The sequence below is a fragment of the Danio aesculapii genome, chromosome 21 (assembly GCF_903798145.1).
Source record: "Danio aesculapii chromosome 21, fDanAes4.1, whole genome shotgun sequence".
NCBI lineage: Eukaryota > Metazoa > Chordata > Actinopteri > Cypriniformes > Danionidae > Danio > Danio aesculapii.
In genome coordinates, this window is record NC_079455.1 from 34,179,438 (window position 1) to 34,630,164 (window position 450,727).

A 450,727-nucleotide genomic window follows, 5' to 3' on the forward strand; every position below is an offset into this window, starting at 1 on the left:
TAATTCTTTTACTTTTGCATTAAACAACAGCACCAACATATCATTCTCTGATGTTTCCGCCATATAATGTAGTTTGTGTTCTTGAACCGGAGAAATATGACATGATAAAGCATGCATCTAACAGATGAACAGATGTGTGGGTGGGTGATGTACGTTATGGCAGCCTAGAGAAGACGGGACAGGGTATTTGTAATGCGTGTTGGACGTCAGTCCTGTGGCTTGTGGACTGCCACCGTGATAAGAGCCCCTGTGTATACAAACACAAATCAGTAATCACTTAATTATGACTGTACAGGTCCACTCGAGAATTATCAGTGGCAAAAAAGGTCAATCACCTTAGTGTGATGACGTCAAAATTTCCAGTATGAAGCCGGGCCATCAGCACTGCGAGGTCGTTGGCCTCTGAGCCACTGTTGGTAAAATACACAACCTAGAGAAAAAAGAAGCACAATATAAATGCTGCACGTTCACAGTAATCAAATTTTCTCTTTACATGCATACAGAAAAGGTGCCCATCAGAAAGTACAAATGTGAAATATTATTCGTATTTTAGATAGCTGTTTTACTATATTTTAAAAAGAGATTTCATTTTTGGAATGCAAAACTGAATTTTCAACATCATTACTCATGACCCCTCTGAAATCATTCTAATATGCTGATTCGAGAAACATTATTCTTTATGTTAAGTTAGGCTGTTTCCAAGATTCTTTGATGAATAAAGTCCAAAAAACAGCATTTATTTAAAATCAAAGCTTTTTATAAACTTCAAAACCATCAATTTAATGTAATTTCATTTAGTGTAAAGGTGAAGTGTAATGTTTAAATTTAGTATATGCAACCCCGCTGGTCCTACGCCACCCAACTCGCTTCGAGCTGGTATTGAACTGGCGACCTTCCTCATGGGAGTCGGTTGCTCTACCAAGGAGGCTAAAAAGCATTGCCTCTTGCTACTGTCGCTAGAGCACCTTTAGAGGTCAGAGGAGCGAGGTTTTCCTGCAAATCACTCACTAGCTGACCTCAGTTATACTCACCCCCTAAACCTCACGCCCATCCGGGTCACGGCACCAATGTAACCCTGCCGGTCCTACACCAGCCAACTCACTTCAAGCTGGTATCGAACCGACGACCTTCCGCATGGGAGTCGGTTGCTCTACCAAGGAGGCTAAAGACCATGGCCTCTAGCGTCTGTCGCTAGAGCACCATAGAGGTCAGAGGTTACATATACTTTGTTTTATAGCAGTGAATTTTTTTTATTTTTGGATCATTCTTATATTTATTTCTTTAAATCACCTCATTGTTTTTAGAGAAGGGGCAGCACTGTGGCTCAGTGGTTAGCACTGTCACCTCACAGCAAGATGGTTCAAGTCCCGGTTGGCATTATTGTGTGGAGTTTGCATGTTCTTCCCGTGTTCACGAAAGTTTCCTCCGGGTTCTCTGGTTTCCCCCCCAGTCCAAAGACATGCGCTTATAGGTGAGCTGGGTAAGCTAAATTGGCCATAGTGTATGAGTGTGTGAATGCGAGAGTGTATGGGTGTTTCCCAGTACTGGGTTGCAGCTGGAAGGGCATCCGCTGTGTAAAACATATGTTGGCGGTTTATTCCGGTGTGGTGACCCCTGATAAATAAGTGATTAAGCCTAAGGAAATCAAATGAATGAATGTTTTTAGAGATTCCCTTCAGAGAGCCACTTGCTTCATTCATTAATTTTCCTTCAGCTTATAATTATTTATAAGGGGTTGCCACAGTGGAATGAACCGCCAACATATCAAGAATATGTTTTACACAGCGGATTCTTTCAGCCGCAACCCAGTACTGGGAAACATCTATACACACACATTCACAACGGCCAATTTAGTTTATTTAATTCACCTATACTGCATGTCTTTGGACTGTGGGGAAAACCGGAGCACCAAGAGGAAACACACGTGGACACGGGGAGAACATGCAAACTTCACACAGATATGCCAACTGACCCAGCCAGGACTCGAGCCAGCGACCTTTTTGCTGTGAGACGACAGTGCTAACCACTAAGCCACCATGCTGCCCCACTTGCTTCATTTCTAAATGAATCACTTTGCAAATGTATAACATGCAGCAGTCAGCATTTGAAGTGGGTCAAAACTTTTCATCAAAGTTGTTCTAAAACTATTGAACAACACCCGTTCTTCTTTTAGGACAATGTGCATTGGTTTTGTCCAATGTTTTTGGTTTAGGTCTATTATGAATAATTACATAAAAAATGATTTATTCAGAAAGTGATTCATTTAGACTCTGTTTTTTAAATAAATCACTTTCTGAATGTATTATTTATTCATAGCAGACCTAAACCAAACACACACACACACATTTTTGAGTGATTTATTTGGAAACAAAGCAAGTGATTGCTTCATTATTGGAGTGTTGAATCAGTGACTCGAATGATTTCTTGGAAAAACCGATTAATTCAAGAATCGTGTTGCTCTGAGATGCACAATTGTACTTCTCCAGATTTGTTAGGAACTATTTTTATTGCCAATTTAAATGTTACTTTTAGAGAGTAGCATTGTAGCTCACTGTGTAACATATTTCAGGAAAACTTTCATTAAAAATACAACTGCCAACCTGATTTCATCAAGAAGGACATGTTCCTGGATTAACATCTATGTTGATCCTGGAACGACATTCCAGTCAGCCAATCAGAATTAGGGGATATGCTTACTGTTTATGTTAAGTTTAGGCTTACGGTTAGGCACTTTAGGTTTATGCACTTCTACATGAGTGTTATCCAACTATTATTCCCCTCTGATTTTAGGAATAAGTTACAGTTATGGTTGGGTTTAGGGGTAGAGAATAGGTATGGATTACATTTTCGAACACATTATGTTCCAGGATCAACATAGATGTTAATCCAGGATGGCATCGTACTTGACAAAATCATGACGTACAAAAAACAACAACCTGGACTCCAGTTTGAAAGCTGGCAGTGGCTTCAGAAAGCAAGCAGTACCTTCAGTGGGTCTGGTAGAAGCGAGACTAGTTTCTCTGCATACTCCTGCATTTGTGGATACACATAGATGGGAGTTGTGTGCCACAGACGCCTCAGCTGTTTCTCAGCCGCCTCGGTTACTTTCCTGCAAAATTATTCAAATCTTTAAGTTTAAGATGTCATACCAAAATGAAATATAGCAGCCCACGTAAAGGCTCTGAATTTTATCTTAGATCAAGTTATAGTTCAGTAATTTATTTTATTTAGAGCTAACGGTGACTCGTCATGAAATATGGCTGCACAATATATTGTCTCAATCATTTGCAAAAGTCACATCGCAGGATTTTATCAATGTTGAGTCTGTATTATAATGATTCATTTGCATGTGTTTATGAGGCCTGTGACTGTATGAGGATTTTAAAAGCATTCAGGCATAAGAAATTGTACCGTTAGTAGCTTTAATAATAATTCATTTAATTGAATTATTTTTATTTTTTACTTGTATTACATTACTGTACCTGATACTGTTAGACTTGGAAAACGAAACATGAATTGTAACTTTTTTTCTTTAATGTTTTTACCTATCCTTTCAATTTGTTTATTAGATTTTATGCAGATGCATTTCCCTTTAGAATCATACAAATCAGTCTAAAATTATGATTTTTTTTTCCTAATAGAGATATTCAAATCATCTGGTAAAATTGTCTTTATATAAGGGCTGCACGATATTGGAAATAAATGATATTGCAATATTTTGTTTTTGATAAACACACACTGGCCACTTTATTAGGTTCACCTCACTAGTACCGGGTTGGACTACCTTTTGCCTGGAGAATTGCTTTAATCTTTCATGGCATAGATTCAACAAGCTACTGGAAATATGTGGTGTTGACACAATGCTCAATTGGTACTAATGGGCCCAAAGTGTGCCAAGAAAATATCCCCCACACCATTACACCACCACCAGTCTGACCCATTGATACAAGGCAGAATGGATCCATGCTTTCATGTTGTTGATGCCAAATTCTGACCCTACCATCCGAATGTCGCAGCAGAAATCGAGACTCATCAGACCAGGCAACATTTTTCCAATCTTCGATTGTCCAATTTTGGTAAGACTGTGTGAATTGTAGCCTCAGTTTTCTGTTCTTGACTGACAGAAGTGGCACCTGGTGTGGTCTTTTGCAGCTGTAGCCCATCTGCCTCAAAGTTCGATGTGTTGTGTGACAGGATATTTTCTCTTTTTCGGACCATTCTCAGTAAACCCTAGAGATGGTTGTGCGTGAAAATCCCAGTAGATCAGCAGTTTCTGAAATACTCAGACCAGCCCTTCTGGCACCAACAACCATGCCACGTTCATAGTCACTTATATCCTCTTTCTTCCCCATTCTTGGACTATGTTTACATGCCTAAATGCATTGAGTTGCTGCCAAGTGATTGGCTGATTGGAAATTTGCGTTAATCAGTAGTTGGACAGGTGTACCTTATAAAGTAGCCTATGTTGCGATATGAAATATACTTCACCAGATGGATTGAATAACTCTTTGGGAAAAATTTTCTATTTTTGGGGTGATTTTATAAATCGCATAAATTAATATAATTAACTTTTCAAACAAACATACAAATGCAATTAAATCATTAAATAAACTTTAAATCATCATAATTTGACAAATTTACAAGCTCCTGATTAACAATAGTCCATACTTGACAACAAAGATCCTGCAATGTGACTATTGCGTATGCGCACATTGCAATATCGATGCTGAAACGATATATTGTGCAGCTCTAATTCATGTCGCAATATACACTCACTGGCCACTTTATTAGGTACACCTTACTAGTACCAGGTTGTTGTTAACATGTCAAATTCTGACCCTACCATCCGAATTTTGCAGCAGAAATCAAGACCCGTCAGACCAGGCAAATTTCCAGCCTGTCTGCACCAACCACCATGCCTTGTTTAAAGTCACTTAATCACCTTTATTTATGCAGCAGATCTTGACCATGTCAACATGCCTAGATGCATTGAATTGCTGCCATATGATTGGCTTTTAAGAAATTAGCGTTAACGAGCAGTTGGACAGTTGTACCTAATAAAGTGGCCGGTGAGTGTATATACCAGAAAAACTAAATATTGCAGTGTTAGGGTTTTTCCAACATCTTGCAGCCCTATCATGAAATATAAAATGAAATATAAATGTGACATGGCAATAGAAGGAACCGTACGGATTACAGTGTCCAACACTGACGGTGGCCACCCCTGCAAACAAGTCCAGATAGCGCCTTCCATCCAGATCCCACAACCACTGCATATGGCCCTGGTTTATGAAGACCGGCTTCTTGTAGTAGGTTACCTTCATGGTCATGGGGTTACAGTTGTGTTTCCGAATATCTAGTAAACGCTCTTTAGACATACCCTGTAAGAAGAGTCATTCATGCTTAAAATGAGATGATATCAGTGTGATTTATTATCAGTGTCCTCAGATATAAGCCTCTTACCTGATAGGGCTCAGGTTTAAAGTCACATGGGGGAAACTGGGGCAGGACAGCTGATGGGTGTTTGACTGCTGTTTTCTGGCACAGCACACCTGAGTGGAGGTACAGCACATTTAGTGCCAGTGATGTGTCACAATGTTTCCAGCCTTCTTTATCCTATTTTTATCCTATTATACGTCACAGGACATTAGCTTTCCTGTGTAACAGTATGTGCTTTGTGTCTCTCTATGTCTATCATTTTATTCCTCCATCTATTCATCTTTCCATGTGTCTGTCTGTCTGTCTGTGTCTGTTCATACATCCATCTATCTTTTCCCTATCTATTCATTCAACAATTCATCTATCTTTCTTTTTCTTTGTCTGTCCTTCCTTTCATTTGTTTGTCTCATATATATTCTTTCATCTATCTAATCTATCTACCTGTCTGTTTTTCATACATTTATCAATCTTGGATTGTCTATCTATCTATCTATCTATCTATCTATCTATCTATCTATCTATCTATCTATCTATCTATCTATCTATCTATCTATCTATCTATCTATCTATCTGTTCATACATTCATCTATGTTTTTATCTATCTAACTATCTGTCTATTCAACAATTAATATCTAAGCACATTAACTTTTAATTAACAGGGATAGATAGATAGATAGATAGATAGATAGATAGATAGATAGATAGATAGATAGATAGATAGATAGATAGATAGATAGATAGATAGATAGATAGATCTCTTTCCTTCCATCCATCCATTCATCTGTCTCTACTTCCTTCCTACCTTCCATCAAATCATCCGTCTTTCCTTTCTTCCATCGTTCTATCCTTCCATCCATCCATCCGTTTATTCATCTTTACAATTTAAGACATGGGTTTCAAAAAATAAATATTGAGAAAACCGCCTTTAAAGTGACCCAAATGAAGTTGGCAGGGTATCTATCTATCTATCTATCTATCTATCTATCTATCTATCTATCTATCTATCTATCTATCTATCTATCTATCTATCTATCTATCTATCTATCTATCTATCTGTTCAACAATTAATCTCAGCACAATAACTTTTAATTAAGATAGATAGATAGATAGAGATAGATAGATAGATAGATAGATAGATAGATAGATAGATAGATAGATAGATAGATAGATAGATAGATAGATAGATAGATAGATAGATAGATATGATGACAGGGCAGTCATTCGTCATTAAAAATATTATTTTCTGTCATGATGAGGACCCTTAAAACTTGTTTGATACTCTCGAAACCGGACGTTTTTCAAACGTTTACCCAAATGTAGCGGCGACTTTAAGTGCGTAAACAATCGCTGTTTTCTTACCGCCAGCTTTGTGGAATTTCACACAAGCGTCCACTGAACTCCACGAGTCCGTTTTCCCCAAAAGAGACCGACCGTACAACCGACAACACACTTTATGCATTATTGAGGTTTATTGCGAACAATTCTTCTGCAGTGAATCCAAAATGATGAAGCCTCGAGAAGCGGTGAATTGCTCCCCAAAAAGAGCTCAGGGAGGATCGAGTTCAGCCAATGGAATGTGGGGGTAAAGTCTGTCTCCGGGTCTCCCAAGTACAAATACTGTTCATTCACTAAAAAAGTCATTTATTTATCATGTATAGGCCTGTCAAATCTTATTTATATGGTCTTGGCAGATTGTAACCACGACATGCTAAATGTATTTTAACATGTGCAAAATGTTGCCGTTTTTGTGTATATGTTACTGCACTTTATTTTTATTTATTTTTTTGCTGTTAGCTAAAGTTATGTGTGAGGGGACAAGCCCCGCCCTTTCTCTCTCTGCGTGTGTGTGCGCGTTTGTGAATGGACAGTTGAGTGCAGGGTAGCTTCTCTTAAAAACTAGGGGTGTGTACGGGGTACATGTGGCCGTTTTTAAATTTAAAGCATTGGTTCATTTTCGGAATAAACATTTTCTGATAATTTATTTACTCCATTGTCATCCAGGATGTTCAGTTCTTTCTCTTATAAAGGGATAGTTCACCCAAAAAAGAAAATGATGTCCTTTTACTCCCCCTTCACTTGTTTTAAACCTGTTTGGTTGTTTCTTTCTTGTGTTGAACACGAAAGAGGACATTTTGAAGAAAGCTGAAAACCTGTAGCCACTGACGTCCTTAGTAGCCTATTTGTTTATCCTTCCATGGAAGTCTGTGGTAACCGGTTTTCATTCATTCATTCCTTTATTTTCTTTTCGGCTTAGTCCCTTTATTAATCTGTGGTTGCCACAGTGGAGTGAACTGCCCACTTGTCCAGAATATGTTTAACACAGCGGATGCCATTCCAGCTGGAACCCATCCCTTGGAAACATCCATACACACTCATTCACATTCATACACTATAGACAATTTAGCTTATCCAATTCACCTGTACTGTCTTTGGACTTGTGGGGAAACTGGAGCACCCGGAGGAAACGGGGAGAACATGCAAACTCAAAAGAAAATGCCAACTGACACAGCTGATGCTCAAACGAGCGACCTTCTTGCTGTGAGGCGATCGTGCTACCCACTGCGCCACCATAACGCCCTTACTGGTTTTCAGCTTTCCTCCAAATATCTTATTTAGTCTTCAACAGAAGTAATTCATAAAGGTTTGGAACCACATAAGGGTGAGTAAAAAAAAAAGTAAATGTTTAGATTTTGGGTAAACTATCCACTTTAAGTAAAAAAAGAAAGGAAGTTAAGAAATCATACAGAATTTTTCTCTAGTGAACTTTTTTTTATAGTGAACTTCTGTGGTGCTCAGTGGTTTGAAATTCCAAACTCATAGCTAGGCCCACACGAAAACTGCGCGAGCAGAAATTAGCAGATTTCTGCAGATTTTTAGCCCATCGTTTAGTCTATGTATTTACTTGTGTAAAACAGGTGTAAATTTATATTTATTCCGTTTTCAAGTTAATTTTACTAATATTGTTGTGATATGATAACAGTAATATTAAAATGTTCATATGATTTATTTACTATACAGTTTGTAAAGTAATATTTTCAGTTTTTTAGTAGATCTATTATATGAGAGACTTACCAAATAAGTGGATCTAATTGGATCTGCATTGTAAACATTAAATACAAGTTAAAAATGTATTTTTTTTCATATATTAAGTATGATAATCCTGAAATCATTCCGCATAAATCTGCAGATTTTTGACAAAATTCTCCACAGAAATAGTAAAAAATGTCCGCAGATTCTGTCTGGCCCTACTTATAGCCATTTTCTCTCAAAATAAAATAATATTAATAATGGTTTTTTTTTTTTTAAATGATACTATTTAACCACAATATTTTGCATATATTAAGCTAGTGCCAGATAAGCTTTTGTGGTTAAAAGTGCTTCATTTTTAAAAATGTTTATTTCTAATGAAAATGACTGATTGTTTTGCTAGGTAAAGCCCTGCTCACACTGTGAGATTTCAGCCACAATTTTGTCACCCAAGACAATTTTGGGAAATCCTAAAAGATTCCTGAAATCCTAGGCTAAAATCAGTGATCTTTGATTGTTGGTTGGACATGTTCACAGACAGCTGCTTAGTGCCCGTTGCAATCAGATTTGTCCTCAGATGAAGTTCTGGCAGTGTCAGAAGATTTCAGACATCCGAATTTGATGACGCAATCCATGTGCCAATTCAAATGACAGCGGGGAAATGTCAAAACAGTTTTTTTTTCTTTCTGGTTTAATTATTGAGACTCGCTGTGTGCAAAATTACCGCTACAGATTGTTTAAGTTTGCTGTGAGGTATCATTTCAGAATGCGGGATAGTGAAAGTGTTACGAGTGGATGACGTCAAACTCGGGATTCCTGGAGGGCCGCAGCTTTGCACAGTTTTGCTCCTACCCTAATCAAACACAGCTGATCCGACTAATCAAGGTGTTCAAAACTACTAGAGACTATTAAACAGGTGTGAGTTGGAGGTAGTTGGAGCTAAAATCTGCAGAGCTGCAGCCCTCCAGGAATTGAGTTTGAGACTATTGCTCTAGAAGCTGCACTGAAACATCAGTTTGGAAGTTTGAACCACTGAAGTCCTCTATATGGAACAAAATCCTCCATGTTTTCCTCATAAACCTTCATTTCTTTTTAACTGAAGAGATAAAGAAATTTGCATCTTTGACAAGATGAATAATTCCAATTTTATCATGAAATTTTTATCTCTGAAAGTAAACTATTCCTTTTAATAAACACCCTGTTGCATTGTGTATCATCTCATTAGTGTCTTCAGAATATAAAGTACAATGAAAAAATCTATATATTGCACTATAAATACCAATGTAATTTTTAATTATTAGCCCCCCTTTGATTTTTTTTTTCTTTTCTTTTTTAAATATTTCCCAAATGATGTTAACAAAGCAAGGAAATTTTCACAGTATGTCTGATAATATTTTTTCTTCTGGAGAAAGTTTTATTTGTTTTATTTCGGCTAGAAAAAAAGCAGTTTTTCGTTTTTTAAAAGCCATTTTAAGGTAAAAATTATTAGCCCCTTTAAGCAATTTTTTTTTTCAGTAGTCTACAGAACAAACCATCATTATACAATAACTTGCCTAATTACCCTAACCTGCCTAGTTAACCTAATTAACCTAGTTAAGCCTTTAAACGTCACTTTAATCTGTATAGAAGTGTCTTGAAAAAGATGTAGTCAAATAATATTTACTGTCATCATGGCAAAGATAAAATAAATCAGTTATTAGAAATGAGTTATTTAAATTATTATGTTTAGAAATGTGTTGAAGAAATCTTCTCTCTGTTAAACAGAAATTGGGGAAAAAAAATGAACAAGGAGGCTAATAATTCAGAGGGGGCTAATAATTCTGACTTCAGTCGTACAGACATATAATTGAACATTTTATTTGTATAATTTGGGACTTTATTCCTCATTTTTTAACTTAAACTGGATTTTTAAATATTTAAACTGCTGTTTTATTACAATTTCAAAATTTTGATTATATGTTTTTAATTTCTTACAGACCTAGATGTTTTAATCTTAAAAAAAAAAAAACATAATTCTGTTTAAAAGCTTGGAGTTGCATTTATACAATGTTATAAAAGCTAAATTACAATTCCAAAAATGTATACAATTATAATTATCAGTATATTATTTTCTACTAAATATTTCCATGAACTACTCTCCTGTGTACACGCGTTGGCTGAATGTTTTGGCATGTTTGAGGGCAATAAAATGCCGTCCTTCTCGGAATAACCACTCTATGACACCTGAAACAATCTGAGCATGTGTTTTAATGGTTTTGCTATGTGATTTGACAAGTAATGTTTGTTATGGAAAAGCAGAACACAATAAGGATACATTACACAAGATGTTTTCAGTCAACTTACATTAGTCAACAGCACAAGTTTGATTTCAGCACCTCAACTGACTTGAATTCACCAAACAAAAGTAAAGACGGTAAATAAAATAGCCTCATGTCAACAAAATATAGTATTCTTTAGTGTATCTTTATGATAGTGATTATAGTGTTTTTGAGTTTGGTAAATTGAAATCAAGGGATAATATAATTATCCTTGAGATTTATGTTCTGTCATACGCTTAAATGAAAGTATTATTTCACACCATTGTCTTTAAATGAGGTTACAAAAACTAGATTTTCCATCGCCTGATTTAAAAATCGATTAAAATAAATGATGCATGCAGATTTATTACGCATGAAACGAGAATGTATGACTGTTGAAGAAACAAAGACATAAGAAAATGTTATTCTACTCACAATTAAACTAATCAGGATTTTTTTTTTTCAATTTTGTCGAACCTAACCAAATTATATTGTTGTATAAATGATCTAGGTTTCTATACATCATTTATAACAACCAAATGTTCTGTTTTTATATACATGTGTGTATGTATATGCAAATTTACTGTCCAAAAATCAACCCAGTCTTCTCTCATAGATTTATGCATAAAATAAGGCAACATGTGGAGGTTGACTCTTGCAAATTTGATCAATTTCTGCAAGCAACTGCTTTTATGGTTAATGTTTTGTGCATGCAAGATAATAACTGCCTGGTTGTTTGGTATAATGTCAGATCTTTTTAATCTTATAAAACATTTTTTTTAATAATTTCTCTTTTATATCAAAGATTTAGAGAAAAAAAATAGTGCTAAATAAATGGCTATGCATGTCATTTGAAAAGCTTTTCACACATTCAACTTCTACAGCGAATAACTCACTGTAACATATATGGAAACATACTTAAATGCTGGCGCTTTATCATTTTGTGCCAAAATCAGTGCCAAATACATTTATAATACATTTATACATTCAGCAGGAGCATTTAAGTGAGTTTACCTCCACCTGAGAGCTAAAAAAATATATTTAAAAAACAATTTACAATCCATTCAAATCCCCTTTCACATATGTGCATACGTGTGCAATTAATATACAAAGTCATTTTCAATTGTATCACAGATTTCACAAGCAGAAATGTTTCCTAAAATGAAAGATTACCTTAGGATTAAACTGACGGCAAAAAAAAATCTTGTATTTATGTAATATGCATATTGGAGCACTAAAATTTGTTGTGGAGTGCAGTGCAAAGCTTTGAATTGGCTGAATGCTGTTACAATTCTCAAGGTTAGTTCATTAAAAATAGTTAATGTACATTATAGCAACCTTTATGCGTTTCGGGAGTGAACAGTGGGATAAAAAACATTGTGGCTTTGAAGGCGTAACAGTGCCATGATGCAAAAATACATACAATACCATAATGCATAGTGAACTGCCGATGGCAACTATGCTAAGTGCTAAGTTTTCAAATCTCAGGAATATATAAACATGACAAATCGTTTGACGTTAACATGAAATGGTATTCGCGTCTCATTTTACTTAAATAATGGAGTGTTTCATAACACCATTTGCAACTAAAACGGAGAAGATTATGCAATTTTGCTTGACAAGGCCTTAGGGGCCTAAAACAAACACTGTAAAAACAAATACAGTCTGTATAACTTCAAAACCACCATATAAAAAAACATGACGCATTACACAAATTTTGACAATATTTTCATCTGAATGTTAAATTTGCATTAATTTTTGTTATTTAAATCAGTGTTTCCCAGCCCTGTTCCTAAAGGCACACCAACAATACACATTTTCAACCTCTTCCTAATCAAAACAGACCTGAATCAACTCATCAGAACATTAGAAGAGATTCAAAAACCTGAAATAAATGTGTCAGATAAGGGAGACAACCAAAATATGTTGGTGTGCCTCCAGGAACAGGGTTGGGAAACACCTGGTGTAAATGCAACCTAAAGCACAATAAATTCAGGGGGATTTTTAATTCGCAAACTCTGAAAAGAAATCTGAGATCGTGCCTGAATAAGTTTTGGCTATTGGTTAACAAAAGAGCATTTGTATTTGAAGTGTTAGTTAATGACAATTCTGTTATTAATCACTCAACCTCACTTCGTTCAAAACCCCTGAGCGCTTCGTTTGCTTTCAGAACACAAATTATTTTAGATGAAATCTGAGCGCTTCCTCTTCCTTCTTAGACAGCAACGATCTAGAAGTAGGCCACTTCTCCTCAGTGTCAGTATATTGCGCACGTTCTGACTTGTTACTTGTGATGCTCCACTTTGCTTCAAACCATGTAAGCTGAATCTAGGGTATATATCAGTACACAGTGCCTATGAACATGCACAATTTACTGACATTGAGGAGAAGAAACTGTTCAATAAATCATTATTTTTGTGCTATGTGCACACAAAAGTATTCTCCTAGCTTGATCATATTTCTATTGCACCACTGAAGGCAATATGATCTGTTTTGAGGATGTTTTTTTTTTTGTATTGTGAAAAAAAAAATATTTTTTATCATTTTTGTCTCTTTTTTTCTTTTCATTAAACAATTGTATTTGTATTGCTTAAGGGGATATATATTAACCAAACTTTTTCTCTAGTGTGATAGGTTTTGCATACTAATGAAGCATTTTTGCAGAAGTAGATGAAGCTGCTAGAAATGCAAAGGCTTGAGTGTCTAAAATTAACTTGAGCTCTGCAGCGAAACTTCCTGTGAGCATGAAACTTGTGCTTTTTGACTTTTTGTGCAGAGAATTAGTAGAAAAAGAGGATGTATGTATGGGTGCGGCCAATGGAGGACTGGAGAATGATTAACAAGTGTTGAATTCCTCTAAACTTCACCTGTTAATATCAGCCATGAATAAAATCGGGAATCAAGAAATAAAATTTGTTGCGCACCCCTGAATGTAACCCTTGCATTGCATTGAGGACAACAGAATTTTTGTGAATCGAATTATTAATTGCTAATATCTTAAACATTGAAAAACCTTTCCTGACCTTTTTATTGAACATGCATGGAATTGACTAAATATTCCAACAGTATGTTTCAGTAATTTGAACGAGTCTGGAACCTTGTTGCATATAGAGGATAAAGGAGCTCTCAGGTTTCACCTAAAATATCTTAATTTGTGTCACGAAGGGTGGGCAATTAATAACAAAAGTAAATTGTTTGGGGTGATCTGAGCATTTAAGTAAATAAGATCCATTTCAATTTCATGTTAACTCTAAAGACTTCAATTATTTTGATTGTAAAGAGAACCCCTTTGGTGCGTTTACAAGCATCACCTCATAAAAGTACATAATCCGCGACTTCTTTGTGTAAAAGTTCACAGCGACCCTCCGGCTTGTGTCCGATACAATCTACTTCAAAGTAAATATCACTTGTATAAATACAAATCCTGCTTATTATCAAACAAAGCAAGATCTGAGAGGGATAAAGCGCTTGACATGAGCTGTCAACAGTTGTTTTTAATATGTTTTGTCTGCTTTTTTGTTTGTTTTGACTGTCTGTCAGCCTTCCTGCGTTAGAATTGCTTGTACAACGGCATCAGGACTGTTGTGTCTACGTAGCCGTTTCCCATCACCCTCATGTCTTGACTGTGCAACTGAGGGTAGGCAGGTTTGCATGGGTGAGGAGTTTGCTGGGCTGTGCATTGATCAGCATGGCTTTCAAAGTCCTGGCTGTAATCATTGACACCCTGATGGGACGTTTCCCTTTGGAGAAGGAGAGTGTTGTTTGATGTCACTTCTTTGACCTTGCTGTAGTCCTCATCGATGCGATCCGACCCTTCAGGTTCACGGTTTGGGTCCGAAAGCGGCCTAAGCAGTAGTATGTTTTCCGGGTTGACCCTCTGCACCTCAACATACTCCAAGGAGCGAGATGGAGGTACGCCAGGTGCGGAAATGTCAACGTTGTCCATGTTGAACTGGTTGTAGCTTTGGGAATGCCGGCAGGGAGGTTTAGTGAAGCGCCCTTCCTGCGGCGGGATGTCCTGAAGGTAAAGCTGGTGGTAGTTGCTTGGGATTGCATGTGCTGGTGAATGTTTTAGGATCTCCGGGACGCTGTGGTAGGCCGGTTTTGTCGCTCCAACTTGGTAGTGGTGATGCGGTTGGGGCGAGGAAAACACAACGGGCCAGATTTTGATGCGTCCATCGGTGGACTCCGGAGAACCGGGAGAACCTTGGCTTTCGCTGCATTCGCTGGAAGAAGCCCAGCTTGTTTCTCCGTGCTGGCTGTAATTATGTTGGTCATTTCCGCTTCCTTCCATGCACTTGTCTAAAAGCAGGGTGCGACTGTCGCAGCTGCCCCTGCCCGAGTCGCTGTCAGACGAGCTTTTGGATTTCATGCTGTCCTCTGATATATCTTTGCCATCCAGAACCAGCTCTTGCTCCTCGTTGTCATACACCTCGAGGTACTCCACTAGTAGGTCGTCGTAATCAGTGGTTGGAGGGAAACCTGGGATCACCAGAGAATTAAAAACTTCCTCTGATTTCCCGCTCTGTAAAAGAAAGCCAAACAAGTGAGATGACTGCCTACAACTTTTGGAAATCTGATATATAGCCATACATTAACATATACTAACATTTTTATTTATTTCCACAGTTATTTTATTCGCAGAGTTTTATAACACATTTTTATACATGATGGTGTTAAAAACTCCTTTCTTTTTTGTCTTTGACATGATGACAGTATATAATATTGCACTAGTCATTTTGCAAGATGCTGAAATTCAGCAGTTTCCCAGTTCTGGATTGTGGCTGGAAGGGCAATTGCTACGTAAAAACATATACCAGAGTAGTTGGTAGTAGTAGTTGGCAAGTTCTGATAAACCAGGGACTACACCGAAGATAAATGAATAAATGAATAGTATTCAACATAAAGTGCAATTTAAAGTCTTAATTAGGTTAAATATGCAAGATTGGTTATTTAGGCAAGTCACTGGACAACAGAGTTTTTTCTGTAGCAAATTGGGGGGAAAAATAAGGGGTAATAATATTGACTTACCAGTTTTTAATAAAATAAATAAATAAATCAAAAATAATTCCAGCCAAACAAAAAGAAATAAGGCTATCTCTAGAAGAAAAATATAATAGGAAATACTGTGAAAAATATATAATTATATTAATACACTTTAATAAAGACTGAAAAATATGTATATGTGGCTATTTTTTAAATAATAATTAATCTTTTGAAATATTTTTAAATAATTGTTGCATACGTGTGACATATTGAGCAAGAAAATTTTCACAGTATGTCTGATAATGTTTTTTCTTCTGGAGAAAGTCTTATTTGTTTTATTTCGGCTAGAATAAAAGCAGTTTAATTTTTTTTAAAACAATTTAAGGTCAAAACTATTAGCCACTTTTAGCCAATTTTTTTTCCGATAGTCTGTAGAACAAACCATCATTATACAATAACTTGCCTAATTACCCTAACCTGCCTAGTTAACCTAGTTAACCAAGTTAAGCCTTTAAATGTTACTTTAAGCTGTATAGAAGTGTCTTGAAAAATATCTAGTAAAATATTATTTACTGTCATCATGGCAAAGACAAAATAAATCAGTTATTAGAGATGAGTTATTAAAACTATTATGTTTAGAGATGTATAGGGGAAAAACAGGGGGGCTAACAATTCAGGAGGGCTAATAATTCTGACTTAAACTGTATATAGGTGTATAAGGAATCTTTCTCTTACCTTGAGAAGCTGTTTGTCAAATCCTTTGATTTTCGGCCCAGGAACAGGAGGGAGCAAACAAAGCTTCACACTAAATACAAACATGAAAAATGTCATTAAAAACCAACATTTTAAAACGTATACTCAACATTTTGCACAAATCTGTTCTTGACCGATTCAAAATGTTAACATATAAAATGAACCAATTTGGATGCAATATTTAGATATGTTTTATATTTTTCCTTTAGCAAGAAATAATTAATTTGCTTGAATATATATATCAATATTAATGCACTGTTGTCTATCAACAAGCACATGATCATAATATAAGCACTACAGATACTGATGAAGGATTTATCTGGAATATGGAACAAAATCCTCCACGTGTCCCGACAGGATTAAGAGCTTAATTTTGGATCCCGTTCGTCCTTGTACTGTTGAGAATGCCTCACGTTATTTGACAATGTAATTAGTCTATCTTTGTCTATTTAAATCTACGCTGAGAAAAACTGGCCTAAAAACTACATTTGAGGGTGAAGTGAGGTACAGCAAAATCTGGATCAGTCCTCTAATGGCAGATTAATCCTGCATGTATTTGTCAGTGGTCAGTATTATTTTTGTTGAATCATGATATACATTACTTCTAAGCATTTGCTAATGCTGGTGTGAATACAAAAACAACAAAATATCCAATAGATAGATAGATAGATAGATAGATAGATAGATAGATAGATAGATAGATAGATAGATAGATAGATAGATAGATAGATAGATAGATAGATAGATAGATAGATAGATAGATAGATAGATAGATAGATAGATAGATAGATAGATAGATAGATAGATAGATAGATAGATAGATAGATAGATAGATATTTTTGTTATATTTTTTTAAATAATTATTTTATGTAATTATTTATTTATTTTTCAGAATGATTTTCCGTTTTTCTTTTCACAAATATATAAAATAAATAAATATTGCATTTTATTATTATATATTTATTATATATTATTATTATTTTATATTTATATATTATTATTTATTTTTATATTATATTTTTTCTGCTGCTTATAAAGTTAAAAAATACATTTGAAATCAGTAAAGTAAATTAAAAGGTAAGTTAGTCATTTTTCAGTTTTATTCGTGATTATTTACCACTTATAATGAATCACTTGTATAAATACAAAACATACTCCAATTTTTATATTTATTAACAATTGCGACATTATTCAAAACCAAAGTTGGACCAAGGAGAGCTGAGAAACAAAACAACAGAGATGGATTACCTTTTACTGAATCCATCTTGTTTAAAAGGATTGATAACAAGGAGACATGACATTTTGTTTGACAATTGCACTTCTGCCTGACTAGGACTTAAGGATGTTTGGGAGAAGGATATTGGTCAAACTATTGAAGAGAATGACTGGGACATTGTATGCAATAACATATACCCGAAACGTACCTCTCTTGGGATCCACGAGTTCAATTTTAAACTTTTTAATAGGATATATTTTACCCCAATACATATTAAGAAAATGTTTGCCAATGCCACAGACTTGTGTTTCAAATGTAAAAAAGATTAAGGTACATTCATTCATTGTTTTTGGAACAGTGACAAAATTTTGCCATCTCGGAAGAAAATACATAGGGTACTGGAAAATGTTCTTAAGCTAAATTTTGATATGACCGCAGCTTTGCATTTATCAAATCTTAATGTGAATAATATGTTTGAAAAGATGCATTCCAGTTATTTATTGTCCTGGTATATTTAGCTAAAAATGTAATTTGGTCTACTTTGGTCTGCATCCCAGGCTCCATCTTTCAAAATGTGGATATCACATATTACTACATGGCTACCATCAGAAAAACTTACCTATGACAAACATAAAAAATCAGACAGATTTTGGTCAATTTGGTCTCCCCTTTGGAAATACATAAAAGAGCTCTCTTAAATTAACACAGGATCCTTGTCATTCATCTACAATTTTTGTTAAAACCTCTACTTACAGACTGCTCTAAAATGGTGTATTTGTACTATATTTTTTGGCCTATTTATTGATGTTTTTTATATAAATTTCTTTGGTACTTTCCATTTTTAAGACTGTACACTGTGTAACACATTTATATATTTTGATGTTAAAATAAATACAATGTATACATGCTATGCTATGAATACAGAATACAGAAAAAAATGCTAAATTAAATCGAAAATCTAAATTTAGAAAAAAATAAATCATTAATTAAAATTCATTAAATAAACACATTTATATCAAATAATAAATAAAATAAGTAAAATACATTAAAATGAAATTAACTGATAACATGCACAAATTAAATGTAGGGTTGATACACACACACGTTTTATGCTTTAAAACGCACCTGTTGTGTTTCACTTTGAGCGTCCAGGTGAGGATGAAGACGATGAAGACAGAGAAAATCGTGATCATGATCCACAGCGAACGCTCTCTGGGAATATCTATGTAGCGCAAACACAAGACAGGACATGGGCATGAATAAAGTGCATTTCTACTGCAATTCGTGTCCATTATATTGATAAAACACACACAAAACCCCCCACAAATTTATTCTGAAGAATGTTGGAAACCATTGAAATAGTCGTTTTTACATATTCATTATATAGAATTTTTATAATCTTTTTTGGTTTCCAATATTTTTCAAAATTTCTTCTTTGTGTTCAACAGGAAAAAGAAACTGGTGAATGTTTAAAACGACTCGACGGTCAGTAAATGTTCATTTTTAGGTGAACTATCCCTTTCAACCAAATCAGTTTGTGTGACGCTTTTACATTACTAACAAAAACAAGGAAGAATAACATGATAAACAGAAGATAATCAAGTTACTAAAAATGACCAAAAAACCTTGAAATGAACATGTTTAACCAGGCATATCTCAGGCTCATTTTGCTATATAAAAAGGTCTTTTTTTAAACAGGTTTTTGGTCTATGAATGAGTTTTAATCTTTTTTTCTTTAATTTGTTTTGTGTTGGTGGCTGTGTGCTCTTCTTGTATCTTGTTTTATAGTTTTAATTATCCTTGCGCTGCAATTGGGTCAGTTTCTAATGCTTTTAAAAAGTGCTTTCTACATAAATGAGTTGAGATGAGTTGAGTTGATTTCATGCATGATCGCGGGGGGAAACTGAGGTCTGAAGCCCCTGGAGAAACTGAAGTTCCTCTTGTCCCTCTTGACTTGTCTGAGCTGTTAGATTCATGTGCACAGGAGAGCATGGAAACACAGATTGTGGCTCTGAAACGGCTCTCTAGAGGTGCTGGATGATCATTTAATAAGCGTACCGCTACTTATTGGACTGGAAATATCTAGCTTGTTTATGTGTCTAACAGAGTAGTTTTAAGTATAAGCTAACCCAAATTAAATAACAATGCATATTTTACTGAAATAAAATGCAAATATAAAACAAAGTAAATTATTTTCAGCTTTTTGTCAGAACAATAAAAAATTAAAACAGTTGTACTGGAAAATAAAAAAACGAAAACTACTGAAATTATAAGGCTATTAAAAAAAGAAAAAACAGAAACAGAATAAAATAAGAATAAAGACAGCATGTTATAGAAATTTTTGGCAATGCAATAACAATGGTGTAACTTTTAGAGGAGTTGAGAAATCAGTATTTGTTTGAATAACCCTGATTGTCAATCACAACTAATCAAATAACGTGTTATTCTGGCCAGTTGTTTTAAATCCTATTATTTGAAAATGTAATCAGATCTTTATGGAATAATACAAATATTACATCTTACCAAAACCCAAACCTAGTAAATCCAGATAAACCTAAATGCATTTTAACTGGTCAAGTATGTACATGAGTGAGTGAATATGTAAGTATGTACATAAATGCATACATCAGTGAGTGAATGAGTGAGTGAGTACATAAATGGGTAAGTATGAACATGAGTAGGTACGTGAGCAAGTACGTAAGTACATGAGTGAGTATGTAAGTGTATGTGAATGAGTACATAAGTACATACATGAGTATGTAAGCAAGTATATGAGTGAGTACATGAGTAAGTACATACGTGAGTGAGTGAGTACGTGAGTGAGTACATGAGTAAGTACATATGTGAGTGGGTGAGTACGTGAGTGAGAATAATAAGTGCATATGTGAGTGAGTACATAAGTACGTATGTGAATGAGTGAGTGCGTATGTGAGTACATAAGTTAGTACATGAGTGAGTATGTGAGTAAGCAAGTACGTGAGTGAGTACGTAAATGAGTGAGTACATAAGTATGTGAGTGAGTACATGAGTAAGTACACACATGAGTGAGTGCGTATGTGAGTACATAAGTTAGTATGTGAGTGACTAAGTACAGAAGTGAGTATATTAGCATGTGAGTGAAGTACATATGCAAGTACGTAAGCATCTATGCGAGTGAGTACTGGAGTAAGTACATACGCGAGTGAGTGTATATGTGAGTGAGTACATAAATTAGTACATGAGTGAGTGAGTAAACAAGTACTTGAGTGAGTACGTAAATGAGTGAGTACATAAGTGAATATGTGAGTTAGTACATACATGAGTAAGTACATAAGTAAGTACATACATGCATACATGAGTGAGTACATACGTGATTACATAAGTTAGTACTTGAGTGACTGAGTATGTAAGTATGTGAGTGATTGAGCACATGAGTAAGTACATATATGTATGAGTACATAAGCATATACTGTACGTCAGTAAGTACATACAGTGAGTGAGTACATATGTACTTGCATACTCATTCACTCACATACCTGAGTATGTGAGTATGTAAGTTAGTACATGAATGACTGAGCATGTGAGTAGTGTGTGATTGATTCGGCAGGTAAGTACATTTGTGAGTGAGTAAATAAGTATGTAAGTGAGTAAGAACATACATGAGTGAGCTAGTGAGTAAGTAGGTACATCATTAAGTACGTGAGTGAATAAGTACTTTTAAATTTTAAAATAAAAAATAAAAAACAATTTCAAAACTATTATAAGCAAATTTACTTGAAATTAACAAAAGAAAATTCTTACAGTTGGGCATTTTGACGTAGGTGGTTTGTGTCCATTCACTCCAGAAGCCATGATCTGGTTTACATCGCACCTGCACCATGTATTCTCTATCAGAGTGAAGGCTGAACACATTATAGTTCTTCTGCCGCTCAGCATCATATTCCTACACAAACACAAAGCATAAGATCATAATTAATATGAAAATGCATATATTTAAGTGAGATTTCTAATAGTTAGATGGTACATTTTATACATTTTACAGATACAACAGCTGGAAAAGAGAGTATTTTTCTAGATAGTGGTAAATAATTAAGCAAATTATGAATAAACAAATACCTCTGTAAAAAATTCAGAATAGAAATAGGAATAAGACTGTGAAGTTTGGTAAGTACTGATTAAGCAGTAAGAATTAATATCATAATTGTAATCTACAGACACAAATTGATAAAGTGTGACAAAGAAATAGTATTAATAAACTTCTCTTTTACATTTCTTTATGAATATCCAAAAGGCCCAACCGCAAAATTGACAGGTACATGGAAAAATGTCTTGCTAGCCGAGTTTTAGCTTAACGTTGTGTTATGAGTTCAGTTAGCTGTTATAAGTTTCAGCAATGCCTTCATTATTAGTCATGTCTGTTATCAGCGTGCACTGAGCCAATAGTATTGCTGTCACTAGGCAATCATTAGCGCTCATACCTCAGTCCTACTGAAGCACAGCCTTTAGGTAAAGAAATCTGGTTCGATCTAGTCTGTGTTGTTCTGCATATCTGGCCTCCCTCAGGTTTCTGAACACTAATGAAGACATAAACTCAGACTGGACGGTCAATGATTAAACCGCTTTGTGCAACAGCTGATTTAATGCCGGCTGTTGCCCTTAGTGCTTTGTTCCTTTTAAGATCTCGGATAAAGTCACAAACAAACTGATGGTTAACTATTTTCTAGTCTCTTCTGAGTTCATGTTAAACTAAATGTTAAATTTTGTCATATTAAGAAAACAAGCAACAACAAAAAGATCTGGTAATTTTTCCGGTGACTGCTGTTTAATGTTTATTTATACTTTCGAGTTGCATTATGGGCTGTGAGCTCTGTGATATCTTTTGATGTTGAAAATGTCATTCTACAGTTTAATGTGTGCGTATACACTGTGTGTGTGCGTGCGTGCGTGCGTGTGTGAGTGAGTGTATTTATTTTTGAAATAACAAAATTAATTAATTTTTTTATTGTTTATTTTTTATTATTTTTTATTTATTTTTAAATGCATTTTAATTATTTAATGTATTTTTTATTTACTTATTTTTAATTTATGTGTTTGCTTTATTTATGATTTTTTTAATTAATCTTTTGAATTAGTTTATATATATATATATATATATATATATATATATATATATATATATATATATATATATATATATATATATATTTTTTTTTTTTTTTTTTTATTATTTGTTTATTTTTTTTATTATTTTTTTTTTTATTTACTTTTTAAAATTTCTTTATGTATTTACTTTTATATATTTAATTATTTATTTATTTATGAATTTATTTATTTGTTTTTTAAATTGTTATTTTTTATTATTTTTTAAATTTATTAATTTACTTATTAATTTTATAAATTTTTTGAATGTATTAATTTTTGAATTTATTTATTCATTTTGTTTATTTATGAATTTTACATATTTTAGGAATTTTTTGTTGTTGTTGTTTTGTTCTGCAAGCTTTTTATGACATTTAGTTGATTTTAAAATAAAAATACTGGCATTTAAATAATTTTTGTATATAATAACAAAAAGTTATGACATTTTCTGACTTGTTTATATTCATTTTTATACAACACAAAACTGTTTCATCCTGAAAAGTTTATAAATCAATATTTAGTTTGATTAAACACATTAACTGTGGTCATTTAGAAATAAGAATTTTTTTTTTATTGGGTAGATCCAGAGTGTACATTACAATCGTAAAAAAAAAGCAAAAATGACACATTTTCACATTTTTCTTAAATATGCCTTAAAAGTAACTAACATGTTTAGTTACTTCAACAAAAGTGACTTAAGATTGTAATATATTACTTTTTAAAAAGTAACTAGTTAAAAAATTTACTCAACGCTGTGTTGATCTAGCATAAAAGTAAGTTACGATTATAGCCAACTTTCAAGTTGTGCCCTCTAGGGGGCGCTAATATAAATGATATAGTGCAAACAGGGTAAAACGCTAAAATGTTTAAGGGATAATTCACCAAAAACTGAACATCTACTCCTTCTCCTTTTGCTCCAAATATAACTGAGAATGTTGGAAATGGGTAGCCATTGACTTCTAAAGCATTTGTTTTTCCTACTATGGATGATATTCTTCAAAATATCTTTTTTTGCGTTCAACAGAACAAAGAAACTTTATGTTTGGAAGCACTTGAGCATAAGTAAATTGTGAGTAAATTTCAATCTTATTTATTTTGAACCCACCACCCATTCTTTATCCTCTTCTTGTTTAACTCGTAGCTGGTAATGGAGTGTGATCCATCCAGATCGCGTGTCTGCAGTCCGTGGTTTGTCCCAGGACACTTTGACGAATGGATCCCGGTCCTCGTGAATCACGACCGCTTTGACGTTCTCTGGGGTGTTTGGTTGAACTGTGGGTAAAAAAAGAAGAAGATAACACTTAAGTAACAATTCACACCATACTGGCTTATTACTTGCCTATTATTAAGATATTAACTGTTTATTAGCGCTTATAAAGTATGATCTTATTTTAAATCCCTAATGTTAAATCCCCTAAGGTTTCATTAGTTAATGTATTTACTAACACAAACTAATTATAAACAATCCTTGTACAGCATTTATTAATCATAGTTCAACATTTACTAATTCATTACTAACATCCAAATTCATGCTTGTTAACATTAGTAATGCACCAGGAGTTAACATGAACTAACAATAAACAACTTTATTTTCATTAAATAAAGTTAACTAACATGGACAAATACTGTAATAAAAGTATTATATATTGCTTGTCCATGTTAGTAAATGCATTAATTAACAACCTGACTGTAAAGTGTTACCATCCTACCCAATACCTAAACCCAACTACCACCTTACTAACTAATAATAAGCAACTAATTAGTAGTTTATAGAGGTAAAAATAGGAATGAATGGTTTGTTAATAGTGGGAATTGTGCATTTAAAATAACTTGTGACCAAAAAAAAGATGGCATAGTAAGTCTAGTCACAGTAAGCAAAATATACAACAGTTAAACCTATTTACTCATTTCATACAAGTACTCTGATTTGTATATGCTTTTTATAAATCTGAGAAATCTGAGTTCATAAAGGAGGTTTCATCTTGACAACATTACAATTATGAAAATTATTATCTATGGTTGTAGTACAAACAAACAAAAAAATCTAAATTTCAAGTCTCTGCTGTATATATACATATATGTATATGTATAGATAGATAGATAGATAGATAGACTAGATAAACTTCACAGTTCTTTTAATATATTTCTCCTATAAAACGTTTAAAAAACCTTTTACTCAATGTCAAAAAAAAGAGTTTGTAAACCTGACTTCATCTAATGTTGAGATTTTTGTGCTAGAAATGTTTGCAAAATTAGCACATATTTAAAGAACTACAGTAATTCTGATTCTGATTCCAATGCCAACTTTGGGATTTTTTTTTTCATCAATTAGATTATTTTTTTTATTGAAGTGTTTTTGCACTTTTCCCAATTTAGACTTAATATGTATATATAAATATTCCCATCTTACTGAGTTAACAGTTGATGTCTAATAAAAATTCTTGCTTGTCTAAATTTTAATTAACTATCCTATTAATATAAAAAAAAAACCAGCAAAGTGATATATAGAGAGAGTTGAAGTCAGAATTATTAGCCCCCTTATAAATTTTTTCTTTTTTAAATATTTCCCAAATTATGTTTAACAGAGCAAGGAAATTTTCACAGTATGTCTGATAATATTTTTTCTTCATATATTTTCGGCTAGAATAAAAGCAGTTTTTAATTTTTTTAATAAACATTTTTAGGTCAAAATTATTCCCACCTTTAAGCTATATATTTTTTTCGATAGTCTACAGCAGTGTTTCCCAACCCTGTTCCTGAAGGCACACCAACGGTACACATTTTCAACCTCTCCCTAATCAAACACACCTGAATCAACTCATCAGAAGATTAGAAGAGATTCCAAAACCTGAAGTTAATGGGTCAGATAAGGGAGACATTCAAAATATGTACTGTTGGTGTGCCTCCAGGAACATGGTTGGGAAACACTGGTCTACAGAAAAAACCATTGTTATACAATAGTTTGCCTAATTACCCTAACCTGCCTAGTTAACCTAATTAACATAATTAAGCCTTTAAATGTCACTTTAAGCTGTACAGAAGTGTCTTGAAAAATATCTAGTCAAATAATATTTACTGTCATCATGGCAAGGATAAAATAAATCAGTTATTAGAGATGAGTTATTAAAACTATTTTGTTTAGAAATGTGTTGAAAAAACGTCTCTCTGTTAAACAGAAATTGGGGAAAGCAATAAACGGGGGCTAATAATTCTGACTTCAACTGTATATTTTTTGCTTTCATATTATTAATTATAAGTGCTTTCTAATTTGCTTCATCAGACAGTGAATTCTGTGAAAAACTGAAGGAAATTGACATAACTCCATTAACTCCCAGATCTCATTAGCGTTCACTCTATACATCGTAAACCAGTTTTGCAGTTTGACAGCCCGTAGTAACCCAATGCTTCGATTATATTTATATCATTAAAACATCTCATTTTGTGGTCCATAAAGTGCCATGCAGGTCTGTAATGTCATAAGGGCGGATAAACAATGCCACGGTGCTTTTTTTTTATTTTTATTTCTTTGGATGAGCTATTGATGTAGCGTTCTGTACATTCAGCAATGACACAGAAAACTCGTTTCTTCCAGTCTGGGCTAAAACACTAGTTAACACTTAATAAGGTCAAACGAAGTAACCTTTGCATACAGACTTGAAAGCTTGCTGAAGAATGAAGAACAAACAGAAAAGCGTGCTTCACGTGGAGTTTTGCCCCTTCAGCATAAATAATAAAAATAAAAAAAACATGAGTTAAAGTTTAGTCCGTTATAGTCGTACATATGAGTTAATGATGAGACATATCTGGACAGATCTCTCAGATCAAACCACCGTCACATGACAAATAGAGCAAGATAAAACTAAAACAACTACTAAAAATAAACAACGACAATGTTATTTTTAAAAATAATTTGCTATAATAGCCATCAGAAATGCTAATAATTAACAAAATAACGTGCTTTCACAGTGTACAGGCAGCGATAACATTCCTCCTATTCACGCAACATGTCTAATATTTACTAATTAACCTAATTACAAACAAATGACTTATTATGTGAAAAGAACACCAGGTGAAAAGTTCATGATGGAAACAAATGTGTCTATAAAAACAGAAAGCTTTACCAATATAGACGACGTCCACCTCCACGGGGTCTGAAATGTTCCTGCCCAAAGCGTTGGTGGCTACGACTGTGATGTTGTAGTTCACCCACAGCGATGTGGCGTTTTTGTCGAAGAAACAGGAGTTCTCGCCTGCGGTTTTGTAATCGGGACACTCTTTAACCATCTCGGTGCTGAAAAGGAGAGATGTCGACTGTCAAATACATACTTGGAAACTGAATTAGACACCAAAATAAAAGAATATTCACGGTAAAAAAAAGCAGTAAGTCATGACGACAAATGTTTTTAAGTTAATGTATATAACTTATTAAAAGTAAGTTCAGACAACACTCTACTTATTCAAACTACTTGTAATGATCCGAATCAACATAATTTTTGAGATATTTGAAATGAAGCAATTAATTTATGTTTAATCAACTTAAATTTGTATATCCAATTGAGTTAACTTAATCTATTTGTGTTGAGTCAACATGAAGGAATTTAGTGGAACCCTGCATTTTTTACAGTGAGGTGTAATGAAACTTTTTTTGTCTTTCAACTTAGTCCCTTATTTATCAACAGTGGAATGAACCACCAACTATTCCGACCTATGTTTTACGCATTCACACTCATACACTATGGTCAATTTTGATTACCCAATTCACTTATATCGCATGTCTTTGGACTGTGGGGGAAACCGGAGTACCTGGGGGAAAGCCAACATGCAAACTCCACTCAGAAACATCAACTGGCCCAGCTGGGACTTGAACCAGCAACCTTCTTGCTGTGAGGTGACATTGCTAACCACTAAGCCACCGTGCCGCCCTTGAACACTTCTATTGCCACTTTGTGTCTTAATGCTAACAAGTAACTGAAGACAAAAATTAGCATCACTAAACTGAAAAATAGTATTTGCATAATAAACAACGGGTCTTTTATAATACACTAGTTAGGCTGATGCCGTCAAAAGATTAGCTAAACTTGCTCGGTGAGCATTTACTCTGTTTGGACACAATAGAAAAATGACTATTCCAAAGAAAAACAGTTTAAGCCCATTTAGCCACTGTTTGTGTTCATGCTAATCTATTCAAAGGCTTGGGGTTGTGATTTTTCTTTTCTTAATTAACTAAATTGCAACAAAGGCTTTACCTTATTTCACAAGAATAGATCTGAATTTAAACTGATGCAATAATATTTTACTGTATTTTGATACAATAATGTAGCCTTGGTGAGCATGTGACAAAAAAAAAAACTTTTCAAAAACACGTATACATGTAACATGACAATATGACGGTGCATTCTTTAAAGTTGGCAAAAGAAACTTTTTATTGCATTTACATGCAATTGCAAATGACTGTTTTCTAGCAAAATACACCAAAATACTAATTAATCATCATCTCTGCAGAGATGTAAGAAAGATTTTGTGTAACTTCAGTGCAAAAAACTCATATTCTTCATATTCTTTATTCATATTCTTTGAAAAGTTCTTCAAAATATGTTAAAGGATTTTTCTAATTACTACATCTCTCTATTACTAATTTACTCAATGTTGTCATTGCGTAAAACATTAAGCTCTTTTCAATTCTTTAAATCTTTTTAGCTTTATTTAAAACATTGATACTTTAACACAATATTCTTTAGTTAACAAGCAGACATACTATGCAAAAAAGTAAGTTAAACATTTATATGCATCAAAAAATTCATGCACACCATATATTATCATATTATCATAACTAATTTCTTACTTGATTCATTACTTCTTAAGAATGAGAAATTGTCCGACAACGTTGACAGCTGAATTATACTTCAAAATGAATTGCATAACAAAACAGTATTATTACTTCATCTTTATTTCCAGACACTAGGTCCAATATCAACAGATGACAAACGGAACAATACAAACCACAAAATATACATTAAAAAAGACAGTTATGCCAATACTTCCTTAAAGGTGATGGATAACACACATCAGTAAGCCTAGGATTTGTCATTAAACATTAAAATGCTATTCTGAGAATGCTCCAGTCGACAAAAACTTATACATCAAATTTCTCAAAAAAAAAAAGCCCTCATCAATTACTCTGCTTCTACTGAGTGATTTACAGTACAGTACAATAATTTGCAGTATTTAAGGAAAGTACATAAGTAACTGTAATTATATTATCTTTGTCAGCAACAATAAAATACTATTCGGGGAATATTCCAGTCAACAACTAAACTTACATCAAATTTCTCAAAAAAAGCCCTCATCAATTACTCTGCTCCTACTGAGAGATTTTTACAGAACTGCTGAATTTATTTACAGTATTTAAGGCAAGTACATTTTAAGTACCTGTAAATAAATCACCTAAAAATAAACAGCAATGACTTATTTTGCTTTTCCAATGTATTTGTTAGCAACATTAAAATGCTATTCTGAGCGTTCTCCAGTCGACGAATAAACGTATACATCAACTTTCTCATCAAATTTCTCAAAAAAAGAAAAACATCAATTACTCTGCTTCTGTTAAGTGATTTATACAGAATGAAATAATTTATTTACAGTATTTAAGGCCAGTACTTTTAGGTTACTGTAATTATATTACTTTTGTCAGCAAAATTAAAATGCTATTCGGAGAATTCTCCAGTCAAAAAATAAACTTATACATCATATTTCTCATCAAATTTCCAAAAAAAAAACTCCTCAATTACTCTGCTTCTCTTGAGTGATTTATACAGAACTGCTGAATTTATTTACAGTATTTAAGGCAAGTACATAAGTAACTGAAATTATATTATCTTTGTCAGCAACAATAAAATACTATTCTGAGAATACTCCAGTCAACAACTAAACTTATACATCAAATTTCTCAAAAAAAAAAAGCATCAATTACTCTGCTCCTACTGAGTGATTTATACAGAACTGCTGAATTTATTTACAGTATTTAAGGCAAGTACATTTAAGTACCTGTAAATAAATCACCTAAAAATAAACAGCAATCCCTTATTTTGCTTTTCCAATGGATTTGTTAGCAACATTAAAATGCTATTCTGAGCGTTCTCCAGTCGACGAATAAACGTATACATCAACTTTCTCATCAAATTTCTCAAAAAAAAAAAAAAACATCAATTACTCTGCTTCTGTTAAGTGATTTATACAGAATGAAATAATTTATTTACAGTATTTAAGGCCAGTACTTTTAAGTTACTGTAATTATATTACTTTTGTCAGCAAAATTAAAATGCTATTCTAAGAATTCTCCAGTCAAAAAATAAACTTATACATCAAATTTCTAAAAAAAAAAGCCCTCATCAATTACTCTGCTTTTACTAAGTCATTTATAAAGAACAGATTAATATACTTACAGTATTTAAGGCAAGTACTTATAAGTAACTATAATTATATCACCTTTGTCAGCAACATTAAAATGCTAATCGGAGAATTCTCCAGTCAACAACTAAACTTATACATCAATTTTCTCAACAAAAAAAGCCCTCATCAATTACTCTGCTTCTATTAAGTGATTTATACAGAACTTATTTACAGTGTTTAGGGCAAGTACATTTTAAGCTGTAAATAAATCACCTAAAAATGAACAGTAATCCTTACCTTTTGAGTGGATAAACATTTTATTACAGTGACTAATGTAACATTTTATTACAGTGACTTTTGTAAATATTGTAACTTCATTGTAATACTAGTAATTCATTGTCCTCAACACAGATCACCATAACAAGCTTATCTTGTACTGTATATCATTACTTGACTTGAACATCAGAGTTAAGCACATTACTTTACGTGTAAACAGTAAAAACCTGAATTCAACGGACTTTATGGCATCAAAATGCAGCAAGAACTGTACACAAACTGATCAAATGTACAGTAATACCACATAATCCAGCATAATGTTGTCATAACACTTCATGGCACTAACAAGGATAAGGTCTAGTGAAAAATCTGTGTGAATCTGACAAGGTGTGTGGGCTGAATGCAAGTCATGTGTGACTTTCTGCTTATTTCTGCTCAGAAACCAAGAAAAAAGGGCAGGGAAAACTCATTTGCTGCTCATTACTCCTACAGGTTGAAATGCACTGCTCATTATTAAAGGAAAGGGCAAGACACAGCAAGACGTGATACCTCATTGGAAGCCAAAGAAAAGAGTTCAAAGAAAGGGGGAGGGGGGGGGGGGGGTTCAAAAGAAAGTAGAAGTAGACTTTTTTTATGCATGTATTTAAGCATAGATTCAAAGATGAATGAACAGCTTTTCAAAGTATACTCCAGTTGCTAGCATGTGCAACTGTGGATGCTGAACAATAAAAATGTCTACAAAAAAGATGCCATGATCTTATCAATTCAGAATGGATTAGAATTTAATCATTTCAAATTGTAAATAAACAAGCACAACAGTCAATGAAAATGCTGTATTTGAGACAATATTTGTATAAATTTATATTATTATTATTATAATTAATGTTACTATTATTATTATTATTATTATTATTATTATTACTATTATTATTAATATATATCATTATTATATATATTATATAATATTAAATATTATATACATATTATTATTACTATTATTATAATTATATATTGTTGTTGTTATTGTTATTATTACTATTATTATTATTATTATTATTATTATATATCATTATTATATATATTACATAATATTAATTATTATATACATATTATTATTACTATTATTATAATTATATATTGTTGTTGTTATTGTTATTATTATTATATTATTATTATTATTATCATTATTATTATATATACTATTCATTCATTAATTTTCTTTTCGGCTTAGTTCCTTTATTAATCTAGGGTCATCACAGCGGAATGAACCGCCAACTTATTCAGCACATGTTTTACGCAGCAGATGCCCTTCCAGCTGCAAACCATCACTGGGAAACATCCATACACACTCTCTCACACTCATACAATTTAGCCTTCCCAATTCACCTGTACCGCATGTCTTTAGACTGTGGGGGTAACCGGAGCACCTGGAAAAAACCCATGCGAACGCAGGGAGAACATGCAAACTCCACAGTTACTAGGAACGAACCAGCGACCTCCTTGTTGTAAGGCCACAGCACTACCTACTGTGCCACTGCGTCGCCTATGTATCTTTCACTGCTGCATATTGTAAAGTGCCTGGAGATGCTTTCTTTAAGGTGCTATATAAAAATAAAGTTAATTATTATTATATAATACGCAACCGGTGCTTCAACCTATAGAACTGTATAAGTTGTTTGTCACAATCCTGAAAGTTCCAGACAGAATCTACAGATTTTTTTATTATTATTTGTTATTATGTGGAATGATTTTGCTGCATCAGCCACAGTATTCTAAAGGCGTACTTGCACTAGGTACAGTTGCCGTGCCGAAGTGCGATTGCCCCCCCTCCCCTCATCCCCGATGGCCTGCATTCACACTGCAATTTGCCTTACGCACCTGAGCACACGTACGTCATCGATGAGTGACTGTTCAGTTTAACAGAAGAGATTCACTCTCGCTCAGCACAGTGGACATTGCTTTAGTTATATCGTTTTAATCATTTGATATGCAGTGACATGCAGTCAAACACTTTGCCGAACAGATCCACCACTTTTGATGATCATAAAAGTCCTCGTGCTGCACATATTAGGAGGTTTGCTGAAGGTGCAGCGAGGAGTTTGTGTCTTTTAATAAACTACCACAGTTTGCGTTCATTGAAAATTGAGAATGATTAATAAATCCATATGAAACGGTCCCTTAAAAGTGATGTTGCATCTTCAGTTTCGGGCTCAGGAGCGCTTTGCATTTACACTACAAGCTTACCGGGTACCATGCCAAAGCCCAACCAAACAGCGATTTGGCATACCTTTTCCAATTAGACCAGGGCTGATTCAGAGCACTCACACTTGTTAAATGAACCAGAAAAATGTGCCTGGACATGGTTAGAATAGCATAGTGTGAGTGCACCCTTAACCATGCCCATCCTATTGTTAGTTTTCGATAAGGAATGATGCACAAAAAGAAAGCGTTGTCCCTATTAAATATTCCAACATACAGAAATAAAGTTTGCATGAACTGGAATTTGCTGATACTTTTAAGTAATAACTTCAGTACACAGGTATGTATCTTTTGCGAGTAATACAAATTCAAAAAAAGTTTCTTTAAGCAAAAAAAACTAAAAAACAAAAAGAGGTCTCAGGTCTACAAAGGGAAAGAGCAGAATAGAGACTTACTTTTCCAGGCGGTAGTAGAGGGCATGTGTTGTGGGCAGACCTCCATCATCTCCAGGCTCCCACCAGCAGGTGAAGGTCTCCTTCTCTGGGGAGCGACAGCTAGTCAGTCTGGGTTTACCTGGAGGACTGACACCTGCACATATATTAAGCAGATTTACAGCACATTAGGGGGATTCAGTATGATGATCACATTCACATTTGGCAAAATAGGGTTGAAATGCATGGCAGACTGTAAATAGTCACATTCAGTTTAAAGAGAAAAAAATGTTTACTTTTTATTGCATCAAGAAGGTGCAAATCAGTGCAAATGTGTAAAAATAAAATATTTAATGCTTTGAGACATTAATTGTACCTATATTAAGGAAAATATCTATACATGTATATTATTTTACATACACTACCTGACAAATTCCTGTCTTGCAAGTTTTAGGAAACAACAAATAATAACTTGACTTCTAGTTGATCATTTGGTATCAGAAGTGGCTTCTATAAAAGGCAAAGGGCTCTAGATTAGGCTTATTTTACCAAAGTAAAATATGATCATGCCTTGATTATTAATTATTTAATTAGGACTGTAAGGCCTGACTTTGCTCAGATAAAATCTTGTCACTTAACAGAAATAATGTGGAGTATAGAATATAAAGTCATGGTGCAATGGAAAAAGAGTTAATATTGTGTCTGACTCCATCATGAGCTTGGTGGATTGCATCCATACATCTCTGCAATGACTCAAATAACTTTTGTCATCTGTAATAGCAAAGAAAGCATTCTTGCAGGACTCCAAAAGTTCAAGATTCTTTGAATTCATCTTCTATGCCTCCTCCTTCATCTTACCCCACACATGCTCAATAATGTTAATGTCTGGTGACTGGGCTGACCAATCCTGGAGCACCTTGACCTTCTTTGCTCTCAGGAACTTTAATGTGGAGGCTGAAGTATGAGAAGGAGCGCTATCCTGCTGAAGAGTTTGCCCTCTCCTGTGGTTTGTAATGTAATGGGCAGCACAAATGTCTTGATTCCCCAGACTGTTGATGTTGCCATCCACCGTGCAGATCTCTCACATGCCCCCATACTGAATTTAACCCCAAACCATTACTTTTTTTTCACCAAACTTGAAAGATTTCTATGAGAATCTTGGGTCCATGCGGGTTCCAATAGGTCTTCTGCAGTATTTGTGATGATTTGGATGCAGTTCAACAGATGATTCATCTGGAAAATTTACCTTCTGTCACTTTTCCAAATGAGTCATGTTATTATTTGTTGCTCTTACAACTGGAATTGACAACAAGACTTTTGTCAGGTAGTGTACATGCATATTATCGATAAATATATATAAATATCTATAATTTTTTCCACATAACCCATAGAATATTTTATATTGAACAGTAGTAATTTTCTACAATTAAAAGATATTTTGAAGCATTATTGGTAGTTTATAAAATAGAACATACATGTAAATGAACATTTGGCTTAAATGGCATATCTACGTCAGCACAATAGCCAAGTGGTTAGCGTGCTGATATATGGTACAGTAGCACTTCAAGGTGTCCCGAGTTTGAATCCAGGCTCGAGGATGTTTCCCATCCCTACCCCCTCTCTCTTTCCCATTTCACTTCCTGTCTGAAATACTGTCCTATTCATTTAATAAAGCCAAAGAAGCCAAAAATAAATAAAATAAAAACATTTTAAAAAATCTGATTTAAAAGTGGGCTTTTTTCCAGAACTATACATTTGCTTGAAACTAAATTATATTAGAGTTAAGAAATTCTGTCATCTGTGACAACTGAAATGAAATGACAATTATCAAAAAAGTCACTTTGATTAAAACAAAAACAGACATCTGCCCCTGGCCTCATTTTCATGTACCCCAATATGACACATACTGTATTTGTTTTTTAGTTTTAAGCTTAAACTCAATAACATTGTTACATTTAGATTAGCACTTTAGCATCTAAAGTAAATGTACAGTGCTTCAAAAATAAAAGGTTAAATACAAGTTAGTAAAACTGCCATTTTAATTTCAAATATTTTCAATTTGAATATCTTTAAAATGCAAATATGTTAATTTCTGAAATCTAACAATTCTTTAAGCTTAAATGATTATCAGCATTAAGAACAGTTGTGTTTTATAATCCTTCCATGAATGGAGAGCTTAAATTAAATAAAAAAAAAATCTATTATCTAATATCTACATCAATTAAATGCATCCTCGCTGAACATCATCGTTTTTATTTTTATCTTACTGACCCCAAACAACAATGTCCACGTGAAGATAATACCGGCTTTACTCATTACTCATTAAGTTCATCAGCAATATTTATAACACTCACCTGCTGCTTGCGATACTAAATCTGCAATAAAGATCAAAATCAGCACAGCGGCGGAAATCCTCATCGTCACCTAATGTTTTCCAAACTCCTCAGATCTGTCAGAGATGAGAGAAAAACCACTCATTAATTCTGAATGACTCCTTTGGCATAACAAGCTCAGTAATTCTTTATTTAATTTGAGACGTACTTTACTATCCATAACAAACAACAAATGCTGTCCTGTACTGAGTGATCGGCTGTTAAAGAGAGCAGACGCATGCAGCTGTAAGCGATTCATGAAGCTTCTTTGTTTAGTATAAACAGAAGACATACAGAAATACTGCTGTATACAATGTAGACGCTGACGTGGGATTATTTTAACAAAAACAAAGTCATTTACTTGGAAAACATTCATTGTTGCTTCAATTTAACTAGTTCATAGTTCATAAATTTTTCTTCGGCTTAGTTCCTTATTTATCAGGGGTCGCCACAGTGGAATGAACCACCAACTATTCCGGCATTTGTTTTACGCAGCAGATGCCCTTCCAACTGCAACCCAGTACTGGGAAACATCAATACACACTCATTCATACACACACTCATACACTACGGCCAATTTAGTTTATTCAATTCACCTATAGCCATTGTCTTTGGACTGTGGGGGAAACCGGAGGTAACCCACGCCAACAGGGGGAGAACATTTGAACAAATTAAATAATGTTCAATACATTCTAATGCAAACTTAGTTTTACTATAGTTATATTATAGTATTTAATAAATTTGACTAAATATGTAGCTTATGGTTTGAATAATAAAAAACTGTACTCTACCTTCTAACGCAACTTTTTTCTCAGTATTTTTGTTGTTTTCTAGTGCAACTGTCTATTTGTAATTATTAATAATAACTATTAATAACAATTATTAATGCAATTTTAATATAAATTCAATCTAAATAGATAAATATCATATATTTATTCACATTTATATATTTAGCTTTTCATTTATTTAAATTAAATATCTTTCTTGGAATTCAATAACTCTGTGTTTATATCTTGCAAATGTGACTTTTTATGTGAGAATTTGTATTTTTTTTCTTGCAATTGCAAGTTTATATCACAATTCTGGCTTTATTTAAGTTTTATAATGTGTTTTTTTAATGAAGATAATGCAAGTCTTATGAAAGACCTACAGATTTATAAAGAAATGAATGAATGTACATTTGGCATGTTGGCATCATTAATAAAAAACTTTTTTTCCCTCGCAATTGTGAGTTTATATGACACAACTGTGACCTCATTTCTCAGAATTGCAAGATATAAAGTAAAAATTCAGATTTTAAAACATCTCAAAACCCTTTTCAAATTTACATCTCTTAATTCTGAAAAAAATCTGCAAGTTTGCATCAAAAACTTCTGAGAGAAAGTTACAATACCCTTTTTTTATTATTCAGAGCTGGGAAAGGGCTTCCACCACCTTTAAAATGGTTGTCCAGAGTGTATTTTTAAGGCTTGGTTGTGTTTATAAGATGCAAAGCAATGTGAGCTCATACTTCATTTGTAGGGAATCAGGTTATATTTTCATATATCTTACTTTGATTATATACAGCTATTCAGCTAATACGAAAACGAGTTCCTATATTCCATATTTCCTAGTTCCTCTGAAGGCCCGCCCTCAAGAGGCTCTGATTTGTCAGCTAACATAATGTGGTGTGGTTCGCAGATCAGCTCCACATCACCAGGAAGTCTCTGTTAAAACATTACAGCGCCTCTGGCCATACCATTTCGCTGTGCGAGGTGTATGTGCATAACCTGAAGGGTTTATAACATTATTTACCCTGATGTATTTGTTTTTGTCCCCAAACTTCGGTCACTGTAGGCTTCGCTAAGCTAACTCTGTAAAAGCCAATGTCTCCCTTTGCATTTAACTTTGAGTGTCTTACATTCAGATATGTTGTTTATGTTCACAAAGCTACATTACACATAAACTAAAGTTGACATGAAATATGAAATATTTTAGTAGTGGACCACCCCTTTAAACTGTTTGTGATATCAGATTTCATTGTTTTTTTCTAGAAATACTCCTCCAGGAAGACAGAGACTTTTATCTGTGCATTAACAGCCCTGTTTTATGTTTGTACCCATCACAGTTTCACAATAATCCCTTACTGGACATCATGCAGTTATTTTACGAGTTTTTCAATAATTTGTTCTTTCATCACTTCTTATCAGCAGATGATTTGAATCATGATCTGTTTGATTTCAGCTTGTATAGTTGCTGTAAATCTATATTTCATGAGGTTTTGCAACCCACTGCCAACCAATTAAAAATATAGCGGTCATCAAGCTGCCATTTTCTACAGTTTTACATGGAGATGCTGCATTTAAACAGAGTGGGAATTTTCCTGCTGGTTTTATTGGTCACTTCTGGTTGTTTACAACATGACAGACTTCGAGGCAAAGGTTTTTCAATATCACCTTGCTGCCAATGGAAGAAAGACTCTTAATGTCAAACTTCCAGAAGGAATTGCTGAACTCATAAAACTGGCAGACAGATTCATTACTCAAGTCAAAGGTTTAAAGGTCTAAGGAAACATTTTTTAACTTTCGACACTACATCCAAAAACAGCAAAACACATGTCTGAATTATGAAATGTTACAGGCAAGACATCAAATCTTTAATATGGGGTTAAATATATTATATTATATTATTATATTATATTATATTATATTATATTATATTATATTATATTATATTATATTATATTATATTATATTATATTATATTATATTACATCTTATTACATCATATTATATTATATCAAATATAGCAAGGTCAAAATTATTCACCCCTTTAAGCAAATTTTTTTTAGTTAGGTCTACAGAACAAACCATCGTTATACAATAACTTACCTAATTACCCTAACCTGCCTAGTTAATCTAATTAACCTAGTTAAGTGTCATGTTAAGCTGTATAGAAGTGTCTTGAAAAATATCTAGTCAAATATTATTTACTGTCATCATGGCAAAGATAAAATAAATCAGCTATTAGAAATGAGTTATTAAAACTATTATGTTTAGAAATGTGTTGAAGAAATCTGCTCTCCGTTAAACAGAAATTGGGGGAAAAAATAAACAGAGGGACTAATAATTCAGGGAGTTTAATAATTCTGACTTCAACTGTATATATGTATGGCTTTTATGCATTTTAGTCACAAGATCTTCATAGAGAATGAAAAAAAGCTTATCGATTAATGGTTTGTTACAGTAGTAGATTAATTGATTATTAAAAATTCCATAGCTGCAGCCCTAGATGCAGTAGCACCAAGTCTTTACAGAGGCAAAGAAACACCAGTGAGTAATATAGAGATTGAAATAAAGTGTTTAAACACAAAGCAAATACTTACAAGAAAGGAAAAAAATGGACAAGTATTTAAAACTACGCTAAAAAAAGTCTTTTGTTGGGTCAACTCATAACACCTAGTTCCTTTTTTTACATGGAAATGTTTTGAGTTTTACTTGCTTCTTTAGAAAAGTTCAACTAACTGAAGTTTCGGTTCTGAGAAGCTCAAATTCACAATAAATTTCACAATACAAAATTTATGACTTTTTTTGTAAACCTATAATTACAATACTCAAACAACCACATGGGGAGGTTTTAAGACTGTCTCTGTCTGTTGGATTTATCAGTTGTGAAACATTAAACAAGACCATGTAACAATGTAGAAACACCACTCAGTGTTATTTTACATTCAATTTTTTAATTTCAGTGCCAGAATACAATTAGTGTCACAATAACCGGCGATCTAATTCTTGTAGATCACTGGTAAACACACAGTTTGCGAAAGAACTACAAATACGCTGGCACTTGGACTACAAGGTCCAGTCATGCACTGCAAACACACACCAGTTCCTAATCCTGTCTGATCGCAAACACTCACAGCTGAAGCTGCTCATGGACTGATTACAAGACTATTTAAACAGCACACACACACACATCAAGGCTGAGTCTTGTTGAACAGTTTTGTGAACATTATGACGGGTTTTCCTTGCCATGTTTTTGACCCTAGCCTTGTTTGTTTGTTAACGTTACCTGCTTCCTGCCAGTACTGACTATTGCATGTGCATTTGACTACGACTCTGGATTTGCCTACATACATCTGTTTGATCCTGATTGTGACCGTTGCCTGACCTTTATAATAAACCATGCGTTTGGATCCTCACTTCTTTGTCAGCGTCACTTCACATTACAATTAGTCTCGCCAGAAAACCATAAAGAATGGTTTATTTTACTTGTATCTACTGTACTCTATTATACTTATCTATGGTACTTATAATTAGATTACTTTTTTTAATCTAGATTACCTCCTACAAAATGATCCCAAACGATCTACAAGGATGAATTCTATCCAAATAGAGTTATTCAAGTCATCTGGTGGTGAAATTGTATTTATATCTCAATATACAGAGCCTATAGAAAATCATCATGCCCCTTTAAAATAATTACTTCATTTGTCATACGTCCTAAAATCAAATCACTCTCCAAATAACTTGTCCAGCCTTTGAAATGTTTTAGTAGCCTTCTCCTAACCTTTGCCTTTCTAAATCTTTATTTAGAAAAACAGGGTGAAAACAGGGTGTAATGTGAGTAAAAGGTATAGAATAAAAAAAAATATCGCAATGTCCGTTTTTCCAATAGCATGCAGCCCTAGATGATGATATTATTTTAGAAGATAAATATCGCACACTCCTAGCTTGAACGAACATAGTCTGGATCAGATGTAGCATGTAAACAAAGGCTACTTGCACAGTTTGAATATGTATTTTCTGTTCCATCACAAAAGCTCTTTTGCTCAAACATATCAGTTTGTTTTAGCTTTAAGTGCTACCGGTGTAAGCACTGAAGTAATATGCAAATACGTTTGGCTTCCAACTCCTCCGCAGAATCAGCTTAATCTCCAGACTACCATTAATCTGATGACCAAAATAAGCACTAGACACATGGAAAGCATGATATTAGGGCTACAGATTGAGACAGACGTAAACATGACGGATAGAAATGAGCGAGAGATGGAACTTTTATTTCCCCTTCTGAACAGGGTGGCATCACAGATTAAAAAAAGGAGGGGGAAAAAGCTTGTCCAGCTGGCATTTTCACCATATCTGATTACGTAAGGGATTATATCATCAACAGACCCGGTCAAACTGTGTTTGGCTTCATTCAGGGCTTCATTCGGACTCAATGTAAAGTGGAATGGTGACTGACAGATACTGGCAGCCCACCAGCATCTCAATGAGTTCAGCAAGCATGAAGATTGAAGGAGCCCACTGGACTGGTGCTTTTCATTGTGCATAAATCAATGCAATTACAACTATGCAATGCTGGAAAAGTATCTACTAGTTTAGGGTGGATTTGAGATGGATCTAGTCTACTAATTTGTGAATAAGTAGCTCTGTTTCCATCCACCGTTTTTTTTATACACATTTTGAAATATCATTTACATTCAGTCATTTAGCAGATACTTTAGCGATTCAACAAGAAGAGGCAATACAATAATAATTCTTTACATTTATAAGTGCTTTTCTGGACACTCAAATTTGGCCAGGATGGCAGGGTTAAACCCCTTTTCTTTTTCAAAGGACATTCTGGGATTTTTAAAGTCTCATTGAGCAGTATAGTCCCCATCAATATACTGGGGCGTAAGGACCCATACAGGCTGAAAGATGAGCGCCCTCTACTGGTCTCACTAACACCACTTCTGGCAGCAACCTAGCTTTCCCATGTGGTCTCCCATCCAGGTACTGACCGGGCACAGCCCTGCTTCGATTCAGTGAGCGACCATGTGAGAGTTGCAGAGAGCTAGCTGCCAGCCAATGAGTGGGTGCAGCCATTTGAATCTTTTTGGCTCAAGACTTCCGGACCCATTCACTTCCATTCATTTTTAGATTTTACAACAGCTCGTTATGCTGCTTGATGTTGCAAACTGATCATTTCTTATTATATTATTCTGCTTTTTATCTGTATAATCATGAACACGCTTGTTTGTAGAGCAAGTAGTGTAACTGTTTTCTGCCGTTTATTATTCCTAGTCATTTCTCCCGTAGGCATCTGAATCGGAAGTTCTGAAATAATCGCAAAAGCGAACGCACTTCCTCATCGCAAAATAAGGTCAATACACACAAAAAGTGCTGATTATACATAAGAACTGTTTGTGCTCAGAGCAGTAAGTGCTAGACTGTTTTATTTAGACACAGAAGAGTGTTTCTTCAGATGGTTTGTCAAGCCCACTCACCTGTGTAAAGCACACTTCAGAAATGCTCAGTTTTTTGTTTTGTTTTTAGAGAGAGAAAAGTGTGCTGCTACAGGTGGTTTGTCAAGCCCACTCACCTGTGTGAAGCGCACTTCATGAATGCACAGTGTTTTTTAATGAGATGTTAAGTGATTGTAAGATTCAAAAACTGGTGCAAGTGTGGTGGGGCAGTGGGTAGCACGTTCGCTTCAAAGCAAGAAGGTCGCTGGTTCGAGCCTAAACTGGGTCAGTTGGCGTTTCTGTGTGAAGTTTGCATGTTCTTCCTGTGTTCGCGTGGGTTTCCTCCGAGTGCTCCAGTTTCCCCCACAAGTCCAAAGACATGTAGTATAGGTAAATTGGATAGGCTAAATTATCTGTAGTGTATGTGTGTAAATGAGAGTGTATGAATGTTTCCCAGTGATGGGTTGCGGCTGGAAGGGCATCCGCTGTGTAAAACATGTGCTGGATAAGTTGGCGGTTCATTCTGCTGTGACGACCCCAGATTAAGAAAGGGACTAAGCTGAAAAGAAAATGAATGAATGAATGGTGCAAGAGTTGGTTAAAGTGTCAGAGATGAAAGAGTGTGTTTTCTACAGGTGGTTTGTCAAGCCCACTCACCTGTGTGAGGCACATTCAGAATTGCATATATCACATTAAAAATGCTTAACGGAAACAACTGAGTAGGATACTTTTTTTTTAATCTGATAAGAAAAAATGTGCATAACTGTGATAGAACACATTTACCAAATAAATTTCATGCGCATCAAAAAAAGTCATGTGATTTTGTTTTAACATGGAACGGAATTAGTGGACAATCCAGAGCAGTGGTCCTCAACCACCAGGCCACTGGGTCAATAGGTACCGGGCTGCAAGAAGTCAATAGTTATTTAGGTGAATCTACCATGTCTGTTCAAGAAGATCAACTGCTGGAGATCGCAAATGATGGTGGCCTTTTAGAGGCCGTTTGCATATCGATTTTCTAGAGTTTGTTATTTCCACTGGAGGCGCACCCGCAGTAAAATAATCAAGTGTTGACTGGTCTGCGGTGATAAAAAGATTGGGGACCAATGATCCAGAGGACCAAACACACTGTAAACACCTGAAATGCTGTTTTGAATGTTCTAAAATCCCTCAGCCAAAGTCTATCATCAATCTGGTCCTTTGTTGTTCCAACACAAATCATTTGAGTCAACTTAATCATTTTTATTAATTTAGGTGGAATGAACATAAAACAATTAAGTTGCCTAACCCCCCCAAAAAAATCAGAATTGTGTTGTTTCAACTCATTTTAAATAAACTGTCTGAACAAGTAGCAAAAGTAATTTTAGGAGTGTACTCACTTATTAATAGTCATATTCTGATCTAAAAACATTTCCCTGTCGTATCAGCCATTGTCCCAGTCCCGTTAGTCAGCCCTCAACAGCAGTGCTCTACTTTCAGTCTGTTACCCTCATATCTAGGACTCTCCTTTGTCATTCATGAATAGGTCAAACCCTCTGTGAAAGCTGACGGTTCATCTAGGGTTAGTCTTTGATTTGACTTGGCAGTGATTTGAAAAACTGCACATTTAATGGTGTTGAGGAAGTTGAAAAGGAAAATCATCACTTATGATGAAAGCACTCTTTAACCTGTATGATACCTTCAGTCAATAAATATTCAGGCAATAAAACATTTAGTTCAATACTTTCAGTAAGCAGTTTCTGAACTACCTCAAACACATGTATGTTTTGGTAAAATATGGTCAAATACTGAGTATCCTGAATTTTAAACAATCACAAAGAAAGCTCATTTTGCTGTACTGTTGCTCAATGAAGTGATTGGTGGTCTTTGAAAGGTGAGTTGTTTTTTGTTTATTTTAATATCCTAATTACACAACATAATAACACATCCATATCTCAGCAGTATCTGTCGTGTTTTAGGTCCCCTTGAAACATTTGCGTTGTGTTACATGGATATTTGCATGTATTTTACATGGAGTGTTGTGACCAATTTGATGCGCGTTTCTTCAGTTGTTTGTGTTGTGACCAATTTGCTGTGCGTTTCTTCAGTTGTTTGTGTTGTGACAAATTGGCAGTGCCTTTCTTCAGTTGTTTGTGTTGTGACCAATTTGCAGTGTGTTTCTTCAGTTGTTTGTGTTGTGACAAATTGGCAGTGTGTTTCTTCAGTTGTTTGTGTTGTGACCAATTTGCAGTGTGTTTTTTCAGTTGTTTGTGTTGTGACAAATTGGCAGTGTGTTTCTTCAGTTGTTTGTGTTGTGACCAATTGGCAGTGTGTTTCTTCAGTTGTTTGTGTTGTGACCAATTGGCAGTGTGTTTCTTCGGTTGTTTGTGTTGTGACCAATTGGCAGTGTGTTTCTTCAGTTGTTTGTGTTGTGACAAATTGGCAGTGTGTTTCTTCAGTTGTTTGTGTTGTGACCAATTTGCAGTGTGTTTCTTCAGTTGTTTGTGTTGTGACAAATTGGCAGTGTGTTTCTTCAGTTGTTTGTGTTGTGACCAATTGGCAGTGTGTTTCTTCAGTTGTTTGTATTGTGACCAATTGGCAGTGTGTTTCTTCAGTTGTTTGTGTTGTGACAAATTGGCAGTGTGTTTCTTCAGTTGTTTGTGTTGTGACCAATTTGCAGTGTGTTTCTTCAGTTGTTTGTGTTGTGACAAATTGGCAGTGTGTTTCTTCAGTTGTTTGTGTTGTGACCAATTGGCAGTGTGTTTCTTCAGTTGTTTGTGTTGTGACCAATTGGCAGTGTGTTTCTTCGGTTGTTTGTGTTGTGACCAATTGGCAGTGTGTTTCTTCAGTTGTTTGTGTTGTGACCAATTGGCAGTGTGTTTCTTCGGTTGTTTGTGTTGTGACCAATTGGCAGTGTGTTTCTTCGGTTGTTTGTGTTGTGACCAATTTGCTGTGCGTTTCTTCGGTTGTTTGTGTTGTGACCAATTGGCAGTGTGTTTCTTCAGTTGTTTGTGTTGTGACCAATTGGCAGTGTGTTTCTTCAGTTGTTTGTGTTGTGACCAATTGGCAGTGTGTTTCTTCAGTTGTTTGTGTTGTGACCAATTGGCAGTGTGTTTCTTCAGTTGTTTGTGTTGTGAACAATTTGCAGTGTGTTTCTTAAGTTGTTTGTGTTGTGACCAATTTGCTGTGCATTTCTTCGGTTGTTTGTGTTGTTTGCAACACTTGTGCTGTCAAATTGATGAAGATCATTTCTTTACTTCTTGGTGTTTTTTGTAATTGTTTGTGCTTTTTAAATTGCAGCGCATTAAGCTCTCTCTAGGCCACCATACATAGTAAAGCAGGTGTTTTGGATGCTGTCTGTTTTGACTGCTTTATTAAGGAACGTCAGCTTGTATGCTCCATGTTGCCTCTTTTCAAAGGAGACCGAATGTTTACTGTTGTTCAGCGGCAGAAGCAGACCACAGTTAAGACATTTTGCTGCAACTTTTCAAAGAGACGGAAGGAAAATAAACAGCAGTCGGATATTACACAGGTAAAATAGTCTTATATCCGTGTGCATTCGCAGTATGCAACAAAAGAGTTTTCAACGGTTTTAATGTGGATGCTGGATAGAAATGAAAACAGTAGTGTGGACATGCAGCTTTTTTAGATGAAAAATGCCATTTTCAAATGTATCCGGATTAGGTAGCCACAGTCATATCCGCTGAGCATGTGAACACAATAACCAATCAGCAGCATTCTAATCAGAATGTGCTTAACAGCTCAAATAATTTCAGTATCGAGTGGTACCAAAGTTAATGAGTGTTTATGGATGTCTCCCAGAGATGGGATGCAGCTGGAAGGGCATCCGCTGCATTAAACATGCACTGGATAAGTTGGCGGTTCATTCCGCTGTGGCGGCCATGGATTAATAAAGGGACTAAGCTGAAAATAAAATGAATGAATGAATGAATGAATGAATGAATGAATGAATGAATGGTACCAAAGTTGAAACTTTCGACATCTCTAATCAAGAGTTTAAGCTGACAAGACTTTAAAAAATATGCAGATGTTTGTTTGTTTGTTTGAGTACCCGAGACACAAGCTGTAAGAATCAAGTAACTTTATAGTCATGAAACACTACGCTAAATTTTCTGAGATTTTTAACAAAGCTGTTTGTGTTGTACATCACAGAAGACATACTGTAAAAGCATCTGTGGTTTTAAATTTTTAACTGTAGGAGAACCCTGGTTAATTTTGAGCCTTATTTGCAGTATTTTTGTCTTAAAATCACCAATATCACAGAATGTGCTGTGGCAAACAATGACCAGTAATAGATGATGACAAATCATTCATTCATTTTCTTTTCGGGTTAGTCCCTTTATTAATCCAGGGTTGCCACAGTGGAACAAACCGCCAACTTATCCAGCACATGTTCTACGCAGCGGATGCCCTTCCCGCCACAATCCATTTCTGGGAAACATCCATGCACACTCACTCACACACACTCATACACTATGAACAATTTAGCCTACCCAATAGACCTGCACCGAATGTCTTTGGACTGTGGGGCAAACCAGAGCACCCGGGGGAAACCCACGCGAACGCAGGGAGAACATGCAAGCTCTACACAGAAACACCAACTAACCCAGCCGAGGCTCGAACCAGCGAGCTTCTTGCTGTGAGGCAACAGCACTACCTACTGGGCCACTGCATTGCCCCGATGACAAATCAGTTTATCATAATTATTCATGGAACTATGAGTCCTAATATTAGACGCTTCTCTCAATTATTCATCACAGCACGTCAGGAAAGCAATGTGCAGTAATGAAGAGATCCATTTGCAGATCAATAAAGTGTTTGTTTTTGTTTTAAAAGAATTCCTACATGGCTAATATTCTCTACAGACCCAGAGACTTGGCCATAAACGCAATGAGTTCGTGTTTTCACAGTTCCCAGTTTCACAGTGATATGACCAATAGCACTGCTAATACAAACAGCACAAAATAAGCTATTAAATATAAAGCAGCATGTGTGTTATTAATGCAACTTACATTAATAGGGAGCAACGCCACATTAATTGACTATCTAAGCTATGGTAAAGTTAAAGGTGAATCAACGACTCTGTCATTTTTTAAAACACAATGTTGGGCCAAGTTTAATCTACATGTAGTAGTAACACACACACACACACACACACGCACACACACACACACACACACACACACACACATCACTGCACAGGCATACCTGACATATTTATATCCTGTCATTATCTATACAAAAACACAATAATTGCTGATCTTCTTCAATCACAGCGTCAAGTTATTTCAAGCCAAGAATTTAGCATAAAAAACTAGCTTCAAGCAAGACCTTTTAATAATTCTGAAGCAATCTTGCATTGATTTATCGACTTATAGTGGATCCTTGTTCTTGGGCAAACAATTGCTGAACTCTGAACTGTTGCAGAAAGGCATAAACAATCAGTGAACTTAAATGACTTCTAAATTAGACCCAGTTTAAGTCTGAAATATTTGAGCTTTTTGTCCACTTTGAGTCAAAACTGATTCAATCTGGTTATGTAGTGCAGATGCTCAAGTCATTGAATCTGCTGTTTGTTCAAACTACTTACAGTGGGGAAAATAAGTATTGAACACGTCATGCTTTTCAATAGGAATAATATTTCTAAAGAAGCTGCTAACATGGAATTGAACCACATTTTGGTAAAACCCAAACAATACAAACATAAAAATAAAACTAAACAAAACAATCTGAAAAATGAGTGATGGGTAATAACAATGCAATGACACAAAGGGAAAGTACTGAACTACAAAAACATATTTAATATTTTATGTAAAAGGATTTTTTTTTGGTGATGGCAGCTTATAGACGCCTCTCATATGAAGAATGAAGTCATGTGCTGCTCACGTGTGAGTTCTTCACAGACTTCAACAGAGTGTAAAAATCTTCATGGTTCTGTACATTCAGGTCAGGTGATTTGCTGGGCCATTCTACAGCTTGATTTTCTTTCTCTGAAAGCTTTTGAGAGTTTCCTTGGCTGTGTTTTGGATCGTTGTCTTGCTGAAATGTCCACCCTGTTTCATCTTTATCATCCTAATAATGTAGATGTTGGACTGAAGCAGCTGATATTAAATTACAATGAGGAAGGGCAGAGGATTGCTGAAGAACACTGAGAGATTTCAGCTGCTGTCTAGGCTTTCACCGCCTTTCTATACCTCCCTTTCTTTATGTGTTCAATAATTTTTCCCTGTGTCATATCATTTCATTATGCATAAATGCATAATTTGTAAACTAATTAGATTTGTTTTGTTTGCATATAGGCATTTAAGTGGTTGTCATCAACATCGGGGGGTGGGGGTGGGGTTCAAGTCAACAGCACCTTTATAAATATGGTTTCTGAGAAAAATGATGACGTGTTCAATACATATTTTCCCCGCTGTATTTAAAATGAGCTGATTCAACACAATTCTTGTGTTTTTAAAGGGGACAACTTAACTGTATTATGTTTAATTCACTTAAATGTGTAAAAACGAATAAGTTTACTTAATTCCTTCATGTTGCCCAATACTAAGCATTTTTTTACAATAATTGTCATGTCAAATGCTTTAAATAAACACAAAATTGATAATTACAGGAATTTACAATTACAGCTTAATTGCACACAAGCGTACAGTTATGTTCTCTGCTCATAATATAGGCTCTAATGTACTCCTGCTGGCCAATTATTTACAGCACTGGCATTTTTTTCATTCAAGATTCACTGGATAGAAGCCAAAAATGCATTTTATTTAGTTTCCATGGCTACAAGCACCATGTTATGTTTTCAAGAGAACTGCTGTATTACCGTCTTTGCTAATGGGTTAAATGATAAATATAGATGGTCTGTAGGTACTTGCTCTTAATGAGTACTGAAACAGCCTGTGTAACCTTAACCTCTGACAGACAAGCAGAGGAATTAGCATTAATTCATGACATCTAATTGAAATATAGATAGTAAAAACATTACAAAATCTGAACTGCATTGGAATATTCTAAATTTAATGCACTAACTGTCAATACTTCATATATATTTTAAAGAGGTCACCTGCTAACCAAGACTGCTTTATTCAAAGGGAAATTTAAATACTATTGAAGTAAAAGGTTATTCAACATTCTTCAGACTATCTTTAACACAAAAAAAATAAAAAAATCTCAAACTGGTTTGGAACAAGACAAGGTTGAGTAAATTATGGCAGATTTTTTTTTTTTTGGGTGAACTACTCCCTCCTTTAATAAAAATACATTTAAAAAAATAACATTGTGAAATAAGGGGTGGTGCGGTGGCGCAGTGGGTAGCGCTGTCGCCTCGCAGCAAGAAGGTCAGTTGGCATTTCTGTGTGGAGTTTGAATGTTCTCCCTGTGTTCACGTGGGTTTCCTCCGGGTGTTTCCCCACACAAGTCTAAATGCGCTGTTGGGAAATTGGGTAAGCTAAATGGAAGGCCAGCTGCTGTGTAAAACAAATACTGGATGAGTTAGCGATTCCTTCCGCTGTAGTGACCCTCGATTAATAAGGGGACTAAGCTAAAAAAAAAAAATAATTAATGAATATTGTGAAATATTATTACAATTTAATTTTTTAAGCTATTAAAGTTGTCCTAAAACTATTGAACAACACCCATTCATGCTTTAGGATAATTTTGAAGAAAATTTTTGATCTACTTCAAATGTTGACTACTATATATGGTTACACTTTATTAAATTGAGCGTAATATTTAAGTCACATTAACTACTATGTACGTAAATTTAAATGAATCATTTGGTACAGAGCACTTCTTATTGAGAATGTCCCAATCAGGTTTTTTTGCCCGAGTCATTTGATTTTGAGTATCTGCTGATACCGAAACCCGATCCGATACTTCTATAATACATAAAAAAAGAATGAAGAAAAGCGAAGAAACAGATCCAGGATGTTCCTTATTTTTTATTTCATTCACCTTATTTTAACATTCAATAACAAACAGAGCACTTCTGTGAGGTAGCTTGAACAATCCGGTAATAAATAACATCAATTCTTCACTTTTGGACTTTAGTGCAACTGTAAATCTAATATAAAAACAAATAGCACCTCAACTTAAAATACCCAGCAGGCAATCCCAAATTTACATATCTCACAGTTTGCTATGGCAATGTTGTCGTCATCAACTTTATAATGCCTCAAGAACGCAGACTTACTGCCGCTTTATGCTTCAAGCTGCTTCCGTGTTCTACATTGCCGGCATTTAACCAATAGCGTCTCTGCAACAAAGGGATGTCATGCCGCATGTGTTGAGAGGTCTAAGTCTGTGCTACCGTATAACTATAGATGTGCTAAAAAATAATGACACTATATATATATATATATATATATATATATATATATATATATATATATATATATTTGAGTCCAATTTCGACCGAGTTTGAAACCGATAACGTGAAAGTTTGATTTCCGATAACGTGATCGGATCTGGAAATACCTACTTCTTATCAGGGGCATAGCGGACATTTTAAAAGTGGGGGGATGGCTGTGTGAGATCATATGTTCATATAATTATAAATCACCTGTTTCTAAATGGTCTGTCTCTAAAAGTGAGGGGGACGGACCCCATCCACCCCCCCCCCCCCCCGGTTGCTACGCCCCTGCTTCTTATGTACATACATGCACATATATTTTAATTATTTGCATGTAATTGTAATCACACCGTTGACCCATCCCCTACAACTTAACTAACCCTTAAACCTATCCATACCACCAAATCTGTCCCTAACCCCCCAGCATCCCAGCTTAACAGGACCATAAATCCTCTGCAATACAATATGAACACAAAAAGTACACTGTACTCATTTTTTGATGTAAGAACATAGTACATAATCTGACTTTAAATTAATTGTAACCAGACATATTTTAAAATGTCCTTTATTCCTGTGATTTGAAAAGCTCACAGTACAGTACATACATAAACCCTATACGCAAAAAACAAAAACAAAACGAGGAGCAAAATGAGGTCAGGTAATCCTCCTAATCTTTTTATAGTTTTGACCTGAGAACATTGATACCTAAAGCGTTCAGGACCTCTCTGAGGCCTATCTTTGGAATTATATGGGCCTGAAATGGAAAGGCAGTCCTGAAGGGTGGGTGAGAGAGAGCGAGTTAATCTTCAGATACGTGCCGACGTGCTGCTGTCTGCAAGCCCCTATATTTGCTACTGTTTACCCGGCTTAGCGGCTTATACTCCCCCCGCTTTGGAAGTTATGTAAGATCACTGTAAACAGTAGGAGGGCAATCTTCTAATGCCAATTATCAGATCAAAAGGGACATTCTTGAAATCAAAGCTCCAGAGAGCGGATAATGCCTTCAGGAACCCAGACGCTACTGCTAGATGTCAGGTGTTGATGTGCGTGTCCTCAGTGTCTGAGTGTTCATTTGAATAAACCAAGGCACTGTTTACATCTGCTTAAATGCGTTTTAGATCACAAGTTGATGAACAAGACACGTTTACATTTACACTAGGGCTGCATGATGTTGGAAAAAACTGACATTGCATTATTTTCTTGTACTGCGAATTACAGTTGAAATCAGAATTATTAGCCCCCCTGTTTATTTTTTTTCCCCAAATTTCTGTTTGACGGAGAGAAGACTTTTTCAACACATTTCTAAACATAATAGTTTTAATAACTCATTTCTAATAACTGATTTATTTTGTCTTTGCCATGATGACAGTAAATAATATTTGACTAGATATTTTTCAAGATACTTCTATACAGCTTAAAGTGACATTTAAAGGCTTAACTAAGTTAATTAGGTTAACTAGGCAGGTTAGGGTAATTAGGCAAGTTATTGTATAATGATGGTTTGTTCTGTAGACAATTGAAAAAAATTTGCTTAAAGGGGCTAATAATTTTGACCTTAAAATAGTTTTTAAAAAAATTACTTCTGCTTTTATTCTAGCCGAAATAAATCAAAAAAGACTTTCTTTAGAAGAAAAAATATTATCAGACATACTGTCAAAATTTTCTTGCTCTGTTAAACATAATTTGGGAAATATAAAAAAAAAAAAGGAAAAAAAATCAAAGGGGGGCTAATAATTCTGACTTTAACTGTATATATTCCAATATGAATTTAATTTCGCCAGATTGAATAGCTTAACTTCACTTTTGGCCACTTTAAGTAAAATCAGACTCAACCAGGTTGCTTCTGTAGTGAGACGCTCAAGTTGTTGCTTGTATGGACTCATCACTCAAAATAATGTTTGCTGTTTGTTCAAACTACATCTGGGACATCTGATTACATTGCGCATTGTGCAAGCCAACAATGAATGTAGTCACTAAATTGGCCGTAGTGTATGGGTGTGTGTGCATGAATGAGAGTGTATGGGTGTTTCCCAACCCAGCACAGTGCTGAGTTGCGGCTGGAAGGGCATCCGCTGAGTAAAACAGTGTATTTGTGGTTCATTCTGCTGTGGTGACCCCTGATAAATCAAGGACTTAGCTGATCGAATGAATGAATGAATGAATGAATGAATGAATGAATGAATGAATGAAAGGAGTAGACCACCCCTCCAATTTTTGCTGTATATAATGTAGGTTTAATCTTTTTCACATTCTAAAAAATATTCTGTGCTTGTAAAAGAAATAACTGCATGCACATAAAACCACAGAAACCGTCTCAAAACAATGCCATATATATGCCAGACCAGTGGTAATTCTGCCATAGAGATACACAAAAATTTGAAAACACCACTTACATGTACATGAACCAGTGGCGTGCGGTGAGGCTTGTGGCCGGTGTCAAAAGTCAGATTTACAAACATATCCGATATATTAGCTAACTACCGATTGTGTTTCATATCTCATATCAGCATTCAAAGCAACACACACAGCACCACGGCGGATGCGCACTCTCTCATACTCACACTTAAACACTGGTCTTACCAACAGTACTTGATGTCTTGACATGACTTACTGAATGACATGAATTACTTAATAAAATGATTGCGTTATCTTCTGTCCTGTTCTTTGAAGCAAGCCCGGCATTGGTTGTCCATTATTTATTCACGTTTTGATTGAAAATCCAATTTTGAGAAATATTTGAGCTGATATTCGTGATTTCTGCAGTCAGTCAGAGCAAAACATAAAATAACGTACTTCTATTGAACTGAACTGTGTAGAAGAAGAGCAACCACTGAATATGGAAAAACGTGAGCTCAGGTGCGCCCCCTATATTGCGGCAGAGCTACTGCCTGCCTCACCATATATCTTTAGTGCAGCTTTATGTCAGATTCTAACACTAAATAAGTGATAGACATGCGTGAAATACATTACCTGTTATATGGAAATTGAGGACATAAAATAAAAACGTCTAGAATGTATCAAACTATTTTAATAAAGCATTACATTGGTAGCTTACACTGAGTGAGCAAAGGGCACGCACTTAAGCCAGTTTGCAAGGCATTGCTCAATTTCACGAGAGACAGAGCTCGGTGCTGCCTCTGCTTGCTTCCTACACTGTAATTGAACAGGAGATACGCAAAATCCAGCGATTTTGATCCTAAAAATGATTGAAATCATACAGAAATTGCATTTATAGCACAGATCAGTGTACAATCTTTATTTTTTCACTAGTATACATCTCATGATGGCAGGTGAGGATGATGCAGTGCCTCACCTGCCTCCCCTGACCGCACGTTCCTGGCATAAACCAAATAGTAGGAATGCCATGTAGTCAGCTATTATTGTTGTTGTTGTTGATGTTACATTATTTAGTGGACTCTGGGTCAGTAAGTGTGGTGATGACATCATCATTTCACAAAATGTACAGATTGGCTGTACACACAAATACTAAAGAGCGTCGTTTTCAGATTGATCCACTCTCTGACTGCAAAAAATAGCAGTTACAGCCTCCAGCAACATACCTGAGGTATCTAGAGGGTATGCCAATAATACACAATTTTAGTGCAAATTTTAAGTGTACTATATTTAGCCAAAATTACTTTTTAGCATTATAGGAGAAAATATAAATATATACTTACTCCATGGGCCATTTTATATCGATAATTTTATATCAATATCAATATTTAGCCACACCAAATTGGTGTTTCGTAAGATCTAGTTTTTATGAGCTGAGTTTTTAGCTCAACCTTAATATTGTAATGCATTACCTTCAAAAGTAACTTTCTCTAACACTGGTCTCAGCTAACATTTAATTTTGTTCAAATAACAAAAACGTGTTTAATTATGCAAATAGTTCAATTTGTTTTCATATTTTTGCTCTGTTTTGGGCTTTATATGCACGTTGTCACATTCCGAAAGTCTTACTAAGAAACACAATGAAGGATTTCTTAGAATAGTGGGGCGTCTGTTTAGATGTTATCCAGAGTTTAGTGGAAAACAAGCCGGATGACAAAATCTCAAAACAGCAACAGATAACACTCATGCTTCATTAACACCTTTTTTCCTTTCCGTTTACAGTGCTCAGACATTAGCGAGTCTGCTGTGTGTTGTTGTTATTGATGTTTCAACCGCTCTTTTCTTCATCACCCGCAGCCAAACTGTTTAACACAGCTGAATGACACATAACGGGTGTAGGGTTGCACTCGTGGGTCATAAATCCAAAACCAGATCCAAATCCAGACTAATGTTAGGGGATTAGGATCGTTAAAATGTTGACGGGTGGAGCTGTGTATTTAGGAGAGCATCTTCTAGTCATTCAGGTAGACGCTAATGACTGCCTAAGACTAATTAAACAGCAAATCTTTAAAGTAGAGTGTCGTCATTCAGGTGTAATCAGATGAACGCAGAAGGAGTAAACTGAGGATGCATGGCCTGATCCAACATCGCAAAACCTTATTTCAAAAATAGTGGACATTTTATAATTGTCTCGTCTTTTTTTAATTGAACTTTTAATAGGATAGTTCACACATAAAAATAAATAATGCCCATCTGAAACTTTCTGCTTGCTGTGAAACACAAATGAATATATTTTTTGGAAGAAATGTGCTTTTTTTTACACTGACATTTTTTTTAAGGTGCGTGGTTACAAACAATTGATATGGGCCGAATTTAAACAAACAAATTACATTGAACAGTACTAAGTTGAAATTGTTTGTGTAAATTCAGCCCATATTAATTGTTTGCAACCATTTACCTTTAAAAAATTTAGTAAATAAAAATAATGCAAGTCAATGGGGTCCAAAACTATAAAATTCCAAAAAAGAATTAGTAAATTTGATCATTTTGTTAGTGTATAATGGAAGTCAATGGAGTCGAAATTTCGCCCCCAAAAATAATGATAATAATTTAAATTTGATCATTTTTGTTAGTGTATAATGGAAGTCAATGAGGTCCAAAATTGTAAAAAAAATTCAATTTGATAATTTTTGTTAGTGTATAATGGAAATCAACGTGGTTCAAAATTTCCTTCAAAATTTTTTACATTTTATCGTTTTTGTTAGTGTATAATGGAAGTCAATGGGGTCCAAAATTCCAAAAATAAATGAGTAAATTGTATCGTTTTTGTTAGTGTATAATGGAAGTCAATGGGGTCCAAAATTCCAAAAATAAATGAGTAAATTGTATCGTTTTTGTTAGTGTATAATGGAAGTCAATGGGGTCCAAAATTCCAAAAATAAATGAGTAAATTGTATCGTTTTTGTTAGTGTATAATGGAAGTCAATGGGGCCCAAAACGACAAAATTCCAAACATGCTGCCTTTTCTCATAAATTTGTTTAATTAAAGAAATGTCCTTACAGATTTTGAACAGCATAAGGTAAAGTTTTGTTAATGATTACAGAATTTTTATGTGAACTGTTCATTCAAATCATGGTTAAAGGAAAGTTCACTCATCATAAATGTACGAACTTTACAATTCTGTGATCATTTACTCAGCTTTACTCCTCAATGCCTCCTGCAGAACACAAATGAAGATATCTGAAATTGTTTCATCGTCTATAAAATGAAAATCAATGGGATCCTAGTCATCATAAACATGTTGACATTTTCCAAATTTGTGTTTCAAAGAAGAAAAAAGTCATTCTGAATTTGAACAGAATAACAAACAGTATTAGTGATACTATGAGCAAATGATGACACAATTTTCATTTTTAGGTGAACTGTACCTTTAAGAGAAAAATATACAAAATGATACGCATGCTTAAATGGGTGGTTTAAATTTTCTCAGTTCTGCCTTCGTCTACTCTCCCTCGCGGAAAAAGTCATACAGAATTTGTACAACATAAACTAGCACTTACATAATAAACACAATAATCTGCCTTGCTCAGAAGACTGCCTTGTTCGAGTAATTTTTGTCCATACAATGCAAGTCAATGGGGTCCAAATGTCTCAAATTTTTGGCTTTCAAATAACAATTTCATACAGAATTTGAATGGTATATGTAATGTAAACGATGAATTGTGATTCTTTGTTTATCTATCTCTTTGAGAGAGAAGATAAGGAGTTTGATTGACTTCAGTCATGGTTAAAGGAATATTTCACCCTCATATTTGAACAAGTCTGTCATCGTTTCTACTATAGATTGACAAACTATATTTTGAAGAGCTTTTTTTGTCCCTACAGTGAAAGTCAATGAGGGTTGAAAACAATATTGAGGGGAAAAAAATCAAAACATGCTCGAAGCTAAGCAAAGGTAGCACGAAGGTAAGCAAATGAGGACAGAATTGTCTCTTTAAGAAGAAAAATGTACATGAATGTGATTTGCTTAAATCATGGTTAATTTATCAATAAATTAAATTATTTCATCTGGTACATTGTAAAAATTATTTATCAAAGTTGTAAATAATTGCACCTTCTTGCCGCATTCGCGGTGGTTTCCTCCGAGAGCTCCGGTTTCCCCCACAGTCCACAGACATGCGCTATAAGTGAATTGAATAAAGTAAATTGGCCGTAGTGTATGAGTGCTTGTGTGAATGTGAAAGTGTATGGGTGTTTTCCAGTACTGGGTTGGGGCTGGAAGGGCATCCGCTGCATAAAACGTATGTCGGAATTGTTGGCGGTTCATTTCACTGTGGTGACCCCTTATAAATGAGAGACTAATCCGAAGGATAAGTTGTATCTAAAACCTAAATTTGGTTAGTACCAATAGCCTAGTGGTTAAGTGCGCTGACATATAGCACCATAGTGCTCAGGGCAACCCGAGTTCGATTCCTGGCTTGAGGTCCTATGCCCATCCTTCCCCCCTCTCTGCTCCCAATGCTTTCCTGTCTGTCCTCCATACTATCCTATCCCAATAAAAGTTGAAAAAACCCTAATATATATATATATATATATAAACTATATTTGAAGGATTTTATAAGTCTTCAATCTTTGTCATTTATTTGTGAAATGTACTAGCATGTGTTATATTTACAAGCTAAAGACATACAAAGAAAGAAAGGGTGTTTCATGCGAACTACCCAAAATATACTTCAGTGTTTGCAGATAAAAAGTACGGTGTTTCTGAAATAACAGAATGCCTTAGATTAACAGCAGAATGAATTGTGAAACCAGTCAGACAAGCTCTAACATCTTCCTCTGTAATCAGGACATACATCAGCACTTCTGTTGGTCTATTCACGTTCCTGCAAGACCTAGATGGAATCGTTCCAGCCAGCTATTTAGGTTTTTACATTTCTTTATGAATGTGTTATGAAATTACAAAATTTATTTGCATTTTGACGGTTGTCACAAGGAAAGCGATGTTGAGTGTGAACGCCTTTTATTTATTTTCAGTTTAACTCGTTGAGGTGAATAAGCTGAATGCCTGACTGACGTTCATTATGCCCAAACATCAATCATGTAAATCTGCTTCCTATAAACCGCTGGCGTTTCTTAGTAAAGAACACTCCTAACTCACAAACACACAACTGCAGTTATCCAGGAGGACAAAAGAACACCTGTCTGAATTTTACATTTGATTCTGATCTACACTATAGAAAAAAAATCATGTTAGTAATTCATAACTAAGCTTCTAAAACAGATATTTTTAATAAACAAACTGTAATTTTGCTTGTGTTAAATAAAACAATGACAGAACACTCTCAAGATATCACACATAATATTTATGCAATTTATTTTAAATAAATAAATTTAAATTGTAACACAAAATAACTTATTTCGACACCCAAACTAACAAAAAAAAAGAAAGAAAGAAAGAAAGAAAGAACGAACATGTTTTGGAGAATGTTTCTTTAATGTTGTGTTTTTATTTACATTTTTTAATATAAATAAAGTTGAAGTCAGAATTATTAGTCCCCTTTGAATTTATTTTTTCAGAGCAAGGAAATTTTCACAGTATGTCTGATAATATTTTTTCTTCTTATCTGTTTTATTTCAAATAGAATAAAAGCAGTTTTTAATTTATAAAACCATTTTAATGTCAAAATTATTAGCCCCTTTAAGCTTTATATTTTTTCAACTGTCTACAGAACAAACCATCGTTATACAATGCTTAATTGCTTAATTACCCTAACCTGCCTATTAACCTAATTAACCTAATTAAGCCTTTAAATGTCATGTTAAGCTGTATAGAAGTGTCTTGAAAAATATCTAGTAAAATATTATTTACTGTCATCATGACAAAGATAAAATAAATCAGTTATTAGAAATGAGTTATTAAATCTATCATGTTTAGAAATGTGTTGAAAAAATCTTCTCTCCATTAGACAGGAATTGGGGAATAAAATAAACAGGGGGCTAATAATTCTGACTTCTGAACTGTATATAGTATTTTTTTTACATTAGAATGTGTCTGGTTTGCTTTACTTTTTTAGCAATAGATAGATTAATAAATATATAAATAAATATTTATGATTGATTTTAAAAATATTTATATTTTGTATTATCACTTATTATATAATAATCATGTAACATTATTTTACAGATATTTTGACATTCTCCACAGTTGTTTGAAACATTATAAATGACTGTTTATATGCGTTTTAATATGTTTTCTATGTATATAAAATCACTTTGAGATAATCCATAAAAACAAATTACATAGTGTATAAAGTTACATGCATTATTATTTGCTGTTTTTCATAACCTAGATGCTCTAATTTCTTAAAATAGAAAACACAAACTTTGCATTAAAAAAATATTTTAAAAGTATATGTACCTAAACTGTAAATATAAAAACACAACTAATAGTCACTAATATATATATGTGTGTATATATATATATATATATATATATATATATATATATATATATATATATATATATATATATATATATATATATATAATTAGTATAACTAATACAAATAAAATGTAGTAATAAAAAATAAACAAATAAATAGTTCATATCCATGTCTTCTGATACCACAACAGATTTTTATAGATAACAATTAAATTGAATTATTCAGTAAAATTCAGTAGAATTATACTAATATATGCAGAATGACTTAAAAACTTCAAGGAACATTTCCCCCGAAAAATCTTTTAATGAACAACTGCTTAAAATTCAGCCTTTGACTATATACACTACTGGGCAAAAGTTTGGGGTCAGTGGGATTTTGAAATGTTTTAAAATAAGCTTTTCCTGCTTACCAAGGCTGCATTTATTTAATCAAAAATACATTACAATTGAGAAATATTATTGCACTATAAAATAACTGTTCAAAAATAGTTTCAATTTAATTTAATCATTTATTCCAGTGATTTTAAAGATGAACTTTCAGCTTCATTATCCTAGTCTTCAGAGCCACATGATCCTTCAAAAATCACTCTAATAATAACAACAATAATAATAATAATAATAATAATAATAATAACAATTATTATTATTATTATTATAATTATTAATTAATAATAATAATTATTATTATTATTATTATAATACGCGGCATCCGCTGCGTAAAACATGTGCTGGATAAGTTGGCGGTTCATTCCGCTGTGGCGACCCCACATTAATAAAGGGACTGAGCCGAAAAGAAAATGAATTAATGATAAAAATAATATTAATAATAATAATAATTATTATTATTATTATTAATGTTAATAGTAATAAAAGCAATAATGACTGGAGTAATAATTGTATTTGAAACTACATACAATAAGAAAGCAGTTATTTAAACAATTTAACAATTTACTTTACATTCAATAAACGTCGCCTTGATGAACAGAATAATTTTCTTAAAAAAAAAACGTGAAAAAAAACTGACCCAAATTTTTGACCAGTATTGTAAATCTATACTGTATGGTGTTCAGAAAATTTAGCAAAAATCTAAGATTCTTCAAAATGTATAATCCTGTTTTACAAACTAAAAATAATACAAGTTTGGAATGACTTTATGTTGACTAAACAGACTTTGGGTGAACTATTATATTGTTACCATTTAAAAACTGTTATATTAAAACCAACAGAGTAAACACAGCTTTCCAAAAGAGTGATTCATAAGTGCAAAGAGTTAGCAGTGACTCAACAGCTCTGACGGGGGATCTGCACCACACCAAAAAACAACACCAAGCAATAAAAGTATAACGTTATGCAGACGTCAATGAGTTACTGAAGAGAACAGGAAATAGCTTTTATATTCTGACATGCCCATGATTCCCTCGACAAATCGTTAATAGATAGTACAGTTTATATACATTTATAATACAATGGTGTTGGATGCTTGATTCTGATTTGTCGACACTTATTATGAGATGTGAAATGATTTTTCAGAGAAATGCACAGCTAAACTGATGTGAAGCAGGTCTGAAATGCATTACTGTTACTTTTCACTTCAGTTAAAAGCTGTATTTTCAGCAAAAGTCGCAAAAAATTAAACATTACAATTTAGATATATTACAATAGAATAAAAAATACACACTGTTTCTGTTTTTTGCCATCAAATCTTTTTATGTATGAGGCACAAACTCTTTCTCTCCAATACAATCACTCAAACATACAGTATAAATTCAGACTTGTGCACACACACAGTTGTAATCTGTGCCATCATTGTGTATCAATAAAATAACTTTATAAAATAAAAATAAAATAAGCAACTGAAAAGCCAGAAAACTCATTGAAAATATGTGCCTTTATTTTATCAGCCAGCCAAAAAAAACGTACTTTAGCATATGTTTGACTGTAGTTTCTATGCAAAATGAACACTAGAGGGCAGTATGACGCCAACAACTTTTGTTCCTTTTCACACTGTTGATGTTAACAAGGACATATTATTGACGAATAAAGTATCTTTTTCCTTCTGTTGTTTGCACAACACCAAATAAATACTACAAAACTATTTAACGGTCTCTATGATTTGTAATCAAATACGTTTGCCTTATCTGTTTATCTCCATATGAACAACTTATATCCTCACTTGTACGGTGTTTAACTTGCGATGCAGAGCTTTCAGGTTCAACAGTTTCATAAGACATACAAGTGTTGTAAAACCAAGGCGAAACTATGTTGTTACAGTGTATTTTTCTCTTACGCTTACTTAAACACGAATAGTGTTTTTTAATGCAGCCTCATCGCATGAAGAAACGTAACTATATTATGTTTTGTCAGTTTAGTGGTTAATTCATATTTAGGTTCAGTCGTATAAAAGTGTACGATTTTTAAAAGGAGGCAGGGCACCAAACCAAACCCCACCCCTAAACCCAACCGTCATTGGGGGATGAGCAAATTGTACTAAACTGTTCGAATGAGATCATGCAAATTAGCAAAAGTTACGAATTGCCGTGAGATAGTGTTTATAGTTTATGGAAGGGTTTTTGTTAGTGGGTCATTAAGTGGTTTGTATGACAAGCCCCACCTTCTTTTTTTTTTTTTTTTAATTAAACATTTTGATTTTGAACAAAGTCTGAGATCCACCAAAACAAAAAAAAAGTTAAATAAAAGGAAAACAGTTATACTGTAATAATAGGTACAAAATCAGAATCGAAACAAATCTGATACAGTCTAAGCCCCACCATCTTGTGGAAGTGTACAATAGAATGTACCCTTAATACCATATTTCAGATTTGCATAGACAGCGCCCTTTAGTGGATTTGTTATCTGAAACGTGCAACAAAACGTACCTCAAGCAATGTATTTTACATTTCTGAAAAAATCCAGACCGAGACACATATTTCCTGGGAGAAGCCTGTGCTGATTAGTTGAGATGTTGCTCTGTCGAACAAGTGAGAACTTCACAGACTTAGTTAATTCATCCCCTTAGAGCCAGATTTAGCATGATTAGCAGATTAGTGCAAGAGATCAAATCAAAGTGTGAATGAGAGTTGAATATTCTGAAGAACAAAGATGCAGAAGCTCATTCTAATAATGACAAACGCAATCTACAGCAGAACAAATTAGGTTGTGAACAAGCAGAGCCAATGGTAGTCGGATGCATTTAATACTAAGAGCAGGAGTTAAGACATGCTTAGTAATGCCACAAATTTCAATAAACTGACCACTGAAAAAATGTATAGTTAATCTTATTGCACGATTCATTGAAATACTCTCCTTCCTTAAACTTAAAGTCTCAAAGAGAAGCTCCTACAGATCAACAAGTCTGTGTCTGAAATTTGAGCTCAAACATTTCATCTTTGTGAGATGTTAAATGTAATGCAATACAATGTGAAACTGAAGCTTTAGAAAAGTCATACATTTTTGTACAAACTACATTGAACAAATATGTTTGAATTAGGGCTGAATGAATAATAAATGTTGACAGTTTGGTCAGTAAAGTCACTTCTATAATCAGTAGTAAATCTCCAGCATGTGCTTTCAAATGGAGCAAATCTATAATTGATTTACTACACAAGAGTCTTTCTTCACTGATATCAAATATCAATATCACATTCATAAATCACAGGCAACATAATCGTGCGATAATGCCTTTGAATATTATTCATCTGTGATAACGAAAGCTGTTCTCAGTAAACTACGACTCTGTTGTAAATGCTGCTACATCTGAAAGCATGTGAGAAGGCCAAATTTGATAACTTTTTCACGCAAAGCTCACTTCATAACCTCAGTCAAGTGTTTGAAATAAATCTTTCTGTGGGATGACTCCTATGTTTATTAGTCACGTTGAATCAATGAAATCTTCGGTTTATTCAGCAACCTGCATAGGCATTTTACAGTGTTTTGAGGGTTTCTATTTACTACTGATCACAGAACTGTGCTTCCTTAGCAAGATGTGCAAGACGATCGTAGATTTTGCTAAATCGCGATTACAATTTCATTCATTTATCAGCCAGTCCTAGTATGAACCGTGACCACCATGAATGACCACTAATTTGCCAATATGTTAAATATTTACATTTTTTCCCCTATATTCACATTTACATCCTCCTGTAAATTTTTTTTATTCTATTTCAAATATTTATTTAGAGAAATAATATATAGTCGAAGGAAATTTTCACAATATTTCCCTTAATATTTTTTCTTATGGATAAAGTCATTTCTTTTAGTTGGGCTGTTCATATAAATCTTAACTTGTGTTATTCGTTAGAGATTTGTTTTAAAATGTTAAGGGTTCTTACACATGTCAAGAAATGTCCACCAGAAATAATAAAAGGGCTGGGCAATTTGACAAATCTCATATCATAATATAAATCCTTTCCATTGAGTTAAACATATTTGATGCTTTGTTGGGTTATTTTTTAACCTTTATTGGGTTATTTATTTAATAACTCAACCAGTTAGGTTAAAAAATGTAAATTTCAACAGTCAACTGATTTAACTGAGTACAATTTCTGTATATTCAATCAATTAATAGTTTAAATATTGAACACATAAAAAGGTCTCATTTAAAGTATATACTCTTTAACTTTACTCATTCATATGTGATCATGGCTCTCACTTTATTTAGAACACAAGTGCAAATCTTTGAAATAAAAATGTAGAAAAATATAAAATAAATATTAATAAAATATAAAAACACTTTTCAATAACGAATGCTTACAAGTCCAGCATAAACAGAAACAAATATTTCTAAATTAAAAATGGCAAATGTAAATATTGGACTTTCTCCAACATTGTCATGATGCTTGTTCTCCTATTGTTCAAAAAAATACAAAATTAAAAGGAGTTGAGTGAACCGTTACAACCCTAGTAGCTTTTTAACTGCAAATGAGAGTTTGTGCTGGCTTAAGCTGTTAGTAAACTGACCCTTAATCAGTCTTTGTGCTGTGTCCACGTCACCACCTTGGGTGTTGATTATTTAAAAGCCTGTGGTAAGTTATTACATCTCATGGATGTTCAACTGACTGACCATAGATATCTGCATTTCAGTCCAAATTTTGCATTTGATTTGTTTGTGTTAAGATTCAGGCCACCGTACAAAAGGGCTCTGATAAACAAACAACAGACTATAAAGATAGCAGAGGTTTTAATAGCCAGCGACACTTTCTCATTGATACAATCAGCTGAATATCCAATTAGGAAGTGGCAGATCTCCCTTTAATCAGGTTAAGAAGCTATTGTTAGCTCTTCTGGTGAGTTCACAAGACTACATCACACGCATTTGATTTCTTTATTAATTACATACATTAAATGACATAAAACACAGATTTCTGTTTGTACAGTGCACTTTGTTTGACCTCAGGTTACTGATAATGTCAAGATAAACAATTAAGGCTATAATGCATGACAAATGAAACCAAAATTTGAATTTAAGTTCAGCATTATGGAAAATAAAGATATAGTAATACATAAATGTAATAATACATATATATATATATATATATATATATATATATATATATATATATATATATATATATATATATATATATATATATATTTAATACATTTATGCACTAAAAATGCTAAAGTTTTTTTTAAATCAATCCCTTTAAAAATGTATTTGTTAATATATTAAATTATAATAATTTCATATTAATATTATTAAATCATTTATAATGTATACAAAAATCAAATATACAAAAAAGGTTAAATCTGATAGCAATAATTAGCTATTTCACTTTTTACAGTGTGCATTTAAAGGGGTAGTTCCTTTTTGTCCTGTTGAACACAAAAGAAGATATTTTTAAAAATGTTAGAAACCTGTAACCATTGACTTCCACAGTATTCCTTTTCCTACTATGGAAGTCAATGGTTACAGGGTTTCAGCATATTTTTTTAATAAACATAATACTATTAACAAATAACAAATATAAATATAAATAAATACAAATATAATATAAACAAATAACAAGTATATAAAGAAACAAAATGAAAACATATGAAGTATTATAAATATATATACACAAATTCAATTATGGCATACCAAAGCTCAAAATGCAGCTTAAAGATCCAAGTAAGGAGTCCAGACTTGATGAAAAGCCTCAGTGGACATACGAATGACAATTCTCTAAGAGAATCATCTCCCTAATAATATTGTGCCACCCTTTTAAGGATGGGGCTTTGTCACTGATCCAGTTTATCACTTTCAGCATTTTTAGAAATAACTTCTTTTGTGTTCAACAGAAGAAAGAAACTCAAACAGATTTGTAACCAGAGAATAATAAATAAACAATGATAGATTTTTCAGTTTTGTGTGAACTATGTCTTTAAGACATCTTAACCAGTCATATTGAGTAAAACATGTCTGCCCCAGTTTAGGACAAAGTTCAATATTCCAAATAATCAATATTTTAATCAATACAGCAGAGAAAGTTTCTCTTTTCCAATGAGATCTCTGCCCGAGTAACATTCCAGCTCACAAAGGATCAAATATTACACCATCAACTAGTGTTTAACTCTGAATCCCAACAAGTCACCCATTATTAAACCACTGGCACTCGTTAGCAAACTGCAACGCTGAAGACTTTCACAGCCATTCGGTTGTGCTCTCTTATGCTAAGGATTAAACCAATGCAAAGCTCATTACATAATGAACGCCTATATCAGCATTTTCCACCCGCTAATATAATTAGACTAAAGCTCAGCTCTGATTCTGGGCTATGTGAGGTTATTAGCAAAATCAAAAATATTTAAGTCAAGCTATACATTGCATTACACATACAGAAATGCATTATAATAGCCGCAAACAACATTAACATATAACTAAATTACAACATGAATATAATTAAAAAAGAATATATGATCTATCTATCTATCTATCTATCTATCTATCTATCTATCTATCTATCTATCTATCTGTCTGTCTGTCTGTCTGTCTGTCTGTCTGTCTGTCTATCTATCTATCTATCTATCTATCTATCTATCTATCTATCTATCTATCTATCTGTCTTTCTGTCTATCTATCTATCTATCTATCTATCTATCTATCTATCTATCTATCCATCTATCTATCTACAGAACTGATATTACAGTATTGTCACCAGAAAATGTAGACTAAAAATGTACCTTGAAGTCAAATGAGTATTAAATTAAGCATATAATAAATATGAAAAAATATAAGGAAAATATGTATAGATTTGTATGATTGTAGTACGAAAAGGGCTACCTAAATGCTTCAATAATGCATTCATTCATTGACAATTACATATTATTAATGCAAGATTAAATACTGTATAAAAAATCTTAAATGTAAATGACTAATAGCTTGTTAAAAACACACATTATCTATCTATCTATCTATCTATCTATCTATCTATCTATCTATCTATCTATCTATCTATCTATCTATCTATCTATCTATCTACCTGTCTACCTGTCTACCTGTCCTACAGTACACGTAGTTATCATTTAAGTTAATCGGTTATCGTATTAATACTAATTAATTGCTCTGTTAAATACGTAATATTCGTATTTTACCATTAATGTTTACCATCTTTGATAGCTATTTCTGTTCAAAATAACGTTTCAGCCATATAACTGTATGTTCTGCATTCCGTTGTTGGGTAACTGTTACTCAAACTAAAGTGTTCGAGATCTCAAACTGCTGAAAAGTGCCTTACTTGCTGTTGATTGAGCGATGACGAGCTGCTATAATCCCTCTTTATGGGTCGTGCTGCATTGAACTGCCTGATTTCTCATTTCCTATGCGACAGTTCGCTATAGCTTGAGCTGATGTATTGAGGAGAGACGTGCGCTCCTTCAACTCTCTCAGGTAAATCAAATGCCTGCGGGTGATGGACAGCTCCTGTGTAAGCGTTCTGTCTGGCGGTGGGCGTGGCGTCGAGTGGTCGGCCCCGCCCACTCTGCGCTCTGTTCGGTTTAATCTCAGCCGCTCAGAGCTGATGTTGTGATTCTGCTGTAGTTTTGACGGTGTGTGAATGAATGGGTTTAGGTTAAAGATCCCTATATCAAAAGTAAAAAAAATCCATGAACTGTTCATTATGTGAGTGGGTTAGTATAAATAAGTAAATAATCTACTGTTTGTTTGAGTAGTATGTTTCTTAGAAGGAATTGGTCATCATTACATAAATTGGTTAAGGGATTTATTCTTCAAAGATAAAAAGTAAAGATTTTAAAAAGTAAACGTTTTAAATCTGATAACCTGCAGTGAGTAAATTGGTAATTTTGTTTATTTGTGTACATTTATATCAAAATCATAGATTAAAGAGTGTGTGGTCACCAATCAATACTAAAAATGCAAGAGCTGGTCATGTTAATATGCACACATAGAGATAGACTTTTTATGTTCTAACAACACACACACACACACACACACACACATATAAATACAGTGTATATACAAACACTGGAGTCATTCAGCTGGTGTGTTTGGTAAATTCCAGATTATCTCTGTGGTTTAACGGCGAAAAGAACAAATGTAGAAGAAATATACACACAAAAGAAAATGTGTCATTTGTAATACAAATCAAAAATATGAATTCATGCAGTTTTCCTATGATTTCTTTGTAATAGTTTTTGTAAATGTTTCATTTAAAATACAGTGGCTCATATGACTTTAGGGTAATTTTTTGAGTTTAATTTTCTTTTAGATGTATATATTCTAAAATAGATGGATGGATGGATGGATGGATGGATGGATGGATGGATGGATGGATGGATGGATGGATGGATGGATGGATGGATGGATGGATGGATGGATGGATAGATAGATAGATAGATAGATAGATAGATAGATAGATAGATAGATAGATAGATAGATAGATAGATAGATAGATAGATAGATAGATAGATAGATAGATAGATAGATAGATAGATAGATAGATAGATAGATAGATAGACTTCTATAGCTGTTAAAATAAATGACACATCATTAATGACCATCCGGTATGACTGTAAACTGCGTGCACTCGCTGTTCAAACACATGACTGTACAGGTCTGCACTTTATCAAACACTGTAAAACCTGTTGAGATAAAGACTCTACATCATGCTCTTGAGTACTTTGTTTGCGGCTCAGTGAGTTTCATTGAGATGGTAATAAATTGAAAGATTACTAGGATACAGAGAAACTTCCCCTATTTATTGGACATTGCAGTGTTCCTAGTGGCCATGGAAAAACACAGCATTATAGGATGTGGGACTGCATCACAATGGATTTAGCATCACAGACTTACAGTATTTTCGGTCAATCTACTCATTTGAAGAAGCAATGATATTTTTAATTGGCTAGTTTTGCAATATAGACCTAAATTAGACTCTTTTAAGATTGAAGCAGCTTAATGCAACTGAAGAGGGGAAAATAAACACATTAGAGCAGCTATTGTAAAAATTAAAGCCATTTTTGGTGCAATAATATTTCCTGGCATTCGCTGAGTCCCTTTTTGCTCAAATGGATAGAAAAATTATTTAAAACAAAACCAAGCATTCAACTTTTTAGGCTTAAACCATATAAACCAGACATCAAATGGCTGTTGCGATGGAAAAGCAAAGAAAAAAGAAAAGACTTACTTCAAATATAGAGCCATATATACTTACAGCTTGCAAAATATTCTTCTTTTAGCTTTAAAAATGTATTGTTTAGATTACACATAATAAAACATTTACACACTGAAAAAGCTTGTCTATAAATTTCTTTATTTATTTTTTACTTTTTTGCAATTTACCTTTAGGAGTTTCCCTTTCAGATTTAAAGTTAATGGGAGGGAGGTGTTTAAAGAAATCACAAAATGTGAATTACTAAGGTTTGTGGTGGTGCTATGATTTAACACCCAAGAAAGCAGGTTTTAACGCATATTCATCTGAAATAGCTAATCAGAGCATACTGTAGGTCAGAATATACTAAATATCCCACAAAATTCTGAAAACTTAAATAAGCTTTATTAATAAACTAGACGTACTGTGACTAAAAATAAATATGTAAATTACTGAAGCATGAATTACACAAACTAACCAAAACAGTTAACCCCCTGATTGTCAATGTATAATTCGCACTCTGAATTTAGGTTTCAGTCATTGAATATGCAGGAATAATTGATGACAAGCCGTTCAATTATTAGAAAATAATGCAAGCCCAAGGTAAATTATTTTCCAAAATCCTCTACAATAAGATTCCATTAACTATTGTTAGGGTGGCCTGGGAGCCCAGTGGTTAGCACTGTCACTTCACAGCTAGATGGTTGCTGGTTCGAGTCCCGGCTGGGCCAGTTTGCGTTTGAGTGTGGAGTTTGCATGTTCTCTCCATGTTGGCGTAGGTTTCCACTGGGTGCTTTGGTTTCCCCCACAGTCCAAAGACATGTGGGATAAGTGAATTGAATGAATTAAATTGGCCGTAGTGTATGAGTGTGTGTGTGTGAATGTGAGAGTGTATGGGTATTTCCCAGTGCTGGGATGTGGCTGGAAGGGCATTCGCTGCGTAAAAAATATGCTGGAATAGTTGTCGGTTCATTCCACTGTGATAAATCAGAGACTAAGTCGTAGGAAAATAAATGAATGAATGAATAATTATTGTTAGTTAATATATTTACTAAATGAACAAACAATGAACAATACATTTATTACAGCATTTATTAATCATGGTTAATTGTTAAAATTAGTTCATGAGAATAAAGTCATTCATTGATAGTTCATGTTAACTCATAGTGCATTAACTAATGTTAACAAGCACAACTTTGGATTTGAATAACACATTAGTAAAAGTTAATCTATGATTAATACATATAATTAATACATATGAGTCTTCGCTGAGGTCCAGCTTCCAGCCTCCGGTGCCTAGACTGCAGCTCTGCACAAGACGTTTGGCCATAGGAGAAATGGTCGTGCCCAACTGAGTCTGGTTTCTCTCAAGGTTTTTTAATTCTTCACTTTCGCCAATTGGTGATTTTTTTTCCTCGCCACTGGCTTTCATGGTTCGGGATCTGTAGAGCTGCGCATTGATGGATTTGCTCTTCAGTGTTTGGACTCTCAGTAGTGAATATTAAACCACAGTGAACTGAGCTAAACTGAACTGAACTTAAACACTGAAAACTGAACTACACTGTTTCAATTTACTATGATCTTATATGTGAAGCTGCTTTGACTCAATCTACATTGTAAAAGCGCTATACAAATAAAGGTGAATTGAAAAAAAATTGAATTAATAAATGATGTACAAATATTGGTCTTTAGTTTATCTTAGTAAATACATTTACTAATGGAACCTTATTGTAAAGCGTGACCTTACTTTTTTAATCATTTAACAGACCAACATTGAACTCTCTGTTAGCAAATTCTTCTTTTCGACACCTCTGCATCACACAGCTACTGTTGCAGCTGTTGTTATAGCAACAGAAAGCCCTCTCTGCTGCTATTTGTGACCAAACTTTTTCTTGTCAAAAAATGTGGCGAGTGTGAACAAAGCCATATAAATATTATCAGCTAAGCTAAACAAAAATATCAGCTAAACAGAATCAAGATTTCAATCCCCTATAAATAATGGGAATTTCAGGAATGAAGTTCCTGAAGCACAATGGAGGAGACAGGAACCTCACAGAACAGGCATATGGGGCTGATTAACAACAACAACAATAATAATAATAATAATAATAATAATAATAATAATAATAATAATAATAATAATAATAATAGTAGTAGTAGTAGTAGTAGTAGTAGTAGTAGTAGTAGTAGAACTGCTAAAGTCTTGAAGATGTTTTTCGTGATCCTTAATACACAAATTAACTCAAACATTATTGGGACAATAATAATGACTGCGCAAGACAATCTAATATGTAGAGCTCACAGCTTTCTCACAGTATTTTACAGTATTCAATTGTGTCACTGGTGGCCTACAATAAAGATGCATATAAATACAGACTGAGGTTATTGCATATTGTTATGCCATAAAGAAAGCTGTTAAATCAAGAGGTTAAAGATGACACGCTGTTCAAATAACTTTTAAAAGGGACATGCATCAGAGACTAAATGAATTTCGTTAGGCTTTCGTAATGTTTCACCATGACAACTGGACTGTGTAAAGAAATTTCCCACAGTAACAGTTGCCCATATAGTTCCACAAAAATTTGGCAATGCATAACAAGCAAACCTACAAGTTTTCAAGCACTTCAAATAATAATAATTTCATTGCATGCATTTGACAACAACAAAGAATCATATTTTTTAATTAAAACAGAGATCTCTTGCAGTCCTGAAATCACACATTTCATAACTATGTTTCATTTTGTGAAGTTTTTGTAAATCTATTACTTTTAAAAACTAATAATAAGTTTGCATGTCTAACTTTTAAACAGCGGCCACTTTGGAAGCTTTGCCAAACTCATTTTTAAATTGTGCCTGTCAAATGTTTGCCTGTCAAATAAATATATTCGCGTGCACACTATTTTCAATAGGCTGTAATATACAATAATCATAGCTACGGAATAGAAATAAGACTCCAAATGGAGTTTGAAGAAAAATTAACTAAGTAACCTTATATCATTTTTTATCATATATTTTTTATCTTATCATATTTTTGCTATAAAACATTTCTTTAAGGTCCCAATTGAAATCTGGCATCAAATGGCTCTTGAATGAATGAATGAATGAATGAATGAATGAATGAATGAATGAATGAATGAATGAATGAGTTAATTATTGAATGAATAAATGTATGAATGATTTAATTTAAATAATTTAAAACTTTTAATTCATGAATATAAATAATAAATAAATTTCCCATCAAATGCTCTTTAATAAATACATAAACGAATGAATAAATAAATTAATGATTTAATTAAAATAATTAAAAACCTTTTAATTATGAATATAAAGAACTATAAATACATGTCCCATCAAATGCTCCCTAATAAATACATGAATGAATGAATAAATGAATAAATGAATGATTTAATTAAAATAGTTAAAAACCTTTAATTCATGAGTATAAAGAAATATAAATAAATTTCCCATCAAATGCTCCTTAATAAATACATGAATGAATGAATAACTAAATTAATAAATAAATTAAAATAATTAAAAATCTTTTATTCATCAATATAAAGAACTATAAATACATGTCCCATCAAATGCTCCTTAATAAATACATAAATGAATGAATGAATGAATTAATGATTTAATTAAAATAATTAAAAACCATTAATTCATGAATATAATGAACTTTAAATAAAGTTCCCATCAATTGCTCCTTAATAAATACACAGATAAATTAATGAATAAATGAAATGAATGAATGATTTAATTAAAATGATTAAAAACCTTTAATTCATGAATATTAAAAACTATAAATAAATTTCCCATCAAATGCTCCTTAATAAATACATAAATACATGAATGAATGAATGAATGGTTTAATAAAAATAATTAAAAACCTTTAATTCATGAATATAAAGAACTATAAATAAATTTCCCATCAAATGCTCCTTAATAAATACGTAGATGAATGAATGAATGAACAAATTAATGAATAAATATATGAATAACTCAATAATAAAGAAATAACCTCCTAATTCATGATAGATAGATAGATAGATAGATAGATAGATAGATAGATAGATAGATAGATAGATGGATAGATGGATAGATAGATAGATAGATAGATAGATAGATAGATAGATAGATAGATAGATAGATAGATGGATAGATGGATAGATAGATAGATAGATAGATAGATAGATAGATAGATAGATAGATAGATAGATAGATAGATAGATAGATAGATAGATTTTATGATGAAAACAGCATCTGTTTAATTCATTATTGGTACATTCAAAATGTAGACATTGGTTAATGTGTCAGGCTTAAATAAAAAAGCATTATTGTAATTATGATTAATTAAAAACAATAGCTTCTGTTAAGCCAAGATAATAGCATTTTACAGTGGGTTACAGAGATCTGCTGTTGGTGGTAAATTAACCAATCAGTAAAATTCGCCGTGATAAAAGGCTCTTATGGGCATGAGTCATTAAAATATTACACAGAATCCAATTGAGTCCAACTGGAATAAACTCTGTGGGGGCATGGCATATATACTAATTTCCTCTTCGACGTTAATCAGCATCATTTAAGCTTTTATAATGTTTAATTCATTTTGTTCGGTTCGATAAAGTGATTCAACAAATACAGTCAGAATGAGTCTCATGGTCACAATTCACTGATTCAGATGATCCAGTCAAAGCTAGTCTCCAGTTAAAAATCAGTGATTCAAATGATTCAATCAGAGCAAGCCTCCTGTAAACAATTCACCAATTCAAATCATCCAGATAGCAAAAGTTCACAGTTAACAATTCACTGATTTAAATAATACAGAGACTGACTTTAGTGAACAATTAACCGATGCAAATGATCCAGTCAGAACAAATCTCTACCTAAGAATTCACTGATTCAGTGATTCAGTAAGAGTGAGTCTCCAGTTAAAAATCCACTGATTCAAATGATTCAATCACATCGCGTCTCCATTTACCAGTTCAGGTCAGGTCAGAGCAACTATCAAAGTAGTTATTCACTGGCTCAAATAGTCTGGCCAGAGCAAGTCTCCACTTGAACTAATGATGTATTCAACATCAATCAAAATCATTGAAGCTTTTATGACTTTTAATTTAATTTTCTCCCTTTTTTTAATTACAGCATTCTTGTCTGCTATTCATTCTTGTCAACTATTCAGGTACTGGACCTGTAAAAACTCATATTTTTCCTGACTCTCAAAAATGGCTTTTTAAACCGTTTGTTCTGATATGCCAAATTTAGAGTCACTGTGTCTGTACACTTATGTTAAAGTGATTTCCCGCTGTGAGTAAACGGTTGCATAAAAGCTGGCAAGGTTAAAGCCATTTTATCAAAACTGTGACGAGGTCATCGGGTCCAGACAATAAAATGACAAGTTAAAATGCCTAAAAGAGTCTAAAAGAAATGGAAAGAAAAAGCTGCATTACATGTACCGTGAGTCTTGGACTGGAACGGACTACTCAAATGGACTACATTGCAACCATTTTTTATATATAGTTCATTAAAACAATGAACACAAATAACATTTTAAAGTGCAAGCATGTCTTTTTTTGACGTTTGCACTGGAAAAAAGACCCCATAAAGGTATCATATGACAGACCTTCATGTTTTGAACAGCATGAGGGTCATTGATGAACTATATTGGTTAGTGTTGAATGGCACATGATCAAAGGATTGACCTGAAGCCTGTGTTATAAAATCCAAACTTGAGGCTTTTCAGCTTCACTTTTGAATTTTTCCATTGCCGGTGGTCAAGTGCCATGACTCAAGCCCATGTGCCAAAACTTTTAAGGCCCAGCGGACATAAGCAAATAATGGTTCACAGATCAAAAGCACAATGACCTCTGTCAGTCAGCTGAGATATTGGACGTTACAGTTTATATATTCTCAAAATATTCATAAGTCATACAATAAAGTCATAAGTGGATATTGCCTTTTTGATGGTGAAAAGGAAAGTAGTTTTTCATGTTACTGGTGAAGAGCAATATTTTAACATTGTTACTGAGTTCATTTTATTAAATACAGTAAAATAAATATCACAAAAAAGTCACGACAATAAATGTTTAATGTTACTTAAACTTGTTTAAATATGTTAATCAGGTTTCAACATTTATTTTAAGCTATCTAAAGATTAACTCAATATTTTTAGTTAGTTTGATTGATATAAATTGAGAAGACTAAAAAAGTTCAGTTTATTCAACTAAAACTTTTAAAATCAAAGTTCAAATTTAGATTTTTTTTATTTACAGTGTACGCATATTTGTCTTCATTGAGTGTTTTTATTTTGGGAAACTTTTGCTGATATTACAAAGCAAAATATTATATTTTTTCAACCCAGGCTCATTTTGAAAACATACCACCATATACATTTCTGGAGAGCGTCAAATTCATCCCAGGAGGTAATTTTTTTTGCAGCTTTTGTTTGTGAGAATCCACCAGAGGCCACTGTGTACGCCTTTTGAGATCTCAAATATCTCTTACGAGTGCCCTTCGTGCCTGCTGTTCTCGCGTAAATCCACCAGAGGCCGCTGTTGACTAACTGACTGACTGACTAACTAAATGACTGACTGACTGACCGATCGACTGACCCATCCTCCTCCTTCCCTAAACCCAACCAATAGTGTTTTCAAAAGCACAGATTGACCCACTCACCCACTTCTAGAGCTGAAGATCTTTGCCAGAACCCGAAGGAACCTGACTGGTTCTGGAGGGCTCTGGCTTCATTTCTATCATTTTAAATCGTTCAAATCATTCAAATCGTTCATTACAACATTAAAACCCATCCCTGCAAATGTGAAACAAATGATGATGGAGAAGTCAAAAAGTGCGAATTTTGGGAAAATGTACAGCAAGCTGACGGAAAATGACGAATTCACTCGTTACATTGAAACCGCTGTCATGGAAAAAGAAATGGATGTTCTTGGCTGGTGGAAGATAAAAAAAACAATCCCAAAACTTGCAAAATTAGCCAAATCAGTACGCATCCCGGTCAGTGGCAGCAGCAGTGAAAGGGTGTTCAGTGCTGCTGGATGCACCATCAGTGAGCGCAGGACCACACTAGAGCCATTTACAGTGGATTCAATAATGTTCCTCCACAAAAAAAAAGAATTTTCAAATTATAAGTAAATATTAATTAAATCATAATTGCATAATGTAGACAGAGTATATACTGTAGGCTAATGTCAGCATTATTCTTTTATTATCCAGCTTCACCGTCACCTTAAGGCCAGATTGTGAAGAGAAGTGGCAAAACAAATCCCGCAGAGCCTTTATTTTAATTTTGTTATTGCCAAATACCCATCTTAATTTAGAATTTATTTTAATTTAATTTGTAAGGAAAGTTTTTTTTATTGGTGTGTGGGCCAATTTAAAGCCTAAGTGTATGCCTATTTAGAGTGCTGAGATGTTACGATGTTACAGAGGACTTAGTTTATTTCCTTGTTCCAACTTCTAAGTGGTCTATATGTTTAATATGAATCAATTATGTTAAAACACATATAAATGACTTGTTCTTGAAAAAAAAGGCAAAAGAGCTGTGTGCATGTGCACATTTGAATAATGTTGGGCTGTAAACGGGTTCAGGCTTTTAAAAAACTGTCAATTAAAATACTTGTTGTCGGGCTCGGGTTGAATTCTGTCGGGCGTGGGCCCTTTGGGGCCTAACTTTTATGGCCCAATTACAGCTCTACTCACTTCTCTAAACCCAATGGGCAATTTTAAAAAGCAATCCAGAAAAAGAAAAGCCCTCATCTGATTTCAGACGTTTTTAGATTTTACCACATTCTAAGATTGAGCCTATGTTGCATTTTTTACTCCACTTTCCCAAAAAGCATGTGGTTTTTCAATATTTTGAGCTAAAGAAATCTCCACCACCATCACCACATGCATGAACTGATTCTTTTTAGTGAATCAATTGAATGCGGTAATAAAATGAATAATTTCACTGCAAAACATTCCACAATCTGTTCACTTTTAGTATTTTAGGCATAGGCCACTGTTTGCTGATGAGTTGAGAGGTTGGCTTGCTGGAGAATAGAGCGACAGCTGGCTTTTAATTACATGCTGTAATACACACAGACACACGCACACATGCATGCACATGCACACACTGACAGATGCATGCACGTGCAGGAACATGCGGTGGAAGCCAAATGCTGAAGAATCTGGATTAGTGGGATCATTGATTTGACTTTGAATTTGCTTGAGTCCATGAGTGAAGCATGGAAGTGGGCCAAGAAGGCTCATGGAGGTGAACTAAGAGAGGCTTCAGCTGAGATAAACACACCCCTGCACATGTAGAGCTGAGATAAAGTCATATTTATGTTTACTGGCCCTGGATTGATTATTCTAATATGCAAATCCATTTTTAAATTTGTGAATATACAGTGCTCAGCCTAATTGAGTACAACCCATTTTGAAAATGAATATTTTTATCAATTCCTTAGTGAATAAAGGCAATGTATTTTGGAGCATTTAAACAAAACAGATTTATTAAACAGATATATTTATTAAAATAATATTTTAGTCACCAAACAGATTTAATAATTAAAAGATAATACAGTAAAATTCAAGCAAAATATTGCAAAAAAATTACAACCTACAAAATTTCAACTAAATTATAAACATTTTTGCTTCTCTTGATTTTTTTTCTCTTTTTTAAAAATTTTATTTAACATTTTTCTACATATACATTTGGGTGTACTAGTTTTTGAAACGTTATCGTGTGTTATTTTGAGAATTGGCTCCAGATTTGGCTTCAGTACTAATCTAATGTATATGCACAAATATAATATTGTAGGGCTTCCTATTAAAAATATGAATTTAAAAGATAGATTTGTGAAGGGTGTACTTATGTATGCTGACTGTATCTGTTTAGCTGATCTCCAACTGGGTCTGTTGGGAACACTTTTAGTTTAGCTTAGCATAGATCATTGAAACGGATTAACAATCACAATGAAATTACAGAAGAGGTAAGCTTTAAAAAGAAAAATTATCAAAACTCTTTGGTCCTTTTTAAGCAAGTGCTAATTGTGCTCCTGCCAGACCTTGAGATGGATTCAGAAATGGTAAAGCTCAACTGTTTAACTATAGGGGAGTTGTAAAATTAGCCTATTTAAATAAATAAATAAATAAAAAACATGAAAAAAAATTAGTGTTCATTTAGGTCCTATAGACACATAGAACCATATAAATATACAGTTAAAGTCAGAATTATTATTAGCCCTCTTCTTGAATTTTTTTCTTTTTTAAATATTTCTCAAATGATGTTTAAAAGAGCAAGGCAATTTTCACAGTATGTCTGATAAAAAAAAAATTCTTCTGGAGACCGTCTTATTTGTTTTATTTTGGCTAGAATAAAAGCAGTTTTAAACTTTTTATTAACCATTTTAAGGGTCAAAATTATTAGCCCCTTTAAGCTATATATTTTTTCGATAGTCTACAGAACAAACCATGGTTATACTATAGCTTGCCTAATTACCCTAACCAGCCTAGTTAACCTAGTTAATCCTTTAAATGTCACTTTAAGCTGTAGAGAAGTGTCTTGAAAAATATCTAGTCAAATAATATTTACTGTCATCATGGCAAAGATAAAATAAATCAGTTATTATAAACAAGTTATTATTATGTTAAGAAATATGATGAAAAAATCTCTCCGTTAAACAGAAATTAGAAAAAAATAAACAGGGGGCTAATAATTCTGACTTCAACTATACATATTTAACAGTTTTAACAGGTTGTTTAGTCGTGTTATAGTACCTCAACAACTCCAAAGAACCACAGAAGATTCAACATTTATGTATTTTATGCAAGGCTTAAATTGTGTATGTTTTAATGTATTTATTTGTAAAAATAAATCATATTCGTTTATTCATTAATTTTCTTTTCGGCTTAGTGCCTTAATTAATCAGGGGTCGCCACAGCGGAATGAACCGTCAACTTATCCAGCACATGTTTTACGCAGCGGATGCCCTTCCAGCCGCAACCCATCTCTGGGAAACATCCATACACTCTTGCATTCACACACATACACATTCACATACAATTTAGCCTACCCAGTTCACCTGTACCGCATGTCTTTGGACTGTGGAGGAAACTGGAGCACCCAGAGGAAACCCATGCAAACACAGGGAGAATATGCAAACTCCACACAGAAAAGCCAACTGACCCAGCCGAGGCTCGAACCAGCGACCTTCTTGCTGTGAGATAACAGCACTACCTACTGTGCCACTGCGTTGCCAATAAATTATGTTTTGTTTCATTATGCATTGAAAAATTTTATTGCAAAAAAAAAAAAGATTTGTCTTCATATATTTACATAAAGTTCTTTTATTCAACAAGAATATATGCAGTTGTTCAAAGTAAATTAAAGATTTATAATATCACAATTATTCTCTTCAATATTTTCTTTCATTTGAATTTTCCAATCCAGAGAAAATCATGGTTTTCCACAAAAATATTAATCAACTGATAATAATAAGGATCTGCTTTCATATCAGAGGATATAATATTATAACTAATATTATAACTTTTTTATATTTTGTCACAATATTAATATACTTTAATATAAAAGGCTTCTTTCAAAGATAAAACCAGTCATGTACTGTCCTGTTACATTCTGTCTCACATTTTATCCATGCACTGTACTTCTGAATTACTCACCAGACAAAAGCTTAGTTTAGTCTTTGTTTGTTTTTCACATGCACTTTCCTAATCTGTGAGATTGAGCCTCATCATGTCCAAACAGGGTCGACTGGATGTCAGACTCACGCCAGCTGTCCAGCACTGAACCACTGCACTCACATGTGCTTCGTTTTATCACTCTTCCTGATGTACATGCGGAAAAAATACTGATTGTCAAATCTTTCCAAATTCTTTCCAAAGCAGAAAATCGTTTAACAATTCAAATAAATATTATTTTGGTATCTTTTTATTATCTGCATATTTCTAAAACACAGCAGTGAGATAAAAAAATAAAATATCTAGAAATAAACATGTGTTGTATTTATTGGAGATTAATAAAAAATAAAAAAAACAATGGATGGAGGGCGCTGTCACCTCACAGCAAGAAGGTCATTGGTTCGAGTCCCGGCTAAGTCAGTTGGCATTTCTGTGTGGAGTTTGCATGTTCTCCCTGTGGGTTTCCAATGGGTGCTCCGGTTTCCCCCACAGTCTAAAAATATGCGTTTTAGATGAATTGAATAAACTAAATTGGCCGTAGTGTATATGTGTGAATGAATGCGTAATGTTTCCCAGTACTGGGTTGCAGCTGAAAGGGCATCCGCTGTGTAAAACATTTGCTGGATAAGTTGGCGGTTCATTCCACTGTGGCGACCCCTGATGAATAAAGGGACAAAACCGAAGGAAAATGAATGAATGAATAAGGGATGGAAATATTATATAAAGTTGTCTGAAGCTTTTTCATCTTCTTTATATTTTTGTTATTATTACTGCGGTAAAAACCCAGAACATCAGGCTGACAATATATTAAAATAAGAAACATAAATCTGCATGCCTTAAGATCATGAAACTTGACTGTGCTTTTCAGTGACTGAAATAATTAATTTTCAAATAAAATATTTTTTTCCTGGATTAAGTATATTTAAAAAATTTGCTAAATCCTTTGTTTTTTGTCATTTTGACACTCAATAACATATTTTTGAAACCAAAAAAACATTGAATTTCAACCTTCATATACACCAAAATATATTTCAAAATGTATTTCAGGGTCAAGAAAATACACTGGGGGTGACACGGTGGCTCAGTGGTTAGCACTGTCGCCTAACAGGACGAAGTTCGCTGGTTCGAGTCTCGGCTAGGTCAGTTGGCATTTCTGTGTGGAGTTTGCATGTTCTCCCCGTGTTGGTGTGGGTTTCCTCCGGGTGCTCTGGTTTCCCCCACAGTCCAAAAACATGCGCTATAGGTGAATTGAATAAACTAAATTGGCTGTAGTGTATGAGTGTGAAAGAGTGTGTATGGATGTTTCCCAGTACTACAGTAGGTTGCAGCTGGAAGGGCATCCGCTGTGTAAAACTCATAGTTGGCAGTTCATTCTGCTGTGGCGACTCCTGATGAGATAAAGCGACTAAGCCGAAGGAAAATGAATAAGTGTAAACTGTACTTTATTTAAAATACAATTTCAAATTATGCATTGCATTCAATACATACAGAAATTGACTGACCCAGCCGATGCTCGAACCAGCAACCGTCTTGCTGTGAGGTGATTTCGCTACTCACTGCGCCACCATGATAACATTAGGAATTATGCATGATCTAAATTTATGCAGATCGATGGAAATTGTTCATTCAATTTAGATTATCCAGAATCTTTGGTACATTTTTTCTTATGAATGTCAACATTCAAAGAAGTTTTGACTTATCTTTGTATGTGCAAGAAAAATCAGGTTTCAGAGGCAATTTGACCTGCAAAGATGTTATACATTTTTATTACTCAAACAAAGAACATTTAGAACATTTTAATTTTATTTGGTAAATTTCATATTCATGAATGTAGATCAAATCATCAAATTATAAAAATTTTATTATAGATTAATTAAAGATTTACAATTAATTTAGATTAGATTAATATAGATTTAGAATTATAGATCAAATTATAGATTTTAATTTATATCGCTCCAGTGTATTAACAGCAAGAAATGTCAAGTTACAATTACAGTTGCAAAGGAGTTGAAGTTAATTGAATAGTAAACTTGCTGTCAATTGGGCAGTAGAATAAAAGTCTTACTTATACTGACATTGTAAAGGTTTCTATATTGAAGTTTCTTGAATCTGTAATTTGTTTCTTTCATGTTTTTAATTACGTTTGTATTATTTGGATGTCTTCTTAAAATTGCATGTTTTCTGTTGTTTAAAGAACAAATAAACAAATAAACTGTAAAATTCTTAGCCCCCCTGAATTATTACCCCCCCGTTCATTTTTTCCCCAATTTCTGTTTAACAAAGACCAGATTTTTCCAACACATTTCTAAACATAATAGTTTTAATAACTCATTTCTAATAACTGATTTATTTTATCTTTGTCATGATGACAGTAAATAATATTTGACTAGATATTTTTCAAGACACTTCTATAGCTTAAAGAGACATTTAAAGGCTTAACTAGGTTGATTAGGTTTCAGGTTAGTGTAATTAGGCAGGTTATTGTATAACGATGGTTTGTTCTGTAGACTATCAGAAAAATTTTTTGCTTAAAGGGGCTAATAATTTTTACCTTACAATGGATTAAAAAAAATAATAATAAAATAAATAAGACTTTCTCCAGAAGAAAATAATATTATCAGTCCTACTAAGAAAATTCCCTTGCCCTGTTAAACATAATTTGGTAAATATTTAAATGTTTTAAAAAAAATTCAGAGAGGGGCTAATAATACAGTGTAGCTATTTTTTTCTAGATTTTTAGTTGTTGTTTTTTTTCAGACATGGGCACCAAATATCATTTATCAACATTTAGACAGTGCATTTTCGCCATTTTTGTCTATTTCGAAACACATTTTAAAATATATGTGAAGTCAATACCCATATGTGCATTTGTGCCCTTTATTTCTTGATCTTCCCTCACCTGCCTAGCACTGGAGAGATTTCCGTCAACCGCATCAATAAACCCTCCAGCAAAGTTACTGTTTTCGCAACCGATGGCTGAATTTTCGCTCGTTGTTTCATGGTTGGTTGGATTGGTGAGGGAATGAAGCAAAGGAGATGGAAAAAATCCTCCTCCGTCCCCCTCGATGTGTTTTTGGCGTTACGTAATTCTGCCATCTGGAACGAGAGCTGATTGTGTTATGTTTTAAGCATAAATCAGTGGGGTTTGAACTTACATTGACAATGCATATAGGCTCAGGTGACCTATTAAATTTATCCTAGCTCATAACAGATTACGAACAGCTTTTATATTTAATGTTGTCTGATAGTCATGAGTCAGTAAAACCATCTTAAAAGCTTTATTGAATTCAACACTCTTGAAGTAATATAATAAACCGAGCTGCAAGTAGCTGTTTGTGCATCCACATATTGTTATTAATAGGTTATTACCAGTCGTATGGACCAAGATATTAACTGACAACGAAGTTAATCGTGGTTTAGTCCATAACAGTCTTACTGAAATGATGTTGCAGTCAGGTCGAAAGATGATTTTAGCGGTAACAGGAGGACATCTGCTGGTGCAGAGTTGAAACTTAATTCTTAAATTATACTACATCAAAGCTATTTAAAAAAACGTTTATATATTAAAGTACATACATGGTTAACTATGAACGTATATTTAAATCATTTAAAATATTTGTTTTTCTTAAATAATGTTAAATAACATCCACTAGTTTGTTTTAATTAATACATTTAATCTAATTTTATTTTGTTTTGAGGCGATAGTGAGAAAATAAGAAACTATGACAGTCTGAATTTTTTCTTATTCTGTATTATATACTGTACTACTATGTATGGTCTTGTTAAATACCAATAAAAGTAAATAAATTTTAAAAATGACATCCACTGAAATGTACTTTGGAAAAACAATATATAGCAAAAAATCTTGTCAGATTTGTTTTGAACAATAATCATTTGATAACATATTTAAAGTTTTAAATTGTTCTAAATATGCCTGAGAATATTGTTTTTGGGGGTATTTCCTAAACCAGGGGTTCCCAAACATTTCAGCCCACGACCCCCAAAATTACAATGCCAGTGATTTGTGACCCCCAATATATCCTCCCTCTGAGGTGATTATGTAACACACACACACGCACGCACGCACGCACGCACGCACACACACACACACACATATATATATTTTTTAATAAATATAGTTTTTAATTTAAAAAAAAACATTTTAAAGTTTAAATTATTAGCCCCTTTAAACTATATTTTTCTATAGTCAACAGAACAAACCATCATTGCACATGGTTTATATCTATATGCAATAACTTGCCTAATTACCCTAACCTGCCTTGTTAACCTAATTAACCTAGTTAAGCCTTTAAATGTCACTTTAAGCTGTATAGAAGTGTCTTGAAAAATATCTAGTAAAATATTATTTACTGTCATCATAGCAAAGATAAAATAAATCAGTTATTATAAATGAGTTATTAAAACTATTATGTTTAGAAATGTTTTGCAAAAATCTTCTCTCTGTTAAACAGAAATTGGGGAAAAAATAAACAGGGTCTATAAACTTCTGTAGACTATCAAAAAATATATAGCTCAAAGGGGCTAATAATTATGATGCTTTTAAAAAACTAAAAACTGCTTTTATTCTAGCTGAAATGAAACAAATAAGACTTTCTCCAGAAGAATAATTCTGACTTCAACTGTATATATTCAGTAAAAGTATATATAAACCTTTATATATAACTTTTATAGCTATGTAATTTTTCTCTTAACCATTCAAGCAAGTCTTTACATGATCATTAATTTTTAAATCATCCAAGGGTTAATCTTAAAATATATTTTAGAATACTTTGTCTTTAGATTACAATTATAAATAGGCGAAATTCTAAAGTTTCATAAAAGCTCTTTTCCCAAACAACAGCAACAGCAACAACAACAATGACAACAATAATAATAATAATAATTATTATTATTATTGTTGTTATTCATTCATTCATTCATTCATTCATTCATTTTATGTTTAGCTTAGTTCCTTTATTAATCAGAGGTTACCACAGCGAATGAACCGCCTATAATAATAATATAATAATAATAATAATAATATAATAATAATAATATAATAATAATAAATTATTATTATTATTATTATTATTATTATTATTATTATTATTATTATTATTATTAATATTACGCATTCATTAATTTTCTTTTCGGCTTTGTCATTTTATTAATCAGGGGTCACCACAGCAGAATGAACCGCCTATTATTACAATTATTATTATTATTATTATTATTATTATTATTATTATTATTATTATTATTATGCATTTTGTCTTGTAAATTTTTACCAAAGGAGCACCTGTCAAACTACTTTTTAAACTCATTGTTTTTTAAAAATCTTGAATCATAAATTTTTCTTAATTATTCAAATAAAGGCATGTCATTTTATTACTATGGATTTACTAGTTTCCCAGTGTTGGGTTGCGGCTGGAAGACCATCCGCTGCGTAAAACATATGCTGCATGGTTCATTGGTGGTTCATTCAGCTGTGGCGACCCCTGATTACTAAAGAGAATATGCCGAAAAGAGAATAAATGAATGGATTTACTATATCACTTTATATTAGGCTACTTGGATTAACATTTACATGTTTTCCATTTTGGCAAGTTTGTTAGACTGTCTGACCCCCAAAAGGCCTTCTTTCATAAACTTTTACCTCAAAATGTCCTTGTTTGATCCTTTCTGTTCAGTCTGTTAAGCATCACTTAAAATCACGAGCAACAAAAGACCAGTAGCCTATAAACCAGCAGAAAACATCTTTTAGTTCCGTTCCTGAAGGCTATTTCACATGTTTCACTCATGATACACAACGATTGGACTTTGCCCAGTTTTGGATGTTAATCATAAACAAATGGTCATGTTTTGGCAGTGTCTCTTTTTAACTCTAGAGGGTGCAAGAACACTGCTGATATGAGTCCACTTAAAAGGCTTATGATTCAAGAAGATTATCAATGGACCTTTATATTACTTAAGCAATCATAAAGAATATACTTACATAATACACACACTCAGGTCCACAAATCAACATACGATACAGTTAAATGCCAATCTCATATCAGTCATGTATTGGGATGTAGGAAACTACCCATCCCTGATTACTCCACAAAAGTGTAACAACATAGCCCCGCCCACCTTCGACGCTAATTGGTTATTCCATCCTTCTTGAGTTTCGGAAAAGCCTGTGATTGGTGCAACATGTTGTCAATCATTTCAGCTGGGAGTGTTTCGGATCCTGAGAGGAAGTGAATGTTTCGCGTTTGCACTTGACGAGGGGAAATCATATTGTTGGGGGAAATTAAGCGTGTATCCACCGAAATTCCGCCCTTAAATGAGATTAAACCGGCGGACGTACATGTTTAGTCACGATATGGTTTGAAAGGATAACCGTTTTTGGAGTCAGACTTCGTTGCTTTGGATTAACTTGGAGGTGGAGGAGGACACACTTTGCTATTGTTCCAGCTTTCACACGAGTGTGTGTGTGTTTTTGTGTATGTGTGTGTTAAATTGCCTTTTGGCTTTATGGCTACGAATTTTGAACCCATTTATGGACTTTCAGAGGATGAAGTAAGTACTGCTTTTTCAAACCACACAACCTTTAGGACACAGACATGTCTTCCACCATATTAATACTGTATGTTTATCATTTTTCATAACCCATGATGTGTGTTTCAGTATGACTGATGAGCAGGATACATTTTATAAAGCCTAATGTCATTTCATTATTATAAATATTACAAATTGGATGTTAATAATCGTTTCAATCTTATCAGCTTGTTATTCCCACATTTCCCTAAAATCCAGTGTTAGGTAATCTAGAACTGTCAGTTTCATTAAGCATACTATAATAATTGAATTATTAAAGTATACATATCAAAGTTAGCAAGTTTTTCGAAGTCAACACAGACTGATTTTGCTTCCCGCATTTACAAAACATCCAATGTGAAATCAAGTGTTCGATGCAGTAAAACTGTCATCATTTCCCTTTTAATTCAAGTTACAGTATAGTACTGTGCTGATTTTTCTGATGGCACATTAAACTTTATGTTCTGTATTATAATTGAAATGTTTTTGTATGTTATTATGTTATATTATTATTGACACTGCAATTGACAAAGTTTTAGATGTTTGTTTCTCTCTTAGTAAAAGTATTTAAAGCACATTTATAGTTTTTATAATTACCTTAAATAAGCCAAATGAGAATGCATCATCAAGTTTTATGTCTAGTGACCAGGTGAAACCAGCGTTGCAGTGTTTCTGGTGATATTACAGCAGATTACGTACTGAAGAAACTACAAAAAACCCATGTTGTTTATCATAACAGTCAGAGCCCCGGTGTAACCCCTGAAAATTCAGGTCAGCTGTCTTGAGAATGGCCTTAGGAAGCATCTGTTTGTGAATAATTTGGATCCATGTTGGTGACTTTTAAAAATATTAAGGAATTACTGCTTCTTTTAGCTGGCACACTGGAACTATCTTGTAGTTATCAATGCTAATGGTGATATGATTCAAGGCTGCATATTGTTAGGTGTAAATATCAGTGCAGTTATGTTGGCTTTGACATCTGAGTCCAAAGGAGAGAGTCCTGAGTCATGTACTACTGTCTGTATAAGTTGCCAGCCTCATATTTAACTCTGTATCTCATTAAACATTGTTCATAGATGTAAACACGAGCGCAATCATGTTTGCTTTGATATTGGAGTCCAAAGGAGAGAGACCCGAGTCATGTACAACTGTACGTATAAGTTGCCAGTCTCATATTTGACTCCGTATTGCATTAAACATTGTTCATAGATGTAAATACAACTGCAGTTATGCTGGCTTTCAAATTTGAGTCCAAAGGAAGGAGACCTGAGTCATGTACTACTGTACATACAAGTTGCCAGCCTAATATTTAACTCTCTCACTTTAAGCATTGATGTAAAAGCGAGTACAGTTATGTTGGCTTTGATATTTAAGTCCAAAGAAGAGACCTGAGTCAAGTACAAGTTGCCATCTGCATATTTAACTTTATATCACATTCAAACCTCCAGTCTGCAATTTCTTGAAAGATATGTGTTCTGGCGCGCACTGTAAATCGTACCAGGTTCTTACAGCATGTGGAAAAGTACCAAAGTGCTTTTAGTCTAACCCCTGAAACTGTAATGTATGAATAGACGAAGTTAATTAATAATTATTTTGTTGCTCAGTGTTTTACTAGAGTCTTAATATGTTTAATGTAACAAAGAAAGGAATGCTACTGGCTAATGTTCATCGACAGGTTAAACGGTGGATGATCAAAGTTACGCATTCGTTTAATGTTTGTTTTTAGATGTTAAACAGGAGGAGAAGGATTCAGCATAATTTGTTTCACTCTTGAGGAAGTTCATTCATTCATTTTCTTTTCGGCTTAGTCCTTTTATTAATCAGGGGTCGCCACAGTGAAATGAATCGCCAACTTATCCAGCATATGTTTTACGCAGCGGATGCCCTTCCAGCTGCAACCCATCACTGGGAAACATCCATACACTCTTATTCACAGACATAGACCCGGAAGAAACCCACACGAACACGGGGAGAAAATGCAAACTCCACACAGAAATGCCAACTTACCCAGCCGAGGCTCGAACCAGCAACCTTCTTGCTGTGAGGTGACAGCGCTACCCACTGCGCCACCTCCTCTTAAGGAAGTTACTTAAAGGAAATTATTTGCCGAAACATGATTTAATTAAATTCATCATGAACTGAATATTCACTGTCAGTTTTCAGTTCATGTTGAATTTAGTGTCAGTCAACCTGTGCTATCTATTTTTAAATTTAATATTATCAATTTTTATTTTGAATGAATCTTCCATTAATATGGTTTATTTTCGTTTTTGTAAACAGCCTTTCTCACAGTTGACTGCCAGTTTGTATTTAGATCTGGCTGACTACACTACCTGACAAAAGTCTTGTCGCCTATCCAAGTTTTAGGAACAACAAATAATAACTTGACTTCTAGTTGATCATTTGCTATCAGAAGTGGTTTATATGAAAGCAAAGGGCTCTGATTACGCTTATTTTACCAAAAGAAAATATGATCATGCCTTGATTATTAATTATTAAATTATGTGAGTAACAACTGACTTTGCTTAGACAAAAGTCTTGTCACTTAACAGAAATAATGTATAGAATATAAAGACATTGTGCAGTGGAAAAAGAATTAATACTGTGTATGACTCCCATGAGCTTGGAGAACTGCATCCATACATCTCTGCAATGACTCAAATAACTTATTAATAAAGTCATCTGGAATGGCAAAGAAAGCGTTCTTGCGGGACTCCCAGAGTTCATCAAGATTCTTTGGATTCCTCTTCTATGCCTCCTCCTTCATCTTACCCCAGACATGCTCAATGTTCATGTTTGGTGACTGGGCTGGCCAATCCTGGAGCACCTTGACTTCTTAGCTTTCAGGAACTTTGATGTGGAGGCTGAAGTATGAGGAGCACTATCCTGCTAGATTTATCATATTCTTTTTTTGATCTGGACCAAATGATCCACAAGATCTACACTCAAGAATATTTGCCATTTTACCATTTTCAAGTGCATTTGTGTTCAGTTGCTTTGTTGCTATTTTGTTTAGTTAACTGGAATAATAGGTTTTTTTAAATTCATCTCAATGCTGAGGAAAGCAATGCTGCATAAAAACATAAAAGAAAACATTAAGAAAGATATGTAAAATATATAGGGTGTGCATACTTAAATAGGTTTATGCAGCATGAAAAAGATGTTAATGCTCGTACGTACTGACACACCACTGATTAATAGTTTGAAACACTGTAAATAATGATCATAGCTTTTATTTTCTCTGTTTATTTGCTTTACTATTCACATTCTCTTATGTCACTCCATGATTCTGCCATAGCAAAAGAGCATGTGTTTGTGTGTGCTCTCTTTAAGACCTGCACTTTAATATTCATAAAAAGCTAAAAGATGTACATTAGAATGGGATTTGAATATAATGAAAGATGTAGATTTTATTCCATGTTAGCATTTTGTCCCCTCGCGCGCACGCAGTCTTAAGTACATAATATTCTTAATTTCTTTCTCATATTAAGAATAAACTAGGCTTCTAAGCAATGGTAAAGAGCTGTCTCGAGTCTACAACCTTTTTGCAAGTCTTTTTAGATCTGTATATCTGAAAAATACTGAATTTCTGAATTATTTTAATAATTATCATTGTTGGCTAAGGCGTATATCACAGAAAGCCATAAAAGTGCTTGTAAGATGTAAAACTGATTAAGTAAATATGTATTATGACCAGTCATGCTGAAATTGACATGCTTGGTTTGTTCCTGTTGATTAGAGTACTTTAGATCTAATATTGAATTTAGATTAGTTGAGTAGTGTTTTATATGAAGGCTCTTCTGAATGAGCTACCAATCTGATTGTAAATTTAATTATTTGAAACACATTTTTTGTCGGTGGCCCTTAAAGTTCACGTAAACCGGAAGTTGTTGAGACTTTTATTTTAGTATGTTGATTCACTTCTAACTGAAACAGAGTATTAGAAATTGCATACTTCCCTATATGTACGTTAAAAACAATATGTGTGCTGAGTAGTAGTGCTGCATGGTATTGGAAAAATCTGATATTGCGATATTTTATTTTTTGAAATGAATGTATAAATATTGAATCAATAAATATTGTGAATTTCACAAGATGGTCTATTTGACAGTTTTTCTGGGCAGTCTAACAGTACAGAAATTGAATGATCACAATGCACAAAAAAAACAACTTTTCTTATGTTGCTTTTTCTTGTTTCTAGTCCAAATGTCAAAAATAAGTCAAAATAAGGTGAGTTTTTCCTCAAAACATGCAACATTATCTGCCAATAGAGTAAGTAAAGTAATCTTATTTTTGCTTTGAAATGTAGATATTTATATTAGAAACAAGACAAACATGATAAGTAATTACGTATAAATTGGTAAATGCAATTAATCTTTGTTACACCTCCAAACATCATCATTTCTTGTGCCCAAATCTTTTAAACCCTTTTGAAATGCTCAGTCACTGGGCTTAAAAACACATGCACTTCACTCTATTATGGTTGAACTCTTTAAATCACATGTGTTCTATGGCTCTTGGTCAACTATGATTCTGACTCAATATTGCATATCTTGATGTGACTATCGATCCGATATCGATGCTTAAACGATTTATTGTGCAGTCCTGCCGAGTAGTATGTCTGAATTTATAGTATTAAAAAAAAACAGTAGATAGAAGTATCCAAATGACCTACTACTTCCAGCGAGATTCTGTAGTTTGCATCTAGTGGACTAGGCATAGGCTGGTATAAGATTTTGACGATATTATAAACTTGGTTCAAAATATCACGGTACTGTGTTTACTGCTCTAAAATATGTTATATTTTTGAAAGTCTGGGTAAAAAAACAATGACTTTTTCTCACATTAAACATGATATATTTTATTTAAAGGAACATTCATAATATTTTGGAACGTAAACATGTCAGTACATAAACAGTAAACTGATGCAGATGGGTCACATGATAATGACAAATGGCGCATGTAAAACATCTGAATTCCATTCATACTGCTCGCATTTATACTATATAGAACTTACTTTTCTAACGGCCGTGTAGTAAATTCAAATGTAGTACCAATTCGATAGGTGCCACACCTCATAGCTAACTAACGGTAAGAAGGACGTTTTTAAGAATATTGATATACAGTTGCTATGGAAGCCCTCAAGTTGAAGTCAACAGAAGTCACCACTCCAAATACAGAAGCAATTGTTTAGATTTTAATTGAAGATTTCCAAAAGATATATATTTTGACAATAACAATGTGAGCTAGAAAAACAAAGATTGTACATTTTGATTTCACTTAATTTTAACGTGTACATTTCCCTATTTTCGTTGTCTTTGAATAGTAGTTGTATTACTATAATACACAGAATTAAAATGGTCTCATGCTTTAGTTGATCACACAAGTGTTTTCCTCCTATCATCATGTTGACATGGAATCCCAAACTATTGCACAATACACACAGACGACATGCAATGCTTCATTAGTATGCGACAAGCATCCGTCAAGTTGGCTGGGAGTCAGGCCTGTCAGCGGGTCTGTTTACCGCACAACATTTTCTCAGTCCTGTGGGATCCCGTCACTTGCTCCCTGAGTTCCTGTCTTTGCTGGGCTTGAACGTTCCTTTCTACTCCTATAGACCTCAGTTCCCAGGGCAATGCATGTACACAGGAATGACAGGCTTTCCCTTAGGAGCAGTCTGGCAATTCAGATAGACCTTTTATTGACAAAACACTTGTGGAATCTTAGAACTCCATTTGTTTTGCTTCTGTTAAAATCCTGTAATTGAATGATATTGAAGTATGCCACCATTTATAAAGAATGCACAATGACCTGCTGACAAATATATTATTGTTGTTATTTTAAACAGCTGTGTAAATGTTTGTAGACGGTCAGAAGAAATGTTTAAAGTCTTTTGCACTAAGAATAAATCATAGAATATTTTTTTCTCCTAATTTATTGATTAATTTATTTTTATTTGGTTAAATGGCTCTCGTTATGAATATGCAATTGAAAAATAATATGCTTGTATGAATTTGTAATGCATAATATACATTGCTTGATAACATTCTACTAGGAATGTCTAGATCAGGGGTGCCCAAACTCCATATGAAAATCTAAATCGAAAAACATTATTTTAAATAGGGCTGGCGATTAATCGAAAAGTAATCGAAATCAACATTCAGAAACCATAATCGATCTAATTTTTCCAGGTCAATTTTTTCATTTACTCACCCTACCGTGTGTGGAGTCACGTGACCCCGCTCTGTTAAGGCTGAGTTATACTTATTATTTAATGATATTATACTTCTGCCACGGGCACGTGTACAGTCCGGCGCAGCCTTTACATACTCACGCGCCTCTTAAAAAATGTAGTCATACATCACAATGATTCTTAGTGCAAGCTTTGTGATTGGCCGGTTTGGTAGTGGTGACGATGGTGGGCGGCACAGAGAGCCGCATTATAGGCAATGTGGGTTTTAATTTCAGTTGTTCAGCATTGGGGTTCAATAAATAATCAAGATAGTAGGTAGTGTGTGTTTCCTTCACTTATTTTAAAATCAAGTAGTGCACCCTTCATTCAGAAATCTGTCACTTGTAATTTGTGAGCATATTACTGTACAAAACTTGAACTATGAGGGCACGTAATAGAGTTAAAATGTAGAGATTTTGATTTTAGGCCAAATCGCCCGGCCCTAACTTTAAATCATATTAACTAATGCCATATAATTTTAAATGATAATGTAATTCAACAAAAAACATCTATAACACAGTGGAGTTCATTGCTGAATACAAGCAGAATCTGCCTTTGCCTTCATTTGCTTAATGATGTCTCTGCATTGTTTTCTATCCGTCAGTTGACAGAACGTACATGATTTATTTAAAACATTTAATTAAAACATTTCAAATTTCAGTCCGTTTTTTTGTAGCTTAGCAATAAAACAAACAAACATTATATTAAATGCAAAATTACGGTCTCTAAACCATCCTCATAATTCTCCCTCTCTTTTCAGATGGCATCAAATCAAAGGTTACTATAGGCCAACTTTGGCCCGCGGGCCCTAGTTTGGGCATCTCTGGTCTAGATAAAAGGAAAAGAATATGTTTAGATTAGCAGATTAGTTCTTGATGAATATCTCAGATAACATACTGAAATTATTACTCATGCGTTCACCGTAAGAATACAGAAGAGTAGACTGTCAAATAGTTCTTTCTAGGAATCACTATATCACCGTGAAAGTCTAATATGTAGGCTGTGGATGTGTTAAAGTAAGTCTACTTCACACTCAGAGAGGACATGCAAACGTACTCTCCATTACGCACTTGCACTCACAGCATCATAAGCGTGGAATGTGATACAACGACATGCTGTCACATCATCTTCATTAAAAATCCATGAGCTATGCTTGCTGCTGAATCATGTTTTCTTGATCCTTGTGACACGCCGCTGTGTTGAGATCCCAAAATGGAATTAGAAAACCTGAGGAACATCACAGCACAGCCAAACACAACAAAATCTACCATTATTTTGTCAGATATAAAGCTTTTTTTTAAACATATATTGGTTTATCACAAAGGTCAAATATTCAAACATACATTGTGCTTTCTTTTTTGGATTCTACCAGATTATCAGAAACTGCATTTATTGTTATTTAAAATTGAATGATGCTTTAGGATATCTGGTTTGTCATCCTTATTTGAAATACTGTTTAATTTGTCAGTATTGACAGTCTTTTCCTTACTGTCGCCAGTGTCAATATTTCTTTTTCTTTAATTTAAAGTAGGGTTGTCACGATACTGGAATGCGGTATCAATCGATACTGAGCTTTTAAAGATAGTCCATTTCCCACTAACATTTGAGTTCTGTTGCGCACTTTCTTAAACCGTTGATTTGCCATTGAGTTCATGTGGTCAACAAAAATGACTGCGATTTGGCTGTGAAGATCATCAGTTCACCAAACTCACCGCTGTTTACTGGGTGTAAACTAGGGCTGGGCAATAAAATCGGTATCGATATTTGTTGACTGAACACCATTGTCGATAACGATAAAAAAAGTTGGAATCTGGCTGCTGAGCGCGCGCTATGGAAAGAGTGCCATTAAGCTTGGGGTGTGAGTTAGGGTGTGATCAAAAATGAATGCCATATAGCAGCAGTGAGGAGATTTTAAATAAAAAGGATGTAAGGATGTCGCCAGAGTGGCTTTTTGGTTTCTTTTCATGTGCATCCCAGCCACTAGCTCCCCATTTGAAAGAGTTTTTAGCATGGGGGTAATGTAGTCGTTTAACTTCACAATTTGTAAAGTTCAGTATGTTTTTGAATAATGATGGTTAGTACCTTTTAATTTAAAGCTCAGATTTGATTATTATAATTTGTTTTGTTTGCAGAGTTTGAGGAACCCAGCATAAAAGTCATTATTGCCCCCTGTTGGTTTGGTGTACCCTTAACATGCATCACAGTGTGTTTTTGCGTTTTCATGTGGACGGAGATCCACAAAGGTGAAAGTGGGCAAATCTGTTTTTAAAAATACCTGTGCATGTGTGGACAGACTCAGATGTTAGGCTCAGTTACAGAGTAGAACAAAACAATAGGCAGTAATTAAGCTTTCTGCGCATAACAGCCACTTGCTTAAAGAAAGGCAGAGGCTCTGAGGGTCAGATATGGGTTGTTTATCCCTTGTGATCGATCATCACTTCATGAAGTAATAGGATAAAGTATGTTGGCAGAGACTTTAGAGAGAGACTTTTGGTTGGTTTTCGAACCTTGTTATCAAACCATATCTTTAAACATTGAACCGCTGCCACTGCTTTCAAATTTAGCTCTGAATGAAGCATTTTGTTGCGCTCAAACCTCAAAAACACAACTAATCAAAAATAGATTTTGCATGGATGCAATAAATTAAATAAAAAATGTCAAAAAGTATGATTCAAATAAAAAATGCTGTTCATTTGAACTTGCTGTTAGTTGCACCATGGTTTCCTACAGTATATTAAGCAGTACAATGGTTTTCAGCATTGTCAATAAAATACTCATATTGGAATGATATCTTAAGAGACTCTGAAAACTGATCTAATGTATGATAAAAGTGCTTCAAGTCAGGTTTGCATTTATATTTCAAATATAAAAAGAATTAATCTATAATATATATATATATATATATATATATATATATATATATATATATATATATATATATATATATATATATATATATATATATATATATATATATATATATATATATATATATATATATATAACTTGATTTTCTTCTTTTTATTGGCATGGTGTTATCTTGCTGTACTTTGGGTTTTAGACACGAGACTTAATACAGTTAAGTCAGCTCACCAATTAGTTCTTTTGAAAGTAGTTTTGCACAACACTTCTAAAATGATCTGACCCTTTGATTGTCCTCAAGTTTTCCCATTAACTTAAATGTAAGAGAGCAATTTCATGCAAATGTCAACCTTGCCATTAAAAAAATAAGGTTTTCACTAAAACAGCTCTTTCTAAGTTGTTTGTGTAGGCTTGTACTTCACAGTACTGTAAAAATACTCAAAAATATCTCATCAAAATATTTTATTTGACATCCCAACATCAAACAAATGCTAATTTCTCATCTGTCACACCCGGACCAGAGAGATTTTTCTTATAAATGCTATAATGCATGTAAAATAAAATGTATAATATTTGTTCTAAAGAAGGTCACTGGTTCGAGTCCCGGCTGGGTGAGTTGGCATTTCTGTGTGGAGTTTGCATGTTCCCCCAGTGTTCGTGTGGGTTTTCTCCGGGTGCTCCGATTTCCCGCACAGTCCTAAAACATGCGCTGTAGGTGAATTGAATAAGGTGAATTGGCTGTAGTGTATGGGTGTTTCCCAGTGTTGGGTGGCAGCTGGAAGGGCATCCGCTGCATAAAACATATGCTGGATAAGTTGGCGGTTTATTCCACTGTGGCGACCCCTGATTAATAAAGGGGCTTAACCGAAAAAGAAAATGAATGAATGAATGAATGAATGAATGAATGAATGAATTTTTTTTTCTATAGATAGCCAACTCTTATCCTTTTGATAATTATTATTGCTTTAGGGTTGTGCATTATAAGTCACAGATTTTCTGCAAAGTTGTGGTATACTGTAAACTCCCTTGTCACATCAATGACGCATGTTTATTACCTGCTCATTTAAAATAAAATAAACTCTTTTACAGTATTTACAGTTGGGCTGGGTGATTAAAAACGGTAGGGGTATTTATTGACCAAACACTACTGTCAATAACAGAAAACAAAATAGGCATGAAGCGCTATAGTTTTATTAAAATGTGGCTGTTGAGCACGTGCCTTGGAAGGAATGGGAATAAACTTAGGGTTATTTCAAATCGAAGAGCGCAGTTTGTACGTGACCCTCTTGCATTTTCCACGTACAAGTTGAAAAACATTTGATTCATGTAACTAGAACTAACCAATCTGCTTCACTCTTTGTATGGAATATACACATTTCGGTAATAATGGCAAGACTGATTACCTTAAACATACACAAAACACCCAAACACTGCAGTGCTTTTTACTTTTCTCTATTATTAAAATGTGCATCAGAGCAGCAGCAATATTTTGTCCATTTGTCATCCTCTGAAAAAACGCTTGATGGTCGCCTAGTTTAGAAAGACGCCAGGGGTGCACTAGCGCACTTTTCACCTGCCTTCAGACACGATATATGAACGGACTTGGGTTGGGTTTTGTAATCGCCACCTCAGGTCAGAATAACACATGTGGAAATGACTAGCAGCAGTGAGGAGATTGTAAATAAAAAAGGATGTGTCAGGTTGCCAGAGTGGCTTTTTGGTTTCTTTTCTTGTGCACCCCAGCCATCAAGCTCCCCATCTGAAAGAGTTTTAGCATAGGAGTAATGTAGTTGTTCAACTTTACATTTTGTAATGTTCAGTATGTATTTGAATAATGATGGTTAATTTAAAGCTCAGATTTAATTATCATCATTTGTTTTGTGTGCAGGTTTAGTGTATCATTAATATTGACACCTTACCGATGTTGATCTACCTTAAAGTTTGGTTTTATTGTTCGACGTTTACACTTTACCATTGCACACACTTTGTAACATTTAATTCATCAAGTTTAAGAGCTCTAACACGCATGCTTATTTTATTATAAGACATAAGAGACTAAATGTTTTTATGACTGTACTTAAACTATTTGAATTAGTAATGTTGGTAAATTAAAATAAAGTGGTTAAATAAGTAAAAAAAATCCAAATATTCCTAAATGTATGGTAAAAAATATTCAATAATTATCGATACCGAATGATATAAAAGATTTTATTATGATACTTGTATTGCTGTGTTGCCCAGCCGTAGTGTACAGTATACTGTTAACACATTTTCTCAGCGAATTCATGTTTCAAGTATTTACTGCAAATGTCACATCCATAAAGCTGTAATTACTTTAAAAGATTTCTTTGCTTGTTTGACTATCTGCTTAAATGTTTGATTATTTTGACTAAAATTGTAAGTTGGGTTGCTTATAGACCATTTTGAGGCATGTAAACGAAAACAATGGTATTTCCTGTTTTACATATAGATATCCTAATTTCTATAGCTTCAGAGAATCCAAAAAGAGCCACATATTGATAAATGATGTTATAATAGTTGTTTTAACATTAAATTATGATTAAATTGCCTCTTGTTACAGTTATGAAATAGTTTGAAAACAAGCAGGAAATGTTCCTGAGCCAATGGCATGACCACATTGAAATGGTCTATAATCATAACAGCACATGTTGATGTTTGTGTGAGTCAATTAAATGTATCTTAAGTGATAAAATACTTTTGGCCTGCTGGGCAGAATTCAGATTTCACACTCACTGACGTTGCAGTGCTGTGACATGCAGGCTTCTCATATCCTCTTTGTTGTTGTGTAATTTGTCATACCTTTAGGGCCCCTAAAAACTGTATTGCAAAATGAGCTCACAACCATTTACGCGAAGCCCTTCCATTAAGTCACCCTTAGCTGTGATGAAACCAGGTGCCATATGAATGCTTTTGATATGGAAATGCTTCCACTGAGCTCAGCAGTCTTGATTATGCAACTGCTGATAGAAGCATCACACCAAAAGGTTTCGGAAATCTGCGCGTTTAGCCAGGTCAGAAATGGTCTGTGAGTGTAATGTGAGAAATAAGAGGATGTTTTGAGAGCATGGTGGATTGATGAGTACTTGGGAATCACATTCATAGAACATCTCAGAATAGGAGAACGTGTAGATATATAAGTGTTTTAGCCATTGTCAAAAAGTTTCTTGTTGAGAAATGCTAAAAAACCGTAGTTGGTGTGTTGCCTCAATAGTTAATTTGGTTAAAATGGTGGATTTCTGTAAATTTAAACACTGTTGAATAATGCAAGTGTGCAGCATTGTTTTTCTGTTGTGTTTTTAATGTTTTGATGCAAAAATTGTATGCTTTTAAGGAAGTCAAGTTTGCAGATGGTAGGACATGGCGGTTCATTTCATTAGCCGCATTTCCACTGTCGGGCCAGTGCGAGCCAGGGCTCTTATCGAGCTGGGCCAATCGCATGGGAGGTTGAGCAGTGAGGCCAAAATCAAGTCGCATTTCCACTGTCGGGCTAGTAGCTCGCAGCACGTCATGCAAACCCCGCCACCAGAACATCCCCCGAATCATGTCACACAACCCACCCACTTCAGCGGGAATCAGGCAGATAAAGCACACCATCGCATCATCACGAAACTATTAAAATGAAGACAACCGAAACAAACGACACGTGACTGTACAGCATTGTATTATAAGTCTATACGCACATGCCTGTGTGTTTCCATTCATCATATTCATTTACTCTGCGACAGACTGCTGGCATCGTGGATCGAGTGATCTCGCCACTAACGGAGGGACCCAGCGCAGTGAGCTCACCATCCATAATATAACACCATAGAAATTCTCCGTTAATCACTCGGTAGATAATGTATTTTATAACATCCTCATTTAGATAGACGCTGTCAAACATTCAGCCCAAATTTCTGGAGAGACCTGAAACATATTAATTTTTCCCTATACGCTAAATGCCACTTAATAGGTGATTCCCCTTTATTTAAAGATGTTGCATATTATTCTGTGATCTTTAAGTAAAGGAATGTGTTAAGTGTTTCAGCACATAAGAGCTAATAATAAAATATAGCCTGTATTTTGTTGCGCTCAGCAGTTTTTCACAAATAAAGCTCTACGTGTATTTAAAAATTCATTTTTTATTTTTATCACGTCATATAAAAACATAAACACTTGTATGAGAACATAACACATTTTGTATTTGCAGTTTTCCCCGATACGTTTGTAAAGCGGCGCTGCGCAGGCAGGAGTGTGTGACAGAAAAAAAGGTAGCCTAGTTTCTGCTTTCACTCACCCAAAAAATGCTCTGTTTGCACGATTTGAGTAATATCATCGTATCCAAACACTTTACAAATAATATTTCAAACCTCCTCCAGTGTTTATCGTTTTTAGAAAATATCTGAAATCTTTTTTTCAGATTGGCCATTGTAAAATGAAAGTTTAATATGGCTTTAAAACGGTTTGATTTATGTATTGTATATACTTAAATTATTATAGGTAACTTTTATTTGTTTTATATTGGTTTATTTATTTTATGTGATTTTATTATATCCGATATTTGTAATTATTTAAATTATTTAAACATAAGAGCGATCATACGCAAAAAGACCCCAGTCAATAAGGCTAGATGTTTTCTTTCTCTTATTTATTTGTTTGTTTATTTGTTTGACTCATGTACTCGTGTGCGATCGGAAAACTAGTGTCCGCCTCTCCTTTCACTCCGCACTGAAGCCCCAGCTGGCCCTCTTTGGCCCAAGGTATTTGGCAGGTCGAAAAAGGCCGGCCGCTGGCCCCGAGAAAGCCCCGCTTTGGCCCGCTTAGGCCCTGGAAGTGACAGTGAAAACGCGACTGGCCTTGGCTTGCTCGCTTTAGGTGCGATAGTGGAAACGCAGCTACTGTGATTAGTCAGGGACTAAGTCGAAGGATAGTGAGGGTGAGGTATAGGTCTGGTTTGGGCCAAGCTGACCGAATAGAAGTGAAGATTTACTTCTATTTAAACCAGAACTAGAATACAGAAATATGGATTCATTCTTAAAACTTTTTTAGGTTTATAAGCCATCTTTAAAGTGAAGTGTTTGTGGTAGGAACTAGGATGTTCAAAAACAGCTTGAGATAATCTGAGATTTTTTATTATACATTTTTTTTTTTTGTGAAAGATTCTGCTATGATCAAGTAACTTAAGTGTCCTGATATTGTGCTGGAGTCCAATATAACAGGTTTAAATACATCTGATCTAAGGATTGAAAACAATGTAAATTTCTCTGATTATGCATTTATTATTAGAATCATTTAGCAATTATTTGGATATGGTTGGTTTTAATTAGGGCTGAACAATATATCGTTTCAGCATTAATATTGCAATGTGTGCATCTGCAGATCACATCGCAGGATTAGATTATTTATTAAGGATTAAAAGATAAGGATAATATTATTTTCTTTATTTCTTCAATGAAGATCATGTTATTTTTACATTTGAACGTTCAATTTCTGTACTTGAATACTTTTAGACTCCAGTAAACCATAAAGCACTGTTTTTTGGGGGGGTTTTTTTGCTTGTAATTGATTATAATTTATGCAGACGCATTGCATAGAAAAAGACTTGATCAGCCCAGTGGTTCTACATTAATGAAATCTTTCCAAATAGAGTGATTCAGATCATCTGGTGAAACTGTATTTATATAGCAATGAATATCGTGGCAAAACTAAATATCGCAATGTCGTATTGTTCCAATATCATGCAGTCCTAGTTTGAATCATACTCTGAATTGCATTTCTATTCTGATTGGTCGGCTGGCTAAGTCTGTTTTAATTGGTCTGTACAAAAATGCCCATTTCAGAGTTTTCATATTTTCTGTGCAAATAGGATTTATGCAGATTAGGGATGCACCGATACCATTTTTTAGAACCGATTCCATCCTGATACCAAAATTCTGAATATCGACCGATACAGATCCGGTCTCGATACTGTTTTATTTACTTTTTAAAAATATAATACAGTTTCTATTCTGGTGATAAACTCAATAATATATCTTCTTTAGTCATTATAACAAACCTTTAGGCCTGCTGTACAGTATATGACAGGCGGCACAATCTAACTACCTAGCAATGCTTGCTGTAAACTAGGCTACATTATTTGAGCATTTCTTACGACATTGATCTGTTGACCACTGATCTGTGGTCCAGCTTATGTTTCCTTTTTTAATATTACGAATTTTCCATGAAATCTGTAATAGGCTAACACTATTGACCCTAATCGTTGGTAAAATAACCAGCCTTTTCGCAAAGGCTGATATTTTCCTGTAGGTTTGACATAGACTAAACTGCCTGAGGCCAGTTTTACTTAATAAACATTCCCTTGCCTAATCTCGCTGTGAGTGAGATGGAGAAAATGAAAGCACATCGGCACAGAAAAAATCAGATGCTCAAGACATAATCTTTAAAATAATGACTTCTATAAAACATGTAGCAAAAATATGACAGGTTTGTGATAACAATTCAACAAAAATATGTGGTATCGAACGGATATCTGATCCAAGTATCGGGATGGGTGCATTCCTAATGCAGATATGTTACTTTGATTGTGTTAACGCAAACAATAAGGCTAGTAATAAAACACAAGGCTAGCCTGTTAGCATAAATCTCTGAAACATAGTCCCTCCCCTGCCATCCAAAACCACGGCTCCTGAAAACACGAGCGCGCGCCACTTATTGATGACAGCAGAACCCATTCTCATGTATTGAGCTAAAGCTTGACCGGCGACGTGCAGGAATTACACTCGTTACTAAGCCATACTTGCATGCTATTTCTGACCGAATATTCAGAGTAGCGGTAAACAATATAGCGAGCAATATTCAGGGGCTGAACAACACTTTTGTGCATATAACCCATTCATCATAACAACTCAATCTACATCACCTCTACGTGACTAAAATAGTTTTAAAACATACCATTACCTGTTTAACAGAAATATTTCAGCCAAGTGTCGTCTTTCCTCCAGCATGCAAAAGTAACTCCAATATTGATTCAGGATTTTTAAAAAGTTTTGATTCGGCATGTTTTTACTGCTCTCTCTGCATTGTTCTGTTTCTTTCTGTTTTTACCCATCTCTCTGCATGCTGACAGAGAGTTTGAGCTACTGATCAGAATTATGGGAGATGTTGGCCCGACACAATTTTAATTGGTTAAACATTTTTTAGTCTTATGCCTTACCCAGAATATAAAAATACATTTGGATCATTTACTTTAATCAGTACTATTGGAATGTGAAGTGATTTTTCAACCAGCACAGCAAAAATCGTTTCTGAAGACAATCACCTACTGCACCTTTAAGGGGATTCAGAACTGACTCTTTCTTTTGAGAGATGGGATCTTTATTTATCCTGCAGATTTTTGCAAAGGCAGTATGTAAATGTGTGTGACACAATGTGCAATTGGATAATTTTTTTTAACATGCAGCAATATCAGACTCCATGTGGAATGAACTTAAAATCCCACTTTCACTAATTGTGTTCGTGAAATACATTATGACATAATTAACTATCTTTGACTAGGCTATTTTAGGATAATAAAACGCAGGCCCTCAGCAATAAAGACCATTTAGGAAAGGTAAAATATGGGACATTTTTTTTCATAATAAGTCGGGACACCAAAAATAGAGCTGAAATATGAGACTGTCCTGGGAAAACCAGGACGTCTGGTTACCCTAAGTCTTGGTGAGCATGAGAAATTTCTTTCAGAAATGTTGCACATTAGCTTGTGAACTAGATGAGAAGATTCCTTAACTAGATTGGGTTTAATTAGTTTTTCTTCATAAATCCAAGCATTTACTGTATTGGTGTACAAAGTCTGATGGTTTTACTCCAACTTTGTCCTGTGACTTGGCCTGTGCTTAAAACGATGGATTAAATAAAGGCAGTGATTAACTCTGAATTGTCAACATTTTATAACTAGCTCCTGGGAATTGCTGATGTTACGTGCTGTTGTTTTCAGACATCTAAGTCAATACTGGATTGCCTTCCTATTTCAACTTGAGCAGACCGAGGATTCCCAGTTGAGACCTGGTGATATATGGCTTGGAAATACCAAACCTGTCATTGAACTAATCGCTGGGTGTGCACAGGAAGCCAGTCAGAGCTTTGGCTTTCAAAGAGACTCAGAGTTTTAATCCTAATTATCCAGTTTGACAGCCACAGCCTGAGTAACACTTTCCTGCCATCTTACGTCGACACGAAATAAAATCAGCCCTGAGACTTTATTATTATATAAGCAATGTATGATGTTCAAAAAGGGTCATAGCGAAGCCATCCGCTCTTATTTATAAAATTGATGAATCGAGCCAGTAAAGGCTTGTTGACATAGTAAACATAGCACTTTATTTTGATTGCATGGGGCCTTTGCTAATGTTTACAGTCAACATACTCTTGGAGTCTGTTGTGGCTGATGTAATAGTGGCGAAACATGTGAGCTGCTCGTACAATGATTGTAGGCTCTGAGCATGATCCATCAACCGCTGTGTTCTTGAGCAAGACATTTAAGGTCACGTTACTCCAGGCGGACTCATGCTGCTCTGGAGGAACATGCCATCTTAATGAATAAGCAGTAATTAAGTGCTGACTATAGCTTGTACTGTATGCTTAATAAGTTGAAGCAAATTTATTAGCAATTTTTAAATGTTTTGAAAGAAGATTTTGATGCTCACCAAGGCCCTGTTTCATGGATGATGATGATGATGATGATGATGATGATGATGATGATGATAATATTAATAATAATAATAATTAATAAAAATAATAAATCCTTTCATTTTATATAGCGATTTTTCTGGACACTCAAAGCGCTCTCCTCTTCCACCACCATCTTTTACTGTAATAAATAAATAAATACGTGAACATTTATTGCAATATTAAATGTTTTATATTGTCATGCATTTTGAAGTTGAATTTATCCTTGCGATGACAAAGTTGAATTTTCAGCAACCATTGTTCCAGGTTTCAAGCACTTTCACACAAACATGATAACACAATAAAGATAAGAGTTCTAATATATTTCTGAAAGTAAAACAACAGCTTAAGAGTTAACTCCACGACTATACATGTGCAGAGTAAATGAAACGCTAACTTTTACGATTTTTTTTTGTTTGCATGTGGATGCAGATATATATTGTTATCATGCTTTTTGTGAATGATTACGTCAACATCAATTAATTATTATTCCATTAACAAATTTAAATTTGCAACCATGGAATTTGTATTTAGATATAAATGTTGGTAATTGAAGCCCTCTTACTCAGCTGTATTAAAGGTGCAGTAGGTGATTGTCTTCAGAAACATTTTTTCTTGTGCTGGTTGAAAGTCTCTTCACATTCCAACAGTAATGATTATAGTAAATGATCTAAATGTGTTTATATGTATTTTTATATTCTGTGTAAGGCATAAACAAAAAAATGTTCGTCCAATTAAAATTTGTCAGGTTGATAATTCCCATAACTCTGATAAGTAGCCCAAACTGTCTGTCAACAAATGTAGATTTGTACAACAATGCATCTCTGTTCATGCAGATCCACCATTTGCGCGTGCACGCCTGCATGCGAGCTGCGCGTTCATGTGCACATGAGACAATCACAGTCGCTGTAAAATCAAATGCTGAATCGAAACTTTTTAAAATCCTGAATAAATATTGGAGTTAGTTTTGCACGCTGGAGGAAGGATGACACATGGCTGAAGTATTTCTTTTAGACCGGTAATGTTATGTTTTAAAACTCTTTTTAGTTTTGTGTTTATGATTGGGCTATATGCACAGAAGTGTTGTTCATCCACTGAAATCTTCCCGCGAAAGATTGATGTGACGTTTTTCAATTTCAAGGGATTCAGTTTAACAAAAAAAAAATAGTAAAAAGTGCTATTCCACCTAGCCTGCTTTACTGAGGTCAAGTTGGCTTTATATTCACATCGGTTCATTTTTGAATGATAACAACCTGTAACGCGCTCCCTATACTGTTAGTTTACCATGCTACTTTAAATATTCGGCCTGAAATAGCATGTAAAAGTGGCTTAGTAATAAGTGTGATTCCTGTATGCTGTTGGCCAACCACTAACTACGTTTCTAACTGGCTAATGAAATGAACAAGTGGGTTGTCTACTGTCATATCGTGGTGCGCACCTTCGTGATTTCAGAAGGCATGGTTTTGGACAGCAGGGGAGGGACTGTGTTTCAAAGATATTATGCTAAATGGTAAGCATTTTGGCAGATCACCTACTGCACCTTTAATGAAATACTAAATGACTAGCTATTTTGAACTCGGAAAAAGATGCATGTGTGCATGCATAAAAATATACAAATCATTAACAAGATCAGATCCTATTCCCCAGTATTTACTAATTCCAAATCGCAATCAGCCAAGATAAATTAGGGATACCATTTTTTGAAAAATACACTATTTACATCCTATTTTATCTGTCTATAAAGAAATACATTTACAGGCCAATCAATTATGCTTATTTCCAAGAAATGAAGAAGCACATGCGGTACTCCACATGATTTTTCAGAAATCATTCTAATATGCTTATTTTATGCGCAAGGAACATTGTCAATGAGTATTATTATTAATGATAAAAACAATGATACAAACAGTTGCTTAAAGGTGCTCTGTGCACGTCTTTGAATTTTTTAAAGCACAAATAAACCATAATATGTTTGCAGATAATTAAGTGAACATATTTGTTTATGTGAAAAACAATACTATTATTACAATGCAGTTATTCACCTTTGAAAATGTGCGTTTAGTGTCAGAATGCCTGTCTTTGTTTTGGTCTCTATAAGTTGCCCACTGCCAGTTTACCCAATTATATTTTGGTCCCCTGTGTTGCCTTGGTGGAAAATCGCATCGCATTCTATTTCAGTCTTCAAGGCTGCCTCAATGATAAATGCAACCTCTGGGGGGTCAAAAGCAGACTTCAAAATAAAAAACAGATTTAGGGTTATAAAAATCCACATTAGGGTTTCTTTTAATTTACCAGTTAATACAAATATTACAAATGTTAACATTAGCTGACAGCTTACAGTGTAAGGCTTGATCACCAAGCACACTCGCTCCTGCCATTGCCGTCAATCTGGCAACCTGCGTGTATAAATGTATAAAGTCATCGCTGTTGGTTGGGCTGGGTAAAAAAAAAATCCTTGCCAATATTTTGAATTTGGTTCGCAATACCTAGTTTAACCACTAGGTTAATTGCTACATACTGCATACTTAATATTTCTAATGAGCATGGATGTATTCATCGAAAGTGATCTATAATGCCTTAATAATATTATAAAAGCATAACATATTTATCTCACTATATAGATATTGCAAGTTTTTAGCACTTTCTTGTAGACCTGCAATTAATCGTTTCTAAACCGAAATTGCAATTTGAAAGGATGCAATTTTTAAAATCACAAAAGCTGCGATTATTTTGATGTGCTATCAAATACAGGGCTTGAGATTGCAAACGTTACCTTTACAAGCTCAAAATATATTTTGGAGCATTTGTACACGTGCATAAAACTGTTGCCGTGCGATGCAGAATGCATGTTTGCACCTAAAAATGTGAAATGTAGTGATCGGGAATAGTTTACTACAGTCGTCAACTTTCTACAGTAAACAAATCCCACAACGCTTGCCCTGCCTTTAAGCTCTTCTGATTGGTGCACTGCTCTAGAACTAAACGTGAATGGATTGGTTAATATCAGCTTTCAATCATTCAGTCACTGCTTTCTGTCTTCAGATGAATGGGTCGTAGTGAGCAACAGCCCCGAAAATGTAAAGTGCTGAAGATGAGAGAATGAAAACAACGCTGACAGATTTTGTATTAGAAACCACCTAAAGTTAGAAATAATTGCACATCTTATTAGTGATACACTTTTCGATGAGTGGATAAGACTCCTAAAGCCACTCACTGTAAAGTCTGTGGGACGGAGTTTGCATGTACTGTTACAGTGCTTGTCACTGAATCTACACATTTTAGGCGCGAGAGGTTCTATTTAAGCCTTCATTTAATCATCAGGATGCTGTCGCCGATAGACAACACGATGCTAAGTCGGCATCGCCGATCCTCCACCCAGCCCCCGTCGCAAACCCACTCGTGAAAAATGCACACTTGGGGGCCCCGTTTACACTAATACATCTTAGTTTTAAAATGACATTTAAGAACAAAAATGATCCACATCCACACTGTGTTTTACCTAGCATTTCTGAACAGCCCTCCGTCTGCTGAAAACGCACATCACGTGACCACACACACACACACACACACTGTCATGGTAAAACAAAGACCATGTGGGTCAAGTAGTTGAAACGGTAGGCTACAAATAATTAATTCGTTATGAATTAGTTAATTATTCATAAATAATTAATTCACCTCCGCCTATGACGACAATGCTATCGTCCATTGCGATGTTTCACATTAGACCTCTTACGATGCCAAATTGGTCGACATCGCCCCAACCCTAGTACGACTACATTTTTAAAGTTAGAAGCACCAGTGCTACCAAGCAGAAAGGTTCATTTCGAGGACTGAAATATGGTAACAAGCATATCGTTTTTGAAATTTTTGACAGTTTGTAAGCACATTATCCTGAACAATGTGAAAAATGTAACACCATCTAAATGGAAAAGTTTTATAGGGCTGCAACAACGAATCGATTAAATCGATAAAAATCGATTACTAAAAGCGTTGGCAACGAATTTCATAATCGATTTGTTGTGTTGCTCGACACAGGGGAGTTTGATTATTAAAAAAACACTTTAGTTGAGCACGGAGGGGAGTGAACACGGAAATTCAAACTGAGCTTTGGTACGTTGGCTGGCGATGAGCCAGAGAAAGACGTGTCATATTATCACAATTATGCAGCATTTTACCCGCCTAATGCTTATTTTAACTTTTAGACATATAAATACAGTAAAACAATACATTTAGTGTTTGTAAAACATGCAAGGAAGTCTAACAATCCATTCCAAAGTAATTTGCCGATGTGTTTTATTAATATCAGATACACAGTGAAAGTAACAAAGTTGAATCTATTCTTTTCTAAGTTCACCAGCCACTTACTTGCATGTATTTAGGGAGTAACTTATGAATTCTGCTTTTATGAATGAGGCAAATACGTAGCCGCAAGAAAACAAGGCAACGCCCGTCTCACATTATAGATCACGATCACTTACACGTAAGTGAATAGGAATATCAGGTAGTTAATGACATGATGAGCAAGCGTGGGAATATGTTGAGTTTAAACGGGAAAAACAAAATAAAAGGGATACATCTGTCCAACAGCGCTATTGTGGCTGCAGTGTGTCACGTGAAAAACATGATGCGTTGCCATGGAAACATTAAGGGTGAGCATTCTAAAATAATGATCGACTAACAAAACTCACTCCTTGTTCCAGAATATTTTAAACCCACCAGTGAAAGGGTTAATAATAGTAGTAAAGCAGCTGTGGTATAGTTACTTTGCATTGCAAGACTAAAGACGTTTTTATTCACTAAAGACACGTTTTATTCACCTTTTTTGGATCCTTCATTTTTCCATCTGTTGTCATGTATAACTGCACTACAAAAAAGCTTTTCTTACTTGGTCATTTCGTCTCGTTTCCAGTCCAAATATCTAAAAAATCTTAAATCAAGACTAGACAAGAAAAAAGGCATGAGAAAATGAAGTGACGCTTAAGTGAACTTCTGTTTGAGATTATATCATAAGATTATTTTTCTTACCCCATTGGCAAATAATTTAGCTTGTTTTAAGCAAATAATCTTGTAATAGCAAGCAAATAAGCTTGTTTTTTTTTTCAGAAAACAAGACATAATTTCTTATGTTATTTCATCTGTCTAGTATGTCTTGATTTTAAGAATTTTTTTAGATATTTGGATTGAAAACATGACAAAACTACTTGGTTAGTTTTTTATTTCATTATTATAACAACTCAGGGATGAGCTTTTTTGAATAAAGGGTTGGAAATGAATGCTTTTCGTCTTTTTTTAAAATCCGATTAATCAAAGAAATAATCAACAGATTAATCGATTATTAAAATAATCGTTAGTTGCAGCCCTATGTTCTATACTTGTATTTTTACATATGATTCATTTAATTAAATTCAAAATACTGTAGTTATTTTCTTAATTTGTAATGACAACTGACAACTTTATTGGAAAAAAATGGCAACAGAGGTTTTAAATAAACAGTAGCATAGTGTGGCATACTTTGATTAATCGTGGTCTTTCTATGGTGCTGGTAAAACCCCCACATCAAACCTGTGGCTCTTTTATGAAATGGTAGTGAATCACATTTTAAATCGCAATTTTGATCATATAATTAGCAATAAAAATTTTATAACTGTTCAGCCATACTTTCCTGTGTCCTCTTCTAGTCCCCAAACAGCAGCCTGGCTTTAATCAGCGGTACAGATGAGTTATCATTTCTGCTAATGGGTCAAACCCACCAATCACAACTGCCTGACCAAGTAATCACCTCAAGTGTTTTGAGTGTGCATAGTTGTGGAATGTGAAGGGCATAATTGTAACTCTGGGTCTCGCTTTGTGTGCTCTAGTATTTATTTGAAACTCGATTATTAGAGGATAAAAGGGGTAGGCAAGGAAATAATCATAATTACGAGCGAGGAACAAGTGCTCCGTCTCTGACCTGCTGTGCTGAATGTTATCTGACAGCTCAAGTTTGAGTTCAGTCTCAGTGGGGAAAAGATTTATTGTTGAATTGTGTGAGTTCTTTTGGTCAATTATGATTTATTAAAGGAGTCAAAAGAGACTCTGAAATGTGGAAAATATAAGCATTTGTAGTTCTTTCATGCCAGATGCTGTCTTCCCGAAGCCACTTGCAAGAAAGGAATATAAATGATTTGTTATTGTATTTTTTTTTCAGTATTTAATTACAAAATGAAAGCACTTGGCAGGTCTGCACTTCCGAATGAAATCTGTTGCGGTTTCATTGAAATATGAATCCAGCATGAACCAAAGACAAACCAAAAAACGGATATGATGTCATAAGATGTAATTGTACTGTAAGATTAACAGAATGCTCATGCCTTTTTTTCTCCCTCAAGTTGTGATTTTGACCATTAAAATTAAATACAGAAACGCATTTCCGTATTGAACGTTTTTCAAATCCCCTAGTTTTTTACTATTTTTTTTTTTTTGCGATTTTTAAAAATGACTTTATCGTGGTAATTCCCAGAAATTTGCTGACAATTTTGTGATTACAAAAAAATCTATATAAATATATTATTTTATTTACCATATTAGGTAGCCTACTATGTTAGGTGTGCAATCAGGCACAATAAAAACAAAAAAAACTTCTTTATTTTGATCTTTTGTCAAAACAAGATCTGACACAGATCTAAAAAGTTAGGGATTAAGCCAAAAAAGGATTTCGTAACTCTTATTTTTATTCACGATCTTACTTTCTCTTTCTCAGATTTCCCACCCCCGGAGCATCTGACATCATGTACCTCACTCCGGACATGCATTAGGGCTTCCCCTACCATAATACACCTAAAAGACGGATTGCAGTAACACTCGTCAATGGCAGGGAAGCTTTTCTCTCGTTAACTGCAGGGAAAGAGTTAAACAAAATCATTTATCAATTTGACGTACATCATAATACCAGCCATACATGTAAAGCACAAATAATGTCCTTCAATTCAGTCACGTCCAGCGGCTGGCATCCTTGAACCAATCTCCATCATTGTAAGCTGCTTGCTTTTCTGTCTGTTCCTTTGCTCCATTTGTTAGATGTTTGCTCCCACTTTCTTTTGCAGACTAAAGCGCGTCAAATGCACAAACGGCCAATTCGCACCGTGTTACTCACTCGATTTGTGCCACAGGATGTCTAATTGCATCTATGCATTGACTTCACTCGCGCTTCATTCGCGTCTGCTAACTGCACAGGCTGCAAAACAATTCCCCTCCCCTCCTTTCCATGTAATGTAATGATTGTGAGGGTGCAGATGAGACGTCATTTTTTTCGAGACACACGAAATAGATGATGTGCTCTGCCTACTGTATGCAAGTCTATAAGTCATGTAAAACAATTAAGTGCAAACTTAAATAAATCTAATTTGATTAAATGGTTTGGAATTGGATGTTTTATAAGATTATTAAAAATTTTTTGTGATTATTTTGTGTTTAAATTTAGAATTTTGTGACTTTGTTGATCGCAAAATCGCGAAAACCAGGGGGTCTTGTTTTTGTTGATATTTAACACACTGTAGTAATCAACTCTGTAGGTTTCAACTCAATTTATATATTTTATACACTGATAAAAATAGCACCACATGTATGCACATACTGTACAACAAACATATTCAGACCAGAACATGATGCTGTTTGGACGGTCAATTAAATCTATTGAAAATATACATTATATTTAGAATAGTTTTTTGTTTTGTTTTGTATCTTTAGGTTTGGAATTCCTTCCCAGCTAACTTGCTCTAATTAGATTCATTACCCCAATTTAAAGCTTACTTATTTTCATTAGCTTTATCTGTGGTAATTTACTGCTGTAAATTTCTTACTGCTGTTGCTTTTATGGTATATTTATTGTTTTTTGTATTTATTGCTTTTTTTTTTGGATGACCTTAATTGGTTTGAAAGGTGTATCAAATAAAATGCATTAAAAATAAATTAGAGTGTTAATGCTAAAAAGAATCAGGTCTAAATATGTTGTTTCGTTTCAGCTTGACTACAAATAAAAGAGAACCAAAACTTCAAGTGTGAGCACAATAAAATGGACTGAAAGCTCACTAGGTCAATGCCATTGTGATTCCTGTGTAAATACATTATTAATGGACAGCCTTGTTTGACATTTCTTGTTGTGTTGTCCTGGACAAGTGCTGAACTGGATTCTTCAGATGTTAGGGATTCATTTTAGTGATCTGTGTTTAAGACTAGTGCAGTTCATATTATAAAGGCGTGTTGTGAGTCTTTGTTGTAATGTAACAAGTTTGGCGGTGAGATTAAGGGTGAGGATTTGATACCGTACGTGTGTGGAATGAGGGAAGAGCTTAACTATTATGTTCGAGTCGTCGATAGTTTCTCTTTATTTTCTTGAAAGGCAAACATCAAGAAGATTGACATCTAAGATCTAAGATCTAAGATTTTCAAAAGTGTGCGAGATGCCCTAGGGGTTTATGTTGAAAACCGACTTGTATCACTATAATGCAAACAACGTTTAAATTACTTTGGGAAAAAAGTGCAGTTAACCATAAAATCTCAAAGGTAATAAAATAATGTTTTATGAAATGAAAAGCTTTTGTCTTTGAACTACCTTTCCTTGAATTGTTTAAAGTTTGAGTTTGGTCAGATAATAAAATTATTAAATCATATTAATCTAATTAAATTATATATAAATATTTATGATTTTCTTAATTAAAAATTCATTTTCTTTTATATACACTCACCGGCCACTTTATTAGGTACACCTTACTAGAAGTGGGTTGGGCCCTTTTGCCTTCAGAAATGCCTTAATCCTTCGTGGCATAAATTCAATAAGGTACTGGAAATAATCCTCCGAGATTTTGGTCCATATTGACATGATAGCATCACGCAGTTGCTGCACATCCATGATGCGAACCTCCCGTTCCACCACATCCTAATGGTGCTCAATTGGATTGAGATCTGGTGACTGTGGAGGCCATTTGAGTACAGTGACCTCATTGTCATGTTCAAGAAACCAGTCTGAAATGATTCGCGCTTTATGAAATTGCTTTATCCTGCTTGAAGTACCCATCAGAAGATGGGTACACTGTGTTCATAAAGAGACGGGCATGGTCAACAACAATACTCTGGCATCAACAAGGCTTTTGTGCCCACTGAACTGCCGCTCACTGGATATTTTCTATTTTTTGGACCATTCTCTGTAAACCCTAGGGATGATTGTGCGTGAAAAACCCAGTAGATCAGCAGTTTCTGAAATACTTGGACCAGCCCGTCTGGAACCAACAACGATGCCACATTCAAAGTCACTTAAATCACCTTCGTCCTCATTCTGATGCGCAGTTTGAACTGACCCAGATAGTCTTTTAAGGTAAGTGGTTGCAAACCATTTATATGGGTAAATTTAAACCAACAAAATAACTTTTGTAATTTAGCAAAAACAAATTGTTCGCAACCACTAGCCTCAAAATTATGTCGTAAATCCAAGGATTTTTTTTTCAGTGTAGGGCTGAACGAGAAATTGACATAAAAATACCTACAAAAGCTGCAATTGTATTGCACATCATGTGACAAAAGTACGGTGCCATAATTAGCAGTAAATCTTCTCGGAAGGCCAGAGGGTACTCTCTCTCTCAACAAGTTGCACAGAACAACCAAACATGCTCAAAAGAAACCCAGGAAATCCCACTACGTTAGAATGATGTAAACACTCTAGTATCTGTAGAACTAGAATAAAACTTCATATCTCATCCAAACTGTATTTGGTTCCACCCAGCACCATTGTAAACCCTCCGGTTCTACTTGCCCCGCTCTGAGCAGAATTGAAACTGGCATCTCTGGTATGGGAGGTGGGTGCGTTAACAAGGATGCTAAAAACCACAGCTTGTAGTTTCTGTTCTTAGGGCACTTAAGGCCAGGGGAGTGAGATTGATTCACACAGTTTCTAGATAAACACCCTAGCTCCTGTAGTACCAGATAGGGCTTTGCAATAAGATATATATATATATAGTAGGAATTACATGAGAAATTAAAACCATCTCTGTATACTTTTTAGCATTCGCAATCCCATCAATTCAGGCAATATTGACAACAGCTCTGGCAGCAATGCAGATCAAACCAAGACAGAAACTCAGTATTTTTCATTCATCTTTCTCTAGCTCTTTCTTTCATATGTCTCAAACAATTAGACTCAAATAATCTAGCTAGAAGCTGTATTTTCTTGTTGTATTTTAATAAGGAGAATGAGAAGTAATATATCATGCCATTCCATCCTCACTAAAACAACAAATTTAACTGTGTGCCAAAGACTTTTGCACACTTATCAGGATATGAGATTTTTGTCATATTGCCCAGCCTGAGTACCAGAATAAAACGGCTTCTCCCATCTCATCCAAACTGTATGTGTTCTGTAATAATTAGGTCATATATGACAGGCATAATAAACGCAAACTGTCACAGTGATTGTTGTTGTTTGCCTCGACCTCACGAATGATGCATGTCTTGTGGTAATGCAGGCCGTCAGACATAAATAGAAAGGGAATTTCAATCAAGTACAGAGCAGATAGTGGGTAAAGCGGGAGAAGAGGGCCTTTCTTACTCTCTACAGTGCGTCATTTCTGGGCTGGTGAGCTTCAAAAGCCGAGAGGGCGAATAAGATGCTCATTGTGTAATCGTGAGCCGCATGAATAGCTATTCAATGCCGGCCGAGGTGATGCTGGGGGCGGGATGCACTTATGCAAAGTGGGAGTTGTGAAATGGTGGTCGTATCAACTGCTGGAGAGCTTTTGAAGGCCAAACTGAGAAGTTTAGCTCACCTTTTTTTTCATTTATAAGACAATAAACGGTACAAAACAGCAGTGCGGCGGCTCTAAAGACCTTCGTTTAGAGCTCCCAGAGGGATTCATTTCTCACGGACACTATAGCATTAAAACTGCTTCGTCTCTGCATCCATCAATAAGCACAAAAGCTTTCTTGGCTCGCACTACTTCCTAATTTCTATAAGATGCTACTTTTTTCATCTTCTCCTGGTTGAGAAGTGAGGTGAAATAAGGCTACTTTCCTGTTTAAACCCAATAATAAGCCCCTCTTATAGCATTTTAAATGTTTTTAAGTTTGTTCCTGCAGTAGATTTATATTCATCCAAATCCAAACGAAACACTTTATTTCCCTCAGTGTCTGAAATAGTTTAAGCATCTGTTTTCTCTAAACCCTACTTTGTGAGAGCCGACTGATCGATCACGCGCATTCTGTTGTGATTACTGCTTACAGCCCCTGTTGGAGACCAAGCACGCATTACCATATCTGAATTTTGGCTCTGGAAGCTACTTACCACTTATAAGCACAATGACACAAATAGTGACAATAGTGTCAGTTATAATGTAATGTGTACTTATGTAATGCATTTAACCATAGATCGTAAAAGATATGGACGTAGTATTCGTGACGTCACCCATAGGTTTCTGAAGAACGCAAAAGAAGCTGCCAGTAGGCGTAGCCAACCGTCGCCATTTTGTTTACGCGTCATTGTAGCGACCGAGAGATGCCAAACAAGGGCAAAGAGGCAGAGTGTGAGTGCAGCTACAGATGCCTGCTAGCATTTTGCTTAGACGGGCTTTTCTTTGGGAGAAACGCTTAATACTTCATTACCTGCGACTCGTTTGTGTTCTGACCACATGTGCTTGGTTGTAAACTATATAAAAGTGTTTAGACTTTTAAAAACACTGTTGTAATACATTGAGCCACTAAACATTGTTCTACAAGAGGAAAATGTGTATTACTTCCAAACAGATATAGTGTGTGTTAGTAAATGCAAGGCTATTTATGAAATCCAGGCATAACACTGTACGACAACGTTTCAGATGACTGTTCTAGAGCCTATAGCTAATCAATCTGTCAGATTCTAGAGTGTATTACATGTCTAAAGAAAATTATAAATGATAAATTATCCTAAATAAAACAAAGACATTTATAGAGATGGTATAAGTATATAATTTCACTCACCTGGGAAAAGAAGGCCACGTTAATAGTTTGTGAGCACAATAATGTGCACACAGCTTGCCATATCATCTGATAATTGGAAGTAATAATTTCAAAAGCAACCGACTGTGTAAAGCCACATAAAACAAAACAAAATTACGAGGTACAGTTGAAGTCAGAATTATTAGCCCCCCTGTTCCCCCTCCCCCCCAATTTCTGTTTAACGGAGAGATTTTTTCAACACATTTCTGAACATAATAGTTTTAATAACTCATTTCTAATAACTGATTTATTTGATCTTTGTCATGATGACAGGAAAATATAATTTGACTAGATATTTTTCAAGACATTGCTATACAGCTTAAAGTGACATTTAAAGGCTTAATTAAGTTAACTAGGCAGGTTAAGGTAATTAGGCAAGTTATTGTATAACGATGGTTTTTTCTGTAGACTATTGAAAATATATACATGGCTTGAAGGGGCTAATAATTTTGGCCTAAAAATGTTTTTTAAAAAATGAAAAACTGGTTTTATTCTTGCCGAAATAAATCAAATAAGACGTCCTCCAGAAGACAAAATTGTTATGAAGCGGACAGGAGACAGAGGTAAGGAAACGTTAGGGTGTTTATTAAATGACAACAAGGAGCACATGAAGGATAGCCAGGAGGATCAGGAGTGATGTTGGGGTCTTTTCCTCCGTGGCTGGGTAACAGGAATACACGAGGATGGACAGCACACACCAGATACAGCTGACAGAGGATGACACAGACTTGGAAGGACTGGAAGACAGGACGATTCGGGTGGACCAGGAAGACTAGGAGGAATACAAGGAGAACAGGTAAGTAAAGCGTTTGTTTTAGCTGAGGATGACTACGCTGAGTGGTCGCTCAGTTGTCCGCTTTCGTCGAGACGAGCCCGGACAATGAGCGACTGGAGTGCTGTGCTTTTATCTGGTGCTCGTGAATGTGATGCAGCTGTGTGCTCATTAGAAGTCAGGTGATGGTGATCTTCGTGAGTGGGGATCGTGAGAGCCTGACCAATCCGTGACAGTACCCCCCTCCCCAGGGCCCGCTCCTGAGGGCCGACACCTCCGACGCCGTGGTGGTCTCCCTCTGCCTCTAGGCGCTGGGAACTCAGGGTGGCTCTCATGAAACTCCACCATGAGACTAGGATCGAGAATATCAGCTCTGGGAACCCATGTCCTTTCTTCGGGGCCGTACCCTTCCCAGTCCACCAGGTACTCCAACTGGCCACCACGACGTCGGGAACGCAAGATCTCCTTCACTGCGTAGACGGCTCCTTCTTCTAGGAGCAGTGGAGGAGGGGGTTCCTCTTCGTGGTCAGGCTCTGTGGAGGGAAGAACAGGATCGTGATAGGGTTTCAGGAGTGATACGTGGAATGTAGGGTGAATACGGTAGTGAGAGGGTAATTGTAGTTTGTAGGTGACGGGGTTAACCTGTTCCACGATGGTGAAGGGACCAACAAATCGGGGACTTAACTTGCGAGAGGGCAGTCGCATGCGTATGTCCCGGGTGGATAGCCACACCTTTTGTCCGGGTGTGTATCTGGGTTCTTCAGACCTTCTTCTATCGGCGGTTACCTTGCTTCGACGGACTGCCCTCTGCAGATGTTGATGAGCCTCGTCCCAGACTCTCTCGCTCTCCCGGAACCAGTGATCCACTGCGGGGACATCAGATGGTTCGCCATCCCAGGGAAAGAGCGGTGGTTGGAAGCCCAGGACGCACTGGAATGGCGTGAGTCCGGTGGAGGGTTGCCGCAGTGAATTTTGGGCATACTCTGCCCAGCCCAAATACTGGCTCCAGGAGCTCTGGTGACCACTGCAGAAGGTCCTCAGGAACCGTCCCACCTCCTGAATCTTCCTCTCTGTCTGCCCGTTGGTTTGGGGATGATATCCAGAAGAGAGGCTGACGGCCACACCTAGGAGCTTGAAGAAGGCTTTCCATAGACGTGAGATGAACTGTGGACCTCTGTCCGACACAATATCTTCTGGAATACCAAATGACCTGAAGACTTGATTAAAGATATTGTCGGCTGTTTCAAAGGCTGTGGGAAGACCTTTCAGAGGGATTAGTTTGACAAACTTTGAGAATCTATCTACGATGACTAGAATACAGGTATTACCTTCTGACGAGGGGAGGTCAGTGATAAAGTCCACTCCTAGGTGTGACCAGGGACGGTTCGGAATCGGCAAGGGATGGAGCTTTCCAGCGGGTAGATGACGTGGGCTCTTGGATTGGGCACAGTCCTTACAGCCCTGAACATATTGCCTCACATCCCTTGCCATGTTTGGCCACCAGAATCGTTGGGATACTAGCGAGAGAGTATTGTTGATCCCTGGATGTCCAGTGCCTAGCGAGGTATGTAAGGAGTGGATCAGATCTACCCGGTGTTCAGGTGGTATGAACTGCCGATGAGGAGGGCATCCCGGCGGAGCAGGGGCTTCCGGAGTGGCAACGACTGGAGGAGCGTTCCAGGTGATCGGACAAATGGAGATGTGTTCGGGAAGAATCTTCGTTGGGAGTTCTTCATGATCGTGATGCTCGTGTAAACGAGAGAGAGCGTCTGCTCTTAGATTCTTGGGTCCTGGACGATAGGAAATGGAGAAATCAAAACGTGAGAAGAAAAGTGACCATCTGGCTTGACGTGGACATAGTCTCTTGGCCTCTTTGATATATTGGAGGTTTTTGTGATCTGTGATCACCTGGAACGGATGTTTGGCTCCCTCCAACCAGTGACGCCACTCCTCCAAGGCTAGCTTGATTGCTAGAAGCTCCCTGTCTCCTATGCTGTAATTCTGCTCCGCCGGGCTCAACTTCCGAGAGAAATAGGCACAGGGATGCAGTCGGGGCGGTGTATCATGATGTTGGGATAATACTGCCCCGACGCCGGTGGTGGATGCGTCCACTTCCACCACGAAAGGAAGATTTGGGTCAGGATGAGTCAGGAGTGGGGCCCTTGTGAACTCCTTCTTAAGAAGGCGGAAGGCTGCGGCTGCTTCTTTGGTCCACTCCAGTCCTTTGGGTTTACCCTTGAGGAGATTAGTGAGAGGTGATGTAATCCTGCTGTAGTCCTTGATAAACCGTCTATAAAAGTTAGCAAACCCAAGAAACCTCTGGAGCTCCTTAATGGAAGTGGGTTCTGACCAGGATAGAACAGCCTCAATTTTCTTCCCATCCATACGTATACCTGTTTGGTCAATGATGTATCCCAAGAAATGAATCGACTTCTGGTGGAATGAGCATTTCTCCGCTTTGAGGTAGAGGTGATGTTCTCTCAATGTGTGTAGGACCTCCGCAACGTGTTGGCGATGTTCGGCCTCACTCCGGGAGTAAATGAGGATGTCATCTATGTACACTATTACAAAGTGGTGAAGAAACTCCCGGAGGACTTCATGAATGAAGTTTTGGAATACGGAGGGGGCGTTGACCAGACCGTAAGGCATGACCTCATATTCATAGTGGCCAGTAGGGGTCACGAATGCTGTCTTCCATTGGTCCCCCTCACGTATTCTTATCAGATTATACGCGCTGCGGAGGTCCAATTTAGTGAAGACTTTAGCTTCTCGGAGCTGTTCCAAAGCGGCTGGTACCAGAGGAAGGGGATATCGGTATTTTACTGTACCGTTATTTAGGACCCTGTAGTCGATGCATGGACGCAGCCCTCCGTCCTTCTTGGCCACAAAGAAGAAGCTTGAGGCGGCTGGTGATTTTGAGTGACGTATGTACCCCTGACTCAGAGCCTCCCTTATGTAATCTTCCATTGCCTGATTCTCTGGAAGCGAGAGCGGGTAGATCCTACCTCTTGGCAACTGGGCATCTGGAACTAGGTCGATCGCGCAGTCCCATGGCCGATGCGGCGGTAGCTGGGAAGCTCTCTTGGGGCAGAAGACATCATGAAAGGAGCTGTACTCCTTAGGAATGTGGATAGACTGCTTCTCAGGAGGACTCTCGACCGATGTTGTAAACAAAGAAATGGGGTTCCGACCTTGAAGAGGGAGATTTGGAAAACAGGTAGGTGTACATCCAGATCCCCATTTCTTTATCTCTCCTGTGCCCCAAGAGATGATGGGATCGTGCTTCACCAGCCACGGGCGCCCTAGAATGATGTCCATATTTGCACCCTCCAGAACCAGAAATTGAATCCTCTCTTGATGTAACAACCCCACTTGAAGAAGGATGTCTTCGCATTGTCGATGGATACGGGTCGAAGATCGAGTGCACTGGGTTATCGGTTGTATCTGGTATATATGCGAGGACGCCTCAGTACGTAGGTGGAGTTGACGACAGAGGGATTGGGAGATGAAGTTCCCTGCTGACCCGGAGTCGATGAGGGCTGTGACAAGGAGAGAAATAGAGGCAGTAGTTATTTGTACGGTGGTAGTAAGTGGTTTACATTGTTCAATATTCGTACTGAATACACTCACTGAAGTCCGAATGGGACGAAGGGGACACTCCATACGGGTGTGTCCACTGACACCGCAGTATAGACACAGACCCCGGGTCAGCCTCCTCTGTCGTTCCGCTGATGTCAGTCTTCCAGACTCTATTATCATGGGTTCTGGTTCTGGAGAGGCTGTTGACTCAGGCGATTGGAGGAGTGCAGACGAGGGGGTGATGGTGTCCTGTTGATAGGAACGGAGACGATCGGAACATCGGAGAGAATGTTGGATGAATCTCTCCAGACCCATAGTATCATCTAATGTGGCCAGCTGGATTCGGAGAGTGGGTTCCAAGCCGAGCCGGTACGTGGTCAACAACGATCTCTCATTCCATCCACTTGCAGCTGCTAGAGTGCGAAACCGGAGAGCATATTCCTGTGTAGATAGAGTACCTTGCTTTAGATGATACAGCTGCTCTCCAGCGGCTACTTCCCCATCAGAACGTCCAAACACCTCTTTGAAATACTCCGTGAAGGTAGTGATGGAATTCATGACTGGCCCGGCTTGGTTCCAGATCGTCTCAGCCCATTTAAGTGCAGGCCCAGAGAGTAGTGATACGATGTAGGCGATCTTTGACTTATCTGTGGGATATAGAGAAGGTTGCATTTCGAATATGAGGGAACATTGTAACAGAAAACCATTGCACTCCCCCGCTCCGCCTGAGTAGGGCGCTGGTCGGGCCATGGGACTGGAAGGAAGGGCCGAAGAAGAAACTGTGGAGGCGGAAGTGCTCGGTGCTGGTGGTGCGTTGGAAAGTGGAGCTGGTGGCTGTAGAATCCGCTTCAACTGGTCCACCAGCTCTTGAAAGTGATCGGGGGTGCTCATGTTGTCGTCGTTATTGGTCCGGGCTTCTGTTATGAAGCGGACAGGAGACAGAGGTAAGGAAACGTTAGGGTGTTTATTAAATGACAACAAGGAGCACATGAAGGATAGCCAGGAGGATCAGGAGTGATGTTGGGGTCTTTTCCTCCGTGGCTGGGTAACAGGAATACACGAGGATGGACAGCACACACCAGATACAGCTGACAGAGGATGACACAGACTTGGAAGGACTGGAAGACAGGACGATTCGGGTGGACCAGGAAGACTAGGAGGAATACAAGGAGAACAGGTAAGTAAAGCGTTTGTTTTAGCTGAGGATGACTACGCTGAGTGGTCGCTCAGTTGTCCGCTTTCGTCGAGACGAGCCCGGACAATGAGCGACTGGAGTGCTGTGCTTTTATCTGGTGCTCGTGAATGTGATGCAGCTGTGTGCTCATTAGAAGTCAGGTGATGGTGATCTTCGTGAGTGGGGATCGTGAGAGCCTGACCAATCCGTGACAAAAATATTATCAGACATACTGTGAAAGTTTCCTTGCTCTGTTAAACAACATTTAGGAAATATTTAAAAAAGAAAATAAAATTCAAAGGGGTTGCTAATAATTCTGATTTCAACTGTATATGCCGAGTTCAGCAGCTAATCAGCCGGAATCAGTTGAGGTGAAGTGACTGCGACCAGCGAGACCTAGCTGTCACTCAAGTGGCCCCGCCCTTATTTATGCAGGCTTAATCTAAATGAAACGAATGACTTATAAAAAAAATTCACCCCCCTCACAGTTGTCATGAAAGGTAATATTAGCTGTATAAACCAAAATTGTTCTTTGTACCAGGCTTTAAACACCTTTTTTCTGCTGTAAAGTTGGCCATTTTAACAGTGCACTCAATAGAAATTTGCTCTGTTATGGAGCCAGGACTAGCGGAATTTCGATGAATTGCAGTTTCAGTTAGATTACTTCCGTATTTGCTTCACGAGGGAGAGCAGGAGGTTGCTGCTTGCATTTACCATGTATGGCCATACACCCAAAGCACTTCACAATCATGAGGGGGGTTCTCTCCACACCACCACTAACTTTACTATATCCATTCAATCTGAAGTTCTCAACCTTTGGAACGTATGCAAAATGAACAAAGTGTAAATAAATATATGATAAAAAATGTAAATAATCTCATAAAACACCCAATTCTAAACCATATAATCAAATTAGATTAATTTCAGTTTGCATTTAATTGTTTTACAGGACTTGTAGACCTGTGATGTGCAGTGAGGTTTGTGGCTGGTGAGGCACCGACTCTTTCAGTTAGAAGTCAGCTTTACAAACATATCCACCCCATATATTTGCCAACTACCGATTGTGTTTCATATCTCATATCAGCATTCTTTCCATACACATGGCAAGTACATATTGGGCCAAGGAAGAATGTAAAATATATAACGATTAAATATGCTTCCCAAAAACACCCAGCTGGATGCTACAGGCAACTATAACAAGCGACACACACAGCACCACGGCGGATGCACTCTCTCACAAATAAACGGGGGTTAATAATTCAGGGGCGCTAATAATTCTGACTTCACCTGTATATACAGTACATGATGTGCATTGTAGTTACCACCGGGAAACTAAAGCAGGTTTAGTAATGCATACTTTTTACTTGAGCCCATTTTTCAGGCTGTACTTTACTTTTACTTGAGTACAGAAGTGTAGTCAGTACTTAAACTTTTGCCAGAGTCATTTTAAACAAAAGTATCTGTATTTCTACTTGACTAAAGGATGTGTGTACTTTTGCCATCTCTGGCCCTAACACACAGGTGTCAAGCAAAGTCAGTCCCTAGACGGCCGCAGCTTTGCACAGTTTAGTTCCAGGCCTAATTAAACACACCTGATCAAACTAATTGAGTGCTTTAGATTTGATTGATACCTACAGATAGGTGTGTTGAAGCAGGGCTGGAACTAAACCCCTACCCTACCCTTTTATTTATTTTTTAGTTTTTAGTTTTTGATGACAACTTCATTTCTGTGTGCACTTCTTCACGTAAAAGAATCTGTTATATAGCGCAATATATCTGAAAACAGATCATAAGGCACTTTAAATGTAGACTTTGAGATGCAATTTATATTGATTTATTCATGATGGTCTTGTTCTTGTGTTGTTTTGCAGAACGAATCTCGCATTCTTCGCGTCAAGGTCATTGCTGGCATTGATCTTGCGAAGAAGGACATCATTGGTGCCAGGTAAGGAAGAACTAAAGGAGGTTTTCCGGAGACACTGTGCACCGCCGCACCTGTTCAGTCTGTTCACTCATTCATTAGCAAATGCAAATGTTGGAACCACTTGTATATCTGTTAGTGTGTGTGTGTGTGAGTGTGTGTGTGTATTTCCTTCTTTAGTTATGTGCCACACCAACAGAGCTGCACTCTGTGAGGCTTTCTCTCAATTTAGACAATAGACTTATCCAAACAAATGATCTGTCTGCCAGGAAAGGAGCACAAAGGAAAAATGCTTGGCTGATCTGATTTGTGCAATGCTGCAAGTTCTATTTGTTTAACTTTGAAGTTGTCAGATCCTAAAGTCAGTTACTAACAATATCATTTTAGATGCAGAGAAAGTGTTTGATCATATTGAATGGTCATGCCTTTTTTTTTTTTTTGTTTGTTTTGGAGAAATTTAACAAAGGTGAAAATTTTGTGTAGTGGATCAAAGTGCTGTATACAAACCCATGCTCTGCTGTATTGACGAATGGCCTCAGATCTGATTATTTTCCTAGGCAAAGAGGCCCCAGGCATGGTTGCCCCCATCTCCACTTTTATTTGAGATGGCTATAAAGGCTCTAGCTGAAGCAATCAGGGGTGCATTTCACAAACAACGACATGACTTACGGCTGAACTGTCATAGTACGATCCATCCAATGAACCACGTGAGTTATAATGTAAAACGTCCATAATGACGCTCTAAACAGGGTGGAGTAACAACTACTTTAGAGTAAACTCCTATCATTTTTTGTGAAAATTATATTGTTTTACACGCACAGGCATTTAAAAAAAAATCCAATATTAGTTTTGGTAGAAACATGCACTCGTTTTCCATATTAATTGAAGTACATGTAAACGACACATATAGGGCCTGTGTTCTTTTACAAATATTATTGAGAATATTCCATATAAAATCACTTATAAATCCATAAAAATCATATAAACTGTTAATGGTTGTAGGCCTAATTTACAGTAGGCTATTTATTAAGAAATTAAATTATATTTATTATTATTAAATTCATTATTATTATTTCGTAGGATATTGTTTATTTTTATTTATTTTTTGTTTTTTTTGAAAAGTCTACTTTTTTACACATTCGAACCACTGCAGAAATCTTCTTGCCAACAGGCCCATGTCATGTACAGTTCAGATAAATTTCTTTATAAATAACCTATTATGAATTAAAAGCATTAACATGCTATATATTTTTTGTTTTGGAGATGTAACGCAAATTCTGCTTTTAAATAATAGATCACCTATAGCTTTTGTCATGAGCCACGGCTGTGTTCAAAATGGCATAAATGTTTTCAAAGTGCTCTACGAAGGGAACGCAACTGTCAAAATTAAGGTAAACTAAAACTGAACTGTAAAAACAGGCCTACTTTGAAAGCAAATTACACCTAAGGGAGATGACTTTAATGTTTTTTTAATCATTCCAAGTTTAAATGTTAGAATGTTCTAAATGAATAGGGCATAGGGGGATAACGGGGAATAGAAAACAACCAGGAAATAGTACAGTTCTAAGTACAGCTCTCAAGGCCTAGTTGCAAGCATACAAGTTTGCGAATATTGTTTAAATCAGTATCGTTTCAAGCAGCTTTACAAAACGGTGCACATTATTGCAGTACAATCAAAATCAGAAAAGTTATCAGTTACCATAACTTTATTAGTTACTGTATAAACTGCAAATGTTTTACAGCAAGCATGGTAAACAGGATTTTCATCCATGCATTTATTAGGCGGTCATCACCTATATCAGTTTACATTTATTGCCCCTGAAATGCTGAGCGGTGTAATTTGTCCATGGCTGTTGATTAGCTAGCTAATAAATAATGTGAAGGGTGAAGTCAAAAAGGATAGCTTGCATTTACAGCTTGTAAATTAGCAGACAAGGCTTGCCATCCTTTCAAAATTTTCATTGAGCTGGGTTATTTTTTAAATGTACTACTATCACAAATTTTGTTGCAAATTTTCTAATGCAAAATTTAGGTAACTTTGACTTCTTCTCTGACGTTTTTTTAACTTTCTAACTTTAAACTAGCATTTTATTTAGTTTTTGGAGTTAGAGGTTTTAGAGTTGTGACTTGTTAGAGACCCAGCAGGGGCAGGTAACCTTTGATACCAAACCATTTCAATTCTTAGAAAGCTTAACAATTGACACCTAGTCACAAATTTCCAAGAGTTGAACTTCAACTTTAAAGTGAAGGTGCTTGGCCAGAGTGTGTATACACCACTTAGATAAATAAGGCCTTATCTGATCTCTATTGCATAATGAACTTATATTTGTTTTTACAGCTTAACAGACCAGTTTATTTCCTTCCCTTTTTTCACACAGTCAGAATCACTTCATTTAGTTCAAGATAAAGAGGAAAAATCACTCATTAGATTTTTATTTGTGATTTGCAGTGTTGTATATCTTCAAAATATTCTGTGTAATTATGTTGCCCAAGTAAAACGCTAAGGAACATTTTAGAAGTATTATTTGTAGCTTACACTATTGGTCAAAAGTTAAAGGGAAATATGATTTGTAAAAATGTTTTTAAAGGAATATTAAGATAACGAAGGCCTCATTTGTTTGATTTAAGGTGCAGAAAAATTGTAATATGAAATATAAATAGATTTTAAAATATAATTATTAAAGAAGCGTACGTCTTTGTAAATTATTGCAATATGTCCTATTTGATTCCTCCTTAGCTTCTACTGTCAACAACTTAAAAAGCACTTAATGTCAAAAAGATATCGAAACGCAAACTACAAAAGCATTGTCTGTGTGATGAAGTCTATTGGAAAGAGGAATTCTATTGGAATTGATTTTATGCAACAGTTAAACAAGAAGTGAGTAATTTAGACACTATTTTGTATGTTTTTTTTGTTGTTGCTGTTTCGCCAGTGAAAACCGTTTCAAACGAAGCCAGAGCAGAACATTTGTGCTTCTCTGAGCAACACTGTAATGTTTTGTTCGTTAACGAATCTGTTTTTGAATAAATCAAGTGAGTTGCTTCATTCAGTTCGGTTTTTATTTGTTATTAGTAGTGGTATAGAAAAAATCTGTGTTTTTATGTATAGTAGAGTTTGAAAGACAGCTAAGAAATGGCATTTGCAACATTTTATTTGTTGCCTTTGGAGTATTTTAAAATTTTGAGGGTCTGTAATATTTATAAATAAATGTTTTTGATAGATATTTACTTTCCACAAGGATGCATTTGTTGATTTAAAACTTATATAAAACAGTTCAAAATGAAAATGATCCCCCCACCCCCTCCAAATAAAAACAAATGTATCTACAATCTGTGGTTTCAATATTTCTGCTTTTAATGTCATTTATTTATCCATGCCAAACCTAAACCAGCACAAAAGCACTCACTAAATGTGAATGATTCTCTTAGAAAAAAAAAATAAAAAATTTTGTCAATATTGTAGACCCCTATAAACCAATATGATTTCTTCTGCTATTTTCTATAAGTGGTTATCTCATAGTGCCTGGTCACTTTTATTTTTTCTGATCTGATTTGTAAAAATTATTCCATGAAAATAACTTTTGATAAATGTTATAATAAACATAAATGAACATTTAACCACATCAAAATGTCCTCTCTCCTAAACGTATAAGATTCCAAATTCCTCACTATATGCAAATTTAACTGTTACGTCTACAAAAGCGTCAGATAACCACATTAACAGTAAAAATGTTACATTTTGACCAGCAACAATCAAGAATGTAGGATTAGATGGTGTCATGGCTTTGTAATCAAAAAATGTCATTATAATGGAAGTCAATGGGGCAAAAACAACCACCAACATAAAGAAAAGGTAGAAAATTTGCAAATTGTTGAATTTTTAAAAATATTTTCAAAGCATTTTCCCAAAATATGTGTCAAAATAAGATGTGACCCCAAAATCATTTCCAATTGCTGAAACACAGAGAAAGTTGAGGCCAAATTAAAACTCAAAATCACCCCAGAGTGGATGAAAACATCCTGAACAGAACATGAGGGTTAAAGTCATCGTGTTTTCGATTCATACTCTTATAAACAACATGCCTGAAAAAGTCCAATATAAAATTTCCAGGTTTTTGTATCGAATCAAGGAAGAAATGAGGTTGGAATGGCTTGTATTTGTGTTTTCTCTGTGCTTTCGCTCTCTCTCCTGTGGTGTAGACGTCACTGCTCCTTCTGTTGTCACTGTCTCATCTTTTGTAGACTCCAGCAAACCTGTCTGCTCCAATTTGTGTGTGTGTCTACACTGGTTTGGGGGGTTTACAAGGACAAAAATTTGTATAATGATATGGGTATTGCCTACACTGTAAACGATTTTTGTAAATCACACAATGTTTAACTGTAATGTGAACTGTGTTTTACTGTAGGACAGTTATTCAGTATGTTACTGTATTTTAAAGATGCATTTCGAAAATTACTCTATATTTAACTGTAAAGAAATACAATACTGTACATACATATAGAGCAAGATGGTTCTGTAAATGTTAATACAGTATTTTGCTGATTTACAGTAAGTTACTGGTGAACTGCTGCCAGTAAGTTACTGTAGATTCTACAGGAAATGGTTAACAGTGTAGTTGTACTCTAAGATGGTTTGTAGGTGGTTTACTCTATTAAAATACTTATCATATATAACAGCTGCACCCTTAATCGTGATTAAAATGATCGTCATCGCTATGATAGTATATGCATTGTTCATATCAGAGAATTGCAGTAAATTCAATTTATTCTATGTGCCAAGTCTTTGTGTGATGCACGCATAGGTTGTTTATCCAAATCTGACCAATCAGACAAGGCCTTTACTTGACTTGTCATTTTGAGTATAGGGATATAGAATAAGATCATGCAGAATGCGTACTTTATAAGCACTAATAAAAAGCTAATATCCTTATAATCAGAAGACCGTTGACACTAGTTAATAGTTAGAATTGGTCCCTATACAAAACTATAAATGGTTGAAAATGTGTTAGAAATGCAGTCAAAAAGCAATAATTTCTTTAATAAAGGTATTTAATTCAAGTTTATTTGTATAGCACTTTTCACAATAATTGTTTCAAAGCAGCTTTACAAAATGTGCACATTATTGCATTACAATCAAAATCGGAATTGTGAATGTTATTAGTTACCATAACTTTATTAGTTACTAATAACTTTAACTAATTAACTAGTAACTAATAGCTTTTAACAGTTAAAATTATTATGTATAAACATAGTTAACCTGCAGTTATATAGTATACAGGTGATGACTATGTGTACATGTTCAACGAAGTGTGTTGAAAATAGTACATTACTTTTTTTTTTTTTACTAAAATTACATTATTTACAATATTTTAAAGTGTTATCTTCATCCCCAGCTTTCTAGTAGTTGCTGTTATGTGAATGTAAAGCTGCATATAAATACTAATGCAATGAGAAAAGAGAGGAAAAAAATGACCAGTCAATAAGAATCTGAATATGTTTAGGGTTTTCGCTCATTTGTGGGATTTTAAAGTCTAAATGTTTGCACCTTAACATCTTTAATTAGATCAGAAAAATATCTATTACCTCTTTATTTTAGTATGATCGTACACTGTAAAACATCTTGCTGCCTTACTGTTTTAGTTGAATCAAAAAAACTTATAGTCGTCTCAACTTACATCAATCAAACTGACTAAAACTATTACTACTTAAACCTTTGTTGAAACCTGATTAACTTTATTAAAATATGTTGAAGTAACTTAAAAACATTTGTTATGACTTTGTCATGTATTTTTTTAGTGTAACATAAATAATAATACAAAATGCTAATGAAATGGTGTTTTGCAAGTTAGCTATATAGTAAGAAATATCGGTATTGCAACACTCAACAACAAAATCGTGCATTTTCCCAGTTTTGTGCAGCCCAACTTTTTTTGTGAATATTTATTTGAGTTTTTGCATTTAAACTTTAAATCTGTATAGAAAAATTCTGTGTTTTTTTTATATAAATAGCAAAGATGGAAAGACAGATAAGAAATGGTATTTGTGACATTTACATAGCAGTATTGTCTGTAGCTTTCAATATTTTTAAAACTATGTAAGATTTATAACTAAGTTTTTGAAAGATATTTACACTCTCAAGTCCCCAAGGATGCATTTGATTAAAACTGCATGTGATAGTTTAAAAGGAAAATCATTCACCAAAAAAGCCAAAGCAGAATATTTATGCAGTTGTAAACTGTGCTTTGAATATTTCTGCTTCTAATGTCCTAGTTATTTATCTATGCCAAACCTAAACAAGCACAAAAGCACTAAATATGAATTATTGTCCTAGAAAACACACAAACAAATACAAAAATAATTTATATATATATATATATATATATATATATATATATATATATATATATATATATATATATATATATATATATATATATATATATATATATATATATATATATAATTATTAATTGTATATATTGTACACCTCTATGGACCAATACCATCTTCTGTTCGGTCACTTCATGCTTTTTTCTGATCTGTTTGTTCCCCAAAAAATTTTTTTTAAAAATGTTATCATAAATTATTTAAAGTTGATATGTTAAAAAAAAAATAACAACTGACCACATAAATGTCTCCTCTTTGCTAAATGCATATGATAAAGCATATATGAAATGCCATTCTTGGTGTATTTAATCTAACCTTGACATATTTAATAAATTCTGTTTATTTAAGTAAACAATAATCTTGGTGGCTTACTGTTTTAGTTGAATCAAATTGACTTTTCTAGTCGTCTCAACTTACATCTATCAAACGGACTAAAAATTTTAACTTAAAACTTAACCTTAAACTTTTAACTTAAAACAGTCCATTACCCCTCCACTATCACAACCACGGCATTAAAAGAAAAGAATAAAAACAATGAAAAAACAATATATACCTTACCTACACATATACACACATTAAAAGTACATCAGAAAAGTAATAAAATAAAAAAGTCAACTAATAATAATAAAATATATATCATAAAAGACTTTCTGAGTTGAGAGTGAGGGAAAAAAGGGTTCCATATTTGTTGAGTTCAGATTTTATCATTTAATATGAGAGGCTAGGCAACATCTGAAGATAAAGGAATATCAAAGAGTGGTACATCTTAATAAAAAAATAACTAAATAAATGTGCAGCTCTAATTAATGTTGTCTTATCACATTTAAATACGCCTATGGAGAGTCCTCATAAGAGAGAGGCTTTCACCTGTCAGCATTAGAGTTTGTGCATACCAATATCTCACCATTCTAATAGCCATTATGGGGATCTGATGTAATATGGACAGATTTGTTGACGGCACGAGTGTGTCTGGGTCTGGTGTGTTTGCTTGATGAGGATGAAGCTGCATCTGTGCTAATTAAAGCAGAAGACACGCAGCTGAGCAAATGGACGCCACAAGGCACCAACACAGAAGTCTGAGCGTGTAGGGAGGAAGCTCTGACAGGACAAAATCTGTAGACTCGCATCTTCCTCACTTCTACTGTACTTTTTTTGACCTTGACGACCTTCTAGCTGACAGAATGTTTTTTATTCTATTTATTTATTAATAATCGTTAGCACAACAGCGGTTGTAGTTTAGTGGAATACAGCTATGGGAAATGTTAAGAGACACATTGAAAATAATCAGAATTCAGGATTTATTGTTTATTTGTTGCCACAACTTTCCCTGTTTTAGTAGTTTGAATGATTTTTGCTGAAAAAAAAAATCTTATTTTGACACATATTTTGGGAAAATACTTTGAAAATATCCAAAAATTCAACAATACACCCTGGGAAAATTTCCTAGGCTACACTTTCTATATGATTAAGGCTGTTTTTGCTCCACTGACTTATACTATAATGACATTTTGTTATTTGTTCATATTTGTTTTAATATACAGTGTACGTTTCTTATACATTTGAAATTTTAGGAAGCAGAGAATTAAAATTGGTCAGTTTTCATGACATATTTTATGCAAAAGAATTAATCTAAATGAAGGTAAAAAATCATTTAAAATAAGAAAGAAATGCCATTTAATAGTGTACATGTAATAGCACATCAGGTCCATAGCCGAGGGGGATTCGGGTGGTTTGAAAGACCCACCCCTCACTGACAAAGATCCAGAATTTGTCCCATACATGAGCTTATTTGTACTATTTTACCTGCTATGTCATTATGAATTGTGAAAATAATCCATCAAATCAGGCTTTAACACAAACGGAATCCTGTGTTGGCTGTCGCTTCTGAGGAACGTTGAATGTGGTGGCCAGTTTGCTATTTAAATTAATCATATTTAAATGACAATAGGCTCATTCAATTATTCATTTTCTTTTTGGATTAGTCCCTTTATTAATCCATGGTCACCACAGTGGAATGAACCGCCAACTTATCCAGCATATGTTTTACGCAGCGGATGCCCTTCCAGCTGCAACCCATCACTGGGGAAACGTCCCCACACACTTATTATACACTACGGTCATTTTTAGTATACCCAATTCACCTATACCCCGTCTTTTGACTTGTGGGGGAAACCGGAGCACCCGGAGGAAACCCAAGCCAACATGGGCAAACTCCCCACAGAAATGCCACTTGACCCAGCCAAGGCTTGAACCACTGACCTTCTTGCTGTGAGGCGACTGTGCTACCCACTGCGTCGCCATGACAATAGGCTAAAGTTTTTAATTTAAAACTTTAATAGATTCCTATATTTTTGTTTTCTAATGAGATATGATGTAATTCATGTATATATGATGTAAATGATAGTTAATGCAAATCTTTAGGAAATGTTTGTGGTACATCAGAAAGTGTGATTTATGATGACCATCCAACAAGCAAATCCAGCAAAGAATCGTGCTTAAGATATCACTAAACCTTATTTAAACCTCATAATTAAATAGAAAATAAGGCGAATAACTGCAAAAAGGGCCACTTTTTAAGAAAAGAAGAACCACCCCTTTCACCAGGCTGGCTCCATTTTTTTTTTTGTGATTTAAACCTGAAATAAAATATGTTTAATTTTTAATTTGTTAGATTTGTTGTAATTTGTGGTGGAAAGATTTACAAACTGTTTAGTTATTTGAATTATTATTATTATTTATATAGTTTTTTTTTTTTTTTTTTTGACTTAACAAGTGCTTGTTTGCCTATACTTAATATAAAGCACTTAAAAATAAGTTGCTCACAATGAATACTTGATAGGATGATACTTGAATACTTGATGTTATTTGGTTAAATATATGTTTTTATTTGTTTCAATTAATTTATTTTGTTTATTTTGATAAAAAAATATCAAAAGTCACTAAACTTTTCAACATCAAAAGTTGCTGGAGTAAAGATCAAGGTCCAATAATGCAATTCAAAAAGCATAAATAAATGTGGAAAAAACCCTGGTTAATTTACAGATATTTTATGTTATATCTTAACTAAAGTAATGCACATAAAGGGCTCTATTTTAACGATCTAGGCGCAAAGTCTAAAGCGCATGGTGCAAAAGCATTAATAGCATGTTTGAATCCACTTTTGTTATTTTAAGGATGGAAAAATGCACTCTGCGCCCTGGCACATGGTCTAACAAGGTTGTGCTTATTCTCTTAAGGAGTTATAGGTGTGTTTTGAGCATAACCTGCATTAAGCCAATCAGACTCTCATCTCCCATTCCTTTTAAGAGTAAGTTGCGTCACGCCATGGTGCATTTGCTATTTACATGGCAGACTTTGTAAGTGGAAAAACTGAATGCTTTACTAGTGAGAAAACAGTTAAACCATCTGCAGTGTGAGGATAATGAACAAGTCTCCTCCATTCGGCCTCATTACCTTCTCTTTACTTTACTTTTACTCTTTACTTGTTTACTTTCGTGGATAAGGAAACGTGTTGTACACTCTCCACTGAAGACATCCATTAGCCTACATATATAATGTCATTTATTAAGCGCAAAGATTTGTTTCAAAACTATTTCTAAATTCTGTTCTAATTTCCAGCAAACTAATAAATGAACAATAATAAAAGAAGTGTGGTCAAAAAACTTGAGTTATATCCAAAGACGTGCTATTCTTATGCCCCATATGGTGATGCATATGTCTCCAAAACCTGACAGGTGGACGAATCTAAACTTGTTTTTATTAAGACAAATATAAATATACATAAAATAAACAGTATTGCTAATAATAATAACATTATGCAAATGCATATTGTCATGAATAAATTGAAATCCCGAGATGAGGCATGGAGGCAGTGGTTTTATATTTATGTAGAAAATAATAATTTCTGTAATATTTTAATTGTTTTATTCTGTTTCATATGTAAAATATTTGCGTATTGCTGTACATCCTGTGTGTATTAAGCAGTGTGTAGGCGTTTAAGGCGCACAACTAACGCGCTCTCAGCTGGTCAATTGCACAGTCTATTTTAGTTTCTGAAAATAGCAACACGCCAACAATGCACCTTAACACACCTGCTTTCTAGATAGGAACACCCATGGGTTCACAAAGTGGCCCAAATGGATTTGCTATTTAAACATTGTGCCATAAAGCGGGAAAATTAGGGTTTCGCTAGTATGAAAATAGCAACAAATCACGGCAAACACGTCTTGCACCTTATTGCGCTGGGTGTACGATAGGGCCCAAAGACTATTTTATTTTATAATTTACTATAGCCACTAAAACACCTTCACCTTGTGTTAAATAACATGTTTAATTAGCTCAGAAAGATGTCTGTTACCTCATTATTTTAGTATGATCGTGCACTGTAAATAAATCTTGCTACCTTATTGTTTTAGTTGAATGAAATGAACTTTTCTAGTCGTCTCAACTTACATCGATCAAACTGACTAAAACTATTAGGTTGAACATTTTATAACTTAAAACTTTTAGTTGAAACCTGATTAACTTAAATTAAAATATGCTGAAGTAACTTAAAAACAGCTTAGGTGTCCCCCACAGTCCAAAGACATGCACTTTAAGTGTGTGTAAATGTCAGAGTGTATGGGTGTTTAACAGTACTGGGTGGTGGCTGGAAGGGCACTCGATGTGTAAAACATGTACTGGAATAGTTGACGGTTCATTCTGCTGTGGCGACCCCTGATGAATAAGGGACTAAGCCAAAGGAAAATGAATGAATGAAGTAATTTAAAACATTTGTAAATAAATGTAAAAAAAAGAGTTAATTTACAGATCTTTTAATAACTTTTATAACTAAAATAATGCACATTAAGACTATTATATTTTAAAATGTAGTGTAACAACTAAAAGAGGTTACCCGACTTATTTGTTTCATTGATTTTAGTTGAATCCTCAAGCTTTCACTCATTTCTTTGTATGCTATCTAACAACTAGCGACACACTTCACTTCAAATTGCATGGTTCTTAACCTCATGTTATCTTTAACAGCAGATCGCTATCAGCCTCAAAAGTCCTTGAAAATGTCAATGAGGCTGCTGTTTTTTTTTTTTTTTTGCACAGTTGATAATCCTGTTGGTCTTTATTTCCATGACTTCCTTCAGTAGAGATCATTAAGTCGAGAGTGTTCTCTTTCTCAGAATCCCCCCTTTTGTTTCGGATTTCCCCTGAATCCCCTCTAATTTTGGCTTTTTGCACACAATCAAGTAGCCTACCGAACCAAGTCCCCAGTGACAAAGTGGCCCTTCTCTATGGTAACTGTGCGCACCGTTAGTGTCCCCGAGACACCTGACCGGCTCCATGGCCTTTACCGCTGGAAAATGGGACAGTGATTTGGGAGTCTGGGGTTTCTCTAATGCAGGCCAACAGAATCAAGGATCCAAGAAATTCCAAAGCAGACATATTTTTCCGACTCTTGCCTCTGACTTCAGGCTATTTTCAGGATGATTTAGCCATTTTTGTCAGTTGTTTTACACATCTTTATATTTATGCATTTGACATTTACATCCTCACACATAAATGTGTCAGTCATCGCATGAAATGAAAATGAAATTCCACCTTTTATAGCCAGAGAATATCCGTCTGTGTAGTGTTTATGAAGGCGAGACAGTCCAGTCTCAGAAATGGCACACTGTTTTAGGCTAATCAAGAAAAGCTGAATCTTTGCATAAACATTCAATTAGAGGCGATGGGAAATCCAGACACAGCAATTAAAAGCCAGAGAAGACCTGCACAACAGTCTAAAGGAAAGAATGGAAGGAAAATAAATGCCCCAGAAGCTGGTGAATGTATAATGCTGAATTTGTACCAGCGACTTTTATGCTAAAACCTAAGTTACATACTTAAGCTAATTGCAGAAAAGTGTGTGAAGTAAGTGGTGTCAGGAGTTAATTAAGCTACAATGTCTGTTTAGGGATACTGAAATGTCATAATATTTTTTAAAAATTACATTTATATAATCAGTAGTGGTAGTGTACCTGGGCAGGATCATCGACCAGCAGGTTGGAACAGATACAGACGTTAAGGCAAAGCAAGAATTGCTTTCACCCGGCTCAAGAACATCTGGCTTCGAGAGAACCTACATTGACCACTAAGACCTGTCTGTTCAACTCCATTGTGAATTCAATATTGTTGTACGGGGTCGAAACCTGGAGGATAACCCAAACTACCACCCGAAGAATCCAGACATTCATTAACACCTGCCCCGACAAGATTAGTAACACTGACCTATGGGGAAGGACCTGTCAACCCCAAATAGAAGCAGAAATCTAGAAGAGAAGCTGGGGTTGGATAGGGAACACCCTACGCAAACCACTATCTAACATCACCTGACAGGCTCTCAGATAGAATCCCCAAGGAGAGTGGAAGTGAGGCCTTCCAATAAATACCTGGCAATGCGACTTGGAGGCAGACCTCACAAGAATGGGTTACATCTGGAGACAAATATAAAGAATGACCCAGGACAGATACCTCTGGAAATCGACCTTTGGTAGCTCATACACCGGAAGGGGTGGAGGGCATATGTAAGTAGGTAATGGCAGTTTGGCATTGGAAACTCCAACATCCATGAGGAATCCCAGGAAATCATCATAGAGGTTATTGAATAAACAGAAGATTATATCGAATCTTGATTCAATCAAGATTCGATCTGCTTTCATTAATTCACATGACGACGGAATCATCTCACAGAAGGTTTTTTATTTAAAAGCTTGTGTGAGTTTGGTGTAAGAAGTTATTAATTGTGGTAATTGCACATCAATTCAGATGTATCAGCAACAAGAAGCTGCTCACTGAGAACCAACAAAAACAGACGTCATTATTGCAGAATGATTATGTCTGATTTCATAATCTCCTGTTTAAATTCTGCAATTATTAATGCGTATTTGCTTATACTGTGGTATTGTTGTGAAAAGGAACTTTAATCATTGATTCCTCAGAATCAATGCCCATCAATTCCTTCCTATCAAAAGCCCAAGTCTTACTGTGTGTATTGGTGCTGCATTATCATCCTGACACACGGCACCACCTTCAGGATAAATGTTTGAACTCTTGGGTCTACATGATCCTCCAGAATGGTTCGGTAGCCCTTGGCAGTGACACGCTCATCTAGAACAAGTATTGGGCCTAGGGAATTCCGTGATATTGCAACCCAATCCATCACAGATTCACCCCCATGCTTAACTCTGGGCATGCAGCAGTCTGGGTTGTACTCTTCTTTGGGGCTTCTCCACATCATAACTCTCCCATATGGGAAAAAGACAGTGAAGGTGGACTCAACAGAGAACAATACATGTTTCACATTGTCCAGATATTCGCTTGCTGGAACCATTGAAACCGACATTTGGCATTGGCCTGAGTGACCAAAGGTTTAGCTAGCAGCACGGCAATGTATATTGACCCTGTTGAGCTCCTGACGAACAGTTTGGTGGAAACAGGAGAGTTAATGTGCACACAGTGGTTATGTTTTTGGGATGCAATCTGGGTTAGCACCCAGTCATCCCTTTCAGACAGCTTCCTATTGCATCCAGAGGTACTCCTGTTGGATGTGGTCCAACCTTCTTGGTGGTATCCTGACATTACCCTGGATACCGTGGATCTTGATGCATCACAAAGACTAGTTGTCTTGGTCACAGACGCACACCAACTATTTGTCCTCTTATGAACTCTGGTATGTCACCCATAATGTTGTGTGCGTTGCTATATTTTAAGAAAAACTGAGCTAGTACTCTGCTAATTAAGCCTTCACACTCTACTCTTACTGGTGGAATGTGCAACCAATGAAGATTGGCCACCAGGCTAGTCAAATTTAGCTACGAAACTTCCAACACTAAATTGGCAAAGGTTTCAGTTTCATTGGCCAACCCTTGTATAGCCCCCTTCTAAAAGTACGCCAAACCATTATCTAAAAACCAAAGTACGCACAGAAATGTTATTATGCCTCTAACAAGAAAACATAGAATAAATTATCTGTGAACGTGACCTTATGTGCTGTTGCCCATATTGGCAATAGTGTCTGCTATTGTCATATTGTCACCTGAATGAAAGCAGACACAGACACTTACGGAGAGTATAAGACACCTGGGATTCAGTCAAATCAGCAGTTCCCAGTCACAAGGCCTGCTGTTTTTGGACAACGCTTGTTATTGGTTTTGAGTAAAGTGTTTGTTTTGAGTAAATTCAGTAAAATTCCGTTGAGTTCTTAAAAACGAGGACTAATGACATCATTTTTTCCTTGAACTACGTGTTTGTTGTCAGGTGAAGTCATTGCATCTCTGTGTTGTTCATCAAGTCAGTCTAATCACTTTCAGGTATAATAACACACCAGTAAGCAAAAAAAATATGACAAACATAAGTTTTCATAAGTTTAAAGTATACAGTACACTGAAAAATAAAGTAATAGCTGCATACAGTGGGTGAAATAAGTATTGAACACGTCATGTTTTTTTCCTGGGAATAACATTTCTAAAGGAGCTGCTGACATGGAATTTAACTAGATTTTGGTAAATGGTTCTGTGGTATGAAGGTTCTGTGGGTCTCGTCTATCAAATCTGATCTTTAATTTGTATTTTCTATTAGATTCAAGTCAAGTGATTGGCTGGGCCATTCTACAGCATGGTTTTCTTTCTGAAACCATTTGAGAGTTTCCTTGGCTTTGTTTTGGATCATTGTCTTGCTGAAATGTCCACCCACCCTGGTTTCATCTTCATCATCCTGCTAATGTAGATGTTGGACTAAAGCAGCTAATATTCATTTACAATGAGGAAGGGCAGTTCTACTGAGAACTAGTGAGAGATTTCAGCTGCTGTCTGGGATTTCACTGCTTTCTACACCTCCCTTCCTTCATGTGTTCAAATTTTTTTTCCTGAAATTTTATTTTATTATACATAACTTAATTTGTAAACTAAATAGTTTTGTGTTCTTTTCATATATACATTTCTTCGGTTTTAACCGACATCTGGGAAAAAATTTCAGGTCAACAGTACCTTTAGAAATCTGTTTTTTGAGAAAAATTATGTCGTGTTCAGTACTTATTTCTAAGGATGCTCCAATCAGGATTTTTGCAGCCGATACTGAGCACTGATTCTTTGTCTTGGTAATCAACTGATACCAAGTACTGATTCTAATGCTTCAACCTTTATAATGCGTTAAGCACATTTTCCCTCTAAGTCTGATAGTGCATGTATCATGTAAATAATATTTAAACAGTGCACTTCTGCAGTGCACTAGATCTTCTGTAAACAAACATTTTACATTTACATTTAGTCATTTAGCAGACGCTTTTATCCAAAGCGACTTACAAATAAGGACAACGAAGCAATTTATACAACTATAAGAGCAACAGTGAATAAGTGCTATAGGCAAGTTTCAGGTGTGTAAAGTCTAAGAAGCAAAGGTTTCTGAAGGATCATGTGACACTGAAGATTAATGATGCTGTGAATGAATCGCAGGAATAAATTATATTTTAAAATGTATTCAAATAGAATTTTTTTTTCAGTTGTAATCGTATTTTCACAATTTTTCTGCTTTCACAATATGTTTTTTTTTCATCTGGTAGTGTATTAATAACCAGATAACTTAACAACTGAACAAAATTAAGTACATTCAAACATATATTCTGTAAACTTAACCTATAAACAAACAATAAAAAAGCACAGTTGTCCTTGCGGTGTCCTAGTGATAGCTTAATGTTGTTTGTACAGTTCTGTGTTTATCTGAAGCTTCTTGCTGTAAAATAACTTTTACTGTCAGTCACATCTATCTTGTAAAAATATAATCCAACTGAGATCGAGATTGGACGTACCTCTGACCTATTGTTTGATTTTGTCACTCATTGTGTGTTTAATTGTTCCTGTTTGGTAAACTAACGAGTCTTTCTGTGCTAATCATAATTTTTCTAATGACTTCCTTTCTTTGTCTCCCTCCCATTTCCTGGTAATTTTTTCCACCTTCACCTCACCCAGAGTTACTGAAATGCAGATGATTCTAAAAATAAAACCTGCTAAATAAGTGCTAATACTTTTACTTGCATCTATATTAGCATTACAGCATTGATACTCATTGACTTTCAATCAATTTTGCTACAATTAAGTAGGGGCCGTTCAGACAATGCATTTTTTCCTTTTCACTGCGGTACTTTTCTATTGTTTTTCAATGTAAACATGTGTTTGATGGAAGTGTGACTGTTGCGCTCACGTCTCGTGACTCTTAAAGTGTGAGAGCTGCATATTTTAGACGGCATGGAAAGTTAAAAGATCTTCAACTTTCACACGCAGTGCAGCTCATCACTGTCAGTTCCATAGCAGTGGTTCCATATTCATTCATTTGTTCCCAAACCCCTCTTTAGCACGATGGTAATCTGTGCTGATTGGTCCGATGACCCAGTCTTTTGCGATTGGTCCACTGCTTTGTGCGAGACAGAGAGAAATGCCCACCACGGTTTATCAACATTGTTGAAGTTGTCAGAGTGCAGAGTATATGTGTGAGCCCAATGCAGGAGTGAATTAAAGCAATGCAGCTTAACACCAGCATATTGCTCTATTCTTAACCATAAGTAAAAACAGTGACACACATTCAGTATTAATCCACACAGTGGCAAAAGCTGAACTACTTTAAAACATGACCGCCACACATGTGTAGGAACAGCTGATGGTGTCCCTGGCAACGACAAATGACAGGATTGTGAGCTCACAAATGCAAAGAAAGACGTGTTTTCAAGATGGCTTTAGATGCGATATGTGAAAAAATAAAGAGTTACCCAGATACAGTACAAGCCACGTGAAGCCATTACAACAAACAAAATTAAATACATATTTTGCAAGCTAGAGAATACAAGGAGGCAACCATTTTAATCACACTTAAGTTACTTACACTTGTGAAATAGAGGAGGAAACTGTTCCACAAACTCTGTACTGATAAAGTTCCTGTCAAGCTCTGACAAAGGCCCATACATCAATAGTCTTTTCTAATCCATCCTTTAACAAATGGCCAACGAATCCCCTGTTGCAGGGTAGATTATTGCATTAATCAGCAGAACATTCACTCATTAATGTTCACTCATCTTCATGATAAGTCCCACATACACCTGAAGGGAAAGGCGTGTTCACGTTTTACCAGATCCGGCTCCTCAGATTTGTTATTGTTTTGTGTCGATACTAACAGGCAAAAGATACAGACAAAAGACGAATCATTTAAATCAGGGGTTCTCAACTTTTTTTTTAATTTATTTATTTATTTATTTTTATTAACTTCAGGGCCCACTTCTTTCTCCGATTACATTTTTGGAGGGCCCGCCTGTTTAATAAATGTGTGTGTGTATATGCATTTGTCATGCCTTCTATTATTTTATTTTCAGCATTTTATTTAAAAATATTTAAATTTAATTATATATAAAACTATATTTATTATTATTATTATTATTACAGACAAATGTAAAATACAGTAATACACCCTAAATCTGTTGAAACGCAACAATCTGAGGGTGGTTGAGTTTGCAGCTGAATATTATTGGGAGATCGCTGACAGGAACAGTCAACCACTCCACCAGAGAGCCTCTGAAGCTCATATGCAAGTTCATTTTACATTCCATGGCAGAGACACCATTGGGCCTCGCTAGATCCTCCTGTATGGGCGCGCATCTGTTATAAAACACCTACAAGACATTAATTTGGACAGCTAAATGGATAGATTGTTCACACAAAAATACACAAAGAGAGACTTTCACTTTCATTTCACTTGCATGTACTAGTTGCAGACGCGTGCTTGAGGCTGTTTTCGCGCCGAGTCAATCAATCAATCAGAGAACAGGAGAAAGTGCATAACTTTGATTATTTTAATATAGCATATTAATAATGAAATCTAAAAATTATTGTATAATATTAAGAGTTAATTTTAAGCTATCTAATTAAAAAATGTATATTTTTAAACAAGGTGCACTTTCAGATTTAAACATTAGCTGGATGTTTTCATTCACTTAGAGCTGCGTTGCACACTGCATGGTAATAAAACCCATAATAGGGGTTCTGTAATAAATGAAATAAAACACGGATTGACAAAGCAGTTAGTTTTGACTTAACTTAGTCTCACCTCTTAAGTTTTGTCCATTTTACTATAAATTACTGTGAGGGAAAAAAAATCCTCATCATTTACTTGCCCTAAAGTGGTTCTAAACGTTTCTGAGTTTCTTTTTTTCTGTTGAACACAAAACAAGAAATTCTAAAGAATGTTCGGGGGGAAAAATCAGCCATGGACATCTTTAGTGGGAAGAAAAACAAAGAAGTCAATGCCTGCTACATTGCAACATTCTTAAAATATTTATTTTAAAACAAAATATAAGAAGAAAACTCAAACAGGCTTGGAACATTTTGTATGAACTAACCCTTTAAATGTGGTTCTGGCTCTTATTAATGTGGCACAACAGATCACTTTCTCTATGGTCGCTATTGTGACGAAGGTAGTAAAAGGTTTAAGAGTACAAAAACATGCATCACACAATATCAGATGTTACATAACAAATTACGTGTGTGTGTGTGTGTTTGTGAATGGACTGGTAACCTACTTGCTTATCTACCTTAGTCAGAATTGTTTTTTGAGTGTTTGTGATATGACAAATGTATAATTTCATTATTTCATTGCCCTGCCATTCCAAGGCCTGTTTTATATTATAATATTAATAATACATAATTGTATCACTCTTGTGAAACCACAGAATGAACGCCTTTCTTTTATTTAATCGATTAAAAAAAAAATCTGTTTTTGATCATATATCATTTATTTTCATTTTTATAATGTATTTTTTTCCCCTTCTAGTGATCCATACGTCAAACTCTCCCTGTATGTCGCTGATGAAAACCGCGAGCTTGCCTTAGTACAAACGAAAACCATCAAAAAGGTGAGTTTTACCTCTCAGCATTTTTTTGGGGGACATTGAGGTGTTATTTTAGGATGGTTGGGTCTACTAAAAGCACATGAAGGGATAAGTTGAACAGGTGGTTTTAGAGATACTAAAGCCTCTACCACTAGGAGGAGTGCTTTCATAGACCTGTGGATATTTCAAGCCTCGAATAATATGACAGACACTCTATTATCAGTTCTGAGAATTCAGAACTACGTGAATGTCTGCAAACCACTTAGTGTTTTATTTTCAATGCAAAGATTGTATTGTAATGTTAACTGTTGAAGGAAAATATGCTTAAACACTATGCATGGATGTTATTATAAATATAGAACTAAAAGGAAAATTATGAAATCTAAAAGTAGTTTAAACTTATTGTTAGGTGAATTTATTAATAGCTATGCAAAAAATTACTATTTATATTTTTTATTTTATATATTTCACCAAATATTGAGTCCAATATAATATCCAGTACTCTTCTCAAAATATATAAAATAATGTATTGTGTTGTCTAAAATGAACATAAACATATCTGAAACATGGCACCTTTTTAGTTCTTTTATGGGACAAAGATTTATTTATTTATTTATTCCTAGATTTATTTATTTTATTTACTACTAGATTTATGTATTAATTTACTCCTCCTAGATTTATTTATTTATTCCTAGATTTATTAATTTTTTTCCTAGATTTTTTTCCTAGATTCCTATGATGATAATAATAATATTATTATTAATAATAATAATAATAATAATAATATTAGTAATAATAATAATTATAATAATAATAATAATAGTAGTTGTTGTTGTTTATTTGTTTATGACATGTATACTGCTGGTATTTTGAAAATGGATGTGCTATAATAATAATAATAATAATAATAATAATAATAATAATAACAAAGATTTATTTATTTATTTATTCCTAGATTTATTTATTTTATTTACTACTAGATTTATGTATTAATTTACTCCTCCTAGATTTATTTATTTATTCCTAGATTTATTAATTTTTTTCCTAGATTTATTTCTTTATTTGTTTTTTTATTTCTAGATTTATTTATTTTATTTACTACTAGATTTATGTATTAATTTACTCCCAGATATTATTTATTTATTCCTATATTTATTTATTTATTCTTAGATTTATTTATTTATTTATTCCTAGATTTATTTATTTATTTATTTATTTATTTATTTATTTATTTCTAGATTTATTTATTCCAATTTATTTATTTATCTATTTATTTTATTTACTCCTAGAATGTATTTATTTATATATCCATAGATTTTATTTACTCTTAGATTTTCTATATTTATTTACTCCTGGATTTATTTATCTGAATTTACTAATTCTATAATGGTTTAATTTTAATTAAGTGTCTAGTCATTTTTTCTAAATGAAATCTAAATGTATAAATTCAAGGAATGTCATCAGTAACTTTAAATGAATCTAGAGAAACCTTTTTAAGTGGTCTCTTTACACTTTATAATACTGTTTATAAATACACTCAAGTGAAAAAAAAAAATCTTAAAATCACACAAATTCTTAACGTAACTGTAAAAATTTCAAACTAGTTCAATTAATAACAATTATGAATGGTATTGATTATTATATTAATAAAAACTACAGTAGCGTCCCAAATGAAGATAAAATAACACTGCCAGCATTTCATGAATTCAAAATACACTTTTGTAAAACATAGTTAGCATACAATATATGTTTCTTTTGATTGTAAGGTAAATTATTACCCAGGCATGTTATTGGTAGGTTCATGACATTGACTCTCATAAAGTGCTTTTTGAAGAGGATCAGAGACAGCGCAGAAAAATGTGTACAGTATATGTACAGTGACATTAATGGAGAATTAAATTATACCTCTCTATTTATTTGCTTGCCCTTGGGATCCACAGAGGAGTCAGTTCAGATAATGTCACCAGAAATTAGCAATTGAAATGAGCCTTGGTGTAACATTCACATACCTCTTTAAAAGCAAAGTGCTAGCCTTGTTTTGATGCATATGTCTTATAAGCTCCATGTGGCTGAATAAAAGAAGATTATGTTATAATATAATAATAATAATAATAATATATATATATATATATATATATATATATATATATATATATATATATATATATATATATATTTTTTTTTTTTTTTTTTTTTTTTTGCAAGTATAATGCTGGTATTTAGAAAATGAGTGTGCTATAATATTTATTTATTTATTTATTTACTTATTCAGTTACTTTTGCGTGTATAATGCTGGTATTTATAATACCAGGGTAATAATACCAGGATAATACCTGGGTAATAATTTACCTTACAATCAAAAGAAACATATACTGTATGCTAACTATGTTTTACAAAAGTGTATTTTGAATTCATGAAATGCTGCCAGTGTTATTTTATCTTCATTTGGGACGCTATTGTAGTTTTTATTATAATAATAATCATTACCATTCATAATTGTTATTAATTAAACTAGTTTGAGATTTTTACAGTTACGTTAAGAATTTTTTGTGTGATTTTGAGATTTACTTTACTTTTTTTTTATAATAATAATAACTGTTGTTGTTATTTATTTATTTATTTATTTATTGCATGTATACTGCTGGTATTTAGAAAATGGATGTGCTATGATGATAATAATAATATTATTATTAATAATAATAATAATAATATTATTATTAGTAATAATAATAATTATAATAATAATAATAATAGTAGTTGTTGTTGTTTATTTGTTTATGACATGTATACTGCTGGTATTTTGAAAATGGATGTGCTATAATAATAATAATAATAATAATAATAATAATAATAGTAATAATAATAATAGTAGTAATAATAATAGTAATATAATAGTAATACTACTACTACTACTACTTCTGCTACTACTACTACTACTAATAATAATAATAGTTGTTGTTGTTGTTTATTTATTTTTTTATTTTTTGCTGAAAGACACTATACTATCATTTACTTTATAAAATGATCACTGACACAAAAAATATAAGTGACTACATTTAGTAATACCTAGTGGTTTGAAGGATGGTGGCCAAGTAAAAAGATTTTAAATTACAAATAATTAGCACCTTCAAATAAAGGCTTTTAATACAACTTCATCAAAAGATACTTGTTCTAAATATATCTGACAAGATGGCTAATTAAACTGTTCTTACACTGAATTACATTTTAATTCAACTCAACTATTTAGTCTCCCCTTTCCCTTCTAATCTTAACTGCCTCTCTGGCTATACCACTAACTGTGCTCTCTCTCTCAAAAAAATAAAAAAAAATCATTACTAATGCTTTGCTTCTTAGACTTTACACACCTGAAACTTGTCTATAGCACTTGTTCACTGCTGCTCTTATAGTTGTGTAAATTGCTTCCTTGTCCTCATTTGTAAGTCGCTTTGGATAAAAGCGTCTGCTAAATGTAAATGTAATTAGTTGTCGTTTGTAAATAATGGAAAAAAAGAGCTAATTAATTTCCAATAACTAATTTCTTTTGTCTTTGCTATGATGACAGTACATAATATTTTTATAGTTATTTGGCAAGATGCTAGTATTGAGCTTAAAATGCATTTTAGAGGCTTAACTGGGTTATTTAGGCAAGTTATTGGACTACAGTGAGTGATTAATTATAATTTTAATGATGTGTGTTTTAATGATTTTCTTCCAATATTTTCAATTGTAATGTATTTCTTTTAGAATTGTATTTATTTATTTATTTACATTTTAACTGATTTCTTTTAGACCACAAGAATGAAAGCCTAAATGTAGTTCTATCTCGGGCAGATAAATTGAGCTAGCAAGACGGTCAGCATTTGGGTCCATTGAGTGTCATTAAGTGAGTAATCAGTAAAGCCCTTACTCTGGAATCTCCTGTGCTGTGACTGCAGACTCTTCAGGTTATTAATAGCTGACAATGCACTGCTGTGTGGAACATAAGCCTCCTCATTCCCCAGGTTTCAGTGTTGACGGATACTTAAGACGTACAGCTTTGATAGACGAGTCTGAAAACTTAATGGCCTGAAGCACAAAACAGCAGAACGCGTGCCCTCATCCAACAATGACATGCTTCCACTGGGCTTTCATTTGAAAGTGTAAATATGACTACCCTTTACACATTTCCGGGTTTCTCAGTAGTCATAGTTAAGTAAACTTATAACGTAGTGAATGGGAAAGTACAACAATTTTTTTACAATCCTATTTGCTGAAATAATAAATCAAAAACTCCACGATGGTGTTATCAAGACTTTCAAAGAAGAGGAGAGAAATTGTGTGAGACAGATAACGGCAGCCACAATAGAGAACAGCGTCAAATTTACTGTCCTGCCCCATAGACACTGCATTTCCAATGCCTCGCACAAGTTGTAATTTGTTTTTTGTAATTTAATGCGGAAATTATATAATACATACACAAATACATATACACTCACTGGCCACTTTATTAGGTACACCTGTCCAACTGCTTGTTAACGCAAATTTCTAATCAGCCGATCACTTGGCAGCAAGTCAATGGATTTAGGCGTGTAGACATGGTCAAGACGATGTGCTGCAGTTCAAACCGAGCATCAGAATGGGGAAGAAAGGTGATTTTAGTGACTTTGACAGTGAGTATTTCAGAAACTGCTGATCTACTAGGATTTTCATACACAACCATCTCTAGGGTTTACAGAGAATGGTCTGAAAAAGAAAAAATGTCCAGTGAGCGTCAAATACCTTGTTGATGCCAGAGGTCAGAGGAGAATGGCCAGACTGGTTCCAGCTGATAGAAAGGCAACAGTAACTCAAATAACCACTCGCTACTACTGAGGTATGCAGAAGAGCATCTCTGAATGCACAACACGTCTAACCTTGAGGCTGATGGGCTACAGCAGCAAAAGACCACACCCGGTGCCATTCCTGTCAGCTAAGAACAGAAAACTGAGGCTACAAATCGCACAGGCTCACCAAAATTGTACAATAGAAAATTGGAAAAATGTTGCCTGGTCTGGTGAGTCTTGATTTCTGTTGCGGCAAACGGATGATAGGGTCAGAATTTGGCATCAACAACATGAAAGCATGGATCCATCCTGCCTTGTATCAATAGTTCAGGCTGGTAGTGGTGGTGTAATGGTGTGAGGGATATTTTCTTGGCACATTTTGGGCCCATTAGTACCAGTTGAACATGGTGTCAATGCCACAGCCTACATGGATATTGTTGCTGACCAAGTCCATCCCTTTATGACACAGTGTACCCTTCTTCTGATGGCTACTTCCAGCAGGATAACGCACCATGTAATAAAGCACGAATCATCTCAGACTGGTTTCTTGAACATGACAATGAGTTCACTGTACTCAAATGGCCTCCACAGTCACCAGACCTCAATCCAATAGAGCACCTTTGGGATGTGGTGAAACGGGAGATTGGCATCATGAATGTGCAGCTGATCTGCAGCAACTGCGTAATGCTATCATGTCAATATGAACCAAAACCTTTGAGGAATATTTCCAGTACCTTGTTGAATCTATGCCACAAAGGATTAAGGCAGTTCTGAAGGCAAAAAGGGGGTCCAACACGGTACTAGTAAGGTGTACCTAATAAAGTTGCCGGTGAGTGTAATTGTTTTTTATCTAACATTTTAGCATTAAAGCATTTAAGCTGCTGATGACCGTTAAATGTGTCATAACAGTCTTGTAAAAAGGCTCCATTATGAGGTGTATTTCTGAAAAGGTGTATTCCGTTTCAAATTTAAAATCAAAATATTGTCATGGTTAATCCACCAATTATTGATTTCGAGCTTGAAGTTTATGCATTGGAATATTGTTGTTAAAAAATTAATATAAACTTGTCTGTCAATGTGGTATATTTTACTAGGATGCATGAAAATTCTGGACGAGAAAACAAAAATTCTGAATGCACTTGGTCGAAATACCAAAAAAAAAAATTTTTATTATTCAAGAAAATGTTTGAATATTTTTGAATATTTTTAAATAGTTTTGTAAGACTTTTTACATTTAACTAAACAACTTGAATTATGCTGATTAAAATCAAACTAACGCATAACCACATTTTATATTTATTGACAGTGAATGACTCAAAAGATTCAGTTTACCAACGTTATTTATGTAGACTGCTTTTTTGGAGGTCAAAAATTTGGTGCGTGCGTGCTTGTATTTTTACAATGGAATAATATATTAGAATTAAATGAATATTGTTCATTTACATTAGGAACAAATGACATTTACAGTATAAAACAAGAATTATGTGTTATAAAACTTCACTTCACTTTTCACTTGTTGCTATCAGGAAGGTTATTGCTGTAATGTTCGAGAATAAATCTAAACAAACAAAACTGTTATTTTTGGGTGATGTGTTTACTTCATTTTTACATTTTTATTAATTAATTGATTTATTATTTATTGTAATTATTATTATTATTATTATTATTATTATTATTATTATTCAAATGTATTTTGTATTTATTTATTTATTTATTTATTTATTATTATTATTATTATTATTCATTTTTATTTTATTTAATTTACATTTTTAATAGAATTTAATTTTAGTTAAAACTCCCACAGCCTTTTATATGCTAAATATTTTATTTTATTTTTTTTATATATTTTTTTTGGTTCATTTTATTTTATTTTATTTTAGCAGTCGTGAGAAATGAATGTGTTACCTGAAAATGTGCAAAATGCTTGGAAACCATTTCTTTATAGCTCATAACAAATGTGTCAACATCTATAAAACATTTTATCCTCCATTATAATCCATTCTCGTTTTTAAAGGGTTTTTTTATCCCTATGTGTGCTTATCATTTACATAAGCAGAGCTGGTGAGATTCCGCTTCAAGCTTGCTTTACAATAGGCAATTACCTATTATAAAACTCCATGTGGACAATGACAGATTAGAGCTAAAACAGGATTTTCTATTGGAAAACTGCATGACCAGCGTACATGGGGATGGATTGTCTGGTGGCTGTTTGGCCGTGATTAAGAGGAAGTCTGTCTTGTCTAGGTTAAGCTAAAGGTGTTGATTAGTTATCTACGCTGGAACGTCAGAGATGCAGACTATGGAGAAAGTGGAAATGGAGGGAGATTATAGGATCGAGATATGAGTGTCATCAGCGTAACAATGCTAAGAGAAACCATGTGCTTTGATAACAGAGCCACAGATAATGTCCTGTGGGACTAGTTGTGGGAACGATGGTTGAAAAAGCCATGTGGAATGAGCCTCCAGTCGACTCTGTTTGGTTGTATGATGATAACCAGACGGGCAATTGACTGCCAGACACTGTGGGAATGTCAGGAAGGATCAAATTGGAGGAGAGCAAATGCCCTGGCCACCATGACAGATTCTGTCACTGCGAGGGGGGTTAAAGGGATTCAGTTCACAGTGACTTGCTGACTTTGTATAATAGATGAGCAGAGACTTACTATAGTGAATCAGAGTGGACAGGCTGGTTTTGCTGATGGTGAAATTCTGTGAATCAGTTCAATCTGTCAATTAGTTCAAATGATCTGCAAGCTTTATGTCTAGCAATGCCCCTGCTGGACTGTTTATTTATATATATATATATATTTATATATTATTTATTTATATATGGTTATAAATGGTTTTGCATAAAAGCATAATAAAGGGCTAGTTCAGTCTGAGTTTGCATGGCTGCAGTCTTTTAATGTCAACATCTGATTCTTTAAATAAAAATGTAGACAGTTTTTCTTTTGTTTTATAAACTATAGTTACATTGAAGGTCTTTATTTTTTGGTCAAAAATGTTACAGTAATACTTTTATTATAATGACCTTTTATTCCTTTGACTCTAGAATGTTTACGGGGATGTTTGTAACCCATAGCCACAAAACCAGTCATAGGTATCAAAAATTCCTTTCAAATTTGAACAAATTAAGCTCTTATTTGACTTATTTGACAAATAGACTCTTCTAAAGAATAAAAACAGATATTTAAGAAACATGCTAAGTGAACATTCTTGTTTATCTGTAAAACAATGCTGAAGTCAGATATTTTGCTTTGAAAATATGCATGGAATGCCTGTCTTTGTTTTGGTCCCTTTAACCCACTCAATGCCAGTTTAGCCAATCATATTCCAGCACCCCGGGTTGCCTTGGTGGAAAACGGCATGTTTGACTTATTCAGTCTGGAAGACTCTCAAAGTATGCGTCTGTGACCGAAAGGCGACCTCCGGTGGACAGTAGCAGACTTTGAAATGAGACGCAGATTATGCATTAATTGTGTGAAATCTGCCTTTTTAAGCATGTGTTACAACTAACCCACTGTCTGTTACAACTTGCCCAGCAGGTGGTATAAATAGTAACATTTATCCTCCTGGCTCTTTTGGCAATACTGCACAGAAACCAGAAGTCCGGCGATCATACAACCAGCTTTTGTTTGTAGGAGAGGCTTGTGTGTTGTTGGTAAATAACAAATGGTTTTTCTAACCTCATTACATTGTTCATTATTTGGCCAAAACCAAAAAGTGTTACTTTGTGCCCCGCTCTCCCCTAATTTGCTGCTGCTTTCAGTAGTATGGCAATAAATGTGATGTAAAATGGCATTCAAACTCATATTATTAGCATTTAATACTGAATAAAGCACATGAGGTGTGCCTGAGGTGATCATTGTCAGTGTTTCCTGTTGTTCAGCTGTAAGAAATAGAAGCCGTTTCTAAAATATGAATTTCAGGTGTTAATAAGGACAAAAACTCCTTTTAATAAGGAAAATATTCCTTCTGTTGTGTGCCGTTGCTTTTATTTAGAACATGATTTAAATCAGCCTTTGTTAGTGTTGTCTCTCTGGCAACTTGCTCCTGCATGTGTTTTAAACCAGGGGTGCAATACCTAGTTCAACCACTGGGTGTCAAACTTACAAACTGCACCTTTAATAAGCGAAAATGTTTTTTTAATACATTTACTGTGGGAATATAATAATGAATAATGAAAACAACTTAATGAAACATGATCTTAATATCCTAATTATTTCAGGCATTAAAAGAAATCTATAATTTTGACCCATGCAATGTGTGTTTGGCTACTGCCAACAAATATACCCATGCAACATAAGGGTTCACTCACACAGAACATGTCATTACTTCTTAAAACGTGAGACATGATGCACAGAAATAGTTTTTTTTTAAAGCGCAGTGTATCTTGACGTCCACTTGACGTGATATTATGAACATGATATAATAATGGACCCATTAGAAATAGGAAAACAATATGTTAGGATAAGCACTTGAAGATACATCTCAACTCAGGATGTCTGGACAATGGAAAAAGCAGTCCAGTGATGAAAGTCCATAAAAAACATTTTAAAATCCCGTTTGAATGCTGTTTTTTTTCACATATACATGTTTCAAAACCATGTGTGTTTGTCTTGTGAAGCTTAGCTCATGTGTGATGCTAGTGGATTTTGTTATAATTGATGGCCTCAAGCTGTTTATATTGACGCAAGTGTGGTGATAGAAGATTTGGCCAACATGTAAGAGCAAATATATAATGCTAAATGACTGACAAATCTTGAGATTCTTGAGTCGTTTCATTGTGTTCTTCCTGTGTAATTTACACCAGGGTGTGTTTTTACGCTTTAATAACCTGAAGTATTTTCACAAGCTTTGACACACGGTTCACAGACCAATAAATCAGACACATTTATAACACCCTGCATGTTTTTGTGTGCAAATCATATCAGCATATACGTAGTATATAGGTTTATGACCCGTCACTTTCTTTTTTTTGTAAATATCATTTTAATGAGCTTGTTACTTTAAGTTTAAAAATCTGAGATTCAGAATCAGTCGTTTCGAACTGGAAAGCATTAGTCGTGTTACAGTTCAGTTCAATGTTTTGCTCTCGATTTGCTGATAATGTAAAGTTTATTAAAGTAGAAATCATCTCAGTTTGTTTCTACAATGTTAAATCAACTAGGCGTTCCTCTGGGGACATTTAAATGAACCTGTCAGTCAATCTGTCATGTTGACTTAATGATTAACTTCTTTCCTACACTTAAACAGATCAATAGCAGTCAAGGACTGGTGCACTTTCTCTCTTTTGCTCTCATTCTCTCTCTGTCTCTCAATTCAAACTTGCTTCATTGGCATGACTGTAAAAACACAATATCGCCAAAGCTTGAAATATAACAACAATGGAAAGATCTACAGTCGATAAAAGAATACAAACAAATAGGGCTGGGCGATTCTTTCGATTTTTCCGATTAATTCGAATTTACGTTTTAAGACGATTTAATTTTTCATTAAATCGAGGTATCGCGATTTTTTTTAAATAAAACTATTAGATACAATATAAGAGGCAATATTGTCCGACCACATGATGGCGCGCCTAATTAGCCGCTCACTTGTGAGAGTACGGTGCTCTATGAAGGAATGTAACAGAGAATGTTATGGCGGCAAATCAATGCCAATATTAATCGAGCGCAGCGGTGATGTTTGCGCGCGAGGAGAAGTGAACCGTGAGCAGATTACAGATCTACACGCGAGAAAACTACAGCTCGCGAGCGCACAGGGGATCTTCACGCGCGCGCTCAACTGATCCAGCGCGAAGAAAACAAGTCCCGCGCGCGCACCTCATCATCTGTGCGCACGATGTACGCTCTCGCGAGCGAGGTCATGCCTACAGCGCGCGCGCGCGATCAGTTCTCTCCGTTTGCTCGCTGGTTCTTCTCTCTGCTCGCGCGAAACATTTTGGAATTTTGTCAGTCCTTGGGCGGGACTTGGTTCACTTGTTATCTCTAGCGCGATTGGCTACTCTACCTTTCCGGAAGTTAGCCGGGATTGGACGCCGATTAAACGACGAACCATAATTCACGTGATCTTATCATGACCCTAACAAACATGGCTTATGACCAGCACGTAAGTAATTTTATTTATTATGAAAATTATTGCCTTTGTTAGAAAAGGTAGTTATTAGAAACTTTATTAACAGGCGCCCTGTTTACTGACACATTATCTTGTTAAATCAACTAATCTACTTAATCTTTAATTTATATTTAATTTACACAAAGCAAATGAAAATTTTTATTATGCTTACTTTGTAGTCAAAGTATCAATACTTCATCAATATATGCAATTGCACCATTGAAGGTAGTAAAACTACATTAGCCCATACAGTCAGACTGTAGACAGAACGTTCTCTTAAGAAACCTGTAAAGAACAGCTACATGTGACTTATCAACAACATGCTTTGTTTGCATGATGGTCTACAAAGTTTTTTTTTTTTTAAACTGTTTTAAATTTGCTTAACTTTTTGAGTTGACTGATGTAATGTTTACATTAGTTAAAATGGTTATTTTCTTACTATATATTCAGAAGTATTTAATGTTTAATTCAAATTGCACAATATTTACTTTATTTCATTCAAATCTTCTGCAACGATATTTAATTTGTGAATTTGTTTTACATTTATTTACACCTTGTTGACCAATTTATGTATGGCATGGCCATTAAAAATACAATGTTCCTTAACCAGATGGTTTTTCAAGTTACTTATAAAGAGAATGTTACTTCAGTCATGTTGTTGTAATGTTTTAAGTTGACTAGTTACACAATAAAAAAAATCGAAATCGTGAATCGGTCAAACTTTATGAAAAAACCTAGATTTTTTTTTTTTGCCATATCGCCCAGCCCTACAAACAAAATATAACAATATAAACAGTGTAACGACTAAGAACATATGTGAACATTTCATATCACAGTGTTAACAAATAAACACACATGCTAAGGGTCACTGTGGTAGACAGTAGTGGGGCTGAGGTCATACATGCATTAATACACCTATTATATACAGTGGGGGAAATATTTTCATCATCCTGCTAATGTAGATGTTGGACTGAAGCAGCTGATATTAATTTACAATGACAAAGGGCAGAGGGTTGCTGAAGAACTATACTGAGAGATTTCAGCTGCTGTCTGGGCTTTCTACATCTCCCTTCCTTTATGTGTTCAATACTTTTTCCCCTGCGTCATTTCATTTTATTACACATAACTTCATTTGTAAACTAATATGTTTTCTTCATATATGGATTTCGTTGGTTGTTATTAACATCTGGTGAACATTTCAAGACAACAGCCCCTTTAGAAATATGTTTTCTGAGAAAAATGGTGACGTCTTCAATGGTTATTTCCCCCACTTTATATAGTATATATGTATTATATAGGTTTATCTGCTGTCTCTCAGGCTCTGGCATATCCACACATAGCTCACAGCCAGTGCTGCTGTCGTTCTCTAAGTTTATTTGTTCTTCTTCAGTCATGTTTATTATTATTATTATTTTTTTTTTTTTACAATGTTTGTAAGTTTATAGATGGATATGTTTGTTATTCATTTAAAATGGTGACGGTGAAGGAGAAAGTGCACTTCTCTCTCTCTCTCTCTCTCTCTCTCTCTCTCTCTCTCTCTCTCTCTCTCTCCCTCTCTCTCTCTCTCTCCCTCTCTCTCTCCCCCCCCCCCCCTCTCTCTCTCTCCCCCTCTCTCCCTCTCTCCCTCTCCCTCCCTCCCCTCTCCGTCTGTTTATCTTTCTTTGTGGGCAACCATAAAATATTTTAGTCAGCCATAGTGAATATTAGCCAAAGTCTCTGCTTCTAAATTCCCTTTGTGTTGTAAATCTCATCAAGATAACACCATGCTTGTTAAGAATGAATGAAACTATTCACATTAAGTCAAGAAATGACATTCAAATGAATAATAAAGAGCATGCATGTTTATAAATTGGTAAAGAAGGTTAAAATAGAAAATCATGAAGAAAATTCTGAAAATAAAAGGCTAGCATGTATCCAAGATTCAAACATGGATATTGCAGTAGTTGACTGGAATATAATAAGTTTGAATGCACAAACAAAAACTTTGAATTCCCGACTGAGATTGTTACACTATAACTGGGTAATGAGAACTTCTATTACTCCTGTAAGATTAAATAAATTCAACCCTAATATGATCTTTTGTTTTTGAGGTGACTCAATATATTTCTCAAATTTCCTCCATTCCAATTGCTTTATGTCCTTGATTATGCATATTGAATATGTATGAATACAGTAGGCATGGGCCGGTATAAGAGTCTGACGGTATGATAACCTTGATATTTTTATGATAACCATAAAAATATCACGGTTTCCCAGTGTTGTGATTACTGCTGTAAAATCTGTTCTTTTTAAATGTTTGTTTAAAAAAAAAAAAAAACTTTTTTCCACTTTGAACATATATTTTATTTTGAGAAACATTCAAAATATTTGACATGTCAGGCTAAATAAGTCAAATCTTCATTTGTTTCAAAAACACTGATTTCCTTATTATTTAAAAAGGCATCTTTGAATATATTTTCTGCTGGAGATATACTGGTGTCCTAAAAAAAAAAAAAACCTAAATAAAAAAAGCTTACATATACCGTAGGAACAGAATAGCAGAAAATTTGTCTGTTTTAAAATCTTGACTTTTCCAAACCATGTCCCTTGCCTAGAAGATGTGTGCCTTGTCTGCTAAAGAAAGAAAATGATTTATGTATGTTTAATACAAGTAAGGCATTGTATTGCTTTACGTTGGAAAATGTTAATCACCCCTCCTTTGGACTTTGGTTGAGAAATAATAACATGTTTGGCTCTTAAAAAGCTCACATGTGTAAGAAGGAAAAAATCCTCTGAATTTTGTAATATCTGGGAGGTGTTTTTGAACTTTATGAAATATGGAGATATTGAGGAAGTTTTTATTTATTTATTTTCTAATGATTATTAAATTTTTTCCCATAAACCTGTCTTGTGTAAGTTTTAGGTATTGGGGTTTTGTTCATTTAAAACTTTGAAAAAAGAAGGTGGAAATATTCATATGATGTAACTGTACTTTTTGTTTTTCTAAAATGTATTTTTATTCTTAGTATGCATTGCTTTTTAACATTGGCCTTTTAAAAACTGTTTATGTGATTATGCAATTATACAACTACGTCATAATATAATTCATTTTCTCTGCTGAAATTTGTATTCTTTTATTTTTGTTTTTGCAAGCATTTAATTATTGTGTTTTGGCTCTTTTTCAGACTCTTAATCCCAAATGGAATGAGGAATTCTATTTCAGAGTAAGTAGCTTTTTTCCTTTGCTGTTGTTGTTGTTGTTGTTGTTGTTGTTGTTATTATTATTATTATTATTATTATTATTATTATTATTATTATTATTATTATTATTATTATTATTATTTCATAAATGTCATGAAAACTAGAAAAGGTTTTGTACATCAGTTGTCCCCAACCTTTTTATCACCACAGACCGGTCAACACATGACAATTTTACCGCGGCCCGGAAGGGGGGAGGGGGGTGGCCGGGGGACATTATAGGTAGATTGCTAGGCTATCATCAACTGTTTTCTCCGAGGATGACAAGCTGACAAAACATTGCTGCAACTCTGATACAAGTTTTATTTGTGGAGAAAATTAAAAAGCACTGCAGTGTTTGGGTGTTCTGTGTTCGTCTGAGATAATTAGTCTACCCGAAATGTGTATTGTCCATAAAAAGTATAAAGCTGATTGGTCAGTTCTTGTCACATGACTCGTGGTGAGCTTGCAGCATTCAGAAAAATTGATGTTTTTAACTGGGTGCCGCATGCATGTCGCTCCCAATATGCGTGCCTCCATTGGAAATTGGAACAAACTTGTGCGCGGAAAAGACATGGTAATCAAACGGCTGCCGTCATTTGCGATCTACAGCAGTTGATCCTATTTGCAGACATGCGTGATTCACCTGATTTGTTGACAAATGGGTTGCGGATCTATTCCTTGGCAGTTTGTGGGTCCTTCACTGGGCCTTTTCCCCTTTGCAAGAAACTTTACAAAGATGTCTACTTCTATTACTCATTTTGCTTGCTTGTGCGAGATGTAACCGAGAGAATACGGTAAATTTTCTAAATAAAAGATTTTTTAAAATAAATGATTATTAATAGATAATTAATGAAACAGAAATAATGAATGATTTCTTGAGCGGGCCTTTTCATATTGGTCTGCGGCCTGGGGAATGGGGACCACTGTTGTACATGATGGATGTTTATCAGCGTTTTTCTTAACTCTTTCAAGAAATCAGTATTTTTTTATGACGTATGGTATCTCAGAAAGCACATCTCTTATACCTCATCTTGGGCCACCTCCCAGTTGTAATAATCTATTATTAGTTGCTGCATGTAACTTGTTGTGACGTCGATGGCACTTAATGTTGCTCCTATGTAAAGCGATCTAGTGAAAAATTGTGTTCTGGCACCACAAAGCTGCTTCATTTAGAAGTCCATTCAACACGGATGTGATTTATAGATGCTATTCTAAGCCCACAATAAAGAGCCCTCTATTCATTAGAGCACTGTTCTCGCTTTCGCACCAAAACAGGGTTTGGCGCCTGAATCTGAAAACCACCTCACTATTAAAACGACCCTATATTTATTGCACATAGCAAATAGCTTTTGGTAGCTTGTAAGTCACTGTGAATGCATGTGGGTTATTCTTGTTTCAGTTTATTTACTGAATTTCTTTAACTTTGCGTTCTCGTTTATGTCTTGTCTACAGGTCTGCCCTCAAAATCACAGGCTTCTTTTCGAGGTGTTTGACGAAAACCGCTTGGTAAGAATCATCTTTATTTGACTGATCCCTCGGTTCGATTTGTAGCAGTTGTATTACTTGTACCATTTGTGTTTTTTTGTCTTAAACGGGCTATACTGTATGTAGAAATCGGTAATCTTTGTTGTTAGCAACACTAGTGGCCTTTAAAAACTACAGACAGCAACTTAAAGCTTGGGTTTGCTTTTGTACAATTTTAATTTACAAGAATCTAAAGGCCAGTGTACGCCAGGACGATTTTTACTCACATTTAATGCCCATGACTATACAAAGGGCAAAATGTAAATGCGCACAACAAAACAGCATAAAGTCTCTGGCTTGTTTTTTTTTTTTTTTTTTTTTGGTTTACTGTTTACTTGGTTTACTTACTGTTTTTCACATACTGTATAGTAGGGTTGTCACGGTACTGAAATTCGGTACCAATCAATACTGAATATTAAAAAATGTCAATTTCCCGCTAACATTTAAGCAATGTTGAGCGCATCTCAAACAGCACTGATTTACCATTGTCTTCACATATACAACAGAAATGACGATTGGCCGTGAAAGTCATCAGTTCACCACACTCACTGCTGTTTACTGAGTGTAATCACAGATACAGATACAGAGACACTGGAGTTTTTTAAAGCCGTGATTCATCACTCCTATGTTAGCTTATAGACAAACCAGCTGATCGACGTGACTTTGAAACACTCCAGAGTCCCTGTATCTGTGTTTAAACTCAGTAAACAGCAGTGAGTTCAATGTACTGATGACCTTCTCGGCCAATCACAGTCATTTCTGTTGAGCACGTGAACACAATGGCCAATCAGCGGTGTTTAAGAACGCGCTCAACAGCCCTTAAATGTTAGCGGGAAATTAATGTTTTTAAAATCTCAGTGTCGATTGCCACCGAATTCCAGTATCGTGATAACCCTACTGTATAGCATGTATGCGATTTCGGACGCAGCCCATGTGAATGGTTTTAACAACACTGTCTTTCTTCATGTTTCTGTGTAACAAGGTAGTGTCAGAACTGTAAAGTTGCACGGTGCCATCTTTAGCCCCTTTAAATGAGACTTTTGTTCTTTTAAAACACTTTCTATCTCTGCTCCAAAATCAAGTGACTTGCATTTGTTTTTACAGTTGATAAGTTCCTTACTGCATACTCTGGCTACTCTAGCAATGTGATTTTATGATTAAATTAAAATTTTCAGCAGTGTTGGCAGATTTTGAAATGCATGTGACAGATGTCTTCTACACAATAAAAGTCCCACAATCCCCATGCAAATGCCAGTATGCACATAATACTGTCGTAGAGAAGTTCAAGAGAGTAATGTTTAAATGCACTTGTAAATACGGGCTGCATGTTTTCCTCTTGATAAAATAAATGCCCTAAACATGACAGCGGTGAGAAAACAGCAGTTAATAAAGCATATGATCATAATAATGTGTATATGTTTGCATAAGCTCTGCAACTCAAATGCATTTCGAAGAAAAAGTTCAATGAAATGACACTGTTTTGATAGTTGTTTTTAGGTTGAGTCTATAGACTATATACTGAAGATCCGGCCAAGTGAGACTATGAAATAATCATGTTTCTTTGTATGACACATTGATGTTACAGTACAGAACAACTTTTTCAGCATGATCTTGAACAGTTAGTTAGTTAGTTAGTTAGTTAGTTAGTTAGTTAGTTAGTTAGTTAGTTAGTTATGAAGCACAATTAAAGCAGCAGTTGTTGACAGAAGTGCTGTACAGATATCTAAAGTTTTAAATAATTTACTTTTTTTTTCTTATTTTCTATGTCTATTTTTACACTGCTAACAATTTTTGTAAATCACACAGTATTTAGCTGTAATATGATCTGTATTTTACTTTAGGACAGCTCTGCTGTACGTTAGTGTATTTTAAAGTTGCATTGTGAATGACTGCATTTTACAGTAAAGATATACAATACTGTAAATGCATATAGAGCAAAACAAAATGGTGCTGTAAAAGTAAATACAGTACTCTTGCTGATTTACCTTAAGTTACTGTTGAGCGGCTGCCAGTAATTTACTGTAGATTCTTCAGGAAATTATTAACAGTGTACATCTAAAATGTTCCATGTTTTACTCCTTATTGCATTTAAATTCTTATTATGTATATAGTCTTGTTTTCTGCATATCGTACTGTGTATGACAAATAAATCATCAATTTAAACAAAGAAGCAAAAATAAAAATTACTATGTGATGTGTGCCTAAAAATATTTAGTGCCATAAATAATAACATAAACACACATTCAGTGCAATACAAAAATAACATTGTGTGCCTTAAAAAGTCATCTAATTAAGCATCTCACTAAGGTTTGGAATAGAGCTTGTGCGTTCCACTTTTCACTTCTCCTCATTACAATATTTTTTTGTCTGAAAATAGCTTGCACCTCTCTACCATTCCCCAGAAAGAACCATTAGATCATTCTGAAAAATGACTGCGTTGAAGTGAAATTTATTATTTCGCAGCCCAGAAAACCTTTGCGCTCTAGTCATTGACATGCCACAGAAAGATACAACATTAAGTAGTGTTTTAATTGTGTAACGATGTCAGAAAATTCCTCTGTTATGCAACTAATGTCAGCTCTCAACCATTCATTAGTGTCCCCATGGCAACGATGCTCAGTTGCTTTGCTTGCTATGCTGTTACCTGCAGTACATTCTGCTGTGGTACAAAATCATTTGCTTTTTTAACGAAGAGATGATTTGAAGAGAAGCAGTTTGGAGCTCATTTTTAGAAATCAGATTGATTACAGCATTGTTGGACCCAGTTTACACTCAGTTTTTCTTGAAGAGAGTTACAAACCGAGAACAAATTGGCTGAAATGGGCATAATGTTTCAAAAGATGGTCTATAATTATTGCTATTGTGTGTTGCTCACAATGCAGCTGCATCTTTTAAACCATAGATTCTCAACTGGTGGCTGTAGATCTACTTGTATACATTACCTGACAAAAGTCTTGTCTTTTATCCAAGTTTTAGGAACAAAAAACAATAACTTGACTTCTAGTTGATCATTTGATGTCAGAAGTGGCTTATATGAAAGGCAAAGGCCTCTAGATTACGCTTATTTACCAAAATAAAATATGATCATGCCTTGATTTTTAATAATTTAATTATGACAGTAAGGTCTGACTTTGCTTAGACAAAAGTCTTGTCACTAAACAGAAATAATGTCCAGTATAGAATATAAAGTCATAGTGCAATGGAAAAAGAGTTAATATTGTGTATGACTCCCATGAGCTTGGAGGACTGCATCCATACATCTCTGCTATGACTCGTAATAACTAAAAAAAAGTCATCTGGAATGGCAAAGAAAGCGTTCCTGCAGGACTCCCAGAGTTCATCAAGATTCTTTGGATTCCTCTTCTATGCCTCCTCCTTCATCTTACCCCAGACATGCTCAATAATGTTCATGTCTGGTGACTGGGCTGGACTGAGCTTCTTTGCTTTCAGGAACTTTGATGTGGAGGCTGAAGTATGAGAAGAAAAATCTACCTTCTAGTTGATCATTTGGAAAAGTGGCAGAAGTTATTATTTGTTACAACTGTTCAACTGGGATCAACGACAAGACTTTTGTCAGGTAGTGTATACATAGACACCACATTACTGCTGTTTCTTTTGGCTCTTATACTTGAGCCATTCTCCATACTGGAAGGATCACATCCAGTAAGTGAATGCTTTGAGTTTGCAGTTATACACATTTATGAATATATAATATATTGTGGCATCTTGGAAAACTCCTTGATTTTTATTGAGAGTATAGGCTTTTGCTGGTCTCAAATTTTATGTTATTTTTTTTTTGGTTGCAATTATTTGCTGATGCTTTCATAATTTAACATATATGGTATTATCCCGATATTGACCTATACCACAAAAAAGTTTACTTTAACAGCTATAATAAACCAAACAGTTTGTAAGTAAAAAATATGTTTTGCACTTTATTGTATATACATTTTCAGAGTAAATAAAGATTTTTTTTATAAATTGCAAAAGAATGCCACAATACAATAAGTGACACTAAAGTCTTATTAGTAAACAGTTAATGCATTAAAATCAACTGAAAAATAGTGTTATTATGGTTGTAAGTTAAAGTTAATAATTAAACAAATTGATTTTAGTAGTTTTTAGACAGAATCTGCAGACATTTTTTGCTATTTCTGCAGAATAGTTTTTGTTGTATCATAACTAAAAACTTAAATCTACAAAAAGAAACATTTTTAAATTTTATTTAATGTTTACAATGCAAATCCAATTAGATCCACTTAATTGGTAAACAAAGCAAGTCTGTCATGTAATATATATACTAAGTTTATTAAAGTAAAAGAATATTACCTTACAAACTGTTTTGTAAATGAATCATATGAACATTTTAATATTATTATATCACAGTAATATTAGTGAAATTAATTAAAAAAACTGAATTGCGCACATTTACACAAGTAAATAAATAGACTTAATGATGGGCTAAAAATCTGCACATTTTTGCACTCGCAGATTCCGTGTGGGCCTAGTTATTAGCTCCATTTAAAATAATACTTATGACTTTCAACTTTAATGCACTATTAGGTGTTAACTAAAGGCTGGTTTATACTTCTGTGTAGAGTGATTGGCGTGACCCATAGCGCCTGCCTTGTGCGTAGCCGTGCATTTATACTTCTGCCTGCTGCTTGTGTTGCTCTGCAATATCAATGCTACGAAATCAATGCTTACGAAATGCTAGCTGACAGTAGGTTATGTTATGTTCCTCTGTGTCAAGTTTCTGCTCAGGTGTTTTGTTATTTTTGAATGCTACAAGTAGCTAAAACTCGCTCATTCAGAGGTGGGAACCGGTGGACGTGGAACAACTTTAATCGTAAGCTAAACACAAAACAAGTTTCCATCTGGAGCTCCTTTATGGGACTCGACACTTGTAAATACAATAGATGTGCGCTTGACGCAGAAGTATAAATCAGCCTTAAGAAACCCTCTACCGCACTCATTATGATAGATCTATAAAAAAAATATTTTACTGTTTTTCTTTTCTTAAAATAGCATAACTTGAAGTGCTGTAAAAAAAATTTGGAAAAAATTTTTTTTTTAAGGTACATTATGATATGTTGCCATATGGCAACAACGCCCAACAGTGGATCTAAATTAGAAATTTTCTTATAATTAATCTTTTTGTTGTTTGAAATGATTTAATTGGTGTTGAAGTATTATAAGCTTTAACACAGAACTTATAAATCAAACCTTATACATGGATTCCAACAACTCGTATTCCAACAGCTTTCATTCATTCCATTCTTTTTTGCTGAATATTATTGAAAACAAACCTAATATTGTATTATCATGTCTAGTATATCCAGATGCATCAGAATAATGTAGCTTCTAGCTAACAATCTTTATATATTATTCTATATACTATACTACACCTGTCTTATCTGCCTCTGAGCTAACTTACCTGAACTGTCTCTATCAAATGTCCAGTCTGCATCATTCTCATGGTCACTAAAACTCATCTTATCCTCATTTTCATCTGCAGGAAGAGCCAGTTCTGTCCTTTTCTTCTTTCACTTACCAAAGAACACGGTGGTGCTCGCTAATACACTGTTCCCTGTATTCATATCTATTCAAAAGTAGTATTGCTATTAAAACTAGATTTTATCCATAATGCAAATGCCATTAACTCATGATTAATCAGCATTATATTACTAGCTTTCATGTTGTTATTGTTACAACTTAAAAGTTCACAGCTGACCTTGCTAGCTAGCTAACCCATTTCAATATTGCACGTTCCACTATTCCATTTGTCAACACCTACATTTGATCGATTTACAAAAAACTAATTTGATAAACTTTTTTTGAGTTGTGAATGTGTCATCATAACTTACTGGAGGACACTAAGGTCTTCTCTTTCCCACAAAAAAATGTAATGTTGGTCTTAAAGAAACCGTGGCAGGGAAATGAATATAAGTATAATGTTGCCATATGGTTACACAGTGCAGTAGAGGGTTAAGAAATGGAACGCTACTGTATAGAGTTAAACAATTACAAAAACCTATAAAAAGGTCTTTGAATTTCAAATTTTTTGTAACCCTGTATAATGCTATAATATTTGTCTTTTTAGTGTTCAAATATTTGGTTCAAGAAACCACTGCTAGTATACAGTAACAGTGAATATCCTTAAAAAGCACTGTAAATGTTTACATAATTATTTACTGTATTTGGAAGTGTCTACTGTATTGATGTTTCGCATGTTCATTATCATGATATATTGAATATCGGCAAATGATAGACTATTCCAAGATGTCAAACATGTTGACATTTTTGGAGCACTTAAATGTGGCAGCTGTTTATGCATGTCTATGACTTGAACCTAAAAGTAAGGTGATATTCCTTGCCCAAGCTTTATTATATATTCATAAATTCTTATGTAGACAGTTTTGCAGAGCCAATGACAGCATTTTGTAGTTGCGGATCTCAAGTACAGATGATGATTGTCAGTCATTGTGAGTGAGTATAGCTCTCGGTTTGGAGGCAGTGAACAGGAATGCTCTTATTGTGTTTGTGCACAAGTTGTTACAGTCCACAGGAAAAGGGTTGTTGTCTCTTGTGTGAGAAGGTTTTGGCTGACATCCAATGCAAAGCTGAGCACAATCTGAGCGTTTTCCTTATATGTCTGAGAGGGAGTGCACGTATGGCGTCCCGCTGGTTAGATACCGATATAATGAAGGATTTTCACGCTTTCTGGCGTACATGCTCTCTTGGTCTATTTCTGTTCGACTGTTATCTCTTTAGTGTCTTCTCATTAGTAACCCTCTCTTTCTTGGTTTCTCCTTTTTTTACAGTCCTGTACCCTTTCTTACAATTTCAGCGAGAGTGCCCACATGAAAAAATACTATAGTATAAATACTGCAGTGTTTTTGAAACGTACTACAGTGAATTAATCTGTGGTAATTCTGTGATACAACATTTATAGTAATACAGTATAAACAAATTACTTATGTACAGTCTTTTTCTTTATAAAATACATCCCAAAAGATGTTTAACAGAGCAAGGAATTTTTCACAATATTTCCTATAATATTTTTTCTTCTTATTTGTTTTATTTTGGCTAGAATAAAAGCAGTTTTAAATTTTTAAAACCATTTTAAGGTCAATATTATTAGCCCTCTTAAGCATTTTTTTATTGTCTACAGAACAAACACTGTTATACAATGATTTGCCTAATTACCCTGACTTGCCTAATTAACCTAATTAACTTGGGTAAGCCTTTAAATTGCACTTTAAGCTGAATAGTAGTGTCTTGAAAAATATCTAGTAAAATGGCATGTACTGTCATCATGGAGATAAAAGTTATTTATCTGTTATTAGAAATGAGTTATTAAAACTATTATGGTTAGAAATGTGTTGAAAAAATCGTTCCATTAAACAGAAATTGGGGGAAAAATATAGAGGGGGATAATAATTCAGAAGGGCTAATAATTCTGACTTCAACTGTATATTATAGTACAATAGTGTTGTCATGAGTACCTCTTTCTAGGTAAACCACGGTAAACTGAAGGTTAGTTTCGCTGTTGCAGATTTTTATTATCATTAAAATCATGATGTTTGATAACGAACTGTAAATCCTGTAACATTACCTAAATGCAATTGCAAAAGGCTGCTATGTAAATGCATGTTTATCTAGCCATTATACAGTTAAACTAGGTTGTATTCCTTTAATTAAAGTGTTTCCTGCACACTATTGAGTATACAGAGCTGAAGATTAAATTACATTGCGAATCAAATTACAATATCAGTCAGACAAATCTCACAACCCTTTTTTGGCTTTTAAAGCAGCTTTATGCAATATTATGAAAGATAAGTTAAACGTGGATCCTCTTGAAGGAGTTTTCCAAGTGAAGGTTTAACAAACAACACCTCAAATTACCTGTAGAAACACAAACACACACTAAACAATATACATGACATAATACAAACATAAGTAAACATAGGTAAATATCACACAATTGAATTTTAGTTGATGTTTGTTCATTTTCAGATACAAATCTTAGTGCAATAAGTGTGTGAGACATGTGTTTTGAATATTTTAGGTAGTTTTAACAAAACCGTAATAATTTCTGTCACTGTAATCATAAATGAAATTTTCATTTACATCTGTGTACTACAATACTATAGTTTACTGTAGTAAAAAATAAAGTATACTAGAGTATTTACTACATATTGTTAATACTACAGTATGAAGGAGCCTTCATTAACAAAGTAAATATACAGTATATTACACTTTACTGTGTTATGGTTTAGTAGACTGAAGCATTTAATACAAATTACTATAGTATTTTTGCATGTGGGCAGCTTTGTCATTCCACATTTTTTAGTGCTTTTTTTTGTATCTTTAAACCGCTTAACTGCTAGTTGTAATGAATTCACAGCATGGTGGTTTCCAAATTCCAGTGCTGATTGGTTCATATTTATTAGGTTCTGAACAACACAGGGGCGTCACGTTGGGTCAGTGGTTAGCACGATCGCCTCACAGCAAGAAGGTTGCTGGTTCGAGCCCCGGCTGGGTCAGTTGGCATTTCTTTGTGGAGTTTGCATGTTCTCCATTTTTCACGTGGGTTTCTTCCGGGTGCTCCGGTTTCCCCCACAGTCCAAAGACATGAGGTATAGGTGAATTGAATAAGCTGTGCTTTGCCACAGTGTATGTGTGTGAATACTAGAGTGTATGGGTGTTTCCCAGTGATGGGTTGGAGCTGGAAGCGCATCCGGTGCATGAAACATATGCTGGATAAGTTGGCGGTTCGTTCCGCTGTGGTGACCCCTGATTAATAAAGTGACTAAGCCAAAAAGAAAATAAATAAATCAATAAACAAAAATACACATTTTTGAATACAAAAATATGTATGATTTTTTTATATAGTAAACATTGAGATTTGCACAATACTTAGGTCTCACCAGGAAAATTTTACACTTTTTATTATATCATATAACATTAAATCTTAAATTGTTTATTTCTTTGGGGTTTTTAATTGTATATTTATTAAGGAAATGTTTTTTGCAATGAAAATAGTCATTGTTGCTGACATGGCATTAAACAAAACATAAATCTGATTTGCACAATTCTTCAAAGCAGTTTTTGTAGATTGCATTTATCTGAAAACTGCGGCCATGGAGAAACACAAACACCCCAGAGACGTGTGGGTGAGCGAATGTGCTTTTTGAAAACCCTGCCAGGTCAAATCACCAGTTCGCCTTTATTCAATCCAATGTTTATACTATTTAGGTTATTATTGTTTTGGTTTTTAAGAAATGGATGCAAAATAAATGCTTTGGAAAGTCAATGTATTTGTAGGTTGCACTGTGGAAGCCCTCTGTCGTAATTCCCAGAATGCTTGGCACTGTGAAACTAATGCTTACGGCATGATGTCTCCGTTCTTTGTCCGCAGCTCACCCACTGCAGGGCTTGTGTGCCCTCCAAAACAATGACCCCTTTAGAAAGCGCCCACACTCTCACAATCAAGGCCTTTCTTTCAGTTGGAGTCTGTCTCGCTCACTCCATCCAATAAGATGCTGCACTGACTTCATGGTTTAGGGCAGGCTGGTGTTGCTGAAAAGACACTTTTAATGGTGTTGACATGTACAAGAAGACTTTTTATCATCTAATAGCTGAATATAAATCATATAAAGTCAGAATATCTACCTAAAATGTTTATTAAATTATTTAACATTCATTGTCTAATTTAAATTGCATGGATGTTGTTGTTCAGTTTTTTTTTTTTACTCCTCCAAATTAAGTTGCCTTTGCCCTCTATTTCTCCCTTGACTAAGCACTGGGTGTATGAATTGTCTCTTCAAATTTGAATACAAACAGTGTTGTATGCCTTTTGGATTTTAACATTGGTCTTAGCAACTTGCTCAGGCTGTCAGCAGTCTGCATCAAATTGAATGTGATATTCACATATCTGTAAGCAAAGGGTTCTGGATACTGATAAACTGTAAAGATTCTGATTTGCCAGATTATTCAGCACAATTTTTTTTTTTGAAGAATTGTATTTAGCACTCTAAACGGCAGTAAAAGCTGTATGTTATCAGTCTGATTTCCTGTCACTTTAAGGACACCCCCCCCCCCCAACACACACACACACACACACACACACACACACACACATGAATAATTTGAGGTGGTTTTTAACCCGTGCAAACTTAAATTGCTTTGTTGACTTAGTTTAGGAGTGGTCTTGATTGTAGATTTTTTTTGTAGACAGCTCTCAAAACTTTGCCCCTAAGCTGTATCCTGAATCATTGTTATTGTGTTGAAAGAGAGTGACTGTCTTGTGGTCTAAAACTTCCCTTAAGTGTTTTTCTTTAATGCAGACGGAACATTTCAGCCATGCCAACCCTTAAGAAGCTTGAGAAATATTGCATGTCTGTACAGAGGCCCCAACATAAAAAGCTGCCGTGTTTTTCCAGCAAAAGTGCTTTTCCTGGATATTTCCTGTAAGAGAATGTCTGTAACGATAGTAGTAAACCTCTAATACTTCTTTTGTTTACCCAAATATGTCTGATTGATGAAGTTCTTTGTGCTTTGATTGGCGTTTTATGTATATGTATGTATAGGAATATAGGTATATAGGAATATATAAGTATATAGGAATAAGTAAGGCTAAATTCTTATTTTACCAGCTTGAGATGTGCACAGCACCATGTCCCAACTTGGCCCAGTGTGCCCTGTGTGTGGGATGAGCATGAAGAATTATGAGCTTGTGGAGAGTGTTTTCTGAGTCAGCTGTGATCCTTTTCTTTCTCATCCCACCCCAGGCGGTCTAGTTCCTTCTGACAGATCAGTAGCAGCTGAGAGAGTGCTGTTTGGGTCTATCCGAGAAGTGGGGGTGGGTGCCTACTGGATCACATGACTTTGGCCACCCTACCCTCACCTTTGCTTTCAAGAGCACCAGGCGTCCTTATCCAATCATCCCTGGAATGTAGCTTGCCACTTAGGCTATTTCTGCTGTCTGTCGCTATCAGACTGCGGCTTGAACAGTTTGACACATGGGGTAGTTTCTTTTTTTCATTTTCCCATCCCTGGTTCTTTCCAGCTTTTACTCGTGCGCTCTCTCTCTCTTCACTCTCTGAAGCTTGTGGGTTGAACTTTTAAGCTCCCTGGCAGCGCTTCACTGGTAGCTGTGAAACGAAACGCAGCCTCTGTCTGTGAGTAAGGGAAAGAGAGAGAAAAAGGAAAGAGGGTGGATGAGCAAGACAGAGAGAGCTAGAGCAAAAGGGGATCAGACACACTAAACAGTGGGTGAGACAGATCCAGCAAAGGCTGGACAGAGACAGATCAGGGCAGACAGGAGAATGTCTCACCGGCTTCGGTTGTATTTTGGATCTGGTCGCAGTAACACTGCTCCAGAGTTGGAGCAGCTGAATGGGACAGTGGAGGAGGAAGGTGACAGAAGCTACAGCAGTACAGGAGCCATGGTGGTCCATGCACAACCACATAACGGAAGACTTGCAGAAAGTCCAGAACCAGCCACAGTTGTTGTTTCGGACACCTCTCTAAAGCGAAGCTCTTCTATGTTCATCCCACAGCTCCAGGGTCAAGCTGAGTCACGGACAACCAAGAGCACTTCTGTTCAAATATCTCTTCAACGCACAACTGCACCCCAAGAAGATGCATTACCCTTTGATCCGCCTCCAGCGTACCCCCAGGATCCAGCTCCACCATACACTGAACCTGGTGAAAGTTTGCCCTTACCTCCACCCTACTACAAATCCTGCCAAAATGTGGAACGAACTCAAAAAGGTACTGAGCCTAAGAGGCAAGTCTTTTGTGTCCGGCCATGTGATGGTCAAAATGGTTATACCCATGGAAATCCTCAAGGGATCACTATTGGAGGTTTCTGTATTAGAAGAAGATCTGCAGATGGCTCGGATGTCCAGCAGTTAAGGATCATGCCATATAGCGAGGATGGGCAGAATGGGCACAATTGGTCTGTCCAGCAATGCTTAGACAGAGGTCCTGGTGCACAAAGACTAATTTTTCAGCTTCAAAAGGACCAAGGACGACACCCAAGCTCTACCTCTCAGCCTGACGTGAGTGATTTAGGCATCACAGGTTCTAAAGGTTCCCGCTTGGTGCGGTACCCCAGGATTCGACTTGAGCGGAGCACTTCACAGCCATTGCAGCCTAGAGGAGCTCCTTCACGCCTTGGATCCATGCCAAACCTTCATGCTCCTATCTCAGAAATGGAGACTGAGAGTGATATTGTTGAGAATAGTGCTCAAGGCTGCACTTTCAAAATTAGAAAGGAACAAAATTCCCAACAACCGAAGTTTAAGATTTATTTCAGCCAGGGTGGCGAGCACAGTCCCATCCTCGAACGGGATATTAGCATTGGAAAGACGCCTACCTGCAGCAATCCACAGGTAATTACTGCTGAGTGTCTAAAGTTAAGTAACATGTAATCTGACAGTGAAGTGCGTAGTTTTATTAACAAGCATTTATTTTGTTTCCCGCAACTGTGCTGTGAGGTGTAGAACGCTCTGTGTGTTTTAATCATTTGTAGGTGGCTGGAGAATAGGAGAAGCATATGAAAAAAAATAGGTAGCTGGATTTTCAGTAGAAAGAGGAGGTGGGTTCAGAAATGACTTATTCACAACCCACATTCTGGGAAGTCAAAATTCCATGAAAATGGGGGCCAGTAGCAAGACATAACCGCACTGTCTATGGTTTCCTAACGAGCATACAAACCCTTAAACTCAAGAAGTGGAAATGTATGGGCGCTGGAAGCATTTTCAGACGTAACTTCATTCATAGTGGCCACTTGTCTTTTCCCCCCTCTCTTGAAGAGGAGCCTGGTCTATCTTTAGTCCCGTGTCAAGTGTTGTTGTTGGTTTTGAAAGCAGCCTTTCTCCTTTGGACTGGGTTACCGTTCATCTCTTGTGACAGCTGTTCTGTGGTGATTAAGGTCTAATATATAGTTACACATACTGCTGTTCTTGGTATCTCAAAACTTAAATGAATAGTTCACCCACAAATTTTTATTTCCTCACCCTTAAATGGTTCCAAACTTTTATGAATTCCTTTCTTCAGAACTATTCCTATTTCTTTTTGAACTATTCCTTTTAGCACTTTTTCCTCATATATTTGCCACATTTTGTCACTCAAGTTGAGTTTTTACAGGCGTTGAAAGTCCCTTCAGTGACTCATCTAAGATTTTAATTCATCAGAGTAGTGCTGACAATCTGTAAGTGTGTGGCATTTGTCAATTTGTCACCAGTCGTTACTAGTACTAGTATCTATCCTCCTTAGTTCAGATTTGCATTTGGAAGTTCTGGAATCTTTTAGACGTCCACATTCTAGAATATTCCAATGTCGAAATCAGTACTGTCACACACATACCTTCAGTTTCTGTGGCAGCATATGTATTTCCAGTACCTGCTGAAAAGGCTTTACTGGAAATGAGTCAGTCAAGAAGCTAAATGTTCCAGCAGCAGAGTTCATCAACTGAAGTGAACCGCTCTCGCTCAGATCTGTTTACTTCATGCTGTCATGACTGCTCTTATGAACGCCTCAAGCAAGTCTTTGTTGATGCTGGATTATCTCTGAAGATAAGTCTTGTAATACATCATAACCTGTGGAGTTCTTGTTTACAAAGAATACAGAATACAATACAGTGCTGTTGATATTTGATTCTAACAAGATGATTTGCAGAATACAATAGCTTTCACATTACCATATCACATTTCGGAGATCATCTATTGCATCCATCCCCTTGTGGGGTGCATGGATTTCCAGTAGACTTGCCAGTGCACTCAGATTAAAGGGGCATTTTTTTTGGAAATAGGCTCATTTCACAAGTCACTTTGAGATAAACAGTTGAATATTACCATGTTTAAGTTTTTCAGTAATCTCCAAGTCAGGCAGGAACACTTTTAGCTTAGCTTAAAGATGTTGTTTTCTAGGTTGATATAGCTAGGAACTACACTACCTGTCAAAAGTCTTGTCGTTGATCCCAGTTGTAAGAGCAACAAATAATAACTTGACCTCTAGTTGATCAATTGGAAAAGTAGCAGAAGGTAGATTTTTCCCCTGAGTCATCTGTTGAACTGCATCCAAATCATTACAAATATTGCAGAAGACCTGTTGGAACCCACATGGACCCAAGATTCTCGCAGTAATCAGTCAAGTTTGATGAAGGAAAAATCATGGTTTGGGGTCACATTCAGTATGGGGGTGTGCGAGAGATCTACAGAGTGGATGGCAACCTCAACAGCCAAAATATTTGTGCTGCCCATTACATTACAAACCGCCAGAGAGGGAAAATTCTTCAAAGGATAGCGCTCCTTCTCATACTTCAACCTCCACATCAAAGTTCCAGAAAGCAAAGAAGGTCAAGGTGCTCCAGAATTGGCCAGCCCAGTCACCAGACACGAACATTATTGAGCATGCTTGGGGTAAGATGGAGGAAGCCTTGAAGCAAAGTCACACCTTACTGTCCTAATTAAATAATTAAAAATTAAGGCATGATCATATTTTCTTTTGGTAAAATAAGCGTAATCTGGAGACCTTTGCCTTTCATATAAGCCACTTCTGATACCAATTGATGGACTAGAAGTCAAGTTATTATTTGTTGTTCCTAAAACTTGGATAGGTGACAAGACTTTTGTCAGGTAGTGTGTAGTCCCATTGCAATGTAATGATCAAGGAACTTTGGTGCAGTACCATGGCTGTTTGCAAAATAGCAACTTTATATTTGCCGTTATCCTTAGTAAACAATGTAACTACAGAAGAGAAACTCTTTGGTCATGTTTGAACAAGATGCAAACAATCAGATTGAAAAATGTATGCTAAGCTCAAAGTGCTCCTGCCAGACTTTGAGATCAGCTGAATAGATTTAAAAATTTAACTGTTCCAAAAAAAGTCCAGTGTTCCTTTTAATACTAGTGACTATTTTCTGTCTCATAGGTTTTAGTAAGCATGATGAGGGGATGTGGGGGCAAATCTCTTAAGTCTGCTGTGGCAGCTTTCTTCCAGAACTCAGGATTTAGTGGTTTAAAAAACCTGAGCTAACAAGTATGATAGAACAGTGAGAGAGTTTGAAAATGAGGATACATGAAAGAGTCAAGATATGTCAGCATTTCCAATTGCTGTGGTACCTTCTTATTGTTGTCGGCCAGGAGCACTACAGCTAAATATATAGGGGGCTCCAGACTTATTTTAGCTTACTTCCAGGTTTATTTTAGCATCTCTTCATGTTGCGGCTCAGTTGTCGGAAGTTTTTCCCCTCAAGTCCTATTTTCACAACCCCTGACCCTGACCTTTGCAGTCCAACTATGTGACCTGGAACTTACAAAGTAATACGCTTCTTTTTTTCTAGTTTTGCTTCTTTTGATCTGTTGTTTGGTTAATTTTGTTTGTCTCTTGGTTCTAATTTCCCTGCTGTCTTGATTTCTGCTTGTTTTCGATTTCTGTGCTTTTCGGCCTATTTAACGGCTTGAGTCGAATGCTAACTCAGCTCTGTTCTGGACGATGACTAAGCAAATGCTTATTTTTAACACTCAGACTAATGTGTGGGAAATAGGGCTTTCAAGGTCATATAAAGACATGATATCCTAATGCTCTCGAAGTCGCTGTGAAGTTTAAAGTGATCGGTTAAATCATTTTTACTTCTTCAGAGTATCACATTTATTGCAGTAGGATAGGAAAATAGTTTCCTTAGTGACTAGAGCCTTTGCCAAGACACAAGGGATGCAATTCTTCAACAGCGTAACCTTTAAGACTCAAATCACTGGTGGAGCTTTCTAGGTCATTCCTTCGTACCTTTTGGGTTAATGAATTTAGCTTCTGTTTGTGATTCATAATTGCTCTTGGTGGCTGTAACCCCATTTGACTCAACTCCTTAACATTTAATCAGAAGAATGTCTTAGGCATGGTGTGTTTTCCATGATGAGTAGGGTATTGAGAATGTATTTGCGGTCCTGTTGTTCACTCGCCATCACAAATAGTGACTCGTATTTAACCTTTCCACAATAAAACGTTATTGGCCATAAACGGTACACAATCTTTTGTTCTGAAGCTCAGTTTTACTTTTACTTCACTTTACCTTACTTTTATTTTACGTTTACTTTTATTTTAATTGTATTATTTATTTTATCTTTATTTTACTTTTTACTTTTAGTTATTTTACTTATGTTTATTTTATCATGCTTTATTATATTATAATTTTTTAATTTGATCAAATTTTTACTTTAATTTTTATTTCGTTTTTTTTTCTCAATTTGAGTTATTTTACTTTTTTTCATTTATGATTTTATTTAACTTTTTTTATTTTATTTTATTTCATAAACTTGTTTTACTTTATATTATTAATCAAATTTTTAATTATATTTTATTATATTTTATCATTTTTATTTAATTACATTTTACTTAATTTATATCAAGTTGTTTTTTTATTTTACTTTATAGATTTATTTTATTTTACTTTTAGTTTTTATTTATTTTACTTTTATGTTTATTTCAGTTTTTCAACTTTTTATTTTACTTTATATTATTATATAATAAATACATATAATAAATCTCAATTTTAAAATTTATCTTTTTTTATTTAATAAAATTTGTACTTTTTATTTAATTTTTTTCTTATTTTATTTAATATTTAAATTTATTTTATTGTTATTTTATTTTTTTTAATTGTTTGATTAATTAATTTGATTTATTATTTATTATACTTTATTTTTTCTCTGTTTATCAATAGTTTTTTTATGTTATACAATTTTCTATTTGCTTGTTTGACCAGTTTAAGCTTGCCGAAGAACTCAGATCAAACTCTTGCTATTGGAGTTTGTTTCTTTCTAACTGCACCATTTGTATCGAACAATGTTATTCCAAATAAAGTTCTTGTAGTAACTTCATTCAGTGTTGCATTAATGTCATCTTCAACATGAAGCATATTCATAACTAGTGTACACTTATTCAGAGGCCTAAACCTTGTACACCCCAGATTGGCAGTATGTACTCCTTGTTGTCTTAATAAGTTTATTCCACACACAGGCTCACATTGGTCTTGATCGGCCCAAGAACGGTCATTTCAACAATGGTCAGGTAATCCACTGGTCAACCATGACCCAACTACCTGACAATCACAGCTGACAATCTCACAGTTTGGCTTTTTTTGTTTTTGGAATTGGTGGATGGATTGAAGGCTTGTGATTGGCAGTTAATACATTAATACACTCCTTCTGACTTTGACCCTCACTCATAGCCCATCTGCTGCTCCTCACTGGGTTGGTTGTCAGGTTTTTATTTTTCCCTATTTGAAGTGAAATTAACACTCCCCTTATTACTGTATTTCCAGCTTTTTCGCTCTCTTCCTTTATTTATACACACACGTTCATTCATACTTCTTGGGTTATACAGGTGTGTGTTTTATTATCCTCATCTTTGTGGTTTTTCCTTGCCAAGTCCTGCTGCTGATTTACATCCACATTTATTCTAATTTCTATGATTATTATTATTATCATAACTACCTCCTGCTCTCTCTCTTGTTTTTTCTCTTTCATATACAGACCAGAGATGACTTCCTGGGGCAGGTGGATGTGCCTCTCACGCACTTACCGGTAAGCTCTTGTGTCAAGTGCAGTTAAAAGCAAAAGTATTAGCCCTCCTGTAAAATTATTTTTCAAATATTTCCCATTTAACAGACCAAGGACATTTTCACAGTGTTTCCTATAAGTTTTTTCCTCAATAAAGTCTTATTTCTATTAGTTTGGCTTTAGTAAAAGCAGTAAATTTATTTAAAACTATTCCTATGTAAAATATTATTATTATTATTTTATCATTGGGTACAGAACAAACCTCTTGTATTCAATAACTTGCCTAGTTAACCTAATAACCTAGTTAAGCTTTTAAATTACACTTTAAATGGGTCCAGAGTGTTTTTTAAGGCTTGGTTGTGTTTATAAGATGCAAAGCAATGTGTGCTCATTCTTCATTTGTAAAAAATCACGTCATTTTTTCATATACAGGGTGGGCCATTTGCATGGATACATCTTAATAATATGGGAATGGTTGGTGATATGGACGTCCTGTTTGTGGCACATAAGTATATGTGAGGGGGCTTGTAAATAACTGATGCACACCATTGTTTTTCTTGTGAAATTCCCATTAAGTTTATTAAGGTGTATTCATATAAATGGACCACCCTGTATATTACTTTAATTATATACAGTTACTCAGCTAACATGATAAAGACAATCATATTTCCTAGTTCCTCCGAAAGCCCGCTCTCAGGAGGCTCTGATTGGTCAGCTAACATCATGTGCTGTGATTCGCGGATCAGCTCCACATCACCAAGAAGCATCACGTCCAGTCACTAGCATGCGCCTGCTGTGTAAATACTGTCAGTCAGTGTAATCGTGTTAGTGTGAGCCTGAATTAGACATAAAATGAAGAGGACACAGCTGAATTTCATGCCTGATCACATCATTCACAAATAAATTCTGACAGGTGTCTTTATTCAGGTTATAAGCATGTGCAAGTAGTATGAAACATTCACATATTTTTGCGAGTTTGTTATTTGAGAATGCAGGTAAAGCAGTCGCATAGAGAGACACTGCAGCGCTAGTGAAGATTGTGGGTGTTTACAGCGGTTTGATGGCTAAATATGAATTTGTAGCTAAATTGTTAACGGTGCCAAACAGCGTTTCCTGTTGTTTACATCCTTGTTTACGTCCTCGCTACAACATACCGTAAATGCTAGACATTGCAAGTAAAAGATCAATTTTAACAAATAAAGACACTTACAGGTTGTGGCTCACAGTCCACAGCTTCGTCTGTTATGGTTGGAGCTGCTCCTTCTATGAAGAGTTTTTTGCCGAATCCAGCACTGAACTGGGAGAGATTCTGGAAGCTTTCCTTTGTCAAATGCTAGCTAAATATTTTTATAATTATCTGGAACATAATTAAATTAAATTGTAAGCACTTCTCTCTTTGTGTCATGTCAGAAAAGCTCTGTGGAAATAGCAGCGTTTGGACGACATTTTAGCTTTCTCTGCTATAACATTACAGCGCCTCTGGCCATGCCCCTTTGCTGCGCGGGGTGTATGCACATGGTGTATGCGCATAACCTGAAGCGTTTGGATGTATCAGCCTGGATGTATTTTTGTGGCAGTCCCCAAACTTCGTTCGCTGTAGGCTTTGCTAAGCTAACTCTGTAAAAGCCAATGTCTCCCTTTGTATTGAACTTGAGAGATGTTGTTTATGTTCACACATTACACATCAACTAAAGTTTAAAATATGATATCGTAGTGGCCGATGGCTGCTTCGCACTCAAGGCTGTCTATGCTAGTGAGGGAGAGATCGTCACTAATGGGTGGGACTTTCCCCCTCTGATGACAAGTACAAAGTGAGAATGTCAAACAAAGTGTTATAAAGAGTGATTATAAAAATAAAATAAATTAATTTTAACCATTAGAGGCTGGTTATATTCACAGATTGTTGCCATGGAATGGTTTAAACCCCTTATAAATGTGATTTTTGCATAATAGGTCCCCTTTAAATGGGCAAAATAAATTTTCAAGACATTTTTTAAAATAACCATTTTAATAACAGTGACAGTACATAATATTTATTTCTATTATTTGACAAGATACTAGTATTACTATTATTGGTAGTAGTACTGGTAAAGGATAGTTGGATGAATGAAAGGAAGGAAAGACAGACTGAAGGAAGGAAGGAAGGAAGGAAGGAAGGAAGGAAGGAAGAAAGGGAAGGAAGGAAGGAAGGATAGAGAGACATGGATGGCTGGATGGAAAGATGAATGAATGGATGGGTGTATTGAAGGACCAACGGATAGCTGTATTATTGATAGGTGGATGATAGACAGACAGACAGATAGAATAGGAGATGGAAGTTATTGAGAGTCACATGATGGTAATTAAACTCAATGTTGGAGCTCATATCCCTGTACGGAGTGGAAAGGGAATTGCTTGGAATGTAAACACACAGGCTGTTTCTGACAGGGGTATCCCAACTAAAAAACACCCTGCCAAAAATGGGACACTCTTCCAGGGTGGCCCGATTTAGCCTGTACCACTATGTTATACTGCGTAATAATGTTTGGTCAATCCAGCGTTCTATTTATGTCCAAATATTTGATATGATGTCAAATAAGAATAGCATTGGTTCAGTTTAGATTGTGTGTTTTACAGTGATATCTTCCACTACATTACTTCTCAAATGGTGGTATTTTTTGGATTTATAGTTCCAGTATTAGGATTTTCCTTATTAACTTGAATGTAATATAGTAGACTGCAAAATTATTAGTATTGTAATTTTTTTTTAAATGTTTCTCAATTGTTGTTTAATGAAAATATTTTTTCAACACATTTTATAATAGTCTTATGTATGGTAACAGTCTTAATAAATATTTTGATTGATGATATGATGACAGTGCAAAATATTTACAAGTGCAATTTAAAGGCTTAACTAGGTTAATAATATTCACTGGGAAAGTAATCTTAACTAGGCATTTCATTGAACAACAGTAGTTTAACCCCCCCCCCCCCCCCCCCCCCCCCCCCACCCCCCAAACCCCAGCCCCCCAAAAAAATCTTAAAGAGGCTAATAATATTGATCTTAGATTATTTTATTTCAAATTTTTAGTAACTGCTTTATTCCAGCTAAACTAAAAGAAATCCTTTCTCCAGAAGAAAAAATATAATAGGAAATACTGTGAAATTTTCCATTCGGGAAATATTTGAAAAAGAATGAACATTTCACAAGAGGGCTAATAATTTTGCCGTTAACTAAATATGAGCATTTGATTTTTTAAATTTAATTTATTTATTTCTATGTTTTTTAATTGAATATTTAAAGTTTTAAATATGTAAAATTTTTATTTACATTCACTTCAAAAATGTGTAATCATATGTTCATTTGTTCATTTCATATGAAATTAATAAAACAAAAGTCTATGACTACAGGCAGTTTGAGGGTCTTAAACTTATCTGCTATAAAAATAAAACAGTTGTGAACGTGTTCAGGAATGTTTGCTGAGGTTGTGGATTAATGATAATAATATGGAAAATAATGTTCAGTTTCTGTCACAGACCTTTTGTTTTGCATCGTAAGACCTCATCGTGTCATCAGAAGCCACAGGTATTAGTTTTGTTTTGCCTGTATGTGCTTTTTGACTTATTATGAGAGTCAAAAAACACATACAGGCAAAACACAATTAATACCCGTGGCTTCTGACGACACGATGAGGTCTTACGATGGAAAACAAAAGGTCTGTTAATGTTTATTTTCATTTTATGAATCACTAGTTATTATTATTCCCCTTTAGAATTTGTTTTTGTTTAGTCACAGGACAAACCACTGTTTGTCAATGACTTGCCTATTAAGATTATTAACCAAGATAAGCCTTTACATTGCATGTTAAAGCTGAACATTACAAAATAGCTTGCAAAATATTATGTATAGTTAAAATATATTTTTAAACATAAAACACACATAATATTTATGTTAATGTTTAATAAAATACTCTGTTACCCAGCACTTTTATTTTAAAATATTTGCAATTTCATGGCTAACAGTTTTAGCTTGTATTCGCTTTATATTGCCTATATATATTTTAAAATCTGTTTCTCTAACATTTAAATGTTAGTAAAATGTTTGAGGAATACTCAACTAGAAACTTATTATGTTAATGATCTTGCACAGCTTCTTGTACTGTACCATATTGCTTTAAAATGATCCAAACGATACATTAGCTTTGTTTCCATCCTAAAATGTGAATTAACTTTATGCGCAAAACACGAATATTGCATAAAAACTGTGCGAATAAAGCAGCATTTCCATCTAACGAGGCAAAGACAACAAAATCGTCACTTCCTAATTAACTGGCACCAAATATCAACAGTAAAAATGCAATTTGCTGTGGTAGGAGAAGCGCGAGTCTTTTCTTCATTTAATAAATGACTTGCACAGAAGATGATGCCGACACGCAAAGAACGCCTGGTGCCGTTTAAAGCCGTTAGACACAGAGCACAGATGCTCTTGACAGTTCTGGAGGTAATTAATAATATAATAACACTAATATTGAAATGGTTAAGGCATTTTAGAATGGCCAAAACAACATTTCAGATGTTTTAAAGTGTGCTCAGCCTGCTGGTTTGTTCATTCACACACATTTGATCATCACATGATCTCTTACAACAAAATCACATGACCGTTTTAATGCGCATATAGAAATTTGTTCGGTAAAAGTGTTTCCATTATAGTTTATGCACACTTTTTTTATCAAATAAAAATGTTATCCTACTCAGTTATGCGCGTTTTCAAGATTTATGCTCATCTTGGCGTTTCCATCAACCAATTTGTTTTATGCGCATATCCAAAATGGGCATAAAAATAGGTGGATGGAAACGTAGCTATTGTCTCAAAGAAGATGATGTTGGCAAGCTTTGTGCTTGATAAAATAATGGGTTTTCAGTATGATATTTTGTTCCAATAAACGTTTGAGCAAGAGACAGTTTCCCCACAGCGGACTTTTAGGAAAAACATTTGGAATGGAATAACTCTTGTTTTTGCTTAAACCGTTTCCAGTGGCTAAGTGCAATTTCTTTGCTGGATTGCATATTTAGACACACACACACACACACACACACACACACACACACACACACACACACACACACAGAGTGTCTGGTCTGTTTTCCTTGTGGCCGCCTACATATCTACTCTTCACTGCTGCGTGGTTGCAGTCCAGACCATGCTCTCCTTTTCTGCCGTCTTATATTGCTGAATATTTAAAAGTGGTTTCATATACTTGGACCAGATGCGTTTAGATGGATACAGTTGAAGTTTATTATTTATGAAATTATTACCCCTCTTGTAATTTTTTTTTTCTTTTTTAAATATTTCCCAAATGTTGTTTAACAGAGCAAGGAATTTTTCACAGTATTTCCTATAATATTTTTTCTTCTGGAGAAAGTCTTCTTTGTTTTGTTTCTGCTAGAATAAAAGCAGTTCTTAATTTTTTAAACCATTTTAAGATCCAAATAAGTAGCCCTCTTAAGCATCATTATACAATGACTTGACTAATTACCTGCCTAGTTAACCTAATTAAGCCTTTAAATGTCACTTTTTAGCGGAATACTAGCATCTTGAAAATTATCTGGTAAAATGTTATGTACTGTCATCATAGCAAGTATAAAATAAATGAGTTATTAGCAATGAGTTATTAAAACTATTATGTTTAGAAATGTGTCAGGAAAAATCTTTTCATTAACCAAAAGTTGGGGGAAAAATACACGGGGGCTAATAATTCAGAAGGGCTAATAACTGTATATGTTTCCTTGGACTTTTTTTTTTGTTTGTTTTTCAGGACGTGGACGCAATAGGGCGCTGTTTTTTTTTTTTACATTTCACAGTTTACGAATAGATTTCATAAAAAAGAACACGAGTAATCTTGGTAAACTATACATCAGTCTAAAGCACGACCCTCAAGCAGACATTATTTTACCTACTTGTTTTTCAATGGGAAGCTTATAAAGAATGTATTTGCTAAATTTGTAAATCTTTATTAGATATGGAGTAAATATCATCATAATAACAAGACACATGCATTCATTGCAGTACATCAGGGTTTATTTTGAAAGTTAAGAGTCTACAGAACAAAATCTCATCAAACACATTTAGTCCCCCGACACAAGAGTGTTGAGTTATGGTTGGTTATTCATTTGTTTATGTAACCATTTCTTTGGAGACTTATTGTTTACATTGTTTACTATGTTACTTACGATCGAAAATGGCGTCTTTGTAGTAAAAAGCCAGGAGATATCATAGCTTACAAATAAAATGAGAACACGAACTGAATAAAAAGTCAAAGTTATAGTTACTAAAATCTAAACAAAGCAGTCGAGTGTTTTGACGTTCGATTAAGCCACCTTGCAGATTTGAGTTTGTCTGAACGCATTTTCACCTCCAGTGTAATCTTGGCTTGCCAAAAAGGAAAAAGCCTCTCGTTCTCCTTCTGGGCCTCCAATCTTTCCTCACATAGTTTTGGTTTCGGGCACAAGCAGATGTGCCAATTCCATCAATTTCCATCAGATTGCAGCCACTAATGACCAGCCGTGAATATCCAACCTGTGGGCAGTTTAAATGTAATGGAAGATCGGTGTTATGTAAGAAAGCTGGAAGTCACCCAAGGGTTTACATCTCCCGTTCTCAACCTCCCAAAACCAAGCTGGGGCTGTTATATTTAAATGCGCTGAGATTAGCCCTTATTTAATGCATGTTTTTGTTGTTCTTGTTGATGTCTAGACTGAAGACCCTGCCATGGAGCGTCCATACACATTTAAAGACTTTCTCCTGCGTCCAAGAAGGTCAGTGGTTGCAGATTTCACAACTGCTGTTCAGGAACATTAGAGGATATATTTGGTGGCAGTTTAATGCGCTGGTTTTACACTTTGACCTTTTTTGATCGTTTGATATAATACAGCGCATGAAAGACTTGACAGTGTATGCTTTCTGAACTAAATGTGCAACTCTCACACTAACAGCAGTGAATCATTTTAATGTGGCGATATTAACAGACAAAGATGTTGAATGAACACAAACTGTATTTTTAAAAAATATATTTTTTACAGTTTTTATATTAACTATTTAAACCAGTACGTTACCACTTTTCTACCACAACTACGACATAAAAAGAAAGAAAAAAAATAAATAAAAAGGGTATAAACTCTAGATATCTACATATACACTCACTGGCCACTTATAAGTGTACTTATAAGGTACACCTGTCCAACTGCTTGTTAACGCAAATTTCTAATCAGCCAATCACATGGCAGCAATGTAGCCATGTAGACATGGTCAAGACAATCTGCTACTGTTCAAATAGAGCATCAGAATGGGGAAGAAAGGTGATTTAAGTGACTTTGAATGTGGCCTGGTTGTTGGAGCCAGATGGGCTGGTCTGAGTATTTCAGAAATTTCTGATCTACTGGGTTTTTCATGCACAATCATCTCTAGATTTTATAGAGAATAGTCAGAAAAAGAGAAAATATCCAGTGAGCGGCAGTTCTGATGGTGCAAATGCCTTGTTGATGCCAGAGGTCAGAGGAGAATGGCCAGACTGGTTTGAGCTGATAGAAAGGCAACAGTAACTCAAATAAGCACTCGTTATAACTGAGGTATGCAGAAGAGCATACAACACGTCTAACCTTGAGGCAGGTGGGCTACAGCAGCAAAAGGCCACAGCCTACCTAAGTATTGGTGCTGGCCATGTCCATCCCTTTATGACCACAGTGTACCCATCTTCTGATGGCTGTTTCCAGCAGGATAACGCATCATAAAGCGCGAATCATCTCAGACTGGTTTCTTGAACATGACAATGAGTTCACTGTACTCAAATGGCCTCCACAATCACCAGCTCTTAATCCAACGTGGGATGTGGTGAAATGGGAGATTGGCATCATGGATGTGCAGCCGACAAATCTGCAGCAACTGTCAATATGTCAATAACTATCAAACATCATGTCAATATGGACCAAAATCTCTAAAAATATTTACAGTACCTTGTTGAATCAATGCCACAAAGCATTAAGGCAGTTCTGAAGGCAAAAAGGGTCTAACCCGGTACTAGTAAGGTGTGCCTAATAAAGTGGCCAGTGAGTGTATACACAAAGTAATAACAAATAAAAAGAAGATAAACTACAACGTAAACTTATAATAATTATAAAAGGAATACAGAATGTATTTTAATATATTCATTGATGCCACTTTACTGTATACTTAACTATAATACAGTAATTTAACATTAATTTTCATTGTTAGTTAGACATTATGCCTCTCAAAAGTTGCAAATATTTTCAAAAATCTTTTATTGTGAAGTTCTGTTTAATATAAGTGGCTAACTGTAGAATTCCAAAATGTATTGTTATTAGTGACAGCGGTGGTCATTAAGTGAACTTTTTCAACATTTTAATCGTATAAAGAAGTTGGAAATACCTTTGCAATGGTATACTGATAAGACGCCATCAACGCTGTTCACAGACTGACTTAAGCCACGTTTATGACAGCATTTATATCACAATGACAAGTTTTTCCTTTCTGTTTTGAAAAAAATTCACGTCTGCATGACAACATTTTCAGAATGATTTCACAAATCTCTGAAAACGGCCAAAAATGATGCATTACATATGCCAGGGTGCACAATATATCATTTTAGCATCGATATCGCAGTGTGTGAATATGCAATAATCACATCGCTGGACATGCAATGTGTAGTCAGGATTATAGTTGGCTAGGTACAACAGTTGAGAACACAATGGAATTTTCAGTTTAACCATGTAATTTCAGTTTAACCATAATAAAGTGAAAGTTAATTAGTTGCATGTGTTTTTAGGCCTGTGTAAACATTTTAAGCGAGTTTAAAGCATGCTGGCTTTACATTTGTAGAGAAAGATAATTGTATTTAATTATTTAACAATGAAGACCCTACAGCTTTATTGTACATTTGAGTATTTTATTTCTGTTACTGAAAACTGTTATACTGCATTTGTATATTTGCTCTACTGTACTTTATCTTTGCTTATATGTTGTTTATAATATTTTATGCAGATGCACTCCACTATTTTTGCCCAATACAGTTATTAAAGTTATCTTATGAAATATTGCAATATAAATCACAGAAAATCACACACAATGTAAGTTTTTCAAAATCCAATATAGTGCAGCCCTTATTGTAATGTAAAGCAAATAAGCTCAATTAGCTCACTTTGATAATTAAGCATTAGCTTTAGCAAACACTTGCGCAACAACAACACTATCACATACTCAACCATTTTTGTATGTTTGTTTCAATCTACACTCTCATAAAAACATACTATACATGTGCATGATGTTATAATTTTATGTATTTTAGTTTGGGTGTTTATACAACACAATATGGACACAACAATGGCTGTGTTTTCAAAAACGTCCACTTTGTAATTTACCTTACAATTTTTAATGCTTTGTCCTGTAGTCATAAATCTCGGGTGAAAGGTTACCTGAGGCTCAAGATGGCCTACCTGCCAAAGAATGGAGGACATGAGGAGGAAAGTGGCGAAATGAGAGAAGAGGCTGAGGTGAAGTATATCCATCCACCCTTTTAATAACCTTTTTTTTAATTTATTTATTTTTTTTATTAATACTGTGGATCATTTTGTAAAATGTTTAATTTTGTAGATCAGATTTTAATATTGCTCTAAGAATGTTTTTAGAAGTAATATGTGTACATTCATTCAGGCTATTAGTTTACAAACTAAATCATCAGTATACTTAGAATAAATACTACATTATACTATAATAGTACACTACAGTTAATCATTGGTTTGCCAAAAGTGTAATATTTAAAAATGCTTTCTTTCTTGCTTTCTACAGTTTTTAAAAACTTACTTTTAATTAAACTTTTTTAAATGTTGATTAAAAAAATAATGTGTATAACAGAATAATACTTTTTTATTTAACAGAGATGCTTTCCTGTGATAAACTGTATGTTCGGATATTCAAACAACAATCTCTTCCTTCCAGTTCTTCTCAGCTCCAGTCAAATTTCATGACCTCAGAAAATGGTCAAATAAATAAAAAGATAAATAAAATGGACTAGAGACATGTTTAAATGTCTTTCTTTTCTTGCCTTCAGTGATTTTAGTGTCTCTTTATCCCCTCAGACTACTGTACTTGGCATTTTTCCTTTCAAAGTATGCCACTTTGGCTCGAACCATTTGACGGTCTGGCATTTCCTTCCTTCAGCTTTCTAGCTTCCTGTTCTCTGACTTAAATCCCACTGTTCAGTTTTCAGTTTGATATTTATTATTCTTCTCTCTGCTAGAGGAGAGTTTTCAGTCATCGCAGCTGTAATACAAATCATTACACTAAAATGGATAAGAAGACAGCATTTTAACAGTTGAATAAAAAAAATGCATGTTTAAAGGGACAGTTCAAACAAAAGCTACAATTTTTTGGATTAACTTTTCCTTTAAAAGTTGTTGTTTTTACCTGTTTTCCTAATAAACAAGGTCTCTTTTTTTGCTACTATAAAATTGTTTTGGAAATAAAATTCTAACTTTTGTGAATACCAGGTAGTATTAGGAAGGATTAGGAATGTATAATAGAATCATGTATATGAATATGTACTTTTTAAGTATTAATAATCAGCTCATATCTTAATAATAGACAAGTAATAAGCCACTAGTTAATAGTGAGTATTGGTCCCTACTCCTATACTAAAGTCTCTAGCGTTTTGATGACCAGCCCTTACTTTCTTACTCTTATTCCTTTTAACTTGTATTTCTCAATTTTTTTTAATAAATATGTAAATAAATAAAGACTTTTAAATATTAATATATGGCTGATATCTTAATAATAGGCAAATAATAAGCCACTAGTTAATAGTAAACATTAGTCCCTACTCCTATACTTCAGTGTCTAATTTTTTGATGATCAGCTCCCCCATTTCTTACTTTTATTTTTTTTAACTTGTATTTCTCTCATTTTTTATGAATATGTATATGACTATGTATTTTTTAAAATACTAATAAGCAGCTAATGTCTTAATAATAGGCAAGTAATAAGCCACTAGTTAATAGTAAGTATTGGTCCCTACTCCTCTACGAAAGTGTCTAACTTTTTGATGACCAGCTCTCCCCTTTCTTACTCTTATTCCTTTCAACTTGTATTTTTCAAATTTTTTATGAATATGTATATGAATATGTACTTTTTAAGTATTTATAAACAATTAATATCTTAATAGTAGGCAAGTAAAGCCACTAGTTATTAGTAAGTATTGGTTACTACTCCTTTACCTAAGTCTCTATCTTTTTGTCGACCAGCCCTTACTTTCTTTTATTCATTTCAACTTGTATATCTTTCTTTTTTTTAGGGTTGGGAGGTGACAGACTCCACAGATCCAGGATCGCAGAGACCTCAGCAGCTCCTGCCTCCTCTTCCTCCGGGCTGGGAAGAGAAAGTTGATAACCTGGGACGGACATACTACGTGAACCACAACAACCGCACCACACAGTGGAAGAGGCCCAGCAGTGTGTATGTGACCCTTTCTCCATTCATCAAAAAGCATGACGCATACTGTACAAAATGAGCAAAATCTTACAGTTTTTTTCTTTTTATTGATTCATTCGCCAAATGATGTTAATGTTGAATTTATTTAGATTTTTGGACAACATTACCTGACTGATATGTGCCGACCTATGTATTTTGTTTCTCCCCGTCTGTGCTTTAGGGATGTGGTTTCAGAAACGGAAAATGATAATCACTTGCGGCAGATTAACCAGGAAGCCCACAGAGTTTTCCGCTCTCGGCGGCACATTAGCGAAGACCTGGAAAATGAGCAGCTGGACATCAGGGACATAGACGACGTTAGTATTTCACCTTTGAGGCAGATAACATCATCATAGTTAAATAAAGCAGAATATATATATCACACTTTACAATACGGTTTCATTAGTTAATGTAATTATTTACTTCCACTTAATGATTAATACGTGTACAGTATTTATTAATAATAGTTTAACATTTACTAATGCATTGTTAAAATCCATATCCATACTACTTAACATTAGTTAATGGAGTGTGAGTGAATATGAACTAACAATGAGCAACTTTTCCATTAACTGCCATTAAATTGATTACAATATTCATTAATATTTGTTAGTGTTCAGTGTTTGTTCACATTAGTAGGTATATTAATTACCGTTAACTAATGAAAACTAAATGAAATCAATTTTCATATGATACAAGCAACATTCCCTCTTTTTCAGTCATGGGAGCCCATATCAGAGGAAGATCCGACTTTATTAACAGACGGTCTGAACCATTCTCTGTCAGGACCATCCTCCCTGGCAATGCCCCTCTCCAGCACTCCCGAATTCTCAGATGAGATCAGCCTTAGATTGTCTCTCGCTCCAGACACCAATGGAGAAATCCCAGGACCCAGCTCTGCTGTGGTAAGAGAAAATTGCTTGGTTATAGGAAAAATTAAGACATTTAAATCTGTTAAATCCTCCATTATGACTTTGCTGCATATGGGTCAAATAAGGCAGGGGTTCCCAAACTTTACTGCCCGCAACCCCTAAAATAACAATGTCAGTGACTCGCGCCCCCCAAATCCTCTGAGGTGGTTATAAATATACAAACCTTTACTCACCAATAGGCTCAAGTCTATTCTTCGTTTAATTTTGGAGAACGCCACTCGGAGACCATCCTTCATGTTCAGTTGTGGCCTGTATTTATTTTTAATCTACGTGAGTGCCGTAAAAGTGTCAGAAAGTTTAACCTGGTGCCATAAAATCAATCGGCTGCATCTGACCCTATTGCTATCTTTAATCTGTTGTAATGACCCCAGGGGTTGCAATCCAGTGGGAAAAAAAATGTACATTGTTTTTTTTACGTAACTATTAGCTACTATTTCACCCTTTCTTAGGTTATGGATAAAATATGATAATTCTAATAGTTTAGTCAAATAAATTCCATTTTAGGAAATCATCTAGTGACCCCCCCTCATTATCCCGCGACCCCCAGAGGGGTCCCGACCCCCACTTTGGGAACCACTGAAATAAGGGATTGTACACTTTATTTATTTATTTTTTGTTGTTGTTTTGTTTATTAGGATATGTCCTGTTTAATCATTATAAAAAGGTTCAAGTCACCCTTTTATCAAACCATTAACTAAGACTTTCAGCTCAATAAAGGACTAATTTGCTGGTTATTAATAGCTATTAATGTAGTAGTTTGGTTTAGCTATCAAGTAGGATCAGGAATGTATAATAAAATCATGCAGAACATGTACTTTTTAAGTATCAATAGACTCCTCATATCTTAATAGTAGGCAAGTAATGATCCACTATAGTTAATAGTGAACATTGGTCCCTATACTAAAGTGTTACCATCATTATGGTACTGTCAAAAAATACTGTCATTCATTTTGATAACAATTTACAAATGACACCCACTAAAATGTCATTAAGAGTATGTAACAAAATATATTGTCAGCCAATTTAGAACAAGAATCACACTGGACATTAAGACTCTATTGATGTATCTCTAAAAATAGTAATAAAATAAATAAATAAAAGTTTATAATTTTGTAAAATAGTATAAATTTTGTTAGATCACACTTTAATATATTTGAATAAATACAGATCATAATACACAAGTTGTTTTTACATAGGTATGATGGTCATTTTTTTTTTTATTATTATTCATTATCACGGTATTCATAAAATGCTGGGTCTTAAATAGTCTATAAAACTAAATATTAGGCCTTAAAAAGTCTTAAATTCACTGAAATATTGTGTTGTTGGTTTTCAGTCATTTTAAACAGGTCCTAATTTTGCTTTGTCTAAGTAAAGCTTCTCAGTTAGGCCAACATCCATCTAATGACCAACAATACATCTCAATAAAACTGAAGAGATACATTTCACACAAGCAGTTAGACATATTTTAATGGAAATTCCCTAAATTTAATTCCTAAAAATAATTACACAATTCCTTATGATAATACCAGACCAGTAGAAAAAAATCTTAATCCTGTATAAGTCTAAAATTTAATTCTTAATGGTCTTAAAAGGGTATTTAAAAGTCTTAAGTGACTTGATGAAACCTGCAGAAACCCTGATAAAGAAATGTAAAATTTAATTCTTATATAAAGTCATATAGTTTCTATCTATATAAAAGCACTTTAGAAAAATTAAAAGGATAGTTCACTCAAAACTGTAAATTTCATCATCAATTATTTACTCTTCACTTGTCACAAACCTGTTTGAGTTTATTTCTAATGTTGAACACAAAAGAAAATATACGGAAGAAAGCTGGAAACTGGTTATAAACCACAGGAGAGGGCAGATTCTTCAGCAGGATAGTCCTCCTTATCATACTTCAGCCTCTACATCGAAGTTCCTGAAAGCAAAGAAGGTCAAGGTGCTCCAGGATTGGCCAGGCCGGTCACCTAACATGAACATTATTGAGCATGTCTGGGGTAAGATGCAGGAGGCATTGAAGATGAATCCAAAGAATCTTGATGAACTCTGAAAGTCCTGCAATAATGCTTTCTTTGCCATTCCAGATGCCCTTATTAATAAGTTATTTGAGTCATTGCAGAAATGTATGGATGCAGTCCTCCAAGCTCATGGGAGCCATACACAATATTAATAATTCTTCCACTGCACCATGACTTTATATTCTATACTCTACATTATTTCTGTTAAGTGATGAGACTTTTGTCTCAGCAAAGTCAGACCTTACTGTCCTAATTAAATAATTAAAAATCAAGGCATGATCATATTATTTTGATAAAATAAGCGTAATCTAGAGCCTCTGCCCTTCATAGAAGCCACTTCTGATACTAAATGATCAACTAGAAGTCAAGTTATTATTTGATGTTTCTAAAACTTGGATAAGCAACAAGACTTTTGTCAGGTAGTATATCCTCTTGTAGGTTAAGCAGAAACAAATTGAGCACAAATAAATACTCGTGTTTGTCTTTTTTTATCAAAAACAATCTAAACTGTAGTAGTTATGTAGTTTTTAATCCTAAGTAGGTCCATCATAACTGCTTTTCATCAACTTACAGCTCATAAAATCTACCGCAGCTTTATGGTTGCAGAGTTCTTTCTGTCATTTGGCTGAAAGCTCCTGTTATAAAAGATGAAGTTATACACTCAGGCTTTTTAAGACAGCTCTGGCCCTGACTCAACAACATATGCTGACTAAGACTTTCAGCCCCTCAAAAGAACAATACATTAGCTGGATGTTTCTAGACTAATGAAAATATTAGACTTATTCAGAAAATTGAGGTGGGAAATTGGCATGTTTTTATTCTTCTTCAGCGTATTGAAGTGATGATGAGTACATTTTGTCAAATCTAAAAGCTGACTCTGAAGCACGCGTACACATGTGCAGCTCTGAATCAGTGAGTGAGTCACAGTGGAGGCAGCACAGGGGTTCCACACACTCAGCTGGGAAACATTTCTCGCTTTATGCCTTCTTTTACAATGTTTTTAAAATTCACTGCACTGTATGAATTGTGGATTTAATATTGATTAATAGTTCAGCTAATGAACGTTTTGATGAAAATCTACATTTGGACTAGACCCAAATTCATCTGTCTCTATAAAATTGTGTGAGATTATTTCTTAAATAAAGCTAAAGGTGCTATATTTTCATATTTCTGTAGCTGAAATATAGATAATATGCCTAATTTATTCTTATACAAAGGTCCTATAGGTCTAAGCTGAAGTTTTGCTCTCATGACATCTGCCACATGAAGCAAATTAAACTGTATACAGTATAAATATTCATGCATATACTCTATGATGGTTTTAAAACGACTTTCTGGTTTACTTGTATACCATTCAAAAGCTTAAATAAGTCAAATCAAACAGCTTTGGACACTACTGAACTTTGTATATGAATCTTTATAAACCGATATGAAAAAATAATTAAGATGTATTAAGGTATTTCTTAGGTAGGGGTTTGAGTAAAATGCTAATATTAGTTTTATTCTGAAAAGGTCTGATAACATTTCTTCCAAAAAAAAAAAAAAAAAGAATGTTGTTTATAGCATTTTATTCCTCAGAAAATGACGATTGGTCAGAATAACAAGTGTTTTCAAATCCAAATAATGATTTATAGACTTCTGAAATTAAATATTTAATATTCTTTTGTCAAGAAAATTGATTTAAACATCTGAATACATTTTTTTGTAATTTAAACCCCCTATTTTCCTAAAAATACTTTAAACTGTTTAGAATCAGATTTTAAAATCTGACAAAATAAATTGATTTATGACTTTGTATCCAGTGCATTTTAATGTCAAAAATAAAAAAAGAAATAAGGAAAAAATGTGTCTTAAAATAAATTATAATTTAGTTTTTTATTGCAGTTTCCAAATATAAATATGCATGGCACATAGGGTTTTCCACATTGGGTGCACAAAACAACCAAACATAGGAAACCAGAAATTGTAGAAATAAAAAACAAATTCCATAAATAAATAAATATGAACATTACAAGAACATCATAAGAACAATCAAATCAAAAGGTTCATAACTGTTTTGTATACAATCAAAATGAAATCAGGTAATACTGATTTGTTGCCTTTCAATTACAATTTAATTGTGTACTTATTTTTAACCCATATTGTGGCGCCCAGTCTATACCTTCCCCCCTAAACTACATACATATGTTTGTTATATGTAAACATGTACATATAATACATACATATACATATTATTATGTGCATATTATATGTAAACTGTGAGGATGGTACATTTAGGACTTTAAATGTATATACTTTTTAATATTAAATAGGTACTGTTCTTCACACTATTTCCTTGTATGATTTTCCTTATTAAAGAAATACATGAAATAAACTTTTTAAAAAATCACATTGATATTGTTCTTTCTATATTAAGTCTGGTCTCAATGGTAAAATATGTTCTACCCATTTTCTTCATGTCTCATTAAACTCCTCCGTCTGTAAACATAGATTTGTTATTAACCTCTTAATTTCATAAGTTATTTCAAGCCAGTCACTAATTTGAGGGTAAATATGACTTTAAATAAATATCATCTTAGGGTTTTTTCCTTCTTGTTTTTAAGAGCACCATTTAGAAAATGGCCACTCAGAGAGATGATCGACATGTACGTCTTTATTTATTTATAACAGCATCTAATGCCTTTTCATCTCTTTCTCTCCCTCCAGCAGAGTCATCTTTCCTCTCGGCTACGCTCCTCTAGTATGACTGATGGAGTCAGTGATCAAGCTCAACCTCCCACACCAACGGTACACCTGCTTTCCTCCTCCCCACCTCTCATTTACTCTGCATGTGGTGATTTTTTTTTTTTTCCCCCTCCCCATTCAATCCCAGCACATGCAATCGTTTCACTCCTTTGATACCAAATCAGAAGCTTATAACCTTCCTAACACATTCTTAAGGGCACCTGGTTTTAGATTTCCGTTCTGTTTTGGGATCACAAAAAATACAAATACCGTGTTATTTCTCTCGTCCGCAAGTCATCCAAGATTTTACTCATCCTCAAGACATCCAAGTTTTTCTCTTTAGTGTAGCATTAAAGAAGAATAAAGGGATAGTTCACCCAAAAATGAAAATTTGCTCCATATTTACTCAACCTCAAGTGGTTACAAAGCTTTGAGTTTCCTTTTTCTGTTGAAAACAAAAGAAGATATTTTGGAAAATGTTAGAAACCGGTAACCATTGATTTCTATTGTAGGAAAAGCAAGGCAAGTTTATTTATATAGCACATTTCATACACAATGGCAATTCAAAGTGCTTTACATAAACCAGAATAAAAGAAACCGATACTATGGAAGTCAATGGTTACAGGCTTTCAACATTTTTCAAAGTAACTTCTTTTGTTTTCAATGGATAAAAGCAAAGTAAAACGAGTAAATGATGGCAGAATTTTCAGTTTTGGGTGAACTATCCCTTTAAATTTGTAAATCATGGTCCAGTAGGAATATTTGGTAACACTTTAATGCTTATTAATTCCAATTTGGTCATTTCAAAACTATTCAAACTTGTATAAAGGAAATTTTTATAAAGGAAAATTGTTTTATTTTTGTCATAAAACTGTAATTACACTGTAACTTTCTATTTCTGATGACATCATCAATCCCTTTTGTTTTCCTTCCCTTTCAAATTAAGCCTTTAACATATTCAAGCCTACAGTTTTTAAATAGGGATTACGATAAACTTTCATGTTGACTTTATATCATGTACATGACAAAATAATGGACATAATTATAAAATGTCACATGATGTTTGCTCAGAAACGTATCACCTGTCTGTGTGCTTGTGTAGTTTTTGTCTGCGTGTGTCAAGTGATAACTCAGAGTGACTAATAGCGTATCATTAAGCTCCTAGAATTGATTTATTGAAGCTGTAGTGGTGATTATGATGTCACTGGATGTGTAGACGTGTTTCTATGGCGACTGTGGGAGTTTTCTTAATGGATATTTTGACAGTGCTGCTTGTTCAGTAATGTTTGGGAAAATTGTGCTGCGCTCTGTAATAGAGCTGCCTTGTAATCGATTACGTCGCTGCACAGGGGCTTTTCCATTTCTTAAAGAGACAGCCTGCCAAAATCATTTTGCACTTTTACAAGCAGCAATATTTGACTTTGTTTTACGCTTTAAGATGCATGGCTTTACAGTACATAGTGTGCTGTCTCTTTAAATGATCCGCCAAGTGCTGTTTTACTGCAGATAAGCCACATATGCTAAAATTAAATTAGCCATGTGGATGAGGTCACCGAGTGAACTGCTCCCGTTTGCATGAGGCAGACAGACACGGTCACAGACACAGACTCATCTGTGGCCTTGAGACTGGCGTGTTTTTTTTTTAGCAAGTTTTCTGCTGAATTTTTAGGTGGTGCAGTCTGTTGGTCCTATTGGCAAAGAAAAAAAGAGTAGAGAAACATTTGCAGGATGTCTGCAGGGTCAATGAAATTTTAGGTCTTAAAGACTTAAAGTCTTAAATCCACTGAAATATTGTGTTGTAGGTCTTTTTAAACCAGTCTTCTTTTTCTAAAGTCCATTTACGCTACCTGACAAAAGTCTTGTCTTCGATCCCAGTTGTAAGAGCAACAAATAATAACTTGACTTCTAGTTGATCATTTGGAAAAGTGGCAGACGGTAGATTTTTCTGATGAATCATCTGTTGAACTGCATCCCAATCATCACAAATACTGCAGAAGACCTATTGGAATCTGCGTGGACCCAAGATTCTCACAGACTCGGTCAAGTTTGGTGAAGGAAAAATCATGCTTTGGGATAACATTCAGCATGGGGGAGTACGAGAGATCTGGAGAGTGGATGGCAACATCAACAGCCTGAGGTGTAAAGACATTTGTTCTGCCTATTACATTACAAACCACAGGAGAGGGCAAATTCTTCAGCAGGATAGCGCTCCTCATACTTCACCTCCACATCAAAGTTCCTGAAAGCAAAGAAGGTCAAGGTGCTCCAGGATTGGCCAGCCCAGTCACCAGACATGAACATTATTGAGCATGGAGGAGGCATTGAAGATGAATCCAAAGAAACTTAATGAAATGTAGGAGTCCTGCAAGAACGATTTCTTTGCCATTCCAGATGACTTTATTAATAAGTTATTTGAGTCATTGCAGAAATGTATGGATGCAGTTCTCCAAGCTCATGGGTGTCAAACACAATATTAATAATTCTTCTTCCACTGCACCATGACTTTATATTCTATACTCTACATTATTTCTGTTAAGTGACAAGACTTTTGTCCAAGCAAAGTCAGACCTTACTGTCCTAATTAAATAATTGAAAATCAAGGCATAATCGAATTATTTTGATAAAATAAGCGTAATCTAGAGGTCTTTGCATTACAAGCCACTTCTGATACCAAATGATCAACTAGTCAAGTTATTATTTGTTTTTCCTAAAACTTGGATAGGCGACAAGTCATTTGTCAGGTAATGTATAGCTGCCCAACACCCAACCAAACACAATTATTTAAACCATGCAAGTTTTATTTACCAATATGGTTTAATTATCTTCCTTAAAATAACATTTGTATAGAATAACAAAAGTTCTCCATGTATTTATAACTACCTCCAAGTGCTGACTGGTGCATATACATTTAGTTTATTATAGTTTTTAAAACTTGTCTAAAAATTAAAACTGTAGTTTAATTTATTTTTAAAACTTGATTTAAAAATAAGATTATATAAAGATTTGATTTCTTTTTAAACAATTTATGCTTGTGTTTGACATCATTTGAAATATGTGGATAAGAAATAAATAATTTTTTTTTTTGTTTTTTTTTGGCAGGGCAAGTAAAAATATTTAAAAATATAAGTCTGAAATGTTATTCATAATGGTCTTAAAAGCATCTTAAGTCTTGAATTTGGCTTGCTGAAAACTGCAGAAACCCTAATTTACTGTCGCTTAAAATTAACCTGAAATCCAATTATTTTTTTGATTGAGTTCTTTTAATGCTGAAAATCTCCTATTTTAAAAAAATTAATTTGACCTCACATTGTGTTAATCACATTTACAGACAGCCTCCAAAACGTCAAGTGAGTGACAAAATTTTAAGATAACCATTTCATCCACAAATGAAAATGTACTCACGGTTTACTCAACTTCAAGGGGTTTTAAACCAGTATGAATTTCAGTCTTCTATTAAACACCAAAAAAGATATTTTGAAGAAAGGTCAAAACCTGTAGGTGGCACGGTGGCTCAGTGGTTAGTACTGTCGCCTCACACAAGAAGGTCGCTGGTTCGAGACCCGGCTGGGTCAATGGGTGTTTCTATGTGGAGTTTCCATGTTCTCCCTATGTTCATGTGGGATTCCCTCCAGGTACTCTGGTTTCCCTCATAGTTCAAAGACATGCTCTATAGGTGAATTGGCCATAGTGAATGAGTGTGTATGGATGTTTCCCAGCATTGGGTTGCAGCAGGAAGGGCATCTGCTGTGTAAAACATATGCTGGATAAGTTAGCAGTTCATTCCGCTGTGGAACCCCTGATGAATAAAGGGACTAAGCCGAATGAATGAATGAATGAAAACCTGTAACCATTGATTTCCATAGTAGGAAAAATAAAACTATTAAAGTTAATGGTTACTATTTTTTAACATTTAACAAAAAGCCTTCTTCTGTGTTTAGAGGTTTGAAACAAGTAAAAGATAAGTAAATAATGACAGAATTTTATTCAGAATTCCCTTTTAAGACTAACATACTGAATATAACATCTAAAAAACGTTATTTTAATGTTTTTTTTGTTTTTGGTTGGCTTTGTCCACTTTTGACCCAATCTTAGGTTCAGCACAGTCAGCACAGACTGATTTGAAGTTTATATTATAGACATTGATATTATATTATTATAATAGAGCATTGATATTATAGACTGTGGCTGTCATATATCAGATTCGCTTTAGCTCAACATCTCTGACTTGCAGAGCTGTGTTATAAACTACATGTTATTGGCTATTTTTAAAAGGGGGGAGGGGCTACCCATTACATCCAGACCTACGTTCATGCTTCAGTTGAAATTACATAACACATTAAACAAAGCTGTGCATTTCAAGGCTCTTCCAATTTTTATTTTTAAGTGCATTTCAGACCTTAATTTCTTTAAAAAGAAATGCCCTCACAATGACCGCTTTACATGCAAGTGCCGGGAGTGAGGTTTGTGGAAGGGTTAAGAGGTTGGGTTAGTCCCTGAGAGTGTTTTGGTGTCCATTTCATTATTGTATCGTGGCATTTAGAGCAGCGCATACTGGGAATTTCCCAGATAAGATCTGGCAGCTTACGCAGGAGAGCTCCGGTAACCCTGAGCTATGGATTAAGATCCGTTATTAAACCTTATAAAGGCATAAAGCAAAGGTGATGCGCGCTCGCAATGGATTTACTTCTTGTTGGTCTCGTATGATTCATTTGTTTGTAGTGCTTTATTTATACGAGCGCTAGATGCGCTGACAAGATTTTCAGGACAAATGAATCTGGAATAGGTCACCCATAAATGATGACTGTCATCATTTAATCAGCCTCGTTCATTCCAAAGCAAGTTTCTGTCATGCAGGAGGAGATGCTTTGATGAATGCTCGTGCTGCTCTTTTTCATGCAGATTGTAGTGACTAAACAGGCTGTCAGGCTCTAAAAGGTGCAGATGTTTGCCATGTTTTTTATGCATCTTTTATATACATGTTTATAAAAGACAGAATTGGTAGAATTTAAAGCTTTTGTCATTACGCTACTTCTGTTTCTCAAATTTTTTATTACAGCAGGTTTGCAAACATGTTTTATACCATTTCAAATATATATATATATATATATATATATATATATATATATATATATATATATATATATATATATATATTTTTTTTTTTTTTTTTTTTTTTGTGCATGTTGTATATTATAAGTGCACATACATTGTTTACCCATAGTGGTAACATGGTCATAATACAGCAAGTAATACGACAAGCATTTAGTTTGTGCTAGCTTTTGCAGTTGGACATTGCTTTACAATTCCCTTGATGGGTGAACATTAGCCAGTGGAGGGGGAGTGTCTTTTGTCTCTCCAGGTGTGAATTATTCATGACCATTGTCACTCCCATGCATACCGTATTCTGACCCAAAACAGACTTTACAAAATGTAAATCATTGTAATGTTTTCTTTGAAAGAGAGAACCAAATATTTTTTACATAATTGTGAAGTAAATATTCTAGCCTACAAGACTGGTAACTCAAAAAATAAATAAAAAGTACATCCATATTTCTCATATATTATTGTAGCACAGGTTGTGCTGAATACAAAAAAAATACATGTTGTCCAATACTATGTAGTAAGTTGCGGAAATGTGCACAAATGTCAGGGCATATCAACACATCCTAGGGGTCACATCCCAAAATCACATCAGACCCCAGAGGGTTAATCATTTTTAAAATGTAGTGCAAGCAAGAATATTGTTAAATAATATTACAAGCAGGTCACATCTAGTGATTTGGGGGTCCTATGCAATTTCAGATATAGGGCACAAAAGTCCTAATAGGCACTTTTTTTTACTTTTTTTTTGTCTCTCATCGTCTAAATCTTCTTTTGTATTTTAAATGATTTGTTTTCTCAATGTGAAATTGAAATTAATTCACAAATACATAAAATAGTAATTTAACTCCATTAGTTTTTAAAACAAAATAAAAGTATTTAAAACAAATGAACCACATCAGTGATTAGACTTTGATATTACACACCAAAAAAATGCTGGATTCTAGAGGTGTGAACCTACACTGGTCTCACGGTTCAGTTACGATTATCATGCCATCATTTTAGTTCAATTCGATGTCTCGGTGCCTCATAGTGCATTGTCGATGCTTTCCATACACAATTATATTTTACTTTACAGCACAACAATTCTTGTGTTAAAATCTATAAATATATTTATATTTTTAGATTATTTGTAATGCAAATTTGTTATTTAATTAAAACATTCAGATATATGAACTGTACCTTAAAGACTCAAGTACAAGCACACAACAACGTGAGCATTTATAGCAAATAAACAAATGTAAATATCCCACTCGCTTTCTCAGCCTTGCCTAGCGAATTCTTTCTTACACCCCTATGATTGGTCACATGCTCAACAGAAAGGGCTGTGATTGGCTCTAACGCTCTGGCACTGTTCACCGATAAATGACACTGACAAACGGCAGAGCGATCACAGCTGATCCATGATAGACATGGAGGAGAAAACACTCTGCAGACATGCACTCGTGTCTGTATCCAGAAGTATTGCTGTAACAGCTGATAGAGGAAACATTACCTCACGCCAGCAGGTCAAAGGGCCATAGTGAGAGAAAGAAATGGAGTTTATTTTCATTTTCTCCAATAGTGAAACAGGGCTTCTGTTGTAACTTTTTAAGTAGTTGTGGTGTTTTTATTCCTCCCGCTCCACTTTCTCACTATAGTAAGCTACTGCAATATTCTGTAGCACATATGAGATAAATTACATCAGTACGTAGTAACTGGTTATGATCTATTACTGAACCAATACTGAATAGTCCGCGACTGCATCCCAGTGCACCAAAGAAACAATAAATTCACACCCCTACTGGATTCTGCACAATTCATTCATGTTTTCACAACACAAGTCGATTAATTTTAAACAAATTGTTTTTCAAAAATTTAAGTGGCTTGAGCATAAAACAGTTAAGTTGACCCCAATAAACTCAAGAATCGTGTTTCAGCTCATTTTAAATAAGCAGTTTGAACAAGCAGCAAAAATAGATTTATGAGTGCACAAGGAATGTTCTGACCATGTTATTTTGCAAACGTTAGACTGCTAATTGTTAATTGTATTTATGTATTGTGCAAGCAGTAGCAATGCACATAACCATAAAACTTATAAAACACATAAATTACATGCTGTATTTGTATCCACACTAACAAACAATTGCAATCATTTTAATCTAAGCTAATATCCGGCAGTTTTCAGTTGTTGTTATTCTTGTTGTAGTTGCAGGTGTGCTGCATTTCTAGGACATTTATTCTAAACAGTGACGAGTAATCATTAGATGAATCATTTCTAACAGTGATTCTAGCTTTCATAATGGAATATAAACAATGAAGTAATTTTTTTTCAAAGCAGTTCAAGGGAGTAATCAAAGATGTCAATGCTAGCTAGATTAATGAGGTACTTTTATAATTTGTTACAATACAATTTACAAAACTTATTCTGAGGTATAAGCAATTATTTTTCAAATGTTTTAATTTTTTCATTAAACTATCTTAGAAATGCATTTACCAAATAAATTCCAGCATGTGCTTCAAAAAATTAACGTGATTTAGTTTTAAAAGATCATGTGATAATAAAAATGTGTGCAATAGGATGGCGTAAAAATTATTCTGCCGATAGTTCTGTTGATAGGGCACAACTAATCTGCTCCTACATCATTAAGTACATGGTGCAGGAGATTGTTTGCTGTTGCCTCAACATTTTAAATGCCTTTGTGTTGTTATATGCTAGCAATGTGCTGCGTGTTTTTCAGAGACCCTTCTCAACCCTAGCTCCACCTGTGTTTAGATCTAAGTGGTTACATATCATGTTTGCCCCAGCAGTGTTTTATATTGTCAGACTGCATATCTGTGAATATAACAAATCTCTATACTTGCTCTGCCATAATAATCAAAGCAGCTTCAGCGCTGCAGATATTTTCCACCAAGACCAAACACATAAACATTGCCATATGCATCTCTCTGAGAGTTGTCAAGACAGAACATCATTCTAAATGTCATTCTAAAATCCGTCAACCGAAGTCCATCATCAAAGTGGTTCAGTATTATTACCTCCAGAACTGCTCCCAAAAAGCATCTCACATCTCCAAATGCCACTGCACGTCCATTGAGTTGCGTCTTCTGAGGCAAAAGTAATTTATTATATTAAAAAAGGCCCACAGAGGATTTTCCTTAGAAGAAAATTATTATTTTTAAAATATTTAGTGCCAGTTTATCAGGAAGTGATGATTTTAAACTTAAACTTTAACCCTAAAGTGCTTTATTCACATGCTGTACGTGCTATTCCAAAGTTTGCATCTTTGGATGGAAATATAGCTACTGGTTTCCAGCCTCGGTTTTAGTCCAAACTTTTCCAATGCATTTTCAAAGCACTTGAAAACCAGAATATTAATCCTTCAACTCAAAGGATTTAAAGTGGAGGAATGTTTCTGAAGTGATACATCCGTTACACTTATTGTAAAGAAAGAATCAGCTTAAATAGTGTCCTGTTGGGTGCCATTTTTCATCATGTCAGCTTTGTTCAGAAGAGGCCGATCGGCTGGTGGCCTGGATCTCTCCGGCTGTCAAGAGCTTCTGCAGATGAGGGATTTCGCAAATCTGTCTGATATTTTTTTATAATTTTTTTTATAGCGTGGGTGAGAGGTGGCATTTTCCCCACACTTCCTCTCCCTGTGTGCGAAGAGGCTGACATTTTCACACAAGTGGAAATGTTCAGTCATTGCTTGAGAAGATGGTTATAGGATTTGAGACAAGAGTGTCTTTCATTACATCCGTACAGAAAGCATTTGTGGAGGGAATTGACTGTTTTTGCGTTTGAAATGTAAAGCATGTGCCAGTCAGATGTGAAGTCCAGGTGTTGTTTCCTCAGTGTTTTTGTAGGCCATGAGTCAAGTGTGAGTCAGTTTGCTGAAGAAAGCGACTTATTTTGATGATTCTTGACAATTTTTTTTAGATCTGTCATCGTGAATGTAATGTATTTCAAGGACTGCCTGAATTACTTAGGAACAAAATAGAGGTTTATTTGATCAAAAATGCAGTAATCATGTTGTGATATTTTATTATAGTTTACAATTGCTTTCTTTTTGAATATACAGTTAAAATCACAATTATTTGCCCTTCTGTGATATTGTTTTTTCTTTTTGAAACATTTCCGAGGTGATGTTTAACAGAGCAAGGAATTTTTCACAGTATTTCCTATAATATTTTTTATTCTGGTGAAAGTCTTATTTGCTTTATTTTGGCTAGAATGAAAGCTGTTTTTAAACCATTTTAAGGTCAATAATATTAGCCCCCTTAAGCAATATTTTTTCTCAATTGTCTGCAGAACAAACCATCGTTATACAATTATTTGCCTAATTAACCTAGTTAAGCCTTTAAATGTCACTTTAAGCTGTATAGAAGTGTCTTGAAAAATATCTAGTAAAATATTATTTACTGTCATCATGGCAAAGATAAAAAAAAATCAGTTATTAGAAATGAGTTATTAAAACTATTATGTTTAGAAACATTTTGAGAATCTTCTCTTCTTTAAACAGAAATTGGGGGAATAAAATATACAGGGGGTTAATAATTCAGGAGGGAAAATAGTTTTAACTGACTTCAAATGTACATTAATATTATACAGTAATAACTGTACATTTATTCCTGTGAATTTTAACTTCCATTCCTCAAGTTTTCGGTGTCATATGGTGTTTCATAAATCATCTGATTTGCTGATTTAGTGCTTAATTAATATCAGTTATTATTGGTGCTTTTTTATTATTGATGTTAATTAGCATCTTTGAATGGTTTCTGGAAGATACTGTGACACTGAAGACGGGAATAATAGGCTGTTGTAAATTCAGTTTTGTCATCGCAGGAATAAATTATATTTCAAAAGGTATTGAGAAAAAAAACGGTTTTAATTATTAAATAGAGCTGAAGTCAGAATTATTAGTCCTTTTTTCTTTTTTAATTATTTTCCAAATGATGCTTAACAGAGCAAAAACATTTCACAGTATTTCCTATAATATTTTTTCTTCTGGAGAAAGTCTTATTTGTTTTATTTTGGCTAGAATAAAAGCAGTTAAAAAAAAATAAAAAAAATTTAAAGTTAATATTATTAGCCCCTTTAAGCTATATTTTTTTTCGATTGTCTACTGAACAAACCACCGTTTGCCACTAGCTATGGGCCGGTGTAAGATTCTGACAGTATGATAACCTTTGATAAAAAAATCACGGTTTCACGGTATTGTGATTACTGCTCCAAAATAAGTTCTTTTTAAATGTCTGGGTAAAAAACAACTACTTTTTCCCCCACATTGAACACAATATATTTTATATTAAGAAACATTTAAAATATTTTGGACCATAGTTTTTGATGTGGAGGTTTCTTTTCTGCTGAAGGTACTGTTGCCCTAAAAAACAAAATAAAGTAAAAAACAAAACTTACATATACCTTAGGAACGGTATTGCAGAAAACTTTGACTGTTTTAAAATCTTGACTTTTCCAAAATACTGTAAACCTTGAAACCAGTTATCGTCCCATGCCTATTTGCCACTACAGTAATTTGCCTAATTAACTTGAATTAACCTAGTTAAGCCTTTAAATGGCACTTTAAGCTGAATACTAGTATCTTAAAAATATCTAGTAAAATATTATTATTATGTGCTGTCATTATGGCAAAGATAAATGAAATCAGTTATTAGAAATGAGTTATTATGTGTTGAAAAACTCTTCTTTCTGTTAAACAGATTGGGTAATAAAATATGCAGGGGGCTAATAATTCAGAAGAGAATAATTATGACATCAACTGTATATAAAACTGTAATATTTAATAACATTACTGTATTTTTCCATAAACTAAAGGAATTGTTCACAGAGAATGAAAATTCTGTCCTGCTTTGCCATTATTTCAAGACATTGTAATCATCCATTAATTTATTTTCCTTTACACAAATAAGCATTTGGGCTTCTCTTGTACTCTATCTCTCTGATCAAATCTCCAATCATCTCAAATCTCAAATCAAAATCATCCAATCACCCGTTTTTTTCACCAATGTTTCTTTAAGGGGGTTGCTGTGTTTTTTCAGTGCACCACTCACAAAATCACCCTCTCCAGCTGTCAAAAATCACCTAAAATAACCAAATAAACCACCCTAAAATCACTTCCCCACCTACTGCCTCTTACACTTTCTGGCTGACCCTGTCCTTCCATTTGCCCTCATTTCCTTCTCCCACTGGCCCAAAACTGGGCATCTGCCCGTCCCATCTAAAAGCAGCTGTTATTGTCCAGCAGAGCTCCCAGACACGACGAGCAAGAGCACAAACCGTCACAGGCGTTGAGGACACCATGGTAATCTCCACATGTTGTACATTTTGTGCTCTCCTGTCTTATTGGTTTCTTTTCCTTTTTTTTTTCTTTTTTCATCAAGTGGTTATTGATATTATTTAATAATTAATAAAATTAAATAATTCCAGTTATTTTCATGAACATTTATGTACTTTGATCATTCATATTTTTTTAATTAAGTCATTTAAGTTAACCATTAGGAGGAACGCTAATTTAAGGAAGGCATAGTATATTAGTTATATAATTAAGTATATTAATTATATAATGTTATATTATTAACAAGTATATTAATTAATGCAAAAAATGTATATGATTAACTTTTATTTATATAATTTGATATAATAATTTAATTTCAAAATCTTTTTTCACTCTAAATAACAATTGTACATAATGGTGGGGGAAAAAATGGGTGGAAGAAAAAAAAACTGGGTGGGAGAAAAAAAAACTGGGTGGGAGAAAAAAATGGATGGGAAAAAAAACAGAGTGATAGGAAAATGTTTATTTTTTGTAAAGTTTTTGCGTTCTCTTGCAAAGATGTTTTGTGAGGGAATGCAGAGTTATTTTGCATTCCCTCACAAAACTGTTGTTCCACAAACACTTCCTGTTCACTTCATACATGTCAACCCTCCCGTTTTTGCCGGGATTCTCCTGTATTTTGACACAAGTGAAAAGCAGCAAATTAATCTCTTGTCTTGTTTTATTTGATAACAGAGGTGTCACTGTAAGAATGCACAGATCTATAATGAGAGCATTCCATTACTTTAGTAATTGTTTGTGCTCATTTAAGAGAAAATTAGTTGTGTTTAATATAAAACATGCAGGATAGACATGTTTATATATTATTAAATGTGTTTGTCTGTTTAAACACATAAATCCCAAAGTGTCCTGCACTTTAGCTCCTCTTTAAAAGGCGTGTACAGAAGCTGATCTGGGATCAGTTTATCATACTAAGCGCGTCCGTCAGTCAGCACTTATACATGCATTTACTGATTCAGAGGTTGCATAGGAAGGGCGACAATCGACGCACAGCTTTGATGAATAGAAAGTGAATGCAGACATTTTTATATTAATTTCAACGTGCTTTCAATATTAACAATATGGGAAAATAATTAATGATAGGATGATAGTGGGATAGAATGGTAAAATACAGAAGAATCCCAGCAAAAACGGGAGGGTGGACATGTATGATGTGAACAGGAAGTTTTGGTCGAAAAACATCTTTGCGAGGGACCGCAAAAACAAAAAAAAAAACATTTTCCTATCACTCTTTTTTTTTTTTTTTTTTCCACCATCACATCCCTACTGGGTGTCCGTATGATTGCTTATTTACCATGAGGTGGTTGAACTTGTATTGTATATTAGAAATAATATAATTAATTAATATAAATAATTCTAATTTAAATATTTGCATTTTAGATTTATTCATTTAAATAACACAATCAAGAGCACTCTTATTATAAAGTGGTTTAATTTATTAATTATATTGTTCATTACAATTTATATAATTAATTTATGTAAACGTTTCTAATGCAAATATTTACATTGATAGTTAGTCATATAAATAATTTTTAATCAAGACCGCTTTTTAAATAATTTATATGTTATAATGAGGTATGATAAATAAGTTATATTATTAGTTTCAGTTATTAATAATTAATATTCTTCACTATAATAATATATAATTGTTGTTTTAATTATTATTAGCAGTTTTTATTACACAATTGCCATTAGGAGCGGTATTGAAGGGTGGTACATGTAAATTCAAAAAGATTATTTTACTTTTCAATTGCTTTTTTTCTTTGTGCTTAAAATGACTATAAAATGAGACATTCTGAGGATTCAGTTTACACCGCAACTTGTCCATGTCCACCGTACAAATCACACTTACACATTAATCGGATGCATTTCAAATGTGTTTGTAACATTATAGCACGTCATCTTGTGCGGAGTGTGATTTCTCTGTGTTGTGTTTTTCAGTGTCCTATTTTTGTGCTTGTGGAAAATGTGTCAGTATTCTAGTTTTGAGTGTAGTTTTTCCCACACTCATCATATCGAATATCATATCAGTTAACAATGCTTCACATAAAAATATGACCCCGGTGTCACAGTCACTTCTGCTACAATGAAAAGAAAAAAGACATATTTTAATATGACCCAGTTTTTCCTGCTCCTTTGCCCTCTGACTATACAAACTCATGTGTTGTTTTACTCTGTTTAGTCTCCTTCGGCCTCCTACGCCTTGACCACGCCAGGCCTTCCACCAGGCTGGGAGGAACGCAAAGACCCCAAGGGACGAACGTACTACGTTAATCATAACAACCGTAGCACCACATGGACACGGCCCATTCTGCAGGTACACCATAAAACAATGCTTGTTTTCATTCAATCGATTTGTGATGTAACATGAAGTAATTAAGTTAACTTATTCGTTTTTACAAATTTGAGTGGATTGAATTTAAAGCTATTAAGTTGTCCCCAAAAAAACTCAAGTCTTGTGTTATTTCAGCTCATTTGAAATATTTTAAACAAACAGCAAACATCATTTTTTGAGTGTACACTCATCTACACTGTACAAAATGCTGGGTTCCACACAATTGATTTGTTGTGAGAACATGAAGAAATTATGTTGGCTTATTAGTTTTTACAAATTTGAGTGGATTGAACAAAACAATTAAGCTCATTTTAAATAAGTAGTTTGAACAAACGTCATTTTATTGAGTGTAGCACAGAAAGCTAAAGCTAATGAAGGAACTTATTTTGCTAAATGGAACATGTTTCTGGATTAACATTGCAACCAGGCAATCAGATTTGAGAGACTTCTGCTATGTGCTTACACTGTAAATCATTGCTTTGACCTTTTATTTACATTTGGGATTAGGTTTGAATTAAATTCAAGTAAAATGATGTTTGAGGTTGAACTTATATGTAGACTCAGAGACATAAAAGGAACAAGCTAATACAATAAAGTGGTTTGTTTATTTTTTACAGTGTTTTTCAATGCCGCCCATCACTCAAAAAATATTTTTGCTGCTTGTTCAAACTACTTATTTAAAATGTGCTGAATCAACAATTCTTGAGGGTTTTAGTTTGTTGAGACAACTTAATAGTTTTATGTTCAATCTACTTCAGTTTGTAAAAACGATTAAGTTAACTTGATTGACCTGTGTTGAGACAACATGAAGGAATTAAGTTAACTTTTTTTTAATTGAAGTGGATTGAACATAAAACTATTAAGTTGATCCCAAAGGAAAATCAAGAATTGTGTTGTTTCAGCTCATTTTAAATTAGAACAAACTCTTCTAGCCTGCTTTTTAGTTTTTTACAAATTTGAGTGGATTGAACATAAAACAATTAAATGGTTTGTATATTTTTACTGTTTTTTCAATGGCACCCATGTTTCTTTTCTACTGCATCTTGTTGTTGCCTTTATCTGTTTTCATCCCTGTTCCTAAGACAGTGTCTGGGTGTTATTTTGTTGTGCCAGTGATTGTGTTCTCCTTGTCTATTTATTGCTACTCTGGTCCCTCTTGATCTATATCTTATCTTCATCTTCCTTTTGCTGGTAAACTCTGTTTACTATCGCTCATAAGATTCCCTCCACATCTTTTTTTAATAACAGAACTTTGAACTGACCTCCAGTCTTTCATCTTCCTTAAAGTACCACTGTTATGCTGCAGTCACACTGGAGTTTGAGCATGTGAAATTCTGTTGTGCGATGATGCAAAATGCGACACAATAAAACAAGATGATGTGACATATTTGAATATTTCAAATTTTTGAACAGAGAGGTCACATTTTGATCTTCTATTGGTCTCGAGCAATCATGTGAGGCAAAATTGGAAGTCAGAGTTCACCTAGCTTGAACTTTGGAATGCAGTGACACACGAAACTTGTCGCATGCGTTTTCAGTGTGGCACATCCGCATGCTTATGAATGGAAGTCAATGGGGTGAAAAGTGCAGTGTGACCGTGGCTTTATGCTATTTTAAAGTCTGGTATAGTGCTATTTTAAATGCTGATAAAATGATCAGGTCTCTCTAAACTCCTCATACTCTGCTCTGATTGACCAGATAATCCAGTCTTATTTGATTGGATAAGAATGCAAAAAACACAACAAAATCTCAGAGCTTCCTCAGCCTCAGCTGCAAATACAGGGTTAAATTAGAGGTTGTTTGCAGGAGCCAATGAAAACCATAGACTGGTCAATTTTAACATGGTTTGTGCAGGGAGTAAGCCTTGAATTATCTATGACTTGTTTTAGGCAATTCAAAAACTATTTGAAAGGCAATGAAAAAAGTACTTTTGCAGAGAGAGAAAAAATTGCAGTCATGTATAAACCAGACAGATTTGTCACCACAATCTAACGATGATAAGTTTAGTTACTGGTCATTTTAATCAGTTTAATTGTTCACCTCCTATTAAAATATTTTTGGTATTTCATATACTCAATAAACGCATATTCAACATATTGTTTAATGTTTCAACATAATTCACCGTGCATCAACAACATTTTTTAGTGATTTGATCATAAGTCGGCTGAAACACATTTCCATCTCATTTTAACTATTATTCAGAAACTTTACATGGTTTTTCACCCTTATTTCCCCATGCTCTACGTCACTTTTGCAAGAACACTGTTTAGTATAAGAGTATTATTAAAGAGATGGATCACCCAAAAATGACAATTATCTGACCACTTACTCACCCTCAAGTGGTTTTAAACTTTTAACTTCTGTTACACACAAAATAAGATATTATGAAGAATGTTGAAAAGTTGATATTGACATCTATAAGAGGAACAAAACATTTTATGGAGGTCACTGGCTGCTGCTTTTCAGCATTCTTCAAAATATTTTCTCTCGTGTTCAACAGATAAAAAAAACCTCAAACTGGTTTGGATAAAAGCGTCTGCTAAATGACTAAATGAGTGAACTATACCATGCCATGCAGCTTTATGAGCAAGCAAAGTCTTGACTTTGAATTACTTGTTTTGGTCCATCTTATAGCAATGTTAATCAGCTGTCACAGAGTAGGTGGGCAATATATAACATTTTAGACACCATTTACACCTGTACACAGCTTTTTCCACCTTTTTAATTCAAATTGATACAAATCCATCAAAATGCCAACAGTGCTTCTGACTCTCCATTCTGGACCCTTTCAACCCTTGAATGCAATCTATCTAGGCTTCTTCTTGGACCCTGTAGATCCATGGATGGGTTTTTGTGATGTAGCTAGCTAACCCTTCTCTCTACCCAGCAGCACACTGAGGATGGAGCCAGCACCTCGGCTGCAGCAGTAGGGGGCGCTACAGCAGCTGCACCCCCTGCTTCCACCCCTTCCTCCTCCAGTGGCCATCTAAGCGAACCACAAGTGCGCAGACCCCGTAGCCTCAGTTCCCCTACCGTCACTCTCTCTTCCCCACTAGAGGTGAGAATTTCCACTTCCCTCTTTAGTTTTTGTTTGTCCTCCCACTAGATTCCAGTCCATTTATCAACTGCCTGATTCACCTAAAAAAAGTATTGAGGGCTTGAGAATGCATTGACAAGGTTTCTGTTATGAAAATTCTATCCTCCAGTCTTCAGTGATCCTTCAGAAGTCAGTCTAAAGAAAAAACGTATGTGTCTTTGATACCTTGCCAGAATCTGAGGCTACAAGTCTGCAGAGCTTTTTGTTGATATATCAATTTGGGATTGGCTTTTTCAAAAATAAAACATTAAATCATATTCTTAGTGATTGTATTTCTGGCCTTTTGGTCTGATTTTCCTTGCAATGTTTAGCTCATCATGTTGTGATGTTGTTTGGACCCTTACTTGCTGCTTGCAGTTATATATACATATATGTACCTTTGTAAACTAGTGCAAGTAGTTTTGTAAAATGCTTCATGGAGGTTGTGGATTTGTTTCTTATATCTTCACTTTAGGGGTTTATTTTGAGTAATATTTGTCCCCAAGATAAACTTCTAAGGTAACGGTTGTTTTGGAAGCTCGAATCTCAACCGAAGTGTCTTTGATGTCAATTGTCTGTTGCAGAACTGAGTTTCTTATTGTCATTCATGCAGTTGACATAGGCAGTTTTTTCAGTGTAATATAATCACCATATCCACACACAGAAAGTGGTAATATGATATTAGAATTTCCTTCTTTTCACACCGCCGCTGGCTGCTTTTTAAGTATGCACAGCTGAGGCAAATGATTACTCTAAGGCTTTGTATGATGCATGGATCAGTTTTAATACAACAGTCCAATGTCTCAAAAGCCAATTCAGTTGAGAGACTATTTCCTGACGCATCTGCTTCAGACCTCCTTTAATACAAGCTAATTCAATTTACTTCGATTCACAGTAAAAGATTAAATAGTCCTGGTATTTCTGCTTAGTGCAGTTATCAATCATCTTCCTTTCTTAGGGCTGCCAGCAATCTTAATTTTTTTACTGATGCATTTCTGCTTCAATAAATAATTTATTTATATCAATTTACATTTTACTGCATAGATAGTAATAGATAGATAGATAGATAGATAGATAGATAGATAGATAGATAGATAGGTAGGTAGGTAGGTAGGTAGGTAGGTAGGTAGGTAGGTATGTATGCATGTATGTATGGAGAGATACACTCACTGGCCACTTTATTAGATACACCTGTCCAACTGTTCGTTTATGCAAATTTCTAATCAGCCAATCACATGGCAGCAACTCAATGCATTTGAGGAAATGCCTTGTTGATGCCAGAGGTCAGAGGAGAATGGCCAGACTGGTTTGAGCTGATTTAAAGGCAACAGTAATATCATGGATGTGCAGCCGACAAATCTGCAGTGATGCTATCATGTCAATATGGACCAAAATCTCTGAGGATTATTTCCAGTACCTTGTTGAATCTACAATATGGCATGAAGGATTAAGGCAGTTCTGAAGGCAAAAGGGGGTCCAACCCGGTACTAGTAAGGTGTACCTAATAAAGTGGCGGGTAAGTGTATGTAAGGGAAACAAACATTAAAATCACAAAAATTATTTTGTGAGTATGTTGAATACAAGGCCAAAATAAATCTATATAATCCTTATTTAATAGATATTTAACAGGAAGGGATTTTGACACCAAAAAAAGACTTTGGTTAAAGAGTTCAACACTTTCAGGAGTTCTTCACTCTGTATTTGTGATATTGAAATCTTGCATCACAGTGTTGAACTGAGCAGCTGTTGTGTGTATCAAGTTTTAATTTACTCGTCAGCATGTGCGTGTTGATGAAGGGAGCAGGGCTGTTTTCTGCCCCCGCTTTGTGAATTTGTATCAGTTAATGCTACGTTAAACTCTGGTAAGGGCAGCTGTCCTTTTGCTTATCGTGACGCTTGCCAAAGTGTCATCATTGCCAAAGAGAAGTTTAACCTCTCAAACAGCCATGACTTCATAGTTTCCTTCTGTTCTATTGCTCTAAATATGTGTCTTAAAGCTACCTCTTCCTTTGTTTTTATAGTGCATTGTTCTGGGACAAAGCTGTGTGCACCTAGCAGAACCCTTAAAAAAACTTGTCAAAAGTTTTATGTAACTATGGATTACACCATGAAAATGATATAGATGTATTCTGTCATGGTAAGTTTGTAAGTCTACCTGTGAAATATTATTAATGTTACTGGGTATTACTGTGCACAAACACTGGATTCCAGAACTTCAATATCGTGTGTGTGTGTGTGTGTGTGTGTGTGTAGATGGATGGATATATAGATGGATACATGCATACATACACACATACATACATATATAAATACGTACATAAATACGTACGTACATACTGTACATAGATGCATAGATACATAGATGGATAGATAGCCAGATGGAGAGACGGATGGATGAATGGATGGATAGACGGATGGATGGATAGATAGATACATAAATGATAGATAGATGGATGGATGGATAGACAGATGGATAGAAAGATAGACAGATGGATGGATAGACGGATAAATAGACTGGATGGATAGATGGATAGACAGATGGATGATAGATCGATGGATGGATGGATAGATAGATGGATGTTTTTAATTGCATATTTAAATTAGCACTAGGCAAAAATTAATCATGATTAATCACAGTCAAAATATAAACGTTTGTTTTGACATAATATGTGTGTACGGTGTATATTTATTATATATAAATAGACAGAAGCATATGTTTATTTGTATTTAGATCTAAAATATAATATGTTTATCATACAAATTATATATACATTTAATTATCTGTGACAAAATTGTTTTGTATAGTTTTGTTTTATGTGTGTGTGTGTATCACATTGACGTGTTTATATAGGATACGATTAATTGTGAGAAATCTCTGCCCAGCTCTAATTTAAATCTATTTTTATTTGCACGTTTATATAGGTGTGTTTGTGTGTGTGTATTATACATTATATTTCTTTATTCATTATTCATCTTTACATATGTATGTAATCATATAATATATCTATATATATATACAGTTGATGTCAGAATTATTAGCCCCCCGTTTATTTTTTTATACGCAATTTCTGTTTAACAGAGAGATTTTTTTTAAATCACATTTCTAAACATAATGGTTTTAATAACTATTTATCTTTGCCATGATGACAGTAAATAATATTTTACTAGATATTTTTATTTTGACCTTAAAATGGTTCATGAACAATTAAAACTGCTTTTATTCTAGCCGAAATAATACAAATCAGAAGAAGAAAAAATATTATCAGACATACTGTGAACATTTTATTGCTCTGTTAAACATCATTTGGGAAATATTTAAAAAGGAAAAAAAATAATTCAAAGGGACGCTAATAATTTTGACTTCAACTCTGTGCATGTGTGTGTGTGTGTATTTATATGCATTTATTTATTTATTTATTTAGTGTTTGTGAGTTTGTAGACTTGTGGAAGTATATTAACAATTTCATTATTTTTATGGTTGATGAAAGTGGTGAATCTAAAATATTTTCAGTGGTAATCAACAACAGGCCACTTATGCTATATAAAAGAAGTCATGTATGTGATATTGGGCGTCGGTGAGAGCTGATGGTCTCCACTCTGAAGAAACACTGCTAATGGAATAAACAATGGCTTCTGTAGCTAATCTGCAGATGTTGGGGAAGAAGTGTCTTCTGTTTGCTCTCTTAGCAATTATTGCTAATTACAGCATCACACTTCTGTGTAAAAGAAAAAGAAACTGTGTAGCTAACAGAAAAGAAATACATGGTACTTTCTAGTGTGGTTCTGATTGAAATCTTTGTGGTTCTGCCATAGCAAAAGCTTAACATTTAAATGAAAATATATCAAAGATCAGTTCTTAAGCAAAAAATCACACACTTGACCACCACATATAAGCTTTTCACTGTCACACAAGGTGATTTTCTAAGGTTTCTTACTATATAGAGGACAAAAGTATTGAGTAGAAAGTGATATCTTGTATTTGATTTATACTGATTTATTAGCACACCAAAGTCAAATTTATGCATATAAAATATATTTTTCCAACAACAAAATTGTGGCTAGTGAAAATGGCGAGTGGCTAGTAATGTTGGAAATCTACAAGCCACAGTGGCCGGTGATCAAAAAAGTTCATGTCAAGGCCTGGTGAAGTTTATTAAACCCAAATATAGGCAGAAATTATCAAGTTCTTGTAAGCTGAGAAGTACAGTGGAGTCAGAATTATTAGTCCCCCAGTTTATTATTTCCCCAATTTCTGCTTTTTCAACACATTTATAAACATAATAGTTTTAATAACTCATTTCTAATAACTGCTTAATTTTGTCTTTGCCATGATGACAGTAAATAATATTTGACTAGATATTTTTCAAGACACTTCTATACAGCCTAAAGTGACATTTAAAGGCTTAACTAGCTTAATTAGGTTAACTAGGCAGGTTAGGGTAATTAGGCAAGTTATTGTGTAATGACGGTTTGTTTTGTAAACTATTGAAATAAAATATAGCTTAAAGGGACTAATAATTTTTATTTATTAAAAAAAAATATTTATATAATTATTTCAATTAACAGCTACTTTTATTCATGCTGAAATAAATCAAAAAAGACTTTCTCCAGAAGAAAAAATATTATCAGACATACTGTGAAAATTTCCTTGCTCTGTTAAACATCATTTGGGAAATATTTTAAAAAAAAAAGAAAATACTATTCAAAGGGGGGCTAATAATTCTGACTTCAACTGTATATGTAGAAGAATGAGGGATTTCCGTAGAGCCCCAGCTTTAAAGTAATCTAAAAATAACCTTTTTAAAGTTAAACGTCTTTGAATTTTGATTTTGTCATGAAGTTGAATCTTTGTAGTTTGTGTTCAGTGTTATTAACGCTCTGGGAGCACAGTCACACACTCCTTGTTCTCGTCACATTGTTTCTACTAGTTTAGCTTTTAAGAAGAGAAGAATAACCAGAATTCATACAGCAGACAAGAGCTTATGACTAATCACATGACAGCCGCTCCATTCTCCACATTTAAGTCTTGTTGAGGATCGGGTAAACATTTCACAAAGTTTTCAAAGTTTACAGAGGTTGCATTTATAAATGATCCAGGTCTCACAGGGCCGTGTGCGTTTTAATTAAAGTGTGGAAAGAGAAACATTTGTTTTGAGAGAAAAAGAAAACGAGTGAGCGGGAGAGAGGTGAAATGGAGGTGAAATCCTTTGAGTTGTGCGCTAATTAAAATTTTAGCAGGATTAAATAACAGCGTGTCGTCTCATTACAACTCTCTGCTCCTTCCAAATATTTTACTTTATTTGACATTTCCCATTCGTAAGACTCTGTTTTACACAGAATTATAAGTCTTACTGTATGTTGCAGAGTATATTTTGAACAATAGCCAAAAATACTGTTAAAGTCAGAATTATTAGCCCCTTCTATATTTTTCCCCAATTTCTGTTTAACGAAGAGATTTTTTTTTCAGCACATTTCTAAACATAACAGTTTTAATAACTCATCTCTAATAACTGATTTATTTTATCTTTGCCATGATGACAGTAAATAATATTTGACTTGATATTTTTCAAGACACTTCTATACAGCTTAAAGTGACATTTAAAGGCTTAACTAGGTTTACTATGTCCAGTGGTGGAAAGAGTACTGAAAAAACATACTTAAGTAAACGTACCATTACTTGCTTAAAAATGTAGAGCAAGTAGATTAAAAGTATCTGTTGTAAATATTACTCAAAGTATGAGTAAAAAGTAGCCCTTTCAAAAGTAGTGAGTAGTAGTGAGTATTACACTGTAAAAAGCTGATGCATTTAGATGTAATTTGTGTAAACGTGTGTGTGTGTGTAAACGTAACATTCTGTAGTGCATTTAGTTATCGCCCAGCAGGCACACAATGTCATAAGACATTAATATTAGGTTAGATTTAGGTTGTGATGTCAGGTCACCAAAATTCAATGTCTAGCCAGTGTCTGAGGACAATGTTATTTTGATCACCACTAGCAACGTCAAATGACGTTGATTTTAGGTTGTGTTGGAAAGTGACCAAAATCCAACATCTTTAATCATATTAAAGTCAAAAACTGACATTTATTCATCAGGTCTGGCAACCAAAATCCAACATCTGATAGACGTTATAGTGGTGACGTCCACACGACATCAAGCATTAACATCATTAGACGTTGATTTTAGGTTGGACGTTGGACATTGACGTCGGCCTGAAGTTGAGTTCTGACGTCAAACTGATTTTCATTTCCAAACAAAATGTAATGTCCCCTCATGTTTGAGGTACAACATCAATTTAGCGTCATGTTGACATCTTGTGCCTGCTGTGTGTTTAAGGCCATTTCAGTCTTCATACAGTAAACACCCTTCATCTTCTCATCAGTGACATGCATCTAAACAGTCTCTGGGTCAATGTGTGTAAAGATTTTGGACATCTTGGACACTTTTAATGCTTCCAAACTGTTTTCTGCAATTATAAATCAGCCATATGCAATTTACCTTGCGATTTGATTGGACAGGAATCACAGGACTGATTTTTCTAAACCCCATATACAAGAAAAAAAAATAAAGTAGTGACTGCAGGTTGATGGAAAGTAAAGGAGTAAAAGTACCGATACAGCACTAAAATGCAAAGGGTGAAATTGGAGGTAAGAGAAATCATGCCATAAAGTTAAATTATGCCATTAAATCAAAATTACTATGTAAAACGTTTAAAATTAAGACGTCAAAGTTATGACTTAACATTGTTTTATGTTGTAATTTTGATTTGAGAAGTCAAAATTATGACTTGTAAAGTGGAAATTACAACATAAAGTCTAAATTATGAACTAGCTGGTCAAAATTATGAGAAAGTCGAAATTTTAATTTGAAACATTCATTATTACAAGAAAAATTAGTCATTGTTATGAGAAAGTTTAATCATAATTTCGACTTTTTATCTCGTAATTTTGACTTGCTAAATCTTAACAATTTTTATTTTACTTTTTATACTGTAATTTTGCCTTTTAAGGCATGATTTTGTTTTTCTTATCTTCTTACTTTTGTGGAATTCAATAGGTAAAGATCATGCTCCATGAAGATATAAATATATAGAAACTCAAGTTTTTATTAGTAATGTGCATTACTCAGTACTTCTTTTAGATATTTTAATGGCAGTTTTCAAAGTATTTTCATTTTTCTCAATGCTCTGATTCCATGTTTTCAAATAGTTGTTTCTCGGCCAAGTATTGTCCTATTTAAACAAACTATATAGTGTCCATATATAGAAAAAAATGGACACTTATGACTGGTTTTGTGGTTCAGGGTCACAATTAATGACACACAAAGTCATAATAATAGTATAAGTCAATATTGGAGTCTGATAAACTGAATTATTGACTGAATTATTAACGTTGACCCTTGTTTCTGGTTGCAGGGAGCCAATAACGTCCCGATAAGGCGAGCCGTAAAGGACACATTTTCCAACCCTCAGTCACCACAGCCTTCGCCCTACAGCTCACCCAAATCCCAGCATAAAGCCAACCAGAGCTTCCTGCCGCCGGGATGGGAAATGAGGATCGCACCCAATGGACGGCCCTTCTTCATCGACCACAACAGCAGAACCACCACATGGGTAAGAAATACTGCTCTAATGATGGACACAAATGATGTCATGTAATGTATACCCCTGTTTTAAAGTTACGCTTCCATATGTTTTCAGAACTTAAAGGTTTTCAGAACTTCAATGATACCTATAAGCTAGTGTGCTCCAAAACGATGACCAAATTTACGTTTGGAAGATATAAAATCGATATAAACATGTAAAGCTTGCAGTTTGTCACTTCTGCCTAAATGGACTTATTTCACGTCACCTCATACTTTAGTTTCTCATCACATCTTGACCAATCAAATGCTCTCTAGTACCTGACATGCCACATTCCCTTCAAGACCCTTCTCAGTTGCTTTTCATTTGATGTGCTTGAGCTCAACCTCTCTCACTGGCAGAGCTGTGGTAAAACAAAACTCTATTGGCTGTTTTTTTTAAAGGGGAGGAGCTACTCTATATCCCACCCTCTTCTTGTTTTTTAGCTGAGATTGTCAAACATTGAAATAAAAATGCACATTCCAAAGCACTTCGTGACACTTTTATGAATCAGAAATCTATCCCAGCTGACGCTATAAACTATATAGGGAATTCTATTACTGAAAAGGATCGTTCACCTTAAAACGAGCATTTTGCCTTTTTTCTTTTACTGATCCTCCACAAAAGAAGATATTTTGAAGAATGTTGGATACCGGCAGCCATTGACTTCCATATGACAAAAACTACAATGGAAGACAATGACTATCAGTTTACAACATTCCTAAAGTAAAGTAAAAGTAAAGTTGAATAAAAAAAAGTGTAAGGTAAGTGTTGGAATATCTAGTCGATTCCTAGCGTGTTCAATAAAAAAAAGCCAGGAAGAGGGTTTTCTTCAATGTCAAATATATTAGTAATTTATCAGATACAAATGAATAATTCGAGGACAGAGCTCTGGGTTACGTTACCCCAATGCAATACAAGAATTACATTCAGGAGGTTCGTAACTAACTTATATTTCCCTCCTGACTCCAGCATATATACACAACTGATATTAACAGGTGGAGTTTTGGTGTAACGTCACTTATCAGTCATTCTGCAGTCCTTTGGCCGTTGTACCCAAACAAACTTCCTCTTTCTGCAACCCTTCTCTGCATACCAGAACTGAACAGTTAAGTTCATCTTCAATATATTTCACAACTTCTTCCAGCATCCAGTTCCTTGTGACATGTCTAGACTTCTTATTAGACAGCAGTCTGGAGCAAGGCCTCTCACACTATATGTATTCTTATTCTGCACTTTCCCTCTTGTCAGCAGTTTCTTCTAAGAAGTATGCAACACAGTAAGAAAGAAGACGTATGCTTGGTTGATATATTATCATACAAAAGAAAAACATTGATTAATCTGTTGTTAGTCTAAACATATTGTCTATTAAAAAATAAAGACACAAAAGTAATAAAAATACATTCATTTTTCTCCACATGTTTAATGTTAATTTAATATAATTAATCATTCTATAAGATAATTGTTTAACTTTGGATAGAAATTTGGTCATGGAGACTCAAACATGACAGATATCTGGATATTTATGAATTAAATTGAAAAATAGCATCTGTTGATGTAAAGAATATCATTTTTTATGTTATTGGTCTCTTTATGAACATTTTGAAGCATCAATGCTCTGGGTGAAGAAACCTTTAGTTGTAGGACTGACGTCTCTCAGATTTGATTTGTTAGATGTATATATTAAACATAATTTGTGTTCTGAAGATGTATCAAAAGTGCTCTATATTTTGTGTGGCTGGAGCAAAGCAGCTCTTTATGTTTCAGAACTGAGCTACGGCGTTTCATTTGCTGACATAACTATGGTTTATGCGCAGCTGTGATCTCTGCTATTATCTATTTATATCCCATTAAGCATTTGTTTACTACGATACAAATACCATCCACAGTTTGACCTGTAATTTCTCTGCTCGGGTTTTTTCTAAAAACAATCAGAGAGCATCAACCTGCTGCTGAAGTGTTGTATTGTATTATTGTATTGTTTTGTATTGTGTTATATTATTCTAACTAAAAGAACTAATTCAAATATTATATTATATTATGTTATGTTATATTATATAATTTTATATTATATTGTTTTATATTTTTATATTATATTATTTCATATTATATTTTATATTTTATTTTATATTATATATTATGCTATATTTATATTAAATTATTTTGCATTCTATTCTATTCTATTTTACATTATAGTATTTTATTTTATATTATGTCATTATATTATAATATTTTATATTATATTACATTACATTACATTATATTAGATACCTGGTCAAGACAACATTTGTCCTTTTGATTTCAATTTGAGATGCTGATTTTCTTTACCTGCATTAAGATTCATGAACGGTATTTGAGAAGCCCAGTCTTTCACAGATTCACACACACAGACACGGTCTTGCTCACAATTGCACACTTCAGTGGTCCGTAACTGGAGGGAGGCCCTGACTGTGTGTGTGTGCGTGTGTGTGTGAGAAACACTCAGAGTCAGTGCACCACCTGCTGTCTGACAGAGGAACTGCAACTTCTCTCCAATGGCCTCATTTCTACAGCACAGACGCACTTTTTTCCATTTCTGTCTCAAATCCGTTGCGTTCTCCTTAGAGGTTGTTTAATTCAAAAGTTACGTTATTTTCCACTTCTTGCTTGATTGAAAATAGTACATTGCGATTGTACAAATCACAATAGTTTTTGCTATTTCTGCAAAGAATTTTGGTAAAAATCTGCAGATTTATGCAGAATGATTTTGGGAGAATCATAACTAAAACCTCAAAATATGAAATAAAAAGTAATACCTTTTTAACTTTTATTTAATGTTTAAAATGCTAATCCAATTAGATTCACTTTATTTGGTAAACAAAGCAAGTCTCTCATATATCTACTACTTGTGAATGAACGTCGCCTCGTGGTTCCATCCCTAAGAGGGAAGAAATCACTTTCCCAAACTCTCGCATTCAATCTGCCCAGTTGGTGGAATGAACTCCCTAACTACATCAGAACAGCAGAGTCACTTGCTGTCTTCAAGAAACGACTAAAAACTCAACTATTTAGTCTCCACTTTCCTTCCTAATCTGTAACTGCCTCTCTGGCTATACCACTAACTGTACTCTCTCAAAAAAAAAAACTTACATTACTAATGCTTTGCTTCTTAGGCTTTACACACCTGAAACTTGCCTACAGCACTTGTTCACTGCTGCTCTTATAGTTGTGTGAATTGCTTCCTTGTCCTCATTTGTAAGTGGCTTTGGATAAAAGCGTCTGCTAAATGACTAAATGTAAATGTGAAAGACAGAAAATTTAACTGTACAAACTGCACTGTACATAACTCAGATGAACATTTTCATATTAGTCAATAATTATACTGAAATTAATAAAAAAACTGAATAAATTTAGATTTACACACATTGACTCAAGTAAATAAACAGAATTAATTATGGACTAAAAATCTGCAGAATTCTGCGCGCGCAGATTCCGTTTGGGTCTACTGATGGGTAAACTTGTTGACAACTTTGAAGTTAGCTTGACGGCCACATTGACAGCATGCTGCTAGCTTGTTTCTTGAATGTTAGGATTTTGTTAGTCTCAGTTAGCATGTTGCTAACATTTTAGCATGAATCGGCATGTTATTGCAAGATTTAACATTTATAATATGCTACTAGCCTGTTTTAAGTTAGAATCCTTTGAAAGCGTTAGAAAAAGTTATCATATTGCTAGCTTGTCTTTAGCATGAACTAGCACATTGCTAGTTCTGTATGTTTTTAACATGAGTTACCATGTGGCCAGTATGTGGCTTAGTATCGTGAATAAGCATGTTTTTAAATTGAATTTAAATGTTTCTGTAATGAATTAGCAAGTTGCTAACATGTTTTTAAGCATGAATCTGTATGTTGTTGGCAATATTAACCATTTATAATATGCTACTAGCATGTTTTAAGAATGAATTTGTTGAAAATATTAGGAAAAGTTATTGCTAACTTTTGTCTTAAATGAATTAGCACGTTGTTAGCTCTGTTGTTTCTAACATGAATTAGCATGTGGCCAGATGTGTCTACTGTGTATAAGAATGTTTCTAAATTAAAATTGAATGTTATGTTGCTAACACGTTTCTATCATGTTCAGTATATTGTTAGGAAAGTCTTTAACATGAATTAGCACATCGCTAATATGGTTCTAACATGTAGTAGCATGTGACTAGTATCTGTTGTGAATAAGCATGCTTTTAAAAATAACATATTGTGATTATAGCATGTTGCTAGCATGCAATAGCCCTTTGTTAGCATGTTCTAAGCTAGTTGGTAGAGTTAGAGATAGAAAACTAGGTAGATGAAGGTTGGTTTAGGTTGAATGCTGTGTGAGATCGTTTGAATCTGTGTGAGAATGTTTGAATGTTTTCACCCCCTTAATGCAGGTCAAATACACTTTTCCACGCTCATTTTGTTCATTTTAGTAAAGTAGGTTGAATAAAAGCTCAAACTAGAACTTCAGATTAGCCCGAAAGCTTGATGTGTGTTTAGTGGTTGTAGTTTTGTCAAGCCAAATTACTTTTACATAATCTCCTCACAGAGACACGAAAGAAGCACAATTATTCCATTATTACTTCCTTTTTGTCAGAAGAGCTGCGTTTTTGTGGCGGACATTATATGCAAGTTACTGCTAAATGAGGAAAAAAAACCTTCTGGGAAAAATCTGAGTGTGTATCTCTTTGTTCCTGTGTTTTCAGGAGGATCCCCGCTTGAAGTATCCCGTTCACATGAGGACAAAAGCGTCTCTAGACCCGGGCGACCTCGGTCCACTTCCTGTGAGTATGAAAAGAGCAATATTACCCACAATCTACAGCGCTTTCTACAGCCTCATCTGACATGTATCCTTGTTTGTGGCACGATCATGAAAGCCGCAGTCATATCACTCGAGGATCACCAAACTAATTCAATCTGCAATGCAAAAAAAAAAAAAACAGGATTAAGTCAGACAATTGGAGTGGAAAACAGCCATGACTAATGACACGGCATTTATTGGGATGTCTTTGTTGATAATACAGCGTGCTCAAGCTGATAGTGATGTATCATTGATGCACAGAACAATGCTACAATAATCTGATAGTGGATTTACTCATCTGTTTACCAATAATGCTATGTAATCAAGAATTTGAAAGATTTCCTCTCTGATAAGCAGTGGATATGAGCCAAAAATCCACTTTAGAAAGTATATGCAATCTTTGCCAGTTGGCTGGTAACTTTGAGGAGCTACAACATAACATTCACAATAACAGTGATGTGCAAAATTTAAATCAGGCATGCAAAACTTAAATCAAACAATAAATTTATTTGTAGTTTATCTTTATTTTTAAAATACATTTTTATTTTCATGTTTCACAAACTTGTGTTTTTATGTTTTTATGCATTATTTATTTTTATTAAATTATTTTTAGATCGTTTTTATGATTTTATTGATTAAAAAATAAATAATTCAATTGATGTAGTGGCAAGATATTTTATTGAAATTTAAAAGTACATTTTGTAATATTACAGTACATTTTAATACATTAATATTAAAATATTTTACGAGTAAATATGTATTTTAATGAGACTGAAATCTCACATTAGTGAGGCTATTGATGTTTGTAAAATATATTTTAACACATTAAAATCAAAAGTAATGTTATAATGTATTATGATCCTGCATAATATATGACTTAATATATGAAAAAAAGCCCAAAAAATGTGTATAATTTGCTAAACGTTATTAGTCTTCGATCAGGGTTATTATCTTTAACTAAAACAAAAAAATATTTAAAAAAAATCATTACTTAATATACGCTACCTGACAAAAGTCTTGTCGTCGATCCCAGTTGTAAAAGCAACAAATAATAACTTGACTTCTAGTTGATCAATTGGAAAAGTGGAAGATGGGAGATTTTTCTGATGAATCATCTGTTGAACTGCATCCCAATCATCACAAATACTGCAGAAGACCTATTGGAACCTGCATGGACCTAAGATTCTCAAAGAAATTAGTCAAGTTTGGTGAAGGAAAAATCATGGTTTGGGATAACATTCAGTATGAGGGCATTTGAGAAATCTGCAGAGTGTATAGCAACATCAACAGCCTGAGGTATCAACATTTGTGCTGCCTATTACATTACAAACCACAGGAGAGGGCAAATTTTTCAGCAGGATAGCGCTCCTCATACTTTAGCCTCCACATCAAAGTTTCTGAAAGCAAAGAAGCTCAAGGTGCTCCAGGATTGGTCAGCCCAGTCACCAGACATTAACATTATTGAGCATGTGTGGGGTAAGATGATAGAGGAGGCATTGAAGATGAATCTCGAGTGTTGAGTCCTGCAAAAACGATTTCTTTGCTATTCCAGATGACTTTATTAAGTTATTTAAGTCATTGCAGAGATGTATGGATGCAGTCCTTCAAGCTCATGGAAGTCATACACATTATTTCTTTTTCTACTGCACCATGACTTTATATTCTATACTGTACATTATTTCTGTTAAGACTTTTGTCTAAGCAAAGCCAGACCTTACTGTCATAATGAAATAATTCAAATCAAGGCATGATCATATTTTATTTTGGTAAAATAAGTGCAATCTACAGGCCTTTGCCTTTTATATAAGCCACTTCTGCTACCAAATGATCAGCTAATCAAGCTAATTTTTGCAGTTATATAGGGATATCTGTATATTGTTGGCTAGTGAGCACTTTATTTTTTATTATCATTATTTTTAGGTGTGTCTGAAATAAGTTTGTTTCTTGACTTATCTTTCTGTAAGCAAGAGTTGATGCAACGTGCATCTTGAATGATGATATTGTGAAGCAATATTTAAGTTTTTTTTCACCTAGGAGAGACGCTTACAGTAGATGCTGGCGTTTGATAATCACACCTTCTCTTCTCAGGTTTTCAGAAGGATTTTGTGCTAGCAACTAACCAGCAAACAGGCTCTGTTTTTATGCAACACTAAATTAAAACGGCATACATATCAAATGAAAGTACATTAATATATGCAAAGTCTGGTGTAAAACATTGATTTTTGTATCAAATTCTTATCCAGTATCTAAGGATATGGGTTTTTTCACTTTTTTAATTTTTATATTTGTTGTGTATTTTCTGTTTAGCTTAAATGTAATTTAATTAAAAATACAATAAATGTTGTTGGCGATACTAAATAAATAGACATGTTGATTTAATTTCTGTAATTTTATTATAATTATTATATTTATTTTTGTTGAATGTAATATTTAGAATTAGTTAAACTCTAATATATCATATTAGTGATATATTGGTGATTATTTTTTGATACCTAAAAATTGTAAACATTTTTATTTATTCTTGCTTTATTTCAATTATTATAAACAAACATATTTCTTATTTTTATTCTTTTTAAATTATAAACATTTACACATTTCTGTATGTTTATCAGTTATTTTAAACCTTAAATAAGTGAATGAATCTAGTTCTGTCTCACGAGCTGCTGGTGTGTGTGTGTGATTTTTCTCTGGTCTTTCGGTGGCGTGGGGGACGTGGTGCGCTCTGCACTGATGCTGTATGTGGCAGAATCTTCCAGAGGAGGTCGGTCCTCTCTCTGCCTGCGTGTTCACCTGCCTGCCCACCAGCCTGACCCTCTCCACCTTCATCATCCTCATGGCTGGCATGAATGACTCTCTCTCTGTTTCCTTCTGTTTTACTCCCGCTTACACTCTTTTTAGTCGTTTTTGTCAGTCTGCTGTTCGACTTTTCTTTTTTTGCTCTGTTTTTGTCACTCCTTCCATCACTGAGTTCAACATTGGCTGCCCACTTTCCAGCAGACTTGGCTCCAGAAGTGCCAGAATTTTCTCCATAGGGATCCTGGCAAATTCTTTAGTTAAGGTTTTAAGCTGTAAACTAAACCAACAGTAGCAATATTAGCATTTTTATTTTATTTGTTATTTCTCAACTGATATGTAGAATTACAATAGAAATAATAATGATTAAAAATAGATGATTTCACTTTCAAAAATGCACAAATTATGGAATATTTGAAACTGTGAAGATGATATGACAAACTCAAAAGTTTTTGGATTTTATATTTCTTTTCTATAAATACAGAAAAATATTGCTACTGCAAAATATTGTTACAAACCAAACATATAATTTTTGTTATGCAATATAAATGGCATGAGTTAAATTGTACTAGAAGGAGTGTATAGCTGATAAATTTGCAATGAAATAGTATCTGGTTGCAACCCACCTGATAAAATATAATTCCAGAACTCTTGACACAGATTTTACTGTCATTGCTAAGCTTACTAACCATACACAGCAAGCATATTTTTTATCCAAACATAAACATTGAGCTTTTAATAAAAAATCTAATAGACGTATAAAAATAGTCCAAAAATAGACTAGTCATCAAATAGACAGGAATGAATAACATCACATGTGAAGTCTGTCTAAATAGCCTATTATTCTCTTTTTGGGCTCTTGTTAGATGTCTATTAGATTTTCACTGACAGCCCAAATTTAGCGTTTAATTTAACTTGCGTTTAGATGTCTGTGAGACGTCTTTTAGATGTCTATGAGATTTACTTTTAGATGTCTATGAAGACATCCATTGAGATGTCTTTTAGATGTCTATGAAGATGTCGCTTTTAGATGTCTATGAGATATTCTTTTTAGATGTCTATGAAGATGTCCCTTTTAGATGTCTATGAGATGTTCTTTTTAGATGTCTATGAGACGTCCTTTTTAAATATCTATGAGTTCTCTTTTAGCTGTCTATGAAGATGTCCCTTTTAGATGTCTATGAGACGTCCTTTTTAGATGTCTATGAGATGTTATTTTTAGATGTCTATGAGACGTCCTTTTTAGATGTCTATGAGACGTCCTTTTTAGATGTCAGTGAAGACGTCCCTTTTACATGTCTGTGACGTCTATGATGAAGTCCCTTTTACATGTCTGTGAGACGTTCCTTTTATATGTCTGTGAAGACGTCATTTTAGATGTATTTTAGATGTCTATGAGATGTCTTTTAGATGTCTATGACGACGTCCCTTTTATGTCTATGAGATGTTCCTTTTAGATGTCTGTGAAGACGTCCTTTTAGATGTCTGTGAAGACGTTCCTTTTAAATGTCTGTGAAGACGTCCTTTTAGATGTCTGTGAAGACGTCCTTTTAGATGTCTGTGAAGACGTCCTTTTAGATGTCTGTGAAGACGTTCCTTTTAAATGTCTGTGAAGACGTTCCTTTTAAATGTCTGTGAAGACGTCCTTTTAGATGTCTGTGAAGACGTCCTTTTAGATGTCTGTGAAGACGTCCTTTTAGATGTCTGTGAAGACGTCCTTTTAGATGTCTGTGAAGACGTCCTTTTAGATGTCTGTGAAGACGTCCTTTTAGATGTCTGTGAAGACGTCCTTTTAGATGTCTGTGAAGACGTCCTTTTAGATGTCTGTGAAGACGTCCTTTTAGATGTCTGTGAAGACGTCCTTTTAGATGTCTGTGAAGACGTCCTTTTAGATGTCTGTGAAGACGTCCTTTTAGATGTCTGTGAAGACGTCCTTTTAGATGTCTGTGAAGACGTCCTTTTAGATGTCTGTGAAGACGTCCTTTTAGATGTCTGTGAAGACGTCCTTTTTAGATGTCTGTGAAGACGTCCCTTTTAGATGTCTGTGAAGACGTCCCTTTTAGATGTCTGTGAAGACGTCCCTTTTAGATGTCTGTGAAGACGTCCCTTTTAGATGTCTGTGAAGACGTCCCTTTTAGATGTCTGTGAAGACGTCCCTTTTAGATGTCTGTGAAGACGTCCCTTTTAGATGTCTGTGAAGACGTCCCTTTTAGATGTCTGTGAAGACGTCCCTTTTAGATGTCTGTGAAGACGTCCCTTTTAGATGTCTGTAAAGACGTCCCTTTTAGATGTCTGTAAAGACGTCCCTTTTAGATGTCTGTAAAGACGTCCCTTTTAGATGTCTGTAAAGACGTCCCTTTTAGATGTCTGTAAAGACGTCCCTTTTAGATGTCTGTAAAGACGTCCCTTTTAGATGTCTGTAAAGACGTCCCTTTTAGATGTCTGTAAAGACGTCCCTTTTAGATGTCTGTAAAGACGTCCCTTTTAGATGTCTGTAAAGACGTCCCTTTTAGATGTCTGTAAAGACGTCCCTTTTAGATGTCTGTAAAGACGTCCCTTTTAGATGTCTGTAAAGACGTCCCTTTTAGATGTCTGTAAAGACGTCCCTTTTAGATGTCTGTGAAGACGTCTATGACGACGTCCCTTTTACATGTCTGTGAAGACGTCTATGACGACGTCCCTTTTACATGTCTGTGAAGACGTCCCTTTTAGATGTCTGTGAAGACGTCCCTTTTAGATGTCTGTGAAGACGTCTATGACGACGTCCCTTTTACATGTCTGTGAAGACGTCCCTTTTAGATGTCTGTGACGTCTATGACGACGTCCCTTTTACATGTCTATGAGACGTTCCTTTTATATGTCTGTGAAGACGTCCTTTTAGATGTATTTTAGATGTCTATGAGATGTCTTTTAGATGTCTATGACATCCCTTTTATGTCTATGAGATGTTATTTTTAGATGTCTGTGAAGACGTCCCTTTTTGATGTCTATGAGACTTCCCTTTTACATGTCTATGAAGACATCCTTTTAAATGTCGATGAGACATGCTTTTAGATGTCAATGAGACGTCCTTTTCGATGTTTATGAGACATCCCTTTTAGATGTCTATAAGACGTCCCTTTTACATGTCTATGAGACGTCCTTTTTAGATGTCTATGAGACGTCCCTTTTAGATGTCTATGAGACGTTCCTTCAATCAGATGTCTATATAAAATTTCTTGGTGGGTAACCTGGACATTTTGGTATTTTAATATGGTATTTTAACATCCAGAACTCTCTTTTTGACCTGTATTTGTCCATTTTACTTTAATTTGATCAGTCCTCCTCCATCTTTCCCTCTTTACGTTTCTCTCTGCACGTTTGTGTCGCTCATCATTTCCTCTGCATTTTTCACCCCTGTGCTTCATTCGACGCCAGTTTTGGCTGATGCCCATTCAGCACGAGAGCCATGGTGTCTTCAGTGCTGGCTCACAGTCTCTAAGTCATGAACGAAGGTCTTGTTCCCTCTCCGGATCCCGTGTGTGGGTCGTCAAACAGCTTCCCTTGGTGTCGTGGGTTATGAATTGATGTGTATCCCTGGCTGTGATTCATGTCAGGCCTGGCAGTTGCCTGTGATGTTGTTATCGACGTGGGTTTGCAGGGCTCCGAAAAAGAGCGAGTGTGTGTTTGTCAGAGCGAGAGTGAATTGACAAGATCTTTTCTGCATGTCAGTGGATCCCTGTTGTGGAAGCTCTCCCACATTGAACTGAGGACTCTTCATATCTTTCTGTTCCTTCCTCCCGTCATTTTATTCGTTGAGAGTTGTTGTGTTGATGTTGCAGTGGTGTGTCAGGTCCGCTGGACTGGTGTTAATGTCTCTCTTTCTCAATCTCCACAGCCTGGGTGGGAGGAACGAGTGCATGCAGATGGAAGAACCTTTTACATCGACCACAGTAAGGATGGACATTTTTTTTGAAACGATAAGCAAAATGCATATGTTTCTGAGTTTATAGCTCAACTTTTCAAATGATTAACTTAGAGTTCTGCGTGTGAATCTCAAAGTTCCAAGTTTGTTTCTCAAAGTTCTCGAAATTGAATCTCACAATTCCATGTTTATGCTGTATCTCAGTTCCAATTTAAATGTCAAAGTTCCTGATTTTTTTCACAATTTTAAGTTTGAATTTTGGAGTTATGAGTTCATCTCACAGTTTAAATTTTATATCTAGCAATTCCAGGTTTATACTGTATCTCGCAATTCCAAGTTTGAATCTTGGAGTTAAACAGTTTCAACTTCATAATTAACAATTTCCAATTTGAATCTTGCTATTCTTGGTTTATATCTTATGCTGTGTTTACACCAGACGCTGCACGTGCGAATAAATTGTGTTATTTGTGTGTAAATGAACGCGTGAACATTTTGAGTTGACTTGCTTCATTCGTGTGTAAATTCCCTTTGTTTGCGCGTCAAATTCACTTCAAAATAAGAGATTCTGTCTGCTCGGTCACTCTAGCTTAGTTGCTAAATGGCTAACATGGATTCTATTGAGATAGTATCTGTGCTGTATGTGTTTAGGAAGGCTAAAAAAACAGCATAGATTCATTCGCCACCATTTCTGAGTCCACTAGATCTTTTCAGAGGTGCACCCAGCTCTTTGAGTTCATCAACTCCTCCAGAAACTATACCTGAATGATAGAGGCTTTCAGTGGTGCTTCCGACTGAGCCCAGCCCAGTTTGATGAACTGTTGTCTGGTGTCTACAAGAGGATTTCCCCTCAGAACACCAACAACAGGCACTACATCGTAGTCCCTCTTCTACAAGAGCAAGCTCATGATTGGTTAACGCGGTGTGAATGTCCGCAGAAATTCAGATTTTCCAACTCGAGCGATTCGAACGGCCAAAACACTTAACTCACTCCACTTTATTTGCACGATTCGCATTATTTGTGCCGCCTCATTCATGCGTATCGCGCTGCAGGATGTCTATTCGCCTCTTTGCATTGACTTAACATGTAAATCACTCACGCTTGAGGTTTCATCCGCATCTGGTGTGAATGCAGCATCAGAGTTGCCTGTTTTAAGGCGTACAATTCCAAATTTGAATCTCACAGTTATGAGTTTATATCCTGCGTTTCTGAGTTTCTATCTCAGAATTCCAAATTTGAATGTCAAAGGTTTTATTTTACAGTTCTGAGATTGAATCTCTCAGTTCCATGTTTAATATCTAAATATCTTATATCTATATGAATATTTTATCCATTTCCTAAATTAGCAATTAAACAAATGGATATATTTATTAAAATAATATTTTAGTCACCAAACATCATTAGAAATAGAAAGCCACGTGAATATGAGGAGAACATGCAAACTCTACACAGAAATGCCAACTGACCCAGCAGAGACTTAAACCAGCGACCTTCTTGCTGTGAGGCGAGTGATAACCACTGAGCCACCATGTCGCCTTGTATAATTCATATTAGCTCTTAAATATACTATTAAATCTTCCTGGCTTATGTTGTATGCAAACATTAAAGTAATTTGCATACATATGAGCTCTCACGTTCCTATTTAGTGTCTGTACTGTAACTGTATTCTGTTCAGTCTGATCAATAGGTATTTAGATGTTTAAAGTAACAAGAGTTGTTAGATCGTTTTACCCCTGCCCTCAGTGTTCGTCTCTGTCACAGGTGTGTTCACACACTGCTGAATCTGCTGCTGCGATCGATACACACCTGTTCTGTTTGTCAGCTCCACACATTCACAATTGACCTCTAGTGCTTGTCAGATTCAACAACGTACACAGAGCTTTCTGTTGAAGCACCACTCTGTACTTTTGTTTAAAATAAGCACATACATGCAGTCACAGTCCGAATTATTAGCCCTCCTAACTTATTAGCCCCCTGTATATTTTTCCCCCAATTTCTGTTTAACAGAAAGAAGATTTTTTTCAACATATAGCTTATGGAGGCTAATATTATTGATCTTAAAAAATTTAAAACAGCTTTTATTCTAGCCAAAATAAAACCATTTTCTCCAGAAGAAAAAATATTATAGGAAATACTGTGAAAAATTCCTTGCTGTTAAACATCATTTGGCAAGTAATTGAAAGTCACGGGAGGGCTAATAATTTTGACTTCAACTGTATATGGGCTAATAAAATTCCTCTTCTCCCTCTCAGACAACAAAAAAACGCAGTGGGAAGACCCTCGTCTCCAGAGTCCTGCCATAACTGGACCCGTAAGTGTTTTTCTTCTTTTTCTGTTTGCAGTCACAATCTCTCTTTCTGTACCAGTGAAAAATATGTAGAAAAAATAAATAGATAGATTTTGCTTCCTATTAAATGTAGCTGAGAAAAAAATAATAAACTACTTGAATTAAAATTAGCTTGTGAAATGTCTATTTTAATATAATAATATAGTACATTTGTAGTTTTTGCATATTTTTGTAAAAACCGTTTTGTAAACCATTTTTAACCCAATATTTTATTTATTTATTTCTTTTTTAAAACCATTTTTCCTATGCTAGGCAGACGGGAGATAGTTAAAAACTGGAAACCTTCCAGTAGACCTCCGATTTTCGAGTGGATCGCAGAGTTAGGACGAGTTGCTGCTTATGTAAAACTCTCCTATAGTTTACATGGAATAATTGAAATTTATTTTGATAAATGGGGAAAATTTCTAAATTTCCGCAACCCACAATGTTAGCAAACATGTAATGAGACAAAATAATAATTAAGGTTATGATATTAGCAACCCCCACCCCACCCTTTTTTCTTTTTTTAATTTCTCTTTTTTTTTCTTGTATGTGTTCTGGTTTGGTTTACTTTTGCAATTGATATGATGTTATTTATTTATTGACTTTGTTTATTGCTCTGCTTTTATGTTAATGCTCTGTATTTGATATTCATCTGCATTATTTGAAATAAGAAAAACCAATAAAAAGTTCAAATCATAAAACCATTTTTGCTGAATTACGGTTACAGAAGTGATTCTATAATTTAGAGATGATTTTTGTTAGAAATTTTTTTTATTTGGACAAAAAAATAGCTCGAAAAAAATAAATGGATAGTTTTCGCTTACTATTATATTTAGCTGAGAAAAAAAAATTAAATTAAATAAACAATTAAATTAAATTAATTCAATTAAAATTAGCTTGTGAAATGTGTATTGTATTTTTACAATATAGTAAATTTGTAATTTTTGCATTATTTTTAAACCATTTTTTCTGAATTCCCCAAAAGTTGTAGAGATGATTTTTATTTGAAATGTTTTTTTTGGGGCAAAAATTATATAGAACAAAAATAAATAGCCAAGTTTTGCTTTGAAATGTATTTTTACAATAATAATATAGTAAATTCATAGTTTTTGCATTTTCAAACCTTTTTTCTGAATTACGATTGCGAAAGTGATGCCATCTTCTTTTATTAATTTTTTTAAGACATTAAATGACAAAATACCTCATTTTTAGTTGGTTTTATTTTTATGGTTCTCTTGTTTTAATCAGGGATGTGATTTTTCCATATAAATAAGGATTTCCGTATTTTCTGAGCGCAATGGGCGACCCCTGTAATTTGAGAAGAAATTTGAAAGGGGCAGAGTGATCGGGAATTAAAATGGTGGCTGGGGGCATGGTTGGTGGGTGATCTTGAAGTGGGGGGGGGGTTTATGGGGGGTAGTTTTTCTGTAAAGAAAGAAAAAAAAGGGCAGTAGTTTATTTATTGCATTGGAATAAAGAGTCTAATAAATTACAGGAAAAATTACATTCTGTGGAAACAAGAAAACTATCTGAGTTAGTGGCGCCATCTAGCGGCGGTGTGGCTCTGTCCCAGCATCAAGGGACTGTACAAAGTATAAACCTTTTGAATATTACATTTATTTTGTCCTCAGCTGATCACATGCCTGCTTTTTTTCAGTGTGCTTTTTGTTTATTTTGCTTGTCCCCTGATATGTTTAAAGTATTGATTGTTTATCTCTCTGTCTTCTGCTAGGCGGTGCCGTATTCGAGAGAATTCAAGCAGAAATACGACTACTTCAGGAAGAAGTTAAAGAAACCGGTAAGAAACAGTGACACAGTGAGCTCGTTCTGTCACAAACTGTATTCCTAGACACACTAATTTATTCTGCGTCAGATCCTTGTCGAGGAGCGAAGAGCATTTTTGTTTTTTTTCAGTGGGGTGTTAAGTTGTTCTTCACACCACAGAAATGCAGCACTGTGATTGATTCAGGCATTGGCATTAAGCTGTTAGAGAGCTTCAGGTTATTATTTAGTCATTTTGAATATTTGATGATGTTCTCTTTGTGTCCCGCCTGCAGGCAGATATCCCCAACCGCTTTGAGATGAAGCTGCACAGGAATAACATCTTCGAAGAGTCCTACAGACGAATCATGTCCCTCAAGAGACCTGACAGCCTGAAGGCCCGTCTGTGGATTGAGTTCGAGTCAGAGAAGGGTCTGGATTATGGTGGTGTGGCCCGAGAATGGTTCTTCCTGCTCTCCAAGGAGATGTTCAACCCTTATTATGGGCTGTTCGAGTACTCGGCCACGTAAGTGTCTGCATGTTTGTGTTGTCGAGTTTCAGTTTTATTCAGCAATTGTTGGAACTCTCCGCCTTCACTAGTATCCCTTGAAGGTGCTGCATGTAAGTTTTTGACTCTCCTAAATCATAGAAATACCATAATATTTGGAGATATTTAAGAAACATGCTAAGTGAACATTCTTTCACTTTTCAAAACAATGCTGAAGTCAGGTATTCTTCTTTGAAAATGTGTGTTACGTGCAGGAAAGTCTGTCTTTGCTTTGGTCTCTATAACCCGCCCACTGTCAGTTTACCCAATTGTATTTCAGCACAGAGGTTACCTTGGTGGAAAACCTCCATATTTCATTTCAGTCTTGAAGGCTGATTTAATGTATAATCTAGACTTCTGCAGGACACTAGCAGCCTATGAAATGAGATGCAGATTCAGAGTTCTAAAAATCCACATTATGTGTTTTTTAATTAGCAAGTAATATAAATATTAAAATGTAAACATTAGAGGAGTAGTATAAATTATAACATCATGTCCTAACAACACGCAACGCGGCAAGATGCCAGCGACAAACTATTTGACTGTTTGCACCAGATGCAACACGACAGAAACATTTAAATACAGCCATTCAGAAGCACAGAATATATGTGCACTCACTGCACCACAACAAAATGGTAGTTCAACCACTAGGTGTCAATCTTACATTTAAGTGTTCATTCCAGAGGATTTACTATCCATCATCCATCCATTTTTGTACCCTTTCATTCACCTCTCCATTCATCAATTTATTTTGTACACTTTCATTCATCTCTTCATCTATCCATTTGTTTTTGTATCCTTTCATTTAACTCTCCGTCTATCCATCCATATATCCATTCGTTTATTTTTTGTACCTTTTCATCTATCTATCTATCTATCTATCTATCTATCTATCTATCTATCTATCTATCTATCTATCTATCTATCTATCTATCTATCTATCTATCTATCTATCTGTCTGTCTGTCTGTCTGTCTGTCTGTCTGTCTGTCTGTCATTCTGTCTGTCTGTCTCTAACTGTTTCCCTTTCTCTGCCATCGTCTCCATCCATTTTTCTCTGTCTGTCATTCTCCCTGCTGTGTTTTTCATTTTTTCTCGGTGTTGTTCTAAAAGAGTAAGAGCACTGACAGTGTTTGAGATCTGCTCTGTTATCTTGTTAAATCTCCCCCGCTGACACTCATTATTGGCCAGAGCAGTGCCAGCAGCAGCAGCAGCAGCATCATTCATTCATTTACCGTCTCTCTTCTGTCTGTGCGCAGAGATAACTACACCCTTCAGATCAATCCCAACTCTGGCCTGTGTAATGAAGATCACCTCTCATACTTCAAGTTCATTGGTCGAGTGGCCGGCATGGCTGTTTATCACGGCAAACTCTTGGATGGTATGTTTTCATTTATATCAGCAGTCTATTTTTGAGTAGCATTATGTTATTAGCTTATGTTTTTAATTTTTTGAGTTCTAATGTTTATGTTTTATGTGTGTTTATTCAGGTTTCTTCATTCGACCGTTTTATAAGATGATGCTGGGCAAACAGATCACACTGAATGACATGGAGTCAGTGGTGCGTTAACACACACATACACTAATTTAAACAAACACTCATTGTTAAAGCAATGTTAAAGGAAAAATAGGCTCATTTTGCAAGTCACTTAGAGTCTAACAGTTGAGTTTTACCATTTTATCTACATTTTTAGTGGATCTCTAGGTTCGATGAGAACACTTGTAGCTTAGCTTAGCATAGATTATTGAATCGGATTAGACCGTTAGCATCTTACTTGACAATTTCAAAAAAGAAAATCTTTTTATTTAAAGCTTGACTCTTCTGTAGTTACATCATGTACTTAGACTGATGGTAAAGCTGCTATTTATTAGGTCAATATGAATAGGAACTATACTGTCATTCTCCCGTAATAATCAAATAGCTAACCAATACGCAGTGACTGAAAACAGCTTGGTAACAGTGCTGATTAATATCATTGCCTACAGAATAGTCAAGCTTCAAATGGGAAAATTTGAGATCATGAATGAGATGCTTGTGGTCTAATCCAATTTAATGATCTATGCTAAGCTAAGCTAAAATTGCTCCCGCCATACCCAATGGTAGACTTAATGGATTCAAAAATGAGAAATCTTGACTGTTTAACTTGGGGGAGTTGTAAAATGAGTCTATTTCCAAATTATTTCTTCAAGACAGACCTAACACTGTATTAACGCCATAAAAAAACTTTTATGAAATGTTTAAATGTTTCTATTAGGATGACTTAATGCTTGTTATTTTCTGATTTGTGATCACCATGTAGGACAGCGAATACTACAACTCTCTGAAGTGGATTCTGGAAAACGATCCCACAGAACTAGACTTACGGTTCTGTATTGACGAGGATAACTTTGGACAGGTAATAATAATATAATGTTGCTAAATAGACAGTTGTGGCCAAATGTGATGTGTGGACTACGTAAAACTAATTTATTCATAAGTACCACATAGTTGTGCTTAAGGAGTGTGAAACATTTATATGTACTCCAAGTACATTTGTATAATTTGTATTATTACAAGAAATCATTATTAACGTCTGCTACTATTGAAATATACTATTGTGTCCTGATTTCTCACCGTGGGAATATAGGAAGGACAGTACAAACATCAAAACATATAAACAGTTATTTTTCTTGCTAACAAGTAAAAAGACAGTCAAACATAGGTTAACAGAGGCCGAATGTGTCAGCGTTGTTTTAATTAAGCATATTTAATTGGTAGCATATTTACAGCAAAAATTAGCTCATTTAATATTTAACCCTTTAAATCACCGTTTGTTCACACAAAGCTGCATTATATTCCATCTACTAAAGGCTAAGTAGATTACACTTTTGCATGATCTTTTTATAACAGTCTAAATATAATTACCTTATTTTAATATATTTTTCATTTTCATTGGATTGTTTATGTGCAGAACTGTCATTGTCTTAATGTATTTTACAAAATTGCCCTTTTTATTTATTTTATAATTATTATTTTATTACTATTATTATTATTTATTTATTTTAGCATGTGTTTATATTTTTACGGTTCTGTCGGGATAGGGTGGGTGTTCTTTGGTTGGTATTTGGTTACTAATACAGTATATATGTATCACATTTTTTCTTAAAGTTTTGAAACAATAAAAGTATTATTTTAAATAATTACCTTGAATAAAATGTATCTCTTACACACATACTCAGTTTACACATAATAAACAAACTGATAGCCTTATCAACACTCCCATGTAAATATAACTTAATAATTTTAGTTCTTTTTGTGCTCAAAAGCATGTGAAAATGTGATGCAAAATTACAGATTTTACATAAAGTTTTGATATCTAAGCTTTGCCTAATAACAATAATTGCATGTTTTTTTAAGCTGAAATGACTCTGAGGATAAACATTGTTTGTCCTGAAGGGCCTGCAATGAATTCGTTTTTACCTAGTATTAAGTAGGTTAATGAAGTCTGTCCCAGATCACCTGAGATTATACTGTGATCAATTTGTACTTTGTGTGTGCTTCTTTTTTTAACATATTGTCCAATCCCATATTTTATCAACTGTACTGTAGTCTAACTGTAGATTGCCTTTATTTGTTTGCATATTGTCAGTTACCTTAACCAAGTTAAGCTTTATATTTATTATTAGTTTATTTTTATTCACATTTAGAAAAAAAAAAAATAAAATAAAAATAAATATATATATATAATTTAATGATTTAATAAATGTTTTAATGATTTAATAAAATCTTTATACATCACTTTTAACCACTCCTGTTTCTTTTCGTTAGTTTTAAGCCATTTTAGATATTTCAGAATCTGCTATTGAGTAAATGTATTTTGTTATCCATGCATTTTTCTATTAATAGACATATCAGGTGGATTTGAAGCCAAGCGGATCAGACATGGTTGTAACCAACGACAACAAGAAAGAATACATCGAGTGAGTGTTTGTTTCTTTTACTCCATATGCAAAACCCTACATATGGCATACATTATATTAACAATATCATTTTGTGACTCTGCACAGTCTGGTGATTCAGTGGCGGTTTGTGAACAGGGTCCAGAAACAGATGAACGCCTTTTTGGAAGTACGTGATCAGATCAAGAGTTTCCTGTAGTTCTAGCTGTTGCCACTAGGTGGAGGCAAAAGATCGATTATTACTAATAACAACATTCCAATGTGATATAATGATCATGTCTCTGCTCAACAGGGCTTCACTGAACTCATTCCCATCGACTTAATAAAGATTTTTGACGAAAACGAACTGGAGGTAACAGCTTCCCACATACTACTCTGCTGTTTTCATAAAAAAACGAATCCTTCATAGCTAACACACATATAAAAGTGTCTCTGTTTTGTTGAATGAATCAGCTCTTCACTCATGCATTTCTCTCCAAGCTGTTGTTTACACAGGGAGTGAACGTCACACTCAAATTCATCATTGCAGCAAATAATAATAAAGAGATAAAGCCGGCTGCGTAGAATATACTATGGGTTCAGTCTGACACCCAGTAGAGAGTGTGCTGTATTATTTATAATGCAGTGTATTTGCTGCATGATTTCAGCAGTGAAACAGTTTTTGGAATGATACCTGATTTATATACAACCTTTAAAGTGTTTTCATTTGAACACACACACACACACACCAAAATATTTTATTTATATATTTATGGTGTGTGTTTGTTTGTTGTTTGGGGGGAGGGGTGTTTTGTATTTTGTGTGTTTGTTTTTTGAGTTTTGCGTTTCGTTTAGTTGTTTTGGGGGGTTATTTTTTGTGGTGGGGGTGTATTTTTGTGTGGTTTGTTTGTGTTTTAATTTTTAGCAAGTTGTTTTTTTGTGTGTGGGGGGAGGAGGGGTGTTTTGTCTGTTTTTTTGCGATTAGTTTTTTTAAGTGGTTGTGTTTTTTGGGTGGGTTGTTTTTAGTTTTTCGGGATTCTTATTTCTGTTGTTTGTGTGTGTTTTGATTTAGTTTTTTTAATGATTTTTGTTTTGTTTTATTAGGGCATTGTGTTTTGTGCTTTTATCTATATTCTTTATGGTCAAACCACCAGCATATGTTAACTCTTTAGTTATGTAGTAGTTTTAAAATCTAATTTATAAGAAGGGCATAACGTTTGTAATGTACATTATTATTATTATTATTAGTAGTAGTAGTAGTAGTAGTAGATGCCCAATTGCAGTTATTTGCTTGCATGCATTAATAGAAAAGTGTTAATAGTTGAATGTTACAACTTCTGGGAATGAGGTATATGTGCTAGCTCAAATTTGGGTATAGAAACACAAATTCATAAGGACTAATTAGTTTCTGTTTATTACTTTTCGTAATGCATGACAATATAATATTTACTTGCAAACAAGTTACTGATTTCTAAAAAAAATCAAAATAATTTTTTTTAATAATGTACAGTGGTCAGCATATATGTGGGTACTCAACAAAAAATCTTTCATTTCTATTAATATTTTCTATAGGGAGCTTTATAATATTTTATTTGTTCATATACATTAGTCAGTACTGAAACCAAATCTGGAGCTAATCTAACAAAATTTACAGTAATGGCTAAAAAATGTGTAGTTCAAATTTGTATATTAGGAAAAAATATTAAATCAAATTTTCAAAAATAGCAAAAATCAAGAGAAACAAAAATATCTACAATTTTGTTGAAATGTTTTGAGTTGTAATTTTGTTTTGCAATATTTTGCATGAATTTTCCATTTCTAAAGATGTTCTGTGATTAAAATATTATTTTAATAAATATATCTGTTCAATAAATCTGTTTTGTTCAAATGCACCAATATATATTACCCATATTCACTAAAAAATGGATACAAATATTAATTTTCAAAATGGGGTGTAGTCATATGTGCTGAGCACTGTACATTCTGCATGAATCTATGGTAATCTAGAGGATGACGTGTGTAAAGTTAATATTGATGTGTGTAATATTGTCTGTCTCCAGCTGTTGATGTGTGGTCTGGGAGATGTGGATGTCAATGACTGGAGGCAACACACTGTCTATAAGAACGGCTACTGTCCAAATCACCCCGTCATCCAGTGGTTCTGGAAGGCAAGTACAAGTGTTAAGAATCTGTTTTGTGTGCATCAGAAGTTTAGATGCAATCATTCTGTATTAGTATGGTATTACACCTTCTTAAAGAGACGGTTCACCCCAAAATCAAAGTTGTGTCACTAATGACACACTAAAAATGGCTATAAACCTGTTTGAATTTCTTTCTTCTGAAAGACAAGTAAAGGATATTTTTAGAAACTGGTAACCATTGACTTCCATAGTTGGACAAAATATACAATGGAAGTCAATGGTTACAGGTTTCCAGCTTTCTTCAGAATAACTTTAGTTGTGTTTGACAATAGAAAAAAACAGTGAATAGTGAAAAGACAATGGTGAGTAAAAGATGACAGAATTTTCATTTTTAGAGAACTATCCCTTTAAACATTTTTAAAGTTTTGTTCCTTTATCAGATCTGATGTATTTTTTATCATTTGTTCAATGCATCATAGCCTCAAATGCACTGAGGGTTAAAATAAATGGTTTGTTTTTCTTAAAGATTTGTTTATAGCCAAATTCTCTACTTTTAATTTTAGGCATTGAAACAAAATCTATTAGATCTAAATATTTTACATTTCAATTTTTAAATGTTATATAGCACATTTATAAACAACCATCATTGACCAAAGTGCTTCACAAAGTCAGAAAAAAGCTAAATCAATAATAAAAAAACTCAACTTGAGAGACGCAAACTCAATGAAATGTATGCAAACTTGTGCGCGCGTGTGTGTGTGTGTGACCTCCAGCCCAGTGCACTGATCAAAGTCTGTTTGATGTGAGGCTCATCCAGTGTTTGCTGTGATGAAAGAGACATTAGCAACTCCTTATCAGTGTCTGGAGCCTGAGCTGCTCTTTCCACATACAAGCACATTTATATATGTAAAACATAATCTTTACATCACAGTCAATGAACAGTTGTTCTTTTCTTAACAAAATACAGCTGAAGTTAATGACATCTACCAGCAGATTAGCAGCAAACTGATCCGTCATTTTAAAAAAATCCAACTTTTTCCAATCTTATCTCGTCTTCATGAATTTAAGTCCTCTCTAATTAAAAACAGTGCAAAAAAGTAACAAAATTACTCAGCGTTTTTCCTGAACTTTAGTTCTCACTACTCCTGCCCTTCTGAATTTCTGGAATGTTCCACAATTTGAAATATTCTGGATTTGACTCTTTTCCCCATATACTGTACACTACCTCACAAAAGTCTTGTTGTAGATCCCAGTTATAAGAGCAACAAATAATAATTCAGTCAATTTTGGTGAAGGAAAAGTCATGGTTTGGGGTTACATTCAGTATGGGGGTGTGTGAGAGATCTGCAGAGTGGATGGCAACATCAACAGCCTGAGGTATCAAGACATTTGTGCTGCCCATTACATTACAAACTACAGGAGAGGGCAAATTCTTCAGCAGGATAGTGCTCCTCATACTTCAGCCTCCACATCAAAGTTCCAGAAAGCAAAGAAGCTCATAGTGCTCCAGGATTGGCCAGCCCAGTCACCAGACAATGAACATTATTGAGCATGTCTGGGGTAAGATGAAGGTGGAGGCATTGAAGATGAATCCAAATAATCTTGATAAACTCTGGGAGTCCTGCAACAATGCTTTCTTTGCCATTCCAAATGACTTTTTTAATAAGTTATTTGAGTCATTGCAGAAATGTATGGATGCAGTCGTCAAGCTCATGGGAGTCAAACACTATATTAATACCTATACTAGAGGCCTTTGCATTTCATATTAGCCACTTCTGATACCAAATGATTAAGAAGTCAAGTTATTATTTGTTGTTCCTAAAACTTGGGTAGGCAGCAAGACTTTTGTCAGGTAGTGTATATGTTAAGCTGCAAAATAAAAGGTAAAATGTGCTATAGAAATAAATAAATTTTACAGAATATGAACTTTTTCATATTAATGTTTCTCAATGTTTCTTTATGGAAGGTTATTTAAATGTGACTCTACTGTATGTATTTCTTAAAAGTTCAACACAGCTTTGTCTATGTAATAGTTTTAAACTGATTGCCTGGTAGTTAGTGGTCTTAACTGTATTTCTCTTATGGTCTCCCTCAGGCTGTGTTGTTAATGGATGCAGAAAAGCGCATCAGGCTTCTGCAGTTTGTCACCGGAACATCCAGAGTGCCAATGAACGGCTTTGCTGAACTCTATGGTAAAACTCTACACTGTCACATGTATAGTAGATATGCCTTGGCTAATATGCAATATATTCAGTCATTTTTTTTTTTTGTTTAAATAGAGATTTTTACATAAACTAAGCTTTCAGACAATGTAAAAATCTCAATCCATTAATGGTGTGTGGTTTGTTAGGAAAAGAGATACAACTATTTGAAAATCTGGAATTTCAATGTTTAAATTAATTAAAATATGGAGAAAATCACCTCTACAATGTAGTTCTTAGTAGGGATGCAATGATTAACTGCTATATAAACATAATATTGTGGAGTGCCCTATTTTTAATGTTATCTGACAACGTTTTTTTTATCTGAAGAGACTTTAAATGAAATATTTTTTTAATATCGGTCAAAAATTGCACTATAATTATCAAAAGTAAACCTTAAAAAGCTGTTTGAGTTTTTATCTTGTATATTATTATTATTTTATCCTTTGTATTATTTATTGCTGTTGATTTTCTTTTATTGTTATTTTTGTTATTATTTTATAAAATGTAAATTTGATCTGATTTTGCCATGTAATAGCCAGAAAAGCTGATATGTCAATGAATTAATCTCTCTCTCTCTCTCTCTCTCTCTCTCTCTCTCTCTCTCTCTCTCTCTCTCTCTCATATTGTTAATTAATAATTAAATAACAGAAAACTAAATCACTATATATACAAATAAACATGACTAATAAGTAGATATAATTTATAACATGCATAAATATGTTCTATTGTGTAAAACTAAAATGGTCATTCAGAAAACATCACTATTAATACTACAACTAGAATCATTTCCCTTGGTGATGTCATGAAGACGGTCTGTTTGTAGCATCTTGGCATTCCCGTTTGAGACCTACAGAACAAGTTAGCCCCTTTTCTAATTGGTTCTTGACAAGTCATGTGGTCTGTTGCAGGTTCCAACGGGCCGCAGTTGTTTACTATTGAGCAGTGGGGAACTCCTGACAAACTCCCTCGGGCTCACACCTGGTAAGACCTGGAGGGTTTCAACACTTTATTCACGCAAACACATCATTATGTTATCTTAATCTCTCTCTGAGATTTTAAATATGTATTATATGGTATTAAAATAATTATTTGTATTATTTGGTGCTATAAAAATTAAACATTCTAAAGAGAATAATCTATTTTTAAAAAGCCTGTTGTGAGTTATCTTTCATTTGATCATTTTTCAATAAGGTAAAAACTCGCAATTGTAAGTTGCAGTTACTAAAAGAGCATTTGGAATTGAAACAATAGATACTCGATTTTATCAATACCATTTTGTTTTGGTCAGAAAAAAAGTTGTAAAAATAAGTTCAAATTTATAGAAGTCAGAAAAAAGTTCACATTTTTACCTGGTTGCCACACTTCTTGAAAGTACTTTAAAGTACTTGAATTTCAGACATACTGTATGGATTCAAGGCCTGGAAAGTACTTAAAAACAAACAGAGAAAGTGCTTGAATTAAATTAGTTTATGAATTTATTTCAACAACTGGACTCAATTGTCAAAAACAGAATGAAAAAATGACTAATAATTCACATCTTAATGTTTCTGTAACTACAATTGAATATAACCAGTATTGAATTCAACAAATTTTATTAAAGTTCTTTGAAAAAGAGTTTTTAAAGCAATCAAACTTTTATGTACAGTAAGGACTTTCATGGCGCTACATATGCTCGGGGTGTGAATTAGAAAGGTTCTTGATTTAAAGTTAATAGTGCTTTAAAAAGTCCTTGAATCTGGTGTTTAGAAGTCAGAAATAAAGTTCACATTTTTGGAAGTCAGGAAAAAAAAAGTTTACATTTTAGAAGTCAGGAAAAAGCCAAAAGTAAAAAAAGTTAACATTTTTAGAATTCAGAAAAAAAAAATTCTCATTTTTAGAAGACAGAAAAAGTCAAGTCAGAAAAATTCACATTTTACACATTTTTAGAAGTCTGAAAACAAAGTTCTCATTTTAGATATCAGAAAAAATATTTACATTTTTAGAATTCAGAAAAAGTCAGACGTTTTTAAAACTCAGTTCACATTTTTAGAAATCAGAGAACATTGACATTTGTAGAAGTCAGAAAAAAAGTTAATGTTTTTAAAAGTCAGAAAAAAAAATCACATTTTTAGAAGTCAGAAAAAACATCTAAATTTTAGAAATCAGAATTGTAAAAAATTAAATAAAAATTGTGAGATATAAACCTTTTTTCCCTGACAATATTTCATTACAAATTTTACATACATTTTGTATTGTTAATCCATGGTGGCTCTTATAGATTTACTACTGCTAAATGTTTGCGCTGAACACGTTTTTGAATAATTCCATTTTCTCCCCATTCAGCTTTAATCGCTTGGACCTCCCAATGTACGAGACGTTTGAAGACCTACGAGAGAAGCTTCTGATGGCGGTGGAAAACGCTCAAGGCTTTGAGGGTGTCGATTAAAGAACCCCCCCCTTTTTTTTTTTGTTTTATACACCTGATCTCCCAATGCAACCGACGAGCAAAGACATGTACAACACACACATATCTAAACTCACATACACTCTCTCTCTCTCTCTCGAGTTGCCATTGTACAGCCAGATCGCAGCGGCCGCAGGTGTGTGTGATGTCAGCAGTATATGCATGTATCTGTCTAGCTGGAACGGCATTAGCTGTCAACCCTGTCAAACAACCAGTCCTGCAGTATGTCATGATCTTTCCTGGCAAAATCACAATCTTTCCTGACATGTTTTATTTTTAAATCCGGCTATGGATTCTAAACTCCAGTATTCGAAGCCCCCAGTGGGTGTGGCCTCAGAATGGGCGTGGCCTTGATCCAGCATTAAAAACCACCCTTTTTTGCATTACATTTAGCGAAGTGGCAACAACGAACTTTCTTATCAGGTTTAACTAACACCAGATTACCTTAGGAATCACAGCCAGGATGAAGGTCCCAATCCTCATCCTCCCTTATCCCACAAAGTACGCCAAGTTTCCTTCCTTTCTTGGTCGAGGATTATTTTTTTATCGTCTTTCGCAACGCCAAGAAGCAAGCAGTTGTTTTTAATAGTTTATTATTCTCACTGTTATTATAATTATCTTACGGAGTAAACGGATATTTGTACCAACAATGTGGTTTACTATTTTAAACGACAACAATATCAGAAATGCATCAGTGGCCTGGCTATATTCAAAATTCATATCATCGTGGGTAAAAAAAGAAAAGACAAAAAAAAAAACCTTGATCGACATGATTATTGTATTGCTATGAAAACTGGCATGCACATGTATCTTGTGTTTCAATATGATTGCGTAGTAATTCTAAAGCTATTCTTCTCGGTTCAGAGCAAAGATCGACAAAGTGGTTTTGTCGGAGAGGGTTTTCTTCAATTGTAAAAGTATTGTTCTTATCTTTATTATGATTATACTTGTTCATAATGCTGTAAATGAGTTTGTTTCTGGGAAAGAAGCGGTTGGACTCTTTTACTGTACGTGTTTGAAGTATTAAAGAGCGACACAGAGTGAAGCTATCTTAAAAAAAAGCGCTGTGATTCAACACTGCAAGTCTTGTAGACTTTCAGGTCGTAAACTTTTCTTCTTTCGGTCTTTCTTTCTTTCTTTCTTTCTTTCTTATTTCTTTTAACACCACTGTACCTAAAAGGGCACTTTATTGATCACACACTAGGGTCATAACACGTTTATTTGTGAACTTGAATGTGATTATCTATTTTTTTCTTTTATATGCACTCATTTACTTGGTGCAATATCTATTGTTTATAATCGGCCTGCTGCTAACATATCAGATTACAGCTCGTCCCTACAGTAGATCTGGAGTCACTCTGCTTCCGTATGAACTTGAAGTCACTTCGGTTCTTCAGTATGAATTTGCAGTCACATTGCTTCTTCAGTGTGAATCTAGAATCACTTATTGTTCATCAATGTGAATCTGGAGTCTCTCTGGTTCTTTAGTGTGAATCTAGAATCACCTTTTGTTCATCATTGTGAATCTAGTGTCTCTCTGGTTCTGCAGTGTAACTCTACTGTGACATCAGTTCATCAATGTGAATCTGGAGTCTCTGGTTGTTTAGTTTGAATCTAGAATCACTTTTTGTTCATCATTGTGAATCTGGAGTCTCTCTGGTTCTTTAATCGGGATCTACAATCCCTATGTTTCATCAACTAGAATCCAGAGTCTCCAGTTTTTTAGTGTGAATCTAGAATCACTTTGGTTCATCAATGTGAAGTTGGAGTCTCTAGTTATTTAGTGTGAATTTAGAATCACTTTGATTCACCATAGTGAATCTGGGGTCTCACTGGTTCTTTATTGTGAATCTGGAGCCTCTAGTTCTTTGGTGTGACACTAAAATCACTTTGGCTTATCGATGTGAAACCAGAGTTGCTCTAGATTCAGAGGGACTTCAGATTCACACTGAAGAACCATAGTAACTGCTTTTACAATGTAAACCTAGAGTCACTCTGCTTCTACTTTGTGAATCCAGAGTCGTGTTGATTCATCGATGTGCATCAAGATTTGCTCTGGTTTTTCAGTGTGAGTTTGGAATCTGTAGGAACAATCTGTAGGACTTAAATCTCACTCTTTTTTCTTTGTTCTTTTCCAGTCTTTTATCTGTACACCTCCCCACTCACACGTTTCGGGCCGCTGTGGCTCTGTAGATTTGTGATAATATTATGATTATTGTTATAAATTACCCTTCCTCTTTTGTAGAGACAGTTCTTTTTTTATTGATGAGGAACATTTACTGTCTGGTTCCTGCTCAACATAAGATCTTGCGATTCGTATAACTTGGTTCAAAATAAACTGATAAATGGTATTTCAGTGTGGTTGTGTTTTACTCGATAGTCTCAATGTCATAAAATGTCATGAAATGCCATTAGGTTTGGATTTCTGTCTATTGATTTTAAGGCAGTTGAAAATAGGTTCATATTTTTAATTTTGTAAATTTATCAAAGATCCAAAGAACTATTCAAGGTTTAAAGTCTAAAATGACGATTGACATAAACATTTCTGTCATTTACTGGATTGCATAAAGCCAACAAAAAAAGCAAACAAGTATTTTTTGTGTTATATTGTGTGTTTTCTTTTTTTTACAAATATACACAGCTACACGATATATTGATTCGACCTGTGTCAAAGCCAGCAGAGCTAACAGTGAAATCTGGCAACCATTCAGTCTTTTCAAATCTAGTTCAAGGATATCAAATCTCCGATTATTTATTTATTTTTTTGACTCCCTATGATATCATTTATGATATCTCTACAATAATGTGTATTAAAAGACAAACAAAAAAATACAACAACATGTAACTGGTTGTTATTAAGACAAAAAAGGGTCAGATTAGTAATTCATGAGTAATGTTTCTGGTTTGTGGTCATACTATGAGGCTGTTAAATACTTGATTCTGATTGGCTGATGAACATTCTACAGTGTGCAGTTATTTTCAAATAAATGCACAGCTAAAGTAGTTTCAGGTGACCAAATAACAGCTTTGTTCTGTGGCCACTTCGGTGTGCATTATTTTATAATTATTCAACAGCCTGTGGTCAATTATTCCTTATAATTGTATAATAATTATTTCTTTATTAATTCTGAGTTGATATTATAGACGTTGTTTTATAAAAGGGTATCATTTTAAATGATAATTTGTATAAGTTATAAATAAAACGTTAAGTCAACTGTATCATTTATTTCTGAAAGCGGTTATGCTCACAAGACTGTTTTTATTATTCTTTATTTAAAGAAATATTCTCAATATCATAGTTGTAAAGATTAATATTTTTTAATAAAATGATTCTATAAATTATTATATTACAATATGTGAAGGAACAGGAAGTCGTGTGTGTTTCTGTGAGAGAGAAAGAGATGAAGATGCCAAAAAAAGTGTAAATAATTTTGCTTATTTCATAGTAAAATCTAGTAACTGCATGTTAATTACCCATTTTATTTATTAATATGCATTCTACTTACTCTCAGGAAGTTGATATTTAGCTGCACCATACTGGTGTTTATTAACATCTAGTTTTTATGAAGTGTGTTGTTAGCTCAACCCCCGACCTAGAATAATGTTTTGCTATATTGTAAATAATAATTTTATATACTGATAGACATTGGTTTTAAAATATATACAATATTAATTATAATGAAGGCAGCAGAACAGGTTTCTTTGTTTCTGATTTGATATCATAGATGTAGCGTGCGTGCATGTACATAATGTAAACAATTTTCATGTGCATTTCATATAACAAATATTTTATGCTAGTATTACATGTTAATTGTACATTTTTAAAATGAATATGATTTGTCATTTTAGTTATATTGTAAATAATACCTTTATATGCCACTATGTTGGCTTGAATGTATTTTTCTTAGAACTTTTTCTAAAATGATTATATACATGATTATATGAGTATATTACATGAGTATTTCATATTACAAATGTGTTACACTAATAACAGCATTTTAACTACATTTTTTAAAATGAATATACATTATATGTTCCACATAATACCTTCACGTTGTCCCAACACAAATCAATTAAGTAAATAGTATTTTACAAATGAGTTGATTTAACATAAAAATTGCGTTGTTTCAACTTATTTTTGATAGGTCATTTGAACAAGCAAGAAAGTCATTTTTTTTACTGTATTATTGTAAATAATATTTGTATATGCTGCTATACATTGGTTTCAAAATGTTTCTTAATTCTGACGAATGCAGTAGAGCAGGTCCTGCGGTGAAGGAAACTCAGTTCATTCACACGTGCAATCGGACGGCTATCAGATCCAAGGACAAGCAAATAGAAGCGGCCGGCTGTCCGGGACACTTTATCAAGTGCTCTCTTTCTGCAATCACAAACAAGTCCAACTCCAAACTCACCCACATCAAACAGCTCTGGATTCAGAGAACGAGCCCAAACACTGCCGTAATCTAATCCCGACCACCACTTCAACACAAACTGGTAACATATTTGTCAACACATCTTAGAAAAAAAAGGTTAACTTCGGTAGTAAAGGTAATGGAATCACTGTTGATTTCTTAAAATGTTTTGCACCCCTTTGATATTTCAAGGCTAAGAAACTTAATAAGTTGTGTTTAATCACAAATTTCATGTTTGAATTAAATTGTGTTTGATCTCAGGTGATCCGACCTCTATTTATATCTCTTAAATGATCATTTTGGTTAATCAAATCTGGCTTTAAAAGGAAATGTGCTTTTCAAATGTTTTTTTTTTTCTGAAGTTTTGAGTTCGTGACCTCGTCCTCTCTTCACTGCCGATCAATATTTCTGTAAGCTTATCACAAAACTGTTTGACTAAACCCCCTCTTGGTACATATATGGAGGTTAAAGGAGAGCAGGTTGACCAGTCATGGCAAACTCTCCTCTGGACTGGACTTGTTTCTTGTTTTCTTGCAGATGGACGAGTTTATGAGAGCGTGTGAGTGTGCTGTAAGGAACAGAGTTTGTAGTTGGTGGATGGTGTGCTTTTTGTGTTTCTTTTTTAGTGGTGAGAAACATGAAGATCCGGCATATTTACTGAACATGGTCTGTGGTAAGTCATCCATTCACAAATAGACATAGGAATTGATGTTATTTTTATTACTGACAAAATATCTATCATACATTTGGGGGAAATTCTATTGAATTTAATGAATAAACAAATTATTCTGAAATTTTTTTTTTTTTTAATAGTTGCTTTTTACGAATTATAATTAGAAAAATGTCCAGTATTTGTACAAGATAATATTTTGAGTTTATTAACCTGTATGATGGATTAAAAATACACCAAAAAAAGTTCAAAATATTAATGTTTTATTTGATTAGCAATGCATTAATGGAATTAACTGCATTTTTTAAATAACTATTTAGTTTTTATAAATTATTTCAGTTTTACTTTTTTATGCATTAATCTAAACAAAAAAAACATCTTGATATAATATATATCATATATTTTTAAATATAGAAAAAAATACTTAATAAATATTTATTAATAATAATAATAATAATAATAATAAAAAATTAAAGCTTGTTTTTAGATTAAGTTAACATTAATTATTAGTATAGTTTGTTTTAGCACTAAAAACTGCATGAAATTAGTTTAAAAATAATTTTAATAGTAACTTAGTTAATAAATACTAGTACAAACAGTAGTTAAAAACACGTAATAATTTATTAACTTAATAAATGCTTCAGAAAATGCTAAACTAAAGCTTGTTTAGAATTAAAGTTAACATTTATTATTATAGTTTGTTTTAGAACTAAAATCTGCATGAAAATTAATAGTAACTTAGTTAATAAATACTAGTTGATAAAAATAATTCACTAACTTGGTTAAATAAGAAAAGAATTAAGAAAAATAAAATCTAATAATAAAACAAGCTTCATTCATTCTCAAGCTTCAATGTATTCGTTCGTTCATTCATTTTAGCTTATCCCCTCTATTAATCTGGGGTCGTCACAGAACCGCCAACTTATCCAGCATATGTTTTACACAGCAGATGCTCTTCCAGCTGCAACCCATCACTGGGAAACATCCATACACACTCGTACACTACGGACAATTTTGCTAATCCAATTCACCTGTGGGGGAAACCGAAGCACCCGGAGGAAACCCCCACGAACACGGGGAGAACATGCAAAATCCACACAGAAATGCCAACTAACCCAGCCAAGGCTGGGTTCTTGCGGTGAGGCGACAGCGCTACCCACTGCGCCACCGCGTTGCCACAAGCTTTAATTTGATTTATTTTTCTTAATTGTTTTCTTATTTAACTAAGTTAATGAATTATTATGTACTAACTAGTATTTATTTACTAAGTAGCTATTAACAAAAAAAATTTTTAAACTTGCAGTTATTAGTGCTAAAACAAACTATAATGTAATTAATGTTAACTTAAAATCTAAAAAACAAACTTTAACTTTATTCAAGTTAACATTTATTATTATCATTATTATTAGAGTTTGTTTTAGCAGCATCAAAGAAGTTTAAAAATGAATTTTGTTAATAGTAACTATAGTGATAAATAGTAATAGTAACTGACTTTTTAGTAACTTAAGTTTTCATTTTTAAATATTAAAACTTGTTTTTTTTATATTAAGTTAACATTATTATAGTTTTAGCAATAAAAACTGCAGAAAATACATTTAGGTTGCAAAATAATTATAGCTTAAATTATATTTTTCTTATTTAAAATGTCATAAGTTTCTAATAAATAGTGATCAGCATAACTGATTTCAACAATAATATTAAACATTATAAAGGAATTTCTGGAGAATCGTGTGACATTAAACACTACTATATTCAAAATTATCTGTGTTTTCCTTATTATACTCCATAATTTAGATTCTTATTGATAACATTTTTATTTTTTAGAGGGGGGGTTAAGATTGTATAATCATTTCACTGCATATTGTGCTGTGTATGTGACAACATTTTAATGCATCAAAAGAAACTTTGGTTATTTTAAACTATAATAATGTTTTGCAATATTGATGTTTTAAATTCATTATTGATCAAACAAATGCAGTTGTCTTTTTTGTTTGTTTTTTGTAGTGGTAATAGTAAATCTGACCTAAATAAACATCCATGTAACATTAGTCTACATATTCCAGAGTCATACTGTATACATGTGGATGACATTACATATTCAATATTAAAATCTGGAAGTGGCCATGAAAGCATGTAAATGACCTTGTTTAGCTGTGGTGCAAGTTGCTTATTTTTCCAACCTATTTTGCAGTTTGATGTGAAGTTGAAAACGCCACAAACATCAGCTTGAAGAGGCCATCTGCACAGTTCCCGTCATCCTCCACTCCTCTGAGCGACACGTAAACAGAAGTCCAGAATCGATAACACTTGCACATGACAGCTGTGTGAACCTGCGGCTGGAACAGACAAGAGTGGAAAAACCAAGTCGCAGTTTATAGGTTCATTCTGAGTTCAGTGGAGAAAAAAAAAAAAGAAGTGTACTATATTAAATGTACAGCATTTATTTTCATTCTAATAGTACCAACTATGTTTTATTTTTTTTTTTTTAGATAATAGTATTCTTCAATTAAGTTTTAGTAGTTATACATTGATTTCTAAATCTAATATTAGTATCTTTTTTTTATATACTAGTATTTATTTACTAAATATTAGCTAAGTTCTAACTTATAATATATTAGTAATTGACAAATGAACTATTCAGTTTTGTATGTATTCCAGATGTGGATTATTTTAAACATATTAGAATTTAATCCTTACATACTAGCACTTATTAGTTATTCCCACCAGTTCTTATTACATACTAATACTTATTAGTTGTTCGCACTGGTTTGTTGCAATCTAGTACTTGCTGTTTAGCTAGATAAATATTAGATAGGAAAGCATGGTGGCTCAGTGGTTAGTACTGTCGCCTCATTGCAAGAAGGTTGCTGGTTCAAGCCCCGGCTGGGCCAGTTGGCATTTCTGTGTGGAGTTTGCGTGTTCGCGTGGGTTTCCTCCCAGTTACCCCCACAGTCCAAAGACATGCGCTATCTGAATAAGCTAAATTGGCCGTAGTGTATGAGTGTGAATGTGAGAGTGTATGGGTGTTTCCCAGTGCTGGGTTGCAGCTGGAAGGGCATCCACTGTGTAAAACATATGCTGGAATAGTTGGTGATTCATTCCGCTGTGGTGACCCCTGTTGAATAAAGGGACTAAGCTGAAGGAAAACGAGTAAATGAATAATAATAGATACTAATTTTAAAAATGTTATGTTTTTTTTTTAAATCGTTTTATATTTTTAATTGAACTCTACTGTGGTCATTTAGACTAGTCAGATTAGTACGAGTAAAATACAGTACCAGTAAAATATTAGCTCTGATTGAAAAGACAAGAAATGTCAACAGTAATGGTCACAAAAGATACTGTCTAATAAATAAGCACTTGTGGCTTACCTAATAAATGACTATTAGTATCTACAAAAACGAACAGAATTACTAGAATACACACTATAGTGAAAACTGAACAGTTGATCTCAGAAACTTTTCCCAAGATTCCCAAAGTAGTCAGTAAGATTTAGTTTTTTACCAGTTAATGTATAGATAAACTAAATTATAATTAAAATTGAATTAACCTTATGAGTACATTGACCTTACAGTTTTTCTCTATTGGTTTGACTCATTTCTTGAAACAAGAATTACATTCTCAAAACAACATGGACAAACCTCCAAACCACTTGGCAGTTGTTCACAACAGACTTGATTTTCTTTCATTTCATCAAATTGCAAATGTCTAACTACATCTTTGCAAATGATTAAGTACATGTAGCCGACATTTAGCACAATTTCCAAGTGAATAGATCTAGTGGATCTAAACTGATTTTTGATTCAGTTCAATGGTTGTTCGCTCTAAAATATATCAGTGTCATTTCATTCTACAAGTCAGCACAATAGTCTGTTCAATTGTCAAAATTAGTCAAGAACAGAATACCACATGAATACCATTTATGAATCCGTGGAACATTTGATACATTTATTAAAGTAATTGACAGTCAGGTGAAACTAGAACTTGACTAACAAAGGAGGAGGAATTTCACACATCTCAGATGACCAATCAAGCACTGTAGGCTGCATATAATTTTCATTGTGAGTTTATATTTCAGTATATTTTGTTTTATTCTGATGTATGGAAATTACTTTATGTGTGTGATTGATAATGGTTACAATTTCCTTGGCAGTATGAGTGCAATGTGTGATGTCAAACCTTGGAGGCTACTCTTGAACTAAAATCCTTTTTATAAATTTTTTTAATCTTATAAATTTATTTTATTCAGTTTTATACACAATCGCATTCTGTCAAAAGACATAAAGCAGTAGAGTAGTGGACATGAGGGATATTTCAATGGTGCTCTGCGATAGTGACAAAACAAGTAAACATTTTGACTTGCAGTGTTTACGCAATGCCAAAGGGACAAAGGATTTTGGGGTTACTGACTGTTTAAATGAGAAGGAAATTTAGTTTTGACACACGAGTGAACAGTTTTGGGAAATGTATGAGCTTTTGTAAGTGAGCTATAGTGCTGTGCTGAACTGTAAGACAAACAAAAACAAAACAACCTTATAGTGTTGAATTGGAAATGAGCCAAACCAAATGAAAAAAAAGTAAATTATGTTAAACTATTTTAAAACTGCTTGCATAACTTATAATATTAAGTTAGAACATGAACTAAAAACATTTGCTGTCATGACTAATTGTTCAAATATTTTTTACAGTGTAGTCATTACTGAAATAACTATACTAGTGTCAGTTATTATATATCAGTTAGTTTTCAGTTGCAATAGTTATTATTACCAAAAAAGTTTATATATATATATATATATATATATATATAATTAGAAGTAACGTTATTATTATTAAAATAGATACTGTTATTTTAGTTGAAGTAGCTTCCGGTTTTGGCGAAAACAGGTATAAAACGTAAATACTGATGGCAAATGTTTGAGGCCTTATTTAAAGACAAAAATGTTAACATGACTCACTTCTCTCGTGTTTCCAAACAGTGTTTGTCCTCCTGAGCTGTGGAGTGTGACAATGGTGTTTGTATCCTCTGTCGTCAAACGCCATTATCACACTAAATAGCCACGGTGAGACCGATCTACCTCTTCAGCCAATCAGCGCCAGAGAAAGAGATGACGTCCCAACCGGCGGGATTCTACGGCGGGAATTTCAAACGCACGTGGACTTCTGACTTTTTTTTTTTAACTTGAGTGTTTGATGAATCGGAGTCTGCTTAAAATAATACACAACAAGTCCTCACCCAGTGACCTAGTATTAAGTTTTAAGTGTTGATAATAAGTTAAACAGTCTCGTTGGGTTGTAAGCAAGCAGAGACGAATGATGCAGCTGTGTGAGGCACTTCATTCAAAATGGAGGCAAGGTTTGAGGTTTTTGAGCATCTGGTGACATAAGATTGCTGAAGTTGAGGATTTCAGTTACAAGGCTTTCTTTTATACATACTTTTTATTGGTTAATGTTAAATATTTGTAAAATAGACAGACGTAAAGTGTGACAATAGCACCCATTTATGAACATGAATAAATTGTCAAAATATGAGGGAATAACAGAATAAACTTTTTATTTTATTTTAATATATTTTGATCTGTATTATTAGTATAGCATCACAGTGACAAAAAAACTGCTCACATTTTTTTAAAGACAATAGGACAACATTTTCATGTTTAATTCTGTGTTGTTTACTATTTCTTTGTAATTAATTGTGCAATTTATAAATGAAAATATTTCTACATTTATTTATTTACTCTTCAGCATAGCTGGTTTTCTGAAGCATTTTATGTTATTAGCTACTCGTGAACAAAACAGCCAATACTCCATAAAGAAAAACAATATTTATTATTATACAATATACCATTTAGAAGAGCTCATTCAAAGTGGATTGTGGTTCAGTAAAGCCAAGAATCTGAAAACCTTTAACCTTCAATCCAAATAACTAAGACTACAAACACAAAGATAAGACTATCTAGATTAGCAAAAAGTGGCTAACATCACAGTTTATTTGTGCGGTTCATTAGCATTAACAGGACAAATACATCGCTTCAAACGTGTGGGTTTATATATAGCAATGAGGCTGTAAGTCATTTGATCTTTGTAAGGATGCTGGAAACGTGAAGGTGGAAGGTTTGTCATTCTTACTGAGGCAAATCAACAGCTGTTTACTAGGGCAAGTGTACAAACTTTTCCATAGGATCATATTTACCACCTTATCGTATGCTGGAAAAAACAGATTAATTGGATTTACTAGATTTATTAGTGCTTGCAAACTATTTATTTAGGCTGAATTTAAACAAACAAATTAAGATGAACATTACTAAATTTAATTTGTTTGTTGACATTCAGTCCATATAAAAAAAAAATAAAAAATCAGTGTACCCTTTTCAAAGCTTAACAGAAAAACATTGAAAAAAAGAATAATAATTATAAATCTCTAAATACATTTGTCTAAAAAAATAATATAGTTTTGGCTCTGCATGTAAATTTTATCAGCTGCTAACAATACATTTTTACATTCACAATAATGTTTTACATTAATACCACTCATCAAGTAAATATCTATTTAAGCTGTAGTGGTTAGATTAAGTATTGTAGAAATGATAACATATACAGTGGGGGGAAATAAATATTGAACACGTCATGTTTTTTCCTGGGAATAATATTTCAGAAGGAGCTGTTGAATTGAAATTTAACCAGATTTTGGTAAAAACCCAAACAATACAAACAAAAATAAAACAAACAAAAAAAAAAATCTGAAAATGAGTGATGTTTCATAACAATGAATGACAAGTAGAAAGTACTGAACTACTAACTGCATTTAATATAAAAGGCTTTTCTGGGGATGGCAGCTTAAAAACGCCTCTCATATGGAGAATGAAGTCACATCAATTGCTCAGATGTGATTGTTTCACAGACTTCAACAGTGTAAAAATCTTGATGGTTCTGTGGGTCTAGTCTATCAAATCTGATCTTTAATTTGTATTTTATATTAGATTCAAGTCAGGTGATTGGCTGGACCATTCTACGGCTTGATTTTCTTTCTCTGAAAGCATTTGAGAGATTCCTTGGCTATGTTTTGGATCATTGGCTGTTTCTCAATTCCAAGAACGCAGAGAACGGACTTGTGTTCTGAAAACCGGTCTTGCCAGGTCACCTCGGAAGAACAAACTATGGAGACTGCGAGAACACAGAAAGTGTCTTGTGAGGAATGAGCTGTTGCATTCTTACTAATGACCTTCATGTGTTTTTAACTGAAAATTATTTAAACATTACAGCATTCATACAACGACTTATTGTTTTTCCCTCTTCACAATATATATATATATATATATATATACACTATGCATATAGACTTTACAAATATACGTTGCACAACACAAATTAAACATATTTTATTATGAATTACAGCAAATAAACACCCCTAATGTGTTTATGTCTTTATTATAATTTTCATGTTAATGTTTATATTCACCGTCTCATTCAGGGAAACTCCTGGGGTTAATAAGTTAAATCTCTGAACTTTAATAATAAACCTATATAAAATGCTGTGCTTCCCACCTCTAGTCACAATGACTTCTAAAGCAAGTTTGGTGCTCAAGTCTGCATCGGTGTGTCCTCGAAACCAAGAACACATCCGGGAACTTTCACACATCCTCCGTTCTTGCAGTCTTGAGTTTTGGAACTGAATATTGATGACATTACACGAGAATACCAGGACGCAAGAACACTGAAGAACGCATATTGAGAAACAGCCATTGTCTTGCTAAAATGTCCATCCTGGATTCATCATCCTCCTGCTAATGCAGATGTTGGCCTGAAGCAGCTAATATTCATTTACAATGAGGAAGTGCAGACGGTTGCTGAAGAACCACTGAGAGATTTCAGCTGCAGTCTGGGCTTTCACTGCTTTCTACACCTCCCTTTCTTCATGTGTTCAATCATTTTTCCCTGCGTCATTTCATTTTATTATGCCTAGCTTAATTTGTAAACTAATTCGTTTAGTTTTCTTTGCATGTATGGATTTGTTTTTGGTTGTTACCAACATCTGGGGAAAATTTCAAGTCAACGGCACCTTTAAAAATATGTTTTCTGAGAAAAATGGTGACTTATTTTTTTCCCCATTGTAGCGTGAAAAATAACATGAAACATTTCCAACTTTTTTTGTTGTTGTTACTTTGGCTTGTCTATAAAACAAAAATTCCAGTGGGCTAATAATAAAGAAGCAGATGGCAGCACCACTGGAAAAATTCTGAACTTTCAAAACAAACCAGGAAAACAAAACAGACTTTTAACCTCCATTATTCTCTCGGTTTTAACAACCAACAAAAAAAAATATAGTCATTAACATTTAATATAAATTCTGTCAGAATCTACTCTTAAAAAACATTTAAAAAAAAGAATACGCTCATTTAAAATAGCACAAAAGAACTCTCAAGAAAGAAGTAAACTCCCTACTGTCCTTACAGATGAATGTCATCTTACCTTTTAAGAAACAGCTCAGAAACATGTTTGTCCCTGAGCAAGACTTCATTATTAAAATCTTCAAACACCTATTAAGCTTACAAGAAAAAGTTCAGGGTTTCTGTGCAATCAGGATTTGGCATTCAGAACGGGCCCGAAGGTTTTCTTCTTTGACACAGGTTGTGATTTGGGCTTTGGTGGGACGACGGTCCGTTTGGGCTTGGGCTGAAGGGACACAAGGCCCAGTAACTCACAGTACCTGTTACACTGATGAAGAGCTTTGAACTGATCAATGAAGGATGTGGCACAGTTTCCTCTGAATCCCTTATAGCTGCAACAATAAACAAAAATTCTATAATCACTGCTCTCATAATAATCACTTCGTTTTTTGCAATACACTTAAAACATATCTATATGTAAGTATATATAACTATATCTAAGTATATATAAATAATTGTATCTAACTTCTTATTTAAAATGAGCTGAAACACCATAATTGAGTTTTTGTTTTGTTTTGTTTTTTAAGTAGGGACAGCTTAAATGTTTTATGTTCAATCAACTTAAAATTGTAAATACCATTAAGTTAACTTAATCGATTTGAATTGGGATGACATGAAAGGATTGTGTGGAACCCAGCATTTGTTTACAGTGTACGTATATGAATATCACTTAAATACAAGGAATTAAATGAAGATTTTTAAAATATTATTATTATGATGATATCTTTATTTTGTTTTATTACAATTTTCTTTTGCATATGTATACAATATATGTATATATTATTACCTATACTGTTAATGTATAACACATTTAAAATGTAACACATAATACATATACACACACATACATATATATATACACACACATACATATTATATATATATATATATATATACACATATATACATATATATATATATATATACATATATATATATATATATATATATATATATATATATATATATATATATATATATATATATATATATATATATATATATATATATATACACACATATATATACATATATATATATATATATATATATATATATATATATATATATATATATATATACACATATATATATATATATATATATATATATATATATATATATATATATATATATATATATATATATATATATATATATACATATATATACATATATATATATATACACACACACACACACATATATACATACATATACATACATATACATATATAACTATGTACTTTTTAATATTATTGTTTAATATTAAACAATAATAATTTTTTTATAAGTTATATTTATATTCCTTTTAGCTTCAACAATCCTAATCAATATTACTGCTTTCATAATAACTTCACAATGTTTTATACATAATTAAGAAAGAAGATATTTAAATAACATAATAAATTACTTTAACATTTTTAAATATTTTATTAATTTGACTGATAAACTATTTGCATGTAATGCGTGTAATAATTGGATATTTAATTAACAAAGGCTGTAATAAATGAATAACAAAATAAATATAAATTATATTATTATTATATAGTTACTTTAATAATAATAATAATAATAATAATAATAAGTTTATTATTAAGTTAAGCATCATTATGATAAACAGTGCTCGGCATATACGAGTACACCCCTCACAAATCTATCTTTTAAATTAATATTTTCTATAGGAAGCTTTACATTATTATATTTGTGCATATACATTATAGTCAGTACTGAAGCCAAATCTGAAGCTTATCTAACAAAATAACTTACAATAATGGTCCAAAGATTTGTATTTTTAACAGTACAAATTTATATGTTAGGGGAAAATATTTAATAAAAAATTTAAAAGGAGGAAAATCAAGAGAAACAAAATATATATCAAATAGAGTAGAAATTCTGTAGTTTGTAAATTGTTAGTTGTTTTTGCAATATTGCAATTGAATTTAAATGTATTATTTTTTATTTGTAAAGACCAGATTATTATTTTAATGCATAATAATATACCAACCAAACCAAAATATCTAAAATATATTGCTTATATTCACTGAGAAGAAAAAAAAGATATATATATATATATAATTTATTTTTTATTTTATTTTTTAATAGGGTGTACTTATTTATAGTCAGCACTGTAAGACGTCAATATATTAAAATGATCACACTTTTTCAAATAAATTGAATCCAGAACTTACCCTTTCTTACAGGTGGCAATTCCAACATCTGTCAGTTTCATGCCCACACCTGAAAAAAAAAAAGAGAAAATGTGTGATGCAAAAAACAAAGATTATACACCATTCCTTGGTTTTAAAATCTACACCCTTCTATACAACCCAGTTCATTGTTATTGTCACAATGTGCAAGTTATGTTAATGTCATGTGATGTTTAAAGTATTCTGGAAGTGGAGTTTTTTACCCTGCATGTCTGTGACCAGCAGGTTGCCCTCTGTCTGTGTATAAACCCAATGCTGAAAGGCACAGCATTTCTGCCCAGCTTCTGAGTCTCTGCGCATCAGGTTGATCTCCTTCCCGTCCTTCACTGAGTACTTCACAAAATCTCCCAGCAGCTCCTCCTCCAGCGTAGCATAAGGGATGTCATTCGACGGCCGGTGAACCAGGTAAATAGGGATGATTCTGGAAATTTAAGAAAACACTTTTAATACACTTTGTTTTTTTACACACTGTATATTGAAGTTTTTTATACACGTATTGAAGTTTGAATGCTGAGGAATTCACTTTTGATTCTATTAAATGTGTGTTTTGTAATCTCCAGTATCTATCAAAATGGTCAGTACAATTTGTGTGCTGGTTTTGGTGGTTTATAAGGACAGATATTTGTATAATGACATGAATATGAGGTATTATAACATTGCCGTGGTTTATAAGGACATGCTTTATGTCCTTGTGACTCAAAACACTTTCAACACTTACAAAAGGGTAGAGTAACCGTGCATTCACACGGGGCTTCAGCGTTAGCGCTTGACCAAGGGTGTGTCTGAAGTTGGGATCGTCATAGCAGCATCAGCCAATGAAATTAGTACGCAATCGGCTACTGTCTGAGCTGGGGTATTTGCATGGTGATCTAATTGGCTGACGCTTCTGTTGGCGCTTGAAAAGTTGAGAATTTCCCAACTTCTGCAATAGTATGCCACTGAAGCGATGCCGACGGATCCACAATGCAGTTCTGCAATGCCTGACATCACTCATTCAAAGTGAATGGGAATCATTGACGCTGATGCCCCTTGTGAATGGGGCGTAAGGCCATATAATAAGCATTTTTTTCAGTATAAAATCCCTTATGCCGACAGAAAGTCCTCATAAACCTCCAAAATTATTTAAAATAATCTTTCAACCTCGAAACCTTGCTGAATTATATAAATAGTACTAATCTATAAGCGGGTGGCGCAGTGGGTAGCTCTGTTCTCCCTGTGTTCATGTGGGTTTTCTCTGGGTGCTCCGGTTTCCCCCATAAGTCCAAAGACATGCGCTATAGGTGAATTGGGTGAGCTAAAATGTCTGTAGTGTCGGTGTGAATGAGGTTGTATGGGTGTTTCCCAGTGATGGGTTGCAGCTAAAAGGGCATCTGCTGCGTAAAACATGGTGGATAAGTTGGCGGTTCATTCCGTTGTGGCGACTTGTGAATAATAAAGGGACTAAGCTGAAAATAAAATAAATGAATGATCTAGAAGCAGAAGAGGATTAACCCCTTTTGATTATTTATTTAATTAATTATTAAATTGTTTTGTTTTTTTTACATTTACTGTATTTTTTAATAAGTGCATATTTTTTATGTTCATTTGTACTTGGTTGTAAAAAGAACAGTGTGTTACAAATTTTCTTATGCATATGACATTGTATTTGCACAAAATGTTCATAAATATATTTGCTAAAATCTTTAAAATATTCTTAGTAGGAATATTCAAGTGTGCTAATAATGTGCTAATAATAATGAATAAATGTTCAAAGTTAATTCTCAATTTTTAATTTTATTTAATCTATTAAGTTTAATCTCACATTATAATGACTTTATTCTCTAGATTGTTATTGTTTGTATTATTATTGCTTGGCCCTAATCCTCTGTCATATCAACTGTCCTTTTAAAGGGATAGTTTATGGAAAAATGTAGTCCCTATTTACACTCCCTTAAGTGGTCCAATAACCTTTTTCAACACAAAAATATTTTGATGAAAGCTGAAAATCTCTAACCATTGACTTTGGTAGAAAAAACAAATACTATAGAAGTCAATTGTTACAGGTTTTAAAAAATGTTCAAAATATTTTCTTTAACGTTCTGCAGAAGAAAGTCATAAAGGGTGAGTAAATGATCACAGAATGAAAATTTTTGTTTGAACTGTTCCTTTAAGACTTGAACTGTTGTTTTTGTACTCACTCTGGCACATCTCCAAATGATTCTGCAGATTTGGCCACACTATTGTACGCTTTAATATACTCCCTGGCTGTATTCTGCACATGACATTCCTGGTTAAAAAAGAAAAAAACAATCATAATCAGTCACAAATTTCCCCAAGTTAATCTCTTAATTAAACATCTCCCTAGTGTAGAGGTCTGTTCTCACCTCCACAGCCAGACTATAGTTCTTCTGAACGAGCTCCTCGTTATTTTTGGTCCCGTAGCTGATTGAGTTGTGGACTTTCAGGACACATGGGTGGCCGGGTCTGAAGCGTGGCAGATTGCCTTCTGTAAGAGTGGTCCTGAAGGCCTTTCTGTGCATGCCTTCACCAAAGTGGACCTTTTCAGTCAGGATGCTGGCAGGCTGATTCCTTCCAAAATACTGATCTGACAAAAAATCCTCCTTAAAGAGCAGCGGACTGCACTGGATGTTCTCTTCATCCCCATCCATAACTCTGGGCTCAGCTGGTAGATTGATAAATATGATACCATAACCAGTTATACACTGAAGCCATTAAACGATATCTTATCTTCATCATACTGTTTAGCCACTCGACAAAACTTCAGATTCTTAAGAGATCAAGCAATTTAAGGTCTGTTTACCTGGTTGATCATGACTTGGAATGACTAGTTCCATCAGAACTGAAATAAAACATGTTTGACAGTGAGACATTGTGTGATAAAAATAATCACATATTATTTGATTGTCTTCTATTGCTTATAGATTTGTTGGCCCAAACACAATGGACACCTAATACACAAATATGACATCATAATACTGATTTAGACTATAGTTTCATGAACTAAAGGTGCATTTAATTGGGGAAAAGTCACTTTAAATACATATATGTTTGAAATAAATGTTGTTCTTTTAATCATTCATCAAAGAACCTTGAAAAAGAAATAGTGCCACAGCATGCTGTAATATTTTTCTAGAAATCATTTTCATTATTGATTGTAGTACTGTTCCTTGAGTAACAAATACACCCAGCATGCACACAACGTCATTAATATTAGGTTATATTTAGGTTGTAATGTCAGGTGACCAAAATTCAATGTCAAGCCAGAGTCTAAGGACAACATAATTTTGATGCCAATAATGACATTAAATGACGTTGATATTTGGTCAATTTTAAAATAATTTCTTTGCTGAGGCTTCAGAAAATGAGTGAAACTTCCTGCTGTAACTTTCTGCTTAGTCACAGAGTACATTAGCAAATAAAAAAAAAATCATTACAGCCTCTTTAATCAACTTAAACTGGGAAAGCAGCCCTCTGTGTCTTACCCTCAGATGTGAGATGGTACTCAGAGGTCGAAACAGAAATGTTGGCAGCGTTCAGACTGCATCTGTAAAAGCCTAGATCTTTACTGCAAGCTTTTATAATGGTCAGTGTGAAGCGCCCATCCTCCTCTCTGTGGGGAAAAAAAACCAACAACTTTACTGAACATTTTATTGTACAGTAAATCAATAATTCTTCACATAGCTGGGCAAATACTTTCAGTTATTTAATCAAATGCCATGGCCTCAGAGACAACTTCTATACACTATAAAGTCAGCTAAAGCTTTCAAAACAACTGAAAAGGGCCATTCTGGAAAGCAGAGACCTTTCTGAGAGCGTCTGAGGCATAGTCAGCATTTAGTAAGAATGAATCACACTGTTATGTAAAAGGTACATTTTGCTCCCACTCCAAGCCATGGCTGAATCACCAGAGCGCTGATGTTCAGTCAAGACTCTGCCAAAATTTACAGCAGATTAAGACAAGGACAGAGTGCCACCAAGTGGAAAAAAAAGTCCTGTAGAATTTTGTTCCTTTAGCTAAACTCAATTTTGGGCCAAGAGCCAGACGATAAAGTAAATAGATAAAGCAATGCAGGGGCTAATGGGGAAAAGAGGTTTCTCTTACACTTTGTTTATCTCTGACAGAACTGCTGCCTCTTTAGTCCACTTAATAGTGGCATTAGGTGGAACGGGGCTGAACTGGCACCAAAGTGAGATGTTTTGGGGGTCAGCAGGAACTGGATTAGCCTGGATCTCGGAGACTACACGTGGAACCACAACTACAACAAAAACACATTAATTATGATTAAATATCACTCTGCTACAAAATATTTTCTTACTTAAAAGTTTTTTGTTGTTTCCAGCCTGATCTCATGAGAAAGCTTTTCTCAGTTTAGTGGCTAATTCGCACAAATTTATACGAGTTCAGTCATACAAAAATTCATGATTTTAAAAAGGAGGCGTGGCACCAAACCCTGCCCCTAAACCCAACCATCATTGAGTGATGAGCAAATCGTACTTTGTACGAATTAGATCATACGAATTATCCACTAAATCAGAATGTTACGAATTGTCATGACATTGCATTGGCTGTTTCTAGTCCAAATATCTAAAAAAATTCAACGCAATCTCACAGCAATTTGTAACTTTTTGATTTAGTGGCTAATTCAAATGAATTCAAACGATCTAATTTGTACGATTAGTCATTATCCAATGACAGTTGGGTTTAGGGGTGGGGTTTGGTGCCACGTCTCCTTTTTAAAATCTTACATTTTAGTACGACTGAACTTACAAATTCATATGAATTAGCCACTAAACTGACAAAATGTAAAATACTTACGTTTTCTCTTGAGATCAGGCTGAGAAATTCCTAAATCAAGAAGCATTTTCTTGACAAGTAAAAAATATTGTCTTGTTTTGTTCTTCTCTAATTAAGATAATAATAATAATAATAATTATTATTATAAGCTTATGTTGTTGTTTTTTTAACTCAATTCTGTTTTGTTTCTGAAAATGTTTTGCCTAGAACAGAGATGCCCAAAGTATGGCCGGCAGGCCAAAGTTGGCCCATTGTAACCTTTGATTTGGCCCACCATCCCATCTGAGAATGATAGAAAGGATTGGGGCAATGCCTCCTGAACAAGCAATCCCCAATGGTGAACATAACCAACATTCAAAGTATTACATAACAAAAGTCTGAATAAAGAGGAAGACTGCAAGTGTTTAGGGCAGAGAAACTCTGGTCCTAGAGATCCACTTCCCTAAAGACTTTAGACACAAGCCTAATCAAACAGACATGAATAAGTGTTTGATCAAAGTTGGAGCTTAACTCTACAGGTGAGTGGATCTCGAGGATTTTAAGTTGAGAATCCCTTATTTAAAAAAAATTAGAGAGATCTTTGTGTCCATGAAGGACCAATTAGTGGCTGCTATATAAAGGGATAAGATACCATTTGGGATTGGGCTTTGGTCTTCAGGATGTCTCAAGTTTATTTTAAGCTGGTTAAACCTAAACTCTGAGCTTTTGGACATTGATACCTGGGAAGCCGAATTCTAATTGAATTGCTTTTAAAGTTGAGCAGAAATTATTCTGAACAACCTTCTTTGGGCGTTGAGCTCTTCTGCTTGACAACCTCGCTGTATGCTCTCCGGGTTACATCTTCTCCATCTTTCCTTGCTTGGCGGAAAATGGCAGGCAGCTGTGGCCTCGTTCTTATCGGAACTGCTCCAGACAGGTTGTCTGCGATTCGCCTGCGTTTAATGTCATCATTCAGCATGCTGGGTAAACATGTGCTCAAAGAATCTGAGGTGCACGTCTTATTTTCCGTCTTGGCTGTGTTACTGGTGTCTACTTTGAGTTTAATAGGGCTGGATTTCTGAGTGGCATTTACACCGGCTGGATCCATCTTGGCCACGCTGGGTTCTACTTTAGGTCTCACTGACATGGCTTTCTGAGTGCTGTCTTTTTTAGTAATGTCCGTTTTGGCTGAAGGATGAGATGCTGGTTTATTCAGACCATTTGATGCCACTTTTAGTTCAAGGTTCTCAGCCTTGCCATTTACGTTCTTCTGTCTGCTTTCACTCCTTACATCAGTTGGTGCATCATTCTCAGCTTTTGGTGTCCCGTGTTGCACATGCTTCTTTTTCTTCTTCCCTTGAGTTTTAGGAACGATCTTCTCTGTGATGACGATGGTTTCAATAACAGCAACTGGAAAATCTTCACAACCAGCTCCTTCATTTTTCAGAGATTGAGGCTGAAGATCTTGCTTTTTTGATGCTTGAATCCCATGTTGATGCTTGTCATCTGGTTTCTCCTTATGTTTAGAGCGCATTTTACCATCTGAGGAAGTCTTGGAGGTCTTATGGGGCATATTGTCTGGTTTAGATTGCTTTTCACAGTTTGACAAGGAAAAATGTTGGGATTCGTCCAAGTCTAGAGTGACATATGCAATGCGTTTGTCCTCAGACACCATAAAGCGCTCTCCGGTGAGTAAAAGTAACTTAGAAAGCTCTTTGCTGATGTCACATGTATCACTGTATGCTGGTTTCCTACTAGTATCCTTGATGGAAGGATCATCCGAATCTCCAGAGGATGAAGATAAAGACTGGTCAGGACATGTATGAAAATGATCTTCAGAAGAATCGTCACTGCTGCTTGAGTTTTTATTACTCTTAAAGTTAATTTTGTTAATAATCTTTTCATCAGGAAGATCTAGATCAGCCTGTGATCTGTCCTCTTTCAAAAAACTATGATGCAGGAAAGTATTTCCAGTACAAAGTGGTGCAAATGGCATAATAAACTGTGGAATATTTTCTTCCACATATGGCTTTACGGTACAGTCCCCAATGTAAGAATGCAGAAATGATCCATTTCCTTCAGCATGTCTTGGCTTAGAAGACACGTGACTGTCCGATTGAGTGGGACATATGCAGAGATGCACATCAGAGCTGTGCCTCCTTTCTTCGTTGCTCACACAGCCAGTTGAATTCTTGTCTCTGGTGTAAGCTGAGCTCCTCGGAGAAGGAAAACTGCTTTGACGTTCCTCCTCGAAGACCAACCCGAGTTGGTAAACTTTGTCTCCAGTCACCTCCACCAGCACATTCCCCTCCAGCTAAAACACAAAACAGAAGAAAGAACTTTAAATATCATAGAGAAGACACATATGGTATCAAACAATTAGATGAGACAGCATATGAATTGAACAATTAGTATCATTGAATAAGCAGCAATTTAGGCATATCCTCATCCAAACTGCATGGCTTTGTTTGTTTACATACCTCACTGACGCGATGGTCCGCCTAATGCAAAATCATTATGCTTTCACGGTGCAGTCTAAACCCACATGCGGTTGGCAATGGGGGGATCATCTCTATTATAGTGATCACAGTGACGTAAGTGAACCAATCACAGCTCTCCCGCTGCCTCAGGGGTCGGTGGGATTGGAGAAAGTATCGTACAGTACGACTCGGAGTTTGTAAGCAAGGGTCATATTTCTGGCCTCAGCTGTGCTCGTGCCCCTCACCCTCTGCCTCTCCAGTTCCTCCTTTGCTCTCTGGTCTATTATCATCCACCACCCTCTATAATTAGTCCGCATTTCTGTTTATCAGTATTTTACTCTGCACCTCACATTTCCTCAGCAGCCACCCCTGTCTGTCATCTACGGATGAGTGCATCTGAGCCTTGCTTTATGGATGAATTTTTCAAAAATGGTTCTGGACTAATAGCTAAATATCGACCAAACCTCATCTTGGGAAGAAAGTGTATACATTAAATTAAATTACAGGAAATTGTTTTAGTTGTTGAGATACAATTAGATTAAGACAGCAAGGTAAATGTGTGTGCATATGGCAGAGAGACAGAAAGAGCAAGAGACAGAGAGCGAGAGAGGGAGTGTGTGTACATTATAAAGTGATATTCCTGTATGGAATGATGAGGCTCTTCCAGCACACAGAGTGTCATAATAAATAATACTGAAAGTCACGATGAAAGTGTTCCACATATGTCTGAGCTATTAAAGGAAATGTTAAAGGTGAACAGCTATTTAAGATAAGCTATTTTGTAACAATTACATGTGGGAGATTTTGCAAAGTGTATTGGCCTTTTTGAAACAAAGATGTCTTTGGCATGTTTTACTCAATGTGGTATTGCAGTAATTTCATATTTCATGATTCAGAATAGATACACATAATGATACCATTACTGAACTATAGTTACACCAAGGTACCTTTTTGTAAAAGAGAGCAATGGTCAGTAGCTATATTGACTTTAAAGTACAAAGCACAATATGCATTATTTTACTGCAGTTACAACCTTTAAAAGTAACCTTTAGTGTAGCCCATAAACACCAGAGTCTGTCTGTTCTGACTGTATTTGAAACATGCTAGTCATCTCACCTTTGCACTCAAAAGCTCTCCAGAGATATCCTGACATCCGTGTAGTTTGGCATTGAACTCATGAGCCGAAGATGCATTAAAAGTTTCAGTCACTGCATTATTATCTGCTTTATGGGATTCAGACCGAGTCGACGTCTCCAACAAACTCATTTGGCCCTCCATTGTTGTATCTTTGTCCATGTCTGAACGAGAACCAAGTCTCTCTTTATCTCCTTGTTTAAAAAGAGTTCCATTAGTGTTATCTGACTTGACTAGTCCTCTTCCCAAGGCTTGACCTGGTTCATCTGGTTCTAGGAGGTTCAGGGACAGGCATGTCTGTTCAACGTTGTTTGCATTATTGGAACTCGTCCCTTGCTCCACAATGTTATCCTGGATTGCCATACCGAGCTTAGAAGTAGTTTTCAAATTGAAAGAGTCTTCTGGATAGGTGTTAACCGCTTGAAACCAATCTGAAAGTGCACTAGCCCAGCTGTCTGAGGATGACCACCTCTCAACAGGTGGAAATGTTAGCTCCCAGTCCTCAGCGTTGTGGTCAATTGAAATGTTCTCTCTCCTGGTGTAATCCGAGGCTTTTGTGTTGTCTGGATGGGCTGTGGGGGGGCTGGGAGAACATGAACGACCCCACTTGTCAAAAATAGCACCCTCATCTTCTTCACCTGCCAAGAACTGGCTAGGTTCCAGCCACAACTCGCTATCACCCTCAACATCACGTTCTGTTCCTGTGAACTTTAAGCAAGCATCATCGATCTCCTCAGAGCAGTTCCCTAAATCTTCATTTGTGACAGGTGTTGGAATATGGATCACTTGTGAGAGATCCTTCTCATATTTTTCACCAATCTGGGGAGTATCTGGTATGGACTGGGAGAAAAGTGACTCAGAATGAATAACAGTTCCACTTGGATCATTGCTACAAGCCAGCAATGGTTGCAACTTACTGACGTCTAATGAGAATTCTGTATCAATCATTCTATCAATGATTCTGTTAAATTCTGTTTCCATTCCTTCATGGTCTGGATCTTGTAGATCTTTCGGATCTGTTTGGGTTAAAATGACAGTGCAAATCTCAACACTTGAGGAATCCAAGTCTTTATTTACAGTATGAATGATCTCACTGTCACTGACTGGCACATCAGCTGTTTCCAAGACATTGTTGTTCATCCCCAAAGAATCTAATAATACAGAGGCATGCTGTAAGATGTTTGGAGTGTTTGCTTCATGCAAATCATCCAAAGAAAGAGAATGGATAGTCACCGGCTCTTCTCTCTTTGGTATTGCAGAGGTTGTGAAGTCACAACATGTCAAGTCCTCTGCAATGTCATGCATCACTGGGATGGTTTCAAAGGTAGTCACAGTTTCCAATGTTACAGTCTGAATCATCTCACAGTCACTGAATGGCACATCAGCTGTTTCCAAAAAATTGTTGTTCATCCCCAAAGAATCTAATATTGCAGAGGTATGCTGTAAGATGTTTGGAGTATTTGATTCATGCAAATCATCCAAAGAAAGAGAAAGGCTAATCTCCAGCCCTTCAATTGCAGAGGTTGTGAAATCACAACATGTCAAGTCCTCTGCAATGTCATGCATCACTAGGAGGGTTTCATAGGGAGTCACAGTTTTCAATGTTACAGCCTGAATCATCTCACTGTCACTGACTGGCACATCAGCTGTTTCAAAGGCAATGTCATCCGTCTCCAAAGGATCTGATACTGTGGAGGCAGTTGTTATTGAGTTGTTATTTGGAGTGTCTGCTTTGTGCAAATCAGGCAAATATGTAGGAACATCAATCTTTGGGTCTTCCATTTTTGGGTCTTCCATCTTTGGTGTCTGAGAAGTTGTGACATCTGCAATGTCATGCATTTCTGGAAGAGTATTATAGCCAGTCATCGCTTCCTCTGCTATAATAACACCTTCATGTATATCCTGGCAGGTCTGGGTGTGAAATTCAGAGGAAGTTTCCTCAATCCCACTGTTTGCTGTTGACAACTGTTGGTCATGGCTTTGCACACTGCTGTTCAGGTCTTCATCGTCACTTGCTGCTTGACTTACCTCTAGTCCAATATTTTCAGAGGACACACACTGGTCTACAACAGCGTCAGTTCTGTTAAATTCTAATACCTTTACATCGTGGTTCATAACAAGAAGGCAATTCTGATCCATTTGAGTCAAAACAGTGTTAGAAATCTCTGCATTTGGAGTAGCCAAGTCTTTATTTATAGACTGAACCATCTCGCTGTTATTTATGGGCACATCAGCTGTTTCCAAGACATTGTTGTTCTTCCCCAAACTACCTAATAATGTGGAGGCAGGTGTTAAGATGTTTAGACTGTCTGTTTCAGGCAAATCTGCCAAACATACTGAAATGTCAGTGTTTAGATCTTCTATGCTTAGTGTCTGAGAGGTTGTAAAGCTCTCATACATCACGTCTTTCACAACGTCATGCATTTCTGGTTGGGTTTTAGAAGTAGCTACAGATTCCACTGTATCCCAGCAGGTCTGAATGGAGCACTCTGAGGTGGTTTTATCAGTGTCATTACTTGCAATTGAGAATGGCTGGTCAGGGCTTTGCTCACTATTTATTGCATCAGAGACAGCATTTACCATGACATCATTGGCCGTTTGGCTATTCTCTATTCCACTGCACTCAGAAGAAGAATATTGATGTAAAATGGTCTCTTGGCTCGTTTCTTCTTGTTTATTGTTTTCTTTTAGTAATGAAACTTCTGGACTCATTAAAGACCCATAAGTCTCATTCTTATGGTTTAAGTCAGTTTGTTTGTCATTTAGATTTCTCTCCATCACACTGTCCGTGACTACTTGGTGAATTAGGTCAGGGTTCAGGTTTGTGCTGTTGTCATTCTCCATTTCACCACTTGTATCAAAGTCACAGTTATCACTTTTCTCATCATTTATAGTCATTTCAGTCAGTGCGGTGTGATCCATGTGCTGCGTTGAGACTAAACTACTTTCATTTTCTCCTTCATTGTAATTGTGTTGACTATGCATCGCCATGGTCTCGTCTTGGCATGGGACTGGCATTAATCCTGTGCTTTCAAAGGCTGTATTAGTGTGTGGATCAGGCATCGAACTGAAGCTGTCGTCTGTCTGGTTGTCCGAGACATGAGTGGGCTCATTTTGCTCCATGGGCACTGAAGCGAGCGAAGAGTTGACAGCATCCGAGTGCAAGAAGAGCAGATTGTCTGGGGCGGCCATGTCAACCCTCTTTGCTGTCATCTCCTCTCTCTGGAGCACTGCATATGTCACTGCAAGAGAGAAAATAGAAATAACCTAGGAAAAATTAGACACAAAGCAAATAAGATACAGAGTTTGCTCTGAAGATGCGGTACAGAGTTTGTTGTTGTAGTAGAGATAAGTTATATTGATTACATATTATATATACTTTTACATAATGCTTTCAGCGTATTATAACAGCTCGTCACCCAGTGATAAGCACAGTATTCGGCAAAATTAACGTTAAAGTGAGCGGCATTCGTCTGATAGGTCCATTTGAAATAACACCCTCCCAATGGATATTGGATAAGACGAAATGGCCAAGCATCCAGCCCGTAATATACAACTATCTCATTAAAACTCTAAGTGATTTTACAAGAGAGAAGTTAAAGGCCTACAAGTCTTTGGATGCCAACAGTTTTGTTCTGTGGTCATGTGCAAGAAATAATGTTCCATGATTACCAGATTCAAAACATTGAAGTGCTAAAAACCAAGGTTCTGCCTAGCCAAAGACAACAAAAGACAGAACTGTACAAGGCCTGGATTGTCATCAACAAGCAAAACTGCATTCTGACAGCGAACTGGACCTGTATGGCAGGGTATGTGAACTTACATTTTTACATTTCATTCTAAGCATTCAGTGTCCGCAGTTTAATTCACCATATTTAACTGTTTTTGCTGAAATCATTGCTGCAGTCAAAAATAAGTAATGTGTATGATTCAGCATAGCGTTTACTTGCCTGATATAAAATGAGAACTGCAGAGCAGAGCATTTTTAATTAGGTCCTCACTCCATTCAGCTCTTCTGATGGCTGTTAGCCAAAGACGTCTGTGGTTGGCATTAAAAGCAGTGTGGTGTACGGTAAAATTTAAGTTTTCTATTTTTGGACTTTCGATTTTGGCTTCCTACCGCACTTTTTTTGCAATCGGTATGCGTGTTTGAACGCGTGACATCATGTGTGATGTAGGTTGGTATTTCCCCTATGGGTTGAGATAATATGGTATAATACTATGGTGTAATAATTTGTCATATACTATTAATACACCAATTTATAACCACGGCATGTTTTTTTGTACAACATAATAAGAAATTTCGCACAATGTGTATACACTAACAAAAAGAATCTTAAATAATATAATTTTAAAATCCTTTAAGAATTAAAAACTATGAAAATATAATTCAGAGAATTAATATATATATTTAAAAACACTATACATGCTATATTACCAATTTAATATTATTAACATTCATTTTATATTACTACATTACTTATCTCAATATGCATAATTAACTTACAGTTAAAATAATATTAATATCCTAAAAAATAAGCATATTTGAATATAATATAAATAAATGCAATTAATAATTAGTTTTTTTCCATTATAAACACCCTCACTGGGGGAAAAAAAATCAACTGACAGACTGCTCAAATGATTTTCCATTTAGATTTGTATCAAGCCATGTGTGCGTAATTGCCGTACACGATTCTTCTTACGTCAAGCTGTCAGATGAATGTGACTCAGCCCTGTTTTTCCAACCCTCACCATTTCTTAAGCTACTCTTAAACTGTCATCATGCACTTCGATCAGATGTGAGACGTCATAAAATATTTTAGAGAGACATAAGGTGGAATAAGGACAATTATTACTTGCTTAAGCCACCTGCGACTAATGACTCATTTCAAAGCAAAACATGCTAATAGAGAGCACCTAAGGGCAAACTTTAAAATGACATGTCTTGTAAATATATATTAAAAGCTCAACAGTGAGAGTACAACACAATTTGTGCAATTAATTAAAAGTATAGAAAGTATCTAAAATGGTTCAAATTAAACTAAGAGACCCTTATGAGACCCCATTACCTTCCAAAATCACACTCTTCTTAAATTCTTAGCATCAGTTCATGCATTCAAAACACAAATTGTCCGTCCTGACCAAGAAAATCCTGTTTAAAAAAATAAACAAACACCCAAACACCAAACACATACCTTTTTTACATCCAAATGGGCGTAAATACACAACGGTGATGTAGGTCTGGAGAATATGAGGTTCACATAAAGCTGACAGGTCTTGGGGGTTTGAGGGGAGGGTTTATTTTTAGTCAACATCCCCCTTAGTTCAAAGTGGGTTACCTGATAGCAGAGACATGTGCCATGCTGGACGATTTATCACTTCACGGCTATATTTGCCCGCCTTGCGATCGTCAGAGTTGACAAACATCGTGAAGAAGATCTCTGACGCGTTTTCTCATCTGCAAAGCCAGAATGAGCTTATTGCCGTCAGGAACAGTGCAGGGGAATTTGACATTGAAAGGTATTTTAATGCCAGTGTTTATCCTGCATTAGTGATGCTGAACGAGGAGAGGGGTTTTGTAAATGAGAAATGTCTGAAGGTCCATTGGGAGGATATGAGCTGCGAGTCTTGATGCAGAGGAGGAAGATTGCGTGGTTTGCACAAGTGAAAAGTTCTTTTCTTAGATATAGGCTGATGTACATGTCCTTATGCTCCTATTTATTGTAATGCTGTCTGTCTCACTTTCTCTATTACACGTCTGTAATATGAGGTGGCTTTCCTGACAGGGGAATTTGATTTGAGGAAACGTTCTGTCTATACAATTATCTCTGTTTTTAAATTATAACTGGGCTTATAACAAATTTTATTTTTTGAAATAAAGTAAATGTTAACCAAGTGCTAACTTAATGTTATATAAGGTAGGATTAAGGCCATTAAAAACAGACAGAAAGCATAAAAGCACATTTTATTTTATTAATGTATTTACTAACATGAACAAACAATAAACAAAAAAATTATAACATTTTTGTTATTTTAGTTAATACTAATAATAAAGTTGATCATTGTTAGTTCATGTTAACTCAGTCTGTTAACTTATGTTAACAACCATAAACCTGGATTAAAACGTTGAATATTAGTAAATGCTGAATTAATAAATGCTGCACAAATATTGTTTATTATTAGTTCATGTTAGTAAACACATTAACTAATATGAAACCTTATTATAAAATGTGATCAAGGATTTTATATATATATATATATATATATATATATATATATATATATATATATATATATATATATATATTAAGATGATGTATTAAAATAAAGGAAATAATAAAATAAAAATAATTTAAAACTATTTAGACATTCTAAAAACTAAAAATATATATTAAAAAATATATATTTTTTAAAAATCTAATTTGCCTCAGAAATAATTCTCATTTTCATTAAGGTTAACCTGATGTATTAAAATTATTAAAATTAGAGTCTGCACAATATGTTTTCCCCACAGGATGAAAAACAAGCTCCAATCTAGTAAATTTGACTTATAAATCTAAAGTTGAGTTCATCAAAAGGGTTTAATGCTGTGTTTAATATCAACCCAGTTTACAGCTGTGTCTCTGGATGCAACAAATTTACCAGACATGCTGGAGCTTAAGGTTGGCCAGAGGTGGAGAAACCTTGAAGCTTTGCAGGCTGTTAAAATCACACTGAGGTTTCAGTCTTTAGAATGTGATTGAGCCCTGTGGGAACACACTGTCTCCAATGCTTCAGACACAAACCACAGACAGTCTGTGTATCCTGAGACTGGGTCAACAACAACACACACACAAAATAAAAATAATAATAAGAATAAGAATAATAATATATAAATATATATAAAATGAGTTAAAATCTTGTTTAACAAAATATTAATTAAACTTAGGTCAATAAAAAAGCTATTAATAGGTTACAGATTATATTTCGATGTTATTTACCATAACATAAACCATGAAATTATAATTTACTGTAAATATTAAAGACATAATAAAGCTTGAGATATTATATTTTGATTGAATTTAATTAATAAATAATATCAAGAACGTCTGAGAAAATGACAAATACTTTTCTTGCTAAAAAATGTACAAAAATTTTAGGTTACGACATTATTTAATGCTATATATACAGCGGGGAAAATAAGTATCGAACACGTCTCTTTTTTTCTCAGAAAACATATTTCTAAAGGTGCCGTTGACTCTAAACAAATCTAATTAGTTTACAAATTAATAAATGAATTGACACAGGGAAAAAGTATTGAACACATGAAGAAAGGAAAATGTAGAAAGGCAGTGACAGTCCAGAGAGCAGCTGAAATCGCTCAGTAGTTCTTCAGCAACCCTCTGCCCTTCATCATTGTAAATAAATATTAGCTGTTTCAGGCCAACATCTACATTAGCAGGATGATGAAGAGGAAACCAGGGTGGACATTTCACCAAGACAATGATCCAAAACATAGGCAAGAGACTCTCAAATCAAGAAAGAAAATCAAGTTGTAGAATGGCCCAGCCAATCACCTGACTTGAATCCAATATAGAATACAAATTAAAGATCAGATTTGATGGACGAGACCCACAGAACCATCAAGATTTTACACTCTGTTTAAGAAAAACTCACACCTGAGCAATTGATGTGACTTCATTCTCCATATGAGAGGTGTCTTTAGGCTACCATCACCAGAAAAGCCTTTTATATAAAGTATTAAATACGCTTCAGTAGTTCATCACTCATTTTTCAGATTTGTTTTGTTTTATTTTATTTTTATGTTTGTTTTGTTGGGGTTTCACCAAAATCTGGTTCAATTCCATGCTAACAGCACCTTTACATATATTATTCCCAAGAAAAAATACTTATTTCAAATAATACTTATTATTCAATACTTATTTTTTCCCACTGTATGTGTGTGTATGTGTGTATGTGTGTGTTTATTCATTTACTTATTATCTTATCATTCTTTTAGCACAGACGCTCACATCTACAGGTCAAGTGGTTTGATCTTATTTTCCCATTGGACTTCTCAGATTCCACAGGACAAACACACATACTTTCAAATGTGCTTTCAAACTTTTGCATTTGTGAAGACATTAATGAGCTTCATCATATAATACTGTTTTACTGATAGGTAAAAACACTGACACACATTTTGCACATGGACAGGATTGTAGCTCACCTTCAGTCCAGAGGAAAACCAGCTCACACTTACAGCTCATGGATGACGACAGCGTATGATCTGAGCTTTTGGCACTGTAACAAAAACAGACAGACAATGTTACATCATTCAGTACGTGTGTGTGTGTGTGGTGTATTATTCTGCTAACGGCTCATGACAGCATTGTGTTGGAAAGAGGAACAGGTGCAGACAGGCTGAGGGTCTCAAACTCGGCATGATCATTCCTGTGTGTTTAACAAGCCATGTTGAGGTTTTGTATGTCTGAGCAGTTGCTGGGCAGATACAATCTGGGCAAACTTAAAAAAGGTGTCTTAAAAGAAGACATATTATAAAAACCAGATTGTTTAAATGCTTTAAATCACAACCCAGGCTCATTGGAAATATGTGCCCAGGGCTAAATTTTTGAGAACCGAGAAATATTTACCCTGGGCTATATCTGCTTGCATTTTTTCCAGAAATCCACTAGAGGACACTATTTACATTTTTGACAAACTCAAATATGTTACAGGGCCATGTTTTCTCTTATGTGCCATTTTTCATGAATCCACAAGAGGCCGCTCTGTACAATCTCAACATTCTTGTTGTCGTGCATAATAGATCAGCTTGTTATCAACAGAGCCTAGCTTAGGGACCCTAGTGACGCAGGAAGAGTATATTATTATTCATTCATTTATTTATTTTCCTTCAGCTTAGGCCCCTATTTATCAGGGGTTGCCACTGCGGAATGAACTGCCAACTATTCCAGAATATGTTTTAAACAGCACTTCCAGCTGCAACCCAGTACTGGAAAACACCCATACACTCTCACATTCACACACACACTCGTATACTTAAGCCAATTTTGTTTACCTAATTCACTTATACCTCATGCCGGAGCACCCGGAGCAAACCCACGCCAACACAGGGAGAACATGCATATTCCAGAAATGCCAACTGGCCCAGCCAGACTTGAACCAGCAGCTTTCTTGCTGTGAGGTCACACTGAGCAACCGTACCACCTGAGAATGTTATTATACATTCTTAAATCTGCATGTTTTCACCCACAGTGCCACTACAGCAGTTCTGTATACTTGCTATCCTCCTTTTTTTGCCAATGAGAAATTCCATTTGCAAATTGAAACAGCAAAATTTCTTACCATTCTGCCAGATTATTTGAACTTACTGTATAATTGTAAACACATTAATACAACCGTATATGGAACCTTAAAATCCTTCTCATTATTTCCTTATTTCACGTTTACAGAATTCTGTTGACTGTATGTTGAAAAATAAGATGCAGGCGGCTAATATTTACAATGACAAATGTCTCATTGATAACAACAAGCATAATAGGCTCCAAAGACCCCTAACATTACAGCCCTTGTGAACATTGTGGTTGAATGTGGGCAAATTGTTAAATATTTGGGAAAATTGAATTTTACACCTAACTGCTTCATCAGTCATCAGTTCAAGACTCAGTGTTGGGTGGGTCAACACAAGTCTCTCAAGCTCTATAAATGAATATCTAGATTGATATCAGTTCATAATTTATGAACGTTTCCAAATATTTAATTTTGAAAATGCTTGTTTACATGCTGTATGGCTAATGCGGCTAATCTTACCACTACAGTATGTTTCTATACACCTATTTTAAAGCACATTTTAGAATGTTGCATAAAAACGGAAACACCAAGATGCGCATAAAAATTGAGTAGGATTAAAAATGTTTTTATCCAATAAGAAAAAATGTGCATAAACTACCATGCAAACACATTTACTGAATAAATTCCAGCGTGCACATCAAAAAAACTCATGAGATTTTGTTTTAACTGATCATGTGATAACAAAAACAGGCATGATGAGATGCCATTACTGGACAAACTAGCAAACTGACCACATTGTAAAACATCTGAAATGTTGTTTTGGTCATTCTAAAATCCCTCAGCCAAAGTCTATCTTCAAAGTGTTTCCGTTTTATTACCTCCAGAATTGTTTTGAGCATCTTCTGAGATGCAAGTAATTTATTAAAAAGGAAAAAAGGCCCACAGTGGCTTCCCCCACTGTAGCAGATACAATTTTTGTTTTTGAGACTAGGCGATAGGAAAAGAGGATTGTCTCAATGGACAGTGTTTTTACGTAATTAATATGACAAAAAGTACAAAAGTAGCAAACACATTGCTTTATCATTATAATTGTCATTTATAAACGCAGATAATTGTTTTACACTTTCTGTAAAGATAAGAGAATTATAATATTTTATCCACTTACGGTTCAGAAGTTGTAATATCTTCCCTCTTTTGGATGTGTAAGTATTTAATTAACATATTTCTGACATTTTGTCAGTTTGAGATTCACTTGTTTTGTTGTTTCTGGAGTGTCAGAATAGCGTGCAAAGACTCCACCCTCTTCTGCAACTCATTTGCATTTAAAGGAAAACACACAAGAAAACCATGTTTTTGCTCACAGCCTATAAAATAGTAGCAAGTTTGACAAGCTATAATAAATAATGTGGATTATTTTGAGCTGAAACCTCATAGACAAATTCTGAGCACACATTTATTTTACATCTAATGAAAAGACTGTAAATTTCCCCCTTTAATATGAAAGATCCACTTTAAATTCATGCAGCCAAACAACACAACACACTCACGTCTTCATAAACACTGATATGAGGACTTGGACATCTTGTACTAAAGTGTTTTCTTGGAGCCTCAGCTTTAATGTCTTCGCAGTGACTTTAAAATAGATTATAGTTTTATATGTGATGCTGTTTTGGATACTCTGTTTTGTGAAGGCAGTCTAAGATGGAAATATCGTACCATGGTACATTCGATATTTACTGTTGATACACAATTACATTAGTTATGATGCATGGTACATAGCCTGAAAACACAGCACGTGTTCAAATGTTCTGTTCTAATTAAGGAATAATGTTGTTTTGTAATTATCAGCAGTAATGTTGGCTCTAGTGTTCTTATCAAAGTACAGAGTAGCTCTACTCAAAACTCCTCAGACACAGACACGTGTTCAACAGTGTTAAGAACAGATTGTGCAGAGATTGAGTGTTTGCTTGTTATGTGAACAGCCTTTAAATTTGGTTTGATTGAATTAAGGTTAATACATCTAAAAGCTTATGAAACATTTTGTTATAAAATGAATAAATAAATAAAGATTAAAAGCTAAATGGGGCTTATAATATTCAATTAGACTATTTAAAAATTCTTTCTTAATAAATATGTACAGTAATATGAAAAAAAACTGCTTAATAAATATATTTAATATCATTATCATATAGCACCCATTTAGTAATAGCCAAACCCATACCCAAATAGCTGTTCAATCTATTTTATTTGTGTTTATTTATTTTTTTTTTTAAATGCAGAACTAAAATATGGATGACAAAGTTATCCGTTTGTTAAGTGTGACGTCACGCAAAGCGGCTTCTGGGTCCAAGCGCTATATCAAACTGTTTGGGGAGATTCATCAAATGATAATAATAAACGGTTACAAAGTGATGTAATACTTTTGAAAATCACAAATCGCAACATATATATTATGCCTAATATCAGATAGCCAGAAAGTGATTCATTGTTTATGAATTGTAACAATTTTGGTATTTGTGATGTAGCAAGTCCAGAGACTGATGTGTACACCATGATTTTATCTAAAATTCACTTTAATGTGTGATATGACAAAAAGTGGTCAAACACGAATATTTTATCAATTCAAATAAATAGCAGCTTGGACCCAGAAACAGTTTTCCATACCTGACGGATACGTCACGACTTAACAAGCGAATTTGTATTATGACTTATAATTATCAGTTAAATGATACGGTATTTGATTCTCCATAATAATAATAATATAAATTTCTCAATATTCCCAGTGATGAGTTGCGGCTGGAAAGGCATCTGCTGCATAAATATATGCTGGATAAATTGGCAGTTCATTCCGCTGTGGTGACCTCTGATTAATAAAGGGACTCAGCCGAGAAGAAAATGAATGAATTAATGAATGCAAATTACTCAATAATAATAATAGAAAAAAATCATTTCTAAATTAAAATACTAAATAAAGTGGGGAAATTATTTAATATCACGTCAGGCAGAAAGTTTTCTCTTAATTTAAACTTTTATATTTTTCATTAGCATTTTTTTTTTTCATTTTTACAATAGCTTTTTCAGAGTTTTCTCCTTTATTGGATAGGACAATGGAGATTACAGACAGGAAAGTGTGGGGGAGGAGAGAGAAGGGAAGGATTGGCAAAGTACCTCGAGCCCGGAATCAAACTTGGGTCTCCGTGAGCACCTTAGTACTATGTGTTGACACTAGCCACAAGGCTATTGGTGCAGACTCATTTATTTTATTTTTAATGTATTGTTTATTTATGAAATGATGCACTATTAATCCTTGTACAGGCGTTTACAATATGGCAAAAAATATGTTTCTTAAAACGTTTTAATCGACTAAAAACTCAACTATTTATTCTCCACTTTCCTTCCTAGTCTGTAACTGCCTCTCTGGCTATACCACTAACTGTGCTCTCTCTCTCTCAAAAAAAAAAAAAAACATTACTAATGCTTTGCTTCTTAGACTTTACACACCTGAAACTTGTCTATAGCACTTATTCACTGCTGCTCCAATACAATCTCACGGCAATTCGTAACATTTTGATTTAGTGGCTAATTCGTACGAATTCGTACAATCTAATTCGTACAATTTAGTACGATTTGCTCATCCGCCAATAACGGTTGGGTTTAGGGGTGGGGTTAGGTGCCACGCCTCCTTTTAAAATCGTACAGAATTCGCCACTAAACTGTCAAAACGTAAAATACTTACGTTTTCTCGTGAAATCAGGCTGGCTGCTCTTATAGTTGTGTAAATTGCTTCCTTGTCCTCATTTGTAAGTCGCTTTGGATAAAAGCGTCTGCTAAATGACTAAATGTAATCGTGAAAGCATCACAAAAAAAATGTATACAAATGTTAATTAGCATAAAAATATTTTAACATTGATAATAAACAATATTTCTTGAGGCCAAAATCAGCATATGATTTCTAAATTATAATGCGATGTTGAAGATTGAGGGCGGCACTGTTGCCTCTCAGCAAGGTCGCTGGTTCGAATCTCAGTCCAAAGACATGCGCTTATAGGTGAATTGGGTAAGCTAAATTGTCCGTAGTGTATGAGTGCGAATGAGAGTGTATGGGTGTTTCCCAGTGATGGGTTGCAGCGGGAAGGGCATATGCTGTGTAAAAACATATGCTGGATAAGTGATTGATAAAGGACTAAGCCGAAAAGAAAATGAAAGAATGAATATTAAACAAAATTGATTATTATTATTTATACTAATGTTGTTATTTTGTGTCAAATGAGCCCATCATTTCCATTAATTATGTAAAAACAGTCACACACTAAAGTTCTAAATCCCGATTCTAAATCATGAAAATGAGCTTGTATGAGGCTTTAATTGTGTTGTTATTTCCAATCCAGACACATGCTCACAGATCTAGTCTTGTTCTGGCACTGTGAAGCATTCGTGAGCTGAGGTGAGTGGAGATATGGAAAGCTTCCAGAGTGTCAGCTTTCAAAAGTCAGTTAAATATAACCTCACTAGTATGTGTTGTTGCATGGGGCGTCTGTTGCTACACCCTCGAAATCACTTTATACGCAATATATGTGCAGGATATGGGGTTAAAGGAGGACGAGGAGGCCTTCATCAGCCTCTAACTTCATACCCTCCCCCACAAAAAAAACACACTTTAATGGAAAGTCAAATGTCAAATCACTTACATAATTTGAGGCGTCACGGTGGCGCAGTGGGTAGCACAATCACCTCATAGCAAAAAAGTCACTGGTTTGAGCCTCAACTGGGTCAGTTGGCATTTTCGTGTGGAGTTTGCATGTGGGTTTCCTCCGGGTGCTCCGGTTTCTCCCACAAGTCCAAAGACATGTGCTATAGGTGAATTGGGTAAGCTAATTTGTCCGTAGTGTATGTGTAAATGGGAGTGTATGGATGTTTCCCAGTACTGGGTTGCAGCTGGAAGGGCATCCGCTGTTTAAAACAAATGCTGGGAAAGTTGGCGGTTCATTCCACTGTGGCGACCCCAGATTAATAAAGGGACTAAGCCGAAAAGAAAATTAATAAATGAATGAATGAACATAATTTGAATTGAATATTGCATGTATACTTCACTCAACACTTTTAATAAATATAATGCTAATGTAATTAATTTTAAATATATGCTAAATATATTTTGCAACTTTGAGGCTCAATAAAATGTTGTTTTTCATTCTTTATATACCAAATGAAATTTAAAAAAAAAAATTCAGGGTAAACAAAATGCATTTTCAAAATAGCATGTGCATGTAGATCTAAGTATCAGTATAAGTTAAATGTAGTATTAAATTGTTTATTATTTTATGTAGTATAACTTTATTTTTCAAGTTTTATTTTGATGTTTTAAGTCTGTTTAATTGTTATGAGTTGTAAATAAATATGTATAACCATATGGGAACATATACTAACATTCCTTTGAGGGAAATATGTCAGCTTCACCATTAAAAGCCTTTCAGAATTAAATTGTTACATAAAATATACACTCATAGTAAAAATGTATGCTGAAAAGTCATAAGGTGTGTGCATCAGCAGTGGATAAGTAGACCAAACGTTGAGTTGAATATATCATATCTGTGAATGGAATCGCAAGAATGATCTCAGAAGCATCTATAAAGACAATGGGCATTTTTCACGACTGATAAAATCAGCATGCAGCTCTGGAATGATGTTTGCTTTAGGCTAATGTCAAAAGTACAGTGCCAGTAAAGCATTCTTCAGTGTCGGAGTCACGTTAGGATCATATCCAAAAGTGGTAAGACACCATGATGATTCACTCAAATGTTTCTGAATCCTATTCATATTCCGAAGTCAAGTCGTTCTTTACTGTGTCCACAAGGTGGCGCTGACTTGCTACCTATCATGCATTTCTGGTAGCGATCCTTCACAACACATATGAAGCTTTGATATAGATATATATACAATCAACAATACATCGTGATCGTGCTGGGCGCTTCAAACATAGTGAATTATTCTTTGTATTATAATGCAGTGGTGTTCATCACATATCTAGGCTATTTATTTATCAAATATATACATAATTACATGTTAATCTGGCCTGAAACATGCCTGAGATATTGATTAAAAATGTCCTGACTCTAATAATTGAGGTTCTGTATTCTAACAATCATAGGCTAATTAAACAAACTAAACTGGCGATAATAAACTGTTTGTAAAGCAAATTTACAACTATAGTAAAATACACAAACTGGGTATACTTTGACTTTACTTTTAGGCTACATGTAGAAACAAACAACCCAATTTGCAAGAAAAAATAAGTTTCTTTTGAAAACTTAGTGTCAGTGGACTACAGCCGCCTTTTTCAGACCACACTGACTGGAAAATTTTCCCGCCTTTCTGCTGACTGCGATCATGGCAATGGTATAAACCATTATGGGGACCTGGTGGGTCAAATTTATATTTATAATAACTTATCATTATCATAATTTCCGATACAGATCGATACAGATTTTTTCCAGACCCATACGTGACCATTCCTTCAGTATAAAACACACTTTGAGTGAATAAATAAAGATTAAAAGTTAAAGAGCCCCTATTATATAAGGGTCTCCAACAACAGTCTAATATGCATGCACGGTCAAAAAACAGTTTCATGGTCTTATAATCTGCATTTATTTTTACCTAATTATTCCAGCGACTCCCATATGAATCGTTCAGTGATTCATTTGTTCCCAAACCCCTCCTTAGCGCGAAGCTAATCTGCGCTGATTGGACCGATGACAGCCTGCTGGGGCCTTCAGCACAAGACAGAGTAAAATGCCCAGCTGCTAATCAACAATATAAAAGTAGTCACAGTGCACACACGCTTCATAGTGTGAGGAGTGGATTTTGGCTGCCAGTGGGTGAATGTAAATACAGACGACTAATTATTTTATTGAGCAAAAACTCCAAGAACTGGCGAGGAGATCTCCTAGCTTGTCACACTCTACCTGCTCTTTTCACACATACATTCATACACACACATTCCCCTCTTCCTCAAAGGACACAACACACACACACACACTCATTACCCTTCTCCTCAGAGGACACAACACCAAAACATTCAAAAACATTCACCTAGAGCACCAGTTTAGCTTGCTGGGTGCAATGTAGACAAACTTGCCGGTTGAACGTGTGTAGGAACAGCCGTAAACAAAGCGGCACGCGTCGCGTTTTCACACACGATATGAGAATATAGTTAACCGGGTACAGTACACGCGGTTACAAGTAACAAAACACAACTAAATACATAATTTGCAAGCTAGAGTAAACAAGGCAAAAATTTTAATCGCACGTACTTACACTTGTGAAATGGAAGAAGAAACTGATTCATGATGCTCCATGTTCTGACATAAACCATCAATAGTCTTTTCTTATCCTTCCTTTAACAAACGGCCGATGAAGTCTTCTTGGTAAACATTGTTTCCAGAAGCACTCGAACTGTTCAAGGCTGGGCTATAATGCTGAGCTTTGATCTTTGGGTAGAGACTGTCAATAATATCCATCTGCACAGCATGACTTCACTCCACCAGCGTCTGTGTGTTTTTTCTGTTAGTGGGCGGGGCCGCAGGTTTCAAATCTCCCGGGTTTGCGCGCGCAACTACTTATGTTTTATAGCCGTGTCATCACGAAACACCTAATGACTCGTTATCAAGACGACTCTTTTATAGATGAATCAACAGTTTTAAACACAGTACACTTACAGATTTAAGCCTTAGCTGGATATTTCACTTCACTTAGCGCTGTTACACACTACATAGAAGGGCATATTCAAAATCCCGTAATATGGGCTTTAAAGGGGTCTTATAATGTTGAATACGCCATTTAATGACAATTTAGTTGTATCATAATCATATTTTCAGAACACATTTAATAATACCCAAACAGAAACAAATGGTGTTTTTATTTTATTTGTATTTATTTATTTATTATTATTATTATTTTAAATGCGGAACTAAAATATGGATGACAAAGAATGATTCGATTATTAAATTATACTGTTTTGGATTCTCTATTATAATAATAATGATGATAAAAATTTATATAAAAAAGTAATTTTTTAATGTTGTTAAACCATGGTATTTAGAGAAAATATTTACTATGGCATTATCATCAAAACTTGGTTTACTGTAAAAAAAGGCAATTTGTTAATTTATGTATATGACTACTTGTCATGCTGCAAATTTTGAAGCCATTTTAACACATTTCTGGTGGAATTATCTAGATTTTAAAAAGTTGATGCTTACCATTTGCTTCATATTAAAGTACTTTATAGTGTATATGCATGTGTATTGCAAAAACAACATAACAGAGCTGCAGTAGGTTCATTTGAGTCTGAACTTGTCCCACTGTTTAAAGTACTTCTGTAATTTGTTCATTGTCCAACAGCTAATTGTCCTCTTGAAGGGTTGATTGGCCTCTTGATGTTGATTGTCCTCAAATGATTCAGATGATACAGCATTTCTGATTACAGCAACCAAACCGTTTAGAATGTGGACTCATGTTATGCATAGTCAGCTATATAATGCATTTATGCTTCATATGCTTCAACTTTCTGTTGAAGTGTCTAATGGGATGATAAGTCACAACGATGGATTGCTAAATGACTCACATTCCCACAATTAAAACGTGTTTTCCTCAACTACACTTCAGTTACTGACGTCTGTTAATTGTTATCATGAGCTCGTTTCATCTATGCATCATTACATTTATTTTCTGCATCATATTTCTGTCATACTTACTTGTTGACCACTTTAACAGTTGACTTCTTATTCAAGCCACACGTTTAAACCAGTGCAAACACCCTCTCAACACACACACTCAAAAATTACTTTTGCTGTTTGTTCAAACTAATTATTTAAAATGAGTTAAAACAATATTGTTAACTTGTTTTGGGCATTGGAATGAAATGTGTGGAACCCAGCATTTTTTACAGTGCACCCAAACACAAACAAACACACATGCAGCAATGGGGGTAATGCATTACAAGTTACATAATATTACGTTTCTAACGAGTAAAGTAACGCAGTACTTAAAAAAATTAAACAATAATAGTTACTTTTTAGAAAAAAATGTAACTTGAGTTGAATCACACTCAATGAGCTCCCTCTGGGAACAGACATAAAACAATATGTCAGAGCTGTACATTTCTGTCATGGAAGTTTTGAACACATGGAAGAAAAGGGCATTATAGGGAGTGAATCTGAAGGTAGTCGCTCCGCCTGTGCTGTCCTGCACGCATTTTGTGTGTTTGTGTGCAAATGCCTAAACATCACCAATGCCTAAACATCACTGATTTCGCCGTCCGTATCCCTCAAAGTTGTTTAAATGTTGAGAGATTGTATGACCAAAGCCCCTGTAAGAATTAATCTTTGGTGTGACTCTACGCGTACCTGTGGGTGTCTTTGATTTACCGCTTGAAGCTTCTTACGTCCTTGTCATAGCACCAGTGGCAACAAATTAGGCACCAAAATGCATATGCTGATTCATTGATCCTGCTTGTGAGAGACTGTTCTCACTCTCAGGTCACATCAAAAGAAAAAAGCCACATTGTCCCCCAATCATGTCAACAGACTGGACTGTCTTAGCAACTGGCTGAATGTAAAGGAGGACTAAGCAAAATTGTTTCTACTTTATAATTAATGTTCTCAACTATCAGCAATACAACTTTACAATGAGTACAATTGTTTGTATTCAACACTTTATTATTATTATAATTTTCCAATTTCCATATTTGCAACGCCTGTGTTTTGGCTTTTTTTTTGAAGTCCACTTAGAATTCAACATGGAAATCTTTTTTTTTTTATTGGCATTGATTTGTTTTAAAATTCAAATGGCATTAACAGGCCTGTGTTTTTATTTCTGTAATAAATATGGCTGTCAAGCCTGGATCTTGATGGTTTATTGTGGGTATGTTGTTTACATGATGAAATCTGTGTTACAAGTTAAACAAAAATTCTAATAAACATTCTTGCGTTTACATTAATTTTACATTTGAATAGCCAAAATTACAAATTTCAGTCTTTAAAATGTGATTAATCGCAATACATTGCAAAAAAAAAGTGATTAATTCGTAACTGTTTTAATCGATTGACAGCACTTATATATATATATATATATATATATATATATATATATATATATATATATACACATACATACACATATACTATATTGAACTCTGAATCTAAAAATTCATCACTTAAATAAATCGTTTATTTTATAGACTCTAAAAACAACACCAAAGCTCTCTAACACTGTTCACGGACAGTTACCTACAGCTTTCATACAGAATGAAATGGGGGAATAAATATACTGTATGTAAATCTTCTCTTTCTTAAATATATAAACATATTTAAATCGGTTTATCAATCTTTTCTTCAGCGTCCAGTTTTGAGGGAGTGCAGCAGGACTTATCTTTTCGGCTGGAAGAGATACGGCTTTTCAATCAGCACAGTTAACACATAACCTATAGAGATGCTCAACACCAGGTGACCCAGAAACAGGTAGAACTGACAAAACAAGAGAGAACAGAAGACATTATTCACATTTACAAATCCATTTACATTGTTACAAAAATGTTCTAATTATTAAATAGAATGTTTTAATGCATTATAATATCCAGAAAAATAATAAACAGTTGGCGTCAACACCATAATCCGATTTTAATATAATTAGGACAATACTCAGATTAAGAGTCTACCATGTAAACAGTCATTTTTGATTACCTTAATCCAACTAAAGTCATAATCGAACTAAAATGTCATGTTAAATGACTAAATACTGTAACTGTCCTGCTGTGCCCTTATTTGCATATATTTGAAGTGAATACTTACAAAGTTGAAGTCTGTGTAGTGCATGGTTATCTCCTGTTTGCCGTTGTACAGTATAATAATGATGGGATGGATCAGATAACAGGCAAAGCTGATGTTGGACAGAGGAGCCCAAAGGTTTAAAGACAGAAATGTGTCCACAAACCCTGTAAGAACACATAATTGATTCCATGCCTTTCTACTGGTCCGGCAGAAACACAATTTTGGTTAAATGTTATTTCAAGAAGTGAGCATGTAATAAGGTGTATAATATACTGTTTTGACAAGAAGTTAACCGGAACCTTTATCTCAAATGTTTTTTTTTTTACAGTATCTGCAATTCAATACAAAGCTTTAATCTCACTATTATGAGTTTAGATCTTGTAATTTTTACTTTTTCCTAAGAAAAAAAAAAGTCAGAATTGTGAAATGTAAACTCAAAATTCTGTTTACATTTTTACTGGTTTATTTTGTATGTTTGTTTACAGGTTTACATTTGGGGCAACACAGTGACTCAGTGGTGAGTGCTGTCGCTTCGCAAGAAGATCGCTGGTTCGAGTCCCAGCTGGGTCAGTTGGCATTTCTGTGTGGAGTTTGCATGTTCTCCCTGTGTTGGCGTGGGTTTCCTCCAAGTGCTCCGGATTCCCCCATAGTCCAAAGACATGTGCTATAGGTAAATTGAATAAGCTAAATTGGCCATAATGTGTATGGGGGTGTGAATGGATGTGTCCCAGTACTGGGTTGCGGCTGGAAGGGCATCTGCTGTGTAAAACATATGCTGGATAAGTTGGCGGTTCATTCTGCTGTGGCAACCCCTGATGACTTGGTTTTCTTGTTTTTCGATTCTTGGAATACGGTTTTCTGAAAAATCAACCTTTATATTATACACTTCTGCCTTTTCTGTTGAAATTCTGAACTCGGACTTCACAATTTGGACTTTTTCTCAGAATATTATATGTATGTTTCTCAATACCAACTTTTGGTAAACACATTAGTTCACTATAGAGTTCCAATTCCCACTATTAACTACAGGCTTATTACCTGTTCAAATATTGTCTGTTTATTAGTACTTCTGAAGTATGATCTTACTTACATCCCTAATCCTACCCAATACCTAAACCACACTACCTGAAGTCTTGTCGTCGATCCCAGTTGTAAGAGCAACAAATAATAGCTTGACTTTAAGTTGATAATTTGTAAAAGTGGTAGAAGGTAGATTTTTACGATGAATCATCTATTGAACTGCATCCCAATCATCACAAATACTGCAGAAGACCTACTGGAACCCACATGGACCCAAGATTCTCACAGATATCAGTCAAGTTTGCTGAAGGAAAAATCATGGTTTGGGCTTACATTCAGTATGGGGGTGTGTGAGAGATCTGCAGAGTGGATGGCAACATCAACAGCCTGAGGTATCAAAACATTTGTGCTGCCCATTACATTACAAACCACAGGAGAGGGCAAATTCGTCAGCAGGATAGCGCTCCTCATACTCACATCAAAGTTCCTAAAAGCAAAGAAGGTCAAGGGTGCTCCAGGATTGGCCAGCTCAGTCACCAGACATAAACATTATTGAGCATGCCTGGGGTAAGATGGAGGAGGCATTGAAGATGAATTTAAAGAATCTTGATGAAGTCTGGGAGTCCTGCAAGAACACTTTCTTTGTCATTCCAGATGACTTCATCAATAAGTTATTTGAGTCATTGCAGAGATGTATGGATGCAGTCCTTCAAGCTCATGGGAGTCATACACAATATTAACTCTCTTTTTCCACTGCACCATGACTTTATATTCTATCCTGTACATTATTTCTGTTAAGACTTTTGTCTAAGCAAAGTCAGACCTTACTGTCATAATTAAATAAGTAAAAAATCAAGGCATGATCATATTTTACTTTGGTAAAATAAGCGTAATCTAGAGTCCTTTACCCTTTATATAAGCCACTTCTGATACTCAACTAGAAGTAAAGTTATTATTTGTTGTTCCTAAAACTTGGACAGGCGACAAGACTTTTGTCAGATAGTGTACCTTACTATCTTTAAATAAAAGTTTATTGAGCTAAAAGTCATAGTTAATGGTGTGCTAATAGGGAAAATTGTATCTTAAAATAAAGTGACCAATTTAACACAAAATTCTACATGTCAATTTTACATGTCTGATGAATTTTCTTCAGAAATCTGAATTTACATTTCACAATTGTGACCTCTCTCAAATAGTGAGTTTACAACTCGAAATTCAGACTTTATTTACATCTCACTTTGAAAACAATCTCCCATATCTAACCATATGTTATCCAAATTTGAATATTTACCTCCATATCCTTCCTCACAAGCCAGGATGATCCAAACCAGAGCCAGAGCCCACAGTGAGCGGTGGATTCCCTGATAAATGGCATGTGGAATGGACAGATGGGGCGGGACGTCTCTCAGCACATAAGCCAATCCCACTAGCAGAGCCATGACTGACAGCGAGCAGAGCCAGCCAATCACTGCCTGCCACTACCACAAAACAAAAACCATCTGTTACAGGAGCATAAACTCAAAAAGTAGCTCAAGAAAAACATTAAAGACATTGCCTGGTGCTTTATGAGTGCCTCTTTCTTGGTTGTCATGCATATTCCGGCAAGAACACCCAGCAGATACGGCCCATATCTTGTGTAGGGTTTGTTGTAGTAATACTGAAAGTAGCTTTCGTATGCTCTGAAAACAAGTCAACCGGTACAGAATTTTAACAAACGGCAATCTGAAATGCATCTGTCAAATTTGAGACTTCTACTTATTAGGATCAGTGAATTTAAACGGGAGCTATTATGCAACAATAATCACTTTAAACACAGTTGTGTGGCAACAGTGTGTGAATGTATCCAGTCTCTAATGGTAAAAATTAATCAATTATATTTCTTATAATCACACTTGATAAAAACGGTCTTCAGAAACACTTTGATTGACATTCCCCCTCTGTTCGCGTCATCAGAGGGGAAAAGTCCCACCCATTAGTGAAGTCTCTCCCTCAATAGCATAGACAGCCCTGAGTGAGAAGCAGCCATTAGAGTTTTTGCTTCATACCTGCTGAAGATGATGTCAGCGACTAAGAGGCATTATAAATGTCAAATTTTATTTTCAGTTTTTCACAAAAATTATAGGTGCGTCCCATATCGCATACTTATGCACTATTCTACGCCATTTTGTAGTATAAAAAGTGTAATAAGTAGTGCGTTCACACTGGAAACTGGAAACTCTAAAAAGAATAAGTGTACTTTAATTACCCGGATGATGCACTTGTTCAACTGGTAAAATGAAGTGTGGAATGGTGGTCACTTCACGCACTTAGTCACAGCTTTGCTCACGTAGCGGAAGAGGTGGAGCTTTCAGGCACTGATGTTGCTTATTTATTTTGGTTTGTGAAAGCAAATTTCTCCTACAAGAGTGATTATAGCGTCTGCCGATGGTGAATGCTGTTATACTCATGGCAGGTATTATTTGGTACTTAATTACCAAATAATTAGCTTAATCAACCTTAATTAAGAACTACTGGGAGATTTCAGCTGCTGTCTGGGCTTTCACTGCCTTTCTACACCTCCTTTTCTTCATGTGTTCAATCATTTTCCCTGCATTATTCCATTTTATTACACATGACTAAATTGTAAACTAATTATTATTGTATTCTTTGCATATGTGTATTTACTTGGTTGTTGCAAATATCTGGTGAAAATTGAACAGAAAAAGTGAACAGCATTTTTAGAAATATGTTTGAGAAACATGTATAAGAGAAATATGAGAAAAATGGTGACGTGTTGAATACTTATTTCCCCAACTGTATGTTTTTTTCTTCAGATTTTTCTACTAGAATTAAATGCAAATTAGAGCACATTTAATGAAACAATGCCCTATTTGCATATTTAACATAACATTTTAGAAACTCCAAAAAATATTTGCAATTCTTAATGTAATCATTCAGCTGAGGAACTACAGTAATAATTATTAGTTAATTTTCTTTACCCTGTTTTCCGGCAGTGTCTTGCCTTAATAATAGGTTATAAAAATCTTACTAAAACTGCCTCAGTATTGCATCTGCTAGAGGCTGTAATCATAGTGGTTTAGAAATACTGTGTGATTACATCTCATCAGTTTAATTAAGAAATGATCTCTTACAGTGTGGTGGGCTGGTGCACAGGCAGATGCAGGAAACCGGTGATCAGGGCTCCTGTTACACTGGACAGCATTAAGAGAACAACCGACACCACCACAAGTGCGCTTTTGTTCCTGAAAATAAGCATAAATGAGCTCTCATAAGTGTACAGAAATACGTTATGTTCATATGCTACATCTAATTGTTTTAAAAATAGTCTTTCTACTTTGCTATAAACAAACCATCCACTTCTGATTAATCTAATCACAGTCATGTGAAAATGTCTCATTACTGATACATTGTCATGCAAAAGTGTGGGCCTAATTAAAATAAATAAATAAATAAGGGGTGGAACGGTGGCTCAGTGGTTAGCACTGTGGCCTCACAGCAAGAAGGTTGTTGGTTCGAGTCCTGGCTGTGCCAGTTGGCATTTCTGTATGGAGTTTGCATGGTCTTCCTGTGTTGGCGTTAGTTTACCTCCAGGTGCTCCGGTTTCCCCCACAGTCCAAAGACATGCGCTATCAGTGAATTGAACAAAAGTTAAATTGGCCGTAGTGTACGAGTGTGTCTAGATGTTTCCCAGTACTGGGTTGCAGCTGGAAGGGCATCCGCTGTGTAAAACATATGCTGGATAAGTTGGTGGTTCATTTAAATGCACCAATTTAGCACCAATTAAATGCAGTATTAAAAATGTTGTTTTATTATTGAATAAATAATATTAAGATATTAAAAATAGCTTTCTTTCCTTTTAATTTTGGTGCTAAATATGACCCAGATGCATTTCATTTTGTAAAGGTCACCCTGCACATATATACACTGTAAAAGATTGTTGTAACATTTACAGTATTACTGGTAATTTTGGTTGCCAGTAACACTGTAACATTTAAAAGTGCTTTGTAAATTAACAATCAGAACTGTGCTGTAATTGTAAATATTAATTTACAGTGTGCTTGTAAATGTTACTGTATTACTGGCAATATTTATCAGTGCACTGTAAGTAAACAATTACAACTGTACTGGAGTTTTACAGCAAATGTTTACAATGTAGTATGAGTTACACAATACATAGGAGTATAGGAGAAAATACAATATTTTATTTATAATATGTGCAAATGGCCTGAACTTACATTCTGTACAGGAATATCAGAAAAGGAGTTGTTGCGTAAAACTGGAAGTCAATGGAAAGGTACCAAGTCCAGGGTGCACACTACAAAATAAATGTAAAAAATGTAATAAGACCATTTATATACTTTAAAAAAAATTGTGTGTATATATATATATATATATACAGTGCTTAACATAAGAGTACATTCCATTTTGAAATTGAATATTTGTATCCATTTTTCAGTGAATATAGCTAATATATTTTGGGGCATTTGAACAAAACAGGTTTCTTCAACTAATATATTTATTAAAATTATATTTTAGTTACCGAACATCTTTAGAAATAAAAAAAATTATGCATTTAAATTCATGCAAAATATAATAAAAACATACAAGCTACAAAAGTTTAACAAAATTGTACAATTTTTTGTTTCTCTTGAATTTTGCTCTTTTTATTGTTCCCTAACATATAAAGTTGGGTGTACTCATTTTGGACTGTTCTCATAAGTTAGATTAGCTCCAGATTAGATTTTAGTGCTGACTAAACTAATGAACATGCAAAAATATAACTTTGTAAAGCTTCCTATATAAAATATAATTTAAATGAGAGATTTGTGAGGGGTGTACTCATATATGTTGAGCACTGTATTTGATGCAATTAAACAAATCTTGTTATTAATCAAAGGACCCATACAATGTCAGTAATGGTGAAGAGGTTATTGATGAGGAGCAGGTTAGACCACCAGTATTTCTTACAGCTTAAGACCTGATCCTCCGCAAAGAACCAGAAAACTCCTCTCTGAACAACGGAGAAGAGACTGATGACCAGGCACACGATGAAGAGGTGCAGAGGCTGAATCCTGCCAAGAATTTCAGCATCAGATCATCAGAAAAATAATCCCTGAAAAAAATCTTTAAAGATTTCTGTAATCTTTATGAAATCTGTAAAAATAAAAAATATAAACGAACCGCTTGAATCGCTTGAAGAGGTAATTAACCACCAGACCGATGCTAAGAGTGTTCTCCGACCTCCGGATGGAGCCCAGCAGGGATTTGGCACTAAGAAGGCCACTGGCACAAACAAAACACTGTCAATAGTATAAAAAAAAACATTTGGCATTCTGGTAAAGCTGGAGATTTTACCATAGCATGACCGTTTGTGGAACACATTAACTCTAAAAACAACAGATTTATTTAACATTACAAATTTTATTGGTCAGACTTTACAATAAGGTTTCATTAGTTTAAGTATTTAACAAGAACTTATAATGAACTATAGTTGTGCAGCATTTATTAATTATCATAGTTCATTAACTTATACTTTATTAACATGCAAATTCATGCTTGTTAACATTAGTTAATGCACTGTCAGTTAACATAAACTAACAATAAACAAGTGTTTTCATTTATTAACATTAACAAAGTTAATAAATACTGTAATAAATGTATACAATAACTAATATTAACTAAAACAACCTGTAAAGTGTTAACATTTATATAAATATAAAAAAGCAACAATGGCAAAGACTATCTTTATTTTCCTCTAATTAAATTTGATGAATGTTTTACATATTTTGATGAACAGTCAGAGATAGCAAAAAAAAAAACTGGCATAATATTATTGCATATGGATCTTTTTTTTATTTTAGTTTTAAGCTTTACAGAAAGTTTCTTCTGCATTTTTTTGCTTTATTTTTTTAAAATTGTATTTTAATTTCAGTTTAATGTTGATGACAGATTGATGCCTCCTTCCAAAAGAGAAAATTTGCGAGAGAATTACGAAGAAATATTTCATTATTTTTTTTTCCAGTTATATAGTTTGAATATAATAACAAGTACTATGACCATTGATTGATGTATAGATTAAAAATAAGACTTGGCTCTAATATTTTGTATATATTGATCTAATATGAGCTGTTTTTCTTGCACTCTCACCCCAGCACCAGAAAGGAGTCCACCGCTAAATACACAGGCCCACTGAAGGTCAAGACATACAGTGGATTGTTTTCCACCATCTGCTTCCAACGCTTTTCATTATCTAGACCAAAAAAATAAATAAATGTTAAACATGATTTGGGAAATATAAAAAAATAATAATAATTAAAAAAATCAAAGAGGGGCTACTTCCACCCACTGTATATATATATATATATATATATATATATATATATATATATATATATTTTAAGGTAATTTCATAAGATGATTTAAATAATTATTAGGAAATAATTCATAATTTAACATTGTGACAACTTTGTAGGAAGTGTGTAGAGAGTAAAAAAAAAAAAAAATTATATATATATATATATATATATATATATATATATATATATATATATAAATATATATATATATATATATATATAAATATATATATATATATATATAAATATATATATATATATATATAAATATATATATATATATATATATATAAATATATATATATATATATATATATAAATATATATATATATATATATATATATATATATATATATATATATATATATATATATATATATATATATATATATATATATATATATATATATAGTCAGAATTATTAGCCCCCCCATTGAATTTTTTTTTCTTTTTCAAATATTTCCCAAATGATGTTTAACAGAGCAAGGAAATTTTCACAGTACGTCTGAATATTTTTTCTTCCGGAGAAAGTCTTTATTTCGGCTAGAATAAAAGCAGTTTTAAATTTTTTTAAATCCCTTTTAAGTTCAATATTATTAGCCCCTTTAAGGTTTTTTTTGATAGTCTACAGAACAAATCATCGTTATACAATAACTTGCCTAATTACCCTAACCTGCCTAGTTAACCTAATTAGCCTAGTTAAGCCTTTAAATGTCACTTTAAGCTGTATGGAAGTGTCTTGATAAATATCTAGTAAATTATTATGTGCTGTCATGGCAAAGATTTACCTTTAAAAAAAAAAAAATTCTATAGTCAACTTTGCATATGTTCTGAACTGTTTCCTGGTTAAATATAACCACAACTCAAAGTTGCAGATTCTGTGATTTGACTATTGCATATTTGCACATTGCGATATCAATACTGAAACGATATATTGTGCAGCCCTATTTTCAACCACCCTGTATTTCAGTCTGAATGCCCTTGTTCTTACCCAGGTGGCTCCAAGCACTGAAGTGCACTGTGTGGCCTGAGATGATCCAGAACAGACTGAGGATACGGATGCCATTCAAAGATGAATAACTCCTTCCAGAGCTTTCTGTATCCAGCAAACCCTGACTGCAGTTCTGCACTGAGAATCCCTGAAGCCACGATACCACTGCTGTGAAACCGCAATATAAGAAGAGAGAAGGAGAGTAATGTGGGGAAAAGGCATAAAGAATGCAAAATAATCAATTAAACGGCTCAAATCAGAGAAGTCACATTTGCTATTGTGTGTGTGTGTGTGTGTGTGTGTGGGGGGGTACTTACTCTTTGAGAGGCTCTGCTGCTTGCTTTCTGCATTTTGAGTCTTCGTCTGGGTGGTGTCTAGGTCGGGACTGCATTCTTTATTCTGATTGGCTAAGCCATTACTCATAACAGTGCCATATTGTTTGGTGTTGGAGGTTTGAGCTAATCCCACCACTGGCGCCACCTCTCTCATTTGCTTCTTTTTTATCAACGCCACAAAGACGGAAGCTATGAGAGGAAGAGCCAATAATGCACAGCACACAAACCTAAAACAAAAACACACATATAAAAGAAAATTAATGAATGAAAAAAATATACCACAGACAAACGTCTTTATTACATTTATTTTTTATTACTGCTAAACCCAGACGTTGGGTTCTTTAACTTATAAAATAACACTTAATTTCAATATTTCCATATATTTGAATAACAATTAAACTTAGCACCATGTGAATAATAACACAAATAAAAAATAATAATCGAAGTTTGTAAATTTACTTATATTTAACTTGCAGTGTCTTCTTCTGGTTAAATGCCGATTTCCAGACCAGTGTAAAGGTTAGGGATGCTCTGATCGATCGACCAGAGATTGGTATCGGCCGATAATCACATTTAATGACTCGATCGGTACTCACTGATCTGGCCGATCTCATGAACCGATCACAAGTGTTTGTGTTAGTTGGAGATGAGCAAATTATTTAAATGACCTTGCATGTATTTAGGCCTTTTCTTCATATAAGAATAGAAAGTTCTGTGTTTTTAACAATACTGCAAGTTTACTAAAACCTGACTGAAAATATTAGAGAAATAAAACATTTTTAAAATTAAATATTCCATAATATAACTTCTTGTAATTATTAGCCCCCTTTTGAATTTCTTTTTCAAATATTTCCCAAATGATGTTTAACAAAGCAAGGAAATTTTCACAGTATGTCTGATAATATTTTTTCTTCTGGAGAAGTCGTATTTGTTTTATTTTGGCTAGAATAAAAGCACTTTTGAATTTTTTTAAAAACATTTTAAGGTCAAAATTATTAGCCCCTTTAAGCTATATATTTTTTGATAGTCTAAAGAAACAAACCATCATTTTACAATAACTTGCCTAATTACCCTAACCTGCCTAGTTAACCTAATTAGCCTAGTTAAGCCTTTAAATGTCACTTTAAGCTGTTTAGAAGTGTCTTGATAAATATCTAGTAAAATATTATTTACTGTCATCATGGCAAAGATAAAATAAATCAGTTATTACAAATGAGTTATTAAAACTATTATGTTTAGAAACAGGGCTGGACTGGGGCAAAAAAATCGGCCCTGGCAGTTTGGGCCAGAGCGGCCCACTAAATTCAATCAAAATGCTATCTATCTATGCACGTCCAATATTTTTATCAACTCATATTCTATAAAACACAAAAGCCATATATATGAAATAAATAAATACAAACTTTAATCTCAATTTAATTTCTGTATACTGTCCATAAAGATATTTGTTGAGTTCTAAAAAATACACTATTCATTCATTTATTTTTCTTCGCGTAAGTCCCTTATTTATCAGGGGTTGCCACAGTGGAATGAACTGCCAACTATTCCAGCATGTTTTATGCAGCAGATGCCTTTCCAGCCACAACCCAATATTGGAAATCACCCATACACACTCATTCACACACACTCATACACTACAGTCAATTTAGCTTATTCAATACACTATTCACTCAGCCTATATTCAATAATAAACAACAAAAACTGCCTGCTAATGCATGGGTAAATCTTCATAGGGAACGGTGTTACATTTTAAGCTCTTTCACCTCATCCTGCTTGCTGTTTCACTATCTAAACAATGAAAACATAATATAAGTCAAATTTGTTTCATTTTGATATTATGATTAACAGACACCAAACAGCCTCGTGTAGCTGCATATTTTTATGAGCATCATCTTCACACTGCATATTTATAACAAAACAGGGCTTAAATATAACTGTCTCCTTTCATTTCCATTGAAAAGAATGAACTTTACCCTGTCTCTTTTGCAGAATATCAGTTTTAATAACCAATAATGGCCATTATAACAGTATAAAATACATTAAATTTAAACGATAAAGGTTAGCAATCAGTCAATGTGCCGAATCAGTGTATGTGGTTACATAAATTAATATATTAGCTTATCTTTGCACTCAGCCAAAACAGTTAACTGAGAACAAGTGATTCAAAAGACATAAGAATTGTTAGATAGAGACAACAAGATGAATTCAATATCACGTTTAACAACTATAGTGAGATGAGATCCTCCAGCAGATGAACTGTCTCACATGCACTATACTCTCACCTGGGGTTTATGCTCACCCGCTGAACTAGTGGCTGCAGCTCTGGGCAGAGAGTGTGTGGTCACGTGATTTGCGTTTTTAGCCGTGTACTAGAATGAACAGAGAACTTTTCAGAATCGCTAAATGAAACGCCGGTGTATTTCTCGCGATTTCTCTGCGCCTCCCTTGCGTTTCTTCTCTCTGACTCTCGACTATTTTGACAAATACACACAGACGACGCACGCTCACACCGAGTCCAAAATAGAAGTTTGTGATTGGGCCAGCCCAATGTCAATACCGAAAAGAGCCAATGGGCTGCAGAGTGTCACATGGGCCGGCCCAGGTCGGTCTGTCCGGGAAAAAAGCATCTACTTTCAGAGAGTCACAGATCACAGCAGCGTCAATCAATAAGGCAGAAAAAAACAATAGGCTGCTAAGCCTTTTATGGGCCGATCAAATCATAAGACGATGATCAGCCTGGCCCAAAAAGTACGTCGGCCCACCGGGAAAGTGCCTGGTCTGCCCTGTTTAGAAATGTTTTGAAGAAAATCTCTCCGTTAAACAGAAATTGGGGAAAAAAATAAACAGGGGGCTAATAATTCAGGGGGGCTAATAATTCTGACTTCAACTGTTTTTAATAATATAACTTTATATATGAATAATATAACCAATATAAACAGATTTCCTTTTAGTTAGAAGTAATGGATTTAAGTGTGTCCATTTTAACTTTATATGCATCAAATATGTGCTCCAAACTTGTTCTTCATTGAGACATGTTGATTCTTCTTTCGTCATTTGCAATGTTTCCAAATTGCATTGTCATTTTTCTTGCCAATTTTTTGTTTTATCTATTATTTTCAGTAAATCTGCTTCTGACCATGACGTGTTCACACTTAAATGGCTATAAGAGACACGTTTAAGGGATCATATGCAACATCCTTAATTTATTATCTTGGTTAAGGAGAGACCTCCACATAAGTATCATACTTAGAGGGAAAGTGTGCTTAATGCATTATAAAGCTTGAAGCATCAGATTGGTACTCTGTACAAGCCAATTACAATATCAAGGAATCTGTACTTGGTATCGGCTGCAAAAATCCTGATCGGAGCATCCCTAGTAAGGATATATTCTGCCACCTACTATACTGATGTGTGCAAAATCATGCCTTAGCAAGAGTAACATGCTTCCACATGGCCTTTTCTTTGGGTGAATCCATGTCGTGATGACATCATAGAAAGCATCTAGACCTCCAATATGTGGAAAATCCACAGCCTTTCAGAAAAAAATGCGAGATCCTCAAAGTTTTTGCTTGATTTTGCAATAAGTTCATAAAAATCGCTAAATCATGGCAGGACTGCACAATGGCATAGTAAAGACCCTAAACAATCTGCCTACCAACATCCTAGTAACCATGAAGAACAACCTGCTCCGAAGCATGATCCAAAACACCCAGGTCACATGACTAAAGTGATTCGAAACACTCAGATGACATGACTAAAGCTGTTCCAAGCATCGGTCACTTTAGAAGAGTTTCGAGACCTGGCAAGACTGCGTTTCATTGACAGCTTTGGAAATTAACCTCTATTCTCAAGTAGCATAGTGGTTGCAAATGTCCCGAGTTCAATCCCGACTCATACAAATACTTAGAAAATGTGACAATGTATTTTAATCATGTTTTTTAATGACCAAAAAAAGACATATTTATTCACAAAGTGTTCATTCGGATGTCAGACCAATGTTAAAACAAAACAAGTTACAAGAACAGAGCATTTAAAAACAAAGGTCTATAGTTGCATCACCCTGGATTCAAACCCATTATCTCTGCATGCTAGTCAGGAACTCTCAAAGCTTCACTAAATCACTTGAAACCTCAACTCTACTGCGTGGGGTTTAATACCTCAATTTGCGTAACTTTCTTTGCTGAAGCTGTTCCAGAGCAATACATAAAAAATGACCACTAGGTGTCACTGTAGAGACAGGTTTCGAAACGTTTCGAAGCTTCGACTGTTTTAGTGTTTCACGAAGCCTCGCTCTGCCCACCACTACTCCTTCACAATACCAATATTATATACACTATTTACAAACTATTTACAGAACAAGCAACCGCATTTGAGGGACAATCCAAAAATCAGCGTCAACGGGCATAAAGGTCAAACAAGTCAGAAAAACAAAAGTAACGCAAACAAAGCAAAGAGTACTTACAAATCTGTAACACAAAAACTCTGCACTATCTAACATAAAACCATTTCGAAGAACACAAAGCAAGAGTGACCAAACCAAGATAGCCAATGTAGGCCAATCAGGAGCAAGCAATCAGTCTGAAAGGGCCAATCAGATGTTCCTAGGCAGAGCAGAGAGACAGATGATAGCAGATGAAACATGACAAGCATAGAGTTGTGATGATGATTCTCTCCAGCCAATCAGTATCTGTAGTGTTTAGACGTGACATTTTGGTAAGGGTACAGCTTGGCCTGTCACAATAATCAGTGTGTTCTTTGGAAGAGTGTACTTGCATCATGATTATATTATATTGTCATTCAGGCATTATATAATGAGTGGCATAAAATGGTTCTAAAATGACAATAATATCAATTATTCCAATATATTTTGGTGCAATACATTGTACAACAAAAAAAAAAAAAACAGATATCGTGACAGACCTAGGTACAGCTTGGTTGGAACCTCAGCCAAGGCGGTACTATTGTACCCAGTAAAAAACCTCCCAAAAGTTAGCCGTACAAAAAATAAGCACCTTAACATAGTCTTGTGCAAAGTGAAGCAAGTAAAGGAGACTTCAAAAAAGTGTCAAATAAGACATAACAGAATCAGATATGTCACAAGTCTGTGCAGATGTACATGAAGGTATTGAGTGTGTGTGTGTTACTCACAGGCAGACTATAGCAGACAGATCTACATTGGGCGAATCGCTGTGGCATTGAGTCATAAATATGCCCAATGTGGAATCCGGTATTAAAATCGAAGGCACAGAGGGAAGCAGAGACATTTGTTTCCTCTGAAACGCTTCTGCAGAGACAAACACACAAATATAGACAGAATGCACCATGCAAAAACTATGAACTACCAAAGTAGATTTATAAATTTTGTATGCTGCATTTCAATAAAATACACAAGGCTCAGTGATTTATCAAATGGGATGACAAAAACATTTGAAAATGTGCATTTGATTAATTATTTAATTTAACTCAGGGGTTCCCAAACATTTCAGCCCATGACCCCCAAAATAACAATGGCCAGTGACCCCTATTATTCTCCGAGGTGGGTATACTGTAAATATACAAACATGGCACACACAACAATAAACAGTTGAAGTCAGAATTATTAGCCCCCTTTGATTTTTTTTCTTTTTTAAGTATTTCCCAAATGATATTTAACAGATCAAGGAAATGTTCACAGTATGTCTGATAATATTTTTTCTTTTGGAGAAAGTCTTATTTGTTTTATTTAGGCTAGAATAAAAGCTGTTTTTAATTTTTTTAAATCTAATTTAAGGTTAAAATTATTAGCCCCTTTAAGTTTTTTTTGATCTACAGTCTACAGAACAAACCATCGTTATACAATAGTTTGCCTAATTACCCTAACCTGCCTTGTTAACCTAATTAACCTAGTTAAGCCTTTAAATGTCACTTTAAGCTGTATAGAAGTGTCTTGAAAAATAACTAGTCAAATATTATTTACTGTCATCATGACAAAGATAAAATAAATCAGTTATTAGAGATGAGTTATTAAAACTATTATGTTTAGAAATGTGTGGAAAAAAAATCTCTCCATTAAACAGAAAACTGGGGATAAAAATAAACAAGGAGGCTAATAAATCTGACTTCAACTGTATATATAAAATTAATACGTGCATAAAAAAAGTGCAAAAGTCTAACAACCATATAATTTTTTATAGTCATTTATTCATTTGTTTAATTTAATATTAACTTCACCTAATGCGACTGGTGGGCACAATGTTTACAGCACAAGTCTATTATTGGTTTAATTTTGGAGATCATCCTCCATGTTCAGTTGTGGTCTGTATATATTTTTCATGTATTTGAGTGCCATAAAGGTGTTAAAGTTTAATCTGATGCCATAAAATCAATCTCCTGCAGCAGATAATTCTAGAAGTGTAATGAAATTAGATTTTTTGAAAAATTACCATGCAACTCCCCCGACATTGTCCTGTGACTCCCACTTTGGGAACCACTGATTTAACTCACCATGAATAACTAATGTCTGCACTTCAGAATCTGTACAAGAGTCTGGAACACAAACGCCCACAAAATACTCCACCTTGTCCTGCAAAGCAGACAAAATATCACCAATGAAAATTCTCTCGTCTGAATTTAAGACCGTATTGGATTGTTTATTTATATTAGAATATATGCAAATTAAAAATTAACACAAACTACTGACTACATGGTACAAGACACACTTATTGTTGAACAAAAAAAAAGTACCTGTTTGAGGAAGACCTGGCAGTACTGTCCTCTAAACCCGGGTCCCTCCACAGACAGACACTCTCTGAGAGATCCGGGACGATTCACATTTCCCCCTTCAACATCACTGCCTATCTTACCAAATGCATCATACACTACAAATGAACAATAACAAACAAAATGAAGGACAATTATTTGTTTTGTGAAAAATTGTTTTTATTATTTCAGTTGTAGTTTAATATAGAAAGGACACAGCATTTGACTAAATCGTAAAACAACCCCGAATCCCCACCCAGGTAGACTTCTATAATAACAGAAATACAAAGATTGCTGTGTAGAGAAAAAAATAAAAAAAAAATAAATAAATAAATAAATAAATAAATAAATAAATAAAAAATAAAAAAAGACAAATACAGAGTAGAAGTTAGGTAAGTACAAATAAATATTACATCATGAGATGCATAAAGTATGAAGGACAATTATTAATAAAAAATATAAATTAAATGTCTTATTGATAGTAATATATAAAAAAACAACACAATAACAGCATAATTTTTAAATATTTTATATAAATAATAAATATTATATATTTTAAATACTACAATAAAGAATCTACTAATGTAAATTTCTTTTATTTGAATTGTTAGGTAAGACAAAATAATTGCACGTTAAATTTTAATTTTTAAAGAACACATTTTAAATAATAAAATGACAACAAATACTATTAACTGTGGATAAAATCATACAATTAAGAGATTTTAATAAACATTGATAAATTAAGATTTTATTTTAAAAATAAATAAAATACACATCATATATAAAATAAAATTATATCTACAACTTATGTTAAATACTTTCTCAATGTAATATTAGTATTATAATAAATATATACAGTGGTGGAAAGAGTATTGAAAAATAATATTTAAGTTAAAGTACAGTTACTTGCCCAAATAATGAAAAGCAAGTAGCGTAAAAGTATCTTTTGTAAATATTACTCAAAGTATGAGTAAAAAGAGACCTTTCAAAAGTACTCAAGAGTAGTGAGTATTACGCTGTAAAAAGCTGATGCATTTATGTCTAATTTGTGGATGTGTGTAAACGTAACATTCTGTAGTGCATTTAGTTATTGCCCAGCAGGCACACAATGTCATAATACATTAATATTAGGTTAGTTTTAGGTTGAGATGTCAGATGACCAAAATTTAATGTCTAGTCAGAGACTAAGTACTTTATTTTGATGTCCAATAATGACGTTGATATTTGGTTGATTTTAGGTTGTGTTAAAAAGCGACCAAATCCAACATCGAGCCAACATCTTAAACCAGCGTCATATTGACGTCAAATACTGACATTTATTGGTCAGGTATAGCAACCAAAATCCAACATCTGATAGACGTCATAGTGGTAACGTCCACACAAGGTCAAGCTGTAACATCATTAGACGTTGATATTTGGTTGATTTTAAGTTTTACATTAATGTCGGCCTGACATTGGGTTCTGATGTCAACCCGATTTTCATTACCAAACAAGGTCATTTTGATCATCATACAGTAAACATCATCTTCTAATCAGTGACATGCATGTTAAACAGTCTCTGGGTCAGTGCGTCTAAAGATTTTGGACGTCTTCTTGGATACTTTTAATGTTTACAAACAGTTTGAGATCATGTCTTGAGGTTGTTCATTATGATGTGATTTATCTTCTATGTGCAATTTGATTGGAAAGGAATCACAGGACTGATTTTTCTAATCCCCATTTGCAAGAAAAAAAAAGTAGTGACTGCAGGTTGAAGGAAAGTAGTGGAGTAAAGTACCAATACTGCACTAAAAATGTACTCAAGGGAGAGTAAAAGTACACAATTTTAAAACTACTTAGTAAATTACAACTTCTGAGAAAAACAACAGAATTACAGTAATTTGAGTATTTGTAATTTGTTACTCTACACCACTGTATGTATGTATGTATGTATGTATGTATGTATGTATGTATGTATGTATGTATAGTTAAATGACTCCCAGCAATGTTACATGAGCATAAAAATCTGAAAAAGTCTGAAAATTTGACACAATTCACATAGAGCCATATAAAAAATATGCTTTAGGTTAAAATGTCATTATTACTTACTCATAACAGCAAATTTGCTTGGAGTCTCCTTCTGTAATTCCATCAGGAACCCCATTGTGTCGTCCACGCATTTCAGTGACACATTCCGGGCACATGCGCCATTGGAAACGAACAGGTACATGAGAGTGACAGCACTCCATGTTAACTGTATCATCTTGCACAGTGTTTCATTTTCGCAGTTTCACTGGTTTAAATAACGTGAGAGCACGACACATGATGGGAGAAGAGGTGCACATGTGACCCGTCATACTCTCCCACCGTCCACAATTAGCGTGGAAATCAAAATGACACGCTCGGATGCTCAAGTCTGTCCATCGCGCTCAAAATAAGCACAATCAGCCCTTCAGCACCGCAAGACTAGAGACTGAGCAACTCGACCACACAAAGTTTGGTTTGTGAATCGGGTCTCTGATCTGACGAGGTTCATGCAATATAATGTCAAGGCGTCAAAGTTGTAAAAACAAGGCTTCTTATCAGATTCTACCAGGAGCGTCGACGTTAGTTTGAAAAAGCTGAAATATATAGGCTAGCTAGTTGGACACGATGCTTTTAAAGCTTAAAATTCATTCGTTCGATAGATAGATAGATAGATAGATAGATAGATAGATAGATAGATAGATAGATAGATAGATAGATAGATAGATAGATAGATAGATAGATAGATAGATAGATAGATAGATAGACAGACAGATAGACAGACAGACAGACAGACAGACAGACAGATAATAACGAGACTTTAACCGTGTATCGTTAGGCTGCTTGCTAGCAAGTTGTTAGCATGACAAACGAGAGTTGCTTAACATGTCTATATATATTTCAAATGTATATACGTCTTCAGAAGTTGTTAACAGTAATTCCCAGCATGTTTTAAAATGCAAGTTCACCCAAAATATTAAAATCATGCGTTTAACTAAGTTAACGTTACTCACCCCGTGTTAAATATCCAAACATTCGTTCGTCTTCGGAAAACAAACTGATATTTTGGTGAAATCTGAGAACTTCATGATTCTGACTCATTCAAAGTCCAGAAAATGTATGCCTTCAGTGGTTCAATCTGGTAATTTTCAATTTATGACATTTTGTGGGCACATAAAACAAAATCAATGACTTAATTCAACAGTTTCTTATTCACCTCAGCCAAAGAGCATAGAATCACTTTTGATTAGGGTTAACGTAAAACTCTGCCTCAGTGTCTGTAAATTGCGCGCGTTCACGATAAGCACGGTAAAGTCCAGCGTGACACGATTACATTATCTAGCATCTATTAAGTCGTTATCTTTTTAACATGATTCTATGTTTAAAGCATATTAACTAACATGTTTTAAGTGATATCCAGGTCCGTGTCTATTTAACACGTGTCAGTGAGTGTCTAAAGTTTTCATCGCTAGAATGAACAGGTTGGTAACATTTGTTATGGTGGCCGAGAAAGCCCAAATGCGCTCCAAGTAAAGAAAACAAAGAAAAACACTTAAGCGAGTCGCACATCTTTGCGGCGCGCACATGACAGTTGTTGCACAGCAGACACGCACATTCGCATGTTAATTTTAAATTAAAAAAAAGTAAAAAAAAATACAATTAAACAAAATTAGCGGGGTTTTTAGGCCTAGGCTGGTTTTAGCTGGTCGGCCAGCCTGGTTTTAGAGGGGTTTCCAGCAATGGTGTAAAGTAACTAATTACAAATTCTCAAATTACTGTAATTGAGTATTTTTTCTCAGAAATTGTAATTTACTAAGTAGGTTTAAAAAATGTGTACTTTTACTCTCCCTTGAGTACATTTTTAGTGCAGTATTGGTACTTTTACTCCACTACTTTCCTTCAACCTGCAGTCACTACTTTAATATTTCTTGTATATGGTGATTAGAAAAATCAGTCCTGTGATTCCTGTCCAATCAAATCACACATAGAAGTAAAGAGGTAAATCGCATCATAATAAACTACCTCAAGACACATGCGGTTTATAATTGCAGCAAACTGTTTGGAAGCATTAAAAGTGTCAAAAACGTATCCAAAATCTTTACATGCATTGACCCAGAGACCCAATGTTTATATGCATGTCACTGATGAGAAGATGATGGATGTTTACTGCATAATGACCGAAAAGGCCTTAAACACCTAGCAGGCACAAGACCTAAACATAATGTCTGATTGAAGTTGCACCCCAACGTCATGGGGACGTTGGATTTTGTTTGTTTCCAATGTCAGGCCGACGTAAATTTCCAACCTAAAATCAACCAAATATCAACTTCTATTGACGTTGTGTGGACGTTAAGACTATGACGTCTATCAGACGTTAGATTTTGTTTGTCATACCTGACGAATAAATGTCAGTATTTGACGTCAATATAATGTTGGTTTAAGATGTCAGCTCGACATTGGATTTTGGTCACTTTCCAACACAACTTAAACTCAACCAAATATCAACGTCGTTATTGGACATCAAAATAATATTGTCCTTAGACGCTGGCTAGACATTGAATTTTGGTCACCTGACATCGAACTAAATCGAACCTAATATTAACATTTTATGATGTGTGTCTGTTGGGCAATAATAAAAGCACTACAGAATGTTTTGTTTACACACAACCACTAATTACATGTAAATGCATCAGCTTTTTATAGCGTAATACCCACTACTCACTGCTCTTGAGTACTTTTGAAAGGTCTACTTTTTACTTGTACATTGAGTAATATTTACAACAGATATTTTTACTCGCACTATATTTTATGCAAGTAATAGTACTTTTACTTGAGTATGATTTTTCAGTACTCTTTCCACCACTGGTTTCCAGCCATTTCCAGCCTGGTCTTAGCTGGTCAGGCTGGGAGATGATCAGCTAAAACCAGCCTAGCCAGACTGGGAGCCCAGCCAAAATCAGCTATGTCCAGCTTAAATCAGGCTGGTTTTACTAGTTTTACAGGTCATTTTCCAGCCTGACCAACTAAGACCAGGCTGGAAATGGCCCAAAACCCCTCTAAAACCAGGCTGGTCGACCTGGTTTAAGCTTTTTTTTTTCATCAGGGATGGAACCCTTTGAATTACCGTGACTAATTGCACATTTAATGTCCCTCATTATAAATACCAACCACAGTGTAGCATTTCACACAGCTAGTCAATTATTCTGACCATATTGACTTTTATGGAGCATAAAATATGCCAAAAATCTTAATTTGAATTGTTCATTTCAATTATTAACAATTGTAATTTAATAAAACTGAATATGTTATTTGCCATTAAAATTGTTTTGAATTTAAATTTCTTAACCTGAATATTGAACGTGAAATTTAAAACAACAGTCAGATTTTTATAGATGTATTATTAAACTTCAGATTTTTTTTTGTTCTGAATTCATAGACAGCAGATATACAGTTTGTAAAAATTCAGTTTCAAGTTTTCAAGATGAAGAAATTCGAAACATCAAGTTTAATATTATTAAATTCAAAACCAGAAATTCAGATTAAATGCATTTTAAACTATTCAAATCAGCATAATTGAAATTCAGATTGTTTTGGCATATTTTAATCCCCACAGACTTTTAATTCCCTGTAACCAGACCAAGAACAGTGGCTGATGGACATTGTTTTCAAGCTGATTAAAACAGCTCTAAGTGAGTGTAGCATTTCTTAAGTTCACACACACAAAAAACCTCCAAACCTGTTAGATATTTGTGTTTATGTATCATTTATTAATGATGTTTTTTGCACAAACATAGAACAAGGTCTACCGAACATCAGCAAGACATTCTATAAAACAGAACAACCACCGTGAATGGCTTCTCTCATGCACACGTGTCCTCGTTTATATGCGAAGAAAAGCAAATTGAAGATGGAATTAAGGACAAGCAAGAATAAACTAGAATGAAAGGAGAGTGGGGGGAGGGGGTGAACTAAAATGATACATATCATTTCTCATTTTGAGAAAAACATTCATTAATAATGAAGGCAGCATTTGTTGCACTTTTCCCCCATTTGTTCACACATAGCATGTGAGTTGGTGGAATAACATACTGGAGAATTATCATGACATGCTGTTGTTTTAAAATGAAATGAATAAAAACAAATACACATTAGGTTGACGTCAAATCTATATCTGGTTTATGGCAAGCTGTTTTAACATTTAGCAATGAAACTACCAGAACTCTATTAGAATAGCAGTCATTCTGACCATTCAAATAAGACTGAGCTTTTATTGTGATTTTAACATTAAGATTTGAAATTCTGTCATCATATTTTATGTAGTCATAATATATATTTATACAACAGTTTTCGAATCTGATTGGCTGATAGCCGTGCTATATTCTGCAATAACAGCATTCGTACAGCCTCTTCACCCAGTACTCCGCCCGCATAGAGTGACAGCAGGTCAATAAACTCAGTACAGATTGACAAATATTGCAGCTGTTTGATTCTTTTTTGACAAGAATGTAGTTTTTTAGATTGCAACTACGCAGTTTATTCATAAGAATAATGCCTATTTTAAAAAATAAGGTTGATTATTCTTCACAAGATGGAGACAGAGACCGCATAATAAGCCCACAGAGGAGAAAAACTCAATCATCAAATCCATATAAAACAGGTAAGTGACATTCTAAGTCGATCTCTCTCTTTTGTATGTTGTAGTGCTGTATTTATACAATCTGTTAGTGTTTGCTTTGCTTTGGCTTTTTCTGGGTTAAATTACAGAATTTAAGAATGAAACAAAATGACCGGCTTGGTACTGTAGTTCTAGTGTTAGACTGTACTAGTGTACATTTTCATGCTATTTGTACTTTTAAAATACAAATGCTCTTTTCTTTTTAAAAAAAAGATACTAGTCATTAGATACTAATACCTAATTCATTAGTTAATAGTATTACAAACAATATATTTATTTATTTATTTTTTAATTGTTGCCATTGATTTCTCTAGGGTTTTCAACTATAGAATTTATTTATGTTGTGAAGTAGTTTTTTAATATTCATTAGGTGCTAGTACCTATTTTAGAGACACAATTACCTATCATTAGATAAAAAGTAAGATTCATAGCTACTGGACACCCATTACTAATACCAAATGAATACTAGTAATATAAAACTATTATTTAATAAGTATGAGTACCTAATAAGAGCTAGTACATAATGATTACTATTATGTAATATCATGAACTAGTATGCAAATTAGTCAAATTATCTAATAAATAAAAAATAGTAGGGGTGTATTGATCCCCTTCGGCATGCTACGATAGTGTTGCTGTATTTGTGGGGCGCCTAACTAATAGAGTGACAGTAAAACTTATAGAAATAAACAGTTTGCGAGCCTAGAAGAACTAAAAGCAAAAAAACAGTAAGGTAGTAGTATGAATGCAATTTAGACATACTGCTTCCACCATGTTGTCAATGTTGGCAGCTGTAAGAAATTTGAACTCCATTCATACTACCCACAGTAATACTACACAGAACATATTTTTTATTGGTCGGGAATATGTTTACATTCAAATGTAGTACCTACTCGAGTAGCACTAGTAGCAGTGTCTATAATAATAAATAATGATGATAATAATAAGTGCCATTAACTAATTAACTAGTAAATATGTGCTAGATAGATAAATAGTAACTAATAATTAGGGGCTAGTAACTAAAATATAAGCACTAGTATCTCAAAAATAGCATGAAAATGCATACTAGGATAGTTTATATCAGCAGTGGCCAAACTCGGTCCTGGAGGTCCAGTGTCCTGCAAAGTTTAGTTCTAACCCCAATCAGACCTGGCTAGCTAATCAAGCTCTTACTGGGCTTTCTATAAACATCTGTGCAGGTGTGTTGAGGCAAGTTGGAGCTAAAATCTACAGGACACCGGCCCTCCAGAACCGAGTTTGGGCCCTGGTTTATATATTGGTATATATAAACTGCTTGCCATATTCTGAGTTTGAGCACCAGATGCACTTTACCACACTGTAGTATATAAGCACTCATGATTTACTGAACATGTATAGGGAGCTTTGGTTTAAATAAAATGGGCTCCTTGGACTTATTCAAGATTTGTTTCACCTACAGGGTAATTCCCCATATCTGCAGGGCAAAGTGGTTTTGGATTCATAAAAGCTTCCAAAGTACCTAAAAGTGAAATGAGAATGAAGATAAGAAAAGACAAGTGGTTCTTGATGAGCCACTGTAGTGTGATGTTGATCCAAAACATACACCTAAATCAAATGCTATGATTTGGAACAAGCTGCCCGAGAAGAAATTAAGTTACGAGAACCGTCTGGGTGCGACGATGCGTTCAAATTAAAAAGCACATATTGATTCGACACGACCTCCTGGCAGTGGCTGAGATATATAAATTTTAAGATCTACTTTCACATCTTGTTCTTCTGTAGTGCTAAATTAAAGTACGACTAATTCACGGGAACAGAAACGCACCATAAAAAAGCCTTCAGGTTCAGTTCTGTTCACTAATTTTTCGGCTGCTTGAGGAGACACTCTTCCTGCTTTTGTATTCTAGGTTTGGGACCGATTGTCCTTTTGAGTACAAAATATCTCGCTAAGAAGCGTAACGGCGACATTTTCTGCACTTCTTTTTAGCAGCAGTTCAGGAAATGGGAGTGAAAGTGCATCTCAAGGGACAGCTGTCTTGACAGTATCTGCTTCCACGAGAAAACAACAAGAACTGTCGAAAATATAGAAAATAAAAAAACATATCTATAAAAACACGCATACAAACATCTATCAGAAAGTATACAAAATGTGTTCTCGTAGATAATTAAATACACATATATCAGTTTTTATATATTACACATCTTTAAGCACACATTATGTGTGTATAGTTCTATACATTTTGTATATCTATATATTTCTATATATATGTATGCACAAGAAATGAGCATACAAGGAGGCTAGAGTGATGCGATTACAACATGAAACACTTCTGTACTAACCCAATTCTGAAAAGTTGGCATGTTTTGATTAATGCAAAGTTGTCAAAGAACACCTCATGTCTACAAAAGCCACTACATTTTGGAGGTGTGAGATGCTCTTTGGGAGCGCAGCTGTTCAAGACAGTTCTGGAGGTAATAATAATAATACTGAACCACTTTGATGACAGACTTTGGCTGAGGGATTTTAAGGCTGATTTATACTTCTGCGTCAAGTGCACACGTATGGTCCGGCACAGCCAACTCCGACACCTCTCAAAAAATCTACCTATATGTCGCAACTACGCATATTGCAAGCTCTGAGATTGGTCAGCTTGGTAGCTGTGATGAGTGTGGCCATTGCTGAGAGCCGCGAGCCTGATGGAGCGAGTCTCTGTTTTGTGTTTACCTTATGATTAAAGTTGTTGCACGTCCGCCGGTTCCCGCCTCTGAATGAGCGAGTTTCAGCTACTTGTACGTTAAGGTAGCGTTTAGAAAAAAAACAAAACACTGGCAAGAAACTTGACACAGAGGAACATAAAAACCTATTGCCAGCAAACGTTTCGGAAGTGTCATTGCAGAGCAACACAAACAGAGAGCAAAAGTATAAATGCACGACTACGCGCAGGGCATGCGCCGTGGGTCATGGCGATCACTCAACGCAGAAGTATAAACCAGCCTTTGGAATGACCAAAACAACATTTCAGATGTTTTACAATGTGGTCAGCCCGCTGCTTTGTGCATTAATGTCGTCCCATTGCACTCATTTTTGTTATCACATGATTTGTTAAGATTTTTAAAGCACATTCTGGAATTTATTGGGTAATTGCGTTTCAATCATAGTTTTTATAAAATTTTTCTTAGGTTACATATGCTTAGTTGTGTACACATAATTTTTATGCATATTTTCAAATGTGGATAAATAGCTGGTGGCTTTTTTCTCCAACATTCTTCAGAATATCTTGTTTTGTGTTCAACAACAACAAAAAAAAAAATTCTTGAAAATTTCCTGATCATCTACTTCTCGTGGTTCTAAACTTTTATTTTTGGGTGAAGTGTCGTTTTAACAATCAAGGCTGATTTATACTTCTGGAGGAGCTCCAGATGGAAACTTTTGTTTTGTGATTACCTTATGGTTAAAGTTGTTGCATGTCCGCCGGTTCCTGCTTCTGAATGAGTGAGTTTGAGCTACTTGAACAGTAAGGTAGCATTAAAGGGGTGGTCCAGAGTGTCATTTTAAGGCTTGGTTGTGTTATTAAGATGCAAATCAATGTGTGCCCATGCTTTACTTGTAAAAATATCACGTTTTTCATATATCAAACTTTGATTATATACAGCTACTCAACTGACATAAAAATGAAATATTTCCTAGTTCCTTCAAAAGGCCCGACCTCAGGAGGCTCTGATTGGTCAGCTAACATAATGTGCTGTAATTCACGGAATGGGTCCATGTCAACAGAAAAAGCTTCAAGCCTCTAGCACGCGCTTTTGTGCTGTGAAAACAATGTCAGTCAGAGTAGCTGTTAGCCGTATCAGTTTGAGCCTAAGTAAGAAAGAAAATAACACAAAGGACACAGCTAAATCTTACGCCTGCTCTCTAAAATAAAATCTGAAAAGTGTCTTATTCACATATCTTTTGCAAGTTTGTTATTTGAGATGTAGAACGCAGAGAAAGCAGCCGTATAGAGAGACACTGCAGCGTTGGTGAAAATTGTGGGTGTTTACAGTGGTTTGACGAATAAATATGAATTTGTAGCTAAATTGTTGACGGTGTCAAACAGCATTTCCCGTTTTTTACATCTTTGTTTACATCCTCGCAACAACATACCATTACCGCTAGACACTGTGCATCAAATTGCATGAAATTGATTGAACAAATAAAGACACTTACAGATTGTGGCTCACAATCCACAGCTTCGTCTATTATGGTTGGAGCTGCTCATCCTTTGAGGACTTTTTAGCTGAATCCAGCACTGAACTGGGAGAAATTCTGGAAGCTGTCCTTTGTCAAATGCTAGCTATATATTTTTATAATTCTCTGGAACATAATTAAATTAAATTGTAAGCATTGCTCTCTTTGTGTCATGACCGTTGGAAGCCCAAATACAGAAACAGAAAAGCTCTGTGGAAACAGTAGCATTTGAACGGCATTTTAGCTTTCCCTGCTATAACATTACAGTTTCTCTGGCCACGCCCCTTCACTGCACGGGGTTAATGCGCGTAGCCTGAAGCATTTGTGATCTCACTAACCCGAATGTATTTTCTTTGTAGTGCCCAAACTTCATTCGATGTAGGCCTTGCTAAGTTAACTATATAAAAGCCAGTGTCTCCCTTTGTATTGAACTTTAAGCGTATTACATTCAGAGATGTTGTTTATGTTCACAGCTACATTACACATCAACTAAAGTTTAAAATACGACATTGTAGTGGACCACCCCTTTAAAAACAAAGAATCTCGACACAAAGGAACATTAAACCCCCCTGCCTTGCTAGTGTTTCAGAAGTGTTATAGCAGAGCAACACAAACAGAATGCAGAAGTATAAATGCACGACTACACAAGGCATGCGACGATCACTTAATGCAGAAGTATAATCCAGCCTTCACATATTCTTGATTCCATTGCATTTCACAAAACACCCCAACCTTTTGTACCAGACTTGGGACTGTACAATATACAAACAAATAATTCCTTATAAACCAACTCCATTCTTACTTCTCAGCTGCACTCTGTCGCTTGGACTTAATGAAGGCCATTCCGTGCGTCCGCATGTGTGTGTTTAAGGCTCCCTCTGTTTCGAATGTCTTTGAACATACTTTGCATTGAGTGTCTGGGATGCCGCCGTTGTCCTCGGGGTTTGGTGTGTTCTCCTGCTGCCCGTTGTGCCGCCCAAATCCCTGCGGCTCTTTCAGCTTGTGCACGATGAAGAGGTGTCGTGAAAGCGAATGGTGTGAGGTGTAGCACAGGCCACATTCGCGGCACTGGAAGGACGAGACGTCGGTCTTGTGCTGGGGAATGTGCTCGTGGAAACGCACAATGTCTTCAGTGGTGAAGCTGCACACAGCGCATTTGTGCGTTTTAAAGACGTTGATCTTCAGCTTCTTTAGAGGTTGTAGGGACGAGCTCTTCGGCCGCTGACAGGAAGTCACGTCTCCTTTGGGTTCTTCCGCTTCCTCTTGGCCACCAGCGTCTTCCTCTTCAGAGCGGAGCTTTCTTTTGGGACTGGGAACCTGAGGATGTGAAATGACAAGAATGAATGTAATGCAGCAATGATAAATGTTATGGAATGCTTTTTTTAAAAAAGAAATTATGGGTGACAATGCTAGTGTTTCAGCATATGTTTTACGCAGCGGATGCCCTTCCACCTGGAACCCATCACTGGGAAACATCTATACACTCATTCACACACATACACTATGGCCAATTTAGCTTACCCAATTAACCTGTACCACGTGTTTTTGAACTGTAGGGGAATACGGAGCACCCAGAGGAAACCCACACGAACACGGGGAGATTATATTATATTATATTATATTATATTATATTATATTATATTATATTATATTATATTATATTATATTATATTATATTATATTATATTATATTATATTATATAGGACTTCGAGAACAAAACATACACTTAATACACAAATATACTTCATTGAACATGTACACATGGGCATTACCTATATACTATATAACTGCAGGTTAACTATGCTTGTATATAATGGCTCTATTTTAATGATCTAGGCGCAAAGTCTAAGCACTTGGCGCAAAAGCATTAAGGGCATGTCCGAATGCAGTTTGGCTATTTTAAGGTCCTCTCCTAATGAGTTATGGGTGTGTTTTGAGCATAACCTGCATTAAACCAATCAGAGTCTCATCTCCTATTTCTTTTAAGAGTCAGTTACATCATGCCATTGTGCATTTGCTCTTTACATGGTGGACTTTGTAAGTGGAACGAGAAAGAGCCTTCTTCATTCAGCCTCTTTACTTTATTTTTACTCCTTTACTTTTGTGGATAAGGAAACGGTGTTGTACGTACTCCACTGAAGAAATCCATTAGCCTACATATTTAATTTTGCTTGTTAAGCGCAAGGATTTGTTTCAAAACTATTTCTAAATTCAGTTCTAATTTCCAGCAAACTAATAAATAAACAATAATAATATGGGCAAAAAAGTTATATCCAAAGTTATATCCAAAACCCGACAGGTGGAAAAATCAAAAGTTGTTTTTATTAAAAACAAATATCAATATGCATATAATAAATAACACTAATAATACTAATAACATTATACAAATGCAAATTGTCATGAATAAACTAAAAACCCACCCGATAGCGGCATGGAGGAAATAGATAATAGAAAATAAATAATAAAAAATACATAATAATAATAAATAAATAATATATACATAATAATAATAATAATAATAATAATATAGAAATTGTTTTTTTTTTCATATGTAAAGATATTTGTCTATTGCTGTACACCAGTGTGTATTTAACAATATGTAAGCATTTGAACCCACATAGGTTGCATAACTTACGTGCTCTGCGCTGGACTTTAGACCTGCTTTTAGTTGATTAATGGCGCAGTCTATTTCAGTTCTTCAAAATAGCAACGCACCAACCATGCGCCTTAACACACCTCTGGTCTGAAAATAGCAACAAATCTTGCGGCTTATTGCGCCGGGTGTATGATAGGGCCCAATAACTTTAACTGTTAAAAGCTATTAGTTACTAGTTAATTAGTTAAAGTTATTAGTAACTAATAAAGTTATGGTAAATAATAACCTTGACCTTTCTGGATCTGACTGTAATGCAATAATGTGCACATTTTGTAAAGCTGCTTTGAAATAAGAATTATTGTGAAAAGTGCTTTACTAATAAACTTGAATTGAATATTATATTATATTTAGTGCTGATAATTTGTATCATACACATATACAGTTGAAGTCAGAATTATTAGCCCCCCTTTCAATAGTTTTTTAATAAATATTTCCCAAATTACGTTTAACAGAGCAAGGAAATTTTCACAATATGTCTGATAATATTTTCTGTTCTGGAGAAAGTCTTATTTGTTCAATTTCAGCTAGAATAAAATCATTAAAATCATTTTAAGGTCAAAATTATTAGCCCGTTTAAGCTATCTTTTTTTCGATAACTTGCCTAATTACCCTAACCTGTATTAAGTAATTACCCTAACCTGTATTAAAATAATATTTTATATCTTAATTTAAATAACAATTTTCTCAATTATATGCTTGTATTTGTATATGCATATTTATATATGCCTGTGTGTATTTATATATAAACTCAATAAATATATTTATATCATTTTGGATGTGATTATTTGCTATTAATTTTTGCCAGGCACTAATTCTGATATATTACACTGCCCGATGTGTACAATATGAACTAGTAATGAAAATATCTTATTTATAAAGCATTATTCATCAATTTAAAATATTCTGGGTGATAATGATAAACTGACAATTATTTTTATGCACTGTCAGATTATATTATCAGGAAAAAACATTTATAAATTTGAGTTTCAGATCTACATTTGCTAACACATAACTAAACTAATCGTATGTTAAATGTTATTTACAGTAAATGGAATTGAGCTAACACTGAAATAACAATGAACAGTTATTATTATTAACCAATGTTAACTACTATTAATAAACTGAGAGCTAAATGTAACGCTCATTATCAGTGACTATTATCAGATCACATTTGTTTCTAAATTAGCACTGGGAGTTGGTGAAAATATTAGAATATAAACTTAAAAATAACAAAAAGATCTAATTTAAATCAATATCATTGAAAACAATCTGGTATCAATATATTGTGCATAAAAAAAAAAGACTAGATCTTTATAATGTCAAAAGTCTGGGGTCAGAAATAAAGACTTTTATGTGGCAAGTATGCGTTAAATTGATTAAGAGTGACATTAAGACATTTATAATGTTATAAATGATTCCGTTTAAATCAAACACTGTTCTTTTGAACTCTCTATTCATTAAAGAATGCAGAAAAAATAAAAGTATCATGCTTTTTAAAAATAAGAAATGCTTATTATGCACCATGTCAGCATATTAGAAGAATCCCGTGACACTAAAACAGAAGTAATGGTTGCAAAAATGCAGTTATTAAGTCACAGGAATACATTTACTTTTAGAAAATAGAATGAAGCATAGATAATATAGATCTAATGGCAGACAATACAGACCTACTGTAAATGTGCCTGGTTACCTGCTCTTTGTCCGCCATGGCTTCGTTGCTGCTGGAATCTGCTGGAAGCTTGTCTTCGGTCTCTTTAACGGCATGCATCAAATGAACGTGTTTCTCTAACAGCAGTCTTTTTGTGAAGGTTCGACTTGGATCAGGACAGTGTCTGAGAAAACCAAAGAGAGATCTGTTTTCTAAGTGTTTATGATTTGTGTTTTCAGCTCTAAAATGCAGACCTACACATTTAACTGTAACAAATGCGCATTTCACTTTGCTGTAGAAACACGTGATACTCACGGACACGAGTAAACCTTCCGTAGGCCCTTGTGTTTGATTCGGTTGTGTCTGCATAAGCTGTGAGAGGAACTGAAGGACTTTTCACACTGCCGACACGGATGCTTTTTCAGTTGCTGGTGGAGCAGAAAGTAGAAGATTCATGATAATCAGGTTTATACGCGTGCAGTAATGTACAGAATTATTAAGGCTGCCTATTGATTAAGTTGACTAAACATGTGGTTACACTAAATTTAATTGGTCGGTTAGTTTGCAGGAAATGTCAGGCAAAGTCAGGCAGTCAATGAAGAAATATTTATTAAGAGAGCACTGGACTGGCTGATCCACATGCTATTAAGTATGTTTGAAAGAAAATAAAAGTGTAAATGATGACCCAAAAATTACTGTTTCCAAAGACTTCATGCAAACACTGATCTTTAATTTTTTTATATATCTGTCACATCCACTAGTCCAGGGATTTTCAATCCTTCATCACACAGTCTATACAATTTATAGCAATAAGAAAATTGTATATAATAAATGGACATAAAATAATATTTGCTTTAAAAACCTATATTTTTGTTAAGCATCATCATATTATTTTTTCTAATTCTGTATTTATTTACATGTCTTTATTTTTTTTATTTGTCTTTTTTTTCTTTTTCATTCTTTTAAAACCTATTTAACACATTTAATCTGTTTTAATCATTGTTATTCTTTGTTTTTATTTATTTTTTTTATACTTGTCTCTTTTATTCCTGTTTATGTAAAGCACTTTGAACTACCATTGTGTGCTTTATAATAAACATAGTAATATAACATTTAATATAATAATGGGGACGCGGTGGCGCAGTAGGTACTGCTGTCGCCTCACAGCAAGAAGGTCTCTGGATCGAGCCTCAGTTGGGTAAGTTGGCGTTTATGTGTGGAGTTTGCATGTTCTCCCCGGGTTTGTGTGAGTTTCCTTTGGGTGCTCCAGTTTCCCCCACATGTCCAAAGACATGCTGTACAGGTGAATTGGGTAAGCTAAATTGTCCATAGTGTATGTGTGTGAATGAGTGTGTGTGGAAGGGCATCCGTTGCGTAAAACATATGCTGGATAAGTTGGCAGTTCATTCCGCTGTGGCGACCTAAAATTAATAAAGGGACTAAGCCAAAAAGAAAATGAATGAATGAACAATATAATAATATTAGAGAGTGGCGCAGTGGGTAGCACAATTGCCTCACAGCAAGAAGGTTGCTGATTCGAGCCTCAGCTGGGTCAGCTGGCATTTCTGTGTGGAGTTTGTATGTTCTCCCCCGTGTTTGCGTGCTCCGGTTTCCCCCACAAGTCCAAAGTCATGTGGAACAGGTGAATTGGGTATGCTAAAAATTGACCGTAGTGTATGAGTGTGTGTGTGTCTGATGAGTGTGTATGGATGTTTCCTAGTGATGGGTTGCATCATCCGCTGTGTAAAACATAAGCTGGATAAGTCGGCGGTTCATTCCGCTGTGGCAACGCCAGATTAATAAAGGGACTAAGCTGAAAAGAAAATGAATGAATATAATAATAATATAATGAAGCAATATGTACTATACAAATAAACTTGCCTTGCATAATTACTTATTTTATATATTTATTATTAAATCTAATTTGCATTAGATTGTACATCATTTTTGTATAATAAACAAATTTAATACATTTTTAAGTACATATTTATATACATATAAATATACAATATATTTGTACTAATTATTTTAATTGGTATAATAAAAATATATTATTTCAATCCATTTTTAATAAATACTTTTTATTTTGATATGTGATACTATACCTAAAAATATGTTAATAAATACCTAAATAAAACTGATAATATTGTTTATGATATACACACACACACAAACACACCTCAAAATATTTTCTAATAATACTTATGCTCTTGTATGTTTTACCAGGTTCATTGGTGTACACTACTGGTCAAAAGTTTGGGGTCGGTAGGATTTTGAAATGTTTTAAAATAAGCTTTTCCTGCTCACCAAGGCTGCATTTATTTCATCAAAAATACAATACAAACTGTGAAATGTTACTGCACTATAAAATAACTGTTCAAAAGTAGTTTATAATTTAATTTAATCATTTATTCCAGTGATTTTAAAGATGAATTTTTTTGTTTCAATTCTTCAGAGTGACATGATCCTTCAGAAATCACGCTAATATTAATTATAATTATTATTATTATTTATAACGGTAATAGTAATAAAAACAATAATGACTGGAGTAATACTTTCATTTGAAACTACATACAATAAGAAAGCAGTTATTTAAAATTGTAATAAATATATTTTTTTAAATTAACATTTAATAAATGATGCCTTGATAAACAGAATAATTTTCTTGGAAAAAAAACCATGACAAAAAAAACTGACCCCAAACTTTTGACCGGTAATGCATGTACAGTAGCTACTGTTGTCATTTTGATCTGTTAATACAATATCTAAATGTATCCTTTTTCGACACACTCATACCATTACTTTTGTAAATTTAGCTGCGGCTTCGCTATGGTTTGTTTTAAGTGCTTTATTTGCTTCACAATTATTATTATTATGTATTGTTTGTAATATAGAACAGTGTTACAAATAATTTTCTTTATCAACCCTCAAACTAACAGTATTATCTCTCCGTATATACTTTAGTAATTAAATTAATATCATTAAAGTGTGATGAGTTGATTAATGGGGTAAATAAACGACTATTAGTTATCTAAGAAAATCTTAAATTAAACCCAGCCCTAATAATTATATCACCCAAGGTCTTTCTAAACTATCCAGAACTAAAACTAGTATAATTTTACCTTCCCATGCTCTCTTTTCATGTGCAAGATGTAGACTTCTCTCTGTGTGAACAAGCGGTCGCAATCTCTGCAGTTCCAGCCTGGGCAGGAGGTTTTGGGAAGGTCTGTCCCATTACTGCTCTTCTTTGTCGGTGATGCTGGTTTCTTCTCTCCCTTCTCCAGGCAGCTGATGGAGCCGCTCTCCTTGTTGTTGCTGTTGTTATTGGGACTCAGGGAATTAGTAGGTTTGGAGCTGAGAGGAAGATTAATGCCCAGGTTTGGAGGGCCCTCGATGGTCTTTAAGGTGCCATGCATCGACTTGAAACAAAGAAGGATTTTAATATTACAACAATATAAACAATGTAATGATAAAAATTTAGTGCAGGGCAAAGATTAATTACATCCAAAATAAAAGATTGTTTTGACATTATATTCATATATGTGTGTGCGCTGTGTATGTTTATTATGCATGTATATATTGAGAAAATATTTATTCATATTTAAATATAAAACCTGTGTATACAGTATGATACAAATTATATATACACATTTAAATATCTATACAAAAAGAAAGAAAAGTTTGGTCTAGTTTTGTTTTTATGTATGTGTGTGTATTACATACATAATCAATATACAGATGAAGTCAGAATTATTAGCCCCCCTGAATTATAAGCCCCCTTGTTTATTTTGTCCCCCAATTTCTGTTTAACAGAGATTTTTTCAACACATTTCTAAACATAATAGTTTTAATAACTCATTTCTAATTAATGATTTCTTTTATCTTTGCCATGATGACAGTAAATAATATTTGACTAGATATTTTTCAAGACACTTCTATACAGCTCAAAGTGGCATTTAAAGGCTTAACTAGGTTAATTAGGTTAACTAGGCAGGTTAGAGTAATTAGGCAAGTTATTGTATAACGATGGTTTGTTCTGTGGAAAGTCAGTAAATGTGACAAGATGATAGACAGGGCTCCTAACTAAGTAACCAAATGGGCCATTAATAGAAAAGTAGTATGTCCCAAGTATGTATGTAGTAATATGCATGTCACACACTCAAAAGTATGTAGTATAAATAGGTGAATTGGGACGCAGCACAGCTGTCCAATTGTCATTTTCTGACCAACTGTAATAAATCTGCTTTAAATGACAATATTTTATATGGAATTAGGAAGAAATGTCACCAGACCTTTACAGAATAAAAGAAATATTATCATTTTACTTAAATGCATACCTAATAAAACCAACAAATCTAGAGTAACTGAGAATTTTTAAGTAGTTTCTTATTTCGTCCATTATATAATTCTCACAGATTTTATTGCCTTACTTTAATATGATCCAACATGAGCTGCTTTTGGGCGTAGTGCACCGAACAGTCTGGACACTTGAAGACAGACACTTTCTGACTGGATATGTGCTGGTCAAAGTGCGTGTAGAGCAAAGTCTGCTGGGTAAAAACTGTGTCACACATAGAACACTTGTAGATCAGCCTGCAAAACAACATAATGCATTGCCATTATCTAAAACGCTTGTTCACACTTGAGTAGATGTTACTATTTCTCAACAACTCAAGCTAAAACGACACACAAAAACAACTCTGCCTTTAGCATAAATATATTGTAGCGTTGAAGGAAATAATGAGCATACTAAAGCTTGTCAGTGTCAGACATCTGCATTAAACGTCAATAAGCCGGCTGATTAGGTTTTCAACATGGTTTCAGGTAAAACAGGAAGTGCAAACAAACCATCTGGCCTTTTCATTAGCAAGTGCTGATGAACATGACAGGCATGTTGGGAAGTGGTCAGGTTCAAAGAGAGGACATGGAAATTAAAGCCACCATGAATAATTTCTTTCTACACCTGAAAAGGTCAGTGGCATACGAGTTCTCGAAGAACTGATTTGACACACATATCCTGTTTCCCTCCTCTATACTACTGCTGAGAATCACTGCAAACAAGTGTTTAGTGCAAGATGTGGATTTGGATGATTAATAATGTTAATTGTGGTCAAAATTATTTGCCCTCCTGTAAATATTTCTTTTTCTTTTCCAAATATTTGCCAAATTACATTTAACAAAGCAACACATTTTTCACAGTATTTCCTATAATATTTTTTCTTCTGGAGAAAGTCCAGAAGATATAATATTGTTTTTTTCAATATTACTAGCCCTCTTAAGCAATCTTTTTAAGATATTCTTAAAATTCTTTTAAAACATCCTCTCTTTCTGGTTTAAAGTTAAATTGGGAGAAGTAATTAGAGCTCAACTTATCTGAAGAGCTGTGGTCCGAGTCTACAGTTAGGATGCTTTCACACTTTGAACCCAAGTTCAATTGTCCCCCCTTGCCACCTTGTCGGCTGATTTGTGTTCACACTGGCTGCGTCCGAATTCGCATATGCCCATACTATATAGTACGCTAAAATTAGTATGCGAGCCGAATAGTATGTCCGAATTTGTAGAATTCGAAAATCAGTACGCGAGAAGTACCCGGATGACCTACTACTTCCGGCGAGATTCTAAAGTGCGCATCCCATGCACGTTGCACTATCCCATAATGCCCCGTGAGAAAATTCATGAATGCGAGTGAAGTGACGCAACTACGGGTAGGTCCTGTGACCATGACAAAATGGCGGATGTAGTACATCCGAATTCCATTCATACTGTAAAGAACGTACTTTTCTAATGGCCGAGTAGTATGTTTACATTCAAATGCAGTTCCTACTGAGTAGTAGGCGGTTTCGGACGCAGCCACTGTCTTTTTTTCTTCTGAACCCCGGTACGCTTCCATCATCAAGCTGCTGTTTTGTGTACAGCTGTTGCTAGGTGACGACCACGAAAGCAAAGCGCCAAAATGAAGACGCAACTTTTATGCATATCATGGTCGTTCTGCTATTTTCTAAATCTTTTCGTTTTGTTACCAAAACACAGAGAGCCACTTACGTCTATCTGCCGCAAAAAAAAATTAAAAATGTTCAGAACATCATGCGATGACTGCAGAAGTAGTTTTTGGTGGAGACAAGCAGACATGATCACTGTTTGCAGTGGCTCAGTCTGCTTGTCACCAAGGTAGGTGATACACAGACATGCACACACAAATGAGCGTTACGAAAACAAAAGTTTGTTGTACAGTTGGCGGTTCACTTCTTTTTTTTTTTTTTGTACGATTGCATTCATATCGGAAGTGATCTGTACCCGAGTTTGCAATAACCATACCCCAGACCACCTCTTTCAGGCGGACTCGGGTACAGTTCATGGGTGCGCAACTTCAGAGGACACGTTCACACTAGCTAAAAGCACCGTACTTTGACATCAAACAAACCCGGGTGCTAACCAAAACTGCTAGTGTGAAAGCAACTTTACTTCATCTTGTGCCCGATTAAGCCTGATTCAGTTAAAGATTCATCGTTCTCACTGTACGAACACAAGACTCCACAAATTGCTTCCAGAAATAGATGACCGCTGTATTAGATAGTCCTTATCTCCAGCTGATCATGTTCACACATGTTTTAGTTGTAGTGCACTGATATCATATTGTGCTTCTTTTTTTTGTTTTTTTGTTTTTTCAGGAGCTTTACATATTCACATATTTTTCTCTCTCTGTGTCCTTTGATTGGCATCTTTGGTGTGTTATACTACTGCTGAAAATCACTGCAAAAAGATGCCAGTGTTTAGTGCAAGGTGTGGATTTGGATGATTAATAATGTTCATTGCTAAAAAATCATTAGGCCTCCGGTGAATTTTTGTTTTTCTTTTCCAAATATTTCCCAAATTATGTTTAACAGAGCAATAAAACTTTCACAGTATTTGCTATTATATTTTTTCCTCTCGAGAAACTATTATTTGTTTTATTTCGGCTAAAATAAAAGCAGTTTAAAATAAAAAAAAAATACAATATTATTAGTACTTAAGCAATATTTTAAAGATATTTTAAAAAATCTTAAGGTTGCTATTAATATTGAACATGAAAATTGTTGCATTGTTAAAAACCAAAAGAAACAAGACTTTCTCCAGACTAAAATATGTTATTAGGAAAGACTGAAAATGTCCATGCTCTGTTAAACAGTACTTGGGAAATAACTTAAAAATATATAACAATTTTACAGAAGCGCTAAAAATTATTTGGCCTTCAACTGTATCAAAAAAATTATGACAAAGCATAAACACGCATCAGGAATAATATCTGACACGAGCATCTGATCCCGTATTCTGGTCATCCACAGCATTCTGTGGTCAGATATGTTGTATAATGATGACTCGGCTAACCATTTTCACAGAAAACCATAGTTGAGTTTGTGTCACAGATTTTTTTCCTCACATAATACAATTAGTTTAGCGCAAATCAATATCTCATGTGTTTTGTTTCATTAAGTGACAACCAAGAGCACATGACCTAGTTGACTGAGTTTGTGTTTATATACTTCCTCTTTTTTAACCATATCATTTCTCAACAAAAATAGTTTAAAAATACCTTTAAAAAACAATTAAAAAAGAAACAAATGTATCATGCATCACACAGACAGACCAATGCAAAGAATTTGAAAGAGAAGCACTCACTTAGGCTCTCCGATTTTAACTCCTGGATGCTGGGTGTAGGCATGGGAATGTGCACCAGGGGCCGATTTAAAAGCCATGGGGCAGATGGGGCATTTGTAGAAGATTTCACAGTGGGATCCCTGAATGTGTGACTTGAGAGCGGCAACGTCGGCGAAGATGACACTACAGTGAACACAGCTATGGCCAAAGAACAGAAGAAAATGAAATGGTTACTCTTGAATATATTCTCTAACGCTCTTTTTAAATTTCTATTATCGATGCCAGTCACCTTTAATGTGGCATCAATCATGGGTGAATAGCAGAATAATAGCAGTGAATAAGCTCTCTGATTACCGTTTGGAAAGCACGTCGAGCCACTCAAAACCAATTAAATGCTTAGGATAATTTAGTATTTCAATACACGTTTGGTGTATAAATAGGAGCTTTATAAGCCATTCAGTGAAAAAAATAGAATAAAAAGCGGTCAGTATGGGGTGGATGCACTCATCTCTAAATTTGGTTCACCATGCAGAACTGAAAATGTGACGTGATAATCGCATATTACTTTATCCATGTAAAAGAATGCATGATAAATTGCAATCCTTTTACATACATTTAATGCATGGTGCTGCTACAGTATGCTGAAAAAAATGTGACGTGTTGTGATGTTTTTGTATTTTGCACCACCAGGGGTCAGTGAAGGTACCTACACAGTTTTGCTGATCTCTTTGAGGTGAGGTTTAAAACGCTCTATTGTTGTATTCATCTGTTTTGCATTAATAAACATTTGTTTTACTTGGAAAACAACCATTTTTTGGAAGAATGGAAGTTTCTGGTTCTGACAGTTATAGAGCTTAAAGTACTGACCGATAGCCCACACGGCGTGTGTAGTGCAGGCAGTTCTTGGTCACATGGGATTGAAAATGGACAGATCGACAGATAGCTCCACATTCAGGGCAGATATACGGAGACTTGTGCTGATGGATGCGCTGATGGGAGGCAAAGCTACACTGGTTTGGCAGCAGCATTTGGCAAATGGTGCAGGTTTTCTGTGGTAGTAGAAAGGAAAACACAGGCAAATTGTTTACAATGTTTTAACACAAATTTTAACTACTTGTGTAAATACAAGATGAAGCCAGTGTTTTAGTATTCGATACTCAAGGTTGATTAACTCGACTACTGTATATCAAGTCAGCCTGTTCACATCAAGTACAATAACTATAAAGATTATACACTCAGATGCTACTTCATTAGGTACACCTGTCCAACTGCTTGTTAAAGCAAACTTCTGATTAGCCAATCACATTGCAGCAACTCAATGCATTTAGGCAAGTAGACATGGTCAAGACCATCTGCTGCAGTTCAAACCGAGCATCAGAATGGGGAAAAAGGTGATTTAAGATTTAAGACTATGAACATGGCATGGTTGTTGGTGCCAGATGGGTTGATCTGAGTATTTCAGAAACTGCTGATCTACTGGGATTTTCATGCACAATCATCTCTAGGGTTTACAGAGAATGGTCAGAAAAAGAGAAAATATCCAGTGAGAGGCAGTTCTGTGGGCACAAATGCCTTGTTGATATCAGAGGAGAATGGCCAGACTGGTTCGAGCTGATAGAAAGGTAACAGTAACTCAAATAATCATTTGTTACATCCAAGGTATGCAGAAGAGCATCTCTGAATGCACAACATGTCCAACCTTGAGGCCGATGGGCTATAGCAGCAGAAGACCATACCGGGTGCCACTCCTGTCTGCTAAGAACAGGAAACTGAGGCTTCAATTCGCATAGGCTCACCAAAATTGGACAATAAAAGATTGGAAAAACGTTGCCTGGTCAGATGAGTCTCGATTTCTGCTGTGACATTTGAACGGCAGGGTCGGAATTTGGCGTCAACAACATGAAACCATGGATTCATCCTGTTCAGGCTGGTGGTGTAATGGTGTGGGGGATATTTTCTTGGCACACTTTGGGCCCAGAAGTACCAACTGAGCATCATGTCAATGCCACAGCCTACCTGAGTATTGTTGCTGACCAAGTCCATCCCTTTATGACCACAGTGTACCCATCTTCTAATGACGTGCCATGTCATAAAGACAAAGCAAATCATTTCACACTGGTTTCTTGAACATCAAAATTCACTGTACCCAAATGGCCTCCACAGTCACCAGTTCTAAATCCAATAGAGCACCTTTGGGATGTGGTAGAACTGGAGATTCGCATCATGGATGTGCAGCTGACAAATCTGCAGCAACTGCGTGATGCTATAATGTCAATATGGAGCAAAATCTCTGACGAATATTTCCAGTACCTTGTTGAATCTATGCCACGAAGGATTAAGGCAATTCTGAAAGCAGATGGGGGTTCAACCTGGTACTAGTAAGGTGTACCCAATAAAGTGGCCGGTAAAGGTAAATTTAAAAAAAATGTTAAACACGAATAAACAGAGTACAGACCACAGCTATTACAATAAAGATGTAGAAAACGATATTGTTAGGACCACTTCCTTTTTAAAAAAGCTTGAGCAATTTAAAGCTACAGACAACATTGTGGACAAGCTCTGCTTGATGTTAAGCCCTCTTTTCGAGCAGTATTTAATGATAATGACTATGTTGGCAACAATTGGAAATAATGATAAAAAAATGGAAGCTATGCACATCAGGCCACTAAACTGATGTATAAAAATAAAAAGTACATCAGGTATCGTTGGGGTGCCTTCTTTGAAAATGAAGGGGAAAATAATTGGTGTTGTTTTTATTCCACAACTACACTGACCGTGATTGTTAGATTCTGCTTTTGTTTAAATTGATTATACAAGCTGGTTTCACTGGTCAGATGTTCTTGTAGCACACCTGTTGGTCACAAGGGGGTAATGCCAAATAAAAAAAAACATAAGCTAAAAATAAATATAGTTAGTATGCTTGGTGTAAACAGGCTTTAACAACTGGATCACTGCATCACAAATAATAAATGAATGAACGCACCTGTCCACTTGATTCAGGAGCCTGCTGGTAGTGCATTACAAGAGCTGACTCTTCCTGAAACATCTCATTACATTCCAAGCACTTCAGATTCGATCTGCAGACCTTGGAGGCATCCTTATCAAGAGGCATGGCAGCAACAACAGGGGCAGAAGAGGGCGCAGAGATCACTGTGGTTGAGTTTCCCTTCCCTTGACTCCCTGCTATCGAGGATCCAAGGTTAGCTGAAGAGGTGGGAGCACTGGAAGTTACCGAGGGGGCCAGGATCATCTGGTCAGCTGGAATTGGCTTTAGTATGAGATGTGAACACTGCATTACAACACCTTTGTCTTTGTGGCCCCTAGCATGTGATAGAAGGCTGCACTTGTTGTAGAAGACCAGATTTTTGGTGCAGTGGTTGCAAGTGACCTCAATGCGGACACTTCTACGGTCATAATGTTGAGTGAGACTTTTTTCCAGGGCAAAGGAATCACCACATTCCAAGCACTTATATCCACGGGATGGTAACGATATACAGGCAGAAGTTGGAGGGCTTAGATTGGGTACATAAACTGGGACAGGATTAATGCTACTTAGAACTTTATTAAAGGCCTCCACCACTGAGCTCTGGGAACTGGTTAGGACCTGGACCCGAGACACCTTCTTTTGTTGCTGTTGGGCCAACAGGGCTTGCTTGATGGGCTGTTGGGGCTTGGTCAGGGCCTGGTGTAGCTCAGCCGATGATCGATTCTGAGGCAAGAGATTTAAGTTGGTTAAGTGGACAGTCTTTGGCACAAGTTTGGTGTTTGTTAGACTGGAAGCAGGCACCATGACAGTTTGTTGCTGAATGGCATTAGCAGCTTTAAGGATGGCACTGCTGGCACTCTGAACAGATGCCGCTGGTATGACTGTGGCCTTTACAGTGGTATTGTTGGCAAGTTTCAGGTTAATCACTTGTGACCCTGCTGTTTTGACAGCTGAGACAGGCAAGAAGGCAGTGGCCACAGGTTTGATAGTCATTTGTTTAGTTACCTCAATGGCAGAGCCTCCGGAAGTTGCTACTACTGTGGTTGGCAAAGTTGATGAGGACAGGAGAGAAGACACAACATTGGATGAAGAATCAATACCCTTCTTCAAGCCATCAGGATCAAACTCAGGCAGGACTCTAGTAACTGTCCTCTTGATCTGCCCTGAAGATGTCTTGATCGTTTTAATGCGAACTTTGGGAATGACTGGTATGGATCCTGCAGGAGAAGTAGGAGACTCTTTGCTGCTGCTTTCACTTGTAACACTGCTAGGACTATCAGGTTGTTTTATGAGCACCTTCCTGCCAAGCTCCAGCGTAGAGTCCTGGTTTAGTGATTTTTCTGTAACTTTTGGGATCTCTTTAGTCTCTCTGGGTGAATCTCGAGTGGTAGCTATGGATTCTGGAGGCACTGTTTCTGTGCTAGCTTTCTTTGCACTCAATGCTGCAATTGCAGCAATGCAGGATGATAGCTTTGCAGATGATTTGGCCTTGGCTTGGGAAAAGTTGGTCACACTCAACTCAACAACTGGTTCTGCATGTTCTTTTGCTTCTTGAGATGTGGAGGTTTCTTTCGAGTGTTCCTCTTGTTTTTTTCTTGGTTTTTGAGAGTCATGCAGTTTTGCATGCCCTATTGTTCCATTGGTGCTGCCATTCTCAACTTTTAGCTTATGGCAGTTGCCATTTGTTCTCAGCCTTGATGCACAATCTGGTTTTGTGTGTTGAGAACGAGGCTCTTCCATCTTTGCACCCGAACCAGTTAAAGGGTTTGGCCTAAATGATAAATGACTTTGTTTGTCTGCAGGGTCATCTACTTCAATCTTGTCATCATCATCAAACTCCTCTGCACTAGAGATTGGACTAAACTGGTTAAATGTGGAGATATTTCCTGCCATCCCATGGATTTCTCCTTTTTGAAGCTTGTCACTCTCTTTTCTGTATCTGTTGTTGGGCGACACAGGCAAGAATCCATTGTGCAATCCATTTCCCACAGTTGGATGAACATCCTTCTCTGAAAGATGTTCAGAGACATCAAAATTTCGAACGTTCTTAACAATAACACTAACCCCGACATCTGGACCAGAGGTGGCATGGGAGTCCTCTTCATGGTGGGCACTGTGTTTGAGCTGTCCCTCATGATCATCATGGCCAGACTCAATGGCAGCCTTGGGGTCAACCATATCAGGAATGTCAAAGGCCGCAAGCAGATCATCAAAGTCTGGGGTTTTCATGTCGCCCATGGTCTCATGAAAATGAGCTTAACACCTTTGAGAAACAAAAGAAACAACATTCCATATTACACCATGTATTAATAATAGATATAAGTAAGCAACTTCTATATAAATTCTATAAGGATATTAGTACCATTTAAATGGAATAAAATGAGAAACCAAACATTGTATATTCTGGCACTGAACTTAACGTCTTTTCAGGAAACTGGCATTAAAACTAAAATGCAGAAACCCTTTATAGTGATTATATCATATTATTATCGTTTAAAATATTTTTAGACAGGCAGATTTTAATAAAAATTCACATGATGGTCGGCAAATAATATCTGACTATTTTTTATTTATAATATCTGACTTTTTTTTTTCACCCTCACAACCTAAAGCGTTTATCTTCTCATTACATTTGGTCATAATTCACCCTACATAGGATGAAATCTATTGAGAGATACAGTGCATCCGGAAAGTATTCATAGCACTTCACTTTTTCCATGTTTTATGTTACAGCCTTATTTCAAAATGGATTAATTTATTCATTCAAAATACTCCATTATGATAATGTGAAAAAAATTTTTTTTTTTAAATTGTTGCAATTTTATTAAAATTAAAAAAGCTGAAAAATCTCATGTACATAAGTATTTGCAGCCTTCGCCGTGAAGCTCTAAATTGAACTCACCTAAGGCATTCACCTATATAAGGTCCCAGGGTTGCCAGTGTATGTCAAAGCACAAACCAAGCATGAAGACAAAGGAATTGTCTGTAGAGCTCTGAGACAGGATTGTCTCCAGGCACAAGGCTGGGGAAGGTTATAGAAGATTCTGCTGCTCTGAAAGTTTCAATGAGCACAGTGGCCTCCATTATCCAAAAGTGGAAGATGTTTGGAAACACCAGGACTCTTCCTAGAGCTTGCCGGCCATCTAAGCTCAGTGATCGGGGGAGAAGGGCTTTAGTCAGGGAGGTGATCAATAACCTGATGGTCACTCTGTCAGAGCTCCAGCGGTCTTCTGTGGAGAGAGGAGAACCTTACAGACAGACAACTATTTGTGCAGCAATCCACCAATCAGGCCTGTATGGTAGAGTGGCCAGACGGAAGCCACTCCCCGCCTGGAATTTGCCAAAAGGCATCTGAAGGACTCTCAGACCATAAGAAACAAAATTCTCTGGTCTGATGAGTCTAAAATTCAAGAGTCTAAAATTACTCTTTGGAGTGAATGCCAGGAGTTCTGTTTGGAGAAAACCAGGCACCACTCATCACCAGTCTAATACCATCCCTACAGTGAAGCAAGGTGGTTGCAGCATCATGCTGTGATGATATTTTTCAGAAGACGAATGCAGCAATTTACAGAGACATCCTTAATGAAAACCTGCTTCAGAGTGCTCTTGACCTCAGACTGGGGCGAAAGTTGTCTTCCAGCAGGACAATGATCCAAATCACACCGCCTAAAGATTAATGGAGTGGCTTCACAACAACTCTGTGAATGTCCTTGAGTGGCCCAACCAGAGCCCAGACCTAAATCCTATTGAACATCTCTGGAGTGATCTGAAAATGGCTGTACACCGTCGCTTCCTATCCAACCTGATGAAAGGTTGCGCTATGAAAACTTTCTGGATACACTGTATGTGAATGACTAATGCGTGCTATATAAAATCTCTGTCTGAAAAGCATCTCTAACTGAGATGGAGAATCCACAGAATTCAGTCAGTTAAATGGATGTAAATAAGTTAAATGCATGTAAATAAGAATGCAAATGTGAATTACTTATACACGGCATACTGTAAAGCAGTATTAGTCACCCAATAAATAATCAAGAGCAAAACCATTTAATGGCTTAAAAACAAAAGAATATAATGTAAACAATAAAAGGTAGAGAAACAGAAAGCTAAATTTTTGCCATTCGAATCTGATGTCCAGCATCAGGCTTTTCTAATCTTTAGGCTATCTTGATCTATCTGTATACTACAAAAGCATCAAATAGTATTACAAATTAAATAAATAAATTACGGATGTGTTAAAATATTAAATTAATAATGAATAAGATAACAATTTGTATATTTTTTTATATTTTTCAAAAACCTTTCCCCTTGATGATTGTTTTGTTTATATTTTCAAATATTTATCCTACCCAAGATTAATCCTAAGACATCAGCACTAAATACAAACACATCCACATTCAAACATCACTATTTTCCCATATTAAAAGAGGGAAAAGAATAATAATAAGAAGAAGAAGAAACTTAATTCAGGAGGAATTTGAAGAAAATGAAAAGCGGATTGTGCTAGTAAGGTAAGCCACCCCCCATTACTCCTGCTACTGCTGCTTTTATTGAAATGGAAGAGAACACTGCTGCCCTGCCTCCATTACAGCTAATAACATCTGCACGCACAGGCTACGCAGGGCCAAGACGGCCTTCCCCACACACAATGAAGCCAATGTGGCGAGGCATGTAAGCAGAGAAGGAGCAGCAAACAAAAGACAGTGAAAGAATGAGCAAAATAACACAAGGACAAGAGGATTTTAATTAAAGACATTAAGCTGTTGAAGCCAGCATGAGGCCTAAACACATTTACAGCCAAATCAGAGTGTCATTTACAGGAAAAGCTTGGGTTCCTATTGGAGGCCTGTAAACAATACATAAACACTATACACATACACACGCATGCAAACATATAGTGGAAACATGCAAATGAGCCACTCCTCACCCTCAGCGTTCCGACAACTACAGCAAACAATCTTGCTTTCCTTCCCTTCTTCCTTCCTTCCTTCCTCTCACCACCTCCACAACAAAACACTACCACCACCCTCCTCCTCCTCCTTTCTCCCTGACAGCAGATGGAAAAAAAATCCACTTTTTTCACTAGGCAGGGCCCATCAAGAAACAATCCACCATAAGGTAAGATTGTTCTGTATGCTAACCACCATGAATAAAAGCACATAGTGACCCACGGCCTGCATATCTGCTCGGTTTTCATGGCTGCATCGTGGCCTTAAAGTGCATAACCCTCTTGAGGTGTTTCTCTAACATCCCGGCTTGGGTCTGAATCACTCCTGAAGACCCCTGTGCCATTCTGGCTGCCATGAAGCAGTCGGCTATCTGCCTGTAGCACAGTGACTGTATTGTTTCTGAGCCTCCACGTCTGCCTCAAACCGGTTTCAGCCGGTTCCGGTCACCCTGCATAATGTGTGTGCTGCAGTGCAGCCACACATGAGACACAGGAGCAGCCCATGTCTTCATCAAATCTTCAATATTCCTGCAAAATATCCCTGCTTTGAGTGTGTGTTAATACCATCCATGAGGTTTGTGTTCAGAATGTGTGTGGAATTCACACTGCCGAGCTGAATCAAAAGCTAGGCCTGAGAAACACACACTATGGAGGACGCTGATGAAAAATACATGCACAATGAAGGCTTAGTGCTGGTTTATATGGATGGATGGATGGACGTATGAATGGATGACAGAAGGAAACATGAAAAGCCAAACAGCAGATGCACATTCCAGAGGAAAACCACAAGCACTGTGTAAAACCAAAACCCGTAAGATGAGCGCCGTTTCCTGACAGAAGAAAACAAGACACAGAGATAGCAAGGAGAATTTAAACAGGCTCGGTACCTGACCTCTTTTTGATTGTGCCTCTCGCTTTTACCCCATTCTGCAGCACTGGACTGCTTCTACTTCCTTCTCTGCCTCCCCTCTCCCTCTCTCTCTCTCCCTCACTCTCACACTCTCCATGGTCCCTGTTCCTCTCTTTTAGCCAGTGTCCCTGCTTCCTCCTCTCCTTTTTTCATCCCCCAGAAAAGCAGTGAGAAACACGGATCACGGTCAATTCAAATCAGCTGCTCGTCCCCTAATCCTCCAGCCCTGGGCAACCATGTCCGGTCTCTGCCAAATGAGAGAGAAAACAAAGGCCATGACACGTATAAACACAGAGAGAGAAATACAGACGAACAGGGGAAAAAGTAGGCTCTCGCCCTACCCCGCTTCTCCTCGGCCCTAATACCGGGAATCTTCATGGAAAGGCTTATGCAAGACGTCAGTCCAGCCAGGCCCCAATCTGTATGAGTGTGCTTTTTTTCCCTTCACTACGAGCCTGCTGGTTCAGTTCTATAGGTCATTCTCTCCTCTGCAGATGCACAGCGGCGCAGGGAGGAAGGGGGCAGTGTTCTGACAAGCAGCCCTGGCCTTTTGTCTTTGCGTGCACTTGCGGGGGGGAGGGGGACGCGGGATGAGACTCTGATTCGAGACTGCAACCAGCTGCTGCAGCCAAAAAAGACAAACAGATCCCAAAGAGAGAGAGAGAAATGAGAGGAACAGGCAGAGGAGAGGTGGAGGGTGAAAAAAATGAAGGAATATGAGACGGGACTGGAAGGAGGGGTGTAAGGGAAGCTCTTCTGGAATGACGTCTGCAAGCAGGAAGAACAAAGGCCTATGATGGCGCTGGCTGGATTGATGGTAGAATGCAATCATGTGGATTCGGACTGATTTCATTGCAAAAATTAATTTTTTATGCAAGAGAGCTAAGAAGCTAATTAAATTTATGCGCAAAAACTGATATATTGCATAAAACATTTGCAAATAAAGCACCGTTTACATTTAAATGAGTCAAAGAGAACAAAATCGTCTTTTCCTGATAAACTGGTGGAACATTTCAGATGATTTCTTAAAACAAAATCAATTTTTTTGATGTTCATATAGGAATTTGTTCGGTAAACGCGTTTTTATTGTAGTTTATGCACATTTTCCTTATCGAATAAAAAGTTTATCCTAATCTGTTGTGCGCATACGTTTTATATCCGCATTTTCAGCATTTCCATTAAGTTTTATTTTATGCAATGTTCCAAAATGCGCCTAAAAAAGGTGGATGGAAACATAGCTAGTGTGACGTGACTTACAATTAACATTCAATGCAGTGATTGTGTTTTTTTTCACCATCATGCCCTAATGGCACCCTTTCACCATGCTGCAAATATAAAAATAAGCACTAATGTTCTTGTCTCTGCCACTTAAGAGAGCTAAGAAGCTAATCTAATTTATGAACAAAAACTGATTTGCATAAAACGTTTACGCGAATACAGGAACGTTTCCATTTAAATGAGTCAAAGAGAACAAAATCGTCACTTCTTCATAAACTGGTGGCACATTTCAGATGTTTTACAATTTGGTCGTCCTCTGGTTTGTCTATTAATGCCGTCCCATCGCGCCCATTATTGTAATCACATGATCCGTTAAAACAAAATCTATTTTTTGAGGCTCATCCAGCAATTTGTTCAGTAAATATGTTTCCATCATAGTTAGTGTGCATTTTTACTTATCCGATAAAAAGTTTATCCTAATCTGTTGTGCGCATACATTTTATATGCGCATTTTCAGCATTTCCATTCAGTATTATTTTATGCAATGTTCCGAAATGTACATAAAATAAGTGGATGGAAACATAGCTAGTGTAACAAGACTTACAATAAACATTCAATGCAGTGATTGTGTTTTTTTCAATATCATGCCATAATGGCACCCTTTCACCATCCTGCAAATATAAAAATAAGCACAAATGTTCTTGCCACTCAAAAGAGCTAAGAAGCTAATTTAATTTATGCACAAAAACTGATTTGCATAAAACCTAAAATACCGTTTCCATTTAAATGAGTCGAAGAAAACAAAATCGTCACTTTCGAGTGTTTTACAATTTGATCGTCCTCTGGTTTGTCTATTAATGCCGTCCCATATTTGTTGTGGAGTTAATGAGTCGATGAGAATGATGAGTCACACACAGAGTGCACGCGCACACACACACAGTGCGCCAGTTTAAGTTTGCACTGTTTTTGTATGCAAATGTGACAGGATACATGTTAATATACACTGCTATTTGGATATCCGTTATGTTAATGTATAAAATAAACCTGATTAAAAGTCCACAAACTGGGATTGAAGCGTCTTCTTTTATAATTGTACTGACATTCGGCTGTGGTAACGTAGTAAAGATGGTAAAATCAATTCATTAACATGAATTACAGTGATGATTGATGATCACAGAGAGCTGAACAGATCTTTTAATCCTAGTTGCTTTGCGCAAGTCCTGTCTTGTTGATATGATAATACGCGTTACTATGGAGACATGTTAATATGCGGCTGTCAATCAATTTGGTGGGCGTTAAAAACCGCACTCCTACGTCACGTTGTGGTCGGCCTCAAAATGGGAGGGATTTAGATCCTATTTTAACGTCAGGAAATTTAATAAAAGAGACTTATTGTGTTTATATCACTCCAATATGACTGTGGACACACTATACCTACACACAGTTCCATCCAAACAGCTTACAAAAGATGATTTTCATTACAGGTGCCCTTTTATTGTGGCCTACTTGAGCATTCTTTAGCCCTGACCCTTACTCATTGACAGTGCAGTGAGTGTTTCGCTTTTGATGACTTCTGCAATGAGAACAACATGAATGCATGTAGCCACTGTACAGCAAACCAACTAATTCAAAGTACCACAGACAAAACCCCCTTTTAAGCCAGAAAACCATGACAGTAGCAATGTTACGGCCAATAAATGCGTATATGTTCTCCACTACTTCACATAATCAGCAGCCATACTGGCCTGGCTTCCACAATGACAGCTATCAGAAGAATCCATTCAAAGAGCAAAGAACAGACGCTGACCTACCTGTGGGTTATTGTAAGAAAGGGCCGTGTCTCAATTAAAAGCTTGGACGTGAGGGCTCTTCGTCTCAGCAAGGCAGCAAAGGCAAATATCAAAGACAAGAAGGCCAGCCATGATTCTTGCTGCTGCCATGCACAGCAAAACCTAGAATGACAGACATCATCACTATATGCATGAAAGAGGGACTCAGGAATACATTGCAGAGCTGTCAAAACGTTGCTCATGGGTGCAAGCTGCCCTCATGACAGCCCAGCTCTAAAATGATCGAGAATGCATGGCTTTCCCCCAGCCAAATACAGCAGCAGTAAGACATGGAGAGGCTGCTGCTGCTGCCCACCCCCCGAGATGTGCGCAGTCACATGACCGCTTGTGTCCTATTGATTCCTCATATAGTGTCATAATACTGCCAGATGCAACGTTGTTACATTCGAGCTTCAAAATGTCCCCGAATTCTCACAAACTGCGAGTGTTTTCGATTATAAAGGTTTCAATAGGACGCGTTTTGCTTTTTGTTTCTCAGCTCTTTGAGTTCAGTCAAAGCTTTGCTCCTGCGCATCTTTAAAGCGCTTCAGGATATGACTAATGTTTGCGTTTTTTAATCAGGTGTTTCACATTTAATGGCTTTAACATCCCGAGCTGTGAATTATTTGTTTGTTTTTGGTGACCGTCAATCCCACAAGCACTTGCGATAAACACAGCGGCAAGAATCCGATCTTTAGAACAGCCTAAAATGATTCAGTGAATCTTCTACGTCATGACGCAAATGCATCATACGTGCTGCCGCAAATCACATTATGCGCTCGAAAATAAATTTCACTCAGTCACAAATGTTAGAAATCATATTTGCTATAGTTCTCTGTCTGTTGCAAACCCTATATTACATTTATGGGTGCCCAAACTTGGTCCTGGAGGGCCGATGTCCTGCATATTTTAGTTCCTACACAAATTAAACACACCTGAACCAGCTAATCAAGCTTATTCTATGTATACTAGAAACTTCCAGGTAGGTTTGTTGAAGGAAGTTGGAGCTAAACTATGCAGGACACCTGACCTCCAGGCTGAGTTTGGGCACCCCTGAGATAACTGATATAAAATGTAATAAACACATTCATAATATTTTTGAGAAGCAAAATAAAATTACTCCTAGACGCAAATTTTACATAATTTTAATTGGAAAAGAGCCTGGTTAACTCCCTGCAAATACTATTAACAATAAAATTGTTATGTGGGTAGCTCTGTGGCCACACAGCAAGAAGGTCGCTGGTTCGAGCCTCGGCTGGGTTAGTTGGCATTTCTGTGTGTTTGCATGTTCTCCCCGTGTTTGTGTGGGTTTCCTCCAGGTGCTCCGGTTTCCTCCACAGTCCAAAGACGTGCTACAGGTGAATTGGGTAAGCTATATGGGTGTTTGGGTGTGTATGGGTGTTTCCCAGTGATGGGTTGCAGCTGGAAGAGTATCTGCTCCGTAAAACATATGCTGGATAAGTTGGCGGTTCATTCCACTGTGGCAACCCTTGATTAATAAAGGGACTAAGCCGAAAAAGAAAATGAACGAATACTACATTCAAATTACCCAGTAAAATCTTTTAACATCAAAGTACACTGAAATGGAGGACATCTGTAAATCAGATAAAGAGAGCCTTTGTCATTTATTTTTTGAATGCAACATTGTAAACAGTTTCTAGAAGGATCTAGCAAAGTATATTTTTAAAATGACAAAACTTAGTTATTATTTTACATTAAAAGATATTTTTTATTATAAAAACAAATCCTACAAAAGTCATGAATATATTGTTAATCTCTTTATTTTATTGGCAAAATTTCACATGCACAAACAGAAGTTTGCCAAGTTATCTCCCATATTAACAGTTTTTTTGGTATCGATTTTATTTCTACTGTGAAATTGTTTAAAAGCAAAAAAAATCGGTGATATGTATCAATTATTATAATAGTTTTTTTGATTCCCCTGTTAATTCTTTAAATCATTGGATGTAGAAATGCTGTACATTATGCTTTGTGATTTTTTAAATTATTATTATTATTTGTTTTTATCAATGTTATTATTTTTTTATGTTCAACTTTTATATTGTGTTGTTGTATGTATGTATGTTCCTCATGGTTTGTGCAATAAATAAAAAATAATCACTCACAAATGGCTGTTTATAAAGTTTTTATAAAGTTGTTTCATGTGTCCCTGGGTAATTTGATGCTTAAAATGTATTTAATAAAGTTTTTTCATCTGCAAAAAGGCCTAATTCAAAACCTTATTCATAGAAGACTTTTTAAAATAAGTAGCCTAATTTCTTATTTTCTGACTTGTGTATGGTTTGTGTTTCGGACTGTGTGGGTCTTTGATAAACATTAATGATGATGAATAAAACAATAAAACAAGGTTTTGTCAACTTTTATTTTAAATCTTGGAAAAACATGACCAATAAAAAGCTGCAAAGCACCAAAAGCGACCAATATTAAAATGAATTTGAATTCTATTTTGACTGTTGTTATCCATGAATTTTCAAATGTACTTTTTTGGTTATGATGAACATCCGATAATCTATTTCAGCCAAAATAGTGCTTAAAATGTCACTAAAATGCAGTATTTAAATCTCATAATTAAATAGTAGCCTAAATGAGGCCTATAACTGCAAAAAGATCAACTTTTTGAGAAAAAAAGAACCACCCCTTTCACCAGGTTGGCTACAGGCCTGTCTATATAACATGAGGAGACGTGTTTTGTAGTTAAACCCATAGATATATACACTAGACATGACCCTGAGCATGTAAATATCTATGGTTAAACCGTTAAATGCCAAAATGGCTTTTGCTACACCAACCATACATCTGAATACATACGTACAGTAATAAATACATATTGCCTACAACATGACTAAACGTTACAAAAATATTAGAAACTAAGCCTTCAATAATTTGTATCCCTTAAATCGGGAATGTGCGACTTTGTTGTTGCTGCTGCTGCTGGTTCTACACGACTCAAGAAACTCTCGGACGACCACTGCATGAACCGGATCAATTGATTCATTGCAAAGATCCGACTCATAAGAACAATTCTTTCATCGCACTTGTAAAGAACATCATCAGTCTCTTTAGCAAAACAAGTACATGCAACGTATTTACGCTCGTGTGTATTAAATTGTCGCTATTATATTTCATTATATACGACGATATTCATGGAAAGTTTGTGGATTGTTGGTTTTGTGCCACACTTACCCATGAATCACTGCGGCGATGCCTATTCGCTCCTTACAATCTTCACGGACGTACTTAATATTTAAACATCCAATTAAAATAAGGATTTGTTTTAGCATGAAGATGTTGACATGTTTCGAAACATCATGAGTTATCGTATATACTTGTGTTTGTGAATGGCAGCCACCCAGTTGAGCTCCTCATAGGACCAAACCTGATTCCCAGAAGTCTTTGCTGCACACATCAGCTGTGTGCTGGGAAATAAACAGGAGTAGTAGGCTATGTTGTAAACAATCTAAATATATGATCATTTATGTTCATACGCTGTTACAAATATCTCGTTTGTAGACACAATTATGCTGAAGAATTACTTTTTTAAATTAATTCAGAATTAATAGCCCTCCAGAGGTTTTTTCTTTTTTAAACATTTTCCCAAATTATGTTAATCAGAAGGACATTTTCACAGTACTTCCTATAATATTTTTCTTTTGGAGAAAGTCTTTCTTGCTTTATATATAAGCTATATAGGCTATATTTACAACAGTATCCTTTCTAAATGTGTGACAAAACAAAGGGACACTTAACCTCTGTTAACCTTGATGTGTAATGTAAGGGGTTAGTTCACCCAAAAATTAAAATGTACTAACTTACTGACCCTTAAGTGTTTCCAAACCTTCATTGGTTTATTTTTCCTGTTGGACACACACACACACAAAATATATATTTTAAAGAAAACCATGAAAACATAAAAGTCTGAAATAAGGAAAGGATGAATAAATAATGACAGAATTTTCATTTTTGGGTGAACTACCCAGAAAATGAATGAGGATAAGGACAGAGTTACATAGACATCTTTTAATTTCTGACCTTTTCGTATTTAATCTGATCTAAAATAATAATAATAATTCATTCATTCATTTTCCTTCGACTTAGTCCCTTTATTCATCAGGGGTCGCCACAGCGGAATGAACCAACAACTTATCCAAAAAAATATTTATACACTGATGACCCTGTTATTTTATGTTTGATTGGTCAATTTCTGTACTCGAATACTGTTAAGGCTGATTTATACTTCTGCATCAAGCGCACACGTATGCCTGATATGAATTTTTCATTTATTTATTCATTCATTCATTCATTTTCTTTTCAGGTTAGTCCCTTTACTAATCAGAGGTCGACACAGCGGAATGAACCCCCAACTTATACAGCATATGTTTTACAGAATGGATGCCCTTCCAGCTGTAACCCAGTACTGGGAAACATCCATAAACACTCATTTACAAACATACACTATGGACAATTTAGTTTATTCAATTCACCTATAGCACATGTCTTTGGACTGTGTGGGAAACCGGAGCACCCGGAGGAAACCCACGCGAACATGGAAAGAACATCCAAACTTCCCACAATATAATAATAATAATAATAATAATAATAATAATAATAATAATAATAATAATAATAATAATAATAATAATAATTGGCCTGAGGCTAAACAATTATTAATTGTTTTTATGAATGCATACAATAGCAGAATAGGCTACAATAATGTATGCAATAAGTTGAATAAACTGAAGGTTTTATCCTTGTATAATGCAAAATTGACTCTAAAACAGTTATACACAGCTTCTTAAATCAAGATGTAGGCTACTTTACCTGAGATTGCATCAGATAATAAGGCTCGTTTTCTAATTTAGACAACTAGTACAAATCAAGAAAAAAAATATGCTAATTTTGTTTTCAATATGAATTAAGATGATATTTTTCTCACTCTTGGCAGATATGTTTCTTTTTATGCATAACATTTTCAGTAAACGTTCAGTAAATGTAACATCTTCATTTATTTCGCTTCTCAAGCAACTGCATCTTGATGTAAGAATGTTTTGATCTTTGTATTGGAAAATAAGACCATAATACCACGTAAGAAAATCATTACAACAATTTCATGAACTGACACTAGCTTGCCAATTGTGGTTGGTAACATTCAAACTATACCAAACACTTCCATCTAGTGGTGAAAGCGAGCTTACGTTTAATACCAGGAATTACATTTCATCTTAGTTGCATGTTAATTTGGTTATTTAAAAACATTCTGTAGTTCTTTCTACAATAATTAGCTCCTTATTTATTGGTAATTTATTAAAAAGTCACTGTAAATATTTAATGTCCTTAAACTTGAAATGTTTTTTGAATCTTAGTTCAGGCCTGTAGCCAGCCAATTGAAAAGGGTGGTTCTCAAAAAGTGGATCTTTTTGCAGTTCATTCATTCAGTTTCTTTTCGGCTTAGTCCCTTTATTAATATGGGGTCACCACAGCGGAATGAACCGCCAAATAATCCAGCATATGTTTTACGCAGCGGATGCCCTTCCAGCTGCAACCCATCACTGGGAAACATCCATTCACACACATAGACTACAGACAATTTAGCCTACCCAATTCACCTGTACAACATGTCTTTGGACTTGTGGGGGAAACCAGAGCTCTTTTTGCAGTTATTCCCCCATATTTCTATTAACTTATGAGGTTCAAATACTGCATTTTAGTGACATTTTAAGCACTAATATTTGCTGCATTAGCTTATCGAATGATGATGATGATAACAACATAATTTGATGCAACAAAAATATTTCCAACAATTTTGTCAAAGTGCTTACCATACTGGTTTACCACACAGTGTTTCTTTAGAAATGTGTGTTTAAACTGTAATTTATTACAGTTTTATAAATAATGTTATGAGATTAGAATTTTAAATTAAACATTTTAAATAAAGAAGTGTGCAAAAATACTTATTTTTAAAATACAAATTTATCATCATGCATCAACAAAAACAATTAGGAATACATTAAAACTAAATAAATACCAAATAAAAAACATATAAAAAACTGTAGCCTTTAGGTAAATAACAAACTGGCAAGCTCATTTCCTCAGTTAGAATTTGGAAATTTGAATAATTAAAAATTACATTTGTCCTAAAGCCTTCTTCTATCAGTTATTTTCACAATTTATGATGGCATACTGTCAACAATGGGACAAATGGGTTTATATAGGGGCCAAATTCTGGACTTTGTCAGTGGGGGTGGGGGGGGGGGGGTGTTGAGGTTGTCTTTTGATCCACCCGAACCCAAATGTTAATTCAATTCATTAATTAAATACATATCGCAGTTTTGTCTAAAATATTTAGCTTCATATTTATTGGTCCTTTAAATACAAAATCACCGCAGATCTCAAAAGTCTTTCAACTTGTATGACTTTTCAAAAAAATAAAACTTTTCAACTAATATTTCTTATCACTCATTCACTTAATTTCAAGAGCAACTTGCATAATAATCTTCGATTAGTGATGAACGCACAAACATCACATTGCGTGCCCTGCTTTTTGTTGATTGTTTACAAAACTGATAATGCCTTCAAGCTCTTCTTCGCATTTGTCATGGTCACATTATATTAGGAAATATTATATGTTTAAATATATTCCTCAGTGCTATCCCAATAATATGCTCATTAAAAAGCGTACATATCGCCTCATCTACATCCACACACCTGTTGATTTTTCCAACAACAGACATCAAAGCTGGTGTGCAGAACAATAAAGGTGTTTAGGAGGTTACCATGGGTGTTGTTTTCCCCATATGAATGCAGGCATGATCCGTGTTTGCCAAGTAATTAAAACTATTTACATTTTTTCAAGGCTTTTCTTATTTTTCAGCCGACGGTGTGTTTGTTCATGGGCTTTGGAGCAACTTCCATTCTGCTATTGTTTGCTGGGTGAGACTGAGAGGTGTGAGACTCAAACATCCGCTTGTTGTAAAACTGTCCTGGAAATTTGGAATTAAGATAGATAGAAAGATAGATGGATGGATGGATGGATGGATGGATGGACGAAAGGGTACATGGATGATAAATGGATGAACGAAAGGGTGGGTGGGTGGGTCGATGGATGGAGATGAACGAAAGGGTACATGGATGGATAAATGGATGAACGAAAAGGTACATGGATGGACGGATGGATGAATGAAATAGTACATGGATGGATGTATGGATGGATGGATGAATGAAAGGGTACATGGATGGATAAATGGATGAACGAAAGGGTGGGAGGGTGGATGGATGGATGGATGAACGAAAGGGTACATGGATGGATGGATGGATGGATGGATGGATGGATGGATGGATGGATGGATGGATGGATGGATGTGAACGAAAGGGTACATGATGGATAAATGGATGAACGAAAAGGTACATGGATGGACGGATGGATGAATGAAATAGTACATGGATGGATGTATGGATGGATGGATGAATGAAAGGGTACATGGATGGATAAATGGATGAACGAAAGGGTGGGAGGGTGGATGGATGGATGGATGAACGAAAGGGTACATGGATGGATGGATGGATGGATGGATGGATGGATGGATGGATGGATGGATGGATGGATGGATGGATGGATGTGAACGAAAGGGTACATGATGGATAAATGGATGAACGAAAAGGTACATGGATGGACGGATGGATGAATGAAATAGTACATGGATGGATGTATGGATGGATGGATGAACGAAAGGGTACATGGATGGATGGATGGATGGATAGATGGATGGATGGATGGATGGATGGATGGATGGATGGATGGATGGATGGATGGAGGTGAACAAAAGGGTACATGATGGATAAATGGATGAACAAAAAGGTACATGGATGGACGGATGGATGAATTAATTGGTACATGGATGGATGGATGGATGGATGGATGGATGGATGGACATATTTAAGATGGATGGATGGATGGATGGATGGATGGATGGACATATTTAACATAGATGGATGGATGGATGGATGGATGGATGAAATGCAGAAACAAGTTAATATATTTTCTTAGTTACACTTTGCATTACAGTTGTATCAGTTAATGTTAGTTAATGTAACATGAACAAACAATGAACAATACATTTATTAAAATTTCTATTCATCAAATAAAGTTGATTGTATTGTTAATTTATGTTAATTCACTGTGTATTGACTAATGTTACAAAGCTTAACTTGGATTCTAATAATGCATTAGTAAATGTTGAACTATGATTAATAAATGCTGCACAACTATAGTCCATTATTAGTAAATGCATTAACTAATGAAACCTTATTGTAAAGTGTGACCTTTTTCTTTACATTTAGAAAATATAGAATACTTAATATATGTTTTTCCCTCTAAATATATAATAATGTTCTCATTTGTTTTGCAGTCCTAAGAGTTTTTTCATCCTAAGACATAAATATAAAATATTTGTTTCTTTTATATTTCAAACATTTAATGATGAATATCTCCCATTCCTGCTATATTCAATAAATGTTAGTGCTAAGTATAGGAAAATGTGTTAATATATATTTGTTTATTTCTTCAGATCCTCCCATTTTTTGCTTAGTATATTTTAATAATGTCTTCATTTAATTTGTATTATAATATAAACTATATTTTTGTAACTTGAGATAGACCTATGTTGACACGAGAAGTGCAGTCTACATTACTGGCTTGAGGCTATTGGTGTCAAATGCCACAAAATGTCATTTTTCATTAGAACTGCTCTTAAAGGGATAGTTCACTCAAAACTGAAAATTCTCTCATCATTTACAAACCCTTCACTTGTCAAAAACCTGAGTTTCTTTCCTCTCTTGAACACAGAAGAAGGGAGCTATAAAGGGAGCTATAACTATTGACTCCTATAGTATTTGTGCTAACACTTTACTTGAAGGGGTGTTCTTGAGAATGTCATGAAACATTTATAATCATGATATAACACATCATGAATATGAAGGAGTTTTTATGCTTATGAAAACTCATTCGATCATTTATGTCATGTTAAATGCAAAGGTGACGTTGCTTGAAATGTCTTTGTTATGACGGCTTCACATTACCAAGACAACATTCCTTCTCATTACTTCTCTTAATCATAAATCTGTCATGAACATAACTGCCATGATATTATTATTGTTGTGAATTTAATAGCAGCATCATTAATATTTTTCTTGACTTGTACTACAGTGTTACAAATTGAATCTTTAATTAAAATGTCATTGAATAATAATGACGTTATGAAATCATTTGACAGAGAGTATTGACTCTTTTAATAAGACATTTAAATGACAAATTCAGTTTTCACTGAAAAAAGTAGTCAGAAAAATATTAATGACACGATTATAATGGCCTCATGACAATTGTGTTTATGACAAGTTATGTTGCCTTAGTAAAGTCATGTCGAAGTCAGTGACATATGTTTATGTCAAGTTTTCATAACAAATACATCTCAAACAATGTCATCATTGCATTTAAAATGGCACTTAATTACAGTTGTCTTTAGCATGAGTAAAATCTCCTTCATGTTCATGACTGGTCATATCATGATTATAAAGGTTTCATGACAGTCTTATAAACACCCATTCTTCAACTAAGAGTTGCTGTATTTGTTTTTCCAACATTGAATGTCAATGGTTACCGCTAGGGCTGCACGATATTGGAAAAATGTGACATTGCGATATTTTGTTTTTCTGCGATATATGTTGCGATATGAATATAATTTCAACAGATGGCTTGAATGGCTCTATTTGGAAAGAAATCATTCATTTAGATCAACTGGGGTGATTTTGTAAGAGTGAGAATAATGTATAAAAGCAAAAATATTTACAATAAAGTACAGTAATTAATATTAAACAGTTAAAATAAGTATTTTAGGTACAGAAATTGAATAATTAAATGTCAAATGTAAAACAACACTGCGTAGTCGTCCTTGTATGAACATTTCAGTAAAATCATTCTTCATTAAAGTTACAAATGTACTTTTTGTGCCTGAATGTTCTTAAAATGCCTTTAAAACACATCCAAATGATGAATTTCAGTCCGTTATGGTTACAATTTGGTGGTGTTTATCAATAATAATCCTAACTCAACATCTCATATCCTGTGATGTGACTATTGCGGACACACACATTGCAATATCGATGCAGATACAATACATTGTGCAGCCTTACCAGTTTTAAGCTTTCTTCAAAATATCTGCTTTTCCGTTCAACATCAAAAATAAACTTATAAAGGTTTGGGACCACGAGTAAATAGTGAATACATGTTCATTTTGTGGTAAACTATTCCTTTAACTCGTCTTCTCAGTTTTTAAAGGGTGCTATTCAAACTGACTAGTTCAACAAAAAGTTTGTCTACTGTATTTTTATCCCCTTATTCCCCCCTAACAAGAAACAATTACAGCTCCATTGCACCAACAGCACGACAAAACAATAAGAAGCCATGTTGACGTTATTTTTACCCCGCATCTAATGAAACGCCGATGACACTTCACATTGAATCTGTCTTGGGGAGCACAATAGCCAGTGGCTGAGATAATGACAGGTTAGCTCAACGTGACATTCATTTTTTTTTACTTCAATTTTTTATGTCAAGTAGACTAACCTGCCCAGATCCTGACGCAGAAACCCTGGGAGGAGGCATTAAACTTTCAGCGTCCACCCCAAACGAGTCATCCAGACATTAGCACGACAGTTTCTCTCCATATTATCGCGTCATATTCTTTCACTTTTTAAGTGGTCGTCGTCACGGGAGTATATAAATGAACTGATTATACATATGCAGCACAATTACAAGGGCCTCTATTAGTAATACACGCAAGAGCAAGTATTATTACAGGAGTACTTACTGACGTTTTATAACATGAGCGTTATGTGCCTCGTGTGGAGATACAGATTTGTCGTGTCCATCATTTTGGTCGTCGTGCTCTGTGAAGTGTTTGCATCAGACGGACAACCAATTGGAAAAGTTTATCCACGCGGGAATCACTGGGCTGTTGGTGAGTGATGGTTGTTTTTATTTATTTTTTATTGGAATAGCGAAACAATCACATTTTTTAGTTTGAGGCTTGAGTTTTTAAGTTCAAATGACTTAAATTGGGATATTAAAAGGATTTTTGATGTGACGTTGAAGACTGGATTAACGAAGCTGAAAATTATGATTGGAAAATGTGTGAAAATAGTTAATATTTTATAATACTGTTGTATTTTTTTTATCAAATAAATGCAGCGTTGCAGTATAAGAGAATTACTAGTTTATTCCAATATATTATCAGTTTATATAGCTAGCCATATCTGTTTAACTTAAATAATGTACTACTAATTAACTATTTACACACGGTCCGTCTTTCTCATTATTGGTTTATTATTAGAAATGCATTAATTTATTTTATTGTTATATATATATATATATATATATATATATATATATATATATATATATATATATATATATATATATATATATATATATATATATATACAAGTAGTGGGACAACAACAGACTGCAAAATGTAAAGATATTAAAATAAATAGACTAGTACCAAAAAAATAAGTTTTAAATGAAAATGAGGATCAATTTTCACTATTATTAATACTATAACTTTGCTTAAATTGGATGTAATTATCTGCTTAATAATAGTTAACAGGTGGTTTTTAAGTGCAGTCATGTGGAAGAATATGATCATGTATAGTATAAAGCTTTAATGTGGACATATGGACAATAAAAATATACAGAAATTATATGCATGCTAATAAACAGATAGCATAATAGTTAATACCGAGAATTTGTAAACAAGAAAAATAAACTTTACTCATGATGTAACCTGTCTCTTTTATTTTCCAAAAGAATCATATGAGCATTCATGGTTCTGGACAAAATGATTGTAGCGAAAAGACACAATGATCTACACTGAAATCAATAACACTAGGCAATAATTATCATATAAATTAGTTGAAAGGAAGTTTATTGAGTGCATATATTAGGGTTGTGTCTGAAGTGATTGCAAAGTGTTATTTAAGCATTGAGACTGAAGAGGAAAAGTGGAGTCATGGGGTTTAAAGAGCGTACGAACAGCAAAGTCTTAATTAGATGAAAACAGGAGGCGGGTTGCTGCCTTTTGTTTGCTTGAGATGAATTTATATAATAAGGAGGAACAATATCAGGTTTTTACATTTTAGATTGCATAAATTCTATTGGGGTAATATAATGAACAATTGGGATAAATAATATAAGCATTTTTAAATATTTAATTACATTCTATTTATTTTTTTAGCTCAAATATTTATATTTTACTTGCATGTTGTAGTCCAAACTACTTTTAATATCTAACATTAACATTTTCTCATCCTTCACTTGTTTCAAACCATTATGAGACACAAAAGAAGATATTTTGAAGAATGTTGGAAACCGGTAACCATTGGCTTTCATAGTAGGAAAAAAAATACAATGAAAGTGAATTATTACCAGTTTCCAACATTTTTCTAAATAACTGCTTTTGTGTCTGACAGAAGAAAGAAACCCAAACAGATTTGGAACAAGTGAAGGGAGAGTAAATGATGACAGAATTAAAAAATAAATTGGTGAAATTTCGCTTTAACTGCATTGTTGATGGAAAAGTTCACACAAAACCGAAAATGTATGCAGTTTACTCACCTTCAAGTGGTTCCAAAAAGTTATGAGTTTTTATTTTTCTGTTGAACTCAAAAGAAGATATTTTGAAGAATGTTAGGAACTGGTAACCATTGACTTCCATAGTAGGGAAAAAATTACAATGGAAGTCAATGGTTACTGTTTTCCAACCTTTTTCTAAATAACTTATTATGTGTTCAAAAAATGAAAAGAAACTCGAACAGGTTTTGAACAAGTAAACAAAGAGTAAATGAAGACAGAATAAAAAAATGGATGTACTATCACTTAAATTGCATTATTAAAGGGATAGTTCACCCATAAATGAAAATTTACAAACAATTTACTCACCCTCAAGTGGTTTCAAACAGTTATGAGTTCTTATTTTTCTGTTGGACACAAAATAAGATATTTTGAAGAATGTTAGATCCGGTAACCGATGACTTCCATAGTAGCAAAACCTATACTATGAAAGTCGATGGTTACAGGATTACAACATTTTTCTAAATAACTTCTTTTGTGTTCAAATGATAAAAAGAAACTCAAACAGGCATTGAACAAGTAAAGGGTGAGTAAATGATAACAGAATAAAAAACATGGTAAACTGTCACTTTAACTGGGATAGGGATAGTCCACCCAAAAATTACAATTTATGCACAATTTACTCACCCTCAAGTGGTTCCAAATCGTTATGAGTTCTTATTTTTCTGTTGAACACAAAAGACGATATTTTGAAGAATGTTAGAAACCGGTAACCATTGACCTCCATAGTAGAAAAAATATATAATGGAAGTCAATGGTTACCGGTTTCCAACATTTTTCTAAAAAACTTATTTTGTGTCTAACAAAAGAAAGGTTTTGAACAAGAACAATAAACAAATTTGGAACAAGCAAAGGGTGAGTAAATACAGACAGAATAAAAATAATTATGTGAACTACTTCTTTAACTTAATTGTGACCTGCATTGTTAAAGTAAGCTCACCCAAAAATTAAGATTTACGCACAACTTACTCACCCTCAAGTGATGCCATGCCATTCGTATTTTTCTGTTGAACACAAAAGAAGATATTTTGAAGAATGTTAGAAACTGGTAACCATTGACATCCATAGTAGGAAAAAATACAACAGAAGTCAATGGTTACCGGTTTCCAACATTTAAAAAAAATATATATATATTATGTTCAACAGAAGAAAGAAACTAAATAATGACAGAATAAAATTTTTTGTGTGAACTATCCCTTTTATTTGCAATTCTGTAGATAATTGCTTTATAACTCATGGACATTTTAAGTATGAAAATGCCAGATCTGTACATATTCAGTCACTTTTATGCAAAATTATAGCAACAATCAATCTGGAAAATGCGGTATCTGTTTCAGGCCACTTAATGGGCAAGAAAAGCACCGATGAGCAGAACATATCAGAAGATTTAAACGACGATGCTGTGACCTCTGTGAGCCCTGATCAGGATCTGCAGCTGGAGAGATACAGCAAACATCTGCCGCTCCGGCTGTATGCGCTCATGAGTGAACGAATGACACAGGAGAACCCGCAGGATAACACAGAGGTCAACGCTTTAAAACTGATGCAGCGCATGATAGAAAAGGGACGCCAGTGGGAGAAAGAGAGAGACGACAGAGCTGAGAAAGTGGTGAGAACATCGGAAAGAACAGCTTAATATTTTGATTCATGCTAATGCAGAAATGTATGCATATTACTGTTAAAGACCATTTTTAAATGTTAGTTTTGGAATATTTCCTAAGTGATATTTAACAGAGCAAGAGAATTTTAACAGTATTTCCTGTAACATATTTATTCTGGAGAAAGTATTATTTAATTTAGTTTGACTGGAATATAATAATAAAAAAATTATATTAATATTATTAGCCTACTTAAGAAATAAAAATCTTTTTGATTGGCTACAGAACAAGCCACTGCTGTCCAATGACTTTCCTATTTAACCTAACTTGTCTAGTTAAGCCTTTAAATTGCACTTTAACTTAAATACCTTGACAAAAAGGAGTAAAATGTTATGTACTGTCATCATGGCAAAGACAAAAGAATGTAGTTATTAGAAATTAGTTGATTCTCTTTTAGAAGATATTTTGAAGAATGTTAGAAACTAGTAACCATTGACTTCCATAGTAGGAAAAAACTACAATGGAAGTCACTGGTTACTGGTTTCCAACATTTTTCTAAATAACTTCTTTTGTGTTCAACAGAAGAATTAAACTCAAACAGGTTTGGAACAAGTTAAAGGATAGTAAATGATGACAGAATAAAAAAAATAGGTGAACTATCTCTTTAACTGCATTGTTAAATTGATAGTTCACTCAAAAAAAATTAATTTAAGCACAGTTTACTCACCCTCAAGTGGTTCCACACAGTTATGAGCTCTTTTTTTGTGTTGAAAAGAAGATATTTTAAAGAATGTTAGAAACCGGTAACAATTGACTTCCATAGTAGGAAAAAAAATACAATGGAAGTCAGGGGTTACCAGTTTCCAACATTTTTCTAAATAGCTTATTTTGTGTTCAAAAGGTAAAAAGAAACTCAAACAGGTCTGGAACAAGTAAAGGGTGAGTAAATGATGACAGAATAAAAAAATAGGTGAACTATCTCTTTAACTGCATCGTTAAACTGATAGTTCACTCAAAAATGAAAATGTAAGCACAGTTTACGCACTCTCAAATGGTTCCAAACAGTTATGAGCTCTTTTTTGTGTTGAAAAGAAGATATTTTGAAGAATGTTAGAAACCGGTAACCATTGAATTCCATAGTAGGAAAAAAACTACAATGGAAGTCAATAGTTACCAGTTTACAACATTTTTCCACATAATTTATTTTGTGTTCATTAGAAGAAATAAACTCAAAAAGGTTTGGAACAAGTGAAAGGAGAGTAAATGATGACAAAATAAAAAAAAAGGTGAACGATCTCTTTAACTGCATTGTTAAATTGATAGTTCTTTCAAAAAATTTATTTAAGCACAGTTTACTTACCCTCAAGTAGTTACACACAGTTATGAGCTCTTTTTTTGTTGAAAAGAAGATATTTTGAAGAATGTTAAAAACCAGTAACCATTGACTTCCATAGTAGGAAAAAAAACTGCAATGGAAGTTAATGGTTACCGGTTTCCAGTGTTTTTCTAAATAACTTATTTTGTGTTCAACAGAAGAAATAAACTCAAACAGGTTTGGAACAAATAAAGGGAGCGTAAATGAAGACAGAATAAAAAAATTATTTTAACTATCCCAAATAAAATAATAATAAAAAACTCTTTCCATTAAATTGCACTTGGGAAATATTTAAAAAAGAATTCAAACTTCACAAAAGGACAAAATTTTGCTTTCAATTTTGAGTATGTAATACATTTTGTATTTATTTGGAAAACTAAAAATCTGCATTTATATATAAAATATTAACATGGTAGTTATGTAAATGCATAAATACTTGCACGAATCATGTAAAGTGCATACAGTTGGTTCTGGCATAATATATTTTATATTAAGTTGTTTATAGATAAATAAATCTGCAGTACATAATAGTATTATAATTTAATATATGGTTTTTGTAACATAAGACAGAACATGAGTGCAGATCTGATGCAAATATATATACACTAACTGACAAAAGTCTTGTTGTCGATCCCAGTTGTAAGAGCAACAAATAATAACTTGACTTCTAGTTGATCATTTGGAAAAGTGGCAGAAGGGAGATTTTTCTGATGAATCATCTGTTGAACTGCATCCCAATCATCACAAATACCGCAGAAGACCTACTGGAAACTGCATGAACCCAAGATTCTCACAGAAATCAGTCAAGTTTGGTGAAAGAAAAATTATGATTTGGGGTTACGTTCAGTATGGGGGCATACAAGAGATCTGCAGAGTGGATGGCAACATCAACAGCCTGAGGTATCAAGATATTTGTGTTGCCCATTACATTACAAACCACAGGAGAGGGGAAATTCTTCAGCAGGATAGCGCTCCTCATACTTCAGCCTCCACATCAAAGTTCCAGAAAGCAAAGAAGGTCAAGGTGCTCCAGGATTGGCCAGCCCAGTCACCAGACATGAACATCATTAAACATGTCTGGGGTAAGATGAAGGAGGAGGCATTGAAGATGAATTCAAAGAATCTTGATGAACTCTGAAAGTCCTGCAAGAACACTTTCTTTGTCATTCCATATGACTTTATTAAGTTATTTGAGTCATTGCAGAGATGTATGGATGCAGTCCTCCAAGCTCATGGGAGTCATACAGTATATTAATTCTTTTTCCACTGCACCATGATTTTATATTCTATACAGTACCTTATTTCTGTTAAGTGACAAGACTTTTGTCTAAGCAAAGTCAGACCTTACTGTCCTATTTAAATAGTTAAAAATCAAGGCATGATCATATTTTATTTTGGTAAAATAAGCGTAATCTAGAGGTCTTTGTCTTTCATATAAGCCACTTCTGATACCAAATGATCAACTAGAAGTCAAGTTATTATTTGTTTTTCCTAAAACTTGGATAGCAACACCACATTTGTCAGGTAGTGTATACTGTTATATATAACATTTTATAATTATTTTTATTTTTTTATTTATTATAAGAGTGTAAGGTTTAATCAGTTTTATTTTAGGATTAAGTTAAAGTCTGTGTGAACTGGAAGTTGCTGAGACTTTTATTTTCAGTATGTAGATGCACTTCCAGAAATGGAATATTGAGTTGGGGCGGTGCTTTCTTTTTGCGCATCATTCCCTCATAGCAAACTAACGGCATAGGGCGAGGTTAAGAAATAGTGTCATCAAACTGACATTAACAAAGAAGTACCGCCACTCAAAACGCAGAAGCAAATAATCAGACTTTGACTGAAGATTACCAAAATAATCCTTTTATCAGTAGATTAACTTACACATATTAATTGTTTACCTATAAAGAATAATAATGTGCGCTATCAAACGATTACAATTTCGCACAGACTTTAAGCTTTAAGTTTCTTGGCAACAAGTGGTTAATATCAAGTAACTATAATATCAAGTTTAATACTAGCCATCTCTATACTTTATTATATTGGATATATTTTTATAATATTTGTATTTATTTATAGGCTGAGGACTTGTTACGGGCTTTAAGAATGCAGTACGAGGACGAAAGCTGAGGAAACTGGCAAAAAGACTGTGATTTGAAGCTGAACAACTGGCTCCATCAAATACAAACCTCTTTAGTTAACAACATATCAATAAGCATGTTATATTTTTCTATGTCGATATATGAAATACACATAACCCGGGTGTCTTCATTCTGTACATTTTATGCTGTTGTTTTATAAACTCATCTTACTGACAGCCATTTTAGTCATGGTACAACTGTATGATAAATTTAATAAACTTGAACTTGTTGGGCTTTCTGCGGTTTATAAAAAATGACTGTTTTGCAAATCATTTGACAGATGAAATCCCTTTCTATGAATTACACTGTGCTACACTGCTGAGCAAACTTCTGGAGTCAGTAAGATTGTTTATGTTTTTAATAAAAAAAAAAAAACATATTCTGCTCAGCAAAGCCACATATATTGAGAGGGTGCTCGCTGCAGAGCAACTTGGGTGGAGCTCACCTCCAATGTGGGGGAACTTGAGCTTCATATAATCTGTTTTAATGCGTACACCCCGCCCCTAACCCCAACCCCCAGTGACATCACTTGTAGAAGGAGTGCAGCAAGGAGGAACTGGAGCTCAAGCTCACGCTCACTGGAGCTCAGCTCTGCCCATGTGGCTCTGCAGTAAGTACCACTTGGATTTATTTGATCAAAAATACAGTTAAAAACTCAAAAATTGTGAACTATAATTACAATTTCAGCATCATGTCACTTGATTCTTCTGAAAACACTGTAATAGGTCGATTTGCTGCTCAAGAAAGATTTATTATTATCATCAGTGTTGAAAACAGTTGAGATGCTTCAGATTTTTAATGGGAACTGCGATTGAGGTCTATTCAACAGTACCAATGATCAGATTCATCAAGGACACATTAAATTGTCTAAGAGTGAAAGTAAAGACATTTAAAATTAAAAAAAATGAAAAAAACCAACCAAACAAACAAAGAGTTCAAATGCCAAAAATTCTAAGTGAAATTTTCTCCTAGAATGAGCATTTTTCCTCAGCCTCCAATATTTTTGTTTAGTTATTTTACTTTAAAGGCAATGCAAAGAACCTATTTTTTGGCATAAAAGTTGATTTATTGAACACACACCGGAGCTTGCCAAAACTGCTCATTTTAGAAGAATTTTCAGATGGCATTCAGAGGTTTTTGCATCTGAACTCTGTTTTTTATGTTTATATGTAAATAAATATTATATACTTCCTATATTTATAAAACCGTTTTTGAATGCTTAAAAAGTCAAATAACAGTGATAATAATGGAGTAACAATAATAGTTTACCAAAATCAAGCAGCAAATCAACATTATAATGTTGAAAAGAAAGATAATGTGCCTTACCCCAGGTGGAGGAGTTCAAGTATCTTGGGGTTTTGTTCACCAGTGAGGGATCGGTGCATCAGCAGCATGTAGTCGATGTAGCAGTCCATTGTGGTAAAGAAGGAGCTGAGCCGAAAGGCAAAGCTCTCGAATTACCGGTCAATCTACGTTCCTACTCTCACCTATGGTCATGAGCTTTGGGTCATGACTAAAAGGACAAGATGTCGGATACAATCGACCAAAACAAGTTTCCTTCGCAGGGTGGCAGGGCACACTCTTATAGATAGGGTGAGGAGCTCTCTCACCCGGGAGAAGCTTGGAATAGATCTGCTGCTCCTCCACATTGAGAGAAGTCAGCTGAGGTGGCTCGGGCATCTGTTTCAGATGCCTCCTGGATGCCTACCTAGGGAGGTGTTCCAGGCATGTTCCACCGGGAGGAGGCCTCGGGGAAGACCTAGGACAGGCTGGAGGGACTCTTGGCTGGCCTGGGGATCCCCCCGGAGGAGCTGGAGGAAGTTTGTGGGGAGAGGAAAGTCTGGGGTTCTCTCCTAAGACTGCTGCCCCCGCGACCCAGCCCTGGAAAAGCAGATGAAAATGAACAAATGAATGGATGAATAATGTGCCACTGAAGCCCCTATTAATTATGCTGAAAATTTCAGTTTAAATCATAAAAATAAATTACACTTAATAAGATGACAGTTATTTTGACTTATAATAACAGTTCACAATATGTACTTGCATATTTTGCGTATCTTGCACATACAATATTTTTGCTTGCATGCAGTTGAAGTCAAAATTATTAGCCGTCCTGTGATTTTTTTTATTAATTTAATTTAGTTAATTTATTTAGCCAAAAATAAAAGCAGTTTTAAAATTTTAAAATAATTTTCAAGACAATATTATTAGTTAAGCCTTTAAATGTCACTTTAAGCTAAATACTAGTATCTTGAAAAATATCTAGTACAATATTGTGAACTGTCATCATAGCAAAGATAAAAGAAAACAGTTGCTAAAAATAAGTTATTAAAACTATTAGGTTTAGAAATGCGTTGAGCAAATCATTAAACTTCATTAAACAGAAATTGTGGGGGAAATATGTAGGGGGCAACAGTAAATGCTCCTTTAGTAAGCAAAATAGGCTCTTAAAACACAAAATAAATCATAATTTTGTGTATTTTTTTTTCTTAAAGTTCCTTCAATAATCATAGATGTCTTTTTTACTTAACATAAACTGTGTGTATGGGCTCAGTGCGCTAGTATTTATCAAAATCTTTCTTTTTCCAAAAAAGCACATTTATTAAAGACTATGACCGATATCTTGAGGTGACTGACCATAAACAGCCTATTCATCAAGCAGTCACTTAACAGAGCCGGACAGGTGACAGAAACGCTCTTCACCGCACACTAATGATCGTCTGAACGACTAAATCACGACCTCGCCGTTGTCTGGACAATTGCGATGAAGCTGTTGATGGTCTTTGCCGTCTCTCAGCTGTCCAAACACAATAAAGGCTCCAATTATACACACTGATGCTCCTCACAATGAAAATTGTCAGTTGAAGCCACTTTCGTTTGGTTAAGCTCATCTTTCCTCGAGGTTGTTTGCGTTTCTCATTTGTCACTTTCGAATGGGCACTAATGGAAATTCTGCATTCTTGTGACCTCCATTATTCGGAATCTAACTGCATCATTGATAAATTGACTGCATTAAAATGTCAGATTTTTCTGCAATTGCTGATCCTAAACGTTTGAACACTGCTAAGAGAGAGTGGGGACAGATGCAACACTTTTTGCATTTTCTTCAGATTTTCAGAGACAGTTTTTTGTGCAAACCCAAAATTTTAACATAATAAATCCGCATCTATCAGACACCAATCCACATTGTTATTATATTTGTACATATGATAATGTATGTAGAATTTAAACAGACAAAGTCAAATATTGCAACTGACCCAGAGCAGGGGACGGTTACAACAACCCAAGGATACAGTTGCAACCTTCATTAAGATGTATTGATTTAAAATTCTAACATCTGGTTGGATTTTATTTACATTTTTTTTGTAAAAAGACTAAATGTAAATTGGTTAAATTTGTTAAATTGGCTACATAAATGCAAGAAACAAGAAACAACCAGGTGTTGGTCAATTATCAAGCCTACAAAAAAAAACTGAAAAAAAAATATCTTTACTGAAAATCTACACTGAACCTTTACTATACTACTTCCTTGAGCTTTAAAATAAATTAATAAATCAAGTAATTCATTCTTTGAAATTAAATTAAATTGAAACTGTAATAAAATTAAAATTGTACATTGGCAAGCTTTTAAATGAATTTTGTAATTGGGGACAGTTGCAGCAGCATGTTGCATCCAGGATCATCCACAAAATGAAAATTGATTCACTATTTATTCACCCTCAAGTGGTTTCAAACCTTTATGAGTTTCGTTCTTTTGTTGAACACTAAAGAAGACATTTTGAAGAATGCTGAAAACCTGTAACCACTGACTTCCATAGTTTTTCATGAATTTCATTTACGGCTTAGTCCCTTTATTAATCCAGGGTCGCCACAGCAGAATGAACTGCCAACTTATCCAGCACATGTTTTACGCAGCGGATACCCTTTCAGCTCAACCCAACCCATCTCTGGGAAACATCCATACACACTCATTCATACTCATACACTACTGACAATTTAGCCTTTGGACTGTGGGGGACACTGGAACACCCGGAGGAAACATACACGAATGCAGGGAGAACATGCAAACTCCACACAGAAATGCCAACTGACCCAGCCGAGGCTCGAACCAACAACCTTCTTGCTGTGAGGCGACAGCACTACTTATTTTGTGTTTAACAGAGAGTAAATGAAGACAATTTCATTTGTGGGTGAACTATCCCTTTAAGTGTGCTATAAATTGTATAATTGCTGCTTATACTGATTAACATGTTAATGCATCTTTATGTCATGACTTTACTTAGGGGGGCACAGTATCATTACCTCATTCTCAACTACTCAATAACTCCTGTGTTTAAACTGTTCATTTTGATATGGACAGAACACACACTTGATGGACATGCATAACTGTTATGCATAAACACAGGAGTTCATGAATAATTAAGAAATAGGTATTGATAACGTGCCAGGTAAAGTGATGACAAAGATACAATAACAGGTCATGAGCTTCTGTTGGTTAAATGTAGTTCATGATTGCCTTAACTCATCATTAGTTCATAATGAAGTAATGTTTAATTTACATAGTAGTGCATCATTATTCATATAATGTTGATGCATAATGTTACACTGATTCCTGCAAAGACCCCAGTGACAGATGAATCTCTGCCCGGTTGGGGCAGATATTGGACTTTCATTTTCTCAACCGAGCCACTTTCAAAGTCACTTTAATCACCTTCCTTCCCCATTCTTATGCTCGTTTTGACCTTCAGAAGACCATATCTTCAAGCATTGTTACAGGCCCGCAGTTAGGGGGGTTATGGGGGGTTCGAAAGACCTACCCCCTACTGACAAAGTACAGAATTTGACCCCTTACGTGAGCTCATTTGCCCTATATTTTACCACTATTCCATCATAAATTGTGAAAATAACCGAAGGAAGAAGAAGTCTTTAAGACAAATGAAATTTTTAATTCTTCAAATGGACAAATTCTGACCGTGGAAAGTTGAATGAGCTGGCCAGTTAGTTATTTGCCTATAGGTTACAGTTTTTAATTTAAAACAAGTTTTAAGAGATTTTTTTCACATTTTTTTAAATTTAATTCTCATAACATTATTTAAAACACTTTAAATACACGTTTGTAAATAAATACTTTGTAGTAAAACAGTATTGAAAGCACTTTGACAAAATTGTAGAAAACATTTTTGGTACATCAAAAGCGTGAAGACTATCTGACAAGCTAATCCAGCTAAGCTTAGTGATTAAAATATCACTACAATGCAGCATTTAAACCTCATAACTGAATAGAAAATTAGGCGAATAACTGCAAAAAGATTCCGTTTCAATAGGTTGGCTATGGGCCTGGGTTACATGCATTGAGCTGCTATGATTGACTGATTGCATATGTGTACCTAACCAAGGGGCCAGTGTGTTATAGACCTTTTTACAATGTTCCCACGTAAACATTATCCCACAATGTTCTCTGTAACGTCAGTAACTTTAAGAGATCAGTTCATTGCATCATTTTGCACATATTATTGAAATGTTACTTCTGATGTTCTCTAAACATTTAAAAAACGTTAAACAACAATTAAACAAAACAACTAAAAATGTAGTTCAGAATAAAATTAAGAACATTTTTGTGCTAACGCTTTGAGAACATTATTAAAAATAATATGACTTTTTGACATTTGTATGGGGGGGGGGGTATTCATAGCTTTTAGAGAATTGATATTTTACAGGGAGTTTGCTGGGATTCTGTGATCTCAAATAGCTGTGTAAACAACTTTTTAATGTTTTATTATGGACAAACTGCATACTGTAACATAAATTATAATATACAACCCTACAACAAACAGAAAAAAACTATAAAGGGAATAAAATAAATAAATAAATACACAAAGGAAGAGTGTACAATTTATAATATACTAAATAATACGATTAATTGCAAACAACTATAGGATTTTTCTTTTCCTGTTTTGTAAAATCTAGCTTTAGGTAAGTGCAGTCTCTTAAGGGAATTTAAAACAAAACTGTTTTATTTTAAAGATTTACTTTACAAAAACATTTAGCTATAAATAAGAATGATGTAAAGAGGGCTATATCAAAACTCCTTTACATTGTACACTTAATATTTTTACAGAGCATAAATGAGTCGTCATATAGCCTATGAAAAATATTGCTGCCTTCATATTTTAGCTAAATGACTGCAGGCACATGACATATTAGTGACAGTGAGAACATATTCCTATAAACCCCATATAAAAACATCAAAAAGAAAAGTAACTATCCACTATTTTACATTATCAAGGCATTGTAAAATGTGAAGAATGTTCCAAACTCAACCACAAGATGGCGGCATAATAAAGAAGGAGAACCACACTCACCTCTTCCCGCTCTGCGTACCACCGATGACAGTCTGCTGGTGGTGGATTTAAAAGGAGATAGTTCAAGCAAAAATGAAAACATTTTGTTAGTTTACTGACCCTCATTCAAGATAGGTGAGTTTTTTTGTTCAATTTAGTATATTAAGGAAGACTTTCGGTCAAAATGAAACGGCTAGCACTTCAAGAATTTAAATCGGTGTAAAGACAATATAAATGTAATATCAGTTGCTTATGAAGTAGGCTAAACAATTTGTCAGTGCAAGAAACTTATTTACAAGATAATATACAGGCTTTGCAAGTGAGAACTATGATTTCAGTTTATGGCGAGGTGAGTAAATTAACATAAAATTTTCATTTTGGGGCGAACTATCCTTTAAGAACTATATAATTGGAGCTAAACAGTAAAGTTATTATTTATACAGTAAACAATAAAGTATTTAATCAACAGTTTGTCATTTCTCAAAGACTGAAGGCACTGCACTGAAAAAAAATTCAAGCAGTACTTCATCTAATTAAAAATGTCTCTTTCATCTCAGTTTAATATAATTTGTCTTATTTTTCAAGTATATTTTAAGTTCAAAGTGTAGTCAATGTAATATAAATGTTTTTGATTAAGAGCTCAACCAAGAAATTTTTGTTTTGACCAATGTAAAACTTTAAGGTTACTCACACAAGCCTCACACTTTCATGGACTTAAAACCAATTATTTAAGGCAAATGATTTATTTTTCATTGGCTCAAGTGATCAAATTTAGATGTGAAACCATTACCCTCATTTTTTTAATTGGATGAATGAACATTTTATGGGATTTTTGTTTTGATTAAAGCTATATCTTCTTGTTCAGAACAAAAGGAGAATTTAAATTAATTGGCTTTCTTCAAAAAGACCAATATGCTTTGTACCAAGTTATATAAAGTTGTTCTTATGAAGACAGAAAATATTAAGGCAAATTATTTATTTTTAATCGGGTCAAGTGATAAAATTTAGATGTGAACCATTACCCTATTTTTTTAATGTGGATGAATGAAAGCTTTTTTCCAATGTGATTGATTTCAAATTGAATAGATTAAATAAATAAATAAAAATAAATATAGTAGCACCAAATAGCCAATAAGAAATTAAATTATTGTATGATATGACAGAAAGAAAGAAAGGAAATATATGCATTTGAGTGATTTTACCACATAAAAAAAGACATGGCCTAAAATAACATGACCTCAACAATATTAAAAATCGAAGTATACACTCAAAAAAAAAAAAGACATTTGATGTTTGTTCAAACTACTTATTTAAAATGAGCTGAAACAACACGATTCCTTAGTTTTTTAGGGACAACTTAACTGTTGTTTGTTCAATCTACTTAAATTTGTAAAAATTAATAAGTTTACTAAATTTCTTTGTGTTGCCCCAACACAAATCGATTATGTGGAACCCAGCATTTTTCACAGTGTAGAACTAATTAGGGTTATAAAACATTAGGAGCTATAATTTATTATAACTAATTATTTATAGAAGGTTAAGAACTACTGGACACAGGTTGCATTTGTTATTTTTATGACTTCGTTTTTATTATAAAATACAAAATTCATCTGTACAAGTGTGAAAACATACAACAAAACATCATGGAAAGTGGCCAGCTGCATTGTACAATACTTAACAGACAATAAATCCTAGCACAGAACGGCCCTTTTGAATGGGCCAAATGTCATTCAATGAAACTAAAAGCCTGCATTTATAATGCATTTCCATTCCTAACTCCCTCTTTAATTGCTTTAAAATGTTTCTGGTTAAAAAAGAGGGCTGAAAGAGATCCACCTGCCTAATAATGACCCCAAAATGACAGTAATGTACAATGTATATCTGTTTTACAAAGATTGTCATCCACAACTGAGGTTTAGGAACCAAAAACAGACCCAGACCACTGATTTTAAAGATACAAACTAAAATAAGTCTCTGAATGTCTTTCATCTACCACGTCTTCCCTATAGACTGGATGTGTTCCTTGGCTTTCATCCTCAGCGAGGCGATGCTTGTGTTTCGTGGATCTGCTTCTTCAAGCGAAAATTTATCCATAAAGCCGGAGCACTGATACGGGGGACACACGGCCCCTATATGAGGCAGACTGTGGTTGAGGGCGGAGGAGCTGAGGAACTGTGGAGGGGTGTAGCTGGCTGGGACAGCCTGCTGAGGGGTGATGAAGCTGGGCAGAGATTGCAGAGGAGAGCTGGAGGTGGAGATGGGGCCGGTGAGCCAGGGCTCTAACGGCAGGCCGCTGCCCAGAGACAGTGGCCCCGATCTGGTGATGGAGAGCATGGAGGACTCCTGCAGCTTGATGGAGCTCACCTCCAGCTTCTCCTGACGCCGCCATTTAGCACGGCGGTTTTGAAACCACACCTGAAATATGACAGATATAGAGTTTAGTTTAGAATGCATGAAGTTGAAATGATGTATTATATTGCACGAGAAGTTAAAGATGTAGTTTAGGTGCATGTTAAAAATACACTCTTTAACCTCTTAAGGCCCAAGGTGTTTTTTTACATGCATTTTTTATTTCTCTTTGCTATTTGGGCTTATTACAACCCAATTATAATAAAAACCTAAGTATCATCTTCTGATATGATGTACTTTTAGAGAAAAATGATGTCCATATATGTGGACTCGTGGTCCAAATGTACATAAAACAGTTTTTCCTGAAATTTTTTAATGCATATTTAACATATTTTTTTTACTTGCTTTGACTATCAGAGAGTAAAAACTATTTTTTCCCCCATTTTGGACAGTTAAAAATGGTGTTTGGGACATTTCATATGCTGCAAAACAGTTGCAGGATGACACTGTATGTCTTTAAGAAAATATAAAACATTCAAAGTATTTTAAACAGCCACTTAAGAGCTAAAATGTGCTGTCTATGTATGTGGACACTCAAGCCCTAGCAGGTTAAATATACTGGCAAAAAAGTAATCAGGGAAAGGTCACCCAAAAAGAAAACTTCCTCACCATTTACTCAAATTCAAGCAGTTCTAAACGTTTATGATTTTTTTTCTTCTGTTGAAAAGGGAAAGACGATATTCTGAGAATGTTGGGATTTATCAGCAATCGACATCCGGACAAATAGAGCATTGCAGTCAGTGGCTGTTTTATTTCCAGCATTCTTTAGAATATCTTCCTTTGTGTGCAACAGAAAAAAGAAACTCAGACAGCTTCAGAACAAGTGGAGGATGAGACAGATTTTAAAGATTTGGGTGAATTATTCCTTTAACTATTATATTGTATTTAAAAAAAATACTTCTCCCAAATCTTAATTATCTAAACATGATATTGTCCCAAATCTCAATTTGCTAGACATAATGTTTAAAAACTGCCACATTTTAGGGCCTTTTTTCTTTAATAAATAAATAAATAAATAAATGAATGAATAAATAAATAAATAAATAAATAAAAACTTATGTTCAGAACAATAACTTTCTAAACATGGTATTTGAATATGTTTAGTTAATTTGTTTTTACAATTTATATAATTTTAATTTCTATAGAAAATATATTGTGTCAATTAAATATATTCTGAAAAATCATTGTTAAACAGGGTAATGTTTTTTTCTAAATTTGTTTTACATCGAAAATGAATACTTTACATATAACATAATCGCATAATGAAGAATAGTTTTATTCATGCTCATATATCTTTTTTTATAATGGTCTCTTCAATATACAACAAGAAAACATGATTAATAAAAATGTGTACGAGTTATCGGTTTTTGCAAGTTAACTCTTCATATATGTAGCCTATACACAAAAAAATTATTCATTGGATTTACTATTTATTTAAAGTAATAGGTTGCAAACTATTTATATGGGCTGAATTTAAACAAACAAGTTATATTTAGTAATATTCAACTTAACTTCTTTAATTTCAGCCCATATAAATAGTTTGCAACGACTAAAATAAAAAATGTAAATCCAACGAATCACTTTTTCAGTGACATAAAAGTTTGAAGTGGGATTTGTAAGGTGGTCACATTGCACAACAATTAAATACATATACATGATTTTTTATTGCTGTATTAGTTTGAACAGAATGATGTGTCTCTCACCTGTACTCGGACTTCGGGCAGGTTGACCTTCAGCGCGAGCTCCTCTCTGCTGTAGACATCCGGATAGTGCGACTTCTCGAAGGCGCGCTCGAGCTCGTGCAGCTGGAAGGTGGTGAACGTGGTTCGGTTTCGCCGGTGCTTTTTCTTCGGGTTTTCATCATCTGACAATTTACCACCATCCGTGTCTGGCAGATCCGGGCTGACCATTACAGCAGATCTACAAACTCCTGCATAAAGAAAAACAAAAACAAACAAACAGTGAGAGGTCTGTGAGAAGGTGCAACATGTTCATATTTACAATTCATAAAAACTAGTTATTCATATTTGATTTACATATTTCCTATCTTCATAGGCCCTACCTTTTCTATTAAAATACTTAAGATTTTCTGTTCATTTATTTATTATTTATTTTTGTAAAAATAACCAACTTTTTAAACACAAAAAATCTAAAATTTACAAAACACAAGTCGTGCATAAAATGTAGATACATAAATATATTACACTAATAACTTAGGCTGTATTAGCTAAATAAAGAAATAGTCAGGAATAAAGTTAGAATAAAAGTTAGGATAAAGTTGTGTCAACGCGTTCAGGTCGAGTTTACTCACCATCAAAGTTTTTATTTGAGTCCTTTTTCGGGGACGACAAGTGCTCGGTGTCTTTGCCTGTCTTTCCCGATCCATATGGAAACGCCGGGTGGAACAGAGTCTCTCCCTTAAATCCCAGAATGGATTCAATGCTGTGGATCCTCGTTTGGGACCCAGGACTGCGGACCAAGCGCGCGGATGGGGAGAGACGATCTTCCATGTCTTTATACTGAGATCCAACAAGCCTCATTGAACGATTCGATGGAAAAAAGATATGCGAAGCTTTAAAATTTCTTAGTGAAAAATTCTGTCCAATAGTCCAGACTGTCCCTGCAGAGAAGCGACTTTCTCCAACTGTGGCTCTACACACACTGAGGATGCCAGGGCCCCCAGAGGACTTATATGGACTCCTTCGACCGGGATTGTACGAGTGACATCCCCTTCGACACGTCAAGAAACGTCAGATTGGCCGGAGTGAGTATTGTCCCGGAGCGTTTAACTCCTCCCAGAGGTCCTTGTGGACATAATGGCAGCTTTATAAACCGCCTTACATAAATCTTAAATCATCTTTCCCACTCCAGATGTCTTGATCATGGTGGCCTGAAGAAATAAGAGGAACTGGGGCTGGGATTACGTATCTTCTGAGGCCGAAATATAACATTATTAAGATCTCAGCACGTGCAAATGGTCATTAAGCTAAATTGTGAGTTACTTAAATGTTCCTCGCGCCGAAAAGCGGCCAATAATAAATACACAGAAATGTAAAATAAATGTATTTACTACACTTAAAAAAATCTGAATTAAATTGACCTTATGAGTCCATTGAACTTATATTGTGTTAAACTGACTTAAAATTGCTTACATAACTTATAAAATTAAGTTAGAACATAATTAATTTAGTTTACAATGAACTAAAACATATGCTGTCATTACTAATTGTTTATATAATGTTTTACAGTGTACGTTTTTCAAAGGCTTCCGACAATGTTGAAGATGATGTTAGTTTATTATCATGGCAAACAAAGGTGAAACTGTTGTAGTCTACTCGGTTTAGAAAGATTTACACGAGAAAAAAAAAGTATGTAAAACAACAACCGCGTATTTGCCAAGACAAAAGCACACGTTATGGGAATATAAAACCAGAGCTTTGTTTTGGAATATTTTTATACAACGTTTTGAGGTAAAACAATCCTTTTACATTTACGAAAGTATGCTTCAAATTACAAAGTAGGCTACATCCACTCTTTGTAGCCTACTGAAATTTCTTTATATAGGCCTGCACAGTTTAGGTTATTTTTAAACCATAATTTGTAGCAGTTAAATCTTTAACTACCAACTAAACCTGGAGACTTTTAGACAAATGTCATGACAAATAGGCTTAGTAAAGCCTCACCTCATACTAAAAATCAGTTTAGTAAAAAAAAATATACAACTGAAATTGTATGCAAATAGCTTATTCATTGTTACAAGAACTAATTAATAAATAAAAAAAAACATGAACATGCTTTCAAAAAGCTTTTAAAACTGTTCAAATGAGTTGTAACGCTACACTCTGAAAATGAAACCCAATGTTTGGTCAAACATGGACAATTAATAACATTTTTTTAAATAAAATGTAAATTAGCCCAATTTTTAACCACCGTGTTTGTCGATATTACCCAACATTGGGTTTCTTTAAACCAGCATTTGTATAGGAATGAATATTATTAGAAATATTAGTCTAGATATATTTAAAATAAAAGAATAACGTAGTCCAAATACGAAGAAAATTTTGTTTGGTAGTGAAAGAAATATTGAAATTAAAATGGTGCAAAGAGAATATGCATGTAGGCCTAATAGAATGTTAAATGCTCAGTTAAAATAGTTGGGTTAAAAATACCCCAACATACAACATAACTATAGGTTATTATAGCACCTTCCCTTATTTTAACCCACCCAATGCATTTGGGTTATATAATTTAACCCAATGCATTAGGTTATTTTGATTAAATGTTAATTTATCCATTCTGGTAATACTATTGCTACAATTACAAGTACAAATATTCATTTTATAATTATTACTGTGTAAATAAATAAAATACCGTTTTCAAAAATATTGAAAATGCTTTATTTCCATTACATTTTAACTTCCAGACACTTTTGTTAAAATAAAACAAGAATCACAGAACAAAGTACAGACAGTTATAAACTGTGCAAGCAGAAAATCACGTGTTAATGGAGCAGAATATGGAGTTCTGTGTGCTGCAGAGGCTGTCCAACAGCTGCAGTAGGTTTCTGTCAGAGTCCACAATCTATATTTTAACCACATTCAAAAGCTTCTAAAAGATGGTCTTGCTTTGCTGATACTCCTCCAATGATCATGAAGATTTTGTACTTTGAGATTTTATTCCAAAACTCCAGGATATGATGGATTCACCTACGTTTCCCAAATGATGTTTGCTCAAACCTTAAAATAGAAATTTAAAATGGTAAATTTGCACATGTATGCAGCACCACATAACAACAAAAACTATGTACTTCTATCTTCTATGTACCCATTTTAGCAATGGGGAAATGATAGCTGGAAGGCTTCAATAAATAAATATAAAAAATGATATAAAAATGCTTTTAAAAAGTTTTAAAAACTGTTAAAATGAAATGCAACCCCAAACTCTGATAATGAAACCCAATGTTTGGTCAAATATGGACAATTAATGGCATTTTTTTCTTCAATAAAATGTAAATTAGCCCTATTTTTAACCGTTCTATCGTGTTTGTCCATATGACCCAACATTGGGTCACTGCAAACCACACTGCAAAAATTATTCATATTATAAATTATCAATTGGTCCTGACAGCATATGTTTTTAGGTCATTGTAACTTATTAAACTAAGTTAATCATGTTCTAACTTAATTTTAAAGTTGCACAAGCTGTTTTAAGTCAGTTTAACATAAAATAAGTTCAATAGACTCATAATGTTAAATTCAGCTTAAAAATTTAATGCAACCAGCATTTTTTACAGTGAAGCATTTTCATAAGAATGGATATCATTAGAAATAATATCTAACATGTATTTAAAATAAAAGAATAATGTAATCCAAATACAGTAGAATGTCTAGAAGAAAGTTAAGTTTGGTTGTGAAAGAAATATTGAAATTAAAATGGTGAAAGTAAAATATGTCTGTAGGCCTATTTAGAATATTAAATGAGTAAATTAGCGTCTGAAAACATAGGATATATAGCGAACTAACTATCGAAAGCTTTGGTGGTCAAACATTTAAGAAGCCTAACGAACTAACTAACTAATTGCAACTCCAAACACGATAAAACAGCAGCCAGCTCTACTTTAGGTCTACACTTAAAGCTTGGAGTGTTTTCGGACATTGGGGGGGATTTTGTTACACGAACAAAACGCGATCTCAAGCAGCAAGCGCGACCCCTGAGAGCTCGCCTACAATTGAGGTGCAGTTAATTGGAAGAATTTGCAAACTTCCTCAATATTGAATGGATACGTGTAATTAGCTCCGAACAAAGATTGACAGCAGTCCGATAATCCGCGGGACACACGCTGGTTTGAGGGGATTACACACTTTCCCCCTCTATCCAAAACAGCACAAATCCTTTCAACTGCTTGGCTTTTCCCTAATTACAACAGATAATGTTGGTATTTCGAGATTTACTCACACAAGATACAAACACATACCTGAAAAACACTCTGCAAAATAGAGGACAATGCGGTGAACTCTTTGAAAACAACATATATTTACCTATATTGTCCATTTATGTATTATTCTATCAATAAATACATTATATCTTAATATTTAAACAAAAAAATATACATTTAAGTAATATATAGGCATATCTATCTATCTATCTATCTATCTATCTATCTATCTATCTATCTATCTATCTATCTATCTATCTATCTATCTATCTATCTATCTATCTATCTATCTATCTGTCTATCTATTGTATCTATGTATCTATGTATCTATCTATCTATGTATCTATGTATCTATGTATCTATCTATCTATCTATCTATGTATCTATCTATCTATGTATCTATGTATCTATGTATCTATCTATCTATCTATCTATCTATCTATCTATCTATCTATCTATCTATCTATCTATCTATCTATCTATCTATCTATCGTTTTTAATTTATTCGTATTAAACTTAGAAAATAATTAACATTTATGTTATTACAGGAAAGAAAATATTTGTACTTAAAATACTGAAGTACAACAAATAAAAAAACTTGAATAGATCTTTTTGTATTTACTTAAGCACATACAAAGTACATTTTCTGTTCCCTATTTAAATACCTGCTTTTAATCTATCTATCTATCTATCTATCTATCTATCTATCTATCTATCTATCTATCTATCTATCTATCTATCTATCTATCTATCTATCTATCTATCTATCTATCTATCTATCTATCTATCTATCTATCTATCTATCTTAGTGTCCATCTATCTATAGTATCTATCTATCTATATATATCTATCTTTAAAATTTTCGCATACCATTTTTAATGTATTCTCATTAAACTTAGCAAATTAACCTGTAATGTATTTTACAGGTCAAAAATAGAAAATTTATGTACTTAAAATACTAAAGTTTATTTCTGAAGTACACAAAATTAAACTAAACAAAAGGTTTACTTAATTACAATTTTATCAATATTTCCATTGTATTTTCCAGTTATTATACATTACTAATAATAGGCAAATATCATTTTACAATACATTTCTACATATTTAATTTAACTGCCTACTGGTATGACAACTCATTTATGTCAAATAATAAACTGAAAAAATAAACAAGAGGTCTCTGACTTCCTGACCCTGTTAGTCGTGATCTTAAAAACACTAGTGATACAACCTTATTAAAGAACCATGAACTTAATGTTTATTATTTTCTCCTGAATCATCTGTTGACAAGTTTTCAGCTGTGAAACATATCTTTCCCCAAACCCACTTCTGTTGTTGTCAGATTTTGTTGTTTTCTTGTAAACATAAATCTACATGACACAAAACATTGAAATGTCATGTCATTAAAATCTCACAAACATGTCCGTACTGTGATCACAAATACACAGCAGACCCAAAGCTTTTTAAATAATCAGTTTTTATTCATATTTAATCTGTTTTTACACATCCTATTTACCTCACATAAGTGAATACATTAAAACTGAAGAGTCCTAATAAGCATAACAACAATATGCATCAACGCTAAAGAAAAATTAAACAGTACACATTCATCTTATCCCTTGTGCAAAAAAGCAGGAGGGGTTTTAAACAGCTTCTCCACCTCTTCTTCAAGTCATTATATGTTTGTTAGATATATTTACAAGTAAATAATGCAACAGAAAATTGGGGAAAGGAGAGAAAAATAGGCTACTAGAGCTTTTATTCAAATACCACATACAAAAAAATAAAGTCCAACAGCAAAACCAAGGGCCAAAATCTGATCTAGAATCAGATGTTGCAGCTTTGGGGGATTCAAAAACAAAAAAAACATTTGCGAGTTATCCTTCCACATTTTCAGATCAAATTTCAATCATTGATCACAGTTGATCAAACTTAATTTGATAATGTGAGGACAAAATAAATAAATAAATAAATAAATAAATAAAAATCACAAACTGCAAAAAAAAAAAAAAAAACCTTTTCTTATTTAGAGTTTTTGTTTGCTTCTAGTGGCAGCACGGTGGCTTTGTTGCCTCACAGCAAGAAGGTCTCTGGTTCGAGTCACGGCTGGGTCAGTTGGCATTTCTGTGTGGAGTTTGCATGTTCTCCCCGTTTCCTCGAGGTGCTCTGGTCTCCCCCACAGTCCAAAGACATGCGCTATAGGTGAATTGAATAAACTACATTGGCCCTAGTGTATGTGTGTAAATAAGTGTGTATGGATGTTTGCAGCTGGAAGGACATCCGCTGCGTAAAACATATGCTGGATAAGTTGGCAGTTCATTCTGCTGTGGCAACCCCTGTGAATAAAGGGACTGAAGGAAAATTCACACTCATAAATGAAATGTTTGTTTGTAGTCCAAATATCTAAAATTGTTAAATCAAGAAGCCTTTTTTACTCTCAAAAAATGACTTGCTGCATCTTTAAACTCCATATTTAAAGTGAGTTGAAACAACACAGTTCTTTTGGTCTTTTGGGGGACAACTTAATTGTTTTATGTTCAACACACTTAAATTTGTAAAAATGTTTAAGTTAACTTTTTGTTGGGACAGCATGACGGAATTATGTGGAAGCCAGCATTTTTTTTTTACAGTGTAGACAAGTAATAATATTGCATGGTTTATAGAAATAAGTCAAAATTAAATGCATTTTTTTTCTTAAAACAAGCTGTCTATCCATCCATCTATCGATCTATTTAATAATTACATTTTTTTAATTTTTCAATATTTGCATACCGTTTTTAATTTATTCTTATTAAACTAAGCAAATTAACATATAGGAGTATGTATTTTATAGGAAAAAAATAGAAAATATACATACTTAAAATACTAAAGTACATTTGTGAAGTACACCAAATTAAAAACTTGGTTTACTTATTTACAATTTTATCAAGATTTCCATTTTATGTTCAATCCACTTAAATTTGTAAAAATAATTAAGTTCATGACTATCTGGGGTAGCGTTTGGTCACTGCTTTGTTTACACTGCAAGATGGATCAGCGACAGGGGGTTTAACACTACATAACTTTACAATAGGAAGAATGGCTGACAACTTTGTCTCGGTCCGCAAACTATGTCTCACAACCAAACACACGTTAGAATGTGAAAACAACGTGAGGTCACGTAGTATATCTTTTGTTATAAACTATGAGAAAGAAGCCTTCAGTGGGGTAGAAAATGCACTTATTTTGCGTATTTTTTTCTTTTTGACCTGGTTGTCGTATTGCACACGTGCCTTAAAGAAAGCAGCCCGGAAAATGGAACGCATATGAAAGAAATCAAAACTAGAGGTTTTTCGTCTGGCCTGGAAAGAAAGTACACTTAACTTTAGGAAAGCTTTAAAGTCTGCCAGGTCTGCTTATTTTTCAACTTTAATAGAAGAAAATCAACAACCCTAGGGTCCCGTTTAACACAGTAGCCAATCTAACTAAAGATAAAGATCAACATGCATTTCTCAACATAGCAGCAATGACTTTATGAACTTAAGGATTGTTAGCCTGCATTATTTAGGGCAACCAAAGCCGGGAACACTTCTCTAAAGACATTATAATTTGAACGGCATCTGCGCTTATGTTAGTCTTTTTTTATTCCCGAGGTTTTCATAATCCTAGACCAGGCCATATCCTGAGCAGCTGCTGTGGTGGTTATGGAGGAGTGTAGAGCATGAGACTGATCCTTGTAAGACCCCAGTGACAGACGAGTCCTCGCATTGATCCTGAAGGGCCAGCCTGTACACACCAGCTGGTAACCTCTCCCACCTGCAGCTTCTCCACGATGGATGTCCAGCGCTCTCCAGCCTCCTGCGCCTAGACTGCAGCTCTGGACAAGACATTTGTCCATAGGAGAAATGGTTGTGCCCCCACTGAGCCTGGTTTCTCTCGAGGTTTTTTAATTCTTCAATTTCGCCAATTAGTGAAGTTTTTTCCTCGCCGCTGTCGCCACTGGCTTGCATGGTTCGGGACCGGTGGAGCTAAACATCGATGGATTTGCTCTTCAGTGTTTGAACTCTCAGCAGTGAAAATTAAACCGCACTGAACTGAGCTAAACTGACAAAGTTTCAATTTACTATAATTTACTTCACTCTTCTATGTAAAAGCTGCTTTGACACAGTCTACATTGTGAAAGCGCTATAGAAATAAAGATGAATTGAATATTGCTTAGATGACCCGTCAAACAGACTCGGGTGCTTCGGCCAAATTTCACCTAGTTTTTTCCTTGGGTCCAAATAGACTGAAAAGAAGCCCTTTTAACCTCTCCCCCAATCTCCTGCTGGCCTACAGGTAATCATACCAGTGGATGCTGTGCTTTCATTGGCTGTAGGTAATCGCCAATATTATTTTCAATCAGAACATTTCACACAACACGATTTTGAATCGCAGACAGCTCCAGATATTTAGCTTGCTAAATATCTCACAGGTATCAGCGACTCATCTGCCATTCTCTCAGATTTTGACAGTCTTTGATAGTTCACACTGTGTGACTGCTACTCACGTGGACGAGCACAGATTTGCTTGTGATTTCAGGCATTTGTCTGCGATTTCTCAAAACCTGTTGACGAGTCAAAATCGGGGCTAAAATCAAGCAGTCTGAACTCAGCATAAGAAAAACTTTTTTTTTTTAGCAGAAATTGACATTGTTTCTGAAAACATTACTTATCTAAAAAATGCTTCCTGATTTAAGAGTTTTTAGGTATTAGGACTATAGTAACAAGACAAAAACTCCAAGTAAGAAAAGCAACATTTTTTTCTCCTCAAAAAACTCGAATCAAAATCCTGACCTGTTATTTTGTGTGTGTGTAGAAATGGGTGAGTTTGTTAAACCTCTACATGACAGAACATTTCTCCTCAGCCTTGGACTTCATCTCTGTCAATGTAGCGCTGGCTTTCTCTTTGATCTGATCCATGTCCATGTTTTGTAGATTCTGAATCTGGCCCATGATGGAGTCCTTCTCCTCTTCTTCTGTGGCATCTTCGTCCACCATCTTCAGCAGCTCTTCGGGAACGTCCACGTCGTCTCCGGCCATCTGCAGCATGTTCTCGTCCTGCTCGCTCTGAGGAGAAAATGGGTAAACAAGCTCATATATTGCTGGTTGAGGACTCGGAACAAATAGAGATAAAAACAGGGATAGTTCAGTAATCCAGATTGTCACGAACAATGTTTGGCGAGGCAGCAGATTAAAGGTAATACTGTTGATATTATTGTTGTCATTCACCACCTTTGATTGGTTTTGTTCCTTCTATCTATCTATCTATCTATCTATCTATCTATCTATCTATCTATCTATCTATCTATCTATCTATCTATCTATCTATCTATCTATCTATCTATCTATCTATCTATCTATCTATCTATCATTTTATTTATATTTATTATATTATTCGCTTAATTTCTTTGATATTTACGACCTATAAATCATATACATCCAACTGTTATGCATGTTGTATATTTTTTATGTTCTCTTATTTATATACTTTGACCTGTCCACCCAGTTACCTTTACATGCACACATGCACACACACACACACCTCGCTGTACAAGAAAGTTTTTTTTTTCTGTTTTTCGCTGTTTTCATTTGTGATTCCATGTATTTTGTGAATCTCTTTGCATAATAATTATGCATATAAATGTTTACTTTCATTTACAGACCTGAATTTGTTTTTACTCTCTGATAGTCAAAGCAAGTTCAAACAATTTTTTTCTATGTTAAATATGCATAAAAAAAATTAAGGAAAAAGTGTTTTATATAAATTCGGACCACGAGTCCACATATATGGACATCATTTTTCTCTAAAAGTACATCGTATCAAAAGATGATACTTAGGTTTTTATTCTAATAAGCCCAAATAGCAAAGAGAAATAAAAAAAAAATGCAATAAAAACCCTTGGGCCTTAATGTTTTGAATTACTTGAAGGAGAGTATATAGTGAGTAAATTTACATATTTGGCTAAACTATCCCTTTAAATTAGTTTTACCTGTATGTTTTTAACACTCAAACTTGCCAGTTGACTTCATGGTATAGGAAATACCAAGGAAAAAATCATCAAGGTTTTAGCAAAAAATCATCTTTAATGTTCTACTGACCATAACTTGAGGGGGAGTTAAATAAAAGCTACATTCTATTTTTTAAGACGTCTCTTACACTTAAAAGGCTGCATTTGTTAGGTCAAAAATATAATAATACAAAAAAATCATAACATTATTATGATTTTAAATAAGTATTTTAATAGATTTCTAAATGTAATTAAATTGTGGAGATGTTACATACTCCAGCAGAAATCTAATATTCTGTTTAGTGCTTAAAAGGATAGTTCAAACAAAAATTAAAAAAGAAAAAATTCTCATCATTTATTACCCTCAATTGTTTCTAAACCTATATGCATTTCTTTTTTTCTGTTGAACGGAAGACAAGACAATCTGAAGAACGTTGGAAAAAGCATCCATTGTAAACGACAACATTTTTCTTTTTGGCCAAACAATACCTTGTAATTATTATTGGAGCTCAATTAATATGAGTTCTTATTCTTTTCAAAGTTGAATTTTCTTTTTGCTGCTTAAATCGCAATTATAAAAAGCATTTATTTCAAATAGGAATCTTGAAAAAAAAGGATGCTTATTTTCTTTTGTTTGTTGTCTCTTAATTGAATTAATTGAACATGTACTTGTTACAGATTTCTCTATAACTGATTTTACAGATGTGACGGCATGTTAGAATAGAGTCTGAGTGAGCATGCGGAACTGGAGAAATTATGCTAAAACTTCATTTTTGACATTACAGGAATATATTAACTATGTGGATCAGTGACACGTTACTTTTTTAAATACACTGGATTTTTTTTTGCACTTTTTTAATTTTACACAATTATAATTGAAATACCCCCAAATTCTAACTTTGTTACATTGCATTACATTCAGAGGTCTGAAGAGAGAATGAAGCTAAAGAAAGATGAAGAGATGTTGTGAAAAAGCTAGTATGATTGTTGTCCTGTTCAAAAGGGTCACTTAAAACATCAACATGCAAGAAAATACTATACTCTAAAAAGGCAAATTATAGAGATGGTTTCAACATATTCACATCTTCAACCTCCAATTAAATGTTTCCCATTTCAGGGAACATGGTGATAGACTCAAAAATAAAGGTACAAAAGCTGTCATTGTGGCAGCACCTTTTCAGAAGCTATACTTTTGCAATTTTAGGAGCTAATACTGTATGTACCTTTAAAAGTACAACAAGTAGAAATGTGCATCTTTAGAAAAAATTAGGGATGCACGATATATCGGTGGCCATTTCGATATTGGCTGATAAATGCCATTTTCTTTTATATTATTGTTATTAGGCATGGGCCGGTATAAGATTCTGATGGTATGATAACCTTGGATATAAACATCAGAGTTTCACGGTATTGTGATTACGGCTCTAATATATATTCTTTTTAAATGTCTGGTTAAAGAACAAAAACTTTATTCCACTTTGAACACAATATATTTTACTTTGGGAAATATTTATCATATTTTGGAGCAGTAAACATGTCAGGCTAAATAATTCAAATGAATCATTGACTTCTGCCATCTTCATTAGTTTTAAAAACACGGATTTCTTCTGCTGGAGATACTGTTGTCCTAAAAGAAATAAAAAAATGAAATGCAAAAAAAACTGTACAGCAGAAAATTGACGGTTTTAAAACCTTGACTTTTCCAAACCGCCGTATACCTTGAAAACGGTTATCTTCCAATGCCTAATCGTTATCGGCCCGATATCAAAATAAGGCCGATATCTTTAGATTACATAATTGTACAGAATTGCGTGCCTCATGCATGTGTGGGTCCAACTTGTTCAGACTTGTCCAGTGCACTATAATGGAGCTTTCCTCACATTTTCCTTCAAAGTCCGTCCTTTCTTTGTGTGGTATTTTTGGCGTTAATAACTCAGTTTGATAGAGAGTTATTGTGTATTTTGGTTTAAATCGCCTCAGGAAAAATATTAAATGCATATGTAAACATTATAGCAGCAATGCACACTTGCTAAACAACTCATTGGGTTTTTTTATAATCTAATATGATTACTTGTTATTATCAACGCATTGCTTGCCATGTTTATTGATGTAAGATTGTATTCAGTTTGATTTTGTTATTCAACCTAAAATTTTTATGTAACAGTCAATATGCATGTTAATTTGCTATGTGCAGAAAAGGAAATAATTTATTTTTGACATGCTGATTATGTGAAATTGTAAATACATCTATAGAATCACCTTGCAATTTTGAAATTATTGCTTTTTTTTTCTTTGGGTAGGCCATTCAGTTCACAAGATCAGCTCAAACTTAAGAAGTTTTTCAAAAATCAAATCAGTTGTTCACTGTATGAAAATATTACATTTTTAAATATTTATTGGCTAATGTATCGGTTATCATCCTCCAACTCTAAAGAGTTATCAGTTATCGATTTTGGCCAAAAAAAATCCTTATCGGTGCATCCCTAGAAAAAAATACAATCCCAGCAGTGTTGGGAAAAGTTACTTTTAAAAGTAGTATATTACAATCTTAAGTCCAGTCAAGACTAATATATATATATATATATATATATATATATATATATATATATATATATATATATATATATATATATATATATATATATATATTAGTGCTGGGCAAAGATTAACTGTGTCTAAAATAAAGGTTTGTTTTGACATAATATGTTTTATATCTATCTATCTATCTATCTATCTATCTATCTATCTATCTATCTATCTATCTATCTATCTATCTATCTATCTATCTATCTATAAATTTACAACACATTACGTTTCTTAAAAAAGTAACACATTTAGATACTTTATTTAAAAGGGAGTGAAGACAGTAATATATTACTTTTAAATGTAATTTTCCCCAAGGCAGAACCCCAGTGACAGCTTTTGTACCTATATTTGTGAGTGTAAGGCTACAACATTATTATATACATTTTGACTGCAGGACTATTTAAATGAATAGTAATTGCTAAAAGAGGATTAAAATGTTAATTAATTGGTGAGTTTGTCTTTAACATGCACTGCAGTTCATAATTTTGTTTATTCAAGTTTATACAGGGAGTTGACTGTAAAGTTAATGTCAGAAAATACTGTTATAAAATCAGATCATACAGTTCAAGTGAAGACTATTTACATTTTTTAAAAATAAGATTTTTTCCAACAAAATTTTAAACCGTTCTTTAACAACAAATTTTTAATAATTATTTGACTTTGACATGATGACAGTACATAAGTATTTTTCAAGGTGCTAGTATTCAGTTTAATGTGTAATTTAAAGCTTTAAATAGGTTAATTAGGTTAACTATAGGCAAGTCATTGGACAACAGTGGTTTGTTCTGTAGCAAATTGAATAAATATATTTCTTAAAGGGGATAATAATACTGACCCTAAAAATATTTTTTTAACAATGAAATAAAACAAAAAGCATTAAGCAAAACTAAAAGAAATAAGCTTTTCTTCAGAAAAACAAAATATCATAGCAAATACTGTGAAAAATCCCATGTTTTCTTAAACATCACGAATTAAAATTATCCAGGAGGGAAATTTTGCCTATATATAAAAGAAATTATTGTCATTTGTTTAGGTTTTTTTAAGGAGAAAACAACAACAACATATGTATGACATTCTTGACAAAAATATGAATCAGCACATTTTTTGTTGAGCACCATCAGCCTATTTGGACACATTTCGAAGAATCATGTGACAGAAGATTGGATTAAAGATGCTGAATTCTTTCAGGAATAAATTACAATGTAGAGCATATTAAAATAATAATATTGCTGTTTTGTATAATAATTCTGAGCAAATAAATGCAGTATTGGTGGGCATACAGAAAGAAACGGCCTTGAGAAACTTTCTTACAATCTTATATCTGATAGCGTGCCTGTAAATACATCACAAAATTATGACTTATTTAAAATGAGCTGAAACAAATATTGATATTTGTTGGGAGGAAACAATCATTTTATGTTCAATCTACTTAAATTTGTAAAAACGAAGAACTTTTTAGAAATTTTAACTTCATTCATTCATGTTGTCCCGAACCAAATTGATTAAGTGCACTGTAAAAAAATGCTGGGTTCCACACAATTCCTTCATGCTGTCCCAACACAAATCGATTAAGTAACTTAATTATTTTTAATTTAAGTGGATTGAACATAAAATAATTAAGTTCACCCCAAAAAAACCTTAACAATTGTGTTGCTTCAACTCATTTTAAATAAGTAGATTAAACAAGCAGCAAAAGTTTGAGTGTGTATAAACTTAGAGTTTTGATTGGTTGTTGTCAATATATACCTGAATAACATTAAAAATGATTGATGTTTGTATTTGAGAAGGAAGAGGGATAGAAAAGTGTCTTACTTTAGGAAGTCTGTATTTTTCTCTTAGGCAAACCCTCAGAGTCGCTCTCTCTGCTTTCTTGTGCAAGAAATCTGCATCTCTTTCCATTCTGTGGATCACAAATATGTTGACAGTACGTTATCACATGTTAAGACAAAAACACTTTATAATCTAGCTTTTTTTATTAAGTCTGTGCAATACAGCGGATACAAATCTTGTGATTTTAATGTTCAAAAAATCATTCCACCCTAAACATGCATAATTCTGCGGAAAACATGCATTGATGTTTGTGCGTGACAGAAGACTGCAAGCGAATGAAATGACCTCTGGGCTTTAGCTTTAAAGCTTAATTTGAGATCAAGAGCTTCAGATGCTTACAGTCATTGTTTCGGGCAAGTGCTATACGTCTATAAAAAGTAGATCGTGAAATCCTGCGGGTGGTTGAACTGAAGCTACACAAAGATCTTGAGATGTTTCGATGTAATCTCACAGCAGACATGTGTGTTTATTGTATGAATCGTCTGTTTCTGACAAGCTCATATTTCTACTTAGCAACTAGCATCAGCAGTTACCTCAGCTGAACATGAAGAATATTAAATCTTTGGATTAAATGTAGCAATAGTTGCAAATCAACATATCAGATTAGTTTTTTTTTCCATGCATGATTTGGAATTCTCTTTATTCCTCAAGGCAAAATCTAACAGCCTAATCAAAATGTGTTATCTTTAAGATCTGAAATACAGTAGCCAACATTTGAAGTGGATCGAAAACATTTTTGTTGTTAAATAGTTTTAAGACTTTGATAAAAGGTTTTGATCCACTTCAAATGTTGACTATACTGTAAAATCACATATACATGTCTGGTACTGTTAAAAGTGAACATTAACTAATTAAGCAAGTAAGTAAATAAAAAGTAGATAAACAAGCTTATTTTTAAAAATTCAAAATGTATTCTTAAATCGCTTGAATATTTTTTTAGGTATAAAATTATTAAAAATGACCAAAATGTCTATCAGAATGAATCCCATCATTTCATGTATTATTTTGGTTAAGTAGCACTGTTGCCTGTTTATGAGCATCAATAAAATGTATTATTATTTAATAATAATAATAATAATTATTATTATTATTATTATTGTGTCTGTTTAGATAAAACAATGAAATCAGACTTTAATTTTTAAACAGAATAAGTCATAAATAAATGTCAGATACATCTTTATAACAAAAAGCAAAATGGCTGATGGCTGAGGCCTGGTAAAATAAATAAACAAATTAATAAATAAATAAATTAATTAATTAATAAATAAAGCCAATATTCTTAAATTACATGTTAAAACAAATAATAAATAAATAAATACACAAACAAATAAAAATCATAATCTATTAATAATTACATGTTAAAAAAAAATAATAAATAAATAACACAATCTAGTTTTTGATTAGTGAAATCAAATAAATTATAAATAAATGAAACAAATCTAATAGATTCATAATTACATGTTAAAACAAATAATAAATAAAAAGCATAATGTATTTATAATTACATATGAAATCAAATAAATAAATAAATAAATAAACAAACAAAGCCAATACATTTATAATTACACGTTAAACAAATTATATATATATATATATATATATATATATATATATATATATATATATATATATATATATATATATATATAGCATAGTCAATTACATGTGAAATAAAATAAATAAATAGATAAACAAACAAACCAATTCAATAGATTCAAAATTATATATTAAAACAAATAATAAACATACAAACAAACAAACAAATAAATAAAAGCATAATCTATTCATAATTACATGTAAAATCAAATAAATAGTAAATAAATAAACATACAAACAAATAAACAAAGTCAATAGATTCATAATTATATGTTAAAACCAATAGATAAATAAATAAATAAATAAAAAGCATACATTCACAATTACATGTCAAAACACATAATAAACAAATAAACCAGTAAATAAATAAACAATTAAATGAGCATAATACATTAACAAATAAACGAGTAAATAAATACATCAAAATATGTATTTATAAATGCATAAATGAAAACAAAAATAAATGCATAAATAAAAAGTATTTTAAGTAAAAAGTAAAATAAAAGTATTTTATATTCACAGAGGTCAAAGATTCACCGTTCTACTTTTCTATGCACTTGGTTGCTATCATGATTGCTTCTAAAAATAGCATTATCCAGCTCAACAAGGCCAGGATAACCCGTGCTAAGCCCTGCTCTTAGGACTGATTAGCAGCTCGCACCTGATGCTTACTTTCTGATACCAACATGGAGTCTGTTCATCTTTCATCATTGATGTTATCATATTTAATGCACCCTGATATAGCATGATTATCTGCATTATTACTGAGAATAAATGATGCCTTCATGAGCATGCATCATTGCTTGTGTAGCAATGGAAATCAATGCATTCAATTTTAATCTGAAAACATATTTTCTGTGATGTATGATTGAAGGAAATCCAAAATCAACTTGCTAAGAGTGACATTGACATTGGGATTGTATTAATCTCACTAAGAACTAAATAATACATTTAAAAAGGGGAAATACCAACAACATTAAATGCAAGACGCAACATTTAAATCTGTTTCTCCAATCCACTTTGTCAAGGTCATTTAATGTAAAGTATGCAAGCTAAAATAGGGCCTAAACTTGACTTACTTCTCCTCCACAAGTTGTTTCTGGTACTCCTCATATTCTTCTCGAGTCATCCCGGCGGCGGCCGCAGGGTCTTTAGGGGTCTCCTCTTCAGCCTTCTCATCTCCTCCTCCAAGTCCCATTCCTTTCAATGGGTTTCCCACCATACTTTTGATTAAAAATGCCATTATTTACCACGCTGGAGTCTCTAGCTTGATGCCAAGTTGTGATTTCCTGAAATATTTGGGTTCGAATCCTCGATTTCCACTAGAGAAGTCCTTTAGATTGATTGCTGGTGGTCAAATTGGAGCTAAGCTAACCGATCTGCCTGTGCTATCAAGGACACACTGTTGACTAGGGGGGAAAAAAACAAAAAACGTTTATGCTGCAGCCATAATCTGGATTAAGATGCGTCCGTCTACAGTGAGAGGCAGATGGCTGTGTGCTTTGCTGCACTATAAAAGTGAAAGAACTCCATGCATTTATCAATCAGAAGTTGCAACTAAAATATCTGTGACATCGAACAACCTGAGAGAAAGTGGAAAACTATATATTTTGTGTTTTGGAGATTAGGTCAGCCTTGGTTTTAGATGTCACGTTTGTGTCCACCCACTGACTGCTAATCACATTACTTAATGAGGCACTGAAGTGCAGTTGCAGACTTTACGTTTATAACCTTTCTGAGGTCAGAGAACTGTGACTGGATTACATACCTGTTTATCGGTTTTACAGATGAAGATGTGGAGATGCAGTGCATCAGGAAAGTATTCATAGCGCTTCATCTTTCCCACATTTTTTATGTTACAGCCTTATTCCTTATTTAAAGGGATTCAATTCATTTATTTCCTCTAAATTCTACACACAATAGCCCATAATGACAATGTGAAAAATGATTTTTTTTTAATTGTTGCAAATATAGTAAAAATACATTACAGCCTCAAGTCTTTTTGAATTTGATGCCACAAGCTTGGCACACCTGTCTTTGGGAATTTTTGCAATTCCTCTTTGGAGTACCTCTCAAGCTTTATCAGGTTGGATGTGAAGTGACAGTATACAACCATTTTTAGATCTCTCCAGAGATGTTCAATAGGATTTAGTTCTGGCATCTGGCTAGGCCACTCAAGGACATTCACAGAGTTGTTGTGAAGCCACTCCATTGATATTTTGGCGTGTGCTTTGGGTCATTGTCCTGCTGGAAAATAAACCATCGCCCCAGTCTGAGGTCAAGAGCACTCTGAAACAGGTTCAGGATGGTTGCCACCACCATGCTTCACTGTAGGGATAGTATTAGCCTGGGTGATGAGCGGTGCCTGGTTTTCTCCAAACGTAACACCTGGCATTCACTCCAAAGAGTTAAATTTTAGTCTCATCAGAGCAGAGAATTTTGTTTCTTATGGTCTGAGAGACCTTCAGATGACTTTTGGCAAATTCCAGGCGGGGAGTGGCTTCCGTCTGGCCACTCTACCATACAGGCCTGATTGGTGGATTGCTGCACAGACGGTTGTTCGCCATTAAGGTTCTCCTCTCTCCACAGAAGAATGCTGGAGCTCAGACAGAGTGACCAGAGTTATTGATCACATCCCTGACTAAGGCCCTTCTTCCTATCACACAGCTTAGATGGCTGGCCAGCTCTAGGAAGAGTCCTGGTGGTTCCAAACATTTTCCACTTATGGATGATGGAGGCCACTGTGCTCATTGAAACTTTCAGAGCAGCAGAAAATTTTCTGTAACCTTCCCCAGCCATGTGCCTCGAGACAATCCTGTCTCAGAGACACAGACAATTCCTTTGTCTTCATGCTAGGTTTGTTCTTTGGCATGCACTGTCAACCCTAGGAGCCTATATAGACAAGTGTATGCCTTTTAAAATAATGTCCAATCAGATGAATTTACCACAGATTAACTCCAATTAAGCTGCTGAAACATCTCAAGAATGATCAGTGGAAACAGAGCGTACATGAGCTCAATTTAGAGCTTCACGGCAAAGACTGTGAATACTGATGTTCATGTGATTTTTCAGGGTTTTTTTTATATAAATTTGCAACAATTTCTAAAAATCTTTTTTCACATTGTCATTATGGGGTATTGTGTGTAGAATTGAGGAAATAAATGAATTTAATCCACTTTGGAATAAGGCTGTAACATAAAAATTGTGGAAAAAGTGAAGTGCTATGAATACTTTCTGGATGCACTGTATGATTTCACCACCATGTTCGGCAAACATCTATATTTCTGTTGATTTTTGGTACTTGTATGCTAGGAAAATTCAAGAAAATAGATAGTGTATTGAACATGAGAATTTATTGAACTCATGAAAAGAAGAACACTTACCTTCAGATACTTATAGCTGGTCTTCAGATTGTTTTGATTTCCCTCTTCTGAAAATTAACCTTGGGTTTTATTTTAGAAAATGGACTGATCTTATTCTAAAATGCGGAAGTGCGCTTGTTTTAGCGATTGTTTTAGCACTTCTGATTCAGTCGCCTATGGGAGAAATGACTAGGAATAGAAAACAGTCCAACTACTTGATCAACAAACAAGTGTTTGCATGAATATACAGACAAAGCAGCATAAAATAATAAGAAAATATCAGTTTGCATCATCAAGCAGCGCAACGTGCAGCGTAATGTTTTTAATGTCTAAAAATGAATGGAAGTGAATAAAACCGGAAGTCTCGAACCAAAGAGATTCAAATGGCTGCACCCACTTGTACATGAAGAATAAGGTCAAAAGTAATCATTTTTTAAAACCACAGTTTTACAATAAATACAATGGTTAAAACATGGCTAGAGTAGGAAAAACACAGTTAATTTGTGGTTACTGTGATTTTCTTATAAAAGATTGGTTAACATTTGAGGGCTGGTGTGGCAAAGATGCGGATCTCAATAAGTGCCATTAAGTAATATGATGATAAAAAGGCAATTATAATAATGGATCTAAAACTCACCTCTGTGGAACTCCACAAGATATGGGCAATCTCTCTCTCAAAAACAAAAAAACAAAAACACACCTAATTTAACTTCACTATTTGACTCCGTGTTCATGGTAGGATTGGATACATAACGCATATCACCAGATCCAATGGCTATTTCTAAAGCAAAATAAGCCGGTTGTAAACATGAAATCCCACTTGTGGTCAAAAAGATTAGCCAGATCTTACAAGGACACCTAACTTTATGTCCTGTCAGAAAAGTGGCTAATTCGTACACATTCATTAGATTTCATTAGTACGAAAATGTACATTTTTTCTAAACATTTTATATCCTTATCCTTAAACCCAACCAATATTGGGGGATAAGCAACTCACTCTAAAAGGTAATAAGTCCTTACATTTATGTAGCGCTTTTCTAGACAGAAGAGCAGCGTGTGCGAGAGGCGCGTGGATTCTCTGCGCACATGCGGAGATGCGTCAGTTTGCTTTTTGATTACACTGCTTTCACCAGCGTTGGTTCGGTTGCACATAGAGAATAACGTCTTTATTTCGGAATTACCACTCTTAATAAATACACTTGCATATGAAGTAAATCATATCTCAATGCATTTACTGGGGCACTGAAGATTTTAACTGGGGCACGTGCCCCAGTAAATTGGGTCTAGCGACGCCCCTGGTTACACCCCTTCTTTTTTTTCAAAGGACATCCTCGAATTTTTAACAACCACAGAGTGTCAGAGCCTCGGTTTAACATCTCATGCGAACGACTGTGCTCACTGAGCAGTATAGAGTTCCAATCAATATACTGGGGCATTAGGACCCCTGCTGGCCTCACTAACACCACTTCTGGCAGCAACCTAGCTTTCCCATGTGGTCTCCCATCCAGGCACTGACCGAGCGCAGCCCTGCTTAGCTTCAGTAGGCGGCCATGTGAGTTGCAGAGAGCAGCTAGCTGCCATCAAATGAGATTGGATAAATTCATATGAATTAGCTACTAAATCAAAAAGTTAATCATTGCCGAAGATTGCATTGTAGCCCTGGTTACTGTTTTTAATTTCTAAACCATAGAATATAGTTCATACACTTTAAACAAAGTATAGGACAGTTATCTGCTTTAGTTTGACTGTTAGCCTATTTGCATAACTTTCATATGGTGCAACAAATGTTAAGAAACACACTACAAAACATTCTAAGTGCCTGCAATGGGCTATATGCACAGTTAGTGTTTTTCAGCAAATGATAAACTTCCAGTGAAAGCTTAACGTGACTATTTTCAATTTCATGCGGTTCCTTTTACAGCATCGATGTTGTAATGCAATTACAATACATTCAGTTAAATAGACTTAAGCATTCATTTAGTTGTTCAAGCGTAAAAGGGGATGAAAGACTGTGTAAACGGCTAGCACTATCAGGAGCAGCAGGCGAGCACACAAACTTAAATCTAATGCAGTGCTTCTTGTCCCGTCTAAAAACCCACGTTATATCGCAGGCCCATAGCCAATTCGAAAGATCCACCCCTCACTGACAAAGGTCCAGAATTTTGTCATATACATGAGCTCGTTTGTCCTATTTTGACTGATATGCCATCATAAATGGTAAAAATAACTGATCAAAAAAGGTTTTAAGACCAAGTGGAATCGTCTGTTGGCTGTCACTTCGGTGTAACTTCAGCTAATCAGTTTTTGCCAGTGCACATAATTATTTTTCATGAGTCCAACATCTAGCTGTGCAACAAAACCTACAATCTGACTGAAGTGAAGTCATCTTTCGCTACTGTATTGTTTTAAATGCGTTTAAAAATAAGTAACTTTTATTCTAAATCTTGGACCTTATTCCTTAAACAAAAAAATTACCTATCAAAATGGTGTAAAGCACCAAAAGCGACTGATATTAAAATTAATATGAAGTCTATTTTGGCTATTTTTGCTATCCACTAATTTTTCATGTAACGTTTTTTTGGTTATGATGACCATCTGACAATCTATTTCAGCTTAAATACAAATACAGTATTAAAATCTCATAATTAAATAGTAGCCTAAATGAGGTAAAAAGGTCCACATTTTGAGGAAAAAACAAAACAAAACACCCCTCTCACGAGGCTGGCCTGTATCGTAGAGGCCTGTATCGTATATCTATCAGGCAGTGAAGATAACTGATGTTTAAGGAAATCAGACCTTAAACGTGCCAATTTTATAATGAAAAGACAGTTCACCAGAAGCGCTGAGGCTGACTGACTAAAATGTAAAGTTTGTGTGCATATACGGTACCCCATTCTTCAAACACCCAATATACCCCAGGCCAATTTGCAGTTTGGCTAAATGTTTGGCTCTTGAATTTTGCACTCTTGTTTATTGAGGTGACAATTTCCCTTTTTAAAGCCCTGATGAAATGACTTTCCTTTGCACAGCTTAAAATAGTCTTAAGCTTTTACAACAGCATATACATCACTAGTTTTCAGTTAAGATAATTAATTTATTAGTTAGCATTGTAGCATAACGTTCACACCTACAGCAACAATTGTCCTATTTCAAAAACACAATACAAAACACATCCTAAGTGCAAGCGATCCTTCACACTCCAACAACCACTGTGGACTTCTCTAATGTGATGTTTTAAGCTGGTTTAACCACAGGGGTGATCATAACTTGTTAGCTTTGGTTTAAAGAAATAGCCCTGTTTTCAGCTGCTGAATATACCCATTAGCTAGCACAGCATTAACATTTAGCAGCAAGTGTTTTCACACTACAAATCACATCCTAATCACCTATAATCCATGACCCTTCTATGACCCTTGCAAAAAACCCTCAATGTAATTACTGAAAGGTCTCATTTTATTTAATTATCCAAAGTTGACAAGTACCTCGGGTCAATTCATGTCGCAGATTGACTATTGTCCCACGGAACAACTCTTGTTTTGTGAGGTGATTATCTCCTTTCAAAACTCCGACACAGTCAAAACTGAAGCTCACATTGTCTGTCCAAGGTGAAGACACTTAATGCAATAAGGGCACCATTGTGTCCCTTCAGACCCAGAACTACTCCATTATGGATTTATGGGAAGCATAAACATAGCAAAAACAAATTATTCCTAAACAGAAGGTCACTTAAAGAGGTAATTGTTGCACACAAAGTTCTTAAGATTTCAATTTACATTAAGTGATAATGTGGTCGCCTTGGGAACACAACTACAATACAGAAACAGAGTACTAATGCAAATAGATGCGAGACACCCTAAACTGACATCCACTTAGCTCTAATAATACATTAGTCTTGAAATAACAAAGAGAACTCATTAAAATGTGTTGAACAGGGCATGAGCTAGGCCTACATGATAAAGAATTTTGTTGTGTGATATATAGTAGAAAAAAATCATTGCGATATAGTAATTTTCAGATCATTTTATGCCACTTATTATATAATGACTTATACAACAGCATATTAATGCAAGGGACTAAAACTTTACTTATACTTAAGGTTATTTAGATTCTGTAATTTGATGATTAAAAAAGTAAATGCCCTATTATAAACTTGGACACTGGTGAGTTAGAATGTAAATGTCCTTGTAAAATGACTTAGCATGATAGTGAATATACACTCACCGGCCCCTTTATTAGGTACACCTTAGTAGTACCGGGTTGGACCCTCTTTTGCCTTCAGAACTGCCTTAATCCTTCGTGGCATAGCGTCAACAAGGTACTGGAATTAATCCTCAGATATTTTGGTCCATATTGACATGATAGCATCACGCAGTTGCTGCAGATTAGTCAGCTGCACATCCATGATGTGAATCTCCCGTCCCAACACATCTCAAAGGTGCTCTATTGGATTGAGATCTGGTGACTGTGGAGGCCATTTGAGTGCAGTGAACTAATTGTCATGTTTAAGAAACCAGTCCAATTTCCAATCTTCTATTGTCCAATTTTACTGAGCAAGTGTGAATTGTAGCTTCAGTTTCCTGTATTTAGCTGACAGGAGTGGCACCCGGTGTGGTCTTCTGCTGCTGTAGTCCATCCGCCTGAAGGTTCGAAGTGTTGTGCGTTCAGAGATGCTTTTCTGCATACCTCGGTTGTAACGAGTGGTTATTTGAGTGACTGTTTCATTCTATCAGCTGAAACCAGTCTAACCATACTCCTCTGACATCAACAAGGCATTTGTGCTCACAGAACTGCCGCTCACTGGATATTTTCTCTCTTCACATTTTGCAGTGATGAGTTTAATGGCTAAAATTGCATTAGTTTTCATGAAAATTTGACTATGAATTGTAGCAATAGTTTTTAATGGAATAGGATATAATGATTTTTAGTTGATAATTGTCTAGCCTGAGTGTCAAACAATATTTTGGAGAAATCATAATAAACAAAGAAGAAACTTACTGTGCCATAAATATGCTTTTTTGTATAGGCGATATATTATAGTTAAGCAAATTACACCACCAGTGAGATTTTAGCAAAATAAATAATAATAATAGCACAATTAACCAAATGTAAAGTCATAAATGATATTAACAGACTTCCCCTGTAGCCATAATTGCGTCAATGGCGACTTTTTTATACACTTGTTCAATGACTGTATAAAATAGCTTCTGTTCGTCCAGATTATTTTCTCTTTGTACAGCAGCTAAACAGGCGGCTGTTGGACTACATTCTGCTTAAAGTAGCCAATTCTAACATGTTTCCTTATATTTTCTTCAGACGGATAGAGAAAAATATAACGTCACCTCGTTTTACACATTTATTTTACACTTGTTTATAGTTTACCGGAAGTTACCATAATTCGCGCCACGGGTCGCTGGGAAACGGAGGAGGGGGCTCGTCACGTGCTGAATGGACTGCACAGCTTGTTGGGATGGAGTGGCAGATGTGCTGAATGTACAGGACATCTCTCGGTTTGTAATCCTCTGAAAGGAGAGAGCAGGGGGGTTGGGTTGCGGAGAGCGAGCGCCTGCTGGATTATAAACGCTAAGAATCATCGCCACAGCCCGAGACGCATGCGCACTGACCGGCTGTAGCATCAACATGTACAGACGAAAATGAACCACTGTCAAAGTACTGTAGAATGAGTCATTAATATTGCATTACATAATAAATAATACATAAAATATATATAAGGCAAAGTATAAAATATGGTTCAGAGTAATTTATGGTGGTAACTCATACACAATACACCTGACGCAAATATCCTGTATTATGGTAGCAATTAACAAAATGTCAGTGATTATCTGCTGGAATGTTCAGTATGCTTAACGTTAAGGTAACAAGATAGAATATAGATAGCAAAGTATAGATAGAAAAACAATAAAAATGTAATAAAATGACATTATAATTTGGCCTGTATTTTAAAACATGGTTTTCGGTATTGAAATATTTTCTGTGGTTCCACTTCAGGACCTACTGAGGAAAAAAATATAAAATACAATAGGCACATGAATGCATTCATCCCAAAGCATTCTGTACTACTGCTTCTATTCTTTCGCTTTCGACTGAAAGCCTGCAAAGCAACATGCGGTCAGTTGTTTGTAATGAGTGGAGCTGAATGGCAGTGGAGAAAGTATGTTAAAGCCCTGTGTGTCTGATCTAATCCCTAATGAAGGCCTGTGTCACAGAATCCCCAAAGAGTTTCCTCATAATCCTCCACATGAGGCGCTGCTGCTTCTGATACTCATCTACACACAACAGAGCAATGTGTGTGTCACAAGTGGCGAGGGTTATTATTATGATTAATTCAATTCAACCTTTATTTGTATAGCGCTTTTACAAAATAGATTGTGTCAAAGCAGCTTCACATAGAAGATCATAGTAAATTGATACAGTGTAGTTCAGTTTTCAGAGTTTAAGTTCAGTTCAGTTTAGCTCAGTGGGGTTTAATAATCACTACTGAGAGTCCGAACACTGAGGAGCAAATCCATCGATGCGCAGCTCTACAGATCCCAAACTATGCAAGCCAGTGATGACAGCGGCGAGGAAAAACCTCACCAATTGACGAAAGTGAAGAATTAAAAAACCTAGAGAGAAACCAGGCTTAGTTGGCCACGACCATTTCTCCTCTGGCCAAACGTCTTGTGCAGAGCTGCAGTCAAGGCACCGCAGGCTGGAAACTGGACCTCAGCGAAGACTCGTCTATAGCTGGAGCGTCACAGGAATCACAAACAGTCTCATGCTCTCCGCTCCTCCATGACCACCACAGCAGCTGCTCAGGATACGGCCTGGTCCAGGATATGGAAACCTTGGGTTCATCTCATCACTGGTCTTGAATCGAATCAGTGACGCTGCATTGTTAACTAGATTAACTAAAACTGTTCTATAATGACCCAATGTCCAGATACAAACAAAAGAAATTACCCTTTCAGCCACAGCCAGAGAAGCTGGTCATTCTAAAGCTGTGATTTCTACAATCTTCTTGAATGTAAATGCTTGAAAATAATGAAAAGGCAGCTCAGAATCCTGAATATCTAAACCTGATAGAAATATCTGGAAATGTCCTGTGAAAGACTAGCGATATCTATAAGAGTGATGTCCCGTTAGAGAATAGTGATGTCAGAGAGACTAGTGACATCCCATGAGAGGCTTGTAACATTTAATGAGAGGCTAATCACAAACCATGAGACCTTGGTGAAGGTCTCGTGAGTGAATAGTGAAATCACATAATAGAGTAGTGACGTTTCGTGAGAGACTAGTAGTGACAAACTGTGATAGACTGGTGAAGGTCCTATGAGAGACTAGTTATGTCCTGTAAGAAACTAGCAACGTTCCTTGAGAGATGAGTGACGTCCCATTAGAGACTTATGTGAGAGACTGGTAATGTCCTTGAAAGACTAGTGATATTCCATGAGAGACTGGTATTGTCCCACATGAGACCAACGATGTCCCCTGAGAGACTAGTGATGGTCCTGTGAGAGACTGGCGACATCCTGAGAGATTGGCGACGTCCCGCGAGGGACTAGCGAGGTCCCATGAGAACCGTCCTGTGACATCCCATGAGAGACCAATGATTTCCCGCAATAGAATAGTTAGGTCCCTCAAGAGACTAGTGATACTCTGCATTGTTGTGCTTAAGTGATTTAAAGCAAGAGCCTCAACACTTCATACTCATTTTGACTGCCGTTACCTTCAGAAATGTTAGATGTAATCTTACATGAATTAAAATGAAATATATTTAAAAGATGCATACAATCCCAACAATCGCTACAATCCAACCCACTCTTTAAGATCGCTAAACTCAGGATTTCTAGTAGTATCTAGAATAGCAAAGTCCACTAAAGGAGGTCAAGCCCTGTCATATATGGCTCCTAAACTCTGGAATAACCTTCCTGATAATGTCCGAGGATCAGACACACTCTCTCGGTTCAAAACTAGATTGAAGACCTATCTTTTTAGTAAAGCATACACACAATGCATCACATAACTGTATGATGCATCGTTGTGCTCCATGTAGGTGAGTGGGCTTGACAAACCACCCATAGGACACACTCTTTCAGTCTAAATACATCAGGCACTTTGTTAGAAAAACTTCTATGTTTTATGTTTCTTTCCATGTTTGTTTACTCTTATTTTCTTCTATAGCTCTTTATTTTCGCATTGACATTTAATATATCATTCAAATAGATTCTAAACAGCAGCTACGCTAATTTTTTCCGCCTGAGGATGGCCATCCCGAGGCCTCTAGAGATTGCGCAGCAACACTTGATGAGACTTGTGTAGAGATGATGCCAACCATTGAAGACTTCAAGGACCACACATACACACACTTGAAGTGAATATAATAGTTCTTACAAAAATCTTGTATGAGAATAATGTCCGATTCACACGGGGCTTCATCGTCAACGCTTGACAGAGGGTGTGTCTGAAGTTGGGGCTGACATGATGGTCATAGCAGCATCAGCCAATAAAATTAGTCAGCAATTGGCTACTGTCTGAGCTGGTGTATTTGCATACAGCGATCTGATTGGCTGACGATTCCATTGGCGCTTGAAATATCCCAACTTCTGCAGCGAGCAACGCAACTGAAGCGGCACTGACAGATCAACAATTCAGTTTGGCAATGCTCGACATCAACTATTTAAAGTGAATGGGAAATGTTGACACTGACGGCCTGTGTGAATTGGCCGGAATTCGGTACTGAAATGTTAAAAACTTCCATTTCCCGCTAACATCTGAGTGCTATTTAGCACGATCCTAAACAGCGATGATTTGTCATTGTGTTCATGTGCTCAACATAAATGACTGTGATTGGCCGTGAACGTCTTTAGTTCTCACCGAACTCACCGCTGTTTACTGAGAGTAAACACAGATACAGGGACACTGGAGTGTTTTAAAAGTCATATGATCGCGTGAAATGAAGGCGCAGGGGGGGGGGGGATGGGGCTTGTTGCGGTCCGAAGGAAGGCAGCCCGTAAGTGGCCCATGGGCTGGCAGTTTGAGACCCCTGGTCTATAAGCTGACATTCGAGCGATCGACTAATGAATCGTGGGTTTAAATCGCTCCAGTGTCCCTGTATCTGTGGTTACACTCGGTAAACAGCCGTGAGTTCAGTGAACTGATGACCTTCACAGCCCCGAATTCCAGTATCGTGAAACCCTAATAAGAATTAATGTAAAAAGAGTCATGTTATTTAGTTGACAAAATAAGACAACACAATATCATTTCATTGGTGTTTTATGTAAATTATTTGCGCAGAAAAACATCTTTGTATTTTTTTTTAGAGATTCAAAACACATTCACACCCTCTGGGTTCTTGCTTTTGCCAAATACAATAAAGCTTTAACACTTTTGTAGGGGAAAACTGCCTTATTGTAAAGGTAATACCAAAAGAGAATGTGCTAAAACACTTGATCGATTTGTAGTTGGTTTTGCCACAGTTGAGAACGTTGCCTCGACACTAAATCGAGTTCTTGAAATGACTCCTGGACCAGCATTGAACAGCAAATATAATGTCTGACCTCTAAAGAATATATTACATCATATTCAGGAATCTTCTGCTGAAAATACCACACGCACTCAGGAAAAGAGCAGTCATTCAAATACTGTACAACTCTGATCAAATTAAAAATCCAGAATTAAAACAAAAAAATTGCTAACTAAATACTTCAAGTAGAATAAATTTACAGTTTGCCAACAGAAAACAAACAAACGGGAAATTAACAAAAGTGGACAATTTACATGATGTGCTGCTTTTACCAAGAACTACGAATCATCAAAAAAACTTCTTCGCCGCTGCTTCTTGCTGACTCCTGGAAATAAATCACAAATTCAGAGAAAAAAAAAGGCATTAAAACGCAAGTTAATAGAGTGCTTTCAAATGTACTTGTTATTTTAAGAAATCTTGATTGATTATAACTAAACAAATCTTTTGAATAGTGGTCACAGTTTTTGTCTTTGCATACAAAACAACATCTGCTTCAATCGGTTTCCATTTTGCTTTCTCATTAATAAGGAATGCTTCATTTAAAAGACACTGGAAGTGATTTGAGGACTTGTGATTTTAAAAAAACAAACAAACTGACTTGTACATGATGTAGCCAAAGAAGAGGAGGGACTGGATGACGATGAAGATGAGGAAGTGTGTGGTCGAGAGACAGGTTGGTAATGGAGGAAGTTCAGGACACTTCAGCTTCTCTGCAGGGTTCTGAAGAGTGTGATAAAAAGACCATTTAAGACTTATATATATATATATAAAAAGCATTTTATATTTCATGAGAATATTAACCCCAAAAATTATATACTTTTTTATAAAACTATACAATTAGCGTTAACAACATTTACTGACTATGGTTATTCACTGAATTTAGTCTAATTTGAAATAGAATACATTAAATGTAATCGAATGTAACAATATATAATTTTTTTTTCTTATTCATAACGTTTCCCAAGTTATGTTTAATAGATCAAGAAAAATGTTCACATTATTTACATTATATTTTTCTACTGGTGACAGTCTCAAATTTATTTATGTATTTAAATTTGTTTGGGAAAAAAATTATTTATAAACTATAATCATGCTAAAAACTATGGTCAATAACATTAGCCCCCATAAGAAAATAGTATTTTTTTGATTGGCTACAAAACAAACCACTGGTTTTAAATGCATTATTAACCTATAAACCTAGTTTAGTCTTTAAATTGCACCTTAAGCTGAATACTAGTATTTTGTAAAATAATGTATTATTTACTGTCGTCATTGCAAAGACAAAAGAAAATTAGTTATTAGAAATTAATATACGTTTTAAATTTATGTTGACAAATCTCTCCAATAAACAGCACTTGGGAAATATTTTTGGAAAAATAACAATTTCACAGGAGGGCTAATAATTTGGCCTTCAACGGTTAACTAGTGTTTAGTGATTTTCTTCCAAATTATCTTTTAAATCCTTATATATATATATATATATATAAAAATAAGAATTTTACTTCAGTTTTAAATTTTTACTTTATTTTTAGCTATTTTAATACATTAAGTTAAGCTAAATAATAATGATAACAATAATATTAACAATAATAATAATAATAATAATAATAATAAACAATAATAATAATTAGTTAGCAAATAAAAAAAAAATATGTCAACAAAGCTAAAACCTACAGAGTCAATTTTATTTAAGAGTCACCCTTAAAATATAAACTCACAGCGTTTTTCTGAACGATGTGCTCGATGTTCCTTTTGACGACGTGCAGATGCTCCTTGATGTCATTGAAGTGCTGGACGGTTTCATATGAGCCCAATCCTCCTGCATTCCCCTGATGCTGACCCATCGCCAGCTGCTTCAGAGAGCCTGACAGGGAGTTCCTGTAAACCACAGCACAACACAAACAACGTCACTGCAACGCTCCAGTTTACAAACACATGCCGGTCACAATCCAACCGATATAAGAGAAGACCTTAAGCTCTGCAAAGTTTGAGATTTTTCTAGTCAAAATACATTTCAAATCTTCTTTTTGTCACATTTGATCTATTTTTAGCTCTAGATTTCAATTGCAATATATATACTTTTTACAATAATTAAATTTTTATATAATAATTTTATAATAGTATAATTATAATCAAATTTACAATATATTATTATTGTTGTTATAATACAATTATTATTTAGAATACTTTTATATATTTTTAAAAGCGGTTTCTAAAAATAAGTCATGCGTCTATGATTATATACACTATTTTACAAGTAGCTTTTTTTCCCTGACTGATCAGATTTTCTGAATTATGGACTGGTAAAAACCCTGTATTTTTAGTACATGTTTTTGTGACTTATCAGGACACAAATCTGTATACGACATGGGTATGACACAGGTAAAACAAGGTTTCTCAATAAGCTTTAAAAAAATAATAATGAAAAAATAAATAAATTACACTGAATGAGTTTTTTTTCATAAAGTAAAACTACACAGTTTCCTGTGAGGGTTGGGGTTAGAGCAATAGAAAACGGTTTGTACAGTATAAAAACAATGGAAACCTATGTAACGTGCCCACTATTCACAAAAAACAAAAGCGCATGTGTACGTATGCATGTATTTAAAAAAATAAAATAAAAAAAATAAATCTTTATATACATTATAGTATTATTACATTCTAGTATTATTCCCCTTTACAATTGTTTACACTATGTAAAAATGTATAAAAATATGTGGTGGCAAAGAGTTAGACCTCTTTGCTGATTTCACACAGAAACTGCAACGCTGCATCACATAAAAAAAAAAACAAAAAACAAACATCAATTTTGAACAACTTAAATTCAATATATAGTTTGTGTTTCAAATTTGCACATTTAATAAAAGGAATGTCTCATTTGCATATATAACAACTTTCAATGCAAAAAAAAAAGTTAGGAATTCTTAACGTGACAAATCAACTTATGAATTATGGTGATGATAACTGTTAAATCATTTTAAGCACATCCACCTGCAGTGTTTTAGGTCTCGAAGAGGAAGCTGAAGTGATTTCCCGCCTGTTTACATTCAGCCGTATGTCATACATGAGGATCTTATCAAACAATCAGTTCCCCAGAGACTGAGTGTCACAAGACTTAATCTGCATTTTAAATGCACAAAACAGCCTTAAGCTCAGAATATCTGATCTGATTCTTAAGACAAAGCTCATGTTTTCTAGATTTCATGACATTATTTCTTTATTGTAGACATGACTGTGATAAAAGATGATTTGCACTTCCTATCGTCATTCGGTGTATTAAATTAAATTGTAGCATGTCATGTAGCAAGGCTCAAAACTACAACTATCACACTGATGATAATGATTAGACTTATTGGTATATAAAATGTCACCAAACTGATAAACAGCATTCAGGCACAATGAAAACAAAAAAAGTATTATTACACTAACATTTTAAATATAACATTAACATTTATCAATTTCCCATGACTGACCATTATTATAATGCAACACAACTTTTACAATACTAACAAAAAGAGCATAGTAGTTTAATACAATGCCATGTGGCAATTAAAATATGAATATAAATTTAAAAATATAAAACAAAATGCCAACACATTAATAAAAAAATATTGGAGTCTCTTTTTTTAAAATGAAAATTTCTTTACATTAAAATAGGATTCAAATCCCAGTGATTGAGGCCCACCGCAACATGATGTAGGAGTGCGGTTTTGCCCGCCCACCAAATTATTGACAGTTGCCATGTCTCTATAATAACAACATGTACACACATGTCCACAGAACACTTTTTTTTGCAAAAAAAAAAAAAAAAAAACTGGGATTAAAACATGTTACAACTCTGTGATCAGCTGCACCCGAATAATTAATTTTATTACAGTTACATTTAGTCATTTAGCAGACACTTTTATCCAAAGCGACTTACAAATGAGGACAAGGAAGCAATTTACACAACTATAAGAGCAGCAGTGAACAAGTGCTATAGACAAAGTTTCAGGTGTGTAAAGTCTAAGAAGCAAAGCATTAGTAAATGTAAGTTTTTTTTTTTTTTTTTTTTTTGAGAGAGAGTATAGTTAGTGGTATAGCCAGAGAGGCAGTTGAAGATTAGGAAGGAAAGTAGAGACTAAATAGTTGAGTTTTTAGTCGTTTCTTGAAGACAGCAAGTGACTCTGATGTAGTTAGGGAGTTCATTCCACCAACTGGGCAGATTGAATGTGAGAGTTCAGGAAAGTGATTTCTTCCCTCTTAGGGATGGAACCACGAGGCGACGTTCATTCACAGAACGCAAGTTTCTGGAGGGCACATAAATCTGCAGAAGTGAGAGCAGATAAGGAGCAAAGCCAGAGGTCGCTTTGTAAGCAAACATCAGAGCTTTGTATTTGATGTGAGCAGCAACTGGCAGCCAGTGCAAACGGGTGAGTAGCGGAGTGACATGTGCTCTTTTGGGTTCAAAGACCACTCGTGCTGCTGCGTTCTGAAGCAGCTGAATTATAAAGTTTAAAACGTTTGTAAAACAGAACATGTTTGTAATAAAGACAAAATCAATATCTAATTGTAAACTGCTATTAGCAGCAAGGTGCTGACGGTGACCCGAGTTCAATTCCCAGCTCGAGGTCCTTTGCCGATCCTTCCCCTATCTCTGCTCCCCACACTTTTCTGTCTGTAAAATCTACACTGTTCTATCCCAATAAAGGTGAAACTCTCAAAAAAATAATTATATATTTTAAAAAATGCTGTGACAGTCAAAATAAAATAAAATAGGAGATTGAAAACAAAAAATAACCAACTGGTAGATGTCAATACAAACCAACAAATGACCAAAAATAAATAAATAAATAAATAAATAAATAAATAAACAAAAGAAAAACCATTAAAAAAAAAAAAAAAAAAAAAAAAAAATACAGTGCTCAGCATGAATGAGTACACCCCATTTTCATTCATTCCTTTTCATTTATTTCACTTCATTCGGTCAATAATTCCCTTTTACACCCCATTTTCAAAATGAATATTTTCTTAAACTTTGGTGTTTTTGAACAAAACAGATTTATTCACCTAATATATTTAATAAAATAATATTTTAGTCAATGAACATCTTTAGAAAGAGAACACATTTAAATTCATGAAATATTGCAAAAAATTTAAAAGACAACTACAAACTTCAAAATTTCAACAATTCTATATATTTGTTTCTCTTGAACTTTGCTCTTTTAAAAAACAATTTCCCCCTAACATACATTTGGGTGTACTTGGACCGTTAAATTATTTTGTTAGATTAGCTCCAGATTTGACTGCTTCAGCACTGTCTAATCGAATGTATACGCGCAGATACAATATTGTTTAACATCCTATAGAAAATATTCATTTAAAAGCGGTTTGTGAGGGGTGTACCAAGTATACCAAGCACTTCAAGTATTAAAAAAAAAACTAATAGATATATATTCTTGATCTCTGCCTGCACTGAATGTTTGTTTGTTAGTTTACGCTTTATTGTGCCCAATGGAGAAATTTGTCTTGGACCCAATTGCATACACTGAACAAAAACAAACACAAATCAACACCAACTTTCAATCATCAACAAATACTACATGTTTAAAAGTCTGATGTAGGTAAAATAATTTTTTTAAATGATTGTATCTGCACACAAGCAGCCCATATTGTCTAGTGCAGTGTTTCCCAACCCTGTTCCTGAAGGCACACCAACAGTACACATTTTCAACCTCTCCCTAATCAAACACACCTGAATCAACTTATCATAACATCAGAAGAAACTCCAACACCTGAAGTTAATGGGTCAGAAAAGGGAGACATCCAAAATATGTACTGTTGGTGTGCCTCCAGGAACAGGGTTGGGAAACAGTGGTCTAGTGGAAGGCAGTAACTTGTACGCACAAAACAAACTATGCAAACTAATAGTCACCTCTAGTGGTTTTCGCTCAGAACTGCATGTAGAAACTGCTGTGTCTGATCACACTGGCAAATGACGCTACTGCCAAGAAAATCTTCATCTTAATATTACAGCGAATTGTCCCCATCTAATCTTTTAAGCCTCCTCTTAACTCTCCCAAAAGGCCATATATCCTTCAGCCTCATGGAAAAAATGAAATTACCATGCAGCTCAAGCAGGAATGATTGCTAAATTAATCTTCCTAAAAAAACATGCTCTCTTTCTTAAACATATTTCAGATGATTAAGAAATGCCCAGGGAGGCCACGACACAGTTTCCCTCAGAGAGACACAAGCAGTTCATTTCAGATAACCATTAAAGAGAGAAGAATTTTTTCGTATCCATCACATACATGTATATACATATTAAACTGATTAAAATAATAAACATTATTAAGCTTAGCCATATGAATGGGTCAAATAAAAGAAATTGGTATTAAAATAAATGAAATGTCTTTGAAATGCATGAGTGTAAAAAAAAAAAAAAAAAAAACCTACATTATATATGTAGGTTTATATATTAGGCATGGGCCGTTATAAGATTCTGACAGTATGATAAGGAAAGAAAATACAAATAAAAAAAATAAATGAAAAAAATCACGGTTTCTGCTCTAAAAGATGTTCTTTTTAAATGTCTGGGGAAAAAAACTTCAACTTTTACCGTATTGAACACAATAGATTTCATTTTGAGAAACATTTGACATATATTTTGGAACAGTAAACGCATTAGACTAAATAACAAATTAATCATTGACTTCTGCAGTCTTCAATAGTTTCTAAAACACAGTTTATTTTTACATTTTAAAAGAAAAATTTATCTTTTCTGCTGGAGATACTGTCAACAACAACAACAAAAAAATCTTACATATTCCATAGGAATGGTATAGCAGAAAGTTTTGACGGTTTTAAAACCTTGACTATGGCATAAACAAGACATTTGTTGCTGCCGCTCAATAGATATTTTCTCTTTTTGGACCATACTCTGTAAAGCCTAAAGATCCAAAATCCCAGTAGATCAGCAGTTTCTGAAATACTCAGACCAGCCCGTCTGGCAACAACAACCATGCCACGTTCAAAGTCACTTAAATCTCCTTTCTTCCCCATTCTGATGCTTGGTTTGAACTGCAGCAGATCGTCTTGACCATGGCCTAAATGCATTGAGTTGCTGCCATGTGATTGGCTGATTATAAATTTGCATTAACTAGCAGTTGAACAGGTGTACCTAATAAACTGTAAAATATATATATATATATAAATAAATAAAATATATAAATAAAAACATATATAATGTTAATTCAAATTTACATTTGATTGCATAAAATTTAATCAATGATGAAACTTTTGATGAAACAATTTATCATGAAGTTGAACTAACTAGTTGCAATCATAATTAATATAGAACATGCATGCATACATACGTATATATATTTTTTACTTTATGTAAATATCTTAAGTACCAATTTTTTTTATTTTTTTTTTAACTACATGGTCACATACTTAATTTAATATTTTAAATTTCAAATAAATTTAATAAATTAAAATTTATTATAAAGTCATTTTTTTGCATGTAACATTGTGCACTTTAATGGCAATTATGGTTTTCAAACAAATACACTGTACCATGCTTGCGAAAAATAGCTAAAAAAAATTATAATTTTCAGTTAAATTATGAAACCATAACTAGACATATTTTAAAATGATTTTTAATTATATGAAACTTTAATAACTCAGAGCACACATTTGACTTTTTTTATTCAAAGAAATAAACTATGAATGTGATAGAAAAAAATTATTAATTTAAACGTTATAATACATTTAATAATAATAATAATAATAATAATAATAATAATAATAATAATAATAATAATAATAATAATAATAATAATAATAATAATAATAATATAAACTATGAATATGATAAACATTATATTTTTTTCTGGTTAAAAAAATAGTCAACTATTTATTTTAAACAAGGTCAAATCAGTGGCCTGCAAATTAAATAAAAGAGCAGTGCACGGTTTAACCTTTTAATCAGGAACACATCCTCAAATTTACAACAATTTCTCTGCTTAACTTGCATTTATTTTTACTGATCATGTATTATCCAGATCCTAAACCCCATTTCTTTGGATATCGTCTTCAAAACTAAGATGATTACTAGGATATAAAAAAGAAAATCTGAAAAATGAAAACGTTTGCTGTAAGTAATAAGTACAGACTCCTTGGGGAATTACAGAGACAAGAAAGCAATCAGAAGCGGACCCTGTATTTGCTGCTGTATGACGGATATAGTTAAAGATTCGCTTATAATCCATCAAACAGAAGCCCATAAGGAGCCTAAACAAAATCAAATTTGTTTCTTAAGGGAGGAAAAAAAATAATTAGACATAAATCTCCCTTAAGGCAAAAAGTGAACATTTAGTAACCCTCTTAGTAATCTTTATCCACTTCAAATGACCTACATGCCGTTTCTCTTTTTACAGCAAGTCAGTTTGAGATGAGTAAAATGAAATTACGATCAAAAAAAGAAAAGGTCAAGATCTTAATATGCTCATAATCTAGAAGATGAATTTGATCAACTGAGCATTTGTTTGTTGCCGACCAAACGCTGGTTAAATACGCGCGCCAATAGGATTAGCCTAAATGAACAATCGACACAGATTACTGATCTTCTACTGACGTCTTTGAGACAATGAGGTCTCAGTGCTGACTTCTGATGAAGACTGCTGTATTATGTTGTTATAATCACAAAATTAAAAAGCTGACAAATTTACATATGCACTAAATAGTAAAAGACCTAAATGCATAAAAAAAGCATTACCAAGACCAATAAGCACTTATAAATAGTTGGAATCTGAATTTGTAATAAAATAAAATAAAATAAATGTAATTATATAGGCACATCTAGAAATACTTTAAAGTGTTAAGGTAAGGAAATAAAAATAAATCCACACAAAAATATTTTTCTATTCGAAATGTAAAAACATTTATTCAAATAAAGTTAATTTCTCATAAAATATTGTAATAAATCACACACTTAATTGATTATTGGAATGGTTGAAATATGATTTGTAGGACTGAACAATATATCGTTTGAGCATCCATATCGTAATGCGTGTATCCACAATAGTCGCATCGCAATATTAGATTTTTTTTTTTTTTAAAAAGATAAAAAAAATAAGAATATTATTTATACGCTGATGACCATGTTATTTTGTTTAATTGGTCAATTTCTGTACTTGAATACTGTTGGACTCCCCAGAAAAACAGAACGCACTGTTTTTTCACTTATTTATGTGCTTGTAATTTATTATATTTTATGCAGATGCACTGCATAGAAAAAAATACTTGATCATCCCAGTTGATCTAAATTAATGAAATCTTTCCAAATAGATCCATTCATATCCTCTGCTGAAAATATATTCATATAGCAATATATAAATCGCAGCAAAATAAAATATTGCAATTTCAGATTTTTCCAATATCGTGCAGCAATAATGTTTTTTAATAAAAATAAATTATATTATATAGGGAAGTCTAAAAATACTTTAAAGTGTTAAGGCTAGTCGAAAACTGAAATAAAACATTTATTCAAATAAAATTCACTTCTCAAAGTATTGTGAGGGTTACTAAAGTATTAAACCCCCTTAAATGATTAGTAAATAGCGATATTACATGCAGAAATATTTGCATATGCACCAAATTATTATTTAAAGGCCTTTTTATTGCTGCACATCTAAAAGTTACAGATTCATCCCTTGAAGAGACACACACACACACAAAATAAGATAATTCTGACATAATTGGAAAGAAAATAAATCGTTCCAAACCAGTTTCATATTCTTTCGTCTGTTGAACAGAAAAGAAAATATTTCAAAGAATGTTGGAAACCGGTAACCATTGGCTTTCATAGAATTTTTTTTTTAAAAATGTCAATAGTTACCAGTTTCCAACACTGTTCTAAATATCTTCTTTTGTGTTCAGCATAAAAAAAAGAAACTCAATTTGAGTAATTTGTAGGAGAGTAAATAATTTTAAATTTTTGGATGAACCATCTCTTTAACAAAAAAAAAACAAAAACAAAAAAACCAACAACAATAGGGTTGGTAAATAAGTAATAAACTAAATATATTTGTTAAAATGCCAATAATACTGATTAGCTGTTATTTATGAGCTGCAATAATATTCATTTTTTATAAATTATTGGCTGCAAATGGGTTTCTTAGATCTTAAAAATCCTAATACACTTAAATCCTGCATTATTATTATTATTATTATTATTATTATTATTATTATTATTATTATTATGGTATATTATAAATAAAGTATTTTTCTTTTTAAAATTTATTTTACTTCATGTAAATATTTTCTGATATAATAATTTTGTTTTTAAAACTAGATGGTCATATTCAATTACATGTACTAAAAACTCTTATTTCACTTAAACTAAATTAAAATATATTATGAAGTTGTTTTATTGCATGTAAAATTGATTAAAAAGCTAACCATAATTCCAGTTAAAAGTAAACAAATAAATTGTACGTCTGCAAAAAAAAAAAAAAAAAAAAAAAAAAAAAAAAAAAGATAATCAAAAATATATAGGATTTATAGTTTTTTTGTTAAATTATAAAAAACAACCAGAAATATTTACAATTTTGTTATAACTTGTGGTTCAAAATGAAGTCAAATTTGTGGTGAGTTTTTTCCTTCAAATAAAATAAACTATGACTATGATATTAACATTTAGATTTTTTGTTTAAAAAAAGTGTAATATTCCTTTTAAATGAGGTCAAATCCATTGCCTATAAATTAAATAAAGAAGCAGTGCATGGTTTTATTCACTTTCAATAAATTGACTGCAAATGGGTGTTTTAGTGCTTAAAAAACCCAATACACTTAAAAATATAAATCTAAATGCATTCATTCCAATCAAATCTCTCAGTTAAATCCCAAACAAAACCGCCGGCAAGTGTTGCTCTAAAAATCGGTTTTACGATCATTAGTTTGCTCACATTAGAATTGAAGAGCTGTAAAAACAACCTTTTGTCAGCTAATCCTCTACTCGCACGGTTAAAGAGTTTTAAAAGCTGTATTTTGGCATCTAATCCCGAAGCCTTATTGTTTGATTTTGTCTTTAGTTTTAATCCCCGTTCGTCTACACCTCGCTTCAAAAACACCTGCAGGAAAACAAACAGCACTTCGCTAACAAAACAATGCTGACATTACAGAGAATAACAAACAAATCGGGATTAAACAATGAACATCTTTGGATCTTTATGTAAAGGCACAACAAACAGGAAATTTGGACATAAAACCTAATCTGCTGCGCTGTTCAGTCTCCTGCAAAAACATGTAATGCGCTAAAGCCTGTAAGTTGATGTTTAACTCTGAGATTGTATGTGATTTACTACTTTATTGGCTAGAAATTTTCTGGAGTATTACGATTGTTTTTAACAATATCTCAGCAGGAAACATAAGCTGTGATGGTAACATAAAAAAAAGTGCATTAGTTTAGTGTATTAGTGTAAATACTAACATAAAACAATTAGTAATGCATTCGTTACTGTATTTATTCATCTTCGTTAATGTTAGTTAATGCTATTTAAGTCAAATAACATTAGTTCATGTTAACTCACAGTGCATTAACTAATGTTAACAAGCACAACTTGAATAATGCATTAGCTAATATTGAACTATGATTAACAAATGCTTTACAAGACAATTCATACGGTAACACTTAAAAAAATGGTCTATTAGTTAATGATAAATGTATTTACCAACATAAACAATTAGTAATACATTAAGGTGTTTATCTATCTTCTTTAACAATTACTTAAATGTTAAGTTAGATCACATTAGTTCATGTTAACACTACTTTGGATTTAAATAATGTATTAGTTATTGTTGAACTACAGTTAAGCATGAATAGTCTTGTAAAGCATTTATTAATTTTAGTAAATACAGTAACTAATGGACCATATACTCAAGTGTTACCGCTGTGACTTAATCATTATGGATGCTGCATCAATTTATATCTGCAAAGGTGATTTCATATACATACAAAGTATATTAAATGCTAGGAAAATGTCTGCCTTAATGTTTAGCTTAGAGGAGAAAAAAAAAGTCAAGATATTAGTGCAATAATGTTCCTTTGTTGTGCGGCTTATCAGATATACAGGTTTAAAAATAAAAAAAAACATTTTAAGACTTGTTAAAATAAATAAAATGGTGATTATAGGCCTGTCACGATATCTATTTTTTAGTTGCATGATATATTGTTCCAAAATATATTGCGATAAACAATACAACTGTCATTTTAAAACCATTTTATACCACTCATTATAAAATGCCAGAATGACAATATAATATCACCACAATGCAAGTACACTCTTCCAAAGAACACATAATAGTTTATTCTTTAGAAGATTTCCTTTAATTATAGTCATTTTAACAATTTAATAATTAGGCATTGGAATCTGAATGTGAAAATGCATAATCTAAACAAATAAATAATAATAAACATTAACAAAAAAAGTGCAAGGTAAAAAAAGAAATAGGTTGTGATATCTGCTACCAGATCTATTTTCAGTTGTCAGACACCCACATGAAAATATACTAAAAGTAATTTATAGTAAATACTAGTGTTATTTTAACTACACTGACTACTCCAATAGGGATAGAGATGATGCACAATCAGCTAAAAGGTAGCTAGAATTGTTTAGGTATGTATATTATTGTATTGTGACAATTAAAACGACAAGTAATTTGTATTTTAGGGCTGCACTGTGATCTTAAAGTCTTTCAATGAGCCATCAAATAATTTTTATTAAGTAATTTTTATTATATTCATTTTTAGGCATTTATTACATGTGCAATTTATAACAACCATCTACACTTAGTTATTCATTAATGTCCCAGCTTATAATACACCAATACCATAACAGACCAATCTTGCTTATAGACCAAAAAAACAAACAATATTTTCTTACCTTACTTCATTAATGTTCTTCAAAACCTCATGTTGTGTGGTAATTATTGTCTCCAGTTCATGACTGGGAGCCTAAAAAAAAAAAAAAAAAAAAAAAAAAAAAAGTAAACCATTATTAAGGCCAAAGGATAATAATCTTTATTTTGCTTAACTTCTTAATTACGAAGTATTAGTAAACTTTAAGAAACTTTCGGTGCCACACAAATATTCACAATACAAAAAACAGAAACAAATAAGAAAAATGAACAAACAGAACAACAACAAGAACAACAACAAAAAGATTAATAACAATTAACAACATGAGGTATCAGGTACATCATAAATAAATAATCCTCTTCCACATTTATATAATATGCTTTATTGTCTTGCAATCAGAGGGAAAAGGTCATTGTTTTTTAGGTAAACATATTTGATAAACAACATTTAGCAGTAGTTACATGTCAGGTGGGCTTCTCTTTAGCCAACATTTAATAATTGCTTTCTTGCATGCAACCAAAAAAAATAAATCTCCAGAAGATGATTATCACATTTATTTTCCTATTCTGGAGAGATCACTGGGAACATGGTGAAAACAATGACACATCAGAAACTGAAAGTTTTGAATGCTTATATTTTTTAACTTCCAATTGTGTTACTGTTTAGGAGTACACTAGAGATAACCTTAACAGAACCTTTACTTAAACCAATTTCTTGTTCTGACGGGGTCCATTTTAGCTTAGCATAATGAATTGAATCGGTTTAGATCATTAGCATTTCTTAAAAAAAAAAAAAAAAAAAAGCATTGTTAAGCGCTACATAACATCACTCTACCTGGTGAAGCCACTTCAGGGGACTTTAAATATGCCATTAAATGCACTTCTGTCTTATTTTAAAAGTCCTACCTGTCCAGACTGTGCTTGTGAGGTGCGTTTGTTGATCTCGTCTGTGATGACGGACACATAACGCCGCTGTTCATCCAGAATCATCGCCAGCTGCCTGTTTAACTGCTTGATCTCCAGGTGGATTCGATTCTGACCCTCAAACACCTGACGGATTTCCCGATCGTTAACGCTTTCATACAGGTCCTCAACTGCCAGAAGAGAAACACCGAACAGATGACGCTTCTCTACAGATATAAGGTTTCATTTTTAAACTGTAACAACTCTGTGAGGTCAAATTGATAATGCTGGATTTAAAATAGGTTGTAAATACATGGGGATAAGTATGAGACTGCATGGTGAAGGGGAATATTTTGAGCCCAAAATGCCCCAAAGCATGGTTAAATTAATTGATCAAATAATTAAAATAAAATTAATTATACCTCAAAATGTTAGGAAGTACCAATAAGATTAAACAGATTACGATAAAGAAAATAAATTAAATAAAACTGGGGTTAGTGATAAAACAAGTTGAGTTGAATTAAATGATTTGAGTAATTAAATAAGTTGAATAATAATATATATATATATATATATATATATATATATATATATATATATATATATATATATATATATATATATATATATATATATATATATATATTTAAACATTTATATAAATTAAATTAGTTAAAATAAGAACTTAAAAATAAAATAATTATAATTATTATTAATTGCTTTAAAATAGAATGTATTATACCTGAAACGTTAGTAACCAAAGTTAACTAAATGAACTTAAGGTAAAATAAAATATTAATTGAATAAATTGGATAAAATAAATCTAGGCTTAGTAACATAAAAAAATGAATTAAAAAGAATGTCAAAATGTTAGTAATAAAATACAATTTAAATAGATGACATCAAAATACAAATAAATAATGATAAAAACAAAAATGATAATAAAATGAGCATTATTAATAAAATAAAATTAATTTAACTCCAAAGAGTTATAAATATAAAATAAAATAAACCAAAATATCCAATCATGGTGAAAACAGAATCTGTTGTGTATACATACAAAAGTAATTAAATCAGTATCATATATCATATATAAAAAATATACATTTTTAAAATATGAAAAAAAAAAAAAAAGAAAAAAATTATTATAATTGTTATAAAATAGAATGTATTATAGTATTATACATCAATCGGTAGTAATGAAAGTTAAATAAAATAGCTTAAGATAAAATAATGCTTGAATAAAAGTGTGATTGAATAAAAATTGTCTAAATGTTAGTAATAAATAAAATTTAAATAGATTACAAAATACAAATAAATGATGACAACAAAATGATAAAATAAAATGAGGGTTATTAATAAAATAAAATTATAAATAAAAATGATAAAAAAAAACTAAAATAAACCTAAATATCTAATCATGGTGAAAACAGAATCTGTTGTGTAGATGTAAAAAAATAAATAAAAACAATGGCTTGGCACACAATGTTGTCTAAATTGCCCATAATCAATGTACAACAAAGACAAAGTAAAATAGAAGTACAATTTCAAAAAAAATTTAAACATTTATGCCAGCATCAACTGATCATTCTGTATTTTTTCAAACCATTGTGAATCATGACCATTTCATTTCACTACTGATTTTTTTTCTATATCCAACACAGCAGAGAATAATGCAGCAATCAAATGTTACTCGTCCAATCAGAAGTAAGAAGAGTCTGTGTGAATGTGAGGTCAGGAACTCACTGGGCTGCCCCTGGACATCAGGGTGCTCTTTCTGAAACTCCTCTTTCCTTTTGTCCAGCGCTTGTTGGAAATTCTCAAATTCCTCCTGGTACTTGTCCTTCTCCTCTTTGGGAATCTCTTTTTCTGGGGGAGGCTTTATGGAAAAACACAAAACACACATTCAGACCCACTCACGCACACAGACACACTTACACATACTCCAATTAGAATGAACAAGAGGAACGGAGTAAGAGGTGGACACTTATCAAATAAGCACGGTCGATTCTTTTTAATCATACTTAAATGTGTGTTGGATGTGAGTGTGTGTGTGTGGGGAAGAAGATTGTGTACCAGATTCTGCCCAGGTTCCGTAAGCCTGAACAGCAAAAACGACAGAACGTCATGGTCATCTGTTGGGAAAAATAGAAAGTTGTTCAGCCAAGATGAAAATAAACTGCTAATTCGGTGGAAGTAAATAGCTGAATACTTGCAGCTTTTAATAACGACATGGTTAATTTTTTTTGCTTATTTATTTACATGTATTTGCAACATATTCTCTTTCAACTACAATTAGACGTTTTTAATAAGTTTTTTTAATAATTTAAGTTTAAAAATTAAAAGAAAATCTATAATCATAGTAGAAACAATACAAATAGCAAACAAAATAGCAACAAAACTATTTGCATGGATCAGGGAAAATTGCTGTGCATAAAACAAAATAAAATAAAAAATCTAAAAAATAAAATAAAATAAAAATTCCAAAATAAAAATTACAAATTAAAAATAAAATCTAAAATAAAAATGTAAAATTAAATAAACTAAAAAACCAAAATAAAATATTCAATAAAATAAAATATAAAATAAAATCTAAAAATTTAATGAAATAAATAATCAAAAATAAAAAATAAAATAAATAAATAAAAAAAATAAAAAATAAATGAATAAAATCTAAAAATAAAAAACAACATTAAATTAAGAATTAAATAAAAATACAATATAAAATAAAAACAACATTAAATTAAAAAAATAAAAATCTAAAATTAAATGAAAACAAAATTAAATAAAAAAAAATTAAATAAAAAAAAAAATCTAAAATAAATAATAAAAAAAAAAATTTAAATGCTGATTGGAAATGAAAGACAAAATAAGATCTATTTTATATTAGCAGATAGATTTGGATTTTAATAAATACCTGCAAGTCCTCCAGTGGCTGCAGAGATGCCAAAATAACCAGTTCCAGGAATGATCATGTTCTCAACCTTGGTACAGAACTCATAATCATCTTTGTCAGGAGTGAAGCCGTTATTAATGAAAACCTGAAACCATTGAAAATATTCAGACTTTATTATAGCTTGCAAAAACACACCAGACTGTGTGTTCAAATGATTGACCAATAGCTTATTTATTTACAATGGAAAATTCAACAACACAAATGCTGTTATTAAGGTCAAATGGACAAATTACAGTAATTTATTCAGCCTTAAATTTATTACACTTGACTTACCGATAAAGTCTGCTTGTAATAAGTGATTTTGGTGCGTATAGGGTAAGGTTTGTTTCTGAAGTCTCTAAGACATGTACCTAGTGCCTGGGTCGTGCCATCACTGGAGGAAAGAAAATATAATTAATCAAATACATATAAAATGTTTTAGGTGCAGGTAAACAGGGTAAACAGAGTTGAGGGAGTACATAATCATTCATTCATTCATTCATTCATTCATTCATTCATTCATTCATTCTTCTGATTAATAAATGGACAAAGCTGGAGTCGCAACAGCGGAATGAACCGCCAACTTATCCAGCATATATTTTACACAGCAGATGTGCTTCCAGCTGCAACCCAGTATTGGGAAACATCCATACACACTCTCTCACACACATTCACTACAGCCATTTTAGTTTATTCAATTCACCTATAGCGCATGTCTTTGGACTGTGAGGGAAACCCAAGCAAACACAGGGAGAACATGCAAACTGCACAAAGAAATGCCAACTGGGACGCAAACCAGGGACCTTCTTGCTGTGAGGCAACAGTGTTAACCACTGAGCCACCGTGTCACCTGATTACATAATTTAATTTAAGTTTTCTAAAATGTTGCATTTACAAATGACATATTATTTAATTAAATATGCACTAATTTGCAGACTTTTCTACCAGTAAAAATCTGAAAACGGCAAGAAATCATGTTAAAGTAAAAGCTTTTTAAAGAGAGGATTTAGTGCAATCTCTTTTCACCACTCAATAATTCAGAAATTACTGCCAATGTCTAGAAAATAGACACTTGGATTACTTTTTGTAGAATTAAAATGTTGTATAATTAAGGAAAAATATGTATGAACACATCCCTCTGTACAAATCTTCAGAATACAAATATGAATAACTGTGAAACTGAAATTGTAAATTTACGAGCCACTGGAGGGGAACACACTAATTTTGAGAAAATAGCCTTTAAAAAGTTAGTTTAATTTACAAATACATATAAAAAAAGTGACAAAAGAATGGATAAACTGAGGAGTACAGTATACTGGATGTTTTCTTTCCATTTGACTAAAAAAAACATTTTAGGGAAAACTAATGTCAAAAAAATGGCAAAAGTTAAATACAATTGACATTTAAAATAAGCATTTATTGGACAAAAAACAGATTTTCAAATTATATTTGAAATTTATTTCAGAAATTTTGTTTAAGATATAATAAAAAAATCTGAAATAAAACAAAAAGTTTATAAATAAAATGCCTTTAAGCCTTTAAAACATGGACATTAAACTGAAAGTGTACAGTATATTGGATGTTTTCTTTCCATTAAACTGAAAAAAATTAGTTGAAAACAATTGAAAAAAAAAATGTAAGAAGAATTTACAAAAATAATAGCAAAATGAAATTCAATTTTCAATTATTAAACCTTATCAGCATTTATTAGACAAAAAATACATTTAAAAATTATTTTTAGTTTCAGTAATTTTGTGTTTTTATTATTTGTATTAATTTATTATTATTTTATTTGAAGTAACAATGCTGATTTTTTCACTTTTAACAACAAAAACCCTGTTTAGAGGTAAATACATTTCAGTTTTATATTGGTTTATGTGAAGATTTACATAAATTTACAAAAACACTGGATATGAGGACAGTTCTTTAAAGCAACAACAACAAAAATCTGTTTCAAATATAATGAAAAATCTTCAATAAAACAAGTTAAAAAATAAGTAAATAAAATGCCTTTGAGCCTTTAAAACGTGAACGGAAAGTTAAATCTACAGATATATATTATAAAAAAGGTGACAAAAGAATTAATAAACTTAAAGTGTACAGTATATTGGATATTTTCTTTCCATTAGACTAAAAATGTTGGAAATAAAAAAAATGTAAAGAGAATTTGCAAAAATAAAAGTAACATTTTTTTTTAAAATCTTATAAGAATTTATTGGACAAACATTTTCAAATCAGATTTAGTTTCAGTAATTTTGTATTTTTATTTCTTGTATTTGTTATTATTTAGTTGAACAATGTTGATTTTTTTCACTTTTAACAACAATAACCCTGTTTAGAAGTCAATATATTTTAGTTTATTATTGTTTATGTGAAGAAAACAGATATACACTATATAAAACAATGGATATTTCAGCTCAGTTCTTTAAAGCAACAATAAAAAACAGTTTCAGATATGATGAAAAAACTGAAATAAAACAGAGGTAAAAAAAATAAATAATAAGCAAACAAAATGCCTGTAAGCCTTCAAAATGTGAACCGTGAGTAAAATCTACAGATACATATTGAAAAAAGTAACAAAAAATAAGTAAACTGAAAGTGTACAGTATTGTGGATGTTTTCTTTCCACTAGACTGGAAAATAAACACTTTAGAAAATGACAAAAATATAAAAACTAACAGGTGCATGTTTAAAAAACAAAACAGTTTTTCTGCCTGCAGTGTGTCTCTCTAAAGGATAATATGAAGGCCTGTGAGTGTTTTTTGAGCACATATGCTGCTGACGGCTCTCTCCGGCTGGCTCACAGATCTAATCTAATGCTTTCACTGTTACTGCGCTCAGATTAAGACAGACAGACAGCAGATTAGACGCTCTCTCTCATAAATAATCATATTTCTTAATCTCCTCAGAGTTGTAAAAATGAGAGCGCTGATGTCAGCAGAGGAGGATATGTTTACTTACTTTTGATGGTCAAAAACAAGTTTCCCATTGTTGCCCACCACCAGGACAGCAGGGTTGTTTTTCTACAATAGAAGGATCACAGAGAAAAGAGAGAGGCATAATCCCCATTTAGTACAGGGGAGACAAATCTACTGAGGTGCTTTAGTGTTTGGTAAAAGCCAAACACATAAGCATAATCCTTTGATAAATATATATATAGGCACCTCTACCTTAAGATGTTTTGACTGAAAAATGAACATTCAAAAACAAGATTTAAAGGGCTTTTTTTTTGGCATAAACAAGAATTGAAAACAAAACAACAAACAAACAAACAAACAAGTGTAATTATTACATAATATTATTTGCTAAAAAAAGCCCCTAAAATTAATATTCAGCAGATCAGTACAGCATTTAATACACTTTAAGTATAATTTTAATTTCATTTGAGTTTGTTAGTTTATATACATAAAGGCAATACTCAAAATCATCAACTAACTGAAAATATACAAATTCTGTCATTTAGTTTAATATTATTTCGATTTGGGTATATTGAATGTGAAATATATATATATATATATATATATATATATATATATATATATATATATATATATATATATATATATATATATATATATATATATATATATATATATATATATATATATATATATATATATATATACAAAAGTGGGTCCAACTATATATATATATATATATAGCTGGACCCACTTTTGCCTTCAGAACTGCCTTAATCCTTCATGGCATAGATTCAACGAGATACTGGAAATATTCCTCAGAGATTTTGGTCCATATTGACATGATAGCATCACGCAGTTGCTGCAGATTTGTAGGATGCACATCCATGATGCGAATCTCTCGTTCCACCACATCCCAAAGGTGCTAAATTCTATTGGATTGAGGATCTGGTGACTGTGGAGGCCATTTGAGTACAGTGAACTCATTTTCATGTTCAAGAACCAGTCTGAGATGATTCGGGTTTTATGACAAGGCGAGTTATCCTGCTGGAAGTAGACATCAGAAGATGGGTACACTGTGGTCATAAAGGGATGGACATGGTCAGCAAGGCTACTCAGGTAGGCTGTGGTGTTGACACAATGCTCAATTGGTACTAATGGGCACAAAGTGTGCCAAGAAAATATCCCCCACACCATTACACCACCACCTGCCTAAACTATTGATAAAAGGCAGGATGGATCCATGCTTTTATGATGTTGACGACAAATTCTGACCCTACCATCTGAATGTTGCAGCAGAAATCAAGACTCATCTGACCAGGCAACGTTTTTCCAATCTTTGATTGTCCTTTGATTGATTGTGAGTCTGTGCAAATTGTAGCCTCAGTTTCCTGTTCTTAGCTGAAAGGAGTGGCACCTGGTGTGGTCTTCTGCTGCTGTAGCCATTCCACCTCAATGTTGAACGTGTTGTGCATTCAGAGATGCTCTTCTGCATACCTCGGTTGTAATAAGTGGTTATTTAAGTTACTGTTGCCTTTCTATCAGATTGAATCAGTCTGGCCATTCTCCTCTGACCTTTGGCATCAAGGTATTTGCACCCACAGAACTGCCGCTCACTGGATATTTTCTCTTTTTCAGACCATTCTCTGTAAACCCTAGAGATGTTTGTGGGTGAAAATACCAGTAGATCAGCAGTTTTTGAAATACTCAGACCAGCCCATCTGGCACAAACAACCATGCCACGCTCAAAGTCACTTAAATCACCTTAGTTCCCCATTCTGATGCTCAGTTTGAACTGCAGCTGATCGTCTTGACCATGTCTACATGCCTAAATACATTGAGTTGCTGCCATATGATTGGTTGATTAGAAATTTACATTAACGAGCAGTTAGACAGGTGTGCCTAATAAAGTGGCCAGTGAGTGCATACACATACATTTATATATACACAAACATACATTTATATGTATATCAAGTTTAGATGTGTTTTGTAGTATTAAAATTAGCATTTTTGCTAAACAAAATCAAAAAACACAAGTATTGCTGTAATATTTGTATTTTATTGGTTTTGCTCAGAAAAAAAATGCTATTTTTAATACTGCAAAAACACAACATCTAAACTTATGAGGTCTTAAACAACAACTGTATTTATATTCTAGAAAAGGATAAAAAAAAAATCTTTTCATTTTCAAATTATTTTTAGTAATTTTGTTTTATTATTTGTACTAATTTGAATGTAATATTTATTATTACACACATATATACATATATACACACACACACACACAAGAAAATCACTGGATATTTGAGCTAAGGTCTTTAAAAACAACAACAACAAAAAACTTTTGCGGATATAATGAAAAATCTTAAAACAGAAAAAAAAAAAACAGTAAATAAAATGTGATTAATTCAAGTAAACTCAATCACCTTTCCATCATTATCAAAAGAGTCAAAGAATATTCCCACGCCGTTCCACTGATCAGCAGCCCCATACACAGGACCCTCCAGACCTTGACCAGACGTGAACCATATGGCCTAGAGGAACACACACACACACACACACACACACACACACACACACACACACACAGTAAAGGCTCTCTTCAGTGAACATGGGTAATTTGGCAAGTGGTGCTTGAGATCAGTGTGGTCTGCTCCACTGGACTCAAAGAAAGCATGTTACTTGTACAACACTACATTATAATTACTCCCTCCACACCACCAATTCTGAACAGAGAACATGAAATCATCACCACTGACCTATGAACGCGCTTGTCCTAATAAACCGACTTATCATGAGCAAAAAGAGCCTGTAATAAGATGACATTTTAACAACTCAATGAAAAAAAAAAACTGTTTAAGTGAGGAACGCAGCAGCACTTACCGAGCTCATACAACAGAAAGTGAAAATAGGTTACATGCAAACAAGAAACATTTCATGGACTGGAATGACAAAGCATAAAAAGCTCAAATACTGAGAATACACATACGCAAACATAAAAATGTACACAAATCAATAACAAAAATAATATCTATATAAAACAACAACAACAATATGAAATTGAATGAGAATAATGCAACTGTTTGGTCAGAAAAACTCATCACAATGTTAGGGTGTTCTGGGTGGTAAAGTAGGCATGACTGTACAGGTGTTGTTTTGAGCACATTGAGATGTTTCAGGGTCAGATTTAAGAAGATCTCGCCACCAAATCTCACAAGTTACATTCAGAATAGATTTTAAAAAGTGTTATTACTTGTCTATAAATCACTGAATGTCCTAGGACCTCAATACATTACAGATATGCTCACTGAATACAAACCTAACAGATCACTCAGATCATTAGGATCAAGTAAATTAAAAATTCCAAGAGTTCAGTAAAATCAGGGTGAATCGGCTTTCACCTACCACGCCCCCTAAGGTTGGAATCAGCTTCCAGAAATGATTAGATGTGCTCCAACATTAGACACATTCAAATAAAGACTTAAATCCCATCTGTTTAGCTGTGCCTTTACTGAATGAGCACTGTGTTACGTCCGACAGATTGCACTATTGTCTTTGGTTTTTTGTTTTACATTTCTTTTTACATTAAACACATTTTAATCTGTTTTTAATAATTTTATTCATTTTTATTTTCTTGTTTATGTAAAGCACTTTGAATTACCATTGTGTATGAAATGTGCTATATAAATAAAACTGCCTTGTCTTGATTTCAAGATACACACCAAAATGACTCATATTCAGCATTTGTGTGCAAATATACATAAAAACATTATTGAATCCAGTTATGTTTTTAACTTATGAAAAAAATGCTAAAAGTAAAAAAAAAAAAATAGGGGTTATCCATCTTGATTAAGTTTAATAAAATTAATTATAGCATATACTTAAATGGATCATATAATCTTTGTACATTTTTCCATGTGATTTTATTTTTCTTTTTTTACAAAATGCAATGAGTGTGTGCACATCTTATAGAGCATTTTGAGGGATGTAAACAAAAACAATGGTCCCAACTTATTTTCTTTTTTACATTTTTAATTTCTACAGTTTTCGAAAATCCAAAGAGCCACTAGGCATGGGCCAGTATAAGATTCTGATGGTATGATAACCTTAAATATAAATATTACGGTTTCATGGTATTGTGATTACGGCTCTAATATATATTCTTTTTACATGTCTGGGTAAAGAACAAAAACTTTATTCGCCTTTGAACATAATATATTTTACTTTGGGAAACATTTATAATATTTTGGAGCAGTAAACGTGTCAGGCTAAATAATTCAAATTATTCATTGGCTTCTGCTGTCTACATTAGTTTCAAAAACACTGATATCATTACAATTTAAAACGGCATCTTTGGATGTTTTTTCTGTTGAAGATACTGTTGTCCTGAAAAACTAAAAATGTAAATAAAAAAAAAATCTTACTCATATCTTAGGAACAGTACAGCAGAATATTGATGGTTTTAAAACCTTGATTTTTCCAAATCGTGGTATACGTCCCATGCCTAAGAGCCACATATTAATAAATAATGATCTGATAGCCATTTTAACATTATGTTATGAGCTGTTGTTTCACTAGCACACTTCTGACTCGAGTCAATTCAAGTTTATTTGTATAATAAGTATCGTTCCAAAGCAAATTTACAAACAATTTCATTAAAGTCAAAATCAGTAAAGGTTAAAGTCTTGTAAACAAGCTGGAAAATACAGCCGTCAAATGTATACGTCCGAACAGTTATACAACAATGTACTTTTTCCAGAAAGGTGATTTCAGTTTATACAATTTTTATTTTTATTGATCAAATGAGCACTCCTGGAAGTAATGTACAGGAAACAACTTTGGATGTACGAAACAACAGGTTCTTGTTACACTTATGAAACAGTTTGATAACAAGCAGGAAATGTTCATGGGCCAATGACATGACCATATTGAAATGGTCTATGCCATTTTTATATATTTATTGACAGAAGTTTAGTAAAAATCAAAACAAAAATCATATAATTGTGTTATAATTTGTCAGTAATAATTAATAGTCATAATTTAAAAACTTCACAGGAAGCTGCATGCCCTTTCTGAACACCTTATTTATTTAGTGACAATAGTATTTTTTTGTTCGGGCATGAAATAGTAAATAACATAGTAAATCATTTCTAATGTATCATGTGACATTGAAAACTTAAGCAATGACACTAAAAATTCATCTTTTTCTTTAAAATGTATACATAACCTTTTATTATTATTATTTAAAATACTTAAAATGTCATTTTAAACTTCAAAAACGTTTTACAATATTAATGTTTGCTTTGCACTGTATTTTTTAACCCCCACATTTTTGAATAATGGCATACATCCAAAGCAATTTCTTGTATATTACTTCCAGAAGTGCTCATTTGATCATTCATTCAGCTTAGTCTCCTTTCTATAAGGGGTCGCCACAGCAGAATGAATTGCAATTCCGACACATTCTACGCAGCGGATGCCCTTCCAGCTGCAACCCAGTACTGGGAAACACCCATTCACACATGCACTACGGCCAATTTAGTTCATCCAATTCACCTACAGCGCATGTCTTTGGACTGTGGGGGAAACCGGAGCACCTGCAGGAAACCCACACGGACAAGGGGAGAATGTGCAAACTTCACACAGAAATGCCAACTGGGCCAGCCGGGACTTGAACCAGCGACCTTCTTGCTGTGAGGCGACAGTGTTAACCACTGAGCCTCCCACTCATTTGATCGAATAACTAAAAATAAATTACATGCACAGGCTTTCGGAAAAAGTACATTATACTGCATGACTGTGCAGATGTATACAATTGACAGCTGTATATTTTCTGGCTATTCACAAGAGCTTAATCTTTTCTGATTTTGACTTTATTATAATAAGGTTCACCTTTTGTAAAGCTGATTTGGAACAATAATTATTATACAAATAAACTTGAATTGACTTGACTTGACTTAGAAGCGTGTTAAACTGAAAAAAAAATAAAATCTTGCTGACTTAATTTTTTTAATTGAATCAAATTAACTTTTCTAGTCATTTCAATGTACAACAGTCAGACTGACTCAGAAATATTAAGTTAAACTTTGTATAAATTAAATACTTGAAACCTGATTAACCTATTAAAATATGTTACAAAAACATTTGTTGTCCTGACTTTGTCACATCATTTTTACAGTATCAGTGACTCAACAGCTCACAGATCACCCAGATCTAGGATTTAACCTGTGACATGAGGAATCAGGTTATCATATCCCTAAAAATAAGTCAACATGACCCTCCACAGTCATAACGATAACAATCTGTGCCTGTGCCCATTGCCAAAAATGTAGATTTAAGGCTCATGTGTATTATATAAATTTAATTATTGATTGTTAAACATATCGATAACTAAATGAAAAATAATAATAGTTATTTTCCCCTTACTTACCAATCCATCTGCTCCCATTCGTCCTCGTCCGGAAACACGAAATGCCACTTCAGCTTCCCAATGTTCAAAACTCACAGGGGACTTTGTCCATACTGAACCCTTCTGGCTCCGGAGCGAGGGTGTGATTCGGACCTGATCTGAACTGGGAATAGCATCTGGAGAGGAAAAAAAAAAAAAAAAAAGAGAGAGAGATTTATTTTAACACTAAATGTGCCTCAAACAGGTTTTTACCACTCTGACATGAACTTACGTCCTTGGATCAAAGTTTACTCTAAAATAAGACGCATACAGTACATTATATGCATGCGGAAAACCCATCAGTTAATCTTACATTAAAAAAATTTACGACGTATTATTAATCTGAGAAAGAACAATATTTGTGTTGCGTAATTTGATCCTTATCACATGCTAGTATGTAATAGGCTGTTTGGCACAATACCAATAAATATGAGTAGCAGCTGACAGCTTACTTCTCTGTTGACATAAATCTAACTAAACAGTGCATAGTACTACAACACGATGGAAATTATAATATTAAATCTGTAGACAAAGCACTGATTGCTCCTGTCGGCTAACATGAGGCAGTGTGTGTTTATTAGATTTGAGAAGTGTTGCAAGTTACAACACAGAACTTTGCTCTTCCCACATGCGGAGACGGATTTGTTAACCCTTTAGGAATACTAGAGCCATTTCAGCTTAAACTACATGGATATAAGCATCACAATATGTTCATGCAAATTTGATGGCTAATCCAAAAAATAAAATCACATATAATTGAACACAGCTGCTTGTTTATCAAGATACACATCCAGTAATTAGTCACACAAATCAGAAGGTAGTGCACTGATTTAACCAGTTTGCATATTTTACTTTAAGATAACGCTATGAATGTTGAAAATTTGCATCATTACAAAATGAATGAACAGGAAACCTGAAGTCAAAAGAAATGCAGTCCACCATATTTCATTCAAAACTTGCAGCACTCAGTTTTAGTTTATTTTAAGCTCACGTACACTTTATGAGGCTGTTAAACTACATGGAGTAACATTATTTAAACAAACTAAGAGCTGACAGAGAGTGATACAGATGGATGAGAGAGGAGAGACAGAAACCCATCTATAAACTTACTGCCAGTATGAATCCAGAATGGGATTCTTCCATCACTCTGTGTCAGATGTGGCCCTTTGAAACTGTATTTATACTCAAAGCGGCGGTGCGGCAGGTCCCCGGTAGCGCTGTCAGCGAAAACGTGCGGAAATATTAAAGAAATTATTAATAAATGGGCATAAGCTGCCAGGCTGTTGGCTATGGGTACCGCCATGTTTGAGTCTGAGAGTGCTGACGTAGCGCAGAGAGGGGCGGGAAGACTGGAAACGCTGAAGGGCCAACAGGGCGCTCTCTCATTGGCTGAGAAGCTTGATTGACACGCGGGGAATTAATGAGCGAGAGGCTGTGAGCCTCGTTTTCAGGCACTGATGATGACCTACCGCTGATCAGTGCTGCTGCTGCTACTAGACGTGTCAGCGCATACAAAAAAGTTACCATAGTGACAGAAAATTTCGTAAAAATGAAAAAATAATAATACTTTTATAAATAAATCGTGTAGATTGGCTAAAACACTGATTAATATTTTTCATTTTATTTAAGTCCTATAAAACATTGTATTCTTTTGTTGGAAATACTTAAAAATAATAATATAAAATAAACAGAAATGTTTAAAGTAATTAATAAACACATATACAGTTGTAGACAGTTTTATTAGCCCCCTAAATAATTTCCCCCCCAATTTCTGTTTAATGGAGAGAAGATTTCATTCATTCATTTTCTTTTCGGCTTAGTCCCTTTATTAATCTGGCTTCGCAACAGCAGAATGAACCGCCAACTTATCCAGCACATGTATTACGCAGCGGATGCCCTTCCACCCGCAACCCAGTACTAGTAAATATCCACACACACACATGCACACACATACACTATGACAATTTAGCTTACCCATGATTTTGGACTTATGGGGGGAGCACCCAGAGGAAACCCACACGAGAACTTCAAACTCCACACAGAAACGCCAACTGACCCAGCCGAGCCTCGAACCAGCGACCTTTCTGCTGTGAGGCAAACATTCTACCCACTGCGCCACCGTGCAGCCCATAATAGTTTTAATAACTCATCTCTAATAACTGATTTATTTTATCTTTGCCTTGATGACAGTAAATAATATTTGACTAGATATTTTTCAAGACACTTCTATACAGTGACATTTAAAGGCTTAACTACGTTAATTAAGTTAACTAGGCAGGTTAGGGTAATTAGGCAAGTTACTGTATAACAATGTTTGTTCTGTAGACTATTGGAAAAAATATATAGCTTAAAGGGGCTAATAATTTTGACCTTAAAATGGTTTTAAATATTTTAAAAACTGCTTTTATTCTAGCCGAAATAAAACAAATAAGACTTTCTCCAGAGGAAAAAATATCAGACCTACTGTGAAAATTTCCTTGCTCTGTTTCACACACACACACACACACACACACACACACACACACACACACACACACACACACACACACACACACACACAAACACACACACACACACACACACACACACACACACACACACACACACACACACACACACATTTTATATTAATAATATGTTAACATTATATACATATCATAACAATTTATTAATTAAGTTAATTTTACATATTACTTAGATTTTGACTGTCTTTCACTATATGTATAATAAAAAAAATACTAATTATATATTATTAATATTACATAGACTATTATGTACATTTTGCACATAACATAGTGAACTCATGATTAGTATTACATACATTTACCTTAAAAATATATACATTTAAAACATGTAAATATATACATTTAAAACAAAATATTTACTGGTTAGCCACATTTACACAATTGCCCAGTATTTAAAAATAATTGAGTTGTTTTGTAATTTTTGTAGTTTAAATTATAATAAAACATACTAGATGTTAAATGTACTACTTACTGTTTGTGTGTGTATGTGTGTAAACACATTTAACTAATGTAACATACATTATCTAGGGGAGAGCAGGGACGAAAGTAACATTTTTCATAAAAAACAAATTTTAAAAGAATTTTTTTTTAGCAGAAATATATTTTTTGCTGTGGTTACTACTAAGGCCCAATCCCAATTCTACCCCTTAGCCCTTACCCATACCCAATCCCAATTCTACCCCTTAGCCCTTACCCCTACCCAATCCCAATTCTACCCCTTAGCCCTTACCCATACCCAATCCCAATTCTACCCCTTAGCCCTTACCCCTACCCAATCCCAATTCTACCCCTTAGCCCTTACCTCTACCCCTCGTTTTGTGCATTCCCGTGAATGGGGTAGGAGTGTCCCAATTCTCTTTAGCTTAAAGGCATAGGGCTAAGTGGAAGGAGTGAATAGCCCTTCGAACAAAGATTTTTCAGGACCACACTTGAAACCAAGGGGTAAGAAAATTTCCCAGAATACACCAGCTACAACGACAGGATAGCACCCAGAAGTAAGGAGATCCACAAATGAGTATTTTTTGTCATTATTTCAGATTTTTACAGCAAACAAGCATATGTTTTAACATATTCATAACGACATTAGTGTTTTACTGTCATGCTTTAAAAAAAACGCTAAAATAAAAACCGATAGATTTCACGATCTATAATCCATAATAATAACTCCTGTATAGCAGTCCCACAACATTCTGTCACTCGATGACACTCTAATACCCTGTCAGAAAAGTCTAGTGGCTGGGAATGAGCTTTTTACAGTGTCTGCTATAATGTTAATGTTGTTTTTGGTGTGTTTACAGATGAATATGGCCACTGTGTTAAATGCACAGTATTACAATCTTATTGCCACATTAGATTGTACTGATAGCATAATATATGCCTTCAGTGATTTCCTGAAGATAAATACCAAAAAATAACACAACTGGAATAACTACAGCAGTCGCGAACGTCTGATCTCATATGAAGCAAAAGATCGTGATGACATATGATGTAGTGTGCTGTAGTGCTGTCCCATTTCTTAGAGGTAAATTTTGAAGCCCTTCGCCTTCACACTCGGTTTTAAGGGCCAAGGGGAAGGGGTAGGGGTACAAAAATGGAATTGGGATTGGGCCTAACTCACAACAGTGGTTTATCAAAGTTAGGTGCTATTTTGTATCAATGTAGAACACCTCCAATAGAACTTCCCTTTAAGCAAAAGTTGCATATTGTTACTTTTGACCCCATCAGCAGAGATGAAAGTAACACACGGGTGGGTCAAATGTAACGCAACAATATTTGCTATAGATTTAATGGCTTATCCTGTTTATTTTAAATACATCTGACTATGACCTTGTTAATGTTAACTGCAAACAAAATATATTTTTGCAAAAAGTATTAAACAGCATTTTCATTTTAAACTTCACTTTCATCAAATGTTTCAAAAGCAACCAAACTATGCGAAATGTTACAATTTTAATTTTTTTAAAAATATTTTGTATTATTATGAGCAAAATGCATTACTCTTATAAAACATATGGATCAAAACACTAAAATCTCTAATGTGTAAGAGAAAAATAAGATATGGCTATTAGCAGTGGGACATAAATAACAGTTACTTTCATCCTCACACAAACTCTTTATCAAGGGTTGCATGCTGAATGTGCTGTTATAGCCTGGAAAGTAAATGTTGTCAGGGCTTCGAGAAAATCTCTTTATTACTTTCATCCCCTCTCTATCTAAATATATGAATAATTTACCAAAACTTGAGGGGAAAAAAACAAACAGTGTTAAATATCAAAGCATTCAACAGGAAGCGGAAACAAGATGCTGTTGGTCTCACGATAAAACCACAGATTCCTTCTCAGCAAACACATGCCTCGACTGCCAAAACAAAAGCCTCTGGTCCTGCTATACTGAACCTGTAATTAAGGTCTTAATGAGTGCGATCAGTGATTTTGGCATGACCTTTAGCAGGTAGACGAGCGAGGATCAGCCCTCAGGCCTCAGGTCAGAGCTCACCATGTGGAGAAGATCAGAGCCAATGGAGCGAGTCCCAAACCCTCAGCAGGACACGCTATAATCCACCGCCATTCACTTTCTATGCTAATCACTCAGGGCTAATGAGGGGACGACCTCACTCGAAGGGGAACATCGGCTTGCCCTGACAGATGAGTGGCTTCCCCAGTATGGATGTGCTCTGGCATCCATAGTGGAGCAAAAATACTATGGAATTCAATGGCTAGCAGTTTTCAACATTCTGGGACTTCCGGTTGGAGCAGCGCCGAGTTTCTTTCGCTTTTAGCTTTACACTGTTAGGCTAAACTGCCTTCATTGGGGTTGCAGTGTCTAATTAGTAGTAGTAGTATATTTATATAGCACATTTTTACAACACAGCATTGCCCAAAGTGCTGAACACAATCAATACTAATTAAAATAACAAATCACACAGCACATAAATAACAACTGAAACATTAAAACAAACTCTTTAACATTCAAAAGGCTTACAAAGATGCAATTTCAGAAAGTTTTTAAAAATAGTGTTTAATTGTGCTTGTGTAATTATTCAAGTTAAGCTGTTTTTAACATAGTTTGACCTCTGAAAAGTGATTAAAAAGGGTCGGAGCAGCTGTGGAATTAGCAGAAGTATGGAACTGAAACAGGTTTCTTACACTGTAAAAAAATACTGTAATTTGATAATTTACAGTGCACTTGAAAATTTACAGTATTACCTGCAACTACATTTGCCAGTAAGTTACTGTAAAATTTACAGTAAAATGTAATTGTTAATTTACATTGTACTTTCTGGCTGCCAAATTTGTTACAATGTGCGCTATCAAAATAGTCATTGTACATTTTGATTTCTTTAAATCTAACGTTTTTTTGAGAGGCATGATATTTTGCAGAAAATTTTTTTTACAGTCTTACTAGCTGCCAAATTTGCCAGTAAGTTGCTGTAAATTTTACAGTAAATTGTAATTGTAAATTTACAGTCTTACTGTCTGCCAAATTTGTTACAATGTGCGCTATCAAAATAGTCATTGTACATTTTGATTACTTTAAATCTAACGTTTTTTTGAGAGGCATGATATTTTGCAGAAAAAAAATACTCAAGCAATTTGGAACTATGCAAAATGTCTACCAATGTACACTTTAAGCTTTTCCTTATATAGATTTGATCTTTAAAGACACTTTTAAGAAATAAAATCAATTTAAATAGAGGAAATAAATAAAAAAAAGATACATGATTACAAATCAGTCTAAAAAGTATTTATTAATGATAACAATATGAAATAATATGTAAAATTATTATTAATGGCAAAAACTCTTATATCTAACAATATACAGTTTACTTATTTATTAAAATATACTTAAAAGTTATAGGCACTTTACAGGCCTATTAAATAAACACCAAAACCCTAATATGTAAAAAATAGTGTAAAAATATGTTAAATGATTATGAATGGCAAAGAATATCAAATAATATACATTTTACATTTATTCAAATGTGTTTCAACTTTAAAGGCACTTTACAGGACTATTAAATGAACATCAAAACACTAATAAGTGATTAAATCAGTGTAAAAGTATGTCAAATAATTATTAATGCCAAACAGTATCTAATAACATACATTTTACCTATTTATTCAAATGTGCTTGAACTCTAAAAGTAGTTTACATTACAATTAAAGGAATATTAAAAACCCCAATATGTGATTAGAAATAGTGTAAAAGTATGTCAAATGATTAATAATGGCAAACGGCATCTAATATACATTTAAATTTTTTTTCCAAATGTGGTTAAACTTTAAAAGCACTTTAAAGGGCATTTAAATGAACACCAAAACACTAATAGAGATTAAAACAGTGTAAAAAATATGTAAAATGATTATTAATGGCAAACAGTATCTAATATATATTTGACATCTGTTCAAATGTGTTTAAACTTTAAAGGCACTTCACAGGACTATTAAATGAACATCAAAACACGAATAAGTGATCGAATCAGTGTAAAAGTATGTCAGCTCATAATTAATGGAAAACAGTATCTAATAATATACATTTGACATATTTATTAAAATGTGTTTAAACTTTAAAGGCACTTTACAGGACTATTAAATGAACATCAAAACACTAATAAGTGATTAAATCAGTGTAAAGGTATGTCAAATCGTTATTAATGGAAAACAGTATTTAATAATCCATATCTGACATATTTGTTCAAATGTATTTTAACTTTAAAATCACTTTACAGGGCACTTAAATTAACACAAAAACCCTGAAATGTGATTAAATTAGTGTAAAGGTGTGTCAAATGATTATTAATGGCAAACAGTATCTAATAATACACATTTGAGATATTTGTTCAAATGTATTTGAACTTTAAAAGCACTTTACAGAGCACTTAAATGAACACCAAAACCCTGATATGTAATTAAATCAATGTAAAAAATATGTAAAATGCTAATAATGGCAAACAGCATCTAATAATATACATTTTACATATTTGTTCAAATGTGTTAGAACTTTAAAAGCACTTTACACTATATTAAATGAACATTAATAAGTGATTAAAAATTGTGTAAAGTATGTCAAATGATTATTAATGGCAAACAGTATCTAATAATATACATTTACATTTATTCAGATGTGTTTAAACTTTAAGGGCACTTTACAGGACTATTAAATGAACATCAAAACACTAATAAGTGATTAAATCAGTGTAAAAGTATGTCAAATGATTATTAATGGAAAACAGTATCTAATAACATTTACCTATGTATTCAATGTGTTTGAACTTTAAAAGCACTTTAAAGGACTATCAAATAAACACCAAAACCCTATTAAATGATTGAAAATAGTGTAAACAGTACGTAAAAAAAAAAATAATAATAATGGCACAGTATCTAACAATTAACATAAAAAAATCCCTGCATATTTCTGTATTTTGTTATTCATGTTTTTTTTTATTTATGCTTTTTATTTGCATTGTGGGACGTTAATCTGGCTTCCAACAACGTTTGATGATGACAAGTTTGAAAAAAGTTACTTCTATTGACATTTTTAAGTAGTTTGATGTGATATATTATTTGATTTGGTGTTGTAAATTACAAGACAACCTGGTAATAAACCTGAACTGTAAACGATTGTATGATCAATTAGTCATGACAGCAAATGTATTTAGTTCATTGTAACTTATTAAACTAAGTTAATCATGTTCTAACTTAATTTTATAAGTTACGCAAGCTGTTTTAAGACAGTTTAACATAATATCAGTTTAATGGATTCATAAGGTTAATTTGATTCAGCCTTAAAATTTAAGGCAACCGGGATTTTTTTTAACAGTGTGGTTATCTTACAGACTTAGTTGTCTATATATTACTTATTATGCAATATATTATTTTAAACCACTAAAACTTTAGTAATAGTCACTTTGATAAAATGCAGATGAATTTTTTATCATCCAAAGTCGACAGAGCAGAGATCAACATCCAATAATACAATACACAACCATAAATAAACAACAACAAAAAAAATAAAATATTTTGTACAGTGTACTCATTCATTCATATATATTTGAACTTTAACTATATAAAGCAGTAATTAAAAAAAGTAAATAGTATCTTAGTACTCAATTTATTTTATTTAACTTACTCTATAAATAAAAGTCAGATATTGAAGGATGAAGATTACATTGCTTATGGAAATTAAGCATTTATTGAAGCCGATACTGAAAAAGAGTAATGCTATTTTTATGTCAACTATACCCATATGTTTTCTGACTCATCTCTGAAAATAAACCCGTCATGCAGAATTTCCAAAAAAATCGCATATTATCCTCCGACAGACGCAAATGTCGTGCCTTGCTGGAGTTGCATTGCTCTCCGTTTGTGAGTAATTCATCAGCATCACAGGCGGTTCATCGTGACAAGTGTCTCTCTTGTTCATGTCATTAGTTTAGCCCGAGGAGAGAGAGTTTGTAATTGAGGTCCCCTCTCTTTTGTGCTGAAGTTCATTAGGAAAGTTAATTCTCACAGTTTGGAGGAAACGCACCATTTCAATCACAAAGGAAATGCAAATGGATCATTTGGGGCCGAGACAAAGGCACCTGATGGGAGCTAATGGATTACGCTGCAGGAGAATAACTCGACAAATTGGTCAGCACAAATATTTGGCCAGCTAATTATGCAGACACACAACTGTTATTTTTGGAGAGCAGATGCGGATGGGCTGCAGTTTTGGTTGTCTAAAATAAGACTCATTTGCAAGGAGGCTCGTGCGAATGGATGAAGAAAGAAAATGGGAATGTTTTGTACTAAAATTCTGTAAATATTCAATAATAATAATGGCAAACTGTGTCTACTAATCTACATGTAACCATTTACTTTAAAAATGAACTTTAAAACATGTAACAAAATACTTTAAACTTCACTAAACACTTTGAAGCTACTTGATTAGTTAAATTAGAATGAAATTAATTAAAAAAAATGGAAAAAATGAAAAAGTTCATACATGATTACAAAACAGTATAAATTATTCATTAATGATAACAATAACAACAACAACAATAATAATAATAATAATAATAATAAAGTAATAAATAATAATAAAGACACTGTTGGAATATAAATAAATAATAAATAAATAATTTATATAAATATAATAATAATGACAAATAAATATAAATAGGACTATAAATAAATGAATTTCATTTTAAGTAGTATATACACTAAATTGTTTATATGTAATAATTTATGATAATAAAAATAATAACAATTGAAGAAATAATTGAAAATTTGTGTAGTAATAATAATAATTATAATATTATAAATAATATAAGAAGATTTGTTTTGAAAAATAATTACAACAACTGGGTAAACATCAAAAAATATATTCAAATATAAAAACATATAAAAAACAATAGTAATAATAGTTGCAATGGTAAACTTTGATTTGTTTACTTATTGATTCATATAAATAGGAAATTTAAAGGCACAATACACAAACAATGAATAAACATTAAAACACCAATAAGTGATTAATTTCATTTTCAAAATTTGTAATATTAGTAACAATAATAATAATAATAATAATAATAAAAATGGTAGACTGTATCTAAATTTTACTCAGTCTTGTATATAAATATGAACTTTAAAGGCTGTATGCTGTATTCAGAGTCTGAATTCACAAACTAAAGCAAACACACACAACAAACAAGAATTTCCACAGTAAGTAAATAACAGTTGTGTGGAACAAAAGGCACATTTTTCATGTTATTCTGCTTCACCTGCAGGGAGTTTCCTTCTCAGAGGTCTTGAGCACTAGATGATCTGTTCATCATCACTGTGTAGAGCCCACATACAGATTTAACAAACAAAGATCTGATCATCAATAGATATTGACTTGTTTTAGTGCTATAACCTGTTGAAGGACAGATGATTGTACAGTAAATGTTTCTATGGAATACTTACTGTATATTGAGTGTGTATTATAGATAATATACCTACAGACTTGAAGAAACAAAGTTGGTACCCTTCTGCTGAAGAGAGAAAACCCACAGTGGTTGTGCTATTGTGCTAGCAAGAGAACTTTTTACTTGTTAGGTTAGATGAATTGGTATCTCGAGTGCACATCCCTGTTTCTCTCATTGAGCTGCTGTGAGGCTGTCCAGAGCATAGGAGCTGCAGTCACAGATGTGCTAGATGGAGAGCAAAATATTAGAAAGGCCTTGCATGTATTTAGGCTGTTTTTTACATGTATAAAATCTAAAAGTTCTGTGTTTTTGACTATTTTCTCTATTATTTTCTGTGAAGCCCATGACATGTCCTCACAAAATGGTTATACGAGACATGTTTAAGGGATTTTATGGACCATCCTTCATTTATTTTCTTAGGTAAGGAGAGATCTTCACTTAAGTGTCATACTTAGAGGAAAGTGTGCTTAATGCATTATAAAGCTTGAAGCATCAGAATCTGTACTCTGTATCGGCCGATCACTATGACAAGGAATTGGTACTCTGTATCGGCTACAAAAATCCTCATTGGAGCATCCCTATTAGTAACTTAAACATTTTAAGTTCAGTTATCAAGCCATATGAGTTCAATTTATAGAATGAATTCAGAGAGAATGAGTCCAAACAACTTTAGTTACTCAAATGGTTTGGTTTGGTTTCTAGCATTAGAGTAACAGAAAAATTTGAATTAATTTGTTCATAACTCATTCGGTTTGAGTTCTGCTTAATATAATTAGTTTATGAGTTACCATAACTCTTTAAAAATGATAAGTTAAACGGACTTATTTCATTTAGTGATTTTCACTGTTAGGTTTTACAGTGTACAAAAAGTATTTTAATAAAGCTAAACAGATCTTTAAATAAACTCAATTAAATGAAAACTATATAATATACATGCATTTAAATAAGAGATTTAATGAAAAAAAAGAAGTAATGTATTAATGAAAGGAACATAAGTAAAAAAGTATTTACAAATACATCCCAATTAAATGAAGAGTTAGCACATACTTCTCCATCTTGTGGCACCTACTTCATGAGCGAGTGTGTTGGAGAGTGTGTGTCCACATAAAGAAATAATGCCCTTTGTGCGTGCATGTGTGTGGTGTTTCAAGCACTCAAACATTACCTTAAAGTGGCTCAACACTGCACTGCATGTGTGTATATGTGTGTGTGTGTGTGTGTGCGTATGGAGTGCTCTCTCATTATCAGTCCGGACTAAAGCACATTCACCGGAGAGGCCGTGGCCCGCTCTTATTTACCGACACACGAAAACGAAAGCTTCCAAACAATATCCAAAGGATTCCTTTATCCCCACAAGTGCTCGCCATCCCCTCCACCTTTCAATGTCCCCCCTTTTCAGATACCTGCACGGAAGAATAAAAAAAAAGAAGAAGAAATTTACGACAAAAGGATATCCTCAACTTTCCTCAACGGCCCCCCTCGCTGAGATGGAGAGCCTAGTTTAAGACCTTTATTTGTGTAAAACCTCTCATTAACTCCGCTCATGCTGTCTCCCTAGGCCTGCCGTGCCTTAAGTAGCGCGCTTTGTGAAAAAGCTACCAATTAGTCGCCCATCAGCTCCAATTAGAAGAGACAAAACCTGTATAAAGATAACTGAAGGAGAGCTTTCCTTTCCTCACCTTGTTTCTACCTCTGTAAGAGCCCTGCAGTGTTGTGGAGATGGGAAGCCAGGCCTCCCAGGAGTCTCAGAAGGAGGGCTATTCAGTCCCCGTACCTGTTTACGGCTTCTAAAGCGTTCGGCTTGCACACAATCGGCCTTTGTCCTCCTGGTGCTTCCTTTAACTCAGGCCCCAACAAGAGCAAGCTTTCACTAGCACTCGCTTTCTTTCTGCAGAGTGAAGAGAGGGGGGAAAGAGAGAGAGAGAGAGAGAGAGAAAAAAAAATGAGCTGAAGGAGTGGCTTTCGCCTCATTAAAATTGAATTTGCACTGTCCTGTAATTACATAGGAGGGCAACAATGTATTTCTTCCCTTCAATGAAGGTTTTCTGGGGCAGTTAATTTGGTGCTTGCATTTAATCTCTTAAAGGCATTAATTAGTGCGGAGTGAAACCCTAATTTCCTTCGTCGTTCTGAGTTTTCCCCTCCTGTCGCTGGTCCGAACCGAGCAAGCGCCGTTAATAAAATTACCTCATTAATTACTTTTATTCCAGCACAGTGACTCATTCAGGATCTGCCATTAAGCATTAGCTTGATGCTGTTTGAATGGGGCCCGGGCGGTGGATGGTGGTGGGGGGACCGCATTCACTTTCACTTGTGTTTTTTCCCTCGTAGTGGGCAGTTCTAAATAATGAGGGAAGCAGCCAGTGAGATATAATTAGGAACAAGGGGGCACTTCAGCAAATATTTGAAATCTTTTAAGGCTGGCTCTTGTACACTGTCCATTAATTACTTCCAGATGGGATTTCGGAGGGGGAATATTGTTGGCTGAATGATGTCCTGTTTACCTCTTCCCCGCCCATTTTGGTTCTCCTCTTAAGACTTTCTTGTTTATTTGTTTTATGCACCTTTTCTGTTTGGGTATATAAGAATGGTGGTGGTGTGTTAAATGTCAGAGGTCGAAATTTAATTGCTGACATCATGTTTCGAATAAGAAAATAACTTTCATTTATCCATTTTCCTTCGGCCTGGTTCCTAATTTATGAGTGGTCGCCACAGCGGAATGATCCACCAACTATTTCAGCATATGTTTTACACAGCGGATGCCCCTGCCACAACCCAGTATTGTGAAACAGAGAATAACTTGTAAATGTAAAAATGCAGCACACAAATGCTTGGCACAGCAAATTAATTTAATTTATTGCACTTCTCTGAGATGTGTTTATTGCATACACTATTATCATGATGACGTTAATTTATTGGATCTATATCTATCTGACCACATGTATTTACACTGTGGGGGAAAAGGAATGAAATATTTTGACAGCTTTTTAGTTCCGTTTCTGGACTTTGAATGTTTTGTGAATGCACAATATTGGTAAAAACATTGTAATATTTTATTTTTCAGCGATACATACTGCGATATTGAGTATAATTTTAACAGATGAAATGAATAGCTCTCTATTTGAACAGAATGAATAATTTCAGCATAATTTTGTATGATAATAAGATGATTTTATAGTGGAGTGCATATGCATAAAATGTAAAAAAACAAAAAACAAATCACATGCAACGATGATTACAGTAAAGCAAAGTTACAAATGAAATAATTGCATTATGTTTTTTCTGGGAGTCTAACAGTATTTAGGCACACAAATTAAATAATTCAATGTAAATTAAATATCACTGTATACTCTTCATTCCATATACCCTGAACAATAATACAATTAATGACTCTTGAAGCTACTAAAATTTAAATTTCCTGTGCCTGAATGCTTTAAACTGGCTTGAAATATGTATAGTCATAGGATTTAAAACATATACAGTTGAAGTCAGAATTATTTGCCCCATTTTAATTTTTATTATTATTTTTTTTATATTTCCCAAATGATGTTTAACAGAGCAGGGAAATTTTCACAGTATGTATGATAATATGTTTTCTTCTTGAGAAAGCCTTATTTGTTTTATTTCGGCTAGAAAAAAACTGTTTTTATTTTTTCAAAACCATTTTAAGGTCAAAATTATTGGGGTAACTTTTTTGATAGTCTATAGAACAATTCACTGTTATACAATAACTTGCCTAATTACCCTATCCTGCCTAGTTATCCTTATTAACCTAGTTAAGCCCATAAATGTCACTTTAAGCTGTATAGAAGCGTCTTGAAAAATACCAAGTCAAATTTTATTTACTGTCATCATGTGGCAAAGATAAAATAAATCAGTTAAAACTATTATATTTAGAAATGTGTTGAAAAAAATCTTCTCTCCGTTAAACAGAAATTGGGGGAAAAAAATAAACAGGGGGGCTAATAATTCAGGGGGCTAATAATTCTGACTTCAACTGTACAAATGATACCACTTTGTGGCAACTTTATGGTTAAACTTTGCACATTACTCCACAATGATGAGTGTTTTTAATGCCAACTCGACTATAATTCTGATTGGACTTTGCGAATCCAGCGATTTGATTATTTCAGATGTGCACATTGCGATCTCGATGAAGCAGTATATTGTGACTTGTGATCGTTTCAGTCTGAGGAGGATAAGGGAGCTCTCGGACTTCATGTAAATTATTAAATAATTGTGTTCTTATGAAGAGCAAGTATTTTAGGGGCATGAAATGACACAAGGGTAAGTAATTATTAACAGAATTTGAATTTCCAGGTGAGCTAATCATTTAAAAGATTCATTCAAAATGGCTGATTTATTAAGATAATAATGAATTGTGATCATTTGAATGGTTTTTGATTTTTGTTTTTGTAATTTTTTTACAAACTGAGTGACACATGAGTGTCACAATGTCAGCTTGCACACTGATAAAAACAACAACTAACAAATTCTCTTTTATCAGACATTAAATATTGCACAACTTTAAACAAAAGTATGACAAAATAGCCCCAAGTGATGTGTCGTATATTAGTGTTCTGTGGGTATATAATAGGATTTGCTGAAAAACAAATGAATATTTAGTCTTATTAAAGTCCATGTTAGGGAAAAATGTAATATTGCAATATTTTTTTTATTCTGCAATAGATATTGTGATATGAAAAAATGTAACCAGGTGAATTGAAAAATCTCTATTTGGAAAGAATTTATGTTAGATTGATCGAGATGATTCTGGCGTGTCCATAAAATCTAATAAGCAATCTATAAATACAGTAAAGAAAAAGATACAACTGAAATAAACTGAGTTTCATCGTTTACCAAGTAAGTATTTAGGTAAATTAATTGGATAATAAAAATAAATATAATTCAATCAAATTAATCATCATTAAAGTTACAAATGGTACAATTTCTTTTGCCTGAAAGTTTTTAAAATCATTATACAATCACAGAACTCAAAAATACAAACAATGAATACTAATATAAACTCAGTATTGCATATCCTGCAATGTGACTAGTGTGAATGATCACATTGTGATATGGATGCTGAATATATTGTGCAGCCCTAGTCCATGTGAAATCTAAATTTACAATGTTTATTTTGTTAGCATGCATTATTATTTAGGCAAACAAGTAATCTGTGCAAGTTAATGAATTTATAATTTTTTTCAATCAAAGTCTGACCATTTGCTTCCATGTTTGGAGAGGCGCTTTTTCTCTGTTGTCATCGGTTTGACACTTCAGCCACAATGTTCTTAACCACACCCCTCTTACCGTTAGTTTGCTATGAGGTAATGATGTGCAAAAAGAAAGCCCCACCCCTACACAATATTCCGTTTCAGTTGGAAGTACATCAACATACTGAAAACAAACGCTGACTCACGAGTTTGACCGTTAGACTTAACACTGAAATGAAGCTCACTCTGACTTGCTACGGACAAACGTTCAAAAGTTGTGAGAAGTTTTGCAGAAATGTGACACAAAATACAATCCTCTGCAATAAATATACTGTTGCATTCATTTCAAAACAGAAAGTGACCAGGTCAACTATCATATCATGCTTCTGTCAAACCAGTTCCTCAAGATATGCAACTCAGTAAAGAAACTACAGGTTCAATTAAAGGATTTCTATTTGTTGTGTTTTAGGCTTTATTAATGTTAGTGCACATGCGCAAGTCTCCACTGTCTAATAGAGTATCATGAAAACATCACGGTCAAAGGGATTTTGTTAAGTCATTCAATTTTAATTTCTTTTGAAGCAAACCCTATAATTTACATCCAGAACAATTATGATCATGATATACAACACTTGTCACATGAGACTATCCTGTGAGTCTATTTTTATGTCATTTTTACTATTTTACAGACAACGAGAAGGAATTTCCCCCCTTTGTAGTACAGAAAAAAGGCATATCTACTGGAGCAGGGCCATGTTTCAGTGATATTTCTAGATAGTAATATCACGCTATTATGATATAAGTGAGACCAGGGTTAGTTGTCACACATTGTCTTATAGGGACCCCTACCCGGCCGCACCCCTATGTTTGAATTTAAAAATAAGAGTAATATAATACAATTTCTGTAAAATTAATCTATAAAGTATTGCCCACATTTTTAAAATAAATGATATATAGTACATATGTTTATAGGCTACAAAGATTTAACTTATTATTATTATTTTAACTTAAATTTTATTGTGTTTTTAGTAAACATGGTTATCAACAATGCTAATAACTGAATTCCTGGTTTAATGTGTTTAGTATGGTTGATAACAATATGAAACAAAATAAAAAATTACAAATCATACACACAAACAAACACACATATAAGAATATATACTTATATGCAGACCAAAACCTGTAAGTATAAATATAAAAGAAAAAAACTATGCCCATAATGTCAGAGAAGCACATAAATTCAAAAAGTGTCAAATAGAATTATTGTAAAACAGATCAAACAGAGAAAAAAAAATGTTTGTTGTCACCTGTACCTTTAAAGACATCTTAATCGTTTCTCCTACGTCATTATATTAAATCACTTAAGTTTTAATGATGGAGATCAAGTTATCATGTATTTGGTTCCAATGAAGAATTGTTGAAATCTTTGCTCTGTTAATTAAGGCAGTGGATTTCTCTAGTCGAACAATGTCTATAAAATAGTATAACCATTGCTGAATTGAGAGGAGATTAGGAGGGGAACTGATGATTGCTTTCTTTGCAGCTGTTAATCCTAAGAAAAAGGGCTGTTTTTCAAAGTCTGAGTTATTGAAGAATCATCATTCAATAGGAACAGCAAGGTTCAGGATTAATGGTTGTTTCCAAAATTTGCGACAAGATGGTGGAGACGTTAACCCCAAAATTGCAGATTGGGAGACATTCCCAGAAAACTAGCTACCCATAGCCCCAGTGTTACATTTGACACAAACAGGTAAATAAATAAGTTTCCTTCTCAAACCATTTAGAGAACTGTAGTTTATCAATTGGTGGGGATGGTTTTTTAGATAAACCTACATTTTTTTTCCCCAAATTAGATCCCAATCAAATCTGTGATTCTGCGCTCCAAGCTCTCTGTCCCAAATCACAGCAATACCAATACTGATCTCTCTCTTTTGTATGTTGTAGTGCTGTATTTATTATGCCACATAATTGTAGTGTATTGAGTGTGAGATGGGACTCGCATATTAGGAATGTGTGCTGTGTTTAGGCATGGGCCGGTATAAGATTCTGACGGTATGATAACCTTGGATAAAAATATCACGGTTTCACGGTATTGTGATTACGGCTCTAATATATATTCTTTTTACATGTCTGGGTTAAAAACAAACAAAAAAATTCCCCTTTGAAAACAATATATGTTTATTTTTGAAAGCATTAAAATTATTTGGAGCAGTAAACATGTCAGGCTCAATAATTAAAATAATTGACTTCTGCTGTCTTCAAAAACACGTATTTATTTACATTTTAAAATAGGATCTTTGGATATCTTTTCTGCTGGAGATACTGTTGTCCTAAAAAATGTAAATAAAAAATCTTACACATCCCTTGTGACGGTATTTTACAGAAAATACCCTGACTTTTCCAAACCGCGGTATACCTTGAAAACGGTTATCGTCCTATGCCTAGCTGTGTTGGCAGAAAGAAAGAAGAAATGTCCACTTGTGTTTAGCATTTTTCTTTATCGGAAACACAACAGCAATCTGGTAGTGATTGCTCTGCTTTTTTCGGGGTTAATTATTGTGATACACGATTGCAACAGAGAAATATTGTAGACTGTAATAATGTAGGGAGATATCTCTGTAGACTGTTTCATGCCGTTCAGCCTTATAATCTTAAAATGTCAGCAAAATCACCCGTTTTGTCATCACTTTAGACATTACGCAAAAGAATCATTCAAACACTAGCTCTAAAGTGACGTTGGTGAATTAGTAACGGCTTCTGCTGTTCTGAAGTTGACGCTGTTCTGCAGATGTAAATGAATGGTGGAAGAAAGTAGTTCATAATACAAAAAGGTTTTTAGACTCTCTGTGTTTGATTGTCTTTTTTATATACACGATTATGCCATCGAACTATTGTATAAATGCATTATCACACTCTTAGCAGTGCGATGTGGCTGTATAATGTCACTGGTGGTACGCTAAAGCACATGGCCTATGGCCTCGTGCCAACACATGCCCCCCATCAGTGCTGATATCCGGCCACATCACACTGCTACGAGTGTAATATTGCTCATATAACAACACATAATGCCTCTTCAATCCAGTTCTTTGAATCTGAGTCTTCCATAAATAATCCATAATCCAGAAATAATGGTGGTGAAAGTGTTCAAAAGCCTTTTATTGTAACTAATTACAGAAATCCACTTTCAGAAGATCTAAAAAGTAAACAATTATGAAACTATAAACATTCATGTTTAGCCTACATGTGTGTACTATTTGCAGTAATCTTTAATGACACTGTAAATCATTTGTACAGTGTTCAATTCAGTTAAGCAGTTTACAAGTTAGACCTGCTTAAACCAGCTAAGACCAGCAAAGCTCCTCAGTCTGGTTTTCAGATGCTGCCGGAATGATGACTTCAGTGGAAATAGATCTAAACAGGGACAGCTTTTAATTACAGTGAGGGGAATTGGGGCGCAAAAACCTCTCAAAAGAGAGACATGGAAAGGGTGTCAGGCTTTTGAGCCGAGATAATTGGGACCAGATCTGAACATGGGTTGATTTTTGGGGATTGTGCCATATGGAACGCAAGCCAAGCAGTCCTGAATGAGCTTCCATGTGCCAAATAACCCAATTGTAAACAGCTATACCTCCATCCAAGCTTACCAGCAGCCCTGAAATGTCAAAGTATACTCTACTTTTAAACAGTTTAGATGTTTATTTGGCTTAAGAGTGGCATTTTTATATTGTTTAAACATATTTGACTTTTTTTTTTTTATTTTGTAAGTGTAAACTATGTATCACACTAACGACCACATCAATGTAACGTAAAATAAATAAATAATAATTAGCAATGTAGCTAACCTTATTTATATTTTAGAGCTGGTCTAAAGCAAATAGACGAAAGCAAATAGACGAAAACAAATAACGTTAGCTTCAGCCTGACTGAATGCGTTTGGAAAGGTACGATAGACTAATTCATGTTGTCTATTTAACATTTATGACATTTAATCGAGTGAGTGAAGGGTTTACGTTACAAAAGTCATTGAGATTATTATGCAATCCATCTTATTTATCTCGTTATGAGGCGTGAAATTTAGGCAAAAGAGAATACTAGCTCTCACTGACCTGTGCAGACTTTGAATGAAGTGATCATTTTACACGGTGTCAAAAACACATTTAATATCACCTCTTTTCATTCGTAGGGTGTCATACTTTTTGTTTCACCTTACGACGGGACGAAGTCTGGAGTTTGTGTGTTGTTGCTGCCATCTTGTGGGGAAAAAAACCACCTCACACCTGCGGCACGGCATTATAGATTAAAATACAGCACTGCTGCCATCTGGTGGGTCAATAGACACACAACAACATAGAGTATAAAGTTACACGAAAAGTTGGCTTTACCGCTTTACGATTCAATTTTTAAAATAAATAAAATTGATAACCAAATATGGGACATTCTGCCAGAAACGTACATTAGAAATAAAAACATAAATACAGTGAATAAAAAGTATTTCATCCCAAAAATTTCTTAAATGGACTGATGGTTGATTTCTGTGAGTTGTTCTGTCAAGGAGGATGTCATTCATTTGGTTCTCAGATTTTTTTGAATGTAAATGTAAAAACTCTGCCATTGTCCTTGTCCTTAGCCCAACTGATACAGCTTTAAATGTTTTGTTATGCTAAAAACGGTTATTTAGAAAAAAAAAAAGAAAAAAAAAAAAAAAAACAGAAATAGCAGGTCTATGCTGTTATCATATCAATTGATGAAAAACATAAAATTGTGGAATTTATTTATAAATAAATACTACAAATATGTAATACAAATAAATGTACAATTGTCCCCATGTCAGTCAATCACATTTGCATTAAATTTAACATAAAATGCGTGCAAGACAAGGCCATGACTCGGAAGCAGCATAATTTCACAGAGAAGCTGACAGTGATCAAGGATGTAATACATAATTTGTATTTCCAATTTAAAAAAGTGATCAAGGATGTTTTCTATCATTGAATTGTATAATTTTATGCTTATTTTTATATGACTTTTATATGACCATATAATTTATCACAGTAAATATGTAACTTTAAGATTACATTTACTAAATCAATTCAATTAAAAAATATGTTAAGTATTAAGACGTGTTAATATGCAGTGGTGTAAAGTAACAAATTACAAATACTCCAATTACTGTAATTGAGTAGTTTTTCTCAGGAAATGTAATTTACTAAGTTTTAAAATTGTGCAATTTTACTTTCCCTTGAGTCCATTTTAGTGTAGTATTGGTCCTTTTACTCCACTACTTTCCTTCAACCTGCAGTCACTACTTTATTTCTTTCTTGTCTATGGTGATTAGAAAAATCAGTCCTCGCACATAAAAAATAAATCGGATCATAATGAACTACCTCAAGATATGGGCGATTTATAATTGCAGCAAACTGTTTGGAAGCATTAAAAGTGCACAAGAAGATGTTCAAAATCCTTACACGCAATGACCTAGAGACTGTTTAGATGCATGTCACCTATGAGAAGATGACGGATGTTTAGCCTACTGTATGAAGACCGAAATGGCCTTAAACACCCGGCAGACACAAGACGTCAACTTGCTGTCAGATTGACGTTGAACCCTAACTTCATGGAGATGTTGCATTTTATTTGGAAATTAAAATCGTCAATGTCCAACCTAAAATCAACCAAACATCCACGTCTAATGATGTTACAGCTTGATGTTGTGTGGACATTATCACTATGACATCTATCAGATGTTGGATGGTTGCCATACCTGATGAATAAATGTCAGTATTTGACGTCAATATGGCATTGGTTTAGATGTTGGCTCGATGTTGGATTTTGGTCACTTTCTAACATAACCTAAAATCAACCAAATACCAACGTCATTTGACAAAATAAGATTGTCCTTAGACGCTGGCTAGACATTGAATTTTGGTGACCTGACATCACAACCTAAATCTAACCTAATATTAATGTCTTATGACATTGTGTGCCTGCTGGGCGATAACTAAATGCACTACAGAATGTTACGTTTACACACATCCACAAATTACATCTAAATGTATCAGCTTAATACTCACTACTCTTGAGTACTTTAGAAAGGGCTACTTTTTACTCATACTTTGAGTAATATTTACAACAGATATTTTTACTCTACTTGCACTACATTTTTAAGCAAGTAATGGTACTTTAACTTAAGTATGATTTTTCAGTACTCTTTCCTCCACTGTTGATTATGTAATTATCAAGCATAAAAATACATTCACTAGAAATTGGGAATAAACATTTGTTATAAGGATACGAGAGTTATTAGCCTATGTTGCATTAAGATTCAATCATATAATAAAAAAGATAAAATAAAAGCACATAGACCTTTGTTATGATGACAGCAAGTCTGGCTTTAAGATTAAATGTACCATCAATTGGCAATAAAATAAAATATTAAGGTCTACTACACGTTTGTTATAAAAGTAGCCTAATTATTTAGTGTAACGATTAAATTTACGATATAAATTCAGTGGTGGAAAGAGTATGGAAAAATCATACTCAAGTAAAAGTACCATTACTTTCCCAAAAATGATGCGCAAGTAGAGTAAAAATATCTGTAGTAAATATTACTCAAAGTATGAGTAAAAAGTAGACCTTTCACAAGTACTCAAGAGTAGTGAGTAGTAGCAGTGGACGGCTGATGCGTTTACATGCAGTTTGTATAGGGATGTAAACGTAACATTCTGTAGTGTATTTAGTGATTTTGCTATATTTTTCATTCCTTTCAATCTTTCTTCCATTGTTTGTTTGTTCTGTCCTTCCTTCCTTCATTCGTTTATTTATCCCTTCCTTCATTCATTTGTTCCTTCCTTTGTACCTCCCTTCATTTGTTCATATTGTTGATCCTTTCTTTATTAGGTCCTTTGCTCATTCATTCATTCATTCCATCTTTCCTTCCTTAGATTATTCAGTCCTTCCTTGAATCCTTCCTTCATTCATTTAGTCCTTCCTTTATTCCTCCATCTCTTCATTCATTCGCTCATGCATTCGTTTGTTCATTCATATTTTTGCTCTTTCCTTCATTAGGTCCTTTGTTTATTTGTTCGTTCCTTTCTTCCTTCCTTCCTTAGTTCCTGAGCTAACTGGACAAACTGGTTGCAGCGGGAAAGCCCTCCACACGGAGGTAAGCGGTCAGCCGGTAAGCGCGAAAAGGAACGGCGTCATATCGCCCCGTATCGTTCGCTTAAAAAATTAAATGCTGCCATACGTACCTCCGGCTACACAATTCGCAGTCTCCTCAAACGTCCACGGGACTACGTTTTCAGAATGAGCCTAGGTTGGTTTGTTCAGTCCTTCCTTCATTCCTTGCTTAGTTTGTTCAGCCCTTCCTTGAATACATCCTTCATTCATTCATTTGATCCTTCCTTCCTTCATTAGTTCGGTCCTCCGTTCATTTGGTCCTTCCTTCATTCGGCCCTTCCTTCATTCTTTATTCATTCCATTTAGTGATTAAGGCTGTTTGGCGATTTCAGTCATCATACAGTCGATATCCTTCCTTTTCTCATCAGTAACATGCAGTCCATGAAAAGTCTCTAGGTCATTGCGTGTAAATGTTTTGGATATCTTCTTGGACATTTTTAATGCTTCCAGACAGTTTGCTGCAATTATAAATCAATCATGTCTTGAGGTTGTTCTGTATGATGCGATTTACTTTCTAGGTGCGATTTGATTGGACAGGAATCGCAGGACTCATTTTTGTACTTAGCCAATCCCCATAGACAAGAAAAATAAAAGTAGTGAAGTAGAGATACTGCACTAAAAATGTACTCAAGGGAAAGTAAAAGTACAAATTTTTAAAACTACAGTTCCTGAGAAAACGACTCTATTACAGTAATTGGAGTATTTGTAATTTGTTACTTTACACCACTGCATAAATGACAGAAGTCAAGTCACAAGGCCAGTTTATAGAAATATTTGCTTTGAGAAAATAATGTGTGAAAATGGACGACTTTCTCACTAATAAGCTATGCAATTAAACAGCTTAAAACTGATCTATTTTCATTCACAATTAACGAAGGGACTCAAATACCACACAAACACAATTCTAATCTGTTCCCTACGTCAGCCTTTATTAAATGTAACCTTACCACGAGTTTCCAAATGTTCATAATAATCGTTTCACGTGGTCGAGTGATAATATTGTCTTTGCTTTCGCTCTCAGCCCAGTTGTTTCTTTCTCTCTGGAAAACGCTGTTTTGATGAAGTCTGTATAACTGGCCCACAGGGTGAAGTGAGTGCGGTTTTTAGCTGTTTACTTCAGACGAGCTTCTCTTCACGGGCCATTACTGAGCGCCTCTCACTGGGATCACTACAATTTAACCATGAAATGTGAAAGGAAAAAAGTGTCAGGATCACACGAGTGTATACGACGGTGGGAATACATGTGGGGAAGAGGTCAGTCAAGCTTGTTTGGGGCTGATTTACAAGCTTCAAATGGTTGAATTAAGCACTGCACTGAGAAAAGGAGACTTGAGCTTTATGAATTTATGAATGAAGCCTATATAGCCAAAAAAATATAGGCTAATTATAACACTTGACAACAATGTTAACAGATTATGATTAAATCACAGATATATTTGTTAATTGTTTTTTTAAATAAATATTAAAAATAGCTCACAATTTTTTATTGTAGTTTAACTCGGTCATCTCAGATTTATAGATAAAACATTTTGCTTAATTTTACTTATATATGGTTTTAGAAGTTTTGTTTTTGGTGTATCATTAGGCTAAATGTTGAAATTAACAATAAAATTAATAAATACTTAATACGTTTTTTTTTTACACTAAGGGTCCATTTGTTATCATTAGTTAAGTTTTACCATTTATTTTTTTATATATTTATGTGCATTCACATGTCTTTTTAAATAACTTTATGTCTTATGTCTTAACTAAATAACCAGTTAATTATGAAATATGGAAATCAGATATTTTCTTAGATTTGTTTGTCAAACTGGATATAGATGATCAAGGTGACAATTACAAAACAACCCAATGGTATTCCACAGGTGTTGTTATTCAGAGCACTTTAATTTGAACATAGACTTAAATCTAGTAAAATCAAGTCAAATATAATAAACGTACAAAGTGTATAAACTGAAAATTTGGGTTCAAAATTAAGTGTATGATTTGAAAGCCCAAACATATTAAGCATATTAGACATTTTATTGTATTTTTGAACTGTTCCCAGCAAGTTACCGCAACTGCCCCTTTACAGTAACTTACCTGTAAATGTGTTTGACAGAAGCAGGGCCCTACCACAATTTAATTCTACAGTTAAATAGGCTTACCACAACTTCTTTTTATGATAAAATGCCCTTCATCACATATCTTAATATTACAGTTTGACAATTTTACAGTACATTTTACACTTTTATTTGAAAACTTTTGTATTTACTACTGAATCTAATAAATTCCAAAAAAGTGATTTTTTTTCATTAACTGTCTCACTCATGATATGCAGTAAGTTACTGTAAAAGTTTTAAAATGACCCACAATGCAGTGCATATTACAGTAGTGAACTGTAAAGAGTGTATATGGTATTTTACTGGGTGTTCTTGCAGTAAATACAGTAACTGTAAAATTGTAGCAGAGTTAAAGTTGTGGAATAGTGTACAAAATTCAAGTCAGTGAAGATTTCTTCAAATGAAATCTTAATGTAAAGTATTACTACAACAATTAAATTATATATCATGTTGGGAAAATGCCAAGTTAAAAAACCAAGTTAGTTAAGATCAAGGTGATGAGCACCGGCTACTTGCTGGTATACCACAGGGGTCAGTATTCAAAATGCTTTTATTCCAGGGTTTCTGCAGGTTTAATCAATGGACTGTTTAAGATCCTTTTATAACCATTATGAATTAAGTTTTAGACTTATACAGCGCTAAACACTAATGATTATTTAAAAAAAAAAAAGTAATTATTTCTTAGCTACATATTTTAATGCCAAAACAAGACAACACTAGTTGTATACACTTTTTTTTCAACATTATATTTCTTTTTTTATATTTAAATAAGTTAAACATTGTTAAAAATATATTATTATGGTGACGATTACATAAATAATCACAAATATCAATTTGTTGGCTTTTAGTCCAAATTGATTAAGTATAATGCATCATGTAAAGTGATGTTCTGTTATTATCATGAGGAATTGTTAAATTGTTTTCAGTTTTCTTTCCCTGATTAGGGAATTTAATTTAGAGACATTACTGTAAAAATTCTCAAAAGCTATTGTAAATTGTATCTTTTAGCAATACAAAAACGTAAATATAAAAAAAAAAGGTTTTATTAAGATTGTTGGATTGTTGGTGACTGCATGGATGTCATCCCGATTGGGTTTTACTTGGGCAGAGGAAAATAAATACCCGTTTAAAATGATTTAAGACCTACAAAGATACTATTTCAGTGAATGTAAGACTTCTTAAGGCCCAAAATTTAGTTTTTGAAATTTAAGACATTTTAAGACCATGCGAGGACCCTGTATTCTAAATATAGGCCAAACTAATAATCAAACAAACAAAAAACCTATGAGGTTGTGTATACACATTTGTTATAAACAGGGCTTAATTTGTGCCGGAACACACTGGATCCGGAACCTCTGAAATCTGATCTGGCACCTCATTTTACCGATCCCCCTCCTCCCCCATTCGCCGTTTACTTTCACTTTCTTCCGCGAATCCCACCCTGCTTTATACTTTCGTGAGCGACACCTCTACATCTTCAGGTAACATACCAGATCTGTTACCCCGATCAGTTCCGGGACTTCACAATTCACAAATTAAGCCCTGGTTATAAAAATTGTGATTATTTGGTAGCAAAATTACTTTTAGTATTAAAATGACAAAACATACAGTTGTCAGATCAGCTAGGAGTGCAGTTAAAACGTTTTTGCTTTCATTTCTTAAAATGGAATCTTAATTGTGAAGTATTACCATAATAATTCTAATTCTATCATGCATATGTCATAAATGATCTGTTATTCAGTTGTCAAAATATAAAAATTGCAGATTGAGGTGATGTATCCTCGCTGGTATTCCGCAGGGGTCAGTACTCAGACTGCTTTTATTCTCACTCATGTTTCAGTTTTACAAGGCCCTCAAAGCCTTTACAGACAGCCTGTTTCAGAGTTCCTTACTCATGTCAACACCTATAGAAAATAGAACATACACAGGAGGTGCAGAAGCAGCTATCCGTGATCTTGTTTTCCTCCCAGATAAATGAGCGCAAATGGTAAAGACGTTCCATAGCTGTGATCCACTTCATGAACTCTGAGGAGAGAAAAGGAGAGAGTTGAGAAAGAAAGCATGATGTTTTTTAGGTGAGGATTATTGAGAAAAACAAAGCTGTTGAGCAAAATTTGCACAGAATGAACATTTAAACCAATTGTAAATATACGTAAATGTAAAATATGTAAATATATAATAATATGCTATTATATGAGTCTAATCTTTTAAAGAGTGCCTGTTTTGATAATGTTGATTTGTTGGCTTGGCTGTGAAGTGTGACTTAAAGAGCAAGCTCACAGAAATCTCTATATTACACTCATTTTGATATGAAGAAATTGTTTGTTTTCATTGCATGTGTTCAGAAAAGCTCAAAATCTTAACAATGTTGAAATGTGATATTATTATAATCATGATAACAAAGGTTAATGTGTGTGTATGTATGTCCTATTAGAAACAACTAAGTTAAATATCACAGCAGTTATGTTTCATATACAGTACACTACTGTAAATGGAAAAAGATCGAGTTTATTGTGAATTTCGGGATGATTCTGTGGCATTATCAGCTATTTCCTCCTTACACGGTTTACAGTCTTTTTGTCTTGACATCAAATGTGCATCTGCTTTTTCTCTGCTTGCCATCTCATTATAGTTTAATGTGACAGACGCCCCTATGAATGATGATGTAATCGCATCACGCGTCTACTGTGGATCAGCTCCTTTTCAAATGTGTGTGTGTGTTTGTGTGTGTGTGTCATGCATTACACACCAATATTAATTCTAATTGGATACTTAGCCAAACACATCCCTCAGTCACATTCTTATCTCGTTTTTATTAGTCAATAATTTTTATTAGTCAACGAAATATCAGTATATTTTTAATTATAGTTATCGTCATCATCACTTAATTTTGATTCTAGTTTTCATTGGTGTAAACTTAAATGAAACCGTTTCGTCAACGACATTGCACTTCTACTGTTGTTGTCATGTTTTCTATGCATAAATTATTCCTGTGATGGCAAAGTCAAAACTCCAGTTTCAGTCTTGCATGATCCTTGTGTCTTTTTAATTCATTCATTTCCCTTCAGCTTAGTCCCTTTATTCATCAGAGGTCGCCACAGCGGAATGAACCGCCAACTTATCCAGCATATGTTTTACACAGATGATGCCCTTACAGCCACAAAACATCACTGGGAAACAACCACACACTCTCATTCACACACATACACTACGGACAATTTAGTTTATTCAATTCACCTATACCACACATGTCTTTGGACTGTGAGGGAAACCGGAGCACCCGGAGGAAACCAACGCCAACACGGGAAGAACATGCAAACTCCACACAGAAATGCCAGCTGACCCAGCCGGGACTTGAACCAGCGACCTTCTTGCTGTGAGGTGACAGTGCTAACCAATGTCTTTTTAATATTTATGACAAAATATTTTGTTGAAACAAAACATCATAACTGCACTGAAACCACAAAGCGACTGCTCAGAAAACCATTGCAACCGCCTAGCAACCACCCAGAATCTGACTAGCAACCACTGAAAATACTCTAGCAACCACATAGCTACTATCTAGTACACCCTAGCAACATAGCATCTGCCTAGAACACCCTAGCAACCATCAGGAACACCCTAGCAACTGTCTTCACCACATATCTACTTGAAATTGACTTTACCATCATTTTTGACCAGTTTAATGTGTTCTTACTGAAAAATAATAATATAAATAGGGTAAATGTCCCATTTTGGGGGGGGCGGCGCGGTGGTGCAGTGGGTAGTGCTGTCGCCTCACAGCAAGAAGGTCACTAATTCGAGCCTCGGCTGGGTCAG

At 34.4% G+C, this 450,727-nt stretch overlaps 10 protein-coding genes and 1 long non-coding RNA gene across 27 annotated transcripts in view; 3 read left to right on the top strand and 8 right to left on the bottom strand.

Moving 5' to 3' along the window:
• Positions 1-7,045, bottom strand: part of agxt2 (alanine--glyoxylate aminotransferase 2) — a 36,482-nt gene extending 29,437 nt beyond the window's left edge. The window contains exons 1-6 of the mRNA XM_056447048.1: positions 6,799-7,045; positions 5,464-5,552; positions 5,191-5,381; positions 2,986-3,109; positions 336-430; positions 154-247 (exon numbers count right to left, since the gene is read on the bottom strand). Coding sequence (XP_056303023.1) covers positions 154-247; positions 336-430; positions 2,986-3,109; positions 5,191-5,381; positions 5,464-5,552; positions 6,799-6,898 — 693 coding nt within the window. The 5' untranslated portion in view covers positions 6,899-7,045. The remainder of the gene's footprint in view (positions 1-153; positions 248-335; positions 431-2,985; positions 3,110-5,190; positions 5,382-5,463; positions 5,553-6,798) is intronic.
• A 6,476-nt stretch (positions 7,046-13,521) lies between these two features.
• prlra (prolactin receptor a) lies at positions 13,522-66,700 on the bottom strand. The gene is made up of 9 exons (XM_056446676.1): positions 66,554-66,700; positions 35,486-35,580; positions 33,156-33,288; positions 26,958-27,127; positions 23,942-24,108; positions 21,499-21,640; positions 18,844-18,940; positions 16,485-16,554; positions 13,522-15,288 (listed from the first exon to the last, which is right to left on the bottom strand). Exons 2-9 carry the CDS (start codon positions 35,547-35,549, stop codon positions 14,314-14,316), a joined length of 1,818 nt encoding a protein of 605 aa, XP_056302651.1. The 5' UTR covers positions 35,550-35,580; positions 66,554-66,700; the 3' UTR covers positions 13,522-14,313.
• Positions 66,701-85,355: 18,655 nt separating this feature from the next.
• On the top strand, positions 85,356-246,353 carry nedd4l (NEDD4 like E3 ubiquitin protein ligase). Of its 12 annotated transcripts, XM_056447082.1 has the most exons (32): positions 85,356-85,687; positions 122,920-122,993; positions 142,197-142,278; positions 156,338-156,376; positions 157,845-157,898; positions 174,948-174,998; positions 175,463-175,513; positions 182,223-182,284; positions 184,930-185,032; positions 186,829-186,989; positions 187,186-187,321; positions 187,724-187,909; positions 192,667-192,747; positions 204,027-204,086; positions 206,302-206,436; positions 209,342-209,512; positions 216,944-217,141; positions 221,871-221,948; positions 228,636-228,690; positions 230,913-230,971; positions 232,722-232,787; positions 233,047-233,276; positions 234,556-234,677; positions 234,787-234,857; positions 235,597-235,692; positions 237,183-237,256; positions 237,344-237,404; positions 237,528-237,587; positions 239,275-239,382; positions 241,451-241,547; positions 242,468-242,540; positions 243,882-246,353. In XM_056447082.1, the coding sequence occupies exons 1-32, from the start codon at positions 85,643-85,645 to the stop codon at positions 243,982-243,984; spliced, it is 3,042 nt and encodes a 1,013-aa protein (XP_056303057.1). In that variant the 5' UTR covers positions 85,356-85,642; the 3' UTR covers positions 243,985-246,353. The 12 variants fall into 12 exon arrangements, with proteins under 12 accessions (XP_056303057.1, XP_056303058.1, XP_056303059.1 ...); XM_056447083.1 differs by lacking the exon at positions 174,948-174,998; XM_056447084.1 differs by lacking the exon at positions 174,948-174,998 and having other exon boundaries at positions 204,030-204,086.
• Positions 246,354-256,395: 10,042 nt separating this feature from the next.
• alpk2 (alpha-kinase 2) lies at positions 256,396-273,429 on the bottom strand. The gene is made up of 11 exons (XM_056445747.1): positions 273,328-273,429; positions 268,112-271,371; positions 265,317-266,829; positions 263,844-263,997; positions 263,224-263,351; positions 262,542-262,580; positions 262,105-262,403; positions 261,919-262,007; positions 259,945-260,162; positions 259,724-259,772; positions 256,396-257,863 (listed from the first exon to the last, which is right to left on the bottom strand). Exons 2-11 carry the CDS (start codon positions 271,340-271,342, stop codon positions 257,662-257,664), a joined length of 5,922 nt encoding a protein of 1,973 aa, XP_056301722.1. The 5' UTR covers positions 271,343-271,371; positions 273,328-273,429; the 3' UTR covers positions 256,396-257,661.
• A 118-nt stretch (positions 273,430-273,547) lies between these two features.
• LOC130214198 (uncharacterized) lies at positions 273,548-296,860 on the top strand. The gene is made up of 3 exons (XR_008835608.1): positions 273,548-273,652; positions 288,735-288,815; positions 296,622-296,860. It is a non-coding gene; the product is annotated as an uncharacterized LOC130214198 (long non-coding RNA).
• On the bottom strand, positions 287,585-306,306 carry oacyl (O-acyltransferase like). Its single transcript, XM_056445748.1, has 15 exons — positions 305,779-306,306; positions 303,676-303,809; positions 303,436-303,514; positions 302,101-302,236; positions 296,935-297,179; positions 296,618-296,785; positions 295,417-295,519; positions 294,451-294,552; positions 294,176-294,341; positions 293,505-293,584; positions 292,401-292,511; positions 290,825-290,948; positions 290,561-290,747; positions 288,271-288,413; positions 287,585-287,946 (listed from the first exon to the last, which is right to left on the bottom strand). The coding sequence occupies exons 1-15, from the start codon at positions 305,930-305,932 to the stop codon at positions 287,848-287,850; spliced, it is 2,031 nt and encodes a 676-aa protein (XP_056301723.1). The 5' UTR covers positions 305,933-306,306; the 3' UTR covers positions 287,585-287,847.
• A 7,278-nt stretch (positions 306,307-313,584) lies between these two features.
• On the bottom strand, positions 313,585-338,535 carry znf532 (zinc finger protein 532). Of its 6 annotated transcripts, none has more exons than XM_056446525.1 (10): positions 335,702-335,959; positions 335,343-335,607; positions 329,500-331,765; positions 327,384-327,565; positions 326,538-326,714; positions 323,312-323,474; positions 322,004-322,300; positions 319,197-319,309; positions 318,924-319,065; positions 313,585-315,893 (listed from the first exon to the last, which is right to left on the bottom strand). In XM_056446525.1, the coding sequence occupies exons 3-10, from the start codon at positions 331,738-331,740 to the stop codon at positions 315,375-315,377; spliced, it is 3,834 nt and encodes a 1,277-aa protein (XP_056302500.1). In that variant the 5' UTR covers positions 331,741-331,765; positions 335,343-335,607; positions 335,702-335,959; the 3' UTR covers positions 313,585-315,374. The 6 variants fall into 6 exon arrangements, with proteins under 6 accessions (XP_056302500.1, XP_056302499.1, XP_056302503.1 ...); XM_056446524.1 differs by having other exon boundaries at positions 335,338-335,607; XM_056446528.1 differs by lacking the exons at positions 335,343-335,607; positions 335,702-335,959 and adding an exon at positions 338,390-338,535.
• Positions 338,536-349,070: 10,535 nt separating this feature from the next.
• On the top strand, positions 349,071-356,461 carry grp (gastrin-releasing peptide). The gene is made up of 3 exons (XM_056446578.1): positions 349,071-349,437; positions 352,445-352,716; positions 356,163-356,461. The coding sequence occupies exons 1-3, from the start codon at positions 349,302-349,304 to the stop codon at positions 356,211-356,213; spliced, it is 459 nt and encodes a 152-aa protein (XP_056302553.1). The 5' UTR covers positions 349,071-349,301; the 3' UTR covers positions 356,214-356,461.
• Positions 356,462-364,385: 7,924 nt separating this feature from the next.
• On the bottom strand, positions 364,386-367,555 carry rx3 (retinal homeobox gene 3). The gene is made up of 3 exons (XM_056446779.1): positions 367,286-367,555; positions 366,678-366,904; positions 364,386-364,980 (listed from the first exon to the last, which is right to left on the bottom strand). The coding sequence occupies exons 1-3, from the start codon at positions 367,512-367,514 to the stop codon at positions 364,555-364,557; spliced, it is 882 nt and encodes a 293-aa protein (XP_056302754.1). The 5' UTR covers positions 367,515-367,555; the 3' UTR covers positions 364,386-364,554.
• Positions 367,556-375,765: 8,210 nt separating this feature from the next.
• cplx4a (complexin 4a) lies at positions 375,766-384,189 on the bottom strand. Its single transcript, XM_056446908.1, has 3 exons — positions 384,026-384,189; positions 381,333-381,420; positions 375,766-375,993 (listed from the first exon to the last, which is right to left on the bottom strand). The coding sequence occupies exons 1-3, from the start codon at positions 384,187-384,189 to the stop codon at positions 375,766-375,768; spliced, it is 480 nt and encodes a 159-aa protein (XP_056302883.1).
• An 11,376-nt stretch (positions 384,190-395,565) lies between these two features.
• Positions 395,566-423,255, bottom strand: lman1 (lectin, mannose-binding, 1). The gene is made up of 13 exons (XM_056446758.1): positions 423,049-423,255; positions 421,921-422,075; positions 417,917-418,024; positions 415,534-415,595; positions 412,867-412,966; positions 412,555-412,678; positions 411,714-411,772; positions 411,384-411,516; positions 409,641-409,828; positions 408,761-408,831; positions 397,550-397,709; positions 396,430-396,551; positions 395,566-396,156 (listed from the first exon to the last, which is right to left on the bottom strand). The coding sequence occupies exons 1-13, from the start codon at positions 423,239-423,241 to the stop codon at positions 396,120-396,122; spliced, it is 1,512 nt and encodes a 503-aa protein (XP_056302733.1). The 5' UTR covers positions 423,242-423,255; the 3' UTR covers positions 395,566-396,119.
• Positions 423,256-450,727: the final 27,472 nt, after the last annotated feature.

Bases quoted from the DNA above. Each gene is read 5' to 3' on its own strand.
- oacyl (XM_056445748.1), bottom strand. From the start codon at position 305,932: ATGATACAGTTAACATGGAGTGCTGTCACTCTCATGTACCTGTTCGTT. The intron at 290,748-290,824 runs GCAATGTCTTTA...GTTTTGTGGTAG, and splicing joins AGGCACTCATAAAGCACCAG to TGGCAGGCAGTGATTGGCTG. The intron at 288,414-290,560 runs GTAAATATTCAA...GTGTTCTTACAG, and splicing joins TTGTGAGGAAGGATATGGAG to GGTTTGTGGACACATTTCTG.
- grp (XM_056446578.1), top strand. From the start codon at position 349,302: ATGAGCGTTATGTGCCTCGTGTGGAGATACAGATTTGTCGTGTCCATC. The intron at 349,438-352,444 runs GTGAGTGATGGT...TATCTGTTTCAG, and splicing joins CGGGAATCACTGGGCTGTTG to GCCACTTAATGGGCAAGAAA. The intron at 352,717-356,162 runs GTGAGAACATCG...ATTTATTTATAG, and splicing joins ACGACAGAGCTGAGAAAGTG to GCTGAGGACTTGTTACGGGC.
- prlra (XM_056446676.1), bottom strand. From the start codon at position 35,549: ATGAGGATTTCCGCCGCTGTGCTGATTTTGATCTTTATTGCAGATTTA. The intron at 24,109-26,957 runs GTAAAGCTTTCT...TTTTACCCACAG, and splicing joins GGTGGACGTCGTCTATATTG to TTCAACCAAACACCCCAGAG. The intron at 16,555-18,843 runs GTGCGTTTTAAA...GTTTGTATTTAG, and splicing joins CTCAAAGTGAAACACAACAG to TGTGAAGCTTTGTTTGCTCC.
- lman1 (XM_056446758.1), bottom strand. From the start codon at position 423,241: ATGGCGGTACCCATAGCCAACAGCCTGGCAGCTTATGCCCATTTATTA. The intron at 411,773-412,554 runs GTATTTATTAAA...TTTTCCCAACAG, and splicing joins AGCCACTGGAGGACTTGCAG to ATGACCATGACGTTCTGTCG. The intron at 397,710-408,760 runs GTAAGAAAATAT...TGTGGTTTACAG, and splicing joins AAGAACATTAATGAAGTAAG to GAACTCCCTGTCAGGCTCTC.
- rx3 (XM_056446779.1), bottom strand. From the start codon at position 367,514: ATGAGGCTTGTTGGATCTCAGTATAAAGACATGGAAGATCGTCTCTCC. The intron at 366,905-367,285 runs GTGAGTAAACTC...TTCTTTATGCAG, and splicing joins CTCAAATAAAAACTTTGATG to GAGTTTGTAGATCTGCTGTA. The intron at 364,981-366,677 runs GTGAGAGACACA...GTCATATTTCAG, and splicing joins TGCCCGAAGTCCGAGTACAG to GTGTGGTTTCAAAACCGCCG.
- cplx4a (XM_056446908.1), bottom strand. From the start codon at position 384,189: ATGGCATTTTTAATCAAAAGTATGGTGGGAAACCCATTGAAAGGAATG. The intron at 381,421-384,025 runs GTAAGTCAAGTT...TGTGATCCACAG, and splicing joins AAACAACTTGTGGAGGAGAA to AATGGAAAGAGATGCAGATT. The intron at 375,994-381,332 runs GTAAGACACTTT...TTTTCTCCTCAG, and splicing joins AAAAATACAGACTTCCTAAA to AGCGAGCAGGACGAGAACAT.
- nedd4l (XM_056447073.1), top strand. From the start codon at position 169,250: ATGTCTCACCGGCTTCGGTTGTATTTTGGATCTGGTCGCAGTAACACT. The intron at 182,285-184,929 runs GTCAGTGGTTGC...TTTGTCCTGTAG, and splicing joins TTTCTCCTGCGTCCAAGAAG to TCATAAATCTCGGGTGAAAG. The intron at 186,990-187,185 runs GTATGTGACCCT...TCTGTGCTTTAG, and splicing joins TGGAAGAGGCCCAGCAGTGT to GGATGTGGTTTCAGAAACGG.
- alpk2 (XM_056445747.1), bottom strand. From the start codon at position 271,342: ATGACAGCAAAGAGGGTTGACATGGCCGCCCCAGACAATCTGCTCTTC. The intron at 266,830-268,111 runs GTGAGATGACTA...TTTGTGTTTTAG, and splicing joins GAGAGCTTTTGAGTGCAAAG to CTGGAGGGGAATGTGCTGGT. The intron at 262,008-262,104 runs GTGAGAACAGAC...TTTTTTAACCAG, and splicing joins ACTATAGTCTGGCTGTGGAG to GAATGTCATGTGCAGAATAC.
- znf532 (XM_056446528.1), bottom strand. From the start codon at position 331,740: ATGGGCGACATGAAAACCCCAGACTTTGATGATCTGCTTGCGGCCTTT. The intron at 323,475-326,537 runs GTGAGTGCTTCT...GTTGTTTTGCAG, and splicing joins GTTAAAATCGGAGAGCCTAA to GCTGATCTACAAGTGTTCTA. The intron at 319,066-319,196 runs GTGAGTATCACG...TGGTTTTCTCAG, and splicing joins CGGAAGGTTTACTCGTGTCC to ACACTGTCCTGATCCAAGTC.